This window comes from Neocloeon triangulifer, unplaced genomic scaffold (assembly GCF_031216515.1).
Source record: "Neocloeon triangulifer isolate White Clay Creek 2 clone unplaced genomic scaffold, ASM3121651v1 ptg000020l, whole genome shotgun sequence".
Taxonomy (NCBI): Eukaryota; Metazoa; Arthropoda; class Insecta; order Ephemeroptera; family Baetidae; genus Neocloeon; species Neocloeon triangulifer.
The window spans coordinates 1,279,459-1,816,991 of record NW_026775561.1 but is presented as its reverse complement, the minus strand read 5'-3'; the positions used below and the strand labels follow the sequence as shown (position 1 = coordinate 1,816,991).

The 537,533-nt window shown below is 37.4% G+C and overlaps 71 protein-coding genes and 4 long non-coding RNA genes across 139 annotated transcripts; 30 read left to right on the top strand and 45 right to left on the bottom strand.

The window, feature by feature from the left end:
- Positions 1 to 5,123: 5,123 nt before the first annotated feature.
- LOC132203881 (palmitoleoyl-protein carboxylesterase notum1') lies at positions 5,124 to 16,823 on the top strand. The gene is made up of 13 exons (XM_059632033.1): positions 5,124 to 5,403; positions 12,781 to 12,930; positions 13,099 to 13,187; positions 13,646 to 13,698; positions 13,782 to 13,877; positions 13,948 to 14,008; positions 14,202 to 14,393; positions 14,498 to 14,805; positions 14,925 to 15,063; positions 15,119 to 15,313; positions 15,380 to 15,675; positions 15,734 to 15,880; positions 15,949 to 16,823. Exons 1-13 carry the CDS (start codon positions 5,401 to 5,403, stop codon positions 16,092 to 16,094), a joined length of 1,875 nt encoding a protein of 624 aa, XP_059488016.1. The 5' UTR covers positions 5,124 to 5,400; the 3' UTR covers positions 16,095 to 16,823.
- A 470-nt stretch (positions 16,824 to 17,293) lies between these two features.
- On the top strand, positions 17,294 to 20,161 carry LOC132204007 (uncharacterized). Its single transcript, XM_059632209.1, has 9 exons — positions 17,294 to 17,397; positions 17,500 to 17,642; positions 17,786 to 18,214; positions 18,267 to 18,400; positions 18,453 to 18,559; positions 18,614 to 18,693; positions 18,749 to 18,904; positions 19,410 to 19,533; positions 19,591 to 20,161. Exons 3-9 carry the CDS (start codon positions 17,795 to 17,797, stop codon positions 19,908 to 19,910), a joined length of 1,341 nt encoding a protein of 446 aa, XP_059488192.1. The 5' UTR covers positions 17,294 to 17,397; positions 17,500 to 17,642; positions 17,786 to 17,794; the 3' UTR covers positions 19,911 to 20,161.
- Positions 20,162 to 20,218: 57 nt separating this feature from the next.
- On the bottom strand, positions 20,219 to 21,380 carry LOC132204011 (superoxide dismutase [Cu-Zn]). Its single transcript, XM_059632214.1, has 3 exons — positions 21,171 to 21,380; positions 20,805 to 20,901; positions 20,219 to 20,741 (listed from the first exon to the last, which is right to left on the bottom strand). Exons 1-3 carry the CDS (start codon positions 21,237 to 21,239, stop codon positions 20,443 to 20,445), a joined length of 465 nt encoding a protein of 154 aa, XP_059488197.1. The 5' UTR covers positions 21,240 to 21,380; the 3' UTR covers positions 20,219 to 20,442.
- Positions 21,381 to 21,417: 37 nt separating this feature from the next.
- LOC132204008 (aminoacyl tRNA synthase complex-interacting multifunctional protein 1) lies at positions 21,418 to 22,785 on the top strand. Its single transcript, XM_059632210.1, has 4 exons — positions 21,418 to 21,644; positions 21,718 to 21,864; positions 21,942 to 22,164; positions 22,220 to 22,785. Exons 1-4 carry the CDS (start codon positions 21,558 to 21,560, stop codon positions 22,714 to 22,716), a joined length of 954 nt encoding a protein of 317 aa, XP_059488193.1. The 5' UTR covers positions 21,418 to 21,557; the 3' UTR covers positions 22,717 to 22,785.
- LOC132204012 (iron-sulfur cluster assembly scaffold protein IscU) lies at positions 22,772 to 23,865 on the bottom strand. The gene is made up of 4 exons (XM_059632215.1): positions 23,706 to 23,865; positions 23,245 to 23,469; positions 23,102 to 23,180; positions 22,772 to 23,046 (listed from the first exon to the last, which is right to left on the bottom strand). Exons 1-4 carry the CDS (start codon positions 23,796 to 23,798, stop codon positions 22,982 to 22,984), a joined length of 462 nt encoding a protein of 153 aa, XP_059488198.1. The 5' UTR covers positions 23,799 to 23,865; the 3' UTR covers positions 22,772 to 22,981.
- A 62-nt stretch (positions 23,866 to 23,927) lies between these two features.
- On the top strand, positions 23,928 to 35,261 carry LOC132204006 (transmembrane and coiled-coil domains protein 2). The gene is made up of 12 exons (XM_059632208.1): positions 23,928 to 24,380; positions 26,815 to 27,062; positions 29,415 to 29,628; positions 29,802 to 29,985; positions 30,037 to 30,310; positions 30,587 to 30,631; positions 30,751 to 30,851; positions 30,908 to 31,209; positions 31,261 to 31,359; positions 31,882 to 32,103; positions 32,162 to 32,343; positions 32,398 to 35,261. The coding sequence occupies exons 2-12, from the start codon at positions 26,851 to 26,853 to the stop codon at positions 32,522 to 32,524; spliced, it is 1,962 nt and encodes a 653-aa protein (XP_059488191.1). The 5' UTR covers positions 23,928 to 24,380; positions 26,815 to 26,850; the 3' UTR covers positions 32,525 to 35,261.
- On the bottom strand, positions 35,216 to 37,494 carry LOC132204009 (pyrroline-5-carboxylate reductase 1, mitochondrial-like). Of its 2 annotated transcripts, none has more exons than XM_059632211.1 (6): positions 37,278 to 37,485; positions 36,602 to 36,672; positions 36,330 to 36,509; positions 35,775 to 35,987; positions 35,515 to 35,680; positions 35,216 to 35,461 (listed from the first exon to the last, which is right to left on the bottom strand). In XM_059632211.1, the coding sequence occupies exons 1-6, from the start codon at positions 37,345 to 37,347 to the stop codon at positions 35,349 to 35,351; spliced, it is 813 nt and encodes a 270-aa protein (XP_059488194.1). In that variant the 5' UTR covers positions 37,348 to 37,485; the 3' UTR covers positions 35,216 to 35,348. The 2 variants fall into 2 exon arrangements, with proteins under 2 accessions (XP_059488194.1, XP_059488195.1); XM_059632212.1 differs by having other exon boundaries at positions 35,256 to 35,461; positions 35,519 to 35,680; positions 37,278 to 37,494.
- Positions 37,495 to 37,551: 57 nt separating this feature from the next.
- On the top strand, positions 37,552 to 42,276 carry LOC132204005 (DNA ligase 1). The gene is made up of 19 exons (XM_059632207.1): positions 37,552 to 37,719; positions 37,907 to 37,984; positions 38,108 to 38,245; positions 38,300 to 38,379; positions 38,438 to 38,647; positions 38,705 to 38,857; positions 39,079 to 39,237; positions 39,300 to 39,435; positions 39,491 to 39,887; positions 39,942 to 40,070; positions 40,133 to 40,275; positions 40,328 to 40,529; positions 40,584 to 40,793; positions 40,849 to 40,968; positions 41,028 to 41,124; positions 41,179 to 41,414; positions 41,466 to 41,666; positions 41,722 to 41,814; positions 42,094 to 42,276. The coding sequence occupies exons 1-19, from the start codon at positions 37,700 to 37,702 to the stop codon at positions 42,175 to 42,177; spliced, it is 2,886 nt and encodes a 961-aa protein (XP_059488190.1). The 5' UTR covers positions 37,552 to 37,699; the 3' UTR covers positions 42,178 to 42,276.
- Positions 42,277 to 44,801: 2,525 nt separating this feature from the next.
- On the top strand, positions 44,802 to 51,937 carry LOC132203846 (delta-1-pyrroline-5-carboxylate synthase). 5 transcript variants are annotated; one of them, XM_059631989.1, is made up of 15 exons: positions 44,802 to 45,078; positions 48,388 to 48,597; positions 48,657 to 48,800; positions 49,020 to 49,286; positions 49,371 to 49,592; positions 49,658 to 49,820; positions 49,904 to 50,113; positions 50,170 to 50,258; positions 50,511 to 50,573; positions 50,652 to 50,789; positions 50,850 to 51,045; positions 51,098 to 51,222; positions 51,280 to 51,466; positions 51,522 to 51,617; positions 51,677 to 51,937. In XM_059631989.1, the coding sequence occupies exons 1-15, from the start codon at positions 44,959 to 44,961 to the stop codon at positions 51,838 to 51,840; spliced, it is 2,394 nt and encodes a 797-aa protein (XP_059487972.1). In that variant the 5' UTR covers positions 44,802 to 44,958; the 3' UTR covers positions 51,841 to 51,937. The 5 variants fall into 5 exon arrangements, with proteins under 5 accessions (XP_059487972.1, XP_059487970.1, XP_059487967.1 ...); XM_059631987.1 differs by having other exon boundaries at positions 44,803 to 45,078; positions 49,017 to 49,286; positions 51,677 to 51,936; XM_059631984.1 differs by having other exon boundaries at positions 44,803 to 45,078; positions 48,657 to 48,827; positions 49,017 to 49,286; positions 51,677 to 51,936.
- Positions 45,222 to 47,213, bottom strand: LOC132203937 (uncharacterized). Of its 2 annotated transcripts, none has more exons than XR_009442479.1 (3): positions 47,100 to 47,213; positions 46,621 to 47,012; positions 45,222 to 46,564 (listed from the first exon to the last, which is right to left on the bottom strand). It is a non-coding gene; the product is annotated as an uncharacterized LOC132203937 (long non-coding RNA). The 2 variants fall into 2 exon arrangements; XR_009442478.1 differs by having other exon boundaries at positions 46,621 to 47,009.
- Positions 51,923 to 59,623, bottom strand: LOC132203845 (proteasome adapter and scaffold protein ECM29). The gene is made up of 25 exons (XM_059631983.1): positions 59,394 to 59,623; positions 58,754 to 58,884; positions 58,577 to 58,693; positions 58,397 to 58,515; positions 58,202 to 58,336; positions 57,748 to 58,150; positions 57,424 to 57,693; positions 57,022 to 57,368; positions 56,844 to 56,952; positions 56,688 to 56,780; positions 56,429 to 56,624; positions 56,144 to 56,368; positions 55,956 to 56,084; positions 55,251 to 55,853; positions 55,014 to 55,197; positions 54,841 to 54,958; positions 54,385 to 54,789; positions 54,221 to 54,330; positions 53,938 to 54,172; positions 53,573 to 53,888; positions 53,075 to 53,516; positions 52,816 to 53,017; positions 52,425 to 52,761; positions 52,300 to 52,371; positions 51,923 to 52,245 (listed from the first exon to the last, which is right to left on the bottom strand). The coding sequence occupies exons 1-25, from the start codon at positions 59,413 to 59,415 to the stop codon at positions 52,112 to 52,114; spliced, it is 5,454 nt and encodes a 1,817-aa protein (XP_059487966.1). The 5' UTR covers positions 59,416 to 59,623; the 3' UTR covers positions 51,923 to 52,111.
- A 393-nt stretch (positions 59,624 to 60,016) lies between these two features.
- On the bottom strand, positions 60,017 to 61,464 carry LOC132203957 (holocytochrome c-type synthase). The gene is made up of 4 exons (XM_059632135.1): positions 61,186 to 61,464; positions 60,990 to 61,049; positions 60,574 to 60,929; positions 60,017 to 60,509 (listed from the first exon to the last, which is right to left on the bottom strand). Exons 1-4 carry the CDS (start codon positions 61,336 to 61,338, stop codon positions 60,272 to 60,274), a joined length of 807 nt encoding a protein of 268 aa, XP_059488118.1. The 5' UTR covers positions 61,339 to 61,464; the 3' UTR covers positions 60,017 to 60,271.
- A 94-nt stretch (positions 61,465 to 61,558) lies between these two features.
- On the top strand, positions 61,559 to 63,134 carry LOC132203958 (mediator of RNA polymerase II transcription subunit 28). The gene is made up of 5 exons (XM_059632136.1): positions 61,559 to 61,841; positions 61,903 to 62,079; positions 62,132 to 62,341; positions 62,401 to 62,511; positions 62,568 to 63,134. The coding sequence occupies exons 1-5, from the start codon at positions 61,782 to 61,784 to the stop codon at positions 62,751 to 62,753; spliced, it is 744 nt and encodes a 247-aa protein (XP_059488119.1). The 5' UTR covers positions 61,559 to 61,781; the 3' UTR covers positions 62,754 to 63,134.
- A 953-nt stretch (positions 63,135 to 64,087) lies between these two features.
- LOC132204013 (regulator of G-protein signaling loco) lies at positions 64,088 to 80,614 on the top strand. 8 transcript variants are annotated; one of them, XR_009442493.1, is made up of 17 exons: positions 64,088 to 64,246; positions 64,842 to 65,124; positions 65,179 to 65,358; positions 65,421 to 65,967; positions 66,416 to 66,658; positions 69,796 to 69,951; positions 70,489 to 70,638; positions 70,760 to 71,146; positions 71,201 to 71,419; positions 71,478 to 71,660; positions 71,772 to 71,969; positions 72,023 to 72,110; positions 72,163 to 72,278; positions 72,335 to 72,418; positions 72,525 to 72,633; positions 79,893 to 80,067; positions 80,199 to 80,337. XR_009442493.1 is itself a non-coding variant. In XM_059632217.1 (17 exons), the coding sequence occupies exons 2-17, from the start codon at positions 64,844 to 64,846 to the stop codon at positions 80,484 to 80,486; spliced, it is 3,309 nt and encodes a 1,102-aa protein (XP_059488200.1). In that variant the 5' UTR covers positions 64,088 to 64,246; positions 64,842 to 64,843; the 3' UTR covers positions 80,487 to 80,614. The 8 variants fall into 8 exon arrangements, 5 of the variants coding, with proteins under 5 accessions (XP_059488200.1, XP_059488199.1, XP_059488202.1 ...); XM_059632217.1 differs by having other exon boundaries at positions 70,760 to 71,134; positions 79,893 to 79,984; positions 80,199 to 80,614; XM_059632216.1 differs by having other exon boundaries at positions 79,893 to 79,984; positions 80,199 to 80,614.
- A 392-nt stretch (positions 80,615 to 81,006) lies between these two features.
- On the top strand, positions 81,007 to 86,638 carry LOC132204017 (gem-associated protein 2). Of its 6 annotated transcripts, XR_009442494.1 has the most exons (10): positions 81,009 to 81,090; positions 81,339 to 81,478; positions 81,560 to 81,650; positions 81,728 to 81,877; positions 81,934 to 82,077; positions 82,136 to 82,315; positions 82,368 to 82,505; positions 85,978 to 86,069; positions 86,144 to 86,297; positions 86,363 to 86,636. XR_009442494.1 is itself a non-coding variant. In XM_059632228.1 (8 exons), the coding sequence occupies exons 2-7, from the start codon at positions 81,357 to 81,359 to the stop codon at positions 82,461 to 82,463; spliced, it is 783 nt and encodes a 260-aa protein (XP_059488211.1). In that variant the 5' UTR covers positions 81,009 to 81,090; positions 81,339 to 81,356; the 3' UTR covers positions 82,464 to 82,505; positions 82,692 to 82,763. The 6 variants fall into 6 exon arrangements, 5 of the variants coding, with proteins under 5 accessions (XP_059488212.1, XP_059488211.1, XP_059488209.1 ...); XM_059632228.1 differs by lacking the exons at positions 85,978 to 86,069; positions 86,144 to 86,297; positions 86,363 to 86,636 and adding an exon at positions 82,692 to 82,763; XM_059632229.1 differs by lacking the exons at positions 85,978 to 86,069; positions 86,144 to 86,297; positions 86,363 to 86,636 and having other exon boundaries at positions 81,007 to 81,090; positions 82,136 to 82,300; positions 82,368 to 82,757.
- Positions 82,548 to 85,494, bottom strand: LOC132204016 (gastrula zinc finger protein XlCGF8.2DB-like). Of its 2 annotated transcripts, none has more exons than XM_059632223.1 (10): positions 85,337 to 85,494; positions 84,236 to 84,391; positions 84,029 to 84,083; positions 83,840 to 83,971; positions 83,695 to 83,772; positions 83,468 to 83,634; positions 83,174 to 83,414; positions 82,964 to 83,116; positions 82,793 to 82,912; positions 82,548 to 82,739 (listed from the first exon to the last, which is right to left on the bottom strand). In XM_059632223.1, exons 1-10 carry the CDS (start codon positions 85,373 to 85,375, stop codon positions 82,681 to 82,683), a joined length of 1,200 nt encoding a protein of 399 aa, XP_059488206.1. In that variant the 5' UTR covers positions 85,376 to 85,494; the 3' UTR covers positions 82,548 to 82,680. The 2 variants fall into 2 exon arrangements, with proteins under 2 accessions (XP_059488206.1, XP_059488207.1); XM_059632224.1 differs by lacking the exon at positions 85,337 to 85,494 and adding an exon at positions 85,122 to 85,265.
- On the bottom strand, positions 86,624 to 90,483 carry LOC132204015 (endoplasmin). Of its 2 annotated transcripts, XM_059632221.1 has the most exons (12): positions 90,289 to 90,483; positions 90,031 to 90,123; positions 89,801 to 89,961; positions 89,365 to 89,680; positions 88,875 to 89,301; positions 88,630 to 88,819; positions 88,336 to 88,574; positions 88,065 to 88,281; positions 87,653 to 88,009; positions 87,391 to 87,603; positions 87,170 to 87,246; positions 86,624 to 86,796 (listed from the first exon to the last, which is right to left on the bottom strand). In XM_059632221.1, the coding sequence occupies exons 1-12, from the start codon at positions 90,335 to 90,337 to the stop codon at positions 86,718 to 86,720; spliced, it is 2,418 nt and encodes an 805-aa protein (XP_059488204.1). In that variant the 5' UTR covers positions 90,338 to 90,483; the 3' UTR covers positions 86,624 to 86,717. The 2 variants fall into 2 exon arrangements, with proteins under 2 accessions (XP_059488204.1, XP_059488205.1); XM_059632222.1 differs by lacking the exon at positions 86,624 to 86,796 and having other exon boundaries at positions 87,073 to 87,246.
- A 455-nt stretch (positions 90,484 to 90,938) lies between these two features.
- On the bottom strand, positions 90,939 to 93,538 carry LOC132203857 (sorting nexin-7-like). 2 transcript variants are annotated; one of them, XM_059632005.1, is made up of 10 exons: positions 93,348 to 93,538; positions 93,008 to 93,145; positions 92,735 to 92,893; positions 92,518 to 92,628; positions 92,297 to 92,461; positions 91,994 to 92,189; positions 91,650 to 91,936; positions 91,461 to 91,592; positions 91,271 to 91,405; positions 90,939 to 91,214 (listed from the first exon to the last, which is right to left on the bottom strand). In XM_059632005.1, the coding sequence occupies exons 2-10, from the start codon at positions 93,128 to 93,130 to the stop codon at positions 91,152 to 91,154; spliced, it is 1,371 nt and encodes a 456-aa protein (XP_059487988.1). In that variant the 5' UTR covers positions 93,131 to 93,145; positions 93,348 to 93,538; the 3' UTR covers positions 90,939 to 91,151. The 2 variants fall into 2 exon arrangements, with proteins under 2 accessions (XP_059487988.1, XP_059487989.1); XM_059632006.1 differs by having other exon boundaries at positions 93,352 to 93,538.
- Positions 93,539 to 93,699: 161 nt separating this feature from the next.
- On the top strand, positions 93,700 to 99,933 carry LOC132203856 (constitutive coactivator of PPAR-gamma-like protein 1). Its single transcript, XM_059632004.1, has 15 exons — positions 93,700 to 94,147; positions 94,473 to 94,687; positions 94,808 to 95,094; positions 95,151 to 95,297; positions 95,350 to 95,517; positions 95,572 to 95,773; positions 95,827 to 95,985; positions 96,042 to 96,322; positions 96,372 to 96,580; positions 96,641 to 96,766; positions 96,819 to 96,933; positions 97,166 to 97,354; positions 97,408 to 97,743; positions 97,797 to 97,954; positions 98,020 to 99,933. Exons 2-15 carry the CDS (start codon positions 94,510 to 94,512, stop codon positions 98,150 to 98,152), a joined length of 2,688 nt encoding a protein of 895 aa, XP_059487987.1. The 5' UTR covers positions 93,700 to 94,147; positions 94,473 to 94,509; the 3' UTR covers positions 98,153 to 99,933.
- A 28-nt stretch (positions 99,934 to 99,961) lies between these two features.
- Positions 99,962 to 101,519, bottom strand: LOC132203859 (protein MANBAL). The gene is made up of 3 exons (XM_059632007.1): positions 101,227 to 101,519; positions 101,020 to 101,161; positions 99,962 to 100,695 (listed from the first exon to the last, which is right to left on the bottom strand). The coding sequence occupies exons 1-3, from the start codon at positions 101,235 to 101,237 to the stop codon at positions 100,591 to 100,593; spliced, it is 258 nt and encodes an 85-aa protein (XP_059487990.1). The 5' UTR covers positions 101,238 to 101,519; the 3' UTR covers positions 99,962 to 100,590.
- A 1,574-nt stretch (positions 101,520 to 103,093) lies between these two features.
- On the top strand, positions 103,094 to 108,980 carry LOC132204045 (inactive histone-lysine N-methyltransferase 2E). Its single transcript, XM_059632274.1, has 15 exons — positions 103,094 to 103,225; positions 104,163 to 104,455; positions 104,537 to 104,609; positions 104,663 to 104,827; positions 104,892 to 105,064; positions 105,126 to 105,173; positions 105,230 to 105,433; positions 105,490 to 105,694; positions 105,744 to 106,399; positions 106,456 to 106,965; positions 107,088 to 107,262; positions 107,324 to 108,019; positions 108,077 to 108,200; positions 108,261 to 108,383; positions 108,446 to 108,980. The coding sequence occupies exons 1-15, from the start codon at positions 103,223 to 103,225 to the stop codon at positions 108,715 to 108,717; spliced, it is 3,720 nt and encodes a 1,239-aa protein (XP_059488257.1). The 5' UTR covers positions 103,094 to 103,222; the 3' UTR covers positions 108,718 to 108,980.
- Positions 108,945 to 110,868, bottom strand: LOC132204049 (large ribosomal subunit protein mL39). Its single transcript, XM_059632282.1, has 9 exons — positions 110,707 to 110,868; positions 110,497 to 110,614; positions 110,071 to 110,259; positions 109,767 to 110,006; positions 109,639 to 109,700; positions 109,422 to 109,581; positions 109,198 to 109,370; positions 109,096 to 109,143; positions 108,945 to 109,040 (listed from the first exon to the last, which is right to left on the bottom strand). The coding sequence occupies exons 2-9, from the start codon at positions 110,588 to 110,590 to the stop codon at positions 109,008 to 109,010; spliced, it is 999 nt and encodes a 332-aa protein (XP_059488265.1). The 5' UTR covers positions 110,591 to 110,614; positions 110,707 to 110,868; the 3' UTR covers positions 108,945 to 109,007.
- A 285-nt stretch (positions 110,869 to 111,153) lies between these two features.
- LOC132204055 (protein shisa-5-like) lies at positions 111,154 to 113,323 on the bottom strand. The gene is made up of 5 exons (XM_059632293.1): positions 113,020 to 113,323; positions 112,662 to 112,842; positions 112,373 to 112,500; positions 112,081 to 112,308; positions 111,154 to 111,979 (listed from the first exon to the last, which is right to left on the bottom strand). Exons 1-5 carry the CDS (start codon positions 113,081 to 113,083, stop codon positions 111,894 to 111,896), a joined length of 687 nt encoding a protein of 228 aa, XP_059488276.1. The 5' UTR covers positions 113,084 to 113,323; the 3' UTR covers positions 111,154 to 111,893.
- Positions 113,324 to 113,802: 479 nt separating this feature from the next.
- LOC132204051 (protein shisa-4-like) lies at positions 113,803 to 144,645 on the bottom strand. Of its 4 annotated transcripts, none has more exons than XM_059632288.1 (7): positions 144,423 to 144,645; positions 115,728 to 115,873; positions 115,261 to 115,346; positions 114,934 to 115,067; positions 114,588 to 114,736; positions 114,297 to 114,527; positions 113,803 to 114,216 (listed from the first exon to the last, which is right to left on the bottom strand). In XM_059632288.1, exons 2-7 carry the CDS (start codon positions 115,786 to 115,788, stop codon positions 114,131 to 114,133), a joined length of 747 nt encoding a protein of 248 aa, XP_059488271.1. In that variant the 5' UTR covers positions 115,789 to 115,873; positions 144,423 to 144,645; the 3' UTR covers positions 113,803 to 114,130. The 4 variants fall into 4 exon arrangements, with proteins under 4 accessions (XP_059488271.1, XP_059488269.1, XP_059488272.1 ...); XM_059632286.1 differs by lacking the exon at positions 144,423 to 144,645 and having other exon boundaries at positions 115,728 to 115,791; positions 115,845 to 115,929; XM_059632289.1 differs by lacking the exon at positions 144,423 to 144,645 and having other exon boundaries at positions 115,261 to 115,343; positions 115,728 to 115,950.
- Positions 116,016 to 118,494, top strand: LOC132204053 (ATP-dependent Clp protease proteolytic subunit). The gene is made up of 5 exons (XM_059632291.1): positions 116,016 to 116,273; positions 116,404 to 116,495; positions 117,311 to 117,503; positions 117,593 to 117,698; positions 117,759 to 118,494. The coding sequence occupies exons 1-5, from the start codon at positions 116,070 to 116,072 to the stop codon at positions 117,887 to 117,889; spliced, it is 726 nt and encodes a 241-aa protein (XP_059488274.1). The 5' UTR covers positions 116,016 to 116,069; the 3' UTR covers positions 117,890 to 118,494.
- LOC132204050 (protein limb expression 1 homolog) lies at positions 118,030 to 140,730 on the bottom strand. Of its 2 annotated transcripts, none has more exons than XM_059632283.1 (4): positions 140,534 to 140,730; positions 121,957 to 122,120; positions 121,567 to 121,707; positions 118,030 to 121,088 (listed from the first exon to the last, which is right to left on the bottom strand). In XM_059632283.1, exons 1-4 carry the CDS (start codon positions 140,703 to 140,705, stop codon positions 120,684 to 120,686), a joined length of 882 nt encoding a protein of 293 aa, XP_059488266.1. In that variant the 5' UTR covers positions 140,706 to 140,730; the 3' UTR covers positions 118,030 to 120,683. The 2 variants fall into 2 exon arrangements, with proteins under 2 accessions (XP_059488266.1, XP_059488267.1); XM_059632284.1 differs by lacking the exon at positions 140,534 to 140,730 and adding an exon at positions 126,606 to 126,831.
- On the bottom strand, positions 141,749 to 145,537 carry LOC132204047 (trafficking protein particle complex subunit 13). 3 transcript variants are annotated; one of them, XM_059632277.1, is made up of 11 exons: positions 145,476 to 145,537; positions 145,347 to 145,417; positions 144,178 to 144,346; positions 144,041 to 144,125; positions 143,855 to 143,979; positions 143,679 to 143,796; positions 142,944 to 143,040; positions 142,664 to 142,866; positions 142,511 to 142,611; positions 142,298 to 142,451; positions 141,749 to 142,067 (listed from the first exon to the last, which is right to left on the bottom strand). In XM_059632277.1, exons 2-11 carry the CDS (start codon positions 145,393 to 145,395, stop codon positions 141,966 to 141,968), a joined length of 1,203 nt encoding a protein of 400 aa, XP_059488260.1. In that variant the 5' UTR covers positions 145,396 to 145,417; positions 145,476 to 145,537; the 3' UTR covers positions 141,749 to 141,965. The 3 variants fall into 3 exon arrangements, with proteins under 3 accessions (XP_059488260.1, XP_059488261.1, XP_059488262.1); XM_059632278.1 differs by having other exon boundaries at positions 145,517 to 145,535; XM_059632279.1 differs by lacking the exons at positions 145,347 to 145,417; positions 145,476 to 145,537 and adding an exon at positions 144,379 to 144,499 and having other exon boundaries at positions 144,178 to 144,315.
- Positions 145,538 to 145,577: 40 nt separating this feature from the next.
- On the top strand, positions 145,578 to 147,408 carry LOC132204052 (GATA zinc finger domain-containing protein 1-like). Its single transcript, XM_059632290.1, has 5 exons — positions 145,578 to 145,725; positions 145,785 to 145,939; positions 146,018 to 146,235; positions 146,289 to 146,529; positions 147,033 to 147,408. The coding sequence occupies exons 2-5, from the start codon at positions 145,819 to 145,821 to the stop codon at positions 147,206 to 147,208; spliced, it is 756 nt and encodes a 251-aa protein (XP_059488273.1). The 5' UTR covers positions 145,578 to 145,725; positions 145,785 to 145,818; the 3' UTR covers positions 147,209 to 147,408.
- On the bottom strand, positions 147,198 to 150,386 carry LOC132204046 (FAS-associated factor 1). Its single transcript, XM_059632275.1, has 12 exons — positions 150,226 to 150,386; positions 149,704 to 149,772; positions 149,427 to 149,640; positions 149,188 to 149,371; positions 148,932 to 149,124; positions 148,656 to 148,875; positions 148,456 to 148,601; positions 148,246 to 148,400; positions 148,004 to 148,181; positions 147,591 to 147,941; positions 147,444 to 147,521; positions 147,198 to 147,363 (listed from the first exon to the last, which is right to left on the bottom strand). Exons 1-12 carry the CDS (start codon positions 150,262 to 150,264, stop codon positions 147,283 to 147,285), a joined length of 1,908 nt encoding a protein of 635 aa, XP_059488258.1. The 5' UTR covers positions 150,265 to 150,386; the 3' UTR covers positions 147,198 to 147,282.
- A 333-nt stretch (positions 150,387 to 150,719) lies between these two features.
- Positions 150,720 to 152,534, bottom strand: LOC132204054 (proteasome subunit alpha type-2). Its single transcript, XM_059632292.1, has 5 exons — positions 152,396 to 152,534; positions 152,098 to 152,174; positions 151,879 to 151,992; positions 151,455 to 151,752; positions 150,720 to 151,397 (listed from the first exon to the last, which is right to left on the bottom strand). Exons 1-5 carry the CDS (start codon positions 152,434 to 152,436, stop codon positions 151,223 to 151,225), a joined length of 705 nt encoding a protein of 234 aa, XP_059488275.1. The 5' UTR covers positions 152,437 to 152,534; the 3' UTR covers positions 150,720 to 151,222.
- A 15-nt stretch (positions 152,535 to 152,549) lies between these two features.
- Positions 152,550 to 216,307, top strand: LOC132204048 (RNA-binding protein Musashi homolog 1). Of its 2 annotated transcripts, XM_059632280.1 has the most exons (6): positions 152,550 to 152,725; positions 166,652 to 166,714; positions 212,486 to 212,758; positions 214,088 to 214,396; positions 214,450 to 214,692; positions 214,939 to 216,307. In XM_059632280.1, exons 2-6 carry the CDS (start codon positions 166,664 to 166,666, stop codon positions 215,248 to 215,250), a joined length of 1,188 nt encoding a protein of 395 aa, XP_059488263.1. In that variant the 5' UTR covers positions 152,550 to 152,725; positions 166,652 to 166,663; the 3' UTR covers positions 215,251 to 216,307. The 2 variants fall into 2 exon arrangements, with proteins under 2 accessions (XP_059488263.1, XP_059488264.1); XM_059632281.1 differs by lacking the exons at positions 152,550 to 152,725; positions 166,652 to 166,714 and adding an exon at positions 184,881 to 184,990.
- Positions 216,308 to 222,911: 6,604 nt separating this feature from the next.
- LOC132203824 (uncharacterized) lies at positions 222,912 to 226,933 on the bottom strand. Its single transcript, XM_059631934.1, has 5 exons — positions 226,688 to 226,933; positions 225,912 to 226,037; positions 225,680 to 225,778; positions 225,542 to 225,613; positions 222,912 to 225,161 (listed from the first exon to the last, which is right to left on the bottom strand). Exons 1-5 carry the CDS (start codon positions 226,713 to 226,715, stop codon positions 223,069 to 223,071), a joined length of 2,418 nt encoding a protein of 805 aa, XP_059487917.1. The 5' UTR covers positions 226,716 to 226,933; the 3' UTR covers positions 222,912 to 223,068.
- Positions 226,934 to 227,271: 338 nt separating this feature from the next.
- LOC132204043 (unconventional myosin-XV) lies at positions 227,272 to 266,128 on the bottom strand. 5 transcript variants are annotated; one of them, XM_059632270.1, is made up of 54 exons: positions 265,897 to 266,128; positions 260,962 to 261,052; positions 255,739 to 255,849; positions 253,893 to 253,981; positions 253,741 to 253,804; positions 253,183 to 253,292; positions 252,831 to 253,106; positions 252,530 to 252,776; positions 252,268 to 252,477; positions 252,013 to 252,204; positions 251,822 to 251,956; positions 251,432 to 251,719; positions 251,218 to 251,375; positions 250,914 to 251,162; positions 250,552 to 250,852; positions 249,965 to 250,124; positions 249,453 to 249,586; positions 249,219 to 249,392; positions 249,004 to 249,164; positions 248,703 to 248,945; positions 248,458 to 248,644; positions 248,305 to 248,403; positions 248,067 to 248,249; positions 247,761 to 248,005; positions 247,527 to 247,709; positions 247,069 to 247,191; positions 246,647 to 246,774; positions 246,359 to 246,596; positions 246,122 to 246,305; positions 245,924 to 246,062; positions 245,225 to 245,395; positions 244,847 to 245,034; positions 244,488 to 244,589; positions 244,027 to 244,173; positions 243,696 to 243,923; positions 243,482 to 243,636; positions 243,208 to 243,425; positions 242,925 to 243,144; positions 242,733 to 242,875; positions 242,499 to 242,671; positions 242,189 to 242,446; positions 242,018 to 242,133; positions 241,818 to 241,962; positions 241,636 to 241,753; positions 241,282 to 241,370; positions 233,116 to 233,339; positions 231,490 to 231,619; positions 229,887 to 230,060; positions 229,372 to 229,585; positions 229,134 to 229,315; positions 228,699 to 229,016; positions 228,436 to 228,640; positions 228,247 to 228,380; positions 227,272 to 228,187 (listed from the first exon to the last, which is right to left on the bottom strand). In XM_059632270.1, exons 2-54 carry the CDS (start codon positions 260,992 to 260,994, stop codon positions 227,939 to 227,941), a joined length of 9,345 nt encoding a protein of 3,114 aa, XP_059488253.1. In that variant the 5' UTR covers positions 260,995 to 261,052; positions 265,897 to 266,128; the 3' UTR covers positions 227,272 to 227,938. The 5 variants fall into 5 exon arrangements, with proteins under 5 accessions (XP_059488253.1, XP_059488249.1, XP_059488251.1 ...); XM_059632266.1 differs by lacking the exons at positions 255,739 to 255,849; positions 260,962 to 261,052; positions 265,897 to 266,128 and adding an exon at positions 254,579 to 254,865; XM_059632268.1 differs by lacking the exons at positions 244,488 to 244,589; positions 255,739 to 255,849; positions 260,962 to 261,052; positions 265,897 to 266,128 and adding an exon at positions 254,579 to 254,865.
- Positions 257,357 to 258,632, bottom strand: LOC132203955 (uncharacterized). Its single transcript, XM_059632134.1, has 3 exons — positions 258,554 to 258,632; positions 258,337 to 258,508; positions 257,357 to 257,877 (listed from the first exon to the last, which is right to left on the bottom strand). The coding sequence occupies exons 1-3, from the start codon at positions 258,566 to 258,568 to the stop codon at positions 257,357 to 257,359; spliced, it is 708 nt and encodes a 235-aa protein (XP_059488117.1). The 5' UTR covers positions 258,569 to 258,632.
- A 478-nt stretch (positions 266,129 to 266,606) lies between the features above and the next one.
- LOC132204044 (uncharacterized) lies at positions 266,607 to 273,019 on the bottom strand. 2 transcript variants are annotated; one of them, XM_059632272.1, is made up of 24 exons: positions 272,653 to 273,019; positions 272,286 to 272,578; positions 272,135 to 272,226; positions 271,983 to 272,077; positions 271,876 to 271,928; positions 271,705 to 271,816; positions 271,526 to 271,646; positions 271,387 to 271,468; positions 271,266 to 271,316; positions 271,050 to 271,215; positions 270,661 to 270,988; positions 270,484 to 270,603; positions 270,296 to 270,433; positions 270,073 to 270,244; positions 269,449 to 269,842; positions 269,326 to 269,395; positions 269,112 to 269,276; positions 268,903 to 269,064; positions 268,676 to 268,853; positions 268,425 to 268,620; positions 268,050 to 268,367; positions 267,743 to 267,989; positions 267,310 to 267,657; positions 266,607 to 267,261 (listed from the first exon to the last, which is right to left on the bottom strand). In XM_059632272.1, the coding sequence occupies exons 1-24, from the start codon at positions 272,805 to 272,807 to the stop codon at positions 267,061 to 267,063; spliced, it is 4,257 nt and encodes a 1,418-aa protein (XP_059488255.1). In that variant the 5' UTR covers positions 272,808 to 273,019; the 3' UTR covers positions 266,607 to 267,060. The 2 variants fall into 2 exon arrangements, with proteins under 2 accessions (XP_059488255.1, XP_059488256.1); XM_059632273.1 differs by having other exon boundaries at positions 271,050 to 271,191.
- A 253-nt stretch (positions 273,020 to 273,272) lies between these two features.
- Positions 273,273 to 276,328, top strand: LOC132203983 (protein FRA10AC1 homolog). Of its 2 annotated transcripts, XM_059632170.1 has the most exons (5): positions 273,273 to 273,378; positions 275,392 to 275,516; positions 275,575 to 275,743; positions 275,805 to 275,964; positions 276,016 to 276,328. In XM_059632170.1, exons 2-5 carry the CDS (start codon positions 275,404 to 275,406, stop codon positions 276,300 to 276,302), a joined length of 729 nt encoding a protein of 242 aa, XP_059488153.1. In that variant the 5' UTR covers positions 273,273 to 273,378; positions 275,392 to 275,403; the 3' UTR covers positions 276,303 to 276,328. The 2 variants fall into 2 exon arrangements, with proteins under 2 accessions (XP_059488153.1, XP_059488152.1); XM_059632169.1 differs by lacking the exons at positions 275,805 to 275,964; positions 276,016 to 276,328 and having other exon boundaries at positions 273,285 to 274,824; positions 274,878 to 275,516; positions 275,575 to 275,599.
- A 442-nt stretch (positions 276,329 to 276,770) lies between these two features.
- LOC132203860 (glycine--tRNA ligase) lies at positions 276,771 to 279,910 on the bottom strand. Its single transcript, XM_059632008.1, has 14 exons — positions 279,654 to 279,910; positions 279,326 to 279,530; positions 279,075 to 279,216; positions 278,846 to 279,011; positions 278,637 to 278,782; positions 278,432 to 278,581; positions 278,202 to 278,364; positions 277,981 to 278,145; positions 277,804 to 277,930; positions 277,623 to 277,749; positions 277,373 to 277,568; positions 277,227 to 277,320; positions 276,986 to 277,173; positions 276,771 to 276,930 (listed from the first exon to the last, which is right to left on the bottom strand). Exons 1-14 carry the CDS (start codon positions 279,870 to 279,872, stop codon positions 276,817 to 276,819), a joined length of 2,202 nt encoding a protein of 733 aa, XP_059487991.1. The 5' UTR covers positions 279,873 to 279,910; the 3' UTR covers positions 276,771 to 276,816.
- Positions 279,911 to 280,188: 278 nt separating this feature from the next.
- Positions 280,189 to 283,532, bottom strand: LOC132204099 (protein krasavietz). The gene is made up of 9 exons (XM_059632360.1): positions 283,302 to 283,532; positions 282,839 to 282,909; positions 282,272 to 282,448; positions 281,689 to 281,975; positions 281,467 to 281,588; positions 281,169 to 281,412; positions 280,897 to 281,116; positions 280,657 to 280,839; positions 280,189 to 280,602 (listed from the first exon to the last, which is right to left on the bottom strand). Exons 2-8 carry the CDS (start codon positions 282,897 to 282,899, stop codon positions 280,688 to 280,690), a joined length of 1,263 nt encoding a protein of 420 aa, XP_059488343.1. The 5' UTR covers positions 282,900 to 282,909; positions 283,302 to 283,532; the 3' UTR covers positions 280,189 to 280,602; positions 280,657 to 280,687.
- Positions 283,533 to 283,713: 181 nt separating this feature from the next.
- On the top strand, positions 283,714 to 285,919 carry LOC132204100 (large ribosomal subunit protein mL45). Its single transcript, XM_059632361.1, has 8 exons — positions 283,714 to 283,803; positions 283,859 to 283,927; positions 284,181 to 284,295; positions 284,493 to 284,618; positions 284,739 to 284,945; positions 285,011 to 285,162; positions 285,215 to 285,419; positions 285,473 to 285,919. The coding sequence occupies exons 3-8, from the start codon at positions 284,239 to 284,241 to the stop codon at positions 285,752 to 285,754; spliced, it is 1,029 nt and encodes a 342-aa protein (XP_059488344.1). The 5' UTR covers positions 283,714 to 283,803; positions 283,859 to 283,927; positions 284,181 to 284,238; the 3' UTR covers positions 285,755 to 285,919.
- Positions 285,920 to 285,936: 17 nt separating this feature from the next.
- LOC132204098 (serine/threonine-protein kinase grp) lies at positions 285,937 to 289,660 on the bottom strand. The gene is made up of 9 exons (XM_059632359.1): positions 289,508 to 289,660; positions 288,691 to 288,779; positions 288,412 to 288,632; positions 288,290 to 288,354; positions 287,981 to 288,236; positions 287,717 to 287,917; positions 286,707 to 286,957; positions 286,520 to 286,651; positions 285,937 to 286,454 (listed from the first exon to the last, which is right to left on the bottom strand). Exons 2-9 carry the CDS (start codon positions 288,753 to 288,755, stop codon positions 286,236 to 286,238), a joined length of 1,410 nt encoding a protein of 469 aa, XP_059488342.1. The 5' UTR covers positions 288,756 to 288,779; positions 289,508 to 289,660; the 3' UTR covers positions 285,937 to 286,235.
- A 288-nt stretch (positions 289,661 to 289,948) lies between these two features.
- LOC132204101 (large ribosomal subunit protein uL4m) lies at positions 289,949 to 292,014 on the top strand. The gene is made up of 6 exons (XM_059632363.1): positions 289,949 to 290,130; positions 290,252 to 290,303; positions 290,393 to 290,622; positions 290,686 to 291,020; positions 291,073 to 291,146; positions 291,216 to 292,014. Exons 1-6 carry the CDS (start codon positions 290,065 to 290,067, stop codon positions 291,359 to 291,361), a joined length of 903 nt encoding a protein of 300 aa, XP_059488346.1. The 5' UTR covers positions 289,949 to 290,064; the 3' UTR covers positions 291,362 to 292,014.
- Positions 291,216 to 292,754, bottom strand: LOC132204102 (uncharacterized). Of its 2 annotated transcripts, none has more exons than XM_059632364.1 (6): positions 292,598 to 292,754; positions 292,335 to 292,524; positions 292,072 to 292,255; positions 291,866 to 291,966; positions 291,648 to 291,799; positions 291,216 to 291,549 (listed from the first exon to the last, which is right to left on the bottom strand). In XM_059632364.1, the coding sequence occupies exons 2-6, from the start codon at positions 292,459 to 292,461 to the stop codon at positions 291,538 to 291,540; spliced, it is 576 nt and encodes a 191-aa protein (XP_059488347.1). In that variant the 5' UTR covers positions 292,462 to 292,524; positions 292,598 to 292,754; the 3' UTR covers positions 291,216 to 291,537. The 2 variants fall into 2 exon arrangements, with proteins under 2 accessions (XP_059488347.1, XP_059488348.1); XM_059632365.1 differs by having other exon boundaries at positions 292,584 to 292,695.
- A 383-nt stretch (positions 292,755 to 293,137) lies between these two features.
- On the bottom strand, positions 293,138 to 297,882 carry LOC132203961 (SWI/SNF complex subunit SMARCC2). 2 transcript variants are annotated; one of them, XM_059632139.1, is made up of 13 exons: positions 297,684 to 297,882; positions 297,202 to 297,321; positions 297,037 to 297,141; positions 296,479 to 296,946; positions 296,310 to 296,422; positions 295,955 to 296,255; positions 295,602 to 295,901; positions 295,369 to 295,549; positions 295,142 to 295,305; positions 294,834 to 295,091; positions 294,604 to 294,780; positions 294,203 to 294,550; positions 293,138 to 294,136 (listed from the first exon to the last, which is right to left on the bottom strand). In XM_059632139.1, exons 1-13 carry the CDS (start codon positions 297,798 to 297,800, stop codon positions 293,672 to 293,674), a joined length of 3,117 nt encoding a protein of 1,038 aa, XP_059488122.1. In that variant the 5' UTR covers positions 297,801 to 297,882; the 3' UTR covers positions 293,138 to 293,671. The 2 variants fall into 2 exon arrangements, with proteins under 2 accessions (XP_059488122.1, XP_059488123.1); XM_059632140.1 differs by having other exon boundaries at positions 295,142 to 295,302.
- A 127-nt stretch (positions 297,883 to 298,009) lies between these two features.
- Positions 298,010 to 301,185, top strand: LOC132203872 (equilibrative nucleoside transporter 3). Its single transcript, XM_059632023.1, has 12 exons — positions 298,010 to 298,158; positions 298,342 to 298,546; positions 298,602 to 298,683; positions 298,743 to 298,897; positions 298,956 to 299,050; positions 299,128 to 299,178; positions 299,257 to 299,489; positions 299,543 to 299,659; positions 299,716 to 299,830; positions 299,893 to 299,978; positions 300,044 to 300,243; positions 300,295 to 301,185. The coding sequence occupies exons 2-12, from the start codon at positions 298,374 to 298,376 to the stop codon at positions 300,404 to 300,406; spliced, it is 1,419 nt and encodes a 472-aa protein (XP_059488006.1). The 5' UTR covers positions 298,010 to 298,158; positions 298,342 to 298,373; the 3' UTR covers positions 300,407 to 301,185.
- Positions 301,186 to 301,559: 374 nt separating this feature from the next.
- On the top strand, positions 301,560 to 305,487 carry LOC132203971 (protein arginine N-methyltransferase 9-like). 2 transcript variants are annotated; one of them, XM_059632149.1, is made up of 12 exons: positions 301,878 to 301,893; positions 301,968 to 302,094; positions 302,158 to 302,390; positions 302,483 to 302,860; positions 302,914 to 303,040; positions 303,094 to 303,330; positions 303,386 to 303,553; positions 303,603 to 304,026; positions 304,086 to 304,337; positions 304,395 to 304,741; positions 304,802 to 304,955; positions 305,109 to 305,487. In XM_059632149.1, exons 6-12 carry the CDS (start codon positions 303,095 to 303,097, stop codon positions 305,442 to 305,444), a joined length of 1,917 nt encoding a protein of 638 aa, XP_059488132.1. In that variant the 5' UTR covers positions 301,878 to 301,893; positions 301,968 to 302,094; positions 302,158 to 302,390; positions 302,483 to 302,860; positions 302,914 to 303,040; position 303,094; the 3' UTR covers positions 305,445 to 305,487. The 2 variants fall into 2 exon arrangements, with proteins under 2 accessions (XP_059488131.1, XP_059488132.1); XM_059632148.1 differs by lacking the exons at positions 302,158 to 302,390; positions 302,483 to 302,860; positions 302,914 to 303,040 and having other exon boundaries at positions 301,560 to 301,893.
- On the bottom strand, positions 305,483 to 306,148 carry LOC132203972 (NADH dehydrogenase [ubiquinone] 1 subunit C2). Its single transcript, XM_059632151.1, has 3 exons — positions 305,866 to 306,148; positions 305,662 to 305,805; positions 305,483 to 305,606 (listed from the first exon to the last, which is right to left on the bottom strand). Exons 1-3 carry the CDS (start codon positions 306,017 to 306,019, stop codon positions 305,557 to 305,559), a joined length of 348 nt encoding a protein of 115 aa, XP_059488134.1. The 5' UTR covers positions 306,020 to 306,148; the 3' UTR covers positions 305,483 to 305,556.
- A 413-nt stretch (positions 306,149 to 306,561) lies between these two features.
- Positions 306,562 to 308,527, bottom strand: LOC132203932 (protein amnionless). Of its 2 annotated transcripts, none has more exons than XM_059632103.1 (8): positions 308,399 to 308,527; positions 308,086 to 308,349; positions 307,809 to 308,029; positions 307,500 to 307,743; positions 307,220 to 307,438; positions 307,006 to 307,162; positions 306,827 to 306,953; positions 306,562 to 306,761 (listed from the first exon to the last, which is right to left on the bottom strand). In XM_059632103.1, exons 1-8 carry the CDS (start codon positions 308,451 to 308,453, stop codon positions 306,648 to 306,650), a joined length of 1,401 nt encoding a protein of 466 aa, XP_059488086.1. In that variant the 5' UTR covers positions 308,454 to 308,527; the 3' UTR covers positions 306,562 to 306,647. The 2 variants fall into 2 exon arrangements, with proteins under 2 accessions (XP_059488086.1, XP_059488087.1); XM_059632104.1 differs by having other exon boundaries at positions 306,827 to 306,950.
- A 458-nt stretch (positions 308,528 to 308,985) lies between these two features.
- LOC132203889 (solute carrier family 35 member F3) lies at positions 308,986 to 313,871 on the top strand. 5 transcript variants are annotated; one of them, XR_009442474.1, is made up of 13 exons: positions 308,986 to 309,084; positions 309,416 to 309,645; positions 309,705 to 309,817; positions 309,863 to 310,051; positions 310,116 to 310,287; positions 310,343 to 310,521; positions 310,582 to 310,710; positions 310,764 to 310,956; positions 311,015 to 311,104; positions 311,168 to 311,297; positions 311,547 to 311,576; positions 311,931 to 312,043; positions 312,835 to 312,964. XR_009442474.1 is itself a non-coding variant. In XM_059632043.1 (12 exons), the coding sequence occupies exons 2-12, from the start codon at positions 309,471 to 309,473 to the stop codon at positions 312,947 to 312,949; spliced, it is 1,515 nt and encodes a 504-aa protein (XP_059488026.1). In that variant the 5' UTR covers positions 308,986 to 309,084; positions 309,416 to 309,470; the 3' UTR covers positions 312,950 to 313,871. The 5 variants fall into 5 exon arrangements, 4 of the variants coding, with proteins under 4 accessions (XP_059488026.1, XP_059488029.1, XP_059488028.1 ...); XM_059632043.1 differs by lacking the exon at positions 311,931 to 312,043 and having other exon boundaries at positions 312,835 to 313,871; XM_059632046.1 differs by lacking the exon at positions 312,835 to 312,964 and having other exon boundaries at positions 311,931 to 312,817.
- Positions 313,872 to 314,103: 232 nt separating this feature from the next.
- LOC132204076 (ionotropic receptor 25a-like) lies at positions 314,104 to 317,009 on the top strand. Its single transcript, XM_059632324.1, is given in 8 exon segments — positions 314,104 to 314,177; positions 314,430 to 314,592; positions 314,648 to 315,093; positions 315,145 to 315,245; positions 315,318 to 315,574; positions 315,629 to 315,731; positions 315,789 to 315,919; positions 316,614 to 317,009. Coding segments are annotated over 8 exon segments (1,671 nt in total).
- Positions 317,010 to 318,698: 1,689 nt separating this feature from the next.
- LOC132204092 (dnaJ homolog subfamily B member 12) lies at positions 318,699 to 320,771 on the bottom strand. Its single transcript, XM_059632349.1, has 5 exons — positions 320,563 to 320,771; positions 320,116 to 320,390; positions 319,725 to 320,034; positions 319,201 to 319,662; positions 318,699 to 319,145 (listed from the first exon to the last, which is right to left on the bottom strand). The coding sequence occupies exons 2-5, from the start codon at positions 320,369 to 320,371 to the stop codon at positions 319,028 to 319,030; spliced, it is 1,146 nt and encodes a 381-aa protein (XP_059488332.1). The 5' UTR covers positions 320,372 to 320,390; positions 320,563 to 320,771; the 3' UTR covers positions 318,699 to 319,027.
- An 81-nt stretch (positions 320,772 to 320,852) lies between these two features.
- Positions 320,853 to 323,541, top strand: LOC132204093 (ribosome biogenesis protein BRX1 homolog). Of its 2 annotated transcripts, XM_059632350.1 has the most exons (9): positions 320,853 to 320,987; positions 321,142 to 321,296; positions 321,358 to 321,513; positions 321,671 to 321,791; positions 321,844 to 322,104; positions 322,350 to 322,444; positions 322,500 to 322,989; positions 323,046 to 323,152; positions 323,204 to 323,541. In XM_059632350.1, exons 2-7 carry the CDS (start codon positions 321,156 to 321,158, stop codon positions 322,815 to 322,817), a joined length of 1,092 nt encoding a protein of 363 aa, XP_059488333.1. In that variant the 5' UTR covers positions 320,853 to 320,987; positions 321,142 to 321,155; the 3' UTR covers positions 322,818 to 322,989; positions 323,046 to 323,152; positions 323,204 to 323,541. The 2 variants fall into 2 exon arrangements, with proteins under 2 accessions (XP_059488333.1, XP_059488334.1); XM_059632351.1 differs by lacking the exon at positions 320,853 to 320,987 and having other exon boundaries at positions 321,154 to 321,295; positions 321,356 to 321,513.
- On the bottom strand, positions 323,534 to 330,739 carry LOC132204091 (remodeling and spacing factor 1-like). Of its 2 annotated transcripts, XM_059632347.1 has the most exons (18): positions 330,550 to 330,739; positions 330,013 to 330,197; positions 329,760 to 329,956; positions 329,463 to 329,703; positions 329,056 to 329,406; positions 327,439 to 329,005; positions 327,294 to 327,380; positions 327,047 to 327,231; positions 326,796 to 326,852; positions 326,598 to 326,707; positions 326,362 to 326,528; positions 325,984 to 326,306; positions 325,662 to 325,934; positions 325,419 to 325,602; positions 325,045 to 325,310; positions 324,548 to 324,994; positions 324,359 to 324,497; positions 323,534 to 324,306 (listed from the first exon to the last, which is right to left on the bottom strand). In XM_059632347.1, the coding sequence occupies exons 1-18, from the start codon at positions 330,692 to 330,694 to the stop codon at positions 323,729 to 323,731; spliced, it is 5,502 nt and encodes a 1,833-aa protein (XP_059488330.1). In that variant the 5' UTR covers positions 330,695 to 330,739; the 3' UTR covers positions 323,534 to 323,728. The 2 variants fall into 2 exon arrangements, with proteins under 2 accessions (XP_059488330.1, XP_059488331.1); XM_059632348.1 differs by lacking the exon at positions 326,796 to 326,852.
- A 315-nt stretch (positions 330,740 to 331,054) lies between these two features.
- On the top strand, positions 331,055 to 336,296 carry LOC132203862 (exportin-4-like). The gene is made up of 20 exons (XM_059632011.1): positions 331,055 to 331,144; positions 331,489 to 331,594; positions 331,719 to 332,002; positions 332,057 to 332,173; positions 332,514 to 332,673; positions 332,750 to 332,874; positions 332,931 to 333,088; positions 333,141 to 333,315; positions 333,371 to 333,547; positions 333,596 to 333,860; positions 333,919 to 334,099; positions 334,149 to 334,308; positions 334,365 to 334,582; positions 334,640 to 334,754; positions 334,813 to 334,930; positions 334,993 to 335,168; positions 335,242 to 335,431; positions 335,485 to 335,825; positions 335,881 to 335,973; positions 336,033 to 336,296. The coding sequence occupies exons 1-20, from the start codon at positions 331,091 to 331,093 to the stop codon at positions 336,225 to 336,227; spliced, it is 3,408 nt and encodes a 1,135-aa protein (XP_059487994.1). The 5' UTR covers positions 331,055 to 331,090; the 3' UTR covers positions 336,228 to 336,296.
- A 506-nt stretch (positions 336,297 to 336,802) lies between these two features.
- Positions 336,803 to 338,349, bottom strand: LOC132203864 (uncharacterized). The gene is made up of 3 exons (XR_009442470.1): positions 338,099 to 338,349; positions 337,828 to 337,916; positions 336,803 to 337,772 (listed from the first exon to the last, which is right to left on the bottom strand). It is a non-coding gene; the product is annotated as an uncharacterized LOC132203864 (long non-coding RNA).
- A 1,193-nt stretch (positions 338,350 to 339,542) lies between these two features.
- Positions 339,543 to 347,638, top strand: LOC132203863 (uncharacterized). The gene is made up of 9 exons (XM_059632012.1): positions 339,543 to 339,661; positions 340,146 to 340,225; positions 343,760 to 343,844; positions 345,016 to 345,051; positions 345,114 to 345,237; positions 345,304 to 345,508; positions 345,720 to 345,753; positions 345,847 to 346,033; positions 346,137 to 347,638. Exons 3-9 carry the CDS (start codon positions 343,803 to 343,805, stop codon positions 346,382 to 346,384), a joined length of 876 nt encoding a protein of 291 aa, XP_059487995.1. The 5' UTR covers positions 339,543 to 339,661; positions 340,146 to 340,225; positions 343,760 to 343,802; the 3' UTR covers positions 346,385 to 347,638.
- A 142-nt stretch (positions 347,639 to 347,780) lies between these two features.
- LOC132203949 (uncharacterized) lies at positions 347,781 to 353,317 on the bottom strand. Of its 5 annotated transcripts, none has more exons than XM_059632122.1 (9): positions 353,218 to 353,317; positions 352,532 to 352,664; positions 350,505 to 350,590; positions 350,276 to 350,431; positions 350,089 to 350,219; positions 349,611 to 349,914; positions 349,336 to 349,557; positions 348,928 to 349,027; positions 347,781 to 348,801 (listed from the first exon to the last, which is right to left on the bottom strand). In XM_059632122.1, the coding sequence occupies exons 3-9, from the start codon at positions 350,548 to 350,550 to the stop codon at positions 348,066 to 348,068; spliced, it is 1,695 nt and encodes a 564-aa protein (XP_059488105.1). In that variant the 5' UTR covers positions 350,551 to 350,590; positions 352,532 to 352,664; positions 353,218 to 353,317; the 3' UTR covers positions 347,781 to 348,065. The 5 variants fall into 5 exon arrangements, with proteins under 5 accessions (XP_059488105.1, XP_059488106.1, XP_059488104.1 ...); XM_059632123.1 differs by lacking the exon at positions 353,218 to 353,317 and adding an exon at positions 352,883 to 353,209; XM_059632121.1 differs by lacking the exon at positions 353,218 to 353,317 and adding an exon at positions 352,988 to 353,209 and having other exon boundaries at positions 352,486 to 352,664.
- A 110-nt stretch (positions 353,318 to 353,427) lies between these two features.
- On the top strand, positions 353,428 to 361,142 carry LOC132203950 (uncharacterized). Of its 5 annotated transcripts, XR_009442483.1 has the most exons (9): positions 353,467 to 353,830; positions 353,905 to 354,035; positions 354,108 to 354,269; positions 354,335 to 354,562; positions 354,627 to 354,777; positions 354,838 to 355,175; positions 355,648 to 355,905; positions 359,591 to 359,997; positions 360,727 to 361,140. XR_009442483.1 is itself a non-coding variant. In XM_059632127.1 (7 exons), the coding sequence occupies exons 5-7, from the start codon at positions 354,494 to 354,496 to the stop codon at positions 360,884 to 360,886; spliced, it is 636 nt and encodes a 211-aa protein (XP_059488110.1). In that variant the 5' UTR covers positions 353,428 to 353,504; positions 353,557 to 353,830; positions 353,905 to 354,035; positions 354,108 to 354,269; positions 354,335 to 354,493; the 3' UTR covers positions 360,887 to 361,142. The 5 variants fall into 5 exon arrangements, 3 of the variants coding, with proteins under 3 accessions (XP_059488110.1, XP_059488111.1, XP_059488109.1); XM_059632127.1 differs by lacking the exons at positions 354,627 to 354,777; positions 354,838 to 355,175; positions 355,648 to 355,905 and having other exon boundaries at positions 353,428 to 353,504; positions 353,557 to 353,830; positions 360,727 to 361,142; XR_009442484.1 differs by lacking the exons at positions 354,627 to 354,777; positions 354,838 to 355,175 and having other exon boundaries at positions 353,471 to 353,830.
- On the bottom strand, positions 361,138 to 376,562 carry LOC132203951 (uncharacterized). Its single transcript, XM_059632129.1, has 5 exons — positions 375,858 to 376,562; positions 375,620 to 375,738; positions 363,493 to 363,701; positions 362,746 to 362,964; positions 361,138 to 362,371 (listed from the first exon to the last, which is right to left on the bottom strand). The coding sequence occupies exons 3-5, from the start codon at positions 363,674 to 363,676 to the stop codon at positions 362,172 to 362,174; spliced, it is 603 nt and encodes a 200-aa protein (XP_059488112.1). The 5' UTR covers positions 363,677 to 363,701; positions 375,620 to 375,738; positions 375,858 to 376,562; the 3' UTR covers positions 361,138 to 362,171.
- An 855-nt stretch (positions 376,563 to 377,417) lies between these two features.
- On the bottom strand, positions 377,418 to 397,638 carry LOC132203890 (uncharacterized). Of its 3 annotated transcripts, XR_009442475.1 has the most exons (11): positions 397,425 to 397,638; positions 396,615 to 396,759; positions 383,420 to 383,689; positions 381,518 to 381,766; positions 379,920 to 380,012; positions 379,610 to 379,664; positions 379,428 to 379,551; positions 379,116 to 379,363; positions 378,853 to 378,886; positions 378,577 to 378,760; positions 377,418 to 378,439 (listed from the first exon to the last, which is right to left on the bottom strand). XR_009442475.1 is itself a non-coding variant. In XM_059632047.1 (10 exons), exons 7-10 carry the CDS (start codon positions 379,148 to 379,150, stop codon positions 378,216 to 378,218), a joined length of 477 nt encoding a protein of 158 aa, XP_059488030.1. In that variant the 5' UTR covers positions 379,151 to 379,363; positions 379,428 to 379,551; positions 379,610 to 379,664; positions 379,920 to 380,012; positions 381,518 to 381,766; positions 383,420 to 383,689; positions 397,425 to 397,638; the 3' UTR covers positions 377,418 to 378,215. The 3 variants fall into 3 exon arrangements, 2 of the variants coding, with proteins under 2 accessions (XP_059488030.1, XP_059488032.1); XM_059632047.1 differs by lacking the exon at positions 396,615 to 396,759; XM_059632049.1 differs by lacking the exons at positions 396,615 to 396,759; positions 397,425 to 397,638 and adding an exon at positions 383,999 to 384,041.
- Positions 397,639 to 397,798: 160 nt separating this feature from the next.
- Positions 397,799 to 400,004, top strand: LOC132203943 (uncharacterized). Its single transcript, XR_009442481.1, has 4 exons — positions 397,799 to 398,219; positions 398,319 to 398,472; positions 398,666 to 398,896; positions 399,358 to 400,004. It is a non-coding gene; the product is annotated as an uncharacterized LOC132203943 (long non-coding RNA).
- Positions 400,005 to 400,253: 249 nt separating this feature from the next.
- LOC132204061 (putative zinc finger protein 286B) lies at positions 400,254 to 403,855 on the top strand. The gene is made up of 5 exons (XM_059632302.1): positions 400,254 to 400,433; positions 400,517 to 400,640; positions 400,708 to 400,833; positions 400,888 to 401,454; positions 402,594 to 403,855. Exons 2-5 carry the CDS (start codon positions 400,521 to 400,523, stop codon positions 402,942 to 402,944), a joined length of 1,164 nt encoding a protein of 387 aa, XP_059488285.1. The 5' UTR covers positions 400,254 to 400,433; positions 400,517 to 400,520; the 3' UTR covers positions 402,945 to 403,855.
- Positions 403,268 to 407,129, bottom strand: LOC132204062 (uncharacterized). The gene is made up of 6 exons (XM_059632303.1): positions 406,970 to 407,129; positions 406,365 to 406,519; positions 405,764 to 406,009; positions 404,131 to 404,391; positions 403,613 to 403,852; positions 403,268 to 403,554 (listed from the first exon to the last, which is right to left on the bottom strand). Coding segments are annotated over exons 2-6 (843 nt in total). The 5' UTR covers positions 406,459 to 406,519; positions 406,970 to 407,129; the 3' UTR covers positions 403,268 to 403,552.
- Positions 407,130 to 408,563: 1,434 nt separating this feature from the next.
- Positions 408,564 to 420,868, top strand: LOC132204063 (uncharacterized). 4 transcript variants are annotated; one of them, XR_009442500.1, is made up of 6 exons: positions 408,564 to 408,952; positions 409,065 to 409,276; positions 419,941 to 420,046; positions 420,107 to 420,275; positions 420,325 to 420,491; positions 420,542 to 420,868. It is a non-coding gene; the product is annotated as an uncharacterized LOC132204063 (long non-coding RNA). The 4 variants fall into 4 exon arrangements; XR_009442499.1 differs by having other exon boundaries at positions 408,564 to 409,011; XR_009442501.1 differs by lacking the exon at positions 409,065 to 409,276 and having other exon boundaries at positions 408,573 to 409,011.
- LOC132204059 (uncharacterized) lies at positions 412,168 to 415,645 on the bottom strand. The gene is made up of 8 exons (XM_059632299.1): positions 415,328 to 415,645; positions 414,604 to 414,857; positions 414,261 to 414,546; positions 414,121 to 414,199; positions 413,773 to 413,948; positions 413,610 to 413,715; positions 413,305 to 413,543; positions 412,168 to 412,293 (listed from the first exon to the last, which is right to left on the bottom strand). Exons 1-7 carry the CDS (start codon positions 415,578 to 415,580, stop codon positions 413,306 to 413,308), a joined length of 1,392 nt encoding a protein of 463 aa, XP_059488282.1. The 5' UTR covers positions 415,581 to 415,645; the 3' UTR covers positions 412,168 to 412,293; position 413,305.
- On the bottom strand, positions 417,433 to 419,856 carry LOC132204060 (probable G-protein coupled receptor Mth-like 10). Its single transcript, XM_059632300.1, has 7 exons — positions 419,552 to 419,856; positions 418,769 to 419,013; positions 418,431 to 418,710; positions 418,294 to 418,375; positions 418,068 to 418,237; positions 417,902 to 418,016; positions 417,433 to 417,840 (listed from the first exon to the last, which is right to left on the bottom strand). Exons 1-7 carry the CDS (start codon positions 419,787 to 419,789, stop codon positions 417,597 to 417,599), a joined length of 1,374 nt encoding a protein of 457 aa, XP_059488283.1. The 5' UTR covers positions 419,790 to 419,856; the 3' UTR covers positions 417,433 to 417,596.
- A 296-nt stretch (positions 420,869 to 421,164) lies between the features above and the next one.
- Positions 421,165 to 423,478, bottom strand: LOC132203902 (uncharacterized). The gene is made up of 7 exons (XM_059632066.1): positions 423,081 to 423,478; positions 422,488 to 422,729; positions 422,159 to 422,438; positions 422,024 to 422,105; positions 421,807 to 421,973; positions 421,626 to 421,749; positions 421,165 to 421,569 (listed from the first exon to the last, which is right to left on the bottom strand). Exons 1-7 carry the CDS (start codon positions 423,364 to 423,366, stop codon positions 421,335 to 421,337), a joined length of 1,416 nt encoding a protein of 471 aa, XP_059488049.1. The 5' UTR covers positions 423,367 to 423,478; the 3' UTR covers positions 421,165 to 421,334.
- Positions 423,479 to 423,774: 296 nt separating this feature from the next.
- Positions 423,775 to 426,430, bottom strand: LOC132204002 (probable G-protein coupled receptor Mth-like 4). The gene is made up of 7 exons (XM_059632203.1): positions 425,878 to 426,430; positions 425,294 to 425,544; positions 424,953 to 425,235; positions 424,816 to 424,894; positions 424,594 to 424,763; positions 424,417 to 424,540; positions 423,775 to 424,361 (listed from the first exon to the last, which is right to left on the bottom strand). The coding sequence occupies exons 1-7, from the start codon at positions 426,134 to 426,136 to the stop codon at positions 424,121 to 424,123; spliced, it is 1,407 nt and encodes a 468-aa protein (XP_059488186.1). The 5' UTR covers positions 426,137 to 426,430; the 3' UTR covers positions 423,775 to 424,120.
- A 124-nt stretch (positions 426,431 to 426,554) lies between these two features.
- On the bottom strand, positions 426,555 to 429,538 carry LOC132204003 (uncharacterized). Its single transcript, XM_059632204.1, has 9 exons — positions 429,281 to 429,538; positions 428,966 to 429,107; positions 428,762 to 428,900; positions 428,394 to 428,454; positions 428,101 to 428,268; positions 427,918 to 428,042; positions 427,688 to 427,861; positions 427,428 to 427,539; positions 426,555 to 426,879 (listed from the first exon to the last, which is right to left on the bottom strand). The coding sequence occupies exons 1-9, from the start codon at positions 429,459 to 429,461 to the stop codon at positions 426,686 to 426,688; spliced, it is 1,296 nt and encodes a 431-aa protein (XP_059488187.1). The 5' UTR covers positions 429,462 to 429,538; the 3' UTR covers positions 426,555 to 426,685.
- A 556-nt stretch (positions 429,539 to 430,094) lies between these two features.
- On the bottom strand, positions 430,095 to 433,273 carry LOC132203868 (uncharacterized). The gene is made up of 10 exons (XM_059632018.1): positions 433,088 to 433,273; positions 432,239 to 432,446; positions 431,999 to 432,184; positions 431,815 to 431,944; positions 431,455 to 431,620; positions 431,228 to 431,398; positions 431,094 to 431,178; positions 430,988 to 431,037; positions 430,830 to 430,934; positions 430,095 to 430,691 (listed from the first exon to the last, which is right to left on the bottom strand). Exons 1-10 carry the CDS (start codon positions 433,217 to 433,219, stop codon positions 430,272 to 430,274), a joined length of 1,653 nt encoding a protein of 550 aa, XP_059488001.1. The 5' UTR covers positions 433,220 to 433,273; the 3' UTR covers positions 430,095 to 430,271.
- An 889-nt stretch (positions 433,274 to 434,162) lies between these two features.
- On the bottom strand, positions 434,163 to 464,578 carry LOC132203941 (uncharacterized). 2 transcript variants are annotated; one of them, XM_059632113.1, is made up of 6 exons: positions 464,443 to 464,578; positions 439,206 to 439,491; positions 438,086 to 438,214; positions 437,930 to 438,021; positions 435,084 to 435,543; positions 434,163 to 434,826 (listed from the first exon to the last, which is right to left on the bottom strand). In XM_059632113.1, exons 2-6 carry the CDS (start codon positions 439,218 to 439,220, stop codon positions 434,587 to 434,589), a joined length of 936 nt encoding a protein of 311 aa, XP_059488096.1. In that variant the 5' UTR covers positions 439,221 to 439,491; positions 464,443 to 464,578; the 3' UTR covers positions 434,163 to 434,586. The 2 variants fall into 2 exon arrangements, with proteins under 2 accessions (XP_059488096.1, XP_059488097.1); XM_059632114.1 differs by having other exon boundaries at positions 439,206 to 439,306; positions 464,443 to 464,558.
- LOC132204000 (uncharacterized) lies at positions 441,081 to 444,548 on the top strand. Of its 5 annotated transcripts, XR_009442490.1 has the most exons (10): positions 441,082 to 441,389; positions 441,706 to 441,766; positions 442,045 to 442,200; positions 442,259 to 442,380; positions 442,449 to 442,619; positions 442,745 to 442,892; positions 443,324 to 443,506; positions 443,562 to 443,798; positions 444,113 to 444,228; positions 444,408 to 444,547. XR_009442490.1 is itself a non-coding variant. In XM_059632198.1 (9 exons), the coding sequence occupies exons 1-9, from the start codon at positions 441,306 to 441,308 to the stop codon at positions 444,015 to 444,017; spliced, it is 1,275 nt and encodes a 424-aa protein (XP_059488181.1). In that variant the 5' UTR covers positions 441,081 to 441,305; the 3' UTR covers positions 444,018 to 444,043. The 5 variants fall into 5 exon arrangements, 4 of the variants coding, with proteins under 4 accessions (XP_059488181.1, XP_059488183.1, XP_059488184.1 ...); XM_059632198.1 differs by lacking the exons at positions 444,113 to 444,228; positions 444,408 to 444,547 and adding an exon at positions 443,905 to 444,043 and having other exon boundaries at positions 441,081 to 441,389; XM_059632200.1 differs by having other exon boundaries at positions 444,113 to 444,548.
- On the bottom strand, positions 445,289 to 449,377 carry LOC132204001 (uncharacterized). Its single transcript, XM_059632202.1, has 3 exons — positions 449,137 to 449,377; positions 447,635 to 448,438; positions 445,289 to 446,306 (listed from the first exon to the last, which is right to left on the bottom strand). The coding sequence occupies exons 1-3, from the start codon at positions 449,146 to 449,148 to the stop codon at positions 445,881 to 445,883; spliced, it is 1,242 nt and encodes a 413-aa protein (XP_059488185.1). The 5' UTR covers positions 449,149 to 449,377; the 3' UTR covers positions 445,289 to 445,880.
- On the bottom strand, positions 453,098 to 458,860 carry LOC132203910 (uncharacterized). The gene is made up of 3 exons (XM_059632074.1): positions 458,630 to 458,860; positions 458,287 to 458,349; positions 453,098 to 455,740 (listed from the first exon to the last, which is right to left on the bottom strand). The coding sequence occupies exons 1-3, from the start codon at positions 458,642 to 458,644 to the stop codon at positions 453,701 to 453,703; spliced, it is 2,118 nt and encodes a 705-aa protein (XP_059488057.1). The 5' UTR covers positions 458,645 to 458,860; the 3' UTR covers positions 453,098 to 453,700.
- A 31,014-nt stretch (positions 464,579 to 495,592) lies between the features above and the next one.
- LOC132203911 (uncharacterized) lies at positions 495,593 to 526,779 on the bottom strand. 3 transcript variants are annotated; one of them, XM_059632075.1, is made up of 7 exons: positions 526,602 to 526,779; positions 507,446 to 507,811; positions 506,588 to 506,717; positions 506,351 to 506,532; positions 504,537 to 504,602; positions 497,343 to 497,471; positions 495,593 to 496,221 (listed from the first exon to the last, which is right to left on the bottom strand). In XM_059632075.1, the coding sequence occupies exons 1-6, from the start codon at positions 526,660 to 526,662 to the stop codon at positions 497,389 to 497,391; spliced, it is 888 nt and encodes a 295-aa protein (XP_059488058.1). In that variant the 5' UTR covers positions 526,663 to 526,779; the 3' UTR covers positions 495,593 to 496,221; positions 497,343 to 497,388. The 3 variants fall into 3 exon arrangements, with proteins under 3 accessions (XP_059488058.1, XP_059488059.1, XP_059488060.1); XM_059632076.1 differs by having other exon boundaries at positions 506,351 to 506,529; XM_059632077.1 differs by lacking the exon at positions 504,537 to 504,602.
- On the top strand, positions 518,774 to 524,699 carry LOC132203963 (transmembrane protease serine 11B-like protein). Its single transcript, XM_059632141.1, has 13 exons — positions 518,774 to 518,856; positions 518,926 to 519,052; positions 519,455 to 519,515; positions 521,311 to 521,460; positions 521,519 to 521,652; positions 521,703 to 521,879; positions 522,435 to 522,549; positions 522,679 to 522,873; positions 522,929 to 523,153; positions 523,480 to 523,592; positions 523,908 to 524,075; positions 524,124 to 524,286; positions 524,388 to 524,699. The coding sequence occupies exons 2-13, from the start codon at positions 518,957 to 518,959 to the stop codon at positions 524,591 to 524,593; spliced, it is 1,803 nt and encodes a 600-aa protein (XP_059488124.1). The 5' UTR covers positions 518,774 to 518,856; positions 518,926 to 518,956; the 3' UTR covers positions 524,594 to 524,699.
- Positions 526,780 to 537,533: the final 10,754 nt, after the last annotated feature.

Here is a 537,533-nt window from a genome sequence, read left to right as displayed (position 1 = left end):
CAAGAGTCCGGCGTAAAAAATTGTTGGTTCATTCTGCAACTATTTAACATGACGGCACGGAAATAAAATACAAAATAATAATAAGAACCCAGAATAATATCAAACCGTGCATGGGAGGCTTGCCATGCCAGGGAGATATGCACGGGACACGAAACTGCGCTTCGCACAACGCGCTATTGTCATCCAGAGAAAGGTTTTCAAAAAGCAGGAGAGCTGCTGTCAAATTCAGCCAAGAAGAAAGGCGCCAAAAGAATAGGGGGGCAGCCTTATGTAAACATTCCATCCCTTCTGTGCCCACTCTTTGTGACCAAAAAAAGGGAAAATGCAAAGAGGCCTTTGCAAAAATAAAGAGAACATGCTTCGCTTTGAGCGTTCCGGCTCTGCTAAGAAGATGTTTGCAACGTTTGCAGAGCCGTACATCTTTAATACACTTTTTCACTGCGGTTTTTCACTTTGAAATTATGGAAAAGTGTGTTATTGTAAAAATTGGAAAAGGACAAAAGGCAAGAGTTTTGGACAGACGAATCCATCGTTCTCTGATAGTTTTGATGTTGTATTTTTTACGATGAAATATGATGGGAGTCAAGAGGACAGAAGAATTAATGTGTTTTTATCCCGAGGGTTTGATCAAAAGCATAAAAATCCCAGAGAGCGGCGCGGCTGTCCCTTTGTGTCCATTTTATCTTGATAAACTCCCTAGCTCGCATAGCCCAAGCAAAATGATTAATTACGCGAAAATTATATAAAAATTCTTTGATATTTGTTTATCATAACTTTCCTTGCCGGTGGACCTTTTTGATGGCCACGAGTCAGTTTTAATTATTGCCCAAGATGTCTCGTAAAATAAATCTTGGCTGCGGCTGCTTTAACAAGAAATTAATGTCGGTCCACGCTGAAAGAATCAAGAGAGATGGGGTTTGTGCGGTAAAATTTAAAACAAATTCTCGAGAGCAACTTTTGTGTGTGTGTGTTGTGCATAATATAAATTACGCCGGCGTTGATTATCTTTCATCAGCTCAATTTTATGGGGTGCTGTAAAAACGGAATTTTCTCGGCGGTGCACACAAAGAATTCTCCAAAAAAGAAGGAAAAATTCGATGCCAAGAATTGATTGAGAATTCCTATACCGGCCTCTCCTTTAACTTTCGCAAAATATTTTTATGAGGGAGCTATCGCACCAAATAGAAAATATCTCTTAAAGTTTTGCTTTGTACATCAAGATTAATGCTGATGTGTTTGAATTGCTATATATGGTTAGGCGCGTCTCATTCAGTTTTCACAGCAGCACAAGGAAAACATTCCAAAAAATTTTGAAAAGAAGTTATTCCAAAATTGGAGCATTCCTGGTAAAACTTTTGCTCATGAAAAATAAAACTATCATTAATAAATATAATAATTATGCAACAACTATATAAAGAAATTCTGGAGTTTGATAATTTTGGTTCTTAAAGTTTGCAGTTCACATATCCAATTATTTATATTTCAAATTTTGGATGACGAATTATTTAAAAAAAAAAACTGTCATAATAAGCATCGTAGATCTTGATAAAATATTTTTAATTACGAAGTGACACCTTAATTATATCAATGCAAACCATATATGAAAAACCGCATTGCGTCTAAAATTTCCAGATGCAACAGTAACCGCCAGCTGTGTATAATGAGAGTCTAGCCGATTGCAATTACATCCAATTCAGCAGGCAAGCTCGTCAGTCTGTCACACTGCACAGGAAGCGGTTTATTTTTAGTTGACGAGAGAAGTGTCGCGTGAATGGCACGGTCTTATGTGGTATATATGGCTCAATGAAAGCCGCGGGTAGTAATTTTTTTATGATGGCCTCTTCTAAAATATTCTTTGTATATTGAATGCATTGGGCAATCTAAAGATTCACAGTCCATAACAATAATTCCATGGAGCCTCTTTCATGAAATTAATTTGTTTCAAACTAATGTATAAATTTTTAAGAGAACGCCCAAAAATAAAAGGAAAATTAATATAAAAAATCATTTTTCAAGATTTGAAAATTAAATTTTTATATAGGTTTTTACTTCGTGCTTTTGAGCGACATAAAATTTTTCGCATGGAAACATGGTCTGGCTTTTGCGACGAGAGCAGGGCATGCAGACCGCTGCTCTGTGCCAACTAGCAGTACATATAATGCGCCGAAAGGCAATGCCATATTATCCATCAAGATATGACGCCTGTGTGGCGCCAAAGCGAAACTTTTCTTGTTAGGAGAGAAAATTAGGCAGCGCACACGAGCTCATTTATTTTTAACGAGATCGCGGCCACGGTTATAAATTCACCCGATTGCCTCCAAGTGTTTTGGTTACTCTTGGAATAAATGTATATAATTATGCCGATCTGACGGCACTTTATAATTCTTTCACTTGGCCAATCTGCATAGAGCACCTTTGTTGCTACAGCTCAATAATACCAGAATGATTTTTTTTTTTGCAAAAAGTTCAAAATGTTCTTAACTTAATTTATTACAGATTAATTCACATAATTCATTTATTCTCCTATTCATTACAGGCGTTAACCTATCAAAAATTTACTTCTACAACGCGCCCTAAAAAAATTTAAAACATCGTAATAAAAAAGAAACAAAGTAATCTATTAGGATATAGGAAAAAGTTACAGAGATCAAAAGTAATTTATCTAATACGAATCAAAGTTCAGTCAAATTAAGGTTTTTACATTATTTGATTTATATAAACGGAAGCTCTGCGCTCACCAATAGATCTTAGAAGAAAGTAAATCAATTTTTCCCATTTCAGGTGGCCCCAGCACTTTTTCTGAAAAAATCTTATATGCAGCTTGAATATCCCTCCCAATTTAATGGCCAGCAAATGCACACTTTGGACATAATAGCATATACTCAATTTTTTTTTTTATCATGGCACACAGATTTTCCGATGGCGGATCGAGAGAGCTGTTTTGTGTTTTCTTTTTGTTGTTCACAACCACACTGTGTTATCCACAGCACATTGTGCTGCATGATATCAGAATTCAGGACTTCAGAGGAGCCGCCGCCTCCCCGTTCTTATTCTTTCTCAGTCGCAGTATAATACATCTCTCTCTCTCTCCTATTATTCTTTGTGGTGGTTTTATTTTTATTAGCATCACAATGCTGCGCTGCCGCTGCCTGTATTACAACCACAAGGAATCCGCACCAAATTTATTCAGATTTGCGTCGCGCACTTGAATGAACATCACGCGTTCAAGTGTAAAAACGAACATACGCCGCCACGTGCACACCCTTGGAAATAATTTTTTGGAAATCGCCTTGCTTCTTCTACGCGTATATTATTATATGGCACTTGGGGAAAATTTCTCAAGATCATTCATCTGTTCAGCTTGCCATACACACTGACAGCTCTCAACGGTTATTGCTTTTGTAGATTTTGCGTTCATTGATATGCAAAAATAGTATGAGGCGTGTTTTTCAATTTTGTTCGCCGTTTTATAATAATCAGGTGTGCATTAATATTTAAACAGAGACGCGCAAATCGTGAATAAAGAGGAAGAATCAAAATATTTCTATATATCCACGTTAGTATGAATTTAACAAATTTAATTTAATTTATTTTTATGGTTAAAAATATCGCAATGTTAATATTTTAGCTTCCTCTATGGTCTTTTACAGGTCCGTTAAAATTTTCCTCAAAAAAGCCAAAAGCGTTTTCACACTACTTCTCCCCAACTCTCTGTCCCTAGCTCTTGTGCGTGCAAACGTTGCCCAAATAAAGCCGCAATATTATTGTGCACTTTGCCAGTGAAAAGGTCTTTTGATACGAAACTTGCCGCCTTCCCTCCAACGTTGGATGTAAAAGCTTTATAGAGGCGCACGCTTCTAAAAGCCATTTACATTTCCAATTCAATTTGGCTCAAAATATAATTCCGCAGCAGCAAAATCAATCTCCGTCACACCAGCAACAGCAGCAGACGCTCGCTGTTGGCTCTACACATTCTGCTGCTTTAATATCATCGGTTTTAGCTTTTAGCGCAACATATAGTAATTCTATATGTGTGCAAAATCGCGAGCTCACCAAATTGCTAAATTACATTTCAAGAACCGCTAGCCAAGTAAAGTTTTATATATATAATTTGATTTTCCAGCAAAAGGCCCCACACTCAAAGAATTAACTTCCCTTATAACACAAAAAAGCCCAACGAAAACGATATCATTTTTTTTTCATGTATGACTTGAGTAGAATAAACAACAATAATAATAATCACCAAAATATCATTTACAATTAAATAAGGTGTAAAAGTTTTTGAAACTTAATAACTATCATACCCTTGATGAAAAAAAATTGTTCAAAAAATTCAAGCTAAAGTAGTTTAGCTTCAAGAAAATATTGGGTTTGAAATTTTAGTAAATTGTTGGCTTTTCATTTTTTTCATTCTGTACCAAACTAAAAAATAATAATAGTGCTAATAATGCTAATTAAATTTTTTTCACAGATTTTTTTTTATAACAAAGTCCTCAAATAAATTAGAAATCTAAAAGAGGAAAGAAGAATTAGGTAAAGTTGTTTTTAGTCTTACACATATCAAAATTTTTATATTCAATTCTAACCAAACTTGAAAATATCTTTTGTCGGAATGAATTTTGGGAGCAAATTAAAAAATTATTTAATAAGAAACTACACTTTTAAAGCAGGGGGCAGGTATGGAAAAGGGGCCGCCGCGGGAGTGCAATAAAAGCAGATGACAACACCCTGTTACGTGCAGGGTCTACAATCAATCGGATAAAAAATACGCGCATCGCAGGGCAGGTACGCGAGAGTAAAATGCGAAAACACAGCTCGTAGTAAATACATAGAGGAGTACGAAGGTGTGCAGTGTGTACCCTGAGAACATGTAAAGCATCAGGAGCAAATAGGAGAATAGATAAATGCGTGCACCTTTTCAACCTGCGAACACAAAAGAGAAACCATGCAGCAGCAGCAGCTAAGCAACCTTTGCAGAGGCAGGCCATGCGAGAGAGAGAGAGAGAGAGAGAGAGAGAGAGAGAGAGAGAGAGAGAGAGAGAGAGAGAGAGAGAGAGGAGGGATGCGTGAGCAGTAGTGAAGGCAGGAGCCGCGCCGCAAGAAATCAGTCAGTTGGTAGTCGCGATCCGCGGCAGACGCACGTCAAAAAACCGATCGACGGCTCTCTCGCTGCGCGTTGGTGCTCTGCGGTGAATAATCAAGTCAGTCAAATGAGTGCGATACCCCTGGCCTGCGCAAGGACACATGCGAAATTTAGCGGCCGAGGGCTAAAAGCGTGCTCTGGTCGTTGATCGTCGTTGATATATATTGACAGAAGCATTTCAAGTCGCCAACATTTCACCGTCCAAGAGGACCGTGTTGTTTTCGTCTGCGTGCTTGTGTGTGTTAATTTTTGTAATAATGGTGAGTGACATATTTTTTCTTATAATTTTGAATATTTTTTTTTTACTTAATTCCAAGAAAAATATTACTTATTTCGGGGGATTAAAAATAAATGTGTGGATAAACTGTCCGCACATGCTGCGTTAATAACTATCAGGAATGCTGATGAATCTGTTTTTTCGTGCCATGCCCATTTTTGCTGCTCTTTAAATTTGAACGACCCGTTTTAATTAAATCATATAAAACTAAATCTATTTGCAAGGGCCAATAACGTTTATCTCTCCGCGGTGTACGCAGCCTCATATTGCGCGCACATATTCCAAATTCTTAGAGTGACAACTCTTTTAAAATATCTTGTCGGCGCGCTAGAATTTTAATCGGCGGCAGCATTTTTGCTCCAACACATATATTTATATAAACAAGCAAAAAAATTCCTCAAAGATATCAACGTGTGCGCGCGAGAAAGGCCGTCAGATCTATATAGGTGCAAAAAAAGTGCGCGCCTCTCTAGTTATATTAGTTTTATATACTTGTGTGTCGTGCGAATACGGAGCTTATTTACTTACCCCGAAAATCAAACAAATTTAAAAGAGTCTTACCCAACGAAAAGGTACAAAGCGTTGAGGAGAATCATCGGACTGTAGAAGCCGCGGTTTATCGAGTATGCGCGCATATTATTTAGGCATTATCGCGCGCGTATGATAATAAGGAACGATGAAAAAGAATGCCCAGAAATGTGGCCTATAGCATATCTGACATTTAGAATAATTTTTATTTTGAAGCTGATCTGACTGAGGGTATCCTTTTGAACTATATAATGTTGCCGTGGGGATAATAAACATATGTCGGCAAACTTCAAAGCACCCAACCACACCTAGCCTCAGGCGAACTGAGATTTTCCTTTGATCCCCGCCGCCAAGAATAAGAAACGAAAAGAAAGAAAAGGTTCTCTTTAGTATGGCTTTAGATGCCGCGCGTTGCCTTCTCTCTCTCTCTCTCTCTCTTTCTTGCTTTCTCAATTAGTCACTTGGCACCCCCTGTTTAACCCCAAAACGCGACCCAATGACACTTATATGGACTCGTGGTGATTGAGCCAAATTTATTGCCCCGCCTCTCCTTTAGCACTGGCCAGCCGCGGCTCCTTGCTTTTTATTTCTTCCTGTGTGTGTGTGTGTGTGTTCACCTAAGAAGAGGCTGCAGGAGTTTGTTTTCGTGTGACTGCTGTTAAATAAATAGCTGCCGCCGCCGCCAGAGAGACTTCTTTTATTCCAGCAGTGGCAACAGCAAAAGGGGGCCACAGTTTTACACAATTAGATGAGTTTTGAATAAAGAGCAAACGCGCGCGCTCTCCTATACACACCACTGATGTTTTATGCACGTTCTGAAGTGGAGCACTGCATTTTTGTTTACCTTGTAAACACTCACGTACACCGGCTTCATAAGTTGTATAAGCTCCTGAAGCATTGCTTGTGCCGTGTACTCTCCACTCGCGCCTTTTGTCTCTGACAGTTTTCGTCCATATAATTCTTAGTAAGCTCTTTTTGCAGCACCGTTTACGTCTGCTGTGCAACAAAATTATACCGTGCATCGCCAGTTTAAAGCATTTCTTACAAAACTTTAAAAATAGTTAATGAAATCAATTCATTTTTATACATTTTGGTTGCAAATTTTTGGTTTGCTTTTTCAACAGTCGCCATCAGATTTTTAGTTTGAAATTGTCTTGATCTAGTCTATATGGTTCTTTAGAAAGGCGCCATCAGTTGAAACGGACGGATATTTTGGAAACAATCATTACACCCACAGATCAGACCTTAAAAACATCAAGGAGCGACCCTAATCTGCCGCCCATTATTAACTCTCAGTCTGGCGCCACTGCACTTCAGTGAGCCACGACCTGAGCAAAATTTGGATTGGGAAATAGAGCGTTTCCTCATCTCCTAAGTAACTCATGAAGTATATTACCTTGGGTCATGAGCAAAGAATGTTTCTATTGAATAAAAATTTCCACCTTTCCGATCAAAATTTTAAAATATCATGTAAAATCTCTTAAGTTATATTATTTTCACTTTGATGAGCTGTGTGAAATTTTTCCTGTGCAGTTGATTATTATGCTTCCAGAAAATAATAGGGTTGGAAGGGGATGCATTACGAGGGTATGCCTCCGAAAATGTGGTTAGCGCGCATAGTAGCGGTAAAAAGCAGCTAATGTCTTTTGCTTTAGAGAATAGGAGGGCCTGAGGTTGATTATGGTGCAAAAGGCGCGCGCGGCGTGGGCTGCACGCACTTTGATCGAAACGGCGCCTCTCATCAGAGAGCACAAGATTTACGACCATCACTTGCATTCACCGCAGATTTCTCTTGTCAACAGTTATCCTCATTTACATAAAAGCCCTGCCTTCCCTTGTGCGAGCGAATGCTAATTTTGAAATCGCGGCCCGCGCCTGCCTGATGACTTAACAGCCAATTAATAACACTCTTGGCCTGGGTTTCATATGCGCACATTGCATTATATTTTAATGAGCAAAAATTGAGACATATGGCGTTTTCTTTTATTGCTGTGAACCCTGCCGACTGTTGATGTAAAAATTAAAATGCTTAATGCGCAGTTTTAACTTTGCCGCTGCTATATCTTACAATTAATTGGAGGTTGCTTTTATTTCAATTTGAACTTTAACATATTTTTAATAAAAGCAGTGGATTTTAGTAAGATTTTCTGTTGCAAAAATTATTAAATAATTTTAGTAATTATTCCACTAAGTTGCTCAGTTTGAATAAAAAAATCTTTGAGCTCTATAAATTTATATACACGATAAAGCTGCTAATGAGAGAAGCCATTTTTTTTAAATTTTAATTTTGATCTTTTGGTTGCTGCTGCATGGTGCGTAGCAGACAGCAGTGATTTATTTAATAAGAGAGAGAAATATATACCTGGCTGGAGGGTTAGTGCACGCAGCAGGTTAATTTGATTGCTCTGCTGATGTTGGGTGTGTAAAAAATCATTCAGCTGTGCTCGGTATTTTTTTTTTTGTCGGAAAAGGAAAAATTCAGGTAGCTCTTGGCGGGCAGCGCGATGATCTTATTTTAATTATGCATTTTACCTGGGCAGAGGCAATTTTCGATGGGCGCGCGATCTCATGATGGTTAAAAACACCTGTGTATTGGTCATTAGCTGCCCTTCCACCGGTTCTTTTGTGTATGTTTGTGTCATAGTATAGTGTGCGCGCGGTTGTACATAATATATGTACATGTTGAATGGTGCTCGCTAAGACACTTCGGCGCGGCCTTTCTTCAAAGACCGGTAGCTCCGGCGCGGCTCCACGCTCGATCTGCTCATGACATATACAGGCCCCTCTCCTCTGCGCTATATATTTTATTTCAATTATGGCTTACGTCACCTTTTGATTATTGCACACCACATACAAAATTCGTTCCTCCCATCGCGCCGATCAATTAATTTGGCCCATTGTCCGCTTTTTCCGAGGAGGAAGCTTAACAAGGCCTGGTGCGCGCTTTTGTCTCATTCTCCGCATTTTTATTGCGCACAGCTCGGCTTTTCCCTCTTCAGTCCATACTACATCTGGCTCGAATTTTGGTGCGGTCCTGACGCTGACACTTTTCAAACTTTGTAATCGCCATGTGTGATCGGACGGATGGAACGCAAAATTAATTATAAAAAGGGTGAAAAATCGCACGCAGATGTTACGCGCACCAGATTACTTTTCATTTTAATATAAATTCTGACCAAACTACTGACATATAGATCATCTAATTAATTATATTTTTGGAAATATATATCAAGGGTTTTATTATCAACGTCAGCAAGCTACACGCGTGCTCGCTCTCCTTTTTTTAATTAATTACAAATTTGCCTTTGACTTGCGCCTGAAATGCCGCTTTCATTATGAAGCGCGACTAATTTCCTCCCTTCTCCCTCTTTCAAAGGAAGAAACAATAAAAATCAGCGACCTTTCTCCAACTCAAGCACTCAAGCGCAGTGTTGAGTTTCGCGCTACAAATTAGTTATAAAGCGCCATGGCCCAAACGGCCCAAACCTTAATTAATTTTCCATCGCAATACAAAGTCTGTCTCTGTTGCTGGCATGTGCCTTCTTCGAAAGTTTTAAATGAAAACAGTTGCTGGATTTGCTTCTGCGAAATAGTGATTCTTCAATTGAAACAAAGTGCGCATAACGAGCACTTTGCAATAAGCAGCTCCGCATTGGTTTTCAAATATCGAAGTCCTTTTCTTCAATTTTTTGATGAGAAAAAAAAACAAATCTTGCAGTTTAAGTGATATTCGTTAAATACTTTTCAACAAGCAAGCGCAGTTAAAATGCAAATTGATTCCGATTATAAATCCATCCGCGTCCTTGTAATTCCATGTTATTTTTCCATTATTCCCTTAATGTTGATTTAAATGGGTGTTTCAATTGGCTAAAAAAAATATAGTTTAATGATATTTTCGCTCGTGTGATTTTCTTTATTCAAAAATTTATTGTTGATTCATATAGCCCCCACTGGCCCCCACAGATAATGACTATTTTTTTTTTTCAAATTGCTTTAATATATTATTGAAACTATTAAAAGATTAAATAATATATCTTTAATTTATTATGACTTGTGACCCTGCTTGTGACTTATTATTTTAAACTGTGAAATATTTTTTATCAACTTAATACAATATATTTTATTTCAAAACAGTTATGTGTGTGCTTTTTTTTTAAATAATCATTAAAACTTGAAAATTTAAATTGATTTTTTTTATAAGATAGAAATTAAGTTAACAAGTTAATAAATATGAAGTAAATGAATCAAAATATAAAACATTTTTTTAATTTTCAAATCAATTCATAGAAGGAGGCAAACGCTTTTTATTACATGAAAAATTAATTTAAAGGTTTCTGAATTCAGTAATGCATTTACATACGGAAAACACTTTTGAATTTTTTGTAAATTTGATACAAAATACTAAGACACTGCAGAGTGTGTTTCTGCTTCTGAAAGGCATTTTGAGACATGCTCGTAATCTATCGTAGCATTCGTGGCAACAATCGAGTTCAATGCCATGAGGTGTCGTACAGGCCATATTAACCAAGCATGTCCTTGATGCCGGTAAAGAACAAAGGCTGTGGTCAAATCAGCTGTCGACCCGCTGCCCACCTAGAGTGAGATCGTGAAATCGCTGATTGCCAACAACATTTCGCGAGTAACTCAAAACGACTGATGAAGAAGCGTGTGTAGGAAAAAATTGCGCGCGGCGAGCAGAGCCAAGATTTTCACGTGTGCGTGTAGCACAAGCCTCTGGTTTCTTTTGAGGCGCCGCACTCCAATCACTCACTTAAATAGCTTTCTTAATACATAAAAACGAGTCCGCGGCGCGGCCTCTGCTCTTGATATATTATAAAAATACCTATCCGCGCTGCTACCGCTGAAAAAGTTGTGCTACACAACCACGTGACCAATTTGTAAATTCCATTAATTGATTTTTCTCCGGCCAATTTTATTGCGCTTTTAGTAGCAGCTATTTTATATGTTTGGAAGAAGCAAGAGGCGTGCGGGAATGTTTTACATTAGTTTTTATTGTGCCGCGCGGCCTGCTTGAGTATTAAAGAGGAAGCTTTTGCGGAAACCGCGCGCGGTGGCGGCGCAGGATAAAATTGTTGCCCCTCTTAAATGGCGTGTCACTGCGCGGCTATATACTATTTTGTATTCACACTTCTGGCGAGCGGCGTTTTTGATCTTTGTGGCACACTTTCTGCCTGATGGAAAATGTTCGTTAGCCTTCATTTCTCTCGATAAAAGTTTGCGCGGCTCCGCGGATTTGCTGCTGCGCGCGGAAAATGATTATTTTTTTTACCGATTTTCAAATCATTTATTTGATGCGGCTCTAAGTTTCAGATATTTTAACTGCAAATTCCATTATCATGCCATAATGGCAAGTTTTCAAAAGAAAGAAATTAGTATTATAAAATTATTATTTTTGTAGCAAGAAAAACAATAATTTATAATAAAATAAATTGTATCATTTAAGCCAAAAATAATCCATTTTTAACATAAAAAGTAATAAAATGATATTTTGGCTTCAAACAAAACAAAATTAAAGACATTTTTTTTTTTTTTAAATGAAGTATATTTATTTGAATGAAGTTACAAGTCCAGCCAACTCCAAACGGATTTATCGGCCGGTGCTTATGTGACTGGAAAGCAAGACTTAAAAGCCAAGCAATCCAGTTCTATACACATTGTTTTACATGCGAATTTTTACAAAGATGTAGATATAAGTTAAATTTTTAGTAGAATTTCACGATTGAGGGTTGATTCATGGCGATTTGAATTTAAATTTGGCTTTTCCTCGATATGGGCTTTTTGAGTTGTTTATTGTTTAAGAAAAACAATTTTCTGCTCCAAATGTTTCGGCTGCGCACTGCAGCCATATAATTCATGAGCTGTGAAATCATTTTGATAAGAATTAGTTTTTTTTTAAACATTTTTTTTCTAAGCAACAATTTTCCGTGAATAATTATTTAGTTAAAATTTGTCAACAAAACAATTTTTAATATAAAATTGAATTCAAATTTTTTTTTAAACAAAGTTAATTTATATAAATAATCATTCTTTTCAAAATGATTTCACAGCTCATGAATTATGGCTGCACTGGCTGCAGCCCGCAGCCGAAATATGTTGGAGCAGGATATTGTTTTTCTTAAACAATAAGCAACTCGCATAAAACCTATCGAGGAAAAGCCGACTTTAAATTCAAATCACAATCACAAATATTTATGTTTAGTTGGAAAAACTTCTACTGATCTTATACTACATAATAAAATAATAATATTTTAGAAATTTGCTCAAGGCAAACATTATGCTGAATGCAAAATTGCCAATGTGTGAAAAGGGAAGATAATTGTGCAAAAATTTTACGAGGTATATTTCAAAAGCGGCGTTGCTCAAAGTAAAAAGGAATAGCCTGTAGCGCAGTGCATGCTCATTATATTACAATAGCAATATTAAAAATGAATTATATCCATCATCATTATTTTTTTATGTCTTCCTAATGATCTTCCGTATCTTGTTGAGAGCAACAAAACAAGGGTCTATGTCATATTCTTTGCAAACAATTAACGGAAGGATGCTCCAAGCATATTTTTCTTCGAAAAATTATTTTAGCCCGCAAAAAAATGAAACGTTCAAAACTTCCGTTAAATTTTATCGTTTTAAGATTGAATAGTTAATTCATATGAAGTTAAAACTTTCTTGCTTTAAATATTTTGCAATAAGGAAAACTCTTTTCACACTTTTAAGGGCGTTTTTTGCATTACTTTCTTCTTGCAACAAGAGGAATAAACAACAGGAGTTATAATTATTAATCATATTAATTTATTATTTTTTACTGTTTCAGTCTATTCGGTTTTACTCTTGGCTAATGGTGCCGTTGGCGCTGTTAGTGACATCAGGAGAAGCTGAGGATGTGTCCGGCTTGAGCACAAACCAAGTAGTTACAAATACTTTCAACTTTGGCCCTCTTTCCACAACAAACAAACTTCGAAAAGTGAGTTTATAAATAATAAACTCCTACAATTATTGGTTTTGTGCAATATTTTTTGTTAATAAAGTTTTCCGAACGGTAAAAAAAATGCACAATTGAATTTCCATACAGAATCAAGTTGAAATTGCTTTAATTTCCTTAAAATTACACCAGAAAACTGTTTGTTTTCAGACGTTGTTAGAGCCTGATTATAGCCTAGGACTACAACGCATGTTTCTGACTGACCAAAGAGTAACCTGCAATGACGGGTCGCCTGCAGGGTGAGTAGATGTTATTGATGATGGAGGCGGTTCCTGGAAAAAAGAACAGCTCTCTCTGGGGGTGGTATGGGTTTTCCTTGGATGAGGGAAATGAACCGTGCAGAGCGCATGGAATCCCATTGAAATGTTTTGAAAGGAATTATCTTCTTTCTCTTTTGCTCTGGGTTACATTGGATACGCGGCGGAGCAGTTTCAGCCAAGTCAAAAAAACTTCCCATTTTTTGTCTCGAAAAATTTCCTTTAGAGGATTTATTATATTTTCATCTGAAACCTAAATTTTAGTTCCTGTTGGATATAAATTAAAAATGAAATTTTACTATTTGACACCATTTCATTATGACTTATTTTGCTATGCATGTTTTTTTAGCCTCTCTATTAATATAATAAACACTAAATTAATAATGTTTCATCCCTGCATTCCTTAATATAATATAATATTTATTAATTTAATGTTCCAGATATTACATCAGGAAGACTCCTGGTAGTAGACGTTGGATTATATTTCTAGAAGGTATTTGAATTTTCTTGATTTTAGCAAAGACAGAATAAATTTATGCAAGGCTGGTTGTTATAACTGAATTCTTTAATTTTAAGGCGGTATGTACTGCTACGACCCTCGCTCATGTGGCCGGCGCTGGGCCCGTGCTAAGGGATTAATGAGTTCTCATCAGTGGGCTGATGTTAGACATGGTAAGGAGAATTTTTCATTTAATAACTCTTGCTCAATTTTGCTAACAATTGATCAAAATTATTATTTCAGCTGGAGGCATATTATCTCCAAATTCTGATGAAAATCCGTACTGGTGGAATGCAAATCACATGTAAGATTTAAATTATTTTAGACCATGCGTAATTTTACATTATTAACACTGGCTTCAAAAAGAATAATATAACTTATTCAAATTTTTGACTCGGCGTACTTTTCTTTTCAAAGAACAAATTTTGCAATACAAAAATATACATTGACAAAAATTTGATGTACACTAATTTCAGTAAATTTTATTTGCTCAATAGCTTAGTGCCGTACTGCTCAAGTGATTCTTGGAGTGGCGCTCAGGGTCCTTCAAGACGAAGATACTTCTACGCCTCCGAGCCCAACACCCCTAGGTTCAACTTTATGGGCTCGTACATAGTCAGCCAGGTTGTCAGTGACCTGCTTCCTCAGGGGCTTATCAATGGATCTAAACTAATTTTAGCAGGCAGTAGGTAAGATATACTCCAAATTATAAAATTGAGCGCTGTTTTTAAATAAAAATATCTAAAATTATTTCAATAAAAAAAAAAAAAATTAAATTTTGCCGTTTCTACAGTGCCGGTGGAACTGGGGTTCTGCTAAACATAGACAGAATTGCCAGTACCTTGCGACGAGTCGCGCCCAGATTGGACGTTAGAGGGCTATCTGATTCTGGATGGTTCCTCGATAGGGCGCCTTTTCCAAACAATGACCTGGATCCAAGGTGCAGAGAAAAGGGGACTTGTCGAGCTGGGCCAGCAACGTTAGCACTTCAACATGCCCTCAGATATTGGGAAGGCAGGGTGCCGGAAGAATGTGCACTTCAGCATCCCACTGACAAGTGGAAGTGCTTTTTTGGTCAATTCGTTTACCCCTCAATTCGAAGTAAGAATTATTTTAATTAATTTATTGCTTCAATTATAAATAATGAGTTTTTAAATATTGGCATTCATTTTATTGTTATATACATAAATAATATATTAAAAATTGCTTTGTGGCTTCAGCGCCACTTTTTATATTTCAGTGGCTATTCGATGAAGCGCAAATTGCTGCTGATAATGTGGGCGCACCAACTACCAAGCAGCAATGGGATTACATTCATTCAATGGGTGATAATCTGCGTCGATCATTGGAAAATGTGACGTAAGCCTGATATCAAGCTCTGTGTATAAACCAAATTTGAGCGTCTCAAAAACAGGTCGTTTTTCGTACCATCCTGCATTTCGCACACGGTGCTCACGTCGAGAGATTGGCGTCACGTCAGAGTAAGCAGGGTCAGTCTGCCAGAAGCTCTTGTGTGCTGGGAGCTACAGCCAGTGCATAAAGTAGCCAATAAACATTACAGCCCAATGAGCAGACATCTCAGTAGGCACAGACATGGAGTGCTAACAAAGTAAGTATTGATGAAATCTAAAATAAAATTAAAATTTTGAAATGTTTGGATTTGCGATTTTTGCAGCACAACTTGGCCGTTGTATATGTTAGCTGATGCGCCTGCAAAAACGACAAGAGGTGTTGCCAGAACTGCAGTTGACCTCACTGTTGCTAGTGGGCATTCAAAACCTGGAGCACCTGATAATGCCAGTCCTAGGAATAAGAATAAGAGGAGAAGGTGCAAGAAAAATAATAGAGAGCGGGACGGGAAGCAGCAAAGGCAAGGAGGAAAAGGACGCAGGACGGAACGTCGCTGTCGGAACAAAGAGAGAAACAAGAATAGTGAACAGCGCCAGAGAGCATCACAGAAGAATGAGAGACGTAATTATTTGAGAATTTTAATTTTTATTTCAATAATGACAATTAAATTGATTGGCAGCTGGTGGAAATAGAAATGGGCAAAACAGAAATAATAACAGGAGGGAGCAGCGATCACTTCTTGCCCAGTGTCAGTTCAGGGTTGTCGAGCGATGCTCTTGGCCGCAGTGCAACCATTCATGCCCTAAATTACACAACCCTTATACAGGTTTGTTTACATATGATTTTTTTTTTTTTTTTTTTTTTGAGATAATAATAATTAATATATATATTTAGGTGAAGAACTTGACTTCATAGAGTTGTTGAAGTCATTTGGTTTGGACATGAGTAGTATGGCTCAGGCCCTTGGGATCGATCTTGACACTCTACAAAATATGGAGCACAAAGAGCTTCTCAATTTGTTGACTCAGCAAGCCAACTGAATATATGCAAAACGCAATTTTTGCCCAGAAAAAGGCAGGGACGTACTTATTCGAATGGGCATACCAGCTGGTAAATTAGTCATGCATTTTAGGATATTTCAATGTATACTCTGCTTATAATGCAAATACTCAATTATGATGTATGCAGTAAAATGTTATAGGCCAGGCATCTAATTAGCAAGTATGTGAATTAATATTATCAATGATTGCTTGTTTCTACTTTCCTCAATAATTATACAAGAAGCCATTTTTAATTTATAGTAATTTTATAAGCTACCAAAGGTGTGATTACTATTTATTTAAACTTAACCAAATTTCCAATATTTTTGTAAAAAGAATTTTGAACTTTCTCTTCTGTGAATGTCAGTATTAATGGAGTCCCTGTGATACAACAACTTGACGAAAAGTTAATAATGTGGCTCCGCAAACCTCATATTGGCAGATACTTAGGAATTATAAACTTGAAACTGTTAATTTATACTTATAATTAATTTTAAATGTTTTAAACCTAATATTTTTCAATACCTACCTCCATGCATTATCGTGAAGTGATTTGCATTTCAGAGAAGTACAAAATGTTGTTGAACCACTTTTCTCATTGTATATTATTAATAATATTATAACATATATGCATGTAGTTCTGTAAAGTGACCATAAAATTGAATGTTTGTGTAAAATATTTTTAAGTCTCCAAAAAGTAACTTATGTGAAGAATGCAATAAAAATGAATTGATAGCATTTTTAAAAAATTTTATTACTTGCCATTTTTTTTAATAGAAAATGAAAATATATTTTAGATTAAAGATCATTTTATTTATTCATTAAACCCATCTGCTGGTCACAACTTTTTATGCGATGCCACCTGCTCCAGCAAGGCCAAAAAAGGGGAAAAGCGCATATTATCATTGATTTATTCGGATTTATTAATATAATATATTATCCTAAGAAATTAACGGGAATCGGAAAATCTGAGCCCGGCAGGCGGCAAGCCAAATGGCCTTTTTTATTTATTTTATTTACCGAAAATAATTCCACGTGGCTTTCCCGCCTATTAGTGGGTAACAGAAGCACTAAAATCGTTAGAGATTTTCAACCAATGAGATTTCAAGCGCTTGTAAACAAAGAGAATTTCTCGACCAATTGTAATGCACAGCAGCGGCAGCCATGTTGCAAAATTTTAAAAATCGTAGCAGTAGCAGGTAAATTGCAGGTTGGTGCGTTGTGTTGGGACTGTTGGGTGTTATTGTTGATTTTGTGAGATTTTGCATTTTGCTCTTTCGTCGGGGTCTCGGGGAATTTTCACGTATGTTAAATGAATATCCGCTTATCCATACCATTTGAAGCATTATCAACTGCAACTGATATTAATTTCGCTTTATTTCAATTTATCCATTGATATTTTCAGAAAATAAAAGGATCTTAGCTTGTGGATCGAAAATTCGTTGAAATTTGTGCTAATGTGCGAGGTTCAGTGAACTGAACGAAACCTTTGTCCTCAACTCTAATTCTGCGATTTTAGAAGACTGAGAATCGTTTTAGGAAATTAAGGTGAATATACAGTGAGATGTGAGATACTATAAAATTTAAATAAAATAATTTTTAGTGAAATTTGAATTGTTATGTTTACATAATGTCTTTGCTTTAACTTATAGCATGTAAATACTTTAACAGGCTAAATGTGATTATTTCAGAGTGATAACATGAATTTTGGCAACGAAGTAAACTACTCCAGTGGTAAAATGACTCCAAGCCCTAATTTCAACAAGTTTCGGCGTCAGAGGCCTTTTGACGACATCAGCAACTTTGATAGTCCACACTTGCCCAAGATACAGGAGGAAAGCGTTTTAGATGAGAAGGAAAATAAAAAAGCTGTGATTGAAACAACCCCTCGTCGAAGGATGGTAGGGCCAAGTCAGTCGAACAGTTGTATCAAGACGCCGGATACTCACAAACCTACCAGCTCGACGCCACTGTCGTCACGTCAAAATATGCCAACCCCTAAAACGCCTAGATTCATTCCTCGTAATCCATTTGATGCCGATCTCATTTCCCGCCTGCATCTACCAATCTGCAGCCCTAATGTGTTCAACACCGTTGTCAGCCCCACCAAAAGTCTTGATGTAAACTCTTTCAATTTTAATTTCGTGGATGAATTTAATATTAAAAAAACAGGGCGACAACTTTGATTGGACCATTGAGGACGTATCTCGCATCAAACCTGCTGCTATTGAGGAATATCCTGAGCACCAGTTTACAAACAGTGATGACCCTGAGACGGAGTCCCGAGTCCAGCAAACTTTGGACACGTAATAATTTAAATTGCCTTCTCTTTTTTTTAAAGTCATTAATATTTTTTAGGTTTTGGAAAGCTGAAAAACACATTGTCCCAAGTCCGTGGCAAGATAGCCGTAGATCTCTTGTGCAGAAAATAACTATTGAAAGCAAACCTAAGCCCTCTAAGGATGGTAATTTAAATAAATTTTCAAAATTTTAACAAATAAAACGTGGTATTTTTGCAGTTTCAACCCAAACTATGATCAGCTTGCCTCTTATTCTGCCACCTGAACTGGAGAAAGCTCTGCAGCCATATTTCAGGACGGTGTGTTTCAATACATTATTATTAAAATCGAGAATTAAAAACTTTTTTTAAATAGGAATTGGGTACGCCCATTAGCCCCGAGTCCATGTTGGAAGAGGAAGAAGAGGATGCTCAGTCTTCATTCCTAAGCCAATCAGGCCTGAGAAGAAAATTGTTGTTTATTCAGGAAGAAACTCTTGCCTCTAATTGTTGCCCTTCAAGCCCAATTGTGGTACTAAATTTTTACTTATTTACAAATTCTTTCCCAAAATTGGGATCCAGTGCGGAGCTTTCATTTTATTTGAGATAAAGTTAAAAGTAACAAATAAACAATAAGAAAAAAAGAGAACTAAAAAGAAAAGAATAGTTACGGCAGCGCACCACTTAGAGAAATTGAGGCTACAAAATGATCTTGTTCCTCAGCGCAAGGAAAATGTGTGCCGACCCCATGGGGCTTCATCTAAGGGTGTACTTAGAATTTATGCAAAACAGTATTCCAGACCAGTCTTGCCTAAATAAAAAATGGCACCTGCCGCAATGGGCAATAACGGTTTTGAGGAATTCCACCCCTCGTCATTTAACCTGGCAAAGCGATGCGCTCGGAAGGAACGACATCTTCCAACTGACCAGTTACACTGATTTTTTTCTTCTTAATTCTTTACTTAAAACTTGAACTCAAATGAAATGAATTTTCATTTACAATATTTTTATTTTTTACAACATTTTGTTTATTGCAGAGCATGTCGAGTATGAGAGGTCTGTCCAGAACCGACAAAGACTCAAACCTCATTAGATCTCCTACAATCTCTCCCATTAAAAGCAGCGATGAAAGCACTCCATCGGCTGTTCGAGAAAGTGGAAGTAAGTTGATATTGACATCAAATATTTGAATCACCTATTATCTCAATTACTCTACAGATGTGTTCTGCTCAAAAATGAGTGTTGATACGAGTGTCCACGGAAATGGCCATCAAATGTCTATTCAGTTGCATGAAGAGATGGTCTCTAACTCTGGATTGTCAATGCATCGTCAAGTTTTATTTGATGACCAAACCATGGAGAGTATAGCTCCCAGCTATCATGCTTTCCAAGGACAGTCAACCGATCATGGTTATCTCACTGAAACGAGCAGTCTAAATTTCGCAAACCATTTCCACAGCCGACTGCCCGATTACACTCTTCCTCTGGAACCATGGGTGCCCCACTTGGGCTCATCGACTCCTAGTAAGGAGAATTGATCCATCTCTATATTGACCACTGCCATTTGCAGGCAGCATTTATTTTTTGTTTGTTATTATTTCGGAATGTTTAATATCCGAATTGACTAGACACATTGCTCAAGCTTAATAAGTGCTTCTTTCAAGTTTTATAAAAATATTATCCAAATAGTGGAGCAAATATGTGCCTTAATCGAATAATTGTTTTTGAAATTAAAATTGCAAATTTTCGTGTATCTTTGCCAGTTAATATAAGCGTAATATTTTATGAGTTTAAATTTGTTGGTATTGATTATTGGTCAAACCTATAAATTTTAAATAATAATGCAAAAGACCTTCTCAAACATACAGTAACTATTTATTCACAAGAGTTGGCTTGTGACAATGATTATGTTCAGATAAGGATTTTTTGACTGAACATATCAGTGTGGGAATGGTAAAAGATAGTGATTCTCGAATGCCACTTAAATTTTGCTGTGGCCCACTGCGGCTCTGCAACAGTAAACTTGCAATGGTTTCTGATCTTGAAAGGATTGCCATGGCAATAAAGATTTTACACTTTGGCGATGCCAATGACTCCACAGGCAACCCTGGCACCAGCGTTGCCAGTGGTAGGGCTCAGCTCGTGGCCGCCCTTGCCCAAATCGTCTGGGTCAGCATGGACAACAACAGTCCTTCCAATAATGCTGTGAGCACCAGACAGGGAAATCAGATTATCTGAAATGTCAATGGTGGCCTTTCCGTCGTCTCCAGCATCCAAATTTCCAAGATCACCCACATGGCGAACGTCGTCCAGGGGGCCACCGTGGGTCTTGTTCAGAGGATTGAAATGAGGCCCAGCACTAGTGCAGCCTGTTGCAATGGAATTTATTTTGAATTACTGTATTGCAAAGAGCTAAGCTAGGCATTATTTACCATTGGTATTGTCCCCAAACTCGTGGACATGGAAACCATGTAAGCCTTTAGTGAGTCCGGTGACCTCACCGCTGACCTTCACAGGTGCACCCTCAGCCTACAAAAATTAAAATTATTAAATACTACATAGAATAGATATCAAACGCGTTAGCCTCAATGTAAAGTTTCATATGTATGTGTATGTATTATCACGTTTTCAACAATTTGATCAACATCATTAAAATATGTATGTATTCAATTAATGGAAGACCTTCATTGTTCTTGAAAGAGCTACCCGAATCACCGGTATGTAATCAACACAGCGTACGTTACACAGAATTTATCGAATTTATTATATTAAGCAAAATTCATCAGCGAAATACTCACAGCCTGCTCAAAAAATACAGTGCCCTTCACTGCTTCTCCATTCAGCACACAGACAGCTTTTGCAGCCATTATTTCTCTTGCAAAATATGAGAACTAGAGAATCAAATTTCAAGAGAAAAATAGATTATAGTTGACGTTCAATGATATTCTCGGCGTTTCTTCCAAGCAATTTTCTGTTTTGCACCCGGCGCAAGCGAGTCAATCGGGGGTGGGGTGGGAGGCAACCGGAAGATCTCCGCCGGCTGAAAAAACACAGAAGACACACCCCCTTTTTCCACCAAAGCAAAGCACCACAGAAGTCCGCTTTTCACTCTTTTCAACCGTATCCACGTGGGCCGTTTTTACGAAATTTTCAAAATTATTTCTTTAACAGCGCGAATATTTAGAATGGCATCCGCGTCGCCGCTTGTTGTGCAGCAGCTAGAAAATCGTGCTGTCAATGCCGAGCGCATGATAGCGGCCCTCACACAACAAGTGAGAAATACATACATTAGCACAATTTTTAATTCTTTCAATACATAATTATATATGCTTCGTTTTCTTTTAGATTAATGACATAAAGATCTACTGTACTAACAAAGATGACAGTGAGCAGGCATTGAAACTGGAAGCTGAAAATAAAAAGCTTGCAGCGGAGGTTGAAGCCTGCAAAAAGACATTGGTTGAACTTGAAATCAAGAATGGAAAGAAGCAGGTTTGTGATGAAGCCAAATTTATATATTGTAGTTATGTGTGTATTCAAAAAGATTAAAAAATTTATTAATATTACAGATTCCACTTCCTACAAGTGGCAGTCCTCAAACTCAGGCCAATTTACCTGGAAAACTGGTCACTGAAGTGAAGCAAGAAAAAGCGAGCATTGCACCCCAAGAAAAAAATCAGAAGACGGCTCAAAAAGAAGCTCCTCCAAGTGAAGGCAAACACTCCGAAGGGGGAAAAGCTGGCAAAAAGGAAAAGCCAAAGAAACCTCAAGCTCCAAAGCAACCAGAAAAAGGTTAATTTGTCCCACAAAAAAGTCACTTAATAAATTTTTAAAATTTGTGTATCAGCTGATGACGATTTGACCCGTCTTGACCTCAGAGTTGGATTGATAACCAAAGCGGAGCGACACCCAGATGCTGATTCACTATATCTTGAGACCATTGACGTCGGAACAGGCACTCCTCTGACAGTGGTAAGTGGCCTGGCAGGGAAAGTGCCTTTGGAGGAGATGCAAAACAGGCCAGTCATACTCCTCTGCAACCTAAAGCCTGCTAAAATGCGAGGCATCGTCTCTCAAGCTATGGTCATGTGTGCCAGTGAGCCAGGTGGAAGAGTAGAAGTCCTTGCTCCTCCTCCCGGTGCTGTCCCAGGAGACAGAGTTGCCTTAGAAGGAGAGGAAGTAGGACAACCTGATACTCAGCTCAAATCTAAGGTTTGGGAGGCTGTGGCAGCCAAGTTGAGGACGAGACCTGACCTCGTTGCTGGTTTTGATGGCAAGAAGCTGGTTGTCCCTGGAAAAGGTGAAATCACAACCAGCAGTCTTGTGGACGTGCCAATTAAATAAAAATTTACGTCCGCATATCTATGAAAAGCAGGCATTCAATAAAATTTATTATCGATTCTTGTAACTAAATTTTTATTTCCATTTATATTTGCAAGGTAGGGTAAAATTGCAAAACTTTACTAAAAAATAATTAAAGCACCACTTAATTTTTCAAATAGACAAGATTTTACTTAAGATTAAGAATGCTTAAAATGAATCAAACTTGGATAATTTCACATAATTACATTATCCTCAGTCATTCATTTTTTATACTACTATCAGGTACCTAGACCTTCTTCTGTTTCACCTTGTAATCAGACAGAGCTGCTTTGATGGCATCTTCGGCCAACACTGCAAATATTTATATCAATAAAAAAATGTTACATTTGATTAATTTTGTAATTACTTGAGCAGTGGAGCTTTACAGGAGGTAGACACAATTCCTTGGCAATGTCTGTGTTTTTCAGCATTGAAGCTTCTTCAATCTAAACAAATATTATGGTACATAAGTGTCGGAAGTACCGTTGATTGTTATTTTGGCAAACTCACTGTTTTTCCCTTGACCCACTCTGTTGCCAAAGAGCTAGAAGCTATTGCTGAGCCACATCCAAATGTCTTGAATTTGGCGTCAACGATTTTGCCATTTTCGTCAACTTTGATCTGCAACTTCATGACATCTCCGCATGCAGGTGCTCCAACTAGTCCTGTACCCACTTGAGTGTCGCTTTTGTCGAGTGAGCCCACATTTCGAGGATTCTCGTAGTGGTCTAGAACCTAGAAAAATTCATACAAAAGCTCATTAAACTCAAATTTAATCTCTAAATAAAGCTGAATTTCTACAATTTTTAATATTTTCATGCGTATTATGTATGCAATCAATAAATAAAAATTTTATCCATTACGTAATGTGAAACACATCCACCGATGCGCACTTTAAGTTTCTGACCGCAGATTAAATGATCGATAAAAATGACAATGACAACTAACGAAATAAAATTAATTGTTCTCACATTAGGATGATAGAAATTCTGAGAAGCTGTAAATGCCGGAATTATGCTGAGGTTCGTGGAGACTTTTCGAGAAACAGTTCGCACTAGCGCCATGGCTCAATCAGTTTTGTTTATATTTTGGTGGAAGGAGGGTGCGGATCAAGAACTTTCGTCGACGTCCGGTAGGCGGAGTTGGGGTCGCGAACTTTTACGATCTGTGGATTGGCTGATGCAGGTTGGCGGACGTCGACGGTGGTGGCAGCGTTGCCAAAGTGACCGTCTATGCGTGCTGAAAATGCAACTTTTTGTATCAAATTTCGCATCAAATAAGTATGAATCTGTGCAAAGCTGTCTCAGAGTGATTGCTCTGTAATCAGCCGTGATCTGTTCAGCCGCAGGATCGTCCAGTGCGAAACCGTGCCCGGCGTTTTGCGAAAACCGGGGGATTCGATTGCGGGTTTCGTGGGCGTGTTTGTCTCTAGCACAGTTTGTACCATGACGTTCCGTGTCACTGAGACCTAAAATGTACAAAAAGTTGTTCTCGGCTGCGCTTTGCCACACGGATAGCAACATGTTAATTCGCGTAATTTTACTTGTTGCAAGACGGTCGCTCTGAAATCTGCAGCTTTACCTGAAATGCACTTGCTACGACTGCGGGTTTGATGTGCGCCACGGGATTGATTGAACCAGATTCGGGTGAGTTTCTAGCGTTCAGTAAAAATCAGTTACCCTCGATCTTTCTGCACATTCACGCAACGCAAGCTCATCGATCTGCACAGATAGACACACATTCATACTATTGCAATAATTTTTTTATTTTGCTTTGTGCTCGGCAATCCATTTTCATGGATAACAAATTCGCATTTATATTCTTGAAAACTTCACGACAGTGGCTTTGTGTTATTTTTTGCTTTCATCTCGTGTGATAATTAAAAAATTTCACCAGAGAAAATTTTGTAATTAACCCGATTTAAAATTAAAATCTTCTTTGTGTATTGAGAAATCTCGTGGTAAACATAGGGGTGTTGGTTGGTTCACGACTTTCCGTAATGCCAACGGTACGTATAAATGAATCACACACGGCTGTTATTTCTTAATCTTGCTTCTATAGACAGACAGATTAATTTTTACTGTTGATAAAATTACTCTTGCGATCAGCAACTACGTTTATAGAGGCAATTATCTTATAGTCAGCCTGTTGTTTGCCGCCCTCTTGGGTGCTTTTGGGATATAATTAGGAGGGATGTATTGATTGGTACTTTGGCATTATTGAGAACTCATCAACTCAAATAATTGGCATGATTTTTCGTTTGCAACAAATCAGTTGTATTCAGTGAACATTAAATATATTTTCAATTTCGGAATTTCTTAATTATTGACTTAATTAAAAAAATGTGAGCTGTACAAGAATTTTCAAAGGTTGTCAGGAATGGTTAACCTCTATGGTCATACCAACTGCGAATAAATCGAATCATAATTAAATATAGACTTGGCTCGCGAAATATGTTTCATAAAAGGCACAGGGATATTAATGGACCAAAGCAAGCAACTGATTTTCACACTTAATCACGAATTATTTATATTGTTTGATGTCTCCACACCTACAATAATTAATTTGACGATCTGGAAATGCTGAAATATTTATTTTGGCGATTAATATAAAGTGGAGGTCTGCGCCTTATTGTAAGGAAGTTGTTAAATTTTGTTTTATTATCTTAAAAAAAAAGTTGAATCTTATTTTTAATCAACGTGAGTCCTAAAAAATGTTATTCCTCGCAAGGAAAGAAAAGTTCCGTGCATGGCCATTGACGTCCTCCTCACAAAATTAGATTTTCTAAAGCTTTTGTGGAAAATTGTCCACACCTTTAATCGTATTGCCACACTTGAGATAAAAAAGCCTTTATCTAAGTCTGCTGTTCCTCCATACTTTCAATCATAATTATATCTGCACTTGAGATTACAGGTGATTGATCATTTATTTTAGTCAATACTTTTTGTGCACATAATGATTTGATTCATTCATACTTTACCTTTGCACGTGTTTGAAAGTTATTTTCTTTTGTTTTTGCTAAGAGTGATTTTTTTTTTAATTTATAAATAAAATGTATAGACGAGTCATTTTTTATTTGTTTTTGAGTTCCCTGCAAAGTTCGAAAGTAATATTATGTAAGTTTCAAATGGCAAGAACTGAAAATTACTCTCATGGCTGGCCTTGTTCCTCAAGATTCATATATGCGATACAACTGATTTTTTATGGCGAGTAACTTAATATTTGTGGGAATAAAGAAGTAGCTGTGGGAGAGTGAACATTACACGCTTATTGTTTTCAAGAAGTGCTCAATTCTTAGTTAAGAGTTTCTTCATTTTCTAAAATGTAAAAAATAATTAGTAATAAAACTTTGGGGTGAAAAACTCTGAAAGCTTGTGATAATTTGCAAGTTAGGACGAAGGTTATGTTAAAGGTTTAATGAGTCGGTTGTTTTAAGGACAAGCATTGCTGATTTTGAAAGGAACACCTGTTTATTTTGCGCTCACTTATGATAACAAGCTTATCTATTTTGTAAGTTTCTAGCTAAAAAAAAATGCAAATAACATTCAGATTTTTCCAAGATAACGTCGAAAAGTCTAAAGTATGTAGTAGGCTCAAACTGCCAAGAACAAAAAGATATTAGTCATTAAACCAAATTAGAAACACTCTGTGTTCAATTAAATTCAATAACTCTGTTAGATAATAATTTAATTAAAAAGTCGAGCAATACCTTACTCAATAACTTATAAATTTGCCAAACTTTGCCTAAAGACGTTGTCGGCAGAAGTGTAGCTAATTTTGTGTCTCTCGAGCTTTCTTTATCATTAGCATGGCAAGTTTCGTGGAGCCTGAATTGAAAGCTTAACAGCCACCTTGCTTCAAAATTATACACAAACACAGCTATATTGAGATAATTTCCAAATCAACAAAATCATACTCAAGAATTATGTATTTGATCGATTGAGCAAAACTACCAAGTAATTTCCCTGCAAAATATTAATCTTACTTGCAAAACTCCGTTCCACTTTTTTTGCAAGTGAAGCACAAACACACATGTAATAATTTTATTGTGTGACGTTTTTGATGTTTTTCTGTGGACAGCCAGTTTTTCGATGAGGCTGCGGACTTGATTGGACAATGGACACATTGCAAGTTGTCTCCACTCACTCGAGTAGCAAATCTTCTAGTCGGAGTGCGTCCCCGTCCCGACCTCTTTTGTCCCCTGTGCAGCCCATGCCCTCTTCCAGATCCGTTTCACCCTCGATCTCGCCCACATCCACCGTCCTCGCTGTCTCTCCGTCAGTAAATAAGCCGTTTGTGCGCCCCAATCAACCGCACATGACGGTGCAGTAAGTTTTTTCAATCAATTTTATATTGATATTTATGAAACCAACCGCTAGCTTTGTTACTTTGCCTCCGTACTTGGTTGATTTCTTGGAACTTTAAAAATGAACTCTTGTTTTTTTTCCACGTTCTTTATTTTTCCAATGTGTCACTCGTCTTTTTTGTAATTTGAAACCTTTCGCAGATGTTGTAGATGTTTGCTTCAGTTTTGCAATTCATTAATTATTCCTCTGATTTTGGCAATAATTAGGTCGGGACATATTTTAAAAACCTCCCAATCGTTATTTTTGTAGACGGTAAACATTCTACTTCTGATCACTGATATCAATTCCGTGCAATTTACTTTTTGTCTAATAGTTTGATAAAATAGCACCACGAGAAAAGATCCCTTAAATCCCCTTCTCAGCTCCTAACAATTCCTAAAAGTATAGCTGATTGTGCCACTCCGCTCCATTAATTTCACCAAAAAAATGTCCAATGCATCAAGTTGCACGCAAAGCAGTCGTTTTCGTCTGCCATGTTTTTGTAGTAGGACGTTATTTGAAGTTGTCAATATTTCTTTGATACTTTTTCCTAGAGAGTTATTTTAAACAAAATAATAATAATAATAAAATACTAGAATTATTGAGAAAAAAATCAACAAAATCAATCCATTTATAATTTAGAGTAATCTAAAAAAAAATAGATTTAAAGAAGAATAATATATTATGCATGCATTAAAGTGGCGCAGCAGAACGTGCCTCATTTTGCAAGCGACAATTCCAACCCCTTTTTAGGGAGTGAAAAATTGCGCACACCGAACAAACCGTTGATGGCGATAACGCCGTCTGCAAAGTATGTAAAGCGGTCAAAACGGAATAAAAAAAAAAACAATAGGCGCACAGGAATAATCAGTCTCGCTCAATGCCACATTCCTCTCTGATGGCCTCCCGCCGTTCGCGCGAGTTGTTGCGAGGGTTGCATAAGCGGCGATGAAAGTGGAGAAGACCGAATGCAACCAAGTGCATGGAGTAAAGCAATGAAAATCAGCAAATCCAATTCGTGTTTGATGGCATTGGCTGTGACTTTATATTGATATTGCTCGTCCGCGTCTAACAAGTTACAAACGAGTCATGCATGTAGGTGAAGCCGAGCAGTGCATCATTGACGTTCGGATCACAAAGAGCAACACTTCGGCGCGATTATCAATTCTAGCGATTATTTCCTCATACACTTTTCTTATGTTCGTCATTTAAAATTGAATTTTTCTCCACCTACAATGTATTAAGTTAGTTAGTAGTTCTGACAAAAGTTTGTCTAAAAGAAATCGCACAACTAATCTGACAAGAATCCTACGTCGCTTGTGCTTTGATGACTCTTGCGAGGGACTTGCGCTGCAAATGGATACTAAGCAGAGGAAAGTGACTCACTCGTACATTGTCGGGGATTCTTGAGTGTGTTGACGAAGTGCGGCTAAATAAATTTAAATGGTGTCGTTTTCCTGGGTGCCAATGATAATGGTCGCTGTGTAAGTCCCATCATTTTTCTTGGCACTGTCGCTGCAAATTTTTTAGATGCTAGCGAATCATCTTTTTTTTATTTTACGCTGAGAAACACACTAGATTTGCGTCTAAACAAGATGCAAATGTTTTTTTTATCTGAAATAAAATGTTTTGCTTTTTTTAAGAATAGGAAAAAAAGGCATTGTTTTAGCGAGCTTGAGCCAGTTATCGCTGATAATTAAATTGCTTTTGTGTTATATGCAAAGTTGAAAGTATGCTTAACTTTAAACGTTTAATGATTTTAAATTAATTATATCGAGCAGAATTTTTCAGGATTCATATATTCATAATAAAAATTTTACTAGACAAAGTCTGAGGTTCTGTAAAAGATTGGAAATCCAATAATTCTGCAATTACGAAATAGAATTAAACTTGAAATTGAAGAGCTTCGTTAAACTGCATAGCTAGTGATTCCTTCAGAAAATAAATGTCCGCCACAAGTTTTACTAATTTTAGAGCCGTGTAAAAACGATTACCTGAATTAATTCATTTAAAGAATTGGATCATTCTGCAGTGATTCTGATTCCATTTATTCACATTTCTTCAGCCATCATGCCATTCGCACAAGTGTAGATCTATCCTTTTTTGTTAAATGTAGGGTCAAAGGGTTAAGGCTCGACCGTCTATTATTTAAAACGATTTAAACCACATAGATAGAATATATAAATGTATTTGGAGTTTGGAGCTTTCAATATATTCTTTTGTTTCTATCCACTCTGTTAAATGTCAAGTCCATGTAGTTGACCGTTCATCCAGCCTCCACCTTCCTGTGCTTTGTGCCTTTCTGAACTCTGTGAAAATTCTCTTTTCCAACAGGAAACACAGCACTGACTCAAAAATGCAAGCAGTCTCCACGCCGAGCGGCAAGGATGGAGGTCACAAGTCAGCCAGCGCGACCCCGCAGACAGGACCATCACGCAGGGACACCGCCTCGAACATCGTCTACACGACGCCGGCGGCGCGTGCGGTGGCTCTGCATGCCACCAGCATTGGGTCACAAGAGGCCATTGGCTTTGGAGATGATGAAATTGTAAGTTCAAGGCCACATTATCTTATCGAGTTTCTTTGTGTATCTTAAACAATGAAAAATATTTTTATACCATCATCCTATGGATTTTAGTGATTTTACAAAAATGAAATTAGCGGAAGAAAAAAATAAAAATGGCACTGAACAATTTCAAAACCCATCGCTCATTTTTTCAGGATTCCCAGTTGACTCCCATTGCCGGTGCAGCCAATGGTTCATCGGAAATTCTAGGAACCGGTGGCAGCGAGGACATCAGTGCAACGCCTGATCTGCAGAAAGCTAAAAATGCCATCACCAGGCTAACTGACAAAATCATGCGCATCAAAGATCAAATAACAGAAGAGCAGAATACAAGAGATGGTAATATTTTAGTAAAGCCTAAACTGGAAAAAAAACGCTTTTGATTTTTAGATAATGTAAATGAGTACCTGAGGCTATCTGTGAATGCAGACAAACAGCAGCTTGGTCGAATAAAGGGGATGTTTGAGAAAAAGAACCAGAAATCGGCACAGGTCATAGCAGTCCTCCAGCGCAAATTGGAGAATTACAATAAGAAAATGCGTGACATGGAGAACATGGTTGCCATGGCAAGTCAAGCTGGCTCCAGCCGTGGGTCTGACAGCTCATCATCTCACCACCATAGACAACCCAGGGAAGTCCTCAGGGACATGGGCCAAGGACTGAAGTGAGTCAAAAATTTGTGTTTCTGTCACTGTTGGTCCAAGTGTGTGTTTGTCCCCTGCTTTAGTTGTTCCCGTAGACAAATTAAATGCATTTTACCGCAAAATTTACTAGATAAAGCTTTAAAAAAATTATAATTTGCATATCCAATCATGCTCTGGTTTAACCATGTGCATGTTGCTTTTGAGTGTTAAAATGATTTTACAATATCATTGCATTATTCTCATTTGCTTGGTCATTTGTGTTGGCTAAAATGGATCGTATGCTTCATTATTTGCAGAAATGTTGGCGGCAACATTAGAGATGGAATAACAGGTTTTTCAGGGTAAGTTTCATTCTGTGTTTGTTGCACTGCAATATTGCATGCCATCCGAGATCATTCAGATCATCCACGGCTGGGAGAGTTCGGAAAAGAATTTGCTCACTTGTTATCTAATGTTCTAGGACTGTCATGTCTAAACCTCGCGAATTCGCACACCTGATCAAAAATAAATTTGGCAGCGCTGACAACATTAACTCATTAGGCAAATCTGCATTTTACACTGGTAATTGAGATCATATTCCATTTTAAACATAATCTTTTAATGAACACAAAATCAAGGCATCGAAGAGTCTGGAGGAAGTGAAGAGGACCAAAATTCACAACAGAGTCAACGCATACACCACGGTTCTGCAACGCTGCCAGCCAATGCCCCATCACACCAAAACTCGGGTGGATCGACAGGAGCGCGATTCCCACACGGCTCTGAAGAAGGGGTCTCGGAATGCTCCTCAGCCACAAGTGAATCTCTGCCCCCTCCTCATCAAGTAAATAATGCATCTAATGTCGGAGACGCTGGAACGACTCCACAGCAGACGCATCACATAACTAGTCCAAGACGCCAGACGAACTACCATCCTGATGTATTTTGTTAGTTCATTCATTTGGTTTGTAACTCACACAAGTGTTTCCAGCCTTCAGGATCGTTAGATAATATAGGAAGAATCATAGAGGAAGTGAATGCCTTGAGGGAAGAACTGAACACTCTGAGGGCAGATTTTGATGCACTTAAGGTAAATAGAATTATATCTCTGAAAAGACTTCTGATCAAAACCGCCAAATTAATTTTGAAATATTTTTGGTGCACACTCTTAAGACGTTATTACCCGGTTACTCTATATACGGGGTACTTAAGTGCAACAATACTTTGTTGATCAAGCAGGTTTGTAAAAGAGTCTTTTCTAGGGCTGAAACAAACACACTTCGGAGTGCTAAATAGTTCCACGTTTTATTTTCAAAGAAAATTTTATTATTATAAGGAGTGAAATATTTTGTATTCAGAAATCAATGTTACTTCAGTTTGATTCCATTTGAAATAGCCTTTAATCAAAGAATTGAAATTACAATTTCTTTTTCAAAGCAGATTAAAAAAATAAATATATGTATTTTCACCACCTGCTTTTTACACTGCAATTTCTTGCTATTTTTAGTGGTAATTTATTTATTATTTACTCACTATTGCATAAATTAAATATCACTGTGTGTATGCTGGAAATTTTAAAAGGTTTGAGTTTTTATTTTGTTGAACTTTTTAGAGTAACGTCCTGGCTGAGCAGCAGTTTACAAGTCAAGCTCTACTAGATGAAAGATTTCGAGTTGAGCGTCTTGAAGAGCAACTGAATGACCTTACCGAACTTCACCAGACAGAGGTAGAAAACCTTAAAACGCAGGTAGCTGACTCTGAGGAGAAGGTGCAGTACCAGAGTGAAGAGAGACTTAGAGACATTCATGAAATGCTAGAAGCCTGTCAAACAAAGGTAATTTATTTGCATGCGCATTTTAAATTGATAAAATGATCAACACTGCTGTGTTTAGATATCAAAAATGGAGCATCAGCAGCACCAGCATCAACAGTATGTCACACTGGAGGGCATCAACAATTCCAATGCACGAGCAGTTGTAGTCAAACTCATTAATGTCGTCCTAACTGTCTTACAAGTTGTGCTCTTGCTTGTTGCCACAACAGCAGGAATAGTTATGCCCTTTCTTAAAACAAGGTGAGCAGTTAAGTTTTAAGTCAACTTTATCTTTTCTCATTGAAAATTTTGCAGACTTCGTGTCCTTTCCACCGTTTTGCTTATCGGCGGCATTGTGTTTGTAATTAAACAGTGGCCAGAAGTGAGAGATGTTGGCGACCATATAATGAGACACATTAAGCAAGCAGTAGCAGGGAAATGAGAAAGCAGCAAGTGATAATTCGACACTCAGTGAGTGAAATGAATATTATACTTATTTATTTGAAAAACTGCAATGTATTGAATCTGCAAGTTTTGAGCCAAGTTTGGAAAAATTCACGACATATTTTGGCAACGTAATAATGAAATTATTATGTCTTGAAATATTCTTTTCTGGTCATCGTATTTTATTTTCCCATTTCAGAGTGGTTTGAACTCTATAAAATATAAATTATTCCTGCATACAATTTTATACTTTTTCATTGAGGCATTTTAAGATTCAACGATCTTTTGATTTCACCATGGTAAATTGCATTTTAATCAGCAAAAAATATTTCATTCTAGAGTTTTATTGTTTTTCTGTTTAACTGATCTATATATGCTTCAAAATTTGTTATACTTTGGTTGTAAAATTTTTTAACTAAAATTTTTACGATGAATGCAAAATTATAACTTGGTGATCCCTAGCATTCCAATTTTTCATAATTTGCACCGTTTACAGTTTATATTAATTTTGTCTGCTCTCAATTTTTCATGCCATATATATTTGATTTTATATGCTACGATCATACTGTTTTGACTTACACAAAGCAAAAAAGTGAAAATACGAAGTGTTTTATCTTCACAAAAGAGCACACACTGTATATCTCCATAAGCATTCGTAATTGCAGTTTTCCCTAGAGTATTTTACTTTTTATGCATCATTTTTCCAATTATAAAGTAAAATCAAAGTGATTTCTTTTGCACAATGTGATTTTTACCCTCATAAATTAAGTAGATAAAATGCTTCAGCTTGTGTATTTACGAATCAGCAAAGCAGACACACAACATGTATATCCATCCTTGTGTATTAAAAATATAACTTGAGTCTGAAAATGAGCAAATTAGTGTGATAATTTTAGGGTTACAATTTGAGAGGTTATAATTATGTGCAGTACTCTAGAAAATGGCAGTAGAGAAAAATTAACAAAGTAGAGCCTTGTAACGCTTTTAAGGTGATCATACTAAGCTCTCTTGAAACGAATACGTAGCGTCAATTATTTGAGAACGAAATTCACAACAAATTAATATAGGGAATTATGCCTGGAAATAAGTGCATTGCACTTCAGTTAGAGGGGTTTTGTGGTATATTTTTTAAAATAAATAGCTTGGGCCATGCGAAAGTTGGAATTTTGTATTCTTTGGAAGGCAAAATGTGGCAGAGTTTTATGCAAACTTTTTTTGTTTTTATCCTGTTTTTGTGTGAAATAAATAATTTTGATTTTTAAACCAGTAAAAAATTGAATCCTTTCAATTTTACCTATTTATTTTTCAATATTTACTATAAAAATTTCTTTTTTTTATGATGCACCTACATTTAGCTGTCATAATAATTATTCCAGGGTCATAAAACCTGCCACAAATAATTTGACTACTTTTCCATTTGAAGCCTTATAAAACTATTTTATTCATGCGTGATTTGTGCAGTCCAGTTAAGCTAAGGAAAGCCAAATTATCAAATTTATTTTGTATTGCAAATTGCAAAATAATTTAAATAATCAAATCATGCAGCCCTTGATGAACTTATTATGTAAGCGTGGAATGAAAATTTCCAGACAGCACGCTAATGTAATTATTATAATCCCACCAGAGAACTCTTATGTTCCTCCGAGCAAAAGAAAAACAACAAACTGTTGTGCGTCAACTCCAAGACCCAAATTTCGCAACCTGCCATTTTGAGAATTTAATGGTGATCTTAAACGTAGCAGCAATTTTGCATTTTTTCTTTCAGAGCGCTCAACTTTTAAGATATGGAACAAATTCTGCAAAAAAATTCTGCTTGTGATCGCTTAAACAAATTAATTAATACCATACATATATGCATATTATGACCATATGTGGAAAAAAATAAATGTGTATCAGCAAATTTTATTGTTCTCTCTTGCCTCTCTTGCTGCCATTTTTTAATGGGTTTTCTCTATCTTTTTTTTGTGATTTGTAGATACTTCGCAATAAAATATTTCGAGTACTGTTCCAAAGAAAGAAAAATTGACGTAATTTGTAGCACACTATAAAAACAGCTGTATAAAATGTAAGCTTGGCATTGGCCGAAACCTATAAATGTAATTATTATTTTCTATCCAAAATTTATAGACAGCTTTGCTGTTGCCAATTTGCAATTTGGGATAATATACAAAAATGCGTGAACCTTGTGTGTTCCTTTGCGTTTTGCTCACTTTTTGGATTTAATTTATCTTTTGCTGCGAGAAGCCCAGTTGTGAATGATGATTTTTATGGTGTTGTTCAGCAACTAGAAACGACTGAAAATCAACAATATTTCATATAACGCATGAATATAACAATATTTAAGTGAGAGTTGATGAATAATTATGGGATGGTAATTCCATCGAGGTCAGAAAAAGAATGAAGAATGTGTGTGGCGAGACTGGCGAGAGATCATTGTTTGTTCTCTGAGAAGTGTATTCAAATATTATGTGAGGCAGTATATAATATACTGTCGTGCAGAAATGATACTTTCCTCGTTTATTTGATCTGAACCTTGCAAAGTGTGTGCAATTGTCCATTGAGAGGGGTTAGGAAGAAGAATATCAGAAAATACAACAATGAAAATCTCATTTGTTAATTTGCATACACATATATATGAAACTCCCATTATGAAACCAGGAAAACTGCTGTAAATACACTTCGATTTGTCGTTTAAAAACAAAATGGTTTTATTTTTATATAATCCTACAACACAAATTATAATTATAACAACCGCCTTTTCTTTCAATAAAATATTCATAAATTAACACATATAAAAATTTGTGTCCAGACTTAAAATTTAATTACTTTTTTGAGCTGACCAAAATACACCTTTCTGTGGCTGCCTCTACAGCGGAAGCAATCCAACCTCTGACTCCCCCTTTCTCCAACACATGCAGACCTGCTGCAGTGGACCCTGCAAATTTGATGCATATTTAAATAAAAATATAAAAATCATGTAAAGTGTACCAGCAGGAGACGTGACGGCTTCTCTCAAAACAGCCAAATGATCATCAGACAATTTTGCCATTGTTGCTGCTCCAAGAGTTGTTTGAATAGCAAGTTGCGTGGCCAAGTCTCTTGGTAGACCCATTTTCACCCCTCCGTCTGATAAAGCCTCGATTATTGTGAATACCTACAAATCATTTTAATATATATTAAATTCAGAAAGAAAAAATTATGCAGTGTGGCAGTATTAAAATTATTTTTAACAAACAATTCAATTTTACATAGGCAGGTCCGGAACCACTTAAGGCCGTAATGGCATCAAAACTTGTCTCGGGCGCTGTTCTGCAAATTCCAACAGCCGACATTAGCTTTTCTGCAAGGTCAACGTCTTGAGGAGTTGCATATGAGCCACCGCAGATAACAGAAGCGCCGACCCCAAAGGCTGCTGGAGTGTTGGGCATTGCTCGTAAAATTCTGGGCTTTCCAGGAAGGCACTGTAATTACGTTAAATTGAATTATTATTTTTGTATATTTTTTTAATATTGCGCGTAACAAAATTTAGTAAAAAAATTAATGCACACAAATTAAAAAGATTAAAAAATAATGCGCCAAAATGGAACAAAAAAAAGTGTTTTTTTTTTTTATAATTTAGCTGTTCAGTTTGTTTGCCATGACTGGGAGAAACAAAATAAAACACAACCAAGGGCAAATTCATTAGCATTGAGATGAGCAGCAGAGGGTCTAAACGGGTCTCTCTTTTGCCTCTTCAATTTAAATGCATAGTGATGAAATTCTCTGATGTTACAAAACATCCAGATTTTTAATTTTTTAGTTACCTTTTCCAGTGCCTCGATTTTTATTCCCATCGCAATTGACATGAGAAGGTGAGAATTTGAGAATGAATTTTTAATGCTCTCCAACACAGGCGTCACAGCAAATGGTTTTACGGCCAAAATTAAAATATCTGCTTGACGCGTAACTTCGGTGTTATCATTTGTTATTTTTCCACCGAGACTCTGTTAGAAAAATTGAAAATAATGTAATTAGTTTGTTCTGTTGAAAAGATTAAGCTAATTTGATATTGTCTACACATGTATTTTAATTATACCTGGAACTCCTCCAACAACTTTGAATCTTGCGGCGGAGAGCTCGCGATTAGATTTTCCGCTCTTGTCAAGCCTGAATATTTGTTCTTTTAGCAAAATTATTAGGAACTAAAATAAAAAAAAAAAAATAATTTAAAATTTAATTGATAATTTAAATAAAAAAATTTAAGCGCATTTAAGTATTTAATCCTTGAATCAGGCCAAAATTTAAAAACAATAGTCTACTGCTGAACAAATAAGTTATAGCACGTTTCTCAAATTGTATTATATCATTTTGTTTCCGACTGACGAGAGATATAATATCGTCTCTACTCATATTATCTCAATAAATATATATTGGTCAATATATTATACATTTATGTGGTTTGATGCGGACCAAAGATCAACACAGTTAGAGGTCATTGACAAAAAAAAAGCTTTGGAGACCCATGCACAGGGAAAAATAAATATGAAGAAGATCAAGTAGTGCATAGTAAATTTATAAATTTTACACCTTCATTTACACATAGTTTTATTTAAAAAAAAATATGCTCAATTCATTAGATTTAAAAAAAAAAACTAGGACTTAAAAAACTGTTGATTAAACGAAAGTGTTACGAAATCTACTTATTAGTTGCATTGAAAAATAAAGAGAAAACAACGTGACGCAATATTCACGCAAATTCATTCAGATTTTACCTGATGCGATAAATCCTTTTGCCAAGGCTTGAGCCATTTTACCAGATCCTAGAAATCCTATTTTCAACATTTTTGTTTGATCGGGAAATATTATCAGTCCGTTTATAGATCACGAAAAAAAATCAACACTCAATGTTAATAAAAGTGTTTGACTGAGGGACGGGATGAGCTGCGAGGAGAGGAGCGCTCATTGATTGAGTTGGCGCCATCACCACCTCCACCAATTTTTTCACCCCCTCCACATTCAACAAAGCAAATGCGCATGCGTGAAAGCTGAAAAAGAGTTTTGTTTTGCGCGGTACTTTACCATTGCCAGCTGGAGTCGTGTTTCTGAGCAAAAAAGTAAAGTAAATTTTCGGCGTTAATAATTTTGCATCTAATCGGCAGGGGTACTTTGACTTTCGATTTTCAATCGAGAAAAAATGTCTCAGCGCAGCATTACGTGAGTAAAATTTAATTTAACTAAAAAATGTGCTTAATACACAAATGAGATCTCAAGAAATTTATGTAATGTTTACATGGTTTACATCAGTAGAGGGCAACGTAGAGGGTTATACAGTTCAAGGAATAATTTGATATTTTTAAAATCTATTCGTTAAACATGCTTGACGGTTTATTTTATTTCACAGCTCGTTCTTCACCGTGCAGAAAAAGAAGGCGGAAGAAGAAACCGACAATCCTGAGGAAGACGCAAACAAATCCAAGTGGTGAGAGATGTTTTCTGTCATGCTTCGAGGCCTCTTGTGCTCTCGCAGTACCTCAATAGCGCTTGCTAAGCAAGCTAAAAAATTTACATTGATCAAACCGCAAACGCACTGCTTTTTCTTCAGTGCCAAGTCGCCTGGCCCGAAATCGCCAATCAAAAGCGTTTCTGCTGTTGACGAAGGTTCTCCAATAGGCAAGAAAAAGAAAACCAAGAAGCTTGCGCTGAGTTCTGATGAGAGCGAGGAAGAAAATGTGTCACCAAAGTATGATTATTTAACTTAAATAATGTCAAATATTAATTTTGCATTCTGCACAAGGTCAAGCATGAAAAGAGCTGAAAAATCTGAAAGCAGTCAGTCGGCATCTTCATCTGAAGAGGAGAACGTGAAAGTCTTAAGTAACCTAGATTGATTTTGTCTCTACATTGCAAGGTTAAATTATGGCTATGTGGACAGGTACAGGCAGAAAGAAGAGAATGAAAGGAGCTTCTGCTCTGAAGGAAATAGAAGCCAAGCGAGCTGTGAAAAAGGCTCGTTTAGAAAGTAGCGTTGCCGATGAAAAAATCAAGGAACCTGCCGAAATTAAAGAGACCAATGGAAAGGGCTTGCAGTTGGACAGCGAAGCCTCGGCGGTCAAGGAGGAGAGTGCCATGGAGTTGGGAGAGGGTAACAATTTTGGATTTAATTTTCATCAAGTTGAGAACTGATTATTTACAACTTCAGAGACCAAGGACATCGTCAATGATGAGATCTTGACGGAATGTGTCAAAGACAAGCAGGAGACCACAGAGGCATCTGTAGAGAAAACTAAGGCAGAGACCGGAGATGAAGTTCTTGAAACGAGTGATTTTAGTGATGCGGAAGAGAAGCCAAAGGGTAAGATGAAAAGAGTGTATTTAATTTTAATAGCATCTGCTGATTGTGAGTGATGAAGACGATTATTAATTTTTGGAGATATGATTAGAAGGGAATATCAAATAATTTTCCCTGTTCTTGAGCTATATCAAAAAATGCTTATACCAAGAATATGGCTCAAGTTGACGGATGCACAGCGATATATCGGATTCTCTATATTTAAAATGTTTTCAAATTGTTAGAAGTAGAGAAGATGTCTGCCAAGAAATCTGGTGGCAAGAAAGGAACAACCAAAAATAAAAAAGAGAAAGCGTCAGATAAAAAGAAAAGCACTGCAGCTGAAAGTAAAAAATCACCAGCCGAAGCTGCACCTGCTAAGAAAGCTATAATGAATTTCTTTGGTAAAAATCTAGACAATTTTAAGTCGAGCCAATATAAAGCATATTGTTTGATGATGCAATAGGTTCAAAAAAAGCATCAGCCGATGATAATACAACAGCTTTGGTGAAGCCCTCTGGGTCTTCCAGTACGACTGAGTACAATCCTCTTGCATCAAAGTACCACCCCATCGATGATGCCACCTGGCAAAAAGGGAAACCGTGAGTTTGAATGATTTTTATTTTAAATTAATACTGAACTTTTTATACTTCATAGTGTTCCTTATTTGGCTCTGGCTCGTACCTTAGAAGCAATTGAAAACACAAGTGCTCGGCTAAAAATCACAGAAATCCTCTCAAACTTTTTCCGCTCGGTTATCGTCTTGAGTCCTGACAACCTCATTCAGTGTGTATACCTGTGCTTGAATAAACTTGCCCCTGCCTTTGAAGGCCTCGAATTGGGTCTGGCAGAAAAATCACTGATGAAGGCTGTGTCACAAAGCTCTGGTCGAAGTGACAAGCAAGTGTTGGAGGAACTTGAAAATACTGGCGATCTGGGCATTGTTGCTCAAAATTCATGTGGGCGACAAACGAAGCTGTTCAGGCCTCCAGCACTGACAGTACCAAAAGTTTACAATCAGCTCAAAGAAATTGCCGCAATGAAAGGACGTGACGTGAGTACAATTTTTTTTTGCCTCTTATCGATGATTTAAAAATTATTTTTACAGTCCATGACTCGAAAGCTGGAGAAAGTTTCTTCCATTTACAATGCATGCCAACCTATTGAGGCGCGCTACTTGCTCCGCTCGCTCAGTGGAAAACTCCGGATTGGTCTGGCTGAGCAGACCGTGCTTCAAGTAAACCAATTGCTACTCAGTATAGCATGTAAAATGAGAATTAAATTAATTACTTAATTTAGGCTTTGGCGCTTGCTTGCGTAACTACTCCACCGGAGCAAAAGGAGTTCCCACCTGCAATTCTAAATGCAGCTCATGGAGTTTCTACTGAAAATTTCAAATCAAAACTTGACGAGCACGCTCTCATCCTCAAAACAACTTATTGGTATGGAATTAAAATTTTTATTGTGTATCATGCAATAAATATATTCTAATAGCGAGTGTCCTGTTTATGACAAAATCATCCCAATCATGCTGGAGCATGGTTTGAAGGAACTGCCAGAAAAATGTCAGATCTCTCCGGGAATCCCTTTGCGACCTATGCTTGCTCAGCCGACCAAGGGAGTGGCAGATGTTTTGGCTCGTTTTGACGGTCGAAAGTTCACATGTGAATGGAAATATGACGGTGAAAGAGCACAGGTGTGTTGATTTCATTGGGTGCTTGGATTTGCATTGATTTGGAATTTGTGTTAGGTTCATATCAGTGACAAAGGAAAAACTGTAAGAATTTTCAGCCGAAACCAGGAGGATAACACAAGCAAGTTCCCTGACATTGTTTCCCGTCTTGGCTCCCAAGTGTCTTCACACGTTGAAGATTGTATTTTAGACTGCGAGGCAGTTGCTTGGGACAGAGAATCAAAGAAAATTCTCCCATTCCAAGTTTTGTCGACACGTAAAAAGAAGGCAAGTGTTACTAAATAACAAATTGATTGATATGACAGTCATTTTCTTGTTGCAGGATGCCAATGAATCAGAAATCAAGATCCAGGTCTGCTTGTTTGTGTTTGATTTATTGTATGTCAATGGCGAAGCTTTGGTGCGAGTTCCCCTCCACGAAAGAAGAGGCAAACTGAAAGAGGCATGGATTAATTTACTGTAGTTTTGATCACAGTTAATAATAATTATATATAAAAAAAGGTTGTTCAAGAGGTGCCAGGACAACTTCAGTTTGCCGAAAGCCTTGACACTGACTCCCTTGAAGAAGTACAGGCGTACTTGGAGCTGTCTATTAAAGGTACCTCAAACCTTCCCAGCCTAGTTATTACTCTAAATTTATTATCCACCTAAGGAAATTGTGAGGGCCTCATGGTAAAAACTCTCGAGGAGGAAGCTACCTACGAAATTGCCAAGCGTTCTCGCAACTGGCTGAAACTGAAAAAAGATTATTTGGATGGCGTTGGAGACACGCTTGACCTGGTGGTACTCGGAGGCTATCTGGGAAGAGGAAAAAGAACTGGTGTTTATGGAGGTTTCCTTCTTGGCTGCTACGATCCTGAAGCAGAAGAATACCAATCAATTTGCAAGGTAACTTGAAGTTTTGTAATAAAATATATAAAATTTATCATTATTTCTTAGATCGGCACTGGATTCACTGATGAAAGCTTGCAGACGCATTCTGAATTCTTCAAGAATCATATTTTGTCTGGTGGGGCAAGACCTTACTATCGATATGATCCGTCCTTGGAACCTGACCAATGGTTTGATGCTGTTCAGGTCTGGGAAGTTAAATGCGCAGATCTCTCGTTGTCGCCCATTCACAAAGCAGCTATCGGGATTGTGAGTTTAACAACGGATATTGTTTTCAGTGTTGCAAAATAAATTTTATTTAAAGGTGGATCCAGAGAAAGGAATATCTTTGCGCTTCCCTCGATTTTTACGCATCCGGGACGACAAGAAAGTCGAAGAAGCTACTTCTGCTTCACAGGTACTTTTATTATGAACGTACTGTGACAAGCTATGCAAAAGTGTTTTATTATTTCATGGAGGTTCTTAATATTAACCCTAAACTCTTGTTTATAAGTTTTAAATTTAATAATTTTTACTCTAATGAAGAAAATAATATTTTTTGCATATTGTGAAGAAAACCGTTTTTTTTTACCTAGATTTAATGTGGACAAATAAACAACAATAATAATAATTTAACTTTTTTACTCTAATTGAATGAGAGAAATTAATATTAACAACGATATATGTTTTGTTTCAGGTGGCAGAATTTTACCAAAATCAGGAGCAGGTGAAAAATCAATCTGACGGCAGCAAGACCATGAACGAAGAGGACTTCTACTGAACAATGAATGGAGCAGAAGTGTAAGCTGAAACGTTCAAAATATTTTTTATTGCTATCTTCGCAATTATTAAAATTAAAGATTACTCATTACAATGATAAGATATGACAATTTATTATACAGCAAACCAAATCGCTTAACATAAATTTGATTCAAGATAAGACGTTAATTAAATCAATCTAATAGAGCATCATTTGATATACTGAAAAATACATTTTATTTGCTTCAACTGTTAAAATGAGTCTATAGAGTGAGCAGTCTAGTGTTAATTTTTTTTTAACGGTCATCATTCTTATTGTGACCCTTGAGCAAAGTACAATACAGTCTGCCTCTGAAGCAGAGGCCAATGCTCCGTTTTATTTTGATAGCGTGCCGACCGTGAGGGCGCACAATAGAATTGCGTGGACCCACTGCCTAATGTACACCTGACCATGAGGAGGAGCGATATTTCTTTTGAAAAAATTCTAACAAAAAGACGGAATTTTGTCACAAATCTCACGATACCTTTAAAGAAAATCAGTTAGTTGAGAGCGCGCCTGAATGAAGGGAGCACCTGTCAGCATGAATTTGTCAATTTACGTGCTGCTGTATTTTGCATTTGCCCTGAACGCATATTTAGTGCACTCGCGAGCCACTGAAAAGGTGCTTTACGTTTATCCACAAAATGATACTAGTGCTCCGCAAACACCAACCAGTGCTCCGCAAAAACCAACTAGTGCTCCGAAAAAGGCCACACTTGTCAGAAAAGCAGTGAAAAGGGATGACCACGACGTGCCAGTGGCCACACTCGACTTGGAAAACTCGAGTGACTATTTGGAAAGCTTCACCTACGACGAAGTCACTGCAAATTTGGTCAGCGACCATTATAACGTGCACAACGACGAAGCCACTGAGAGTTCGGTCGACAACCTCTATAGCCTGGACAACCACACCAAGCAGTTTGTGGGTGACCTTGAGTTCTCACCAGAAATCCACGTCCACTTCAGACAGAATGACGACGACGACGATGATGATGATGACGACGACGATGAGGACGACAACAATTGCAACGACTGCGGAGATGATGATTGTGATAATTGCAATGATAATTGTGATGATTGCAATGATAATTGTGATAATTGCGATGACAACTGTGACAATTGTGACGATGAAGTTGTTGACATTGTTCAAGTAGACGATGGAAATGCCCAAGACAGAGCGCCAGCTTTTTTCCAGCTTCGCCGGATATTGCGGTTTATCGGCAGAATTATATATTTTAAAATTTTCATAAAAATGGCTATTCTGTCGTACGCGATGCTCTTTTTGCCAAGGATGAACTTGTACAGCATATTCCAAGCGATTGGCGGCTACGAAGTGGATGCTGAGCAGGAGGAAGACTACGATGATATGCTAAATGCAGATGATGGGGATGATGACGACGATGATGGTGGTGATACCAACATTGACTTCAGCCCAGATCTTGACTTTGATAATGATTTGGATCTGGACATAAACACTAATAACGGAGATGATGACGATGACGACGACGATGATAATGACGACGATGGTCGAGTGCTTGTCAGGAGAAGAAGGGTGCGAAATAGGAGTAGGACGAGGGTGCGCAATAGGATTAGGCGAGTGCGTCGTCGAAGACGCAGAGGCAACGGACGGAGAAGGAACGGGTTGAGGCGCACCGGAGGCCAGAACAGAAGAAAATTCACCGTCAAGAAAGCGAAGAAGAGGGCAAGGATAAATGCTGGAAAATATGGAAAAGTGACTCCAAGATAATGTTGCAAAATGTGGAATATTCGAGTATTTAAAAAAGGCGTGCAATATAAAAATATTAAATTGATGCTTCGTAATTGTAAAATAATATCTTTCAAAATCATTTGCATACACTTTGTTTTTTACCGCAAAAGTATTATAATCATGAATATTAGCAATATTTTTTATCTTATAAACTATGTGCATTAAACAATTGATCGCAATCATCAAAGGGCACAGATCAGTGAGCACAAGGCCATAACATTGCTAGCAATGCGTAATTTAAAGCTTTCAATGAATGATTGAGATAATTATGTGGCGCGAGATGCATGTGTGTAGCTGCAGAGTGCACGGCGGCGCTCGTGGAACGGAAAAATTAAATGCGTTGAATGATTTAATCGTAATAATGGTTGCGCTGGATCACAGTCCTTGTATCTTTATTAAAGTAGTCTGACGAAAAATCATTCATGGTGTATTAATTGGATCAATAAAGTTCCTTTCTAGATCATTTTACTAAAAATAAATGCTTTTAAATATTTCACCTTTTTTATAACCGTCTTCTTCAAATTATGTCCTATCAATTTTTTTTCTTTAAATTTAATCAAATAAGAGCATTTGAGGCTTAGGTCAGAGCCCAAATTCGCCGCTCGTGCGTTTTGTTCCGCTTATATGAAGTCAATAAGGGTGGTGAGAGAACAACATCCAACTTTTATTTAGAGTGACGTCATAATAGTAATACCGGATCATAGCGGCATATTGAGCCACGGCTTTCTTGGGTAGACCTTAGTTGACTGTTGTTGATTTAGCTGGTTCATACGGCGCGTGTGTGTCTTCAATGGTCGGACTACTTTGCTCGTTGGTAGGACACGTACCAGTGGTGAGCAGGATCGCAGGGCAAGGGTCCGATCCACACTTCCATCTATCACGTGGCCTCGTCGTGCCGCTTTAAATGATCCAAATGACACTGGTCGCGATGGCAGTTCAATTTGACAACAGTCCAGAGTGGTTGCTTCAGCCGCTGCGACCAACACTTCAGAGCCATGCTTCCTTACTGCAGGTTGCCTGTGGCTGCCCTTCGGCGGGACCTGCTGAAGCAGCAATTCCTCCTCAACACCGGCAGGACAGCCGCCGCACTGCGGTACAGGAACATCTCCAGCTGGGTGAGAAAAATTTAAATTATACTATTTTTTTAGTTAAAATGTTTACTTTTTCTCTTCAATAATTCAAAATTTTGATATCTTGTATGCATTACGAAAATTATAAAATTAATTTCTTTAACTACCTGTTGCTGCGTTTATATAAATTGAATGCTTTATTAAAAAAAAACATTTTTTTTTAGTCAGTTTTCATTTTTAAATTTTTTCAGAATCAACACATTAGCTAAATGATTAAAATATTTCATTCCAAATAAATAATTTGCTTCCGTCAGTTCTCATGTTTTATGCTACCAAATTTTAACCGGCCAGGAACAAGTAGGCACTGGTTTTAACAGGTTTTATCCACCAATAATTCACATTAATTTGAAAATCTAACATTGCGACAGAAGTCTTTAACCCTGGATTTTTTAAACAATAAAAAAACTTGTTTTACTGAATATTTTGCAAATCCACGCGTTCCTCAAAAACAACATTTTCTGGTATAATAAAATGTCATGATCAAAATATTACTTAGCTCATAAATATTTCTCAGCACCTATTAGCGACTCACTCGCGCACGCGTCCGCATGTTCACAGCCTATAAAAAAGAAGCCCATTTCTATAAAAGGCTCTTATGTCTTGCAATGAATTTGTTTGTGCTTTTTTAATTAGTGCATACATGTCATGTTGTGTCAATTAGAGGATTTTAGTAAACAAATAACAAAAAATCTCGCGTTAAGCCGAAGGGAAAAATAAAAAAAGTCAGGTGATTTTTTGAGTAAACATCTTGGTACATCACGCGAGACGTGCTTTGGTATAGCGTGATATTTTCATTGCTTCGTTTTTGTCAGGTCATTGAGCTTAAATTTTTTAAGATTCAACGGCAAACGTCAATTTGTGGAAAATTAATATAAATTTTAAAATAAATTCAATAGTAAAGCTATTAAATTAAAAAATTTGAGATCGTATTGCCAATTATTGGTGAAATTTAAGTCATTTATTTATCTAGCAAAATATTAAAAAGTAGGAGTACAAAGAGTTTGAACTTCTCAAATCTTCAAACAAAATTTGTTCGTGCGGTTCAACGTCGTGAATGGCAATAAATGTTTTTGCCGCGCACAAACTTGGCTCCAACCTCTCGTTAAGAAACTCGTTCCACTGAATCATTTTGGCGTTTAATCTCCAATGGGCTCCAATTCCCGTGATCAAAACGTCTTCCATCGAAAGCCATTGCTCTTTCAGCATAATTTTATGCAAATCGCGTATCATTTCTCCGCATAGGAGATAAGCTGGCCCAATCAGGAAAAACATCCGCGCCGAATTGCTCCACCGGCACGTAGTATTTGTGGGAAATTGAACGAATTGGTTGCACGTTTCTTTCTTTGCGACCTGCAACAAACGGTCCTGTTTTAAGGTCTACACGCTCCAGTCTATCCAAAAGCAGTGGGATATTGATATAAACGTCTTCATCGCACTTCAACAAAAATTTTGGATTGCAGTTTTTTTACACCTAAAATCATAAGTAGTAACTTTTAATGATATTTATTTTTTAATTTAAATTTTTACCCAATCAAGCATTGCCACACTTTTAATCGTCAAATTTTTGTAAGAGTCGACGAAATTAGCGATAATTAGGTCTTCCTCCTTGATGTCTAGTTTGTGGTTGTCCAAGCTTTTGCCTCCAATCAAAAAAATAACTCGCACCTGGGGGTGTATTTTGTGCGTCAGTGAGGCCCACGAAGCCCTGATTGCCTGTCTTTTTATTTTGCTTTGAGGTGCAGAAAAAACTACAATTAACAGCTCAATATTGGAGGCGCAAGGTCGAGCAAGCGGGGGTAAAAACCCTCCGTCGTAAAGACTTTCAATTAGGGCACTGCTTGGTGTGTGCTGGCTAATGTTGAAAGGAGGTAATCGATTAGGCCATTTAGCACCATCTTCAACTTGGTCTGTCAGTCCTGCTGAGAATAGAAATCACGTGCAAGTGTTGAGCGACTGGCAAGTCGACATATTTTTCAGCTCCCTTGCACAAAAAAATATTATCTTACCTGACCTTTGGCGTCTAGAAAAAACATTTTGCAAACAAAACATCGAAAGTGCGCAGCATAAAATTAAAAAAATAAGCGGACGCCTACGTCGCTGAGTAAATTGCATGTTAATAGCAGGTTAATAGATGATAATACTGTAAAAATTTGTATCAAGCATTCGTTTTTTTTTTTAAGTGTTTAAAGGGGTATATCTTATCTTTTGAGTAGCCGCAAAACAGAAGTATCTGGATGGTAACCGCAGCGCACAGTCGCACACTATAATTTGATTGGTAATCAAATTAAATTGATAAATATTTAATTTTTTCTATCGTCTATTGTGATATTGGTTTTTAATTGCACCATCCTCTTGCTTTTATTATTGGAAATTAACAAAAATTGATGTTTATTAGCCGATCATGAATGTATAATACTTTAGGCAGGATACATCGCTAGAGATTTTATGTTTGATGCGGTGATTCATGCAGAGATTGTAGTCATTGATTTGCACTACAAATCCTCAATTATTTACTACAGCTATCGATTTGTGTACTATGCTGTGTTCATCAGCGTGTACACTTTCTCCTATAGCTTTAAAAATCGTTCCTCAAAGGCCAACAAATAATATTTCTTGCTAAGATCAGGGAGAAATTTTAATTTAATTTACCATTTGCCACAGATGTTATTTTTATTGCTCACTCTTTTCTCATCGGAAATATTTTTTTGTTACTCTGAGAGAAATGAGATAATTTTAAACGGCACTTGAAGGTAGAAGATACTTTATTATTATAAAACACTTAATTTAAAATAAAATGTAAAAAATTTAGCCATTGTTTGTAACAAGAACAAATGTGGTTCTTGCAAGTGCAGCCTCCATTAATGTTGAACATAAACAAAAATAAAGAAATTAAATTATTAATATGACAACATGATTTTCTTAGATCTCAAAATCTTGCACTTATTTACTTTTAGGATTTAAGGAAAGTGCTCTAAATTTTCCTCTTTTTTTAACATAATTGTAATTTAGTCTCTCCTTTATTCTCAATTCCTAAACTCCTGCGAAAATTTATAAAAAAATTTGATGAAGAATTCCGAATTAATTTTGTAATATTATAATCATATTACTGGAAGATTAAAATGAGTGCATAAACTTGCCAAATACAAATAATAAACTTTTGAAACACAATTTTACACCCACGTTGTGCCAATTTTTTGCAATTTATGTATTTCAGTATTTTGATTTCATTAATTTAATGTTATAAATATTCTATTTATAGCTAACTTTTGCTTTTCTTCATTCACTTTGTTCTAGAGTGATTCTGAAACTCACACTCCGAGTCATCATGAAATTCGAAGATCTTTGGCCCATGCCGTTGAGCGCAGGAGACGAGGCACTGGTTTTGCCGACCGGAGTCAATTGAAGCAAGCAAGGAGAATCGTCGTGAAACTCGGTAGTGCTGTCATAACCAGAGAAGACGAGTGCGGCCTCGCGCTTGGCAGACTTGCCTCTATTGTAGAACAGGCCAGTCAAAAAAAAAAAAATTAGTATAAAAAAAACACGAAAAAATTATTGTAATGCAGGTCGCAGAGTGTCAAATAGAAGGTCGCGAATGCCTAATGGTGACCAGTGGTGCTGTTGCTTTTGGAAAGCAAAAACTCACCCAAGAGCTGCTCATGTCCCTCAGCATGAGAGAGACTTTATCGCCCAAGGACCACACCAGAGACGTGAGCAAATACTTTCGACACGTGGGGGTAAAATTCTGAAATCAAATTGGTTGGTGGTGGTGCGACAGAAAGTTACATCAAAATTAAAACAAAATTGAATAAAAACAAAATTTAATTGCTGACAATCTGTTAAGTCAAGTATTAGTATAAATATTATAATTTCCTATTAGTTTCGAAAAGAAAATTGTAAGACCTTTTTTATCTGTTTTCTGCAAGGAGGCCGACACATTGGTGGAACCACGTGCTGCAGCTGCTGTTGGTCAGTCCGGACTCATGTCACTGTACGATGCAATGTTTGCTCAGTATGGTGTCAAATTGGCCCAAATTTTGGTTACGACCTCTGATTTCCGCAACGAAGAAACGCGCCGAAACTTATTCAGCACACTTTCCGAGCTCATCAGTCTTAATATAGTGCCGATTATAAATACTAATGATGCAGTAACGCCTCCGCCAAAAGACGACGAGGATCCTCACGCTAGCAAACGTGTGAGGATGCCGCTGTAGATTTTATTATTAACTTTTTTTCTCGGTGATTCAGAAAAAAACTCATTGGCTTTTTAATTCAACCAGCAGGTGATTCGTATAAAAGACAATGACAGCTTAGCTGCAAGACTGGCTGCAGAAGTGCAGGCCGACTTGTTGATTCTGATGTCAGACGTCGACGGCATTTACACGTGCCCTCCAAGTCAAGAAGGGGCAAGACTCATCAGGACTTACACTCCTGACATGTCCGGCCACATCGAGTTTGGGGGCATAAAATCTAAAGTCGGAACTGGAGGAATGGACTCAAAGGTGTTTGTTCTTACTGTTGATTTATTTTCACCAACTGAGATAATAATATTTACTATTGTTCAAAGGTCGAAGCTGCAACTTGGGCTCTTGATCACGGAGTCTCGGTTGTGATTTGCAACGGAATGGAGGACAATGCAATCAAAACTATTTTAGATGGCAGAAAAATTGGCACATTCTTCACAGAGGAAAAGAGCCACCATCTTCCAGTCGAACATCTTGCTGAGAATGGTAAGAGTTTTAAATAATATTTTTTTTTTTTTTAAATCTGCAATAAAATTCAAAATTATAAAAAGCATAAACAAATTTTGCAGCCAGAATTGGTGGTCGTCAGTTGTTAGCTTTGACACCCGACGAGCGTGCTGGAGTAATCAAAACATTAGCTGATCTCCTTATCTCAAAGCAGAAAGTTGTTCTGGAAGCAAACTCGGCAGACATTTCCGAAGCCCACAGAAGAGGCACCGCCAAACCTTTGGTTGACAGACTTTCGCTGACACCATCAAAACTAAAAAATCTCAGCACAGGTAAAAAGCATATAAATATTGAAATTAAAAATTATATACATTTTTTTTATTTATAGGTTTGTATCAAATTGCTGATGCGAGCCATACCAATGTCGGAAGAATCCTTAAAAAAACTAAAATTGCTGATAATCTGGAGTTGAGACAGGTAATTTTAAACACAATTTTACTGTTTAGATTTAGAAGAATTTTTTAATTTTTACAAGCCGTTTTCCGTACACGTTAAAAATAATTGACACGAGGCACCATATTCCGCTAAATTTTGTATGCACCTGCTATTTCTTGCATATACATACTACCCGCTCAGCCGTAGTGTCGAGCAGGTTGCATACATATTTATTTTGCAGGCGCTCAATTCCTTAAAACTGTATGTATAATATGTATTCCTACTTGTTAACAGATTTCCGTTCCAATTGGTGTGTTGCTGGTCATATTTGAATCTCGACCAGACTGTCTTCCTCAAGTAAGTGGACAATATTTTATTATATATATAGTACAGGGAGATAATATTAAAAAAAAATATATTTTAAATTCTCATTAGGTGGCCGCACTTGCAATGAGCTCGGCAAATGGACTACTGCTGAAAGGTGGAAAAGAAGCGTCCCACTCCAACAAGGCTTTGATGAATTTGGTCAGCGAAGCTCTCGACTCCGTGGGCGCTTCTAAAGCTGTCAGCTTGGTAAACTTTTCTAAGAAAATTAGCTCTTCACATATCTAAATAAACAGTTTAATTTTGGAGATTTCAACACGCGACGAGATTAGTGAGCTGCTTGCAATGGAGAAACACATCGATCTGATTATTCCTAGGGGTTCCAATGAACTGGTCAGATCTATTCAAGAGCAGAGCCAAAATATTCCAGTTCTTGGACACGCTGAAGGTGTTTGCCATGTTTATGTGGACAAGCATGCAGACCTTGCGAAAGCTTTGAAAATTGGTATTTTTATTTTCCATCCCAGAAGACTTAAATTGATAAATTGTGTATTTAGTACGTGACTCTAAGTGTGACTACCCTGCTGCGTGCAATGCAATGGAAACTTTGCTTCTCCACGAAGATCTGGTTAAAAATAGTTCATTCTTCTTAGACATTTGCAATATGCTCCGCCGAGAGGGCGTAAGATTTTTTATTTTAATTTGCCAAGCACATCTTTATTATTATTTCTTTGGCTAGGTGACGGTGCATGCAGGCCCGACTCTATCGAAAATGTTAACTTTTGGGCCATCACCAGCAAAGTCCATGAAGATAGAGTATGGTTCTTTAGAGTGTTCCATTGAATGTGTCACAGACGCCGAGGCAGCTGTGGAACATATACTGCAGTATGGCAGTGGGCACACGGACGTAATTGTGACCGAGGATGGTAAAACAACAAATTATTTATGTTTTTTAATCATAGAATAATTGTGTTTAAATAGAGACAACGGCTAAGACTTTTATGAACAAAGTTGACAGTGCGTGCGTTTTCCACAATGCCAGCTCGCGTTTTGCTGATGGCTACAGATTTGGTCTTGGTAAAAAGAGATTTATAATATTATGTTCGATTCTTACAAATTATTTATCACCCTTATAGGAGCCGAGGTTGGCATCAGCACGGCAAGAATCCATGCACGTGGCCCAGTGGGTGTTGAGGGACTAATGACGACCAAATGGGAATTAGTGGGCAATGGACATGTCGTGTCAGATTTTGTTGAAGGAGGGCCATGCCAGTATATTCACCAAAATATTCCCGTTTGAATTTATATAACGTACTGATCCATTCATTGTAAACATTAACTTAAGCTACTAATTTTAAAATTAAATTAATTGAAATACAATATTTCCGTATTTTTCATTGGGGGCTTTATTGTTATCAAAGTGCTAATCAATTAAATATATTTAAAACTGCAGAACTAAAATTCGAAGCAAGGCCAATAAAATTAATACTTGCAAATGAGTACTTTTGAGGAAAATATAATCTTAATAATGGATTAACTATTGAAATGAGAAAGAGAAAAGTGAATCACATTTACAACCCTTTGAAGAGCTCTCTTATATCTGCTACCCGTGACTTAATCTCAGGTTGGCTGTCTCGACTGGCCTCGTCCAAATTCTTCTTTAAGTTCCTTTCCAGGTTGTAAATCTGGTCTTTCCGATCATCATCTTAAATAAAAACAGATTAAAGAAACCATTCTATTTCGAATAGACTCTACGTACCTTTAAGTCTCTTTGCCAAAAGGAACAAAACTCCTAGAGCTTCTTTTCTCAATTTCGGATGTTTTGAAACACCTATGAAGAAAATTGAACTTTGTGTTTATGAGATATTTTTTGTGTGTGCTTACTTAAGGCGCAAGATAGAGCTTTAGTCAGCTGTCCTAAAATAGTCTCCAATTCGTCAGGCACTTCCTCGTCCATTGGCACGGGCGGCAAATGTAAACGTTCGACATACTGCTTCAGCGCTGCGATGATAGAAACTTGCAGTGACCGAGGGCTTGGCGGAAGTTGCTCCACACATTCTTGCAAAACCTGCAAGCGGTACTTTGCTTGTGTTTCAAGTGTTGGGGGCCAAGCCTTTCCGAGACATTCATAGCAGGACTCTTTTAAACGGATACGTAGTTCTCCACTCTTGTTACCTGGCTCCTCTTCTTCACTCTCGGAGCTGTCTTTCTCAGTCAGTCCCTTATTTGTTAAAATAATTTAAGGAAAATGAGAGGCATTTAATTTAAATGCTACCTTTTTTAAGATTGGAGTGACCATTGTGTACACTTCTTCAAAGTAATCCACTTCCAAGGCCTGCAAAGTATCACCTAGAGCTACTAGTGCATGGCATCTATACTGGGGAGCCTCTTTATGCGCCTCCCTGCACATAGCCTTTAGAATTACGCCGCCTTGATTGTCTGCTGCGCCTTGACTCAACTCTTCTTTCAAAGCAGTGCTGATAGAAAATTCTATGTGAAATAATCATTTATCTATTAATTTGATCAAATTCTACCTGCAACTCTTTGTAAAACTAGCAGTGGCAGTTAGAATAGCTTCTTTGCCTGCAAAAGTTCTTCCTGATAGGGCTGTAAGTAGCATGTCACCTAGCTCCCTTCTAGTGGCAGCCGGCAAATCGTCTTTTAATTTGGCCGCTACCAAACATATTGCTTCGGCAGCTTGTGCTTTTAAACCCCAGCTGCGTGATTCAATGGCCTCTTTCAGCATCAGAGTGACGGCAGGCAAATGGGCCTTGAGGCCTGCTTCAGTCCAGGTGACCGACTCTGTCCAAACCTCGGTCCACACTTCTCGAAGATTATTATCAGGACTAGAGGCAGTGTGCATTCCTAGGAAAGCTAGTGGAATAATTTGACTGCGGATGTGATCCTTCAGGGCATCAGAGTAGTTTTGGCCCAAAGTTAGCAGTACAAGGGCAATAGCACCGCTAGTTGCTTCGTCTAAAAATTAAGGATAAAATTGACATTAAAAATTAAATTATTTCACAAAAGGGTACCTTGTTTGTCAAAGTACAATTTCTGCAACTTGGCAAGGACTTTTTGAGCTATGCCTTGCTCAGAGATGTGCAGCAAGTGTCCTAATGTCTGGGCGTAAGTTGTCCGAACGGCTGCATTACGGTCCTCTAAGCCTTTTACCATAGCCCAAATTAGCTTGCCCACATGAGGACCTAATTCTGCACCAAGTTGGCGTAAAACCAAGTCCACAAAATGTGCAACGCCAACCCGTGTGCCCAGAGGCACTTGAGTTCCACAAAGGTCTACTAAGTCGGGCACACAACCAGCAAAAATAGTAACATCCACATAGTGCAAAAGCTAAAATTTTAACTTAGTTATGTTATGAAATCAATTACAAAATATTTACCCGGGTGATCGTCTGCATTGCTGGATGACCTCTCACGGCATGTGCCCTAGCATGATCCAGAATTTCTTGAGCCCGCTGAGCACTGGTATTACCACCAGAAAGTTGTAGGCTGAGGGTGTTCAGAGAAGCTGGGTCTGCTTCTCCAACAGCTTGCAAAAGAGCCACCAAGATAACTCGCAAATGTTGAACAAGCAGTTCACCGGCAGTTTTGACCAAATCGCTTACTGTTGACAAACTAGAAAACAATTGAGCTACTGTTTTATATTCAAAAAAATTTACACACCTCACGGCTCTAACTTCCGAGATGTTACTGTGCAGGCCTTTTAGAATCGAGCCTAGCGCTTCTATTATCAAATTTTTAGCTGGCCCCTGATCACAAATCTTAACGATAGACTGAAAATGAATGGAATTATTTTTTACACCTCCCTATTTGGCGTATAAACCTACCTTAGACAAAGTAAGAGCAGCGTGACTTGCTGCTTGCCGAGTGCCTTCATGCACATCATCCATTACCAGTATCAAAGTATCCCACAAACGAGACACTTGCTTTTCAAAAGGAAGCAAATTTCTGCTGCGCAAAAGGTCGGAAACGGCATTGCAGCATGATAGGCGCACTCTCCACTGTCCAAATGTTAAGTGAGTCAGCAAGTCTTCCATGATCTCACACTCAAAGCGGTCGACAGTTTCCTTTTGCTCTTTCACCAAAGCTTGCCAGATAGACGCCATTGATGCCTGGATTCGTGGATTTGGATCAAAGCGGTAACGATAGAGTCTCGGAACCAGCTTTGGCAAGTACGGCTCTAACTGCTCCCCAGCTTTTGCCATGATACTTGAAAATCCAAAGGCAGCTCCCTGAAAATATGCATTAATCTTTTAAATGTAAAAATTACAAGGCTAACTCACAAGCTTTGAATTCCAAGCATTATTATGGTTGGCCAGATGCATGAATTTATAAATCAAATCTGGCTGGTTAAGCTCTGATGCCAACGAACACAGCTCCTTGTAAGTTGACAAATTGCCACTATTTAAGATTTATTATTAGTTATCATCTCCAACTATACAGATTGGGACTATACCCTGTTGGGGTTTGTCCTAACTGTCCTTCGGCAAATAGTTTGGTATCACCAGTGACCTTCTGCACAGCTTTTTTCCCAGAGGAGAGCTGATCAAGTAAGTTCTGCACAAGCTCTTTTTGCTCTTCGTCGCTGCTTGCCTCGTAAACAAACCCGAGACCTTTTGACGCAAGATCCTGAACCAAATCTGCAATTAACAATGATGAGCATAAACAAATTAAAATGATAATCTATATTTACCGTTGTTGTCTGAAAGTAAGTCCATAAATGCTCCTTGGATTATGGCTCTCCTGCATGCTACTGGTTTCAAACTATGGCAATTTTTAACAATGGCCAACAACCAAATGCATGAAGCCTGTCTTGACGCTGGGTGTAAATCTGGTACCATTTTGTCCAATAATTGTTCCAAGAGCCATTCCACATGAGTAAGATCCGTCTCGGGAGACACACTGAAATCTTCCTCAGAGACAGTCCACAAATCCCTTGAGTTGGGTCCACCAGGACCAAGTGCACATGTGACAAGGGTGTCACTCACCATCAGATGGGCATCAACTTCCCGGCTCTCTTTTGCTGTATCGAGTAAATTTTGAATAATTACTCGTCTGTGTGGAAAGTCTTCTCCAACGCAAAGAAGACCAACAGCTTGGGCAGCCTCTTCTTTCACTTTGATGGGCAACTTTACATTTCTTATGATGCCTAACAGTTTGTTAGCTACGTCAAGTTTGCTCGGATCTTCATTACTACCATCTGCCAAAAGAGGCAAGCTGGTGCGACGACAGATTTCGCCAATTGCATAGCAAGCAGAGGCCACGATCATTTGCTGATTATCGTCAATCAATCCAACTGGAAAATATACCGATTATAGGGACATAGAAAAAGGGGACAAAAATAATTTTTAGTAAAAAATATTATACTAGTTTGTAACTCAAGTCAAATATTAATTACCTATTGAAATAATGGCTTTTCTAAAACTTGGCCACAGGGTTAACTGTTTCTTCTGTTGGCAGAGGAAAAGCCTTCTTTCTAATCCATAACTCAGCGTCAGCAAGGCTCCGTGTTTTGTTTCAAAGTTCTGTTGTGGACAATTCAAAATAATTATGCTCATTTTAGTAGATAAAACTAGCAAATTTCCTTGTCTGCAAGTGATTTAGTTAGGTCAGCCAAGGTCTTGTCGAATTTTGATTCCTCCTCAGTGTACGCCAACAGCATTCCAAAAAGTTGTGATCCCATCTCTCTTAGGCCTCGCTTAGTAGAAACAGATAGTCCATTCACCATTTTAAAGTTGTCTTTGAGAGCAGGAGCAAGCTGCACTGGTGCACAGCCTAAGAGCTCTACCATGAAACACAATGGGTTGACAACTGGAAAGAAATTGCAGAAAAAAATCAGTAAGAAATTATCTTGACATAAATGAGTCTGACCAGGTGAAACTGAAAGCAAATGTTGCAGAAATTTGAAGTAGTCTCTCAGGGGTGAAGCAGTATTTTCTGATGACAAAAGTTGACGAATGTAATTGCCCAGGATTGGAGTAGCAGCCAATGGTTGAGGCCGGGCAGTGTGGGCTGCTATCGAAGCTTTTGCCTCAGAAGCCAAACACAGCCTTGTGAAAGTGAGAATCTATAATCATAACGTTTGATTAAAAATTATCTGTATATTAGAGCAAACTAAGAATTACAGTACCTGGGTAAACACGTCAGGGGTGAATGGCAGTGCAGCTGCACCTATCGCAGAAGATGAGATGTCGTCAGCTTTGCCTTCAATTTTGAGTTTAATCTAAGACATTGTTTAAAATTCTTAGTAAATTTTACATTCAATTTTGTAAATAATTAGATTAACCTGAGCAACCATGTCTGCAAACAGAGGCATGTCTGGTCTACCCTCGTCTGACTCGCCTTTATCAAAACCATACAACGCCTTTTGAGCCTCATTTGCTACTTCGTCTTTCCTGTTTTAGTTTTTTTTTTTTTTTTATAAATTTTTACAGATTTTTTTATAATATCTTTCAATAGCTTACAAGTCTGTGGTTGCTAAGAGGAGCAGTAGACGGGAAGCTGCGTCAGTTGACGGAAAAGCTGTCACTATGTACCGTACAGTGACAAACCGGACCATAGCTTCAGGCGACTCAACAGACTTTGCCAGCATTGCAGCCAACATGGTCTGCTTAGCTGGTTCCAAATTTTCAAATGCCGTTGCGAAACTAAGCAAAGCCTCCCTTACAGCCTCTTTGACTTCCACGTCCTCGTGAGCAAGAGCCTCAAAAAAAGTCTGAACCAGAGCCAGGTCCTTATTAACTAAAGAAGGCATTTTCTGTCCTAATCGTCCAACTGTGCAATAAGCCTGAATCTTCAGTTTGCTGTCTTGCTACAATTTAAATGAGTTTTATTACAAAATAAACTAGCTAAAATTAAAAGCGTACCTCTTCTGCAATCAGTTTCAGCATACCAGATAACAAAACACCAGCTACAGGGTTGAGTCTTGGAGTGGCAGCCCAATGGATAATTATTGTTGTAAATTGCAGCGCCATACACTTAAGCCGGGGATTGGTGTTTTGGCCGTAAAGGCAATCGAAGACAACTTGGATGCAAGCCGGAAATTGAAGCGCTGGTCCCCTTGATCGGCACAGCAATGGCAGCAGTTTCAGTCGAATCCTGGTATTTGCAGGACACCTCTTCAATTCTTGCTTTATCTATTGAGTCACCCAATAATGAACAAACTTAATTTTACTAAACAATTTAAATACCTGTTTTGCTGCCATGTTGCCAAGGAAGACAAGAAATAGGGGCTGGGTGAGAGTGGGACTATTCCAATCAAGAGCCCGAGCTATTTTCTTGAGCTCGGAATCGGCAGCTTCAGCCACTGCAAATCTAGTGTCGGCAGCAGCAACGATCAGATGACACAATTTTTCAGAATCAGGAATGTCAGAGCCAGACAGGAATTTTATTATTCCGAGCTTAATTTGCTCCAGCTGCTCAGCCTTAAGCTCTCCTTCACCACAGACTCGGCGGAAACCATACTCGGACATGCCAGCTGGCACTGTGCAAACAGGGCCTTGATTTGCTGGTGGTGGCTGCCCACTCGACGCTGGCGACTGAGCAACTTGCTGCTGTGGACGACTGCCCGATGGCGATTTAGTAGGCCGCGCACTGACAATATTTGTTTTTCAGTAAATTTATTATCTTCTTAAACAAGCATACCCATAGGGAAGCAGCAACATATCAAGAATGAAATCCAACAGCAATTTAGCCAAATTTGGTTTTTCACTCAGTCGAAAATAGTTTGATCCCTCAAACTTGACCTCTCCTATCACAGGCATCAAGAGCAGCAAAAGACTATTTGTAAGAAATAAATAATTTTGGAATTGTCAGTGTGCATTAGCAGATAATCAGTACCTATCCTGGTGACACTGAGGTTTTCCGTCCAATGCATTCAGCAAACACGGAGCAAGCTCTGCCTGTTTTGCTAACGGCATTCGAGGATATCCCAGTTTGATGTAAATAATTGTGAAATTCTAAAGGCAAAAAATTAAATAATAATAATGAAATTGCAATCAAATATATAAAATCTTTTACAGTGACAAAGGTGCTGGCTGCTGGATCTTGGTACTGAAGAAGCAACGCCTCGACTGGCAGTTGCACCAAAGGTCTGCTTTTTATCCTTTTGTTTACATGTACGAGAAGCTCCATCACCTTGATTTATTGAAAATAATTTTTCTAAGAATAATTTTAAATGAAAAAAAATATATATACCTTTTTGCGAACTCCCTCCTGCTGACTGGATAGTTTAAGCAGGACGGGAGGTAAAAATTTTGAAACAACATTTTGAAGCTGGTCGTCAGTTTCAGCCGAACCAATTCTCAGCAACACCCTTTCAAGTAGAGCTGTAATTTAAATTAACATGATAAATATTTCTGGTTATTTTATAGTAACTATGAAACTGAGTTTTATGGATGCAATAATCTTTGTACGAAAACAATTTTTTTAACCTAAGTTAGAAAGCTTTCTAAAAATTATCAATGTCATAAAAATAGTGAAGAAAACCTTAGCGTATGCAAATATTATCATCTATTTCTTATGATTAGGTTTTTTTTCTTCAAATTTCCACAGTACACATACGTTTTTTAAAAATTAAATCGCAGTATAAAAAAGGAAAAATAAGCAGGCCGGTAATTATTCAAAATTGCCTTGTCATCTGCCACAAATCAAAGAGGGTTTTTCAAAATTCAGAAGCATTATTATGGAAGGAGTTTACTGTCAAACTTACTGGCTTTACAGCGATATTACAAAAATAAAGGTTATCGTGCTCCTAAAAACTCTTAACATTAAAATATAATTTACATAGGCTAATTAATTGAAAAAGGGCTGCAAGAATTTATCATCATATACTAACACAGCTCATCGGTTGCTGCCATTTTTCAGGCACACTGGAGTCCAAAAAGGACTCAAAGTACACTTTACAGTTCAATCAACCATGTAGAGATTACAATAGTCGTGGACTTGAACTATACGGAAGATGTTACAAACTGCAGAGTCGAAAATTCGGGCCGAAATTCGGTGTTCCAACCTCACGTGTGTCTGTAAAGTTGAGGTCGGTCTGTCGGTCGGCCGTCGGTCTTCATGCGATGTTGACGATTATCGACACCAGCGCCATTGGTTCAGCGAATGAACACAATAATTAAGCGCTCTTTCTATCAGGAATAAAAAGTGGCTGCAAAATTTATCAAAAATCATAGAAATTTATATATGACACTTTAATGCTGTTTTGCAATATTTTCTAGAAATTCTGGGGGTAAAATATTAAAATTGAAATTCTTGACTATCGAAATAAAACTATAAAATACTTTTTCAAAGATATTATGCATTATTTGATTTTGACGCACTTAGATAATAATTATTAATTAAGGTATGATTATGTTATGTTTCATGTAGAAGATTGTCCTCAGATAGTAATAGCAGTTGAAAATAAACAGGGATATTTTCATCAGAACCACTAAAGAAAAATGCAAATTTTTCTTTTTCAATTAGTTTTGCAAAGCTCTATTTTTATTCTTTGGGCTTATTAAACCAGAAATCAGGCTAATATAAAAATTGTGAGTTTCACAAGAACCCATCAAGCGTATAGCACATTCAGCAATATGGCGTTCTTGTAATGCAAATTAATACAACATATTTCCATTTTGCTTGAGGGAGTTATAATTATGCTGACGGAGAATTTAATTTTTAAATAACTGTCTAAATAAGGTCTTCGAATGAGATGAAAGAAAACCCTTAACTACTTGACTGGTGATCTTGTTTTTCTTCCCGCTCGTATTTCCATCGCCAATATGCAACCTTCATGCGATCCCAGACGTTTTCAAAAGAGTCCATAGCTGGACGTACGTCAAGCAAGGCAAATTGATACGAGTTGCCGTCAACATCTCCACCGTCATAATAATCAATCACGTAGCGCACATCTTTTCCACATCTATCGACTATCCAGTCGTGGCGGTCGAATGGCAGTTCGTAGCTGAAAAGTCAATCTCATAAGTGTTTATTCTTGCAAATTTAATGACATATTTAAATTTGCTAACCCAAGCATTTGCCTTATTCTGGCTCTGGGTGAATAATCCTTGGCTTTTCCACCAAAGCTTTTGAGTCGGGGATCACCGCACTCCTTGGCATGCAAAGCCTCCCACTTGAGCACCTCTCGCCACGCTTGCTCATTGTTGGCGTTGTGAATTCTAATGATGTGACCCATGTCCTGTTGCTTGATGTCTTCCTCCTTCCATCGCCAACCCTTGCGGAGCATAGCATTCCAGAACATCTGTTGCGAAGGGTAGACCCAGAACTCTTTATTTTCACCAATTTTGGGAATCGAAGAGACTTGTCGTTCGGTAGGCAAGGGGAAAGGCTGTCCAGCCGAGGGCTGCTGATTAGGTGGTGGCATCTGAAGAAGGAGGGTTCAAAATGGAATTTTTGTATTTAGTCAGCATTGCATAATAAATACCATGTTTGTTGGATTGATATCATTTCCTCCACCTACCGGACACTCGCTCATCAAGACGGGCTGGAAAAACAAATGTTTTTATGATTTTTTTTCATTCGAAATAAATTAAATCACAACAACATCATAAGAGGAATTAACCATTTTTTAAAATATTTTATTTAGTGGATATGAATACGATTTTAATGTTTTGTTTTACCTCGGTTTTTGGAGCAGAGTCTGCTTTTTTGTGCATTGGGCATTCAGGTGGTGGCTCCATCCCCCCTGCAGAAGACACGTTTGGGTGACCTTTAGGCATTGAACCGGTCACATGGGCGGCCACCGCCTCAGCAGCGGATACCGAATTGCCCATTTCTTCGACTTAAAATTACGTTATGCAGCAACAGAATTACGAAATTGCCTCAGCACAAATAAAAACTTTTAGAACTGCATGGTCCAGAAATCTTCCTGAAACAGCTGAGTATTTATTGATATTTTGAGCAAGTAAGGGGAGAGAGATTAGAGGGGAAGTTGATGATTGGAAGGGGGCTCGTGTGATTGCGGTGCACAATTTTCATCCCCTCTACTTTATAGTAGCACTGCCTCAAATACATTGCCGCTGTCACGAATGGTCACGACTTTGTTGAAAGGGGGAGGTAAAAAAAGCCATAAAAACACAAATCTTGCCGGTCAAATCAATTTTTCGCAATTTTTATTGGAAACTGCAAATTTCCTCAATCAAATTTACATGTTGTCCCATCAGAGCGGCTGGAAGAACTTTTAAAACTAATCACAAATTTTCGTGCGAGCGTAAAAATGGCTGCAACCACGAACGGGAATGGAAACATTGTAGACGAGTTTGAGGAGGCCTTCCAGGTAAAAGGCAGAAAATACTTAAATTCATATTTAATTTCTAATTGCAATGAATATTTTTAAGGCTTGCTTGACCGTTTTAACAAAAGATGACACACAGAAAATGGAGTGGGATGAGCTCAGATCGGAGGTTGAACAAGTAAATGTAAAATTTGTTGACCTTGCAAGACAAATGGAAGCTTTTTTCTTGCAACGAAGATTTTTACTTTCTGCGTTGAAGCCAGAACTTATTGTGAAAGAGGTTTTAATCTTTAAATTTATATAAATTTTTAGCTTAATGTGAAATCTTGTAGGATATCCAAGAATTGAAACTGGAACTGATGAGGAAAGAAGAGTTGCTCCACAGGCATCACGAAAAAATTGGTCAGTGGCAGAATCTTCTGGCAGATTTGCAGAGTTGGCAAAAGTCTCCAGCACACGGCCCAGTACCTCCAGGCCAAATCACCCCTGGACAGCCTGCACCACAACCACAGCCTCCGCCGGGGGTAATGATGCCCAATCAAGTATATTAAAATCTAAGATCATCTTTGAACCGATAATAGTATAAACGGCTAATTTCCAGGTGCCTGTAATGGGCCCGCAAGGACCTCCTAATCCAGTTGTCCTGCAGCAGCAGCAGCAGCAACAACTTCAGCAGCAACACCTTATACAACAACAGCAACAAATGCAGCAAGTAAGAATTAACCAATTTTAAAATTAATTCTTGTGTAATTGAAACCAATCTCTCAGGGACCACCTATGTCTCCAGCTGCGGGTCACCCGGGTCAGCAGCAAATGATGTTCATGCAGGGCCCGCCGAGAGGCCCGATGGGATTCCCCGGACCATCTGGGGCCATGCAGGCTGGTCTGCAGGGACCCCTGGCCTACCTGGAGAAAACCACTTCCAATATAGGCATGCCAGATGCACGAAGGTGACGGGGAAGGGGCAGGGGGCGCGGACGAGGCCGTGGAAGGGGCCGTGGAGCCAACCAGCCGGGCATTGAATACAGCCCGCCACAGTGAGCCCTTCCGTAGCATGCACGCACACATAAAAACAAGGGGTGGGACCTTATAATTTTTTTGTTTAAAAGTAGCCCCATCCCGCACAAACTTGCCTCCAAAGCCTGGGACCATGATATGATATCTTATTTAGGTGATGTTCAGGCTATTTAATTAGTTATACTTAATTATTCAGTGGTTTCATGAGAGTAAAACGATGGTTGCTGTGGATTGTAAGTTCAATATTGGGAAAATGCACTATATTTCAACCTTTATGTTTCATGGGTAAATTTATGAGTTGATCGTTTTTTTTTTTAAGTTATAAGCTCACAAATTCCATTGATATTTGCACCCCTCTGAACCTATTTTACTATCATTTGCAAATTTATTAAAAGACTTACTTTAATTTTTCTTGCAATCCACATATATATGAATTTTTACTACCAATATAAGAGAAGGTAGTGAATTTCAATACAATGCATTTTACCACAAGAATCCGGACAATTAAATTATAAATTTTTATTTCGCTCATACCACCGTTTTTGTGTCCAATTGCTATAGTGTCCTGCTGTGTGTCTAAGCATGTCATTCGCCTTGCGCCTTCTGCCCACAAACTGATGTCGAAATTCCATTTAATATGGATTTCGAATTTGTTAAAGCTGCTTTGTTAATAATTCTCTGCTTCGGAGACCTGCTCAAAATGTTGCAAATGTGTACAGCAGGTGTACGGTTTTTTAGAGGAAATTCCTTTGCAAAATTTGTAAATAACTTCGCAAGATATTATTTCCCATTAGGGCAGGTATATTTTTCAAAATATGAGACCTTTTGTATTTTTGTAAATATTTCCATTGTTGTTGAGTGCTATGAAAATCATCAACCAATGAGTGGAAGATGGAGATCAAATTTTAGAAAGTAATGAAAAAAATGCTTCCGAATATATGTATCAATATGTATATTTATGAATTTCTGTATAAAATTCAAATATAGTACAGTTGTATGAAGAAATCACAATAAAAATAAAATCAAGCAAAATATTCATGATTAATTTTTTTCAAATAATTTAATTAATAGGAAAATATGCATTAATTTTGCGCTATTCTTCCGCTATTATTGCAAACTAATATTTCATCCAATTTAACTCTCTAAACTCCTCTTTGTGCTTTGCATTATTTTTTGTAGAGCGCGGCTCCACAAGTTTGCCAATAGCGAACAATAGGAGAGGAATTTAGTTGAAATAATTGCAGACAGGTGGCAGTGCGAGTCAAGCGCCCGAGGCAATTTTGTGATTGTGAATGTTGGAGTTCAGTCAAGTTGTCCGTTGCCGTGCGTAGCTGCCTTCGTTTATGTTTTCGTATTGTTTTCTGAAATTAATCACCTTTCTTGGGACATTATGATGAAGACTATTTGAGCTTCGGGTACTGCGTGGTGAAGTACGTTGCACCATCTTAATTAGAAATAGCCATTGATGCTTCTAATGGGAGATTTTTTGAAATCGACTTGATCCCTTTCGCACACACGTATTGGGAAGTTCAACGAGTGAAATTTTGATTTTCCGCCACCAAAACCGTATTTTTTTCAATCTCATCCGTTCAAAAGCTTTGTGAGTGGAAACTGGTGAACATTTGCAAAGCTAAAATGCCTCAGTACAGGTTTTTAATCACCATATGACATGAGTTGTTTGACACTTTTTTTCATAGTTTATAAAGTGCAACAAGAAAACACTTTCTTTTTCTAAGGTGTTGATTTGCAATTATGCAATGTTTTCACAAGTGCATTGAAATATATACATGTTAAATCTGTCTTTATAATTTCAATAAATCATGTTTTGCAATCAGTTTGATGAAAATTTACTTGTCGTATTGTCCAGATGGACTAAAATATTTTACAAAAATTGCAATGAATATACTCTAAAAATTAATTGTTTACATATTCCATTAACACCGCAGAAATAATCATTATTAATTAATATTGAAGATCTCAAAATGGCAAATTGATTTGAAATAAAATAAACAAATTTATCTGCAGGAATGCATCAAGTGCGACGGAGGAAGCGGCGCTCGCAAGGCCTAAACGCTGCGTCTCAGCACAACTTATGCTGTGTTGACGTTGTGCGTGGTGCTTATGGCTTTGGATTTACCATATCTGGACAGCAACCTTGTCTTCTGAGTTGTATCGTACCTGGAAGCCCAGCCGAGGCCGCAGGACTGCAACCTGGCCATGCATTGGTGGCCGTGAACGGTCGAAATGTTGCTCGACTTCCGCACGACACCGTTGTCCGTCTGATAGGTTCCAGTTGCGGTCGCCTGAGGTTTTTCTTTTTTTAAACTAAAATTAAAACAGGATAATAAATTTTAAATTCCAGACTACACGTGTCTCCTCACTGGCACGAAAGATCAAGTAGCAGTGAATCTGACGAAGACACACCTGTGAGAAACGCAGTACGTTTGTCACCAAGAAATGCTGCACCTCCAGCTGAGCTGCGTGCCGTTGTTGGCTACCTGGGAACAATAGAACTACCTCGGCACCTCACTCCTGGCTCGAGGTAATTGCATCAAAATATCTACCTGTAACCTTATTGAAAAACACAATTCTTTTTCTATTTAGACTTGCCGTCATTCGGAGTTGTGTTCGTCGAATGCGAGCAGAGCGTCGTGTGCACACAGTTGTCGCCCTCTCCGTCCGAAGACGCCACTCGGTTTTACTCAGTGACGCCAGCGGAGCCAGCATTGCTGAATTTGGTGCTGAGCGAGTTGCCTTTTGTGGTGCTTGTGCTGACGACAGACGATTCTTTGGTCTTGTGACTGCTTCCGAGGCTGGTTCTGCGTGCCATGTGTTCATGATTGATCCCTCATTGCACCCTCATCATGCTCACTTGCAACGAGCTGCCGCCTTCAGAGTTGCTTGCACGCCTAATGGAGTCGGATGTGCGGAGTTTCCCTCTCATGCAGATCCAATTCTGCGAGCCATTGCCTCACTCACCGCTGCCGCTTCGCCTCCACCGCCACCACCAAGGAGCAACGCTAGTAGTTGTCCCTCGAGCAACTCAGACTCTGGCATTGGCTTTCGGGATGAAGACTCCCTTCAAGATAGACTGACTGTTCGGGCCATGCCAGATCCACCTGTGGTGCAGATGCGGAAACTTAGTCCAAAGGTATGCAAGGATCATATTTTTTGTTTTGTAAAAAAAATGGCTTAGCTCATTAGTCTAGTGCATTAAATTATTAAGTAGCCTCTCTTTACTTCGCAGGGGAGAAAGTGTCAAAATTTACCCACTTTGCAATTCTGCAGTGCAATTATTTACATGGTCATACTAATTTTAAAGTTGCAAATATTATTAAACTAATTTTCTTTTAACCTCCAGCTTTTAAATCTTTCTGCCCCAATCTTTTCCAACTAACACATGACCTTTCAAAAGTATGTACACTATCTTGCTAAAGTCAAATAGAAATCCCCAATAATTTTGTGCCTTAGCTATAATCGAAAAAATTAAATTTGAAGAAATAAATATAATAATTAAGAATCTGGCCTTATTTTCTCAATAACAATCTCTTCTGTTGGACCTTTAATATTTTCTGACAAAAATGTGTTTATGTTGTCAGGTATATGGCCTAGAAGCACATAGCCTGGAAGATTTGCCAGCAATTTGCCCAGCTGTGCCATCGGGTGACGAGTCAATGACCTCAATAGACCATTGGGGCAGTTTGCAAGATTTGGCTAGGTTGGACCAGGGCAGACAACGAAGGAGGCGAAAGCATCCAACACATCATCAACACCCAATGCAACCACCCTCTCTTGCTCCAAGAACCCATTCACCCCAGCCAGCGCCAGACGAGGAGTCTGATGTGAGTATTTTTTTTTTTAAATTTATAGTGAAGTTTTAATCCGACCAAAATTAATGTAAATTTCCATTTTGATATTTTCAACAATTTTTTTTTTTTAATTTGAACATTTTAAGTTTTCACATGGAATATTTACGTATTTAATATTACGGCAAGTAAACCTCTAAAAAAAGCAAGCCTAATCGACCGTGAAAGTTAGACAAGGCCATTAGTTTCCACAGCAAAAAGTAGCAGTGGGGGCCTGCTAGAGGTCGACTTTCACAGATGTCGCTTCTTTGATTCTGTGGGCAAGAAACATTTTGCAGATCTAGTAATATCCAGGCTGGATAGTCGCTGTTTATTTTGCTCCACATCAAAGCTCTTCTTTTAATCATCGGGATGAATCTTTTGAGATGGTCGAAACAACAGAGATGTGTTGAGGAGGGTGACTGAGGGTGGGGCAGCAGCTCCGAGTGGGGCAGAAATTTGGGTCAGGGGCAAAGGAACTTGTATGAGAATAATAAAACGCACTCACTTAGCACAGAGTGGGAAAGGCGCGTGTTTACTCAAATATAAATTATTTTTGTAAATTTACATTTTCTGTCTCAAAATACATAAAAATCACTGGAGCATCTTGGAAACGCTTGCCAAAAGCGCTTTATGCATGTTGCAACCGCGAAGCAGTAAATCAAAATTTTATTTTTGGAATGGCTACACTATAAGTGGACGGACGCTCTGCTACGCACACAAGATCTCACTTTCCTTTCGCTGCTTGCAACAGGCATCGCGCGATTTCTTTTTTCATCGAAATCTAAATTTTGTTTACGACCATCTCACGAAAAGTGCACAAATTTTAGCACTTCCCGTGTAATCAACTTCAACGCGCGGATTGATTTGCTTCTTAAGCGTTTTAATTGAGTTGAAAGTTAAAGTGGAAACCAATCGGGGATCATCACAAAATTATACGGAGCGCAGAATACAGTAAGGTTCGCGAGTGGAGGAGTGGAGGTAAAAGCTCCAGTGGACGAGCATCGAGCGGCGGGGCTGGCGTGATTCAAGGCAGTCAATCAGTCAGCGCTGGCATGAGCGGCGGCGAACAGGAGGCCGCCGCGGCCCACAAGCCCCCCAAACCCCTGGCCGGTCCCCGCTCCTTCACCCTGCCCGCTAGACTGCAGTTTGTGAGTAACTTTGATTGGAAATCATGCACTCGTCAGCCGCCTTGTTATTAATTCTGCGATGAATGGAGTCTTGCGCACAGCATATGGCCTTCCCTTTTTACCATTTTGATATTTACTATGGGTGGGGACGCAAATTGGCAATTAGTGCCAAGTGGATATTGTGTTCGTTAGCTCGCAATTTTGCTGTATGGCCAGGTCATCTTTTTGCGTCTGTCTCGTTCTCTACTTGCGTTGCGATAAATTGACAATGGGCACCTTTGTTGCCCGCGCCTCGCTGAGGCTTGCACGTCTGGCTGAGTGAGCAGCGCCTTTATCACTTATTCCTCTTTCAATTTGTTCACAACCGTTTAAATGAAAATGGTAAATTAATAAAATCAATCGTTTCCAAAATTTTGTAGAAAAGGATTGCCTTTGGTGCTCATTGTCAATCCGTCTTTAAGGAACTTGCCTATGTTTTTAATTAGTTTAGAGTAAACTTCAAAGTATTATTGCGGTTAAAAAGGCATTTAAGCGAGCGAAATTGCATCCCTTGTGCTCTGAGAATACAGGTGCATGCGTTGACAGGATCTTCTAACTTACTTAGATCGTACCAAGACCACAGTTAAAACGCATGCGCTGGAGTACCTGCGTATATTACCTGTTGGAATAAGGTCAACTTATTGGGCTTTTTTTCTTTACGCTGGTAACAGCGGTGATTTGTAATTTTGGGGTTCGCAAGAGTCTGTCCCACTAAATTGCTGAAAAATATCAACCCGCCGACTTGAGTGTCTGTTGAGTGCCTGCCGAGCATCTTTTTATTACTCGGAACTACGTTACATTCTTCAAGTGTGCTTTGAAATGGGACGTGATTATTTTTTTAATATCCACTGGCGACGTCTACTGCTCAAAAAATGATATTATAAAACGCTGGGCGTGGGTGATGTTTGTTGTAATAAATATTCCTTCAGGGATTTGAATCAGAGTCCTGTGCAAATGGAAAGGTGAACAATTATTTTAGAACACATAGTCCAATATTATTAAAAAAAATTCAAATTTTATAACCATTAAAACTTTTGTTCAATGATTTTTTATTTTGATTACTCCGTCCAGTATCAAATTTCTAATATGGTTCTCCACAGAGAAAGTGGGAAAATTTTAGTTGTTGTTCTGCGAAGAATATCTTCCTCCTTGTTGTCATCATAAGCAGCAATTATTATAGTGGTGTTAGGCTTGTTGGCGAAATGTATGTATGTTTACGTCAAGGCTTCACCTCAACTCAACTGGAATAATAAAGGGGTTTTCTCCTATGGCTTTCATTGAAACTTAGGTGCCCCAGCAGCAATGTTGGTAAACAGATTTTTGTTTGACGTCAGGCAAATGATTCAGCGGTCGTCTGCGGCGGTTTTCCTGTTCGCGCAGCAGGGCGTAGTTCTTGTGCACAGCAGTTCCTGCAAGCAGTGCGCTATGCTTCTCAGGAAAAGTCTTCGGCGCAAAACCGTGGGACTAGATAGGGACCTGTTGAAGGTTGATAGCAAGGAGATCGCTGTGAAACGCAGCTCTGCAGGGATGTACATGAGATTCTTTGCGTACGACCCAAGGGTAGGATATAAATAAGGGATTCTTTTAATACAGTATTAACAAAAAACAATAATAACAATAACATTGACAGGTCATTTTTTAACCATATAGCGTTTGATATTGCATACAATTTTGAGTTATAAAATTGAGGCTAAAAATCTTATTTGGGCTTAAGAACAATGTCAACTAACATAAATTTTTGATAATTTATAGTTAATCTTATTAGAGATAGTAGCATTGCGATAGTTCTTAATTTCCTGTTTGAGCCATATGCTAGTCTTTTTTTTTTTTTTTTTAAATTACATGTTATTTAATAAGCAACTTGACCACAAACCAGGCAGGCGCAGTTTGCTTAGTTGCAGCAAATCAAATTAAATGTGAGCGGTAGCATCTCAATTGCTAAAGATTTTTAACATGCTTATTTAGTGCGAGCAACCATTCAAAAAGTGGTGCAGTGGCTCATACCTGGGATTTTTGCACCGAGCCACCCACGACGAGGAGGACGAAAAGCTGCCGTCGCCCAAAATGCCGCCTCCGTTGACCCCACTTTGGGGCGCGTGCGGTAGATACATTGTTGGAGAGGTATTGTTGGCTGCGGTATATCCCTAGCCTTATCTGTGTGATGAGCACTTCCGTGAGAAAAACCCCTTTGCACTCCCTCACAGTTTATGTTTTTTGATGCGTGTTTTCCATTTATTTACCTTGACTAAATTTTATTGTTATTTATGGTTTCCTGTAGCTCAAGAACAAACAAACTTGGTAGAAACTTTTCAGTTGGATTTAGGCATGAGTTGATAGCAGAGTTTGATTATGTTTTTTTTTTATCGTTGTGTTCATTTTCATACATGAAAATCTGCAATGCGGAATTTCCTTTTCGACAAATTCATATAATATATGTGCGTGTGTGTTCAAATTTAGGTGTGTTAGTATTACATATTTATTTTTATTTTTGTATGTTTTTGTGCAAGCGTTATAATATTATGGCTTTTAAGCACTTTTTAAAAGAGCTTAAAAGCTTATCACCCTTTACAAAGCACTCTACAAAATGTTTGACTTAAATTTAATTCTTTCACAAGACAATACAATGATTTAATTATTTGTGTTTGTGTCTTTTTTCAGAGCCACAAGGAAAATGCAGAGGTAAGAGGGAATTTTAGCTCACACATTAGGAACCAAGTTGACGGAAGCGAAGTGGACCCCTCGAAACAAAACTGCTTCGACTCCTTTGAGAAATTGCTTGATGACCCAAATGGAATGCATGTCTTCTCGGTTAGTTAAGTTTTTCTTTTACTCTGATTGGCTAGTTAATCAGGCACACATTGAAATTGACTCTTCATAACTGAAAATTCCCATTATTTTCAAACTGCAACATTAAAATGTTTGATTGCAGGAATTTTTGAAGAAGGAGTTCAGTCACGAAAACATCTATTTTTGGGTAGCGTGCGAGAAATACCGCAGATTGAAAGATCCTTGCGCGAGGAGGGCGCTAGCTCGTAACATTTTCCAGAAGCACCTCTGCTCTGGTGCTCCTGAGCCTGTAAACGTCGACTCGCAAGCGCGACAGGCTACTAAAGATGGTCTCGAAGATGCCAAAGAGGACTTGTTTGTGGCAACGCAGAAGCAGATTTTCAATTTGATGAAGTTTGATAGTTATCCGCGCTTTTTGAAATGTGATTCGCACAAAGATGCAACTGAGTATTCGGGCTGTGGTGATCTAGACCCCGACCTCATCTTGCACGCAAGAGATGAGCCAAACCCAGGAAAGGTAGGGGTGAAGGTGATTTTTTTTTTAAATTTTTAATCTCTGAATGTTTATGCATGGTTTTCAAAGCTCAAGAAAAGTCAAAGTGACGCAGAGGATCGAAGACGGAAATCACTCTTGCCATGGGGCCGCAAACACTCCGGCCAAGCAAGATCAAAGTCGAGGGACAGAGGGGAAGAAAGAGTACAAGACGATTCAAGTTCAGTGCGTTCGGAGCTGACTGGCAGTAGATCATCTCTTGCTTCCTCAGACTTGGCTCTCATACAGAGAAATAACAATAGCAGACAGGTATTTATTAATAATAAGCAAAGATTATTACTTTTTATATTGATTAATTTTTGGTTAGTCTGTTTCCCTTGGTGATGTGAGTCAAACAGGAGAGCTTTGCAGAGTAATACTTCCTGATGGTGCCACAACAGTTATTTCTACTGTCCGAGGAGACAATGCAAAGCAATTAATCTCTCGTCTTCTTGAGAAAAGAGGGTTACAGTTCAGCACATTTGAATTATTCGTGTCTGGGCAGTCAAATGTAAGTAAAAAAGCTTAAAAACTCGGTTCAAACTCGAGCTGTGAGAAAAATAATATTTGTGTCATTTTTTCAAAAGTTTATTATTTATCTAAAAAGAGTCTTTTATTCCAGTGTGTCAACTTATCAGACGAGAGTACAGTGCTTAGCGGAAAAGAAGTTCGAGTAGAGCAGAGAGTCGTATTTCGACTTGATCTTCCTAGCAAAAAGACTCTAGGTGTGAAGGCAAAAGCCTCTAAGACCCTAGCGGAAGTGTTGAAGCCAATCCTCAACAAACATGGCCTTAAACTAGAAAATGCTACTGTTACTTTGGTATAGTGTAGTTGTGACTTGCAGTGTAGAATATTTGACAGAACATGTTTCAGATATGTGATACAACTCCTCTTGATATAAATCGAGCCATCGCATTTGTAGAAAATGAAAGGCTGCAAGTTTGCATAAATAATACTTCAGGTAAATAATGAATTTTGGTTAATGAGCAAGTTTCATGAGACTTGGACTATAGGCCCCGTTAAAGGCAGTAAATCTACATTAGATGAGATCACGAACAAGGTTTTTGAAGAATTACTCCAAGGGAAACCCACTGAGAGCACACAGGGATCAGATCATGGATCTGTAAAGGTAAGTCAAATCTGCATTTTTAAGCTTCAGCTTGGAAATAGAAAATTGCTTTTTAGTCCGAGGACTGGAGCTCTGATCATGGGTCTGGAATATTTGGACGTTTTCTCAGGAGAGACTCGGCTTTCATGGATAAAACCAGGGTTTGTAAAAAAAAATATGCTTTTTCTGCTAAGCCTGCTGTTGACATACAATTGTTGATAAAGATTTAATTTTAAAGCGTGTTTTTAAAATCATTTCCTTCATCAGGAATCGAGGAGCAAGAAGGGAGCCGTGCCAAGATTGATTGAAACTCATGAAAATACGCTTAGGGTACCTGGGCCAAGAGCAAATATTAAGGGTCAATCAGAAAGCGAAGGTATATAATCATTCAAAATGGATTGTGCTAGATTATTTGATTAATATAATGGAAGCTCCGTTGTAACAATAATTGGGAATTTTGATTTGGAATTATTGTTTAAAACTGAATATTCCTTTCTCAATTAATCCTTTCCCTTGAACACACAAAAACACAAACACTTTTATTTAAATTAATTTATTCGTCGTCAACATTTTATTCTGCGTGTGAGAAGTGTCGAGTGCGCGGTGCCGAGAAGAAGAGAGAAAGAAGTGCATTTGCACTCGCCGCCAATCAGTGCCCCCACCACCTGCACTGATAAAGAGCACACAGGTTACTCCCGGGTAAAGGTCTTTGACCTCGTGCAGTTTTGGTTTAGTCGCCCACGATCAGTGGTTGTGAAAACACCACCCGGCCTCTGCTGTGCCAGCAGCAGGTTGGCCGCTTCCTCTTGCAAATTGGAGGATACGAACGTTCTGCGAGAAGAGTCAACGTAAGTTGCTTTTCAGAATTTTTTCCCTTAATTGGGCGGCATCCCGAATGGACCTTCTGGACCATTCCATCCCTTATTTCATTTTGAAAATTGGGCGCGTCGACTAAACCAAATTCTTGTACAACCCAGGTGCCCTGTGGGGCCGTTGATTATCGCAACTGTCCAGCCCGGCAGAGCTGCTGTCCGCCAGCGTCGTTTGCGGATGGGGCGCTGTCGACAATTGCAGCGCTTCGTGCTCACGTGTGACCACCACCACCCCGGTCACCAACCACCCTCAGCCGGCGGTCGTCCGACCGAACACCTGGTCGACCTTCGAAGCACCGACACCATCAGGGGTCGCTCCCCTCGCCGAGACCATCTCGACACACAGCTCACGATGAGTACCTCTCATTTGTGCCTTTAAGTGAACTCGATCCGAACGCTCGTCGAGTGAAATTTTGATTATTTATTATATTTTTCCAAATTGATATTTTGTTACACATTACACTTTCTACACAAATTAGCCCCACCTACTAACCACAGACAGTTAAATCACAATTAATTTGCAAATACAAATTTCTTATTATTTTTTGCATTGACTCGCTTTGCAATTAAAATCCGTTTAAAATTAAAATTAAAAATTAATTCTTTTCTTTTGCAATTTTAGTTCTTTAATTTGAAATGAACCTTTTTGTGCATCTTTTCTGAATTTGAGATTAAGTTTCTGAGCAGTTAATTTAAACTTCTGGATAAGCAGAACCCACTTATTGGATCTGAATCAAAAAGTAACCCTGAGTGTTACATGGCGCCCAACTTAATTTAAACCCCAGCAGTTTAAAGCAAATTAAAGTAAATTTAGTGTGAGTAAAGTTTCTAGATCTTTCTTTTCACAAGCGTTACGTAAGCGAAAAATCTCTGGAATTATTCTCGAATGATAGTTGTGCGATTCGTTAAATTTTAGGAATTTGGAAGCATAATTTTTGAGCCGAGAAATTTGCGGAATTTTTGTAGTGTATTGTACAGATAAAAGTAAGCGAAGGTTGTCGGCCGTCGTGCGCGTTTTGATGGTTTTGCGTGAAAAACTTTTGCGGCGTAATCTTTGATAGAGTGCGAGCAAATTAATTTTTTGAGATACCGATTTTGAGATTTTTGAGAAAATAAATTTGATTCGATAATTGGATTTGAGCAATGTCGTCTCCGAATTTTTGTCTTGTCCCGATGAAGCTCGACTCAGCTTCGGGTAAATTTGAACCACTGGCAGAATTTTGCCCAGGCCACGGCGCCGAGCAAACCCGTATTCTGGCCAAAGTCATTCCGACCGCGGAATGGAACTTAAAGTTTTCTGGTGAAGATGATTCTCATTTGACCGTAGATTTGTTTTTGCGGGAGGTGAATCTGAAATTTGGCGAAAGCAAATTGAGTGATGAACAGTTTTGGAGAACCGCATTTAATTTGTTTTCTGGCCCCGTTCGGAATTGGTTTTTGGCCAATTTTGAGAGGTGGTCATGTTGGACCGATTTTGTGCCTGATTTTGTGCGTAATTTTCGCCCTCCAAATTACATTGAAAGATTGTGGGAGCAAATTCGTCTCCGCACGCAGGGTGAACACGAGCGAGTTAATATGTATGTTGCAGAAATGCGGATACTTTTTTCCTTGCTTGACGTTGAACCGCCCGAGCGAGATAAATTTGTTTTCATTCAAAACCGACTGCATCCTTTTTGGCTAGAAAAATTGCCTTGGTCTTTCATTAATTCTTTGGACGAATTAATTTCAGAAAGTTTGCGAATTGAGAGTGTCCAGGACCAGATAGAGCGCTACAAAGAGCCCTCTGCCCCAACTAATCCTGTTTTGCCCGAATTTATTTACAGGGGACGTGAAGATGAATTAATTTTGTCCGAGAATGCGAGTGAATTGGGAAGTGTTTCGCGTGAGCCTAGTTTGCTGTACGGCGAATCGCCGAGGCAAGTTTGTGTTCCGCAAAATGCAGCCGTGACTCATGAGCAGAGTAAGACAAATATTGATGGTCTTCAAAAATGTTCGCCATGCAGTGCAGAATGTGGAAGTGCGGAGCATGAAAGAGAGAGCATTGGCGCGGAGACTTTGCCTATTACATGTTGGAATTGTCGGCGTGCAGGTCACCGCTGGCGCACCTGTAAGTCGCGCAATTGTAATTTGTTTTGCAAAGGCTGCGGCGCACAAGGCGTTTCACATGCGTTCTGCGACCGAGAGGCATGCAGAAGGAAACGGCGAGACGAATCTTGTCGTCTTGAAAGAGTCAAATGCTTTGCGAGGAGAAAATGTGCGAGAATGAATGATGAGTGGCAAAGACACATTAATAAAATCAAGGTGCAGAAAGTTCGCGAGAAAATTAGTGCTTTGTTTTTGAAATATAAAACAGAGTTTACTGAGTTTGATTCTCAAAGCGAAGTTGAAGGCGAATTAAAGGAAAGGGTTAAGGATGATGATCGTGTATTTTTGAAAGTGACCATTTTTGACGTTAAACTTGTGGCTTTATTAGATTCAGGCGCGTCAACATGTATTTTGGGCGGCCCTGGTAGAAAATTAATTGACAAGTTGAGACTCAAAATTCATAGTACCAAAGTTAAAAACGTTCAATTAGCTGATAGATCGTGTCAGCCAGTTTTAGGTCAGATTGATTTGCCCATTTGTTTGGAAGGACAGTCATTTGTAATCAATGCATTGGTTGTTCCTGCAGTTGAATCTGATTTAATTCTTGGGCTTGATTTTTGGTTAAAGACCGGTTTTGTTCCCGATTTGTCGCGCGGAGTGTGGTATTTTTCTGGTGGCGCGGAAAAAGAATTTTCTTTGCCCAGTTTGAGTTCTGTAGCAGTTGACGGCGATAAGTTGGACGATGCCCAACGCGAAATTTTGAATAATTTTATTTCTGAAATTAAGTCAAAATTTCCGGCTAGTCTTGGACGCACAAATGTTATGGAGCATAAAATTGACACGGGAAATTCACCGCCAGTAAAAACAAAGCAATTTTACATTCCACCCGCCGAGTTAGAATTAATGAAAAAAGAAGTTGATAAAATGTTAGAGTTGGACGTGATTGAGCCCGCCATAAGCCCTTGGAATAATCCAGTTTTTCTTGTGCGAAATGAGCAGCGCGGTAAAGAGCCTAGATTTGTGGTCGATATGCGAGAAATTAATAAAGTCACAGAGTCTGACGCGTATGCAGTGCCCATATTAATGAATATTTTGGATGGTTTAGGAGATGTAAAATTTTTGAGCACAATTGATCTCAAAAAATCGTATTGGCAAATTCCATTGGATTCCGAAAGTAAACCAAAAACAGCATTTTTCATTCCTGAAAAAGGACAGTTTCAATTTAAAGTCATCCCATTCGGAGCGAAAAATTCTGGTCCGGGTTTCATGCGTGTAATTGATATTGTTGTCGCGAACTCGTGGATTAGAAAATATATTCGAATTTACATTGATGACGTTTTTGTTGCAACTCCCACATTAAAATTGCATTATAAGGTGCTGAAAGAATTATTTCGTTTGCTATTGGAAGCCAATTTAACGCCAAACTGGGATAAATGCCGTTTTTTGAGAAAATCAATTAAAATTTTGGGCTATGTTTTGGATGAGTTTGGCCTGCATACGGACCCTGATAAAGTAGCTTCAATTTTGAATTTGGCTAGGCCCACCAACAAGAAGGAGGTGAAGCGATTTTATGGCGCTTTGTCTTATTATAGGCGATTGATAAAGGATTTCAGCACAACCGCGGAGCCGTTGCTGCGTATGCTGAAAAAGAATGTGTCTTTTGCGTGGAATGAGGAACAAGAGTGTGCGTTTGTCGCGTTGAAGCAAGCAGCCGTCTCTGAGAATGTGGTGCGTTTGCCCGACTTCTCAAAGCCTTTTTACTTGCACACTGATGCTTCTGATGTTGGAATTTCAGGTGTTTTGACGCAGATATTTGATGATGGAGAGCATCCTATTTTTTACGTGAGCAGATTACTTTCTGAGACTGAGCAAAAATATATTACAATTCAGAAGGAAGCATTGGCGATAATTTGGTCTATTGAGCGATTGTCAGGATACCTTTCATACTCTAAATTCTTTGTTGTGACAGACAATAAGCCTCTTAAATATTTGCAAGATCAGAAAAATCCAAAAGGTCGACTTGCAAATTGGCGTATTAAATTGCAGCAATATGATTTTGAAGTTTTTCATCGACCTGGTAAATTAAATGTTGTTCCTGATATTTTGTCAAGAAGTTTTGATTCCAATGCAGTTAAAGTTTTTTCAATTAAATTTAGCAATCCAATTACAGATAAGTGGTATCTTGATTTGTTGAGTAAAGTAAAATCAAATCCTGAAAAATATCCATTGTTTAAAGTAATTGAAAATAAATTGTACAAAATGTGCAAAAATTGGAACCCTTTTGATGAGGAAAAATTTAAATTAGTAATTCCTAAATGCTCTAGACAAAAAGTTTTTGAACAGTGCCATTGCCTTCCTGAAGCAGGACATTTTGGTTTTTTGAAAACGTTTAATCGAATTTCTGAACAATTTTATTGGCCAAAAATGCGCGCAGATATTTCCAAGTTTTTGAGTAAATGTCGCACATGTCTCGCACAAAAACCGATTCAAGCAGCCCCCGCTGGATTGATGCATTCACACCCCGTTGAACGCCCTTGGCAGGTTTTGTGTAGTGATATTGTTGGAGAATTCCCGCGTAGTGTTAAAGGCAATAAATATGTGCTTAGCGTAGTTGATTTGTTCACCAAATTTGTTCTTTTGTTTCCGCTGAAAGATTCAAGTGCTAAGTCAGTTTGTAATGCGTTAGAGTCCACAATTTTGAGTTACGGAGCTCCACAATTAATGATTCAAGATAACGCGAAAATTTATACGAGCGGTCAGTTTAAAGATTTAGCTAGAAAATATGACGTGAAATTGCAATATTCGCCGCGTTACCATGCGCAAGCAAACCCGACGGAGAGAGTGAATCGTGTTTTTGAGACCGTAATGCGTTGTTTTGTCAATGAGAATCAAAAGGAGTGGGATAAATTTTTGCCCCAAATTGCTTTTGCGATGAATAGTAGTTTGCATGAGACGACAAGATTTACACCATTTTTCCTTTTCTTTGGTAGGCAGCCCACGCTTACTGGTTCAAATGCGGTTCGCGACAGTGTTGATTTTGACACTCCTAATCAAATTGATAATTATGCGGCTCGATTTCCGAAGTTGAAACGAATACACGAATTAGTTAAACAGAAAATTGTTGATGCTAATGAGCGGAATAGGCATTATTATAATTTGAGGAGACGTCCGGGTGATTTTTTGTTAGGTGATAAAGTGATGAAAAGGAATTTCGCAATTTCAAACAAAGGTTCAGGAATTTCAGCTAAGTTATTACCCTATTTTGTTGGACCCTATATTTTGAGAGAAAAGATTGCAGAAAATGTTTTCCGATTAGTAGACGAAAAGGACGAAAGAAAAGATATCGGTGTTTTTCATGTTCAGGACCTTAAAAAAGTCCCAGCACAGAAATAATTTTCTGCGAAAATTATTTTTGGTGGCAGGGGAGATGTAACAATAATTGGGAATTTTGATTTGGAATTATTGTTTAAAACTGAATATTCCTTTCTCAATTAATCCTTTCCCTTGAACACACAAAAACACAAACACTTTTATTTAAATTAATTTATTCGTCGTCAACATTTTATTCTGCGTGTGAGAAGTGTCGAGTGCGCGGTGCCGAGAAGAAGAGAGAAAGAAGTGCATTTGCACTCGCCGCCAATCAGTGCCCCCACCACCTGCACTGATAAAGAGCACACAGGTTACTCCCGGGTAAAGGTCTTTGACCTCGTGCAGTTTTGGTTTAGTCGCCCACGATCAGTGGTTGTGAAAACACCACCCGGCCTCTGCTGTGCCAGCAGCAGGTTGGCCGCTTCCTCTTGCAAATTGGAGGATACGAACGTTCTGCGAGAAGAGTCAACGTAAGTTGCTTTTCAGAATTTTTTCCCTTAATTGGGCGGCATCCCGAATGGACCTTCTGGACCATTCCATCCCTTATTTCATTTTGAAAATTGGGCGCGTCGACTAAACCAAATTCTTGTACAACCCAGGTGCCCTGTGGGGCCGTTGATTATCGCAACTGTCCAGCCCGGCAGAGCTGCTGTCCGCCAGCGTCGTTTGCGGATGGGGCGCTGTCGACAATTGCAGCGCTTCGTGCTCACGTGTGACCACCACCACCCCGGTCACCAACCACCCTCAGCCGGCGGTCGTCCGACCGAACACCTGGTCGACCTTCGAAGCACCGACACCATCAGGGGTCGCTCCCCTCGCCGAGACCATCTCGACACACAGCTCACGATGAGTACCTCTCATTTGTGCCTTTAAGTGAACTCGATCCGAACGCTCGTCGAGTGAAATTTTGATTATTTATTATATTTTTCCAAATTGATATTTTGTTACACATTACACTTTCTACACAAATTAGCCCCACCTACTAACCACAGACAGTTAAATCACAATTAATTTGCAAATACAAATTTCTTATTATTTTTTGCATTGACTCGCTTTGCAATTAAAATCCGTTTAAAATTAAAATTAAAAATTAATTCTTTTCTTTTGCAATTTTAGTTCTTTAATTTGAAATGAACCTTTTTGTGCATCTTTTCTGAATTTGAGATTAAGTTTCTGAGCAGTTAATTTAAACTTCTGGATAAGCAGAACCCACTTATTGGATCTGAATCAAAAAGTAACCCTGAGTGTTACACCGTGATTTGTATTATCTCCTTCTTTTCCTTGAATAAAAGTAATATTTTCACTTCAGAGCTGTACGAAGGTCTAAAAAGGGCTCAGCGTGGTCGTCTTGAGGATCAAAGAGGCACTGATATTAACTTTGAACTTCCTGACTTCTTGAAGGTGAGCCAGCCTGCGAGCTGAGCTATTGGTGTTGCATGTGTGGTATTTTGGCTACATTTTCACACTCCAGTGCATGCTATCAGGTTAACATCCCAGTTTTTTTTTTATCATAATTTTCAATTTCTCATTTGGTATCATTCTTTCAATTAATAATTTCCACTGTAAATCTAAATCAAGCGACAAATCCTATTATTATTTTAATAATAAATTTCAGGATAAAGAAAACACTCCTAGGTGGCTACAAAAAGGCCGGCTCTCAGAGGGTGACTGTCTTCCTTTGATGTCAAATGAGGGCATCGACCTTTCGTCAGGTCTGCTGCCCACAGTTGAGCAAGCTGAAGCTTACTTTGGAAGTAGAGTGACTCCTCTTTCACCGCCAATTCGACACCCTATGGACCCTCCCCCGTTGCCTCCTAAGCCTAAGACATACCCAAAGCATGTGTCAAAATGGACCCCTGCCACCTCGTCTGATGATGAACGCAACTCAACTTCTATTGTTTAATATATTAATTTATTGCTGAGTGAGTGTACTGGTGTCATTTTTCTTGTGGATGCAATTTTATCAGATTTGTTATGTATTTCACCGTGAATATATAGAAAAATGATTATTAAAAATTATTACTCCTAGAATTTATGCAATATGTATATAATTTATGTTTGTAAATAAATTGCATTTTATTGCATTTTGATTTATGAACAAAACTTACTGTCTTGCTTCAATTTGTGTCCAATCTATGTAGAGGCAGAGGATGTTTTCTTCATTAATTAAATCGCATTAAATAATGCTATATAAATTTGTGGCAATTTTATAAAAGCTAGGTAAATGGTAAATTGAGAAGAATAGTATTAATTAAAGTTATCAAATTTTATGACTGCAGAGAAGAATAATTAAATACTTGAAATCTCTACATCTCAAAATCGAATATAATTATAAATTCCACTTCAAGTCCACAGCTCAGACTGGGCGCTGATTGGTTAGGTAGCGGACGCTGATTGGCTGAGAGGCTCAACCTAAGCACACATGTTTTTTGTTTTGTTTGTCAAATACACCGGCCGGGTTGCTCGCGTAGTTGTTATTAATAACTATTAAGCATTAATTTTGACTGGTAATAATTAATAATTGTTTCAATTATTAAGCTGCTTGCATTACACATGCACACACCTGATGGTCATATTGTAGTATATCATTATTAGCATTTTTTGAACTGGAAACTGGATTAAGTCAGGAATTGCTCAAAATAATAAGACAAAATTATGAGATTATGAGTGAATTGTTTCTGTTTTTAGTTATTGTAATTTATAATAAATAATAAATATAATATTGTTTTATTATCAAAAATTTCTTTTTTTGCAGAATCGCAATTAATCCAAGATGGATGAAGATGAGTACCAGATTCAGAGAGCATTCCCAGTCAGAGATTTGTTAAATTCAAAAGTCAAAATTAAACCTGGTGAGGCGCCGGCAGATGCAATGGAATACCTTTCATTTGTTGCGTGAGTCTATTATTACAAATAGATTTACAATTTTTTTTTTAATTATTCAGTGTTTAATATTTTTAATTGCTTAAAATTAAGACACGAGGCGTCCCAATGCAAAGAAGTGGTTGTGGCCGTAATAGATCAGAAGAAGCTCGGCAAACAAACTGTCACTTACCTGAGCGAAGAAGTAAATTTTATTTTACATTTTATACCTATGAATTTACAAATGTTAAAAATTATGTAACATTGATTTTTGTTTTAAAGGAAACAAAAGCAGAAATTGACTCTCCAAATCAACCCACTCGAGAATGGAAAATTTGTCAAGTGTCTGATTTCTCAGATGTCCGAACGCAGCTTGCTAAAATGAAAGCAGGGCATTCTGTAGACTCTAAAAAAGTTGAAAGAAAAAGCTTGGTAATTTTTATTTCTTTATAATTTTGCAAGTTTTAATTTGATTATATATATATTAGCCTCTAAAATGCCATGAATCTTCTTGGTGCAAGTATTGCTTAGGCTCAAATGTTGCAAGGTCTTTGCCGGACTTTAAGGATTCTTGTGTTGAAGAGTGTGAGGCCAACCTTCCAACAGCATCAGTAATATGCTCAATGGACCAAGTAATAATAATTCGAGCAGTATCGGAGCCATTATAATGCTTATTATTATTATTTATAGCCTTTAATTGAAAAGCTACTGGAGTACCAAATAGGATGGATGGAAATTTGTGGATTTTCAGCTATTCAAGGACTTTGGATTTATTCCTTGATGGCTGGTCTAGAATTACCCTTGACACCAGATGTTTGCAGTTTATTGAGAGCCCTGGCTAGAAGATGTGCCTCCGTAAGAGATCAAGCAGTAAGATTTTTGTTTGCTTCATCAGCTATTATACAATTTTTCTTTGTTGCAGAGTAAAAATTTGACTGAATCATGCAGAACTACTCTGAATTTGATCATCTGCCTTGTCTCCAAATATTTCCGTCAGCTTGATCTGGAAGATTTATGAATTTTATCTCCGTGATGTCTCAGATGCTATACATTAACTAGGGTATGTCTTATATTAATTGTTCTCATGAAAACGCCATTATTTGCGGACTCAATTTTAATGCAGTATACAGCAGTATAGTTGTAATCATTTAACTAAATAAACCTTAAAAGTCCCCAAGGACTACCGAAAAAAATTTAGAAATAATTAAAACCTCTTCCCAGCCGATATCAAAATTTTAAATCATAGATTCGAGACTCCTCTGAATCACACCATCCATTTCTTCACCAATATCACCTAAAAAACAGGACAAAGGTTAGAAGGCAAACACGGTAAAACAGATCGTTTACCATTGCTGATTATGTAAATATGCTCCTTTTCATTTTCTTGAATCTGAGGCACTGGCACCTCCTTGTCAAGCTTTTCATGCTTCTTCGAATGCTTGTAACACGCAGACATCTCCGTAAAGCCTGAAGGTTGTTTTTTATTTACAAATTTCATTTCAATTTATTTACACATACTTTTTTGGCAGTACTTGCAGGAATAAGGCCGCAACCCGTAATGCCGGTTCATATGTTCCGTTAATGTTTGTTGCCGAGTAAAAGTTTTCTTACAAAGCAAGCAAGAATAAGGTTTTTCTCCAGTATGCGTTCGTTCGTGTCGTGCTAAATCACCTAAATTCCAAATTTAAGTTAGCTCTTTTTGAAATGGAACAAATAAAAAAATCTCACCTTTAGTAAGAAATTGTGCAGGGCAATTTGTGCACGTGTACCTCTTGATGTTATTATGCCTCATTTTATGACACCTTAGTTGAGCCTTTTGTCGAAAAGACTTTCCGCAAAGCTCGCAAAGGTGCACTTTTTGGTCTAGGTGCATTGCCATGTGCGACTGAAGCACAGATTTTTGTGTAAATGATTTTGGACACAAGGAGCACTGGAATGGACGCTCACCAGTGTGAAGTCTCTCGTGCACCTACAAATCAATAATATTATTTCCAATTGTAGATTTTCCAAATTCTTAATTACTTTGAGAGACTTTTTCTCCGTAAACTGTGAGCCGCACTGTTCACAGCGCCAGGGTTTATCCCCTGTATGCACTTTCTCGTGCCTGGCAAGGTTGCCCCTGGTCGTAAAGGCGCTGTCACACTCCTTGCAATGATATGGTTTTTCACCAGTGTGGCACCTTCTGTGCACTGAATAAAAATAATAATTATTTCGTCAAACGTCGTCTGGAAATTTTCTCAAAAACTTACCCAATAGATTATTTTTAGTCGAAAATTTGCAGCCGCATTCATCACATTCAAATGGCTTGTTGTGACAGGATTTATGTGCTTCATGGGATTATAGTTATAAAATTTGAGTTTACAAATAATTATCAAACAAATCGATGAAACTAACCACTTAGTGCAGAGTTTGAGATGAATTTTTTGCCGCAAATTTCACAAATAACCGAGTAATCACTGCTTTCAACAGAACTTGAACACTTTAGAGTGACGACGCTTAAATGGTCTTTTGGAATATCATTTTTTTCTGGAAATAATTATTATTTTTAATAAAAATGATACAGCCAAAATATAAAAATCTAACCTGTTTTAGCCCCAGACAAGTAGTCCTGATAAGTCGAACTGCATTCTGCAGCCTCCTGTGAAAAAATGAGAATGAAACTCGGATCAATCCAACATCCAATTAATAATTAAAAAATGTAAAATTTTACGATAAAAAAAATGATATTTATAAATTAGTTGGTACAAGTTGATTTTCTCAAAAATATTTTAAAACATTAGGAATAGGAACCTTTTCCTTTTCAAGCGCAAGGCTAAGCGCACTGATATCGGCTGCCGAATGGTTGACGATTTCTTGGAGTTTCTCTGACATGGTGTTCCAAAATTGTACAGCCTCCAATTTTTGCTCTGCTGCCATTGTGGCAACCATTGAAACGGCATTTTCAACCTGGAAAAATAGCTCGATTAATACTTAATTATGAAAATGACAAATAATAAGTGGCAATTTTTTTTATAAAACTTTTAATTTTCACCCTCTTTTTACCCTTGAGACATACATTTTTATTTAGCCCTCATCGTAAAATAAGAAATAAACAATGGTTGAAAATTTTATTACTTATATTCACAACTTCAATCATATCATCATATTTATTATTAAATCTCCTCTATAAACATAAATATTTTAATAAAATATTCAAAAGAACCCAAATATGTATTATTCAAGATTTTGATTATTATTTATGCTTTTTTTTTATTTATTTTCTGTTCTTCAGAAATCCTTGGCCTAAAACAAAAAGTAAAAATGAAATTAAATGCTATGTTAAATTGTGCATAATATTTTTTCAAATATTTCCAATCCTCCAATCATGATTCAAACATTATATAAATAAATGAATTAAACCTTTCATAAATACACAAAATAAAAATTTGTTAAGTGTAGGCAGTTAATAATATAATATTACTGTTATTACATATAATATTATATTACTTCCAAAAATTAATTTTTTGTTATCTAATTTGTAATGCTCGTCATCTCTTTTTTGCCGGCCGCAATTGACATAAAAATTGAGGCATTCAAAATTCGTCACCACAAAATATTAAGAAAAACATTGCAGGTTCAAAAGAACAATAAAACGCTGCGTTATTAATAAAAAGGACATTGAATAACCCAGAATAACCTTTGATGTGTCAGAGCCTTTTCCGCACCCCCAAACCCCCTACCCTGTCCCTACCCAGCGACAATTATGCACATTATTTGTTGGCCTGGTTTTTGCTTTGCTGGGTGGTGCGATTGATTGAGAGGTCGTGCCAGGTAAACAGGACTGGACTTTCGAGCACGCTTCCAGGTACACGTTTCCTCTCTGCATCCTACGAGTTTGATCAAAACACGTACCTTTTGCTTGAATAGTGGCAAAGACTTGCTTGCAGACATGTCTGATTCGATCCTAGCTACCTTTTTTGCATCAAGTAAAAACGTTGCTTGCTGCCATTTTAACCAGTGTTTATAAGGGTAAAATCAACGGGAACAATGGTTTCGCCAAATGTGCGCATTTACGTCGCGAGATGACGCTAGTATCGCCATCAGCTAAGATTTCGTCTTGATTTCGTCTTTTTCGGCGCTTCTTTTTCGCGTTTTCCGTGGTTGTACGCAAAGAGCGTTTAATAATTTCAGCATTATTATTTTTAATTTCTTTTAATTAAAAACTTATTTTGTTCTTATTGAAAGCTGTTAGATCAAACGGAAATATTTACTCTTTTGGGTTCGGGTTCAATACCCTTATCTGGCGGCCTTGTCCAAAAATTAGTTTTTCACTTAAGTCATGCATGATTTTTAAATTTTAAAAAGGTAAGATTCCCAATTAAAAGGTGAAATTTTGACATTTTAATTCATTTTCCGAGCAGTTGTTTTCTTGCTTATCTTCTAAATCTAAATCCACGTTAAAATTCATACTTACAAAAAATTATACATATTTAAATTTGAAATTTCATTAATTATTTAAAATATAAAAAATACAATAATAAATTTATTTACAGGTATATATTTTTGCCGCAAAGATATGGGCAAAGCAGACAAGAGCAGTTATCATCCCATGAGCGCATCTGAGGATGAACAACAAGTCAATGAGGTTTAAAAGAAAATTTTATTTTTCATGCCGCCACCAATTTTTTTTTTCGTTTTTTTATATTATTGTATTTTTAGGTTGACTTGACTGAAACTCCTTCCAAAAAATCAAGGAAAAAGATTAAGGTGGGCATTCCTTTGTACTCGACAGATGATATATCCGATCTATACATTTCTGAAAAATCTGAGTTCCCAACGGACCTAAAACTGAGACACCCATTGTTTGGCTCTGGTACTGCAATTTTATATTTATTTTTAACGATTTATAAAATTTTAATCATGATATGTAAATTATAGATTTTGAAGCCCGGTGTAACCTCTTGAATGATGCAACACTTTCAAGTCAAGATAATTCACCACGGAAGACAAAAAAGATAAAGTTGGAGCCCTCGGACATTGATGTTATTGATATTGAGGATGAAGACTCCAGCAGCAAAGATCATCATAAGAAAAAGTTGAAGAGGAAGCGAGACAAATATGATATTGAAGGACTTCCAAAGAAAAGAAATCATAATGATAGTTAGATAGAGTCAATAAAATCCAAGGAATTCCTATAAAATGAATGTTTATTTTATGAATTTCTCAAATGTATGGTGAGTGTGTTTGAACAAAAATTAATTAATGATAGCCCAGATGAGAGCAAAAATCTCGATTACAGCTCATCACGCTCTTCTGTTTTAACCTCTTCCTCTGTTTCTTCAATTTTGTTTTGCCCGTCTTCAGTGCTAATACTGGAAATTTAATTTAGAAGTTTATTGAAAGTCAAATCAAATTCGGTTGTAATAATAGCGACAATAGCAAGATACTTTTGAAGCCTACATCTGCTCGGACTAATCTGCCATTTTCATGTATTAATTTCAACATAATTATATTTGGCGCTCTCAACATAGATGCAATGGAGTACACAGACTCAAGACAAATCCCATGATGACCATCACAAGAGAAAAGTTGAAGCATAAGCAATACAGACACGACATTAAAGAACTTTCAAATAACATTAAGAAATGTACGGAAATGAAAATTTATTTTATTTTTCTCATATACACATAACAAACAGACAAACAATGGAATAATGAACCAAATGAGAACACAAATCCTGATTACAATTCGTCATGCTCCTCTGTGTTAACTTCCTCCTCTGCTTCGTCAGTCTTGTCTTCTCCACTTTCATCCTCATCGGGCTATTGAATTCAAATTTTTTACTACTGCTGAAGACCCTTTGTCGGACGTGAGACCCATCGAGACCGTGCTCCAGACCATTGGTATCAGTGGGTCTCAATGGGTCTCACATCCAACAAGGGGAATTTAAAATTTAGTTTTTGTACCTTCTCATCTGGGGAAATGCCTAGAGTCTTCCTCATCATTGCTTCGACACTGGCAGCAAACTCGGATGTATCTTTAAGCATGTACCCCGACCTCAGGGTTGCCGTGCGGAACATCATGAGAGCCATGTCTTTAGCAGTAGGATCGGCAGGGTCATCTTCGACTCTTCGCAGCAGTTCTTTAATGAGAGGGTGGCGAGGATTCACCTCCAAGACCTAGAAGGATTTTTAAAAAAAAATACATAACGTTAAATAATCATGTTACCTTCTTCTGGTTGAGATAATAAGTCCGCTGTGGGTCATCTGTCTTCTGATGGGCATTGGAAACTGCAAGACGCTCCATGTTGCCAGTCCAGCCAAACATGCTGGCGACAAGGGCACATGGTGAATCGGACAGCCTTTCAGACAAGGTTGCTTTGGCAATGTGATTCTTGAGAGCATCGTCATTGAACCATTTGATCAGAGGCTCAAAGCGGGTTTTCAAGGCCTCCTTCTTTTCCTTGTCAGATTCCGAATCTGCCAATGTAAATCCTTCTTTCGCAACATTTTGGAACTTTTTTCCTTCAAACTCTGGCAAAGCAGAGATGCAGTACTCATCTACGGCTTCGACAAGGTACAGAACCTGAGGATATAAACGGTTAGTATTTTGTAATTATAAATTTTATTGGTTAATTTACCTCGTAACCCTTCTTCAGAAGCCTTTCAACAAATGGCGACTTGGCAACTTCATCCCTGTTAGCTCCGGCAATGTAGTAGATGTGCTCCTGATTGGGCTTCATTCTGGAGACATAATCTGCCAGACTAGTCAAGGCAGAGTCATAGGAGGAAAGGAACATGAGCAGCTTAGCCAAGCGTGTGCGATTAGCAGAGTCTTCAATCACTCCCAACTTGATGCTAAAGAATAGGGTCAGTCTCATGATAATAAATAAAAATTACTTCAACACTTACTTTGTGGAATATTCTTTCCAGAACTTTTCATATTCATCTTTGTCCATTTTCTTCAACATGTCCAGTGCCTTGCGGACAAGTTTCTTCTTAATGATTTTAATCAACTTGTGTTGTTGCAGCGTTTCACGAGACACATTCAGAGGCAAATCATCAGAGTCCACAACGCCTTGGATGAAGCTCAAATAACTGGGCATCATATCTTGGAGGTCGTCACTAATGAAAACACGGCGCACGAAAAGCTGAAAATTCACATCAAAGATCAGCAATGTCCTTTAAAAAATTCCTCCCTCCTACCTTGATGTGGTCGGTTTTTGTTCCATATCGATTGAATCCCTCACCAGGTTGGGTCTCGGGAACAAAAAGAAGGGACTTGAAAGTGACTTCTCCCTCGGCAACAAAGTGCACTTTAGTCAAGGGGTCTTTGGTGTCCTTGGTCAAGGTTTTGTAGAAAGCATTATATTCCTCCTCCTCAATTTCTGTAGGCCTAAAATATAAATAGTAAATACACAATTGCATCAAAATCTTGTGTAGAAACATACTTTCGGGTCCAGATGGGCTTTGCTTCATTTAGCTTTTCCCAGTCCCAAACAGTTTTCTCCACTTTCTTGGTCTTAGGTTTTTCTTCCTTTGCGTCTTCCTCTTCAACCTTTCCATCCTCATCGTCAGCAATATCCTTCTCTTCCTTGGTTGCTTCCTCTTCAATGGGCTCCTCTTCAGTGATTGTCTTGCTGGCCCACAAGTAAATGGGGAAGTTGATGAACTGTGAATATTTCTTCACAAGGTTCCTGATAGTTTCAGGCTGTAGGTAATCGCTGGCTTCTGGTTTCAACTGAAGGCTGATCTGTGTTCCTCTTGGTAAAGTGTTTCCCCTTGGATCCTGAGCAATGTTGAAACTGCTTGTGTCACTCTCCCAGATGTATTGGTCATCATTGTTGTTTTTGCTGGTGACAACGACATTATCAGCCACTGAAAAAAATGTCAAATACATATATAATGAGTTTAAGCAATGATAAATCAACAAAAAATTACCAAGGAAAGCAGAGTAAAATCCAACACCAAATTGGCCAATCATATCGTTGGTGTCTTGTGAATCCGAGTCTTCTTGCATTTTAGTTAGGAATTCTGCTGTGCCTGATTTTGCAATGGTGCCCAAGTTGTTGATTAGATCATTTTTAGTCATTCCGATTCCGGTGTCTATAACATGCAGCACCTTGTTGTCAGGGTCGAGCTTAATTTTAATGGCTAGATCAGGAGTGGATGACAACGCGGAAGGATCTGTTAACGACAATAGTCTTATTTTGTCCAAAGCATCTGAGGCATTCGAGATCAGTTCTCTAAGGAAAATCTGCAAATTAAAATGAAGGTGATTATTTTCATGCTCAAATTAAGTAATATGTATTCTGTAGTTCTACCAATAAGCAATACAAATGAAGATGTTTATTATTTAATAATACAATAAATTTACCTCCTTATTTTTGTACAAAGAGTTGATGATCAGCTTCATCATTCTATTCACTTCTGCTTGGAACGTGAATTTCTCTGCTTTTTCCCTGAGCTGTTTAAATTGTGCGACATTGAGACCGTCAAGTTTTATTGCTTCCTCTTCTCTTTTGACAGCTTCATCGTCTAAAATCATATCGCGTGTCATTTACAATCGCATATTTCATATTTTTATTTAGAAACAAAATAGCTAACCTGTCCTCAACGCCTCTCTGCTGCTTCCTAAGTCTGGTTCAACAGTTACAGTTTTTATGTCTTCATCCTCATCCGCAGTCACACCAGAGAGCCCTTAAATAATGAGAAAAAATGTGTTTATTTGAGGAGTAACGTGCACACATTGCCATAACAATAATTTCTTAAATTTATGAGCATTTTCTTCAAGCCGGCACATTATTGTTTATCGACGACATCAACAAAACAATGAGAGCAGTGCATAAAATCATAAATACACACCTGTTAAGAGCAGAATTCCCACTGCTAGTAAAAAATAATTTTTCTTCATTCTTAAATGCGAAGATTTCTGAAAAAAGATACTCAGAAGCAGAAATTTCTGCCCTTCTGGTTCTACCCGCAAAATGAAAAGTTGTCACTCTTCGACATTCAAATTCGAACTGCGAGTTTACGTGTTTAAGCAGCCCCTAGTATAACATGAGTTGAGAGCGACGGTCGACGTGCACCAATAATATGGTACCACGCGAAACTTTTCGGCCAATCAGAACATGCTATCTGGCAACCAGCTGGAATAGCATGCTACCGCAACGATTCTCATTGGCCCATCTCTCTCGCAATAAGAACAAGCAAAATTTCACAAAATTTATTCGATTGATAATACAAATCAAATTATTTAACAATTTGTCACCGTTGTAGCTGTTCTCAAATATTATTTTCCTTCTATGATTTAAAGATTATATCGATTATATTATTCCAATCAAACGTTTTACACATATACCTTATATTAAAAATATTTTGTAAAAAATATGTATTAAATATTTGAAGATAAATTTAATTTTCAGCAATAATTTTCTGTGATTTGTTGCTATTCTAATTATATTCTTTGCATATCAGAAATCCTAAGCAGGATAGAAAAATTAATTACTCCAAAATTTAATGGTTCAATACAGTTATTTATTTGATGAAAAAACAAAATACTATTCAAGGATAAATATCTCTCCCCAACATTTCAATATTTTTATAACAACAAATATCGAATTTAACCGCATTATCAATTTGCTTACTAGATTAACTAAATCCATGGAGATCACATTCATACTGCAGAATCAGTCCATGATTTATTTTAGTAATGTCAGTCAGAAAGATCAGTTTGATGGACGAACCTCTTTATTGATGTCCTGTAAGACTTGCTCCCAGGCAGACTGAGACTGGAAAATCACAAACTTAGTTTTAGTTACAAATCACAACTTTCATAAGTTCAAACCTTCTCATGGAATTTTATTTGCGCATCAGCCATACTAATAAAAAGTTGCTTCAGATCTCTTCTTTTTTCCAAATGCCACCGTTCAAAATCAGCCCTAAGACTCTCATTGGCACATTCAGTTAAGTCTTGTTTTTCCTGATTTAAGAAGAATTTTTAAACTGGCACAAATGTAATACATTTGATATTTCACCTCAGTTTGCTTCATTAAGTCTCCAATGGCTGCGCTTAACTTTTGAAGTCTGTCCTCTTTGTTTTCTGGCACTTTCCAGAAGGCTAAACTATGGCCAATTGATTCTGAACTTGGTCCAAGATCATTTTGGAGCTATATTATTATTGCAATGTGAATCCAAAACTTTGCAATTCTTAATTTAAGTATTACGAGCTGTTTTTCTGCCCTTTTTTTGCCTAATTCCTCCAACACTAGCTCGTATTCAATCTGAGCAGCATCTCTTCTATCAAGCGATTCTTTCAATGCATCTATGTACAAGAGGAACTCTTTCAAAGGTTGGCTGATAATGTGTGGGTACTCATTAATCATAGTCTGCTCTTCGGTGCTTATTGATTCATAAGCTTGGCCAATCGATGAAAGGATATGATCTAGTTCTGGCTCAGTAGTGGACCAGAGGTTGAACACAGGCTGGAGTTGTAGATTTTCAGAAAGATGTTCTGAAAAATAATTTTTTTTAATCACAAGAAACTATTTTATTCCTATACAGACTCTACCTTCCAGTTCCTTGTTAATTCTGTTGCTTATTTTCTCAATGCTTGTCAATTTTTCTGAAAGAAGCTGAGAGTAATTCAGCATTTCTTCAAAGTCTTGAGGTCGGCCTTTCGCCAAGTATATTCCAGAAATATTTTGCAGTGAATCAGTCCATCTGCTAATCAATCCTTGCTTGCTCCTTCGAAGTTGTGTGAAATCCTTGAAAAAGTATTATTAGTATGTTATTATGCTGCCACCTTAGAAACTAATAATTTTGTAAATAGATTAATATTTTCAATAGATAAATTCATCCTGATTTCTCTTACTGTTGGTTTTGCTGATAAAAATCCTTTCAAGTTAGCATCAAAGCACAGAACAGGGTGGTCAGCTAATCTGTTCATGAACTTGTGAAGCATGGCCATGCGATGAAGAATGAATTCCTTAGAATATCTGTCGAGCTGACCAATAAGTGAATGTTTTCCTGGCAGTGGCTGATAAAATTTTAATAAGAATAAATATAATTTTATGAATGAATGCATCTGCTTACTGGAATGAGGTTATTGGGGTAACTTCGAACTAAATTTTCTCGGAGCCAAAGAAAGTCATTGAATCTTCTACGAACCATATACTCAGTTTCCTCGAACTCTGCTCTTGATGTCTGAAAAAATAATTATTGACACACTAGATTATTAAGAAGAAGAAAATACTCCCACTAAAGATTTTTTTAGAGGGAAATGAAGTTTGAAACATTAAAATTTGCGTACTTTTGTGGTTACTCTAAATGTGATGTACGTCTCTAACGCACTGAGGTGTTTCTGAGGATTATCAACTCTAATTTGCAGATCTCGCCCATCCTCATGTAGATCACCAATGTCATCTTGGTCTTGCAAAGTTGAGAAGCTTTCAATCGATGGTGATGCAGCCTAAAAACAAAATTAATTTATTTCTGCCTTTTCTTCATTATTAAAAATTATTAAATAATGATATCTCTATGATTTATCATAAGTTAGAGATTAGAGCATTCTTTTCTCCCTTACAACAGATCCTTCAAAAGAGGCACTACAGGTTGAAAAGGGTTCATCAATATCATGACACCCATCAGATCGTGTCACTCCCTTACACTCTGTTGTAACGTCTATTACAGCCCCTGGGCTCTCCATTTCACATACAGCAGCCTAAAAAAATATTATTAGATAAAGAGATTTATGTTTAGAGAATTTTTTGTTTAACAATGAGCAGTAATATACATAATAAAGGTATAATAATGCAATAATAATTAATAACATATGCATGAGCTGCGAGTTACAGATGTTACAGATAAGCTATTATATGTTTACATATTTCTTATTGTTTTCTAAAAAAATCCGACACTCATACCTACGTATATGTACCGTCGCAATTGAGCTCCAAGTCCAAAATTACGGTAAACTGAGACGAAAGTTATCGGAAAGAACGGCTCAGCTTAACAACACGGAACTCTTAACTTCCTAATATGTATCTAAATATTTTCCGCAACTTTTAGGAACTTATTTTGGTTTATTTATACTTGCGGCCACACCCACGTGAGAATAAAGTCGTCAAGGAGGTAATCGTGGTTGTCGTCTTCCTTCCAAATTCCAAAGAGCTTCGACGATTTTGATTGGCTAAATATCCCTGAGGGAGGATCTCCTCCTTTTTGATTGGTTATTCATATCTCAGAATCTCAGAATCGTAGCAAAATCGAATATTTACAGTTGTCGTAGCTTGTTAGATCTTGTACTTTGCACAAATCCGAAAGCATTTCACAGGAAAGGAAAAGGGACTAGAACTGTGATATAACCATCCATATTCTGCCGAATCTTCTCTTCATGCTTTCCTCTGGTAGTTCTGTTATTCCAACCAAGAAGACCTCTTGATTCCAACCTCGTTCTCATCTCAAATCTCAACGTGCTCTTTCGTTCTGCCTATGTTCTTAACTATACTCGGGCCGAATAATAAGGCGAGGTTCATTCGGCCTGCGGAATTTTGTTCATGATCGCGGCTTGGTGTGTGCAGGGCTGCCTAGAAATCACACAGAGACCACGAGCAAGAGCAAGCAAGAGCCATCATGGCCAAACGCTGACCACCACACATTACATACATTATACTCGCTTAATCTGATTTGCTGTCTATTTGTAACAAATCTTCTTAACATCTCAGTAAGTATTTTTTTTAATAAAATTTTACATCCATTAAATTTTGTCTGCCAAACGTTTTAATTGAAGTTCTTTGTAAAACTCAAAAATTTTTGTAAAGAATTGAAGCCGTCCATTTCCAACGTGTTAAAACCAATTTAAATGCATTTTATTAAATTTAGGTATAATGTAGATTCCGTCAGTTGAGTCCTTCAAGCTCTCAGTTTTATCCTAGTTTATTTGTTTTTTATTTGCTACATGTAAATGTATTAATTAACTATATACATAAATATCATAGTTATGCCGGTTACGGTTACTTATAACATGATAACTTTTCTTCTTGTTACAGAAAAGTGCAGAAAAGCATTCATTGAAGATTAATAGCAATGGCGATCCAAGATTTGCAGACTTTTATCCAGACCTACGCCCCTGGCGGATGCGTTTCTATCGACCTGCTGAAAATTGCTGCCAGAAATAGGAAGGCACAACCACCTGGTCGAAGACTTAGGCTTGTACTTGATGCAGAATGCTGCCTCGACAGATTATATGGTGGCTTTTTCTCAGGTGATGTGTCTTTGTTAAATTATTGTTGTGAAATTTTTTTTTTCAAATCATAAGAAAAATCTGTAAACTGGTATTAAATGTAATGGAATGAAATTAATAATGGGCAACTTAATTTTTCAGACTGGGCTAGTGGTGGCCAGTGGAATAGAATGGTGCAGTTCTTGTCTACTCTGATCCAAAATATGCAAGCACATGGGATTGAGCTTGTTGTTTTCTTCAACGGCTGCCAGGAGCTGGATAGAATTGAACAGTGGCAGCAAGCACAGCAGAGTATCTACCACAGAGCCACATCTGTGCTTCGCCATCTTGCCTCTAAAGGCACACCGCCTCCAAAAGTTTGGTGGATACCTCCTGAGTGCCTCCGAACTTGTCTCAGAATGGCTTTGAGGCATCTCAATGTCTCTGTGGTATATTTATAACTATTATTATTCAGCAAATTTCTTAACGCTCATCTCGAATTTAGATGTGTAGTATGTACGACCACAGGCAGGAAGTAATTGCTTTCTGCAGAGAAAACAATTATCACGGTCTTCTTGTTGAGGATCCCGAATACGCAGCTTTTGACCCACCTCGATACTTCTCTTCACAGCAGCTGAAACTCACTTACAAGGTTTAAATACTTGATTTCAATAGCACAATAATTGATGTTATTAAAATTCTAGGGTGCCCTTGAAACAAAGGAGTACCTAATAGGAAAAGTTGCTGAAGCATTGGAACTTCCCAATAATAAATTGCCTATGGTTGCCGCGCTCTTGGGCAACCATCTGATCTCTGAGGAGAGCTTGGATTCATTCCACCGCAAAATATGCCCAGAGCACCAGTCAGGAAAGGTGTGATGCAGCAGCTAATAGCTTCTGTACATATTTAAATGAAAACTTTTATAGATACCCTCTGATGTCATCGTAAAAGCAATAGCTTCATTTTTGAATGGACTAGGGTCAATTTCTAATGATGTTGATGAAATAGTTGATCAAGTCTTTCCTGGGCCAGGAGCTTCCCACTTACGAAGCAAATTGCATGCTGCATTCAAATATTACATGAATGGTACAAAGGAAGGATTCCTCAGTTACAAAAGTGGAGCTAAAGGTTTGTAGCTTTGAACTCTACTGCATTATTGTAAATTTGCAAATTCTTTTCAGGCCGAAATGGCAAATTGAAAGGGAAGGCAAAGATAGATGCAGATAAGACATCTCGAGCATTAAAATTTGCCTCTGATGCATCTAGCTCCATTGAAGCTATACAATCAACTCCATCAATTAAAGTTGATCCTCCTACTTCTGACGAACAACCTAGTGAAAGTAATTTTTAACAATGCAAACAATGGATAGCTTCTTAAAACTAACTCAATTTTTAGTCGCTAATGGACTTGCTAGCCTTCAACTAAGCTCTTCAAGCTCCAGCAGCACAAGTAGTGCTCCCTCTCCAAATCCTACTGGGAATGAATGCGAATTCAATATCTCAGTCTTAGTGTCTGCAGAGGTGCTGAGAACTGCCAGTGAGCGACATACAAAAGGCATGATGTCTCCCCAGATTTACCAAATCCTCAGTCACGGTCAACTTCGACTGCCAGCTATACTTGCAGATGAAACAGAGCTGCCGCCTGTGCACTTATTTTTCAGGCCTCTACGCCAAATGGTAAATAATACTGATGACTACAGGAAGGAGGCTGAGTTCATTTTTTAAGGTCTATGGAGTTCTATTCAATTTGCATCACCTGAGCTTCCTTCAAAGTCACAAGGCAGCCAAAGACAAGGCCTCTCAAATGGCCCATATCAATCTCGATTCAATTACAATACAAGAAATATTGTGGCTCAAAGATTCAATGAGAACTGACAAAGTCAAACCAGAGAGAGTAGGATGGGGCGTGCCCACAGTTCAACGCCTGTGGTTTGGGTAAGTCTTTCAGTTCCTTGATAGGTCACTATTTATTAAGCAAAATTAATTTTTCTGCAGTTCCACTGTTGACGATAAAAGGAGGCGCTTGAGGGCTTTCCTTTCTTGCATGAGATCTGATACAACCATGATTCTCAACCCTCACTATGTGCCACAGCCAATGCTCTTATTTGCTTGTGTTATTAGGTAGTACTTCTCTAAACACAAGCACAAACAAATAATTCGTATTTTTTTTCAGGTACATAATGTCGCACACTGAAAAACCTATACTAAGAAAGCAGGAAATGGACGCTCTGATTGCTCAGGCCTTTTCTCCAGAACTGATGAATGCCAATTTCCTGCAAGATCTCCAAGTAAGAAATTAATAATAACATCTTCTGTTTTCTGTTGATCAATGAGCACCATTTATTCAGAGGCTAACCATTATGGTTTTGATCTTCTGCACACGGGTGCTAAATCAATTCGAGGTTGATCATATTCGTAAGCCTCTTTGGCCTAGGGATAGTCAATTTTGAACATTTTTGTTTCCATTTGTCAACATTTATTGTTCGAAATGGTTTTGTGAAATAAAACTTAATATTTTAGTTACCTAGACTGAATGTAAGAGGTGTTCAACTAGCTGCACTGGTGATGAATGGCATTGAAAATGCCCTACTGGCCAACGATGCCTGTGGAGCACCCATTCCTTGGCTCATGTGCTGCCCATGGCTCTATTTTGATGGCAAACTTTTTCAATATAAATTGTTGAAAGCCGAAAATGTACGAGGACTTCCTGTGAGTTTAATGCCAAACTTAAATGTTCGTTAATTAAAATTAATTTAACACAGGACTTGTGTGACCACCGCATGGAAGATGTCCTTAAAATTGAGAAAATGAAAGAAGCTATTCTGGAAGGTCTCACTCCCACCTTTGCAAGGGTTGCACCCCCTCAACACTTACCACCTCCGATAAGGATGCCAACCCAAGTGAATCTGATGGCAGCTCCTTTGATGTCCGTTTTTCCACCAAACGCAAGGGGGGTGACTCCTCGTGGACGGAACATGGTAGCTGAAGGAGGACGTCTTAGAGTCGCAGGAATTGTTGTTGGGCAGTGGGGTGACAATTATGGTAGCGCTGCAAATGGACGTTCCCAAGGACATCGGAACAATCCTCCATATCAGCATGTGAGCCCATTAATATGACTTGCTGTTCAAATTTCTTATCTGAACCACCATAGCCTGCTGGTAAAGGGTTCATAAATGCTGGAATGCCAAATCTGCATCCAGGCTATAACCCTCGTGGTGATCCAAAAGCAACCCGACTGGCTGTTAGAGGTCGTGGGGCCATCCAGAATGGGCGCCGGGGTAGGACAGCTAAAAAATCCACACCCAATGGGTAATGATTTTAATTTGCAATGCTAAAATCAACTTGTCTGATCTTGTCGCTGATTAAAATTTCAGGACTGTCAGCAAGGGCGGCAAAGTCAGCTCAGAAATCAATTCGGCCAGCACGCTTAAGACTGAATCAGGATTGCAGCCAAATGGACACCCTGATGGAAAGACTGCTAGTCTGCAAGAGCCACCTTGCCCGTGAGTTGGTCAGCTGATGCGCTTAATTAAGACTTGAAATGTAGGCCAATTATTGCCTGCTCAACTGATATTTTTCTATGTTTGTTAATTTGTAATACGAAAGTGAGGTCCCTAGGAATTTTCCTTAGGGCGCCACAAATGTTGCCAACAGGTAGGAACGGTTGTGAGTGTTCAATCCAAAAGAAATTGTGATGAACCTTGTGATAAAATCAAAGATATTTTGACAGAAACAAAACTCGTGTTAGGCATGCCGTGTAGATTTCTTTGCATTGAATACTTTGAGCCAGCCGCAAGGTGCCTAAATCTCTGGGCTAGCACCTCGGTATTTTTGTAAATGCTACTGTTTCTACCAATCAATGGCCAGTGGCCGCTCAAAACTTCATGATGCCCACTACAATGCCCACTCACTACCAAAACACAGTCTGAAACTGGCTAAATGATGCCACGAAGAAAACAGAACTGTAAAGTCAAAAATTAAAATACCTGGACGGAGACTTCTTGCGGAGTTATCTGCAGTCTATTGGTGTTACAACCACAAATCACTGGAAAAAGCTTAACTTGTTTGTACTGCTGCCCGAAATTTAATTTTAAATCTTTTGCAAGTTAATTTTTTTTCCGTAAAAACATTTTATTTTTATTTATTTAAAAGCAGTTGACGCAGAGATTGCAAAGCAGATTTTGGTTACACAATTGCCTCTCCTTTCATAATTTATTGTTTAAATAAAAGGAATGCAATGCAATGTTTGTCCAGTGATACAAATAACAGTGCGAGAAAATATGTAATTATTTTTAGCTAGCTAGCTAGGGTCCACTGAATTTTTCTTGCTTTATTTCAACAGATTAAATTTAAATAATAGGAAATCAAACGACAGAAAAATTTAATGTATTCAATCAAACAATAATATTGTTGCATATTCAATGGTAAAATGTGGAAGTGTTTGCCTCAAAACTACATAAAAATATAATGCTGTAACATATTTATGCAAACTTTGGTAAGCTACCAAAAGTACAGCTTGCTTTTAATTTTATTAAATGCTCATTGATTGTTTGTATTACAAATTAGTAAATTGATGCGGCTGCCTGTATATCCAGATGCAAAAGTTATCATGGAAAAAAATTGTTTATAACCCTTAGTTAAAATAAAAAATCCGTGTTGTCATTCTATTTGTTAAATAATCTACGGAATCAAGTAGTGTACGACCATCTGCAATGGAAAATAGAATTTGAAGTACTTTAATGGTGGAAATTTGCTATCGGGAGTAAAATAGAAATAGAACAGTATGTGTAACTATTTGTATAACTTTTTTGCTTACCAACCCAGTGGACCCTGTGGATTACACTTACGAACAATGAAACTTTAACTGTTACATACATTTTAGGACCCGCAGTTTGACGTTAATTTTAAGAACTGCTGTTTATCTAATTTGAAAACTCTTGCCCCCTTCACACACTGCAAAATTAATCAATATTTATAATCTCAACTGCTATGATGCAGTAAAAATTACATTGTATTCCCTTAACCACAAAATAGTCTTATTGCTTTTGATGCTGAAGAACGGAGTTAATCTTTATGTAAATTCTCATGTCATCATCTAAATCAATCATTCATAAATAAATGATCAACAATTTGTGCTGGCTGGCGTGACATAAGAATAAAACCTCTCAACAAATATAAAATGATTTAATTTTTCAGTCCTGCCAAATGTTGTGCAATGTGCTGAACAAGAAAGAATTATTATCTTAAATGCTCATTTGACATTAACATAGTTATGTTTAATGTAGGGGTTTAAATTATTTGGAAAAGATTTTTCAATGTTTTTTTTATATATTCCTTTATTCTTTTACCGTGCCTCATTTAGATACAAATTATTCAATAATAAAAAAAATGTGGTTCAGAATAGTAATCATGACTAGTTGGACCTACTAATTCAATAACATAAACAGCTGAATTAAATGCGTTGCATAAAATTATTGTTAGCAAATTTTTATATTACAATCACAGACTGCTCTGTCCATGGAGCAGAGTGTGTCGATTATATCTTGATTACATAATTTAATTAGGATCAAATCTGTCGTTAACCACACCTCCACAGCATTTTTGAAGCAAACTTGGCGGCGTCCCATATTTTGTCCGAAAAAGCACGAAATCTTGAATGTCCGAAATATTTGCTAAGACACCTTGTCGGAAGGGACTTTTACCATTTTGCATCAATAAAGTCAAACTAACCATTTGACCTTACTGATCTACATATTTTAATAGGAATTTATCAATTGAATTTTTTATTATTAAATGGATTCCTTGCCAGGAATATTCAAACATTCAATTTAACGTTGTTGAGAAATGAAATTTAATTTTCGGACAAATTGTATTTCGGCTTTTGGACAAAATATGACAACCCAACTTTGCAAGGAAAGTTAAGCTTCCACAATAAGCTCATTACTTCACCTTCTTTTTTTCTTGTCACCTTTTCTGCGGTGGTGTCCATGAGGTCGTCTCGGAGTATTGTGAGGACTACTATGGTTTGAGTCTTCGTCTGTTCCTTCATCCTAAAACAAAATAATGCACGGTAAAATGAAGTCAATTTTAATATCTTTCTCATTAATTTATAACCATAAAAATATTTGGCTCTGTAGAAAAATAGCAATAAAACTGAGTTGGCAAAATAAATACAAAATGGTGATGTATCCATTGATTTACTGAGTGTGTATTTATTTTACTGCGGACAAAAATTATATTAAAATTTAAGTAAAAAGTAATTAGCTAAACGTAGAATGATCAATATGAGGGAATTGATTACCAACTTAAATTATGTGCAATTGTGCGTTTTGATTCTAAAATGACGAAAAAAATAATATAAAATTTATTTTTACCTTCGGTGAATCCAAATATTTCTCTGGAATAACAATAATAGCTGCTATACAGAATAATTGAAATACTGCGCCTATGTAAAGTCCATATTTAAGCAAAGTCTCCATGAAAGTATCCGGGGCGATTATTCCATTAAAATCTTCTCTGTAAAATTCAAATTGGTGTATTTCAGCGTTAATAGAACTAAACATTGTGTCTTCTTCACTTACGATTCAGCCATTCTTCTTCAGGGTGGGTTCTTTGGAGGAGGGACAAATTATTTATTTGGCCGACGAAGTTTTTATTTCCGACACATCTCAGGGTGTAACTAGTGGAAAGTCAGCGGTACAGCTCATTTGATGTGATTTGATGTATTAAATAATTAAGAACTTAATTCAAAACCAGCAAACTCTAGGTGGATAATAGTCTCATAATCCTTTGCCGTAAATTTTGTGTTTAGTAAACTTTGAAGCACACAAATTTCATGTAGTTTGCGATGTTTTGTATTTTGGCTTTCGAATAACGCGCCTTCGCGGAGAGGACGTTTTAGTTCTCCTGCCGGCCACTCGCCGTTGCATGCAAGATCAAGCGGCTAATGTGGCGCTCTAGTACTACTTCCGATCGGTGGTTCCAGACTCGCGGATCCGTGCCCGCTTTGCCTTGTAGACCCCGTAGCAGAAAAAGCCGCCATATTTCTTTAGTTTGCAAACGATGTTTGTGTCTGTAGGCAATATCAACACTGTCTCTTCCCGAACACCGCCCGTTTTGAGTCCGTTTGCAAGATTGAGGCCGGGCCCTTAGGTTCCCGAAAGCAAGTGGAACTCGTACCTCAACGCTGAAACCACTGTCGGCTCGAAATTTGCAAGAATTAGAGGTTTAATCGACGCCTAAAGCCAGCCTGTCTCGTTGACAACTTGAAAGGTACGCCAATCAACAAAGCCCCCCGATGCCCCCGATGGGCAAAACATTTTGTGTGCCCATTTATGCTCTTTGTCCGTGAGGAAATTTAACTTATTATCAGGGAATTTTGGTTTTAGTCATTAAGTGGCGAAAACGACAACGAGCAATACAATAAGGAGGCGTTCCCGCGATTCGACCGGGGATCGCTTCATCCCACACCGGCCCTTTTACTTTTCTACCACCCTTTAGATGCCCTTGCCGTCTTTTCTAGTTTTAAGTGAAGTTATTTTACCTAAACCAAAAATTTCACATCTGTAGAAACCGTCATTTTTTTTAAATTTTGAATGTAACCAACTCTGAATTAAAAGTTATTAAATATTTATTTACAGAATATTTCTCAAGCTACTCCTTAATTTATTGTTAACTGTATTGTTTGCAATCAATTGCAGATCATCTAGAATTATATTACACAATTTATGTGCATGCAGACTTCAATTCAAAGACGGTTGAGACAGTTAGTACTAAGTGTCTGGCTAAGGCCACTATGTATATAAAGTCAACTAGGTAATTAAAATAGATAACCGAAAACAGAGATAGGAGAACTTATATTAATTTTAATGCACAATATTGTCATTGTTTAATTATAATTAATTTATTGTTTTAATTTAAAAATTTCAAGGATCATTTTATTCGACTTGTGATTCACAACACATTTGGCAGGGAATTTCCAAATAATTTTAGTTTAAGAATTTATCAAATAATTCAGGAAAATATAACTTTGATTCTTATTTTTGTGCGTTGGACAGTTTTTACTGAGACCTTGTTTACATTTTACAATATAACTGCAATTGTGGAATGTTTTGACCAATTTTTGTAATGTCATGCAGTTAAAAACAGGAACAGAAAGAACATATATTAGCCTGGAAAATTTATTTCCATACAGCTCTGGGCTTATTATTTCATGTAGAAAAAAATATGATCTAAACCGTGAATGAAATATTTAAATACTTCTTATTTGATGTCAGAGTGTTCTATTGTACATAATATAGCTTTCAAAAATTAATTTTTAATGCCCACTAAATGTCATTGTGGTGGGCGGTCAATAATATTGTTTCTATTGATTAATTTTGTTTTGTTATTGTTGTGCAGCGCAGAAGATCGATTTTAATGTGAAGTAGCACCCGAGTCCTTTTAAGGACAAATCTTGAGTTGGCCGCTCTGTGGCGACGGGGTCGTACTAAGTGTCCATGATTGGTGCGGTCACCAAACACGAGTCCCGTGTGTCCACAAAAATAGTCGCGACGGCCAGCAACGTTACCGAGAGCAATGGTGAGCTATTGCGCATCACCCCGCATCCCCCCTCCATCAGACACTTCTTGCACTGCTACCGGTTGTTGCCCAAAAGCAGGCCAATTTTGCCGCATACCGGTTCTTGGGCGATATCGACCAGGGTGCGTGTGACGTATTCTGGGGTTGTCATGACGACCCCTGATTCACCTGACCGCGTCGGACCTGTGCTGGAGAAATCAATAGTCGTCTGCTTTGAGGCGGTTGCCTTTTTGGCACTGGAAACCGGTTGATCCAGTTGAAAAAATGCGCACTACTTTCCCAAATAAATCCATTTTTGCGAAAAATGCTGCAAATGACTTCCTTTTGAGAAATATACATTTGTGTCGGGTGTAAATATTTTGATTCAAAAAGAGGGTGTAACGGAGCATCGGAATGCGCGATCGCGACTGGGATCCCAACAGGGCCCCTCTTAATTAATTAAGCACCAACGCCACGGCTGGTCGGGCTAATTTTGTCCCACAACCCAAACTAGCGCGATACAACAATGGATAGTGAGAGTGATGCCTGGTCTTGCGATTTTTGGAGCTCTTTTTTCCAAAATTATAAAGGCGTTTTGCGGCCACGCCCCTTGTTAGGTGAAAGCATAATATATCCTTTTTGGCCTCGAGTTTGGGTGCATTTTGTTTGGCAATAAGGCCTTGACCAAGCTGAGGCGGTGTTGCCGCACCTTCAAACAAATCTTTGGAACTTGCTTAAATTCAGCCAGCGTAAAAACTGCGTTGATGTTCCTCCGACAATCATTAATGGGAATTTTAAAAATAAATCAAATTTATCAATCAATCGTCTTGTCAAAGGAAAATTCAAAATTTAAAAAAAAAGATATTTAAAAAAGTTATGTATTATTTCCTCACCTCAATTAAAATGAACGACTTTGAGAGATTAAATGATTTAAAACATTTTCTCCTTTAACTTGCAGTTGCTTGTTGCTGTCAAAACGTCAGTGCCATCAGTGATCCAGTGCTCGGAGGGTTCGGGGGCGCACCAAGAGCACTCCTCCACACTCAACCTGCCCCCGACACTCAGCAATGCCACCCCCACCGTCCTCAAGAGAGAGCTGCTCTCACCTCAGAGGCCAACACTTAACAACAACGCCCCCGGTCACGAAGAGGCTGACCTGATCCTGCAGTTGGGCACTGTTGTCACTACTACACTCAACCGAGTTGAAAAGCCCTCCAAGGATCCTGTTATCACATTCAAAATGGATCAGCAGTAAGTTTTTCCTCTCATCCAGTGCTGAACGACACTGAATTAAAAATAAACTTAATTTTGATTTTGAACAACCTGTTTCAGATCGTGCAGGACAGAAGCACGCTCTCAAGTCGAGCAACCTAAGTACAAAGCTAACAGCCACCCTTCGTATCATGCAAGTCTTTGGATTATTTTATTCGTGCAGAAAAAATTTACAATTTTTTTTAGTTCGTCCTACAAGACCACAATTATGGGGCGCCGCCCCCACCAACACCACCTCTTTCACCATCTCCAGCGGCTCAACCACAAATCAAGCATAATCATTTGATCCCACCCCCACTCTCTGCTCACGATCTCTCTGGTATTAGGGCCCTTGCAACTGTAGCTGACCAGGTTAGTAGTTTATTACCACTTAGCAATCTCTGTTTTATAGGCAACATAAACATCTAATTTGTAGATGAGGTCAGGGGTTAACTCGCTGTCGAGTATGCTGATGAGTCAAGATGACAACTCTCGAGGGTCGATGATTAGTTCTGGCGACGAAGGAAATGATAGAGGTTTAGAGGGTGAGGAAACTGAGACAGCTGCTGAAGGAGAAGGAGACGAAGACAGTGTGACAAGGTGTATCTGGTACGTAATTTTTAGTCCTGTGCTATGAAATGTGTATTGTTAATTTTGTTTATGTTTACAGTGACTTTGAGCATGATGATGGCTACATGATTTGTTGTGACAAGTGTCTGTAAGTGGTTGCCTACACATACTTGAATGGTGCTTTGAATGATATATTATTTTCAGGGTTTGGCAACATGTGGACTGCATGGGTATTGATAGGAATAATATTCCTGAGGAGTACCTTTGTGAACAGTGCCAGCCACGCAGGGTAGACAGAACTAGAGCTCGAAACTTGCAGCTTCGGAAGCAGATGCACAATGATACCAGCTCCTCGGATGATGAGCATGGTCAAGCTAATAAAGCAGGGCCTCCAAATCAGTTCAAAAAGTATTAAGAATAGTTTAACCATATTATTTGATACATTATAAGAAAATTCATTGCAGATTGGGTAACAACTCTGGAGTAAGAAAGAGGCCAGTCAAGAAAGAAACTAAGAAGGTTGTGAAACGCCAAAAAAGGGACTCTGCTGCTGTAGCCGCAAGGGAGCAGAGAGCAAATGAAAGGCGAAACAACAAGAAAAAAGAGTTGAATAACCTTAACTCTACCCCTATCAAGACTGATTCCAAGAAAATTGCTGGCAGGAGAAGAGTAAGAGTGTCATTAAAAAAAAAACTAATTTTAATAATCTTCTTCTCAGAGCAAGGGAAAACCAGAGTCTGTTGATGAAGACACTCAGGACTGCTGGACGTCTAACGTCCCTTTAGCAAGCCAGCCACAGCAGTTGAGGCAATGGATAGAGCAATACGAGGAGGCAGTTACAAATCATTACTCCCCTGAGTTGCGAGCACGCATTCAGGCTATCAAAGTCAATGGCATCCACTCTGACTTCAAAGTCGGGCCGGTTGTCATTCAGAAGTGTAGAACTGTACTTGGGGATTCTGGATCTAAAGTACTACTGGCTGCAGCAACTTTGCAAGCTAACCAGCCCATTATGGAAGTCCGTGGCAAGTTTATGCTTGCTGCACAACACTCTGTGAAAAAGGCTCAACTAGCGTCCCCTTACCTTCTATTTTATCAACTACCAAAAGAAAACACAGAGATATGCGTAGATGCTAGAACTTATGGAAACGACGCCCGATTTGTGCGTAGATCTTGCTGTCCCAACGCTGAGGTCAAACATTGCATTGAAAAGGGCGCTTTGCATCTGTACCTGGTGGCAGCTAGTGCCATTGAGAAAAATCAGGAAATCACTATCAAGCATGATGAACCTGTGAGGATACCTTGCAAGAACTGTCCGCCGCTGACCCCAAACCTGGATATTAAGAAGAATGGTCACGCAGAAGTGAACGTTGAGTGAGTAGATGAAACTTGTTGGTAAATTTTTTTAGTGTTTCTTAATTTTTTAATAGAAAAGTGGAAAGGAGGAGACGAGCAAGCAGACGAAATACAGAGGAAAGTATTCCTGATCTGTCACCAGCACCGCCTGTATTACAGGTCAACACGCCATCCCCAACATTGTCAGCGCCTGCTATTACTCCAAATACAGCAGCTCTTGCAATAGCTGTACCTTCAGCACCCCCAAATCTTGTTGTCCAGCTTCCTCAAAGCACTCCAAAGAAGCCCCCAAAATCGCCAGTGAAACAGATGCCAACACCAGAAAAGAGCCAGGGGGAAGACAGCAACGATGAGGAGTCTCCTGGCAGTATGAACTCTCCAGACAAAAGGAAAATGACTCGGGAAGAGCGCAAAATGGAGGCCATCATGAAGGCGTTTGAAAGGTTAGAAAAGCAAGAGCAACGGAAACAAGCACAGCAACATCACAGGCGGTCTGAGAGGGATTCTAAGGATTCCGATTCCTCGGGAAGATTTCGAGACGAGGCAGACATGGACTTAGAAATTCAACCTGTCAAAAAGAAAGGGTTAGTACATAAAAATACTCATCAATTTGTTTTCAGTTTTCATTATCATATTTTGATACGCTTATTTTCCCTCAAACGTGCAGTGATGAGTAAACAAGAATTAATTTCTTAATTCTGCTCAGGAGGCGGATACGCGGTCGGAGTAGCAGTGGAGCATCAAGTCAAGTTCTCTCTGCAGATGAGAATTCAAGTGGAAGCCACCTAGTTCTCTCTCCAGGCAGTGCTTCAGCCAGTGCCTCTCCGAGAGTCGTTTCATCACCTCCTCCTTTGGGCTTCAAATTCCCTAAAACTAAAAAGGTGAATTGTCCACCCATTGCTTTCCCACTGCATTTGATTAATCAAAAACTCAATATGGCAGGTGCTGATGAACGAATGGCTAAACAAACCAGAACCGCCGTTGAGTCCGTTGAAGTTGGAAGATGGAGATGGTTGTGTTGGAGGGGCAGCAGCAGCAAAGAAAAGATGGTTGAGGCAAGCTATCAGTGAAGAAAGCGAGCCAATCCCAAGTAGCAGCCCTCGTTCTGTATCTCCGGATTATGTAACCCCATTGAAGAAGAGACGTCTAGCTCGTGAGTCACTAGAGCAACAACAGTCTTACACACCCCCTGCTACAACAGCATCGCCTGAGCCCGAAACAGAAGTCCCAAAACCTGCTCCCAATTTGCCTTTGCGTTGCGTCGAAGAGGCCGTTTTGGCTCTCTCTGGTCACATCGGCATCAAAATTGAGCCAAAGGAGTCTCTGCCCCCTGTATTGTCACCTCCGCCGGCAATCCCAATTTCAGCCTCAACCGTGATGGCCTCTGCTCCAGAGCTGAATGCTGTTGCAGAAATACCTTTGCTCTCATTAGCGCCAAATATTCCATCAACTCCTACAAGCCTCCCTCTTTCTTTGCTTGCCAACCCTGTGCCACCACCGCCACCACCTCTGCCAGAGTCTCCCGTAAAGGCTCCAAGGGAAATAAGTCAAGAACTACAGCTTCCAGCTGCAATTTCTGTACCCCCTCCTCCAGCACCTGTCATTCAAGCACCAGTACCAGCAGCAGTCAAGAGAAAGGTATTTAATTATATCGTTGATTTTTTAACAAGAGTCTAATACAATTTGTCATTTTAGCTCTCAATATCGGAATATAGGCAACGTAACAAACAAAAGGTGGATAAGCCAGAGCTTGCTGCATTTGGACCTAACTCTTCTGCCAGTATAGAGGATCAAGCAGGAGACATGGACAACAAGACAGGTATGTTTGATTACTGAGATAATATGTAAAGTTGAAATTGACAATTTCTTTCTTATGCAGAGGTTCCGAGGTGGAATTCTGAACCTACTAGTTCAGAAAAGCAGCGAGAGAACTTGACGGAACGTTTAAAAAGAGAATTTGGTTTATTTCTAGATGAGCAAGAGAGGGGAGAGAAAGAGAAAGGTAAATTAGTTAACTTTTTTTGTTCCTGTGCTTCTTAATAATCTTGTTTATTTTTTATCCAGTTGAGGAGGTAAATGACCAAGTTTCATTGCTGCCACCTCTTCCACCTTTGGAACCGCCTCAGCCAAAACTTAACGATTCTCTGAACATTCCATTGCCATCATCGCCTCCTCCACTGTTAGATCTTTTGGTCATGGAGTCAGCCCCACCCCTTTTACTTGAAGCGCCCACGCCTAACAACGATGAGGAGGCATCTCTCAATGGACCTTCTCGGCTGCTTATCAAGAGTCAGACGCCAGCAAAAATGAAGGCATCCTCAAAGAAAATAACTTAAGTGGTCACAAACTGATGTGATGACACCACCAAATGGTGTCCAGGTGAACCCATAGTGGGATCCTGTGTGCATAATAATTATACATAAAATATAAAAAAATTCTATATACACTATACAATGGATAAAGTAATTATTATTATTATTGTAAATATTGTGTTTCAAAGTGCCTGCTTTGAGGCTCCTATCCTCGGTGGGTACTTGAGTTTCGTTAATAAAAAATGAGAGGGTCTCATTCTCAATCTTCTATAATACTTTATTAATCTACAAAAATTATTACAAACATTTCCTTCCTACTCGTGTGTGCCAGGAATCCAAGATTTATTCTGAAAATGAAGGTATTAACATCTGTTTTGATACTTTTTAAAATTATTGACCTACCAGCTTAGCAGCTCGGCTTTCCAATATTCCGTATGCAAAATGGTTGAACTATGAGAAACAAAGTTTTAGCATATAAATAAAAAGTATTCGCATTATGATTACAATGAATCCTTTGGGCAAGGCCACCCCTTGGAACCGGTACAGGTTCTTAATTTCAGAATCTAATTTATGGACGGCGGTGACAGTAGCCCTGCCAACAAAGCCCGTGTCTCCAACCATGGGACCCCTGCTTATGTCCACGTGGTTTCCTATCCTATACAGGGTAATCTTGTTATCTACAATATAAAGGAAATGAGCCTCGATAAACGTTTATAAAATATAATAACCATCTGAAAGTTGCGTAGCTATTTGGGGAATTTGCTCGAGCTTGTGAGGATTGTCAAAAAATATTTCCTCTGCGAATTCTGCATCAACAACAAGTCTTTCGAATTTTAGCTCCTCCCTGGCCATGTTAACAAACTGTGCTGAAAGCACCTTCAGTTCATCCTGATGAAATTATTGTCAATAAAAAGTTCACAATATTAATTTCATTCAAGCACTTACATGTGTTGGATGCCATTCAGGCATATCAAGTTGCACGTCATAAATGAAGCTTCCTGTTTTCACTGAAGAAAATAATATAAAATAAATTGCAAAAGAAATACTTCAAATCAAAATTTTATAAACCATACCATTGGGAGAAGGGAAACTGTGAATATTGACTCCGAATCGATCCTTAAATGCATTTTGAGCGACCGCACCAAGGATAACGGAGCAGCTTCTCCAGAATGCTTTGTTGGCATGATAAGGGTCTGCGTCCTTCATTGTCAAAAACTCAAGTTCGCAGTCACCTTCAAACGGACGGTGCATGTCCCACAATTGACCATTCACTCGAGCTAATGCAGAAAGGCCAACAATGGTTTCAGACATATCTGGAAAAAAGCAAATTAACACAAAATTTAGCAACAGGAGAGATAAAAAATAAATAATAAGTACGTTTGGCACAATCATATGGTGTAGACAAGCATTTATTCATCAGAAGAGTAGTTTCTTCAGGCAATCCTTTATATTGGACTTCAATTTTCTCAATTCTTCCAATTTTTGCTTCTTGCCTTTTCTGTTCTGCGTTAAACATACCATTTCTCTTCTTTTCATTAATCTCCTTTTCTGTCAAAGGCTTGGGCTCTAAAAAAATCATTGTACTAATGAAAAATTCTACCATATAGTACACACTATTAGTAATATTATTTTAAAATGTTCAAAAATCTTATTATTTTATGTATTTTTTTTTTTTTTAATTGCACACCCCTTTGAGAAATTCAGCAGTCAGGCCTGGTAAATCTCTAGGGCCGAATTATTTTAACAATAAATTTAATACTATAATTGTAGGATGCGTAATTATGTATTGCCATACGTAAATACCTTCTTCAACTCTTTTTACTCTGGATGCCAGGGATCCTGGTTGGAAGTTAGAGTAGGGCCTTCGCAATTGCGAAAATATCCTCAGGCTCTTCATTTTGTAGGGAATCCTCGAAGAATGCTAAAAAAAAAAAACATCAACAAATTGGAACGTTCATATTCATTTTGGAAGGATCGATTTTCGAAAAGAGCAGCGTTTTTGTACATACTTACCCTTCAAAAGCTTCAAATATTTAGTCCAGAATTCCTTCTGAATATCCAGAATTTTAAATCGTTTTATTATTTTAATTAATTATCTCTGCATAATAAAATGATGTACAATTTTGAAGAATCCTAGCCACTTCTCACGCTTGGCTAGAAAAAGGCCGCATTTATTTTGATGAGAAGTAGAGTGGGCGGGGCCCCAACAGAAAAAGAGTGGGCGTGGGCGAGGCCCCAACAGATTCAACAGAAAACAACAGACACAGAACACAGATATCTAGAATCTCAAAATTTTTTTTAAATTGATTATAAAGGTCTTTGATGAACAATATATTATATTTTCAGGGCGCCTATGTTTAAGAGTATGAAAGACAATGTTTTCTTATCATAGATCTAACAAATAAATTAGTTTTATTTGAAAATTTCTACTCTTCATTTTAAATAATCTTATTACAAACAGCAATTGTTATTTTAAAGGACTGTGGATATTCTTCTCCCAAATTTGTATACATCAGAAACATTATACAAGGTACATTACGATCTAAATGCCTTACACATAATATGTAATGTAAAAATTTCAGCTCTGTGTGAAATGGCCACTTTCTGTGTACAAAATGTTTGTTTACAAAAAACAGTCTTTTTCAATTTTCCATCCACAGACCTTCCGAAAAAATTCTGGTTTGAGGAGCATTATTGGGGAGCAACGCCCCCACTACCTTATCATGTGTATTCTATTAAACAGGCAATAACTTTTACAAGACCAATTGTCACTACGAAGGACTATTTTACTATTTGAACAAAATAGTCATAATTTTCCTTAAAACACGTTAGATGAATTGATTTAATTGATCCATAATTGACAAATAAGAGTAATTGATATATTTTAAAATCGGTATCATTAGGGATTATACCGACACGCTTGAAGAAAATGGAACCTAACTCTTGTAAGAGAGCACTTTTGACATTGAGAGTGCCAATTACTGAATGGAAATTAACACATAGGAGAACCTTTTGCCAAAAGCTACAAATTGATTAAGCTTTATCAGGCAAATCACATTACATACTGCATTAATCGAGATTCATCAAAATCAGGCACATTGAAAATCATTGTTTCCGAATTAGTCTGTGGGCTATCCTCATTATCACACAAGAAGCAAACAACGTTGAAAATCTTTTACATTATATTCGCAGTGCTTCATTTAAAAGTTTGGATTATAAGGAGCTTGACGGTTATAAAAATTGTCTGCTGGCTTGGTCTCTGAGTATGGAGGTGGCATTGGCTGACCTGCGATATTATACTGGTTTAATACTTTTTAATAATACCGATTAATTATTTCTATTCAGTATATAAAATTAATTTAAATAATTTATAAAATCAATGCATACCATGAGGAGGAACAGCCGGGGGATATGGAGCTGCGTGCGGTGGAACAGCTGGAGGGTATGCATCTTGTGGATTCATCATTGGGTAATTCTGCTGAGGCACCATGGCATACTGTTGAGGGTAGCCTTGTGGTGGGTATTGTGGATTGTACTGTTGTTGCTGGTAGACGCTTGACTGTGGGCCGTGCTGGGGCACCGGTGGAGCATCAGTTTGGGCATCTCTCACTACAGCTATTTAGTTTTCAATGAAATTTTAATTAGCAAGTTGCTTATTTTTAATAAAATCCGTCCTCACTGTTGTATACAGCACCACGGTTCCTTCTCTTGTACCAGAAACAGCACGGGCAACACAAGCAGCAAACACAACAGATGACCAGCATAGCAACAAGCATAGACACCAGAAGTGGCAGGATAAATCCAATCCTGAAAAAAAAACAATTTCTTCATATTCATAATCTCAAACTAAAATGGTATACAAACAACAGACAACTTGTAAAATTATGCAACATTAAATTTAATGTATAATTTTTCCAAAATGATTAAATTTATTAATTATAACTGATATAATAATAAATCATTCTAACCCAGACTGCTCGATGAACTCTTCAGCATCGCAGCAGTAGTACAACATTGTGTGTGGTCTGTAGCAACAGTAGCGCTCATCGTCGTCGCTTAAAGGTGGACAAGTGAGGACGTTTGGGTCGATTAAGTTGACGATCTTCCTTTTTGCATTGGCATTGGCCTCACATCGGATCTGTGCCGACACTGAAATTTTCAATAGAAATTAATAATAAAATTAATGGATAAAGAGCACAGTAATTTGATAGCAGAGTGTACTGTTTATTATGTTTTGGTATTGATAATCTCTCTAGCTTAAGAAACAATGGGCTCCATGGCTCGAAAAATATAAAATTTACGTATAATGAGAGTCTATGTAATTACCACCAATTTGGAGTGTCTGCAGCAGGACCACCAAAGCCAGCACCACCCGAAGCAGACGATGCATCCTGCTTGGTCTGTTTTGACTGTTTTACAGACACAATAATAACCTTCCTCCCTGGGATTCTCTAGATTTCCGAGAAACTTGTTTGTCAGTCGATCAGGCGTGGATGAGTCACCCACACCAACATTTAATCCTAGGGTCTGCGACGACTGCGTCTAGTCTTGCTAGCAACCGAAAGTCCACGGTCTCCACCCTTCTCAATACTTCGTCTGCATCCGCTCAGCGCTGGTCTTTTTCTCACGTTTCTTTCCTCAAATTTCCAGGCTTTACATTGGACCGTCTGGAAACTGACGACCAATCCCGTGCTAGCATCGCACCATCCCGGCTAGACACGGGAGAGCGGTAAATTTGAATTATCACAAACATGGGAACAATGAAGAGAACACCCCAAGGTTAAAAATCAGTCACAGACATGTGGATTATTATATTACGGTCGACTGGTTTTAGATTTTTTTTTGTCTCAGAGTAGTTCCAGGCTTGTGGCGTTGCTAGAGCTTCAAAAAATTTATAATAAAGTTGATACATAAACAATTATGCTTCCTCAATTTATGTATTTGTTTATTTCTGATATAAAATGTTTGTTTCATAGTAGGAAAGTTACTTATATTTTAGCAGGAGAATTAATTATGCAGAAAGAGATAACGCTTGATTAGCTGTTCTCCTTCTTTCTTTAAACAGCAACCTTAATTAATTTAATGGGCACATGAAATAAATTAAATTGGTGAAGGTTAATCAATTTAATTCAGTCTTATTATAGTAACACAAAATAATTAAAATAATAATATATTCATGATTCATATTATGAGCAGAGACGTTTATAATAAAATTTAACTATAAATTTTTCTTCTTTTATGCAACTTACATTTTTGTTTACATCAGTCAATTACTAAAATAAATAAATTTTATATACAGTATAATTAATTAAGTAAGATTTATATGCATTAAAATGTAAAAAGTCTCATTATTTTAAAATTGTTCTCTGACAATGAGCTTGTCCCTCCTTATTCCTTCTCTTTAAATAATTTTTTTGCCGTCCTCTACTTATTTTGTTCAAAAGTGTGGATTGTAAGGAGCCTGGCGGGTGTACAATTCAGCTGGCTTGTTGTCGGAGATTTCTGATGTTGGCACTGGGTGACCTGTAATTTTGGCAATGAATTATTGAACAGATGGAAACAGAAAGAATAAACTAGTCAGGCCAATGAAAATCAAAGCTTACCCTGAGAAGCAACTGCAGGTGAATATTCTGCAGCTAGGTGTGGAACAACTGGTGGGTAAGCATTTTGCTGATGCATCAGTGGGTAATTTTGTTGAGGAACCATTGCATATTGTTGAGGAGGATAGCCTTGGGGTGGATATTGAGGGTTGTACTGTAGTTGCTGGTGAACGCTTGACTGTGGGCCTCCCTGATGTACTGACGGAGCTTCAGGTTGGGCGCCTCTTCCTGCAGCTATAGAAAGTTAATTATTAGAAGTTTAATTTTTATTAACAAGATAAAATGTAATATCACCATTCAAAACGACACCACGTTTCTTTCTCTTGTACAAGATACAGCATGGGCAACAAAAGCAGCAGACACAGCAGATGACCACGATGACCACCAACGTAGCAATGAGGAAAATCGCATGAAGGTGCAGGAAGGATCCAGAGTATATAGTCCTAGACAATAAGTTTCATTCTTCAATATAACTTTATTATTTTTTTAATTTAATATTATTTAAACAAAAATGAATAAACTAGCTTTTAACAGTTTGTTTTTCCTATATATAACCAATGGAAAATTCTATGATTATAATTTAAAGAAAAATGAAAAGGTGATGCAATTCAAATAATAAAATATTAATCATTATGCATACTCATGGGATTGTTTGGTAAATTCTTCAGCGTCGCAGCAGTAAGGCACGGATGAGGCTGTGCCATAGCAGCAGTAACGTTCATTGATTTTCCCGTAATAATGAGGACAATCAATGATGTGTGGGTTAATCAATATCTAAAGGACATAATAAGGAATTTAATTTTATGCAGTTACCTTTGAATTAAATTAAAAACACGAATACAAATATTATTATGTACTGGACAAAGGTTTTTTTTAATGTTTGAATTTCTTTTTCTTAGTTTTTCTACTACATAAAAAACTATCTTAATCTACTACCTAAGTTTACTTAAAATATATAGTTACTCACCGAGAGATCGTTTTCGTCACTCAAGTTGTTCCATTCACTGACCCTTTTGGAATTGGGATTGCATTGCAGCAGAGGCAATTCAGCTGCTATAATTAAATTAATACTTATGACATATTTATATATTATGTATTTTGTTTGTCATTTATTTGTTTCTCAACAATTTGTTTGTAAACAATGTGATGTAACAATTTGGACAAATAAACAACAATAATAATAATAATTTTCCTTTGAAAATAACAATAAAAATAATAAAATAAAATACAGAATACAGAATAAATCAGAGTTGGGATATAGCATGCACATGCAAAAATATTATTTCATTGTAATATTTTTATCGGTAAAAAGTAAAAGATATTACATTGATAAAAACTTCGGAAGCAAAAAGAATCAAATTATGAATGTGCATTAAAATATGTACTTGATACGCCTCATACATAACACATAAATTAATTTAATTGTAAGATTACCAGAAATAAGTGTCTGCAGGGCCAGCAGAGCCGGCATCATTCGTCTAACCTGGCGATGCATCCTTTAAAGTTTTAATTCGACATCAACAACCAGCAACTCATAATAGGTTTCCTTATCTGCTCATAATTGTGTCCAAGAAAACAAGGTATACTTTTTATTTTGTCTTTCTGTTTTCCTTCAATAATCTTATTGCCTTGTTTTGATTTTTGGCCCATCCCATCTGGGACCCGGCAGAGGAACGACCAATCACGTACTAGTATTTCCTGATTCCTCACTGGAGGAGCGAAGAGCGGTGAATTTGAATTTGTACACAATAACAAGGTCGAAAATCAGTCACAAACATGGTTTTAGCGAGCAGAATTTTGTCTGGGCTGAGGCAATGCCGACAGCCACTGGTGGGTCTGCTGACCACCTCGGCAGTCCACACAAGTTCTGCATGCCGTATGCTTGTTCCGATCGTGATCGAGCAGACAGGCCGCGGAGAACGAGCGTACGACATTTATTCTCGACTGCTGAAGGAGCGCATAATTTGTGTTATGGGGCCGGTTGGTCAAATTTTATTTGTAGAATTGCTCTGAGAATGTTTCAGAAACGACAGAATTTCTGTTCTTCAAAGATCTTGAGTTTTTATGCAATTCATAGTAAATTTATTGTTGACCTTTTCCTCTCTTGCAGATTCACGACGAAATGTCTTCTCTCGTGGTGGCCCAATTACTATTTCTTCAGTCAGAGAGCAGTAAAAAACCCGTGCACATGTACATCAACAGGTATAATAATAAATTACTTTTAAATGTGGCCTTATACAATTTTAATATTAAAAACTTTGTCAAAAAATTTAAATTCGTGGAAAACATTTCGTCTTACAAAAAAGAATGTTCTCCATAATTAATGATCCCATTAGCCGTACCAAATTAATACAAAGCATAAATTACATAAAATTTGTACTAATAAAAATAAAAAAGAAAGGCAATTTGGTTTGAACCATTGACATTGAGACAATAAATAAGAAACTTATTCAAGTAGTTGAATCCATAGATGTTGAAGTTTATTATAATTTTTCGAATTTTTCATACATGGGTGCGCTCAACAATTTTGCGCTCGCGCTCGCGATCACTGGCAACAAAGCGCTCGCGCTCAAGATTTTGAAAATGTTGCGCTCGCGCTCAAATTTTTAAAAAGTCTTGCGCTCACGCTTTGCGCTCAAAAATATTTTTACCCGAAGAAAAAGTGCGACTTTTAAGACAATTTTTTAATATTACAAAAAATACATCGGCAATTGGAAATGATAAAGTTGAAGTTAAATCACCAAAATTGGGATAAGTTTTAAGGTTTTTGGTATAAAAACACGGTTTTTCATATAACAATTTTTGATCAAATTCGGGAATTTTTACTTTTGGTTTGAGCGCAATTGAGCGCTGCGCTCAGAGACCAATGCGATCGCGCTCTGCGCTTGCGCTCATGAGCGCAGATTGCAGAGCGCAAAGTGCGCTCTGCCCATGTATGTAATTTTTGTTATGCCTTAGCTATCACTTTTTTTTATTCATACAAAATAAGAAACATTAAGAATCAAATTTTTAAATAGCCCTGGGGGAAGTGTGACCGCTGGTCTTGGCATTTACGACACAATGCAATATGTGCTTCCTCCGATTGCAACTTGGTGCGTTGGCCAAGCTTGCAGCATGGCCAGTCTTTTGCTTGCTGCTGGTTCGCCTGGGATGCGCCACTCTCTTCCGAATGCAAGAATTATGGTGCATCAGCCCTCTGGAGGTGCCCAGGTTTGTTGGAATTAGATTTGTTTTGAGAAATTACTAATGCTTTAAAATATATGAGCCAATTTACGATTGTTTTTCTTTTTGCGCAATAGGGCCAGGCCACAGACATCCAGATTCAAGCCGAAGAAATTATCAAAATTAAAAAGCAGATCAATGGATTGTATGTGAAACATACAGGACTGCTTCTGGAGAGAATAGGTTTGCATAAATTTCACTTTGATAATAAAAAAAAATAAAATTTTGAAAAATTTTTAACAGAGGCCAGCATGGAAAGAGACAAATTCATGTCTCCAGTGGAAGCTAAAGAATTTGGGATCATCGACACCATTCTTAATCATCCTCCCAAGATGGGAATTGCACAAGTTGATCCTGAAGAGAATAAAAACTGACTAGCATGAATGCAAATCATCGTTATAGGTGTTAGGGCTGACTTATCTCCGTTTTTCAATTTTATTTGTTACAATAAAATTATTTTTACTCGTAACGTGATGATTCTGATTCCAGGAAGGTAAAAAAAAAAAATCAAATATTTTGGTATTTGTTAAAATTTTATTTTCCAAAATGTACATTACAAAGAGGTGAACAAAAAGAAGTAAAATAATCTACTTGGTTACAGCAAAAAAGCTGCAGTTGAATTCAACAAAAGTATATGATCCTGTGAGTGTATGCATTTGAACATCCTGTCTGGCAAAGTGTTATTGATTGAGTGATGGGCTCTCCTCAACATGCTGTAATTCTATGCCCGCCACCAAGAATCTCCATTTGAACTGAGTACAATCTACATTTTAAACGCATGCTATAAAATTACCTCTACTTATGTACACATTTAAAGTTACAAAAAAAAAACACTGCTTATCGAACAAGACAAAAGTAAACCGTGCACAACAAAGTAATAATTTAATGCTGGATCAAATTGCTTCATTTTTACACAAAACAGTTCACCCTATCACAGACACATTGTATCTTAAATAGACAACAGATTTCAGTTGATAACCCTTAAAATCTAGTGCCTTTCGCCTTGAAAAACCCAGGCTGACGGAAATGAACTTGAAAGTTTACGGCCAGTATAGATAAACTTCAATTTTGTTATATAATACGAAAAGAAGACTTTATGTGGAAATCTTCATCGTAAATGCAAGTTTTGCCCAGTTATGTGTAATAAAGCGGGGTTAAATAACAAAGCATTTCACTAATAAGATTTCATAAGAAAAAATGGATTTCAAAAAATATTTCAGTATTTTCTATTTTGTGCTATATGTGTTGAGTAAACAGTACTTAAAATGTATTTTTGCATGTGTTTGGCCACTAATTTGAAGACAAATATAAATTGAATTTTTATCAGGCAGCTGGCATGAACAAGATAAAATTTGTTTTTGAAATAATTGTGAACAAATCTGTGTGCGAGAGGCAGAAAAATTGTGTTGCCGAGCGGGGCGCTGCTTCAGGTACATACTCGCGATATAAAAAATGACAACTTTAATAAGCGATGTGAGCAAAATTGCGAGAGGCGGTTGAGACGACGTGGAATGTATCGGACGAGTTTTGGGGCAGGACGAGAGCAAGGCGATGAGTGATTTTGGGTGCTGGGCGACGTTGGCTCTGGACGGCGGCGACGGCCGACGCGTGAGCGAGAGAGATAGAGACAGACCAAGCATGAAATAATCGCGAAAACTGGTTTTGCCTTGCGATGCGTATCGTTACTCTCGATTTGTCAATAATTATGCGTCGCAGCCCGCAGGCTTGGATTTATATTTTGGGCCCGTTATTACTCTTCTTCCCATCACACCATGCACAAAGCGCGCTGCACGCACACATACAGAAAAAAAATATGCTGCACCGCAGCAATTAGCTTAATTGCATGTGCACCGCCGCTGCACAATTTGCATCAGCACGGCCGAGCCTTGTTCTTGGAATTAACATATTCTTACGGTCGGCAACACAATTTTATTGAAGCTTTGGGCCAGACGACAATCATTCCATCATTTTTTATGGATAACATGCCAAGCTGAGCGGGGGGAGGCGATCTTTTAATAATTTTTCTTTTTGCACCAGTGCCCTTTCATTATAAGACCTTCCAGACTCTTCACTGAACGTTTGAATATGCAAATTTTTAGAAAAATTTGCTGGGTATCCACTGCCAGATTTATTACTGTGAAAAATTTTCAATGTAGATATAAACAAGAAGGGTATAAAATGCAACTCTTTAAGAACTTTTATATACAAGCGGAGCGGCACTTATATGGGCGCGGAATGTGTTTGATATAAAGTAATAATTACTTAAAAAGTTGTCAAGTGATTTACACAGAGTGTGATGAACAGACATAATATCTAGATTTTGGTCTCTACACTCCAAAATCTCGGGCAGAGCTTGATCTGGAAATCGGGATTCGAGTATCAAGTATGCATTATATATGAGAGCGACTGGCCGTTTTTTACACACTTCCAAAGATAAAACCAGCAAATTTTCTCCCATGTTCAACAATTACCAAAATTAAAAACAAAATCACTTCACAATCGAGACCGTGCCAAATTTGCAATTGCATAGTCCACAGGATTGCACGATTATGCTCCAACTCTAAAAAAATCCTCACGCACAAAAAATCATGCTGTCACATAATATTATGAAAAGCGGCAAGACTCGAGATGCTTTTTTCTGACATAAAATTAAAGTGAGATAATTTTTCCAGTCTCAAATTTTACTGGCAAGGTGTCAGACCTCTATGAATTGGCCAATATTTTCCTTGTTCTTTAAGATGATTTTAATTAAATAAATCCAAGCATTTGCTAAATATTGTCGCAAAAAAATATTTAAACGATTACACAAAGAATTTGGTTGATTTTGATTTTGTGATCTTCAAAAGTCAATTCATAAAATAGAAGAAATTGCCAATTCACAAAACCGAATACCTTGCAAAGATCTTGCGCATCATTTCACTTCACATCAGCTTTTCTAAAAATACTACCAGTCCTCAGCATGAGAGCAATTTTGATTATTGGGCATGAAACATGAGCAGAAGAACAAATTTTTTTGCGATCACCACCTGTCACCTGTTGTGCCATAATTGCACAGATTAAGAGGCCGGGCGGCGGCGCGCGGCGACGGCAGTCTTTTTAACACACACACACTAATGGGGGCTTAAGCGCGAGATCGAAGGCGGGCAAGAGCCCAACAGAGTTGGCCGCCTAGGTGGGACCGCTCAACTGACTGTGGGCCAGCATCAGAATATCCTTTTTCTCCTTAGGGAAGCGGAGTTCGCGGCCGGCAAGTCTGGCCGCCTGCAGTTCGCGCTCGGCGAGGCCCAGCTCGCGGCCCAGCGCGCCTTGGTTTTCGTGCTCCCGGGCCAGCCAGTCGAGGGCCATCTGAGAACGCATGTCGTCGTCCAGGGCACGGTTTGAGTAGTGGGCAACAACTTCCTGACGGGAACATTGCCGTTCTCGCATCGCCTTTAAACTGCCGTTCCAGTGCAGCAGCTGAAACACGGTCATCAGCTCCTGAAACTCGAGCATCGTCCGACCCTTGTTTGCCTCCAGCATGAAGCGAAACGCGCCAATTCCTGTGTTAGGGTTGTCCGCTTCTTCTGGGTCTCCCTGCAAAAGAAACCAAAAAAAAAATACTATTTACTTCATTTAAATAAATATTTTTATATAAAAATAAAAAATTTTAATAACAACAAATCAATAAGATTTTTAAATTCAATAGAAAAATAAGAAAACTGTTCTCTTTAATAAATATTGCAAATTTTAAAAGCCCCAAACAGCAAATAAATTGAGCTGATTTCCTGGAACTTTGAAACCAGTTTGATGGAATGATCCAAATTTAACTGTTGTCTTGAGAGTCAATTATAGCGCTAAACATAGAATATTTCTCACACACACTCTAATAAGGAAAATTTGGCTTGCTGATGTTATATTAAATGTTAGATTTGGCGCTCCGTCCCGTCGTTAAATTCATATTTTTGTCGGTGTGTGACTGCCGCCGGATGTTTTGCACACACGCGGCACGGAAAAGACGCTGGCGAAAATTGTGTTCTCGTGAGAACCGCCCATCAGTAATTAGTGCGCATACCTTAAAAGACGCCCTCGCTTCGGCCACTGCCTTCTCGATGAAATCATCTGAAATCCGTCGAGACGGGTGCTCGTTGAATACTGAATTCATTAGCGCTATTTTCGCAGCACTTCTGCGCGCCTCAGCCTTTGTTGGACAGTTCTGCAATGTTAGAGGAACCACGAAAGGGGTTTTAATTTATTCAAACGTTGCAGATTTATAAAATCTTGTTTGGTATTCATAAGTACAATTCTAGATTGCGAATTATTTTAATTTTAAAAATAAAAATAAAAACATTTGTAACAACATTAAAAACATTGTGATTTACTCATTGCTAAAATAAATAGTATTTTGTTGATTTCCGGAGAATCGTTAAATGCACACTTGCAAAGAATTCTACTTAGAGCTCACCTGGAAGCTGCCAAAACATGAGCCTCCTGGAAGTGTGACGTAGCATACATAGGGTGGACTTGATGCAGGCACAGATTCATAGATTACAAGGGCGCCGTTGCGTAGATCGGCTCCGCGCGATTGCTTCATTTGCCAAAATTCTTGAAGTGCTTCTACCACATTCACTGAAAATATAAATACAAATTTTTGCTTATTAAAAATTCTTTGTGATTACTACAATAAAAGTGAAATTTTAATTTAAAATTAAACTTATATACTCTATTTTTTTTTTTTTTTTTACATTTTGAAAGAGGTTCCAAAATCTCTTTTTAAATTTCTTTTATTTTTGTTCTTCTTTTATTATTAATAAAAATTTCATTATTAAGCAATAATTCGCGGTCCATTTTTAGTATCAATTCTTTTATTCTTGTGTAGAGAATCGGTTTGTTTGTTCAGGCAAGATATTTTATTTTAATCAACAAATTACTGAAATCACAAAAAAGATTTATCCAGTTCATTGTCTTTTTTTATAACCGCACAATATCTCTTGTCAAAAGTTATCGGCAGAGAGAGCAAGGCAGTCGCATTAAAGCTGCTGAGAAAGGTTGCCCAAGAATAAAGTGCGTTGCTCACGTTCTCTCATCTGAACGACATTATTTGATCCATCCTCTCAATGCATTTGTTTTCAACACTTGGATGCATACCAATCGCCAGTCAGGCATGATGCAACACTTGATGCACTCTGCTCACTTTTTATTCTTTCCTAACATCTCCGTAAGTAAAGAAAAATATAAAAGTATCACGGAGAAAACGATCGACGCTAACAATATGATTGCACTCAGGAAGTTAATCTTTTTTATTGTTAGTTACACTAGGGTGGAGAGGATATTTTCTTTTTTATAGTAATATTACTTTTTTATAATCAAAATATCAAACCATCTAAAAATTTTATTTTATTTACTAGCTCGGTGAATATATTTCCATTTAAAAATTTCTACTAACAAAACATAATTCTAATTAGGTATAGGAAAATCTTTTCAAATTTTGCTCATAAAATCCAACAACTTGTAAATAACACAATTTAATGATTATTAGATAATTGTTAAAAACACGAGGAAAAACGATTTAGCAAAGAAATATTAAATTTGATTTTTTTAATTGTTAGAAGAACTGCTCCTTAATAATTACGGGATCGCTATTTTCTGTCCTCTTTCAAGAAAATTGAAGTGCTAATTAGTGGTCAATGTGATGGTAGGAGCACAAAAAATGAGTGGATCTTCTCCATTGGTTCATTTATGACTGTTATTTCCAGAAATGCAGGTCCAAAAGGCAGCCGTTGTGCGTTGCGTGTAGATCTATAAATGTGTAGCCCGTCCCAGAAATACAATATTAACGGGCAGATGCATTGCGTGATTGCGTGAAGTCGATTCTGAAAGGAAGCCACCACGACAAAATGATATCAAGAAGATGTGGATATATAAAAAGTTTTTTTTTATTTTATTCAGATCGGATGGAGGAGCAGTTTCGTTTCTCACACTGCCGCGCTATGTACTAAATCCTATAAGCAAACGATCACGCGAATCGCTCATTCAAATTGCTCCAGCAGCGTTTTTTTTTGTCATTCCTCCTCTGCTCCTCTAAAATCAGCCAGCAAGGAGAGGCGGTCAGATTTGCTCCTTGTGGCAAAAGAGTGTTTTACTTTTCCAAGCCGTTTCTGCGAATTGCTGAAACAAGTTTCTTTTTTCAAATAAGAAAAATGGTCCGGCTTTAGCAGGTCACAAGGAAATATTAAGACGCATTCTACTAGTATCCTTTGCTCGACGAAAGACAACTTCTTATAATTGCTGAGCAAGACGAGAATTTTCATATGAAAGTCAAACGTCACGTTTTTTTTACAATTTCTTCTTATCCATCTGGAGATTTCGCCAAATTGACCGTTGATTTGTAAATAAATAAACTCAATTTGTAATTAAATTAAAAATAAGAAAAAAATTGATCACTTTCTGAGAGTGAGGCATGAAAATTTTGGTAGAATATGTTTATATTGTTTTAATAAATTTTGCCAACAATTAATATTTAAAATCTAAAGCCGCAAAAATGCGAAATTAATCTCATATCCTGGCACAAAGATCGTTGCCATTGCATTTTATTCTGAAATTTCCCGTGTCTGGAACCCTCAAGGGCAAAGTCTCTAACGAAATAATGGAGCGCTGTGCAGTGCCTGGCAACTCCTTCCGAATGAAACCTTTTGTTTTAAGCACTGGATGAATTAGAGGTCTTGCTCAAATGCAAGTCAAAGAAACCGCCGCAAGAGCAAACAATCGCGGGCACAGATGGGGTGATGCTCTTCCCCTGTGCACTCCACAATAATTGACCATAATATTTCCTCAGCTGCGTGCCTCTGTCAACATTTATGCTCAATCTCAACTCATGAATATTTTAAAATATCGGTCTGTCCCAGAAATTCTGTTGCTCGCCAGGTTCCCCTGTTAAAGGAAATATACATTAGAGTGTTACTGTTTTTACTTGGAAAATAAAAACTAATAATTTTATATTTAATTTACAACTGTAAATTCAATATTAAATTTTCGTGTAATAAAATAGAAGACTTTATATATTATTTTTTAAAAATATATGCACAAATAATAATAATAAAAAATAAAAACTAAATAACGTCAGAAGAGGGTAGCAAAATTTTTGAAAATTAATAAAAAAAAAAATATTTGATAAATATTTAGTAATTTATTTTTAAAATAAATTGTGCATACAATTTTAAAGGAGTATTTTTAACTGCCGCAGTTACATCAGTTTTGTCCAAATTCTTGTTAAAATACACCGAACCTTTCAAGCCCATTAAGCCCGACCCACAGGAAATTATTGGGAACCACATTTTCCGACAGGAAGCTTATTTGAAAGGCGTCTTACTGAAAAATGTACGTGAGACAAAAAATAAGATACATATTATTTTCCTTTTTTTCTCAGGCGTTGGGCAGCAGACACGCGAAATTATTTCCAATTGAACGGGTTTATTAGAAGTAGTGTGTAAATTAATACCCACAAGCAAGGACAACCACAAGGGGTGCATGTGTTGCTATGCTCTTGTCTGATAGCAGATCACATTGTCATGCGATTGTATGCGATGCTTTTGCAGGCTAAATGTAGGCACAAAATTGAAATTTCATTGGAAACCCGACCTTTTTTCTCAGATGGATACATCGCCCTGGCAAATAAATATTTACTTGTCGAATCACAGCGTTTTTTCTGAAACTTTTGTTTGCTTGTGCCAAATTATTTGTGCATATATTACGAGACTAAATTTAAATTGAGAAAAATTTATAAATCGATTTTGCTGGTGATTGATGTTGTAATTAAATATTCAGAATAGATCAAGCTGGTTGTTTATGGTGAGCAAGTTTAATTATTGCGGTTATTGATATCGAGTAGTGTTTTTTCGACTCGCGCGGACTCGTCTGCAAAGGGAGACGAGTGACCCAAATTTCAGGTGGGCTCAAATGTAGCCGCTTCTTGGGTCTGGTGGCGACGACCACCAGAGCTCCTCCGTACGCAGAGTGCTCGCCCAGTAAGTGATATTGCGCTCTCGGTATGAATGTACGTACATACATAGATAGATATCCACACATCAGGTAGTGCATGAGCTGTATCGAGTGTGTATACCTGTGAGTCTGGCCGGCCGGCTGGCAACGCCGCAGTAAAAAAGGCTAAAAAACCGTCAGCGGCGCAAACAGGTATGCAAGAAAGAGCACCGACTGCGATTATGCACGCCACAAAAAGCACTCGTAGGCCACTCTGCGGCCCACTCACTCACACGACCTGCCAAATTGCTGCTCATGCCATTTATTTATTTATTTCCAAGACAAATGAAAATTTTGTGCCCAAAAAGTCGTGGAAGCGCCGCTACCAGATTGCTGCTGGTGTTTGAGACGGCGTGCTCGCAAAAACATTTTTCCAAAAATATCTAATCTGCGTGTTTAACTTTAAACTTGAGGATTATTCCAAAATTATTCTTCAGTGGTGTCTTTTAAAAAATTTGCAAATTTAATCATAGAGCTCTTAATTCTCTAAGAAGTCAAGTGCAATGAATTATTTCGCAACAGCTTAAAAATTTTCACTAAATAATAATTTCCCTCTATACATAATTTTGAATTGATGTTTACTCGTTTTATAAAAAATATTATAAGGCTGCTTCTGATATATAATTTAAAAAGCAATTTATCACGCAGATAATTGCTAAATTATGCAAAAATGCAAAAAAGCAAGGGGCCATAAGCCAGGATGTCTGCTATGTAAATTGCCCTCTGAAAATATGATCCCAAATAATCAAAGCGGTCAAAAACAAGATTATTCGACAAATGAAAATAACGACGTAAAAAGTCTGACAAATTCCTATGATCTTTTCGCGCTCATTATTTTTGGTAAAATTAAATAAAATGCGAATTTTTTACGTTCAATAAGTGACCACGTTGTTTGCATTAAAATTAATTTCGATTTTTAACAAATGAATTTTTGCTTACGTAAACTATAACAAGCAAAAAATGTCGTATGCGTGTAAAAATAAAAAAAGGTCGTTGGTAATTTGTTCGCGATAATTCTAACTTTGCTCAACTGTCCACTGAAGGAGCGATTGGCAAGACGTCCAGAGGAAGACTCACCTCTGTCCTGATGGAAATTGTCGAAACGTTGGTGCTTAGGGGTGGACCATGGGGCCGGCAAGAAGGGCTGCGTGTCGCACGACATTTCGCGCTCAGCTCAGAAAGCCAACTGAGAGAGCAAGACGAGTTTCTCAGGCTCCTGTCAGGAGAGAGAGAGAGAGGGAGACCAAATAATACTGGACCGAGAGAGGCGGTGCTGTCGGCCAGCATCCTCTCTCAAGCGTAAACCCTCCGCCTTCAAACACCCTCAGATTCAATTTTTTTTTAAATATAAAATTTTATTCAAAATTACGAGCGATTGTAAATTTATTTAATAATTGTTTTAATAGGAAAGTAATTTTTAACGCGTGAAACAGAAAAATTGAATGTATAAAATAGACTGTTTGTTTTATGATTGTTCCAAGACTTGTAACTCTCAACAACCGCGTCTTTCTCTTAAGTTAGTCACACTACTAAAAAAAAGTTAACACAATCCTCAAAAAGGTAATGAACTCCGGTGAGCAGTGAAGAGAGCGGCAAGCTATGATGGTGGATTTCGCAGTAGTGGATGCTGTGAGCTCGCATCTCCTTCAATTCACGAATTCACGTTGAATGACGTAACGTCACTAAGTAAAGCAATTAACTCCTTAATTAGGTAATAATGCTCCCTAGTGAAAGCTTATACATCTCAGATCGTGACGAATTAAAAAAATTGCAGACACCGCCAAAGTTATATTTCTATCAAAGCCTCGCTGCACTCAGACCGCTTTTATATATTTTCTCCCGCTAAAATAATTACAGAATAATTAATAAATAACTTATTTTATTCCATGAAGAATTCACAAGACTTTTTCTTGCGCTATTAAAAAAAAATGTTTCTTGCCCATTCATATAACTTTTCTATAATGACAACTTAAGCACAAAATATTTTTTTACTTTGAAAAATCAAGTGGCCAGTTATTTTTATAAACTGCTCTTCTTTCCTCCCTTTCCCCTTTAAATAATTATAAACCTTTACTCTATATTCACATACAAAAGTTCACAGGGAAAAAAGAAAGGATGCATGGGAAAAAACAACTCTCTTGCCGCAGCAGGCAATCTTTCGTGAATTCCTGTAAAAGAAAAAAGCAAAAGCGCCTCAAGCAAAACCCCTGAGTTGTGTGTGTGCGTTTTGTTTTTATAGTGATGGATGTAGATTGTGGGCTCCACACGCACACACGTCATAAATTTATAAACCATGATATCGTACGTCTTTTGAATGACTGCCGACCCACCCCTCATAGGCGTCCAATCACCCCCGCCCCGGCCCCGGAGGCTTAATTTTCAATTAAAGATATTCCAAAAAATAAAAAACACCGTTTCTCTAAAGATTATATTAAAATTTGTTTAAGTTACTTTCAAAAATTTTCCAAGTAAATTTAAAAAATTTCACTTTCGGAAAAAGGAAAATAATTTGAGATGGTGTTTTGAAAAATGTTTAAAGACAGAATGCCAAAATTTTTGTGGGCAGAATAAAAAGCGTTATTTGATAAGTGGCGGCCTCACTAAAGCAGAGGGGTCAAAATATGCAATGACAATAACCATTCTCATGATATAAGAGGAGTATGTACGTATTTTGTGCTTGGTTCAGGTTCCCACGCTTGGAGACCTTGATAAATAAAAGTTATATGTCTGCTACAAGGTATTACTCCAGCCGGTCTGTAATGCATTATGAAAATGCGAACCTATGGAGCAAATTCAACACGATAATTCTCAAAAGTTTTGCGCCTTAAATTTATTTTAAATTTAGATTTTCCTCAAAAATTAAAAAAAAACTGAAAACTGATAATTGAAACAATTAAAAATACTGCTCACTTACTTAATCTGCAATTGTAGAGTTGAGGCGTTTGCTTTTTATTGCACTTCTTTCACTTTTACAAACACCTTGCGTGTGTGCGTATTTGGGCAATACTTAAATATTATGTGCAAAAATTTTAAGGGCCGCAATAAAAGCGCAAAACGAATGCAGAAGTGGTCGGTTGATTAGAACCGGGCACGCGATTTACCACGGCGCTTTGGCAAGAAAATGAGTGAATGGCATGATTCGGGCGCTGTGGAAATACAAATAAGCGGCTTGGTGAGCGCACGACCTGGCGAACGGGAGGCCTGACCTTTGACCTACCCTTTCTTGCACGCGCCTCTATCACTATTTTAACGCCCGAACCGCGCGTGGGCAAAATCATGGGAATTTAATCAATGAATTTGGGAGAGAGAGATACAATCACCGTTTTCAGGGAGTAGTAAAAAAAAATACCTTCAACCTTACCTAAAAATATTGATAAAATCGACAAAATGATATATTTTTCCCACTTTGATTTTAATATAATTTCCATTCTGCATTATACATATTTTTATAATTTTCTCACAAACTGCGCGCATTACAAAAATGAACTCGTTTTAAGATTTTAAAAATAAACTGGATTTTTGTTGGCAACAGTTGTGGTTATAAGAAATAAATATTGCGGCGAGGAGAGGGAAATCTTTTGAGTTCTTGTCGTCTTGTGATGTATTGCATGATGCGAAAATTGTGTGAAAAATCACTGCAAAATGTACATCAACTTGCGCAATAATTTTTCCTTCTTTATATAACGGCGTGGATTCCAAACCGAAAATTCGCACGAGAAAATTTTAAAATTAATGTTATGAGATAATAAGCAATATTTTTCGTCTCAACCCAGGGCCAGCAATACACATTAAACATTATTATGTGTGTGCCGCATCTTCAAGCGCACCATTCACGGTGGGTTAATTTGTTTGACATTTACGATTACGTCTCATTCAGAATTTCTTTTTTATTTCCCTGGCGATGCTGTGATGAGAGGTGGGCCATTTTTATGCTGCTCTTTACAGTTCAGTTGGTATTAAATTTTTAAGTGTGAAAAGTAAAAATAAAAAATTACCAAGCTAATGGATTTAAATTAATATTTCATTTTTTCGTCAACGCCTAAGTCCGGCAACTCCTTTTGGAAGCGGATTTTTTTAACTGCGATTGAAGCTGATATAGATTTGCTCGCTTATTTAAAGTAATTTTCTTATTTTCCTTCAACTGCGGTTTTATTCTTCGAACTTGAAGGTCAGATAAATACTCTAAAGGAGACATGACAATTACCTTGTTTCACTCATTGCTCACTTACTTGCGAGCCCACAAACTTTTCATATCTGACGTTAAAATACAGCAGCGTAACAAGCTCAATTTAATAAAGACCCGCAGGAGTTTTCATATTTTTTCAAGACCGAAAAATATTTCGCGTGAACGAAAAAGGCTTTACATGAAATAAATTGCAATTGTTACCATTTTAAGGTGTCCATCTGACCTTTCATGCAGCTCGGCAGAAACTCGTCAAGTAACTTTTTTCCTGGGTCATTTGTTTCAAACACCACTGGGGGTGATGGAGAGAAGCGAGGGCGGACAAACGCGCAGCCCTTGGCCCCCATCCACGGACGGCTCAAGCAGCCGCAGCGTGCGAAGGTGTAACGGAAGTCTGTGCATGAGCTGATTTAAAGCAGGAGCCAGGTCATTGGCTCTGGTACTCACATATCTTGCAAAGTACCGCTCATTACAGCTTTTTGTATCGCATGACTCTTTTTTGTCCAAGCGCCATTTGCAAATTTCCTCAGCTCTTCGCATAACAGCTGCATAAAGCATTAAAATGTAATAAACATCTTTTTTTGTGTGTTGACCTGAAATTTTTACTGGTATTTTGCAATTTGATTTTTTTAATGTAATTTGCAGTTTTTGTAAGTTTATAAATAATTTTTATTCTTTTAAAAATTCAACGTTTTTGCAAGTTTGAAAACGTGTTGAGAAGTCGCTGGCAGAATTATCGGTCTCCGTGTGCGCACCAAATTCGCGAACGGACAAACTGTCGGAATAAATGCGAAAAGTGGCCCCTGCTCGGTTGGCCGCCAAATTGGTGCCAACGTGAGTGGTGGGTTCCATATCTCTGCGTGCAAGTGAATATACGTATTACTTGGTGCGAGTGAGTGAGCTGGCGAGATTGATCGCGGCAGCATCTCAGTGGATCAGCTGGTTTTTATTAGTGACACACAATAGGTCGGTGACCTGAGCACCATCCAGACACACCGCCCCCGGTCATCTCGGGCCAGCTTCGACCGCAGCGCCGCCCCTGCTGCCTCTTGGGCACTACCTTCTGACAAATCCGCGGACGAGAGAATTAAATGAATGCCCATTTGGCCCACATTTTCAAAATTATCATTAATTATATATGGGTCATCATTCGAGACACGGTTTTGTAATTCTTCAAACGTATCATTTTTACGCAAGGATTTACTTGACGTTGCGAAAAATTTAAGCTTCAAAAATTATACAACAAATTTTTCACTTAAAAAAAAACGGAATTTTAAATAAATAAAAAATGATGATGGGAAATATTTTCTTGTTAGTTGCATCTTACTTGCAATTAGTTCAATGAAAATGCATTTTAAACTTATTTGTTTTTCACATCCGTGTACATAAGGTGGGGCCTCCGCGCTTCTGCGCTGCTGGAATGAATGATGACCGGTTGAATGAATAAATCGTTGTCATCTTTGTCCCCTGCTGAGCACCAAAAATATACTTCTTCGCACCCTCATTGAAGTGATGTATGCATTAGATATATCGAAGCATTAAGTAGATTTAATCGTTGCAGTCCTTCGCAGACGAAGCAGGAGATCAAAATATTATAAATCTCATTTTCATTATTACCTCGGCGAAAATAAAATAAGAATTTTGGCGAGTAGATTTCAGCTAGTAAAAAAGTTTAATTATCAATTATGATAAAAGATTAGAAAGCGTAAGAAGAAATAAGAGTTTGATTAAATTGTAGGGCCAAGTTAGCAATTCCGTTTTCACACCTTGTGGCTCTTCATCTGATAAGCAAGTTCCGCATTTATCAGATAGCTCGCGAAGCTGTTTTATTACACTGTGAGTGAGCGTTAAAAGAAGTATGTTTCCGAGCTACGAAGCGTTAAAGTATGACAACTGATAATCATCTTGTTCACTCATTAGTAAAATGTTTTATTTGATAATTTACATACTTTAAATTCAAATAAAGCTCACAGTGATACTCCCTTTTACTTTTATTATTCAACGCATGGAACGAATAATAATGGAAAAATAGTCGATACTTTTTTTAAAGAGATTTAATGCTTTTTTACATTACGAAGTATGTGATTATGTCTTAAAAAAAGAAAAGCCAACTCTACATTTTTTGAATAAATTTGAATGCACTTGAGGCGCGGCTCAATTATATATTATAAATATAAGAGTGACGATTAAATTTTATGGCAAGGTAGTTATTGGAATAATTAAAGCCCGCAGCCAGCAGCCATGGCAACTTCTTCTGCTGCAGCACCCATTTATGCGGAGAAAATGATATTACCTCTTACGCTTTGGAACAAAACAATTTGCAATTTTCATATTTATATTAAATGAAAATTGTAAAAAAAAAAAATTAATTTATATTAAATATTCTGTCAGGTCCTTTGCTGGTGCTACAGGTTAACTCTGGCATTGGAAACTGATAAGATTTAAATTTGCATTTCTGAAAACTAGCGTTTTTGTTGCAGTAATTATTTAAATGAAAAATATATATATATTTAGGACTTTTTATTACAGATATTCTTGTAAAGAAATTATATATATGCCAATGGTAAAAAGTAATGTAAATAAAATAATTAATGACGTGTTTAAATATATAAGAGGTTGATTTATAGATCCTCCCTTAATGAATTATGGTTTGTGATTGTACATTTTTTGTCCTTTTTAAATAATATTGTTATTTTGTTTTCATTATATATGAAAAATGTTTGAAATGTGAGTGTATAGAAATAATAAATAACGCAAGTGCAGTTTAATCAAAGACTTCCCTGCGCGCATGTAAAAAGGCTTGGTGATAATAGCAGGGGTATTTTTTTCATAGCTATATCCGATTTTTTTTTATTAACCGATGGGTTGAGTCAAAGGTCACGTTGCAGCGTATAATTACCGCACTTTGCCACTTCAGCAGTATGATTGCACCTGATGTTCAAAATCTTCCCAAATAACACACACCGCAGTCAAGTCAAGCGTGCAATAGATAATGCGAGCGCAGGAAATTTTCGCCTACTCATCTTGCTTGCGAGTGATATTCAGAAAAATGTTTTCCAAACAACACTATATCGGAATTCGAGCAGATCGGTCTAAAGTTATGGCATCTGGCGAGAATTTTGCAGAAGCGGCGGCGAGAGCAATTTTAGAGAGAGTGACGAGTGGGTGGCTCCAGCGACAGGGCAGCTGGAATTTTTTAATGGCTCGAGGTGATTGTCCTGCTTTGCCCCCGGTGCTTAATTTATTCAACCACTTGCTTTGAATAATGTGTGTCGTACGCAATTATTATGTTTTATGTACAAAAATTACCCAGCAGAATGTAATTGAGAGCCGATCGGGCTGCTCGCATGCAAATTAGCCCAGCAAATTAGTCTGGCCAGACAGAGATCGCGGTGCTACACGCGTGAGCGGAAAAAACGTAAGAACGGCGCGGCCGCTGTAAATGCACTCGCAATGGGCACGCAATCCGAGAGTGAATGCACCAAATTGGCGCAAAATTGCCTGCGCAGCGCCGGAAAAACGATATATTGATGCTTTTATGGCTTAATTTGCATCACAAGAAGCTGCTCTCGTTTTTCCGAGCAAGGATATTAAAAATCATAAAACCCGTTTGCTATTGACTGCGATGATATATTCTTGAGTTTGTATTATACGTTTTACAGACAAGCAGGTACATTAAATAATTGCAGCACATGTGTATAAGAGTTCGACTCTTATGCATTAATAGCTCTTGTTCTTCTAAAGTAGTAGACGCCGTGTGGAAAGTAGGGAAGACTTAATTTGCAGGTTGCACAGGTATATGTTTGGGAAGCACCGTAATCTCTCTGAATGGTAATTTTATTCCGTCACAGAAAAAAAATGGTCTATGCTTCTATGTTTAGCGCTCAAATATTAAAGGTTGGGTAGAATTTGGCACAAGGTGATGATGAAAAGCCAATATTAACTCTTAAAACTATTTACTATACAAATAAATTGAGTTTGCGCAAAAAATGCGAAATTTTTTTCTAGACAGAGCAGAAGCGATGCAGCTTTTAAAAGGGATTGAATGCTAATAATTGGCATTTGGACAAAGATAATTGGTCTGCTATCAGGCTCATTACTCATTTGTGACAGGCGGTGTGACAATTTGTACTTAGTCTATTTAGATTGGCATTTATCCGGATGCGAAGGCAGTTTCTTTTTATTGCCGTGCCCACTCAAAGATCTCTGTAGAGTTTCTGATTTTACATTATTATACGCGCGGACACTTCTTTTCGCTTTGCTGAAGCACATTTTATTGAACGTGATGTATGTAGAAGTCACGGTTATGTTGACAATTTCCAACTGCTCGCCTGTCAAACTTGTGAAAAATTGTCTGCCCTGAATTCAAGTTTTCACTTACACGGAGCAGAGAACATGCTGGTTGTGGGAGAGAGAGAGAAGTGCACTTCTTTATTCACGTTGCTCTGTGAGCAGTTAATTAATTCCTGTTATTTTCAAGTTCTAACCAAGGATTCAGGCAAGAAACCTTTGGTTGACTTCCTTCCCCTGCGGTTCAATGGGAAAATCTGCTTTTTGAATAGGGAAAAAGAGGCGCATTATTGAAAAGAGCCTAGTGTGGCTAATTTGGCGGATGGATCGAGAGAGATTTATGAGGGGCAAGGAGCATTTTTGTATATACGCGATAGGCCTCACTTTTAGGGCTAATTGAATGGTATGTTCACGCGGCGCAAAATAAAAGAAAAAAAAAATCTGTAAGAATGAGCAAGCAAGCGAATCTTTGCTGCATTCTTCGGTTGAGGCCGCGGGCAGAGAAAATCATTAAATTACCTGCGGATCGATCTCTGGCTGTATTCCGTGGCGCAGCTATTTACTTTTATTTATTTCACCTATTACGCGCCGCATTATTTGTTTACCCAAAGTGATTTATATCTGCACGAGCAGTGCTCATATTTCGCACGCGGATGTAGCATTTTTTACAATTGCCCGTTTTGGCTGGCACTTGAGCGGCGAGGCTAAAATAATGACCTGTTCTTTTCTTTTTCATCGGAATTGGCCTTTTGTAGGTGATTGAATGTGTTCTTGAAAATCAAACAAAAATGTAATTTGAATTGCATATTTTATGCATAATCGCATTTAATAATAAGTGATAGGCTTGCGATAAAAACAAAAAGAAACTGATTTTATCCAATTAACTCTGATCACATAATAATTAGAAAAAAGGAATTAACAGATATATTTGAATTAAATTTTTGTCATTTTGGTGTTTTATGATCAACTTCTTAAAATGGAAAATTCACTGTTGATTTCTTGAACTGAACAAATTAAAGACCGAAATATAAAGTTCAATAAAAATCAGAACTTTCTTTTAACTTTCAGAATGACCAATAATTTTAATTAAAAATAATCCTAAAGTGCGGCAAATGGCAACATAATGGTCAAGTCAAGATAGATTCCTTCTAATTTTAAGGATCATCAGTTGACCTCGCTTAAATGTCTTGCTAATAATATAAGAACTATTCAACTAAAATGATGAAGTCAAATAAAATAAAAGTATTACAGTTCTGCATTGTAAATATTCAAGGTTTATCACACGCAAGATTTAAGTTTGCATTAAAAATAATTAATAATTTTTAGCTCTGCCAAAAGTAAATTTATCCTGTGTACGCAGCCAGCACTCGGAAACCGAGGCGCAGTTGATTGGTCGGTCGAGACTACGAGACTGTACGCAAAAAAGGTTTTTGGGACATTTTGCGACAAATTTGGCACATCGTAAAGCATGCTAGGGTGATCCACTCAATTCTCCGAACCACAACGCTGCCGCGACCGGCCAAACAGGCCTTGCGCAATCCACCATCAAAAGCATGTCTCTCTCTCTCTCTTTTTCTCTGCATATCCACTCGCAATTTGTTCCGCGAAAAATGCCAACTTTTTTGGCTCACGGGATTACCAAGAAAAATGTCTTACTTGATGCTGCGGCCGCAGAAATAATCGCAAAAAATTGTCACCAGTGCAAGCCACCTTATAACTTGACGCGAACGCTCCCGCGGCCCTTTACTTGATGTACCCGCACGCATGTGGTGATAAAGTGGTGGCCCAAGTTTAATTAGCGCTAATTGCGTCCAGCTTGATAACAGGTGGGCTCTTGTAAACAGCGAAATATTATACTAAGTATAATTTTACAAATTGACGCACTAAAACGTCACAAACATTCCAGAGCAGATATTCATGCGCGCTTCCAACGTTGCCCCTTTCTTTGTGCCGCCGCAACTTTTTTCTCATTCCCAGGCCACTCTCAAGATTGTAAATTTTCTTTATAAATCACACCGAGCTCCCAATGTGCGATATTTCCTTTTTGAGAAAAGGTTGTGGTGGTACAATAGTGAAGCAGTTTTACTAACGGAGGGGATGTTTAGGGCCTTTTCGCCCTTGGCCACTTCAGGTGCAGTATAATTAAATGCTTTTATATAACAGGGAAGGTCCCTTTGGGCCGGGATGCTATTCAATCTTGAAAAGAGAAAGTCGTGGTCATGGAAAATATGGAAGAAACTGCTGGAGAGAAAAAATAATAGGGTGTATAACTTAAATGAGGAGTTAAATATTCAAATTTACAATGCGAATTTCGAAATAAATTCTAGCAGTTATGAATTATGAAAGTAGGCGATTAACAAGAAAATATTTTCTTATTTATTTAGTCGAACTTCTCTGTAGTTTAATTTTTTTAAGTTAATTACAGATTGAAATTTTTTTTAATAATTGTTCAATTCGTTGATTTCATTGAAGCATAGAATATAGATATTCTCAAGTTTGTCTCTGTCTAAAAGATATAATTTAAAAAAAAAACTGGTATTAAAAACTAATCACATAGATTTGAGCAGTTAAATCATAAAAAATTGATTTAATTTTATCGTGATTTTAATATTCAATGATATCTGCGTTTTATAATTAATCCTTTGCAAACAAATTCGATTGTGACTATGCATAAAATAGGTTGGGGTTATTACTTTGAAAAAGTGTAAAGTTAGTGTTTTTCTACGTCGTTGTAGGACTAACATGATTAACTCTCATGACTATAGCAGCAAATCAGTACATCAATTCGTGGGCAAGAGCATCGTCAGTATTCAAGCATTTACTTGAAAGAAACAATTTATAAAATAATAAATTCGGCCCTGACACAAAACAATAGTTGGCTGACCGTCCAAGTAATTCATACCTCTGTCGTCACAAGGCAAAAAGCAGGACGGGCGTATGTAATTGAATCGGTAAATTGTCATCTAGTGTCAACCGCAGCTCAGCATGAATACTTCAGTCACGCACGCCGCGAGAAACCGATCGCAGCTGCGGTGCGGCACAGAGCAGATCGGCGAGCAAAGAAAATAGGCTCTCTGCATATGCACTGCGCTACATTTAATTATTAATTACCTTCTCGTGCTGCAGCGCAAATGGGGTAAACAAATAAAACAAGTTTCACTTTAAGGCACGAGCTCACAATAAAAAAAATGTGACTCGAAACCATGATAACTTCAAGTTGTAGCTGCATTGAAGTAGAATAATAGAATTTTAAGAAATTATTGGAGTCTATTAAAAAAAAAAATTAAATTTATCGTTGTCATCACATTTTCTGAAGTAAAAAAATATCACTTCTCGTATAATATAATAATGCATGGCCATAAAAGATATGACGCAAGAGCAAGGGACACTGATATACCTTGTGAATAATTGTGAAATGATGCTGCTGCATCTATATTCCCTCAATGACATCAATGCAGAGTGAGAGCATGAAACGTGTAGGCAGAACCATGTAAATGAGTTAGGAGAGTCAAGAGCTACATCCTACAACAACCTGGCAATTTACTTGTAATGAGCACAATAATTATTTGCTAAATTATTGTTAAATCTTCTAAATGTTGGTAATTTTTTTTAAAAAATGGCAATCATTTCAACATTTTAAAAAAATTAAAAACCTTATTTATATACTATGAGATGAGATATTGATATTATTTTTTTTTTAATTATTTTATTTTTCTGATTAGAAAAAGAATTTTTTTTCAATGATTATTTAAGCAAAAGCTGATTTCGTTCAATTTCGATTGTAAAAAAATTACAACTGTCCAATTCTTTCTGTTCTCACATACCCCGCCCCAAGTTGCAGATATCAATATGAGATTTACACCACTTGATCATCTTAGTTCCAAGGCAAGTTTCCTAAATTTTTATCAAAAAATTTTCAAAATTGCGGGTTTTATGGGACATTTTGAAAAAATAAAAAAACGCAATTATCTCGGTTTCTAGTGGTCGTAGAACAATTTTCCGGGTATGGTTGAGCTCGTCTCAGCAAGTTCTACAACTATTCTGCTGGAAGCAAAATTGTAGGTCAAAGGTCAAGGTCAATTTTTGTGAACGTAAATTTTCAAACTCAAAATTGAAAACCAGCCGACCATTTTAAATTAATTTTGAGATAGCCAAACGATTCCTCGTGAAATTTTACGTAATATATGTCAAAACTGCGATGAGGTTATTTTTTGTTAAATTTAAAAATAAATAAGAATATTAAAAAACATGGTTTTTTGCAACTCCGAAGGAAGGGTCAACATTATAATCGCATTTAACTTCATCCCTGATGATTTTAGGTAAAAACTGATGATGACCAAAGTTGATCCCCACGTCAAGACCAATCGAATGATGTATAGGTCAATGACCTTTGGTGACCTTCAGGTCAAAGGTCACCCAGGTCGGTGACCTGAGGTCACCTGACCTAGATGTATGATATGTTTTTGAAAAGGTCTGGTTGAGAAGATAAGTTTAGTCACCAATTTTTGGTCTGTTCATCGCCTACAAGCCGAATAATTGTACTTTTCAAATTCACTTCTCATAAAATTGTGCATTTAATTAAACAAAAGTACAATCATTTGGTTTGTAGTCGAGGTACAGACCAAAACATGGTAACCAAAATTATCTTCTCAACAAGACCTTTTCAAAAACATATCATACATCTAGGTCATGTGACCTCAGGTTGCTGTCCTGGGTGACCTTTGACCTTAAGGTCACCAAAGGTCATTGATCTATACATCATTTGATTGGTCTTGACGTGGGGATTAACTTTGGTCATTATCAATTTTTACCTAAAATCATCAGGGGCGAAGTTAAATGCGATTATAACGTTGACCCTGCCTTCGGAGTTGCAAAAAACCATGTTTTTTAATATTCTTATTTATTTTTAAATTTAACAGAAAATAACCTCATCGCAGTTTTGACATATATTACGTAAAATTTCACGAGGAATCGTTTGGCTATCTCAAAATTAATTTAAAATGGTCGGCTGGTTCTCAAATTTGAGTTTTAAAATTTGAAGGTCACCAAAGGTCATTGACCTATACATCATTCGATTGGTCTTGACGTGGGGATCAACTTTGGTCATCATCAGTTTTTACCTAAAATCATCAGGGATGAAGTTAAATGCGATTATAATGTTGACCCTTCCTTCGGAGTTGCAAAAAACCATGTTTTTTAATATTCTTATTTATTTTTAAATTTAACAAAAAATAACCTCATCGCAGTTTTGACATATATTACGTAAAATTTCACGAGGAATCGTTTGGCTATCTCAAAATTAATTTAAAATGGTCGGCTGGTTTTCAATTTTGAGTTTGAAAATTTACGTTCACAAAAATTGACCTTGACCTTTGACCTACAATTTTGCTTCCAGCAGAATAGTTGTAGAACTTGCTGAGACGAGCTCAACCATACCCGGAAAATTGTTCTACGACCACTAGAAACCGAGATAATTGCGTTTTTTTATTTTTTCAAAATGTCCCATAAAACCCGCAATTTTGAAAATTTTTTGATAAAAATTTAGGAAACTTGCCTTGGAACTAAGATGATCAAGTGGTGTAAATCTCATATTGATATCTGCAACTTGGGGCGGGGTATGTGAGAACAGAAAGAATTGGACAACTCAGCTTTTGAGCACATTTTGCTTTGGCAGGTGCGACCGAAATGCATATTTGTGCACAGCTCGAAAACTAAATAACAGAACACATTTCATGTTGGCTGGTCTTTGCATCTGCTAATAATTCATAAGAAACGTGTTATTTTGACGAGAGAGAGAGAGAGAGAGAACATACGGCCTTCCTTTCAAAAAGCGTGTGGACGGAAAATAAATGGACTGATGCATATATATTCCGTGCGTGTGTGAAAAAGACAGCTGCTTTAATAGTAATACCTTCAGGTAGCGATACTAGGACTGTCGGAGGCACGGGAGCAGCAGCAGCGTGCTCGCGCATTGAAGTCTCCGAGCCTGCTTTATGACTCTCCGCGTTTCCTTTGTGCTACAAAATCCACTGGGAAGGGACATGCGTTGAAATCGCATTACCAGGATAAATGGCAACCGGCGGCCGCGAGTTGCTTTGCCAGAAAATGGAAATTTTTCACGGGTGTAAAACCGTAAGGTCTTCTCTTGTAAGGTCTGACTGAGAGAAGTGTAACCCAATACCTGACCGAAAGTATAAGATTTCTCTGATGGGAAACTTTCGACGGACAGTTTTAAAGTATAGCGAAAGACCTCACATCGTTTCTTCGTAGAGCAATCATAAATTTCAAATAAACCTGCTGTCATATATTGCAGCTCATTAATTGTCATGAGTCACAGGTAAATTTTAAATTGCACAGTTTATGTTGTTGTTCGGTAATGACGGTAATGCAATGAAAAGTCAATCAAATTTTTATATAGTTATAAATATTACAAAAATACATACAGTTGACGTATCATATGATTATTTCAAATAAAAAATTGAAAAACAAGATTTTGTAAATAAAAATTTGTAAAAGCAAAAAAAAAAATTACCTCTGCCGTAGCCCTGCGTGTGTTTGGCAAAACTGTTGACAACCGCCTCCACTGCTTCCTTTAACACTTGCTTCGCTTTGGCATCGGGGGCCGCTCTGGGGGCGGGCGGTGGCGGCCCCTTGCAACCTGGCTGCATGTCGGACAACGGCGGACGACTCGCCGGGACCCGCATTGGACACTGACTGCACTGATTGCAGCGCCGCCACGCGCCTATCCCCTCCACCGCCCCCTACCCCCTCCAGTTCTGCAAGAAGACAAGGGACAAGCGCATGTACAACGTTATGTGCCTGAATTATGACAATGACAGTGAGGATGCGAATAAATAGCAGCAAAAATCACATTGACGCATTTCTCAGCGTCGCCCAAAAACACTAACTTGATTTTCTTGGATGCGCGAAATTGCTAGATCATGATTTGATTTTTTTTTTAAAGCAAAACTAGCGTTCATTGAATAAGAAAAAATGTTTAATAAATTTAAATAGAATATTTTCTAAAATAAGATTGTATAGTCATTTGTATCAATAAATTATTTGAAACAAATTCTTAAAAAGCTACTGCATGTATGGCACGCTTCTATTTTATTTAAATAGTAAGGCAAACCAAATTGTTCTTATTTATTAAAATTTAATGAATTGTGCTAAATAGTTGTTATAGCTTTTTAATTCAATAAAATTAAAATTAATGTCTTATATGCACGAGAATAATCAATATTGTTTAACCATTATGAATGACAATTAATAATTATCAAGATTTATCGTATCTAATGCATGGTTAGATTGCATGAATCCTCTCAAAGTGCGGTGCCGCTACTGCATCATTACGCTCGCTCAGTGGCTGCTATATCTATTCAATGTATCTTTTTCTGGTAAAGGCGGCAGCCGGAAACCAGTCATTTTGGCATGGAAAGCAAAAAAGGAGAGGTGCGAGCCAAGCGTTATTCTTTGGGGCTCACCTCACTCTCTGTGGTTCATCACGGCAGGTATCAGAGCTACCTGAGCAAGTAGTGCTTTGTGTAAACTGCACCAATAAATCCACTCCCAGGACAGGAAACTCAACATCGTTCCCACAAAAAAAGACAAGATAATCAAACTCGGGGCCTCTTGCTATAACTTTTAACAATTAACTTTTATAGCCCGTTACAAAAGTTCTGGCGCAGTATTTTTAGCCTTATATAATTATGGACTCTCCATATCTTTATAATAAAATGCATAGTAATTGAAATTTAATACTTTGCCATTTTTTTTATTTGAAATTATAACTACATAAAAATTTTCTTTCTCCCATTTAGTTGCGGCAAAGTAATTTTAGTATATTTTTTATTGATATTTTTTTTAAAAATTAAAAATAAACATGAAAGAATTTTTTAATCTATATATTTATCATAGATTTTTGTGTGATGAAACACACATAACAAAACGCTTACAAGACAACGTCACTCCTCGACTGGCTTTTGGACCACAAAAACCTGAGCCAGCTCATCATAGTCGTATGTCTTTTTATTTAAACTGTCTGCGAGTTGAATTCCAGAAATATTCTGCAACATACATGTTTGCAATTTTATATATTTAATGTGAGCTTAAACACCTGAATGTTATATGATGTACACAGATGCATAAAAATTTTCAAAAATCTTTAAAATTAGTACGCTTAATGCAACAATTAATATTTACATTATTTTAAGCATTTTAAGGAATGCTCTTAATTGACATTTGAAAATTTATTAATTATTATTTTGTAGAAAATTTAAGTGATTTTAGTACTCACATGTAGGCCAGTTGCAAGGGGAACAGCTGTAAGACTTATTTCTTTAGAGGCGGCAGCTTCAAGTGTGCCTAATGATTTTCCTGAAATATCAGCCCAAACCAAATTGCACGGACTTGATGTGTTGAGGTTTAAAATTAGCTCCATTTTCCGTCCACTAGAATATAAACGCAAATTAAATGTAGAAAAGATATAATTAAGTTTTTGTTACTTTACCTAGTATTTAGAAGTTTGCATGTAAACGTGAATGGTTCCTCCACGTAAACTAAATTGGGCAATTCGATCACAGTTATTCTGACATCTCTGTATTCAGGAATCTGCAAAAATATTATTAAAATTTGTCCCTAAATAACTTTTTCTGCAACCAACCATTCGCTGCAGTTGACTAGTCTGCAAGCGACCTCTCTCTCCTAAGTTGGATCTCCAAACAATATCTAATTTGCCAATGTTAGTGGAACTTGACAATGAAGGCTTTGGACTCAGGCAGTACAGAAACTGACGACATGCTTGAGGCTGCACTACATTCACGGATCCAAAAACTGAGCGACCATTAACTTGATTGAGTGAACGTACTAAAAATGAAAAAGTAAAGTTAGATAAAAAATTATTAACTAAGCTTGTGAATATTAATTATTTTAATGGAAAGTACCAACGAATGCTTGCGACGACTCAAGTTGAACTTTCTCAAGACAAATTGGTCCTGCTGTCATATTTTGGACTTGGGCCTCCAAGTAAACGTCATCAGACTGAGAAAAGAAAAGAATTTTTTAAACGTTAGAATGGTAGAAAAATGTCAAAGGAAATTCTAGTCAACAGAAGACAACATTTAGTTTCTTTTTTCTGAGCACCACACAAAAAACCTGATTGTTTACACCCATCACCAAATTATGAAGATATTAAAATAAGAGACAATTAAAATAGAGGTAAAAAACAAATTAGACACTTTTGACAAGCTAACTCTAAAATTATTTGTTAGTAACATGACCATACAACATAAAATAATTTGTGTAAAGGAAGGATTTGTTGTGTACAGTGAATACAGGTTGTGAAGATCACTTACAATGACGTCCTGTCCATGCAGCACAAGCAGGCCACCGAAATTAATTACCAAGTCAATATAATTTTGTATTAATGACATTAAAATGTATTTCTTATTTGTTATTATATTACATAATGTGATTCATACAAACACATTTGATTGAACTTTTTCTTCACAATTTGTGTAACAGAAAAGTGCTCAATTAAGTTATTAGACGTTTAATAATTGCACAAAATATCAATCAATTGTCATAAACCCATGCTATATTATTCTTATTTTTTTATTATTACCGACTTGAAATTTCAATCATTGTATGAAGATGTATATCAACAAAACAAAACCTACCTCTGCATTGTAGAAATTTGTTTTCACATTCAGTGGGTTGAGCACTTGAATTTTGAAGAATTTACGGAATGATTTCAGCAGACCAGATGTGCTCATGTAGCTAACTTCACATACAAGTCTACCAAAAGATAAATATAAGTAAAATAAATTTCTCATTCCAAAATATATAATATTACATGTGGGTTCCAAGTTCAGTAACCTCATGATGAATAACTTCATCCACTGTATGCCTTGGTTGAAGTTCTTGCGGTGCCCTGATTGCCGATAACGAAATCTTTTGTGAACTTGTCTGGAGATCCGACTGCAAAATTTCAAAATAATAAATATTGCTTAAGTATACAAAAAATTTCAAATGGCGAGACCTTCACCGACACATCTTTGACGGTCACTGAGCTATTGTTCTGTACACAGACATAACTGGAAAAAGTTTCTCCGAGGTAAAGATTCCTAAAAAATTGCATTTATTCAAACAAATAATCATCTGGAAATCGAAACATACCCAAAGCTCTGCGGAAGAAGGAGAAATTGACCCACTGCTAGGGTTTCAGTCCCATTAACTGAAGTCAGATCTTTTTTTAGGTCACTGGCAAATAAATTTCCAGGGATATCGCCTGGTTCACATGTAACTACCATGGAACTGAACAAACTTGGTCGAGTTAGCCTCATAACTGAAAAATCAAACAAAAATTAAAATATTTACATATTATTATAAATATAGTTGATTTAAGAAAGTGCTAAAAATAGTTATGGTTGTGTCACGAATTTGGGCATAGCTAAGATATCAACTTTTTTGATCGCCCATAGATGGCAATTGATGTGCCATACATGAGGTTTTATGGTATTTTCTGATTCGTCAGTTATCTGGCAACAATATTTCACCAATAGAATCACTTAAATATTCCAGCATATGTGTGAGAATCAGCGGTAAAGATTTGAAAGTTGAAAAAGTGCTTGTTACGAATTGTGGGCAGGGGTGTCACGAATTTTGGGCAGTTGTCACACAATTGGGCACCCCTTAAATTGCATTAATATTTGTTCTTCTGGCATCCATTACAATTAAAATTATTTAAAATGTGTAAAAAAAAATTATTCTTCTATAAATGCTCATGAAATCCATTTGTCACGAACTGTGGGCATGTCATGTCGCGAATTATGGGCAATGCTAATTTCAGGCAGCATTATGTGAGACAACCGCTATATGGTGGTGAAATTCAAGAAAAATCATCTTAACACACGTGTGTACATTGTTATGAGTGTAAAATATGATTTAAGACAAAAAATCTGCTCCCCTCCCGCTTTTATTCAGATCGACAGATGCCCATTATTCGTGACAGGGGTGCCCATCATTTGTGACACGCCGAGAGGGCGTGCCCTCGTTTGAAACAGAGGTGCTCAAAGTTCGTGACAGAGGTGCCCAAAGTTCGTGACAGGGGGTGCCCATAGTTTGTGACAGGGGGTGCCCATAATTCGTGAAACCTGCCCATGCGTGTCACAACCATATGACATGGCTCATCAAATTTAATTTTTTTCAGTGAAAAATGTGAAGGATAAGAGTTGCTTACGTACACAATTGTAAAAAATATTTATTTTTTATACAAATTTTCAAGCTGCGGCTGGCCGCTGTGAACGGCGTAGCGATTTTGGAGGTTTTCATTAAAAAAATTGTACCTTTTAGTGAAAGGGGATGCTCATTTTTATCCTTATCTCTGATATCCATCTTTGTTGCCGTCTTGGAATTCCTGAATATTTATAATTAATAATGAGGAGTTTTGATCAAAACTGATGCTGTAAGAGAACTTTTTTGTTTATCTCCTTCATCCAATGTTGCGATTTCGTACTTTTGAGCACAGGCATCAGAGGGCAGCCTGAATCGAAAACACCCTTTCCCCCACCCCAATAAGACCTTATTGCCCCACCCCCTCTCTTGCCTTGCGAGCGGCAGCGAACCAGCGAAGCAAAATAAAAACAAAACAAAAAAGCTGGCAAGTGGCAACTTCAGTAAATTGATCCACTAAAATAAGAACACGATCAAAAGTTGGTTGGTTTCGTAAGTATTTTGCAATTTCATTCTCTTCATATGTTGTTTTTGATTTTGTTTTTATCCAGAAACATTAAATATTCGCATAGGAATATATTTAAAATGGAAACTAATTCGGAGTCTCCATCGACTACATCCGAATTGAATGAAGATTCGGACGCTCCTCTTCTTGAGCCTAGAAGATCCGCAAGAACAAAATCAACTGATCTTCAGGGGCCCAAATGTATGTATGCGATCAAAAATTAATATTTATTACCAAATTTATTGTATGTCGTTTTAAAAATTAAATTCATGAATTTAGGGTGTCCAAGGTGTAGCAGAAAAATGAGGAAAGGTGATGCAGGGCAGACAGTTTGTGGACGTTGCTTGGATTCTAATGGCGGTCAAAGTGAAGGATATAAGAGCCAGTCATTGAGAAATACAAGAAGCAATTTGATTAAGCCTTTGATAAGTGGAATTCCAACAACCCGACCAACTTTGCCTAAAGGCAAAGGTCGAAGGTCTCAGCTGAAGCGAATTGTAAAGTTCATTGGAAAATTCAAAATAATTTCATTAATCAAGCATCTCCACAGCCCCAAAGACTGACAAATTTAGTGCGAGAAAGCTATACTCGATCATACGCCTTCTTAAACGGTCAATACTTCCAAATTGGCGATGTTGTCAGTTTAATGGATGAGCAGGGCGATATTTTTTATGCACAAATAACTGGAATGATGCATGACCACAATTACCAGAAAAGTGCAACCATTGCCTGGTTGATTCCCAAAAATGTGACCGAGAACACCTCATTCGACCCTTCAGATTACAGTCTGGGTGAGATGATACATTTAAAAAAAAATATATATATATTTTAGTTATTTTATTAGCAAAACACTATAATGTCTTTTGGAAAATTTTTGTTGGATCATATACCCAACAATTATTGGTTTAAAGAATTTCATGTCAACACTAACTCTTGAACTTAATTTGAACTTTAGAGTTGAGATTTTAATGCATGAAAAATGGAATATAATTCAACTCTGAAGTAATCCAAATTCCAAACTAAAACGGTAAAATTTACATCGTTGGAGTGTGATGGTATTAATAAGGCACCCAATTTCTTGCATGAAAATTTATAGCAAGCTGGAATTTGATAGTTAACAGCGCAAATATAGTTGCAAATACTTATCTTTCATTTACTGCCCTGCATTAAATTATTCTACTAAAGTATCTTAGGATGATCAAGTTTTCGGCAGATAATCTGTGTAAACAATAATTTTGCTCTTACGCTGCAAGCCCAATTCAACTCTAAAGTTTTAAAAATCCCTTTGTTTCAGGACCTCGTGAGACAGTGCCAAGAATGCTGGAAAGTATGCATTTCGAGATGCACCTGCCTCCAGACTTCTTTAGGCCTATCAAGGCTCCATATCGAACCCCTCGATGCCCATCGGATACTGGATTTGTTTGGGTGCGGCTGAACAGAGAAAATGAAAACGCGGAGCTCAAGAGTTAGTGAATAAATAAATTACAGTCAGATGAATAAATACCAACATACAGAAAAGATACAGGTGCAGGACTTAAGAGTAATTATCGCTCTTCTAAGATCACAGTCTCTTGAGGGCACAGACTTGCATGCTGCAGAGTTTGAGTGCTGTCTAATGCTGTAAGCTGTAAAGTAATAAAGAAATCAATAAAAATCAAACTTGAAATGTATATATTTTATTAATAATATATAAGATAGAACTTACGTCTCTGCGAGGCCAGCTTGAGAGAACCTTGTAGTCTTCTGGGGGGTAGCCCTCTATGAGTAAATAGTCAAATAGCACCTTTGAAGAAGAAAAAACAAAAGATTTTTTTTTTAAAAAAATACACAAATTAATTAAATAGAAAATTACTTGCAAAGGTGAGCTTCCATGGAATCGTCGAGTGCGAAACTCTCCCGATGGCAAACGAAACCTAATCCTGGCAACACCATCAGCGTCCGCAGGCTCCTTGGGGAGCCTCTTGCTTGCCTCGGCCTTTCTAGCTTCCATTTTTGCAGCTTCTTGCCTTTGATGTGATTGAAGCAGCTGTTCCTCTCTTTCCTTAGCTACTTCCTGAGCTTTTTTCGCCTCTTCTTTAGCTCTGTCTATTTCCAATGAAGCTTGGTAAGCCTCATCTTGCTCTCTCAAAACCCTTTCTCGAGCCATGCGCTCATTCTCCTCCATTATTTCTTGAGTTTGGTTCTCCTGGAATCTGTCCCTGACCTAGTGATGAATAATAAAATTGCAAAAACAGAAAATCATGACTAAAAAAAATGCCAATTTACCTGCATCAAATTGCTGATAAGCTCATTAACAACGAGGTGCCCATGCATAACTGAAACTATTTCTATTGACGATCGGATTTTGTTGGCAACAACAAGTGCAGGCATGTGTTCCAGGTCAATGCTGCGCACTAGATTTGCTGCCATTGGGCCAAGACTTTGTGACGCGGAGCGCAACATCCTATGGAAATTAATTAACGCCAATGCATTTGAAAAATATTAAAATGACACAAATGAAAAATTACATTTGCTTATTCTGCTCATGTGTGAAGTCCCAGCCCCATATTACAAAGTGCTCACTCAAGTATGATATCACTGGCTCTGAATTCAAGACTTGAGTGCAGAACACATTTGCAAGGACACTTCCATCATGATGAATGTAAATAACCAACGGACGGCGCTGCAATGAATAAAAAAATTAGCTCAATTAAATTAGTCTCTATTTCAGTTTCAACCTCTCTAGCTGGTTTATTAAATGCTTCTTTCACAGCCTCCGCGAGCGTGTCTTGAAGAAATAGAGGATGAGCCTCGCCGTAGCGTCGGACATACTCCTCCATGAAAGAAATTGATCCGGCAATTTCATCATCAACATCTTCTGGAACTACAAAAAGAAAAACAAAATTAAAACATGACGAAATTTTTTGTTTCAGCTTACTTAGGTTTCTGACTTTTCTAGAAGTCTCAACTGTGCCCATGTATAGCATATCATCATCACCATTAAGTGATTCTGACGCATCTTCATAATCTCCCTGTGAACTGTCACTATCATCAATGCAAATTACTGGCTGCTTTTTCTTATTTTCTTTAGCCGATGCTTGTCTACTCAAAGTCAAATTTTGCTCAGGATAGTTGATGCCAGAACAAGCAAGAGTTACCTGTAACAAACATTATAAAGCAATCAACTTTAAAGCACAAGGGAACTTTTAATTACTTGATCTGAGACTGATGGGGGCCAACCAGCCCATTTTTGATGCCTGACTGGAATGTCTGTCAGCTCGAAAATATCATGTTTCACTTCAGCAATGGTCCTGCTACCAGGGAATTTCAAATTGTATGTCTTTTGGTTGGCTTCATTTTTAATATTCAATGTGAAATTATTGGTAAGACGTTCAATCATGTTTGGCCTGAAAATCATAAATGTAATAGTTATGTAGTCTAAAAAAAAGAAGAAAATATGGGTTCCATACTCGTCGGCTGCTGCAACTCCATCGGGAGTAGGATCAAGAACCACTACAACTAATGGAACATACGGTGGGCACCGAAGATCACCAAATGTTATCTTATCAGATGCTGGAGTTCGCCTCCAACCTTGAAGGTCTACTCGACATGAAGGCAAGTTGAATTTTGTGCCCACAAGCTGCTTCAAATATTCTGAAGTTGAGGATTCTTTCAGATATTGGATATTTTTTTAAAACAAATATTATACCAATTTTATCTTTCTTGTTGACAATGAAATCAACTTCTTGATCTCCGTGAGTAACGTGAAATGTTATCCTATCTAGTGCCTGAGAAGTCGAAGGTCCTGCAATGTTTGGGGCTGTTGAAGCTGATGGAAGTGCAGGTTCAATCATTTCGATGTCATCTGTGGTTTCTGAGGGAAGTGTTTGGGAATCCTGTGGCATCACCCTCTGAATAGCTTTCTACAAAGGTAAAGTAATACAGAGTTATATTTCTTTCCAGCCAAATTAAATCCAATCTTTTACCAAGAGGTCCCATTGAGCAGCTTCTAAATGAGAAAAAGCTTCTCCCACATCTTCGATTCCAGTGCAGGCCTGTAAATAAAAATTGCATTACAAAATTTTCCATTAATATATTTGAAAAAAATTAACATAATTTTAATTTGAAAGATTAAACTGTTAATCGTGAGATTACAAAATTACGTAAAATTGCAAAGAGATAGAATTAATTTAAAAATTAGACGTAAAAACTTGTAAGTAAACACACATTCCACCTTAAGCTTAAAGTTACAAAGTGGATCGACATGGACATTTAATAATACTCTCTGCAACACTGATTTGCAAACACAAATCAAAAAGTGCGTTTAACTTATCACGCTATTGTATCAAAACTTGAAAGAATGCTGGCCCATCAGAATGATATTTCTAAAGGTGATGACTCAAGTAAAAATCACAAAACTATGCATAGCAACCATTTGAAACACACGAGGAATTCTTTTGTATTTAAATATCTACGTATTTTGAGCAATAATAATTAGAAGTGTTTACCTGGAAATCCATCAGTATTTCGTCCCTGTTTTCGGACATGTTGGGGTTAATCGCAACGTCGTAATCAATATCAAGCGCGTGCTTCTCGAGTCATGAAATGCGTTTGCTGCCCAGCTAAACCGACTGCCATTGCCATTCGCGTCCGAGTCTGAGAGGAGCCAGGATCGCGCGATTCGCTTTTGTTCAAATCCAGCTGGTTCTCAAGCGTTTCAAAATAAATAGCGGTAATATTCTAGTTCTTGTGCGCAGATTCTAAAAATATTTTCAAAATTCAGTTAAAATCCGTTAAAAATCACTTTTATTGGTTCAAATTATAGATTTATAGAATTCGATTGTTGAAAGTTTGGAAAATAAATAATTTCACTGTTGTATTTGACAATAATTCAAGAGATGGAATAGAAAATAGATTCATTTCTACAGAAACTGTTAAAAAAATTTAAAAAATGCTGTTAAAGTCATTTTAGCGCAGAAAATTTCAAATAAATAATTAAAACCATAAGTTGATTGTTTTAATTAAAAAGAAGAAAAAATTGCATATCAAATTCAAATATTCTAGTTGAATTTGCAATACATCTTGAAGATGTGGAAACAGTAATAGGTGCCATGAGTACATTCTCATCTTGCCGTTGCAATTACACAAAAGATGAGGTGATTGTTTTTTTTTTTTAATTTTTCTCCGGAAATAGATCAAATTTGTACTGCAAATTTGAAATGTCAAATATAAATTAAATCATTTTTTTTTTTAATTATTTTACCATTCATTTTAGTCCAAATAACATTTTAATGTGGCAAGATGGAAATTTTTAAGGAGAAACAAGCATTTTGTTATCATGACGTTATATTTGCAACAGATATAGGAGTTAAAGAATTTGATACTTCATATGTTTAAAAATTTCCAATTTGCCAAGAGAAGATAGTTAAAACAAAATTATGATTATAGAGTTGCACACAACAATGCCAAAGGGTGGTAAAGTCTTTGCCATCACAAAGTGACTTCTTAGGGAATGTTGGCCAGATAATCCTTGACGCTGTTGGGGTCCAGTCTTCGGAAACCAGTAGCGTCACAGATACCAACTTCAATATTGTCAGCAGTCATTTGCCCCTCAAAGCCTTCCTTCAGTGTCAGAATGGCAGTGTGCACTGCATCATCCAGTTCAAGGTCTTCATTGTACCTGAAGATAAAAATTTATGTATGATTAAATCATAATTCTTTTTAGTTTTTATCCAACCTTTTCTCCAAGAAGGTTCTTCCATTGTTGTAATTTTTGCCCATAGCAGTGGCCTTCCAAGCAAAGTAGGCACCAGACGGATCACACTGGAAAAGGTATGGACGATCGTTGTCCCAGCCACAGATGAGCAAAGACACTCCGAAAGGACGAACACCTCCGGACTGTGTGTATTCCTGCATGACGGAAGCAACTCTTTGCACTAATTGTGCAGTTGGGATTTCCTCTTGGTACACCAATGAATACTGCTGAGCCTTCTTGCGAGCTGTTTTGACCAGCAGGCGATAGTCAGGTCCCATGCCTAATGCGAACAAGGAGAAAGAATTTCAATAAGTAGATTTTTTAATGAAAAAATTTTTATCAAGAACTTTCAGTCAAGATAGGATTTAACGGGTGCAAAAATTATTCATTGTGATTGTTTACATACCGCTGTATACCATTCCAATATGCTTGGACACTTCCTCGACCCTGTGAACGCTGTGTTCATCCACTAGAATGGATTTGGGCACTTTCTCAGTGGCAATGACAACACCATTGGACGCTGAAGGATGCAAAAGAAAAAGATTAATAACGAGATTATTTTATAAAAAAATTATGATTTTTAAATAAATTACTGTAAATGATGTGATCAAGTAAAATTAATAACCTTTGATTCCAACGGAACGAGCTCCAGCTTCGACGGCTGCTAAGGCATACTCTATTTGCACAAGTTTGCCTGACGGACTAAAATCAGAATTTTAAAAGGGCGTTTTAATTTAATTTCGTGTATTTTTGCACGATATTTTAGGAAGTCATGGTAGAGAGTGCATTCGGCGAGCAAGATAACTCTGCAACTACGCGAAATGCATTGCGAATTATCAGTTTGATCGATTCGCCATACTTCAGACAACATTTTTCTCCGCTAAATTCTTATTAATATTGGCAATGAACAGAGGAAATCGTACCTGAAAGTCGTCAGGGAGAAGCTGTACCGCTCAGACGCCATGATTACACAGCTTTTGTGTTTTCCAAATCACAGGTTGAGCTTCGGCGAGTCGGCGCTGCTGGCCAAAGTTGCATGAAAAACGAGGCGACCGCGATAGTGTTCAAGTCGGCCAATAGATGTCTCTTCAATTCACAGTTTCAACGTGGTTCTCTCGAGAATCGGACAAACTTGGACTCTTTTGAACTTGTGCGAACTGCGAGTTTTTCGTCGCAAGAAGGGCAGAATTTCCATTTGTTGCCGAAATTGTCAAGACTGGTTCAACACCCTGGCAGCCCGAGGAGAATTTCAGGTAAAGATAAAATCCGTTTCTACAACTGCCGAATTTTGAATTCGACGGGAATAATGATGCGCGATTTAAAAATGTTATTGAGTCAATCGTCCGAAAATTGCATTCGTTTTTGCGTGTTGCGATGCAAAACCGACAGTCAAAACAAAATTCCTACCAAATAAAAATGGCTGTGTTGGTTTACGTACCCAAATTTGAAATTTTTGCTCTCCTTAGATTAAGACTGGGACCTTGAGTTTGAGGTTATTCACGCACCTAAACACAGATCGCTCGCTTTAAGGCCGTTTTCTTCATTTAGGCGCCTTTTAACATCGCGGTCCGTGGGTGGCTGTTTTTCCTTATTTGGAATACGATAATTAGCTACAGCTAGACTCACTCTCGAAAAGCAAGGACAAATCTAAAATTTGAATACATTTGCATAATGTAATGCAAAAGACATTATTTTTTTCTTACCTGCGTATGCGGCATTTACACGACAAGCCTTGGTTTTGTTTGCAGAGAAATTTATAAAATTGCCCGCACGCTAATTCTCAGTGTGAATAAAATACATATTATCAAAAGATCATCAAGTTTGTTGGTTTCATATGTGCATATAGCTGCTAGTAATAAATTCAATTATTTTTACCGATTTTTATCATTTAAATCTTTTAAATTTAATTAATATTATATCATCCAATAATGTACACGGAGCTCATTGAGGTTTTGGGGGTTTGATCTGGAATAAATTTAAAAGATTTCGTAAATATTTAAAAATACACAAAAAAATTCTTAACTTTTCATTGAAGATATAATATGCATGATTGTTAAATATTTTGTTTCTAAGCACATTTCTTTGTGATTTGAGGCTTGAGGCAACCAATTCACCAAGTGTCTTTGGATTCTGTTCAACATATAAAGCAGTAATTTTAGAAATTTTTATGTCATAAATCTTGCTAAACCTTCGTTATCTGTTATGTGCACAGAAATTTGTATTTTTAAACTATAACGAGAAAAATTATACTTTATAGTTACAAAATCATGATTTTTAAACAGAAATCATTGATATTATTAAATATGTTGTGATAAAGTTCGCCATGTATTTAGTGCACTCACTGCTTTTCCCATAAAACGCCTTTCCCTTCTGTGAAGAGATGCCATAAAATATGAAACTCGCAATTAAAGTCAGACTGGGTTGCTTAATAAACAACGGCACTTGCTAATTTGCTCTCGCAAGCAGAGTGAGGAAGGGAATTTTGCTTCTGATTTATAACTATTTTCATGATATCTTTTTTTTTGCACAGAAAAAAGATTTCCGCCTTTTTAATGTTGAATTCTTATCAAATTTTTTTTGCGCCTCTTCCCATTGTACGGAAGACAATGGATTCGCCCATTCTACCCCCGAATCGTCAAACTTGGTCGATCATTTGGCAATGACTGCTTTTTTGGCCCTGCTGCGACAGCATAGGCGCGCGGGTGGAAACCCCCGCTTGAATTGTGCAATTTTTTCCATTCGAGTGTTCATCATCTCTGGTGCGCTGGCAGAGTTTGCCGGCTAATGACGCTGGTGTTTGACGGATTGGACCGCCCCATTGGTGTATTCTTTGCACATAATTTATTACATATTATGTGCGCTGCGCGTTCGAGGCCCCTCTCGTTTTGTCGTTTCTGCATCCAGACTTCCTTTGGCGTACAATTTTTAGATTTTTCGCCTCCAAATTTAAAGTATGCTTAAGTTTCTTCAATTATGTTAAATATTATTGAAGAGTAGTATCTAATAATCAAACTGATTAAATTTAAATTTAACAAAAATATTTGTCAATTTGGTTTTGTTTTCCCCAAAGTGAAATTTACATACGAAATCCTTTTAAATGTGAAATTTACAACAGCAAAAATTTTAAAGTTTAAAATGATCATTTTTAGATATTTAAGTAAAAATTAAAATCAATTTACAAATAAAATAAATCTAAATTTAAATTGCAAATTGTTCTCTTTTAGTGACTTTTTGGATAATTGATACCTGTTTTCTCTCGTCCCTTAAATTGCGAGACGAACATAAATCACTTCTCTGTTCGAGAGTGGAGACTGTGGCCGCCGAAAACGAGCAAGAAAGCCAGAACACTTTTTGCGACGTGCCGGCAATAATGGGCGTCCCTCGACGGTGGTGACAGGTGACCTGCTGGGGGTCACGCGCACCTATTGAAGGAAGGAAACTCACTCAGCACCCCAGCGCAGCTCATTTGGCCAAGATGTATGGAGCGAAGCGTCGTTCGGTCAAATTAATGACGCGCGGCCAATCAAGTGAGGCCAAATTAATTTCCAGCCTGCTGCTGAAAGAGAGAGCCGTGCTGGTCGAGATTCCGCACAAAAAATTTGCCGCAGTCAGGGGAGGTCCAGGGCCAAGGGTTGTTCTCTGCCGCTGATTGAATTTGCGTTGTCGCTGCGTGAGGGCTTCTATGCTCTTTTTCTTTATTGGCCCGCACTTTTCTTTGTGCACATCTTGACTCGGAACTTTTTGCCGAAATGTCTTCGTTTGGTAAAGTGCCATGAGACACACCAGAGAGCTGATCTTCTCGAGTCTTAAGTTTTTTGTCTAATTCTTTTAAATTGATATCGATTTGGCCTAATAGAAAATATGCGGTTTCATTTTGTTCTATTAAACAATTATATGGCGTCAATTTTTAATTCTTTAAAAAGGCATAAATTGAACACATAAAGATTTTTAAGCCAAATCAAAGTGTATTTTGGGAAATTTAATCTCCATTGTTTATTGTTTATTAATTTTTTGTTTTTATGTTACATTTTAATATTCAAATCTTAATATTTCCTCAAATTAATTAAGGGGCTCTGTGGTTGAAAGCTCTAGTTGAAAGTGGTGAAGTCTCCAACTTATTAGCTCAAAGCTTATTAACAATAAGTAACACGCAGGAGCCTTTTTTTGTGGCAAAATGTGTTCCACGCAAAAGGGACATAAATATTTGCCACGGCAAGTTGCGTTGATAGGAAAGCGCTTTTTGTGTTATTATGTTTAGCTTTCCGGAAAAGCACGAAAATGGATTTCAGATAACAGTTAGTGCAATTTAAGAGCGGCAAGCTGTGCTGTATCTTAATTTTGTCGAAATGCATCTGTAATAGCAATTCCACAAGGCGCTGTTATGGAAAAAAAGATAAGCCACTCTCTTCGTCAAATCTTGTGCTCGGCATCTGCCTCAAAATCACGTCCGCTGATTTGCATTTCGCCCTCATCGCGGCAGCCACTCAGACATGAAATTGACAGAGAAAGCGCAATTCAACATGGCAAAATACTCGGCGTTTATCCTGCTCGGCGAACAACGCGAGAGCAAATAAGCAAAAGGGACAAATAAAATGGGCTCTTTCACGTCTTGCCTACTAAATCTTAATTCCAAACAATAAAAATCAATTCCCTTTGATGGGAGCCATTTATTTGTTATACACGCCGCGCGCAATTTAACGCCCCGTCCTAGGGAGTGTGTTTTATTGTCTGGGCAGCCAGAAATCTCACCCCTGGCGACGAGGGTGGTTTTGAAAGAGGCGCTCTTCGCCGCCAGCGGATGGGACCGTGTGGCTATCTGTAAATCTGCTGCACACAATTAAGAGAAAGAGAGAAACACCAGCTTTGTTCGAGCGCTCGGATTTCGAGTGTCTTCCGTTTGTTTGTGACACCTCGAAACTTTACAAATTAATTACAAACGAGGCTATCGCTGTCTGAGGGTTCCCATATTTGTATTGTGTTTTATAATTAATGGTTCTGCTTGCACTACCCCCAATATTTCTTGTATCCCAAAGCCCAGCCATTTATCCAAAAGTTCCAATGGTTGGAATTTTGAATATTCGGCCTTTTGTCTTGGGAGCGCGACCAGCCCATTGTCGTCCAAGGCTCCATGAATCTTACCGGAACAAGCCCCGGAAATTCTGCTGAAAATTTACGGTGTCGTATTATAAATTACAATCATGTAAGCGAGAAATTTTAGCATAAAAATATTCAAAAGATTGTAGGCAGCAAGAATCCAAGCGCAGTTTCTAAAAAATAAAATGTTCTTCCATTACTTTCTTCCTCTATAAAATAAAATAATTATTCTTTTATTAAATATCAGTTGCAAATTGAAAAAGCATACAAAGCCTCATAATAGATTTGTCACAGATTTTTTGCAAACAAAATTATATAATATCTGTAATATTTTGAATTGCTAAAAAATTTACTTGATTTTTATATTTTTTTGACCTCGAAAGAAAAAAAATTTGCCAAGATAAACGTTTAATTGCTGAAAATTAAAAGAAAAAGGTAATGAAGAATAAAAAAAAAACACCCGCGGCTTTTAAGCACACGTAAAAAGAACTATGGAAATAATATAACAGAGCAGCTTTTTATGAAGGGTTAAAAGAGGGCGCGCTGATTAGTGTGTGGGCGGCGAGGCGGTTTAATTGCCTGCATATTACAATGTGCGCGTGTTTGCCTGGGGTCGAATAATTAAAACGGGGCGTGAGGTGCCCGTCGCAAAATGCACTTTACGAGAGAGGCAGAGGTCGTAATTCTGGTGCAGGTGTGTCGCCTCATTTTCAATTAGGCAGTGCACTCACGTTCGGCGCTGCTGCTGCTGCGTGTTTCACATCGCTACCCCCTCATTACCTTGGCGCGCCACCCGCACCAAGAGTCACCGTCGCCGCAAATCACGCCGCTTCCTATCGTGCTGAACAAAAGCTAGTTCCAATTTACTTTTTACAGCGATTTCCGTATCAAAATTTTTATAATAACCGATCAATGAGCAAATTTTTTGCCTTTATTTTTGATGGAGCAGGAAAAAACGATATTTTTGCAGTTTCACTGAAGCGCTGACGTAGGTGCGATAAAACAGTTATCGCCATCAAACGCAAGGGTCGTCTTTACCAGCAATTCTGCGCCAAATTTATGCGACCCTCAAAGCATAAGTAGTGCCTATACTCGGTCTTCTCCTCACTTTGAGAAGAGCGTCTTACAATTAACGCGTGAGCACATAATTTAACACAAAACAGACTGCATTAAAATATAAAAATAAGCCAATGGAGTCAATAATGGCAACTTTATTTAAGCTTCTCACAGAAACTTTGGTAATTTTTTTAGGAAATTAGGATTCTTTCAAAGTCCATCCCATATTTTGGCTTTAAATTAAAAAAAAGGGCGTGCAACGTTCTGCAGCAGAACCAGAAAATTGCAAGTGGGGAATTTCAATTTCCGTCGGATGTTTTTGCACCTTAATCAGCTCGGAAAGGGAAATGTGCGTGCCGACGCTAATATTTATCCCGGCATATAAAGCAGGCGTTCGTTAATGCTGCCTCCTCTCTCAGCTCGCTGGGCCCTGGATTTGGAGAACAATATGCTTTTGCTTCCCATGAGAAAAATCGCAGCCATTCGACAACCAAGTTGGAGTTGCTGTTGGCTCGTTTCATTTCATTGCGATGGCTCTCCAGGGTAATTTTAGACTTTTCGCCGCTCATGAATGAATGATTTGACTCTCCATTCATTTAGCTCTGCTTAAATTTTTGATCATCCAAAAGTCCAAAAGGCCCTGCCTGACACGTGGCTGACTGCTCGTTTTGTTTGGGTCGAAAGAAGCCCCTGAACCCGCGGTGAATACTTCACGGCCGTTTAGCTTTTATAAAAATTATCCACCCACCCTGGGAGTGACGTGCCTGGAATAATGCTCGGCTCGGCCACCCTCAAGCCCCAGCCTTTGCTCCTCGGGCCCGCCGTGGCTGTCGGCGACAGAGGAGTTGCTCGCACAACACCAACCAGCACTTCCCTCGAGTACTTTTCTCAATTCTCCAACACCAAATTACATCTGAACATGCATGGTCACAGAAAAAATAATATGACCTTTGATTTGGGTAAATTTTTAGGGAAAGCTTTCTAGCGTCAGTTTTCAATTGGAATTTCAGTTCCAAATTTAATTTATTAGTAAGTATAAAAAAATAGTAATATTTTATTAGCTTTTGAGTTGAAATGTAAACTTTAAATCTTGATATTTATGTGGTTGTATTTTTTTTTTTTTTAGTATTGATTTATGCGACACAACATAATGGTCATGGCATCAAGGTTAATTTTTTTGTTCATTTTAAAACGTTGATAAACAATTGAATCCATATTCTTCAAGTTCATGCCCTTTTATTCAGTTCATTTTTATTCTCTCGTGACAAAATGAAATTTTAAAAAAAGGTAGAGATAATAGTGCAAAATAATAAAACAATTATAATGTTGTATAAAACGGCGAGCGTTTACGTAGACAAATTATTTGGCCAAAATTCAATTTGCTAAGTAATTTGCGACCCCGAGGCGAAAACAAATGGAATTAATGAAGACTGGCGTGTTTAGCTCACTTTTCTGGAGTTTACGAGCGCTGGGTGAGCAGGCGGCGGTGTGCTTTATTTTATACAAATGATGGCGCAGCTGCTGCAGGAGCCGGTGAAGCAGAGTTGCAGCCGAGGTGTGTTTTGTTTTGCTTTCCTCGGCGTTTTGTTAGTCCGCTCTTCATATACGCGATTCAAAAGCAAAATTTTATTATCATTATGCAACCCTCGCGCTTAATAACCGTCGACACTTTTCAGGCTGTGCATGCCTCGTCTCTCACTCTTCAGAGGCGCTCACTCGGTATATAATCTAAATATACTTTCTTGACACACATTCGTAATAAGGGGCGATGGGGCAGGAATTACAGCGGCACGTTTTGCGCTTGCTAATTCTGGCAAATGTGCAATTTTTTTGCATGTTATTAATTTGCACTGATGAAAATAATGAATTCATTCTTCTCAATATAATTTGTTTTGCCATTATAATTTTCAAAATCAGTAATTTTTTTATTTATCTTTATTTAGTGCCTGCTTTTAATAATTTTTTATTTTGTTGATTTGTTCTGCACACCGTGATTTATTTTTGTATCTCACTTTTTTAACTCGAACTGCTTATTATTCCTAATGATTTAAAAAGATGAAGAGTCAACTAAGCAAGATTAATTAGCGCCTCGCCAGAAGAGATGTATGAATGCGGACGCAAATTAATAATCTCCAGCGCAGTGGGAGAATTTTTCCGCCCCTTGGTCCCAATTAGAGTGGAAGATACGAGACGTGCGCTCCGCCCTTGTGCAAATAGACCCAATTTATAAATGTGTCGTTTTGCACGGCGAGAGCCAATTGTGTCACGGAAGCCCAAGTTTGGCGCGAACAAATTAATTTGCACAATTATGGCCGCGGGATCAAAGCAAGGGCGTTGAAGGGTTCTTGGCTGAGTCGCGCACCAGCAACCGTCCGACACACAGGACTCGCCGCCTCGAGTGTTTGCATAGGCTCTTGTTTTCTTATCAGGGCCTGCTCTTTTCTTTTCATTCCGAGCCGCTGCAAAAAGCACGCCGAGCGCGCGCGTCTCGCAAAAAAGGGTGCGAGACCGACACAACAAAACACATTTTCTCGCCGGCCCGCTTCCCGTGCTGCGTCAGATATTAAAAAATTCCTCGCGGAAAAAAGTAAACACCGCGGTTGTTGCGATTAAAAAAGTTGTTCGTTGGCTGATTAATTAGAAAATTCCGGCGGACGGCGGCACAGCCTCGGACACAAATTGGAGGATCAATTAATTAGCGTCAGCTGCCCACTTCATCCATCTTCCGCTGACCGTGCCCGTGCAGCCCCCACACCCTCTCACCTGACACAGCCCCCGGCACGTTCCATTGACACTCTCTTGCATAATGTATCTATCAATCAAATAGGGCAGCCGTAATTATTTTTCCATCCATCATTTCGTTTTAAATAGTTTGGGAAAATCAAAGCATTATTAATTGTTACCATGTTGGTTGAAATAAAAAATTGCAAATTAATTTTTAATTTACGTCCATTATTATAATTTTGAATCATTGTGACTTACTTACTTTATTGATTTCATCAGCTCTTTGCCATTTTCTGCATACAAGAAGTGACTATTTTATTATTACCCCACTACACGGCATCAAATGACAATATTAATTCATAGAAACGACCAGCGTTTCGCTTGACCATATTGAAATTACATCCCTCACTCAATTTGTAAACACCGCAAATGCATGCATATACAATTTAATAAACATCAATATTAATGTAATGGCGAGTATAGCACAAGTGAAATTCTCGTTGATGTTGTGCTGATTGGGCGAGGTGCGATTGTGTTTTGCTGCAGCTCCCCAGCTTGTTTGCGCAATAAACGCAAAATTTAAATATCAACCGACTGCATTTGCATTCAAACATAAAATGAGAACGCTTTGTGATGTGCACTGTATTAGAGGCATTTATGAAACCGCTGCGCCTCTGTTGTGGCACTACAGCATTAAAACATGTTCGCTGTTAATTTACGAGCCATTTTAGTGATACCAACACAAAAGCCTGCCATGCATGCTCAGTTTTTCTTTTCGTAATTCACCAATATGTATTCCTTATTGATTGATAAGAATTTGGCACGCTATGTGGAACGAAAACAAACACTCGATCGCCGACAAAAGAAACCTTACCAAAACAAAACTAGAATGTTCGTTCGGGCCAAGCAGACCATTCGAATATTTATACGCAAATCAAATGGAAAAACGCGATTTCTCAGATTAACTTTCAGCTATGTCATGCAGCGTTTTAGCTATTTTGGCGATGCGTGCTGATTTTTCCAGCCGTGGACTGCGATGAAGTTGAATTCACATTGGGGTCGATAAAGCGGAAATTTATTTGCATGACCCAGACAGGTGCGGCCTGAATGGTGCCAGGACGGGGGTGGCACCGCACCAAGGGGAACTATATTGTCTCTGTTCTAAAAATTGGCCAACAACTCTATGACCAAGGAAGAAAACTGCAAAAGACGTAAAAATGTGCCAAACTCAATATTGTTTCACACGTTTTTTACTTCAACACTCATATACTCGTTCTTGTCCAAATGTAAATATCAATTCAAACATTTTTGAAAAATATTATCATGTTAATTGTTTTATATTTAATGAATGTAATCCGTTTTTTTATTTAATTATTCCGCTCCAAAAATTTTGAATGCACAATGTCACATCAATTGTGCATATAAGTGAAGTTTTAACATCTAAAGTCTGAGATTTTTCCCCTTTTTTCCCTCGCATTTTCTCGTAGTTTATAATAAAAATTTTAAATTATCAATCTTTGATATTAGTATTTGTCAACCTTAACTAAAATATTTAATTTCTTAGATCGTTCTTGACAATGTTTTCTTTATTTTTAATTTGCAATAATAATCTATTTTGACCACGGTTTTATGACTATACAAGGAAAGTACGTACAAAATGACGCATCAAAAATCTCGCGCCGCCTCTCAGCGGGGTAGTTTTGCTTGCGTGGGTGCGGCCACGTGTGTAGTAAGTATGAATACACTTAAGGGGCGGCACGTCTGATCAAACAGTGATTATTTGCAAGTCAGATACAAATACTCAAGCGAACGTGTGTCGATCGAGGAAAATCGCCGACGCCAGCAGCAATAATGCTGGAGTGTGTTTGCTCGCGGATTTTCGAGATGCGGTATGGAAAGAAAAAAACGCGTCTCTCTCGCCCACCGCGCAGTCATTCAAAACAGACGCGCTCGCTCGAGTCGCTCACTCGACAAGGAAAACAGCGATCGAGCGAAATCACGCACAATAAATAATCCATCCCTTCAGTACCGCCGCAATGGCTGTACTTCCTATTGTTAGTGAAACAGCGACTCTTGATGCGCGCTGCAAACAAGGCACGCAAATCACCGATTCAACGCGGCCCCTCCATCATTTTTCTGCAGTGAATTGCCAAATACGTAATACTTTGCATCTTCCAAAGCTTCGCTTACCTCTGCTCTGCCTGTCTAGAATCGTTTTTTCCAAATATAAAATTTTAGGGGCCATCTGCGAGGTAAATGTGCAAATTTAAAGTGGGAAATTCTTTTGATTCTAAAGAAATTGGCTTTTTTGCTCCTATTTACTTTACTTTTGTTAAAAAAAGGCTTGGATGAATTATTCAAGAATTAACTATTTGAAGATGGGAAAATTATTGAATTCCCTGAAAAATAATAATCACATAATTTTTGTGAAATACAAGAGAAAATTATCAATATTGAAAAGATATAACTTAAAAAAAATATTCAAGATTTAATTAAATTAGCCAGTAATAATAATTTTCAAATTATTTTATTACATATCTTATTAATTCCGCTATTCTTTTATTAAATTATTTGCTGTTTTTATTTTTCAAAAAACCTTATTTTAACAAAGTTGGATGGTTTCTAACAGGAAACAAAATCTTTAGTTCAAAACCCTATCTATGAAGTTATGAAACTTGTGGTTATTTTATGTCATGAATCTCATGAAATGTGTTCTCCTGAAGGGCTTTATGTACGCTGATTTTGACAATCTTTGGTATGCAACAAGACCACACCGTTCCAACAGACTCTGAGCGTGTAATAACTTTTGTCTTCAATCCCCTGGAGCGCCATAGAGAGCAAAGTTGTTAAGTAGACAACCTGCTGAAAGTCATTGCTTTGCCGCGCTGCATAATATTAATGCAACGCTGTGTGATACCGGTTGGGAGCTTCTCCATCAGCACCTTTTGCGTATGTAGTGGAACGGAACATGAATATTGAACCATTCGCCCCTCTAAACACAAATGTGAATTGTTCACTATATAATTTATTTCGCATAAAATCTTTTTGGGTTGAATTAAAATTTTCTTCATAATTTCGAGTTTTTTTATTAGCACCAGCGCATTTTAATTTTATACGTACCGTGTGCACTTGGCATAAAAAATTCATCAACCGTGGAGTCTCGGCTTTGCATTATGCATGGAAATGGGCCCAAGCGCGAAAGTGGGGTGCTGCGCTAATTAATTTTTTAAGCGGGCTTCAATTTGGTGGGCAAAATTTGTGCCTGTTTAGCGTTTTGTTATTAATTACCCAAACACGCAGCAGCAACTCTGAAAGAGAGTGAGCGCGTGTGCCGCGCGGAAACACAATGGCAGTGACGTCAGAGGCGACGGTGCCCAGTAGCAGCGGCTTCTTTCGGGCCCCATGTGCGCCAATCTTTTTATTCCTCCCACCAGCTTGGAGACTAAATTAATTATCTCGGTGCGATAAATCTCGAAAAACTCGCTCCAATATTGATCGGCATTAAAAGTTTGTAAACAAGACAGGATAATCCCCATTTGTTGCTTCACTTTGCCGCAAATTAAACTTTTAATGCCCCTCTTTGCGAATGTAAAGAGGCCGCATTACCAGCCCTTGCTGTCTAGAGAGACAAATATCTCCTTGCTTATGTGAAAAACTGCAGCGGAAAATTAAAAGAAAAGTTTAATCCGCCTCACGTCAAGAACACGCAGATAAACTGGAATACACCAACAAGTAATTCCTCTTTTAAATTTCTATGAATAAATGTACTAAACTTCCTCAAACGAAGATAATTTGATTAAAGTTTCTCAGTCGTTTCCTATACATCATTTATTAATTCTAAAGCGTAAAATTTAAACAATTCCAGATAAAATTGCTTTTGGGAAAGGAGCTGCATGTTTTTGCTTCTCCCCTTATGGAAATCGAGAGTTCTGTAAATTTAAAAGTGTATTCCAACCGAGAGGTGACGTGCGCACCAACATGTCAAGTCCCAACAATAAAATGAGCCACCCGACTGCTAAACTTTTTTACTCCTTCCGAAGTTTTTCCATAAAACAACAGCCATAACGCGGTTTGGAAAGCCTCAATTATCATCCCGAAATGCAAACTCACTTTTCTCCTGCGCTCATTTTCCCTTTTTCCACACATGGGACTCGGTGCTGGAAAACTTTTTGGGGCCTGAAAAACGATAGACTTGCGTAACGTTTTCCGTGAAAAAGGCCATATTATGACACCATTAGCATTTGAGATCCATTTCAGGGGCTGTTTGAGGAGCCATTGCCGCAGCCTGATACAAGAGTTCATTTTGCGTAATAACATTAGAAATTCAATGGTTATTTTTAGGAATCCCGCCGACCTACCGTTCGTCCCAGATAATATAGCAAACGTTTTGCTACCATTTATACGTTAAGGGTTTTTAATTTTCGCTCATTCTAAATAAGACAATTCTGACGCTAAAAAATTACCAGGAATTTTTTGCTATTAGGATATTTTTCTTAAACTTTGATTTTATTTTACATTTTTAGTTTCAATAAACCCCTATATAAAAACTGTACTTGAAAAAACAATAAAAATCCTGCACTCATCATATCCATCTTGAAGTACTGACGACCTGCTGGTATTCTCATTTTGCATGGTGGTGGTGCAATTGAGTCGGAGGATGATCTGGAGATAGACGCCGTGCATGAGCAGCCTCTCACTCAGAAAGGAAACACCATCTCGAAGCGGGCGCTATGGGCGCCGCGCAACGAGCAAAAAAGCGATCGTGTGGCGACGTTGTCGATGCTTAAATATTTGTCACGATGCTCAATTTATGGCGTGGCTTTTTAATTTAATCAATATGCTCGAGGGTGCTCTCAAAAGTGTATGTGTGATGTGCAATTTATGTAATACATCACCTCTCGCTCTACCCGTGAGCCTTTTTGCGATGTTTTCTCTGCGGGCCACTCATTCAATTACAGCCTTCGCTCGTCGACCATGTGAAGCAAGCCAACGTCAAAACTCGTCAAACGCAAAACCAACATGAGCTGCGCGGTGAAAAAACATTGCCCACGATGAACCATCGCCGCCATTAATGACCTGATTCCGTCCGAAAGAGAACACCAAAAACTTGAATTCGGCGATAATTTTTACGGGCTAATTTTTTTGCTCATTAAATCTGCTAGAAACTGTTTTTGAATGAATTCGATTTCTTGCTTTGTTTTTTTTTTTTTGCGAATGCATTCCTGTCTGCTTGAAAAGACCAGACTGCGCTGTGCATTTAAAAAAAGTCGCAAAACAATTTGCCGTCAGACATTTTTTCGTTGCTAACTCTTGCAATCGTGCATATTGACAAGAAGTGGAATGGAAAAATGGACCGCATTGTTCTCTGTCGTTCGCAAATGGTTTGGCGTTTGAGACGCTTTTCTCTTTCACTGAGCATTCCGCGAAACAAACATGCACGTTGTCTTTTATTTCAACAAGAGTTGGCCATTAGCGTGATTGACTGCACGGCCATGCAGAAAGTGCCGAGAGCCTCGAGTGCCCCCGCGTCTGTCCGCCCGCGAATAAGAGCGCATGTAGATCGTGTTGTGTGCCATTAGGGTGCGCGTGGTTCAAGATGCAATCTGCCGCGAGCACCTTCGATAAATGGACCTGAGGCCGTTGCTCGCTTCCGGTTTGCGCCCTTTGACAAGGAAAATGCTTTTTGAGTCGCACTTCCCGCTAAAATTTGTCCTGAAAAAGATTTTTAAATGTTAATGCCTTTGCCATTTTTTGCATCGACTGAGAAGAATAAATAATAATAATAATAATAATAATAATAATTTCTTGTTAAAGTGAAAGAATGCAAGTTGAAATTACTCAATTAAAAATCCTAAAAAGATATGAAAATTCAAAATTTGTTTTCAAAGTGAAACTGAAATGAATTTTAATTGAAAGCTAAGAAATACAGAAATTTAAATATTTAAATTTAAAAAAAAATATACACTTAAATCAAATTATTCCTTTTAAAACATGACAAAATCTTTTTAAGCTAAAAAGCGTCATAGCTTTACCACTTTCAAATTTTTTCAAGTAAGAAAACGTGTAAACTATATAAATTGATGTAATTTCCATAGGCGTTTGTGATTTACACACGCATCCCGTGTAGAGGAACAATTTAATTAATAGCCGCCTCACAAATAAAAGCTGTAAAATGACACGCCGAAATATAAATTCCTTTGTGCCTGGCGTGGGAAATATTGCCACTCATAAATTCACGCGAGTGAACTATTGTGAAATGGAACGCGAGCGGGTAGAGTTTAATACTTGCTGGTGATTGCTTTCAGGTGCTTGATATTATGAAGATGAAGGCGAAGCAGGTGAAGTCGTGGCACAACCCCCGCCTCAGGGTGAGTTATTAATCATTCGCACTCGTACAATTATCACTGCGCTCTCCACCCACACGCCACCCTCCCGCATGAATTAAGCAAAGTGACGATTCGCCCGCTCACTTTATCTGCGAGTTTATTTGCACGGAGCCCTCTTTAACGTCGTCCTGCTATAAGTCAGCGCATTCCTCGCATGTAATTGACGAGCGCGTTCACTCGTTGGGGGTGAAAACCGCCCCCGGAACGACGTACCCGACACGCTCGTTTCTTCCGCACTCGTCTATACGTCTCGTCTCCGCCGCCGATATTATGTTTTCCAGTTCCACAGAGTCAAGCGAGTGAGTAAGTGACTTCGTTTAATGACAAAACTTTTGTTGTTGATCAAACTGGATTTGCGCGCGGTTTATTTCCGCCGGAATTCGTTAAGGGAATTGCGAATCTTTTATAACTTCCCATGCCATGTTTACCAAAACAGAGAGGAGCTGCCTCGTGCAAACTTCGGACGCTCCTTTTTTAACTTTCGGATATAGCATGAAACAATGAAAAGACTTTTATATTACTTTCACCAGATAAATCGGTTTCTTACCAAGAAGGACAAAATTTTACAATGGCAAATTTAAAAATATTTTCTATTTAAAAAACAGAAGATTGTCTTTATTACGGATAATTGAAGACTTAACTTATCCTTAATATTATTAAGACTTTAATTATTCCTGACTAATTTAAGTAACCTTTTATTCTTATTGTTAGTGCAAAACAATGCGTAATTTTTTTTTAATCTTTTACATCTTTAAGAGTTTTCTTTTCAACTGTATTTATTGGAGAATCTGAATTTGAAACGGGATGGGTTTTTTTACAGACACACGTGAAAAAGTTGATTTGCCCAATTCTACTAAATCTTATTAGAGTTTTAGAAGTAAAACAACAATAAAACCAAATCTAATTAAATTCTGAGCATCCATGCGCATAGAGAGAATTATGATTAATTTCCTCGATTCCAATGACCGCTGAAGTGCAAAGTGGCGATGATTGGTGCAGATTAAGGGGCACTCGTGCGGTTAGTTGTTGGTTCGTCACGGCCGACCCGCGCGCGCTCTCTCGCTCTCTCCGTTTTGCCCTGTTTAATGTGTCGTGAGCCGATGGAAAGAGCATCATCCATAAGTATCGTTGTGGCGTGGCTGACAGACACACTCGAATGTGCTTTTCAGGCACATTACTCATGCCCAGCGAGTCTGCAACTGACACTCGGAGCCATAACATATATTTGTGCATCGGCCTTTTATTATTCCCTCTGTTTTGTTTTATTATTTCCACTCACTGCACGCAAATTGGATCAGAGAAAAGAGCGAAACGGTGATGACACTTACGCCAGGCGATGTAGGATTGTGATTTTTGCGGCTCGTTTTCAAGGACAAAAAAGAAAATATAAAAAATGGAATGGTTTCACCAAAATTAAATATAGAATAATTCCTGCAAAAAAATGAAATGAAATGAAAATGGAATCAAAGGGTAAATCTGATTATACGCCAGGCGTAGATTTGAAGGGCGAGATTAATGGTAATTTTCGCTCCTTGGCAACTGGTTGAAAGAGACATGCGAGAGGACCGCACTTTTTCAGGAAAAGCAGGCGCGGACCCTCTTTTACGTCAAGTTGTAATAGTTGAGTCGTCCCTTCTTGTGGCATGAACGAGAACCCTTTGGACCGCGCGCACCGATAAAAATCGGGCTCGTCATTTTTAGTGCCAGGCAGGGTGTATCTGGTTATCGTCCACCTGTCCGACAGCTGCCAGGAACACTTTATCGGCGCCCAGTCGTATTTCTGCACGCGCGCGCGCGCGGCCTTTCATTTCTGTGCCTTGTATCGGCACCCCGCCCGCGCTCTCTGATAACAGCACGCAAATGAAAATATTTTCATAATCGATCCCAGGCGCGCGGGATCGCCAAGGATACTCGTCCGACACAATTTCAAAACTTGCTGGCGTGTGCAGCGCGTATATTCTCGATAGAGCTGAAAAGGGCAAATTCGGCCTATCGTCGAATCAGCTGCCGTGGATTATTGCTTCAATATCAAGGACGCAAAACCAGATGAAAACACAATTTTCACAGCTTGGAATAAAAAAGAAGACAAATAACGGTCTTAATTTATTTTAACACAAGAGGTTTATTTTTGTCATTCTTTTTCAACGAGAAAGGTTTTTGTGTTTTTTAATATCTCAAGGAAATTTGACAGAAATTTCTCGGAAATTTTGTGATAAAATTAACGAGTCACTTTTTAACTGATGATTTTTATTTGGACCAAGCCGTTTGTTCCTTTTTTAATGTTTTACGAGCACCTGGGCTGGTGTATAATTCCGAGGATATGCGTTGCAAGACAGTGGGGATTTTTAAGCCCTAGTTTATATAATATGCAGATTGTCTGGTATTAATTTCAGCAACTTTTTTTCTAATTTGCATTTTATGTCTTCTGCATAAAAATGTAATTATTGATTATTCAATTAAGAGAGGCTCAATTTTATGCAGGCCTTGTTTCACGTGACATAAATGATAACAAACGTTTGCAATATTAAGGTTAGCTCACAGCTTATGATGTATTATTTTAGGCGTGAACAGATGAAAAGTTGAGCTCGTTAGTGCCGCTCACGGTATAAAGAAGGCAATAATGTTTAAAATAAGATTCCTTTTGCATGTCGGTTGGTTGGGAAAAATCTGCAGCACCGCTTCTCGCGAAAAGTAATTAATGAGAGGCCGCAATCAGTGGCTCTGCAAGTCAGCGGTTATTAAATTTAGATAGATAGAGTATTTATTGAACACAACTAGGTGTACAACGGGTGTCTAAAGCTAATTTGTCTTCCTAAAATTAATTTTACAATTAAGCTTGTTTCGATAATTATTACAAAGTACAAAATTAGTTAATTTTGATTTTTGCAGCCTCTCTTAGGCTTAGTTTTCGTTCATTACATTCAAGAATATGATATTGTGAACATTTCTTACCGCAGTGCTTGCATTCACAATCTATTGTCGCTTGAGAATGAAAATTTTTATTCTTACAAAATAAATAGTGGTACCCGTGACAGGCAAATCTCGTAAACACTTGGCGATCACTGAACATTGCACATTGCCAATTTTTATTCTTCATAGTTTCTGTCTCGTAGAACTCATCACATATCTCAAGTTTGTTTAAATATTTAGACACACAAAATTTCTGGAATGCTTCAGTTTCAGTTAGAGAATATTTTACCTGTAAGTCCGATACAAAGAGATCAGTGTCAACTAATTCATACACAAATCTAGATCTAATATACTTGGATAGTCCTAAAACTCTTTTTAAATATCTTGTTTTGACTTTTTCAAGATTTTCAAAATCAGTCTTTGTTAGGAAAGGCCATATTTCTTCAATGCCGTAGGACGCAATTGGGGAAATTTTTAGATCAAATAGCTTGTGTGCTGTTTCAATGGATAATTGTTTTAGTTCTCGTATATTATAAGTGGCCAGCAATGCAGCTCTTGTTCTTTTTTCAATGTGCTTTCCAAAAGAGATTCCTGATGGTTGAAAAGTAACTCCTAAATATGTAAACTCAGCAACTCTCTCTATTTCAATTCCACCTAAATCTAGGCGGTCACTTAATGCATATTTTCCTAGACCCTTATTTCTAAATTTCAAGAATTTGCACTTTTCCAAGTTAAGTTTCAAACTGCGTTTTAACAAAAATTCTTTCATTCTGGCTAAAGCAATTTTCAAGTCACTTAATTTTTCTGAGGTTAAAACAATATCATCTGCATAATAAATGGCTTTCACGTTTGGCAAATCTCGTAGAATATTATTTATATCAGCTAAAGAGTAATTGAACAGAAATGGGGACGTGCATCCCCCCTGTCTTACCCCATTTGATTGTGTAATAAGTTTTGATACTGTTACTCCATCTACTATTCTCAAGAAATTTAAGTCTAAGTTGTGAGCTAAATAATTTAACTCCGTGAACGTTAGCTTCTTGCTTTCTATTAACTTCTTAAAAATAAACGCCCTATCTATTGAGTCAAAAGCTTTACTTACATCCAAAAATAAGGCATATAAGGGTGATTTCTTCTTATAAACTGTCTCTTGAATGTTATTAACTAAGGACTTAATTGCCTGTAAAGTAGATTTTCCTTTCACAAAACCATATTGATTGCCTGGAATCTCGTGAATCAAAGATGAGTAGATACGTGCATGCAGTACACGATCTAACAGATTGTAAAAAGCCGAACTAATACATATTCCTCTATATGAATTTGTATTTTCCGCGTCCCCTTTTCCCTTATACAAGAGTTTTAGATTTGACTGCCTCCATTCCTCTGGACATGTTCCTAGCTCCAAGCATTTGGTGAAAAATTGCGTTATTTCGGGGAGTAAGGATTCAACAAGTAGTTTAATATTTTCATTCTTCACTTTGTCAGGTCCAGGGGATTTCCCGTTTTTCATTTTCTTTAATGCTAACAAAACTTCTTCTTCCATAATAGGTGAAAAATTTATATCATTTCTGTAATCTACTATCATCTCTTTCAGATTTAAAGATTCATTTTCACTCAATTTTTTCTCGTTGAAAATTTTTTCAAAATTGCACTCCCATTCATCCATCATTATATTGTTTGTATTGTAAAAACTTTTGCTCAACTTGAGAATTTTATAGCACTTATTCTGCTCCGCCTCTTTTAAAATGTCCAACTCCTTCATTTGCACAAAAGCGTTCTTCTTCATTTCACACACATTTTTGTAATTTCTTTTTATTGCGGTATAGTGCGGTAATAGAATCTTGATTATACTAGTTACATTTAAACTTTCAGCCACTTCCAAGCACTCTCTCCATTCGTTCAATTTCTGTTTTAATTCGTAGCATTCAGAATCAAACCACGGTTGACTAATCCGTTCAGTTTGCCTACGAGGAATGTCGGCCTCTTTCATAATATTTATCATATTTTTATAAAACTCTTCAACGTCCCCCTTTTCCAGATTTGTTCTTAGAATATTTTTATATTTAGTCTCAATAAGCTCTTTAAGTATGTTTTCATCTAATTTAAAATTTTTCTTATTCAAAGACATGTCCCCATTTCGGTTCTTTTGTTTTGTGAAATTAAATTCTATTGAAATAAAATTATGTTTTCTTATGGTTGGGCAAATTTTAAAATTTTCGGTGTAAATTTTTGGCCCTTTGAAGATTAAATCAACCACACTATGACCATTACTACAGTCGTAGGTACTTTTATATGGATATTCATTTACTATTGTCAGACTGTTTTCCTCAGCAAAATCAAGCAGCGAGTCAATTTTTCTGTTTTTAGTATCCAGTCGGCAATTAAAGTCTCCAGCCAAAATGAAATTTTCAAAATTTTCAACATATTTAAGGATTGAGAGAAGTTCATTAGTCACTGTTGTAGAACGTATCTTCGGATTTAAATAGCATGTTACTACTGTAATGTCATCAAAATTTAGAATTATGAAGTTTTCCAAATATTTCACATTTAGTAAATTTCCTAACCTAGAATTAAAATACACGGAAATTCCCCTCATCGGTCGCCCTGCCTCCTTTTGTGAAGCTAAAACTTGCCTTGAATAAAAACCAGGAATGTGAAGTGGTTTCTTTAAAAATGTTTCCGTGAAAAGAAGAATATCATAATTTTGCAGTTCTGTTGCAATCGGAGATTCATATGCTTTCGTAAGCCCTTCACAATTCCAAAGCCCTAATTTTAAGTTACTCACGTCGCTGTTTCGACAAGGGAAATCTATAAAGAAAGTTTCTCACGAGCACCACAGTTGCGCTTGCTTCTCTCCCTGGGTGCAACAGTCTGCGAATTAGGGGCATCATTTAGCTGCTCTCCGTCATCCGGCTTCCCTCCAGTCTCTTCTTCTTCCTCTCCGGCCTCCTTTGGGTTGAACAAATTCCCACAGTTTCCCCAGCGTTTGGAGACATACTTGTTGTACAGATGAACAGTGACAGGGACATCTCGAAGTTCTTCGTACAGAGTGTCCAAGACCCAGAGGCGATGCAGCCTGTCCATGCCACTGCACATGTAGGTCATTGCAATCTCATCAATCTCTTCCTCTCGAATGACTTGGGCCAGCTTAGCAAATGCAGTCTTCACTCCCTTTAGGAAAGGCTCAGGTGCTTTGTGCAACTTGTGGGGGGACCTCATTTTAGTTACCACGTGAAACACAGTACCGTACTTTTCAGTCTTCTCTCTGATGATTCCGCCTATTTCAGTCTTTCCCGGCTCCGCTTTCGGTTTGCCCACCGCCGCCGTAACCTCTTGTGCAGCCCCCATGCTGGTCCAGAGATCAGAGGCTATGGCGTGTGCCTTTATCTCTTGCTTGGCATCCAGTAGACTGACCCCTTGATGTTCAACAAACTTGACCTTGGCTCCCTCCACTGCGAGCGACTCATCATTCTTCAGGGCCTCATCGAGTTGGGCAGAGCGATCGATGTATTGGTTCACGCAGGGTGTGTCATCAGCCTTTGTCAGAGGAGCAATTGGTGGATAATAACCTCTCTGATACCTGCCGTGAAATTGCCTCCGTCTGTTATCTGTACCGCTCGACTCATTTTCTGCATTCTTCTCGTAGAAAAGGACCTTCCGCTCAAGCTCCCTCAGCTTAGCCTCGTGCTTCTCATCTCTCTCCTTCCAGGACAAACGTTCCTTTTCGAATTCCTCCTGCATCAAAGATACTGTTTTACTGAACATTTCGCCAAGTTGGTCATTCTGAATTTTGAGCTGATTTGAGAATTGCAGCGTGACATGCTGGAAAACACGCTGAATGATTTCCTCCAACGTTACTACAGCTCCCGGAGGAGCCGGACCTCCTGCATAAGTCTGTCCAAAACCTCCTGAGTTGAGAACTGGTCCATTGTTTCCATTTTGCAGAGGGTTTGGCGCCATCTCCTGTCCGGGGGTGGGTGGAGTTCCTTCGGGCCATGCTGGATGATGGAATTTTGCTCTATTTTCTGTATGTCCGTAAGAAGGGCCACAATTTATGGGTGGCTGGGCAGCGTACCCTTGTGGTGACCTCCACGGCACATGTGCAGATGCCATGGCCTTCAACTCAGGGAAAAAAGGCGAAATTAGACACACAACCCTCCTAAACCAGTGTTTTCCTTACCGAAGCAGTGCTGCCAACCACCGAAGCAGTGCTGCCAACCAATGGTTATTAAATTTGCGCCTGTTTTTGTCCGGCGTATGCAACCCGCCGGTCCACAGTGTTGCGCGGGTCTGCCTGCTTGACTAATAAATTACGCCTCCAACTTTCCGCAGAGCAAATTATCCAATTTCAAAGCCGCAAAAATGCGGATGGCACGAGGCGAACCAGCTTGCTTTTTGTACGATTTTCGCTTCTGTTCTCTTAGCCGGAATGGCTTTAATGACTTAATTACTATTTGGTATGTGTTAATTACAACTGTTTTCAGTTAATGCAGAGACGCTTAATTGAGTTTAATGAATAATAGTTATTGCCAAGCAATCATTATTTTTTTTTATTAATTTCACTTATCGCTAGATATTTTTTAGCCTCCACAGAGATTTTTTGACTGGAAATCCCAGTTTAAAAAAATCCCAGTGTGTTGGCTGGAGTGTGCGTGTAGCATGTTAAAATTCAAGCATGATTCCGCTCGGGTGGTGATTGGCGTGCGGGTGGTTGTGACACATAAGCCCTGACTGATAGCTGAATGGATGACTCTCATTGCATATAATGATGCATCGCAAAAAGTCGAACGCGCGCAATTTGTCAGCGTGCGCCTGAAGCACATTTTGCTGAACGTTCTTTTTCAGCTGGGACCTTTTTCAGTGACTCCATACAATTCAGTGGAAATTACTTTTTTCTGACAATGAGAACCAGAGAATTTTCTGATTGCTCACTGGAACCGACCATCAAGTTTTCTCCATTAACTCGCTTTGATTTTATCCTTTTAGGATGTTTTTATTTGATTTCGGCTTAAATCATTTAAAATGAAAAAAAATCCAAAGAAAATGGCGATTAATATAGTAATGTGAAACATTATAAAATTTTATTGATTTTTCCAGAGCGATTATGCTTGAAATTTATTTAAAAGAAATTTTCCACTTTTATTTTGAGGATTTGAAAGATTAAATACTGCTGTGTTGCAATTTAAATTATTTTGTTTGCATGCATTGCGCATAATAATTATTATGTTTGATAATAATTAATAGTAATGAAAATCATCACGCACGCTTATGAATCAATACTTCGTTCATGATTGTGCATGGACTCAAATTTGGAGCGTGACACTTTCCGCCATATTCACGGGCAAAACGAGATTTGCAGGTAGTAGTTTACTCTAGTTCCCAAAATAATGTGCGCCCGTAATATCTGCGCTGTTTTGTACGTACAATCTGTTGTTGAGAGATAATGGTTCAGAGTGCGGACACGCGCACATAAACCCAAACTAGCATATAAAACAGCTGGGTTGGGCTGCATTCGTGTCCACAGAGTGTTGTGGGTATAATTTGATTATGTCTCGAGTATCGACTGACGAAGAAGCAAGAGAGAGAGGGAGAGGAGGAGGATAATGTGGTGGTCGCCACTAAAGTGTCTCCCGCATGCGAACGACTCTGTAATTTGATATGCGTGCTTCCAATTATGCAAATCTGGCACCGCCGTCACCACCAAAAGACGGATTCGCTGCATCGTCTTTGCATTTTAATTTTACTCAAAATGCATGCGTCACTCCTTTTGCTTTAAAATAATTATTACATATGTGATGCAAATAATTCTTTTTGTCTCTTTAATCCCCCCCCCCCCCACCAAATAAAAAATGTTAATAAAGTAACAAAAATGAAGTTAATTACTGGATACGTGGCTATCATGATAAAAAGTTTCTTATTTGTAATTTGTGAGTGTCAAATGAAAATTGATTAAGTAATTAATTCCCTTTATCCGTCACAAATTAGCTTGGTCCTATTAATTTTGGTTGATGGTGATTAAATAGGAAATGGATTCAGGCGAAGCTTGTTCCACTGCAATACAACTGCGACTCTCAGTTAACTTGAACGAGGCGCAATTTCTTATCGAAAAATCGAATGTTATGGGACTGTGAATGCGTGCTTACGTTTTGGGAGGAGCACTAAATTCCCGGGACGCATAACTCATAATGCCAAACGCACACGAGCACATTTATATTTCTGTCGGTTGCGCTTAGTCTCCCTCTTGCATGCGAGGATTGAAAATATGTTCTGGCCGTGAGAATCCCCAGCCAAGTTAGATCCAGGGTCGAGATCCGTCTCTTCGTTGGCTTACCTTTGCAAAGTGCATTGCTGCAATAAAATGCATTATTAAATATACTGGACGACGTAATTCTAGCCAACAACTCATAGCAGTCACTTTAAATACGCACAGAATTATACCCTCATGTTTACAAAGTTCCTTCCATGGTTGTAGTTCGCGGAAAGGAGATTCTTGGGCCGATACATCGCAACAATTAATTTACTGTAAACAAGCAAAACAATGAATCTTAAATTTTAATCGTAAATAATTCATTAATAACGTTTAATTTTATTTATTTTAAAAGTCAATTATTAAATTTGCAAAGAACCCCTGATTGAAATCGATAATGTTTATTTTTATTATATAAAGTGCTAATAATAGCGAAATTTGGCCGGCTCGGTGGTAATTTTGTTGGTGTTATAGCACGAGTCTCGCGTGTTGATTTTTGTGGATGCGCTACAGGGCTGGAGCTCTTTCCTTCCCCCAGAAGACCCACAGAGACACAAGTGCGACACTGTGCATAGTATATAAATCCGTATTCACATACATACATAACCGGAATTTGTAGAAAAAGGGTGCATCTCATGTTGAGTTGGAAAGCGCATCGGTGCGGCCGTGCGTTTCAATAAGTGATGCCTTTTTATGGTTTGTTGGTGTCATATTTTGTCTCATTTGGCCCAGGGGTAAGCCAACCAAATCCAGGTGCTCTCAAATCCGGCCCTTTTTATGGCTGCCTGCAAATCCGGTGAGGCGGCTCATCACTAAATCACTATCTTCTCAATATCACATGATCTACTTCCGCCAAACAACATCAGCATGCCGGAAAAAGGAAGGCGAAATGCGCCCCGAACGAAATGACATGTCGCACACCTATTTGCGGAAACCCACAGCTAAAGCTCATTTTTTGCTCCCCAAAATCAGGCTTCATTTGTCGGTGAAATATTGATTGTAAAATTACGCTTGCACAAGTTTTATATTATGTCATAAAAATTGAAGTTTTCCACTTTAAAAACACTACACGAGTACACGAGGTGAACAATGTGCTTAACCAGTGGCGATGAAGAGATAATAAGCAGGGTGAGGGTGAATTAAAGTACATAGATTACTGATTAATTTCAAAATGTGATGCAGATGTGAACTGTGGCCACCGTCATTACATTAGAGGGGAGAAAAACGTTACCAAAATCAACCAAAATTTAACAAACTTGCATTTTATAAATATATAGAACTTAAGAATTAATAAATGAAAGAAATATAAAAACAAGCTCATTATAATTTTTGAAATATGTTAGTCTCAAATTAAATTTAGTGGCCTGCAAATTTTTGCATTCTAATTATATGCAAATAGCCTTTAGTGAGAAATATAAAATTTTGATGAGTCTGGTTTGCGTGAATAAAAGCAGACAAACACTAAACCATTGAAATTCAATTGAAATGGATCCATTTTCAACGTGTTTGAATGTCAGTTGTTAAAATTTCCTCTAACAGCGAAAATTTGGCCGGCAATTCAAATCAAATTGCCTTTTGCGATCAATGTTTTTATCCACAACTTGCCGCGTCACCCTCGCTTTGCGTTTGTAATCGCGCTCACGGATCTCACCGCGTTTTTGGAGTTGTGTGATCTGGTAATCAGACAAATAATAAATATTAATTTGGTCACATTTGTAATTAATTCGCTCTCGCTCACTCGTCCGCTTGCCCACTCATCGAGTTTAATCGCACCACATTTGAATATCACGTTACGTTTAACCACAAAAACATTTTGGCACGCTCCACCATAAACACATGGTTGACAAAGTGAGCGAGACGCTTTTTGTGTCCCATGTGTGCATTTGGAAACACGCTTAAATGCTCGCCCCGCATTTTATATACATATGTACGGACGATAAAGCGACTTGTCCAAACCTCCTCTCAGCATCTGATCCATCTAATCTAGCACCATTTTTAAGTCTCTGCTGCCTTCTATATCTAGATTTGTATTTCAGCAGCAAAATTTCACTGCAGACTTATATTTGTATATAAAAAGCGCTGCGAATTCGGCACGCAAGTCCTTTTCTGGTTGAGTGAAAATGAAAAGGGGGGCGCGAATTTTTGTCAAATATATATCTGGACCCCTTTTTCTGCACCATCGGACTATCATCACTGGACTGCAATGCAAATTCATTGTAATTTTTTTTCCCATTCTTTGGCTTCCGCACGGTGCGGCTCGGGCATGCATGCTTTGGAATTTCCATCTCAAAATGAAAAGACCACTGGCTTATTCAAAACATTTGCCCTGTGCGGATGGGATGAAAAGAATGAGGAGGAAAATCTTGCGCTGATATTTTGCGGCCGGCCCGCCGACCAACCCTCGCCGAGACGTCTCCTGCTTTACAAAGTTTGTCGCTCGCGTATTTATTTATTCAATACACTCTTTTATTGTGTATGGTGCTTTGCTACTAATATTATTTGTGTGAGCTGTGCGCAGTATCAACAGAATATACATAACACACTGCCGTGATGGATTTTCGCATGCCCGCTCTCTGCAGGCATGCAAGAATTTATCTTTTTTTAACTTCCAGCGGTCGCTTTCCATGAATCAACTATATATGCCCCCCTAGTTGGTAAATATTGTACTTATTTCTTTGTACATGCGAGGATGAATGGGCGAGTAGCATAATGCGGCATTTTGGCCATTTATCTCTCTCGTGTGCGTTGTATCGTTTCGCATTCTCAGTTTTTGTGTGTGTCGAGTCTCTGTGTCTTGGACTTGTTTTGCAGCAAATAATGTAAATCGGCGCTACATTTTTATTTCTGCAAATATAAGTGAGCCATAAATTTCCGCGACCCTCGTCTTGGCTCTTAATCTAGCAGTGACTTGCTTTTCGCCCTCGTAAGTTCTCTATCCTCTATTAAGATTTGTACATAGCAAATATTTTTTTATAATAAATTTCACATTTTCTTTCTTATTAAAAACAAAAAAAAATGAAAAAATTTATATATTATATGTTTAATGACGAGAGAGATAAAAAAAAAACTCTTGTTATATATTCTTTTGTATCTTTTTGAAACAAAATTATTGGCTTCCGTCTTTGTTGTTAGCTTCTTTGGCTTCTATGCCTTCTATTTTGCCTGTGGATGTTACTCCTCCTTAGGACAAGAAAGCCAATATCGCGAGTACTGTGTGTTGTCATTTGCATTTATGAGACTGCCGAAATGGTCTCTGCTGATGAAAAGCCCCTGATACATTCCATTATTTTGAGCAGACGTCTCGAGCTCGTTTCTTGCATGGCTGAAAAAACTGCTCATTCAGGTAAAAATCCTGCGGCTGTTTGTTTTCTGTCCATGTCTGGGTTCAATGGAATTTTATTACATAATGCAGCCGCCCGTTCATCATTGGCGTTGTTTCAATATTGCAAAAGGGAACAAAAGAATGGGCCTTTGTTAGAATTATAGTCTGCCTAATATATCATGCGAGTCGGGAATACTCTGGTATTATAATTGTAAGCGGTGAAAATGCGTACAGAGAATTTACTGCACCAAAAAAGCCATTCCGAGAGTGACAATCACTTTGCAAATGAACAGGCCCCATGTGTGTCTACACTCCAATTAAACGCAAAACGCGCTGCTTTTAAATATTAAAAATCGCCCGACAGCGCGTTGAATTGCTTGTTAATTTAGAGTAAAAAATGAATGGTCATAATATGGCACTGTGAAACATTACTTTTTGTGTGAAAAAAACATTTTGGAATATTCCAGTGGTGCTGAAACGTTACGACACTACTTTTTGACTGTGCCAAAAGTACATTTAGTTCCATCACTTGCTGTGATGTTATGGATTTCATTTTTCCAACGAACTTTCAAAATTATAATTCTTGTTGGTATAACATTAATTTCAACTTCAACTTTATTAATCTTCAAAATGAATTTGCGCAATCATTAAAAATATTTTATTTGTAAATGTGAAAATAAAAGATTGCATTATATTTTATTTTCAGAATCAGCACATCCATGCCGCGCAAAAATGATTATTGATGCTATAAAACTTGACATGAAAGTTTATAGAACATGCGACCCATCCAAGCTTCATTTGAATTTTAATTAGTAGCTTAATAGTGAATATGCACTTGTTGCAAGTATTTATTCCACACTTGCAACTCTACTCTCTGCAATTGATTGTGAATTGTGAAGCTTTATTTGACGATTGACTGGCATCAGCCTGAATCGCAATAGCTCATTTTCCCTTGATGCTGATCGCTATAATACCCCTTTAATCTTTAGTCTTTAGCTTGCTTAATTGCAGTTCCCGATATGTCAAATAATACGCGGAATGAATCGTTGACCAGTAAAATATATTTTTGCTGACAACACGCAAAGCATTAATTTTAATAATTGAATGTCACTTTGAAATACAAGTTATTTAAAGTCTTGGAGTCAAAACTCAATTTCACTACAAAAATGAATACAACAAGACTGTCTGCCATGCAACCAGCTCGTTTAAATTAGCTGTAAAAAGAAAGCTCCCATAGTCTGCTGTCGGAAATGGAATGCAAGACGCTTTTTAATACCACTGTACAGTCGAAATGGCTGCTGCTTGTGTTTTGTGTGGTTTTTTAGCCAAGCAGATGCAGTCGTCCATTTATTTGTCTCTCTGTCTCCTCTTTGAACCAGCCAGAGAGTAATTAGAAAAAACAAAGAGGCTCAATTCATCTGATGGACTCGTTCAGTCTAAGCCTATGCCAGCATCAGTTAAAAATACGCGAAAAAGGGTTGTTCGAACAACTCAAGGCAAAAAATTCTGTTTTTAACCGTACCTTCTATACTTTGGAATGAAAATGAACCTGCATGGCTTTATTTATTTGTTTGCTGCATTTTTATTTAAAAATATTATTTTTTGAAATTAATTTCTAAATATAATACTCCAAGATATAAATTTTTTTATAGGCTGGACTGCAGTGACCACTTTATTTCCGCTATATATGGGTTTAGCTATTTTATTTAATTCCAAAACTGCTGGAAATTTATTTCCGCATGCCATAAAACAAACATAAAGTGCCGCTAAAATTGGATTTTTGTCCAGTTGTCTCTGCGCAATTTTATATGACACCGCATTTTTGTGAAACATTTCCAACTTTCCTCGCAGTTCAGATGCTTCTTTCTTGGCCGGGTCTTTTAACTACAATCATAATAATAATGTATGCCATTTGATCAGCAGCAGAGAGAAATGAGACAAAGAAGGCACTCGCGCACGCACACTCTATGCGTTTGAATATTATTGAGCAGAAAAAGTACTGCAGCGAGCGGCACAAGTCGTCGGGCGGGTGAGGCGCCAAACTTTGGCGCGGCTTCGCTGGCTGTTGGTTCTGCAATGCAGTCGGATGACCTCGCAGGCAATTACAACGCAAATCCCGTGCCTGCCGACCCGCGTAACTCGCGGCAATCACACTCAAAATCATGCCACATTATGCCCGGTCATAAAGACTCTCTCGCCCACCAAATTGCACCCCAACCAAATAATGTATTCCGCGGCGCAGAAAACAAAGGACTCGCGGCCCCACACTCTTGGACGCCGCTCGCACTCGACTGGAATTCAATTTCGCTCTTGTTAGCTAATCTTTTAGGCTTTAGAGCAACGTACGATGGCCGAGACTCTCACAATACTTTTCCAGTACAAAAGCTCCTTACGAGATTAAATTCAAACTAATTTCATGCATGTTCATTGAGCTTGTGAGGTCCTTTTCTTTTTTATCGCTTTATCTATTGAAATACAAAAATAATCTATTACAACTTCAAAATTAATTTCAAAATGTTCTTGCGGCACCTTTTGTTGGATTTTTTAAACGGTTGTTAATCTTGCCTTTGGAGAATTTACGTTTCTTTCAGCTTTTTTAATAAAGGGAAACGGGATGAAGGTATAGGTGGTGACGACACTTAAAATTTTCGCACGCCATACCTCGAGTGAAAAGGACCCCTCCAGTGGTGAATTGCGCTTTAACTCAAAGAACAATGATCAGGAATGTGGCCAGAAATTACTCAGGAGAGTCGGGCGAGCAAGAACGCGCTAAAAAATGCGAGCAAGAGGGTACACGACATTCCTACTCTGGGTCACGTGGTCCGCCTTTAATTTCCTGAGCCCATATATTTCAGCTTGCGTTTTGGTCCTTTCTGATGTCAAATCTTGCTCTTTCCGGAATGACACCAAAACTATTTTCTGTAGAATAGATGTAAACTTTTGAATAAAATAATGGATTATACAATTGTCATGAACAAGTTTCTGTTTTTAGAGACTTGATTTTGTGATATTTTTATACATTTTCTCTCGTAGAAAGATGTTTGTGTTTCATTTTAAAGTTTTTTTTTATAAATGTAAAATTTGAGAGTTTTTAAATAAGCTCTGGAGTTTTGGCATGGAAATATTTACGCTCATCTGAGTTATTTCGGGATTGAGAAATATTGCGTGGGCCAACGGAGAGAGGCGAATCCCGCGGTGATAGTAATTAGGAATGCCACTCCGGCTGAATATAAATAGAGCCCTTCATGCCTGCCCCGTTAGGCAACTTGGGGAGCTCCTGCAACACACACTTTGCAGGATTCTAGGCGCATTCCCCTCAGCTGCAATTGCAGTAAATGCTATAGGCTGCTTGAACGCGCCTAGATTTCTTTATTAAAATCATTTTGTTTTTATCACAAGCCAATTTTAAAATTTCCCTTTTTTTAAATGTAATAAATATGGTATAAGCAAAGTTTATCTTTCCTTGCATAAATATACAAAGTGGAAATTGGATAAAAATAGCATCTTTGAAGAAAAAATTCTTTTGGCTTGCTAAATATAACACTCTTGACTTCGGCCTTCACCTTTTCAACAGATTCCGAGGGAAAACAAAGCGTTAAGCTTTAAGCCCACATTATTCGGACGCGATGTGTATATTGAGTTGCCCCGAGATACTTTTCTATTTTGAGTTTCATTCATCGCAATGGGATGAACGGCGATGAGAACGTTGGTGTGGCCGCCGAGTCAACAAACATCCAAGCTAATGAGCCGCAGCACACACTCGATTTTAAAGTAATAAACACGTCGACAAAGTTGTCAGCGCCAAAACCATTTTTATCCCGCTCAATGAGCCACCTGCAAAACCACCTCGTTAAAATCTTGTGGACGCATGCATTGTTAAAATATTAATTTCTGCTTCCTTACCATAGTTAACTTTGAATAAACAAAGATGCGGCAACATTGACATTTAGAAAATAGATTTTGAGTCAATAGAAAAATGTGTGAAATGTTTATTTTAAAATTATTTTTTTGGCCGCAGTTTAAGCTGATGCCAAAATTATTCAAATTTTGTGCAAAAAAATCCAGTTTCTATGAAATAAAATAAATTTTTGTGAATCAATGTTTGAAAATCTAACTTTTTTTAAAAGGAGAGTTTTTTGCTTAAAAAAGACAAATACGCATACAAATTATTTTGAAGGAGGCATGTGTTTTAATTTTGGCAATGCGATACATTGATTTTTATGTTCAAGCACAGAGCGTAATTATAAAATTAAATAATTTAAATACCTTTTTGAAAATTTAATCATGTAAACTGCGAAAAAACTTCTATAAAAATTCTTCCACAAACCAATGATTATGCGTGTATAAAGAAAACATTGATTGAAACGCTGATAACAAAAAATAATTTTATTATACAACACCAAACACCATTGATCATTATTTAACCAATTTATGACGCACATAAAGCAAAACGTGATGCCAATGCTTCTTTAATAAATTTTGGGCAACACCCAAAATTTAGACTGGTCAATATTTGCAGCAGTTATTTGTCAGAACTATGTATTTAATAACAATTTCAATCAGCCAAGAAACTCTTGTAACTTACAAATAAAATAGTTTTGCAGCTACATTGCGACGCTTTTGAATTTTGAGACAATATTTTCTGAAGGCAGTCGTATAGACGCAGTATAGGACGTAATTGGATCAAGCTCCCGCACAAGCTCGAGTTATAGAGCTGTATATATTATATTGAAGAGTGAAACCCTGTAACTGGCAAAAGCAACGTCATATGTTACTTGGCTCCAACCCCTTTGCATAACCCGATAACCGGCAAAAGTATCCAAGGACATAAACAGTTGAGCTCGCCATCATCCAAAGTTTTGCAAGAATAACTTTTCACCTTTCTCACATAAGTAAATATATCAAATTGAAGTGGCAAATTTAAAAACTGAGGGATGTACCATAGTTTTTAAATAATTATAAAATAGTGATTATAATTATTAATTACACTAAATTAAAATAAATTTAATATGGATTTATTTAAATATTTTCAGAGGGGAGTGCTTACGTACATTTGATTTTTATTATTACACATTATCCTTCTATTTCAATAAATAATTAAGTCTCTTTATAGTTGTCAATAACTTCGTTTGCACCCAGCATGCTCATAAATAAATTTTTGTTACGTCGGTTGTCTTGAAAATGATGTCTTTATTTAAATTTATTTGAGCGCGTGGATGTTTTTTAAATCTTATACAATCTAATTAAATTGAAGATTTGAATTGCAATTTTAAGCCATTAAAAATAAACGAACATCGGTAAATTGATTAAATCCCAACGCAAACTACATCATTATCATATTTGAAAAGCTGCAATTGATATAAAATTGTGCTGCAGCAGTGCCCGTTATTTCATTATTTTTTTCTTTGAACAATTCATTTATCGATTGCCGGTCTATCTCGTCGGATTGCGGTAGTCGTGTATGAATTTTTTTGTTGCGAAAAACAAGTTTCGCGGAGAGAAAGGTCGCGCGCGCCGCGAACCGGTGAAACGCGAGCACGAGAGAGAGAGAGAAGGGCAGCGATCCAATTGGTTTTGCGGGCGGTCGTGCGGCGTCGCGCGGCGTCGGCCGAGGTCGGGGGGTGCCAACCTCGGCGAGCGTCTCGTCTGGCGCTTCCTCGCTCAGTTCGCCTTGGACCAGCACTAAGTCAGGTCAAGTCTTTGAGTGCGCAGCGCCAACAATCGAACCACACGTGAGCTCCCAGATTATGCTGTAGTCGCGATGATGCCCCTGCACATGGTGAGTCCAACGCCTACCCTCGTTTGCCACCCTTTCCCGCAGGTCGAACCACCCCAACGCCGAGGGTGTCGCCTTCGGCGTGCGACGCACTTGCCATTGTTGCATGGGTTTTATCCCCGTTGGGCATTGAAATTTTGTGGCTCACTCGTGTCAGCGAAGGGGCTTTTCGGGGTTCCTTTCTTGCGTCATTTTGCAAGCAACGGGTATTTTTTATTATTGGAGAGCATTTTTATTGATTATTGGCGCGTGGATGTTTTTTTGTCATAAAAAACATTCGAGTTTGTTTTTTATTAAATTTTGTGTATGAACATTGCAAGAGTGGACAACCAGATTTTATTTTATTTAAATCGATGTAATTGAAAACACTTAATTTAAAAATAATTTATTTTCAATCAACAGCTTTTTAAGTGCGTTAAACGTATTTATAATGAGATTACATTAGTTTTTATGAGACTCGTGTATTATTATTATATTTTGAAAGAATGTTTGCGATCGATGTTCGAATATCTATAATAATTTATTGTTTTGTCATCAAATTAACGCGCTCTGATGTCTAGAAAATTCCTACGATAAGGGAAGTAAATTCAGTCCTCACGTATTTTTGTTTTGAAATTGTGCAACGCTGTGCACATTTTTTGGTATCAGTATTTTCGCTGAATGCCAACATGACCAAAATAGAGGAAGGATAAGAAATATTTTCTTCGTGACACAACTGCCACAAATTGCAAGCACGCTTGTGTTTTTCTTGTACTTATATTGGGCCTGTCTATAATTCAATTGTTCTAGCATTTGATAGCTATCATGCTAAAAAAAACGAGCACGATCTGATTTATTTCCTTTTAAAAACAATTTTACAACATGCACATTTAAGACCTTTTTTTAATTCAAACCTATTAAAATCAATATGCGAGCTTTCAGTGCCAATTCAAAATTGATAAAGCAGCAAAGGAAATCACGATTGCGCGAGATTGTTGTCCTGCGGTGCGATTGCTGGCTCTTGACGCTCTTGCGTGCTCTGGCAACAATGGTGAGAGTGCATTGGGCCGAGGGGCGCGTGCTTGGGGAGGCATTCGGCGCGACGGCCAGAGCTACCCTCCGTCGAGTGAGTGATTGTTGTCAGGCCGTTCGGAAACGCAGCGTGCACAGCCAGCCGCGAGCTGCAGCTTTTGCGTTTTATTTTGATTTCGCAGCTGCGCTCCTATAATGCTTGACAATCGCGCTGGGGTTTCCAAATGAGTCTGCCCCGAAACTAACTTGCACGTAATTAGCTGCAATGAAATGCTCGCCAGGGAATTATGTTCCGCAGGAAAGCAGGGAATTCGTATGGGAACAAGAGCGCTAAATTCGTGTTCAACGCACAATTTTATTTTCACCCTCTGCGTCATTTATTGAAAATATGCAATGATGTAATGCTTGGCTAAAAAATAGTAAACATTGACATCATTTTTGCTTGTTTCTGATGCGTTTTAAATGAATTCATTGCACTTTTCTCTTTAATTTAATGTTGCAATTATATTTTTAATTTTTTAATTAGTAATCAAATCAAATCTTTAAAATTTTTCAAATATATGGTTAAGAATTTTATCAAATATTAAAATCAATGTTGGCACACCTCTTTTTGTGAATCATGAGAAGAATTTTATTAATATTCAATGCTTTTAATGATCATATATGAAATAGTTCTATTTGTGTTGGTAGCATTTTCCTGAAGGATCGCTTTCCTTGTTGTTGTTCAAGGAGGCGAAAGTCGACTATTTTGAGATCAAGCAGTGGAAAAATCACTTTTGATATTCATGGCAATGCACACGGCAAGAAAAGAAATAACAGAGCGCCTTATTTTCCCGGTCGTGCGTTTTAAGTACATTTATCGATCTGCTTGGTCAGTCGGCGCTGGCAAATATAAGTGTGCACTGTGAGAGAATACGCAGTACGGCGTTTCAGCATTTAAATATATACGTGGGTGAATAATGACGGAGGCGCAGCATTCGGTCGACGGCCGGACAGACCGAGTCGTTCGGAACGCGTAAGTGCGCGCGATGCAAATGGGCCTCTTAGCCACCGAGTCAGTCAAAGCAGCCCAGTTTGTTCCTCCCTCGCGATCATCCTCATTTACGGCATCGCCATGGAAACCGACACACTTGTTTTCCAATATTCATCACATTCGCTCGCTCCACTTGTGCTGTCTGCCCAAGCACTGCACGTAAATCCACGCACAGGTTTAATCTCTGTACACGAGGCTGTTGCACATCGTCTAGCCTGTCCTTTTGGGCATTTCAGATCCCTAATCACAGGTCTCGGGGGAGACTGTTGCGAAAAGAAGTAAAAAATCAATGCTGCCTTTTGAATCTAGCAAAATGTTATCATGCCAAGGCCAGTTCCCATAGCATAAATAATATGCATTTCAATTTTAAACCAGGAATTGTGAAATATTTCATTACATTTTCAATTAGGAAGAAACTTTGCAATAATCTGATTTTACTTTCTATTTTTGTATTGAAAAAATACTAAGTCTCATAATAATTTTAGGGAAAATTTGAGCACCAATTTATGTATAATTAATTTAAGCACTTTAAACATGTTTTTGGGAACCACGTCCAGATCAGGCAGCCCTACATTGCGTGCATGAATGATTTTTCCGTGCCGCCGGATCAATTCTCTCCACACAAGCCTGCGGAGATGGCTGGCTCCGCAGCGCTGGTCTAACTAGTGCAAAGAAGGACGGAGAAAAGCGCCAATTTTTTCTTGTCCTTGGCATGATTGATGACAAATATGAGAAGACGCGCGCACTCAAACTTGTCTCCGCTGTTAAATCGCCATAACTTCTACTGGAAAAATCTCTCATCCCCTTCCATTTTCGCATCCGGGGGATGCGAATGCTCGTCGTGCACGCGAAAAAAGGCATTGTTTAGACACGCCTGCAGTCTCGCAGTGAAAATAATGTTCGGAGGCCGCTGCGGGTTCGGAGAGCGTGTTTTGTTTTTACCCAAGTGAAATGAATTCAGCCCATCCATCTATCAGTCACTTTCTGACTAGTCTGCCAGAGACTTTGAAAGCGAGCGAGGCAACTCTCGCGCCGACCGAGTATCAGTTTGTATTTATATGAATTTTCACGCCCACGCCATGTGCGCACCACTCGCAGCGGCACACACACACCCAAAGGCACCGAGAGAGCCGCAGCCAGCCGCCTCCCGAAACTTTTACACCATAAAACTGAGCCAGCCAGCGACTACATTAATTTTGCAACTTGGTAATTCCCTCTATTTAATTATGCACCAACAAACGGCAGCGTTTCCGCGCGCGAGCACCAGATATGCCAATTATTTATTAATTAAGAAATACAAACGTACAACGCGTGCCCGCCGCCGCCGCCGAGCGCCGGTGTTGATCAAAACAGATGTCAATAATTCACTGCGAGTGCTGCGTACATGGGCGGCGAGTTGTACGTGTAGGTGTTTCCAAACTTAAATTGAAAACGTCATTGCATTACAAACGTTTCCTCTGCGACTAGAAACTAGACGCGCTCCGTTGTGTAATTCCCTTATTACATTTTCTCTAATTTCTATTGAAAGGAACAAAGTTAAATTTTTAAAAGAAGTTTATATTTTTCAGTTTAAAGCCAAAAATTAATTTTTTTGAAAGTAAAAAAATATAAATAAATCTCAAAGAAATAAATTTATCTAAATTTTTATTTTGGATTTGATAAGTTTGATAAATAATGATAAATTAATCTTTCATTACTTACTTACCACGGCATGCCTGTGGTTAACCAGACGATTAATTAAAACTGCGAAAGCTCAATTTGCACTCATTTTGCATTGGTGCGTTAAGAAATGAGAATGTAGTTTGACAACTTTCAATTGCATTCATTGAACTTGTTCGTTTGCACTCGTGCCTATTCCCCACCACATTATCGCGGCCATTAGCCTCAACTAACTGAAAATATTTAAAAAAAAAATTTAAAAACACTTTTAGTGCCTCGCCGAAAAAACGCACCAAAGTTCACACGCAGCACGGCAGAAACAATAACGAAGCAGCACTGCATTAATTATGCATTCGGCATTGCAAATCAGCAATTAGCGTTGTATCATTCAGACTATAGTGAGCCGAGAATTCTCCCAGGAAGGCGATCAGACACCGTGTGCGCATATGTACAATAATAATTTAAACACTCGCAGGCAGGGTTAGAGCAAGCAAAGTCTATCATAGCGTTCAATCTCGGTTCTCCATTGCTGGTTCGCTCAGTCGGCGGCGGAGGAGGAGTAGGAGGATCACGCTGCTTCTGATTGTTTAACCCCGTTTTCACGGTTCACCTTCTTCCCATCAGTTCCGAGATTAGAATTAACTCGTCCTCGAATCACGACAATAACTGTGCCTATATTTTACACACTCCGTCATTCGATTGCTAGCAAGTCTTGCTGGCTTTTACAAACGTGTTTAAAAGTAAATGTATTTGATGCCTGCGCCGCCGAGTCCCCCCACGCAGAACACTTCTTTCGTTTTGTGCTGCAAAATAGCGACGGGCGTGTCTCTTTTTCCTTCTCTTTAAATCATGACCTTTTTGTGAATAAATTCAGTTTCTCAAACGTATCATCGCATGCGGATTTATTAAATCCTTTGAAAGCCGCGTGCTGTTTAGCTCTTGAGTACCAAAAGCCGCTTCAAATGATGATGACGATAATCACTAACCATACATAACTGTTCCAATACTTTTGCACTCGTCTTATGTAACTCAGAAGTTTTGGCAACGTTGCTCTCTTTGCACAGAAAATATTCATTAATTCAAAGCCGATAAAATCAATTCCTATTACGCCGCTAGCGTAATCTGTAATTTCAGATGGAATCATCATGAATTATAATTAATTAATTACAAGTCGGATCTTTCTGCTGAACCAAGCCGACGATTAATTCATCAGAAGAAGTTATAATTGCATAATAACAAGAATTTATAAAAAAAAAACAGTCTCACCCACTTGCTAATGGGATTTCTTCCATTCGTTTCATAAAACTTCTTGATTCTGCGGAATTTGCCTCCGGAAAAAATTGCAAATCAAAATGATTGACTTTTTCTAAGGACGTGCGGAAAATAAATTAGCGGCGATGGCGCGTGTGATAGATCAAGAGCAGATGCAGACAAATACGTGTCCCGAGTGCACAAACAGAGAAGCAGCGACGCGATCCATTACAATCGTCGCACCTGCAAACATTTTGCCGTCAATCCATACTTTTTGTGATGAAAACAAAAGCGCGTCAATTAATGCAGTCGGCGAGCCGTGTGCGCCGCGATTTGCATGCAGCGCCATTTCGATGATGTGAAATATGACGGATATTTTTATATACGGCACAAAATTGAGGCCAGCAGGATGGATCTTCTCCAAAGGCAGCGGGCGCACGCAAAAAAGCCATTGTTGCCACACTGTATTGTGTTCCTCCTCCTTTGGTTATGCAGGCAGACCCAAACATTTATTCTGTTGTTTATTTTTTGCTCACAAGGCGCTGTCTCCGTAGAAATAGGTGCTCGTGCCACGGGAAGTTTGCAACTATCCACCCTATCACGAAAACAGTGTCTAAATTTCACTCTTTTATGAGTGCGGCTTGTTCCATTTAAGGTCCGACAGTTTTCTTGCTCTCCGGTTCCAAACATTTTGAATTAAATTAACGGGCAAAATTTACTATTCGTGAGGCAAAAACTGTTATAATGAGAAATAAAATAGCTAGGCACATCATGCTGCGGTTTAAAAATTGAAAATGAAATTAAAATTAAACATCATATTCAAATCAATCAACATCAAAGTGTAAAGATTCGAAATTTCTTTTTAATGAATTTGGTGAATGTTAATTTTGCGGTTGCAAAATGCAAGAACTAAAAATGAACCGGTGTCGTGGGAAAAAACGTGTACCGTTTTGATGGTGCTACTGTTTTCTGCTCTTGTTTGTAAATTTAAATTTGCAACAAGATTAATAATGAATTCGGCCCATCGTGACACGAGATTTGCATAAAAGTGAATGTCAAAACTGCACATAGTCGCAGGTCGTTGGAATGGCGTATTAAAAAGTCTGGCGATAATAGCCATGCAGGATGTCGAGCCGGTCGGCGTCAAATTATTAAGAGTACTTATTCGTACCTCTGGCGCGGGATCCGGTGTATATTCTTGCACCGCGTGGAGTAACGGTGAATATTCGGCTGTGTGAAATAAGCAACCTCGATCAGAAGACCCTGACTGTCGCTTTCTTTGCACTTTTTGCGCCTGCCCGCCGACCCGAGAGTCAGTTCAGTAGGCCATCCGAGAGCAGCCGGACTATTTTTACCAACCAATTGTTCACAGTGAAATTCACTTTTTACTCGCGATCCGCGATCACTCCCTATCGCATGATCGCTTTTATCTCGCGGTACATTCTCTGTCGCCTTCTCATTATTTGGCTTGCACATACCTCGCCCATCATATATTTAGAGCAAACGCGGTTTGTTTTTGTTTCGCCGAAGCGTTAAGCTGCTTATTCTTTTTCCCAGCACTCAAAACATTCTCACAGCATCTCTTAATTAATGCTTGCACCTCGCGTTGGCACGGATTCTCCGCAAAAGAGTTTAACTGGCGCGAAAGAGATGCTGGTTGTAAATTTAATTTTATGGGCCTTTGCCATGCAAAACGCTCGGAAAACAGACGCCGCCGCGTAAGAGAGGCTTCACCGAAGTGCAAATTCGCGGCATGTGCCATTACCAAGTGCAGACCTTACCGGGTGCGGGAGAGCGAAAGAAAAAAGAAAGAAACTAAATACGGCTCGGCCCAACAACGTGGCCCGCCTGGCAACTGGAGCAAGCATCTCAACTCGTTTGGCCACTATAAATCGCTTGTCATGCACAAAATTCAGACAATCGGCTTCTTAACCAGTGCAAAAAGCGACCGGGACCTGTCGGTGACATTCACTGTAAACTCTAATGCGTTCAATTGGATTTGCTCGTTTCTTTCAAATTACAATTTGACATGCTGCAGACTATTTAACTGGTTCATTAAAGCACTTTCTACAATTTGGCAAGTTAAACGACTCTTTTAAAGGACCGCCGCTTCAATTCAGTACTAACTAAATAAGGCAAAGGTAGTTATGCCTAAAGTTGATAAAATATGACAAAACAATTAGCCAAGCTGAAAAATTGTCAAAACACACAAAAATTTATAGATAGCAGCAATTACAAAAAGTGGAGGGGAATTTTTAAAAGAATCAGATTACTTGATTATGTATCGTGTTTCTAAAAAAATAATCTAGGGGAGTTTGTTAATCAAAATGTTATAGGGGTGACACATAATTTCAAGGCACACAAATTTTAAAAGTTTATGCTGGTTCGTTTGATATTTCTGATTCTGATCAAAAATATATATGAATATTTTAATACAATTAAAACTTAAATTAATTTTGTGAAAGCCTATTCCAATTTAATTTTTCCTTATTTCTTCTGTGTAAAAATTACAAGGCTTCATAGGCAATGGCAATTTTACCTGAGCCGCAGAGCTGACATCAACAGCTGTAACGCGGCGAAATTTCCATCACGGGAACATAAAGACGTTTCCTGTGTCTGCGTTAAAAACTCCTTGGGGTCTTTTGCTTTGTTCGTTTGCGGTATTATTTATTTAATAATAAATCAAATAATAAAAAACGGAGGCTTGAAAGCTGCCAAGGAATAAAAAAGCTCGCATGTGAAAACCCCACGTCTGTGAAAGAAGCCCAAAAGTGCGATGGATGGCTGGCTAAATTCGGGACAAAAGCGTAGCAGACCGTTTGTTGGGAAAAAAGAGAGGCATTGAGAGTGCTCCGTCTCTCGCTTGCTCGCTTCCTGGTGAAATCTGTACAAGGAATGCAATGCGAAAGAAGCCTCGCTCGCTCGCAAGCAAGCAAGACGTAGGATGGGATGCGGGTGGATCACCTTGAATGGCGGCCCAGGTCACAGGTAAACACCCTGAGCCCAGGTATAGCACGTAGCCTGCCTCACTTTTGTGCCCACGACCCATCTAGAGCAAACGCTCGCTCTCTGGTATTTTTTCCTCCTCTTTATATTGACTGAAAACCTTGAGAACGATTTTATTGTGCCTCATTTTTTCAGGGACCACGTGGACTCCCAATTAATTTCTTTATAAAAGCAAATATTATTTTAAAGTATTTAAAAATAAAAATTAATACATTGTTTGAATTCGCCTTTATTCATTTCACGCGATTAAGTTTATTCAATTAATTTTAAAACGTGCAGTATTAATAATTTATTTATGAAAAAATTTACTACGGAAAAATAGTTATTACGACCTTCAGGGAATATTTAATTTTACTATTGAAAGCAGATTTTGATGTGAGCAGCAAAGCCTTTGTAATCTTAATACGCTCTTGGGTGCAAAAATAGTCTGGGCGATGTGGACCGACCGAACTGGTTTCCTACTTCTGGAACACACTGATAACATCAGAGACAGGCCGTGCTTTCAATTCGAGCAGACGCTGCAGCACGCTAATGGGGACTGCAATGTTTGCCCCTATTACTTAAAATTAATTTCGGTGCTATTAATATTCACTCAGAAAAAAAGAGCTGCTTACAGAGTATTTTATTATAAAATCATAAAATGCAGGCGACGGAGCCTCATTGTGATTGAGTTTGGTTTCCGTTCGCTGCTGGCGCGACGCAAATTGAGTTGCCCAGGTGGGTCAATTAGTGGGCCAGGCGCACAATGCGAAGCAAACAATGCTCCGAAACAACAATTTTTCGACGCAGCGATGGCATTTTCGGAGCGCCCACTGGCACTGCGTTCACCTTAGCGCGCCTTTTTAATAGCCAAATGAATTGCAGCAACGCTTAAGTTTTTGTCTGTGTTTGTGATAATTTTGTGTGGGGGTCGATGCTGCCCGCGCTTAGTAATATCAATTTGGCAGCATCTTTCCTTCTTTGTACCTCGGCTTTATATTTTGGAACAATAATGAAAAGAAAAGCGAGCCATCCATCTCTTGGCTAACAAACGCGTCTCGCTCGGCGTTTAGTCTCCTAACTAATTTCTCAACACCTTTGCGTGGATTTATGAGATCCAAACACACATTTCTCATATTCAAGTGCGTGGGTCGCAAATTTACTTTTTAATGCATTAGTCATCTTTGGACGTCAAGGTTGCGGGTGATGCCGAGAGAGGCGACGATCTTTCTTTTCAAACTTTATTTATTCATTCAAATGAAACTATAATTATATTTAAATTTAGTTATGGGCGGTGCAGGCCTAAAATCGACATGATTTTTAATAAGCTCATTCTCTTTTTATATCCCTTGCGGAGAACTAAATATAAATTTCAAGATTTAAACGTTCAAACTCGTTGAACTTCTCTCATTAGGGTTTATCGCATTTTTTTTTTTAATTTTAAGAAGAAAAAAATGATGAAAAAATAGGATTTTGATTTCCGAGATGAAAAAATAAGAAGTGAGCCCCTTTTAACAGTCGGTTTGGATCTGGGTGTTTCCCTGTTGTTTTTACACTCGGCAAGATAAAATCGCTGGGCAAAGTGTGCACTTAGCCTCACGGTGATGGATCGTCGATCACGGGCTACCGTCGGTCCGTCGCTCTTAATGGCGCACGTAATTACATCAAAATATTAATATAAATAGTTGTGCGCATCAAACGAGACACACCCTCGCCCCAGTATAAATATAAAAGCGCGCGCCGTGTGTCTAATCAAATCAGGTCGGAAGCATAAAAATCTAGCTCGCGCCGAGCTACACGATATTGCCACCGAAAGTATAAATAAAACCCGGCCATCTAACTTTATTTCCCACATTGCGCTCACGTGCGGTCCTCAGGTGCAATAAGTAAAAATTCTCGTGCACAAGAAGCCCCTGTTGCAGCGTCGGGTTCTTTTCAAATGCAAATCATGGGAATGCCGAAACACGGCGTCCGATTGGAGCCTCCGCGCTGCCAATGAATAGGTGCCCGTTGTGCGATCACAAATTACGCTTCAAAATCAGAAACTAGAAGCTCGCGGCCAGCTGCAAATTGAAAAGTTGGATGAAAGAAAGAAACTGCCTTTCCCCTACATTCACATCAAACCGTGAGTCGTCTTTTTTCATCGCAAAATTTTTCCGCTTCACCATGCAATCGTGAAAAGTAAAAAGTGAATCCATTGCCTGGTGCTGCTCTCGTGCATGGTGACTCTTAAAATTGGAGCACTAAACATTCAAGCTTCAATTCTCATCACGCTTGACGCAGTTTACAATTCTATTAGCACTAAAAAAGAGTGAAAGTCAATTAAAATTTCATGGCTACGATTTTCTCACAAAGCATTTAATAATTCGCCAAATTAAAATTTAATATAGCAAACTTTTTATAAAAATTATTTATTGAAAAAGTGAAAAAGTAAATCTTCATTTAACAGTCCTTGCATAAATCTCAAACTCAACTTGGAGCAACACCTCCGCTTGTTTTATGTGGGCACGTTTTAATATCGAATTTGTTAAGCAAGCAGAATTTGCGCTATAAATATAAACATGGCGAGGAGCAAAGTGGCTGGCTGGATAGAGAGAGTGAGAAGGAAGGGACGACACCACAGTGGGCGCCCCTGGTCGATAGGCAGCCAGAGAGCACCGCAATGCAAACACCACCACGAGAGGCCCTACACACGCCAATGCTCTTCTTTGTCTCTCTCTTTCTCTCTCTCACTTCAAACAGGCCCTCGAGTGCCAAATAATGCCGCCACTAATTCAGACCCATTTTTCGCCACCGTCTCTCTCGCCCTTGCAATATTGTGTTTCGTCGATCGCATAGAAAACGTAAAGCTGCCGCGCGTTACGACGACACAGATTGGACTGATGAGCTAAAAACTTTGTCGCTGTGGAATGCCTTCTAGTTTCTCCAAGTTATCCAACTCGCTTTTAAAAGGAGTTCCAACTGAAGTTTTCCATTGCCGAGTGCACAAAGTTCACGCAAGCATTAAGCCGTCTAAAAGCTTTTAAAATTTGGGCTTATAATAATTTTTGTCGACGCAAGTTTCACAACGCAATTTAGTTCATGAATTAAGAAATGGGACTCTTAACACAATTAAAAATTTTCCTTATACATGGAATAATATTTAATTTTTTGTGATTTTTCAAAATTTGTGATTAAATTGTTAAAATGTGTAATTTTTTCTCTCTTAATAAGAATAAAATTTAATTACTTTGAATTTACGGTCAATGTATCTCGATATGGGCAGCGATTGCTTCTGTCATATATCAATAAATATTTTGCAACTAAATCGCGCAAAAGACTTGAGCGGGCAATTATTGAGAGATATTTTGAGATGTTGAATGGCAGTGTATGTTCGTTAGAGGTGGCGTTAATTTGGAGCCGGGGTTCTGCCGTTGCTGCTTTTATGATTGATGCCGGTATTTTTAGAAGCAGCAACGTGTGACCAATCGAGTGAGTGACTTGAAAGGTGCCGATTTCTCCGTCGCTCGGTGCCTGTCGCCATGCCCGCAACTACAAACAACCAAAGACGCTCTGATTACTTGCAATTAGACGCACGCTCACTCAATCAACCGATAAATCACTGCCCGCCCTGTTATCAAAACTTCTGAAAATTGGTTGGAAACGACTCGGTCGTCTGAAAAAAAAAAAAAGAAATGGCGAGTAATTGGCGAATAATAAAAACGAAGCGAGACTGCAGCGGGCGAGTTGTTTTGTGTAGCGCGATCACCATCATGGCTCATAAATATTTCTGCTGGCATATTGCGTCTCTGCGAGAGTAATTTTGATGTCTTGGGCCGGGTTGGATGGCCAAATTCCTCGCTGGATGTTTTCCTGTTTTTGGTGCAACGCCTGTTCACTTGGCCCCGCTCCAAAAACAGAGACGCCGAATGCATTTGCCCCTTTTCGACGTTGCACAGCCCCCGCCTGTGTGTGTGTCTCTCTCTTTATCAACCATCCCTGTAGACGAAATAAAATATGTGCCCCAAAATACATGATATCATAAAGCGAAGGCGAAATAACATGCCGTTGCTCTCAGTTTTTGGCCACTCTCCGCGCTTTTTTCTCCCACTGCAAATGTAAAAGCCGTAAAATTAAATCGCCCCTTGCCGCATCAGCCGCGGGTTTAGCAAAATGAAATTAGGTCCGGCGCTTGAACCAGAATTGTACGCGCCACGGAAAGCCATTTCTCGTGTGCGAGAGTGTATGAATATCGATTCGGCCACTTCGCCAGTCAAATCCACGTCGAGAGGGACATTTTTGTCGGTCGGTCGGCCGGCCGGTTACAAACACGTCAGCTCCAATATTACACTTTTATATACCTACATTCGCAACTCTGAATGCCCCTCTCGTGCCACACAATCGGCTCACTGCTGCCATTTCCAGTGGTATTTGCGCAATGTTTGCAAACATCAATTGACAAACAATTTAATTCGGTCTTACCGGTGACATGAGCCAAAAAGCTTTGACATTTTAAATTGGCCAGTTTTATTCCAGCACAAAATTGATTTTCCGCCGGAATAATTTATGCATTTAAATTCACTAAATTTTCGTTTATTCTATTTTCAGTGGTTGGATAAGTTTTAAGTAAAAGAGGCACTTGAAAATATTTTCGTCCGAACGGTATCTTTTTCATCTAAAGCGTTATCCGCGTAAAGTTAATTAGAACCTCTTCCAGCTGCAGATATATCGTGTGACATTTCCTGTGCCGCGAGAGCAGAAAATTCATCATTCAACATATATTTTCTCGTCGCCGCTGTCCACGTGTTCAAATTATTTTTACCTACACCTCTTCGAATGAATGACACTGGACGGCACTTCCAGCTCAGTATATCAAAGTTATGCGTGCTTTAAAGCAAAATTACACCAAGGACGCGACTCACAAGTTTTTTTCCAGCACGTGGGCGTTCGTAGGAGCGAAAATATATGCTTGATTATAAATCGCCGAGGATTTATTAAAACAGCTGCTGCTTCCTACTTACGGGGCCGACCAACGAGTTTTTCTGAAAAATGGGGCCAATTTAAAAAACGAGTAAAAAAAGTGTTGATCCTTTTTGCCGAAATTTAATTGCACGGCAGAGCGAATTTCGCCAGATTTGAATTACGGACATTTAGTTCAAGTGGCTGGAAAGATTTGCAGGAGTCGCTGGCTCGGCGACGACGCGCCGCGAGGAGAGGATGTACAATTCTAAAAATAAGTGCGGTCCGAAGTATTTTCGGTGATTCATTCATGCGGACATGAAATCGAGATAATTCATTTATATCTGGCCACTTGGAAGAGCAGGCTTATTATGCGGGCCAGCAGCGACCTCTTCGAGAGCTCCGTCCGTAATCATCGCGCAGATGAATCGCGTTTCTTCTTTTCCTAGCGCTCGATTTATTTTGGTGTCTTGTCCGTCCGCTCAACAAATGGCCAATTAATTTTTCACGGGCAAAAAAACTCGCCGAGCTGTTGACCTTTCTTTGGCTAGACAAACATCAGGATTATTATCGCGCAGTAAATCAATTTGCAAGGGATCTGCTCGGTCTACCTAAAGAGCCACTTTCTTTCTCACTGAGAAACAACTTTTTTCGCCAGTAGCGTGCTTTTTTAAATTATGTAAATGGGATACTAACGATTTGCTAATTTGATTCTATTTTCTGAAAGTAAGTTTATTTTGTTATGCTAATTATAAGTATTAAAATAAATAAAAAATGAAAAGCAACATGAGGAGACTGTAAATTAAATTTTCTCGCTCATCATGTTAAACTTAGCGGATCCTTTGCTTACTTTTTTGGTGCATTAAAGCAGAGATAATCAAATTTTGATGTCACTTCCATTCCTACTAAAATTCCTATTAAGCACAAAAAATCGATTTAATTATGTAAATTTGTGCGCAGCCATTGGCAACTGCTCAAATTGCGAATTGATGTGCGTGTGCCGCTCGGCTTTTTTTTCCTAAGGACTGCGAGTGGGCGAGTGGATTAATTAATTACAGTCTAATTGCCGGGACACGAGAGGGCACGATGGTCATCGTCGACACCTCCATGAAGTCAGTCGATGAGGTCGCGTGCCGCTGAAAACATACCCATGAATACGTGAATATTCAAATCTGATTGTGCCGGATAGCGTGCATGCAAATCGCACACCTGCACCCACCCCAATCGCCATGCTTACAGCAAGCGGGACCGCCTAGATTTGAGGCTCGGCGATCATAAAACTTTCCTCTACATGACTTCACTTCCGGTCTGTAGATTGCTCCTGTGTGAATTATAGTGTCCTTACAGCTTGATAAGTAGTATATTTCTGAGTAAAGTGATTTTCTAACAAAATGGTTTATTTGGAACATTAAATTTTTGTCTAATTCAAAAGTTAAGTTTTTCAAAGTAAAAATTTTCTTAGCCCTTTGAGCCGAAAATTCGTTTCCTTTTCAATTTAAAATTCCAACTGATTTAGTCCAGGCCCGCTCACAGTTGGCCCCGCTCTATTATTTAAGAGGCGATCGCCACAAAAATCGATAGTCGCGCTCCAAATAGCGAAATAATACTTAGCCGCCGCACATTAACATAAAAACAGCCCCACGCGCCGCATACAAACTTCCCTTGCTCCGGTCCACTTTTTTACGCATGTTCGCCCAATATAGAGAGGACGGAAGCGAGAAAAGGTGCAGGAAAAAATACATTTTGGTCCCGCCCGCGCTGGCTGTGGTTGTCTAATTAATGCGCGAGGGGATGTGAGACAAAGATCCAGCCAAGACGGATTGCACGCTTAATTGCCTCGGGGGATGTGAAAATTATTCTCTGTACGCACACTCGGCTCTGCTCTACTCTCGCGGCTATTTTTTGCTTTAAAACACATCCCGGCAAAAGATAACAACTCAGACTCTTCTGTCGACGGACAATCCGCAAAAACTTGACAGCGGGTTTAAAAAAAAATTGCGTTTGTTAATGCAGTCGAATTTGAAAGAACTTGCGGCAATATCAAAAGTGTCGCGCGCGCGAATATATTGGCTGCCTCGAAAATTCACCACGCCACTCACTCAGTCTTTCGCTGCGTGCGACTGCTCGGCCCGCGCGTATATTTTTAAAGTTGTCAAAATGCCGGGCGCACCATTAATCTACCAAAAATAGTTCATTATTTCAGCGTTGATGGACTGCTCTGGCAGAATGAAAGGCCGAAAATATCGTAACCTGACGCGCAAGAGATTGGAAGCACCTCGGAAAGTGAAAGAATAAAAAATTTGAGCTAAGGAAATTGCATTTTGGTTTTGCAATGGCGTTAAGAAAGAAAGTTCCACCCTTTTTGCTCGTCCACTCGATTTTTCTTGTATGCAATTCTTCACTCGGCTCGATATATCGGCTGCTCACCATAAGACGCGCGAATCTCTCGCATTTTGCGGCGAGTTAAAAGCTTTTTGGTGCCTCAAATCAAAGGCCTGCCTCACCACAGCTCTTGTAAAGAATTCTCTCTGATGCCTCGCGCGCGGCGAGGGATTAGTGCTCCCCACACGTGCCAAAGTAAATTTCGCAGCTTTGTCCATTTTCGCTTCTGGTAAAAATATTCTTTATGTATAGATTGCACATGTACAAGTAACATTCTGAGCTATTCGTGGACTCTGCTGCTCAAATAGAGTCTTCACGGTGTGCACGATTTAAAAGTGTTTATAAATAAATCCAGTCCGGAAGTTTAATGGAACGCTTTGAAATTAATCCAAAATGCAAAGCGAAAGCGACTGAGCGCGAAAGTAAGTGCCTACTTTCAAGTTTGCCAAGTCAGCAGGATGGAAATAGGCAAAGTTTTATCCGCTGTGGGTCCATAATTAGTTTTTCTGCGCCGATTCGTTGTATTTTTACTCGAGAAACCCTCTCTGGCTGCGGCACCGGAAATGCAAAACAGCTGCTGCGTTGGCGGCGGGGGCTGGATAGTTTTTTTTTATCCAGGTGCGCCTTAATGAGCGTGGCAGTCTCCGGTCCGGTGTCGGCTTTCAAACCACACATAAAGTGAGGGATGGAAGTGATCGTTTTCTCTAAAAATATGTTTATAAATAAAAAAAAAATTTGATGAAAAGCTCAAATAGCAAATGACCGAGAATGACAACATTTTATTCAATTTCATGGTCAATTTGTTTTGAAATTGCGGCGGAATAATTGGTTTTTCTCAAAAGAAATTTTTGTAAATGCCGGAGTGGCAGCACCGCCGCACAAAGATTCGCAAATCAATGCTTAGCCAAGCCAAGTCTTTATATCAATATTTTATCCATAAAACATTTTAATCCTGCTTTTTATGTCACCGCCGCGCCTTAATGAATATTTCAGGAAAGTGCACCATTTGCTGCTCTCCCGCTTTCTCGAGGAGGAAAAATATAAATCCATTTAATGACTTTTCATAAATATGGATATTTTTTAATGTCCTCGGCAGCAAACCGTTCCCGCTGACGTCAGACGACCTTCCTGGCTTTAATTTCTTAGCAAACTTGGCCCACAGTAGACGAGAGAAAAACGAAAGTCAGTCAGTCAGTCTTTCCCAAAGGAAAATGATATCACAACATCGCCAATCGCCATTTTGCTGCAGACGCAAAGTGGCGTAAATTTCACAAAGTGGCTGCTTCGCAAGGTCCCAAAAGGGCTGCTGAAATTGAATACTTGTCTGCCGCTATCTCTGGAATCGCAAATATCGGCCCATATAAAACACTCGGTCGGAGCAGAAAGAGAGAGGTCAAGCGCAGACGGTGCCCTTTTGCGCACATGAGGGGTGCCTGCCATGAAAATAAATAAATAAAGAAGTACGCCTCGGCCATTCATTCTTGCTTTCCTCCTCACATATATAAAATCAATTTTTATGGCGTAACATAACATGGCGCCCGGCCGATATACACATTGTCGGGGAGAGGAGAAAAGCATTATGTGTGAAATTCAAGAGATATCGACGCACAAGAGAGCGAGCGAAAGAGTTATCGGTCCAAATTCGCAATCAGCGCGAGCTCATTCAAATTTGTGGCCCGCGGGTTTTGCAGGACAAAAGAATAAATCTCTCTCTCTCTCTCTCAGACTCTCGCACGTACCTTTATTATACGGCGCCTTCAACAAAAAAGCTGACTGGGTGCGAGTGTGGGTGGGTCGGGGTGTGTGTGTATTATATCCATTTTGCGCCTCACTTTTTATCACTTGCTCTCGCGGATCGTGATGTGAATTATCATTTTTCCATTCAACCGCGCGCGCTTAGCCCTGCGCGCTCTTCTCACACTCGCCCGAGCTTAACTCTTTGCACAAAAACGAAATGGAAGCTATACACACACAAGTGCTGCTTGCTGCATGAAAGATTCTACTCGACGCAGATTGCTGCAAAAAATATTTGCCTGCAAACTTATTCACAAATAAATCCTTCAACTTTTGGCCAACGCCATTGACGCACAAGTTGTAGCGTGTTTTTGTTTCTGGCGCCCAGTTTTTTTTTTCTACAATTCGCTCACTCGTCAAAGGAGTTTTTTTTTCAAATGCAATTGATATCCAAAGTTATGGGAACAAAACTTCAAAGTTCCTTTCAGATTGTAAAAAAAAAATCATTTGAAAAATTTTTAAATACAACATATTTAATTTTAAATATTTTTACTCATCTCAATATTATATAACAGTTAATGTTATAGTTTTGCAGAGCCTATAATGCGCTTTTTTTTGCTAAATTTTGCTTCTATTCCAAACCTAAACATAGCCATCGGTTTTTGGCACGAAACAATGGCATTATTTTGATGAGTCATTTGGAGGTAATAAAAAAGTCAAACGCTGAAAGGTTTACAAAATAAGCATTAAATCAGTTTACAGGCTTGGATTTAGCATCAAATAGTCTCTCATTATTTATTATTGCAATACTTTCTGAATCTGGCTTTTTAAATCATAGATAAAAGCACAAAATTAAGTTCAATGCTTTTCTTATTTTCATCATGATTTGTCTACTTGAATGTCAATTAAGTCTCAAAAATGTAATTTATGCAATTCTGGTGCTGTAAAAGTTTTATGAGATTTTTTTTTTATATAATTTAAGAGATGTCACAAGAGAAACTTATTACATAAAAAAAAATAACAAAGGTTGCTTTCTGTTGGCCAAAAGTAAATTATGTCGCGTGCCAGGCAGCAAATTCACAATAAACTGCCGAAATAATAAGCCCATTCTGCTCTTTCTTTGGCAACGTATAAAGTCACGCTGCAGTGCATTTTTTGTTGCCTCTCCTCTCTTCTTCATTTGATATGCGTTTGAAAAATTGCGCCAGCTGGCGAGTTGGTCGCGTGCCTGGTGATGGTGACCCTTGCTTGCTTTTGGGGTCCACCAGGTGCCCAACAGCTGCTCCCGCGCCAGGTGAGTGCCTAATCGCCATCACTTTTAAACAAGAGCTCCATCTGCCTCGACTTCAACTTCCTCGGCACTCGTTGGGCGCCGGAATTAATTTTATTTATATTTAGTCATGCCCCGCCGCCTGAAAAACGTGTACATGCGTTCGTTGTGAAATAATGAAACGGGCAGATCTGCACAGTGAAGAGCTTTTCTATTGAATTTGAAGCAGACGACGGTTGAAACTGCGCAGGAAATATAAAACAGCATTTGTAATGCAGAGTCGCTTTTAATTCGGCGGTAATTTCTTTGTGGTCAAATGTTTCGCTGCAGTTTTGAATTACTATGATTGTAAAAAAAAAACATTTTAATTTGAATACAAGAAATTTTATTAAAAAGCAGAGTAGTAAATTTAAAACATTTTAAACTGTAGAATATAATTATATTCTATATTATCAGACCTAGAAATTTGCACTCGTTCCGTTCACACAATGCAAAGGCTGGAGGGCAGTGTTTTTTCTTCTTTTCAATTTCTTTTTCAATTCACATAGAAGTAGGACGAGCGTCTCCCGGGGCAATATTTTTTTTCAATTTGATCCACGCATCCAAGGCGATAAATAATTTTCCTCGCTCCATTCCGCCAATGGAATTAGGAATACGGAAAGAAAAGCTATTTCCTGGCACATCCTGACAATCATTTCTGCTCCCTACGATTTGAATTGAATTTGATAATGTATGATTTACAATTTCCTGCCGTGCACGCGGGAGAAAGAAGGTAGCGCGCGATGAGTTGGGCCTTCCTGTGCTCAGGCCTGAAAGCGCTTTGAAAAGCCACCTGGGCGCGCAGACAAAAGGACAGCAGCCCAACCACCGCCTTGTGCACTACATTTTATGTACAGCTCACACATATTTGAGTGTAATGGCCCGGCTGGCATTTCGCAACAATGGCACTCGCGGGGCTTCTCTCCCCTGCAAAGTTTCCACCTACAAACTGAATTTATTTACCCATGCACACAAATGCCGGCCGATTCATGCAACGCCGCTGCACCCGCAAACCATTTTCTCACAACGAGTCCTGTTTGACCTTTTCTCGCGCAAAAAAAAACTGAGGCAACACCCTTGCCTGCACTCCCACGCCTGAATTATGGCACAGATTTATTTTGCTCGTCAGCTGTGTGCACGTGGAGCACTTCTGCTTCCAACTTCGATCTCGCGCGCGCCTGCAAAGAAACGGTCCCATTTGCAATCACACAGAAAGAGAAAAAGGAGGCTGCCACGAGGCTGCTGCTGCTGTAGATTTCCTCTTTCTCTGCTCTCTGTTCTTTTTGTCACAGTTTCCAAGGCAAATGAGATTGCGACCAAAGGAAATTATGAAAATAACTCGCCAAAGAAAAAGCGCCGAGATTAATTTCACGGAAATAATTGTGTCACTGGCAAATCATTTTTAGAGGACGAATATAAGTAGAAAATTTAAATTAAATTTTAATTTAAAACCACGTCGTAGTCTCAAATTATTATATATTATACATCAAGTAAATATTCCAAATTTTATTTTTAGGGAAATTTGTGTAAATTATTTTATTAGGGGACAAATAAACAAACAATAATCACAATTTTGTGGTAGAATTTCACGATCGAGGGTTGATTCATGGTGATTTGAATTTTTGAGTTTAAAGTCGGCTTTTCCTCGATGGGTTTTGTGAGTTGTTTATTGCTTTAAGAAAAAACAATATCCTGCATAAATTAATTTGCTAAAAAAAAAATTGAATTCAATTGTCAAATTTTGTGTTTAAAATTGCTGTGTGTTAATATGTAGCCTTTGAATAATTTTAATTTGAAAGGAAAATGTTGTTTAAAAATAGGTTTTTGTACTAATTCTTGACAAAATGAATTCACAGCTCATGAAACATGTAGAGCAGGATATTAATTTTCTTAAACAATAAACAACTCACAACAACCGATTGTGGAAAAGCCGAATTTAAATTCAAATCACCAATAATATTAAAAATTTACACAACTTGCACTAAAAATAAAATGTGGAAGATTTGCTTGGCTTTTAAAAGTGGTGGCAGCGGACTCGGGTGAGATATTTGGGACACTTAAAATTTCCCAACGCAACCGCACCACTCATCTCTTGTGGGTGCTGCTGCTGCATGCGTGTCTCTCTCTCGTCTTGCTTTCTCTGTTTCGTCAAGTGTTTTTGTGACACAGCGTTGCCCTGCTCTCGTCGTCGGAAAAGCCTTGAAAGCGAACGGCTTGGGGTGTTTTCGGCCTGCTGGGCTCTTCCCTCTCACAGGCCGCGGGTTGACCTACCTCAATGTTTATCTGCCGTGTGCCTCTGCGTAAATAAAATAGAAAGAGAAAAACGGGAGAGCGAGAGACCAGCTGGAATTTTTGAGACAACAAGCAATAGCGAGTGCTGTGACGACCCCATTTTTATTTTCGCTCTCGCCCTTTCTCATTATTTCTTCTCACTGAATCATCATCGCCCTCTCTTGTGAGCGCGGCCGCCGCTCACTCGGCTCAACTGCAACCGCGAGTTTTCTGCGCGCGCTCTTTCATCACAAGTTTAATCAAAACGCCCGCACGCATCGGCCGAAATTTGATTAAGCTGGTTAAAAAAATATATAAAATATAGTTTGGAAAGTTTTCTCTTGGGGCAGGTTTGTTTGTGAAACGTGAGAAAAACACTCTGGGTAGAGAGAGAGGAAGGAAAGGACGAGACGTGTGCCTTGCTAAATAAGCATTTACACAACAGAGCGCCTCGCCGGGATCTTAATTAGTCCTGTTAAATTACCCCTTGAAGGGAATCGGCCCCGAAAATATAAACACAAAACCGCCGACTTGGTGCGATTGTGAATTTCGCAATTTACTCGGCGGCTGCTTAAAAGGAATTCACCCGGGCGAGACTTTGCTTGATGATGATGATTGAACGCGCGTGTGGCGCCTATTAATACGCACCTTGTTCTTTAAAATTACAGAGTAGCTCACAAAAGAATCTTGCTTTTAGTTGTAATTAGTTTTCCTTAAAAATAAAAAAATAAATTGTGTGGTACTTTTTTTAAATAAATAAATTAATATAAATTTGTATACAATTTATTTCTTCTTTACTGGGGCGGATTTTCATTGCTCGTGCCGTTATTTTACAGCCGCGCCAGAGAGATCATGCCATTCATGAGTTTAGGGGATTGTTAAATTAATTTCTAAAATTTGCACAATAACAGTGAGGGGTGCAAGATGGCGGGCGGGGGGTTAGTTGGCGGATCGATCGCGCGGATCGATGGCGCTGCTGCAGAGCCCACCCCATGTGACACATCAGTAAATGTGCTACCGGTTTTTGCAACACGCACTCGCCCAATACCGCCGAATATGTGGCTCGCTTATTTGCGCCAACCACCCCTTCTGCCCGTGTTATTGGACACCCTCCGTTTGCCCAACCGGCGGCAGCCAATGGATCTCCTTAAAAATTTATGCAAAGTACTGCGAATGCGAATTGCCACAATCGCATTAGCAGAGCGCGGACGCGTGTTTTGTGCAAATACAGAGCGCTGTGACACGGAGCCCAACTAATAGGACTTTGTTAAACATGCAAATTGCGGAAACGTCAAACCTAGTCCACTTTTTGTCATCCGGCCGCAAATCAATGACCAAACACGATTTTTTTTTTGTAATTTAATTTAATTTTTGAACGACTCGAGGGGAAAATTAATGAACATTTTCTCACAAAGCCCGCTGAGAAAACGGAAACCGAAATGAGATGGGCTGCAAGCTAGTGAATAAAATATTTGGAGTGCGCCTGCTGCTGGCACGAAATGTGAGAAAGCTGCTCAATTCTCCATATACCCCGCAGACACTTAAGGGGATTTCTTTTTGTCAGGGAAAAGCGGAGAGTAATATTTGAATGGCCTCCCGCTCGTCTCTCATTGTGCCTATTTGCTTCGAATATTATTTCCGTCCCACGTGCTCAGCCGGCTCGAAAGTAAGTAAGTCTTCCCCGCGAGAGGGGCTTCGGAGGACCCGCAAGCGCCCGTCGCTAATTGGGTGTGAACACGCTTGATAAGCCGGCCCATCAATCACTTAACGCAGACTCGATAGGCACGCTTCACTGGGCCCAAATGGGCCGCGGAACCAATTTGCTGGTGCGCGCAAAAATCGTCCGTGCAATCGTGGCTAATGTACTGCGTTGATAAAACGTGTTTTGTAATGTCATATTTTGCTATCTCCCTCTTGTTAATACAATGAGTAAGCGACTTCTACATTATTCAAACACGTTTTTTCGTCGAATTTCTGGATATTTCCTTGGAGTTTTGCGAGGGAAATCGGCTAATAATTGTCTAGAGTAAAAAGTTGGCTCTGGTTGGCGTAATTTGTCGTTGAGCAGCAGATGTGCGAACTTTTTGCCGGCAACTTCCCACTGAGTGAGTTGGCTGGCAGCGCGCTATCTTCTTCTCGACACTTTCCGTGTGTCATTTTATATTTCAATGGCAACTTTTCCGTCTTTCCGCTGCCCAAAACGCGTGTGGGCGTCATGCCATTATGCCACATTATGCAAAGGTCAAAAGTTAGCGGCTGTTGTCTTCCATTTTTTTCGTGCATGGAAATAGTGTTTTGAAAATTAATAATTTTTCCCTGACCGTTTTATGAAATTTAGAAATATTTCAAGAACTAACCCAAAAATTATAAAAAGAAATAATTTATCCCTGCTTAACTTTTCAATAAACTTATAGAAATATTAATTGCATTTATTTTTTTAATCTATTAAAAAGACGATTTTTCCATAAATTAAGAGAGTTTATGCATATTTTGATGTATTTTTTATTTTGTGGCATAAAAGTAAATTAAAAATCAACTTATTAAATTTTATCCTCGTTTCTTTAATAAAAAATTCATGCCAAATTAATGCCGAAATATACGTGTATAAAGTTAACTAGTGGCCAACTTTCCGCGTTTTCCATTTAATTTACACTTCCGTAAACACTGGTGCGTAAAATGAATTTGTCGCGTGGACACTCGAAAAAAGATAGTGGCCGCCAAGAGAGAAAGGTTGAGGTGTTTCCACAGCATTTTATCAGATCCGGTCGGCACGCGAGTAAATTATATTTTAATTATATAATATAATGTAAAGCGCGCGAGACTCGTATAAACGCGGCCAGCGTGCAACGGACAAAAGCGTTCTCACCCGAACCACGTGGTCTGAGGGTGCTTTTGCAGCAGAGGGCGGCGCGGAGGCGCAAATAACTCTCTCTGACCGCAAAAAGAGCAAGTCTGCGGCCACCCATCGCATTATTGTAGCAACAATGGCAAATTTGCCACCGGAGCAAAAGTATCGGGCCCATGAGAAGTATCAAGAGCGGAGGACGAGAGGCGTTCTGCAAGGGTGGGCGGAGGGGGTGGATCGATGCTTGCAGCCCCTGCTGGTGGCGCCCCCCGTGTGGCTCGCGAACGTCTTCCTGATTTAATTAGATTGGCAATCACCAAATGGCTTGCGATAATCGACGCGCCCGAATATTCAATGCATTGTTCGCCTGTACGGATTAAGAAAACGTGAATTCATTTTTCCCCGCCTTTGACAATGCTTAAAGGTTAAACGCAACCCGCATTTTACAGCAAATCCAGTGCAGTCCTTTGCTTGAATAAATTATTTTGAGATTTCCCTCATTTTTACGGCTTATTTTTTTGTTTTTAAAATAAAAAAATTCCCCATTGGAACAAGAGAATTTTTGTATTCTTTTGATTTTAAAACAATCATTTTCTATTTTATCTAAAAAATTTGCATAGCGTAAGATTGATTTCACATGCATTTTTTAATGTAGCAAACACCACAAGCGTAAATAATAATCTTATAAAATTTTCTTTAGGAACACAATTTTTATTCAAATTCCAACAATCTAAATTTCCTTCTAATAAAGCAAAACCAGCATTTTTTTTTTTTAATTACATGTTATCGACCTTTCAGTAACTATTGCACCAACTTTCAAAATTGCGCTCAAGGAAAACAAACACGACATATAAAACTAACAAAAGGCACAAAGTTAAAAGAAAAACATCAATATTCGCGGTTGTTTGCAAATGGAAGCAAATATGAGGAGACAGTCAGATCAATAATCTAGATACAAAACAGCAAAGCCACTCGGCACGAAAACGCCTCATTAAAGCTAACATTGCAAATTCAACGCAATTCTAAGATCGCTAGTACAAAATATAAATTTTGCAAGGGTTGATAGGCCATTGCACCCTCCGCAGTGTGGACGAGAACGGCGAGGCCCGTTTGGGCTGGGACTGGAAATTGACCGTCCGAGGCCAAACAGCCCCGCCGTGAAAAGGGAAGGGGGCCGCCCCCCGTCAGAGGCGGCTCGAGGGCCCACAGGACGGCATGGGCCAGGGGGCAGCCAAGATGGCGGCGGCGCGATCGATGCAGTTGACAAAGGGCAAGATGGCGGCGGGCCCGGTCGATGGCCGGGCGGTGGGTCTCGGCGTGGGCCGTCCGAGGAGGGGCGCAGTCGCGGCGGGGGCCGACGGGGCCCTCAGGTCGCAGGGCGAGAGGTGCCGGCAGGCGTTTGTTGAAATAGTTGGGGCGAGGTTATGTCCCGTCCCACCAGTAACCTGAGTTCAGTACTGCTGTGACAGGACAATATCTCGTCCAACCGGGGGCGGCCCTGGGCCGGGGGCCGCGGCTCTTCGGCCGCCGCCGACACTGCCTTCGCTTGCGCGTCCCACGAGCGACTGACGGGTGTGCGCTCTGACGGGGGGATGCTGAAGCACCGCCCCACCCTATTGATCGGCCAACCCCCACCACGCCATTGTTGCGATCGATGCCAACAATGGGCGCAGCTGCCCCCTCCGGCCCCGAGTCGCCCCTCGCGCCGAACGTTCGTTGAAGAAGAAGAAGAAGGGAGGCGAACGCGCGATGCAACCGACACTTCTTTCTTTTCTCTTTGCACCCCTTGCAAGATTTGCTTGCAGCTCGCCAGGATTTTGTATCGCCGCCACCTGGTCTAGCTGCTGCCGCGCATGGGGATGATGCACACTCTTTATTTTTTTTTTTGCCCTCTTTTGTGCCCCGCTTTTTTCTCTCTCCATTCTTTCTTTCTTCTTTTCGCTCGCTCGCGCCGTCTGCCCAGGAGAAGAGGAGGGAAGGAAGTATTATGTAAATCGGGCCGGATCAAACGGTAGAAAATGTGCTAATACACGCGGAGAGCGCATATGCACTTATTTACCTGGTAACCAAGCAGCGGCAGCTGAAAGTGAGAACAAGCTGCGTGATCATCGAGCATTTTCAACTGCCGACGGACTTGAAATTGCTCATAAAGAAAAAATATAACTGTAATCTAAACAAAACCGGCAAAAAAATTCACAAGAAAATAATTTTTATTTTGAAATTAAATAATATCATGAAAATTCTTGTAATATATTTTTTTTTAAATTGAAATTAATTTTTTTTTAATTTTTACTTCATTATAAATTGTGCTTATATACTTTTTGCTATAGCTGTTTTACTATTTGAAGCTAAATCAATTAAACTTTCCAAATTTTCAATCTTAACTTCAATTAGCTTGTTTTTTAAGTTTTTATTTTTAATTGTATTTTGCACTTTTTGAAGAGACAAAGAAACGAGCATTGCAGTGCAAATTTGCGCAGTGCGGGCTTCGCCAATAAGTCATGGTTTCCAGTTGGAATTTTTTAATATAATTCGCTCGCTTGACCATCCTTGCAAATCAGGCGTTGCAAATCTTCCTATCGCTACAGTCGCAGTAACACATGGCGATGCACGTTGGCATAGTGATTATTATATGGGTGAGCCGCATCATAAATCAAATTGAACGCAAACGCCAGACTGTACAACACGTACAAGCATCAGCTGGCCGGACAAATGGATAAATAGCTGCGACGCGCGAAACGAAACAATTTCCCTGAAGAAACAACCGCCAAAAGATACAAGTTGCGCAAGGGGAGCAGCTCTCACCGTCTACTTTTCTATTGTGCCCCGATTCCCTCCAGCACATAACAATGCAGCTTGATGGCACGTCACAGCTTACAAAAAAAATGAGTTGAGCCGCACCTGGACTATATATCGTGGGGCCGAGAAAAGTAACTTTGATTGCGATCAGCCAAGTTCAATCAAATGAATACAAATAAAAATTCTTTGAAAATATAAAGCATTGACTTCGATGAAGGTCAGGTATAATGATAATAAATTGCGAAACGGTAAATTATTTCATTGCATGATACATTTTTTTTTATTTGCTTGACAGCGATACATGATCGTAATATTTTTTATTTATTTATCTCCTACACATCAAGATATTTCATACTAACTTAAAACGTAGCGCTTCAGTTCCATTTTACTTCTGATTGATTTCCTCCAGAAGTTTTTGTAGCTCAGGATTTGGCTTCACCTCCTGCTTGAAACGGAACACCTGGAAAATTTCAAATAGAAATTATTTTAAATAAAAAATTGTGATCGTAAACTCACCTTGGCGTACCGAGGTTCTGCGAGATTAAGCTTATCGCAGTCTGCTTTCTGACCCACGAATCTGTGAATTACAAGCACCATTATCAGCACAATTATCAAATTGCGATAAGTGTAATTGTTTGTCTCGTCTAAAGCGCGTTTGAGTGTAACGGTTGTCAATTAACGGCGATTTTTGTTCTCGCGTCGCCCGACGAAAAATTCTGTTAGTTTCGCACGCAGCATCAAAAGTGGTTTGCGTGTCGCGCTTTGCAAATCAAATTGGGATCAAAGCGGAGGCGAAAATTAGATTTGGTTGACAAATGCAGCAGCCGGGAAGCGATTCGACGCCGCCAATAAACGTCAATTTGCGCGGCAAACTGATTTTGCGTTGAGAGACGGGAATGCAGACGAGGCGGAAGCCGCGTGTCATTTGGAACGCGACGAGATCAAAGGGGTCGCAATAAACGAACTTACTGAACGTCCAGCTTCTTTGTGGCGAAGTAAATTGTTGCAGAGGAGGCAAAGACCATAACGCCACCGACTATCACCACAATCGGCACAATCTGGAAAAAAAGAGGATAAATTAATTATAATAAAGTACAAATAAAAATGTGCAGGAAAATAATTAATATGAAAATATTAAAAATGTATATTTAAGTGAGTCGCAAATTATGACAAAGAAAAATATTTAAAATGTAGTCGGCCCAATAAAACCCCCAGTATTGAATAAATTCCTTTAATTTTAGTTGAAGTTTATTTTAAAAATTTGCTCTTGTTTTGTTTCAGCTTGGAATGGAGGGAATCGTGAACGGCGTGGTTGGTGCCAGCCCCATGATGGTGAACGGCAGCGAAAACGCGACCCTGAACGGCGGGGGCGGCAGCCAGGGCGGCTCGTCGGGCCGCTCGACGCCCAGTGGGGGCAGCTCAAGCGAGCCGGCCCCCGGCAAGTTGTTCGTCGGCGGACTCAGCTGGCAAACGTCAGCTGAGAAGCTGCGCGAGTATTTCGGCCAGTTCGGCAAAGTGACCGACGTTCTGGTCATGAAGGACCCCGTCACCCAGGTGAATACCCGCCGTTCTTGCCCAGCGCCACTGCTGCCGACAAAACCAAAGAACGAACGAACGAACGAACGAACAGGCCGGTTAGGTAAAACAGCCAGCGCGTGAGTGTGCTCGGTTGGACTTGGTTGGCACCTAGGTTGGAAGTAGCAGTGGGCATCTCTTCTTTTGGTTGATTGATTGATTGATTAATTAATTAAATATTATTGTCGGACCATCAGTACTTCTTGATTAACACCCCCTTCCAACGCACGCGGCGCCTCATGCTGGTGACACTGCAGCCGGCCATTGATTAATTTAATTGGGCTACTCGTATAAAAATTGCAGTTGTGACTAGATTTGGAATGTGCGAAATGTGTCACCAGCTCCCAAGTGCCCTATGCAAGCTCGAGTTATATATATTTAAGTATTTTGCGTAACATTTTGTCCCCCATATAAAATATATTATATACTTTGATTAAAATTGGAATTAATTGTGATTAGAAGTTTTGATTAAAACTTGGTCTACTGATCACTGGTTGGTTTGCATGTTGCCAAGCTCAAGAGCAGGCTGTAAATACGATCGTCGTTCTACGAACTAGGTCCAGATCTAAATTAAGCAGCAGTCAGGCCAGGCTAATTATTGTTACTTTGATTATTGGCGCTGTAATTTATTACATGCCTAAGCGGTGCATTGATTACACTACTTAATTGCTGTTGTAATTATGGGTATTTACTATTATATCATTTAACAATATATTGAGTTCAGTTGTGGCATTCATTTCAACAGTAATTTATTTGCATTACTTGGTGCGTTTGAATTTTATTGAACATTTTATTATTTCCAATTAACTTTCTCGATTTTGTATTTGGTAGTGCTATTTGTCAACAAAATTACACGTTTTGGGGCATAATCGAGGCTGGTGCGGAGATTTTTCAAACCACACACAAAACACTGGTTTTCCGTCGCGCCCAGCCTCAAAAAGTAGAGTAATGATTTTTTCTGATCTTTCAATATGTCACACACATACACGCATTTTCCTTATATTTGATTAGATCAAAAACTTGACTATATACATTGCCAACTATAAATTTTATTAATTGATGGTATTCATTAGTTTGTAATTTTTTGGTGTTCAAACACACACATCTCTAGCAGAAATTTTCCACAATTAATAACATTGAATGACAAAAAATTATATATGAAATTCAACAAAATTGTGGAAAGTTTTTGCAGAGCACCACACTTTTCAATAGGCCTCTGCCTTGCCTGTGTGGTCCTCTAACTTTGCCCTTAGAATTTAATTGAATTTGTGATTTTCAGTTGATTGCAACATTGTTTTGTCTTTGCAGAGGAGCCGCGGCTTTGGCTTCATCACATTCAGTGAGCCTTCGACAGTGCAGAAGGTTCTGAAGGAACCGGAACACACTCTGGACGGCAAGAAAATTGACCCCAAACACGCAACCCCCAAGAGCAAGGGCGGCCGCCCCAACAAGACAAAGAAAATCTTTGTCGGCGGGGTGAGCCAGGAGACGTCAGCCGACGAGGTCAAAGCCTATTTCAGTCAGTTCGGACGTGTCGAGGAGGCTGTCATGCTGATGGACCAGCAGACCAAGAGACACCGCGGCTTCGGCTTCGTCACTTTCGAGTGCGAAGACGTGGTAAGTAATTTTTTCATGATCAAGATCGAATTCCTCAAATTTAATTATTACAGGTGGACCGTGTGTGCGACATTCACTTCCACACAATCAAGAACAAGAAAGTGGAATGCAAGAAGGCTCAGCCCAAAGAGGCTGCAGCGGCCGCTGCTGCTGCTGCCGCGGTTGCCGCGGCACCTCTGGTGCTCCCATCGGCTGGTGGAATGCAAGTGGGCGGCTATCAGGCCCCAGTGGCCGCTGCCCTCAAGCGTGCACAAGTGCTGACAGCCACTCAGTTCCAACAACATCAGGCAGCACAGGTAGATAAAAATTGACATGAATTAATTAATTAAAAAGAAATTACAAAAAAAAGACAAAAAATTCTACAAAATTTTGGTTTCATACAAAAAAAGTCAAATTAAATAACAAAACGTAAAATAGTTTTCAATTTGGAATTATTAACTTGAATATTCAACCAAAAATTAATTTTAATCCAATCCAATTCCGATTTTTTTCTCATCATTGTTATTTTTATTTTTAATTTTAAAAAAATGTGAATAATTTAGGTTCAGGCGGCCATGGCTGCTGCTGCTTACAACAAGTTCCTGAACCCGGCATACCATCTTGGCTACCACCACCGATATGCCCCGTACCCCCTGCCAGTGGCCTCGATCGCTGCAGCGGCCGCAGCCCAGCAGTCTCCGAATCAACCGCAGGCTGCACTGGCTCAGGCTCCGACGGCCATGCCCCAAGCGCCCAACCAGGCGGCTGCGGCCGCGGGCAACCCTTATCAGGGCTACTCGCTGACCAACGTGGACATGTCAAGCTTCCAGGGCGTGGACTGGGGCTCGATGTACGGCATGGGCATGTACGTGTAGACTGAAGCCTTGCTCACACTCCCACTCTGCAGTTCTGTCTGTGTAACAAATTCAATCTCAAATCTCTCTCTCACCCCCGAGGCACCAAAAACTCATTTGTTTCTCATGTAACCGCGAGACTGATCGGAAAGTGAGACAAAAAAATCGCGCGCGAAGAGATATGTTAATTTTGTACAACACCAAAGTGGAACTTCAGTATAATTTGTGCTCTTTGCAAGCAAGCAGGTATTCAAGTGAAAATAATTTAAAGCAATCTCAATTTATGCAAGCATGGCTACTGAGACAGTTGCTTTTTCCCTCTTAAGTTAATCCTGTTATATTTATCTCATGTTCGTTCCGAAATTCTGACATTGGAATGTCTTTTGTTTTGAACAAAAATTGTTTTTTGTTACTATTCATCTCTTTCCCTCCCTTTAGTCTCAAAGTATGCTTTGCAAGCTTGTTGATGTAATAAATATTTTGCTGAGTTGTGGATTTGTTTATGAAAATTTTTGCGCCAGACCTGGACAAAATACTCAAAACATATGTCGTAAGAAGCTAAATTGCTCAAAATCCACATGTTGTGACTTGGCAAAATATTAACCGAATACTCACTTTTGACTCGCTTACAAAATATTGAAAAATATAAAATTGAAGGCAGCTTGTAAATTAATGAATAACTAGTGAATTAAGTGAAAAGTGCTGATCAGGGGAGGCCATTGACGGACATTGACCACACTTTTGCTCACCAACCGGCATTTCCTCATGTGTTTAGGCTACCAAGTTAGCCAGCTTTTGTAAATAGACCTCGATTCCAAAGCGCTGGGGCAGCTCTTTTGGCTAGCCCTGTTGTAAATACTGGATTTTACGAATAGCCAGCCGGCCTCCCTTGGATAAGAACTTGCCGAGAGATAGCGAGAGCAAATAAAAGGTGTCTCGGGTGGGCAGCTAACGAAAGAAGAAAATTAAGAGGCGATTGAGAATCGCCGCCGAGGACCACGAAACAAACTCACTTGTCACTCAGAGGGCCAAATTAGCTAGCAATAACCTAGGCTAGGTCCTAGCGCGATCTCTTCAATTGAAAAAGAAACGTGTTTTCCTCCACCTCTCTAGTCCGAAGATTGCCAAGTACCCTTGTTCACCCCTCACTCACTCACTCACTTACCCAGCCACCACCACATTCCTAGCTCATCGCTTGGAGGAGTTGCAGTGCAGATCAGCTGACTGCTCGTGATGCGACATGACCAACGATCATTAAATAGAATTGTAATTGTAAAAATTAAAGTAGCGCGATTAACTCGTTTAATGTGTAAGTTCAACTAATTTATTTACTACGCTAGCCTGTAAAGACTAATGATTAAGCAAGTTTCTTGAACACGAAAACAAAAAAACAATGTTGAGGAGGCGTTCATTTTCTGTGGAGAAAAGAGGGCCGCCCTGTCTCGCAACCGGCGCTGCTTGTGTGTAGAATTCAAAGAATATCCATACTCAGGACCTTTGGCTTTGCTTCGGTCGGTTGCGAGCGCGTGGGTGACCCTTGTATGTGCTTTTCTCTTGACCTGTCTGTATAAATAGCCTTTAAGTGTGGAACGAGTCTCCCATTTTACCTACTCAAGCTGCATAAAAGTCGAGTTTTAGCAGCACTGCCGCTAGGGTACTTAAAACTGACTCGCATAAGCTGAGATAGCAAGGAAACAATAACGAAACAACACTAGCAATAACCACTTGGTTGATTGATTGATTGATTGATTGATACTTAACCGCAAACATTGCTCGTAGCGCTAGCAACGCACGGACGAAAAGCAAGAAAAGAAAAATACTTAATTACAAAAGTAATAAAATGTTATATATTATTATACACGTGCAAAGTGGAAACAAAGCAAAGAAGAAACAAACAAACAAACACACTCATGCATATGATGATGATATATTGAAATCTATATATATTTACATGATGCAAAACAATGATGTCAAGATGAGAGTGAGAGAGCAATTGCATAACGAAAAATCTAACTTGAGAGAATAACAAAGTAAAAAAAAAAGAAATGGAAATTAATTATAGAATATATTATACATTACGAACCCTCTATTTTTGTAAGTCGCCATTCTAAATTATACAAAGTGACTACAAACTGACAAAGCAAACAAACAAAATTAATATCACAACAATAATAATGGAATACAAACGACTGTGGTTTGATTATTTTGTATGTACAACTTTCCTTTGAGCAATACAGGGACGAAGGTCCCGTGCCTTGGGCCAACTCCCGCCCGAAAACTCACCACTGTACTTAAATCTTTCTCGCACTGTACATGTCAGCTGAGGGCTGATCTAGCCGTGTGTATTTGGTTGCTTCCTCCATTGCTCTCTGGTCTTTTTGCATTTTCAGTGCGCGTATTTTGATCGATTATTCATTATCTAATCAATTGTATGAGACGAGGAAAAAAATGCTAACATTGTATCAAAGTCAGTGTCGCACCTATTTAGTTTAATTTGCATGATGCCTCGTGTAGCGCTCGTCGAGGGTAATCTTAGCTCTCGGTCAAATTTCGGAAAAGGGCGCCGCGCCACACTTTCGCCGCGCGCGCCCGCCCACCCTTAGCATATACTCATGGAACGAATGCATATACAAGTAATTACCAGTAATACACACATATATATTTACTCACGAGAGACTAAAATAACTAACATGCGAAAAACAGAGGGTTTAACTATCACATTATTGTATCAAGCAGCAGTGTCATTGTTGTTGTGGTATTGTTGTGTACTATGTTAGCGTACCACGTGCCTCCCTCGTTGGCCGGGGGTCCCAAATGCCCACCAAGAAGCTCCTCGTAATAATTAATAATATAGTATCGGACCAAAAGAATTCAACGTTTTTAAATCTATTCCCAATAAATATTCAAGTCTTAATGATCCTTTTAGTGATCTCTCTTGATAAAAAGTGGCTAAGCATTTTTTATTTTCGGTTCAAAGAAACTTACAAGCAATCATGCAGAAACGAAATTTGCTGTGATCTCCTGCTGATATTTATCGGTGATAAAAATAATAAATACTCAAAAGCACGCGATTTCTCCACTTTCAAAATTTGAGCAATAAAAAAAATTCGCTTTCTGATCTCGATTTCGTCGAACAGCCACTTCCAGTAAAGTTCCTTGACACCTAAAATGGTCTTTTCGGGTCGTTTTTGAAATAGCAGGTGGGGAGCGGGCCGGGGCCCCCGTGTTGGACTTCCTTGCTTGCGCGTGCCGGGGCGACTTGGAGCCCCAAGCGCGCGCCTCCTACTTTGATTTACGGAGAGACCCAGGGGCCTGCTTGTCCTCCGCGGGCCTGCCACTTGCTCACGTCAACTGCGGGCCGGCGGGGGGCAGGGCCCGCGTGGGTCGCTGGCAATAACCGAACAATTAATTAATCGTAGTGGACGTTGCACTGTAGATTGATTGCAATACTCAATAAAAAATAAAGTAGATGCGTTCTTTTCTTATATATCAGCGTAGTTTTGTTTTGTACTTTCATCTCTGGTTGGTTGATTGACTGATTTGTTGGTTGGTTGATTAATTAACATGCGTAAATTATCATTAATCGATTATGTGTGTTCTTTTTTTTTACTTAATTAATTGGATAATAAATGGTTTCACCTGTCATTCGATTCATTGTGCAAAATTTAATCATACGGTTGGCGCTATAAAAATTTCATCTCCATCACGTCCACCGTAGCAGACTTTGAATTGGACTTATTATTACATAGAGTAGGTCAGCCTTGCATGACTAATATTATTTATTATTTTTAATTAACCATGGTTTATTTTTTTATTCTCAATATCTTAATGTTGATTTTCATGCAGCCGTTGTTGAGCATCTCCTTTCGAAATTTGTCTCATCTTGTTGGAAAACATTTATACATAGAGTTGTTTGGCGACAAGTGGCCATGGATGTGCAGTGGTGGCCGCCAGCCGCTTTTTTTGAATCATATTTTCAAAATCTTGATGTGCATTTTTGACGCTGTTGGTATTTGAGGTAATCGAGAATTCTCTAGTAGGACCATTAAAAGTGGCAAGCTCAGATTCTTTCGACCGCTCATTCTATGACAAATCTGGAGTATTACGGATAATTCTTTAACGCCTGAAATTAATAGATTTTATAGAGTTTTGCGGAAGAAAACACATTTTTAAAAGAAGATTTTCCTGCAAAAATTCGGAGGCGCTTTTAATCAGAAAATTTGTGCCTTCGCCATCAGTATTCAGTTTCATCCCCGGCTTTTTATCTCGGCCTAAGCGCGGTTGAGGCGAAACTTATCAATTAAAAAAATATCACACCTCAGGCATATCAGATTTGAAGCAAGTAAAAAGTTTCGGAATTAATATAATTGAATAAATCAGCCTAAATTTAGAAAGGCAATTAAAATAGTTGGAGCAAATTTTGTGTAAAATAAATAGAGATGATTGATTAATTAGCCGAATAGCCGCTTTTCATGTCTTAGGTAGAGAGCATGCCACTGAGAGTAGCAATAGCTTTGATTGTCGCAGGTGGGTAAAAATCGTTGTCGGTGTGTCAGTTTTAGGTGCCCTCTTTAAACTGCAGCATTTATACACACGCAATTGAAAAAAAATGGCAACTATATCATATATTATATGAAAATTAGGAGAAAAAATACTGTGTTCAAAACTTACACACTACCCGGAAAAAGGATGAGATTAAAAGAAAAAAATAATAATGAAAAATCAATTCCGATAGCCAGGACAATTTGATTGCTGTAAATATGAAATATTTTGGAAGCGTCCTGGCCTAGGTGGGTCTTCCTCTGATGACAATAGCAAAAGCAGTGCTGGACTGAGACCAACAACTGGAGTTTGTATAGCCTCTGTGATAAAGACCAATAAAAAAACTCGCACGACTCACTTAAAAAAACGAGTGAAATCTTCTTTTTTCTTTTTGCAAAAGTGTCAGTGGAATTTCTTTGCTACTCACCGCAGGGTGTCGCCGAAGGGCGGCCAGGCCGAAGCCGTAGCTCTTGCCGTGCTGGTACTGGTGCGCGGAGGACATGATCGAGACTACGTGACTCGCAGAGCAGGACGACACCAGAAGGACGCTAATCAACGGCTCGTGCGCACCTATCATTAAAACAAGATAAAAGACGGTTCAAATGAGTACCACGTGAGCGGTTCGTCAATGAAATTTTGGCAATGCGCGAATGTTCAGCGGGCGCAGAGTCTGAAACTTCTTTTGGACCGGCGCTTCGCATTTGGTTTTGTCGTTTTATTTTCATATTTTTCTAGTTTTTTATTCACAAGAATTAATTAAATGAAATCAACGATATCTCCATACTGCAAAACAAATTACTGAAAAGTTTCCTGTTAGATCAAATGCAAATATTTAAGCTTTGATAATTTTTTAATTTCATTTTCCTTCAACTTATTATGTGCTTGATTTGGTGAAACTTTTATTAATTTTTATTCGGCCAATAATTTTTACAAAAAAAAAATTATAATGTAAATTTTTTTAAAGAAAATCTCGTTTTTTTTTAATAAAATTAGATAAAAAGCGTTAAAAAGGTAAAATAAAGCTTTTAATTATTTTATGTCTAGGTATAATCATCATACGTATATTAGCAAAGAAAAGTATTTACTGAATTTTTTATTATAACATTTTGATAATTTATTGTAAATTGTAAAAGTTTTATGTAATTTAAAATCAAATAAAAATTAGACAAATTTTAGGAAAAAGTTATTTTAGAAAATTGTCATACCATCGTCAGACAGAGCAATAATTATCAAATTTGTTTAGCCTAAATATTAATTATGGTGACTGATGACTCAAGAAATAACATCGTTTAAAAAAAATTATATTAAAATTAAAAAAGAAGATTGAAATTATTTTTACCATAAAATTCACCATGAGTAATTGTTGGCTATTGAAACTTGTTAATTATGCAAGTCAGCAGGGCTTATTACCGAAGAAGAGATAATAATTGAATGAGCAAACATATTGAAATTTCCTTCCTTTGTACCTCTCTGCTGTACTTGGTATTTAACGAATGCTAATTATAGAGGTTTTGGAGCGGGTTTGCTGTTCAATGTTGTATGCTGAGATTCGCCAAATGATTTTTGCAAACGATGGGTGCGCCCTGGGTGTGCGTTCAGAGGCGCACGTACGCCTGGCCGAGATAAAAGTTTGCTTTGGTGTCTATTTTGTCCGTGAGTCAGCCGGGCAGGAAGCCACGAAGGACGGCAAAACCCCTTATTTATATACAGCGCTAGCCCATTTAAAACGCCTGCCGTTCGTCATTCAAGCAACCCGCTCGACGGGCGAATCAATCCAGTTGCCTAATCCACGTCACGCCAGCCACCGCCGGCCACTCGCTTTTGAAAATTAATAAGAGCAGCCGAATCGACCGAGCAACAGTCGATCAAACAAATGTGTTTGATTTTATTCAAGAATAAATTATTCGCGGTGATTAATTATTTTGGCGTTTCTGACAATTAGAAAAAAAATTAGATATAATTTATTTTGCTGGCCAAACACAAAAAGTAGTTTTCCCCTACCCAGGAATGATTTATTGGAATGCTCCGAGTACGTGCAAAGAAAAAATCTTTTGTAAGTGAGACGTGGAAACGGTTGCAAGATCGCCAAACGCATTCTTCTGCATTCTATTCATTCTATACATTATTGTGTTGGCCTGTCGCGCTTTGTTCTCACAGTCGGTCTCGTTCGTACCCCAGGGGCATGTGCAAGAATTTATTCACCGTCAAATTGTCTCAAATACATAGAATAGTTTGGAATCAGCACAAGAAGAAAATGATATATTATGATTAATCACAATGATAAAAGGAGGAAAAAATTGCAAATAAAGCGAAACGAAGTAAATCTTGCCGATTCATTAAAATGTTTTGTAAAACAATTTCCTTAAAAATAACTTGATTATTAAACAAACAAAAAAATTTAATATCTGATATTTTATTTTACTAATAAAAAAGTGCGAAGCTTGGATTAAAACAGGAAATCATGAGAGAAAATCGACAAAGGCGCGCGAGAGTGTTTGCAAAATTTAAAAAGAGAATTACGACGAAGCTAATTTACCTGGATTTGAGCAGCAATTATCTCTGAAGGAGGCGGATTTCCGACTCGAGTGTTCGGATGCGACGCGGAAAGTGGAAAAGCTGCTTCTTGTCTGGGAGGAGCGAATCGCTAGAGGTGAAAGCGAAGGTCATTCGAGGCAACACCTCCCTCTTCGCACGTACCGCCCTGCACAACCTGTTGCACCCCGCAAAATAATCTTTACCCGTCCACGTATGACGCACGCACAGAGTTGGTGCGTTCAAATAGGAGCAAGTTCCGTATGTGGTCGCAATACAACAACTTAAATTAAAATTGTTATCAAGCATTTAACGAACACGCTGAACATGTCATGATATGACTGTAACGGAAGAAAAAATATATGTACTTGCGGTTTTATTTTTTTTATGTCAAGATAAATTTTAATAGGGAATCTCTCAGGAAATTAAATTGGATTAAATCAAGAATAGATTTATAAATTTACGTATTACAAATAATTCCACTGCAGGAATTTTTGTTGAATAAATTTCTAATATTAAGTCTAATTAAACATTGTTTCATCCCTATTTTGCATTATGCTTTCAAAAGCGCCATTAAAGTTGATCAAAATTTTGAAATTTTGGTTTAAAATTTGCTGTTCATTAAATGAAACTTCAAATCTTCTAATACAAATGTGTAGAATTTAGTTTCTTATTAAAATTGTTCTGCCATTCATTGACATATACGATTGGAAAATAAAAAATATTACATGGTAAATGTATAATTTGAACACATCTGTGTCTTGATTACTCGATAAGTTGAACGTCGCTGTCTTCATCGTCGTCGTCCATGGTCAGGTCAATAAAAATTTCTACTGCGTTTTGATTAATTTCAGGCAAATTATCTGCCTGTGAATCACAAGCATCAGTTCTTTCCTGCCGCAGAACCTCCTCCTCCTCCAACTTCTCCCACTCGTCCTGGTCAGCAACCTCTTGAGAATGACCTTCCTCAGGAGGATTTGGTTTTGCCACCAAAACTTTTTCCTCCACTTGATTTTGAGCCTCTTCAGGCTCTGGACTTTCCTTATTGTTGGACTGACTCACTTGTCCGGACTGCAGAATATCCATCTCTTGCGGAGCCTCGGACTCTGTCGGATGCGGCACGAACCGACAATATGCCTCGTGGTCCTTTAGTAATTTCAAGCACGGCTGCACAAACTTGCAGCGGCTGCAGTTGAAGGGCTGCTCGTGATTGTCCAGTTGCTCTTCGCTGAAAAGGATGTCGTGGCAGAAATCGCACCGGTACTTGAGGGGCTCTGCGGATTTCCAAGGTTGCGGAGGGACAGGAACTTTTTCTGCCGGTGCAGGAGGAGGAGGAATGACGAGAGGGGCGGTTTTCTCTTTCCCCTCGGGTTTGTTGCACTTGTGGTGTTTGTACTGGGTGAAGCAAGTGGCGCTGAACGAGCAGTCGGGACAACTCTTGGACCGGGTGTGTTTCATCAGGGCGGTGGACGAAGGCAAGTTTTTCCGGCAGTGAGTGCAGATTTTGCTCCTTTTCCGACCCACGCACTGCGTCTGGTGTTTTTCCATCAGGCCGTAGCAAGGCAGCGTCAAATGGCAGTTGACGCAGTTGCTGAGCGTCTGATGGACCTTGCGCATGTTGTCCTTGACCGATTTGCCGCAGAAATCGCACAGCCACGTGCTGCCGACCTCCTTGTCACCGCCCCTGCACAGTTTCCAGTGTTCTGCTAGTTTCCGGCAGCAGCCCAAAAACGTGCTGCATTTGGAGCACTTTTTCGAATGCTGGTGATTTGCCAAAATTTGGCTCGAATCGAGGCTCACATTGCAATATTTGCACATGACGGAATCCAATGCTGGACTCTCCTCGGGGGTCGATGTTCCTGCTTCGGGGTGTCCGGCTTGGATGTGCTGCTCCAGAAGAGTGAGACAATTGAAAACTATGCTGCATTTGTGGCAGCGCTGCCAAGATTTGTGCGATACAAGTTTCACCTTCGTCTTTAGATCCTCGTTGCAAAATTCGCATATTCTGCTCGGCTGTGGCTTTTTCAAAGTCTCATTTTTCAGGATTATTTTTTTCTTCAGCTTGACCAACGGAGGAGGTCTGACGTACTCTTCGTTGATTGTTATTAACAGCGAAGAAGGGCAATTGCCTGAAGCTACCCACTTCTGCAAAACCTGGCACGTTTCTTTCTTGTGTTTTCTCACGAACGCTTGCTTCGGATAAAAATAGGAGCATTCATGACACCACATGTCTATGCTTTGTATGGACAATTTTACTCGAGATCCATTTAAATTTTGTTTTTTGTTGGCCATTCTTTTCTCCACTTGGCACCATACTGAGCAGAAAAATGTTCTCTCAGGCACAACTTTGCTGCAAAAACCACATACATTTTGGACATTTTTTGTTTCTATATCGTCAACGGGCGCCTCTTCCAAGGCAGCAATTTTTAAAGGAAGTTGATCCTGGCAGTCTTCACTGGAATGGCGTTTGGCAGGTCTTTCTGAATTCAATTGAGATTCTTCTCCGTTTTGATTCAGCTCCATAGGTTGAGAATTATCCTCTTTTAATTTCTTCGGCTCAACTTCTTCCGAATGAGATCTTTTTTGTGGTGCAACAATGACTGACACTTGGCGCAATTGTGCGGTACAAAATTTGTCTTGAGCCGTGGTTGTGGAACACGGAGAAGCCGACTCCACTTGCCGATGAGCGAACTCGTTAGGAGACATCGTCGCACGAGTCTCAGGGTCACTACCACTTGTTGGTTTTGGTGAGCACCAGGGGGAATTTTGGTCCCTTGAACTTATTGAGCTTGGAGATGAAAGCGAAACAATCACAGAAGGAACAGGCGGTGCAATGGAATGGGGCCGACTTGCATGTTCTGGAAAAAAAGTAGTTTTATTTCAGTTTCAGAAAAATGCGTTGACAATTTTTTAAATCAATTCCTTGTCGAATTGAAATTCGGCTATTGCTTGATAGGTTTTATGACGATTTATTATTATTGCATCTTTTTGCTTGTGTCAAGTTAATAAAACATTTGTCTTGGGGTTGCAGCCATAATAATGCACGAGCTTAGTCGTGTTTTGTTGACGACAAAGGGCTTGTAGAGCAGTTTATTGATTTTTTGTAACTTACAATTAGAATTGATATCGTTTGAAAAACACAATAGCTTCAGTTTTATAGAAATAGCCAAGTTTCCATATAACAATTATTTTAAATAAATACTAAATTTTTTTAACAATTATTAAACAAATTTAGTACCTGGACTGGAAAAAAAATTGCGTCCTTGATTAATCTGACTGGAATGTGAGTCTTGCGCTACAGGATGGTCACCTAAAATAATTTCATAATAAAATATTTATTAAAGATTTCCGCTAAATAAATTATTTTAATCATTACCTCGCGTGTGAGCATTTTTAGGACATATTTGTCCAGACGCGTGGTAAGTACGATTTGGGCCAGCAAATTTGGTTGGCTGATGATGAGATTGATGAGCACCTTCAATAAAAAATAATTTATTAGAGAAGGAAAAAAATATTAATATTTTATAAATATAATTATAAAGTACAGAACTATGAACAATTTAATTTAGTAATTAAGCAATTTTATAATCGCAATTTTCAATATTTACCTGGAGAGCTGACGGAATTGACGGATCGACTTAGATCTAAGGGACAATCTTCAGTAGACATGGACGGTGTTAAAACTCCAGCCATTCCAGGCTCAGACACCGACATTGCTGGCGCCGGCGGAAGTTCTGAAATATCAAGGAAATGCTTTATGGTCAGATTAAGTTTTCTCCTCTGAAAACAGACAACAATCTGTTCACATAAAACGACAGCTGCTTCAACAAATATACACGTGAGCACAATAAAATTATTTATTAGAACCACTACATGCAAGCTGGTCATAGACTTTTTTTACGTCCTTCTATATTTTAATGATTCTGCTGTTAAATACATAATCGGAAAGTCGAAGCAAAAATGAAATTGCATAAAAGATGTAAATTAATAAAGGAATTATTTTTAAAAGAGGAAAGCGGCAATCATAAAATTACTTGGTCAGCAAAAAATTATATACGTGGATTAAGGAACCATCAAACGAACTTTCCACGCATAATCTTTACTGTAAAATGTGGGAAAATCAAAGCATACTTTGTGGTGAGGGATGCTAAGGTCAGCGTATCAAAATTATGACTTCAGTTAGAATAAGTTCAAAATCTCTACTGAAATAAAGAAGTTGAGAGACGACGAAGAAAATTTGTTGGCAACATTAAATGAGTTAAAATAATAATTTGGGATGTTGCAAAATAAAAATATAATAATTATAAATACTCTGTACGCAAGTGTATGCTTGAATTTTACAAAAAAAAATGTAAATAATGAAAGTTAATTTATTTCAACTTACGATAAAGCCTTTGTCTAAAAGGCTGCATGACTTTTGCAGCCCAATCGTGTCACGACATTTCAAAAACGAGTGTTTTTCCTGATATAAATGGCATATAATTTCAAAATAATGCATCCAGCTTTGATTTAAGTTTTTTCCGTTTTGCTTTCAAATGTGGCGAAAGGCGGAAAATTAAAGACGACAGGTCACAGGTGAAAAACACAAGAGCAGAAACAGGTTTTCGTTGTTTGGCGTCAACTCGTGAACCTCGCCTCGAGAAGTTCACGAACTCGCCACCAAACCAAAACAAAAACGACACGCCCCCGTGGGACGCAATTTTATTGGCTCCTTGGGACAAGCGCAATTTAAATTAGAGCGCGCTAATTTGGCAGCATGGACGATCAATTCATTTTTCCTTGGGCAACATCAACATCACACTCTAAAATAAAATTCCAGAAAAATTAATTAAAATCTATACTTTTTTTAAATTAATACGTGAAAACTCCTGAATTGGATTTGCTGGCTTTGGGGAAATACAAATTATTGATTGTTGAACAAATTAATTTCTGATAAAAAAAAGAATTGATTTAATGAAGGTCAATAAATTTGTTATTATATCCAGAACGCAATAAGTGGATCTTTTTATTTAAATAATAATATTTACAAAACAACTTAACTGTTGAGGTTATGTTATAGCATTTATACTTTCACTACTTTCAATTGACAAATTGTAATAAATTTTGTTGAATACAATATTTTGTTTAATTGTAATAAAATATCCTCAAACATCTCTGTAGTTTACGTTTCCGCATCCATAAAAGAGTAGCAACAAACATTGATTGCAAATGGTTTAATACAATTGCATCACAAACAAGTTTTTTTTATAGAAATTCAAATTCTAATAAATTTAATTTATATATTTGGATAATAGTAAAAATAAAATATCCCACTTATGATAGCACATACAAGATGCTTTAAATGAAAAAAAAATCAATTATATGGTTTAACAAATTTTTCAAAAACATAGAAATCCTTTCTCGATGCAATGATAATTGTATTGTTTTTGTTATTAAAAACAAACAGAAATATATACCTCTGATGCATACTTTTGAATTGAGCGTTTGCATAATTGGCTATTACAAAGGTGTATTTAAATCGTCGCCGAATTATAAACTAGATGCTTAGATAGGCACATGGATAATCATTATTTTACACACTAAAATTATTTGATCTACTTTCTTCTCGTTTAAATACAGCACCGATTGAGCTGAGCTATCTCGAGTTGAGGCTGATGTCTGCTGGGTGGTCGTGGGGTTGGTCTGGTCCTCCCCGCAGCCTCTGCTCCATGCTGATGTATTGCCTGATGAGTCGGGAGATTTCGTGCGCCTGGTCGGTTTGCAAACGAGTAATGCGCTGCTGCATCAGGTTGCCACACTTCATGTCCAGATAAAGAATTCCATCCTCAGATTTGACCTTCCTTGTCGAAATCACTTCGCTGAATGGATAGTGCATCAGAGTCTCCTGAAATGCCAAAATTCATTATGAATTTTTTGTAATAAATATAAAAAATTTATTCTTACATGAGTGATGAGATCTAAGAAGTGAACTCCGTGTCTGTTCAGGGCCAAAATGTGGTCTGACCTCTCTTTCGGATCAGATAATCTCTTAACAGCAAAGAAGCTGGATCCGAAAAGCGGCCACTTGGACAACAGATCTGAAATTTTTAAATTAATACCCTAAATTTAAACATTTCAAGTGCAAAAATTTACCTAAAACTTGAGCCTTTGCTTGGGAAACGGTCAAAGGTTCCACCTCATGCCAGCTTGCCTGGACCATGTTGACCCATTGGGGTGGTTTGATGTCCCTGACCCCAAGTGCTGGCCTCGGAAGGAGGAATTTCGTTTCCTTCATTGTGGGCAGGTGACTCAGGTCGGCAGCTCGGTGCAGCAAAGCGGCAACCTTTGCAATGTCGTACTGAAAAAATAAAATTAATTGGAGGATTTGATTTTGGTGGGCAGAAGGGATGTTTTACCACTAGTTCCTGGTCAAGTTGTTCCCCGGGCATGACGAGCAGCAGCCCTTCCAGGTAATCCGGTGCCACTTGATTGAAGACGACTTCAACGTAGAGGGCACTTTCGAGTCTCATGGGGTAGAACCACACAGAGCGGCAGAAGATGAGGTAAAAGACCTGCTGGTTCTTGTGCAGCTCGGTGGTGACGTCAAGGACGTACTCTTCCCTCGCAAGCGGCATTGTGAACGAGTCGCCCTCGACGATGCAGTAAAGAGAAAATTCTTCAGTCTCTGCGCCGGACGGCACCCCAATCACAGTGCAAATCTCTTCAATGATGTCCTGCACAGGATTTGATTAATTATTAAAAAAAAAAACTATCTCTTTGGGCTACACAAATTTATTCCATTGTAAAGAAATTATAGAATTTTTAAAGAAAAAAAAATGTATTTTAATTACCTGGACGACAGTGGTTGATTTTGTGTTAATCACCCTTTCGGTGCCGCCAGGCAGTCTGTAAATCTGGCGCTTAGAATTTCTGCCGGCGCTGATTGCGGTGATTTCTTCGACACTGGGAACATTCTTTCGGCCTCCATACTTGAAGGTTTTCCGCAGGTTTTGCAGGCAGACGGTGGCAGTGCCTGTATTCAAATTTTATACTTCAAAGTTGATCTGCTCGATTTTGAGGAAAACTCACCATGATAAGCTCTTCTCTTGTCGTAGGCAGCAGTTTCCAAATACTTGAAGAGGTAAGGCTTCAGTGTGGGTGAGCTTGTGAAGTATGCAGCGATGATGCTGAAGAGTCTCCAACCCCTTTGGCAAGAGTCCGGCTGCGGCGATTTGTTGTTTGTGGTTTGCTTCATAATTTGACAGTAGACTTCGTCCCTCAAACTTTCGTGTTTGTGACAATGCTGAAAATACACAATGAAAAATAATTTTTAAATTTAGGGGATATTCACATGCTAAGTTAGCACCAAAAATTCCCATGAATTAAAAATTAAAAGCGTAGATAGTACAAATATGTTCTTATTAAAAAAAAAATCAAAATTTGTCTACATATTAAACAATTTTGCGCCAAATTAATTTCAAAAAATAATCTGAAGTCTTCACAAAAACCTAAAAATTTAATTTAAGCATTTTCAGACTTTCTTTATTTAATATTATAAAATTTCAGGAATTATAACGCAATTTGAAACGTTTTAATGGACTCACCATGAGAATGGTGTAGACGCATTTGACCTCGGTCACCTCAGCTGGCATAGGCAGGTCGCCCATGTAGCACATGATACTGTTGAAACATTCAATGGCCAGATCGCTGAGCTCGCCCGACTCCAGACGCAACAAGGACTGCTTCGGAGGTTCCGGAGAAAATTTCACCATGTCAACCTGCAACGCAACATGAAAAATTCATAACACCTGAATTGTGTTGCTGCAATAATTGCACAGCAATTTGGCACTAAATTTTCGGGTTTTCGCATAATGTGGACATAAAAGACGCGAAAATCGTGATTTCAATTTGACACGTAAGTTTTAATGATTCGCAATTTTCGTGCGTTTTAAAAAGCACGTGTTCAATTCCTCAATTACAATAACAAACGCAGCACGTGACTTTCAGATTGCTGTGGATATATCGTGCTTTTGTGTCCATTGAAATGCAGTGTGTATTTGCACATAATGTTACTTTCTAAAAAAAATCACTGATAAGCCGAGTGCGATTGTATCGCATGTTTTGACCCCGTTGCCGCCGCCAAACGCCATTGAATGGCGAGACTGCGTTTAAAATTTTCATTATATAATATACCCACTTCTCCAAAAATATGACAGGAAATTGTATTTTATCGTACGAAGCGTGCTCTTTGCAAAATAATTAAGAAGTTAATTTCACAGCTTATGAAATCAATGGAACATCCTGATAACCTTTCTCTACCAATTATATCTATGTCTTAATTAATAACAAAATTAAACCAGAAATATTTAACTGCCAATAATTATTGGAAGCATAGGAGAAAATTTTCAATTTTTTTGTAATAATTTGGTTAATGATTATGGCCATTTATATAAAAATTAACATTGCTTACAAATTTCACCGTGCTTTAGTGCCAATCACTAATTTAAAGATTTTGTAACAGAGTAAAAAGCTAATTAAAATTTAGAAGTTCCTGGTCATTGATCATGGGCATCGAGAATCAAAGGCGTGAACAATTCAAGACCTAAATTAACATCTGTTCTTCAGTTGCAAATAATTATTTTGCCGTTTGTGGCACCCAAATCTGATTTATTGAAAGGCAATCTAACGAGGCGCAGGCCAATTCATCAGGCGCGTGATCCTTTGTGCAGAGTCGATCGAGCGTGCACATTTTCTGAGCACCGAAAAAATGCCTCGCGTTCTTCAGATCTGCAGCTACTTTCTCTCCTGATGGCTCCCAGAGAGCCATTCCACGCACGACCTACTTCAATTGCGCGCTCAAATTCATCTCATAATGCACACACACGCCGCCTTAATCAATTTAAATTTGTGCGCGTTCCCTGGGCCACTCACATTAACTTCGTAACAAGCAGCATTTTTCTTGATTTTATAATCATTTTTATGGACATGAAAACTTTCCTTTACTTTTGGGGCAACGCATATTGCTCAAGTCAAATGCACGCCACTAAATTCATAATTCACTTAAAATCTCTTACTTAAATCAGAGCTAAAAATGCATTTTAGCAAAGTTGTAAACTAATAAAAAAACATCCCGCGAATTGCGAAAAACCACAAACTTTCTATGCATGTTTTTTTTTTTAGGATTTATTATGTGAAATATATTTTTACCTGTTCCTTCCACGTCCAATCACTGGTGTTGTCTTTGCTCTTCTTTTTGTTCTTCTTGTTGTTCTTGATGCTTTCGATAACCTTTAGTGATCCGCTGATTGAACCGTCTGCAGTTTTCAGCATTTCAAACCTGAAACAAATTGATGGAAATTATTAAGAGACGCCGATCTCACGAGCAAGTTTTGCTCCACATTTTCCCACACACAGGGAAAAAAGCTCGACGGCGAATTCTTTGCAATTGTGTTTGCAATAGCAATGCACTCGAGCATTAACGCTCTGTATAAAAATATATAAATGAAATTTAGAGCAGGAAGTAACGGGCAAACTCATCAGCCAAGGTAAACAGAGTGCGCTGTAAAAAGGGAAAATCTTTTGCTGCTCGTCTACTTAAATACAATTTTCACTGCAGATTATTTGGATAAGATTGAAAAGGCGAGATGAAATATCAGAATCCGCGCACGGCCACGAAGAGTGAAATGCGTGGTGTGATCTTTCACGGATGTCAACCGAGAAACTCAAACGCTTTTGCCACGGATGCCGACGGATCGGCTTCATTGTCTTCAATCAGATCTATAAATGCTTTATAATTACTGGATTTTGCGAAGGGTTCAAAATATCTCCAAATAAAAAAATCCATCAAGTAGTTTTTAATATTCTAGCATTCACTTCAAGATCAAATTATTAAAATTAAGAAAAACGAAATCATTGAAGTGTTTTGAGAAAAGTGAAAATCATTGCGATAGAAATTTAAACGTGCCACACAAAAATTGACGATCACTCAAAGATCACTTTCATTAATCAATACTTAACCCCTTTGGCACTTTCGATAAACCAGTTGCAATTAATGATCTTAAATAAACTTTCTAGAGATTGTGTTGAAGAGATCCGGAAAAAAAAATATATCAACAACAAAATGGATATTTTAACCATTTTGGTTTTGGCTCTAAAAATAAGTATAAAAACCTTTGCGCGGGCAGAGTGTCCGTCAACAAGTGTTGGCGCCACGACGAAGACCTCTTCAACGCGGGGGTTTCGGGGTAAAGCACGAGGGGCTGGAGGCCGCTGCGGTAAGGACTCCATGGCAACATTGTGCCGACCAGACACTCACTGCCGGGCCCAATTCTCACTCATTGTCTGTCCGACGCGCGCCTTCCCACCCACTACTGCTGTAGCCTCAGGTCGTGCAAACAAGGTACGTTGAGTCGGCGCGAGAAGGCGCTTCAGACCCTGAGACGCGTTCGTTTTCTCACATAATTTGTCCTGGCTGGCGAATGTACTTATCGAGGCTTTTCGCACGAAACAGTTGCATTTTAATTGTTAGCTAGGCATAATTCGGTGGTGGGTTAATAATTTCCACGCTCATGCTTAATTTCCACAAAGATCTCACGGCGATGAGAAAGTGTTCTTCTTTATAAACATCCGAGAGTAGCGGAATAATTCAAAAATTGAAACTTTTTAGCATTAATTTGACTTTTCGGTCAAACTTTTACTTTTTCTGCGTGTGAAGTAAATTACCACATTGTGCAAAAATCAACACAAAAACGAAACAATGCCGAGCGCAAATTTTGCAGACTTAATTGGAGAAACCTATTTTTCTACCTAAATATAAATGAAAATAGCACTGACTTTTCAGGACTGTTTCTGAAGTGGAGCATGGCGAACTGAAGAAGGGAGTGTTTGCCATCGTGCACCATGCTGCTTGACCTGCCCTCGCGGCTCATGCGGCCCACAGGCGGTGCTGCGAAGTCCTTGTTGGCCACAGGGACCTGCACCTGAGGCAGCATCCCCCTCGTCCAGCCGTCCTGTTCGCCCTGCAGGTGCATTTCAACCTGTTTCTGTTGTTGTTTTTGCTGCAAAATTATAAACAAATAATATTAAAATTCGCTATATCTAATAAAAATTAATTATAAAAAGCTGGTTGTATTTTATAACATGAAGTAATGATTCAAAGCGATTCAAAAGTAATTGTCCGCTGAATGCAACCTGGCGATCGTGAAAGACCGACAGGTTGCCTACCTACCAGTTACCGCAGCTGCTTCCACATTGGACGTGAGCAACTGATTACATTAAATTTATATTTTATTTCCACTTTAAGTTTATTTTCCAATGAGGTTAATTATTTTTTTTTACATTTTTTCAATTGAAATACTGGAAAGTATAGATTATTTTTTATTATTTAAAGATTGAACAATAAAAATTGCAGGTTGCAGTACATTATAATATTAGTTTAAAATTAATATACTTTTAAAACTTAAGCAAATTGAATTTGCTTAACTTTTTTTAGCAACTGGAAGTTCTTCATTAAGTCTTAATTGCTCTAAAAATAACGTTCCATTATTTACGTCTGTGATTTATAAGCGGTGTCTGATTATAAGACAAAGGAGCATTAGCGGATAACTAGAGCTGAATGAATCAATTTTGGCAATTAATTTTGACTGGCCATCTGGAAGTTTGCAGTGGAATAAAACTGCATACAAATGCGAGTGTTTTTGGGTCTAATGCGCGTCTAATTTCGGTTGCGCGGTCGACTTTCTGGCTGATGGTCAGTGAGCGTGACGACAGATGCGCGCACTCGATACAAAGTAATAATTGTGTGTGCACCTATCTGCAAATCTAGTTTATATAATACGTATTATAACTGGGTCTGCTGCTTAAGGGGAACACCGGCAAAAAGTACACCAAAGCTGCACCAACTTCCCAGTTTGGAAAAAAACAAAATTTGCTTTTTTGCTTTGAAACGATTTAAGACTAAAAATTCTATTAAACTGGTCCAAGTAAAAATATTTTGTTTTTGAGCATTAAGTGCTTCATCAATTTTCTTAATAAAAACCACAAACGGCGGTGAAGTAAAATGAAATTAATTTTGAATAATATGAAACGCCATTTGAGAAAACCGCACAATTTGAGACCAAAACGAGAGCTTGTTCTACAAAAGCCTACCTAGTCTCATGCTAATTTTCTGTATCATTTTTGTGGCCATAAAGTAGAAAGTTGAAATCTTGTGAGCGCGCGCGAGCCTACCTGTTATAATAACAGTGCGCTTCTGTAATTGTATTCCATAAAATTGGGATCTTGGAGGAACGCTGAGCAATAATTTACACCAAAAGCCATTGTTTATTATTTGTAAAAAAAAAAAATATTCCATTATTTGCCATTGTAACGCCAGACATTTAAGGAGCCACGCGTATGAAACAATATCCTGCTGACACGTGAGGCGATAGTATAAAAAAACAACAACAACAATTATTATTAATTTGGATCTTCCGCCCAAGGTGTCTACAATTCTTACGTTTCAAGTACGTTGAGACCAATTAGCTGCGAGCAATGAGTTTTATTTCTCTTTCCAACTTGTATATATTTTATAAGTCGATCAAATGACTAACAATGAGAAGAAATAAAGAGAGCAGTGTATGTATTTTTTATAATTCAAACGCAAAGCAGTGTGAAATTGTGCTGACCACTCACTCGCTCGTGACAAGTGAGACAATAATTGAATATTCATGGCCCGAGGCATAAAAAGTAGTGTTACAATCTGTCCACTTTGGAAGGACGGGTGGAATTTTTGGCGTCTCGTTTAGCAACTTGAAGGGATCAAATACAATAGACGTGATTCAATCGCGTTACGATAGCTCGCTTGGCGTAATAAATAACAACTTGCTAAATGGGTGAATGAATGAATAGTAAAAGTAGTTTTCTCCTCGCCCATTGGGTGCACGACTGGAATCAATTACGCGCGACTGTCAGCCGCGTGGTAATTTAATATCTCTCACACTCACTCGCAGAATCAGTGAGACAAATCGATCGAGCACGTTCAGAAGATGCTGCGGTATTTTATATTTTATTTATGCAAAGGTCGCGAAGGCACTCGCTCGGAAACACGCTTTGGTTTTGAAAGTTGACCACAATTTGGTTGATCGCTTCTGCAGCTCCGAGCAGACCAAATTGAATTCGTTTTTCCTTGCAAATTCTTTTATCATAATGGCCTTGCAAGACGAACTGAGCGTTGAGAAATGAATTGTAACTTTATTCTTTGATCAGTGCAGTAATTATTACTTATTACACACACAAGAATAATTTTCAATGAGGTAAAGGATCAGCTAATTAAATTAAAGAATTCTGATCAAATTGTCTTTTAATATTTTTTTAAAGCGGAATTAAACCGTTTTTCACTTCATGGCGACTTCTATTTTTTTGGAAGATTATTTAAATCAATTCCCTAACTTTTAATTTATAGAACGGTTTAAAGTTTTAATCCCATCTTGCAAATTGAATAATGAACTAAATAATATTCTGTAAATCCATACCGATTTGTCGTCTACGTCGTTGTCGGGATGCTCGACGGCCAGTCTTGTTTCGTACATTCGCACTTTTTCCTCCAGCATTTGCAAAGTTTGCTGAATATCCTTCAAAGTGTCGGAAGTCCCAGTCTGCTCGTTGTCGGCCGCCTCCGCCGCCTCGATGTTCTCCTCAGTCAAAAAACGTCCACTGCAGTTTGCGTCTGATGAAGACGCGGTTGACTCTGCCTCGGATGAAATTTGCTTGCTGGGTTTGACCACTTGCGAATAGGCGGGCTCAAGGGGTGGCGACGGCACCGGTGCTTTTTGCGTGGGCGCTTCGACGTCTTCGTACGTGCCGTCGGACATCATCACGTCCAGCCGGACGCATTCTTCGACCACCCGATTTTGCTGCTCGTCGTCCGAACTGGCGATGGAGGCGGGCGCGTGGCCGTCGGTGCCCGAGTCGGCCGCCTCCTCGTCTGCAGGGGGTGGTAAAGACGGGCTTTCGCTGCCTCCAGAACTGCTGCTGAGGAGGCTGTCCGTCGACGTCGTCCGGCCTCGCATTTGGCTCTCTTCGTCCGCGTGGAATTCCGCCAGCACCGACTCTCGGTGCTTGAGCTTCCGCCTTTGCATCATAGTGAATTTTCAGTTTTAAAGTCTAATCTATTTTGAGTTTTGACCAAGATATTAATGTCATAATTTTTTATAATAAATAAAATATATGTATATATATATTTTATTTTACTTCCATTTAGATTTCTGTAGTAAAAATAAACGGATTTAATGTGAAAGAAGTAAGACGGGAAGTTATTATAACGATTTTTTTTCTTCGAGAAAATAAAGGGTGCTGTTGCTCTTTTAGTAACTGTTAACATTTTTGAACTAATTAACAGAAATTAAAAAAAGCTTCTTGAAAACAGCCTTAATCAAAATTCTAAAATTGACTTTTTAAAAAGGACTTAAAAACAAATACAATTTCCCCCAGCTATTTCCCACAATATTTAACCTGCAAAATAAAAGAGCTAAAACCACTCTTTGTTTAAATAAGTAAATAAAAGCAATTATTATGTTACTGAATTAGCTTAAATAGTGTTTATATCAGACTCTATAGCAATTAAAATGTAAGATAAAAAAAGACCTATATAAAAGAAAAACTATTGCCTATTTTTTTTATAGAACTTTTGGAAAATAATGCTTAAAAGAATATTGACACTTTTATAATTTAAAAATTGATTTAAATCTTGGCCAGTTTAAAATCCTAGTATTATTAATGTTGTGATGCTACCTGAGAGTGTCTGGCAAGTGTTTCCAGTTACTCTGCATTTTGTCCTGCATTTGTTTGCGCGTGTCCGCCTCATCCCGGGTCTCCTCCATGAGCTCTCGGTTCGTTTCCTCGGCAATGAGTTTCAGGCCTCGAAGGCCGTTGCTCGCGTGAATCAACCGGAAAAGCGTGGACAAGCGCTTGGACGGCGGCACCGCCTTCCGCACCACACTCTCGTCCGCCGGCATTTCACATCACTCGCCGAACAAACGGACGGACGGACGGACGGACGGACGCTTTCGAGACACTCGTCGTTTTCCTTCGCTGGGGCACAAGCACAGACTAACCGACCTAACGTGCAGCCGCTGCGAGAGTTGCGGCTTCGCCACGGTCTGGTGGGGCAGCCAGCGGGGGAAGCGGAGGCGGCTCGCTTTTTTAATACTTGACTCATAATTTTCGTTTCGCATTTCCTCTTTTGCCGATTTTCGAGGCTTAGCCTAGCAATTTATTATCCAACGCGTCTCGCGTAGGAGTGAAACATGATATATTGTCTGCGCTTCCACCCATATTTATTAAAGATGTTGATTTTTTCGGCAAGAAGTGCTTCTTAATTAACAAAATTTTTACGCAGCTCCCAATGAACGAAAAAACAGATTTTTTAAATTTATATCAAGGTTTGTTTTGCATCATTGACTCATAAATTACTTAACAAACTGAATTTTTGGTTATAATCATTTATCTAAATTTCAACTAGTTTGCTGAAAGGACAAAAAGAGTTGTTGATTTTTTTAACAACTTAATTAATTAATCATGATTGCATTCTTTGATTATTCATCAATTAAGAAAGATTTCTTCAGTTACTACCTTAATTTAACATATTTTGCAATATTTTAATCAACAATTTTTTATGAAAGGTTATCAATAAAAAACTTTAAATAAATTGAAAAAAGAATAAAGGAGAAAATACAAATTTTCAAATACATTTTGTACAGAACGAGTGATGATTGAATCAAATAAATGCTACCTCTGCTTCATGTCTTCATTTAAAGAAAGAAAAATTGAGCGCAATCGCCGTTTCTAAAAATAAAAAGTAACACAATTGCAAAATCAGTGCAATTTAGCAGACAAAAATTAAAATTAATAATACAATGGTCTTTGCATTTTGGGACACGAGAGAAATTTAATGCTAACGGGCAAAGAGAAATGGGACCTGAAATTTTTTGCTCGGGTCTCGGGTACGTTACTTGTCAAAAGTTTCCACGTATGCGGTTGGCGTGCTTTGTACGCACATCTGCTGTGGTAAATTAGTCAAAACTGCAGCACCAATCATGCCGGACATCTGCATCTACTAATTTTCGTGTGCGCTGGCCGTAGGCAGTGACGGAGCAAAAAACGTGCTACACCAGTTATGCCATGTGAAAATTATATCCCTGTGTATTATTTATCTGGTGGATGGAGACAGTTGTCCTAGCTGCAAACGGTTATCTCAACTTCTTGCTGTAAATCGACGAAATGGGTGCTAATATTAAATGGAAATTTCCTATTGAGGCAAAAAAATAAATTCGATTTTGATTTTGGGGTGCCAAAGATTCAAAAGGCTGTTTTAAATTGAAATTAAGACACATTTCTAGCAAAATTTCTTTGCATGTAAGATTAAAAACGTCCAACTAAGAAAGTTTTCAGTTTTTGCCAGAATTATCCAGCTTTCCAAAGTGAGGTTTTCAGAAATGTCAGGAGTTTGTGCGGATTCTGTGTACGAAGGAAAAGAGCGTCAACCGCCCAACAGCAACTTCCCCACGACGGTTTCTCTTGGCGTGCGATTAGAGAGTGCTTTTCAGCTGAGCAAAACTTGCGACCGATTAACTTGTTCAAATCTGCGTAATTTTGCAAGCTCGGCGATCAGTAATAATTACAAGTACGCCTCTTGGAATGAGTTTCACTCTCTTTTAGCAAAGTAAAAATTAAAAAAAGTATGCATACTTCCTTTTCTACGACGATTATCTCAAATCACATAATTCAAACATGCATTATCTAATAAATTTCACCACCTCGGTCCAATAAAACTTTAGTTAATCGAACGAAGATTCAAAACAATTTCTATAAACTTCCTCTTTTTGAAGATTTAATTACGCTGAATTGCTAAAAAGTGCTGCACAAAAGCCGATGCCTTTATTTCAATTAATTGAAAACTCATCTTGGCATTGACTATGAAATTTTCTCTTTTTCAGAGTGAAACTGCGCGACGAGCGACGAGCATTCCTTAGGCCTAGCAGATCGATCGTCGAACTCACGACCGGTTTGAGTGTGGACCAGACTCGGTGCATACTGACCTGGCCCAAGGTAATTGGATAATTAGGCCAACTGCATCTCTTCATTCCGACTGCACTTCTGCAGACAGAGTGTTCGATAAACGCAGCAATACCGTTTAACTTTGCGCTAACGGAACTGGTTGTTGTTGCGCACTTGCATTTTAAATTATTTCAAAGAGAATCAGTTTTTTTTTCTGCTGGCGTAACCAATTTCTAAAAATAGCTTGCTGGGAATTCAAAAATTTTCACTAAAACCAAGAAGTATTCTTTAAATTTTTTAATTAGCAATAGGCTTTGGAATTTTATTTTATTTGAAAATCAAATAAAGAAATCTAGAAATAGGAAAACGTGTAGCATAAAATTTAACCTATTGATTTTCCTTAATAAGAGATCATTTTTTTAATTAAAGTTAAGATTGAAATCTGCTTAAATTGGAACGAATATTTTCTCATTTGTAATGCATTGTGCACTCGGAGGAAGCAGCGCAAGCATGTGCCACATAAGTGTACCGTGAGGCAGCAAAAGCCACATGTGTGCCCGGCTGGCTGATTTATTTATTAATTCCTGCTCGTCATCCATTTATAATAACAGTAACGCACTTGATGTGAAAACCAGTGGCATAAGGATTTCTCGGATGTATCTGGACCACATTCTCGTCAAATTTGTTTATAACCAACGTTGCAAGTTCATGTTTGATCGTTTGAGAGTCAGTGATGTTAATCACAAATCGCCACTACAGCGACGCTCTATATTGTATGCAATTAATTTAAACGGGTTCAAAACTAACTATTCAATCTCAAATAAACGGATTCAACCGGAAATTGATTGCAAATTGGCCGTAAAATAGTTACAAATTTTTAGACACAGTTTGATGAGTGCATTTCTTAATTACTCAAATAATTCGAATAATATAATTCTGTGACTCAATTTGTGAAGAATAAACATTGCTTATTTCATTGCACTTGGTTTAATTATTTAGCTCAAAGAAATTATTTATAATTAAATAAAATGAAAATCACGAAAAAATTGCTTTTTTTGCAAAATGCTTCTACTGAATTTTCTTTCAAATTTTTAACTTTTGTCCACACAAAATTATACAGCCTTATTGCTCTAATACTATTCTTATATTTTTTATTGCTTCTTGATAATAAGGATCCAAGGACAGGCACACTAGGAAATTAAAACTAAATGGAAATAATTTTGGCAGTTTTATGGCGTCATAAATGAGAAAAGCTTGGTTTGAAAATTAAATATACAGCTTCCACTTACGTTGGTGAGATTTGAGACTAAAGGAAAGTGTAAGTGAATCTTTGAGAATATTTATAAGAGAGCTTTTAATAAATGCGGTTGAGATAATAACAATGGCCAACAATAATAATATTAATCTGTATTCTGGCTCGAGTTTGGTTGGTGAAAGCAGAGGCACACGCATTGGCTACAGTTGTTAAGTTGGCTGCTAAAACTGCTCTGCCTTATTTTCTTCATCAAAAATTCACTCCTTACAAGCTTTCACCTCTCGCGAGAATCATAGTGGCATTTTGTTTTTAACTTTGCAGCCGAGAAGCTTGATAAATAAATTAACGTGTGGTCGTTTATCGCAGCACTCTTATCTTGGATGCTTAAGTACCTTTTTATATCAATAAATTTCTTTCGTGACTGGGTTTTATGGAGAAAGTAAAATGAATTGATACAATTTAGTTTTCAAGTGATCATGTACATATTCAAGTTTCACGCTTTTAGTTCATTTAGTTTTTAATTGAATATCATTCTACTTTTGGCATATTTATTCTTCAATTGAACTTAATTGTTTAGTTTTAATAATAAAGACTATTTTTCTCTATAGTGCTTTGTTTGAATCATTACCATCATGTAGTATGAGACCGATTCACAGGAAAATTAATTTATTTAAAAAAATATAGATGGATAATGTGAAAATGGTACTCACCACCATGATGGCTTCATTGCGCCCAAGCACTTCAACCAGATCGCAAGGGAAAACTCCACTACGACCATTCGTTGAGCCATACAGCCACCCTGTGAAAGAAAGAAAAAAAAATATGTATCAGGGGTTTGAATTTATACAAGTACAGCCCAGCGGATACCTCGGATACTGCAAAATTTCTGCGTAAAAAATGACAAATGAATCATAATCTGAAACGTCTGAAATGTCTTTTGCTAACATCGTTCATAAGCAAATGAGGACATGCACCTTACTTTAAAGCAACTATTTTTCAATTTTGGAGCTATAACGTTAACGAAAACTATGTTTGTATTTTTTATTTAACAAATCAGAACTTACCTTTCTGAATGTATTGATCTTTGTTGACGACTTTTATGAGGTCGCCTTTTCTGAAGGCCAGCAGAGATGGCTCTCTTGTTGGGTGATCACTGACAGCTCTCACAAACTCGTGCTGCTCCTGTTTTTGAAAATAAAAAAATGTTCAGAACCATATCCACGCCAGACGCAAAAATCTAACTTACCTTGTCAATTTCCACAATATAGCGCTCAATCATATTTCGGATCTGAATTGCTCTCTGGGTGAAGAAAACATATCTTGTGCCAGAGGTCAGTACAATTTGCAAGGCACTGCCCTTGACAATTGAGGTTTCAGCAATTTCGTCAAAGCTAAAAACAAAATCCATCAGTACTTATAAAAAATTATTAAACTTTTATTAACTACCTAAATGTATCTAAGACTTGGAGGTAGTCGTTGGGAATGCTTTTCTCTCTTCTGATTAACCGAATACCTGAGTGTGAAACAGCAAGATGCTTAACGTCAGGATTTTGGTGACTTCCCTGAAATTTTAGAGACTCGCATATATTTTCCTTTATCAGGTATTAATTTTCTTACAGTAATGGGAAAGATTCTGGCAAAATATGTTGGCCAGTCTTTAGCAATGTCCACAATGTTCTTCTTGATTGTCACTTTATGGTGAGGAGAGTGTAAATTGCTTAGCGTGATGCCATAGCTGTCAAGCATTTTGCGCATTTTGTTGCGCTCCTCTCGGCTGATTCTGATACAGGCAAGGCTCAAAGCATCCTGCACAACTTGGCAAAAGACCAAATGCAGCGCTAGAGGGTTGCTAAGCATCTCATTTGGCGAAAACACCTTTAAAAAAGTCAACATGTTTCACATGGCTCAACATCCTGAAAACAATTACCTCTTTCCTTATGTGTAATTTCCAGTTGACTCTGTTGTAAGTGAAGTGATTTGCACTGCTGCTTGCAGAGTATAATTTTGTTTTGATATTCTCTAAGCTTCGTGCAAATTCCCTGTCCATAGAAACTGGAGTTGACGAATCTACAGGCTGGAGGAATTCAGAAGATTCCTCAACTAAAAATATTTGCAAAACGTTGAAATAAAATATCATCTAAATGCAGAACTTAATACGTACTTTCGATTCTGTCCGCTTTGTCGGTCAGGTGTGTAGAAACCGAAGATCTCCTCTCCTGCACCCGCTGTTGCATTTGGTACGAATCAGACTTGATGGGCTGAATTGGTGGAGGTGGCGATCGAGGTTCAGGCACTTGGTTTGCGCTAAAGCATAAAATTTATTATTTATAAAATCCTAAAATCTTTAACATACTTTGATGAATAAAAACTGCTTGATCTTGAAGCAGGGTGATGTTGATGGATTGCTTGCTCCATAAAATGAGGAGTAACAGGTGGAGGCGGTGGTATCGGCCGACGATTATCTTCATATCGACCGTTCGATGACTTGTCTTGCATTCTCATGTGTGGAGGAGGCACAACACTTATGTCTTTTGTTACAGCCTCGACTGAATCAATGGTGTCCCATCGTCCAGCTTAATAATTGAAAAACAAGATATTATTTTGAATATATTATTTTCGCTACAATATTAATGTACCTAATTGTGCTTCTAGCAGCAATTTTCGGTTGTCCTCAAGTTTCTTGACTGCCTTATGTTCTTTCATGGGCAGCAGAGATGGCTTTTCAGATTTCGTTGTTGAACGCATGCTGCTGTGATTGGCAGTGACTAACTCCAGCTTTTGACGCATTTCACTACTGATTCGCAATTTTCCAATACTTCCGGGAGTCGTCTTTCGGGGACCAACTTCAAATGCTCTGAACATTGTTTATAAAATAAACTGTACTACCATTTTTTTTTTGTTTATACTAACTTGAAACCGGACTTTTCTGACTTTGGTTCGATTGCGTCTTTCTTGGCAGGTGTAGTTTCCTTTGAACTTGGCGGACCTTCCACCTCAAATTCTTCCCACTCGACAGCGTCAGTCCTATCATAGCTCATAACTGTGATTCCGCCTTCACCCAGGTCCTACATAAACAACAATCATTGTATTTGTTAAAAATACTTTAAATGAATTCAGAAAATACAATGGGGTGTTGGTGCTGAGCTGATCGGCGATGATGCTGCCTAATTTTGAAATCCATGAAACTGTCAGGGTTTTGTTCCACGCTGTCCTTTGGCGGTGGCCACCTCCATTTGCCTATTCTCACGGTTTTGGCTCTTCCATAAAGGTCAATGAAAGGACGGGACCCAGAGGGGTCACAGTTTTCAGGTGCTGGAGGCATTGGAGGAGGTGGCGGAATAGATTGGCTCTGCTAAAATATTAATTTTACGTTAAAAATAATTTTTATTCGGGAGCAAATGTAAGCATTAAGATGGCAGATTTAGATAAAAAAATAAATTGAATTAATGGTATACCTTTCCCACAGAATCTTGTGAAACCTTGCGGTTTTTTAGTTCAGTGAGCACACTACCGAACACAGCATGCTGAGAAGTGCCCTTGGCACTGCTCTTTCTGGGGGCCCCCGACTCCTTGCTGCTCACTGGTGTGAACATATTTGAGTTCTGCAAGCATAAAAATCTCTTAATGTAGATGCAGAGCCAAAAGTAATTTTTAATAATAAAAGAGTCAATAATGACATTGATTTAAATTAATTATTTATTTGCTTCTTTATTTATTTCCAATTCTTCAGTTTAAAAATTAATCTTGATTTAAAATTAAAAAATTTATTATTTAAACACTATTTTGGTGCAAAAATATAGATTTCAACGAGAATAGTATATTAGTAAAATCAGCAGTGTTTACCAATTACCAAACAAACAACAAATAAAAGCATATTGCAGAACAATTTCCCAGTGGTATGAAGTGCATTCATTACCTGCTGGGGAGTGCTTCGATGAGGTTGAGCCACTACGCTTGGAAGCGGTGGCGGAAACAAGGGCGGGGGTGGTGGGGGCGACATCTCGGTGGCAGTGTGAACCTGAGAGAAGATAGCGTGCGCATGATGAGGACAGAAGTTGAAAGTTACAACAGAATGTCACGCTGCATTATTTTTGTATGAATGATGCAGACAAGTAAAAAAAAAATCAGAAACAGACAGAAATTTTAACATTTTATCCCAGACACAGATAAAAAAAAAAAAAAAAAAAATGCAAGAGCATAATTTTTAAGACTTTCACAGCATTCAAGAGACATCTACAGTGCAAAAGATATAAAAATCAACACATCTGCACTTACAGGTCTGCTGGATGAAGCTGGCGAAGCCTGTACATGCAGCATCTGTTGCAACGCTTGATTTTGGGCATATAGCTGCTGCTGGATTTGCATGTTTTGAGCCATTGCTGACTGCAAAAAGGCATGTTGCAGGTTTTGTTGGTAAGCAGCCACTTGGCTAGGATCCATTTGATTAAAAGGTAAGTTCATTCCTGAAATAAAACAAAATAAGAAACTTGAGTTTCTGCCTAAAAATAAAAATAATTAATTATAAGAAAAAGGAAAAATGTACAAATTTTTTGCAAGCATTTACGGGAAAATAATTATACAAGAACAGTTTTAAATTTTCATAATATACACAAGTTTTTTGAAACTAAAAGGAGTCTGATGGGATTTTCAGACCTTGCATATTGTAGATTGGTACAGGAACAAAGGGCTGCTGCTGGCCTGCGGGTGTCGAATAAGGCAAGCTTGCGGGGATGCTAGCTTGTTCAGCACCCATGGGCGTGGAAAAGATTGAGGGTGAGCCAGGAGAGGCCACGAGACTTCCTGAGGCCATGAAAGCAGCTTGTGCTGAACACAAAGTCCACAAGAAAAAAAACATAAGTGCATATTGCAACACATAAAATTGTGCATTTCTACTCAAAACGTCAACTGCTATCTAATGGCAATGAAAAATTAAAAAACCACAACCTATAAAATCAATTTGCAGCAGTTGAGTTTAACTTTCTTTATTTGTGCATTATGAATTAGTTTATATTTCTATAAAGTTTTCCGCTTTCAAAATTAAGTAAATTACAAGCTAATTTTTTATGGAAATAATTTATAACCAACATAAATTCATATCACATCATTAAATTTAGAGTTTTAAGGCAATTAAATCAAACCACATTAAGCAAAAGTGACTCGACACTAACAATTATTAAAGATTTGATCGAGGAAATTTCAATCTAAATTGAAAATGGGACTATAAAAAGCTTTATTCTATCCAGAAACAAACCTGCAAACAATTTTATGTACAAATACAAACATTTAATGAGCCTTAAACTCTTTAACTTGAACCGTAAGCAAAAGCATGCTAACAACTAAAAATACACATACCTGCAGGTGTGTACACTGGTATAGTTGGCATCATCATCTGCGTTGGCGACATCATGCCTGACATGATTCCCATCGGGGTGGGTGATGTCATTCCAGTTATAGGGGTGAAACCAAATCCTTTGGGTTGACCTTGGGAACCCTGAAATCGAATATTAATATTTCAGAAATCGTTGATTGAAAAAGTCGAGAAAGTTTTACCGGAGTTTCCACTCCTCCAACACTATCTCCTCCACCTTTAATGGTGTCTACAAGAGTGTCGGCTGAGCTGAGTTTCTTGAGACTGCCATTAAGTGAAACTGGGGCCAACAGCCCCTGGATGTAGTCCTCGACGCTTTCTGAGTTCACGGTCTCCGTTTCACTCGAGGCAGCGCAAACGCCGCGTCTAAAATTATAGCAATAAACACATTGTAGAGAAAAATAAAATCATTATATTACCGAGTTCTGGTGAGGGACTGTGTGATGGAGGCCACCTCGTGGTCAACCTCCTCTTCATGTCTGCACTCCATCTGGCCGCTCTTTCCCTTCTGCCCGCCGCCCTTGATAGATGCAGCCAGCGAGCGAGCGTCCGACAACTCGTCCAAATTGCCGTCCAAAACTGGCATAAACAGGTCATCCAAGAACTGGTCAACGTCTGAGGCCTGCGAAGGCACCCGCACTCGGCGTACGTGTGAGGCTAAGAGTTGAAAGATAAATTTCGCTAACCAAAAACATTTGAGAATGTACCGAGGGACGGCGCTTCACTGGTGTCTGAGAGCGCTGACGACTTGACGCTGTACTCGGATTTCTCAAGGTAGTTTCTGCTAGAGTGACTTCCGGGAGTTCTCTTAGCAGCGTTGTGTGATTTAATGAACCTGGAACAGTCAAAGTTCAAAGTTCACTTTTCTTTACCTTGTGCTGCAAGACGATGAAAAAAAAAGGCAAAACATATGATTGTCTCATAAAAAAGACTACACAGGCAATTAACTAAGTAGGCATGTGAAAGGAGTGCTTTTTGTGCTTTTATAGAAGAAGGAAAATATTGACAGGCGCAGGTAATACTTAAATGCAGATTTTCTATGATCAGCTTTAAATTTTACAAGATTAATGAAATTAAGAATGATGAATTCTGCATTTAAGTGACTTTGTGAGTTACAGTGGGCACCGACCTGGGGTGGCCTCTGCCCAGGCGGCTATGGCCAAAGTCGAATTCGTTGTGGCCGTTAGAAGGCAGCTGGCTGGTGGAGGGGCTGTTGTGGCGAGAGAGCTGGCCGTCGTGCGTGCTGCCAGTGCTGAGAGTTGACACAGAAGAGTGCTAGGGTCAGTTGCGTGCCATCAGTCTGTCGACTTGGGGACCACAAGGGACCCCTTGGCACTACCTTATCTCACAAGAGTGCGCCGTATTTACAATTTAGGGGAAGGGTGCTTTTTGTTAAGTGATTTTCCACTAACGGGAAAGAAAACTTTTCACAATTAAGATCAGTAAATTGGATTAACAAATTAACATGCCTTTAAATTGTTACTTAAAAAGTTTGATCAATATTATTTATAAAAAAAAAAACTATAGTGAACAGAAAAGGGGTGCGTACGGTGCGAACGTTTTTTCAAATAATGAGATTATACTTACTTGAAATTATTCTTGTCCCTATAGTTGTCAAAATCAGAAGCAGACACTCTCCTTTTGCTGACCCCATTGTCTACAGACGGTGGCCTCCTTGGCCTACGATCAAAGAACTCGGGCTGAATATGTGGTGTGCTGAACTCGCTGCCGAGTTCACTTTGCATGTCCATGTTGTTCTCTTTGAAATATCTGAGACAATACTTTAATTTCAAGCTGATTTGTTATTCTATTGATAGGCACCTGTCATTCAAATTGCTGCCGCTCAAGCCAAACTTTGACCACTGGCTTTTGGGAACGTCTTCGTTTAATTTGCTGACGCCTCTCTGGGAAATTGACTCTAAAGCTTCGTCAACTTCTGCTCGACTCATGTACTCTTGGTTGTGCACCATTACGGGCACTTCCAGCTTTTCGACTGATCTGTAGCGGTCATTTAGCTTACTTTGAGACAAGCCAAGGCCCTTCAATTTGCTAGCTGGCACAGGCTCCTTAAAAAACAAAAATCAGTGCAAACATTAATCTCTTGCTGGGGAATTCATGACCACTCACATCTCCTAAGAGATTGTCCAAGCTTCTGCTCCGGGTTTTCTCTTCAAAATATCTGTCATTCAATGCCGATTTTCTTGACAGACCAATGTCGTTTGTGTGGTCTCGAGACTGAGAGCGACCTCGGCTAGGTTGCTGCGCGTCAGCCCATTTTTCAGAAATGACTTCGTGTGACATTTTCCTTGTCTGAAGAGAATTTTGCGTTGCTTTTTCAACTAAAGACGAATAAAAATGAACTTACAAGTTGCTTGGTAACAGGTGGCTCTGGAGGAGGGTTGACTGGACGCCTCGGTGAATGGTCATCTATATCGACGGTCAAAGCCCCCATCGACGAAAATTGCTGTTGACAAGTTTTTTTACTCCGTTCCTTTTGACAGGAAGTGATAATTCTTACGGGCATTCTCTTTCCCTTCTTTCCTGACACGAGGAAATAATTTTTGACCACTGGGAATGCAGGCGGCAGCTCCATTTCAGACACAAGGTCCAAAACATAGTCAAATCCGCACATTTCCCGAACTTCTCCTTCATTGTCATCCTCACTGTGGCAGGACACAGTCCAACCATGACACTCATCGATCCCTCTGAATATCACAAATAAAATTTAGTAAGAAGTTTTTAAATTCTCGAGGCGTAAATTACCTATCGCGAATGACAAGTCCTGCAAGTTCCTCTCCTGTTATCCAGGATTCGACTGGGGTGTTCCTGACTTCCCCATCAGGGAACTGCACTTCAAGAGCCATATTGACCTTTTTGCGGTTTGCTCTCCATTCGAGAAGAGATGGAGGGTATGCCCTGGCCATCTGGCACTCGACTCTGGCAGACTGCAATAGCTTGCGCTGGCAAATGGCCTTGTAGCCGTTATAAGCACTGTCTGACACATACCTTAAAACAATTAATTAGGTAAACTGAGCTTTTTTTTTATAAAATATTATTAAACTACTTCAACAAGTATTTATAGAATATCTTTGAGGGAGGAAAGCATGACAGGCAGTTGGCCATCAGCAACCATCCTCGTTCGTTGTTTGCTTCGTTTTCGTTTTTCCACGTTTGATTGCAAAGTTGGCAAAGAATTTCATCTCGCAGTTTGTCGCTGATTAAACCCTACGTAAAAAAATTTTGTAGTCCGACAAATTAGGGCAAAATTACACAATTTACCTTATTTACAATGTAATCTCCCAGAACCTGCTCTCTCTTGGGACTCAAATTATTGTCGTTCATGAACCTCAAAATAAGTTTGAAAATCGCCAATGAATCTTGATAGTCAATATCCTTGCTCTTTGCCAAGAAAGGAGTTTTAATTGGCTCTCTTTTCATGCCCCACACGTGAGACTAAAATAATGATTTAGTCAATTAATGAACCTTAAATAAAAAGTTAACTAATAATTATACCTTGAAATAAATATTGGTGAACTTTGTAAAGGCGTGGTGATCAATGTCATGGGGAAGGTAGAAACGGTCAGACCGACTTGGCAATGCGCCGACCACCTTTACTAGGTTGCGCTCCGAGTGGATCGGCTGCCAATCTACCAGAAGGAAACAGTAGTTTAAAAACGGGTGACTTATCATCAGGTCAATTAGCATTAAAACTGATAATGTTCACATTACAATATGGTCGAGGCAGTGCAAAAGTACTGTAGTTTTTACAAATTAAAATGGTTTACAAGTTTAAATCTATAATTTATTGTTAAAAAAAGAAACCTACTCAATCGAAAAAAAATTACAAAAATAAAAATTTTGAAATTTTGCGAAACATATTTTTTGCGTCAATAATTTTTGTTTTATAATTAAAATAAACTCCCAGTGGGACCTAACTGAGGAATTCAGCCGCTTCTCAAGTTGGCGTTTTAAACAATTTATTATGTTTTTTTGTTCAAACTACAACAGAACTAAAAATGACTCACCATCAAGTTTGCTGAAGATAAAGGCAAGTTCTGCCGGGATTTCAAGGTGAGTGACCCCTGCAACTGCCCTAGAACTCCGGTCTTGGTCTTCTTTTTGGGCCTTGTTCTTTGCCCTTTCACGGGCCATTTTTTCCACTTCGGCCCGTCTTTTCAACTCCACCTGCAGACAAAGCAGAATGTGCATGCGTGTTATTGTTATCACTTTAAGAAACTGAACGGACAGCAAGCAAAGCACGCAATAAAAAAAGAAACACGCGCATGGAGTGGAATACGTTACAATGACTAAAGACTGCTAGTGGAAGAAAATTTCTGGCAACAATAAGGATGTAATACTTGGCACGCTGCCTAATGGTTTACGAGTTTGAATAAATTGGCTCTCAACTCTTCTTGAGAATGTTAACCCATTTTTACAATTTTTGCAGGAACTAAAGAAACGCAAACAAAAATATTTTTAAAAAAGTACTAAATGGAATTAAGCTAGGTATTTCTTTTAATTTGGAAATAAGATAATTCTATCAAAATAACATTTTTTTCTTATTTGATTTTTGCATGCAATAGAAAAAATAAAACGGGGACAATTCTCTTACCTTTAGCTCGTTAAACCTCTTCCTCTCCTTCTTCATCCTGAAGTTTGCTTGCGCCTTCAAAGCTACGTTGCGTTTCACTCTGAAATTTCTTCTCGCTTTATAGGCACGGAAGGCAGTTTGCACAGTCACAGCAGCTTTCTTCTGCTGCTGGAACTTGCGTCTGGCAAGATAGGCTCTGACATTTTTCTGGATTTTCATCACAGCAGTGCCAAGGACGCGCGCACGTTCTTCTTCCAGCCGGCGCTCGAGGGTTTCACGTAGGAAAACTCTATGGGTGCCCAACTGATAGTTTTCTGGCTCCCTGTTTACACTGACATTTTATTTCTTGCCCTACTTTATTATGTGCAACACAAAAAACATACCTGTCAAGAATAACTCTGCAGACCTCACGAAGGGGAGTACCTTTCGGAAGGGCTGATGGGCTCAGCAGGTATCTGTATCGCTCGACAAACTGGCCAAACTTTAGTCGAACAGGATACCCTGTTTTCCTGATCCTTATTGTTTCCAGCATCCCAGTGTACCTCAACTGCTCTAGTACGGTTGGCATGTCAAATTTCATAGCAGCCTTCTCGTTGTTTGGTTTGATGCACCGAACGAACCAAGGGTTGCACCTGAAGCAAATGCAAAATTTTAAATTGTTTTGAGAACATCAATGCGAGTTCTTACTTTGACATCGAATCCAAAAGTTGCTGAAGTGAATCATGAAAACGAGCAGCAACAGTTGGTGTGCGGGGCTTCATTGTGACAAATCTACCATTTGCTTTGTTTAAAGTCTTGGTGGTTTCTTGATAATTTCTCAAAGACTGGAACATTTTGCTGACCATCTATGCAATTTTTTGTAAGAATAAAAAAATTAAAATTATTTCTTAAGTTCATTTACGGGAATTTTGCTGCCAATGAGAAGATCGACAACGTCTTGTCTGAGCGTATCTCTGTTCTTGTCTAAGAATCCTTCAACATTGTACCAGACCTGTCCAGCATAATGTCGAACTCCAAACTCCATACTTGACATCCTTGGTCTTGAGTAGAGTTCATTTAAGGCATGGTTGTAATGGCATTTTTCGAGGAAGGAAATGTCAGTGGCTTTAGGAAAGTTTGACTCGTCGTCCAGCAGGTGGAGTATTCCGACGGGTTTCTTAGCCACTAAATGGATTACAGGCAAATTGTCCTAACATATTATAGAGACATATTAATGAACTGTATCAGTAGTTATATTAATATGAATAAAAAATTTAAATGGGACAATTTAATAAAAATGAATTATTTATACCGTGTAAGTAATTGTTTGCCATTCAATTTTTTCTTTAGCATATTCCTGCTGTTCAAGCTTGAAGATGTGTTTGTTAAAATAAAACTGTAGATTCTCGTTCGCATAATTGATGCATAGTTGCTCAAAGCTGTTCTCCTGTAAATATATATATTTTAAAAATTGCAACTACTTATTGCTTCAAAAAGGTTTACCTTGAAATCCTCAAAGCCGAATATGTCCAAAATGGAAATTGCTGTTCTTTTCCCACCTTTGCAGACAATCTGGTTAATCCTGGCTACAAGCCAGGAGAACAGAGTACTGTACAAAGCCTTAGCAAATGCATCGCGTGCGTCCAGAGCCTGGTCAATACTCAGAGGAGTGAAAAGCCGCTCGTTGCGGGCCTCCTGCTCATCAGACACAGACAAATTATATTCAGAATAAAAATGCATATGTTTTATGATTCATACCGTGATTTTCATCGTGAGGGACCTCTTGATTCCATCAACATTGAGCTGAAGCAGATGGCCCGCCCAACGTATTTCAGCGTCGGAGCCAATTTCAACACCCTCTTGGCCATGTTTCAATTGCTTTCTATGAAAGTAGACGTTTCCCAAATGCAAAACGGATGACAGTATCCTAAAGATTGTGTCTTGCTCTTCAGAGTTCAGTCCCAAGACCTATTTCAATGAGTGTTAAAATTAATTTCCCTGATACTGCAGCGAAAATTACCTGCATGGCTGACAAAAGTGACTGGAAATCTTCTAGATCATTTTTTCCATCGATTTCACAGTTGCCACCTTGATTCAGATAGAAGTACTTTTCAGGAGTGAGAAGGCCGTACTTCTCTTTTTGCTCTGCATTCAGGCCTTTCAGCATTTCATAGAAAATGTGATAATTTCGTTCATCTTGCGCTTGAGTGACTATCCTCGACTTCTCTAACAAATACTCAGTTATCTTGGCACCTACTATCACACCTCTGAAAATTTTAACTATTAGTAAAAAAAAAATTGCTAGTTTTAGTTCATCGTACTGTTTAAAGTGAACATCAAGGTATTTGCCGAAACGGCTTGAATTGTCGTTTTTCACAGTCTTAGCATTGCCAAAGCTTTCGAGAAGTGGCGATGCCTCCAGAATTTGTTCGGTAATTAGATTGGACGTGGCTTTATTGACAGCAGCCAGATACTGCATCACCAGCTTGGTGCTCTCAGTTTTTCCAGAGCCACTCTCCCCAGATATGACAACCACTTGACTTTCAGAGTCTTTGCTCATTCTGCTGTACGCACAAGAGCCAACAGCAAACAAGTGTCTGAGAAACAATGAATTTTTAAATAAAATTAAATATTTTAATGCTAATAAATAGACGTGGTATAAAGGCCACTTACGGTGGTAGTGTGCCCATGATTTGTCCTTCGTATTTTTTAACCATGTCCAATCCGTAGATGTCAAACATTTTGTAAGGGTTCACAGCCACAAGGATGCTTCCAGTGTAGGTCTAAAATAATTGTTATTTCGATAATTATAAAAGACGAAAAAAAAACGATATTAATTAAAGCGCTGCATACCGATAGAATCTAACCAAAAAATTTGCATTCTCTATTATAGTATTTTGCGGAAGTTGAAAAAATCTTGCAATTGCAAAGAAGCTTGTTTTAAATAGGATCAATAAATTGGTATGAACAAGTAAATGTCCAGCTTTTCAAAAGGTATTGTATCAGGCTTAATGCAATACTTCAGTTGCAGTTAGAATTCCGTTGCTTCTCAGCTGGCGCATGCAGGCTCCAATTATAGCCATTGCGCTTTAAAATGAACGCACATTGAATATGTTTTGAAGTAACGCTTGTATGTATGAATGAGTTTAGGTCACGCCTTATGTTGTATAAGAACATCAGCGTATTAAATAACTGATCGGAATCCTTATTTTAATTAAACATATCACTCACGTAAATGAGTTCCTTGTCGTAACGAATTTTCAGGTTCCACAGCAACGAGGCCTCATTCAAGTCACTATTGATGCAAATTAAATATTTTTTAAACAGATAACTTAAATTTTTGGCAACTCAATTTAAATGTAGATGCATTGAGGTCTACTTACGATAGTTGAATCATGTCCTCCAAGCCCGTGAGGCCCAAATCCTGTCTCTTCTTCACCCCACTCATGCTGGTGAGGGTGAAAACTTGAGGCTGAAATTTTGAAATAAATGCGTGGTAATTTTCTAATGTAAGAGCGATTTGCGTTCTTTCTTAATGAAATTTTGCATCAAGAAATCAATTCTGTCTAGACGAGGTGCAAGCGAAACACGGAAAAGTGTTTTCAAAGGAACATGAATCCAGTTTTCAGAAAGACAATGGGAAAAAAATGAGGTGGTTCAGTCTGCGTTTGTCCTACTTGACTTGCGATAAAAAGTAAACTTGGTTAACTGAGAGTCTTCCTGGAATGTGTCCACTTTTGAGATGCAGTTGTCATTAGTTGTGGGTCAATAAAACAATGAAGACCGGATCTACTGCTCGCGTCTTGTCACTCACGACGGTGCACAGCGGCGTGCATAGATCGCAACATACAGAATTACGGTTGATGAAGAATAAGACAAAAATACTTTTAAACATTTTTTTTTCAAATCATAATATAGTAGAAAAAGTAAAACTAGATCCGGCTAAATTTTGATCAATCGCTAAAAAAAGAGCTATAAATGACTGAGTTGCTTTGGGACACGCAAAAAGAAAAAGAAAACATTAGTACAGATAAAAATGTCTTTGATGAAATAACATTACATAACTCACATTTTGTACAAGCACCCTGAGACTATACTCAGCAAGGCTACCAGGGCAACTATTACGCCGCCACCTGGACGGAAGATCATCTTGCTGGACAGTCTGGACGCCCCTGCTCAGGAGCATGAGCATGTTGGGCACATCCCGGACGCTGCAAGAGGCGAGCACCTTGTTTTTCGACGCATCACTCGGCTTGCCAGTGACTATCAATGACTTTTGTCCAGCGTCGTAGAAAGTGATGTTGTCCAGGTATCGACCTCGGTCGAGGGACGGCACCGAACCGTCCATCGCGCTTGGACACGCGGAAATAGTGCTTTGGTTTTTAATGCAGCGACAAGTTCGTAAAGACCGGCTCTCCCACCTTTGACTCTCGGCAGGGGCACTAAAATGCAGCAAGAGCCCCACATCCTTGAAGGCGGTCGATTAAGTGGATCATTGCTTTTGTTCAGACTCAATAAAATGCGGAAGGGCCAATATTTAAAACGTTAAATTTGCGATAAAAACTTTTGGAAACAAAGGCGAAAATTTGTAATGGAAAAGTAAATTTATTTTCTTTGTCAAGATCAGTTTCATTTGGGTTTATATTTGTGCTAAAAAAAGACAATTATTTAATGTAATTTGCATACTCAATCAATAAATCATAATTATATTAAAATTTATTTTTGATTATTAATCAAAAATAATAATTACTTGGATCAAATATCCCGACGGCGCTTTCGGTATAATCAACTACATCAGTGTAATTAAATAATATAACATTTTCCTATTGTAAATAAGAGTTCACTTCCTATACAGTCGTTAATTCTAATTCCTCAACTAAAACAAATTTACTTGAGCAAATTGGGTGGGGCGAATGTTGTTGGTTATCCAACCACAAAGTGCATGCAAGGAGCCGAGGCACGCGAGTGGAAATGAAATTAACGGTATGGCACACATATTTCCTGTTAATAGCTTAAATTATGACGCGCACTTCACGTGTTTCATAAAAGCTATCTTAAGAACAACAGGAGACAAAAACGCAACTTATGCAACTACCGACGGAAGAGTCGTAAAAGTAATTGCCTAAATTTAAAAATTTTGGTGATGAGCGAACTGGAGCATACATAATTGATGCAATAATATCTCAGATGCAAAATTTCATCAAAACAATAGTAAAATAACAAGCTCACCTTTCCAGCAATGACCGCTTGCACAGTGACCACTTGGCCGGCTCTGTGGTACTCGAGAACCTCGCCAGGCAGTACATATCCGATTCCTGGGTCAAACCACACAAGGTCGCCCTGTGGGACAAGAAAGTGAAATCATATTATTTCATTCAAGAGCAAATGCATGCTTAAATAAAAATAAACAAATTTTGAAGGTATTAAAAAAAACAATCTTAATTAAAAGTGTATAATTTTCAAAGGAATCTTTAAATAGCTGAAAAAATAAAGCAAAATAAATTTATTAATCAATCTTCCCTGGGACAGTTTAATTAGTATTTGGATAGGAAAATTGTATATAATATTGATAAGTAGCCACACACAAATTAATTAAATTCCACCACAACTTATATTTTGTTTTGCTACTAATTGTTGGGTTCCGATTAAATTACCTAAAAAATATCAATAAAACTGGTGTGGATTAAATGAAAATTTTTAAGCGCAGTAAAAGCACCTTGAGAGCTTTTCACTTATAATTGTGGCTTTATTGTAAAAGTTTTGCACGATTTCTTCTCTTTTTTTTTATTGACGCGAGAGAAAATTTCAGTCGTATCCTACGACAGAGAGGAATTTATTTCATTCCACAAGAATTGCACACTATGAAGAGAAAGAGCAAAACCGCATGGCATAGCGTTAGTTTTTAATTGGCTCAGCAGCCAGAACTTATAGGTGGATGGATGCCTTGTGAGCAGTAATCGGCATCACTCGCGAGGGCGCATCAGCCGTGACGCAATTTAATAATGCCTTTTTTTGAAGCAGCGATTCAGTGAAAAAATAATAATAATCGCGGTGCAGATTGGCTAAATATGCAAAATGAGCGATGCGCTTTGTGTATTAAGAATAAAGTATTGCACGTGTTCCTTTGAACAACAGCTGCTTCAATTTTCGCTTACACAATGCAATTCCTCTCTGGAAATTTTGCTCCAAAAACGGAAGACACAAATGTTAATAAAAGAAAATGAGTTATTCGCAAAAAATATCTCGCTGAAAATATTTGGCGACTAAATGAGTGCCCTGCAAGGTTAAAGTATGATATCAAGAGGAGCGTATTTAAAAAAATCATTTTCATTGTGTCTTTTTCTCACCAGCCACTTGGACCTGTGAGAATCGTGGCGCATGCAATGCGCGTTTGTGAAAATTCCACGGATGTGGCACATGCATTTACATTATTCTTGTGTTATCCACACACAAGCTTTGGTAAATTGTTTTTAAAATACTTTAAAATATTTCCGTCACGATGAGCGAGACCCTACAAAAACGCAGAATTTTTTTATTAAAGAGTATATTCACTATACGCCGATTTATTTTTTTAATCAAAATCTTAGAAAACTTAAACTCGATACGAAAATATAATGCCTGCTTAAATAATAAATAAATATTCAGTAAAGGAATATATTTTAAATTTATAAATAACTAAATATAATGTAAAGCGTATTCAACATTTCATCCAAACAAATTCGATTATTTTTCGTAGAATTTTTTTTTCGTTTCAACGATTTTTTTCCCTTTGTTTTTGATTAAATTCAAGAGGAAACATTATTGCCTGAAATAACGTCAACCTGTCAACAAACTTTTGAGCAATTTTTCACCCACACACCTTTTCAAAATGCAGCGGCGATTCATTTTCAGTGGAGCCCTCGCTGCTGCCCAAATCAGAAGTGTTGGGCTCATCGTGGATTCGTTCTGTGTGCCTCGGCACCAGCTGCAGCAGTCCGTGGCCTCTGCAGGGCGAGGCGGAGGCGGCCCGCCTCCGAGCCTCAAACCACTGCCACTCGTCCTCCAACCAACTGTCCAAAACGCTGTCCTGAGGACTGTCGAGTCGCGACAGTCTGCGAGCGGCTTCCCGTCGCTTGACGAACGCTCGAGGGCGGCGCGGAGGCGGCGAAGTGCCGCCGCCGACCTCCTCGAGCCGCCTCCGCTCCATGCTTCGGCGACAAAGGGCCTCCACAGACCGGGGCCGCACCAACGTGCGCCCTCGGGCTCTGCATGGTGGCAGAGGGGGTGGCACAGCCTCCTGAGGGAGGAAACTGGGCAGAGACACGGGCTCATCAGGGATGTCGAATGCCGTCAGAAAAGGGAAATTCCGCTCCAAACTCGGCGCGCGTGCTATTCAGGGTTGCACGAGGATTGAGTTTTGTTTAATTTCGTAAAACAAGAAATTAAATATAAATAAAGTTGCCGAAAACGTTTTTTTTTTAATACTTCTCTTGACTTAAAAAGCTCAACAATTTTAATGAAAAAACATTTTAATCTTTTTGCAAATAAATAAGCAAGTAAATTTTCAAATTTTGATTAAATATGAATTTTAGCGATTTTTAGAAATTCACTACGCAAATTTAAAATAGAATAGGCACTTTTTTTTTTTTTTAATTTGTCTATAAAAAGATCATGATTTTTAAACCGCTTGAAACTTATATTTGTGCAAATTAAGTTACCAAAATAAAATTTTTTTTTTTTTAAGAAATCTTAGCAAGTTAAATTGTTTATATGCAAATATTTATCAGAATTTAATTGGCAACTGATAAAAAAAAAAAAATATTGGTTTCTCCCCCGTGCGTCACAAACCTCTGGGTTCATAATTTTTCTTGAGCCTGCAGAAAGCCCATCCAAATTCCTCTAGTTCCAGCCAACGCTTCCTGAACTTGAATCCAAAGCCCGAAATTTCGACACTGGCCCTGCACTTTGACGGACTCCATTCGTAGACCCGCGAACACATGACTGCCAACAATAGGGGAAACTACCCGGAAACATCCTCAAAAAACACTCCCGCAAGCAAACACACCTCACCGAATTGCATCGCCACCGGCACTGTTTTCAAAAATGCACCATATCGCCAACTGTGCTTTACGCATCCTTGCAGCCTCACATGGTGGGAATTCGCTGAGAAAAAATTGGCCAACCAGTAGTCGCTGTTGGGTGCACTCACTCCTTTCTCACTTCCTCTCACACACACACACATCCTCACTGCTAATTAGTTTTTCCCTCCCAAACTCTTACAGAAATGAAAAATATAACAACTTAAATGTAGCTTATAATCATTTATTAAGACAATAATTGCGAGAAATTTCAAATAATTTAATTTTGAAGTATCGATTTAATTGACGTAAGATTTATAGTGTTTTAGTTCAAAATGTACCATAATATGAATGGAGAATAAATAAAGAAATTAATTGAAGTTTTTTTCTTTATAATAAAAAAACTTTGCCTTAATTGATTTAAATTATTTTCTATTGACTGATGACATTGTATTTTAAGCTGCTTTTGTGAGTAGAGTAATTAAAACAGAAAGCGTATTTCCTTTAAAATATTGGCAAGCGAATAAATTCAATCAAGCGTGTTAACTATCACCATTGTTTATTTGTGCTTAAATTTTACATTGTTTCGATGCAAATAAGTTTAGAAAAAATAATTTATTATTATAATAAACAACAAAAGTCATTTCTTACTTTCAGTTCAAACATTTATGTTGTTAATTTGTTATTCTGAACCACTTTGATTTATTTTGAAAAAATTAAAACATTTAGTTAGAATTTTGTGATGCATTCTCAAGCCAAATTTTAACATTTTGGTAAATTTTTACCAAAACCATTCATGGTGTTAAATTTTGTAAGTTCGATAAAAATGTATTTAAAAGATTTAACCGATTTCGCTTTTCAACTTTGCTAAAATAAAAATATTAAAAATAGTGTCGACTAATTTCATCCAGCATGAAAATTTAAATATTTATTATTGGCGTAAAAATATTTTTATTTACATGAGAAACGTGTCAGACACGAAGTTTTGGAGTTTTGGGAACAAGCGAGGCTCACAATGAATGGTTTCTACCGGCAAAAAATAATAATCACGAATTTAGAGAATTTAGACATGTGGAATTTTATTATATCCACTATTTACAGTAGAAAAGATGTGAATTCAGTGCCATTATAGTCTGAATAATGCAGGAAGCGGTGGTCCTTGAAAAGTTCATTCAAGGTTCCCACTGGACTCGAGTGAGCACCGAGCTTAGCGAGAATTAACAATAATTATAATTCGGACGTCGGACGCTATGATATAAAATTATAGCAGGGTGCAATCTGGCTGGGGTCATTGACTGGTTCTCAGGCGGTGCTCCTCAGGTGCACACGGAGCTCCATCTACCGACTGCGCTCATCGTCAGCAAAACAAAGCCGACTACCTGCGCTACCTGGCAGAAGGTATGAAAAAGGAAGCCACGTGACGGAATAAGCAAGAAGAACTTGGAAAACGGGTTCTCCAGCTCAAAATAGTTAATTTGTTGTTGGTCACCAGGCAAAGCACTAATAATTATATTGATACCATCGCGTTGGTCCTCCTTTCTTTATTCATTAATTTAAGGAAAAAAAATACGTTAAAGTTTTATTGAAGAATTTTTACGTAGACTTTGAAATAAAGTGTGCGGAGAAAAGAGTGAAATGCAACACACCCAAATTCAAGCACGCAAACGCTCCTTTCTCTTTTAGCCAAATTCACAATCAAGAAAGCAACGATTCCTTGCAAAATTAATTAGTCTGGGATGCTCCAAGGAAATTACTCGGCTAATGATTTAAATTATTGAATCTCTCTCATAGCGCTCAAACCAGAGAAGAGCACGTTTTTGCTCGTTGCTGCAACAAAAAATGTCTTTGCGACTTTTACCTCGACGGATTTTAAACAATTACTTTTAGCATTTCGACAATCATAGACTTCTTCCTGACTGAGACACTTTTCTTGCAAGACTTGCAGTTGCTCAACGACTTTTTATACATAATATTATAACGACCGCAGCTATAGCAATGAATTAAATCGCAAATGTCACCTGAACTGGTGAAATTTTATATCACAACGAGTGTCGCACGCATCAAGTAATCTTGTATCCACACCAGCATAATAAAATCCATATTTTCACGACTAACCTCAAAATGCGCCGCCATTCAGCCGGCGAAAAACGTGTAGCGTATGTGCGAGGCTAACCTGTTCGCACATGTAATAAATTTACTAAACGAATGCATGGGAAAATGCACCGCGGAGTGCAATTAAGTAAATTATTGCACTTCTGCCAGCGCTGCAATAAAATGTCCGTGTCTGTTTTATATTTATGTTTCCTTTTACTCTACAGACGCAAGTAAAAAAAAAAAAAAAATGAAGTTGTATTCACCCCAAGATTGATAAAAACGCACTTAAATAAAATCTTACCTTTTCAAACTCCAGCGGCTGTGCAGACGGCATTTTGGCAGATTTTCCGTGATCTCCGCTCAGCTCAACGACTGCTCCATCTCACTTTGTCCTGTGAACACGAAAAGCCAAATATTTTATTCGTTAATGAAGACGTTTTGTTTGAAAATAAGTTAGCTTCCTGCGCGGGATAATGCCATTGAAGCACAAAAGAAAAGAGCTAATCGCGCCTTAACGTAAACGCGTATTAAGTTTCTCTGTGAAAAGAAACGGCGCTGACCTAAATCCTTTCAACATCATCCGCTCAAACTGCTTGTCCATGTTCATGGAATTTGGGAAAACATTTTCCTTTTTTTTTAAACTCATGAAATGAAAATGTTGAGAGGTTGCGTGGTTTTGGGAAGATTCAGCATAGGGTCTGGAACGAAGAGGTTTTCGTTCGCAGCACCGACTAATTAATTAAGAATGTCAATGTGGCTGAGGGAGTGGCCGAGCCCTGCGGCCAGCCTGGCTGAGTGACCGACCGACCTGAGGCTGCAGACCTACACACACACTCTTGTGCATTCCCCTTCCTCTCATTTTCTAATCTCATCTCCTTCTGTGTTCCTTGCGCCATGGATGACCAACAAAAGTGAGCGAGTGATATTTTTAAAACTTCTCAAGTTCACGAATTTTGTGACTCACAGATACAGCTCACGTGACTTGAAAATTGAAAGAGCAGGTTGGATATCCAGTTAGCATCGTCTAATTTGCATTGCCTCAACTGACTGTACAAGAAAAGCGCATAACATCGAATTTCACGGTGCGCTCAAGAAATTGTTTAAAAGAGCACACAAAAATCTCCAAAGTATATTTCTTTGAGTCAATTTCCTTGAGCTTATTGTACTTTATTTTCTTTTTAGTGTATTCAAATTCAGATTTAAAGGGTATCATATTAATATATCCTGCTGAATTCATCAAAAATAAAAAATTTCAAAAAATATATACTTTGGTCATTAGAAACGTACTTTTATTTAATTTTTATAATCTATTTCTCAAAAATATTATTTTTTGTATAAATTTAAATGCAGTAAATAAGTAGATACATTTTTCCACTTCTAACTTTTAAATATTCTTAAAAATTTGTTAATTGTATTAAGTTATAATAGTTGTTGTTTATTTGTCCACATTGTTACAAATACATTTTTTCCATTTTTTACATTCAATTGTTGAAAACAAAAAATGTGTGTTTTTTTTTTGTAATTTTGTGTGTAGAATTGTGTTGTGTTTGCGTTGTTTTCCGTTTTAATTTTCAAGCTCAGTTTCTGAATTTCTCTCGTGGATAATTTTTTTACTGATTGTGAGATTTATCCTTTTTTTAATGAAGTGAGAATTATTTGGAGAGAGGCCAGATTATGTCCTGCTATAACATTATAAAGAGATTGATGATTGATTAATATATATAAAAAAAGTGGAAAACCGGTGACTTCCAGGACTTGTTTTTTCTATTCTTTTTGTTATTGTACATGTGCAAAAAGCGTTGATGTGCGCGATGCGAGTGTGAACTTTAATGGCAGCGTGCGATTTGGTCCGTGCCGCTCGCTAAAGTCGTGAATGTTTTATAATTTTTTCCCATCTCGAGGCACTTTTGCTTTTTTGAGCAAAGTGCAACGAGCATGATTGTAACGCCGTCTTGGTGGCCATTTGCAAGGCCGGAAATAACCTCTCAGTCTCGCCAATAATACATCTCAATTTTCGCACCGCAAGCCAAAAATCTTAGAAAAGAAAAATAATAGAAAAAGAAAATAATACAACGATTTGAAGAAATTTATTCCAGCCAATAACTCGGAGATTTTTAAAAGATTTGGAGGATGAACAACTCATTTTGCTTCAAGGTACAATAACGTTTTCATTTCTTCGCTATGCAAATCTGTGCCGCAGCTAGAAAAGCTTGAAATCGCCGATTAATTCCGCTCTGCCATCGACCTTTCCAGTTAACTCTTTCAGACAAAGAAAAGTCAGCTTGCTGTTCAAACTACGAATTCCACCATATAATATATTATATTGGGATTTTGGAAAAAAGAAGCCGCAAATCGTGTGGCCAGACGCAAAAATGAATGCAGTTAGGTTCGCATTGTAGTGTTTGCTTATTCATCGGTGAATGCTAAAAAGAGCTGGTGTTGAGCTGGCCACAAAGGAAGGATACCTTCAAAGGTATCCACGCGGCATTCCAAAGGTCCCGTTAGCACCATCATGCCCACCTATGTTCACTTAAGAGTGTACCTGACTGGCTGCTGCTGGCTCGTTAGCCTAACTCTCAGGGTGCACCTTTCTCGCGAGCAAGCGCGGACCTTTGCGGCAAGCACAATATGCGGACATATTGCAAAAGGCAAAAGCCGCAGTCGTCTTGGCTTACGCTTTGCACCGCACCGCACATGACACGATCAACACACACTGCTGTCATGATGTTCAATTTTAACACCGACAAGCCACGAAAAAAGCTTTGAATTGACCAAAATAATATGATCTTTACCAGCTTTTAATAAAAAAATCAATATTTTGTACTTAAAATATGCTTCAAATCCATGCGTAGTTTTAATAAATTATTTAAATATAAGTATTTTAATGGGAAAAGATTTTGTAGACAAAGTTTTCTACACAAACGACTTAATATAGTATTTATATTTCATTGTAAAAGTTTCAATTGGCTAATTTAAACAAGGTTTTTTAATTGAGCGGTCAGTTTTAAGGAAAAATAAATTAAATCCAATATTTTTTTGTTTTGTTAAAAAGCGATGAAAAATAATACAAAAATTGACAGTTCAAGATGCAGATTAAAGCAATAGTTTTAAAAAAATTATTAACCTCTCCCAATCTGTCTTTCTTAGCTCTGCTTATTGTTTATATTAATTATAGCAGTGCGTTTGCTCATGAAATAGGTTGGTACTTGAATTTGTATGCGCACTTTCATAAAACGAAACAAAACAAAATCATAATAAATAGCACGGCGCAGTCCCTTTCCCTTTATCATTCAATTAGTGAGTTTTCAAAAACCTGCAGTTTACTCATAAAGATAAAAATATTTAAGAAAATGATATTTAAAAAAAATTCTATTTGAATAATTAATATAACTTAGAGACAAAAATTTACCACGGTTAATTTCAGCGCATTTGAATTGGCTGCGGACTTGAGGAGATTCGTATGAATGAAAATATCAAATTATTTCCCTCGTCTGCCTCTCATTGTCAAACACATGTCACTGCACCTTTTATAACGTGCGCTATAATATATTTTTATATTTATATTCGCGTTCGAATGTGCACATTTCGCCGTCGGGCATACAATGGCGGTCCACTTTCTTCTCTCGCTCCTTCCATTCTTTCCACGCAGTCAAATTCCTGAGCAACTTGTTCCACCTCGCCATACATAAATAAACAAAATGAACATCTCCGGTCGGCAGAGGAGCGTCAAACAGATTTTTAATACGCGGCACTTTCTCCGGCCGAGCTCTTCTCATCTCCGGTCCAATCATACATGGCAGTTTATTTATTTTCATGCTCGCCTCGCCTCGCCTGCCACAGGAGAGAAACCTCAAAATTCAATTTCGGTCTCGACACTCTTTTCATCCTTGAATGGCCTCACCAAAATTTGTTATCTTTGTTGTTTTTATTTCGGCGCGCATACACAAACAACAAAAAACGCGACATGACCGACTACCACCGTAAAATATCTGCCACACACAAAAACGCGTTGACGACGAGGCGAGAAATAAAAAAATATAGACAAAAATCGAAGAATTGCGATAAAATTAAAAATATTCGTATTTGAAATGATCCTGTGATGTGCTCGCTCATATCTAGCAAAATGCAAAACGAATCGATCAAATTGGCGAGGAGATATTTATCATAAGCCGGACACATCTGATGGAACAGGTGTTACGATATAGGGCACGATACGCCTAAACTTTTGAAAGAGACAACATCAAAACAATGACATGTGAAACTGCTTCAGACATTTTCATGAACAATAGTGATTAATCAAATAAATTTTTAATTTTATGCAAGAACTTTTAGTGCTTTTCCCACAAATTTTCATCGTTTGATTTATTTTTTGGTCTGAAAATTTATCCGCCCGATGATGAAAATTTTCATTGGCACGCGTTATTAAAATCCAATGCGAGGAATTTGTTTGGCTCAATTTGCTATATAATATATTAATTGTTGATTTTTTCCAAGAACGGCATCATCTTATTTCAGCATTAAATTAAAAAAAAACTTAATATATTGCAGTATTTTTGTAATCAGTACAAATCTAATCCGAGAAAAACTTGAATTGCAATTTTATTAAATTAAACAGTAAATATATGGAGCCATAATTTTCTAATTTTCATTACTCCATCATTATTTAAGGTGCGCCGATATTAAATTTCCTGAACATAAAATTATTTAATTATTTCCTTATGCAAGATAATATTATTTACTACACTTCTTATTAGTTACTTTTACTCGAAAGCCTAAAATAAAACTACTGTAAAAAATTGCATTTTTACATTGTAAATAAAATTTAAATTATATATTTTGCAAGAAAAATATTTTCCAAGAAACGGCGTGGCTGGGGTTCGTGCCACATTTTATATCCCCTTAATTTGTAACGAACGAAAAATCCCTCAGGGCAAAAAACGTCCCGTGTATTGGGTGGCCCCATGGATGTAAAAATCACCACCACAAAAACAACCCCTAAGCAGCATTTTCTTGGTGACGTCGTGGTGATGTCGCACAATAAACAAATTTCTCTCGATTTAAAATTATGGTCTTTGCTTATAAATATGTAAAAAATCGCATATGATTTATGTCTGGCAAGAAAATATATATATATTTTTTTTTTAAAGTGGCATTTCGTACCTGCGCCTCGCGCTTGAGTTGGGCGTGATCTAATTATATGAAGGCGATTTGAAATTTCACCCCGGATGATACTCACCCAGCTCATGTTCAGGCAACTCGCAAGTCGGAGAATGTGATGACAGCGTTTTCTTGAGATCACTCCGCGTTCACACACATCACTCGCGCAACCGAGCGAATTCCGCCACACCGTCGCACAGTGACCAAAATCCTGAGCAAAATCGGCCGTAGGTCCGTGTTATGGCTGGCGTGTACAAAATCGAGACAGGTACAGGCGCGAGCAGGCACCAACAGGCAGGTACCTGTGCTGTGGTTGCGGTCCAAGCTGGTGCTGCGGACCGTCGGTGGTTTCTGAAATTGGTTAGTTCGCTGCGCTGCCGCTTCACCTTTTACCAGGGTAAGAATCGCGCTGCTCGCCAGAGTGAGCTTTCCGAAGGTATTTTTGCCTCGGGGAAATCACGAAGGCGCAGTATCAAATTCCACCAGCTGATGGCGCAGGTGCATCTTTTATAATGCAGAATGGGAGATGATAATGGATCAGGGAATCTGAGCATGAGCTGCTCATGAGCAAGGTTTGAGCAAATTTTGCTTATGAGCAGCGTTCAGCAAGGGTATATTGAGCATGAGCATATGCAAGTGAGCTTGCTCATGAGCAGACAAAGTTGAGCACCCAAAAAAGTGAGCATGCTCGTGAGCAACACTAGTTGAGCAGATGAAAATGCTCATGCCCAGAAACCCTGTAATGGATTAATTCACAACGATAAGTACAACAGAGGAAAATAAAGGGAAATTATATTAAATATTTTTTATTTTCTAATTATCTTTTCAAATTGCTTAAAGAGGTACACGATTGATATTAATATAAAACTGATGTAATTCGCACATCGATATATTATCAAAATATTTCAGATTTCTTTCACGTTACATTCCCCATGTGCGTTAAAACAGTTATCACAAATTAACATCTATGTCAACGACATTTAAAGCTTCAACAAAATCTAGAAATATTAAATTAAGTATTATATAGTTGCTTCCAAAGCTTTGAAGTGTAGCAAAGATCAAGTTTTGATAATTTTACCGAATTTTACCACAACTAACATACATTGATAGAATGCTTACTGGTGATATTCAATAGTGCCAGGCAGAGTAAAGCAAAAATTTGAATTAACAAGCTTAGCTACTGAAGAAGTAAATAAAATTTATCCGCTGACTCGATTATGAGGCGGTTTGGCGTTTTTGTGAATCAATGATTGTCAGTCAATCCTTGGAGTTGCACAATGATGCTTTTGTCGTACCCTTCGACCTTTATTTTCAGGGTGCTGGACACATCTCTGGCTATAGTGGGTCTGAAGTAGAGCCTGACGTACACATGCCACTTGGCAGGAATCACTAATGAGCAGTTATCGGTAATCCAAAACGGCTCTCCTGGTGGGATGATGCAGACCTTTAAAAAAAAGTTAGGCAAACTGTGCATTTGGAAAATGAGAAATACATTTTTGTCCAAACTAGAACGATTGAAAATTGTGAGGGTGACGGTCGACTCGTGTCCTTTGGGCGTATATGGGAAAACGACAGTCTTCGTATCAGTGTAAACCTCCGAGGACTTTTCATCGTCAGAGTGCGCAGACAAAATAGAGTGCCATGAATTGCCACTTCCTGATCCAGAAGAGGAAGATGACGATGATGAATAGTTGGAGTGGGCAGGTGATGGTGGAGGAACTGAAGAAGAGCAGCTGGCAAACGACGGCTCCAGAGGTTTGCGAGCCGCTATGACCATTCTATGCCGTGGCTTGGGAAGAACCCGAACACGCACAGACACTCGATCATTTTTGGAATACACCTTAAAAGAAATTTTAATTCTTAAGTTTTGTTCATAAAGTTTCAGCGATTTGGAATCTTGAATTAATTTAAAATGTAATACTTACAACCACTTCTTTGTCAACAATCATCTGCAGATGCGCATCGTGGTTGAATGCAATGAATATTATTGCCGTTTTGTACGCTGCCAAGCAAGGGTGTGTTGGAGTTGCTTCCAGGCCCTCGTCACATACCACTTCTAGGCTGAGAGGCTTCTCTGTGAAATTTGTTGCTTGGATAGCTGCTTTGAAGTTGTTCTCCATTTGCAAAGTCACTTCTTTCTGATCCAAGTCCCATTCTCGTTTGTACATGTCCCTATAATTGGAGAAAATTAAATTATTGAAGATATTTTTGTTTTTCATTTTTTGGCCAGACCTGTTGAACATTTGATTCATGTCCGTTTCATTAGCTGTTTTATCCATTATGCTGACGAACGATTCGATGGTGTCGAGCTCAGGCAAAGCTCTCCCTGCACCTGTACCTTCAGCTCTTAGTTCAACATTGATCACTTCCAGATCCTTGGTCAAGAAAGATGCACTTGCGCCTGAAAAGTCTCTGAGCTGCTCTAAATTTGATTCACTGACACATTTTTCTTCTCCATTTAAAATAGTAGAGACTAGGCTGTTCATTCCTGCGCCATTTTCACTTTTCAAGAAATTGATCAGATCTTTGCTGCTTAAGGTTGGGAGCACTCTGTAATTGTTAAATACATTCAATGAAACCGATTTTGAAAAATTCCCATTTTCTAACTTTCTAAGGCGCCTCCTGGTAACTTCATTAATGGTTGATATGTGCAATGCAGCCAATGTTTTCACCTCACTAGAGGGGGTACGGCTCATTACAGAACGGACACCACTGAGCTTGACTGACACATCTACACTTTCTTTAGGTGGCACAAACAATACGTCGGGATTGCATGTTAAGGACATATTTTCAGTGACGGGTACTGGAATTAAAGAGGGTGGAAATTAAGTTATAAATGAACAGGACGTTAATATTACTGGACAATGATCCTGTGATTTTGACAAATGCAGGAATCGTTCCGTCATTGTAGAGAGTGAGATTGCCGACAATTGCATCTCCGAAGTCGGGTTTCAAAGTAATCCATTTGTTTCCCAAGGATGTTGAAACTTGTCGAAGTATTATTTTGCTGTGTCCCCCAAATCCAGACAGAGGTATCTGTAATGAACTACGTTACAAAATATAGCCGCATCTCAAAATTGCATACAATCTTATGAAGGAAATTTGGTGACGACTTTGGCAACATAGCAATCTCCGCACAAGCAGGGCCTAATCTTGTAGGGCTGAACATGACGGTGAGGTTTTTCTTTTGCTGAGGCCCAAAATGAATTTCAAGTTCAGATGTCACTTCATCAGTATCACTCAAAATCTGAAATGTGTGTTTAATAAGTCATCAAACACAAAACAATAGAATACTTTAAATGGCAATTCACTGTAATCCCCAACAGTTCGGAATCCTACGGTAATTTCCGAGGAGCCTACATTCTGAAATCCCAAAGTTTGTTTGGATGTATCACCAGGCCGAGTAGAGCCCCATGCCACATGAGGCCTGGTAGTCCTCAATGGTAGACGATCTTTGGCCTTTTAGTACAATTAAAACATTTGTTTGCAGCAAAAAGTTTTTTGTTACCACTTGAACTTTGCACTCCAAAGTGACAACATGATCAGCAGCAAGATTATCATACATGAGGTGCAGGTCACTAAAAACATTTTCAGTTGAAGACAATTTTGATTTTGTTGTTGTCAGACTTACCAAATGAAGTTAGCAGCATTGTCGATGTCTGGAACCCATGTTATGAATAAATGCTTATCCTCTCCAGGTAACAATAGCATTTCTGATGGTTCAACATGAATGGATTTCTCCTCTTGAGTATTTCTTTGGAATCTGCAGTAAGGTACAATTTGCAAGCTAAGAGGTACCACACCAGCGTTCTTGACTGCCAATTCTTGAGACACTCCAGGGATAAGAGTCAAGGTGTTGCTGGTTACTAGTAGTTGTGTCAGTCCTACACGCCCAATAATTGGGCATTTCGCCAACAACTTTTGAGGGTGTGATGAAATTTCATGTGCTCCCTCATGCTCGGAGGTTTCAATTTTTAGCGTGGCTTCAATTTTAGCAGTAGTCCCACTAACGTCAAGGTTATCACCTTAACAATAAAGTGAAGTTCTCAGAAATGTATCAATTACAATTAAAAGAGGCTGAGTATAAATTGACTTTGTGTGGGTTGCATAATATATGATTAACTTATTTTTACTTGAAATCGTTACTCGAAACCCATTATAAAAATTGTATTAAACAACCCAAAAAAATGGGTAACATCCCTTGTACATGACCCACAATAATTGAACACTGAAAAATAAAATTTATAATAATTACCTGTGACGGAGCTCAAATTTGGTGAGAAAAACACAATTCCAATGTTGACACTTGTAGCATTCTTTCTATCGTGAGTTCCAGGCAGAGAAAATGCCATGCAAGCCGAGAGCCTCACTTCACCTCCCCTTTCCTCGGGGGGTACCATCAATAAATATGAATTCTCTTCAGCATCCTAAAATTTTCACTTTACAGACAAAGTAACATTTTTAACCTCAGCACACACCTGATCAATGGAGATGCAAATTGGAATATCATCCGGGCTGAGATTGATAATTTCAAAGAACGATGTAGCTTTTGTATCCTCAGCATGCAAGCCAAAGTCAATTCCATCTTTGTAAGGTGTTTTTAGATAAATTTGAGGCTAATTTATAAAAGTCAGTGTAAAATTCAAGAAAGCGATTTTGTATTTACGTCAACAAGAACTTTTAAGGGAGGAGCAACAACTGAGCTCCTTTTCTTGCTCCTTATGTCCATCGTCTGAACACCAACATTAACTTCAATTTCCCCAGGTTGATGGAAAATTATTGTTCCCTTAAGTTTGAATAAATTATAATTGCAACAGAAGTTGATAAAAATTCACTAATATACCTGCAATGTTGCTTTTCTCTTTGACAGGAGCATAACAGGTTGTGACTGGTTGGTGACAGAATAAGCTCCATTATCTGCAAGGTCTACTAGTTCACATTGCAATGTGTCGCTACCCTCATTGACCACTGTGACTGACAAGTTGCAGGCGTGAGCCACTACTTTTTGCCCTCGAATTTTTGTATCAAGGCAGACAAGGTGCCCAGTTCCTCTGATGCTTCGAACAGTTGAAGGTTTGGATGCTGCTACCACCTTGGACTGAGGACGGGGCAAGCGCGAACCTGCCTTCTTGGGTGTCAGGGGCGCTTCTCCTCTGATGTTACGAGGAGATCTAAAAGAAAAATTAATCCTAGAAATGTTGGTACAAAATAAAAGAAAAAAGAATAAATCACCTTAGATTGGCTTCATCACTTTTGTTTGCCAGATAAAGCAACTCCCTCACAACTGTGTCACTCCCTTTCCTGTCATCCATGAGATTAGCAATAGTCGAAATACTCAATGCTTCAATGTCAGGTACCAAAGTGTGATCCAAATCTGAAATATTTTGAATATCTCCATCTTTCCCCAGAGTTTAATGAAAAATTGAAATAAAATAAGAAAAATATTACTTTGCGTATCATCCAATGTTATTGTGTTTTTTCTTGTGTTCTCTGTCAAGTCTGAAATCCCAAAAAATATCAGTATTGGAAGCATAGACCAAATGTGAATTTAAGCTTGCATAAAATTTACCAATTGTTTCTTTAAATCCTTGAATGTATTCTGGTTTAGGTCCTCGTGGAAGGGCAGTGGCTACTTGCGAGCAAAAACTTTCCTGCAAGAAATTTAGAAGTCAATATTGTCAATTTAGATGAACAAATATATTGTATACATCGCTATCGAGACTTTGGCTAAGCTCTTTCAAGTCTGATGACTTCAGCTGGAAATATTGGCCAATGGTGAGCCTTTTCCCATCTAGCTGAGCTCGTTTTTCAGGGCTAACCCAAGATTTCCTAAAGGTGACATTAAGAAGATGTAAATAGAAAAAATAGTAAAATTCATCGAATTTACCTGGCATCTCCAGATGGTGATGCAAAAGTAAGGCTGGGATCTGTTTGACGCACACCAAGTGTTTGGAATTCCTCTTCCGCCTTTTTGAACATTTCACGCACAACTGATGATTCTATATAATATAATTTAAAAATTGATAAAACTTTCAACACAAAATAAATATTAAGTGACCTGCTGGTTTGAAGTCAATGTTATCAAGGAAAGTGTTTGGCAGACTGGTTGGCCTGAAAGTAAATTTGTTAGAACATTGCTTTCTTATGCAGGAATTTCAAACTGACCTAAAGGAATCGCACTTTTGAGAAGATGTGAGGAAATTGCTTAGATCAAAGCTGGAGTTTGATTCCAGACATGTATCTCTAGCACTATTTTGAATCTGGAAAATATCCAATATTTAATAATTTTTTCCTGGTTATCGTTCTTCAAATCAAACCTTTTCAGGTGAGTGGTTTTTATTTGACTTTGCATCTACTTCATCGCCAACAAATCTATGGCTGCCAGCTGTATCAAACGGAGAAATCATCTCTGTAAATATTTGAATTGCATGTAAAAATGTTACTAATTTATTAACTAAAGTAGCTAACCTGATTGCCTCAGAATTCCCAGAGAAGACAGATCCTGATACCCTTGATAATGTGAGCCAGGTGAATTAAGGCTGAATTTGTGGACAGCGTTTTCATTTACTGAGTCAGCATCATCCGCAACATCGTTCATGGGCAGAACGCATTTATTTATGCTCCCTAAAATTTTGTCCAAATGCGACGCCGACTTACGATAATGAGCTCTTGGTTCAGTTTGGGTAAAGGAAGCTAGTTCTCTTGACACTGTGTTGGCACGGTAAGGCGAGTTGATTTCTGAGATGTCGGTCTCGTTGAGGCTAAAGAAATATTGTTGCCGTAATTTAAGTTCCACCAAGAATTTGCAAAGAAATGTGCATTCAGATTTTCTCACCCAAGTCCAGCATGGCTGATGGCACGTGGTCGGAGTGCAGTTGAGGTCAAAATGTTAAGCTTCAAACGATTCAGGGAATTTTTGTTCAGGTCTGATTGTTTTGCTGGCGTATGCATTCCATCCTTGTTAGGACTTGTTGAGGCTCTCAACGCCATTTCGAGCAGAAAATATCGTTCCAAACCTTCTTGAACACATGTAAAGAATTGCGATCTGTGCTGGGTAGAAAAGACGTGCGTTCTGAATAATTTTCGTCGAAAAATTCGGCTGGCTTGCCTTCACAGATAAAGGAAAATCACAATAAAAACAAACTTTTTTTGATTCAGTGTTTTTCCCGCAATCAAAAGCTACATTTCAGCTGGCCGCTGGCCTGGAAAAAGAAACACCAACTTGACAAAACTTCAAAACCCTCATGAATTTGTTAATTGCATTGTATTTCATTATTTGTAAAAAGTGAAACTTTATTTCATTTTTGTTTTAGGAAACTCAAAAATTAATTGAAATGTCTAATTTCAGTTATGATTCATGCGTTAGAAAATTATATTCCTTTTACTCCAGCGGCAATAAAAATTCTTGCTTACCCCAAAAGTTGGCTGCAATGTTAGTTTTTTCGAGCACGCGCACTTGCACCTGGCCTGGCACCACGGAAACACGAGCCATCAAAAATCGAACGAAAACAACAAACAAAATACAGCAGAAGCCAGTGGAAGCAATTTTAACCTTAATCAGGTTAGCACTTTTCTCCATTTTTCAGTGAAAATTTTGAGCATGACAAGCACCGCCGCAATCAACCAGAAGGAATACCTCAAGCGATATTTATCGAAAGGTAGAAAAGATGGAAAGAAGAAGCGCAAGAAGACGAAGATCTCAACAACTGGTTGTGGTCTCAACATTGTAGATGATAATTTGGAAACTGTGACTATTGAGGAAGACGATGATGCTGACCTTTATGAGCTTGCAGAGAACGCTCCTCAGGTCGCTGGGGTGTTTGATGACCGACCGATCCACATTCAACAGGCGCAAGACAAACTTTTTGGAGCAAAGTGGAGAGCTTTGGAAGCCGACGAAGAGATTCAGAAGACTGTGCCGGATCAATCCTCGGCACGGAAGAACAGGGGCACAGATTCTGACCTTTCTCCTAAACGAGTTACCAAAGAAAAGTCCAGTGACGATGACGTGTCTCCACCTAGGAAAACATCTAAAAGAGACAAGTCCCCAAGTAGAAAGGAAAATGCTAGCCGAAGAAGAAGTTCCTCGCCAATGAGTGGTAGGCTGGATTCTAGGGGAAAAGAAAGGCGTAATTTTAGAGAAAAGAGGTCAGCTTCGCCAAAAAGTAGAAGGCGTTTAAGTTCTGATTCCGAGTCCTCAGGAAATGAAAGGAGGCGGCCTCCCCCTCAGAGACAAAACCGATCCAGATCACCGAAAAGAGTTAAAGGCAGAAGAGGTGACTCCTCGCAGAGATCCAGGAAAATGTCCCCAGCAGGTAGAAAGCGAAGATCGTCCTCACCGAGGAGAAGAGAAAGGCTGAACAGACCGTCCAGATTTCATAAAGATCGAGACTCGGACTCTGACATTTCACCACCTAGAGAAACAGGTCAGAGAAATAAGTTGAGAGATAAAAGAACAAAATCCCACTCGCCTCAACGTCGTCAAAGCGATTCAAGTTCAAGAGCTCCTAGAAATGAAAGAAGCAGCAAAGAGCCTCGTCGAAGATCACCTGTTGCAAAAACCAGCAGTAGAAGATGTCAGAATAGCTCCGACTCTGATTTGTCTCCCCCCAGACATTCCAAAGTGTCAAAAAAAGCAGATACATTGCCCAGACAAAGACCGATGGACTCAGATTCAGACCTCTCACCTCCTCGAGTTAAAAAGGAGCCACTAAGCCCCTCCGAAAGAAGTCGTCAGACTTCAAAGCCGCCTTCAGTGGTAATTAAACAAGAGCCGGTTGACAGCCAGAATGCAAGAAATAAAACCTTGGAAGGTAAAACGGCTGGTCTGCAAGATGCCAAGACTTTGAAAGCAGAGATGGAACTGTATCGAAAAAAGGAGCAAGAGCAATACAAGAAATTGTCAGATCAAGTGTCCGGACGAGGCGCCCAAGCAGTTTTCCGTGATAGACGTACCGGACGAAAGAGGAATCTAGAACAGGAGGAGGAAGAAAGTGAAATAGAAAAGGTAAAATCTTAAATTGTACTGGCTTTTCTTTTAGTAACAGTTTTTTAATGCAGGAGGCCGAACGGAAACGCAAAGAAGAATTTGACAGAATTGGTCGTGGTGTCGTTCAGGAAGAGAAACGAGCGCAAGCTCTGCAAGAAACTCTTCATGAAATGTCAAAGCCAGTGGCGCGCTATGCAGGTGACGAAGATCTTGAACGTCATTTGAAAGCTCAAGAGCGAGACGGAGACCCAATGTTGGATTACTTGCGTGCAAAACGCATCAAAGAGAACCCAGGTGAAAACAAACCAGCGTACAAAGGACCAGATGGGCCTCCAAACCGCTTCAATATTGTGCCTGGACACCGCTGGGATGGGGTGGACAGGTCAAATGGCTATGAGAAAAAACTGTTCATCAGTAGAAACGCAAAAGAAGCTCAACAAGAGGAGGCCTACAAGTGGAGTGTGGCCGATATGTAGATTTGAAGAAGCTCTATGTTACTTTAAGAGGATTTTAGACTATTTATATTTTATATTCTGAAAATTTAGCATTTGCAAATCACAGTAAATGAGACTTTGTCTCGTGCAGGGGCAACAAGCAATGCTTAGAAATGCAAACTACTTCAGACTCAATCCATACGAGAGGCACAAACTGCTCATCAACGAGTACCTTCTCACTAATCCCGGTGCCCACAAACTCCTTAAAAGAAACAAGTATGTTTTCATGATGGATGTACTAAGTAATTTTTATAACTGAAATTAATTGTTACAGCTCCAAAGACAAACGTGATTTGGACGTCATCAAAGAAAATCATCGCTTTCTTTGGTCTGATGAAGAAGGTGAAGGTCAAACCTGGGGCGAAAAGCTGGCAAAGAAATACTATGACAAGCTTTTCAAGGAGTACTGCATTTGCGATCTCAGCAGGTACAAGGAAAACAAGGTATAGATAATTATATTCTTGTATTCCCAATATGTAATTAATAAATCTGAAATAATTACAGGTTGCACTGAGATGGCGCATAGAGCAGGAAGTTGTTGTCGGAAAGGGACAATTTGAATGTGGAAACAAAGTCTGTGAACAGAAAGACCAGTTGACTTCTTGGGAAGTAAATTTTGCTTACAAAGAGCATGGAGAAAAGAAAAATGCTCTGGTGAAATTACGTAAGTTTAATTAAAAAAATATAATTATGCAATATAAACACATTTTTGCAGGTTTATGCCTTCCTTGTTCTAAGAAATTGAATTACTACCACAAGAAAAAAGAAGTGAAACCAGCAAGGAAGAGAAAGTCGTCGGCAGAGGGTGTAAGTGAGGAGGAGGAATCTAAGAAAAGGAAGAGTGAAGCAAGTACAGCTGCGGAGGGCTCTAGCAAAGAGATTGTACCAAATAAGTCTGCAGATATAGATGAATCACAATTGTGGAAGAAAACAGAAAATCCAGCCCTTGTCAAATCAAGAGAGACAGAGTTCCAGGAATACTTTGATGATCTTTTTATGTAAACTGCTAAATTTTCAGAATATGAAAAATATAAATATTTTTGGAAAAATTCAAATGCTTTTTTTTGTAGAGACCTCAGCCACGCTTAGGCGGCGACTGGCTTTGACTGAGCCGTCAAGTTTCTAATCGGCGGCTTGTTTTTTATTGCGGTGGCAGGCGCGGCTGACACAATTTTTTTTGTTAATTTTTTTTCCTTTGAAATGATTTTTTACATTGATAAAAGGATTTTTTTTATATTCTCAAATCTTAGAAATACAAAAATAAGTATTTTTTCGAGGCAAGCAACAAATATTTGAAAAATAGTTGGCTGATGGCTCGCCAAGCCGTGCAATTTCAGCCATGGCTGATCACATAGGCCAAGGAGCTTGAAACCTAACTCCCTGACGTGGGACAATAATGCCCAGCTGGCGCCGTTGCCCTAGATCTTGCTTTTGCAAAACAAAAAAGATAATTTAAATTTCCACTTGTCATTTTGCAATTAATAATTTATTTGTCCAAGCAACAGTAACAGTTGACTTAGGCTTCTCTTGTTGCTTCTTGCTGCTCAAATTTAGGATATTTAGCAGCAACGTCTGTCCATTGGATTCTTTCAAAGGTTAGATCGCTCACAACTCTGGACAAGTCATCAAGCTGCAGAAGAAAATTAATTATGACGTAATATGATTTATAATCATTTTTATCTCACTGGAATCCTGACTTGACTCATCGAATCCCTGTCTCTCAAAGTGGCTGAGTGAGGCTCTTTCAAGGAATCAAAATCGACGGTGATGCCAAATGGGATGGCAATTTCATCAGTGCGAGCATAGCGGCGACCAATGGAGCCAGATGAGTCGTCAACACGGTTAGACACATCATAAGATGTTAGCTCTTGAGCTATATCACAGCAAAATAATTACAGAAGTGAAAATTCTTAACGAAAAACTTACAAAGCTTGCGGACAAAAACATTGAACTCTGGCTTGTTGCTTAGAGGTAAGACGGAGCATTTGATAGGAGAAACTTGCGGGGGAAGAGAGAAAAACTAGAAAAAAAAATAATCAGTAACATTTTAAGCGCAGTCAAAATTGACTAACGGTTCTCTGCTCATCTCCCTCTCTCATGCGGAAGTTATGCTCAAACACCGAGTACATGATACGTCCAATGCCAAAGGATGGTTCAATTACATTTGGCACAACCTCTTCCGTGTGAACTGTTTTTTGGCCTTTCTTGATTTTCACCATGTCCTTTGTGATTTTGAAGGAGTTTCCTCCAGCATCAATTAGGTACTCACTGAAGAGAATTAAAATTGTATAAAATGAAAGAATGAATACACAAAACTATTACCCATCTGAATCGAGGGCTTCCTCAAGTTGATGAAGGCCTTCAGTGTCAAGTCGGTTGAGCACTTCGACGATCAGTTTGGCGTCCTTTTTGTAAGTTTTTCCAACCAAACCTTGGTTGATATTTGGTTCTTAAAAGTGATTTTTTTATTAAACTACAAAGTAAGGTTTTATGTAAATTTTACCAACAACATCAACCACTTTCGGTTCTTTCAGCTTCTTCTCAGCCACAAGCTTTACGCCAGTGGCTTTTGTATGCTGAGTCAAGTCATACGCTGAGCGATCTGCGCATCCAACACACTCAATCCAACCCTACGTTTTAATTTGAAATTCAATTGAAATATTTATAAATAATCTTTTACATAAGATGTAAGGCACTCGGCATCCCAGCAGTCGCAAGCATAGTGAGCCATCTCATTGCCCATGTGTTGCCTGAAGCGCAATTTCAGTGGATCAACCCCCACCTTTACCATGAAGAGGTGGATCCTGGCCATGAAATAGCCCAAGGTTTCGTTAGCAACCAAGCCCTGAAATAAAGTTATTTAAGTTACTTCAGGATGCAATGAAATTAAAATTGTGTTACAGTAGCTACAGCGTCTCCTATGGTGTGGTGTTCGGCTGGTTTACCATCCATTTGAGAGCAAGCAGAGTAAAATAGCATTTTGGTATCTTTGATCGTCTCAAACTTTGGATGACTCTTGTTGTTAGGGTCACAGAAATGTTCAATTTCAGCCATAGTAAACTCTCTAATAATTCATATATAATTAATTTACAACCTCCATAATAAAAAAAAATAGGGTATAATAACTTTACCTGACTCTTATGAGCCCTGATCGAGGTGAAATCTCGTTTCTGAACGAGTTGCCAATTTGTGCAGCAGCAAATGGAAGATGCCCTTGATTGAACTCCAGCAGGCGTTTGAAGTTGACAAATATGCCTTGGGCAGTCTCTGGACGCAAAAAACTGAGGACGCACAAGTTTTAAAAAGATGTAGAAATAAGGGCCAATGTGACATTACCCTTTAATCAGCCCAGACGGTCCAATTTGGGTTCCAAACATCAAGTTAAACTCAATGGGTTCAGTCAAATCGTTCCCAGTTAATGGAGACTTGATATTGAACTTTTGCAAGACACCATTCATCTCGTCTTTATTCATTCCGTCAAGCTGCAATGAAATGCAACTTTTAAGTAATAAATCTCATAAATAAACTATATTTGATGTCCATACTTTGACGATAATGTCTTCGCACAATGCCTTAGTTTCTACCGATGTCTTTTTCTCGGCAGCCACCTTCTCCAAGTGCGCTTTAATGAGATGATCCAGACGGAAGCATTCTCCAGTTTTCAGGTCTTTCACCATAAGGTCTGCAAAACGATCAACATGTCCAGAGGCTCTAAAGTTCAATCAAAATACTAATTAATATACACATTTCTGCATGTTAAGGGATTTTTTTCACTTGAGAACAGGTTCTGGGGTCAAAATCGAGCAGTCCACTTCCAACATCTGCTCTTCTAAAACAAAGAATTTTCTCCACAAATTCAGAATGTTGGTTTTGAAGGCACACCCCATAGGTCCAAAGTCAAACTGGCCAGTTATACCTGTTAAGTTTGTAAAAAAAAATTAGAAACAAAGTTGGAGGAATTTGAATGGTAAAATATATTAATAAAATTCTGACGAAATTCTTAAAAAAATTACTAAGTGACATACCACCATAAATTGCAAATGATTGATCATAAAAAAATCTTCTTTTAAGGAGATCTTCCATCTTTGCTCGATCAAATGAGGCTGAAGCAGGAGCCAACGCAAGTTCTTTGTCTTCGAGCTTCTTCTTCCTCAACTTGAGCTCAGCGACAGCCTTTTTCACATCAAGTTCAGGTGCACCGCTCTCCTTCAATGACCGTACAATATCGCCCTGAAATATATTAAGAACAAATAGAATGTGATGGGATGGTCCCTGGGCGTATAAAAATTATAATTATGCTTCAGTTAGCAAAAAGATAAAAACTAAGAAATTTAAAGAGCCGCATGGACAAACCTGCTCTTTGACGGAAGCCCGGAAAGGTGCCAAAATCTCCTCTGTTTTCGGATCTGCCATTATGGATAGTGGGAAGTTTAACTTCACAGAACGGTTGCTCTTTTTAGAGCCCCACGCGGGCACGCTGGGTGGTTTTGTGCTGAAACAGGACTTCCTGAAAGCTAAATTTGCCGATTTAGTGGCGATCGCACTGCTCAGCAGTCGTGTCAATAATCGCATGCCGCATCAGCTAGTTCTGTCTCCCAGTCAAAATCCCCTCCTGGTTGTGGTACGGACCACTTGCCGATTGGTGCGTAAAGAGCGGTGTGCAATCCTATTGGATGCTCAGTCACAGAACGAATTGTCGTGATTGGTATTTCAGGTCAGCGGGTCAGAGCGCCCATTTTGAAAGCTAGGTACCTTCACTTTGCCAATCCACTTGTCTTTGCTTTTGCATGCAATGATGTTGCACCTTTCTAAATTTGCTTTCTTCATTCAAAGCTACCTTAATGCAGTGCATTTCATAGGATCACCCCCGAAATAAAAATCTTGAAAATTATGGGAATTGCTTGACATCACCTTGTGGTTTTATATCCAAAACACATAAGAAATTAAATTACCATGTCATCATCATGTACCTATAAATAGTTACTCTAGAGCACAGGATTATTCCCTCTCCATACATGATACCCAGCCATTCATTTTAAGTTATTAAATTTATATATCTAATGTTACTTTTTAACTGTGTTGTTTTATGTTGTATTTTCAATCAATCTGTCTTCACAAACATTTTAGTATAAAATGCACCTGCAACCAAAGCTAAAGAAAAGGTATGTTTGAGCTGCACTGGCAAACTTTTCAGCATTTCTGAGGGTTGCAAAACTTTTATTTTAACGATGAGGCGAGATTAAATGGTCCTTTTGGCCAGTATATTGGCAGGCGTCGTCTGAATTTGTCAGTGCAGTTGAATCTGTAAACAAGAAATCAATTAACAATGCTCTCATTAAACTAGGAATTAACATACCTTAGAAAACCTGAGCATGGTCGATACTTTATTAGTCTTCATCCTCGCCAGACTCCGACTCCTCCTCAGCATTTTGGAGCCACTCAATGAACTTCTTCATCTGGTCAAGGAACATCATCTTCCCCTTGACAGAATGGCCTTCTTTGTACCATCGAAGGATAGCTTCTTCCGACAATACATCAGCTACAAAAAATAACATTTTAATTCCAGCAAAAAAGAAAAGAAAAAAATGCAAATTACTTCTGTAAAAGAGCATGATGATCTTTGAGAAGACCTTCATGAAGTTCATGTTGCCATAGCAATATTCCTGGACTCTGAGCATGAGACATAGCTCAGCTTTGGCCGATGTAGTGAAGGCAGCAAACAGCGGGGCAAACGTTTTCAGATGCTTGAGGGCCTGCTCGCCGACCAGCTCTTCCTTCTTGTTCCATTCAACTTGTGCCATGACGCTTGTCCAAATCTGGAGACGTTTGTCAGAAAAAATGCAAATGCAAAACTCTAGATATGAATACCAGTGAGATGACATCACTATCGGCGATAGCGTTTCTTGATGACGACTCTCGAATTTCCGCCACTAGGTCCTTAATAGGGCGCCCTTCGGAAAGCAGGTCCTCCAGCTGCAGCTGCATGTCTTTCTTAGCTTCTTGGCTAGCCTGCGCCCTGTGAAGCTTGACGACCTCTCCAAGACCCTTCTCATCGTAGACAACTTTAAAGTGTTCCTCGCCCCGCTTGTTCATTGGGAAGAACTCCATTAAACTAGAATAAAACCCTTGCAGTTTCTGCAATAAAAATCAAGATTGAAAATATTACCGTCCTTCAAGGCCGCCTTTCTTCAGAGCCATCATCAGTGACGGTAATCCCTTTTCATTTTTCCAAGTGACAAACACTTCAAGCAGAAAATCCAAAGCAAGCCCATCTTTCACTTGATGTTCCTAAAATAGATTGAAAACAAGGTTGCATGTAATCTGAGATTTAATGGGTAAAGAGGTAGATACACTAGCTAAGCTTCCTTCAAACGGAAACTGATCTTACATTGATCATGACGAGCAAAGTTGAGGGAGGTACAGAACCATTCACCATCCACAAAGCTGTCATACGAGCCAACTTAAGACGCTCCGATTCAGTGAAGCCTTTGAGATAAACAAGAATCTTGTTCATCTCATCCAGAAACATCTTCTCAAGATACTTGTAGCGACGCATAAGCTTTACAAACACTTGCTCGTAATTATGCATCGTTTCCATGTCCTCGGCGGCATCAAAGATGCATGAACCCCACTTGCATACTTTGTCACCCTCAAGCTGGATACTGCCTCCTGGCACTGCAACAGAAAATTTGTTTCAACACTAAGCTCATGTCAAAATCAAAGAAAATTTTTAAGGATTCTAGAATTCATGTATGAAATTAAAATGAGTAAAAAATGCAACTTTATGCTGATCTGATTATTTGGTTTCTTTGACTCATCTAAGTGCCAAAAATAATAGCTCTGATCTTGCTCCTCATCACTATGAGTAAGTCACCATGTTTAATTATTTATTTACTTTTGGTTAAATTACAAGATCATAGCTTAAATAATTATATAATCAATTAAAAAAAATGTATAATTTTGTAACTTACTAAGCAACCCTCCAGCAATGAGAATGTCAAACAGGGCTTCGCCATAGCGACGATAGTCCAACTTTGATCCGGCAGTGTCGAGGAACTTGTAGATGGCCTCTAGGTCGCTGCCAGCCTTGGTGAGTCCCACCAGGACCGCGTCGCGGAACCCGGCGGGGTCGTACTTCTCTTTCTCATCTTTAAATATAAAAATATTTTATACATAACTCTGGATAACATGAACAATTTTAAACAGTTGGAGAGCATTGAGTTGCAATTTAAACGCGTAGGCAAATTTTTTGTCATAAATTGCAATTTCAAATTGTGCAAATTATAAATTAGCAGCGTTTTTTTTTCAGATTATGTATTCCACTAATATTAGAAGAACCAAAAATGCTCTGCCACAATGCAACGGTACATATTGCAAAAGAAGTGTGCAGGCATGCCATAAAAAGAATTTCACAACAAGGTCATTAACCAGGACTAGCATTCAAGAATGCAGTTGTCCCTCGATACTTATGCAATGCAACTGACAGCAAATCGCCAGGTCAGCCTGTTTACTTTTTAAACAAAATTAATAATACGCACCTCTTTTTCTGGTCTTGATGCGTTGACCCGATAGCACTGGCTTTTCTGTTTTTTGACTCATACAATTCCGGCTGCAACAAGGAAGAGAGAAATGAAGGAACTACTATACTGTGTGAGTGACCTCTATTTGTTGCAATCGGTGCTGACCGTCGCGTGCGGAATCATATTCGAACTGTCTAATAAGATCAAGTAACTGAAGACGCAGGTATTGCGAAAAAATTATGAATCATTCGCACAAACCCTCGCGAAACAAACCCTACGTAATTAAATTAGCGCGCAAATAAAATTGAAAGCCTTGTAAGCCGAAAACTTCTGGCTCAACACGTTGGCCATGGAGGACGCTCGTCTGACTGCTTTAACCAATGATTCCTCCGCTTTATCAATATCTCGAGGTTGGTTAGGGTGTATTTTTGACCACTATTAGGGGCATGAAGTGGCCCTTTTCGCCCTTTCTAGTACTTACGGGTGGTCTTGCGGTGTACAGCAGCTTCAAGCAAATGACGATCAGGAAAGCGGGCAAGCGCTGAGAGCGGACGGGACGGGCAACGTGTGACGGAACTTCCGGCGGCGGCGACCGATTTTACGTAAGTATGAAACTGGCGCCACTTTTGAAAGTTGAACAAAATTTACGATTTTCTGAAATATTATGGATGGACGACAAAAGAAAATCTGCATACACGCCGGATCGAGGTGATCGGAAAAAGGTTTTTGTAGTTGTGGTTTATGAAACTGATATGTAGATGAATTGTAAAAAAAGTGCAAAACATAATTTGTTTGAGCAGCGAGGATTGGCAGCGAGGATTGGCAGCGACAAGGAGGGCAGCGAGGCCAGCGAGCGCAACATGAATTTCTATTGGTTCTGGTTGTTGAACAAAAAAACGATGCGCGCGCACCAACCAAACACGCGCAAGCAAAAGTGGGAGTGACGAGAGAAAACATGGGCGCACGGAAAAATTAGCAAAATTGTAAATATACAGAAGAAAATACGTTTTTATTTTAAAGTCGGTTGTTTCTGTTCAGCGTTTCGGCTAAGAACTTCAATTTTACTGTGTCTTCTTGACGGCAGAAAAGGAAAGACAAAAATCAGAGGTGATTATCAATATGAAATACAAATAAGAGTATAAGACTAAGAGTATGGACTTTAGTTCAGAAAAAAATCCAAGAAATTTGATTTATATTGATGGAATATTAAATAAATAAAATAAATTATTATTGGTAGTTATATGCAGTACATAGCCAGGTATGTGTTGATACTAATGACAAAAACTAAAGCCTCCTCAATTGTATTATGATATAATATGTATGTATGTAGCTAATATGTTCTTTCTATTATGTATTTTAGGGAAACAAAATCCTACAGCGGTTACTGGACTGTTTAGTACTTCGATTATAAAGCAGAAATGATGCTGAGTCGCTCAGTGCACAGCTTCAAAAAAATTGCTAATCCATTAGGCTGGGTATGAATTCTTGCACATACGTAACGATTAAAAAAGAAAATTAAAATAATTGCTCATAATAATGTATTATGGAAATTTATGTACATGTATTTATTTAAGATTTGGTCGTGTTGCTAAGAAATTCCTCTTAAAATTTAATCATTCACAAACAAAAAGCATAATAATTATCTTGTAATACATTATTTTTTTCTCTGCAGTTAAACCCCGTCAACCCAAATGTTTTGATGCCATTGGTGGTTCAATCTAGTGTACAGCAACAGCAAGTACGCACCACAATAAGAAAGCATTATGATCCAAAATTCCGAAGGCTTCGAGGCGCTAAGGTATTTAACTCTTTGTAAACTCATTCGTTGATTAAAGTCACTTTTGAATTGACTTGAACTTGTGCCTTCTTCATAATGCAATAAATTGACTTTGCGGTTTTGATGACCATCATTTTATAGTTTATCAAAGTGGACTTGCCAGATTTAAATGAGGACAAAAATACTGACTTGACCCCTGAGATTATGAGGACAAAACTGAAGGAAAAGGGAATTCAGCCATTCAGAACTTGGAATGAGAGAAGTTTGTATGTGTCTAATTCTGGGACTGTGTTTGAACCATATGTCCCTCCTGAGGGTGATGGTAAACTTTCAATGGTGACTGTTGAGGTACGTGGTCTCATGTTTACTGATTGAAATGGTAAATAATAGAATGTTAATTAAAATAATTTCAGGGAGCAAAGCAAAAGTTTGAAATTATCGAGAAAAAGGGAAAATCGATGCTTGCAGTGAGAAAAATTAAAAGTTACGACGAAGACTTCACTCTGCAAGATTTTGTTGAAGATGCTTTGGAAGTGTATAAAAAATCCCACGAGGCATTAGTGAAGTAAGTTGTTAAATAGTATGTTAATTTCAATTAATTGAATTCTTTTTCATAGCTTTAGGAACAACAAGGAAAAACTTGAAGAATTTGTGACTGAAAAAGCCTACGTGGAAATGACGGAAAATGTTAAATACAAAACATTAGTATGGAAATTCCATAAATCGTTAGGCCCACCTAAAGTGGTGCATGCTAGAGCAGGCAATGTTGTGACAAAAGAAAACATCTTTGCCCAAGTCACTGTTCGATTTCATACGCAACAAGTAGGTCACTTAAAAAATAAAAAATGCAACACATTAATGTTATCTGTGCTTAGTCTTTGTGCATCTATGACAGATTCGGAAGAAAGGAATACGGAGATGAAAATATTATCAAAGACGTTCTTGAGTATGTTGTTTTTGAGAAACATATATCGGAGCAATATGGAGCCTGGAGAATGCACCACAAAATAATTCCTGACTGGATGCCCGCTGCAGAGCCTGTTCCAAGAACTTTCAGAAAACCTGATCCTTTGCCTGATCTTCCAGAAGAGTCCGAGATCAAAACCGCAGAGGACCAAAATGAAGAGTCCAAAAATATGGTCCCTGCTCTTGCATGAATTTGGTAAAATGTAGAGACAAAATTAAAATAAATTACGTTACTCACACATTATGAATTTAAATTGTCTTTCTGGTTCACAAGATTCATACTTCCAATGTACCTTATTGGAACCAACTTATTGTCGGCAACACTGACTCATAAGATGTTCAGATATAAGGGTAGCAATAAAATTATAGGTAGTTAAAAAATTAGTCCTTTATTTTCATAAAATGAGTATTTACACAACTGGAGGGGCAGATATAAAAATTTCCATAAACTTTTCGGAGTGCATAAGACTATAGACTTGCATGAATCTTTTAAAAATTGTCAATTTCAAGGCTTGCAGCTTTTATTTTACAGGACAACATTACATACAGGTGGTGCAGGGAATAAACTTAAATAATCTGCCAGTTACGTTGACATTGAGATTTGATTTCAGAACAAAATTTTACCTTCATCTGTTTAAATTAGAAATTCAACAGTTTTACAAATTAAAAGATTCATGGCACACAATTTGTGGCAATGGCAATTGGCCACGATACAGGTCCCTTCATGATAATACCGGAGAGGCTATTCTTTATCTGTACAAAGATCCTTTTAAACTCCAGGCCACAGCCTTTGGATAGTCGGAAGTTTAACAAAATTTTTCCATCCATCTCAATAGGACACGCTTTAAAAACTAAATGCATTTTCCTTTTGTCAACAGTTGAGACAGTGACCTATAAAAAGATAAGTTCCATAAACATTCGTTCATATCATTCCAGGGTAATTTTATCTATCATACCTCACTCATCGGGTTGATTTTAAACATGTATCCCTTGTGATCCAATACACCTTTCAACGTTGCAATAGTTTCGTCAAAATTGGTTTTAACGAAAAATCTGGTCATCCTCTTAACCAACTTTTGATATGATGTCTAAATGAACAAGTATGTAAATATCACAGGACCTTAAAAAACACAGATTAATTACCTGACTGCATGTTGATTGAGTGCTGTGAAGCTGCGTACTCAGCAGCAGGTCTTCAAGGTTGGGTGGTTGGGAGAAGCACCAGCCACCTGGGTCTAAGGCTTGAGGAAGACTAGCCTGTGTAGCGCTCATTCCCACGGGTGCCGGTTGAGATTGGCAAAGTCTTATATCTTCTTCGCTAGCCACACCACCAAACTCCAAGTCTGAACACAGTCGCTTTCCAAGCGGTCGATTTGACATTGCTGACGAATCATCTAAAATTTACAGGATTGGTTTACATCAGTCAAAAAAGCTTAAATCATCTTAGCAAATTTAAAACTAATAAAACAATTTCATTTCACTCAATTGTTACTTAATTACTTACTTCATAATATTCAATTACTAACAATATACAAATGGTAATAACATTATAGAATTATTTGGTGACAAAACCAGGTGTGCTTTTAAAACTTTTCATGTATAGAACCCACAGGCCACAGTTCTACATAATTTGCATTTTGATCTCAAAGGTGATAAGGAAGTGCCGAGAAGAAAAACTTTGAAACTTGCTGTGCATTGACTTGCTTCCTTGCTTTGGTTATCTAAGCTTTATGAACCAGTGTACGTCATACAGCTAGATTACCAAAGAAAGGACACAAATCTGGTTTTCTGCAAAGAGTGGTTATAAGAAATAAGAATAAAAGCTTTAACTGCTAACACACTTGTTATCAATTAACAACAATAACATATCTTTTTTCCGCTGCAAAATGCTGACAGGTCATTGCAGCAGTGCTTTGGTAATCTAGCTTTATGATCTCATAGTCATGTTAAGCCAGAGTACCAAAGCACCGACACAAGACATTTTGAACCGCAGGTGCTTGTTGACTGGGGTCCTGCCACCAGGAAAGGTACTCGTGTCCTGGGATTGAGGGTTCACACAAGCTCAGAGTCACGCAGTACCTGACCTGGGAACGGATGAATATTTGGCCGTCTCCTCTGACCTGTATCAGATAAAGAAGAAATTTGAAAATTACCATTTGTGTGCGTTCGCTGCATCCATCTGTGCTTCTTGATCTGTTCGATAGAGATTCGACTCGAAGGCAAAGGTGCTAGGACTTTCCGCAGTAAACTCAAGCCCATGTTATCGACCTTTGTCCATGGACTCAAGGAATTTTTCCCATCTTTCCACGCCATGTACTCTGGGCAATCAGAATTAGGTGCATCCCAAGGCAGCTCTAACATAGATTTAATATTAAAAAATTCATCAGTAAAATGATTTCAGATTTTCCAAATATTACCTCCAGCAAGCATGGCAACTAATATTATTCCACAAGACCATACGTCTGCTTGTTGAGCACTGTAAGGCTTCAGAAGGACCTCTGGAGCCACATAGGGAAGTGTCCCGCACTTTTTGTCTAGCAGCCTCTCTCTACCATTCAGTCGGAAAATTGTTGCAAGGCCAAAGTCAGTGATCTTCAAATGATCAAAGGTATCCAGAAGCAGATTTTCTGGTTTGAGATCTCGGTGGGCAATGCCCATGCTATGCAGGTACTCCTAATAGACATAACGTAAATTCGACAAAAATTTATCTGCTACAAAATACTTACAACTCCAGCAATAAGTTCAGTAAAGTATTTTTGAGCCTGTCCCACAGGCATTCCAATGTCGGGATCTGCATAAGATTTATATTTAGCACAATTTAGCAGAAACTTCAATTGAAAAACTTTACCAATCCTATCAAAAAGCTCCCCTCCGGATGCATACTCTAGAAAAATATACTCTTGAGCATTCTCTCTTCGGTGGCCGAAGAAGTGAATAATATTTGGGTGTTTCGTCATTCGATGGATGGCCACTTCTTTTTTTAAATTGACTAATGCGTCTGGGTGCTTCACCGTGTCTACAATTTTCACAGCCACCGCTTCTCCACTACTGTTTGTGATTAGTTTGACCCTAAATTTCAAATTAATAATTTTTCATTCCAATTTATAGGCTTCAATCTCAAACTTACTCTCCATAAGCTCCTTCTCCAAGCACTTGAACGACGGACCAACCGTCGACAAATTCTGAGCCCATCCTCAAGCAATACCATTTAAATGACTGGAAAAAAGAACAAACTATAAATAAATTAAATAAAGGCTTTCTTGAAGAAAATAAATATTTAATTATAAAAGGCATCGACAATTCTAGAAGGATAATCAGCTTAAAAGAAATATGCAAGCAAATAACTAATTGTATAATTCAAACTTGAATTATTGGATATAGAAATTTCGTTCATTGTCGTTCTGCGTCTGTGACACGTTAATTTAACATTTTTGACTTTTGAGAATCTGTCTGAAAATATTAATAATTTTAAATTTCAGTTCACAAGTATAAGACATTTGTATTCAGAGCGAATGTTAAAGAAAATCCAATACGTTCTCAAATCTTTTCGTCGAAAGGGGCGAGGGTGCACTTTGAAAGAGGCAGCCATAGAGACCGTCGAGGCCCGGGGTGCTGCATGCACACTGTGTCTCCAGAATGGCGGTCGCGAGCCGATCGATAAGCCCACCGAACCGCCTCCACCGCCCCCGCCCGGCTACCTGCCACCCCATACACGCGTTTTTCGGTTGTAACGCATAAATCAAAGACAAAGACCGACAAACCGCGCAAGTGGGACAATTTGGGACAGCAAGAAGTCGAGTAATTCCAACACGTGGTTGCTGAACTGCCTTGCCCTCGTCGCGAATTTTTTGCACTTATCTTCACCATCGACAAATATGTTGAATTTTACAACTAAATTCGTTTACATACTTAAATCCTCTTAGTATTCGCAATTATTTACTTACTTAAGGCACGTTTTTCCCGGAAAATCAGGCTTGGGAAATAAGGCAACTTCAGCGCGAGTCGGAGTCGCTCGTATCGACTTTCATGGCGGACCAATGACCAATGGCTTTCGCGCCGGTCTCGTGAGCGAGTGTTCTGATTGGCTGCAACTTCGGAATAATCGATACTGTGACTACCGGGCGCGAATTTCAAACACGAGAGCACGTGCTAGGCAAAATTGAAATGTTTGAAATAGGATAAAAATTGCCTGCTTTTTCCAGATGATATTGTTAGTCAACATTAATTTCAAAGCAGCTTTAGCAGCGGTTAGTGCGCTCGATTGCTTTTGAAGCCATACCACAGAATTTATAAATTTAATTTCTTCGGTCCTGTAGCTAGCTTATTTGCACTTATTTGACAGGGGGCGGGGGGTGTGGCATAATATCTTCCATCTAGCGGTGGAATAATGTAGGTTAAATTAAAAATAAAGAACCCAAATTCCAGCAGACGCTGATTTTCATTCATATTTAATAATTAAAAACAACATCGTTTTTAGCGCAGAATAGTTCCTGAGTGAAGAATGTTTCAACGAATTTCACTTGGCCTGTTTGTAAACAGCAGAAAAACTCAAAATATTCTTCCAAAGGTAAAATATAAAATAAATTATGGCGTAAAAACTTTAGGACCATGTGTGTACTTGTGTAAAAGTTAACAATTATGCATAGTTTTATTTTAAATGGCATCATAATTTCTCTTCATGATTACAGATAAATGTAACTTCACTGGCGGGAAGCATTGAACAAAACCCCTTGGAGTCTGGTGAGTTAAAATGGGATTTAAATAAAAAAAAAATCAATATAAAATGAAAATTCAATAAAACGTATATGTACACTCTATTTAATCTGCAGAAATTTCACCACCCATAACTACAAAATCAAATATTTATGCTGCTGGGCCAAGAAAATTAAGTTTCATGTCCACATTTGAGAAACCAAAGCAAGTCTGGCTCGAAAATCTCAGTACGGTTGACGAAGAAAAACTTTCAATCTTAGATGTCCACCCTCAAGTTTTTGGTGTCCTTCCTCGACTTGACATAATTTCCAGGAATATACGCTGGCAGACACTGTACGGAAGAGTGGTATGAATTTTTCTTATCATTATTTGCCATCGATATCTATAAATATTTCAAAATAAATTATAGGATTTGAATCAAGCGCCTTCTAGAGCTGAACTACCAGGCGGTGGTCGTAAGCCATGGCCTCAAAAAGGTCTTGGCCGAGCAAGGCATGGCAGCATCAGGTCACCATTGTTTAAGGGTGGAGGCAAAGCTCATGGCCCTCGTGCTCCAAAATCGCATTTGTTCATGCTTTCTTTTGACGCTCGATTGATGGGGTTGACAACCACCCTCTCGGTAAAACTAGCCCAGGATGATTTGCACATTGTCGAATCATTAGATATTCCGACCGACGAGAAAGAATACATGGAACAGCTGGTTGAATCCAGGAATTGGGGACCATCTGTGCTCTTTGTTGATGAGTATGCAATTATTATTACATCATACTTGTATTTCACAAAATAAAAAAAATAGGGAAGACAAGATGCCAAGAAACATCACCAAAGCTACGGATTCCATCAAACACATAAACCTTATGCCTGTTTATGGTAATATTTCATTAGTAAAAATTTGCCACTTTTACAAAAACTAATTTAAAAATATATTGGTTCATCCAGGTCTGAATGTCTACAGTATGCTCAAACACGAAACCCTTGTGTTGACGTTGGCCGCATTAGAGAGAATTGAACACCAACTTCTCATGAACATACACAGAAATAAGAGTGCTAAAACTGAAGGAAGGTACCTCCCGTCTAGGCAATAATAGAAACCTTTCATTTTTAGTTACATATTATTAAGGAGATTCACTTCTCTGTAGTCTTAATACAATCATTTATAAATATTTCCCACATAAAAACAACTCTTTAATATTCATCTAGCCTAAGGGCGTAGTTTTTTCACAGATAAATAGGCCTTCATTGAACTGCAGATGACTCGGTTTCAGAAGCAGAGCTGAAAATTTTTTTTTAATTAATTAATACAAGCTCATAATATATATAGTAGTGATTTCAAGTTGCAAGCAAAGTTCAAATTAAATTATATATTTATACCCTGTCCCCTGCAGACTTCCTTGATATTTGTTGATTTTGCCATATAGCAGGATTATTTTCCTTAGGGATGTTGAATTGCTTCCAAAACTTTTCATAATAGTGGTAGAGAGCTACAGGATCATGCCTTGGTGGCTCTTTCAACTTTTTGCAATCTGAAAAAGTAATTATCTAGAAATGATTAAATGAATCTTAATATTATTCTTTGCCTGCAATAATACCTTTTGGAATTCTTCTCTTTGGCATTTCCGACAACTTCTCATCCCTCGATGATCCTTTAGAAAGACTTGTCGATGAGGATGCACTGTTGAAGCTGCCAGTCCTGTTGGCAAATATTATTATCATTGATAAAAATTATATTGTTTTTAGCGCTTTTTAGTTATTATTCCTTTGTTTTACAAAACATGTTATAAAATTCTAAATTTACCTTAAGTTCCCATCAATGTCCTTTAAGGGGTCTCTTGTAGAAAATGACGAAGCAAAGGTCGATTGGTTTGTAGACATGTTAGTTTCTCCAGTGCTACTCGAAGCACTACATGCAAACCCCTCAGCAGACGATTCGGAGGAGTTCAAATTCTTCTTCAGGTCATGTTTGATAAGTTTTGTTAGATCTAAAATTAAAGCAGAAGGAAATTATTGTGTTCACATATAGAGAAAAGAAAAAATTTCCAAAAAAATGCGGCAACTAACCTTTCATGAAAATCTGAAGTTGGCTGGGTGATAAATTTTTGTAGCCCATCTGCTGCAGTTGAGTCATCACCTCATCTGGGTCCAAATGGACTTTAAAGCGTTGCTTGCCTGCTTTGTTTTCCTTCATTTTTTGAAGAGTCGTACCCCAAGGTCCGCCGTCTTGCTGACGCTTTTAAAATCTTGCGTTGGGCTGCGTGTTAATAATAATCACATTTGTATTAAAGACAAAATGTTTTTTGATTTGTTTACTTGAATTAACCGACCTGGAAGTGCTTTGATCTCAAACAAGATGCACAGAATATGTATAATTTTCCACGACGGACGTCAACAACACACAACGGACCTTTAAATTTTCGATTTTCGCGGGGTTTATCAACTCACTCTGGATGGGACGGATAGCCATTCAGCTCGCGCATTTTGATTGGTAGAATTTTATGAAATGTGAGGGGTGAGGGTAGTGAAGGGGAAGGAGGAGCCTCCTTGAAAGGAGGCAAAGGAGCGGCCAGGTAAGGAGAGTAAGGCAAGGAGTTAAAAGATTACTATAATAAATCCATGGGATCTTTTAAAGATCCTTGGGAGCGGCACACGAGCAGGTCTCATCTTGGTCTCATCCTTTTGATGGAAGGGGTGAACAAAAATTAAAATTGATAAAAAAAAGTTAAAGCATAATCATTGTATTTTTTTTTTTAAATAAAACCCGGGCAAACTTCAATCTTTCTTTCCCTTTTTTACCAAACAAATATATTTTACGAGAAAATTGGCAACAAGGAAAATTGCATTAATTAAATGAAATATTATGGATGCACACTATAGTAACTTTGCTTTAATATAAGTGTGATTTTACATAACCTCTCGGGCTGATGAAAAATTAACTCACTACAGTTGAATAATGTTTACACAATTAATTTATTCTGCAAAGCATTGTGGGTAGTTATTTTGCTGATTACTTCTGTGCTTTTATTCAATAAAATTGAAACATACAGAATAATCACTTACAAAATCAAAATGAAGATTTTTAGCTAAGAAAACATTAAAGTAGCAAATTTATCGTGCTACCTTAAGCGTGATTAAATATCAAGGCCGGATAGGGGCTCCGCGGCCCATAGGGCGATATCATTGAGAAAGCACGGCCCAGTTTGTCGGCGCAGTCTTCCTTTCCCCATTAAGACTAATATTATATTGAGCCGCGGCCCACCGGGGTTGGGCCTGAGCACCCACTCCAGGCTTGTTAAAATAATGAATTATACATTAAGACCCATCATCCTACAAATAAATCATGAATTTATACAGAATTAGCAAGAACTGATAGAACTAAAAATTTGGTCACCAGTACAGATCTAAGCGTCAGCAGGCGAAACAACAGCAACTGACTGAGCTTGTGCTTGAGGTGGTGAGCCTCCTGGCACAATTGCACCTACACTGGGCAAAGGAGCCACCTGAGCAGATGACGGAGGCAGACCTCCTGCTGGAGAATGAGTAGCTTGGATAACTGGCGGAGGCAGACTCGCAGGAGGCATTGGGGCTCCTGGCACAACTGCAACAGCTTGAGGCGATCCTGGTGTGTCTTGTGCGGCCTGAGCAGTTGCAGTAGGCCCTGCTGGAGGGGGTTGGGCTTGCTGCTGCGCCCAGAGGTGCTGTTCAGCAGCAGCTCGTTGATGGGCTTGTTGTCGGGCACGGAATTCAGCTGCTTTCAACTGCTCGAGGTGAAACTGCTGTCGTTCTGCAATGAGTTGCTGTCTTTGATACTCGAGCCCTTCACGTTCCCTTTCCATGGTGGTTTCAAGCTCCTCGAAGTGTCTCAGCTAAATTATTTTATTTTTTTAATTAGTACACCTTTTTCAGTGAAATATCAATCCCTACAAAAATACCTTAATTTCAAGCTTCTTCATTTGCGTTTCAACTAGCAAAGCCACAAGAGACTTGATTTTCCGCTCTTCAACTGCAGCCAAATGCTTTGCTTTCACTGCTGCAGCAGCCAAGGCAGCAGCTGCAGCGGATTGAAGCTGAGCATCCTTAATAATCCGTTCCTTGGCAACGACGGCAGGGTCTTTTTCTTTAATCTCCTCCTCTGCCTCCTTTGACTCAGCATCCATATCTTCACTCTCTTTGGGCTCTTCCTCGTCCTCTTTTGGTTTTTCTTCCTTGTCCACCTCCATGGACTCATCCTTTTTCTCATCCTCTTTCTTTTCGATACTTTCCTTATCTTCGATCTTATCCTGGAATTAAATTGTAATAACAAAATTCAACAAAATTTGATTTAGTATCAAACCTTCTCTTCGCCCTCCTTTTCTTCTTCTTTCTTTTCATCGCCCTCGACCTTTTCATCACCAGGGGCAGCAGTTCCAGCTATTCCGCTCTGAAGAAGACCTGCACTCGGGTCAAAGGCACCCTCTTTGCCAGAGGCTGCAACTCTCTGAAGATGGGCGTCAAGCAGAGCAGACGGAACCTGGTTTTTTATAATTTAATTTTTTTTAGAATGAACTATGCAAGATTATATACCTCGTCGCGGATATTAGAAAATTCTTGCATAGCAGCTTTGGCTGCACTTGAAGCAATCCTTGGGTCAACAACAGATGCCAAGAATGCAACTGTTGACATAATTGGGTTCCCAGCTTGGCTGAATGGAATTGGTTGGAAAGCAAGTGGACCCAGCCACCCATTGTCCTCAACACTCTCCAGGTAAGGATCCTCTATGGGGAGGCGCAGGAAATGCAAAATGCACTCGTCTTGAGTGCGACTGCCAACGTGCTCACAAACCTATCAATCCACTCTAGTAGCTTATTATGGATACCAATGAAATGACAAACCTTGTTCCAGTCATCTTTGTAAAGTTCCAGACCCTCAAGCAAAAGCAACGTTTCCTGTTCAGTCCATTCTCTGGCCATGTTTGCAGCAGTTTTATTCCTCATGGCTGCAGGTTTCTTGGTATACTGGTCAAGTTTGAGACCAAAGTTTGCCCCAATAGCTTCTGCTGCAACGAGAGTTAGATTCATTAAAAAAAAAAATAATAATAATAATAATAATTAAAATATACCTTCTCCTTCAGTTTTAATCTTTGGATCCTTCTTGTCCAAGTCCAACAAAGTTTTGGCAGCAGACGGCTGGGGTGTTTTTGGAGGATTGACTGGAGCCAAGCCGCTGGGTGTATCAGCCAATACATGGAAGTGAGATGTTGGTGGCGGACCCATTGGTGTGGGACGACATTCAGCATCAACCTGATGACATTTATACTTTAATTGCAGACAAACGCAAATGAAAAATAAATACTTGATAATTAACTAGTCCCCACTGTTCAAGGAATGCATGCACACGCATAATGGCGCACACATCTCCAGCCAAGTTCCTCCTGCAAGCTGTGCTTGTGAGATATTCTGTCGGATTCAGACGATACGTGTCAACCATGAAGTTCCTGTAAGCCAGATAGATTTCTGGGGTCTTTGAACGGTTCTTGCCATTGAAAAATTCAGGCATGGCCCTGCGTTCAACAGTGTGAATTGCGTTATAGTCAAACCAAGCCGCATAGCTTGGAATGACGATGTGATGAGTTTGCTCCGTTACGTTGTCCTCCTGTTCAATTGAAAATAAGTTAATTTTTACTTCAAATAGCTGCATTTGCATACTTGGCCATCATCTTTAGCAGCATCTTGATTTTCCACACCTCTTCCAGTTTGAGAGTCTTCACCTTTTTCAGCATCTTCGTCTAAATCAAGAACAACTCCACCTTTGATGGGCTGCATCTCGGAATCCTTTGAACGCGAGGCATTTGACGGGTTGGAATTGGAATTGGAAGCAGAGCCTGGCTTCAGATTAACTTCCTGAATAATGCTGTGATCTTGAGAACTTTCTTCAGCATCCTTGCTGGCATCGTCATCTTCGTCCTCGCCGCGGTGTTTCTTGCCACCAACACCAGGAGCGCGTCCACTAATCAAGTCTATTAGCTTCAAAATCTCAATAAATATTACTTATCATAATTACCTCTTCCTTTTCCCGGGTTTGGGTGGAGGCGAGGGAGATCTCTTCCTTTTCGGTTTCTTCTTTGACCTCTCTGGATCTCCTAAATTCATCATGTCTTCGACGGAGAGTCGGAGCTAAATTTAATTTGATTAACAATATTTTAAGCAATCGTATAATATTTTTAATTTACTTTGTGCACTTTCTTTTTGCCACTTTCGTCAACCTCATAATCCTCTTCTGTCATCCACTCGTTGTACTCTTCTACCTCATTGACCCAAGATGCATTGACCCTCCATGGTCCATTTCGGCTCTGAGGCGAATCGGGAGGTTCGATGGGAAGTTCTGCAGCAACCCATGAGTCGTAACTGTCAGGAAAGTAGTACCAGTGGAGCAACACCATCCTATCTCGGTGGAACAACGGCCTTGCGTATTCCTCATCGAGGGGATCGCAAGACGGGTAGATGATGTGGGTTGCTTGATCCTCGTTCTCAGTGACCGTTCCTTGATGTTTCTTTACAATTTCCCGAACCTTGGCCTGAGTGGCTTTGTCAAGATCTGGCCTCAGGCAGACTACAGGAAGTGTCAAACATTTGTTCTGGATTAACGCTTTCTCCATGCTCACAAAGAGCTCGATGTTGCGTTCCAACCGTGAAGGTGACTAAAAATTAATTTTTTAAATTTAATTATAAAAAATATCCATTTTGAAAATGTATAGTTTATTTTATAAATAAAATTATATATTAGCTACCTGGAAATCAAATCGTCTCCATCCTTGATCTGTTCTAAACTTGAAAGCAGTAGCTAAAATGTGGCATAATGCTCCACCAGGTTTAAAGTCAAGAAAGCACCTTGCCTAAAATTAAATGAAAACATTAGGACTTCAATGAGTTGTGAACTGGTAAGACAAAGGTACAGGCAATCTGGTCATGGGAGGTTTTGTAGCATTCTTCCCCAAGTTGTCCTCTTGGAACTGGATGAGCTGGATTGTCAATGACGAGAGTGACTTGTTGGATGGTGGTTCTGTCTGGACATGCTAAAACATGAAAATATAATCTTAGAATGTGGATTTAACTCAGAGCAGCTGGGCAAAGTCATTAATTTTAGAAATATTCCAAATCAAACCATTTTATCAGATTTTACATATTACACAACAACATATATACATATGCATACACAAAGAGAAGGAAATCCTGAAACCGTGTTAAGTTTTGTGAACTCATTTGATCATATTTAAAACAGATTTAAAACATACATATTCTTGACTTTTGTATTGGAGTATGTAATGACTTCAAAACTTTACTTTACGGTCAGTAAAACGAAAAACAAAAGAGGAAATTTTTTGATTAGCGCTGACGAAAAATGCCGAGCCAAAAGTGACGCTTTAGCCGCTCATACCTTCTTGCAATTTTTCAGCAGCCAAGTGCGCACCGCGTCCAGCTGCGTAAGGGTTTCCGGACTCTCGAAGAATTTTGTGTTCGGACCGCCGTCCTTTTTAGGCGCAAAGCCCATCATTTTTGCCAAGATTTTGTCGCAAATATTCTGCCGGTTCAGTTTGATACACAAAGCCGCTATGCTATAATGGAGGATGCGGAACACGACAACAACAGTGGAAGGGGGGGGGGGCGAGTTGGAACCTTTTCCTACAGCGACAGATGGGCTACGAACTTGTAACTCAAATGGTGGGGGGAGAGAGGATCGGAGAAGGTGGAGGGAGGGTGGAGACTGCGAAGAGAGGAAAGGAGAAAAAAACCAAAACAATAATAAACAATAAACAAACATTGGGTCGCAGGATTTGCTCTCGGTCGAGGAGCAAGTCGAGGACTAGTTTCACGTGATTCGTGAATCATTGCTGCGCTGTCTCATTTATTTTGTAAGTACTTATATTATTTAAGTTCACTCTCATTTCATTAAGAAAAAGTGCAATTTATTATTTTGCTCAATATTTTTTGCTCTCAAACATTCTTTGCAAACGAATAATTTTATTGCCCTGCATGAAGAGTGGATATTGGTGTACATATCTGTTATGTTTTGTTTATATAATTATTTCTTGTAGAACCTTGCTCGGAAACATAAAAAGCTGTAACAATGGATTTGGCTGTAAATTGTCAGCCTCTGCATCAAAAGAATGACAGTGACGATAGCGAGGCAGAGCAGAGTTCTTCAGAAACTCAACAATGTGATGACATATTACCAGATGATGCGAGTCCGTCTTCAAAAACCTCTGATCGTCTAATCAAATATGGAAACCCTCGAGACGGGTATTTTTAACAAAATAAATTTTTATCTACAGCGTTTCCAAAAGATTTTTCTTAGATACAATGTAGCATTTTTCATCTTTTATTTGCTTGGAATGACCACACTTCTGCCGTGGAATTTCTTCATCACACCAGACCACGTAAGCCAAAACTTCCAATACATAATTTTCATTTTTGAATAATATTATTTTAAATTTAGTACTGGATGTACAAATTGCGGGAGGTATCGGACAATTCTACAGTTCCCAGCAATGGAAGGACACCCTTGCAAGCTGAATTTACGTCTTACTTGAGTCTTGCTGCCAACGTCCCAAACACAGTTTTTATGATTTTGGGAGCACTGTATGGAAAACGGTATTTTATTTGCTACTTGTTTTGGAATTTTTAAAATTTAAAACATTTTATTTTTTAGCATTCCATTAAAGCTTAGAATGATTGGCAGCCTGGCTTTAATCTTGGTCTTATTTCTGGTGACAACTTCATTGGTTTATGTGAACACTGACACATGTAAGAGCATTTTCTTAATCTTTCTATTCTAAATATAGGTTGGTCAACATAAATTTTAAAACCTTTATTGTTTTCAGGGCAACAAAGTTTCTTTATCTTGACGTTAGCTACAGTAGTTATTCTAAATGGTCTGTATTTATTTGATACAAAATACAATATTAGAACAGGAATGATAATATAATTAATGACATTAATTTTATTTTCAGTGGGGACGGCTATTATGAACCTTGGCCTTTACGGAATTGTTGGCAGTTTCCCGCATCGATACATAACAGCAGTGGTTGGTGGCCAAGCATTAGGAGGTGTTTTTGCTGCTTTAGCAAATATTGTTTCCATCTGGCTCGGAGCATCTCCCCAATCCAGCGCTCTTGCATATTTTTTGGTGGCCGATATTGTGCTTGCGACATCTGTGATTGCCTACTTGGCCCTTTCATCGTCTGTGCGTGTTTCACTTTTTATTGAGTGATAAAATATTTTTATTTTATTTTGCAGCCATTCTTCAAATTTTACATGGGCCTTCGGCACCAAAATGTCCCGTTCAGCCCTACAGACGATGGAGATTCTAATGTGCTACCCTCTGACATTTCGTTTCGTAGAATACAAAAGAAGGTTAGATAAGTTCTATATAATCTCATGGCTTCTCATGTCAGTTTTAATTATTTCAGATTTGGGTGCATTGTTTTAGTATTTTGATGGTGTTTGTCGTCACTATTGGAGCATTTCCTGGGATCACAGTGCTAATAAATTCAGTGCATAAAGCAAACAAGAAGCCATGGAATTGTATAGAAAATTTTCAAGTCTTTTAAGTGTGTTACAGTGAATTTTATATTTGATTTTTACAGATATCTACTTTGTTCCTGTCGTTGGCTTTTTGATTTTTAGTATTTGCGATTACGCAGGACGTCTTTTTGCTGGTTGGCTTCGACGGGTAAATTTTATTTTACTGTAAATCAACATTTTACATTACAACAACTTTTATCTTATTTCATGTAGCCTAAAAGAAATCAGTGGCTTCTGGCCTTGTTAAGTATTCTCAGGATTGCATTTATACCTCTCTTCATGTTCTGCAACGCTGAACCTCGTAATTCGTTACCAGTGCTAATTGACAGTGACGCTTATTACGTATTGATTATGATGGCATTTGCTTTGTCAAATGGCTATCTGGCCAATATAATCTTCATTAATGTTCCAAGGTAAGCATTTTTTTTTAAATCTTGTTGCAAAATTTAAATTAATTTCTGCAGTCTAACAAGCAATGCAGAGGTGGAAACTGCATCCCAAATTATAACTGCGTGGTTAAGCATGGGTACCTCGATAGGTGCTGGCTTGAGCCTTTTGATGATTCGGTTGCTGTAAGATCTCAATTTTATTGGACTCGCTATAATATAGAACGTGATCAAAATAATCAAAAATCTTGTTGAAAAGCTAAGTCAGCAAGTTGAGAGATTTTCTCTCGTTATCTTTTGGTGTGTGCATTTGCTGAAATGGAATATATCCATCTGAATGTTAAAATCTCGGCATATGAGCCACTCAATTAATGTTGCACAATAATAATTATATCATGCCATCTGTTATTTATAATGTTCGTTTTTGACACAAGACTCAAGTTAAGACTTAAAAGCATTAATTGTGTTTGGTTGATGGGTTTGGACAGGTTGTACGTTGTACTGTACTTTCTTTTACGATTCTCAATTTAAGATAAATAATTGATTCATTTTTATATTATTAATGCTTTTTGAGACCTGGTGCATGTGAATGACAAGACAATGTATAGAATTACGGAAATATAATAGATAAAAAATATATGTACGAATTGATCGGTGCCAAGACTGTGTTAAGTGCTTTTAAGCATATATGCATAAATTTACTGGGGTTTTAAAACAGTTTTATTTTTAATATCTTAATCTGTAACGCATTTTAAATAATTATACGCTATTGTGATTACATTTTTTCATTTTTTTTTTACGGTTAAGTTAATAATTTTTACAACTTTCATACTTATTAAAATGCATTTTATGCTATCTTGACAAAATTCGTCCTCATTATATATGATTATGTAAAATTTGTATCCTCTCATCTTGACTATAATATATAATTATATATCTTAAGTAATCAAACTATTATGTTATATACACATGAATCGTTAATCGTTATGAATATAAATATCATATCAACAAAAATGTGAATATTAAACAACTTTTATTAATAATATCATGTGCCTTGCTGAATGTATAATTTATTAATACATAATTATTATATATATACAAAAAATGAAAAGATCATTGGTAATTTATGAAAAATTTGGTTCAGTTTAGAAGGTTTTGAAATTTATTGTAGCTTTTATAGAAGTAGAATAATTTTTAATTATTTCAAATTTTTAAGCTCTAGCTATTCCACCCATCCTATCATGACCACATAACAATATTAAAGTTTTGAAGGTCATGAAAGTATTGTTGGCGTTATCTGAGCTCAAATACCGTTGTTGTGCGCAGCTGCAAAGAAATCGAGACTTGGGCCCACGCCCCACTGCCAGGGAAGGGAGTTTTCCAAACAATCTGCCCTGCCGTTGCCCAAGACAGCCCCGGAAAAATAAATTGCTTTTTTAGCATTTAATAAGAAATTACGCCTTTTTTTCTCGTCAATAGAAGTCACGGCTTATAGGTCCGATCTGTGCTGCATGAGTGGAAATGCAATGCAAGAAGTGGCACTGGATTCCAGGGCAAAGGCACAAGCACATTTAACACAAGAAAACTGGGGACGAGCTTTTGCCCATTTTGTATTGTGCCTAAAACTTGAACCATCGTGGAAGCAGCAGCTCCAGGACCAAATTTCAACTTGCTTATGTGCGCAAAATTTTTTAAATTAAAAAAGTAGAATGAAATTTTCAATATTATCTTCCTTTTTATTGTTTCAATAGGCTTTTGGGGTAAAATATTGGAAAGAGAAGGACGATTCCAAGACTTGCTCCACTGTTACGAACAAGCTCTGGAAGTTTATCCAATTGACCATGAGCTTCTCAATAACCTCGGAGCCCATCTCTTCAGGTAAAAAAATTAACAAAAAATAAGAAAAATAAAAAATTACCATGAAATTACTTTCCGCTGCAGCTATTTGTAAATCGTGGCTCAATGTCCTCTCAGCATTTTGGGCAACTAAGAAGTTACGTAGGCACATGCATAATACAATATGTGCCTTCGAGAGCCTCACTGCCGGGCTCAAGCCAGCCTTTGTGTGGGATTTTTTCCGCACAGAAAGAGCAGAACTCGAAGGGGCTGTTGCTGCTTTAGTAGAGAAAGGATTTGTCCACTCTAATACAACAGTACTCATCTTGGATGATGGGGTGTGTGTTTGAAAACTTAGTTTAAAAAGTACCCTTCTGGTGCTTAACTTTGAAATTATTCTAAATCAACTGCAACTATTGTGTCGATCAAGGAATTCATTGTGGCCTGCACAAATACTCTTCATGGGAGTCTGGGACGAAAAATAGAAGTAGTGGATGTCAGCAAATGCTTTGACCCTCCTAGAGTTGTTCAAAGGGCCAAAGATATTGCGGCCATGGTTGCGTCCGTGAGAACCACTCTCGACTCTCACTCTGGGGTTTTAAGTTTAGACCCGGAATGGAGTGTCCCAACACTTACAGGATTGCTACTTGGTTATCCTGTTCTGTACTGGCTACAACCCAAAGCAGACCATGGATTGGCAAACATTTCCTTGATCAACGTAAAAGTTGAAGGGCGGCACAGGGTCTTGGAAAAAAATTGCGTCTTATCTTCTTTTAGTGTGCCGGAAATGTTTTTTGGTGATTTTAAGGTTAGCCAGAATTTTTATTTCATTCAGGATTTTGCTCATAACAAATTTTAAAGTCTATGATTCAGGATTGGTTTTGCTCCAATTTTGAGAAAGTCGATCAGTCAATCTTTCGACAAATATCTTTTGCCACTTCTGTTGCCACGCAGTCGAATATTGTGCTGTAGGCAAATTAATTTCATGGTAATTTATTTATTCAAAATAAAATCATTTAATTTAATTTAAATTTTTTTCAGAATGGGCCACTTGGTGGAGGCAAAAGAGTTTTTTGAGAAGGCCCTCAGTGCCAAAGAAGACTACTTGCCAGCAGCTCACAATCTGGAAAACTTAGCGTCTGCAATGGTGGAACGTTGGCACTTCCGAATGCTCAACGACACAGTCAGAAACGAGTCCTATCGAGAAGCAATCTTTAAAAAAATTCGGCAAGGATTTTCGACCATACTTGACTTAGGCACAGGCACTTCCCTTTTAAGGTAAGGCTTAAGGAAAAGACAAAACATTCGATTAACTATGCAACGCTCATATTAGTCTCTATGCAATGCAAGGAGGGGCAAAGAAAATTTTTGCCTGTGAAAACTCGCCTGCCATGATTGAAATAGCAAAAGATGTGATAAAATATAACGACTCCAAAACTCTCATACAGCTTATACCCCTGTCCTCAACTGATCTCCAAATTCCGCAAAATTTGCCCTCTAGGTAATAAATTATTTATTATTTACTTCCTTACTAAAAAACATATTTTTAGGGTATCATTGCTTGTGACCGAGACTATGGACGCAGGAGTTTTTGGCGAAAACATACTGCAGTCGCTGATAGATGCCTGGGACAGACTCCTTCTGCCTCCGACAAAATATTTCACTGCTCCTAAAGCAAGCTCACGGAACGGAATTGTTGTTCCCTTTGGAGCAACAATTTTTGTTGCCGGTGTACAGTGTCCGTTCATTGCCAATTCCAGCCATGTCCTACCTGGAAAATGTGAGATTCTAGAAGCTTTGCCGTTTAAAGTGATTGCGTCGTCTGCACTTGAAAACGGAGAGTACAGTTCTGAAGATTTAACAAGGTTACCTGGAGGGTTTAAATTGCTAACAGAACCTGTAGAAGTTCTCAAAGTGAACTTCAATGACCCTGACGACTTAAAAAAGCACCTAAACGGTGAACGTGATAAGACGGTAATTTAGAAAAGAAAATCTATAAATCATTATAATTAATAGAGGAAATTTTCCATCAGGTTGATTTGATGTGCAGCGAACCAGGTGTCATAGATGCCTTCGTTTCCTGGTTTGTCTTGCAACTCGACGAAGATTTGAAAATATCTACCAAGCCGTGCCAACAGTCTTGCTGGGAGCAGGCTGTTTTCGCAACAAGGATCCCATTAGTGGTGGAATCAAACCAGAAGGTCAAAATATGCATAAGTTCGGCAAAGGGTGTGTTGAATGTCCAGCTCGATGCTAAAGATATAGAGATCGATTCCTATTGCTTGGTATGTTCTATCTGTTTCTTTTTTCTCTTCAATCTCTTATTATTTCATTTTCTGAAGCTCGAACCAGATGCCATTCGTTTTTTAAATGACAGAGCCTGGATAAGCGCAATGCATAGCGTGGCAAATAACATGAAAGCGACTGAAAATTCCAATGTCTTGGATCTGAGTCCTTTTCCATATTTAGGTCTGTTGATGCTGAAAAAGGGAGTGTGCAAAAGTTTGACCACCTTGTTAAAAATGGAAGATGCTTGTAAAGACGTGTTTGGTACAATTGGGACTTTACGGTTTATTCAGGATATAGAGGAGCTCAACGGAGACCAAATCTTTGACGTTGTGATCCTAAGCCCGTGCAGTCAACATGGAGAAATAGATCAAGAAGCTATGCACATGTTTGGGAATCTACGGTAGCTTTTTAAATTGGTTGAAATATATTGTAAAGAGATTTAAAAGTGCGATATTTTTAGGAATCACATGACTGAAAATTGCATTTTACTACCAGAGAAGATCACTGTGGTTGGTCAATTATGGGAGTCGCAATGGTTAAACTCAATGTCGAGGCTCACCTCAGATGAAAATGTCACAAATTTTCGAATTTCGGAGTTTGTCAACAAATATAAGGTATGTTTTAAAAGATAAAAGAAGTAGAAATTCAAATTACTTTCAATCCAATTTATGGATAGTATAAATTGTCTTCCTTCAAATAATTACAAACAATTATATCATCATTAAGAAAAACTGATTCACTTGTTATTGAAGATTTCTAATTTTCAGCTCAAGAAACACCTAGATTTGAGTATTCAAAACGTTCAATACATTCCTCTTAGTGAACCTCAACAATTCCATTCTTTTGAATTGTGCCAGCTACCTGACAGTCTAACTTGTGTGGACGTCAAAGTGCTTAAGCAAGGTACAGTTGATGCCTTGGCATACTGGTTCGAGTTTGATTTTGGAGGCACAATTCATGTGACAACAAACCGACCCGATTCTCATTTACTTCAAGCAGCATATCTTTTTCATGAAAGTAAAACTGTTTCAGAAGGTGATACTGTTGTCTCAAAAGTTATCACCCAGTCTGGAATTCTAGACATTTGCCCACGGTCGAGTTGAATTTAAAATGATTTTTCAAATAAAGAAATTTTAAAAAGTAATATTTCTATTTACATCTTTTTATTAATAATCAACTATGCGAGCTTTTAACACATGCAGCAAACCTCAATGTTTATCGAACGGGAATCCATTTCTGGAACACATCAGCGTACTTGACGCGAGCTGGAAAAAATTCTCTCTTAATTTTAAATTCCAGCAATAATAATATTTGTCTTACGTGGTAATTCAAAATCTTCAGGGTGGAGAGTAATATAATGTCTCAAAATAGCGTCCCTCTCGGCCAACTTTCTATCTCTGTAATCCTGGAGATATTTTCCAGCTCCACCGAATGCAGCTATGATAAGGAGTGATCTGGGAGCGCCTGTGACAAATGTAATTTTTGTAAAGTTCATAAAAGAAATTGTTCAGTCAAGATACACACCGCTGTATGCTGGTTTATAACTCGCCCAGTTCATCCACACTGCTGAGGCTATTCCCAGGACGGTGCCAGCCACGACTCCCCAAGTTTTGTACAAGACGTTTAGGTCGTCGCGATTGGAAGGTTCCAAAAGTTCTAAGGCTGTTTTCCTTTCCATTTTAAAAGACTAATGTGAGTAGTGCAAATCGTAGGTATCCGAAGGATTGCTTTAAATTTTCGCCGATTCCAGGACTTGAAAGACTTGAAAGAAAACAGAAAAATGGCCAATGCCACGCCCATTATTTTACGTTCGCTCATTGGTCGTTCGAAAACGATCCACGAGAAGGAGAGAAAAGTGGCGGGATTAAAGACGTGCTTTATTGAAAAGCACGTTTTTGTTTTGTCTACTCGTCGAAGAAAATAAATTAATTTAATTTTGGATGCGTTTCATGATTGAACAGAGAATGATTTATTTAAACATTAATTTTGATGATTTTTGCGCAGTTTTATCAAGTTTTATAGTAAAATAAAATGAAAAGCAGTATAAAATAGCTAAATTTTAATTTAACTAAAGCCAATTTTTCCTTCGGGATAGTCAAACCGTTTTTTAAATTATCATTATTCATTTAATTTATTATTCCATATTAGTGTAACGAAAATTTAAAAATATTATTTTACTAGAATCAACCTTTCTTGGTATGTGATCAAAAAATCTCGATCTAGATTATTACTTAAGAATTTTATTGTCTTGCGCTTTTTGGCAAATTACGTGTTTAGAATATAATATATAGGAGAATAAAATTGTATTATTCTTCAAGACTAAATGTCCTCTCGGTTGATTGTGAGGAAATTTCTTCCGAGAGATTTTCCTGGTCTTCCAGCTCCTTAAAAGTTATTCCCTCTAAAGAGTTGACCGACCTCTGTATATTTTTATCAAATCAATACACGGCCGAAAAATCGAAAAAAAAAATAAAATGCTTGTTACCGCTCTTATATCAAACATAGGGTTATGAAATGCTTGCTGCGTGATTTCCACCTCGCCTTCAGCTGCCGTGTTTTCAAATCTTGCAAATAGGAACGAGGGCTGAATGAATTCAGCAGGAACAGTTCTTCTACGCAAATGAATTTAAAATTTACAAATAATTAAATTGTTTGGTTTGTTACCCCGTTTTGTTAGACAAATGATTGATTGCAAAAGCCACGCCAAGAACTAAAACTGCGGCCAGGAGGATTTTTGAAATAATCGCACTTGTAGTGCCCCAAGATGTTACGGGATCTCCTGAATATGTCGTTCTAGTATAAGGTGTAGTTTCGAAGCTGACTGAAATAATTTTTCAAGTGAAAAACATCACAAGAGTCGAAATTGAAAAATTCTCACCCGTTTCAAACTGCTTTTGCAAAACAAGAGCGAGGGCAACGCTTGCACTCGTGTAAATATTTGGGTCTCTTAGAACAACTTGGAGTTCATTTTTGCCAACTCTGCTGATATGATACAGGACAGGGTATGTCCCCTTTTCCTGATTGTAGTCGATCATGCTCTCAATCATTTGCTTCATTCTTGGCCAACTGCCTTTGAAAGAAATGTAGATCGCCGCTCCTTTTTATTTAAAATAAAAAAAATACGTTTTTATTTAAAAGTTAGATTTAAAATTGCAAACCACAAATGGGGCAGCAGAATCCTTTGGGCTTAATTGGATTTTCGCACATGGGCAGAGCGCAACGGACACTCTCGAATGAACAAATGCGCTGCCACGTCAACGGGTGCAGATCGGCGTTGCATATGCAGCCCCGCGGATCCTGGCACAGTTCATTCGTAATTTCCAGTTGCGAAGCGTCGCCTTTGAATAAATGGAAGCCCGTGTCATCTAAGACCAACTCATGCAATTGTTCTAGCGAAACATCCTAAAAAGTGATGAAAATTGAAATTTTAATTTAAATTAAAAAAATGGAATTAATATCAAAGGCACCTTTCCCTCAATATTCACAGCACCGACTTTGACGGGCACGTCAGGCAACTGGACCTGAAAAGTGCCGCCGTTCAAGAATATGACCTGGTCAGTTTCGCAAGGAATTCTTTCGCTGTGTGGAATGGGTGAATTTTGTCCGCCTTTCAAAGGTTCTCCGCTTGGGCCATTCCAATTTCCTGGGTCTAACCAGTACCGTGCTTCACCACCAGTAAATTCAACATCTTTTTTTTTTTTTTCGAATTTAGTGAATAAAATGCGATAAAAATAAATTATAAACCTTCTCCAATGCAGCCTGATGCATTTTGCAGGCCGGTTAAGATGAGGTCCCCGTTACTCAACAGAAGTTCGCCTGTGGTGGGCAACACGATTCCCTTGACGCTGGTGGCACCGGGATGGAGTGCAATAGAGGCCGACAAACTTGATGGAAATATGACGAGATCGTTTCGGCACGGCATGCGCTTCACATCCCAATTCATTGGATCCCAGTAGTTCGTGTTTGGCATCCAAGTTTTGACCGCATCGGCATTTGTTTGTGAAATCACTAATAAATTTCAATTGCGACGAGCAAAAATTAAAAATCGTTAACCTACCCAAACACAAATTTATGATCAATGCAAAAAATAAATTGCACTCTCCGGATTTCATAATATCAACCCAACGTATGTGCTGAATATTTGAATCCTAAACACCGACTGCCTTTGCTAAGCGCCTGAAATAATATACACGCTATGGGCGTTATTCAAGGGGCGGCAAAATGTGTTGCTTTAGAGATTATTTCTCACTTCCTCATTAATTCTAATTTTGCGTTATCATCTCACAATCAGTGCGGAAGAGAAAATTTTTCGTGCACTTCATTCTAATTTTAAAACATTTTATTTCTACTTTGTAAATTCATTTTCAAAAATTGACCCACATTTTTAAAATCTATCTCAATTTTTTTTACTTAAGAAAAAAGCGCTCGAAATGAGTACGTAATTTTTGAAAAACGAGATGCAGCGCATCAATAAATCAAATCGATTAGGTAATTTATCACAGAGAGGAAAACACGAATAAAGCTGGAAAACACAGCGCGCAGCTACCCTCTCTATAGCCGGGGTTGGGGTGCGATATGCGCCGGAGAGCGTCGACTGGCGCCGACCTCTTATTAATTTTGCGCGCACGCACGCGCCCTACATTACACGGAGTTGTTTCGCAACAAGAACCGAAACTTTGTCCCATTTTTCGGAGAGAAAGTCGTCCCGAAGGGTGGTTGTGGCGCAGGGCGCTCAGGGCGAATGTGAGTTCTTTATTGCACAAATCCATGGCCAGCTGCTATCAAAATTTGAGTCTCGACCGACCGCGCTCAGATCACATATAGTAGCAAACACTCGCGTTAATTAATAGCACCAATCATTTGCTCCGGACGGAGAAACATAAATTATTCAACAAGCGGCTAGTGCAAAAATCACGCCAAAGTTAGGATTGAAGCTTATCAGAGGAATGATTCTATCGATTGCATTTTTATATTCCTTTTTTTATGGAATTTTGCAAATCTTGAAAATTTTCCAACTTGAAAAATCATAATAAAGGCGTATTTAAAAAGAGGATCAATACACAATTAATTGCAGTATCAACAGTGTCATCTTTGCCGCTACTGATATTTTGGAACGAGTTTGACCGAGGATGCGAGAGGGGGATTCCATCCCATCCATCTTCAATCCCCGCCGACCCAGAACCCCAAGTGTGGTGGTGACAACGGAGGACGGGGAGGCAGCCCCTGTTCCCACCACCCCCGTCACCAATGGTCCGTTCACCAGCATACAAAAGCACCCTAGACAACAGGACTCCACCGAGCAAGGTTAAAATTAAGCATTTCTTGATATAAAATTAAAATTTATACAAAAATTTTACTTTCAGCACCCTCGGAGCCTGACACAAGTGCTGCCATACAGCCAATAACAAAGCACTCTTCCATCTGGAGCAAATGCAAAAAATTAAGTGATTCGTGCATTTCTTTGCCTGCGAGAAAGGTAGCAAATTTTTTTTTAAACTTTTTTATACTGCTATATTTTCAGATATACTGTGGCGTTTGTGTCATGGTCGTGGTTACGGGCTGTTGGGTGGGCACTGCTCACTCGTTCAAACTTTTGTACCGCCACCGCAGCGCTACTAATGCTTCCTCACCCGCGAAACCCTTATTTTACAACCTTACCACCCTAAACAATGTTACAAACATCACCAAATCCGGAGAAATTGTCAGCATGGTAAATTTTAAGTAAAGTTTTCTGCGAATTTAAAATATACATACATTTTTTTTTAATTTTTCAGAGGACAATTCACTACGACGCGCCGTTTTGCACTGCGTGGTTTTTAACGAACTGGAACATTTTGTTCTTGCCATTTTACCTCCTCTGCCGAATACCAGGATCGAGGTGTTCGAACCCCACAAAGATAATTGCCGAAGCACTCAGACCGTTCAGAGAAAAGGGATTTACGTTTAGTAATTATGATTTATTAAAAGAAAAGTAATTCTTTAATTCAAACAAATTGTTCAGCTCGTTTCTTTATACGTCTGATGTTCATGACTGGCCTTTGGCTTGCATCCTATTACTGCCTGGTGCTCTCGCTGAGGACGATCTACGTCACAGATTCGCTTGCTTTATTCGCAACAACTGTTTCCTTCGCCTACCTCCTTTCGTGGGTAATTCTCCATGAGCAATTTGTTGGCATAAGGGTAACGTCAACACAATATATATTTTGTTAAAAAGAAAAACACTATTTTTTATTCGTATAGATTGTTGCTGTAATCATGTGCGATACGGGGATAGCGTTGATCGCCTACATGGACGGCATCACGGATAGTCCGACGCTAGGCGGAGTCGTCTTGGCTGTGACATCAGCTACAGCGTTTGCGATTTTTAAGGTAATTTTTTTACGCAATATCCATTCTTAACTGGATCTGAATTTATTTGCAAGGTTATGCTAAGAAAAACGGTCGGCCCAAATGCAAGCAGGGGCCAAATCGCGGTGTGTCACTCAGCTCTTGGACTGATGAATGCGACGCTTTTGTGGCCTGTGGCCCTCGGACTTTTTCTCTCTGGCTCCGAGTCTGTCCCTTGGCCAGACCTGCCTTGGATTACTTTGCTTGCAGCTTCCACTCTTCTGCTAGGTGTGCTTATACTGAAAACATGTTATGGTGGTTATTTGTAAAATTAATGTTTTTGCAGCAACCAATTTAATCAGCAACTTTGGGACGGTTTACACCTACGAATTTTTCATTACGATTGGATTAATTGCCGCGGTTCCATCATCGGGAGGTTAAATTAAAATATTAATGTTCACTTTCAATTTTTTTAAATTAAAATCTTATCTAATCTCAGCGGTGGATATTGTGCTGTACCACGCTGAATTTGCTGGAATGAGGCTGTCTGGCATGATTTTGATTGCGATCGGATTCTTTCTTGTTTTCTTCCCAGATAATTGGCCAGACTATATCACCAGACTGCTCAGGTATTTGAATTTTTTACGTAGATTTTCATAATTATTTACATTAACACCAGATTTTGGCGTGCATAGATTAATAATTGAATTTGAGCGCCTACAAACCTTGCTAAATTTTTTGGGATTAAATTAATTTCGATTAATTCTATTTTGAGCAACAAAAGTCTGAATTTTTTGGTTCAGATTATTATAAATGTCACCACTGGTGGGGTTTTGCAATTTTTATATAATGCTAACCGTCAACACTGCTTCTTACAGAAATGTAATTCTGCTAAGCCATAGCGCTAGGTAAGCTGCTAGATTTTTTAGTACTTAATTTTTGAAGTAAGCATGTGTGTAAATAACATATACTTCAATACTCCTTTTATATTTAATGTTTATTATTCATGGAAAATTTAAATACTACGTTTCCTATTTTTTTAAATTTTAATTCATTAAAAATAAAAATATGTCTTTTAAAAATTTCTCTTTTCAATTCTAAGAAGAGACGTCAAACTTTTGTTATAATTAAAATTTGTATTCATAAGATCGATTTCTTCAACTCAAAACTTTTCCAAGGAAATCGTGTCTGTTTTTCTGTGACCCCATCATCTCCTGACCTGACTTTTGGTACTCTGCAGGGTTTGTTTTGCTCTTTTATAGGGTTAGGGCTGGAGGAAAGCATAAAGATGTCAGCATCTCTCAAAATTTGAACCATTACTGATGAGAGCTAAGGGAACACACACTACGCTGCTTTGCATTTAACTGTTTCCAAAGTAACTATTAGCTCCTCAGTCCTCATAGTAACATTGCTCACGATTACATTAGTCTTATTGCTATTTCGGCTCACAAAAAATATTATTTTTTACACAAATTTATGTTTGGAGTCACAATAATTATGCATTTGCAAGTTAAGTCCCAGCAATTAAATGATTAAGGTTCCCATTTGTACGTTTTTTAAATAAAATTGTATGAAAAATTATGTAAAACTTCTTTAATAAAGTATATAGTGCTTTAACTCACGATAAATTTAAAATTATCAAAAATACGTGCAGATAAATAATTTTTTCATAATTGGCTTGGGGATAAATAAATATCTTTCATCCTTGAGGAAATTCCTGTATCCATCCAGACGATCCCCACCAACCAAAAATTTTGGCCTCATCCTTAAGCACAATAATCTATCTGTACACTTAATATATAAATTGCACTAAAAACGGCTCCTGCATTTGGCAATAAGACAAGTGCGTACATGGAAAGCTCGAATATGCTTATTCGCACGGAATTTCTGCTTATCATAGAACCATGAAAACTAGCTGAAATTGTACATGTAATCAAAAAATTCTGCTTGTACAAGTTTTCAATTTTGCTTTGTTAATTTTCTTTTCAAAATTACACGTAATTAAAATTTGAGATTAGATGCTACGCTATCAACTCGACTGACAAAGTTGATATTTTATTGCAGAAAAATTTGCATCATAATGCTTGCAAACTCCATTGTTGAATGATTTGCATGGATAGATCGTGCTTAAACTAAATTTAAAACTAACTTTTTTTCACGTGATAGGTGGAGTCGGCGCCACAGACACGGCGCCCTCACAGGGCAGCGCCGCGACATCGTCGATTATCGAACCGGATACATCAGGTCTCACTTGCGGTCGCCCTCGGGTAGGGTTCGGTGACCCACGCTTGATGGGGGCAGCATAAGCGGCAACGAGGCGTGGGATTCAGACCATGACCAGTAGGCCCCTTTAGGCGACCGGGACTAGACTTGGATTCACATTTTTTTTTTTAATTTTTCATTTTATTCTTCGCCTTTCTTTTTAAATAATTTTATCCTAACATTTATTTTTTAAAATTTCATCTTATTAGATTATTTACTTTTTGATAAATACATTTTTGCAGAAATTTTGAATGATTTGATTCCGGTCAAGTGTCCAGTCTCCGTGTAGCCCCCATCGTGTTTCAACTTCCAGATAGTTCGTACATCCAAAAATAGAAACTGATATAGAAATGAATGTGATTTGTGGCCAAATAAGGACAGTTTTAGCTGATCTAAATTGGTGTATATTTTCATACAGAAAATTATGGGAACATATAATGTATATTATGTGTGATTACCCATTCATGGTTATTATAAAAAGACTAATTAAGATATTATGTATTCGACTGGATTCGGATTCCAAGTTGTGCGCATAAAATGTTAAATAATAAAATATTATAATATTATGCAGCAGTGGAAAATTTATGAATTGAAATGAAGGCAAGGCACCAACTGAAGAGGAAATATTTTAACTATTATATAAGATTTTAATATCGACTTGTACCACTGCAACTTTGCCATGCACCACAAAAATTACAATTTTAATCCATAAACATTGCAAAGTTGATTTTTACCCGCATATTGCAGTCGCACACAATACATTGTATTTGGATGCATATGCTGCCTGTTACACACACACCCTTCAACCAGATAAATGTGCTTAGAAAAGAGTTATTTATGAGATCATCAATGATCTAACAAATCGTTCAACATAGACATTTTCGTCTTGTGGCTGTAAAATTCGATCTGTTTGATGTTTGGTAATAAAATAAATAAACGAATAGCAACAAGATTACAAGATAAAAGGGTCGTATTATTTTCTAGTTAAAATCCCATCATGAATAGTGGGGCTTTGCGCCGATTTCAGGAAAATCATTTTCATATTCTTCTTGGTTCTCAACAAGAAAGAACTTTCCAAGCGAGGCAACAATGGAAATGTTTAATTTTGTGCATGGCATTCTATCCAGCATAAACTTCTTTCCATCCTTCTGCGTGATTTTTATTTTGGGCCAAATGAACGATACACTTGACTTGCCAAATTTTTCTCCTGGACACACGCCCATAGTCAGAGTTCAGCAAAATGACAGGTAAGTTAATTTAAACTAGCCAACCAGGTGTTAAGAAATTAGTTTCTGAAGAAGTTTCAACACACGACTTGTACAAGGTAGGCCACTGGTTTGACACCAATGATGTGCGGATTGCCTACTTTGAATACATCAGGCGTTTAATATAACTTCTTTGAAAGTCGTTGCTGTTCTACATTTATTTTACATTATTGAATGATCATATTTTTACTTAAGATTCTCATTTTTTTAATGCGGTGACACATCTAATTTAAGGGCCTCCATCAGTGCTTCTCTTGACTTGGGGTGTGAAAGTGTGGTTATTTTTACCAATGAGCCAAGCGAGGCGTTAGATAATTTGCACTTAGCGACAAAGAAGTCTGGGCAAAGAAAACACAGAAAGGTCGTCATGATTTCCCAAGGAACAGACCCCAGAGAAGTAAATTTACTATTTCTTATCTGAATTAATGTAAAACAAAAAACTATATTCACAGATATTGAACCTAGACGTACTAGGGTTCTTTGCGAATTTCGCGCTTGGCCTACTTTACGAGGACAAGATCACTTTTTGGCGGCAGAAATTTAGCGGGAGTTCAAAGGAAGTGCAAAATGAGCCCGTCCTGATCGATGTTTGGAAAAACGAGTCGTTTTTATTTGGCAATAATAACCTTTTTCCTGAGGATTGGAGAAATTTGAGGTTGCGAAAACTCCGGATGGCTACATTCAACTATCCACCATACTCCATAATCGGTGAGAAAGATTAAACATTTCAATGTTTTAATAAAAATGATTTTAAAAAAGAGGGCAATCAATGGGATGGAACAGAAATGAAGTTGGCGATTGAGCTCGCTCGGAAACTAAATTTCACTTGGCAACTTGTTACCGACTCCTCGCAATGGGGTCAGATTTTTGAAAACTCTACTGGTGATGGAATTCTGGGGTAAATTTAATCGACTGTTGCAATAACATTAATGACAAAAAAAAAATCAAGAAACGTCGCTGGTGAAAAGGCCGATTTTGGATTTGGTGCCATTTATTTGTGGTACAACGAGTACCAACATTTGGACTTCACCGTTCCATACATCCGCACAGGCAATAAAACAAAAAAATTAGGTTGAAAAAAAATTGATCAAAAAAAGCATTTAGCAGGCATAACATGTTTAGCGCCCAGACCGAAGCTCTTGTCTGGATTGATGGCTCCAGCCTTGCCATTTTCGAACGGAGTTTGGACCCTGGTGGGAAGTTCAATCGTGGCGGGTGCGTTTGTCTTGTGGCTTATGGCAAAAAAGCTGCACCGCGAGTCGAGGTTGATTGGATTTGTCGATTGCACCCTGACCGTGCTTGGCTTCATGTTGATGGTGCCTGCTCCGAAAATGCCCCCAGGAGTGGTGAAGATTTGCCTGATCTTTTTTTCAGTCCAGGTTTGCATAAAAATCTCGCCTTAATTGAAAGTGTAACATTTTTTATACGAAAAGGGTTTGCTGCTCGCAACAAGTTATTCCAGCTCGCTTATCTCCGTAATGACAGTGCCACGTTTCGGTCAACCTCTTGACACTCCAAAACAAATGGCCGAAATCGGTGCATCATAATTCACTAATTAAAATTAATTTCAATTAAATTGTCATTTGGTTGCAGGCTATGCTTGGGCAGCTAATCACGACGCTTGGGCCTTTTCTTTGAGGGATGCGACGGATAATGTGTACGCAAGAGTTTATAAACAGTTTCGCATTATGAATGAAGAGGAGCAGCAGGCAGCAGCATTGAAGGTAAGTAAAAATTAATTTTATTTTTAAAGAATAATAAATAATCATTTAAGCGCGCAAACAGTGACAAGAATTTAGAAAAAAAATATTAAATATTGAGTTTTTTATATCAAACATATCAACTACATTTTCTTTTATTGTTATAAATGTAGTTTACTTAAAACTTAAAATCCGTTGTCGCACGATTAATTTTCAGGTTTTCGGGACATTAGCCTTTTAGCTTATTCCCTTTTTCAGTGTTGCATTGTGGGTCTCAAAATGAATAGATTTAAAAAAAATGCATTATAAACTAAACACAAAAGTTATTTAAAAGATTTATTAGAATTATTTGGCCCTTCAACTAATTTTTCTGAAGAGAGAAAATGTAAAAAAAAATTATTCGCAACCGAAAATTCTAGACATGCAATGACAGTTATGAACTATAACATTTAACATTGGAAAAGATAGATGAAAATTCAGATTTAAAAAGAAAATTTTAACAATGTGTTTTGTCAAGTATAATGAGTTTTTAAACACCATAATTTATAGCCAAAAAGTATGATGAACCTTTTGAATATTATTCTTAACTAAAAATAATAATAAAAATAACCATAACGTTCCAAATTGACAGGGATTTCGTTTCAAATTAAGTGCAAACTTTAATCCTGAACCTCAATAAAATAATTATTTTCTACTCTGCATGATTTCCATGATTCAGGGCGCCCGCGTTGCGTTTGCCGTTGAGCGTTTACCGTCGGGCCAACTCGCTGCGAACACTTTGTTGTCGTCGGCAGTGGACAAATTACGGCTGATGCGCGAGGATCTTTACTGGGAAATGGTGGTGAGCGTTTTGAGGAAAGGATCCTACCTGACCGACACTGCGAATGACCTGGCCCTGCAGTTGCAACAATCGGGTCTGCTGCTGCACTGGGAAGAACGCGCAGCCCACAAGTGGGACTTGGCCGCCGTCGGCCTCACGCAACAAGCCACGGGGCCCACCAACTTGAAGTTGACGCATTTGGCCGGAGTTTTCGCACTTTGGGCTCTTGCAATCCTAGTTTCAGCATTCGTATTTGTCTGCGAAGTTGCAGCCTGTGCTTCTGTATATGCGTAATTAAATTTTGAGAATTTTTCGCTGATCATTTTCAAGTAATGAATGAGGTAACGCAGCTTTAGCATAAAATACTGTGTATTTGTTTAATGTGTCATATGACTAATTAATTTAATTTATTTTTCCTGAATTATAATTATATGAAACAACATAAAATTATTCACAATAATTTTTTTGCTGATATAGAGTTGTGATAGCAATTAAAAAATTAAAATACATATGCAGCTAACATTTTAAAATCTTGAGTGTCCGTCTGGTTTTAAGCATTTCTTTTTTATGCGATATTATTTAGAGAATAATAATTACAATATCTTAAGAAACTTGCATTATTTTATAATTGTAACTTCCAAGCGATTCCAAGTGATTTTATAATTGGTCAGATTGATGAATTAAATATGAAATCAGTATCAATTTAACATGCAATAATGCCTGTAGTTTTTGCATAAAAGTAAATAAAATTTTAGAGGAAAACTTACATTGCGTGCAGGGCAGAATTTCCGTTCCGATATAATGTTATTCAGGTGTAATTATAATCCAAACTGCGTGTTGATGATATATCTGATGATTTTGATTCACACGATTTCACAATATAATTAAGGATTTAAAACACTTGATGATTGCGTAATCTTGATATTTTCCACTTGTATTTTTTGGCGATCACAACACTATAAAGTTGATCAAAGAAACGTATATTTTATACACATTGCAGCTGCAGCACAATGCGCGCACACGCGATCAACAGTTTCAATATCATAACTGGCAAAAGGAAAAAAATTAAAACTGCAAAATAAGATTTAAAACAGACACAAGAACAGCCGCAGCAGTCGCAACAGCCAACAACAGTGAAATGAGAAACATGCTGCTGCGCTGCCATGGTGGTCGTGGTAGGCGCCTAGGAATTTTGATTTTGTCAAACACAAGCAAAAGTGAAAATCACAGTGGGAGGAGGGATGACGGTCACACTCCACCTCGGCAGATCTTGACAGAAGCAAGGACAGAAAAGGGATTGGAATTAACGCGCGTGAAAATTTGAGAAGGATAAAGTTCAGTTCAGCTAAATGAATACTTAATATTATTGCACGTTTTCTTCACCCTAGTAATTTTTTTAGCTGACCAAAAATTGCGCATCATTTTTTTCTATTCCAAATGAAAATAACAAACTTTGATGTTTTATCATTATAAATGAAAGTGTTATGATTTTATAATTAATTTCTAAACTGCAATAATTTTTTTGCGACAACGGTAGAGATACATTTACTAAAATAAAATGAATCAAACACTTCTCTGTAATTTGGTGCGATTTGGTATTTAGTTAATTTTTAGCAGAGGACAGAGAGGGAACATTTTTTTTTTTTTTTAATATTTTGCCTCAAAGGGCAGTTTTTATTCTCTGCGCGTTATACTTTACAAAACATAATGATAACAAGTGAATGCGACTAGCATTATAACTAAAACTCATACAATTAATTACTGTGCCAGTGGCACCGAAATCACAAAATCGTGTATTTGTAGAGGACGCTTTCAAGCTATATTGCAAGCAAAATCTTTTAACTAAATGAGAAAGCTAGATCAGTTTGATAAGTTTTACCTGTGATCATTGAAGTTTCATTTGGGGATTGGTTGCAAATGCATAAGTGCAAAAATGTGAAAATTTGCAGTAATTTGACATTAACGTTACTAATTTTTTTCAGATAACCAATTTTTAGAAACACAGGAATCGTTGTTATTAATGATATTCCATTTAAATTCTTTGGAATGGGTAAAACTCGCTGACTAACGCAGCGTGCGGCATAAGAAGTAAACAACCCTAACATCAATGATAGTTTTCATTTTTGAGGCATGCCAGTGGGAGTCACAGCGAGCTTGACTTAAGTATCGCCAAGCTAATATGACAAAATACAAAATTACATGTCTTGTCGACAGTAAATTTACAAGACCACGAGCAGCCGATCAGGGAAATAAGAAGAAATAATTTAACAGTTAAAAGACATCAGAGCCAATCGTACAAAACAAAAATCTTCTCAAGCTGCCTGGGCATGGAGTTGTTGCAGAGTTTCACAAGACGGCGTTCGTATGTTCTGCGCCTTTTGGAATAACTGGTGGTCACCGAAATTGCGTGCTTTCCATAGCATTGATTCCCTATTGGTGCGTTAATAATTTAGCATGGCATAAGGTAAAATCAATCAACAATTACCTATAATGCTTTTCTCTGTGGCAAGCGTGTCGTAATCCATTCACATAGTCTTCTTCAACGGACGACTCCAGTCTCCGCAGACTTCCTTGGTATTCGGTATGGAAATTTTCCTTAACATAGTACGGAATTTTGAGGTTCATAGATTTCCTTGCGACAGGGAACTTGTGGCTCTGGTGCAGGGAGTAGAGCGGATCAGAGATGAAGAAACTGCTCATCATGGAAAGGAAGATCAGCAGCAAGATGGGCAGCATTTGGAGAAAAACTGTGTAGCCTCCCTGACCGGCCTGGCCCCCTCCACCGCCGCCGCCACCTCCATTAGCTCCAGCTTGGGCTCTTTGCCATCGACCTCCACGACGGACGTAAACATTCTGATTTGGAAAACCACCACCAAAGAACATGTTGAACAACTCCTCGGCCGTGACGTCGGCCTCAAATCCACGACTGTAGCTGTAGTCATAGTGTCTAAAATAAGAACAATTGGAGGCTAAAATTTAACAACTCATTAGTTTCAATAAATAACATACCCTTGGTGTCTGTGATTCAGACGATCTTCGTCCGAGCCAAACTGATCATATCGTTTTCGTTTTTCCGCATCAGTCAGCACAGCCACTGCATTGCCGACGGCTTTGAAGGCCTCGGCTGCTCCGGGAACTTTATTTTTGTCAGGATGCAACTGCAAGGCTAGCTTCTTGTACGCCTTCTTGATTTCAGAGTCGGTTGCCTCCTTAGAAATGCTCAGCACCTCATAGTAGTCTTTGCAACGTTTGATCCTCTTTACAGCTTCCACTTGCTCGCTCGTATAATCTCCTTCGTCGGTGCCTGCTGCACTTGCACCTTCAAGTTGAAGTTTAATTAAAGAATTTTAACACCAGTACGTATTATGAGTTTATTACATAAATTAATATCTATCTTTACCTGCAGGTGAGGCTGTATTTTCCTTGTTTGCTGTAGTTGTACGTTGACGTACAAATGAAGGCTCGTCCTCAGAATTCTTTTGGCTTTGATTTTCCTGCATTTTGCTCAGTTTTGACAATAAATCTTTGGCCTTGGTTGTTGGGTATAATTTTTCAGCCTTCATGATGAACCTTTCAGCCTTTTCCAGGAGCCCTTGTTCCGCAAATCGTTCTGCGTATTCCAGACATCTCTCAGCTTCGTCTTTGTTGCTGTCCATTATTATGCTCTAGCTGTGTCTGTCCAATAAAAATTTTTTAATATTACTTATTATGGTTGATTGATATTGAATCAAGCAGGGTTGTCAGAGAGCAGGAGAAAGATTCGGGATAAACAAAACGGGATAATAAATTCGAGGTGATCCGATGATCCTATTAATTTATTATACATAGTTTCGTCACTTTTACGTACCTACTGCGGAGCAAGATTTATATACACAGCACTAAATCTCTCACGAGCAAACTGCTGATGGAGCAACAAGGTTCTTGTCCGAGTTTTCGACTCTGTCTTGAACTTTTTAGACACAGATCTTTGGTCTAAACTTTGAAATTCGTTCGAGTACAAGACGGGTTTTAAATTACCTGCAGCCGTCCATGTTGAAAATATTATAGCAGTGGGGTGGGGGAATCAATCTTGAATGACGTCGTGACCCCGGGAAAGAGAAAGTTTTTGGTTGGCTCTTGTTGGTTTTGGCTATCAACAGTAAAAATCATCGATCATCAGATTCATCATTCACCACACCAACCAAAACAAGCGTGGACTCCGAGCTGCATTTTTCGACTCCTCGTGCATCAGAAACAGTGGAAATCTCGGACGATTTGGAATATAATTAGTCGGTAATTATACTCACAGAAGTTGCCATTTAGTAATTTTTACGCATATATTAATCCTTAAATGACATTTTATCAAATGTACCATAATTTCGTGAATATTATTGCGTTCTACGAACATAATTTTGATGTTATTTAAAAAAAAAATAATAATTTTCAGACACATAAATAACCATGCCGCCGACTGTGATGAAACTTATCCAATCAAAAATAAAAAATCCAAAGAGGAAGGCTTCAAGTTCAGATAAGGCGGAGACCGAGGAACAGGAATTGCCTGCGCCGACGAGATTTTCAGACGAAAGTCCGGCAAAAAAGGTTTTTGAAAATTATTACATTATCACGCGTTTTTTTTTTTACAATCAATTTGTTAACAAAGGTAAAATGGACCAACAGGCAAAGACTCCTTGTCTTTGCATCCAGGGGAATAACATTCCAACAGCGTCACTTGCTTGAAAATCTCAGGAGCATTCTGCCACATAGTAGGACGGAGAGTAAAATGTCCAAGCAGGAGCACGTGTCTGCCATTAACGAGGTAAAACTTTAAGTTGAATTATGGATTGCACAAAAACGTTTGATGCTTTTAGTCCCGTAAATACTTAAAAAAATAGTCCATAGTTGTCTGCTCTTTACAATATGATGTCGATCCCTGAGGCTCTTTAAACGATATATAGTGTATATTTAATCAACAGATATGTGAGATGAAAAACTGCAACAAGTGCATTTACATGACCAGCGCCAAGAAAACTGATTTATACATGTGGATTAGCAACGTCGCTGCTGGTCCATCAGCAAAATTCCTCGTGCAAAATGGTAACAAAAACTGCATAACCAATAAGCTTAAGATTAACTTGTACACCGTCAGTGTACACCATGGGTGAATTGAAGCTAACAGGGAACAGTCTGAAAGGGTCAAGGCCACTCCTTTCGTTTGACAAGAGTTTTGAAGAGCTGCCTCACTACCAGCTTTTGAAGGAGTTGCTGGTGCAGGTCTTTGGAACTCCAAACCATCATCCTAAAAGCCAACCTTTCTTTGACCATGTACTTTCCTTCACTGTGCTTGACAACAGGATTTGGTTCCGCAACTACCAAATTGTCGCAGAAGATGGATCGCTTGCAGAGATAGGTATCTAGAATTTTTTATTATCTTTCTTTAATCAGCCCTAGTATTTTCAACCTCAAGCTTTTACTTCAGGTTGTGTACAGAATGTCTTAAGTGGCATTCCTAAGGGCAATATAAAGATAATAGCAGTTACAGGTGCAATTTACCATTAGAATGGACATTTTGCGTATGAAACTGCATACATCCGATTATTCAAAAATTTGCTTCCTACTTCATTATTAGAAAATGTATTCAATTTTATGCCGCAGGTCCGAGATTTGTTCTGCAACCTATCAAAATTTTTGATGGAAGCTTTGGTGGGGCCACACTTTGGGAAAATGCAGCCTATAAGTCGCCCAACGAGGTTTGATATTATACAATTAAAATAGCACTTGCTATTTATCAAATCATTATCATAGTATCGGAAACAGCTGAAACGGGAACTTGGAAGCAAGTATGCTGCAAGAATTAGTGCTAAAGTTGAGTATGAGCAGAGGCGTCCTGAAAAAACTCATGAAAAACGACACTTGGAGGAAATTTTTGGCAGCGATCCAATTGAAAAGGCCATGGAAATTAGTGCTCGAAGAGCAGAGGGCAATAATGATATTGAAAAAGCTTTGGACCCTCCTACTGTTGTCAGGAAACTCAAAACAAAGAAAGTAAAAACTGGCGCTGGAAAGAAATTAATGAAGAAAAAGAATTTGAAGAAGACCGTGATCAAGAAAAAGAATGTTTAGATTTGCCTATCTTTAAATTTGCACAATAAACAGGATCATGCTAAAAAGCTTCACACTTGAGAGTTGAGATTATTATTAATCAGACATTCTTCATTATCAATTGAGTGTTCATATAATCTTATCAATATATTCAAGGCACCATTCCTGGTTGGATCATCACCAAGTCAAAATGGTGAGGCTTGATTTGGGTTTTAAATATTGATTTTAAATTTATTTAAATTGAAATAGGATGTGGAAGAGTTGAAAACACAGGTGTACATCATCACTGGTGTGCTCTCTGGAGCTATAATTATTTTATTCCTGTTTGTTGTCGCCTTGATAATTCGTTTGGAGAGGTAATTACTATTAACATATTATTACACATAGATCATTACAATTATTAATAGGGAAAGGAAAGAGCGGAAAGCTAATGAGACAATCTTCCTGACGAATGCAGAACCAAATATTAGAAAGGGGGAGGAGATGGACAAACGAGGCTATTCCCTGTACAAGGGAGTGCCTGGTCAGCCCCAGGTGGCTCCTCAAAGACACTCGTCTCTAGTTCATGAGCTTCGAGAGCATCACCATGAACCACACCACCATGGCAGACCTGCATCTTCTGGCGGAAACTACGGACGGGACCACAGAAGACATTAATTAAAGCAACTCGGGAAATTGATATTCAGCTATACATCATTACAAAATCCTATTATTCATTATTATTTAATAAATACTACTTGTTCATGATGAATGCAGCAACAAAATTTATTCACAATTCCAGAAATAATGGTCTATCAAATATTTACAGATGAGGCCAGTCCACAAAAATTAAAATGAAAAAGACTTTTTCTTTGTCATAGAGTGCAAAATAAAAATTGCTATTTTTTCATAAATATTATTTACATTATTATGAGAGAATACAAAATGACAGTTTATGACTCTAGGTCATCTTCACGCTGGCTTGAAAAATATGACACCAAACCTCCAAATTCTCCCACTTCATCTTCAGTTGAGCCTTGTGCAGGTGCTGTTGGTGTCTCAAAGTTGGCAGGCGGTTCTTGGGGAAAATTGTCATAATATTCCTCGGTCCCATAGAAAAACGGTTGGGGTCCTCCAGGTGGGTATGCAGGTGGTTGGTACTGCCCTCGACCAACACCAACAATTGTGTCTTTGCTGTCAAATCTGGGACGCGCTGGCAAATTCCCTCTGAATGCTGGTTGCAGCTGAGCGGGTTGAGAAAGCCGAGCAGGGGAGGGTGCAGAAGGTCGCGCTTGATACGCTGGAGGTGGTTGACTTGGAGGTGTACCAAATGGATATTTGCTTGGGGAAAAAGCAACGGGTTGAGGTATGGAAGCCGGACTGGTGGTCTCTAGAGATGGATTCAAAAATTTTTCAGGTGGGTTGAGAGTCAACGGAATGAGTGCTTCGTCATCATCTGCAGCTGGCGTCTTTATGATAACTGAAGTTTTCTCTTGCAGAAACTTTTCAGTTATTTGAAGGCTTGGAGAGGCTACTTTGTAAAATTTTTGTTAAATGTTAGTCTTGAATTAAACTTTCTATACCTTTCATAAGCATTGGAGATTTTGCAGGTGTTCCATTCCTATTAGGAGTAATCTTGCCCGTGATATTTCCTTCCTCGGCAATATCTGCCTCATCATCACTCAGCACTTGTTTCCGTGCTTTAGCTCGACTAGGTTTGGGCTGCAATGGATTTTAGTTATAACACATCTGGCCGACAAAATTTACTTTACCTCATCACTGTCGGAGCCAATGATTTCTTGATAGTTGATTTTCTTGCCTCTTGTCGTCCTCTTTTCTACAGGGACTGGACTTTTTGGCTTTTCACTTCTCTCAGGTTTAGGCCGAGGCTTTTTAACAACAGGCTTGTCCGAGTCAGAGTCCTTTGGCAAGGACCTCTTCTTTGCAGGTGCTCGTGACTTGCCTTTCTTTTTACCTCCCTTCTTTCTTTTCTTCGCAGGCGCTCGTGATCGTGTTGGTGCATTCCTCTTCCTCTTTTTCTTTCTTCCCCAGTCAGAATCTTCACTTTCAGAGTCTACCGACTCTGAAAAGTCTGACCCTAGCCAGCCCTTGCCTCTACCTTTGCTTTTCTTAGCCTTACGACTGTCATCAGATGCTTCACTGTCGTCAATGAATTCTTTGTCATAGCGTGACTGACGTGCTCTGTTTGATCTCCGCACCTAACATTTTACTTTAATTTTAAACATCTAATTCTTTTTCTTTAACTTACCGGTCCTGATGCACCTCGTTTCCGCCTGGAACGTACTACTTCGGAGTCTCCGCTGTCAACAGATGCGTCGTCATCTTCCTCGTCTTCATAATCACTGTCAGAACCCACAAAGTCTTCATCGGAGGCATGATCATCATCCCCACTTGATACATCTAAACAAGCAATGCTCTTTTTCTTCTGCTTCCTTTTGCTAGCATTTGCATTTGCAATTATTTCCAAACGTTCCCTTTCTCTGGCCTTTAGTTTTGCTGCCGCTTTGTTCAGATCTGATACAGAATAAGAATAATTTGTTAAGTAACTGTTTTGACTATAAATTTAAAATTAATTTTATGCAGAATGAAGACGAATCTGCAATAATTATTTTGAATTAATACCATCATCATCTTCATCCTCTTCTGATTCTGATTGCTTTTCTTCTTCCTTCTCCTCAATCTTATCTTTTTCCTCGGGCTCAAATGCTTTATCTGATCCCTGCTCGTCTTCTTCAGCATTAACTATATTTCCAATATCTTTGCCTTTGCCTAGGTTTCCTGCTCCCTTCACTAACTCTACCTCATCCTATTGCAAGAAAAAAAAATAGAACTGCTGACTGCTGATTTGATCCAGACAAGACTTACTTGAATGGCGGAGTCAATCATCTCATCGTATTCTTGGAAATTGTATTTAACAGAAGCAGCTGCCCTCCTTTGTCTTAAAGGATACATCTCTTCATCCTCCTCAGATTTCTGTTCTTCAGACTCGCTGCTACTCGAAGTTTGACTTCCAGAGCTTATGTTTTCTTCCTCCACTTCCTGCTCGACAGCGTCTATGGCTTCTTTCAGTTCTGAGCCAGCTTCTGATATAACAGAGTCATCTTGCTGATCATCACTTTCCTCTGATTCTTCTTCATCCTTTTAAAAAAGCTAGTGTTTACAGTAAAATTCTGTTTAAATAGATTACCTTTGAAGGGATAATGTTTGAAAGAGAAATTCCAACGTAAGCCAATCTCTGTTTTCTAAGATCTGCATTTGATTTCTTTTTGTTGGCCCTATCAAGATCTCTCAATGTCGACGTAAGTTTTTCTATGAGTCGATTTTGTCCGCATGGTGGACAATACCAATCTCCTTCAGGTACCAGGTGCATTTGTGGTTTCATGCATGTTATGTGACGACCCTGATCACAGGAGTCGCAGAGAATAATGATTTCTGGTTGGTCACCGCTTTGACATTTCTGGCATCTATATTCATCTTCCTCCTCTTCAACTTTGGCTTTTTGAGCTTTTTCTGTAAACAAAGGTAAGAATTTTAATATAATTGAATAATTAGCACATCAGTTTACCTCTCTTAGCAGTGACAGTCCTTGCTCTTCTTGCCGGCTGCAGTTCTTCTCCGGGTCCCAATTCGAGATCTGATTCGGGGGAAAATTCATGATCAGATTTAAGTTCAGGCACTTCATCATCATCCTCGTCCTCTGGTTCTAATCCATCGCTCTCCTCAGACGAGTCGCTGTGAAACAATACAACAACCAAATAAATATGGAAAGTCCTAAGGGATTATTTTAATAAGATAAAGCACCTTGAATCAGAGGACTCCCAAGGGTTAGCACCTGCACCCTTTCGTCCTCGCCTCCTTCGCTTCTTCTTCTTTTTCTTCTTCTTTAATGCTATGTCTGCTTCATAGTCATCCTAAAAATTGACAGAAAATTACAAACTCCATTTCACTTTAACTGAGCAAGCACACCAAAGGCAACAGCAAAAACATAAAAATACATACTTTTTTCTTTCGCCGCGTGTATTTTCTTTTTGTCCTAACTTCAGCACTATTTGATTCCTGAAACAATTATAATATGGATGCAGGACATGTAAGCCATGCTGTATGGTGAGGTGCATACATTCAAATTATGTTAAGCATGAGCAAACAAACATAGGTGTTAATTTTTTATAATTAATTCACGATGTTTACTTTGCTAGTAGCAGTAAAGCTAAATATAACAAAACCCCCATTCTCTTATTACAAATATCTACCTCTGAATCAGAGTCTGGCGATGAGTCACTGGAACTTTGTTCTTCCAGCTGCTTCTGCCGAAGTAATTCAAGTTCACGTTTCCTTTGCATTTCAATCAGTGCTTCAGCCTCCTTTCGTTTTCTATCTTCTTCCTCCTTTTGTCGTATTACAGCTATACGCCTGCTCATTCTCTTAGATGGTGAAGCTAAAATCAGAAAATTATTAATGGTTGTTCAATTTAAGATGGAGTATTAAAAAAATACTCACCCTCGTCAGCTTTTTCATTGGCAAGATCTGGGCTTCGGCTGCCTTTGCTTTCATCACTATCCACAGTAAGTGAATCAACTCTTCCAGCTAAATTTAAAATTGTTATTTTATTAGATTTTATAATCAAACATTTAAACGTTATAACCTTTAGGTCTGCCCGGCGGCCGTCCTCTTCCTCTGCCCCTTCCTCTTCCAGGAGTGATTTGCAACTGAACAGACGGTGTATCAGGCTTTTTGTCATCAGGCTGCGCAGTGTTTCCAAGTTTCTTTTTGGCTGGTCGTCCACGGCCTCTAGTGAAGCGAGGAATCGTTTCGATTACAAGCTTGCCTTCTGGACTGGCAGGTGGGTTATAATCAAAAGTTAATGCAGATGCCACTGTAAGGGATTCCTTCTTTTCCACTTCCACAATTTTTGTTTTGTCAAGGCCAAGCTCTACATCCTCTTTGAAATATTTCTCTGACGACTTTTCATCAATTTTAGATTTAAGATCATCTCTATCTTTTAAGCTTGTCAGCTCCAAAGTCTCTGGAATTTCCTTTTTCACACATTCCGAGGTAGAAGCTTTCAGATCCTCTGCTTTAACTTCAGTTGTTTGATCCTCCTCTGTTTGATCAACATTTTTCTCCTCTGCTTCAGTGACATCCATGGCCTCCATTTTTTCACACTCAATCCCTGTTGTCTCTTGAATTTTCAAATCTTGCTGGTTTAAATCGCTATCTGTAGAAGTATGTGCTTTTTCATCAGGTTCGTTTTCCTTGCTATTTCCTGAGTCCAAAGGATCAGTTGGCTCTTTTTCCACAATATCAATATTCTCCTTCTTGTCAACCACCGTCACTTCAGAAGAGGGTTCGTCCACCTCCATCGGCTGTTCTTCAGGTTCCGTGCTTTTGTTTGGCCCTATTTTTTTCAATTTGTCACATTTCTCTTGAGTCTCTTGTTCTTTCGGTGATTCGTTTGTGGCAGATACAACATTTTCTTTACTGGGCTCTTCAGCATCTAGCTCTGTTTCCACACTGGGCTCTTGGCTTACGGTGACTGGACCCTCTTTTAATTGCACTGGAGAGTCAACTTTTTCTTTGTCAACAGTATTTTCAAGCTTGTCTGCCTGCTCATTATGAACACTAGTATGTTCTGTTTGCTCTTCTTCAAGCTTACTTTCTGGTTTTGCCTCATCCGAACCAGCTATTGCATGCTCGTCTGCGGATATGACAGCAACCTCATCTGTGGATCCTTTGACGGCAACCTCGTCTGTGGATACTTTGACGGCAACCTCGTCTGTGGATACTTTGACGGCAACCTCGTCTCTAGATACTTCAACAGCAGTATTCTTAGTAGAAATTGAGTCACCTCTCTCTTGTGAATCACTTTCTTGATTGACAGCTGTGTTCACTTCACCCTCTTTAACTTCTTTTGACTCTGTTGACACTGCTGGAAGATCAGACTCAATCTTATCACTCGCAGTCACAACACTATTATCTGTAGGTTGGATCTTTTCATTGGGCATGTCCATCACCTCCTCGACTTTAGAGGTTGAGCTTGGCTCAGACACAACAGATTTTGCACTAGCCGCAAAATTTACATTGAAAAAAGATGGCTTCTCTGGACTGGGCACAAAAGATGGTTTTGATAAGTTGCCGAACATCATGCTCATTGAAAATGAGGATTGATTGTTTGGTTTACTGGATCCACATATCTGGTCAATGCTCCAGACCTGCAAACAAAATTTTAAACAAAAAGAAAAATTGCCAATACTAAATTTACTGCTGTCTTGGAGGGTGAATTTTCAGTTTTTTCTTTCTCTGCATCTTTCTCTGGTTGCTTCTCCTCCTCATTTTCACCAGGATTGCCTGTGTCACATTCCTTTCCTGAGCCAGTGCCGCAGAAGAACATCACTGGTTCCTCTATCGCTTCGCCAAACACAGCCTCGCAGTCTGCTCCATTGCCTTCACCTTCGATGACCATCAAAGGTTCTTCCTTTGTCTCACCCACTTCATCAGCCTTTTCTTCCTTGGAGGCATTGTCGTCTACCACACCAGGATCATTTTTTGCTCCTTCTCTTTTCTCTTCGGACAAATGCTTTGTGTCCTTTTCGACATTCGTAGGCTCTTCCACCTGTTTTAAATTTAAATAAGAAAACATCAAATAAGTTTGTTTGACTTTGAACGTACATTATCTATCTGCTTTTCGTGGTACTTCTTCTTCTTCTTGTGTGGTCCGTTTAGAAGGCCAGGAGGCAGGGCATCTTCAGGTTGACCAGTATCCAGTAGAATGTCATCAGGCTGCACATCCTCGTCTTCATCATCTTGGCTTTGATTGCTATCGTCATCCAAGACTGCACTTTCAAGGTCAGCAGGACCAAGTTTCCCACCAGATAATTTTGTTATTAGTTCAGCAAGAGACTCCCTATCTCTGAAATAATGATTGAACATAATGAGGGTGTCTTAAAACCGAGCAAATGGTCATACTTGACAACAAGATTCCACGAATTCTCATCTTCGTCCTCTTGGTACACCCTCAAGTTAAGTTTATTGTCTTGTTGTGCCCAATAAATCTGTCCATCAGCATCTCGTCCCAAAGGCGTCAGCCGTAATTCAGATGCTGTTAGTTTGTTGATAGCAGCTTTGAATTTCACATTCAAATCAAACTGAGCTTCGAGAAGAGCCTGCAATAATAAAATGCTGAATTGATGAACAAAAAATTTATTTTAAATTTGCTTACCTTCAATAGCCTAATTTTTGTTAGCAGAGGTAACTTGATGTATCCAAGAGATTCGATTTGCGTAGCATCTTCTTGGCAAAACGTGTGGCAAAATTTAATCAAAGCCTTTTCCCATTTCTCAGTAGTAAAAGATTTACGAGCTTTTCTCAAAAGCTTAACATGCAAGTCGATTAGCTGAGGATCAACTGAAATCAAAGGGGTTTCGTCGTCAAAAATCAAGTTGTAAAAATTTAAATTTTAGATTCTTTTAATGTGTATACCTTTACCTGGTTAATAATGAAAAATAAAGTTACACCGACAAAAAGAAATTTTCAGTAATATGCTCAGAAATATAACAAAAATTATGGAAAAAATACAAATAAAATATCCTAAAAAACAGATGCGCATACGATCGTGAAACCATGTATTATCTTTTCCAAAAACACCTTCACAACTTCGAACACAAACAAGATGCAAATCAAAACAAAAAAGCGGCCGCCCCATTCACCCTTGATGACAGGCATCAGAGGGAAGGAAAATAGACACGATATAACGCACCTAGCTCGTTGTTCTCTAACATTTGCTGCAGTTCTTTGAAATCAGGATGCACAATTCCGCATGTTTCAGCAAAGCGCTCTAGAAAAGAGCAAATAACCGCAAAATTCGGGTCGGTTGTACAGGAGTCCTCCGCTTCTGACGCCATTTCGCTGGCGAACGCGCAATCGCGCAATGAGGAGTCGGGATGAGAGAAAAAAGCCGAAAGCCGCCTTGTTCGCCCTCTTGGTTCATATTTTTTGGTTCCAACGTTGCCCACGGCGGCGGCGGCAGCGCTCACGCTTGAAACGCTTGGATAAAGGCGCAGTCATGCTAACCTAATAGTAAAATCTCATATGTAGCTTAAAATTTTAATTTTTCATCGATTTTTTACCTAAAACGTTTAGAAATGGAACATTTTAATTTTTTCTTGCATTTAAAATTACTAAAAATCGTATTTTTCTCGAAATGTGTTAATGTGATCGAATGCGAAAACTTTTGTACAGTTGTCATTCGTTTCTGAATGAGAAGCATTTGAAAAAAAGCGGTAACGAGTAAAACCATCATGGCGGAACAACAATTATTACGAGAACTCGAGGTTGCCTCAGAAATTCTTCTTGTAAGTCGACTGATTTCGTATTTTCCCGAGCTTAACGTGATTTTCATATTCGCAAAGTAATATTTTACACCTGTTTGCAAAATTAATTCGTGTTATTTAAAGAATACAAAGTTATCACCAATTTTCTTCCCTCTCTCTGACCATGCCCCATCTTGGCCCACATTTTGCTTTTTTGTGAAACTTAAGCAAAGCACGATGAGGATTGTCATCAACCTTAATCTCGGTTTTCAATCTTTTTTCAACAACAGCAAAATTCTCATAAAATTTCATACAAACATTCTGAATTACATATTATTGATTAACGTACTGTGCAATAACAATTTTATTGTTCTTGTTCTGAAAAGGCACCACCAAATATCGTCAACAAGGAGCAGAGGCAATCCGCTGAGCAAGTGTTCTTAAATTTTAGGAAGACAAAATCCCCCTACGCTTTGTGCCGCTACATTTTAGGTTTGTTTTCTAATTATTGGTATTGTTTCAAATTTTATTCTTTCTAATCCACAAACTGACATATAATATCATTACAGATTAAATTTTTTTAGAATTAATACTGATATTATTTATTATTTTCCAGACACATCTCGTGTGGACTATGTTTTGTTTGAAGCAGCGGGTCTTATCAAAGAGGCCCTTATTAGAGACTGGAGTTTGATGCAAGAATCTGACATATTGTCACTGCGGCAGTACCTGCTTCAGTATGTGCTCAACAACCTGGCTCTAGCTTCATTCGTCCGAGAGAGAATCCTTCAAGTCATTGCAGTTATGGTCAAGAGGGGCAGTGTTGATGACTTTGGAATTGAACGAAGTAGTATAGTCGCTGAAATAGAAAACCTTATTTTGAATGGGGATACAGTTAAAGTAGGCTCATTTATGATTTTGAATAATTTTTTTACTACAAAAATATTATTATAGAAACATCTTGGGTGCAGTATCATCACTGCTCTGATGCAAGAATATGCTACTACAGTCAAATCAAGTGACGCTGGGTTAACTTGGGAAACACACTTCAAAGTTAAAAAACAATTTGAGGTACATTTCACATGCTTTGAGCCAAATATAACTTTCTATAGATTAAATTCTAGTTTATGAAAAATTATATTTCAACTGGATTGTCATATTGTGATTGAAATTAATATTTTTTATCAATGTATACTTCCAAAGTGGAACAAATTTTCATTGCAAATATTTCATAAATTGGAATTTAAATCTTTATAAAAATGAAAAAATATCGTTGGGTATGCAACAATAAATGGTCATTTGCAACAATGTTTATTGTCAAAACATTGTTGCAAGTGGCCATTTGTCCTCAAAGCTGACGATATATTATGTTAATTATGATGTGAGCAATTTAACAATTTTTATGTATCAGGCATCTGACCTCAAGAGGATATTTAAATTTTGTGTGGCAGCTATTTCGGAATTGATCAAAGTTGAAACTGTATTGAGTGATCCTCAGTCCGTCAGCCTTTTGAGAAGTCTTTTGGCCATCACAAGCTCAGTCCTTTGCTGGGGATTCATATCTGCTAGTCATATCCTTTTCTAAGCTACTACTTTTTTTTAATATTTCATATTTCGTAATAAATATTTTTCTTAATAAATTTTTACTGCCCAAGCGACTAATTGGAATCTTTGAAACCGTTTATGAATCTGATCAAACTCCAGCTTTGAGATTAATATCATCTTGGAAAGATATCATCGTAGACGAAAAACTCATTGGTTGCTTTTTTCAGGTAATTTTCAGTGGAACATTGCAAATAAATACTTTGATCAAACAAATTTTCTTTAGATACACTGGAGAGTTAGAGAAAATTCAGATCTGAGCCATTACTCACTAACTTGCTTGGCCCAACTGGCCTCATTGACTGGACCTGTGGTCACTGATATTCAAGTCAAGTCGAGATTTATCTCGTGCTACATTTCAAACCTGATATCCTTCCTAAAAAAGTATGCTTATTCTTAATTTATAATGCTCTAAATTAATGCAACAAATTTTAAGCACAAAAGTATTGAATACCGAGGCTTTAGGCACAGCACAAATTTTCAGGAAACTCCTTACATTTTACTCACCAACGTTGTTGGTGACGTTACCAAATGAATTATTTTCACAACTCATCATCGAGCTCCAAAAGCTCACTTGCCACTTTGCCGAAGGCGCTGCATATGAAGAAACTGTTAGTTCTGATAACATTTTTACCCTCTCCGACTCTAAAATTATGATTTGGGCAGGTTTCTGCTGAAGATTGCAGGTTCATAGAAGCTTTTGAGCATTTGCTGGAGGCATGGGTGTCGGTTTTGCAGTGCTCACCCATTTATCCTCCTTGCTTCATCAAACAACATGCAATACACATTTTCAACACTTATCTGTGTTGCCATTTGGCTCCACCTGAAGGATCCCGAGGCCAGGTTAGCTCTTTCAACGTTGGAAATTTCTCTGTTAACACTTTTTTTTAGGGTGGACCTGAGCACAATGAAGAGGAAATATTTGAAACTGACGAGCCTGACCGCGTTCGTTTCAAAGAGCAGCTGATTATCATAGGAATTTTTGGCAGACAAGTTTTAGAACACAGTCTACCTCTGGTTGCTAAACTTATTGAGGAGAGAACGGAACAACTCAAAAGCCAGCTACAGAAAGTTTTTTCACAGTCCTACACCATTTCTGACTCGGCTCAGACAGTCAATTTGTTTGAAGATCTGCATTGGCTGCTTCTTGTTACAGGTGATTCCTCATTTAAAATATTGAAATTTTGAAATTCCTCGTAAACTTTCAATTTTAGGTCACCTAGTGGCACAGGAGAGTGAAGGAGAACAAGCTTTAATTCCTTCAGATCTGATGACTTATACTGTGCAACAGTCACAGAACAGTGACGTGCAAGCAAACATAAAATTATTAACAACTAAAGGCATGACACCCTCTCAGCTACAAGTTCCTGTTGAATCGCTTGATGGGATTGTCAGGTATTTTACTGATTGTCTTAAGAAATTTTCAATTAATTTTTAATTTCAGAGTCATCTCTGCTGTGTTACGCTTATGTGAGGTTGAAACGCAAGCACTGGAGGCCAAGATGGTCTCGGTGATGAGCCCAGAGCTAGGCTCAACAATTGTTTGGTTCCTATCGCATTGGGCAAAGTCGTATCTTTTGCCCGTCGATGCGCTTTACAATGAGGTATGCAGCACAAAAAAGTTGCTGACTTATTATTTTTTGGCTCGACAAATTTTCAGGTCAGTCCAGCGCTTGAAGCTGCTTTTATCTCGAGCGAATCTACTATTCCCTCTTGGGTCATGAATCAACTTTTGGAAAAGGTTGAAGCAAATTTGAGACTATGCCCAAATGAGACTTCACTTGCAAAGGACTCTGCAAATTTGTTACTTACTCTTGTAGACAAGCCAAAGAAAGCTGCGAAAATTCTTTCCTGCTCGGGAATTCTTACTGTTGCCAGGTATAATTGCAAATTCCAGGAATGGCTCAAAGTAACTAAATATCTATCCTCATATAGATTCCTACACATTGCACCGAGGTGCCAGCCAGCCAAAAGAGAGTTAACAAGAGGTGTGACATTGGCCGCAGCAGGAGAGCCTAACCAAACAAAGCGCCTTGAATATCTGCAACAAGTGAGACGAGAAAATACCAATTAAATTTATGATTCAAGTTCTTATTATCCATCTTTAGATATTATCTCCATTTGTGGATAGAGCCAATGAGATGATGTCGAGCAAAAATTTCAAGAAAGGGTGCCATGAAGAGGCTGTTAGATTGGAGCTCATTGACCTTTTGGAATGTCTGATAGGTAGCTTTTCCACTTCTGTCTCAATTGTCTCATATCCTATTGAACGATGTTTTAATTTGTAGGTGCAATTCAGTCAAGCAGTAGTTCCTCGGCTGGGTGCATTTTACAAATTTTGAACCCCATCATTGGAAGATTGCCTGATCTGCTGAGTTTTTACAGCAATTACAGTTTGCTGGTGGAGCTCATACTCGAGTTCTTAACTGAATCTGCAAAGAGAACCCTTTGGTGCCTTGAAGAGGTGAGATGTCTTTTTATTATTTTAATTATTATTACTCTAACAAAAAAAAATCTTTACTTTTTGTCAAATGCAGGACAGTCAAAATGTCCAGTTTTTATATAAGGTGTTCTTGAACGTCATGCAAGTATACGCAAGAGAAAACATTGGGAGAAAAAGTGCCAGTCATGTCCTAACTGAGGAAGATTCTTGCAGGGATCTACTTCTAATCCTTGAACTTCTTACATCCATTGCATCTAAAAACTTCCTGGAGAAATTTACAGCAGGTACCAAGAGATAGTTGTAGCTTTTTTTTTCCTTAATTGCGTAACTTTACTAGAGGAGTCGGCTGAAACAGTCAAAGCAGTTGACATTTGCATATTTGGCACCGAAGTCATCGCACCACTTTTGACGACAGACTTACTACAGTTCCCTCAGTTCTGTTTGAAATTTTATGCAATGGTGACATTTACTGCGGAGGCTTATCCTGAGAAAATGGCAACAGTATCTGACAATTTGATGGTGCCTATCATGTCAGCTATCAACTTAGGACTGACTGCTTTTGGTGCTGAAGTGTGCTCACATTGTTGCGACTTCATTGGATCCATGTCGATGCACTTAGCTGCTCACCCTGAACTGGGAAACACAAATTTTGCAAACTGCATGCATAACTTCCTAAAAGTAAGCTCCCTGCTCTTCTATGTCATAGAGTATTTACCTAGAATTTTATTCTCAGCAAATGTTCCACCTTATCATCACATGTCAGATCAATTCAGACTGCCTTATGAATGCCAGCAAGTGCCTTTTCTCCCTGATCTGCTGTTTCCAGGTTGGTGCCATTGTTATTCACTTGTGAATTTGTCCTCAATTATAATTACTTTTTTTCAGCAATCCTACCACCAGCTTGTCGACGAAATTCTCTCTGTTCAGACAGAGGACGTCGCCAGACAAAGATTGACAAAAGCTTTTGCTGAGCTAACTGCTGACCTGACCCTTGCACCTGACAGAACAAATACACTGAAATTCCGTGAGAACTTTGAAAAGTTTGTGGCAAATGTACATGGTTTCCTGCTGGTTAAGTAATTTTTTTTACTTCAAATTCAATTTGGCCCATTTGCTCACAAATAATTGGGATGTATTGTGTTCTGCGTTTTGCTGAGTTTTGTTTTCGCTGTGTAAATCCCACACCAATAGAACTTTGGCGATCGGAATGGTCAAGAATTTCTTTCAGCTTCAGGGCTGCAATCATAAGCCTTTAAAGCAACTAAATTGCAATGAATCAAAATAATAATTGAGTGAGTGCCCACCTTTAAATTATTTTCACTAATTAAATTTCAATATATATATTAGGCTTTACAATTTTTGTCACACCAAATTAAATTTTGGTGAATGTTTGTTTGACGTTTTGATCAATTTGAGCCCATGGAGGTGTTCAGTTAAGATTATTTATATTATCTTTTGCACAGCAGAAGTGTTGAGGTTTGCTTTTTTTAATTACATATTAATTTATGAAATATTGCAAGCCTAACTTATAGAACATCTTGCCCTAATACATCAAAAACACTTGACAATGTGTACAACTCACTTTAAATACTTCTGCAATATCTGCACCAATCCTTTATATCTATTTCTCCGCTTTATAGTTGTCTAGTGTTTGGTGAAAATATTGTGCAGTTAAGTTTATATAACTATTTAATACAAATCTTAATTGATCACCTCTTTTTACCATCCAAATCTTAATTTGAAAGATTTTATATTGTGCAGTAATCGCAGCAATCCTTTGTTTTTAAAGACAATAATACGGGCATTATTCATGACACTACTTTCTTCTGAGCAAGAAATACATTTTTTTTTATAGTTTAGACTTACTTTTCTTATACAGAAGTAATTACCTACAGCCCATCATAAATAAAACTTTATGTGCAGGGAACAAGATTTTATGTAAAACTATTTTTGTTCAGATTTCTTATATGGTCTGTTGATATGCTGTGTGAGCAGAGTGGAGTGGACTACAGTCATTTCGAAATAACAATCCAAATAATTTATTTCAGAGTTCAGCCAGTGATATGCTGATGTTTGTGCTAACAATTTGCTGTGGTTTTATCATGTGGCAAACTATTTTTTAAATATACAGCATTGAGAGAGACAGATAAAAACTGTTATATCAATTTAAATCACCTTTAATTGCTTTAATTAGTAAAGGGACACATTTTCGTTTTCTCATGAGAAATTTAAGTGTTGCCTGTTAATGAAGAATATTGGACAATTTTCTTGTTGACATAAAATTAATCAACATATGGCCGGATCAGTTCTTTCTTTGTAGAAAAATTAAAACACTAACTGAGAGCACAGCGTTTAGTCACCGAATGTCTGATACTTTGACATCACCTTCCACTAAAATTGCCTGTATTTAAAAGTCGCAAAAGCAATTCCATTGATTGCAATATTAAATTGCTTCGACTCGCAGCGTATCACCAAATGAAAGGGCTGACCTGGCTTCAAGGGACACCCTCCACTTCTTTCTTCGTTGCCCCACAAACCTTTGAGCAATGCATTTCGTACTATGATATGTGCCTCCTTAAATCTTGGATTTATGTGCAAAATTATCGGAGGTTGTGGCCGCACCGTCTTTAATTAATTTAAATCTTCAATACGCAGAATTTGAATCTGGAAAAAAGCTTACGAGTGCGGCAGTACTTTTACTTTTCCCTTGACCTCCACCCGATGTCCTATTGCAAGGCCCTCGGGGATGTCCCCCAAAAATGGAGTGCCCTATCCAAACAGTTATCAAAGTATGGGTATAAAACATTCAAGGTCTAAATTTACAGTTTGCTGGCGGTAAATTATGAAAATTTAATACAATCCTGATTTATAAAGAGAGCATAAAACGAATCTCTATCTGTAAGTTCATATTTAATAATTATATCAAATTTGAAAAAAAAAAGTTGACTTACCGGTCCTACTATGTGGCTGCAAAATGTTCTTAGATTAGCAGGACACGATCTTGTAGGAATGGGCAAAGATGCTGCTGCTATTGCACAGGAAGGCATCGGGTATCCAGTCAAATTCCGGCGATGCTCCGGTTGAAACATTTTTATGTCCCCTTCAACGTGTATCCCACTAATTCAAATCGGAGGCATTTGAAAGTGCAAAAAATATTTTACAAACATTAGTATTTTTCTTGTAGAGTAGAATAAATTTACCTGATATGAGCACACATGACAAACGTCAATAGCAATAAGAAACTTTGATTCGGCTACAAAAATGTACATGTAAAAGGGCTGCCCTCTTTTTAGGGGCAACTTGAAAGGCACCACAGATTCTTCTTCGCCCCAGCGTTCATTGTGCCGCGTATTGCGCACCAATCGCATTTCATCGTACCGCGGATTTACGTGCAAGCCAACGTCGCACTTCACTGACAACCCACAAATCAAGTCAACATTAAATCTGAAAATCAATAGCAGCTTTTGTATGGACATTTTACGCTTTTTTATATTTCTCATACATACCTCTGAGCACCTGGTCCAGTACGATCATGTGTCCACTGGCCAGAGGTGCATGCCAGCGGCGCACTGGTGTAGGGCACCGCCTATAAAAAAACAATATTTTATTAAACAGTTCAATATTTCATTTAAATTAATGTACTTTTGAAATTGCCGTCATGTTTTTTAGCACCGCTTTACGGAACCTGCTGAAGCAAGACCGACCGTTATTTTTTTTTTTTTTTTTTTTATCGAGATATATGTATGTAAACGGCTAACAGCCGTCAATTATCTTTTTGTATTTATCTTAAAACTGAAACCCGCGTAACTCACTGACATGAAATCTTTATTTAGTATATTCCATTTGCAGCAAAAAGTGTTATATTGCAGCTCAGTCGCCGCTTTCAATTTAGAAACGTCAATAATTTGATGAAGCTTTGGTGAAGTCACGCATGCCTTGATCAGGCGCTTTTTGTTTCGTTAAACGTTCGTTCAATAAACCCGCTATTTTTTATTCCATATATGCTTCCTCCACTTCTTTCCATTTTATTTCATCACTGCATGCGTAAAAGTATTACGTCGCGCCTTCAATAGTGGTTTTACGTCGCGCATTCAATACTGGGTGTGGCGATGTAATTTTTTAAGCAAACCGATTTCCTCGGAAACCTCTATAGCACGCCAAAAGACGTGACCTACCACCAATGTACGGGGGAAGGGGGTTGTTTGTATATGTCGCGCCCCTTGAAATGGTTCACTGCGATAGGCGCGACATATGCACGCTACGCCTGTGCAGAGGGGAGGAGCCGAGTCTGCTGCTTCCTGCTTCCGTCCGTCGCCTCGTCCCAGTCTCCACGTAGCTCGCCCTCGATCAAGACCGATAAGCGTCTACGTCGGCTGCTCTGAAAGCCTAGACAATTTGGAGACGAACCCGGCCCAGAGACCACAGAGTCCTTCTTGCCCCTCAAGCGACCCAGCACAGCGGCCGCGCGCGCCGTGACCTTATTCAGCGCGGCTTCCTCGCCTAACCTGAAAAAGGTACGTTATGTGCGCCTACGACTCCAAATGAGAGTTTTAATGGATTCATTCCATTTTCCCGCAGACAATTCGTTTTGAGAGTGCATTTTATTCTAGACAGGCGCAATGTCTTAAAAAAAATTGCATCCGATTCACAAATTCCAGCCGCTTGCGTCAGTTCCTCAGAGCGACTGGAATTTTACCTATATTTGCGCTTTTATTTATTCCGCGCGCTGTGCATTTCTTTGCATCATTTTCCACTTCACATTTGTTACGTATTGTTTTTAGCATTTACGAAAAAAAAATAAGCTGGCGTTTTTTTTACCATTTTTTTTGTCGCAATTTTTCGACATTCCTGCGGAAAAATAGTTTAATAACATCTATTTAGAAAATATTTGATTGAACCAAATGCGCGCGTAACGATTTTTTTTATGCGTTTACATCTTGCAGGACAAAATTTTGCATCATTTATTGCGATCACGTGCTTCATTTTTTATTGTTTCAGAGTTTTGCTGCTCTGCGTCCGTCCGCGTCTCTGACTTTGAGACCGAGCGCGCCCAAGACCGCACGCTTCAGACTTTGCAAGTACAAAAACCTGCTTTTTTTTAATTGCGCGCCAAAAATTTTCTATTTCACATATTTCATACTTCGTTTGCTGAACTTTGAAAGATTTAGCAAACAACACCTGTGAAATTATTAAATTTTTGAGTCGAGATCAACCGCAATATTTATTTAATTTTGAAAGATCCTGAAACCGAACCTCTCATTATATCCTCAGGCCGCGCACTTTGCTTTGGAATTTTTTCCCAATTTATCGCTGCGGTCTCGGCGCAATTATTTTGCGTTTGACTTTGGCAACAAATTCCGCACGCTTTTGACGCGTTTTCTTCACTTCACCTTTTACGATCGAAATGTTGCAGAAAGGCGTTCAAATATGATGGCAATTTTGCGTTTCTCGCCCAAGTCGCTGCTCGCGCGTTCAACTCGCTCTTCTCGTCACCGTCTCAGCGCAGTTCGATTGGGCAGTTAAGGCAGTTTGTCCATGATTGCCTATACAAACGAACTTTGCTGAACAAAGAACTTCGCGCGAACCTTTTTTCCTTCGCTCGCACGATTGGAATATAATTTTCGCGGCAAATTACGTCAATATCATTAAAAAAGTATTATTATCATTAATCAATTAAACTTTTCTTCAATGGTTAAAAAACTTGTGGGAAAAGTGTGTGGCCACACACGGGCTTGATCCATCACAGCTCGGTCTTCTATCGTCATGTCGGCGGCAGGACCCTGAACTGCAAGCTAGCGGAGCGGGCTGTGGCGGACGGCCATGTGGTAGACTGTATTGTTGTGTATATGAATTTGGTGTTGTTGCTGGTGCTGTGGAACTGCCACAAACTTACTTGAGAACGCAGACAAAAAAATTAAATCTACAAATCAGAAGAAAAAAATTAAAACGTTTATATTTTCATGTTTTTTTTTTTAAATAAATAATATTTTCAAATTATAATTATTTGAAATAAATTATTTTTGTTGTGTTTTTCAAGTTTCCAAACATTTCAAATAAAAAAAATGTGACAAAATAATTTAATTGCTGGGAGGAAAACAATTGAATTAATCAATAGTTGGATAATAAAGCACCGCACCTCTACAAAGATGAGGTAATGAAAATTTATATTATAGCGATTCAATCCAATTAAAAATAAAAATTTATGTACACATATATTGAAAGAAAAAATTTTTGTCTTTTGAACATTTAAATTATTTCCTGCATAAAATTATGTAAAATTTTGAAGTTAAAAGTAAAAAAGGTAATACTAATGAAATTAATAAATAAATTAATTTACCTTTTTTCATAATATGAAGATTTTGATTTTTTACGTTAAACTTGGAATCTTTTTTGGGAGGCGACTAAAAAAATTATATAATCACACTTTAAAACTGGTAGGGAATTGCCTTAGTGTTATTGAGCATAACTTAAATGTATATTTTAAATTAACCAATTCACGATTGTTACGTCTTTTATATTATTTTTTTCCTCTTTATCTATAGAAAAAAAACCGTATTTCACTGCAAGAAGTAGGAACGATTCTCACGAACGCAACATTTTGGCTGGATTTGGCTGCTTGGCAAAAAGACAATGTACACGTTCGCTGGTTTTGGCTGCCGGCGCGCGGATCTGCCACATTAATACAAAGAGTCTCTAACAAGGGTGGATTGCGACTCTCGGCTACAAAAACTTGCCGCAATTAAGTCCGCCTGAGCGAGAAAAATTCAGTGCTTCCAGCCAATTCACATCACAGATATCGAAGCGTCAATCACAAATGTTCTCACATTCTCGACTTGCGAGGTTGCGAGTCCGACTGTGACCTTAACGAGACAAATTCTTTACAAAATCACGCGACAGGATTACTTTGGAAATCTATTGAATTTATATTATTTTTAGGGTTAAAAACTTAAATTGTGGGTTAAATTAGTTGGGTTTATACGTTGGACTACGATAAAAAAGTTAAATTACATCGTTATTAATGGTTCATTTATAAAGATAAAGTCTTTATTGATCATTATTCTTAATTGTTAATTCATTTTGATTTTAAAATGGCAATTTAATTGATATTAGGTTGGTTTAATAAAATTTTAGTCAGCCTCGAGACAGTGCCCGGCGGCCCGAGGAAGCCCTCGGCGGAATATTAAAAAAAAACGAGGCAGAAATGACGCAACCTCCTATACAACGCAATGCCGCTGTATTTATCAGAAAATTAAAAGTTAAGAAAATCAAAATTCACAATTTTTTATATCCTTTTTATTGTAAGTATAATAATATTGTTTCTTGAATGTTCCGTGGCAGCCCTCGGCGCTCCGAGACAGAGCGAATTTAAAAATTGGAAATAAAACCCTTTAATGTGCTAGAAATTAAAGCAATATTATACAGTACAACTTCCGAGGCGTTCTCCGATGCCCAATTCACTCGGAGGCAGCCCAAGACGGTGCTAGGCGGTAGTAGTCGTTTGGAGGCGTTCTCCGATGCGTATTACAAAATACGCTAATTTTAATAAATTTATTTTATTAAATACAACAATTAATTAAACCCCATTTTATTAACCCTGACTAAATGAACCTTTTGAAAAAAATCTAAAATTTAATTTTAAAATTCAACCTTAATTCACTCACTCAATTTAAATTGAAATTAAATTTAATTAAAAGTAAAATAAAAAGCTATTTTTGTTTGATTATTATTTAAAATACTAACTTAACACTTAACTTATTACTGAGGCAAATCGTAAAAAAAAAAATAAAAAAACCCCCCTTCAAAAAAAATAATTTTTTTTTTTTTTAAATTTTAATTACCCACAAATAAAACATAAAAATTAATAATATAAATTATTAGCTTCTATAAATTTTTTCATTTAAAAATTTGTTTTTTTTCCAACAAAAATTAAATTTTTTTTTAAAAATTCATGATTTAAATATGCCATTCAATTAATTACAGTTTACAATAATGTTTACATAATTTACGGAGGAAGCACGAGACGGTGCGAGGCGGTCTGGGGCTTCCACCGTTGCCCAATTCACTCGGAGGCGGCCCGAGACGGTGCGAGGCGTTCCGACTTTGGCAGACAAAACATGAAGGAGAGGAAATTTTGACAAAAGTTGGATAATTAAATTGGCCACCGCATTCACTATTGTATTAGTACAATTTATTTAAAATAATCCTTTTTAGATCTACAAAAATAAGACGCACCAGATTTTATCTTGCTTGTGGGCTGATTAATTTGGCTCAAATCGGATTGTTTTTTCTCTGGCATTCTCTGCAAACACCTTCGATTCACGTTGTTCAAAACAGGGTTTTTTTTAGCCCCAATACACGCATTTTCTGTGGGGATGGTCGCTTGAAAATTAAAACTTATTCCAAGCAGTTTCTGCTCAATTTGTTTGGAAATTTCATGCATTTGCTTTGAAATGTGCCGTAAAGACGACGCGGTCGTTCGCACGCAAATTAAAAATTTTGAATTTTAATTATTTGAATTCTCATACGTTATTGGCAGTGTTCATTTTAAAACTAATTTTTGCCAAATGCACGAGCAAGCAAACTGACCACGCGATTATTGATTTTCATTTCAGACCAATCGGCGTCTCCGACTCCAGTGTGACCCCGAAAAAGGCGATGGCGGACTGTGATGGACCTGAAAGGCAAACACAACCTGAGGTAATTTGATTTTTCAAAGCGCGCCTATACATTTTCGTTCAATCAGCAATTCCGCTCCACATGCCAAAATTAATTCCTGCGCACTGAAAATATTTAGAGCTTCAAGTTCATTTTCCAGCCTGCGCTCGCCAGGCAAACTTTTGTTTATGTTTCTTGCAATTAAATTACGAGTGCGATTTTTTTATTATTTGTCTCTTATCAAATTGGTGTAGAAATTTAAAAAAAAAACTTTGATTAAAACAGATTAGTGAACAATAATAACCTTGAGATTCAGTTTGTTAATTGTTGGTTTTAATGTGTTGATTGATTGCATCCGAGCTTTTATTCCACTGCTGCATGATTTTATGCAACAGTGCGAACAGTCCAATTGAATTTAGAAAATAATAATTCAGATATTATGTTATTCTCGATTTGCGGCTGCAAAATTTCTCTCTTACCAAGTTGCCGAAGCACATTGAGCTATTTACAATGTTGGAACTTGAGACATACATATATGAACCTTTCAGTGCGACTCGGAATTGCGCTCTCGCGGACCAATTGTGGTCAAAAGAAATCTTTTTTCTAAATAGATAATATCTGTGATGCCCTTAAGGTTGTTATATAGTTTGAAAGTAATAATTATAATAAATTAATTAATTAATATTAATTATCTCACACATAAAACACAATTTTTTGGCTCTTTCTCTTTGTTGAGTTTGGTATTCGTTGTAGCAGAACTGCAAAAAACTTGCGCGCACTTCTTTCTTGAATGAAGTCCGGCCTCAGAATATTATTGGCAAATCAAACTGTGGCGATTTTAAGCAAAATTGATGAATACCCTTTTTCTGCTCCATTGAAACTGGCTCTCAAAATTTGTAATTTGATGATGCACAGAGCCTAAAAAGATACTTAAAACACTCAGAATTTAGTTTCTTGAAAGAGCATAACACACTATCTATACTCAGCTTACTTGAGATATTTTTTCCTTCAAATTTATTAGCGTGTTTTTACCAATTTAAATAATAATAGTTTTGTCTTTTCTTATATATTTGTTTTCACAAACGACCCATTCACTTTTTATCGCGTACGAACAGCAAATTGGTACGGTTTTTAAAGTATTTCAGCATTTTACTGAATGATCTCTAATTTAAAATTGACAACAAACAAGCTTAACTTTCTATTTTTCCAACAGGAGGACGCTCTTCGTTATGATTACAGTCCCGAGCTGGTAAAAACACATCTTCCTTTTGTGAAACGTGAAACACAGCAATTAATCCGCTTATATTCCAGGATTTGATGTTCGCTGTAGGCACCAAGGAGGCCTTTTTGACGATTGACCTCAGGGATATTTCATACGTTGACCTGGTCCACTCATTGCTTTTCAACGGTGATGTTGTTCTCTTCCAAATGGAGTGTAAGTTTTACATTTTGCCTCTATTGCATGCAAAGCACGTTGATAAATTTTTTCTTCTGATTTCAGGGGTCTGTTTGGCAAGCATTATGATTCGGAGGCTGGGTGCCCGTGGCGTTCCTCTTTGCCAGCGGCAGCTTTGCCAACGGTGTTTTCGCCCGGCGTTTCACAGAAGAGGATGTGGCCACTGCAGCCTCTGCCCCAGTTGCGGAGGAGTGGATCGCTGTGTGCAATGCAACGCCGAGCAAGTGAGCCAGGACGAAACTGACGAAAAGTAACGCAAAGATATATAAAGAGTTTTATTTTATTTAAAAAAAAAAAAAAAAAAACGTCCCTTGGAGAGTTGCCTTCACATTTGGCCAGTTTTGCTTATGCAATTGGAGCTGCAACCTTTTTACTTAAGCAATTTCTCTTCTTGTTTTGTTTTAACACTTTGAACCTATCAAACCTAGATCGAAACTTATGCTGATGAATTTTGCTTACAGTCTGCCTGAGGGGTGGTCTCTGCTTGCCGATCAGGTACGTTGTCTTCTAATTATTATTTACAAGCTATGCAGATGAATCTTAATTTAATAATTGAAACTTGCTGAATTTTGGTTTTTTGTGTTATAGCAATTTGTCACCTTTTCTGAAGCCGACGCCGAGAGCCTGTCCAAAATGATGAAACTGGTTCGTCAAGGAGGGCTGAAGGAAGAAAAATGGAGTGAGGTGGAGGAGGTGCTGCAACACTTCAACCAGCAAGAGCTGATCGAACTCTTCGAGATCAACAGAACCTTCACTGGCATTCATCTAGGTGAAGGTGAGTTGCATTTTTCTACTTCTATAGTCAAGCCTTATTTTATGTATTCATTCCCACTTTAAGTTACCCTAAAATATTTTGTCTCATTTACCCCTCGTTAAAGTTCCTGAAGAAGTCCTGCGCAGCATGCTCTTGTCCTGCCTGCTTGCCCGAAGCGAGGTCAAGTGCCAGACCTGCAGCCTCCACGGGCGTCCGATTCCAAACATCAGGACAATTTTGCACGCCTGCATACATTCAAATTTCTGCTACGAATGCGTCAAGGCCAACTATTGCATATGCAAAGAGCGTTACTGTGTGGAACACCTATCGCAAGGTCACACGGTTGTCAAGCACACCATTTTTAATAATTAATTTTGAGCCTAAAATCGTTTTTTTAAGTCGCTGTAAAACCTAGGGCAACCACTCCATATAAAATGACCCTATTTTTGTCGGTGCCTCCAAAATTGTTGGTTAAATAAGTTTATTGTGCTTGCCTATGGGCCGAAATCATATTGAAACCTAATTTGTATATCATTTTTTCTGAGCAAAATTTGATAAGTGTGAGAGCTAAAAAAGCGAGTGCAAATAATGTCATAGATATGTTTGTGATTTTAAGAGTTGCGGCACTCGCTGGTGCAATTTTTCATTTGCAATAATAAACTATAATTATTATTTAAGAGAAGCATAAAAGAAAACATGTCATTTATTTAGAATTTTATTCACCTTCTTATACCACAAATCATTACTGAACATTTTGCATTTTTTTTTTTAAATTTACAGCTCTTATAATTTTTTTATATTTTCATTTTGTAATGAAACGAAATTTATGATTTGACTGAGCGCTCTAAAAAAACTTTTTACGATGCGGTGGTCAAAAACTCTCTGATTTTTTTTAGGCTGAAGATTTTTTTTTATCAATTTATCCTATTGAAATTGAAAAACGTAAACAGTAACCAAAACTTTGTTGATGAGCAATGAAAAGAATGCTTTTTGCCATTGTTCTTTGGCCGCCGCAGATGGAACAGAAAAAATAAGGTGGCCGCGCACACACGAATGAATGAAATGAGAAGGTTGTGTGTTTGCAAGTGGGAGTGGAAGAAGCTGGAGCCGCGCTCGCCCAAGAACGGCTCGGCTTCACACCCTCCTGATCGGCAACCTCCTTCCTCTTCTCGCCAACTGCAGCTACGACCCCCAAAATAACATATTCTGTGGATGGGCCGCAACTTGGCCAGGGAAAATTTAATTTTTAGCAAAATTTCTTCATTACTTTATTTGCATTTTTACATTGTCTTTCTCTTGGCAAATGTAAGTGAAAATTGCACGACAAAAGATGAATTGTGTGAAAATTAAAAATTATTTTAAAATGGATATTTGTTATCTTGTATTGATATCAATTTGTTCTATAAAAATAAGAGGTCATGTTCACTATTAAATGTTCACTAAAAAAAACCAAATCCATGAAATGAATTATTCTGATGGACACCGTGATTTTCAATTTCGGACTCAAGATGCGGAAACTCTTAATTTGTCTTTTGCTCTTTATAACCATTTAACCGTCTTGTGCGTTTATCAACTAATGGCGACTAAATAGTAATTTGTACTTCTGTTTCTACAATTATTTCAGTTTAACAATCTCACAAAATAAAACATGCAACCTTGAACTTATATTTTTTTCTTAGAAACTGATGTATCCCAAGGACAAGGAGATCGATTAATTTACTTTTATAGATTCAGCATTTTTAGGTTGTTTCATCTCTTAAGGATAAATTATTAAAATGTCATATTTAGCGACCAAGAACATCTCAATAGATACCAGTTGACTTGCTTTATTTACGAAATGATCCAAATAAACTTTGAAGAAGAAAGGGAACTACAGTAACATACTTTGCCGTGCGCCAGAAACAAATTTCCACAATATTGATTTGTGTTTATAAATTCAGTTCAGTGATATAAATCGTTTATTTGGCATGGAAGAAAATTGGAAGACCATTAATTCTCACAAATTTAATTGAAGACAGCTTTAGAAAAATGTCTCTTAATCATTTTTCAAATCTTAAATGTATTTTTGTTTAGGGATTCTACACCATTCAGGAGACACATCTGCCAAAAGCAACTTGTGATGACGTTCCTGTCTATACATGTTAGCTTTTTTGGCAAAAATTTCGCATCGCACTTTTTGCAAATGGGGGCAGTTTCTGATGAGCCCCGAGAGCAGCTCGTTGTGAATGTCCAGGGCTTGTGGAAAATCTCTGTCTTTGGTCTCCTTTGTGGGCCACTTGAACTCAAACCTGGTATTGAGGAAGGTCAATCTTTGCAGGAATGGCGAGGCCGAGTCGAGGAGGGCGCTCGGCTCGGTGAAGAGGAAGTCGAAAAGCCCGACTTTCTCAAGGTTCGGCGCCAGCAACAGATCCCAGAAGATCATGCCAGGGTCTTCAGCGTCGTCATCAGAGGAGACACTTGCTTTCAGCTTGAGATCCTTCAGCTTTAACCTGGCAGGCTCGACAACGTGCTGCTGGTCTTCTAGACTAAAGTAAGCAAACAGGTGCAGCTTCTCCAGGTTGGGACACAACATTATAATACGACTCAGGTCTACGTGTTCACTAAAAATGTTCGAAACTGTAACTTCAACCAGTTTGGTGCCGACCAGTTCGAGGGCCAGATAGTCCTCAGGGAGGAAAAGGTCATGCATCGATTGCAAATGGGGAAGCTGAGTCAAAATCTCTGGGGACAGTCTATTTCCACTGCCACTGCCGTTCACCCTCTTCAGTTTACTAAGGTGACTTCCAATGCTGCGGGCAAATAAAAATACAGAAAAATAGTAGATTTTTTAAATGAGAAAATAAATTGTTATGACTTTTGTTGAGAAAAATAAAATTAATTGAACTGAAAAAAAAGTTAAAAGAAATACTTCTTACTTTTCCAAAGAGCCCATGATGTCTGCCACCTCTTCCAACATGAATCGCTGTTGAGGATTTTCCGGGATCGACAAGTTTGGCAGTTCAAAGCGATCAGGATCTGTAACATTAATTGGATCCGTCTCTTCATCAATAAATCAATATGGCACAGGGTCAGTAAAATTGTAAAATGCAATGTCAAATGTTATAATTCTGTACATAGTTTGAATCTGAAAAAAAGGGAGACGTTTCTTACTATTGGTGGGATTATTTTGTTGGGAATAATTTAAGATTTAATAAAATAATAAAACAATTTTTTGATTTCAAAAGAAGTCAAGAGGTGGGTGGAAATTTTTTGACCAAATATTTGACGTATTAGTTGTTTAATAAGAAATAAATAGTCAATAAAAAATTAATTTAATTACTTACAGTGCCAATTGCGGATGGATCGGAGCTTGGGCAGCAATTCAAATGCTTTTTGAGGGTTGACAACATCTCTAGGGTTATATCTGCGGTCCAAGCAATCAATGGAAATTTGCTCCAGGGGTAAATTTTCAAGCGAGCGCAGTCCGTTCTCAGTCAAATCTCCGTTCCTTCTCAAAATTATATTCTTCAGGTTTGGGCAGCTTGTACTCAGCACTTGTATGTCACCTGTGTATTCATTTTTAATCAGTAAATAGTTAAATAAATTTGCATAATCATACGATCGGAGAATTCAAAGGTGGTCAGCTGCTGGTCCAAGAGATGGAAAAACTTGGTAAGGTACGGGACAATCAGGTATCCAGGTCTTGGCTTCTGATACCCTTGGTCTCGAATGCTACATAGGTAGGGAGCTGAGGAGGCCAAGCACTGCCAAATTTTCTCAGAATCTTCGCTGAGGACGGTCAGATCTTGTTCAACCACATTGAAATCAAATTTTTGCAGATCTGAGGTTATGAGCTGTTTGAGTGTGCTGAGATCAGGCTGGAGTGAGTTTCTCTCCTCAAGAGTGAAGCCAATGAACATTTTCTGCAAAAAAGATTTAAAAAATAAAATTTCTTATATTGATGCTTCTTATGAAAGAAAAGGATGAAATTATTTACGGACTCTAAATTTTTAGCAACAAATGTATTTTAAGTTCAAAATACTGCTTTAAATTTAAATATTTTTCTCTCAACAAAGCAGATGAAAATAGTTTTGTACCTGGATGATGCAAGAACTGTCTGGAGCGAGGTCAAGGCCAATAAGGGGGGGCAAATCACTTAATCTGACTTCGACTTTCCTGGGAATCAACTCTGTTATGGCCTCGAGGATTGCAGTTTTTAAAGAGTTCGCTGCAAAACATGAATCGTGAGTTGAACTATGCAAATAGCCAAAAGTGTTGCGTTACGAAGGTTGTTGATGGAATCAGGGTCCAGTTTGGGCAAGTTGGAGATGACGGTGCGCATGGCCAGCTCCTGCAAGGGCACCAGGTTCAGTCTCACGGTTTGCAGGACTTTCGCCGCTCCGACCAGATCCCGCGTGCTCGCCCGACCTTTGACCAAGTCTAAATCCCCAAATAAATACGCCATTATATTGCACATTTTTTAAAATCATTTTCATGCAATTTAAAAACAGACCCAAAAAATGGTGCCTCCTAATTAGCGACGATGATGGATGATTCATTTTTGTCGATTTGCCAATGGGTCTGCAGTAACTGGTCCGTCTGAGATAAATCCCAGTCAAGTTAGCAGAGTACAATGAAGTTAATTATTTTTAAAATTACATTTATTATTGTTTTGATTTTTGGATAAACTTGAAGAGAATATGTACAGTATGTAAATCCAACAAGTCCAACAACACCAATGTCGATTGGCATGACACAGAAAGGATTACAATCTATGTTAAGCTTTAACCAGCTGGGGATGAACAACAAAAATCACTTAATGGCTGTATAGCCATTATTGGAAATTTTTTTTTAACGCCTTCTATGCTCTTTGTATATGTCAATAATTTTTATCACTCTCATAATCAGCATTTATTGTGCATCCTTTTCATTATTAATTCGATTGCACTTTTGTTCTCGTAACATTTAATGAAATCCTTTCTTAATGCGGTCAAAGGATTTTATCTAAAAAAATTTTTGAAAATTCAGAACGTAAAATTTAACGAAGAACTGAATATTTCATTTTCATGTTGTGGGCGAATTATCTTTCGTCTTTATTTATATTATATTTTATACAAGTGGAAGTAAAATTTTAATTTAAAGTTAAATAACAAATATTTTTATGATTTCTATTACAAAGTTTTAAAATTAAATCAAAATTTTCACATGTTTTGCATTGTTTATCTTTGATCTGAATATGTAAAGATAATTTAAGTCAAATTATAGAAACTAAAATAATTGTGGAAAATGCATGTACGGCAATTGCAAAAATATTTTATGACATGACAAATAGTTTAGGACTTAGGACAAATAATTTTTAAAAATTTTCGGATAAAATGAAATTAGGGGCATCGCGGATGAAATGAAATTAAACTTTTTTAATTTAAAATAGCATTCATTTTCAATCAAAGTTCCCTTTAAACAATCAGAGTCAGCTAGTGGTAAAAAAATAAACTTAAAAAGTTGGGTTTATATAAAATATAAGCAAAAAAAAATCAACTACCACACCCATTTTTGATTTTGGACTTACAAATCTATTGAAACTCAAAATGCCACGTCCTTTTGATTTTGTGCCGAACACATAAACCAACTTTGAGACAACTGTCCGCCTTTGCCGCTTTCTTACCCACCCTACCCAGCGCCCTGGTCAAAGAGTCAATCACAGACAACCACTAGTTTTTATTTTTACAATTAGAATAAATTTACTTTTGGTTTTCTATAAATATAAATTTCAGGCACTTGTATTTGTAAATAAAAAATTATTTTATTAATTTTCCATTCGCGTAAATATTATTATATTTTGTTTCAATTGTTCTTGATTTTTTTTATTATTGTTTTATAATTTTTAGCACAAGCAGCAGATAATTACAAAATTTCTACAATTCAAATTTTGTGAGAAATTCGGGCCATATTTTACCACTTCCCCAATAAGGGGGTGAAAATCATGAAAAACCGATTTTTTAGTGTACTTTGCATGGGAAAAAAATCTTCGGATGGAAAATTAAATTAGAAGGCACCGTTTTGCCGCGACCTTGTGGTTGTTTTTGATTAACCCTTCGACCAGGGCGTCGGGAGGGGTGGGTTAGAAAGCGGCAAAACGGTGCTAATGGGGTGAAAATCGTGAAAAACCAATTTTTCGTGATATTTTCGCTCTTGCCACACGTTCCCCGCGTTTCTCACTGTTTTTGATTGCATTAGGGACACAATAAAACGCATTTGACAAAGCGGAAGTGTTGCTTTTTTTGATCAAATTGTTGGCGATATCGCTAACTTCACCCATTTTAAAAAATTATTAAAAAAAGCTAGCGATATCGCCAACTTCACTAGAGTTCAAATATCAATTATTACGAGTGAATTTAAAATTTAATGAATTTCTTTTTAAATTGTCAAAATTAGCGCTGATGATGAAGGGGTAAAAACACCCCCGCACGTGGAAATTGGAAAATGTATCATACCTGAAAAATGTTAGGACTAAAAAATCATGATCTAAAGATTACACACTCCTTAGCGCAGGGGGCTGATGATGAAGAAAATCCTGTTCGGAGGCACTCGACTGACCTCAGGACGTGTCCGGGCGAGAAAAAGCTCGTTCTTTGTTCAGAAATGACGACAGAAATTTCGTGTTTCACGGCTCCTGAAACAAAACAATGAGTCAGCTCGAAGTTTTAATTACGCCGATAAGGATAACAAAATCGAAATTGCAGTGCACATCATGTGAACAACGCCGCAGAGTTTTAAACAAATTTTCAATTCAATTAAACCATTAAATCCCGAATTGAACCGTGAAAAACATAAAATTTTCACAAAGAAAAAAATCTTTACAGAAAAAAAGGTAGTGACAAAAACAATTACAAAAAACTCCCGACGCGACTGCGGTACGAAAAAGATCCGTTTTTTTCCGCGTTTAGTGCGCGATTCAGAGGCCGAATGACTGATTAAACCAAGATTTTTTCTCACTCGTAAAATAATGACGCCGTTGCGTTGACAGCCGAAAAGGATTGCCGACGAAATTCAGCTCAAAAAAGCCAACACGCACTACGGATTCTCGTGGGCAGAAAAGCCACAAGATGTCCGGCTTGGCGTCGGATTTCTTTGCGATGAAAAACTGCACATTTCTGTCTTTTCTGCTCTCCGACTTGTCTGGACTTGTTGCAAGGAGAGTGGGATTCAGTCATTGATTGATTTACCAGATTATTAGGTCCATGGATTCAGTATCATAATCATTCAGTGAATTGTTTTGGTGAAAGCTGTCGCGGTAGGGGAAGGAGGCACTTTTTTACCCCTCCGCTCGATGCTCGATTCCGCTCCCCCATATTTTGCTCGCTCTATATCTCGTGGTGCCACCTAGTGGCGCAGTTTAAAATTATTATCAAGTCAATGGAATGCGGAGGCGGCTTCGCGGGCTGTTTCTCTCCCGGCGCAGCAATTTTTGTCAAGACTTGTCGAAACTTGTTTGAGCAATTCCTTTTCTTGTGTAACTGTATTCAATAATCGCAAGCCTCCATCTTATTCGCTCCATCTTCCAGATAATTAACTTCATTTTACGACCAGAGTGGCGTCTGACGTGGGGTGCCGTCGTTTCTCTCTCTCTGCGCAGTTTTTCTTCCCTCGGACACGAATGTGATTTTCCACACCAAACACTTTCCCACACAGACACGCGGCCGTCGTCGCCGCTGCGGCTGCGAATTCTTTCCGACGCAGTGTGCTGGGCAAGTCTTGTTTCTTTTTTTTTATGCGTCGACGCTCGTCTGCGTCAGAGTGCCCTGCGTCTGCTTTTTTGGTCCATCTCGGCCTCACGTCGTAAGTATATTCGTCTAAAACTTCCATATTTTCATGTTTGCTGATATTATTGTTCTCTCTTTTTTATTGCAAAGGCTGAAAATTCCAGAGGCAAAGGATAATCTCTTGTTTGCGTCCAAGCTTGAGAAGGTGTCCGCAACCATACACCCGCTTGACCTTGGCAGGTTGCAAGGTCATGCTAGTTGGTCATGGTGGAGCTGAAGAGGTATTTTAGTAGTACATTGATTATTATTTAACTTTCATGTATGTTTTTTTCTGATCTAGTTAAAATTTCCAGATTTTGCATTTCAACAAAGCTACATTGCTGACCATTTGGCCTCAATTTCGCCAAATAAGTTTGGAGAAGATTTGTGTTGCCTCGCCAAGCCAGCCTAGCTGTCTCAAGCCTGAACCGTGTTGGCCGAATTTGCTGAAAAGCAGCCACTAAGATTCTTCAAGAGTATAATTTAATCTTATCTGCGTTAATTTGTTTTATTAAAACATTTATAATTTTTACACTTTTAGATTCGTTCACCTCTCGAAGATTTACCTCGATCCACTTGATATAGATAATGCTTTGCTGAAATTTTTAACCTTGCGAATCGTTTTCGCATCAATTCCCTCATCGGTTATTGCGTGGAGATTTGGAGCTCAACCTGTGTGTGAGGATGATCATGTTTGGCTATGTTCCTGAATGCTGTGCTCGGTGAGACGGAGAAGGAAAACTACAATGTGAAGATAAAATGTGCCAAGGTAATTAAATGCTCTAAATTACCATTTGGTCTGAAACTTTAATTCTTTATGGGTGAAAACACAGTAAGGTGCTTGGAGCATCCCTCGTCTATGAAAACAAGTGAGAAGAGCATAATTTCCATGCTCCAGTTACAAGATTTTAATGTTACACTTTCGAGAAGCAACTCATCGACTTCTGCGCTAAATGGGCCAAACAGTTTCCAAGCAGCAGATTTGTTATTGCTTTAAATTTTTATTTGCACAGACATTTTGTTTATTTATTCCTTAAAATATAGAAAGGTCATGCGAGGGCTTCTTCCTCACCTGCGAGTCTTGACTCTGAAAGCCAGCCAAAGCTACAGAGCTCTCTGCCTTGCCTTTATGACAAAGTCAAAACATTTTGTTTTGGTGGACCTTGCAACCAGAAGCAGTTCTTCTGGCCAAGAGAGTCCTCTGCTCTGCCACCACGGCTCGGTCCCACCGTGGCTTAACATTTGTGTCATTTCTGGTTCGTCAAGTGTTCACCGTTGACCGCATCAAGTCTCATGCCCAAGAGATACTCGACAAACGAGCAGAGAAGACCTTGACAAATGTGGTCAACTTCTCCGTCAAAGAAGATGTCAACCTAGCCAAGGTGGGCATTCTCAGCCTGGCTTTGCTAACTATGACCAAGTAGAGGTATAGTTACTGCCAGTAATAAGCTCGTAGTTGGAGACAATTTTGGTTCGAGGGTGGAATAGCATTAAGCATTAAAGCTCAATTATTTATAAATCACAGGAAATAAGTTTTGCTCAGAATTACTTTGAATTGATGTATTGGGTTTGCAATTTCACCCAACCAATAACATTGTCTAAAGGATATGTTTTTTTATAACATTCACTTTCATATAATGCGTTTGAGCAGAAAACTCTGGTAAATTAAATTGCAACCAGCACTGCAAAATTCTTTCCAAACAGGCGTCTTAAAACATTGCAACTTTGGTTGTGTCATATATAATTTAATAGTGTGAAAGTAATCATTTTTCTGTACCTAATATAAAAAGCATCATATGATTAATCTAAACCAGAAATGCTATTGAAAAATGCACGCTCTTGCTTTTGTTGTAGGGCCGAGTGCGCGGCGCAGAAGCTGGGGCGCCAGAGTGGGTCGCGCGCGCCTGCTGACGGCGTTCAGTGTCGGTGGGGCGACGCTTGCAGGCGGATGGACACCCTGTACGCGGCCAGGGTGCACGGTTTTGCGGCCCCGGGGCTTGTCAACCTGACAGGCCTCGAGGGCCACGAAGGCCTCTTGTCGCTGGTGGCCGTCTCTCGCCGCGCTTGTCTTTGCTTTCATCACTTACATGTACAATTTAAACTGAAAGATTGGTAATTTTTCTCTTTCTTCTTTAAGTATGCGGGTTTCTATTCCTTTGCGAAATTCAATTCAAGGTTAATTTTATTGCAAAGCTAAAGAAAAATTGAGCAGCAAAGTCTCAGCATTTTGCAAAATTAGAACGTGATAAATAATTTTCAGTATTATAGAAGTTTTTATAAAAGAATAATATAGTTTGTCGATCTTCAGATTAAATGATTTGAAATTCTAAAATCGTAAAACACACAATCCATCTAAAGCTTTCCTAGATGAGTTCTTTAAGTGCGGTTTGATTTATTAATGCATTTTCTTTTAATTTTTATTTCTCATAAAAGCAGTTTTTTTATTTTAACTTTCAAGTTTCAATTCAGTCTTGAAAAAAAACTATATATTTATAATTTTAGCAGATTTTTAGAATGCTGCTAGTTTTTATGGAAATGAATGAATGCCAGTTTTTACCTTGGAAGAAGTGTCAAGAGGTTGAAATCAAGTTAACCTAAATTTAAATAATTTTAGGGCGATATATATTATCCTTACTGGAATTGGTAAAAAAGAATTAAAATTCAATAAAAAAATTGAGATGTTGCATAATTAATTAAAATATTTTGCAGTTTTTTCATACTTTTCTATTTAAATAACACAGAAGAATTTTATTATTTTTGATGCCAAATTTTAAATTTGTTTTATAAATCGCGAATTTCTTGAAAATTTACTTAAAAATAGTTATTATTCAAAATATGACTCTCCCTGTTACATAATAAAACATTTTTACGGTTAAAACAAGATACAGAAAACTCTTTCAGAACTATTAATAAAATATTGACTTTTCCCGCAAATAAAAATGAGATATCCTTTTTAAGGCTTATGGAGCCATTCAAGTTGAGCGGAAAATATCCGGAAAAGCGTGGTCTCTTGGTATATAAAGTCAAGTGTGCGCTCATGAAACTTGAAACGCCGAAAACGTTAGGGTCTTTTACAAAGTTGAGCAATTTACGGCGCAAAAAAGGACGGTCTTTTCCGTGTGGCGAAAAACTTACTCGAAGGAAAAGTATAAAATTAGCTTTGCTGCAAAGTTCATTTCAGATGATAAATGTTGGCAGGATAGGACGCGCGATATCGACTTCGAGAAAAACCACTGAAAAAGGCTGTCTGTTTGCATTTTAGATTGCGAAACTTCGCCGGAATAAAAATCAAGAGGCTCGGAGAGAATAAAGAAGGGACTCTCTCCCTCTCCCTCCCTCTCGTTATATGTTTCAATAATTTGCACAAGTTGAGGCGGAGCGGTGGATAAATGTAGATTTTTAAACCGCGTTCCCACATTGAATGGCAGGGATAAAATAAACAGGCGTGTTATGGAAGAAAATAAAACAAGTTGTTAAACCACAAAATAACAACATTTTCAACAGTTTAAGTTAGCTCTGAATATTAGTGCTTATTGTTAGTTGGCCCGTTTGATGCTTATCACACTTTTTTTTTTTTTAATTTGTTAACTAAAAAAATGAATTTTTCCCCCTTTTTATGGAAGCAATTGAAGTTTTGGTCATATCAATTTCAGGTTTTTCACAGGGTGAAAGATACAAATTTATTTATTTTTCCTCCATTCAGTAAGATAGACCAAATTTAACTTTCTTTTGCAAAAATTTACCAAGGGAAAATCCAAAGCGACTCAATTTAACGTCGCCAAAATTTACGGGCTTAATAAATTTTAGATTGATTTACTCCCGTTTCGATTTTTATGCAGTAACTTATGCTAATTTCAAATAATCCCATTAACTTCAGAAAATTTGGTCACATTTTTAACATCAATTTTGATACATTATTCAAATACCTATCAGAAAATGCAACCATTTTAATTATATATAGAATCTTACTAGATTGATATATTCAACGATGCGATTTCTTTTTCTTTTGAAGACCTGCAATGTGCTTTTTTGTGGTTCAGTGTTTCTCTTACATACAATTATTTTCTGGGCACGGCTCTATATAACATTAATTGTAAACTTGAAAACATGCATTCCGCAAATTCCAATCCAGAGCATATTGTAGAGTGTGGAGTTGCGCTCAGCGAGGATTTTTTTTTTATCTTTCACCTCATAGTTATGACTTAATTATGATTTAGGTCAGAGATTGCAGTAAACACAGGCCTGAAAAGAGCAAAATTTTATAATTCTTTTCATTTAAAAAGTTCAATAAAATATAACTAGCGCCTCGATTTATACAGTTAACACGCGAGTGGGAATCACAAATCTCGCAGCAGCCGCCCAGGCGTGTGTTCCTCTTTAACAACCCTTCATATTCAGTTGGTGGAATAATATATTTCATCAAGAGAGCATGATATGCAACCGAGCGGCGCGCCAGACCAAAACTCTCTGTTTGCTTTAAAAATATGTGCAAGATTTGAACGCCGAAACCAAAAATAAAAAAAATTCTCTGCCTTAATTTGACAGAGTGCGCACGCATAAATTGGGAAAAAACGACCCTTCGTAATTAATATTTTTCTGCGCGTCAATTTAATAAAGTTGCTGAGAGCGAAATTTAATTAAAAGTGGCCCACGCAAAGTCCAAAACCGCCGTGACGACGCAAGGTCTCGGCTGCTTTTGCGCCGGGGCTAATTTACTTTGGGCCGGAATTTATTATTATTATATTTTTCTTTGAAGCAAAAAGCGCACAATGTGTCGGCAATTCAGAGAGGGCGAGATTCTGTTTCCTCTTATTTTCTACTCCATCGCAAAAAGGAAAAGAAATTGAGCGGAGGGAAAAGGTCCCCTTTCAAGATCCACGCAAAAAGAGAGCCTTTGTGCAATCAATTTGAAGGCTGCGTTCGCAAAACAGCACAATAAAGTGTGTTGTTCAACTCTCCCTGGAGGCGATGAGAAGAGAATTCTTTGATGGGAGGCTTAATTAATTTGATCTCGAGTCCTTTTCTCTCTTTTCCTTTCACTCAAACAAAAGAGTCGAAGCGTGTTTAATTTTTTTAACACTTACGGCCAACACAATTTCCACAGCAAATTAACGAAGGGAATAAGCAGGACGCAGCCTTCAACTCGTTTTGATTAATAAAAAATTAATGCACTGGAAAGAAAATGAAATAATACAATATTCCATAAATTTTAATTAAAACTCGGAATTTTCATTTAATGTTCTATTAAATAGCAACAATAAACAAGTGATGAAGCTTTCTGTTTTAATTAATGGTGGAAATGCTCACTTACAATGCAGTAGTGTATATTACGACAGGTCTAAAACATTTATTCTAAACCTCTCTGGGTCAATAAACCTCGTTCGAAGGTTAATAACAGCTCGCAGACGATCGTACAACTTCGGCTCATGTAATACCACCAACAGAATTGCGCTTTAATATGCGCCACTTATCAGACAGCGACGGCACCGGCGGGTAAATCTCAATCGATGTTATACGCTCGTCTGCGAGCTGACATTTACCTTCGAACGAGGTTTATTGACCCAAAGAGATGTAGAATAATTGTTTTAGTCACCGCGTATTATATACTACTCAATGCTAGCTAATTTTAGAACAATTAGAACCCAATTAAAACCCATTAATTATTAATATAAGTCTAAACCATGAGCTTATTGTGCTGAAAAATGGACCAAAAATTTCAACTCCATTAAAATAATGATAAATTAGTAAAAAAATAATTTTGTCTTCAAATTAATTTTAATGCTGCGTTTATTTGCAGGACCACGATTTGTGTTGGTCGCTGGCGTTGGCGCTGCACTACATGCGGCTGAGCGTGTTCTGCTGGCTGGCCGCGATGACTTTTGACCTGTACTGCTGCTTCCGGGAGAACGCGTCGCTGGTGGCCGCCCTGCCGACGCCGCCCGCCCTGCGCCAGTCCTTCGCGCGCCTCTTGCTGTTTGCGTGGGGCGCCCCCTCCTCCCCACGCTGGCCGCCGACCTCCTGCAGATGCGCCCCGCGGCCGCCGGCCTCTCCGACCCCAACTGCTGGTTCCTCGACGACATGCCCGTGGCGGCCACTTTCGCCGTCCCGGCCGCCGCCCTCCTCGTCGCCGACCTCGCCTTCCTGGTGCGCGCCGCGGCCGTCGCTCGCGCGGCCGTCGGCCTCCAAATTGAGCAGCGTGTCAAGGTTCAAACATTCATCAAAATACATTTTTTTTTAAATTAAAAAGTAAAGAATGAATAGTAATCTTGCACTAATTAATTTCATTCATATTCAATTTTAGTGGGTTTTTTTTAAGTTGTTAGTCTTCATAATTATAACCCTCATAATTTAAATTTATTAATTAGGCTAAACTACCACTAAATAATGCAATGATTTTTAAAAAAATGGAATAATTGTTCAAGAGAGAAATAAACGGAAAAATTATTATGGATTTTTTTTTTTTTTTTTAAATTAAAAGTTTGATATTTCTACAATTTGCATTTACATTAATGATTACTTTATTGCCTCTGATTCGAGTTTCTAATAAATTGAAAAATCTCCTTCGATCCTCATTTAACAAACTGAAGTTCATAGAATAATTAAGCCTAAAGCTTCTGTATGAAGTAAATTATTGCCTGTGGATGAATTTAAAATTTGCTTTCAACGTGTTCCGCTACTTTCGATGTATCAATTTAAAACAAAATAAAATTAAAGTCCTCCCTCTCTCCTTTTATAAGGGTCAAAATTTAAGCAAGAAATGATCAATTCCTTCCTTATCAATTAAGAAAACCACAATTTAAATCGGTTTTCTTTCTTAAAAATTTGAAAATTGAGATTTTTAAACGATATTGATTGAATTTTTAAAGTAAGGTTTACTTTTAAACAACTTGCTCTCTTTGATTTAAGCCTAATGATTGAAATTTTAATCCGCAGGCCAAGATGCTGCGCAGGCGACGGCTGCAGTTGTCGCTGTTTTTCTGGCTGGCTGCCTTCCTGGCCGTGGTCAGCGCCGTCGGAGTGTTCGGCCGCCTCATTCACAGCCAACTGCTGCTGGCCGTGTTCAGCGTGGCCGCCGGTCTGCAGGGCCTGGTGATGGCGCTCAGCGTGGCCTGCAGCTGCCGCGTCCTCAAACTGTACACGCGGCCGCCTCCCGCGGCCAGGCCGGGAGCGCTGCACAAGGCGCCCAGCGCCATGCACCTCCTCCAGTGCGACGCCTCTCCGGTCTGATTGTGAGACCACAAAAATTTCAACTTTAACATAAATAATCGTCTGCATATTACCCCCATACAATCCATAATTGTAAAACTAAATGCAATCTCTGAATTAATAAATGTCGAATTTGGTGTATATTTAAAAGAATTTTATTTCATTTGTTACAAATTTAGCTTTTATTCCTGTTATCCATTTTGTCTGTTATGTGTGCAAGGGAGACATAAATTAGAATTTTTTTAATGAATGAAGGGCAAGTAAACATCAACTGTCTCATTTTTTGGCATCTATTTATAATTTATAAAAACGACAAAAACTAATTGGTCTGCGACTGTCTTTGAGGCAAAAAAATAATACATAGATATGATTTGGAAACAAAAATGCCAAGTTTGTTTGGTCAACTCGACTGCTTTTGAGAAAACACGACTGATCGTAAAACCATCAGAACTCCTCTTTCATTAAGTGAAATGGAAGAGGAGTGTTGGACCAAATTCTGGCCAATCATTTTTCTCAGTTTATTTATCTACCACTTAAGTTAAATGAGTTACTTAAATACTTTATCATTCTCAGAAATTAGAACATTAAGGCATAATGTCAGTTCTGCAAATAAAAATTAACAAGAGTTGTATATTAACTCTTTCGCACATAATTATACACTATGTTAATGATAAACTAAAACATTTTTTTTGAGATGAGATGACATTATAGACATTCACTTTGATAACACACTTTACACAATAAGGCCAAAGGACTCTTGCAAGATGGTGGAGAAATTGAATATTTGACCCCAGGGCTAAGTTTATTTTTAAAAATGTTTTGATTAGAATCAGTGACCGAGTAGAAAAATCGAGGCAAAAGGAAAGGAGTCTGCGTCCCAAAGGGAGAACCATACAAGGAATCATTCTCTTACACAAAATTGTTTTTAGTTCAAATATCCTCCCTACAATTATTGACTTGTCATATGTACATGTAGCATTATTAAAACAATGAAACGAAGTAGCTCATATATCAATATCAGCTGCATGGCACCATCAAATAATAACGCATAGTGTGTAGTAAGTAACAATTATTTCTTTGCTTGCACAAATCACTCAAACTTTGAAAGAGGGAAACAGCTTAAAGTTTTTTCTTTGTACCAATACTTGAGTGATGTAAACTAAATGCAACTTTTAATGCTGGTCTCCAGCCGGACCAGGGGCAATTCCTTCATGCTCCCCCTGTTGTTGATCAAGAGGAGGACCTTGTTGTGGGGCCAGAAGGGGCGCGTCTCCGGCGGCTCCCTGCAGATGAGCTCCTGGAGCTTCAAAATACTCGACAAAACCCCTCTGGTGATACTCCTCGGCAGCCCTTTGACGGAGGGCATAGAGGTCTGAAAATAAGAAGAAATAAGAAATAAATAATAGTACTTTATTATTGAACATTTAAATTTAGGGACCAATCACAAATTAATTGACACCTGGTAAGTGTATAACTTATGAGCGTAGAATTAAATTTACAAATATCTTAAATTTAAAAATAGTTTGGCATAAAAAGATGCCTTCATGTCCTAGGGTAAATTCCGTTCATATATAAAGAAAGTTGTAAGAAGTTTTTTTGTTTTAAAAAGGCATCAACAAATATAGTATTCATTTTTTAAAATTTGGTCACATCCCTCGTATAATCTTAAAAATCTGATAGTGATGAAGAAAAAGTTGTAATAATTTTGTTTGTGATCGAGGTCCTATTTATAAAAATCCATATTACTGTCACTCAGAAGAAAACGAAGCCCCATGTGCCAGCACAAGGTGGGGATATATCTTATCCCGATTCTCGAGATATCATTAAGCCTCCTTCTCAGAAAGCTGGGCAGGTCGGCCATCCGATGTCCTCCTGGAGGCAACGCATCAAATTCAAAGACGAGCGATCGGGCATCGACGATCGCATCGACGACTTGTGTTTTAATGCGTTGCCGGCTTCCAAGTGCTGTAATAATAAATGCAAGAATAGTTATTTTTTAATCTCAATCCTGCATGTTTGAGTGTCGAAGAAAGCAGAAAGTTGGTGACGATGAAAATTAAAAATAAATATGCGTTAGAATGAATCTATTGTTAAAATCAAGATACACTTATACTGAATCATATACTGAATGCATCCAGTCAACTTGGCGTTTTTGGTCAACAGTATACACGTGAAATAGATAAAAAAAATTATTAAAGGCCAAATTCTGTTACATTAAATAGTGTTGTTTGTATAATTTGTAAGATTTTTGGGAATTATTTTCGCCATAATATTGATAAAATGAACTTTGAAGAAAAAGGTGAACAATTGTTGGTTCTTTTTTTGCAAAAAAAAAAACGCATAAAACCTGCAACGCATGAATGCGCACAGCTGCACGGGGATGAAACCTTACATTAATTATGTATGCGGCCTAAGGCCCGCTTTCAATTCTGGGCCTACTTCCTTTGTATTTCTTATTTAGGATATAAGAATAAGTGAAAAAGAATAACGTACGTCCTGTGAAGTGCAGTCGCAAGAACTCTGGGTTCCAACAGCAAATCAGCGCATAGAGCGCATCGGGCATAGTATTCATCAGGGCACGATTGCCCGTCGCTGAACACTTAAGCAGGTCACTGGCGAAGGGCAAGATCGACCTGTCTCGAAAACGTACAGAATTTCCTTGGTTTTGCTGCTGCATCGTTCACTTCTGAATTGATATAATACTGCAAAAAAAAGGCAGACAACAACGAAAACAATAAAAAAACAATGGCATGCAAGTGGTGGTGGGCGTTGGCGCTCGTTTCGCTCTGTGGGCTTGACGCGCCAAAAAGTCAAATTTGGCGGCAATATCAAATCCGTCACAGAAAGAAATATGAGAGCAATTTTTTTTGGCGCCGAGGGCAACTGGCTGAATCAGTCGGCCTCTTTTCGGCCTGCGATTAAAGATCTTTATGGAGATAACTCTTGTAAAAAGTAGTGAGAAAAACTATGAATAAACCGCTACATAATGAGAAACATATATATGCATTTATACTATTTATGCAAAATTGCCATCATCTCCCAACGGCTGAAAAGCTGAGACGCTCAGTCATTCTTCAAATTTCAAATGAATTAAATTACCCCTTGAATCCGTTTTTTAATTTAATTTAACATTCATGATAAAAAAAAATCAGATACATCCAGTACCAAAAAAAATGTCCAACTTTCATATTTCCAAAATACATATAGATTAAATGATTTTTTCATCCTGTCCTATCGAGTTTAGGAAAAAACTGAAAAAAGTAATTAATTATTTTATGTTAATTAACAACACTTTATGGATATAGTTTGGAATAATTTTCACACTGCGGAAACATGCAGAGCAATATAGTTATTAAAAAGTTATTTTCATTTGAAAACTTTTTATTTGGATTTAAGCAAGAACTCTCCGAGGTATAGTTTGCAGGATGCTCGTCAAAAAGGTGCCCCAACCTCAGCAGAAAGTGTACTGAGAAACTTTAAGATGTGCTGCCCTTTATACTGCAGCTGAACTTAGTTTTATTTCCTCACAGACAACATCTGCAAAGAAAGTGACCGCCTCTGACACAAATTATTCCGACAAATCTTTTAAACCTCCAGCCTCCTCTCAACTGAACATTCAATTCCACTAACAAAATTAAAATTTGTTCTGGAAATATACAAATTAACTACATATTGGATACAATAAAATAAAATCATTGACTTACTACCTCAAAAACAAGCTCAGTGAGAAGGATGAGGAATTATTTTATCATCTTAAGCTCAAGCTATAATAAGCTTAACTAAATTTTAACAACAGACACTAATTTATTACTCATCTTGAACTTTTAAATCTGGTACATTTTGGGTTAACAGTGAGATTGTACAGCAGTACATCAAAATAAAGCAATTCTGAATATCAAACTTTCTCCCATATTTTTAGCACATGTTTATATATTTGGTATATCTTTGAAAATTAGAAGATGATGTTCTTAAAGGTGGTGCGGTCTGCCAAGTCTAGTCGGGCAAACTTGATGCTGCGACAAGACCCTCGGTGCGTTTCTGGCTGGAGGTGTCGTAGAATTTATAATAGCCAGCCTTCTTCAGCTGCATGACCACCTCGGGGTACGTGGCGCCCTTCGCAGCGCAGAGGCTGCTCAAGCTCGACAGTAGCCTCTGCGTCGTACGGGACTTCGGCCTCCCAGTCCAGAGCCAACAACTTCCGCAGTCCGTCGTTCACAATAAGACGAACACTCTCTTGATAAGACGCTTCCTGAGGACGCCAATCTGCGACTCCCGGAATCTGAATCAAGATTTTTTTGAAAATTAAAAAAGTTTTGTAAATTCAAATATTACATTTGCCAGGAAGAAAGGGTCGCATGTCTGGTTGCTGATGGTGAAGCCGCGGAGGCGCACCTGAGGCGATAGACAGCGCAGACCCAGCGCCGAAATTCAGAGTGGGCAGCGAAGTACATGGGAATGCTCGGCGTGGCACAATTAATCTACGAAATGAACTTATGCGCCGCCTTTGATAATAAATAACAAGTATCAGAGCACTGAAAACAACTCTATAGTCCAAAACTAGCTCTGGCTGATTTATAAAAAGTGAAAATTTTTAAATTCACCTTCTACTAAAATAAAAGACGCGCGCATGGATTGATACGTCTATTGTTTGCCATGTTATTAGACCCTGAAGTCGACTCTCATTAAACCAAATCTAGCCCTGGCTGTTTTTTAAAAAGTGAAAATTTTTAAATTAATCTTCTATTAAAATAAAAGACGCGCGCATGGATTGATACGTCTATTGTTTGCCATGTTATTAGACCCTGAAGTCGACTCTCATTAAACCAAAACTAGCCCTGGCTGATTTTTAAAAAGTGATAATTTTTAAATTCATCTTCTATTAAAATAAAAGACGCGCGCATGGATTGATACGTCTATTGTTTGCCATGTTATAAGACCCTGAAATCGACTCTCATTAAACCAAAACTAGCCCTGGCTGATTTTTAAAAAGTGATAATTTTTAAATTCATCTTCTATTAAAATAAAAGTCGCGCGCATGGATTGATACGTCTATTGTTTGCCATGTTATTAGACCCTGAAGTCGACTCTCATTAAACCAAAACTAGCCCTGGCTGATTTTTAAAAAGTGATAATTTTTAAATTCATCTTCTATTAAAATAAAAGACGCGCGCATGGATTGATACGTCTATTGTTTGCCATGTTATAAGACCCTGAAATCGACTCTCATTAAACCAAAACTAGCCCTGGCTGATTTTTAAAAAGTGATAATTTTTAAATTCATCTTCTATTAAAATAAAAGTCGCGCGCATGGATTGATACGTCTATTGTTTGCCATGTTATTAGACCCTGAAATCGACTCTCATTAAACCAAAACTAGCCCTGGCTGATTTTTAAAAAGTGATAATTTTTAAATTCATCTTCTATTAAAATAAAAGACGCGCGCATGAATTGATACGACTATTGTTTGCCATGTTTTTAGACCCTGAAATCGACTCTCATTAAACCAAAACTAGCCCTGGCTGATTTTTAAAAAGTGAAAATTTTTAAATTAATCCTCTATTATATAAAAGACGTGTGCATGGATTGATACGTCTATTGTTTGCCATGTTATAAGACCCTGAAATCGACTCTCATTAAACCAAAACTAGCCCTGGCTGATTTTTAAAAAGTGAAAATTTTTAAATTAATCCTCTATTATATAAAAGACGTGTGCATGGATTGATTCGTCTATTGTTTGCCATGTTATTAGACCCTGAAGTCGTCTCTCATTAAACCAAAACTAGCCCTGGCTGATTTTTAAAAAGTGATAATTTTTAAATTCATCTTCTATTAAAATAAAAGTCGCGCGCATGGATTGATACGTCTTTTGTTTGCCATGTTATTAGACCCCTAAATCGACTCTCATTAAACCAAAACTAGCCCTGGCTGTTTTTTAAAAAGTGAAAATTTTTAAATTAATCCTCTATTATATAAAAGACGTGCGCATGAATTGATACGACTATTGTTTGCCATGTTATTAGACCCTGAAATCGACTCTCATTAAACCAAAACTAGCCCTGGCTGATTTTTAAAAAGTGAAAATTTTTAAATTCATCTTCTGTTAAAATAAAAGACGCGCGCATGAATTGATACGTCTTTTGTTTGCCATGTTATTAGACCCCTAAATCGACTCTCATTAAACCAAAACTAGCCCTGGCTGTTTTTTAAAAAGTGAAAATTTTTAAATTAATCCTCTATTATATAAAAGACGTGCGCATGAATTGATACGACTATTGTTTGCCATGTTATTAGACCCTGAAATCGACTCTCATTAAACCAAAACTAGCCCTGGCTGATTTTTAAAAAGTGAAAATTTTTAAATTAATCCTCTATTATATAAAAGACGTGTGCATGGATTGATTCGTCTATTGTTTGCCATGTTATTAGACCCTGAAGTCGTCTCTCATTAAACCAAAACTAGCCCTGGCTGATTTTTACAAAGTGAAAATTTTTAAATTAATCCTCTATTATATAAAAGACGTGCGCATGAATTGATACGTCTTTTGTTTGCCATGTTATTAGACCCTGAAGTCGTCTCTCATTAAACCAAAACTAGCCCTGGCTGTTTTTTAAAAAGTGAAAATTTTTAAATTAATCCTCTATTATATAAAAGACGTGCGCATGAATTGATACGTCTTTTGTTTGCCATGTTATTAGACCCCTAAATCAACTCTCATTAAACCAAAACTAGCCCTGGCTGTTTTTTAAAAAGTGAAAATTTTTAAATTAATCCTCTATTATATAAAAGACGTGCGCATGAATTGATACGACTATTGTTTGCCATGTTTTTAGACCCTGAAATCGACTCTCATTAAACCAAAACTAGCCCTGGCTGATTTTTAAAAAGTGAAAATTTTTAAATTCATCTTCTATTAAAATAAAAGACGTGCGCATGAGTTGATACGTCTATTGTTTGCCATGTTATTAGACCCTGTTGTCGACTCTCATTAAACCAAAACTAGCCCTGGCTGTTTTTTAAAAAGTGAAAATTTTTAAATTAATCTTCTATTAAAATAAAAGACGCGCGCATGGATTGATACGTCTATTGTTTGCCATGTTATAAGACCCTGAAATCGACTCTCATTAAACCAAAACTAGCCCTGGCTGATTTTTAAAAAGTGATAATTTTTAAATTCACCTTCTACTAAAATAAAAGACGCGCGCATGGATTGATACGTCTATTGTTTGCCATGTTATTAGACCCTGAAGTCGACTCTCATTAAACCAAATCTAGCCCTGGCTGTTTTTTAAAAAGTGAAAATTTTTAAATTAATCTTCTATTAAAATAAAAGACGCGCGCATGGATTGATACGTCTATTGTTTGCCATGTTATTAGACCCTGAAGTCGACTCTCATTAAACCAAAACTAGCCCTGGCTGATTTTTAAAAAGTGATAATTTTTAAATTCATCTTCTATTAAAATAAAAGACGCGCGCATGGATTGATACGTCTATTGTTTGCCATGTTATAAGACCCTGAAATCGACTCTCATTAAACCAAAACTAGCCCTGGCTGATTTTTAAAAAGTGATAATTTTTAAATTCATCTTCTATTAAAATAAAAGTCGCGCGCATGGATTGATACGTCTATTGTTTGCCATGTTATTAGACCCTGAAGTCGACTCTCATTAAACCAAAACTAGCCCTGGCTGATTTTTAAAAAGTGATAATTTTTAAATTCATCTTCTATTAAAATAAAAGACGCGCGCATGGATTGATACGTCTATTGTTTGCCATGTTATAAGACCCTGAAATCGACTCTCATTAAACCAAAACTAGCCCTGGCTGATTTTTAAAAAGTGATAATTTTTAAATTCATCTTCTATTAAAATAAAAGTCGCGCGCATGGATTGATACGTCTATTGTTTGCCATGTTATTAGACCCTGAAATCGACTCTCATTAAACCAAAACTAGCCCTGGCTGATTTTTAAAAAGTGATAATTTTTAAATTCATCTTCTATTAAAATAAAAGACGCGCGCATGAATTGATACGACTATTGTTTGCCATGTTTTTAGACCCTGAAATCGACTCTCATTAAACCAAAACTAGCCCTGGCTGATTTTTAAAAAGTGAAAATTTTTAAATTAATCCTCTATTATATAAAAGACGTGTGCATGGATTGATACGTCTATTGTTTGCCATGTTATAAGACCCTGAAATCGACTCTCATTAAACCAAAACTAGCCCTGGCTGATTTTTAAAAAGTGAAAATTTTTAAATTAATCCTCTATTATATAAAAGACGTGTGCATGGATTGATTCGTCTATTGTTTGCCATGTTATTAGACCCTGAAGTCGTCTCTCATTAAACCAAAACTAGCCCTGGCTGATTTTTAAAAAGTGATAATTTTTAAATTCATCTTCTATTAAAATAAAAGTCGCGCGCATGGATTGATACGTCTTTTGTTTGCCATGTTATTAGACCCCTAAATCGACTCTCATTAAACCAAAACTAGCCCTGGCTGTTTTTTAAAAAGTGAAAATTTTTAAATTAATCCTCTATTATATAAAAGACGTGCGCATGAATTGATACGACTATTGTTTGCCATGTTATTAGACCCTGAAATCGACTCTCATTAAACCAAAACTAGCCCTGGCTGATTTTTAAAAAGTGAAAATTTTTAAATTCATCTTCTGTTAAAATAAAAGACGCGCGCATGAATTGATACGTCTTTTGTTTGCCATGTTATTAGACCCCTAAATCGACTCTCATTAAACCAAAACTAGCCCTGGCTGTTTTTTAAAAAGTGAAAATTTTTAAATTAATCCTCTATTATATAAAAGACGTGCGCATGAATTGATACGACTATTGTTTGCCATGTTATTAGACCCTGAAATCGACTCTCATTAAACCAAAACTAGCCCTGGCTGATTTTTAAAAAGTGAAAATTTTTAAATTAATCCTCTATTATATAAAAGACGTGTGCATGGATTGATTCGTCTATTGTTTGCCATGTTATTAGACCCTGAAGTCGTCTCTCATTAAACCAAAACTAGCCCTGGCTGATTTTTACAAAGTGAAAATTTTTAAATTAATCCTCTATTATATAAAAGACGTGCGCATGAATTGATACGTCTTTTGTTTGCCATGTTATTAGACCCTGAAGTCGTCTCTCATTAAACCAAAACTAGCCCTGGCTGTTTTTTAAAAAGTGAAAATTTTTAAATTAATCCTCTATTATATAAAAGACGTGCGCATGAATTGATACGTCTTTTGTTTGCCATGTTATTAGACCCCTAAATCAACTCTCATTAAACCAAAACTAGCCCTGGCTGTTTTTTAAAAAGTGAAAATTTTTAAATTAATCCTCTATTATATAAAAGACGTGCGCATGAATTGATACGACTATTGTTTGCCATGTTTTTAGACCCTGAAATCGACTCTCATTAAACCAAAACTAGCCCTGGCTGATTTTTAAAAAGTGAAAATTTTTAAATTCATCTTCTATTAAAATAAAAGACGTGCGCATGAGTTGATACGTCTATTGTTTGCCATGTTATTAGACCCTGTTGTCGACTCTCATTAAACCAAAACTAGCCCTGGCTGTTTTTTAAAAAGTGAAAATTTTTAAATTAATCTTCTATTAAAATAAAAGACGCGCGCATGGATTGATACGTCTATTGTTTGCCATGTTATAAGACCCTGAAATCGACTCTCATTAAACCAAAACTAGCCCTGGCTGATTTTTAAAAAGTGATAATTTTTAAATTAATCCTCTATTATATAAAAGACGTGTGCATGGATTGATACGTCTATTGTTTGCCATGTTATTAGACCCTGAAATCGACTCTCATTAAACCAAAACTAGCCCTGGCTGATTTTTAAAAAGTGAAAATTTTTAAATTCATCTTCTATTAAAATAAAAGTCGCGCGCATGGATTGATACGTCTTTTGTTTGCCATGTTATTAGACCCTGTTGTCGACTCTCATTAAACCAAAACTAGCCCTGGCTGTTTTTTAAAAAGTGAAAATTTTTAAATTAATCTTCTATTAAAATAAAAGACGCGCGCATGGATTGATACGTCTATTGTTTGCCATGTTATAAGACCCTGAAATCGACTCTCATTAAACCAAAACTAGCCCTGGCTGATTTTTAAAAAGTGATAATTTTTAAATTAATCCTCTATTATATAAAAGACGTGTGCATGGATTGATACGTCTATTGTTTGCCATGTTATTAGACCCTGAAATCGACTCTCATTAAACCAAAACTAGCCCTGGCTGATTTTTAAAAAGTGAAAATTTTTAAATTCATCTTCTATTAAAATAAAAGTCGCGCGCATGGATTGATACGTCTTTTGTTTGCCATGTTATTAGACCCTGAAGTCGACTCTCATTAAACCAAAACTAGCCCTGGCTGTTTTTTAAAAAGTGAAAATTTTTAAATTAATCTTCTATTATATAAAAGACGCGCGCATGGATTGATACGTCTTTTGTTTGCCATGTTATTAGACCCTGAAATCGACTCTCATTAAACCAAAACTAGCCCTGGCTGATTTTTAAAAAGTGAAAATTTTTAAATTCATCTTCTATTAAAATAAAAGTCGCGCGCATGGATTGATACGTCTTTTGGTTGCCATGTTATTAGACCCTGAAGTCGACTCTCATTAAACCAAAACTAGCCCTGGCTGATTTTTAATAAGTGAAAATTTTTAAATTCATCTTCTGTTAAAATAAAAGACGCGCGCATGAATTGATACGTCTTTTGTTTGCCATGATATTAGACCCTGAAATCGACTCTCATCAAACCAAAACTAGCCCTGGCTGATTTTTAAAAAGTAAAAATTTTTAAATTAATCCTCTATTATCCATAGTACCACAACATTTTTAATTTTTAAAATTGGATAATTCAATAATCTTAAATTTGACATATGTCCTACTGAAGGTCATTTCAAACTGATTTACTAATTATCTTCTAGAACTGTAGAAACAAGAACGAAGAAAATTTGGTAATCTTACAAGAGGCGCGACCTATACACCAGTATTTAAAAATTAGGTTGGTATGTCGCGCCTGCTGTGCTGTAGTGGTTTTATGTCGCGCCTACTGAAGTGGTTTTATGTCGCGCCTGCTGTGGTGGTTGATAAAAGAAATCCGGTATTTATGCCTCACAATCACCGGGACTGCAGGAAAGAATAAGGGCCTTTGGGATGGGTTCAGAAGGGGAAGACAATCTTAACTGATTGATAAGACGTGACCTACCACCAATGTGCGGGGAAGGGGGTTGTTTTATATGTCGCGCCTCTTGTAATGGTTCACTACAACAGGCGCGCGACATATACAATTAATAATGTTAAAAAAAAAAACGAAAACAGCGCAATTGTGTGCACAGTGCACACCACGAACCAGACCACCCCACAAACCGGCAACTCGGAGGTGGGCAACCCCCAAGATTAATTTTTGCAGAAGCCGCGAGCGAGGGGTGGAGGCGCAGTGAGGTCGAGGACGTTCCCAGGAAAAAATTTAAAGCAGAGCTAAGCTAGCTTTTTCCAGCTTGGCTTTTTCTAGTACAAAATTGGAACACTTTAGCTTTCTTAGCTTGGAAAATTTACCAGTTTAGAAACGTGATATCTTGCTTGTTTTAGCTTTTCTTGCTTGAATGCGCTGCTTTTTCTAGCTTATCTAGCTTTCTGTTCTTCAAACATGCACCAGATGAAGCTGTGCTTTTTCTAGCTTTTTCAGTTGTTTTGAAATTTTGAGGTAGCTTTATTTAGCTTTTTTAGCTTGCTATGTTCAGTGCAAAGATTAGCTTTAATTTGGCTCAGAATTAGTCGAAAATAAGTTATAACCCAATTAACATGGATATTTTATAATCAGCTATTACCCTAATTTGAATATTCTCATTAATTAATTGAATTTACCATTCCTCCATCGAGATTCGATCTTGCAACCTCTTGATCTCCAGCCCACGACTTTACCATTACACTATTGGTCTTTGTTATCAAAGATTGTATAAAAGCGTCATTATATTCTCTGTTCATACATACAAAATTGACTGCTTTTGTAAGCTTTTCTTGCTTTCTCACAAGTGATATACTTATGCAAGGCAAGCTTTCTGTTGCTTTATTTAGCTTTTTCAGGTCCTTTACAAAATATTATTTTGCTTTGTCATGCTTTTTTAGCTTTGCACTTCAAAGCTAGTACAATTGTCTTGCTTTTCTAAGCTTTTTGTAGCTTTTAACCTCAAAGGAAGAGAAATCATCTTGCTTTATTAAGCTTTATTAGCTTGACAGTATTGACACTTCCAGGAAAGCACACACACCTTGCTTTATCTAGCTTTCCCTGCTTCTTCCTAGCTTTTGGAATCTTAATTTATTCAAAATCAAGACTAGCTTCTTGCGTGGCTTTCCGAGAGACTTCTACCTCTACGCTTAAGGCTTATACTACCTTTTTGTGAGTCTTTTATCACATCTAGCAAAGCCACGCACTTTTCAAGGAGTGCTGACCCCTCGCTTTGATTGCATTTGCAAATAAAACTTAGCGGCATATACAAACAATATAATAGCAGGGTGGTCGAAAATTCGGCGCTTTCATCGGCAAATTTGGCGATTGAAATTTCGGGCCGTGGACTTTTTTGCGTATTCGCCAGGTTAACCCGCTCTGTTTAGAAACCAACGAAAACTATTGATTTTTAAACTTTATACTTTTTTTGATCCAGCTAGATTCATTTTGTGCTGTATTTTTTGGAAATCCACAACAACGTTAGAAAAAAAGATCTTTTTGATATGTCCCATGATTATCAGATTATTACTTCATATATAAAGAAGAAGCGGGCAGAGATTCAATTTTTCGAACAGCAACAATACTTGACTAAAATTTTGGAATTTCGGCTCACTTAAATTTGCTCGCTCGCTTTTGGTATTTAAACCGCGGTTTCTCTTATTATATTTTTTATTTGGTTTGTTAACTTTGAAATTAATTTTGCACGAGTTTTCCGCTTCAGATTTAATATATTTTTGTCAATTTAAAATTGCGCACAAGAAATAGAAATTTTATTAATGATGAGAAAAGGGGTGCGATGAACATACATCTGTTTACAGTGTTTACAAAAATAAGCTAGAATCTGTGATCTGTCCAAAATTTTAAGATGGTTAAAAAAAGGTTTTGTTTCTGCGTTGGGACGCCTCACGGGGGTGGGCCAGGGTTGCAAGGGCTAAAAAGGGTAAAAAAAAATTATGTAAAAAAAGTTGGCTAGAAATGACCCAAATCCTCTGTCCAAGATTTTTAGATAGTCCAGAAAATTTTTTATTCTGTCGAATTTTATCACGAGGGCGACGGTTCAAGGGGTAGAAGACCGCAGAAACTAGAAGAAAATTTTGTAGAAAGCTTATTATCTAATATTTTTATGAGTACTTTTTGAAGCCAAACCCCCCTATATACTCCAAAAAACTAGACTCAAAGATATTGACATATATTTGAAAAAACGGTGAATATTCGATTATAAAACCTCGTTTTAGCATATAAGGATCTCTGATTGAGGTAAACACCCTTTGAAAGCAGAGCAACGAAAAGCATAGAGCCTACGCGTCTGCCGTCTTAACACTTTTTGATCACAGCAGCATTCATGTGCCGTTTAAGCTAGGAAAAGCTAGATAACGCTAGCTGGAATTTTGACGGTAAAGCTGAAAAAGCTAAGAAAAGCAAATAGCATCCTCATTAAAATTAAGGATATTTGGAAAGCTAGGCAAAGCAATGTAAAGCTAAAACTTGCTTTTCGATCAGTGGATGGTTTTCAAGGCTATGAAAGCAAGAAAAAGCAAATAAAGCTAGAAAAACTGAATAAAGCAACGGTTGCTCGGACTTGTACGAGACGGTAAAATATAGAAAGCAGAAAAAGCTGAACCAAGCAAGTTTTGCTTGAAATCAAAATTTTACTTCGCTTGTTCTAGAGCTAAAATTGCTAGAAAAAGCAAATTTAGCTTTGCAAGCTAGATGAAGCTAACGTAGCTTAGCGCAAATTCAAGCTAAAATTTATAATTAGAAAGCAAAGAAAGCTGGAAAAAGCTCTTTTCTGCTTGCCAAAGCTAAGCAACCTAAGTCAAGCAAGGTTTTGGTAAAATTAAAAAAGCTAAAAATGCTATAAAAAGCAAAACAAGCTAGAAAAGCTAGGCTTGCTCTGCTTTTTCTAGCTTGAAAACCTTGATTTTAGCTTTAAACTTTTTCCTGGGGTTGGGAAGGCCGTGCGGAGGGCGAGGACAAAAGGGCGGCTGTGTTCGTGGGGGGGGGGGGGGCTCCGCAGAGCTCCCCCACGATCCCCGCCCTTTTGTCCCGCCCGTAGCCGGCCTTCACCACGTTCTCGGGCTAGCGCGCCTCCAGCCCGAAGCTCGCAAACCCACAACGGAGTTGCCCACGAAGGGCGTTATGGGCAACCACACCGTTTGCTTTCAAAACACCCTTTGCAGACAACTCCCTTTGTGGGCAACTCCGTTGTGGGTTTGCGAGCTTCGGGCTGGAGGCGAAAATTTAATCTGTTCTTTTCTCTTTAAAGTTTTTTATATTTTACTTTTCATTTCACGGAAAAAGTTTCCTCTCAAATCATTTCATTACTTAATTAAAATCTCAAAATGAATTTTAAACTTTACCATTATTTGTTAATGAAGAGCACACTGGACGACGGCCTTTGTCTTGCGTCCGAATCCTCTCTGACAAACGGCGCAGACTCGGTTAGCGCTTGATTTCTCCATCAGGTCAGGCTCGGAGTCTGCGCAGGACAAAGAAAAAACATTGGCTGAACAAAGAAAGAACACGTCTTGGCCTAAAGCGATTTTTGCTTCCTGGAGACAAAAAGTTTTGCCAAAACATTGAAATCAAAACCAATACCTTCCAAGCATTCACGAATACGGGCCGAGCCAATGTCCTGCTTTGTTGAAATTGTTGGCACAGTCAAAGGAGCTCAGCTCGTCCAGCTTGGGTTCAACCTCTTCTGCTGCACCAGGGTCGAAGCACACATCGGACCCTCCTTCCGGCCCTCAGGGAGCGGCACCGCCTCCGGGGGCCTCTCCTCCCCCTAGCCGGCCGCCTCCACCTCGGCCACTGCAGGCCGATGGACGGCCGCAGAGGTCAGAGGGGCCGAAGCCTCTTCGGCCTACTCCACGCAACACCTTGACGAGTTCTATTCGATCCTCCGCCTCTTGGCCTCCTCCTTTTGACCTTCCTTTCCTTGAAAACGTTCGAGGCGGCTTTTTCTTCTCCCTCGGCCGTCGCAACAGCGGCCGATCGGGCCGATGCGGCATCTTTTAGCAGATCCGTTGGCATCAACAGACATGTTAAATGTGGCCTGTATTGTGTTGATCAAGAAGTCTTCTTGGTGTTCATGTTGTTGTTGTTGTTTGTATTTTTTGGCTTTGGTGGTGACCATTCAGCCAGATCTAATTTAGGACAGGTCTAATTGGTTAATGTCGTGCTGCAGGGAAGATTTTCTTGTACAGCTCGTGCAGTTCTATGTAGATTTGCTTGTTTTGGGTTGAGAGGATGTTTGGGAGATTAAAGGGAGGCCGGAAGTTATTATTTCTGAGAGTTCGGTCAAGCTTGGTACGTGCGATCCATTATCGTGGACAGGTAAAGATCAAGTGTTCAAGCGTGCACGGATTTTGTGAGCAAAAGCATGCAGGAGAGGGTCTTAGCTTCCATGCAAACAGCCTATCTGGTGTAGTGGCATGAGCATGTTGTTGCATGTTGTGTTCATGTTGTTGCTACTTAATTTTTTCTGAGGCCATCTTGGATTTTGGGCGGAAACCAACCTAACGAAAAACGGCGAGAAACAGATTTGAGAGATTACAGACGATTTACTTGATTCAATATTTGAATTGACGGGATTTCCTTTTGATGGCAATTTAAATCTCATGATATCTTGTTGTAATTCGCAAGATTTGAAAGTTTAGTATGTTTGTGTGATTTGAGTTTTGAATAGTTGGTGCTTGCGCGAGAGAGACAACAAAATATAAATAAGAGCGGGAAAGGCACAAGGAATGAACTACTCTCCCCGAGTGTGTGCAAGAGACGGCATAACATTACTTTTGCCTCAATAATTATGAAAATTGTAAAAAGTGCAATAGTACCTCATTTCCATTGGATGTTGTATGGAAGAATGAATAATATTCTAGATAAATGAAGAGAATTTTGTCTTCTTTACTTCTTATTATAAACCCAAATTGTAAAATGAAATAAAAAAACATTAAATATTTTATTAAATATTATCATTTTCTATGTTCCTAACGGCATCCAAGTATGATACCCCTCAGATTTTGATAGAAAAAACAAGAAATCTAATTTTTTAAATGTGAAAATTGGAAATAACACTAATTTCACGACAAAAGTAATCAAAAAAAGACAAATGAAATCATAATATATTTTCAATATCATGTTATTTATTAAAGGGGTTTCCCGGTGAACATCAGCAGTGCATTTAAATATTTCATAAAAATTTCAGGATTATTCACATAAATTTGAAACAACAATATTCTATTCAAATTTCAATATCATAATTTAGTTAACTTGACTCTCACTCTTAAATAATAAAGATCCTTGTCCTTAGAGGAGAAGTATATTATTTTCGGAGCACAAGTGAAGGGTCGTCCGTGGCTTCATTAATCATACGAAAAATCTTAAAAAATCTCCTAATTCCATTTAAAAAAACACACATTATCAATTTATATTATCAATTTGGTAAAAATTAAGTGGAGTTACAAACAGTGTTTAGTTAAAAGAATTATTATAGTGTAAAGCCGATTATAAAATTATTTCCTCAAAGCACTCACAGAGCACCAGAAAATACAAAAGTTTCATAAACGAGTCGAGATTATAGACGAGGGCGACGAGGGTTAAATTACACATTAAAATCAGAATGACTTCAAGTCAGTGGCATGAGAAATATATCTGGCTCGGCACCATTGACAATATTTGGGACGAAAAGAAAGTCTTGGTGGTAAAAAAATTCATTACAAGTTTTGTTATCAATTCCATACAATATATATATTCAAGAGCAATAAAGACATAAATTTAAGGTAGCAGAACTTCAGGCAATCTTGTGTTTAGCAACAGTGTGGCCACCAGAGAGATTTCCTTCGCAGTTTGTCACCAAGCACTTGTTGCCGTTGGCCAGCATGCAGTAAAATCGAAAAACAAACTTATTACGGAGACGTGTTTTTGGTATGTGAGGAGAGCTGAAAAACCGGCCCCTTAAGCAATCTTATGTTTCGAAACCGTGTGCCCTCCTGACAGGTTTCCACCACAGCCCATCACTAAACAGTTCTCCTGGTTGGCCTTCATGCAGTCATAGCAGCCGCTGTCGTGCTGGCAATCATGCAACTTTGTCCTTTTCTTCACGCCGCAGGCTTGGCAGAGAAGTTCGGTTCGGGCAACTAAGCAGCACAGCAGAACACGACGGAGTGGCTCTTCAAACTCTGGAAAGGAAATCAATAAAGGTGTAAACGAGACCACGTGTTGCAACATATTTGAAGAAAATGAAAGGGCCGAAAGGGGTGGAACATTTTCCAAAATAGAACTAGACTAGCAGTGTAAATTTCATAATGCAACTCACCATCATGGACAGTCTCGAAGATTTGGTTGAGCTCGAAGGTTTCAAGCAGCCCCTGTTGATCGAACCTTTTGTTCAGGACATCATGAACGTTCACTCGCCAAGACTCTTCCGACATGCTGCCTGTTTGAATCTTTTCCATTATGCTGACAGCCTTAGCGTCGTCTTCGGATCGGGTCATAAATCTCTAAAAGATACAAAAACAAAAATTCAGCAAAATTTAATTAAATCAAGATTCATCAGCATAGCTTCTAAAAAAAAAGTATAAAGACAACATACCTGAGCAACCACAAGACCTTTTCCAGCTGCCAGACTGTAAGCAAGAATTTTCAAGTTGTTAATAAGCATAATGAAGTCTCAACCTCATTCATATAATATGGGTGAAGACATAAAAATTGCGAATGATTATTAACAACGTTAATCACTACAATGGCCGCAGCTCTATTGCATAAGTAAAACCGGCCGACTGTATGAATCCAGTACGGCGTTTTATTTATAGTTTTATATTAACAAAAAATAGATACTAGTGATGGAAAACTCACCAGAAAATCTTCCTCTTCTTCTCCGTGTATACCATTTCTAACTTCTCCTGCCTAGTGGTCGGCGTTGTCAAGCACTGAATGCAGGCGTCTCCTCTTCCACCACAACTGATGCAGAGGGCAGAGTGGCCACAGATGATTCTATGAACGGCTGGCCGAAGGCAATGCTGACACAATTGTGAATTGTCTGCTGAACAGCGACAGGCCCTTGGAAGCCAGTTTGTAGATCATACAGATCGCGAGGACAATCCCTGAAATGGGAAGAGAAAATTTAAGAATGTGCTGCGCATGCGATAGAGGCAAAGTAAAACTTACACTCCATGTCGAGTTGCACGATTTCTTTGTTGAAGATGAGGGACTGGATCAAATCACTTTTTGTAACTTTGCTCAGGTCCAGATTCAAGATTTCGTTCATGGTGCCCGGCACGAACTTGGTTTCCTGGAATAATAAGTGGATAAATTGTTGTGTTTCATATTTTAAAGGAAGATGTGCTTACAAGCTCTTCACTGTACTCATAAGGTGCAGCCCTGGGACTGACGGGACTCCGCTTTCTGAAAAAATATAAAGTTTTGCTCATTTGTTATCCATTTTATATTTTAGAACTTTCCGTAAAAAAGTGAGATATGAAAAAAAAAATACTTGCTAAGACAAAACTAGGCATATAAATGATCAGACCATATATTAGATGGTAAAAGCACGCAAATTAATTCAAAGAATAAGAAGAAAACACAACTCGAGTAAGCTGAGTGGAGTGTGTTGCTAATATAATGAAATTCAAGAACGAAAGTATTTGCATAAACACTTACCTCGTCTGACAAATCCAAGAATGAGGTTTCGTAGGCATTTGCCTCATCATCAGGTCCTTGATTTGCATCGGTGTCATGATTCACTACGTTAGCCTGCAGGCAGAGAATATCACCAATTGATAATGCAGAAACGATAGCACAGACATAAAATATCACTTTGTGAGGCTGAATAGATTAATCAATTAGCATGGTATGAGACAACGACTTTAAACGTTTATTTCAACCATTAATTAGCAAACAATTAATTAAAATGCAAACAACAACAAAACTATAAGTGCAATTAAATGATTTTGGGGAAAAATTAGATGCCCAAGCGATAACCTAAGGTGAGTTTGCTCCATTAAATTAATGTCAACCCCTAATTTAAAATTTCATAAAATTAACAACAATTTAAGTGCAAGTTTAGTGTTATTAGTAAAATTTAAAGCTTGATGAAATATACTAAATTAATAAAGTTACAACCACCAATGTAGGAAATTTGGGGTTCAAATTTTATTCACTAAGTAAAATTGCCCATGTCAATCGCTGTATGGCTTACATTTTACCATTGACACACGACCTGCTTCGAAATTGTTGCTAATATAAAGCAATTTCAAATTTGGGGTTTGAAAGCAAATTGATAGCAAAATATATCAACTTTGGCGATCGCTTGGACTTCAAATTTCTCCTAAAGTCATGTATTGAGAACTTTCATTTGCTTCTTTTTCAGTTGATTGCTAATTAAGGGTTGAAATTAAATTTTTTTTTTTGAAAATCACATTCAGCGTTGATTTCTTTTTTACCCCATATGTTTCCCATCCATAATCATGATCCGCACTGGAAGTTCAATTAGTTTCCTTCGACTCACCCCCGCTCACCCGCTCACCCCATTACCCAAGTAACTCAGAATTCATGAAAAATTAACACAAATTGCCAGAACAGATGATCTAATTGATTATTCAGTACAAGCACCAATTAAAAACGTTGCATTTTTTTTTAAAATGACGTGCATAGCACGTTTGGTGATCGTAACGAGTTGCACGGAAAAGAATATGAGGATTGGAAACGGCTCGTGCGATTTCATTCGCAAAACAAACAACGTAATGGCGAATTCGAAAGCAGCCCTTGTTTTCGATGGCATTGGTGGGTCACAAATTCAAATTACAAAAAGGCGCAGAAATGGATCAAGAGGATTTATCAATAAATATTTAAAAGAATGGTGCAATAATTTTGCTCGGATCAGCACTACAGGGTGAGGCAGAAAATCGTGAGACTTTTTTCGATACTGATTTTCTAGTATTTAAATTTGTTATTTTTGGCACAAATTTTGTTTATCTTTCGGAAGGAGGCGGGAAATTCTTTTTTGTTATATTTTGGCAGCCTAACACTAAACACGTAAAAATGATCTGATGGGAATGATAACATTGCATGTATTTGATAAAAGTCACCGATAGTAGGCAAAATATGCTCTTGCGAGCATTATGGACTTGACCGAGATAAAAAATATTCACATATTAAGCGCAAAAGGAAACACACAATTTACAATTGCAGAGGCTGCACTTGGCAGTATCGAGGCAAAAGAGCAAGAAAACAAATTAACTGCGAAAAATAAATCTTACCTTAACTCGTGTCTTGACCTGAATTTCTTCGTTTCTTCAGGGGCAACATGCTTGCTGCCTCGACCACCCCCTTGAAGGTTTGGCCTAGCAGCCGACGGAGCTGGGACGCGGCTCGTTGAGGGCTTCTCGTGAGTGGCATGGCACTGCGGGCCATGGAACTTCTGTTGCTTCGACACGCCAAGCGGGTACAGTTGCGTCTGTTTTGGAGGCTGTGCTGCAGGGTCAGGTCGCGAGCTCTGAAGGCTAGAACTTGGGTGCCCACCCAGCGCATGAGAAACACAAGGATGATAATCCAAACAGGCTTACGTTAAAAGTGAATGAAAAAGGAAAGATTAAGTGCGTCAAAGAACAATTTGTCTAATTTTGCTGATCGAATAAAGTAAATTTTAGGAGCGTCCACTGCATATACGAAAACGAGAATATTTTTGACAAGAACGGCTATGTCATGCGATGGCATTCACATAGATATGAATGTTGCCACAGTCATGATTGCAGAGCAAAAGCCAAAGAGACTGCCGACGGGGAAATCGTTTCTGAGGGGCATAACCATCCAAAAGACCTAGTATGGAAATTTGACAAGTGAGTGGGGCCTTTTTGCCATTTAAAATACAAATTGATTTAATTACTTTCGGCAAATATGCATTTCTGCATAAGTTTAATACAAATAGTTAAGCTCTGAGAATTATTAATCGATAATTAAATATTCATTCTTGATTGATAATGGAATATTATATTCTCCACTAAAGCACAAAATTGGTATTTTCTGATAGAAATATTGCAAATTATGGAAGTCAAAATTTAGCTCGTAAACTACAATAAAACCTGTTATGCTTAAGGTTTTACAGTTTTAAAGTTTTATGGAAATTATTTATTATCAAGTTATTAATTATTGTTAATTAGCTCATACATAAAACTTAATTTGTTGGCCACAGGTCTAAAAAACTCGGAGGCTATTTTGAGAACATTGAAGAATAGGACCGGGATCACGATTCCGCACTGAAAGGGCAAATTGTAATTAAAATTTTCTCTTTGTTGAGGTTTATTAGTTTTAAGATGAAAACTTTGGTACTCGTTCTAGCTGAACTGTATAAAACTTGCGTGCACTTCTTTAATTAGCGAGTTGTTTTTGTGTGTTTTTCTAAAAATGATAATGATTGAAGTCCGGCCGATTGCAAAGAATTGTTGGCTGTTTCTTACGAGGCGCGACGAGGTCAAACTTTGGCGATTTTAAGCAAAATGAAAAATTAACGAATTCCTTTTTTAATCTCTTTTCTGCTGCATTGGCTCTCTAAATGTGTAATTTGATTCATACAGCGCACAAAGGGACACTAAAAGTTCTCGAGTTTGTTGCAATCGTGTTGTGTATTTTAGTGTTTAAGGGAGGGACAAGATTTCTAGAGAATTTGCCGAGGAATTATTTGATATTGCGGGGCAAAAATGAATTAATCAAAATTCATGGTTTGCTGCTTTTTGCAATTTTTTTTGCACTTGTCGGGACAAATTATTTTACAGATATGATTTTTTCGGTCACAAATGAACAATAAAATTTTACTCATTTTGTGCAATTGCTTCTACTGCAGGTGGTGATTCCGGTAGTGCAGCAGCCTGCAGTTAGAAGGCAAGGAAACCCGATGGATAAGCAAAACGAGCCGAGCAGTGGTCATTCTGTTTGGAATAGATGATGCCTTGTGCTGTCAAATGCACTGAAACGTCTACGTTCAAAAAAGCAAAAAAGTTAGAATTTACTATGGAAAATATGTACGGAAACGAACTTTTTAAATACATATATTGAAATATCTTTGAGTTGGTGAGCAGAAAATACACTGCTTGGAATATGTTTTTGTTATCAAGCCGCATCTTGTTCCTTCATTATATAAGCTGCCAAAAATTAAGAAATCTTACCTGGACTTCAGCAACTTGACCGACGCCTTGGCCACCCACTCCGACAGTTTTCCTGGTGGTAGTTGCTGCTGGAGCCAGAAGGCGGCTGGTGGTGGCAAGGCACTGATGGCCATGATATCGTGCCTGCTTTGAAGCCCCTAATGGATAAAGGGGTAGCCCTTTGGACTCTTTGGCTTCGGGCTGATGGCTGGGGCCCGGCCTTGGCTCTTCGCTCACCTCTCGTCTACTCATCTTGTAAACGTCTGGCTGTAAAACTTGAGGGATCACAGCCTGCAACAGATGCAATTACACAAAATGAGCACAATTGTTATTTTTGGTTATTCTTGACCTAAAAAACTCAATCTTAAGGTTATTACTTTTCACTCCTTTTAACAAAAGTTAACATTTCCACGCCAATTTGATGAGAGAAAAGTGTTAAAAAATATTTTGGCGTTGATTTCTGCATATATAGTTAAAATTTTTCAAGAAACCACTAAAAAATGAACTCGAATCTCAAAATTTTTAACAGTGAAAGTTTGGCTCGTGGAGCGGAATTGCTGATTGAGCAAAAATGAAGGTGTGTTTGAAAACTCAAATTACTTCAGGAGGTGACTGTAGGGCCCATCTGAGTCCGCCATTGCTTTACGGTCAAAATGGGGTCAAAATCGGTAAACTTTCACAAGTCGCGAGACAAGAGTCGATTTGGTCTGAAACGAAAACCAGTTTGGTAGCTCCTGCATTTGACATAAAAAATTAATACTGCCAATAAATTCGTCGGAAAATTCAATCGGCCAAATCATTAAAAAAACAGCAAATTTGTTTTTAACACAAAAATAATGAAATTTTCAATTCATGTGAAACGACAGCGCCGTTTTATCATTTCTGAGTGCATTAGCGGTTAATTTAACCGCTCATTTCGAAGCAAATAAAAATTTCAAACAGAGAGTTGGTGAGCAGAAAATACACTGCTTTGGAATATGTTTTTGTTATCAAGTTGCATCTTGTTCCTTCATTATATAGATTTTATTCCAGCGACCATCCCCTCGCAGGAAACCGGCTAAAAAACCAATTTTTTAGCAAATAAACAACGTGAATCAGGGAATGTCTGAGAAAAGCGTTCCGATTGAGCCAAATTAAGCAGAGCTCAAAACTAGCCTGAATCAGAATCAAGAGAAAATCTGGTGCTTCTTATTTTTGTTGATCAAAAAGAGTACTTTAATTGTACTTTTACTACACAATTGTGAATGCGGTGGTGCTTCTGGCGTAAAAGGCCAATGTAATTATTCAATTTTTGTCGCAGTTTCATCTCCTTAATGTTTGTCTGCCAAGATTCAAGTAAAAAAGCAAGTTTTTCTTCGATTTTACTGGAGATTTGTTTACTTACTAAAACTATATTGTCAAATAATACAAAGTTTCGCGTGCCATAATACGCGACGAGAACGTGAGATTTGGCAGACGTGTGAAGAGATCGGCGGCGGCTTCTCCTGCTCGGCGTTCTCGTGTTGCAATGCAAAGAGGCGCGCTTTAATTATTATTTTGTGGTTTAAATATTGTTACGGGAAGAAGGGGAACGAAAGATAGGTGGCGAGTATCATGGTAGGGCAGTGAAGTGTTTATTGTTCCATCGTTAACAGCAGACTGAATGCATTGCACCTTGCGAGTATGATTGCTGTTCATGCACTCGCACTTACTCGACAGCATAGCCCATGACAATATTTTAACTATTAATCGCCTCAATTACGAACTTTCAGAATTGATTGGTCTGATTTTTACTTCAATGTTAATTTCTCTTGATGCGTGGTAAAATTTATATGGGCAGAGCGCACTTTGCGCTCAAACCAGTATATTAAAATTTGCAAATTTGGTCAAAAATTGTAAGTAAAAACAGCGTTTTTTATTCCAAAAACTTCAAAACTGTTCATAATTCCAATAATTGAAGTTAAACTTTGTGATTTCCAATTGCGGATGGTTTTTTATGCAAAAACTTTGTCTATAAGTCAAATTTTTTTGAGGAAACAATTATTTTCGAGCACAAAGCTGGAGCGGAAAATTGTTGAGCGCATACATGTACCATGTAAATGTTATTTAATAGCAGCTATTTAATTTTATTGAACATTGCTTCTATTAAAATGTCGTAAAGGTCGCAGCCAGCCGCACTGCACCGCGCCAGCCACGGTTTTTAGGGTCAAGTGACCAGCCACCGCGTTTGTGGCCAAGCCACGCCAGCCGCAAGATAAATTCTTCAAATCCCCGTATTGCCAATTTTAAAAATCGTAAAAAATTTTAATTTTTCGGAAAAAATTTCGCCGCTTTGCGCGTGATTTTATTCTTCACTTTTATAAATTTTTTTTGCTCCCCAAATTATTTTTGTATTCGAAATATATTTTGCTCTACTTGAGAACCAACTGGTGATTTGATCTCCATTGAGTATTGCAAGTTCTGTTTGGCCAAGATTTTCAGGTTTTTCTTCCACGGTTCGACGGGTTTTTGAGTCATTCATTGCTCCGTAGAAATAAATATCCTACCCTTCATGTTTCCGCTGCGGGCTGCAGCTATAATATAAGAGCTTTCATCAATTTTTTAACAAAATTTGCTGAATTTTGAGAAGGTGCACATTAAAAAATGAATTTCAGGCATGAAAATTACTTTTTTTAAGAAGCAATTTTACACTGAAAAAAGTTTGTCTTTGAATCAAAGCCAAAAAGCATATATAGAATCATGATATTACGTTTTCCTACAAAACAATAAACAAAAATCTCTACCAATGAAACTCCGAATGTATTTTAAAACAAAAGAATCGTCCTTCGATCGTAAATTTCTTATAAAAAAATTATATCATCTATTTACCTTTGTTTTTTGATGCCGGCAAGCCATGCTTAATTAATAATATATTTATAAAGAAGATCAAAATTGACAATGGTCGATACTGTTTATTGGATAGAAACTCAGCTTTCGATCAAGGATTTACTCATAAGTGATATTTTTCACTGGTCTTTAGTTACAGAAGTACATGAATTACAGCTGCAGCTCACAGCCGAGAATCATTTAGAGATACAATTTTTTTGTAACTATACATACGGCGCAGAAAGACACAGTCAAGTTTCATACATTAACTCATCGAGGAATAGCTATGAGAGTATTGATTCAACAAACAAAAAAGTAAAATCAGTAATTCAGTCGTTTGTGTCATATAAATTAAATTAAATCAAAAGAAAGCAGAGAAATTCAGGTGGTTTGAGTTAATTCAAAAAACTTAAATGTAAATCTTCCAATCATGTCATTTCTGATTACATTCTCGTCTTTTAATTGTTATCACGATAATTAAAAAAAAAAGAATAAGGGCTTTTTTATTTTAAGCGGGATCCGGCCCGGCAAGATTTCAGTTGATTTTCTGGTATTTTTATGTAATCCGTGTGCTTTCTGAAGTTAAACTTATGAAGATTAGTTACGGGCAAGCAAGCCAGGCCTAGGAAATGCAAAAGAGAGGCCTCAGGTTTGTGTTAGGGTGACACATCCCTGACGCGGCCGAACACGGGTTGTTGTCGGTGCAGCAGCAGCTGAAGTTCAATGACTTGTTGTTTTTCAAGAAATGCATCTTTTCGACTGCAGCTCGGCAAGTAGGCTTAATTTGGAAACACTTGCTTTAAATTTAAGCTTATGAGTTTTAGTACGTAGCTTATTAGGACTGGCTGCAAATTCTCCCTTCAATGTAATTTTTCCCCCAAAAATAATATTTGACCTGTTTTTAGCGAAAAAACGAATTGAGGAATTCCATTAAAAGGCTTCTTGCATCAACGGATTGAAATTTTTTTGCGCGCTGACCGTCTTGCATTTCCTCACTGCTTGCAATTATTTCTCAAGTTGTAAAGCAAGCGTCGGAAACGTTTTTCAAGTCTGCCTTTAATCGATGAAAAACGATGCATTTATAGTGTCTTAATTAAAGCTGTTGTGGGTTCGCGCCGCGGCGGCCGTGTCTCTTTTGATGTCGGGCGTTTTAGTAGAAATCTGCTGGTTTTGTTACCTTTTCTGCTCATTATTTCCATTTCCAATATTTCCTTTTGCATAGACTGGATTACAATTAACAATAATAAGGTTACTATAAGAGCCAGAATTAAGAATAGAGACATTCGAAAAAGAAAAATTGTCGAAGGTTTGGCTGCCGGGAGGGAAAATCAAATTTCGATTTCTCACAATGCAGATTACAATGATATGATTAGTGAAGGATGTGTAATTTTCACGTAACTTTTCCTTTTTAATTTGCAATTAATAATGAATAATACAATTTTACATTTTCAGTTTGAGAGATGGAATAATTTGCGAGAATAATTTCCTACGTCTTGCCCAAATAATAAATTCATTATAATCAGGCCCAGGCCTCCAAAAGAGTCTTGTCCTAAGAGCTACTTGTTTGGCAGAGAGAACTGAATAACCATAATTTCTAGACGAAATAAATTAGCACAAAATCGGGCTAAATGTTAGCCTGCGCCTCCGGAAAAATTGAAAAAGTGGGTCAAAAATTTCACTTGAACGTGTTCCTACACGTTTGGTCCCTTTTGAAAAGTAGTAAGGCGTCGCAAAACTGGGACAGAAAAGTTGTTTTTGAATTTTTATCTCCAACTGTAAAATAAAAAACTCGATTTTAGAGTTTTTTGAAAATATTTTGCGAAAGAAATTTGTAAATTTATTTCACCTCACAGGCGTGACCATGTCACTCGGGACAACCAAATATGTTTCTTTCAGAAAGCAAAATTTTTCGACGTGCTATTTTTCTACGTCCGAAAGTAGAAACTCATTCTTGCAACGCAGTTTTAAAATAAATTCGCCCCAACGCCTCTTTGCATTTCAGTGTTTTCGTTCTCGCGATTTCCCTTCACGACTTGACGACATTTTTGTCGCAAGAGTGCACAAATCACGAACACAAGTCCGGACGCTCTAGATAGATATTCCGTCATGTTTGCTGCAAGTTCTCTTATCATGGAATCGCCACCTCCAGCTAGTCCGTCGGTCGTTCCAAGGTCATTGACACCAAATCGATTCCCTTTTATCGAACCCTGGACGCCGAATTGGAGCTTCCGTCGAAATCCATCAACGTGTATTACAATTTTTCAACTTTTTATACCGAATTTCATTGCGCAAGCAAAGCTTAAAAACGTAGGTTTGACACTTTTATGCTGTGTATTTTTTTACTCCGCGCCAAGTGAGGCATCCAAAATCAATATACAAAATATAATTTAGTTCAGAATAACGTTCTTGTGATCGAAATAAGGACTTAGAATTTATTAATTTTAAATCTCCTATTTATAAGAGCTTAGATTATATAATAAAAAAAAATTTGAATATAGAATTAGTTCTTGAATAGGAATAACTTTTTTCCCTTCAACCTTTTGGTTATATAGTTATTTTTACTTTCATTAAAATCCAGTAATAATCTCGCAATAATTGATTTTCTTTTCATAATTTTCATCATTCATTCTGTAATTCCTTGTGACTTCTGTTTTGATAGAAGAAGAATAAAAAAATAAAAAATTAACGACAAGAATCAAAAAGTGAAAGTGGCACTCGTCGTTTGGCAAAGAAAAGGAATTCACTATTCAGAGAACACAATCCAAGGGTCATTTGAAAGACGGAATGTTAGAAATGCAACAATGCAGCGCGAGGGTGTCGAGACGAATTTTCCCAGCGACAAAACTTGCTCCTCCGCGCGCATATCAGAGGGATCGAAGACGAGGAAACATCACAGAAATGCACATTTCGCCTCTGTGAATAATAATCTTTGCGAAAAACGATGCCTAAGAGCTGTGTCGCTGCAAAACGTGCATCATTATGTATAAATATCAATTAAAATTGGTGCATTTTCGAGAAAGTTATTGCAGAAAAAAGAAAAAAAGCGCTCTCTGTATAAAATCGCTGCATAATTATCCTGCGCCTCACCTCGATGAAAATATTTAGAAAATTATAATTATTATTATTATTATAATTATTATATTATTTTTATATGAAAAATAATGCCAACGTTTTTGAACACACGAATACTGCTGCAATATAATTTTCAATCATTGCGCACTGGGAACGTAAATTGAGAATATTTTCACCAACCAAGAAGGATAAATTTCCGACTGAAGTCTGCGTAGATAAAAATTTGGTAAACTCGAAAATAGTTTTCCGCAAGACAGTTCCACGAAGTTCCATGCAGTCCAATTATTATCCTTATATATGATTTTTATGCTCTAAATGTGTTGTATTTGAAAAAAAAATTGTGGCATTGAATTGAAATTCGTTAAATTAAATTAAAGTATCAATAAAATCGATTAAAATTGGATCAGTATTATTTTAGTTTAAACTTTCCACTACCATAGTTAACTGTGAGTAAATTTAAATTACTAAGACTGACAAACAGGATAGTAAAATGTAAGTAAGTGCTTTGTAAATGGAAATTAAAATGGATTTACTAACGTTGTAATCCATTTCGCTACAAAAAGCGTTAGTAAATTGAGAGTATAGTGTCTTTACAAATCTTAGTAAAGAAGGAACAACTGGGATAATAAATAATATTCTGTTTTATGCGCCGTATCATTTTGATATAATTGAAGGTTTTTTTGAAAATACTAAAACCTTTGAATTTATTTAATTGTTATATAGAACAGCTGCATATAGAAATTTAATTCTCAACTGCGCAGAGACCCCTTAAAAATGAGATTGGGCAGAGAAGAGAGAGTTGAACGCGGGCACGGAACGCGAAAAGCGACGTGTTCATCTTTTTCTGCCGGTTCCTCTCTCGAGAATTTTGTCTACCACGCAAAAATGCGAACAGATGTGGACACGCGTATGGAGTTGACACAATTTTTAAATACAAAAAAATAAATGACAACTTATGGAGTGCGCGGTTACTGAATATGTAATTGTAGATCTGCGTTTGACGGCCGCAGAACGAGGTCTCATCTTATTTTTAACTAAATTTTCGGGGAGAAAACTCGTCCTAGCCAACAAGGGTGGACTTGATTATAAAAAGTGTCACGTCACATCCAATTTATGTGACACAAACTAAGCCGGTACAGGGTGAAGGGCTGCGAGAGAGCGGTGCTCGTGTGTCTTCTCTCTTGCCCGCACCGTATAAAAATTCAGAACGGAATAAAATATAAAATTTTGAAAGCTTAAAAAATTTGGTACCTCTTCGGTTCAGAGTCGAAATTTGCAAATCAGGGCCCTAAACCCTGAATCCAGAGTCGAAAAATATAAATGAATGCAACTGTAAGAACAGGAAGATGAATTCCAAGACAGCTAAATTTACTTTAACCAATTGATTTGGAGAATCTTAGGGAACATTTTCGATTTTGCTATTTTTTTGTCTAATCATTTTGTTTTGAAATTTGCCAAAGAAGGCGGAAAAAGGAAGTTCAACATCAGTCTATTCATCTTCATAATGTTTCCCTGTGTTTTAACCAAAATTTCAAGTAACAACAAGAAATAAACTAAACGCAAATTAACATCACTAAAAATTCACGCATTAAATAAATCTCGCACCACAAAATTAAAATGAATCAAATCCGCTTTCTAGCATTTCAGTGCATCCGAGCTGTTTTTTTTTTGTTCTGGCGAATTCCCTGCAAGGCTTGACGACATTTTTGTCAAGAGTGCACAAATCCGCATCAAGGATCCGAGTCTGGACGCTCTAGTTGGTCCGTCCCTTTTGCCAACAAGTTCGCTCACCATCGAATCGCCACCTCGACGTCCGCATCAATGCCGTCGGTCGTTCGAAGGTCATTGACCATCGAGCGATTCCCTTTTATCAAACCCTTGACGCCGTTTCAGTGTCGTCCAAATCCATCAACTTATTGCAATTTTACAACTTTTTTCTGAAATTTCATGCGCACTAAAAGCCTTCAAATTTAGTTTTCGCACCTTTTGTGCTGCAGATTCTCAAAAATTTTACTCGGCCTTCAAAAATCAATTCAAAATATAATTTATTTCGCAGAAAAACGCTCTTTTGAGTTCTGGATCAGGACTTGAAATTCGTTGATCTCGTCTCTTTTCTTTACCATCAGATTTGAGATTACTGCAAGAAATTTTAAATTCAAAATTGGTTTTCGAAGAGGAATAATTATTTTACCATCTTGCTCTAATTCTTCATCAAAACACACGCAATCAAGTTTTGCTTCATTATTGCAAATTATGAATATTTGAAATAAAAAGAATAAATCACGGGAAAATGTGTTAAAGAGAGAAAAGACGGTAATGCTAAAAGGCTCTTTTGCTCGGCGTTTGCCTCTGAAGCCAAGAGCAAAGGCTTTATTTCTGCTGCCTCGGACATTCAAAGGTTACTTTGACCTGCTCCCAGGAAGGGGCCGCTACCCTGACTGGCCGGTGGAGCCTCTCGACGGGTCTTTTTTCAAGGAAAACTGAATCGCACTTCGGCACCAGCGATTGCTGCGATGCAAAGATGGCAATCGCGACACTTGCAACGCGTCCGCTTTTTCCAGCACACCTGCCAGAAAAAAAGTCTGACCAAACGTGTGCTGCTTGAACTGAGGGTGAAAAGGATTCGATGCTGGGCACAGACTTCCGCCTTTTTTTCTCTCTTGTGCCTTTCCTATAATAATTTTTTATTTCATTTGTTTTATTATTTATGTATATCGCAGCAATATAATTAAATAAATTAATAAAGAACATATGTAACGCGAGGAGCATCTGAATTGTGCAAAAGTCGCGCATTTTTCAATTCTCTGTCAATTGTTATAAAGCAAAGAATGTGCACAACAATACGGTATAACAATTAGAGAAACGAGTTCACTTTAATGGCTCAAAAAAAAATGCAAGGTAATAAATATATCTCTGGAATTCTAACTGCAAATCAATTTCCATTATATTTGCATTCCCCACGAATCAAAAAAGTTATTAAATCTTGTTCAACTTGGCAGTTTAATTAAATCTGCTTGGAAAGTGTTTCCTATTTAAATTAAATTTCTCATCTTAAAAAGCTCGTTCGAACGGCTCCATTTGGCCGGGTAGGTTTCCAATCTTGTATTAAACGGGTTTTTGTGACTAGTTTACTAGAATTGGCTGCCGATTCTAAAAAAATTTAATATTTTGACTCCACCTTTTTCTGACACCGTGAATTGGAGTTTTATTTAATTGAAAAAAATCAGCGACAATAATCGAAAAGTGGCACTCGTCGTTTGTTTGCCCTTCAACTTTGGTTATATAGTTATTTTTACTTTCATTAAAATCCAGTAATAATCTCGCAATAATTGATTTTTTTTTCATAATTTTCATCATTCATTCTGTAATTCCTTGTGACTCCTGTTTTGATAGAAGAAGAATGAAAATAAAAATTAACGACAAGAATCAAAATGTGAAAGTGGCACTTGTCGTTTGGCGAAGAAAAGGAATTCACAATTCAGAGAACGCAATCCAAGGGTCATTTGAAAGACGTAATGTTAGAAATGCAACAATGCGACGCGATCGAGGGTGTCAAGAGCGACGAATTTTTCCTAGCGACAAAATTTGCTCCTCTGCGAGCACTGCAGGGATCGAACGCGAGGCAAATATCGCAAAAATGCACTTTTCGCCCATTTACTCCGTGAATATTCTTTGCGCATATTGATGCCCAAGAGCTGTGTCGCCGCAAAACGTGCGCACCATTTAGTATAAATCCTTTAATTAAACTGGTGCATGTTTTGAGAAAGGAATCGCAGAAGAAAGTAAAACAGCGCTCTATAATCGCATAATAATCATGCGCCTCACCTTGATGAAAATAATTAAAAATTTAATTTTTTAATACCAAGGTTTTTAATCAAATGAATATTGATGCGATTTAATTTTCAGTCATTGCGCACTTTTAAAAATTGTACGAAGTTTTTAATTTTTTAAATTCAGTTATAAAAATAAAAGAAACAAAAAACACATTTCAGTCAAACAAAACCCCATCATCGGTCTGTGTTTTATCTGCAACAAAAAGGACCCTTCGGATTGAGCCACGTCACAGAAAAAACTTGTGAGGAGAAAGAAGCTTAAGTCGCTATCAATCTACTTCCGCGAGAATTACATAATATGGATATTCAAGCATTGAAAATTTTTCTGAAGTTGCCCCTTTTATCAGGTCTTTGATTGTTAGTGACTCGTGTAGAAAGAGAGCTGAGAGTATTTTAAAAATAAAAATTTAATTCATGTGTTTAATTCAACACTAAGCTTTAATTTTTTTAAATCTTTTGGATTTTAGTACATAATTAAACTCTCCAAATTTCCACTTGCAAAATTTACTCAGGCCTTAATGATTTTTTTTTAAATAATTTATTTCTTAGCAACCATTCCGAATTTTAATTTTTCGCTCTGACTTTTAAATTGAGTTTGTAGCAGCAATATGCTGCTTTTTACTATTCATACGCTGCAAAAACAATAAGGCTTGCTTGCGTTAAAACGAAAAGAAATGTTTATTTTTGTTATCAAACGACATGGCAGAAAATACCTTTTATAATGGTTTTCTCTCTGTCGTAATTTGGCTATAAAATGTGGTTAAATTGTGATTAACAGCAATTTAAATGTTTAATAAGCGCATTGAAATAATCTCTAAAAAAACGTTGTTTTCAAAGAATAAAAATCAATAATATCCAATTCGGCCGCTCTGGTGGTTTAAATTTTCTTGCATGGCCCACTAAGATAGCGACCTAGATCTTCTTAAAAATGCATGTGTGCCTTGCAGATTCCGACAATGCGATGCAGCACCCGGAGCTCTCTCCTTCTAAAACCCAAGACCAGGTGATCTGCTACATTTCATCTGCTCCTGGCATTGCAAGACTTCTAATTCATTTATCGGAAAATTCGGAAATGCCTTTTAAGAAATGCAAAGTTGAGCGTTAAATTATATTTTCTTCTACCAAATATTACGAATAATCACACCAAATATAAATTATATTCATACTGCGTAAGAAACCAATTATTTAGCAATGATATTCGTGAGTGTTTATACGATTCGGCTACTTATGCTAATGGTACTAATGGTATTGAATCAAGAGACAAGAATACGTCGCGTCTGCTTTTTCCGCTCATCTTGCTTCGTCCGAAATCCGTTTAACGTGCATGAAGACTATAAGGCCAAATGCCAAATTTGAGCTCTCTTGACCGCGCCGTACAAAAATTAGAGCGGAAAATTAAATATAAAATTCTGAAATATGCCACCTTTTCGGTTCAGAGAAAAACTTTGCAATACACCCTGGTTGAAAAATATAAATTTATATTTATATTTCAAAATGTGAAAGTGGCACTTGTCGTTTGGCGAAGAAAAGGAATTCACAGTTCAGAGAACGCAATCCAAGGGTCATTTCAAAAGAGAGAATGCTGGAAATGCAACAATGCGACGCGATCGAGGGTGTCGAGAGCGACGAATTTTCCCAGCGACAAAACTTGCTCCTCCGCGCGCACTGCAGGGATCGAACGCGACGAAACATCGCAAAAATGTTCTTTTGGCTTATTTTCTCCTGAATAATATTCTGCGTAAAACCATGCCCAAGAGCTGTGTCGCCGCAAAACGCGATATCTTTTGCAATTTATAAATGCGTTGCTATTCATTTAAAACTGGTGCGCATGTTATCAACTCAAGAAAGTGTAATCGCAGAGCAAATTTAAACAAAGGCGTCTAAAGCGCAATACGCAATCACATATATCATGCGCCTCTTCTCGAAGAAAATATTGCGTAGATTATTAATTTTCATAAGAAATAAAATACCAACTTTTTGAATACTGATGCGATATTATTGAATCACTGCACTGGGAACGTAAATTAAGAACATCTTCACCAACTAAGAAGGATAAAATTCCGACTGCAGTCCAACGAAAATTGGTAAACTCTAAAATAGTTATAAAGAGCCCGGGCTTTTCCCTGTTGTAAAAAACTTCGCCAGACCTGCGACCAGCGAAAAATCTTGCCCATGCTCTTCATAAAAATTCAAGAAAATAGACAAGGTAACTTTATTTGCATTTTCACTGAATTAATGTTATAGATTTATTTTTAGTCAGTTCTCCCTAATAAGATTTCAAATAGGAAAATTTCATTTGGAATTTATTTATCAATTTAAATTATACTTTTGGGTCACTTTTTAGCTTAAAATTTCAAATTCATATCTAATTTTATATGAAATAACTTCTATGCACACAAGACAAAAAAAAATTGTTTTCAATACATATATTTTTTTATTTTTAATTAGATTTAACCGCTATGATATAATAAAGTTAAATCTTCAGTACCTTCAACTAAGTTTAAGAAATTTCAACGAGAACCTTATTTATTCTATCATTGCTGTCGTTTGAAATTTGCAATGTTTTGTTTATTAAATTTCTGTTTTAAATTTATGTTAAAATTTGACGAAAAATTAATTTGTACATTTCTTACTGTGGTGCATGGGGTCTTTTTGATCACTCAAGTTTTAAATTCTTTGAAGTAGTGGCAATTTATTCATTTCCACACATTTTCAACATTTTGATAGCTTGAAAAATACAGCAAAAATAATTGATTAAAAAAAATTCTGGCCGAAACTCTTAAAAATTACAAAATATAATAAAAATAATGATTTAAAAAAACTCATGAATATATATGAATATTCTAATTTTGTGCTGATTTGTAGATTTAATTTTTCAGTCAATTCTCAAGTAGTAATCATACAAGAAAAATTAAATTTTACAACGTGATTGAGGCTTAATTTCGAGCAAAAATCATATTCCAATCGTGACGAGCGCTTTAACTTGTCCGCTCAGCAAAGTTAATCGTATTAGGTACATAATCATGGACGTCCCAGACTGCCCAGAGAAGAGATTTGAACGCGCGAGCAGCGACATGGGCGCGAAACGCGAAAAGTGCCATTTCCTCTCTTGAGGATTTTGCGAACATTTCTGCAGCATTTCGATCGCAAATGGCAAAATGAAGGAAACGCGTCAAAAGAGTGCGGAATTTGTTGCCGAACTCCAAAAATCATTGCAAAGACTGCAGAATTAAGAAAATTCCAAAGCAAAGTGCGGCCTGAGGAGAAGAGATTGTTCAAAATCAATCCGATTTTATAAGTTCCGTCGTTCTTGACACGAATTAAATAAAATGGCTTCGCAGGTGCGGTTGGGTTATTCTTTCGTAGAGTTAATTATTCAGCAATTGAACGCACTTTAATGGCTCTCTAAATGTGCAATTCGGAAAATGATGCGCGCCGAAGATAAAAAAGAAGCTGTTTGTACTCACAAAAGCCTAATGTGTTAATTGACCCGAGCTTGTCGGATGCGCTCAGGTCTCACAATCAGCTCAGGGCACAGTCCAGACGCGCTCGGTCTCGGGGCAACAACCAGGCTGCAGAGCAGAGGCAATCGAGCCAATATCTGTGCAACGACTGAAGCAATACAAAAAAAAAAATATGAAGCAGGTGACACGTTTTCCTTTCCCAAAAATGATGCAAAATTATCAACTTGGAAATTCTCTGATTCTCGTCCTGCAAGATAAAAACATAAAAAATCGTGGCGCGCGCATTTGATTCAATCAAAATTTTCATGATACAGTTTTTTTTAATATTTTTCCGCCGCAACATCGCAATATTGCGACAAAGTGAAGGTCAAAAAACGCCAGTTTCTAATAAACGTTTTTTTCGTAAATGTTCTGAAAAATCGAAAATGTTAAATGAACATCCATAGAAATTCTCAGCGCGCGGAATAAATAAAAGACGCAAAATAAAATAAATTCCGTCGCTCGCGACAGACGCACGCGATTGGAATTTTTGCAAACGGCGACAGAACAAAACACGCACACACTGGTTCTTAGCCAGCGAAATGCCAAGAAAAAATGAGCGAAATGCCAAGAAAAAATGGTACCAAACGCATTTTGCTCGTGTGCGCGCCGATAAAATTTGCATAATGTCTCTCTCGCCGAACCGAAACGGACGACAAATTTATATATAGACATTGCGTCAGTCTCGCATGAAATGCACTCTCAAAACGAATTATAAGGACACAATCAGGAAAAGCTGAATAATAAATCTATTAACAAAAAGGCGCCTTATACCTTTATAAGAAGCCCCGCTGGAAGTCGTCCGGCCTTGGTCGTGGCTCTGTAGAGTCTGTTGGCGCTTTGGCCGCGTTCTGGGTTCGGTCGGTGAGTCGGATAGGAAATTTCCTGCTCAGCCCGTCTCCAACCTCCGTCGGCTCCGTCTGTCCGTCTTCAGGGACAAAGACTCTGAAGGTAGTCGTCGGAGAGCGTGTCAAGTGCGCTCGGTGGAGATGGAGACTGGGACGAGGCGACGGACAGGAGCAGCGGACTCGGCTCCTCCCCTCTCCTGCCCCACTCGACCGCACCAAGTGACCAATGGTGGAGGGGGGACATGGCAGCCATTGCAAAAGCGGCCGCGCGGTCACGTTGGCACTTGGCAGGTGGCAGCACCTGTCGGAAAAAAAGTATGGCGACCTGTGTTGACGTCTTGAGCCGGCGTTTTTCTCTGAGGAAAAGAGCGAAAAGAGACGGAAAAGAAGGTTCGCGGCGGTCGCGGCCGCACTCTTGTTGCCTCAGACAATTCGGACGCGGCCAAATTGAACAATCCACCCGCGCGTCCTGCCCTGCAGCCAATTCCCCCCAACAACTTCACACGCTGCACTTTTCGACGAACAAAGTGCGAAATTCGGCCCGATCCGACTTGGCCCGGCTGAAAGTCGGCCGTCGTCTCGGAGGTGCGTCGCCAAAGGGCCATCGCCATCGCCGAGGACGTCGCCTCAGGCGAGGTGCTGCACTGCGACGTCATCGCCAGCCTCACAATCGTCACCACCATGACCAGGGAGATCTTCGAGGTTCAGGCCTACGATTTTGGTCAGTTTATTAATCAAATTATGCTATGATTATTGTAAAAAAAATTATGAAAATGTGTTTCATAAAAGTGATTTAATAATTCGATTGCTTCCTCAACAGGGCTTAACATATTCAAAAATGTGACTGAAAATTAACGGTATGAGTTACGCAGCCCCAGTAACAGAACGCCCGACCAGCGCCCAAGATCCTCCTCACCGTTGTCGCCAACCTTCAGCTCGACACCCTGCTCTTGAGTCATGACCGACACTTAAAGGTCATTCAACCGCTATTTATAATACTTTTTATTATTAAATAACTTAATGTAAAAAACTCCGTCAAAATTATAGCTCTATGTAATAGATATCTCAAGATTGAATTTTTGTTTGAAACACTTTTTGAAATATTCTTTCAATCAAAGTTGACCAAAAAATGTGTCAATGTAAAAGAAAGTAAAATGAATTTTGCAGGTGATATCCCTTTTGGGAACTTGTCCGGTACGGTCGCCAGGAGAAAGTGGCGCTGCCCTCTGAGCAGTACCAACTGGAGGTGCAGGACTCTGGAATCGCCAGCCTGCAGTAGGACGGGGTCATTGTCGAGGCGCTGTCCGTCAGCAAAACCAGAATCCATGTCAGGGACATTAACGCCTCTGCCACTCTCAGGGTCGCCAATCCCACTGCCCTCTACATCCAGGACAAAAGGTGAATTAGTCCAACCTGTCAAAGGCTGATCACTAAACTAGTTTCAAAGTCAATTTTATGTCAGTGGTTAAGTCATTTACAATTAAAAGTCTTTTCGTAAATCTTTTTCTTTTAGAAATCTGTAGAGTTATTTAACAATGCATTAAAGACTTCTTTGATTTAAGCAATAAAATCTCTAAAAACTGATTTGCAGCGTTACTGCGATGCAAAACACTTCAATTCTAAAGCAATTTTTTTTATCATAACCATTTTACTCTTTGAAGTGTATTTTCAATCTAAAGATATTAAAGCAAAGTTTGTTAACAAGGAAATCTTTTCATAAAAAGCTTTTGCAATTTGTTTTTCATTTGAAATGGCAGAAACTTAATGTCTGAATTTATTTTCCTTTGGTAAAAAAGATACCTTAATTGATGGCAAATGAATTCCGTACTTGGACTAACGATTTAAATTTGTCTGTTCAGCTGGAATTTGATTGCCTGGCGTCACTCGGGCCGACACGATTTCCACACCAGCGAAGGTCTGCACATCAACCTAGAGGCGAATCTCGAGTTCTACTCGAATGACAAGAGAAATGGACCCAGTGCTCTTGGGAAGGGCGCAGCTGATAGGAACTGATCCTGTCACTGCCCGACACCCAGCACTCCCTCTGAACCAAGAAGCACCTCGTCATCAACAAGCAGGTCAAACCGAAGGTCACCTACCTGCCTTCTGGACCAAACCTCCAATGCCTTACGAGGCTTGTTCTCGTCTTGAACATGTGGCGCAGAAGCCTCCTGCGAGTCTGTCTGCAAGGTTCAACTTCTCTCGTTTGTTGTGCTTGCGTATGGATTTGCCATCAGGTCAGTCTCATTGTCAGCGTCTGCCTTTAATTCGGATGCGCCGGAGAAAGTGAAATCATTTGCTGCACAATAGAAACTGCAAATCATTGTGGGAGAACTCAAGCGATAGCTAGGGCAGAATCTGGGTCCAGATTATACTTCAAAACCGTACTAAAGCAATTATAAATAAATAAATAATTTTTTCTCTACTATTCGCTATTACGTCCATGATAAAATTTAGCAATTGTCATTCAAATGAAAGGATGCGCCGCCTGCACCTACTGATTAAAAAAAATAATTCTTCATATGGTAGTAACATTTTTTATTTCTTTTATTTCTGAAAAAAATTAAATCTGAGCGCCTGGCATAAAAAAGTTAATACCTTTTGTGACGCGAAGCTGCAAGAAAAGAATTCTCGTACTAACTAACTGAGGCTGAATAAGATTACACGCGTCTTTTGCGCCATTTTTTAAACTGTTTCGCACCGCGGGCTTTTAATGAAAAACAGCGCCACGACGTCAAAATGTTCAACCATTGCAAATAAACAAGACAAAATTTTACACATCAAATTTAAGTTTAAGCGAGTTTAAGATCAAATGATAGAGTTTAAACTAATTGAACAAATTTAATCGTTTTTTTCGAAAAATCAAATATCAACTGAAAACATCGTGTATCGAAAATTGGTATTGCGTGCCTCGGAGGTTGCGTGTTTTCCGCAGGTTCGTTGTCTTTTTCTGATAATTATGACGTTTTCGTTTGTGTGCTTTTCTTGATTTTAAAATAATTAATTTCTCGTTCGTAGCATAATGCAAAGTGAAAAAAAGGAAGGGAATCCGACTGGAATCAAAAGTAGTGCAGAAGTGAGAAGTGAAGACGATCCAAGTGAAAACGGCATTGAGCTAATTGAGTCGAGGAACGAAGAATTTGTAAGATTGATTTTAATAATTTTTTACCAAAAACATAAGATTTCTTATTATTTTTTTTCTATTCAAGATTCAGCAAGATTCTCCTGAAAACAAATCCTTGGATGAGTTCGAGTTTGTCAGTTTTCCCTCTTCCCCAAAAGCCAACTACGAGTCTGAAGACTTTGACCCTTTGATGGAAAAGGAATCGGAAACAGTAAAATTTTTTTCAAATTTTATATCATCATCTGAAACAAAATCCTTGTTTTAGATAGTGGACGAGGAGCCTGTTGTAATCGAAGAGAAATGTATAAAAACTGCGACGGTGGTTCAGCCGATCAGGACGGTGCAAATCCAACCAGGCACCCTCGGAGGGACCTTCTTCCAAGTTATCCAAACCACCCCGGGCGGAAACCACCCTCGGCTGATCCTGCAGAGCTCAGCAGGCAGTTCCGTTCTTCCCAAAATCGTCCCGAAGCGGCCTCAGCTGATTAAGTCGAGGGAGCCGGAGGAGAGCGGTCGGTACAAAAAGGCGCAGCCTCGGAACTGTCTGCACTGCGACACGCCCCAAGCCTTCCTGGAGCAGCACCTGGAGAACGAGGAGTGCTACAAGGCGATCGTCAAGTGCTCCAACTGCCACCGCATCTTCACCAGCGAGAAGAACTACTTCAGCCACTTCTCCCTGTGCTCCCTGCAGAGCATGACCTGCGAGTTCTGCGAAAAGGTTTTCACCTCGGGCTACCTCTTCGCCTACCACTGGTACCACGAGCACACCGACGAGATCCCCAGGGACGTCAACGACTGCGACCTCTGCCACAACAACTGGTGCCAACTGTTGGTCAGTCCAGAAAGCAACACAAATTTACACTGGCTCATTTTCTAGGTCGAATTCGGATCAAAAAGCACATTCAAAAGAAGGTTTCGCTATTTTTTGCAGTCATTTGTTGATTTTTTGCATTGAAATGAGACTGGGATTTTAATGAGCTTTTAAAACTTACCAAGTTTACTTACATAGGGACTTTGGTAATTTTTGTTTTCATATCTGGATAGCATCAAAAGTACTCGAGCTATGTTGTGGATTCAATATTACTGTTCGGGAGTAGAATGTCGACTGTGTTAACTTAAACTTGGATTATTGATTTAGCAATCAGGACTAACTTTAAATTGTTATTTATTCTTTCTTAAGGAAAAAAAGGAGAACCTCTGATCTGAAGGGGTTCAAAGTAATTTTTTTTTTGTCATGAAACTTGGTCATTTCAAATTCAGAATAAAAAATTTACCAGTATCCCTCTATAAATTAAATCATTTAGTGTTAAATTTTTCAATTATTTAAAGGAATGTAAAATATTGTTTATTTTAGATTGATTTTTAGATCGTAAAACAATTAAGAGAAACTTTTTAAATTAACAAAATCAATTTAATTTCACACTTTTCATTATATCTCCAACAATATTTCAGGCAAGTCCAATAAGGAAATTTTGATTTTTTGATTACCTCAGAAGATACCAAACTTTGATTTAATGATATTACAATTTGCAAGGCTTTAAGTCTAATCTGAAGAAAAGAATGTTTATTAATTGGCCTGAATTTGAGTAATTTTATTCTTCCAAGGTTTTATTTCGTTATTAAAAAACCACATTTATAAATCTTAAAAACCTTTCACATTTTTTAACAATAACTTAGTTAAAAAAAGGGATAAATTAAAATTGTATATGCAAAGAGCTAATGCTGAAAAACTGAACAGAAAATTAAAAATTTTCCAATTTTAATTCTTGTCAAATTTAAGAAAATTGTACATGTGATAGTTGATTGAATTTCCTCTAAATTGATTTCAGACTCATTTCGATACAACCAATAGAATAATTTAAGCAAAAAATACAAAACACGTCACCTTTCAAAGGTTCCTTTTGACCTGGAAAACAGCCTATCGTTTTTCTGTATAAATCGAATAATAAATTTTTGTCATTTTTTCAACAGGTTGGCATGGGCAAGCCGAAGTGCATGATTTGCAGCAGCTACTACAGCAGCAGGGTGTCGCTGCTGGTGCACGTGCACGCGAGCCACCTGAAGGCCAGTTTCCAGATCCAGCGCATCATGAAGAAGAGACTCACCTGCAATTTGTGTTTCAACAACTTTGACTGCGCCAAAGAACTCGTGCGGCACTACCTGCGGCTGCAGTGCAAGTTCCGCAGGTGCACTTTTTGCAAGGCCGTGCTCAAGGACAAAGACACGCACACCAAACACGTGGACAATTGCCACAACTTCCAAAGGGACCAAACCATTCTTGTCCCTGGGGAACACCACCAGTGCATGCGGTGCTCCGACTAAAGTCAACCCGGACCAAAGCTTGCAATAATCAGTCAATCCGAAAATTGTTTATTTTGATTTTTGTCCAAAATTTTTTGACCGAATTCGATACAAAAATTGAATTGACTTTAATAGTTTTGATCCTCCAATTCCTGGGTAATTTTATAAAAATGATCAAAATTTATGATGTGTTTGAGACTGAAGTAAATATTTTAAATTATGAAAGTGGAGATTTATTACTTTGTCTGCAAGTACTTTTGGTCTGGTTAAATGTTGAAAAGTGATCTTTACGCACTGCATTGATTTACAGGTTGTTTTCATTTAATAAAATAAAAGTCATCGCCTTTAGCAAAGAACATCTTGTGTATTAATATATTCTTAAAATTATTTATTTAATATCTGTACAAGTATACACAGTTAGCGGAAGAAATTAAACATTGTTTTGTTAAAAAATATCTTAGCAGTGTTTTTGTTAACAGGATTGTTGTTGAAAAAGTTGTGAAATTTTAGTATATTCCAAGCTGCAATTTCAGTTCTCCACTTTACTATGAAATCTTTCATAGTATCGGGAATTGTCAAAGTCACAGGCGCAGGTTCAGTATTTCCAGCAGGGACCAAATTTCTTTCGTTTCTGCAGCACAAAAGGCTTAGAAATTTCTTTTTTCAGTAATTATCTGAGGACAACTTACAGAAGGGTCTGACCGGGTGTTGATTCCAAAGGTAGCGGTTGCTGACCGGGGACAAGTACGATCTCCGCAGGTACGACGGAGACGAGCGGTAGACGTAGTCGGACTCGAAGGGCTTCAGCTCAGGGTAGGCGTACCACCAGGGGTCGCGCACCACCGACGCAGCCGACAAATAGGGGCTGGGACTCATGATGCGCACCAGGGCGGGCCGGCTGATGCCCTCCCGAGTGTAAATAGGGTAACCTGTGAGGTCAAAATGAAATTCTAAGACCACAAATGTCATTTAAAAAATCCTAAATGCTATAATGGACAAATTATAAAAATCAATGTCAAATTTGTTATAATTGAAAACAAAAAACGTTAAACTTGAGTCAATATCCAAGTCCAAAAGAGTTTTGAATTAATTTATTTACGTCGTCAGGAATGATAACTTCCCCTGCGCTTACAATTTTTTTATGACTAAAAAGACAATTATTAAGAATTAAAAAGAAATCACTAACATTTTTTTAATTTTATTTTACCTGAATAAGTGTATCCCAAAATGGGTGAGGGTGAGGAGGACCTGGTGAAGGGAGACGCAGCCCTGGCGAAGGGCGATGAGGCCCTTTCAAAAGGCTCCGAAGAGCGCGCCCTCACAGGCGACGCTGACCTCGCCCTGAGTGACCTCGGAGGCGGAGACATGGAGCGCCTGAAGGGGGCCAGTTTGCCCATGGCCGCCATGCGCTCCAGGTGGTCGTTCCATGCTTGCGTCTCGTTCGGAAGGGCTTTGGGCTTTCTAGGTTCTGCCGGGGTTAAATCATATTTTGTCAAAATGTGAATGAAATCAAAATCCCTGTCCAAAATCGGAATTTTTTTAATAGATAAAAATTTGTTACTGGCTCATTTTTGCTTCAGTTATACTCACACTGGCTGTTGGTCTGCGTTAGTTGCATTATGGCGATGCTTCAGACTGGTTAGGCCATAGATTAATTTAGATATTCTCACTCATTTTCATGTTCGGCGTCTCTGTTTTCTGTTTTTAATTCTCTAGACTTTTTTATAGAGTGTGATGATTTGGTTTCACTTTCGTTTAGTGTCCTTGTTCAAAAGTTTATATAAATTATTCATTTTGATGAAAATGTAAATATCTATGTTTATTTATTCTTGGTGAGTTTCCAATTAGTTACAGTTCAAGTCTAGATTGTTAGGAATTAAAAGTGCGGAGGATAAGCAGCCGAGGATTAATTGTAGTAGCTTTTGTCTGCAGAGAAAAATTATTCGTCACTTTTTTGGAGAGAGGTTGAGAGTCAAAAATAAAAAGCGCAAAATGTTTATGGCCAAAATATTTATTGACCCAAAAATCGTGGATCTTGCTAAATTAATAGTACACATTGAGAAGTAAATATATTAAATAATTATTTATATAATATTTATACACAGTGGTTTTTTTTCTCTTGTCGTGCTCTCGCTGTTGGCGCGCGGTTTATAAATTAATTAATCAACAGAAAGAAAAAATTATATAAGCTCTCGCTGGTTTGATAGGAAAATCCGGAATAATTATTGCAGCATTATGACAAAATTAAAAATCGAAAATGCATGCAAATTATATGTATAGATTTGTATTAATTGCATTCCGGACAAGGATTTTGGCAGAAAAAAAAACTAGACAGATTCTCTCTTCCAGGGTTATTGGGTGACACTTACTTAAAAGAATTTGCGCGTTTATATATAAAAGAACAGGTGCGTATATCTTGTTAATTGATACAGAAGGCTTTTTTGTTAAAGATATTAAGAGACAATTCCAACCCTAGACTCGGTTTAAAGTCTTTGACATGTTTTCCAACTTGGATTGCACTTTGCACACTTCTTCTTTTCAAGCGAAAACTTCCCCTTTTCCTCTTTGATTTTGCACACAATCCTTGCATCATTCAACAAAAAAATACCGCGAGAGGCCTGAAATATGATTTTCGCGCCCCTCGCGACCTTTCTTCTTTCCTTACAAAATAATAATCTCTCTGAAAAAACTACTTTTGAATCAAAATCTCGTTTTGCGATTTTGACTGAAAAGTTGTTTGCGAATTAAAATAAAATTTTGGCTCCCGTCCCCATTGCGTATATAATTATGGAAGTATTTTTTGTGCTCTCATTTCCTGCGGGAGTAAGTACCGTACGTACCGGTGCGAACGGGGTCACGGTACAGGAAGGAGCGGGGGGAGTAGCCGTAGGTGTCCCTGGAGATGGGCTGGTAGCGGTAGCCGGGGGAGCTGATGCGCTCGTGGGCGACGGCGGGGTCCTCGTACAGGGACTTGCTGTGCGGCCAGGTGTCCAGCTTGGACGCCAGCTCGGGGAACTCGGAGTAGATCGGACGGAAAATGCTGCGGGGGGCGCGGCTTTGTTCGGGGGCCTTCATGTCATCAGTGCCTGCAAACACAACAATTCCATTTTTAATTCAAATGTTCAATAATAGATAAACATAAAAAAATTTGAATTACTTCCAAATTAAATTTAAATTATTGTTTTATAATTTAAAGTTGATATTTTCCAAGAAAATACATAAAAATTATTTTAAAATTAACTACAAATTAAAATCAATTATTTCTCTATTAAAAGATGAAATGTTCCAGAAATTTCCAAAAATTTTTTTACTAAAATTGCTTGAAATTATCTTCCTTTTTCCTTCTATTTTATATAATATATTAGAATGTCATCAACTTTCACTGACTTTCCTACAAAACAATAATTAAATGCTTCGAGCTAAAGTTGTGAAATGACTCACCCTTAAGAGCGCGCACATAGGACTGCCAGAATTTGGCCTTCCTCGTCACAGGCTCGTTCCTGCTGATAATGTCGAGATGGGTCTTGAGCAGCATTTTCGTTTAGTGAGTTGTCGTCGGCTGTACCTTCGAGATAATCTTCAAAACTAGGTGTGACCTGCAATCAGCCGGGAAATCCACTTGAATATAAAAAATAATTGCGAATTTGATTTTTCAGAAATTCTCTTCTTGTTTGTCAGCAGCGGGTGACATCATTCGAAAGCAATCGGATATTCGAAGAATCCGAATCTATTCCTGTAGTGGTGGGGCTCGCATATCCTTAAGAGTCTGTGGACACCGACCAAAATAGCGACGAGCCGAACGTGCTAATTTTAGACCGGCTCTCGCTTCGTTGGCGCCGCAATTAATTTGCGGCGCTCCGAAAGATGCAACTTTGAATCGGAAAAGTCTTTGGATAAAATTTTGAATTTAAAAAATTGTTTAATAAAAATTGCCAAATTATAGAGTTGGAGAATTTTGAAAAATCAAACCTATACAATTCGGACGATGAGAATCCTTTCTCTCGCTCTCTTTTGCAAAAAAAGAAAGGTCTCCAAGGGGGACGTACCTTGTCGGTTCGAACCTTCACAATCACAGCCAGAAGTGCAACTGGGGCTGCGGCCGAGGGCGCACGGACTATGGCCGTCGGAGGGGCCGAGAGGGGCGCCGCGGTCCGCCAATCACGGCCGCGCTCCACATCTGTCAAACCCCTTCGTTCAACACGACCAAGACCCAGTGGCCTTTTCTTGGGAAATCTCGCTCGCTCGCCGCCCGAATAAATCGGAATTTATGATTTTCTTATTCCCGACTGACCCCAAAATGTGGCGAAAGCGACCCAAATTTTGTCAACGGTTTTCTTTCACGGCCGTTCAAAATATTGAATTTCTTTAGCACATTCAACGCCTGAATTTATTTTCTCAGTAGAAATCAAAGTTAATTCAAGTTTCGGAAAGTCTTCTTTTTATTCAAATCCACTAATCTTCTAATTCCTCAATAAAAATGGAACTTTTTGTTGTTATATTGAATCGACAATTAAACTACAACAACAATAAATAAAAAAGATAATTAAAGTTAGCGTTTCTTATTAAATTCTGCTTAAATTTATTTGTAAAATAAAATTAAGTTATTGTAAATAGAAAAAATGGGAACACATTAATAACGCACAATAATTTCAAATTTTTCTGTTGAATGAGATTGGAATTATTTCACGTTTATTTTACTCCAAAACTCCCCGCAGGTCGAGCTATACTGATTGCCCATCACGCATGCTGCACTGGTTGCATACCTCGAGAACGACAGGCGCTAGTTTACATAATGTTCTCGAAGCATGCAGTTCATGTCATTGGCAAGGCCGCTGCCGTTCAAACCGTGTTTCTAATAATATTTTTATTGACTTAAGTAAATTAGGCTGTGCTACTTTTTGTAATTTTTTATAGGACAAATTGCAGTAAAACTTATTAAAAATATATTCAAATCAAATTACTTCTAGTCGAAGATTTTAGTTTTCCGTTGCAGAACAAAATTATAAGACGAGAATTGAGAAACCAGTTGCTTAGGAAACTTCCAGCAGTTCGAATTCTGCGCATATTAAAATTTTATAAATAAATATCCAGATTAGAGCGTAAAAGGTGCACTTATGCTTCTGTATCAAAGTGCTTCAGGAAAGATCTTAGCACGTCTATTAAAACTAACCGCCTCTATAATAGAAGCCTGGTCACGTGCACGTGACTAATAAGTCGCCATTCTGACGTCACCGCACCACCGGGACTGTGAAATTTCAATTTGTAAATTAAAACTATTATTTAAATTTAGACAAATTCAGAAGAAAACCAATGAGCAAATCAAATAATTATTCATGCAACCAAAAGTTAAACGTTGATCCAATAATTGTGAAAATTTCAAATACTTTGGATGTTTTGGTCGGATTTGCAGAAATACCAATGGCATAATTATCTGTTTTTAACATTCTGAATTTTCTATTCTTTGCGTTGCATAGCTTATAGGAAAGCAATTGAAAATTCATTACAAATTTTATAATCTTTGAGTGACTTGAGAATTAAAATTTTCCACAGAGTTCGAAAGTTATGATGCGTTTCAGAACTCAAAATTTCTTCAAACTCTGAATTTGTCCAAAGTAACTATGGGAGGGAATGAAAGAAGTTAATCCGTTGTTGCCGAAATAAAAGCGGGGAGATGAGCTGCGGTGTGTGTCACGGTTTGGCAAGCGCGATCGATCGAAAATCGTTTGCTCAAAGATTGAGTCAGCGGCGTATTAAAAGCAAGAGCCGCGGCGCGACCTTGCGACGAGTTTGAATAATTCACGGTAAATTCGGTGCGAGTGCGCCGAGGAGCGGCTCTGGCTGGCTCGGACGCTCTATCGTCGGACGGAACATGACCCTAGTGTCCATAAAAGGCGGCGCGACTTGCCAAAAAAGCGCGCACAGTGTTGCCGCGTCACTCTCAATGAGTGGGCAGAAGAAGCGTCGACGGTGACGCCGCGACCTTGCCTTTCTTTTATCGCCCATAACGTGGGCGCAGGTGGAGCAAGAAAGTAAGTCTGGGCAAAGTCAAGGGCGCCGACAATGCTTGCAAATTTTATCAAAAGATGAGGTGAATTTATTTGATTTTTCAAAAGTTTTTAAAGTATTTTTAACTTTTTGCAGCACCGCCTTTACCACTTTTGCTGCTCTTTCATTTTGCCAATAAAAATATGACAGCTCGAGTTGAAAGTGGTAAACATCCGTCTCTTTTGAAGTCGGCAAGTGAAGCGAAAAAATCCACTTCTCGGTCTGGGCAAAATATCTTAAAATATTCAACAGAAGCAGGAACCATCTTTAAAATTTTCAAAAACACTTCAACCTCTGCTTTTTTACTAGTAATGATTATTAATTAAATATATTTATTTTATCAAAATCACTTTTAAAATAAGCGGTGGTCCATTTATTTTAAATTCTCTTTTTCGCGACTGACGACGAACCGATCAGGGGTCAACAAACGGGATGTTGACGTTAGGTTTATTTTGATTCGCAATCAATGCTGAGGAATGGCGGCGCCGAAATAGAAGATTTATGCGTTCGCTGGCAGGAAAGCAGAAATTTTGCAAAATTCTCGAAAAAGAGCCGCGAGTGTAAACACGCTGACAAAACAGCAGTTTCGGTTGCCATAAAGATTTGAAATCCTCTGCGTTGGAAATAACATATTCTAGCAATGGAGTTGCTATGTTATGCAACCTTCACGAAATCCGCTTTGGAAACAGAAATAATTTAATAGTCTCTGCAATATTGAGGTTGGAAATTTACTTGTATATTTGTTTGACCTTTGAACAAAACATTTTAGAATCAATTTTTTAGACGGAATCACTGAATTGTTATTGGTTCGCAAATGCTCTCTAAAAATATCAAGAAGCCCTATGTGTACCAATCTGTGCATTATAATATAATTGACTAAAAAATTTCTAAAAAATGCCAATTTTCAATTTGGCAAAGACCTTGTTTCTCGAAATAAAAACTGATTCGGAACAAGGGTGAAAAAAAAATACGCAAACAAAATGCGACTCAATTTCAAGAGCTGCGCGTCATTTTGGGCGGAAATAACTTGTTCATCAGTGAATGGCCGCGCAATTTGGAATGGTCCAGACGATTTTGTTGCATTCGTCGCCAAGTATTAGGTTGTGCAAGGGTCAGCTGGTTGCATTCCTCTCCAGTGACGACGACTCTCTCTCGCGCCGTCTCTTGAGATGATTTAACCCGGAGCGCGCGCCTCGATAATGGAGAGAATGTTTTCGTAAGTTCTATTTTTGGGACGGAGCAGCGAAACTATTACAAGAGAGTAAGAAGGAGCTGAGCGTGTTTACATAAAGATTCACGACCACCGCGCGCGTTGATGCAACAGAGAGCAGCGGGTCAATTGTTGCGAGAAGCAAAAGCGGCGGCGGGCCCGGAATCGCCCCATTTCCAATTCGGCCTGTAAAACGCGTTTCACATTAGCTAGGCTCCATGTCAAAAGCTCTTCTATTCACAATTTATTTGAAAGGGTTTTTATGAAATAATTGAGCTGTTTTTAGTTTAATTTAATTTTTAAGACTTCAGTTGCACAGATTTTATTTAGCAACTCTATAACGGATTTCACCATTTGCGAAATCGAATACCATTGGTTCTTATGGCAGCCTTATCTTAGAATGATTGAATCTTTTCAATCCTAAGACATGTTGTACAAAATGAAAAATAAAAAATATTGGCGTTGGAAAAATCAAAATTGGTTCAGCGTGGGGCTGTAGTCAGGCGATCAAAGATTTGTAAAGTAGGCAACCGAAGCCAATTTTTTGAGTTTTTACAAATCTTTGATCGCCTGACTACAGCCCCACGCTGAACCAATTTTGATTTTTCCAACGCCAATATTTTTTATTTTTCATTTTGTACAACATGTCTTAGGATTGAAAAGATTCAATCATTCTAAGATGAAGCTGTCATAAGAACCAATGTTATTTGATTTCGCAAATGGTGAATTAATTATTAATTTTCATCCATTTATCATCAATTCTATTTAAATTTCCGACTCCTGATTTTCGGCATTTTTTTGTATGCTTGTACTTTTTTATGTCGATGCATGATTCCGCTTTTTTTTGTACAGTGTACTTTTTTTGCGTTGTATGTACTATGAATGGAGAATAAATAAATAAATAAATAAATAAATCTAGTCTTTTGTTGGAATAAATTGTGTTTAATTAAGGAAATTAATAACTACGAAATTAATTAAATAATTTATAAATCAATAACCAAGAAGTTATCAAATGAATATCTTAAAAAAAAAATAAAACTTCAATTTTTTAATAATCATACAAAAGGTAAAAAAGAAATTTATCAAATTGTTTTTTTTATTTTAGTTGCTTGTCAGCCCCTGATTTTAATTTAACAAAATAATCTTCAGGATTAAATTTCACTGAAAGCCGAATTAAATTTGCCTCTGCGGGTGCAATTGCGAAATTCAGGTGAATCACTGCACAGAGCATTTGCGCGCTCAACAATGTACATACATGAGGAGCGTCGGGCGTAATTGACGCAAAACCTAGTTGCTGTCAAGTGTCGTCTGTCCGAGAGTTTGGCCCACATTCAAACTCGGGGGAGCGAGCGTAATTAGTGGCGCGAGGTGCACCAATTTCAAGTAATTGCTGCACCGACTTGGCACTTTGCCGGCTGCAATCAGATTCGATTTTCAATTAAACGCTGAGATTGCCAAACGAACACAAATTAGGTCTTGCTTGAAATATAATTAATCATGTAATAAAAAAAAGGTAAAAAAAAAGTGAACAATATGAGGCTTCTAATTAATTTTTTCCTTCGTTACGTTGAAATTAGGATTTTACTAAGGAAAACGAATTGAGTAAAATTAATTAAACTATTCTTTCCCTTTTTCTATTGAATTAATTTCTACTTTTTATATTTCTCTTGTAAAATCATATAAAAAAAACAATTTTATTTTCTATTCATAGAATTATTGATTTGAATAAATGAAAATTTATGAATTTGAAACGTTCACAAAATTGTTAACTTCTAAATTTAATTGGAAAGTGATTCACTCTCGTAAATAAGAGGCGAAAAGACACGGAATTTATGAGAAGAGCCGCGCGCCAGAATGTAGGGCCGCGGGGCCGATCGCACAAATCCCCATTGACGCACGAGTGGAGCGAAAATAGTGATCGGAAACAGCTGTGAATAGAACGTCTTTAAATAAATAGGAATGCGCCAGAATGAATACCAAATGTAAAAATGCAAGTTTACAATGTACTTTAATTGATTTAAAATTATGTTTACATAAAAAACCCAAACAAGCATAAAATTGAATTATACTTTAAATTCTTTTGACTGGAAATCTTTGGTCGCGGTGAAAAATTTGGTGTGCGGACGATAGTTTTTCCGGACGATAGTTTTTTTCTCAAAACGGACAATAGTACAACGCGGCGTTGCCACATAGTGCGCGCGCATTTTGAAATGAAGTGGCGGGAAATGGATGCGTTCAGCGGCTGTCACATGCAATTAAGGAGTGAAGTTTTTTTATTATTCCAGAATATGAAAGTTATAAAGTATTTAATTTTAATTTAATTTTAACTTCTTTAATAAAAATACTTAAAATATGAAAAGAAAAAAAAAACGGAAAAGAGTGATTTTAATCTATTCATAGGACTGAAGTCACTGAAGTATTTTTTTTCCTGAATAATATACCTAAAAATATTAAATTTTATTTTAATTTTAACTTCTTTAGTAATAATAAATAAATATTATATTTAATATTATACAAAAATAGAATAGATGGATAATGGATAGACTTTGTCGTACGAAAAGACATATGTCAAAAAATCTGGCGAAGTTCCGACCAGAAGGAAAAATCAGATTTACAAGAGGCTGCAAAGTCGCCTGAAAAACCTCTGTGAAATATACTCCCTCGGAAACCAACTACCAAGCACTTACCTTCGGAAAGTGGCTCGTAACATTAACTTGGCTAGGTAGATGAATGCGCATTATTGTGACAGGATGAAATTTAATATAAGTGTAAGAGTAATGACAAGAAAATAAAAAAAATTCTTAGAAAAATGTAAATTTTTTATCATTAATTTAAAACAATTAACTTTTATTTTTACATTTAAAAAAAAATAACTTTTTAATAATTAACTATTATTAAAGAGGTTAAAATTAAATTAAAATTAAATACTTTATAACTTTCATTTTCTGGAATAATAAAAAAACTTCACTCCTTAATTGCATGTGACAGCCGCTGAACGCATCCATTTCCCGCCACTTCATTTCAAAATTCGCGCGCACTATGTGGCAACGCCGCGTTGTACTATTGTCCGTTTAGAGAAAAAAACTATCGTCCGGAAAAACTATCGTCCTAGCACCGAAAAATTTGCCTAGCTTAATTCCATGGCGAGTTGCTGGACGGTGGTTTTTTTGCGACAAAACAGGCTGTTCCTCACGTTTCCGTTGAAAATGACGATGATCAGAAATATGAAGAACCCACGTAGTGCGTTGAATTGACCATAAATACTCCAAATGAAGGATAATTCCTGATACTTGTCCAGCATCAGGACAAAAACCACAATTACTGGACATGCCATGACGATAAATAGCAGCACACACACGACGAACCTTGAAAAATAACAAATTTTTTTGCCTTAATTTGAGCTCAAAATTTAAATTTAAAAGTGAAATTACCAGCTTAGATTTGCTGATGTTATTCGAGTTGCGATGAGGAAAATCAAATTTAAAATTAATGCAAGGAAAACAGGCCCGTCGCAGAAGATAACGCCCGTAATTGTATCTATAGAATCGGCATGGAATAAATTTTACATTACGAAAATAACAGAGTATTTTTTACCTTCCAAGTAGCAGGTGTAGCTGCTGAGCGCAAAGTTCAATTGGAATCCGAAAATATGACAAATAAAAGATGCCACGTAAAAAATTGTATGGAGAAGTAAAGGCACCAAAGTGGAGAAAAGCGATGAATAGACAAAGAATCGAGAGGTTCGAGCTTCCGTGTAGTTACGAGGGAGCCTTGAAAATTTAAGGCAGTTTTTTTACCCACTTTTGGCATTGGCAGGCCGATTCCTTTAGGTATGTAGAGATAAAGTAATTGGTTGACCCGTGACAAAAGTGGGTAAAAATAATAATGTAATAAAAAAAAAACTGCCAAATATCATAAGATTTTTTCAATAAAATTAAATACCTGGAAAGCTGCAAATTCTTCAAACAAATTGCGTTGAGCCAAAGGAACGAGCTAATGCTCAAGGTAAAAGTTGCAAAAACTGTAAAATGAAAGGAAATTATTATTTTTTTATTTATAATTTTAGCAGCTTGAGAACTTGCAATAAAGTCTGCAGAGGCCGAAGCCAACCGATCCAGCTCGATTGAGATGGTAAAAAGCGGCCAGGACCAAATACATGAACATCATAGTCAGTGAAAAGCAAAAGGAGAGTTTGCCGAGATGCGATTCCCGCTCCTTTGAAGCCCTAATCGCAATTGCTGTGATCAGAAGGAAAACTGCCGAAGCGAGGAAATGAATCGAAAAGTTGATGTCCTTGTTTTGAGGGTATTCCTCAAAATCATCATCTTGTCCATCGCACAAATAAATCCTGCTTTCCCCATCATCGGTCTTATAATTATAAATTGCTCTTTAATTATTTAGAAAAACAATATAATTTTCACTCACAAAGTCCTGCCCCTGCGCGATGCAAAAGTCTGGATAATTGGCCACCAGATGTAATTTACCCTCAAAATATTCGGCCACGCTTCTGTTCTCAAAGAAAACGGCTTGATTCGTGAAAACTTTCATTTCCCCATTGTAGCAATCAAGAGTTTCTGGGTAGAAGTGGCCGTAGAAATCGATGTTTTTGGTTTTTCCGTCTTTTGTCGCAACGTTGACTTTTAAATTCTTGCCTGGTGATGCAGAATAAAGTCCACTCTCTACAAACAGAAAAACAAATAAACAATGGATTTTAATTTTCTTAATGTACTTTTTAAGAATATTTTTATTTTTAATTATGGCGTTCATTTGAAAAATAGAATGTAAAATAAATTATAATAAACTAATCATACTTAAGCGGTTTAAAATTTACTAAAGAATCCTAAAATAAATATGGATTTAAATATTATGAATGGGAAAAATTCAATAAAAAAAATTCTTGCGATATTCTATAAATATTATTATACAATTAATTTAATTAGATATTATGTAAAATAAAGAAATAATAAATACGAAACTATGTTAAATAAAAAAGTATAGTTTTTAAATAATATTATTAAGGTACAGAAAAATAATAATCTTATTCAATTATTTGTATCAGTTATAAATAAAAATTGACAAAAAAGACAATTTAAACATGCGATAGGTTTTGCTTGAAATTATAATTAACTGAATATATTATAAATAATACTTGTATTGATGCAGGTTTTCACGCAGTATTTAACGTCGCACGGGCAAGTGAAGAAGTAATTATCATCAGCCTCATATTCTCCAGGCCGAAACGCGTGATTCGCGTAAAAAATGGTTCCGTCCTTCTCCTCAATATCCTCCTTTGCTATCTGGAGCTGCGGTCCACCATCGCGGCAAATCTGCTTACAATTTCCGAAACCGATAAAAGACAAAAAGTAACAGACAAAGACAAAATTCGGCACGAAAATATTCATAATTTTAGTGCCAACTTCAGCTGCACAATGTTAGCGACTCGCGATTGTTACGCGGACTGGCCTCTGGAAGAAGCTGAGACGCGCCCGAAGCACGAACGCGCCTTTTTAATCAGGGCGCCACGCTACGCCCTAAAATTAAATGCCAGACCAAAGCGCGCTTGCACAGGAGAGGCCTTTTATCCGCTGAAGAGTTTTTTGTTAAAAATTTTAAATCTGACAAATAATAGAGGTGGAGTGCATGTGATGGGGCAAGCGGGCGAGGGTCGCGCCAAAATTTCATTTAGTCCATAAAAAGGAGCAGAATTTACCAAGAGTACAAAAGTACAGGAAGCCCAAAACCGCATATATTATGTATTGCGCGAAATTTCATAATACGTGTTGCAATATCCCATTGGTTAAGCTTATAATTCCAATTCACTGATCGAATGCTCTTCTCATTAGTATGAGAAACTCCTAGGCATGTCCAATGTAAAATATAAACCATTATAACGATTTATATGGCGTGCAAAGTCGGGATTTATTAATTATACCAGAAGCAATCGTCAGTGATTTTTTTTTTAAATATAGAAAAAAAAATTCTTAATTTAATTAAATTGCACATAAGAGTCCTACAAAATTATATCTATAAAACAGTTCTGACGTTACCTTATGAAAAAACCGCAGTTATTTTAATATATTTTTATGATCTGCAATAATTTAAAAAAATAATAATTGAAGTTGGAAAGCCATGGCCAAGACTAGTCTATAAGAATCATCTACTCCGCGTGGAGGTATTTGGATCGATAAATATATATTACATTGGTCAGTTTCTCTGCATAAACCTGAAGAATTTTTCGGATTTTTCATTTGGAAATGATACAAAACCAATATCTGGAGAATTGAATCACGTGTAGAATAAATATTTAGTGTAAAATACTATATCATAATATATTATTTGAGTAGAATAAACAATAATAGTGCCGCACAGCTGAGAATCTTTTTTTAGAGATTCCATGATATTTTGATTTTATTAAACAAAAAGTATTATTTTTATTCGGAAAATTAACCGAGCTGCTTGAAAACATTTTTTTATTTAATTCAAATTTTCTGACGCGACAAAATTCGGTCTTGCATTCCAAACAATTTAACATTTTGCAGTTTTTCAATTTTCTTACAATTCATTTTAGGACCTTATGCGGCGACTCTTTTAATCATATGGATGCTAAAATTTGGCCCCATGTGCGTGGCGGCGTCTCTCGATCTCTGCGCCTGAGGCTTTTTTGCGGTAGAGGCGAAGAGAGCTGCGTGACGTCATTTGCAATTTTATTTATTATAAGGCCAAGTGACCTTGGAATCCATTCGCTTGAGCTTGTTTTAGTCGAGTTTTGCTTGTTACCAACACACGCACACACTGTTTTCATCCATAATTCAAGCTTGTCGAGAGCGGACTGCAAAAAGAGTCATGCTTTTTTAAGTGGTCGCATCTCTATGTTGCGTGTACAAAGGCGCCAAATTGTTTATCATCAGGAAGTTGACATCATCTTTCTATTTTCAAATATTATTTGTAATAAAAAGTGTAAAATTGTAAGTTGAGGCACATTATAGGAGTATTAATTAATAAAAAAAGGTTATTTTATAAAAATTTCAATTAAATTTTATTATTAAAATTTGACAATTACAGCATTTTTGCTAATATGTAGCGATAAAACTTATATTTGAAATAATTTGAAATTCAATCTTATAGTAAAAACAGAAGAGAAATAATTATTTAACAACAGAAAAGAAATTGATTAAATAATATATAAACTGCAACATAATACTTATAACGACTTATAATATAAGATATAAGTCAAACTTTATTTTAAATAAAATATAATTTTTTGATTCTCATTAATGGCCCAAGACATTATACAAAGTATTTCCTCTTTTAAAATGTGTGTACAATTAAGTGATTGTGATTAAATGAAAAAGAAATATAATTAAAAAGTTAAAATATGAATTAATTATATTTAGTTGGAAAATCCATTTTATATTTACCTAACGAAGTTCTACTTCGTTGTAATGTTCATCAACGTTTTTGCTACAAAATAAGCTTTTCCTGAAATTTCCGTTGAAAATGGCAAAAACTAGAAAAACGAAAATCCCACTAATTGAATTTAAAATATATAAAATGGTCCAAACGAATGATTCGTCGTTTTTAACATCCATCAGCCAAAATACGCCGCAATCCAGTATTATTGGAAACACCGTGATGATAAATAGCAGCACAGAAATAAAAAACCTTTTTAATAAAAGAAAAAAAAATTAAAAAAAGTTTAAAATGTTATATTAAAAGAATGTACCAACTGCGGCGGTCCTGAGCCTGCCCCAATTTTAAAGTTGAAACCAGTAGGATCAAATTAATAATTGAAACAATGGCAGCAGGACCGTTATAGACGATCATTTCAATGTCGTAATCTATGAAACATGATTTTTACTTGAAAGTAAATTAAAAAAAAGATTTTTTACCTTGAAAGTTGCAAGTCTCTTCGCTAATTGAATAGTCGAATTCACCTCTCGAATGATGCCAAATGCGATTCGCTACTCGATAAATAACGAAGATTAAAGCAGGTATCATAATGGAGCAAAGTGCTGAAAAGGCGAAAGATCTGGAGATTTGAGGTTCACGCCGAGCTTGCCTTGAATATTAAAAATTCATGAAACAAACCAGTCAGTAAATTTGATAAAAAGGCACTTTGAATTAAGCTGGAAGTTCTCAAAACACATTGAGTAGAGCCAAAAATATGGACTGAGCCTTGAAACGTATATTGTGTATGCTGAAAAAAATAAGAAAGTTTATTATTATATTTCCGTTTAAATTATATGACTTGCCAAAAATACTGCAAATCCAGTCGTTGAGGATGAGGTTTGGAGGTTTCAGATAATAAAAAATGGTGAAAAGCGAATAGGAAACCATCATGGTTAAAGCAAAGCAAACGGCGAGTTTGCTCAAATTTGATTTTCCTTCCTTTTTTGACGCCACAATCGCAAGCGCGGTGATCAGCAGGAAAATGGCAGAAACCACATAAAGAGGCAGGTACGAGTGGGAAAGTTTGATATTAACAAAATCCGGGTCTTCTATAAAGCAAGCCAACTTCTTGCTCTCCCCTTCCTATGCATAAAAAAAATTATACTTTTATTTTGCATTGGTTTTATTGATTTTTACGTACACTGTCTTCGGCAAAGCAGAAATCTGAGGACTTGTACAGCACGTTCACTTCTTCACCAAACAAAAATGCCACGCTTCCGTTCTCAAGTACATCGTAAGCATCTGTGATCACATCCCAGAAGCAATCGTGACTATCGCGAATTTCGTCGATCGGGTAGAAGTGGCTGTAGAAATCGACGTTTTTCTTATGCCCATCTTTGGTCACGACGTCAAGTTTGAAACTCTTGTTTGGTGGAAAATAATTTTCTAAACATGCATTTAATGATTTAACAATAATTTGGACAAATAAAAAAAAATAATACTAATAATTTAAATGTTCTCTCGCTTTTTCACACTATTTAAGATAATTTTTATAACTATTTTAAAGTAAAATTCAAAATATAAGTGAATTACAATAAATATGATATCGGGAAATGTCTTAATTTCCGACTAAATTGTCTCAATTTCAGAAATAAAGGGTAGGGGAGAAGTCAAGTGTGATATAATTAGGCTCCAGACTCAGGAAATTTATGCAAACGAAGACTGGCGGCACCCCTTGCTTGTATCACTGATTTTGAGGCGATTTCAGTGCTTCATTCACAACATTCGCATTAATTGCTTGAGCGAATATCTATGAACTTACCAAACTCGACTTCTCCCACTGTTCTGACAGTTATTTTAGTGTGAAAAGCAGCTAATTTTAATGCGCTAAAGCTAGATTTGTTTACTTTTCGAATAAAACAATTAAATTTTGACGAACGAAAGTGTCGTAATAATAAATATGAATTATGATTCAAATTGATACCTAAATTGGTGCAGGTTCTGACGCAATACTTGACATTGCAGGGACAAATGTAGTAATAATCACCGACAGCCTCGTAATCTCCAGGTTTAAACGCGTGATTTTCATAAAAAATGGTTCCGTTTCGCACCTCAACATCCGTCTTTGCGATCTCAAGCTGCGGCTCATCGTGCCGACAATCCTGCTGGCATTTTGCAGAACCGATCAAGATGATAAAACACGCTAATCGGGAAAAATTCATAATTGTGATCCGAGTGCACAGCGAGTTTGTTGCAAATACACGCCCAGCCTTATTTATAGTCGGATAAAAAGAGAGTTGCGTCTGTGTCGATTTGCTGCCTCACGGCGGAAATGTTTTTAGCAGCAATAATGACCTCGCATACCATTTGCAGGCGAATTTATCTCATCCCCGCGCCATCTCTCGTATTTGTTGTTCCACACATCATTGGAGTCCAAGTGACGAGATTTGTTAGCTTTCCTGCTTAATACCATAAAAAAGTATCTTTCTTTTAAAAGAGCCGCTGATTTGTTACATCTCAAATCTTATAATTTGCACAGGTGTTGGTGCACCCCGGTTACAATCGCGGCAGGAGTGATTTGAAAGATGACATTGCCGTGGTCATCTTGAAAAACGACGTCAATTTCACTGATTTCGTGCGGCCCATTTGCCATTTGTCTCTGGAACTCTGATTACGATTCGAAAAAAATCGTGAACAATTCTGTCACGGTGAGTTTTAATTCAAATTTGATCATTTTTATTTTATAATTGTATCCAGGGTGGTCGGCTTTGGCTACACTTCTTCGGAACAAGAACAGACCGAAATTTTGCAAAAGGAGAAACTGAGAGTTGTTTCCTACCAGGAGTGTTTTTCAAGCAAGAAGAAGTTCTTTTCCAAATACATGCGTCTGACGGAAAACTTTTGCGCCGCACCTCTTAAAAATAGTGAGTTTTTATAAATAAAAAAAAAAATCGAATCAAAATTGTAATTTCAGAGACTAGAGCGTGTGTCGGAGACAACGGGGCGGAATTGACCTTTTACGACCGCGAGGTCACCAAACGCCACTTTTTGCGCGGCGTCGTCAGCATGAGCTCAGTCATTAAATTGAACAATGGTTTCGTTTCATGCTACCCCAAGGTCTACGCTCTCCACAAGGACGTCACCATGGATCGTAGAAAACACCCCAGACATAAATCTTTAGATTATTTTTTTTTGTGCCACATAAATGTAGAACCACTTCGACTATAAAAGCAATAAAGAATTGATTTTAATTAAATGATCATTATGAATATAATAATATATTTTGTAAAATTTAAATAAAATATTGAAATTTGGAGTAAATAAAGTTATTTTTTTAATTATTTTAGTTGAAACCGGTGAAACTAAATTTTAAATAAATTGTAATATATATAAATTAGCGATCAAATTTAAATCAGTAAGCATTAAAAAAAAAAAATTGGCTTTTTAAAAAAGAGATATATTTTTTATAATGTCAAATTTTTTTGGTTTAAGTTCATAAGGGAGTGACGCGCGTCACGTCTAAATAAACTACTCTCTTTTAAAGGATTTTATTAAAACAAAAGGGCCCCCATGATGCTGACGTCTTTTGCTGGCGATTTTTTTGCACTGAAAATTTTGAACAATTAAAAAGTGACTTTTCATTTCCATCCTTATATATTGTATATACAATAAATACAGAATATACACAACAGAAATACTAAAAAAGAACCATCTTGTATTTAAAATACAATTTGAAACATTCATCGTTATAATTATACAATATTTTTCTAATGAAGCTCTACTTCATTGTAATGTTGAACATCTTTTCTGCAACAAAAGAGGCTTTTCCTAACATTTGCATTTAATGTTACAACAACTAGAAAAACGAGGATCCCAGAAAATGAATTCAAATGATATAAAGCGAGGCTCACAAAGGAGCTGTCATTCTTCAGCAAAAATACGCTGCAATTCACTATTATTGGAATCACCGTGATGATAAATAACAGCACGCAAATGAAGAACCTTGATAGAAATTATTTGAAATAATTTTTTCTTTCAAATTTATCAATGATTTATACCAGCTGCGCTCCTTATCTTGCCCAGCTTCTAAATTTCGAATCAAAGTTATAACCAAGAAGATCAAACTTAAAATTGACACAACGGAGGCAGGACCGTTATTGACGATCATTTCCACTTCAATATCTACATAAAAATTATTCATTTGAAAGTTGGATTCAAAAATGAAAATGAGTTTTTTACCTTGAAAGTAGCACCTCTCTTGGTTAATTGAATTTTCCAATTTATCTCCGAATAAATGTAAAACTTGATACGCTACTCGAAAAATAATGAATATCAAAGCCGGCGTCAAGGTGGAGTAACGTGATGAAAAGATAAAGAATCTTGAGGTTTGAGGCTCACGAAGACACCTTAAAAATTATAAAAAAAATTTAAAAAAAAAGTAAATTTAAAAATTAACCTCTTTGAAAGCTTCAAGTTTTCAAAACACATCGAGTTGAGCCAAAAGTATGGACTGAGTCTTGACACGTAAATTATAAATGCTGAAAAATAAAAATAAATTTTTTATTTTAATTTAATTTGGAATACGACTCGCCATAAATATTGCAAATCCAGCTGCCGAAGATGAAATTATCTGGTTTCACATTATAATAAATTGCGAAAACCAAATAGGAAACCATCGTGGTTAGTGAAAAGCCAACGGCGAGTTTGCCCAAATTTGATTTTCTCTCCTCTGATGCCACAATCGCTAGTGCGGTGAATAGAAGAAAAATTGCAGAAACCACATATACCATTAGGAGGGAACGGAAAATTTCGGTGTCAACAAATTCTGTGATTTTTGCTGGGAAGGTAGAAAACTTTTTGGTTTTCCCCTCCTATAAAAGGAAAGTGTTAATATTTGTTTATGTTTCATTATTTACGCACCTCGTCTTGGGCAAAGCAGAATTCTGAGTAGTTGAACTCCAAGTACAATTCTGAAACGAAAGAATATCCCAGGCTTCCGTTCTCCAGCATGACATAATCATTTTTAATTTCCCATCTGACGCAATCGCGAGTGTCAATGAATGGGTGGAAGTGGCTGTAGAAATCGACTTTTTTCTTTTGGCCAACTTTTGTCAGAACGTCAACTTCGAAACTCTTGTTTGGTTGAAAATATTCTCCAAAGTCTAAAAATAAAAAATGGAAAACACTAAAACTTCAATATATCTTACAATTATACTAAAAAATGCAGTTTTTAAAGACTTCTGGAAAATTGGATATACATCTCATTAATTATATTAATGCGGATAATTTTAAATTATTATTAAAATAATAATTAATTAAAATTATTGAACTTTAAAGTGTATCTTTTTGTAGAATAAATTATTTAAAAGAAAGTAAACAAAATATGAATTAAGAATGAAATGAACTGTTAATTAAATACAAACAATGCCATAAAATTAAAATAAAGCAAGTGAATTTGAATTTGATATAAACTTTTTTCCTAGTTGAAAACGTTAATGTAAATTTATGAATACCTATATCGGAGCAGGATTTCAAACAGTAATTTTCGTTGCAGCAGATCTTCGCGCAATTCTGGACGTTGCAGGGACAAATGAAGTAAAAATCACCCACAACCTCGTAATCTCCAGGCTTAAACGCGCGATTGTCATGAACAATGGTCCCGTTTCGCACCTCAACATCCGCCTTTGAGATTCGAAGCTGCGGTTCTCCATCGCGGCAAATCTGCTGACTTTTTCCAAAACCAACCAAGAACGAAAAGCAGGAGAAGAAAAACGCTATTCGTGGCAAAGAAAGATGCATAATTATCACTCGTCAGCCCACCCTAAATGACTGCCTCTTTTGCGAAGTTAAAGGTCATGAGCGGACTGTTCTATAGAAGATGAGTCTGAACTTAACAAACGAGCTCTCGCTTTTTTAGACTATAAATAATTGGCGCTGTATTCGCTGCGGCGTCTCTCTCTTTCGCTGCTGATGTTTTTTCATTACTTTTTGTGTGATTAGATCAAGAGCGAGCAGAGTGAAGACGATCTACAGCAGCTTTGAAGTAAAATTTATGTTTCTTACATTGACTTTTGGCCAAGTGTTTTTGTTTTAAAGTAAAACTTTCAATGTATATTATAATGAGAAATTAATATTTTCTTAATATCAGATAAATTATGTGGAGCGGCGGGTCTTGATAAATAAATTGGCTCAACACTATGTATTTATTTACTAAAAGTACATTTTTAATATAATAAATAAAAATAGATTAGAATTTATACAAAAAAGTTTAAAACATAATATAATTTTTCTTCAGAGATTTACAGTTCCAAAAATTTGGCTTGAGTAGAACATTGGTTAGTATTTTAGAAAATTTCCAAAGTTCTATGAGGAGTCTCGTTGAATAGTCCATCCTCGACAAAATACAGTTTCCCTTACATTTCCATTGCAAATGACAAAAACTAGAAATACAAGGCGTATTCTAGTCAAGAACCAGCAATGGATATTTATAATATAATCCTTTTATATTTAATTTTGCACAGTTTTCATTATCTGTTGTGCTATATATATTTTGCTAGCGTAGTTCTGCTTCATTGTACGGTTGAGCAGCTTTTCTGCAACAAAACAGGCTTTTCCTGAAATTTTCATTGAAAGTGAAAAAAACCAAGAAAACGAGGATCCCACAAAGTGAACTCAAATTATATAAAATGATCGCTACGATGGAGGTGTCGCTTTCATTCATTAGCAAAAATACGCCGCAATCCACTATTACTGGAATCACCATGATGATAAATAGCAGCACGCAAATTGCAAACCTTCAGGGGCAAACAAATTAAAACTAAAGTATTAGGTTCTGATTTATTGACTTACCAGCTGAAGTCCTTGTCTCGCCCCAAATTTAAATGTCTAATCAATGTTGCGACCAAGATGATCAAACTTGAGATTGACACAATAAAAATGGGACAGTGAAGAACGATCAATTCCATTGCAATATCTAATGAAACACGCAGGATTTTTAAGTAAATTTAACAAATAAAAAGTTTTTACCTTGAATGTAGCAAGTAATTTCGTTGATTGATACGTTAAAATCAACTTTGAAAAAATACCACAAAACGTGCGATGGTTCCCAAAATATAAGGATAACTATAAAAGGCATCAAGGTGGAGTAAAGTGATGAAAAGATGAAAAATCTGGAGGTTTCAGGTTCACGGGAACACCTTGACAATAAAAAATTTGTAAAAGTTTCACCGAGAATTTTGAAAATATTACTTGGAAAGCCGGAAATTTTCAAAGCACATCGAGTTGAGCCAAAAGTACGAACTGAGTTTTGAAACATAAACCGTAATTGCTGAAAACAAATCAGGAAATTATATAAATAAGAATTTTATTTTTGAAATTTGAATTGCCTAAAATGTTGCAAATCCCTTTGCTGTAGGTGAAATTTTCTGGCTTCACAAAGTAATAATAAATGAAAATCAAGTAGGAAACCACATTGGTGAGTGAAAAGCAAACGGCGAGTTTGCCCAAATTGGATTTTCTCTCCTTTGATGCCACAATCGCTATTGCTGTGATGAGCAGGAAAATTGCAGAGAACGCAGTTAAAATATGTATCAGGTTGATATAGAAAATTCCGCTTCCTTCCGAATCAGTGATATCTGCGACGCAAACAATCTTCTTGCTCTCCCCTTCCTTGAAGAATTTATTTATTATTATTTGCATTAAAATTACTTTCAATGATTTCACGCACATTGTCCTGAGCAAAACAGTATCCTGAGTATTTGTATTCCAAATATAAATCTTGATGCAAAGAATGTGCCAGGCTTCCGTTCTCTAATAAGACATAATCATTTTCTGTAATATCTTCCCAGTTGTTATTGCAATCGCGAGTGTCGATGAATGGGTAGAAGTGGCTGTAGAAATCGACGGTTTTAGTTTGGCCATCTTTCGTCAAAACGTCAACTTTGAAATTCTTATCTGGTGGAAAATATTCTCCGTTTTCTATAAAAAAAACCAACACAATGGGGTTTTAATTATGTATTATGGAATGCATAAAAAAGATTTATTCATGAATCATGACTTAATTTATAATGTAATAATATTAATTAAATTAATATGTTAAAATTTAAACAATTTAATTTAGATTAAATTGTTGCAGAGGAGGAAAGTAAGTAAAATTTAATAATATAATGATTCAATTTAATTTAATAAAAGTTATAATTTTAAAAGTAATAAAAAAGTGTTATTTCTTTAATAAACAAAAAAAAATACAAAAATATTAGAATTTGAACATGATTAGGGGCAGCTTAAATCATTACATCATTAAAGAAATACCTAAGTCGGTGCAGGTCTTCACGCAATACTTGACGTTGCAGGGACAAATGACGTAAAAATCACCCACAACCTCGTAATCTCCAGGCTTAAACGCGTGATTTTCGTAAAGAATGATTCCGTCCTTCACCTCAACATCCGCCTTTGAGATCCGAAGCTGCGGTTCTCCATCGCGGCAAATCTGCTCACACTTTCCAAAAGTAACAAGGAACAAAAAGTAAAACCCGGTAAAATTCGCAATTTTCGGCAAAGATGGTTTCATTATTTAGACTGGCCAAATTCAGCACAATGTTAAAGCAGCTCAAGGTTCTTGAGCAGACTATGTTGGAAGAGACGCGTCTCGTCTAAATTAAGGCACACACACGCGCTTTTTTTTACAGTGGGGGGATTATAAATAATAATTGCAGGCCGTGTATATTCGCGGCGGCGTCTCTCAGCTGATATTAGCATATTTTTTATATTGTGTTGCGTCATAGCTCAGGAAAAAAATTAACATGATTTATTAATTTTTATTTTATTATTAACGGTTTAACTTTGAGCACACAAAGCTATCATGATATATTTTCTTCGATCTTGATTTGTCTTTTGTATCCATTTTTAATTTAAATGATTCAAAATATTATCAGTTTATATTGCTATTTTCATCAGAAAGAGAATTTTTTAAATAAATTAAAATTACGATTGAATTTTTAACGAATTTTTATTTGTTGGCTTTTGGGATTTTATTGAAATTGATTATAAATTTTTTTTTAATTTTACAAGTTTTAATGATTTTTTTCATTAATTGCTGAAGAACCATCTATTTTATCTTTCAGGGATTTAACTTCTCTCTTTCAATCCAGAGATTTGAGGCATTCAGTGCCAGATCGACGGATGCAGAAACGATTTGCCTCATGAAGGGGAGCAGATCGAGCCATATAGAAAAATCTTGTGCGCGTTTGACTTGCAGTCCGCGTAAGTAGAAACGTCCTTCTAGATTAATGAGTAAATATTCTTCCTCTGGCTCTGAAATACGTGAAAATAACGGATTCCGGTTGTGTTTTTACAAATTTAAAGTTGATTGGAAATTGGAAATGTGGGCCGAGTGAAAAAGTGATGATAAAGTGATCTGACAATGAGCGTAAAAATACGGAAGACGTTGTTCAATAAAAATTTACTTTTTAAATTTCACAAAAATTTCTTTCTTAATTTGTTCAAAATATGGGAATTATTTCAAAAAATTTACAGCTTCATTTAAAAATTGTAAATCTAAATTATCTTTGACCAACTTTACATTATTTCCTTAAAAAGTCATTAAAACAATTTTCATTGCAAGTATGCAATTTTTTTGTGTTCTGATATTTGAGCAATTTTTGACACACTGAGGACCGCATTTTAGGTATGTAATTTTGAAAATTTTAATAAGTTTTGCAAATTTTGAGATTGAAATTTTCAGGATTAAATTTGTTTTAACCACATTGCTGTTTATACATATTTCCATTTATAACGTGCAAAACGAGAGCGCAAAATTCTCCCGATTGATTGCCTCAAAAATACTTCAATTTAATACTTACTATTTTTAGGTGTACATATTGAATTTCCGTAAAGGTCGCACTCGCTCTTTCGAATTCTTTCTTTATAACAATGTTCCTCTGGCCATATATTGGAAGATTTAAATATATTTCTCTGTAAACATAAAAACTCATCTCTTTTCCAATATTTTCATTTTCCTGCATTCTAACGTAAAAAAGGAGTTCGAGGAAAAGTGATTTTTTTTCTTAAAAATTGCAAAGCATTGATTGCAAAACATGAACAATAGATAATGTTAACCAACCCATATATCTAATATAAAATAATTTTCCTCTTCGTCATTACGGTTGTCTCTGTTCCACAAACAGACTGGCTGCAAACTCGGCGTGAAGCGCAGCCTCTCAACTTTCCACACATACACGTAATTGTTCAAGTAATAACTGCCAATCTCCATTTTGACTTGCTTGACTTCGAGTAACTTGAAATAAATAAAATTTATGATAAGCGTGAATAATTTTAAATCTCAGTCGTCACCTTTTGGCCAAGCAAGCCATTTCCTCGGTAGCAATTTTCTCCGTATCGATCTCCAACACATTTACCGCTGAAAATCTTAGTTTCTTTTCCTTCCGTGAATGCTTCATGTTCACGACGACAATTGGCTGCGAGTAAAAATTAATCAGCTTTAAATTTCCAGACCACATTTTGAGTCTGCATTACGTTCATACAACATAGAGGAGATGATGGTTTGCTGTGACAAAATTAAACCTTGACAAACACTTCTTGCGCCTATGCGGACCAACCACGGTGCTTTGTCAGCCGAGTCATTCTTGCGGGCCCACTTGCCACAGCCATCGAAGCTCAAATTTCCTTCGTCAAAACTGAAGACTAAGAATAAAAATGACAGGATTAGGAAAAATTTTATTCAGCCCCCTTATAGTAATTATTAACATGTCAAACTTCTACTTTAATTTTGTTTTTCACGAAATTTTGAATTGAGCCGTCACTCTTACCAGGCGCAGCAAATTCTGATTTGTTCTTTCCATAATTCCAGCAATCAGTCTTGTTTATTTTCTGCAAAATTTCAAGTCAAATCAAGTTTTACAAACGAAATTATTCAAATTTGAAAAAATGAGAAATTGCCAAAAGATGATTAATAATTTGCCGGCATAGGATATTTTAGTTAAAGAAGAATATAATTTATTTTAACATGAAGGATTATAACTTGAATGATTTTGAAACAGAAAAGCATAAAAATGTTTGTAATCTCTTGAAAAGAGATGTTTTTTCTATAATTGGGATTAAAGTACAGAAAACAACCAGCAAAACTAAACGCAGGCTACACTTAAAAACAAAACAAAAAATTATTTTTGCCCCTGACCTTCTCACTCTTATCCGAAGTAAATCTCGCAGCAGATCCAAAAGCAAAAATGGTCAGCAACCAAATATATCCAATGGAGTGGATCTTTGACCTCTTCATTGATTTGCTCTCTCTGCGTATCACTATTTTTTTGCCGTCGCTGCATAAAATATTCACAAATTTTGATTAAATTGAAACAATAAAAACGATCTGTGATTTACTCACGTTGTGCGTTTGCCTGTTTTTGATATACTCCCTCTTGATGCCGCAATCGAAATTGTTATCAGAAGGAATAAAATTGCAGGAATCATCAAAGCTGGTAACATTTTACTGTCAACGACATCCGTATTCTTGCTCTTGCGTTTTCCTGCAATTAATTAAATATGCTCTAAAGCCCAAGTTTATATTAAAATCAATAGGTTTTACAGTGCCATATTTTGACACATGGTCAACTTCGAAATTCGTGTCACTATTTTTCTTAAAAAATAATTTATGAAAATTAGAAATATTAACTTTTTTACTAGCTTCTCAATTAGTTACCTAAATCGGTGCAGTAATTTATGTTGCTGGGACAAATTTGGTATTTATCGCGGAGAACCTCTTTATCTTCAGGCTGATTCTTAGTGGCTATCCAAAGCTGCGGTTGGCAAATCTTGATCACACTTTCAAAAACCACCCAGGAACAAAAAGATAACTTGATAAAAAACGCAATATTTGGCATTTTATACAATTCGTGCGAGTTTAAGTTGTTATCTGAACACGCCAAGTCAAAGTGCCTGAGCTGACTGCTGATCTTGTAAATAAACGCGCTTGTAATGGGTGATAAATAAAAATTGGCCTCATGTTGAGTGCCGTCTTGACTTTTTAATCTTTTAATTTGGAGAGATGAAGAGGGATCGCAAGATGCGTGACGAATCATCTTGATTTTGCACAACTTTTAATAATTCTGCCAAAATTGCGATAAAATATTTTCAAATTATTCTATATATTATTTTAATTCTTCCAACTGACCAACTGACTTTTACTTTTTACAAATCATTTGATACAAATTTACAGAATCAAGAAATGAACAAATAATGCAAAGTTATTAAATAAAATTTTGAGATTTAGAGGAAATAATAAACAATTATTTGCAACTAAAGAAGAAGCGCTTTTTATGGTCTCTTCTATTTGCAAGAAAAACGAAGTTTTATCCCTTTAATTTTTTACTTTTAAATCACTAGGTATAATTTATTTCACCAGAAATAACAAATAGTGAATTATATTGAAAATTCACTTGATTCAACATTTATTTCCATCATTTTTCATTCCAATAATAGAGTTTTTCAATTTTAAAATCTTAAAGAAACTAGAGTTTATATCTCATGATATTTTTTAAATAATTTATTTGTTCTAATAACTAAACCATGCACAAATAAGTATTAAAATTGTAAGTAACAATTTCATTAAATTAAATTACGCTTTTCTAACACATATATTTGTAAAAGTCATAAAATACAATAAAATGCAATAATTCCGATTCAAAGATGCGTCAAGCCTGAAATCTGTGGCAGTGCTTCTTCCAAACGGCGATCCTGTCCAGTTTTCCGCCCCTGTTCTCGGGCAAGGACTCGACGAACTGGACGCCGCCGTGCAAGTGTTTGTGTTCGGGGAGTTTTCGCGCCACGATTCGCTTGAGTTCATCTTCGGTGGCGAGCTTGCCCCTTTTCAGGACGACGAACGCCGTGGCCTGGTAGTTGGTGTCGACGTGCGGCACCCCGAGGACGCACACCATCTGCACGGCCGGGTGCTCCAGCAGCAGCGCCTCGATTTCGCTCGGAATCACGCGCCGGTTGATGTACACGAACATGAACGAAACTCGCTCGCGCACAAACAACTCGCCCTCTTCGTCCACGAACGCCATGTCCCCGGTATCGAACCAACCCTCCGCGTCCAGACAAGACCTGTCCATCTAATCAAAGAATCAATTAAACGACCTGATGAAAATGATCAATCTTTGCCTGAAGATTCAGTTTTTGTTTTAATTATTTCTTATTTCGCAACAAAAAGTTTCGGAAATATTTAAAAGCCATCAAAAAATAAGTTTTACTTTTCCGTTCACTCCGAGGTAGCCTTTCAACAAGAATTTGGAGCGGACGTACAATTTCCCAAGTTGGTTTTCGTCCAGTAATTCACCAGTATCGAAATCTGCAATCTTCAAGTGACAACTTTTAATATTTTGCAAAATTCCAACACTATTTTCAAAACCTTAACTTCCACCGAGGGAAAAAGAAATCCGTTTGAGGCCAAACTTTCTCCTGAAAATTTATTTAGTTTAAGGAAAATTTTCAATATTTTTATTTTTAATAACAACCTTCAGGGGTGATTTTGATGTTCAATTTTTTGCCATCTTTGTTAAAAGTTTTAGCAATTCCAAGGCACTCAGTTGAAGCGTAAGTCTGATAAAATAGTTCAAGATAAAATTCAATTCAAAATTAAAATAAAAACCTGATTAATGGCGACATTTGGCAGGTACTTCTTCAAAATGTGGAAAGTTGTAGTGTCGAGGACGCCGCCGCCGAACGAAATTTCTTTGATGAAGGAAAAATCGTGTTTCGTCGTCTCCAAAATTCTGACAAACCAACTGCCGATGTAAGGATAGAAAGATACGTTTGGCGTCTGCAGATTTTTGTTTTGTTATAAAAGTATATATTTTGAAATTTAAATGAAAATACCCGGTACTTGAGCAAGTGCTCGAGCAGCAGCTCCTTTTTAAACTTGCCCATGGTGTGAACAGAAAATCCTATTGCGAGGCTCACGATGCACATCCATGCGTAGGAAATTGTAAATGTGTTGGTGCATAAGAAAACATCAGATTTCGCGTCAATCGGGAGATTTCCCCTGAAATTGCAGAAAATAATGCTTTTAAAATTAAATATTTGGGAAATTTATAAAATAATTCACATTTTACAAAAAAAAAAAAAAAAATCATCGCTAATATTTTTAAGGACATTTCGTCACATTAAAAATCTATTCATGAAAATTCCTTTTTGAAATTTAATTGCTTGAACTGGACTTTAAAAGCAAACTCATACTCAAAAACGGCGACGGTTGAAAGGATGGAGTGGTGCGTGTGGACGACACCCTTTGGATGTCCGGTACTGCCGCTGGTATTGCAAACAAGAATCGCGTCTTCCCTGCCATCGATTTCCGTCTCCGGAAAAGCTTTAAAAATAACAAATTTTCTAAATTAATTTCTATTTAAATTTTTTTAATTACCTGATCCATCATCAGAGATCAAATCTGTAAATTTGACCGAGTTTTTGACACTTAAATTATCCCCAATAGTTATGACGGAGCACTTAAAGTCCAACAACTTAAGCACGTCCGTCACTTTTTGCATCGTTTCTTTGTCGGCGACGACGAATTTGCATTCGATTTGCTTCATTTGCCTCGCAATTTCCTCTTTAAAAAATTAAATAAAAATTTAAAATAAAATGCAATCAAATGTGAAAATACCTGGGGAATCGTCAGTGCAGCAGTTCCGCGTGAAGCCCCCGATGAGCCAAACTGCGGTTTGCAGCAAAGTCGCGTCCACCACGTCGCTGCTCACGATTTGCACCGAATCGCCCTTTGCGAAGCCGCGCCGGCTCAACGCGCTGCCCACGCTTCTGGCGCGACATTCCACGTCTTTGAACAAAATCTCCTTTCCTTTCACCGTGTCCACCTTTTTTTTTAATAAATAAAATAAGAGATAAAGAAATCTTTATAGTCCTGGAGAATGTTCATGCCGGTCTGAAATTTCGTAAATTGGCACCATTCATTTTATATTTAAGGGCAAACTTTCTAGGCCCGCATGTTTGATTTTCATCCATTGAGACAAAAACCTCATTTTTCAACCTTTCCGCATTCATAACTTTTGTCGCTTTGGATTTAAATGCAAATTTTAAATACCGTAAGTGTGCAAACCTAAATTTTCTAAAAGGTTTGTATGAAACAATTTTTTCTAAAATGATTTCTGGAAGAGCTAAAGATAGAAAACCAATAAAAAAAAATGTCAAAAAATTTACCTTTGTTCAAATAATTGAAATTTTGTGTCTAATTTACGTAAACTTTGTAAGGTTTTGAAAGCTAATTAAATTTCCTATTAATTGACGTAAATCTCATGTTTGTTCAAGGAATAGAAAAATTAATACAAAAAATAAAAATTCGCCACCTGTATGTACTTTTTTTACCTAGAAATGGCAGGGGAAAGCTTTGGGAAAATAGACGGTGAAAATTTTGGACTGGTATGAAAGTTTTCCAGGTTGCGTAGGGCAAAATGCTTTTGATTCGTGGAATTATTGAAAAAAAAAATTGAAAACTCACAAGCCAGGGTTTGTCTCCGAGCACCTCAATGCGGCTCTTTAGACGTTGCAAAGCGTAATTGGCGATGGTCAAGTTTTCCAATTCGCACAAGTGCGAATTGTCTGAGATTTCCGACCTGAATATTTTGTCCATTTTGGTTGGAATGAGCGAAACTAAGCGCGAAATTTACCATTTATATAAGATCTAGATTTGAAGATAACGCTTTTGCATGACATTATTTTTACTCTCTGCTATCTCGTATGGGGGGCTTGTTTGATATAAATTTTTGATTAACTCTCCACGGTTGTTTTCAGCTCCGCAATGTGACCCCTGATAAGCGCTACGGAGTAATTCCGGGAATAAAGAGACTCCTTATCAGAACATGTGATCTTTTTTAATTGTTTTCGCTCTCCCACTTTGTATATCTCCATTTCAGCCAATGACCCTTTCGCTTTTTCAATTAGGCAGCTCAAGTACGCTTGTCTTTCTTTAAAGAAATGTGAAACAATATTCCATGTTATATAATTGAATTTTTTTATTAATTATTTTTCCAACATGAAGGGATTTATAATGCTATTTACTATTTTCAAAATTAGATTATTCTGGGCGTAACAAATTTTTCATAAATTCTTAATATACTTTTTTTTTATAAATGTTCTTGACACTCAATCAGTGTTTTTTGAGTGGTCTGATTAATGCGTGAGTGGTTTATTATTGGTTGCGTTGCAGATTAGGCACACACAATTTCCGCGTGGCCGTTCATCGTCTTAAGGAATGAAATTTTCGTGATAATTAATTCAACAATAGAAAAGGCACGTTAAGAAATTTCACCTCGATTCCGCATCACCTGGTGATCTTTGATTAAACTCAAGTGTTTCGATTCTGATCTTTGTAATTTGATCCCTACTGATAAGAGGAGAAGAAATGGTGCTCTTCGTAATCGGAACAAGCAAATGATTGATTGGCCAATTCTATTTTTAGCATTCTTTGGCGATTTCAGAATATTTCATTGATTATTTGCGGAGGAATTAATATCGTTTTTTTTTTGCTTCTTTTAGTCAAGTTGGTATTTTGGTAATTTCATGCAAAACAATCATTTTTACTCATGCTGAAACAATACATATTTTTTTTTAATAAAACATTGCAATTCTTACAAGGAGAACAAAAATTAAAGCAGTTTTAATTTTTTGTTACATCTTAAAATTAATATTTTATAGCTTTGTAAAAAAAAAATAACATCTTCATACACAAAACTTAACTATAAAAAACAAATTAATAGCAACAACTTTTAACAAGATTCAACGCCTGACACATAGGCTACAGGTTCAACCGCTCTGTGAGTTCAGGTTGCATAGGATCCAGTCAACAAGCGACATCTTAAACTTTTCATTAGCTTCTATTTTGGATTTGATTATTCAACTCTTGGTAATAAAAAAAAAATGCAAAAATACATAAAATATAATTATAAATGGAATCTCTGGCTGACTGACAGTCTTTTGCAAGTAAATTTTCGAAAAAATTTATCGTCCGTGGTAGCCGTGTTGCGAGTAGGAGACGTGCGCGTGGTAGCCCGAGTGGTCGGCGGTGTAGGCGACCTTCTGGTGCCGGCCGTCGGGCAACAACACGTGGTACCGACCTTTGGTCACGTCCCCGTCGCGCTGCTCGCCGTGCCCAAACAACTGCGGCCCTTTTCCGTATTTGCCTCCGGGGTTGGAGATTTCGTAACCGAAACTGTAGTGCGCGTCCTTCGGTACATAATCCTTGTGAGAAAGAATAAGAAAATAAACAAGTTTAAAATTCACGTGCATGAAAGGAATTGAAATTTTACTGGTTTATTATTCAGAAAAATAAATAAATTCAATTAAATCATACAATTAGAATAAAACAATAAATGGAAAAAGTGCAAGATTGAAAGAATATTAATTTAGTAATTTTTAAAAAATAGGAAGAAACAAGAAAATTTTTAAAAGAAAAAGTCTTAAAATTTCCTTTAATTGATAATAAATAATGAACTGACCTGATGATCGTCGTTGTTTTGCTGGTAATTATTGCTAGGGTATCCGTATCCACTGCTGCCCAGGTGTCTGATGTTTGCCGGTTTGACGGCCGCGTAGGTCGGCACCAGAAGTTTGGGCTTGACCGTGGTCGTGGGGTGGTGGTAGGTTTGGTACGGTTTCTGGTACTGGTTGGCGAAGAAGTCTTGATTGTCCTCGAATTTGTCGTCGTCGTCGTTGAGCTCGGTGATGCTGCCGAAATCAGGACCGTAAAGACCGAAATTGCCCTTTTTGGGGGGTGCGGGGCGGGGTTTGTGACCCTTGAAGACGTTGGGGTTGGGGCTGAAGTAGTCGGAACCAAAGTTGGGCGCGAACTGGTTTTTCAGCGACGCGAAATACAGTTCTTCGTTTGAGCCGTCCTGCACCAGGGGTTTGGAGAAGTGCGAGGGTGAACGAAGGGGTGCGGGTGGAAAGTCCTCTTCCCTGCAAAGCAAAGGTTTACTGGTGTGCAGGAAAAGTGGAATTTTTTTTTAAAAATTCAATTGATTTTTAAAAGTTTAGATATTATTTTAAACTTAAAGCTAAATCTTTATTTAGATGCAAAAGTCCCAACTAATTCTAATTAATTATCTATTTAATTATTTCTGTTGAAAAATACATTCCAATGAAGAATGTTTCTGATTAGATAACATCAAAAGTAGATTAGGAATGAACAAAATTTGGGAACCGCTAAAATAGACTGTTTTGAGACTTTAACCTTTAAATGTAACTTAAAGACAAAAACTAATTTCATTTAGCATATTTTGTGAGCAAATCATAATAATTTAATCAGAAAATTCCAAACAAAATTATGAATTGATAGTAGAATTGAAATTTATTTAGATCAATTACATCTTCTTGGCTACAATTATTTTTAAAAAGAAGACAAATTCATGAAATTATAAAGAATTTTCTTTGTTGAGATTCAAATGAATTTGTTTCTGATTAAAATTTGTGAGTAAATAATTGTCAAACTTGGACAGTTTGTAAAAATTTGCAAACAAGCAATTATAAAAATTCGTGTTTGTGGTGAAAAGAGTGCTAAAGTTTGTGGCTGCCTTGACAATGGTGCGCATAAATTCACGTGGGAAAAGATAAGAAGCATAATCGCGCGAAAGCCGCTTCTTGCTCGCTTTGTTTTGTGAAAAGCGATGATTAATATGGGAGAGTGCAAATGAATTACTGCGTGCGACAAATTAGACTTGGTTCATGAATAATGGAGTGTGCAGTGCGGCACTTCACTTTTTAGATTAAGTGAGAACAATTTAAACTGCAGAAGCTTTTAAATTTCTATCAACTTCGCCGAGATTTTTAGTAACAAAATTGAAAATTAAATGCACAATATTTATTTGATTTAAAAAAGTTTAATTGTTAAACAATAAAAACTGAATCAATTTGTTTCACAGTAAAATAAGTAAAATAAAGCAAAAATCATTAAATACAATTTGAAGACAAAATCGCCATTTAAAATGCCCTGTTGAATAATCTTCTGATTAATTCCTTCAGCCAAATTATTGTATGACGTGTAATTAGTTTGACACAATTTTAAATAAAATTTTAACAAAAAATAAAAGAAATTGAAGTAGAAAAATAATTAAATAGAAACAAAATATTTATTTTTATTGCCAATTTTCTTCAACTTTTTGTCTTGAAATTGTAAGAGAGACTTATTAGGTTTATAAAAATCTTTAAATTCAGCTCATTTTATGTATATTTTTCTTAATGAATTATTTGTTTAAAAATAGTCTTTTGTTTGAGCTGTCAATGAGAAAATATCCGTTGTCGTCACAAATTAATTAACTTTTGACGCCTTTGTTTTTCCTTAAAACACGTGGAAGATTTCATTACAATTAAAAGGCGCTTCCACGCATGCAGAGACAAATTAAAACGGATGCAGTTTTGCGAAAAAATTAATTACACGCATGATGGTATCGTTGAACGAAAAGTGGCTATTTTCGAATTAAAAAATGCCGCCACGTAATTACATGGCCGACAACGACAATTACACGCATCTTGTCTTATCAAGATGGAATTTTTTTTCTTCTAAAAAAAGAAACGCGTCTGCTTACACGTGAAGCGTGACAAGAAAAATAACGCACCATAATCGTTTCTGGTTGAAAAGTGAATCTCGTACGTGAGCGCGAAAAGTAGGCCACGAATTAACGAGACTAATTTAAATCGAGATGATAAATCTGCAGGCCATGGTACAGAGAGAGATGAGATGCGGTTTGCAGAGAAATTTTTCCCCGCCAGTGAAATTCCTTTGTGTTTGTTTGCCGACGACATTTTTTTTCCTCCACGATGAGATGCAAATCTTTGTAAATATTATTTTTTTACTGAAAAGCGCCAAGTCAGCGTGCGTGATGGGCGCCGCTTTTCGAGTGAAATGGATAATAAAGCAGTGGACATTTGAAAGCGAAACGCTTCTCCTGCTCGTTTTAATTGCGTGCAAATAAATATAGCCTGGAAGAGGAAAAGTGGAACTCTCGTAAAAATCGGCGGTGATTACTTTTGATTTTGCCAAATTGGTCGTGATTTTACTACTTTTAGTGTGCCATAACTTTCATTACACGTGTAATGGAATTATAGACTTTTATTATATGCCTTATGAAGATTAGAGAAAAGGCACCAATAAAATCAAGAAGAGCAGAAAGTTTTATACAAAAATAAGACAATTTCTCCTTTTTGTTTTTTCTCCTATATAGAGAAGTTTTTTCTGTAAATTGCAGGAACCGTTTCAATTTTCAATCAAATTATTTTCCCATTTAAATCCTGATCTACAACTTCTGTGCTTTTTAAATTAAAGGAAATTAATTAATTTTATACTCACTCGTCTTTCTGCAAATCTTTCAAAGAGAACGCGTTGATGGGCGGAGAATGGTAAACAGGTTTCACAGGCCTCTGCAAATTGTGCCTTTTCACCTGAAACAAAATCCAACAAATCCCGTTATTTCCCTTAATTTATATATTTAAAATTTTGTCTTACTTTTTTGTTTCGGCTGAGATTGGGCGACGGCGGGCGGCTTCTGTGCTGATTCCTCGGTCCCTTTTTGCCAAATACGTCGGGCACCAAAGTTAAAATGACAACAAACACCAGCGCCAAGTGACCTAGGCCCTGAAAATTAAGTGAAAAACTGTCAAAATACTGCAAATAAAATAATAAATCAATTAGAAAATATATTTTTATTTGAGAAAAGAATTTGTTAAATATGAAGCAAATAACTTGGAAGAGAACATTCTGTGATAAATTAATTCAAATATAATATGTGAAAATGCGTAAAAACACACAAAAGTACAAGTATTTTGAACTAATGTGAATTTGGAAATGAAATATTACGTAAATTCGTTAGTAATTAATTTCTCATTTATAATGACCAATTTTTTTACAATCGTTTAATTTGAGATATCTAAATCTTAATTATATCAAATTCATTGGTTCAAAATAGATACTTTCAGTAAAAATAAGTAATTAAATTATTACTAATCAGAAACTATCATTATAAAAGATCATTAGACTTTTATAATTTTAATATTTTATGCTAAACTTTATGAATATTAAATCTTTATCCGAGTAGGAAGTACTTCACGTGTGCTTTTCGCTGTTCCTTCCTAGTTTTGATAAATTTTTAACATTTTAACTAACAAAAATTATATTGCGTTGGCACATTAAACGTCCATAAAGAGGAGCAGAAATCAAATTTAATTTAATAATTTTCTCAATTTACTAAAGCATTGATTCTCTGGACGTTCTGATTATTTCTATGCCCAGTCAAAACTTAAATTACAGGAGACATTTTGAAATATTCATGAAATTCCAATTAAAAGTGTGTTTTAATCTAGCACGAACGAATTTTGTATATCAGTAATTTTAATAGAACAGAAAAATTACTGTTAAAGAAGAAATGAGAAACATAACGAAACTTAAAAATCGTAATAAATTTAGATTTTATTTATGTTTGATCAGTATAATTATGAATTTCATGGTTTTATCTGCTGAATTTAATTTACGAATGAGTATAATTTTGGAAAAGTGGGTGCTGCGAAGCGCGCAAATGAGAATTACTGCCTAACAGAGACGTACGTATGAAACGATAAAGAATAATTACCTGATAGACTTTCATGCCGGTGCGATATTCGGTGCAGCTGGCGAAGGAGAGATGAATTATAAAATTGGAGAGAGGCGATTTCGAGCGGAGAGCAGCTGGCCCTGGAATGAGGCGCACGTGAGCCGACGAGCGCAATTAGAGGACCGACGGGCCGCGGTTATCAGAGGAAGGTGGTGGAAGAGCAGGAAAGGGGCTTCGCCTTGTTGCAGCGGAACCATCTCTCCACACTCTTCATCTCTCACAATCATAACGCCTCTTTTACTAGATGCTGCGGGCGAAAATCAAACTATATGTTGAAAAAAGGATAAATTCAAGATTAAGATCAAAAGTTTTCCTGCAGATTTAGCAATTGATGTAGAATAATTTGAATTAGCTACATTATATTTATTGAAAAGTACAAAATTATTGTTTTTATTATATTTAATGGGAATTTTATTAAATAATATTAATTATAAAATACATTAAATTAATGTCATTAATTTAACCACAAATTTCAAGAAGTTCTAAGTGAAGATATTTATTTCGTTATTTTTAAATTAATTTTTATTTAACCATTTATTTTTAACTCTAAATGTTAAATATCTTCACACAAAATAAATAATTAAATATTTGTACCACGATTTCTAAATAATAATTGTATTCGTCATATTAAACTTCCTTCATACGTGTTAATTCTTTTCAGAAATTAAATTCATTCTTTCCTCTTCCCTGGAATATAAGAAGCGATAGGATATCAAGTCAAGTGTGACGTTTTATGAGCTATCAAATAATCTATTCATAGCAACTTTCAAATTACTAGACGGGCTCTAATTTTTTTTCTTCCTTATGAATAATTGACGGCACCTGTGCGTGTATCTATCTTAAAACGAGTCAAACCACTCTCTAGAAATAAAATGTTAACAGTTTGAACCAATTTCCCTTTCAAGCGGAGCCGCCGGCGAATGATAAACGAGAGGAGTTGAGAGATTTCAAGCGCCCACCCTCATCAGTAAAATAAAACAAGCATATAATTACGGGCGCATTTCACTTTCCACTCTTTAACAACTCAATTAAACGGAGGCTCCCCTATCATTTACTAGTTATAATTTATATCATACCAGCAGCGCCTCTGATTTTTCTATCGATAAAAAACAAATTTCTTCTTTTGATTGATTTTATTGCCGGCGACACACGAAATTATGACGAGAGGAAAATCCGCTTGGAGAGGCCAACGCGCAAAAAGTTGCGACTTTTTACTTTTGCTTTCTTCCCCCATTTGCAAGTGAGACCAAATTTAATTTTGGAGCTACTCTCGTCAGGCGATTCTTTCTCTGACAAACCTGTTTTGAAATTCATTAATGAAGCTTCAAGCTATACGAATCCGGTGAAAACAAATCGATCTCTCAAGGTTTTATAACGGAAAAATTATACAAAACACTTGATTAGCGTCACAATATAATGGCCAATCAACTACTAATGAAGACGCACGCTATAATTTATAAAATTTACTGCCAAAAGGTGCGAAATTTGTGCGGTGAAGAATTCCGCGTCTTTTATTTTAGCTTTGGGCGTTTGGTGAAAATTTCGATTGCGGATAAAAGAAATGAAAATTTCTCTAATATTAAATCAGTTGAATTATTAGAAAATCATTATGCAAATTTTTATAGTGTATAATCGTATATTGTGCGACTCAAACTTTTCCCTCGTGCTTCTCGTTCCTCAAAATTAATTGATCATCTTTTAACAACATTAATTTTTATTTTGCATTAATTTTTCCTTTTCCTCCGCCAAGTGTTCTGCGATTTATTTTCAGCTACTTTTTCTAACAACTTGTTTTTCTCAAAGCTGCTTGAGGTCATATGTCGATTGCGAGGCCGGCGTCTCATGACCTTCGCCACTGGGACTCCCATCATATCATCAGCAGTTTGGGCGCATCGCTCGAGTACTCCACGTCTTAAAATTGTCGCAATTTCTTTATTTTGAACAATTTGATTTTTGGTCGTGTTGATGGAGCGACGCTAATTATCAATAATTCTTAACCATCTAAATCTGCAAATTCGTTAATTTTTCATGCAGTTTAGAAAAAAAAACTTTAGCCTGCAGACTTTAAGTTAATTCAGGATGAATTATAACTTGATCGGATGGATTTGGCTGCTCACTTTTCCCGCTTTTGGATATGCTGTGATTGTTGGTGCGAATCTGGAGGTCAGTGTTTCAAAATATTATATCCAAAAAAATAAAGGAAATAAAGCAAGACGATTCCTGACTCTCCTTTTTTTATGCTGTTATTCGTGCACATCTTAATTATTATTTTGGTTTCGAACCAAAATTTGAAAAATTCTGACCCTATTTTTGTTATTGATGATCTTTTGTGTCTGGGGAAAAATTCGAACGAGAGAAACACTCACTTTTTGCAAGCCAAAAGTGGTGTTATTGCTGTAATATTTTTTATGGAACTTTGTTTCAAAATAAATCCAAGTAGCCACACTTTTCTAACTTAAAACGCTTCCTTCTTTTATAGAAAATAAAAATGACCGATTGCTGGAATTACGGCAAACACAAATCTTTAATTGCTGCACCTGGTAAGTGCGTTCTAAATTTCAAATTGATTATCAAACACATTTTATTTGGTTCAATTGCGAATTTTCTAGTTAAATAGTCAGTAGAGCATTCAGATCAAAGGAATTAATAAAATAATAATTTTCCTTTAGAAAATTAAAAGCCATTTTGGTGCAGAAAATAATTCATATTTATTTATGATACAATTTTAATTATTTTCAGTTTTAACATTTGTATGCAAAAATCGCAGGATTTCCTTCTTCTTTCATGTCAAGCTATTTCCCTGTTGCAAATTTTTCAGTCTTCAGTTTTGATGACGAGAATTTGAGTACCAAAGACTGCGGCAAGTGGGACCGAAATAACGAAGACGACATCGCTCCGTGGCTAGTTTTTTTGCACAGTGGCAGTTCATTTGGTTGCCCAGGTTTAATTTTGTCCGAGCGAACTGTCATCACGCGTAATGCTAGGGTTTGACAAATATTGAATCATATTAATTTAATCATCTTTGCTTGCAGCGAAATGCACCACTGAATACTCAGCATTTGTAAAGCGAGATGAAATAATACAAATGTTTAGCGGCGAATGCGTTCAAAACGGAGACAATTGCTTTGGGAGACGAGGCTTGCAAAGCAAAAAGGTGAATTTCTGTGATTTTGAAATTCTTAAAATTCTATTATAGTAACTTTTGTGATAAATTATTTGAAGGTGCTCGACGCGAAGATAGTAAAAATCGAGCTTGGCAGTTATTTCGTCGAGGAATTCTTTGTGTGGAAAGTTGAGAAACTGAGTTTCAATCCTAGTTTGAAGCCCGTCTGCTTGTGGGGTCATGACAACCAGAACAACGCGCAGGATATCTGGTACCATTTCAACATGGAGGTTAGCTTCTTACAGTAAAGCTAGATCAGAATCCTTCCGACAGCAAGAATATATTTCAAAATTTTAATAATACAGAGGAGTAATGAAAATATTAAGAAATATCTAATAATTTGATGGTATTGCAGGGCAAATTGATCATGGCAGATATATTACCCGAGGGCCGCTGCTACGGAAATACAATGCAAAGCTGGGAGTGTGAGCTTTATGGAAACGCGATATGCACAATAGTATCTTCGGCAGCGAGCGCTTTTCATCGACGGAGAGGAGCCGCGAGTGAGTGAGCTTTAACCTAATCCAAATTTTACAGTATAATAACAAAAGCCAAAATTAAACATTTTGCAAACATATGGTGAATGAACTTCAAATTTAATTGCTAAAAATGCACTTTAATTACGGAGTGGCTTTTGTATAATTGTTATAAAAAAAGTCCCCAAGAAATTGGCGGAAGAACTACAGATTGTTCCATTTTTATTAGTGCAAAATTTTAAATTTAAATAAATCAGAGGCCCAAATTCACGTTTTAAATTATTGTCAGCTCTAATTCTATTGAGAATGAAGGGTGCACTTTGCATCTAAGTAGTTCCACCCACTTTATGTAAAATCCTTTTTCAAGCCAAACGCCACAGCTTAATTCTTACGTATTGTTCGCCGAATTTTAAAAATAATAATAATCTTGGGGATGCACTCATTTAATTATTTTGCAGTTGGAACATTTTTTACTCTAATAAATCGAGGGGGTCGCTTCTATTTACGAGGAATACTGAATCTACGAAGAATTGAAAGTGCTGCGAGATGGCTTGACGTGCTCCCTTTCACATGGAAAATCGTTTCTGCGTCCACCAATCTGGCAGTGTTTCCACAAATTCCCGACTTGAAAAAGAGGATAGGTTTTGCGCCCATGTGCCGTATTATTTATATTTAATAAAAAATAATTCTGTTTAGATTTCGGGCAAAAGCAAAGCTACGAAAACTGCGGGCATCAACCACCCAGACGAATTCGCAGGAAAAGGGAAGAGGACGATGAAGATGAAAAAGAGCGCATCAGTTTTGTTGCCGGTGGCCAAAATGCGGACAGTGGCCAATTCCCTTGGCATGCGAGTCTCTCATTCTTCAGTGATTTGTATGAAATTTTGAATTTCTGCGGGGCGACGCTCATTTCGCAAAGGACGCTTGTCACTGGTAAGGGAACTTTTACTGCATCATGAAATTATGGTTTCGCCAAGGGTGTGGAAGATTATTCAATGATTATAACTCTAAATATTTCAATCATTTATGTTTCTTTTAGGATTGAAAGCTTCAATCAAATTATTATTTGTGTCCTCCTTTTTGTATGTTCAAAATATTAAAATGGAAAATTTCATATTATGTGTCCAGTTATTTGCAGAAGAGCTTTTATAATTTGAACCGATTTGAACAATTATATTGAAATCATTGTATTCACGCTAGGTGAATATAAAACATATTTACATCAGAAGATTATATATTTTTTTTAGCTGCGCATTGAATTTTCGGTGAGTTTGAAACTCGGTTCACTGCTTCTGAGTTGGAAGTGACGCTTGGAATGAACAACAAATCCAAAGAGCATGAAGAATCACGGCAGAAAATGAAGGTAACTCTTCGTCATGAGTTTGGAAGACGTACCAAATTATTATCATTTTATTTGCACAAAATGCATATTAAATATATGAAAATAAGTCCTTGAATTTTTAGAGATTTAAAATTTCCCCCTGAATTAATTGGAAGGAACAACAAATTACAATTTTATAATTTACCCTGCAATTGTTGCAGGCTAAGGATTTGTTGGTGCACCCTGGATATAATCACGGCAGGGGCGATTACAGGAATGACATCGCTCTGATAATTCTGGTTGCCAATGTAGAATTCAATCCTAAGGTGCGGCCGATTTGTCTGTGGAATTCCGACTACGACCTCAACAAAATCGCCAGCAGGATCGGCACGGTGAGAATTTTAAATATTGTTTTCATTTTTATTTATTAATTGTAATTTAGGTGGTCGGCTGGGGCCGCACGTCCAACCACACGTTCCCGGATATTCTGCAAAGAGCGGATTTGAAAATTGTCTCATACCAGGATTGCTATCAGAGCAGCAGGCCCTTTTTCTCTGTCAATTTGCATCACGGAGAAAACTTTTGCGCTGGGTTTCCCCAAACTCGTTAGTTTTTTTTTTTTAATTATTGATGTTAAATCTTCAAAAAATTTAATATTCATCATTATAAAAATATTAAAATTAAATTTTTTTGAATTAGTAAATCAATATTTTAAATTCAAAAAATTCATATTAAATTCTTTGAAAGAATTAAAAAGAATTTCTTTGTTTAGAAACTGGAGCTTGCAAAGGAGATAGTGGTGGCGGATTTTACATTCGTGAATTTGGCCGGTACTTTTTGCGCGGCGTCGTCAGCTTTGGTAAAGTCAAGAGAGTTGACGTAAACGAAGGAAAATTCTCCACTTGCAATCCAAAATATTACGCGCTCTTCACCGACATAACAAATTATATGGATTGGATCAATGACGCGAAAATATAGCATAAATTACTGATACGAATCTTATAAATTTATGCATGGGGAAAAACGGAGAAAATAACGATCGAAATATGTATTTTTTGTTTTCAGAATAAAAATTAATTGTGTTTTAAGATTTCAATTTTCTCTTCTTTTTTCTTTTATTCAAAAATTTTAATAAAAAAAAAAAACTACCAACACAATTTCAATACAAGGTTTGGCGAAATTTTTCATTTCTTTATTCAAAATTGAAATAAAAAGTATTCTTCAAATCTTTTGTTTCAAACTTCTGAAGCAGCATAAGACTCCAAAATTAATTCAAAATTGCAAAAGATTGTCACGCGAGAGGTTAATTGTGGTTAGTGTCACTCTCGCGAATTAGCAATTATCACCTTTCCTCAAACAGACACGTGTACATATTTAATAACAGTTCGGAAAAAAGGAACGGTGCGAGAACAATTTTGTTTAATTACAACTTAGCTAGCTAATAATTAAAACAACGGGAGCAAAATTCACCAAGAGAAACTTCTCTGGAATTTATTAATATTTTGTGTAAAAGTTGTACATGCAAAAAAATAAATAACGCACTCACGTGTTTCTATTTCGGGAGAAAAACCGCGCGAGTGTGACATGAAAAAAAGTAATGTGTATCATTCATTCTGCGCGAGTAAAAGGTGCGGATAATTACGCGGTGTCACGCACACCCATTGTCACACTCATTGTTTGTCTGAAAAAGCCACTCATCGCGGCGAGTTTTGCTTCGGTTTCTGCACCTCGACGTTCTCGCTGGCGGCCGCGTAAAAGTTGGTGGCGACGAACGCCGGTTGCGAACTGTGCGGCGGGCCAAAGGTCACCGGGCCCTGCTCGTAGGCGGGGGCGTGGTTCGAGTAGGAGGGTTGGTGGGGGTGCTCGTCGGGGTGGTGCGCCTCGCCCTGGAAGACGACCTCGGCGTGGTAGCCGGTGTGGTCGGCCCAGTAGCGCACGGTCTGCAAGCGGCCGTCCGGCAGCTTCACAAAGTACCGCCCCCACGTGCGGTCACCCTCGCGGGCCTCCGAGTGTCCGAAGTCGCTCGCCGCCCCCTCCGCCTCCTCCTCCTTGCCGTACTTGTCGTCCCCCTGCACGCGGTACATGAACTCGTACTTGGCGTCCTTTCCACTCGCCTCGTCCTGTGTCCGAACAAAAAATTTTAAATCAATTAAAATTTATGTTATAACAATTGTTAATTAATGCTGAGATGAATTAATCTTCAAACATAAAACAAAACTCTAATTTTAAAAACTCATGCAATTCATTTAGGGCAAAATTGAATTAATTAATGCATGTCTTATTTCAATTTAATTGAATTAATTTGATCATATTAATTAATATTAGAGTAATTTTCTCATAATTTTTATTTTTAATGTAACAATTTAACTAGATTTATTAAAGAAGCTTAAAACAAAAATATTATTTCAACATTTTGTTAATTAAAAGCTTTAAAAAGAATAAGAAATTAAATTATCACCTCAAAATTGATACTTAATTTAAAAATATGTAACAATTCTTGTAAATTTTTGGGAGAAAACGCATCAAATGAATAATATATTTAAGCACCAAATTTCACTTGAGACACAGACATTTATATGAATTGCAAATGCGGAAAATCTCTTCGCCTATTGTTTCCAGTGCGGAGTGGAAGTGGAATATAATTTAATTAACTCATTTTGGCGAACAATAGGTCGGCGCAAAACATTCAATTAACGGAAGCTTCCTTCCTCACCTTTCACGCCGACGGAAATTATATAATTTTGAAAACATTCACTTTGCGCCTCATGCAAATCCTACCGCCAAATTTGTGAATTCGGAATGAGCTGTCTCGAGAAAGAAAGAAAAGACTGGATGGCGTGAAATCGTTTTTTGCTCTGAATGAGTGCATTTGTGCAGCGAGAGCAGCTATTTTACACTGTAATTGCATGTTTGACTCCCACAATTAAAGTGATGCAGCCACTCTCACCGACAATCGCACAGAAAGTTATGAAAAATTGCTGCCAAGACGAATTCCATTATTATATTTGAGCTTTATATGAATTAAAACAGATTGAACTGGATTGTTCATAACCAGTACTAATAAGTACTTTATAAAAGTAAGATTATGAAGGAAGATAATTTTAATGAATGTTGTTTTGGATTAAAAATTAAAATAATCCACAAGTTTATTTTCCATTAAAATTTTCATACTATGATAATTTTTTAAATTGATTAATTTTAAAATAAAATAGTTCTAATTGAAAACTAATCTTGAAAACTGTATTAATAAAAAAAAAATTATTATAAAAACAATTCCACTGCATCATATTAACCCCAGACATGGCCGAGATTTAAATTTTTATTTGTTAATTGTAGCAATTTCAATTCAAATTTTATTGGTTATTAAAAAATTATAATTATGATCTCTGATTGAATATTAAATTTTCTATCTGTGGCAAAAAATAATAAAAATTAATTTGTATATTACCTGATGGTGTCCATACGACCCTTCACCGTCGTCATCATCAGAATGACCTCCGGATAGAACGGGTCCTCCGCTCAAAAGTCCGACGCCTCCGATGCTGGCGATGTTGTACTCCTGCTGGGCCGCGGGCACCACTTGGTAGGTCGGCTCCACCGTGGGCAGGAAGTGCGGGAACGAGGCGAGGGTGTGCGAGGGGTGCTGCGCGTACTTGGGACTCACGATCGACGACGACTGTCTGATCTTTTTCCCTGGAGGGGGTGCGTTGGGGTTGCTTTTGGCGGGAACGGCGGGTCTTTTCTGGGCCGGTTTGGACTTGTGCTTGATCGGAGGTCTAAAGGTGGTGGGGCGAATGACCTGGACGCTCTTCTTAGGGGTGGCCGGAGGGAGGGGGGTGACGAAGTTGGGCGCGTTCTTGTTCTTCTTGGGGGTGACGTTGACCGTGGGCGCGTACGGCAGCTCGTCCTGCACGAGTTCGACCTTCTTGGTGGGGGGTTTGGACGAGGGTGGGGGGACGTAGATGGGCCTGACCTCCGCTTTGGGCTCGGGGATCTTGAACTTCTGGTTTTGCAGGAGGGCGGGCGGGGTTAGTTTGGCCGACTGCGCCCCTTCGAAGGCGGTCGGGTAGGACAAAACTGGCGGCGCCGGGGATGATTTTTTGGAGAAACCGTTAGGGGTGGGGCGGTTGTAGGGCGAGGGTGGGTCCATCGGCTCGTCCTCATCTACATAATCCTCGTCGTAGTGCACGCCGAAGGGGTGGCTCAGGGTTGACGCCACAAGGGTCGCCAAAATTGTGACAAAGAAAAATTTCTGAAAAATAAAAAGCAATCAAAGCAATGCAAAAAATTGTTGATTCTTTAATTTCCATCAAATAATAATCAATTTGGGCTTTGAGTAGAGAGTTTCAAATTTCGTCAAATTTGTCATTTCCAATTTGGAATAAATCAGAATAAATATAACTTTTTATGACTTTTACAAAACAACAGGTTAGAGTTATTAGTTTTGAATTTCGAATTTCTGGAATAATTAGAAACTTGTTTTAAATAGGTTTTTTGTTAAATAATTCTTGTTATTCTTATTTGATTTGTAACAATTTTACAAGAAACTCACAAAGAAAATAATTTTATCGAAAGAAAAATTGACTTTTATGTTCTTTGAAAATCATTATCATCATAAACTTTATTGTTTTCTCTAAAATAAATAAATAAATAAATTAAAATATTGTCCTTTATTTTATATAAATTAATCAAAGAGAATGACCAAATTTTTAAAAACTGATATTTAAACCCAAAAAGTAGCCCATATATTCTAATTTAATCGTGTTTTAAAAGACTTTAACTTTCAAAAAAGAAGATTCCTTAAAAAACATGAAATAATTTTCTCATCAACTTTCCCTCTTTCTAAAATAATGAAGCAAACGGAATTTAGTCTACTTATTTTTAATTAATAGATAATCATATATGTACGAATAAGTTAATAATGTTTTATAATGAATGTTTTGCACGCACCTGTGCCAACATGGTGTTGGAGAGCGGCTGGTCGCGGCACGTCTGCTCTTTCACTGATGAGCCGGTCAATTAAAAAGAAAAAATGGTCCAGAAGCGCCGAAATTTGGAGACGCACAGAAAAAGTAAGAGTTGGCGAAGGTGACGCCGCGAGCAAAGTGTTCAGCTCGGCTGCACTCGGCCGTTTATATAGCAGGGATGAACTTTCTTCTTCAGCCTGGCTCTTCCCTCCTGCGCGCGAGCTGCATCCACGTTCGAGCGTGACTTGCACATGAATTAAGTACGGACACCTTTGATAATATTTTCATACAATTTGCGGACGAAACGTTTCTCTACAACAATCTTCTCAAGTGCAAGGTTGATTGCTCACAAAGGAGAAACAAAAATACGTTTTCCGCGTCTGGGAAAAGCACCTTGATCGCAAATATGTAATTATATGATAATTGATTGATAATCAGGGAAAAGCTGCGACGAGTCTCTCCTGAGAGTGATTATGTCCCATTATGTTGTTTTTATGGAGCAGATCGAGATAGAAATGCTCTGCGCGCATTAATTCAAATTCTTCTACAGAAGAAGCGTGTGATTTTCTTTCACTCTCGTTTTCTTTTTCTCATGAAAAACATTTGTGCAGATTTATCTTTGTTGTACAAATTCATTTTAGAGCCTCAAGTTTTCACGGAAGAAAATATCTAAACTTGTGATTATAATTCGTGGCTTTCGCTGAGAGCAATAAATTTGTCACAATTCTTAATCTCACAAGCGTTTGAAATTATTTCCGGATTAATTCTGATTATCTTGAAAAATGAATAATGTGTGGGAAATTCAGAATTACGTGCTTTTCTGTTTATAAGAATAACTTTCTGATAACTCGCTTGGTTTAAATTCATTAAAATAATAATAATTAGTTTCAGGCGTGTCATTATTCAAGCTACATAAATAGGCAATAAAAAGTTTAAATATATTTGGAATTTTCAATTAATTAATTTTTAAATATAGGATTATAAAAAATGTTTTACTGTATATAAAATAAACAATTAAGACGTGAGTTTTCTTCACTTGTTAAAAGATTTGAAGCTTTTTTAGAAATTATGATATCATTTGCAGGTTTGATGAGCATTTGTTTATCTGCTTTACAAAAATAAAACTCGCTGACGGAAAGACACGGCGCTGACAATGCAAGTAGGTGTTGGAATATTTGGTGCGTGCAATACCATGGTTTACTGGACGCGATTTGCTCTTTGTGTCAGCTGTTGGAATAAAATATAACGCGAGCACAGCCGGTGGGCATTCGATGCGAAGGAAAAGTGGATCATTGCCGGGCAGCGATCTTGAACTTGCAGAGTAACACGCAAATATAATAGCCCGCTATTTCACTTTCTTCGATTATGTACCACTTTCTGCAACAAACAGCCGCTCCAAATGAGAGAAAAATTGCTTATAATAAAAAAAAGAATGAAAATCAACAATTCCTTCAAGATTTTTCCATTATCAATCATTATTATTTAAAAAAAATATATATTTTAGGATATAAATTAATATATTTATTGAAAAATTCATCAAATTTTGATTAAATTTTGCAAGAATGTATTTTGGCATAATTCAATTGCCCGAATTGATTGAAAACTGAAATGAACCACGCTTGTCCCTGCACTAATTAACTGCACGTCCATCGTTTTACGACGTCTCGTGTCTGCCGGGCGACAAATTAATTCGCAACCAAAAGTGTCCCTCGAACGAGCGAGGCGCACGTTGAGTATAATGGAATTTGCCGAGAGATGACAATCCCGAGCTAGGCTTTGGCGGCAAATTACTGCCGCTGTCACGCCCTTTATTACGAACAGGTTATTAGGGAGCGTCGTCGTCAGGCATAATTAATCCTCGGCTCGACGACGCGCAATCAATCAACTATACGTTTTTGGCAAACTTGTTAAAAGGAAAGTGATTTTTTTTGTGTGTTATTGAAAAGTTTTATTGGCCACGTGAAAATTAGAGCTGTAATTGCATCTGTCGGAGGAGAAATTAAAACCGTGATTTGCATGTTTCCAAGTTGTTTGACCATTAAAAATTTACGCCAGAGTCGCCAAGAATCTTCCTTCCGGTTTGCGGAGTGAAATTGCGTGGAGACGAATTTCCTACCGCAAATCACGGAAGTTCATTTGAATGGATGAATCGCGCTTCTAGAGGAAATCTATTGCTTTCCATTCGCATTCCACATAGGAAAGGATAAATCGGCAGCTATTTTTTATTTTGATCAAGAGTTAGGAAATATTTCCTGAAAATAAAAATCTCAAGTTTAAAAACAATTATTAAAAACATTTAAGAAAAAATATGGAAGCAAAGCTTTAGTTGAATTAATAAAATGAATAAATTATTTTGTGAAACAGAAGCAATAGTCCTAGTAAAAGTTTACTGAATTTACAAAGAAAAAACTTTTTATTCATTTAAAACTATCAAATGAGACAATATTAAATTAAATAGATAAATAAGACATTTTTTTCAAATATTTTACATATTTTCAAATATAAAAGGAAATTCAACAAAAATACAGATATTATTCATTAAAGAATACAAATTTGAATATAAAATGAAGATTAAGCCAACGAAGATAAGAGAAAGCGAGATTGGGCGCTTTTATTGCGGGTGCAAATTAATAAATAAGCGAGTATGGCAACGTGTGTGTGTGTGCCATTGTATGTATGAATGCGCAGCATCAGGTGCTGCTGCTCTCTGCCGGTTCCGCTGCACAAAGAGCTTTCACTATGACGGACGGACACGTATTTAACCGCGGCAGTTCAATGTCCAGCAGCCGAATTTGTGTGTCATGCATCCACAGTCAATTCAGATAGATCTCGTTATGAACAAGTTTTTGATTCCTGACTAGATGTTTGCTTTTCTTCGCGCATCCATTTAGAAACGCTCAACGTGCGTCAATGTGAAATCAGCATTTTTATAAGCATTTTCAAATAAATTAATTGAGCAAATCTGACTGTCAATAAATAACAAAGATAATCACTTTTGCCATACAAAAATTGAAAATTGCCAATAACCGGTGTAATTTTGTTTGAAGAAGTTGACACTCGAGGAGAGGATCATGGAAATGAATATGTCGGGCTTTTCCTCATTGCAGAAAAATTGTTTTTATTCAAAAAAACACAAATGGCTCTACCAGTTCCGGTCATGGTCTGCGACCCTGTTTCATGAGCAAGAAAAATACAAAAAATCAGCAAAATAGAAAAAAAAACACCACATTTTAACATAAAAATTAAAAACTTAAAACTAACAAAATTCCAGTACCAACATATTTCATGAGCAAACGCGCTGCTCGCTGACTAATACAATAGAGCCATTTGTGTTTTTTGATTAAAAACAATTTTTCTGCAACGAGGAAAAGCCCGATCTCTTCGACCAGTGAAATCCTTTAAAATTTAAATTTTTATTCTCACCAGAATAAATTAAAATGCTAAAAAACAATTAACTAAATTTGTTAATTTTGAAAGTCATTTTAAACTCATTTTTTAAAAATTAAGGAAGTTATGCATTGCAATAGTTGTGTTTTGTTTGCCGTTGTGAACTCTATGCAACGTTGGGCCAGTGAAAGAATATCTTACACCACTGTAAGTAGGCAACTGGCTTTGCTCCTATAAACTGCAAGTTGCCTATCACCTCAGTTAAAACGTTGGATTGATAAATTATTTCTGTGTGGAATCTATCATCATCAATTTTATGAGAACAATGGAAAGTCCACATTTATATTAGACTGAACTTTTGTCAACGTTTCGTCAAATCTAATTTTAAGGTTTTGACCTTATTATCAGTTTAATTGGTCCTTTAAGCAACCAATATTTTGTTCAATAATGATTTGAATTAACAAAATAATTAAATGATTTGGATTGTTAATTTTATCAAAAATGACATTCAAGGGTGATTTATTTTAGAAAGGCAGTATAATGAAGAAGTAAAGGTGTTTGCTGATGAAGAGGTTCCTTTAATTTTATTAAACATCGTAATTTGTATATATACAAAATAATAAGACATCTCACTTACAAAAAAATGAACTAACATATCTATAATGACACAATCAACCAATATTGACTCTATTTGAAAATTGGCCTATGATAATAATTAATACAAATTAAAGATAAAATCAACATGGAGGGTGTTACATGAGGCTTAGACGGCGAAATATAATAAAAAATAATAAAAAGATAGCAAAAAGCCATTAATGAATTTGTCCGTTTTATCACAAGTGACGCTGTACTTTCTTTGTTAGTTAAAAATACATCCTAATATAAGATAAAAATCAATGCGTGTGCGCGTGATGATGAGAGACAGAGAGAAAAAGAGGAAAACTACTGGAGATGATGCGCGCGAATACGAAAAAAAAATAATCGCATTTATATGTATATAAAAATGAGTCGAAGGAAAGAGGAGAAAAGAATTTCGCACGTGTTCGCGACTCCCAATAATTAATCGAGGAGACTGTTTGACCGTCAGTCCTTTTGAAGGGGGTGTACAATATATTTATCTATGTAAGGTACATGCTTAATTACACAAAGACGAACCCTCTCTACCAGGTTCCGTCGTCGTAGGAGGTGGAGAGGAGTCGCGAGGCGACGAAGGGCGGCTTGAAGCTGCCCTGCAGCTCGCACAGGGTGCGGCCCTTGGAGTCGATCTTGTGCGAGTGCGGCTCGACGGTGAGGGTGACCTTGGTGGGGCCGACGGGCGGCAGGTAGTCGGCGGCGGGGTACAGGGTCTTGCTAACCTTGAATCCTCTCAGGTCGGCACCTTCGGTGCGGAGACTAGCGCCCTCGAACCCTGACTTGAGGTAGGCCTCGGTGTACTGGCCGTACTTCGAGGCACCTCCAGCGTACAGGTTGGCGCCACCGGCGTATCCGGAGTAAAGGTTGGCGCCCTTGGCGTTGGCCCTCCACCCCTCCAGCTTGAGGGCGGCGTCGGCGTAAGACTCGCTCCTGACCTTGCCCTGGAAGCCGCCGCCGTAGCCGTAGCCGCCGCCGTACTGGTACGGCACGTTCAGCACGTACTGGGCGTAGGGCACGGGGTGGGGGACGGGAACTGGCACCGCGTGGTGGACAGGGCGGTCAACCTGGACCACCTTGGTGACGGGCACCTGGATGTGCTTCTCGACGGTAGGGCCGGGAACGACCACCGTCTTCTCAACGGGCACGTGCTTGATGACGGGGCGGTCGACGTACTTGGTCACTTCGACGGGGCGGTCAACGAATTTGGTCACCTGGACGGGTCTGTCCACGTATTTGGTGACCTCGACAGGGCGGTCGACGTACTTGGTGACGTGCACGGGGCGATCAACGTACTTGGTAACCTCCACAGGCCTGTCGACGTACTTGGTGACCTGAACAGGGCGGTCGACGTATTTGGTGACCTCCACGGGAACTTGAACTTGCTTCTCGACGAATTTGGTGACTTCGACAGGACGATCAACGTACTTGGTGACCTCGTAAGGAACGTGAACGGGCTTTTCAACAATTTTGGTAACCTCAACCGGGCGGTCAACGTATTTGGTCACCTCAACCGGCTTCTCGACGTACTTGGTCACCTCGACAGGGTAGGGGCGGTCAACGTGGACGATTTCCTTCTGGGGAACGGCGACGTGGTGCACCTGGGGTTGAACGTCGGCGACGTAAATGGGGCGAGGGGTGCTGCTGACGGCGACGTGTTGGTACAGGGATGGCCTGGGGGTGACGCTGAAGGCGGCCGGGGCCAGGGTGGAGGCGGTGAAGAGGCCCCCGGAGGAGTGCACGACGGGGTGGGGGCTGGGCAGCAGCTGCGGAGCGGGCGTGGGGGAGGCGTAGTGAGCGACGGGGGTGCTGGAGACGACAAAGGGCGCGGGGGTGACGCTGACGGGGTGGTGCTGGTTGGCCAGGACGTGGTTGTTGCTGTTGAACTCGGTGTAGACGACGGGGGCGACCTGCCTCTGCTGCTCGTGGATGTTCAGATAGGGCTGCTGAACGTGGTGCACGACGGGGGCGGGTTGGGGCTGGAGGTGTTGCACCTGCTGGTGGACGACGGCGGGGGCGGCGTGCAAATAGGGGGCGGGGGTGACCTGCTGCACCAGGGCGGGGGCGAGCACGGCCTGCTTGTTGGGGTTGGCGGGGGCGCCGTTGGCGGCGTTCAGGTGGAACTTGGCGTTGTCCAGATCCTTGACCAGCTGCTGGGGGATGGGAGGGTTGCCGGCGGCCTGGATGTTGTGCAGGGTCTCGGTGACGTCGGCGTTGCCAACCTTGGCGGCCGAGTCGATGCTGACGGGCAGGTTGCCGGCGATGCTGCCGGTGGAGGGCTCGTTGATGGTGGCGGCGCCCTGGACCTTGAGGGCGGCGATGGCGCGGTCGCCGAACGCGAAGCGCGTCGACGAGCTCTTGGAGCCGTAGGAGACGACGGGGTGGAAGCCCCACAGGTCGGTGGTGTAGCTGACGCGGGTGTGCGCGCCCTGCTCGGGAAGCTGCACAAAGTACCGCCCCACCGAGTGGTCGCCGACGCGCGCCTCCGCGTGACCCTGATGACTGCTGCCTCCGGAATGGGGCGTGGCTCCGGCCGCTACCTCGTACTCGAACTCGTACGGCTGCGACGTCTGAAAGCAGGACCACAATTAGAAATCGGCCGAACCATAATCAATTTTGTTAAAATTCAACCTGGACCTCTCGACCATTAGTCTATAGTTTATAAAATATAATAATAAATAATTGATCAGCAGGTCCGCACAAACAAGAGAAATCCAATCTGAGTGAATAAAAAAAAAACGAGGAAAAGATGAAATGCCACGCGGTGTGATCTAGATTCATAATGAACCAGTTTTGTGAGCTGCACACATTTAAATTTTCCTCTCATTACTCGGCGCGCGCGCGGGACTTTTGCCGCTAGAGACAACTTTCGTCGGCGCCGCGCACGCAGGTAGGTTTTGTAATTCCAAAAGTGACTGCTGCTCGATCTCCACCAATATTAATTATTGACTCGTGGAGCAGGATGTTAACTAATATAATAAATCTGCGCGCGTACGTGTCGCAACCTGCACAAAAAAGATCAACGGGGCCAATTAAACTCTGCGATTTTACAGCGCGTTGTTATCATTTGCGGTGATTCAGCAGCAAGACAAAGACACGGCATAATTGATACCATATTTATTGTCTGCAATAGATCAAGGTCAGACACGCACGGCCCAGCTAAATTATCGCGCCAGCCTCGGTTCTTTTGACCATACCAGGTGGTACGAGTCACGGCCCAATTCAATCCAAACCAGCCTCCTTAAATGACCGTGACGAGCTCTTCAAAATAATATGTTAAACGGCGAATGTAAATAAAATTTAAATAAGTTGAATGGAAACGCTCAAAAGTTATGATTTGATTAAACTTTTAGTCAATACAAATTAAGAAATATAATGAAAATATCAAAATAAGAAAAAAATAATGCAATAGTTGGAGAGAATTTGACGAAAAATAATTTGCAGAAAAAAACGTTTGTACTTTTACACAACAAGGATTTTGGAATTGATAACTTTTCGACGAAAAAATTAAAAAAAGAACACAATAGGAGAGAATATTTTGCTAATTAACGCCATTAATTATTGTTAAACTGCATTTTTTATTTCCCACAAGAACCACCGACTTCATTTCCCATGCACTTATTTTATATTTAACAATGATGCAAATTTGGAAAGTGTGTGTTTTTTTACAGGTGGCATAATCGCCCACAATTACAGCGGTGGCGGAATTCTAACGATTTAAATTGCAAATAAAAGCAAGACGCGTGTGTTTGCAACAAAAGCTGTGGGCCGAGAGCAGAAGGAGAGTGGCACAATGGATTATCGATCACCATAAATTAAGATTTTCCAAAGTAGTTCCGTTTGTCGCTGCAGCGCAGTGAAAGTGAATAAGGCGAGAGAGGCACCCGCGAGATATTCATCTAAATCGGAGCAGCGAGAGAGACAGACAAAGCGGTCCTAGAGTGTAAATCAACGCGATTGTTGTTATTAGCGCGGTGGTCTGCAAAAGAAAAAGTCGCGAAATTAACGGCGGCGACTCCTCCCTGCGTCCAAATCTCCTCGGCAGGTGCTTATTTCATCGAATAAATATCTCCGCTCGCTGAATAATTTTCGAATAAATAACATGAATAATAAATGTTCAAATTGAAATTGCTGCCATGCAGCAGAGACAGACAGACAACCTGCCCGACCGGTATATATCGCTTAAAATGAGACGTTGTGCGGCAACAATACACACAAAGGGAAATTCACAATTTAATTAAATTATTTTCGAAGAAATGCTTTGCTCTCTTTCTCGCCTACGAGTGAAATTAAACGATTTAAATGTTCCTTTCTAATTGATCGATTTCGGAAACAAAATCTCACGAATGAAAAAAAAAATTATCCAATATAAATTGAAATACTCGATAGATAATGAATGAGTAAAGAGCCTCGAGCCCAGTTAATGCTCCAAATAATCTTTGTATATATATAAAAAAAAATTTGATTAAAAAAAAAATGTGTTGACCAAACAGGCGCGCGCATAACCGAATTTGGAGTAAAAATGTGATCCAATTAACCCGTTTTGGGCAGGTGCCAAAATTGGCCAATAGCTCTCCCACCCATGTGTGTTTCCAAATCACACTTTCAACTTTTGGGCCACGGCAGTCCGGCCGCTCAGAACGAGTTTTCAATACGCGCGCGTTAATTTTCTTTTGAGTCGTCGCAGATGTTCTTCATAAATCAAATTATTTCTAAAAGTAAAATTTTACTTATCAAAAAAAAATCACCTGTTTTCTAAATTTAGACGGATCAATTACCGCAGATTAAACCGGCTCGATTATGAAGGGGGAAAGAAATCCGATCTGCACCTCTTGGTCAGCCAGCCAGGAAAGTAGTTTCCCTTTTTAAAGCACGTGACTGATCTCGAGCGAGAGAGAAACAAAAAGGCCCTAATAACTTCAGGTGTGATAATGATTATTTAAAATTCTCGCTGCAATTTTTTACTGTCTGCGTAGAGGAAATTTAGCTCCGGGCGAGGTATGTGCGCGCCATTTTTTATTACTTTTTTTACCATACGCATATCAAAAGAAATTAGCTTTTTAGATTATTATTTAATTCTGGGTTTGGGGAAGAACAATTCTAAAATAAAAATTACCTTATCATCTTTGTCTCCAGGCCTGGCAGCGACGGCCACAGCCAAGACGGCGATCAGGGCAATCTGCAAGATTAACTCATTTCAAAGCTCGAAACAAAAATTAATTGATTTGATCTCGAGTCTGGGAAATCGTTTGAATTGCGAGCGCTAATGACTTTATCTGGTGAGAATGATGTTGTCGCCTTTCCCTTTTACCACCTGCGTGCAAAAGTAGCGCAGGTGGAAAAGAGATACCCTCGGTGGCGGCGGCGGCTTCGGCGATAATAATTACACAACTTTTTCTCACTTGGATTGATTTCGCGCCGCAATTTGCAATGAAAAATCAAAATTCGACGATTCTTACCTTGATAATCGCCATAGCAAAAGTCAGGTGTCGAAAGTAATCCTGGAGGTTCAGAAAACCATTGGCGGCTGCACAGGCGGACTAAATAAAATCCAAACGGATATATTCACAAATTGCAATCAGCAGAGCCAACCCTGGCTGGCTCGATTCACTTTCCACAAGAGCCGACTTGGTTGCGTGGTGAAAACTTTTATAGCCTCCCTTCTCCTTGCAGTGCAGAGCGAGTTGGGCAGCAGTAGAGGTTAACTTTATGGGTAGGAATATAATGTAAGGCAGCGCACACACCTCTCACAAATATTCCGAATCGCACACCAGCCTCCGAGAGAGAGAGAGAGAGAGAGAGAGAAGGTGATCCTGGCTGGTGCCGCCTGCAGGACGCTGGGGGAAACCGAATCCGTGTCGCCGATCGAGTTTTCTGTTATGATTTTCACGTCTTTATGTAATATTTATAAATATATTTTTTCTATTTTCTGTCACCCAAGTGGAGAGGTCGCCGCAATTTCAAGGGAAAATCTGTTCTCACGCTTTGTTTGTTGTTATTATTTTTATTATAACAGCAGCAACAGTGGATGCGAGAGACACCTACGTGCGCTCCCGATTAATATGCGACAATGACGCCGCGGCTGCCACCGAATCCTAACAAGTGGGCGAACCGTGAAATTTGAGAACCTCCTTTCATCCGAACACTAATTTCATATTAATTTCTAATCAATTTGCATTTCTTGTGATTCATTTTACTGAAAGTAAATAGAATTAAAAGAATTGAATTGAAATTTTACTTTTTTTTTAAATATTACACAAAGGGGAGGGGTTTTTTCTGCAACCCGTTGCACAGACGTGTCCAGAGTGTTGCTTAAAAGTGAAAATAAACCTCAATAAATCGGTTTAAAATCCATTGAAAGATACCAAAACCTTAAATTGAAATATGACTGATCAAAATAAGCTATAATTAAAACCAATTAAAATAAACTCACTGCGGCGGATGTGGTCTTTTTGATTTCGGATGTTTTAGCAAAATTCTTGCTAGTGGTTGTGCCGTTTTTCCAACAATTGCTTTTTTTAAATAAATAAATTATCTTCAGCGAAGTAATGTGAACAATGTATTGTAACAATGTGGACAACTTCTATAAAAAAAATTCTTTTATTACTTGCAAATAAAAAATAAAAAATTGCTAAAAAAATTTAAAAAGAAACATTCTTTTGGGTCCAAATAAAATTATTATAAATTAACTGGAGACTTTAACGCATGAAATTGGTGAAATATTTGTTCGGGTTTTTTTAGTTTAACTTTATAATTAATTATTATTTAAAAAATTTCCACCTTTAAATTATTTGAATTATTTTAGAATTTATTTTTTTAAATACTGATTGATTTTGAAGCAGAGCAAATCCGCGAGAAACGAATTAGCCTAAGCGCCTGGAGATGTTTTGATCTTCTCTCTCTTAATTCCTGGGACTGACCTGGACCTCCGTCGCACTCTCGCTGTTAATGAAATCTGTGTCACGTCTCTCTTGTTATTAAAAAACTGCAATTATAACTCGGTCGGTTTTCTACTCCACCTGCTGCCAAATCTATATATTTATTCCTGACATTGATTTTAATTGAGTCCCTCTTTCTTTCTTTCTATCACTCTCTCGGAAAACGAAAACGAAATTTTGATACTTTTGCTTCTCTCGTCGCGGCGCGCTCTGGTATTTTAAGGTCATGGGAACAAAACAATAAAATATTATACATCAAGAGAGAGAGACGCCGAGTTCAAGTTTGTTGTTTCAAAAGCTGCCTTGGATGCTGGCGTGTGGCGGCGCCTGCTGCAGCTGACCAGAGTCGAATTTGCAGGCTTCCTTGGATTCGAAAATAACAGACGCACCTGGCCCATTTTAGTCTATTTGCCAATCAATTTGTATTTAAATTTAATCTATGCAACGTACACAATTGTTATATAAATATAATGAAAGAAATTAGAAAAAATTTGAATTGAATTTTCTTTTCAAAGTTACAAAGATTTTGTGATTAAATATTGCATTATTGGCTTAAATTTAGGATATCGGATCGAACAAAGTGATTCATTTCAGATTTACAGTTTATTACAATTTTAGAAACTTTATTTGTTGATATTTATAAGTAAATATATTAAAATAGGATTAAATTTTATAATAAAATAAAATTACAGGAAAAATATATACAATAATTTCCTAGAGCAAAAATTAAACTTGGCATCCATTTTAATTGCCTTTAATGACTGTGATTTTGAGCAAATTAGCAATATACCGTTGTCTCTTTTGGCCAAAACTCTCTTTTATGACGCGAGTCACAATAAACAAAATCCATCTCTGATCGAGAGCTGGACGAGTTTTTTTTTTTTACTCGCCGAATCGCCGGCGGTCGGAAATCAAAGCGCACGAACGAGAATTGTGCGAGTGAAAATTCGTTGTCAAAATATATATCATTCTTATTATAGCGAACAATAAAATAGAAAACCGACTCGAATCCATTCATAAAACATGCAAATGAAAAGACCTTTTGGCTCGAACGCGCATCATAAAAGGTGCCGGGGCGGAAGCAAATGTCGCCCTCGGGCCTTCAATCCCAGCAATTTCCTTTTCAATACATTCGATCGACGGCCAACATGCCTTGCATATAATTACACATTGAAGTTTTAATCTCTCATTCGAGATCTGCACATTATCATTAGCCGCGGCTTTCCAATTTCTTTACAAAAACTGCGATTTCCTCCTTCCTGGATTTGCGCGAAAAATTAGCTTAAATTATATACCACAGGTGCAATAAAATGTAAAAATAATAATAAATGTGGGAAAAGTTGAATTGCAACTGAAAAGAAAAAGTGGATCCCTCGAAAATCATTACAAAAAATTATGAGAGGAAATGGTTTCTTAATTTTATTACAGCATTTTTAAGAGGAAAGAAAGGAGTAAAAATATTTTAACAAGTATATTGACTTAAAAATTAAATTGAGAGATAAAATCTGGAAGAAAGATAAGTTTTGCAAATTTTATACAAACCTCAGATGCTTTCGAATTTATCAATTAAAAATTCATGTCTTATTAAGTTTGCAATTTTTTGTTACAAATAATCAAATTCAAAGCTAGATGTAGAAGATCTTATATTAATTTTGACATCCTTTTAATTTTTTTCTTCTTAATTAAAAGCGGCCAAGGAGTTTTGTTTCTTTTCCAAGAGTCAAATGGATTTTTAAAAACGGCATGGTCGTCAAATTTTGTCGACGGTCATATTTGAGATCAACATAAATTTTTCCTTTGTTGTTCTTTGACGATTTGATTATGTCTTAAAAAACAATGCCGTGGATATCAAATTTCAAGATAAACTGCCGAGATTGTCACGTTTTCGCACGATCCAAAAATGGAGCCAACAATTAAAATTTCTCCTTCGCCGAAGGTTGCATAACTCGGTCGCTCTGCTTCTGCAAGGACGTTTTTATTTTTCGCCGCGGGATTTTATTGCGCGCTGAATTTACACTCGCAATGATTTAATTTCAATTATATATATATCAAATCAAGCTTTCACTCTGTCTCTCGATTTATGCAGAAACTTTTTTTATTTATAAACGCGCGAGATATTTGTTTCAAAACATCCCTCTCAGGCATTGCGATTTATTTCACTTTTTGCGCAAGTAGAGGAAATTTGCTGTTTGGATTCGTGCCAATCATTATGATTATTGCCGAGCGAGAACGGGTTCGCGCAGATGCAAAATCAGTTTGTACAAAAACAGCTCCTTTGCTTACGCCAAATTTTTAATCGTTCCGGTCCCTAAATTGAGGCGCGCGTCGTTAAGTTTTAACGAGATTTTTTTGTATAAAATTAAAGTGCAATTTTATTATTTCGTCCGTTTCAATTAAAAAAAAAAACGTGTTTTATTTTTTGTAAAAGACTTTTGCTTGGATTTCAGGTCGAAACGAGAGAGAGAGCGAACAACCTTGAGCGAGATTTATCGAGGAATTGGAAGCAATTTATCACAATTTAACGATCTCTTCAACTTTTCTGCATCGCATATGCAACGTTAGAAAAGTGTAGCAACTGCACACAATGGAGTCATTAATTATTATTGGTCTCTCTTTGAGTGAGTGAGTGAGCGAAAGAGACGCGCATACCTAGGGACGGGTTATGCAAATTTTCAGCATGGGAAATTTGAAAATTTAATTGTGTAGATGCGACGGACGGGATAGCACCGTGGGCTCCTTGCAAATGAGTGAGCAAGTGTTCAATGAAAGTTCACTTTGACTAACTGTAACACCATAGGAGAGCAGACTTGGTTTGAATAACTTTCAAGCTAGAGGAGTTTTCATCTTTCAAAAATTCCTATTCAATTCCACTCAAACCTTTTATTCGGCAAATTAATATATTACAGAAATTTTCCAACACATTGATCATGAATTTTTATTTAGTCCAGGAATCATAACTATTGTTCCGTTTTTAACCAGAAAAAAATTCATGCCCTTGAGATAGGTTTTCTTCTAAAAATGTTTGATTTCCACCCATGAGGAGAAATCTCAATTTTCATCCTTATTTTCACCCTATTTTAAATTGAAACAATCGCATAAATTATTTTCAAGTTTGTATTTCATAATGTGACACGCTCTGTGATGACAGGCGTTCATTAGCATGATTAGCTTCATAAATGAATATATCAAATGGCCGTCGCGAGACAATGAAGGAATAATCGGGAGCACTGCGCGGTTTTGTCCGACAAGATTTCTAGTTTTGCATTTTTCGTCGGTAAAAATAAATATAATAATTACAAACCCGCGAGGGAAAGCCTGTTTGAAAGCAGCTTTTTATACAAAATATATCAATTTCAACTAGATTAATTTCCTATCAATGAATACGTAAATTCAAATTAATATGTATATGTATTTCCTCATTCCGGGGCAAAAAAGTATCAAATAATAAAAATGTCAAGAGGCGGCCGAAATCACTTTCACCGCGGTTGTTCTATAATTGGGCATCGAGAGCGTTATTTTGGCTCGAAATGCGAAAGATACGAATCGCGTTGGCGCAAAGGTCGCGTTTCAGGCGCCAACCATCCTCGGCGTTTTGCCCACCCTGCCGAAGAACAAATTTTTACTTGTTCGATTAAATTTTAATTAAGCACCCTGAGTGATTTATCTATCCAGGTCACGCATCGCGGGTTTCATCAGATGATATGGGCGTGTAATTTGGTAAATTTACTGCACGCGGATAATTTATATATTTTGTTTTATAATTCTGGTGCGCCGCCCCAATTTATAAAATACAAATTAGCATGCGGGCAATTTGAAGATTTTTACCCATGGTCAAGAAATATGTCGTAACTTGGCTGTTTGTGACGTACACGCGCGTATGCTAATGCAAATAAATTGCGAATAAAATAATTGGCGCCGCGGGGTGCGCTTTAATTTGCGCTGTGAAAAATCAAAACTTTCCTCGGTTATCAATCAAAATTTGACACTTTCAAGGCTTGTAATTGGCTCATTCTCCGCCGGTTATTTCCCACAAGTTTCCTGGAAGTGACTGTGACGGAAAAAGTGAAAGAAATCTGTCAAGATTACATTAAAAAATTGAAAAAATTCTCCCATTTTCAATAATGGGAAAATTAAATAAAGAACAAGTTGCTTGAATTTTTAAATTATAATAAACGATTTAAAAAAACTGCATTGCACAGCACGGTCCTTATTAATTTGTTAATGAAATGAAATTACGAAAATTACAGCCGAGAAAAAGTTCAGTCAATTTGACGATAAAAAATTTGAGCCCAGTCTTATGGCAAAAGTAAAATTAATTTGAAAATGGAAATTACCTGGCTTGAACGATGATCAAATTTAGGACGGCCGCCGCTTGTCGCTTTTCAGGGACCTGACTTGGCTGGGCTTTTTTGAAAAATCACTCAATTTGGGACCGATTTCGGAACTGACACTTAAATCACAACACCACCTGGCTCTTTGTAAACAATCACTGACCCCGCCCCCTCATTTCCCCTCCTTTAATGCAACAAAAAAGGGCGTGATTGCGTAATGCAATAATTTTAGCTTCCAAATTTTGATGTGGCCAGGAAAAAGTGTTCGTCTTTGAAAGATTGATTAATTTTAAAAAACCTTTTAAAATTTACCTCGCCTTAACGCAATAAATAACAACTCAAAATTGTCATCGGTGGCAACGTAAAATAATTAAGCGTTTGTATAAAGTTTCATTTTTCCCTTTCTCTTTTGTAAAATTGATCAATTTTTCTAAGACGAACACTTTTTTCAGAGCGCTCAACCACTTGAAATTTGTAAGCTAATAATCAGTGCATTCTGCAATCGCACCCTTTTTTGCTGCGTAAACAGAGGGAAAATGAGGGGACGGGGTTTACAAAGAGACAGCTGAGATATGTTGTGATCAAAGTGCCAGTTGCGAATTCGGTCCCAAAGTGAGTGATTTCTCGAAAAAGCCCAGCCAGCCCTGAGAGCGGCAGCCGTCATCAATTTGATCATCGTTCCAGTCGCTGCACCAGGTAATTTTCAAAATTATTTTACCAAGGGGGCTCAAATTTAGTATCTAACGGAGACTCAAATTGACAGGACTTTTGATATATAAATTTATATTTAATTATAATTTAGTTTCTAAATAAATTAAATACAAAAACAAAAACCTTCCGTATAAAACAAAAACGTATCCATTACTTATATTAACACTTCCAAATGTAAATTTTAATAAATAAAAATGTTAAATTATTATTATATTAAATTGAAAGGAAAAATTTAACCGAGACTAAAAATTAAATCCTCGCTTACCTCATTTGTGCAAATAAATGCAATTGAGAAATGATCATTTGCATTTTTTACAATCATTGCGATTTATTTGGTTCACCTCCTCGCTTATTGTGATTTATTTTCATCACACTTGCAAGAGCGGCGTGATGTTCTAATAAAAATTAATACCTCTTTTCCATATTTATCAATTGAGCAATGTACTTTCAATCGATGTGTGTGTTTGAAATAATTACATTCTAGGCAGTTTTACGCACTCAATTAAGCGCTGACGTAAATGGGCCACTTTCTTAAATGGGCGCCTCGCATTATTCAAAAGACGTGTAGGCCGCGCGGCGCCTTAATAGCAAAATGGATTTATTTTACGGCCGCGAATCGGCAAACCAAGTCGCGTTGAGAAGGTCGTGTTTTGCAAAATCGATCCGAAACGGGTTATTTTGCGTCGAAATGGCAATTAGCACCTCGCCCAGCTCTGTCACCTCGTTTAATTGCGCAACGAGACCAAAATCTCGAGAATAATATAATTGGGCCTTCGCACGAATGCAAATGAGCAACTTTATTTCACGTGTAATATTGTTACAATGTCACCTGCACCGAGAGAGGCAAATAAAAACACGCAGGATCTCTGCAAAAATATGCTCACTTTCACCAACAACCTCCCGTCCGCAATCCAGCAGTCGCGGTGGCGCCGCAAAACAAATCATAAAACCACCAAATGAGATCACATTTGCGTGCGACGAAGACCCAAAAACGTATCGAGTAACATATATGGCTCCACGATTTTTCCAAGACGTTTTGTAAATATTTTTTCATTATAGTATTTATTGCATAGGTTAAATTTTAATTAAATGGGAGCAAAAGTTTCCCAAAGCAGCAGTGTGCTGGCCAGCGTCAACTGAGCAAAACCATAATTGATAGGGTGAAAGACCAAGATTTGAGGTTTCCAAAAATATATAGGTTTCCCCCGATATCTCAAAATTTGCGGGTTTTTCGGGACGCTCAAATTTGGGTTTTTGAAATTTTCAAACGGCTGTATCTTGGCTTCCCATGGTCGTAGAACAAAATTCCGGGCACTGTTGAACTGGTCTCGTCGCCCTCTATAACTTTGCTGATAGACGGAAAATTGTGGGTCACGGGTCAAGGTCACTTTCGGTGACCTCGTGACCTTTGACCTCAAAGTTGATGGTTAGCCGACACTTTTTTCAGCAATCTGAGATAGCCATTTTGTAGAACGTAAAATTTTACATAATATAAGTCAATAAAAAAGATGGGTTAATTCTTAGTTTTTTTAAATAAAAATAAAAAGACCGAAAAACATGGTTTTTAGCACTTTTTTAAGCTCTCGAACTTGAAAATTAATTTTGAACCCGAATAACTTCTTTTCTGTTCAAAATACCTCACAACACCTAATAACACAACGTGATTCTCTTTAGTTCTATCAGACCATGTACTGCACATGGTGATTGGGTCACTTAAGGTCATTGACCTCCGTGACCCGTGACCTTTTTGGAACATTTTCCCAATGTATGGCACATGGTTTGAAAGAGAATGTTTAGAGGAGCATTTTGGTACCCGGAATTTCGACGTAGCTTTGCTAGGAGCAGAGTTATATACGTTTTTGACCAGTAATTCATAATAATTTCACAAAATTAAAATTATTATTGCGCATAACTCTGCTTCTAGGAACTTTCTTTCTCGGTGACCATAGTTTCTTGCGTATAATTCAGTAAATTATTTATTTAATTTTGTTAGAGCGCGTGTCTGTGTCGATGATCGCGCAAGTGAGAAGCAAAAGTGAAGATCAAGGTTCTCCTCAAAGCGATTTCGAGCCATCCATGATCGCGCCGTAATAAATTTATTCGCATCATCATCACATGAATTCTGAGTTGACCTTTTTAATCTACGAATTCATTTCTCACAATTTTTTATTGAAATTGATAAGGCTGATAAAAATTTATGAAGCCAACGAGATTCAAAATAAAATTGCAACTCAAAGAAATTTGACTATTTCAGAATTACAAAGTCTTTCTTTTCGGAATTAAAAACAATTTTGAATTAACTGGGAAACACAAGTATAATTGTTTTGAAAATGAATTTGGTAAAAATAAAATGATAATCGACAATATAAACGCATCGACCACACAAGAATCTAGATAAGTAAACCAATTACTCAATTTTAGCTTTTGTCTCTATTAAATTCACCTAAGTAATTGAAATTTGTAGGTCTTTACAGGTACCTCCAACCTTCCAATACAAACTTTCTCAAACACAGATTGTTTCGCACATTTTTTAATCAGGATTGATATTTTTACATTTTGCTTTGTTTGAAATTTGTTAAAAAAAAATCGCGTGGGAAAAACTGGTGTTGTTCCCTGGAGTTGAATGGCGATTCGCATCGTGTGTCAGGCGAGGACTCATTAATTATTCCTCCTCTCAGCACGTGTATATTGCTTTTTAATCTAAGCATCAATCATTTGCACGTGGGAATTAAATTGGGTGCACTTTGTCGTGTTATTGATGACGGACAAGATGATTCCAACCATTAGCGAGAGATAAACTTTGTTTGGAAGATTTTTTTTTTTTTTTTTTTGAAACTTTTTATTCCAAAGTTGTGTTTCAAACAAATTAACAAGTGATCAAACTTTTCGCCAAGTACTTAAGAAGATTTTTGGAAACAAATAAATAGATCGACTTGTTATGTATAATATATTTTTTTAAGATAAATGTGAGACGGAAAGAACTCGCATATAAAAGGGAAATCCAGTTTGTAATATTATAAATCTGCTCCTATACTTTCCATTGCAGAGATAAATCATGGGAGGTAATTAATTGAGGAAACGAGTTTAGCGATAGAAGTAAAAAAAATTGTATTGCGCACGGCCTAATTATCATAACGTCGCCGCCGCCGCCGATGGTTATTAGATGGAACGAAATTCACTCGGTCAAGGATGCAGCTCGGGATCATGTGAAATTTCCCTGATCGAGTTATTACGTTCAGAAACCAGATTCCAACAGCGACATTGCGCAAATCGTAATAACACAAAATTGATGCAGCCAGTCAAGAATATTATCAATGATTGAAATATTAAAATTATGCAAAATATTAAAACATTTTTTAGAAATTTTTAAAATAAATTAACTAAAAAGCAGCAAGTAAATACTAATAAATATTTAATAAATGTTCATAATTAATTATATTCAATAAACCCTTAAAATTTTAATTTTAAAATCTAAAATTCGGTATTAACTTTTCTAAAAAGTAATTTCAATATGAATACCAAATGATATTTTGCCTCGATGAAGGCGTAACACATTTTGAAATTTCTTAAGCTGAGGTCGCTTTGAAAAACACGAAATTGGTTGAGGAAATTTCCCCGCCTCGTCACAACAGAGCGGTGTGTGTTTTTTTTCTTTAGCCCACGGCAAGGCATTGTGAAGGCTGGCGTTTTGGTCACTGAACTGGAATGTGGGACCGCAGATGAATCTGTTGGCCCTTATTTATTGCTCTCTCGCGGCTAAGCCACTCGATTGATTAATGATCGACTCCAATTTTCTGCTAAACGAGCCAAATCCGTGGCTCGCGCCGACAAAAACAAGGAAAAAATCAACAATGAAATTCTTCGCCAAGGTTAAAAACTTTTAATAAAACAACGGGGATCAAATAACTTGATTTTTAATTATTTTTTCAGTTTTCTGATTTATACATAATTTTTTATATACAACCTTTGGATTAAAATGCAAATGGTTTCCGTTTTCCTAGTTTACATAATTAAAGACTAAACAGGAAGCATGCTTTGCAACCCAGTTTTTTGTGTCTCTAGAGAAATAATGGATTAGCTTTTTGCATGCTAATGAGTTGTCACAACTGCACGGTGGTCCTCTTTCTCTCCTAATTAACGGCGTCAAATCCGAGACGAGAAATTCGCGTTTGCAAAAATCCAGCGTGTGCAGACATTAATTTATAATTACCACGCCTGCGCGATAATTAGAAAAGAGTACAACTTTTTACACGGTGCTAGTTTAATTAGCACGCATAAATTATTACACTACTTGTCTTGGCGTGAAAATCTTTCAATAAATCTGCCACTTGTCAATGAGCAGCTTTTACACACTGGTATGAAAAGTCTCTTTTTTATCAGAGCTCCAACATTTATTCACCAAATAGAAGAATTTAGCACCCAGATTTAAAAAAAATTATGCGAGACTAAAAATAAAAACGCCTTTTTAACTGTTCAAAGAAATTAACTTGGTTTTGATGTTTTTATAGTATAATTAAATTTATAACTACAAAAATTCAATAATATGTGATGTGTGTTATTGGTCTAAAAACTATATCAAATGGATAAAAAAAATTGATACCATTTATAAAATGTATTTAATTTTGATTATAATTCCCAACAATTACTTTTAAAGCCCCAATCGTATACTTTTATTTAATTTAGTTTTTGCTTCATTTTAAATTGGGAAAAGAGATTGCATCAGAATATATCTCAAGGCTGCGCTGAAAATTAAATAATATGTTTAGCTTTTCCCAGCAATAATTCATCGTGCAATTGAATTGTGTTTGTTGCACCTGGAATTAAATTTTGCGCCAAGGCCCAATAATCTCTCTCATACCTTGTTTGCTTGTTACACTTTTACTCTCGCGCCGCGCATTCAAGGTTCATTCAAAGGAGATCGGTTTCGGCGCCAAGCGGCGCCGACGCCTCGCTCGATTGACGCGGCGCCGCCCTTGGTGTGTGTGTCATCATGTATTGTCGCGTGGAATGCGCGCTTGGATCTGCTTTACTTTCTTTTCCATCACGTGGTCCAGCGGTTGGAGAACGATTTATAATTTGCCGGGGCGTGGCTCGTCCGGTCGAAACTCTTGTATTATTTGCACAAGTGAATATCATTGAGATGCTCCCGCAATATTGTTCCTCGACAAAAGTGAAACCGTTTAAAATATCAGTCAGGTTGCAACAAAAATTCACAATCAGATTGTTTTCGATTCAAAATTAAGTAAAATAATTTGCAAAACTCTGAAATACCCCAATAGAAATATTTTACATAAAGAAACGTGCTATGAATTGTTAAAATTCATTCGTGAGGCTAAAAAAGAGATAATAATGTAAATTACAGTAAATATTTTTATCTAAGAATCAACAGGAAAACAAATAGCAGTTGTGATTTATCCATTGGAGGTTGAATTTTGCTAATTCATTTTGGTCATAATATTGAATTCATTAATTGAAACCGTCTGTCTAAAGTTTAATTGAAGAGTTCAATTTTCCCTAAAGAAAAAATACTGAAATAAACAAAATCGACGCTTCTTTTTCTCACAATTCTTGTAATTTTCACAGACACGTTTGATAATTAGAAAGTCACGGATGATTGTGCAGGAATGTGTCATTTGCTCCGCTAATGAGACGCGGACGCTTATTGATTACACGGTTGAGCAGGTGGGAATAAATATATACAAAAGCGATCGCGTGCCGTCTGCAGGTGACCAGCGGAGCGCGGGCTCCAGCTTTTTTCGCTTTGTTTTTTGCTGCGTCGGTGGCAAATCCGTTTTGAGTGTGCGGTTTGACTGATTGGGTCGGTATAATTTGTGTTGCTTCCAATGTGTCAGGGACACACGCTCGCTATTTTTACATCTGGACAAACCATAATTATTAAAATCGGCCGAGTTGTAAGAAGAATTCCATCCAGTTATGGAGCCAGTCACGCTCCACAGAATCGCCTTTCAATCATTTAATCCCTTTTTTCTAACAACCAACTTAATTCCAAATCTATTATTTTATTGAGCAATCGACTTTCAAACTGAAATAATTCGCTCTGAAATATTGCTTAATTAGGATATAGAGAAATTTTTTGAGTATTTTATCAAATAAAGACACTTACTTTCAGTTTGATCCTCATAATATATAATTTTAAAAAAATGAAGAAAAAAATAACAAATTGATCATAAAATAAAATGATCATTTTGTATAACTATTGTGAGTGATAGTTTTTTTTCTAATTAAAATATCATGTGAGAGCAAATGGCGCTGATGAGAATCTGCCAGACTCACTTAATCAGAAATACCAAAAACATTTTAATTGTAAAAGCAACTCATCTATTAATCTGACTTATATTGTGATCAAATTAAACTTAATAGGGTGGAAATTTAAGAAACATCAAGTAATTGAGCTTACAGAGAGATTCAAGAAATAAGAAACAATTTGCATTAAATAAAGTAGGCAAATAAATCAAACTAAATATGAATTATAATTCTTTTTCTGCTATTTTATTTACATAATGTGATGTTTTAATTTTACAATTTTAGCCTTGTTGCGGCCGTTTCGCAGAGCCGGTCAGCAATCTCCACGCGTTAAGTAATTTTGCAACGCACACGGTATATTTTAATTTATGCACAAACTTGTCGAGGTGGCGTGCGAGAAGTGTCACATTTTTTGCTCGGGTCCACATATCATCTTATGTGGAGCGCATTTGGCCGCTTTTGAGCTCACGTAAGTGAGTCGATCTGGCTTTGTTGCATAATTTTTTCCGACCTCCACTCGCGAGATGAAACTGGTTACCAGAGGCAGAGCGCGACAGGGAGGAGATGACCCTGTGTTAAATACTCCACTAACGGTTCACCTTCGTCAAATGAAACGGAATATTCACGCCCTCAAAGTAAATAAAATAAATTAATATTCAGTCGCACACAAAGTAACTTTGACTCACTTCAAGTATCAATACCTAAATTTCCTTCTTAATCAAATTTAATACGAAATTAATCAGTTTACCTATAATTAATTAATTGCTATGTCAACAACGCTTACGAATATTTGAAAAAACATCCGTTATTTCAATCCATACATTGGTGAAATTATTGTATTTTTATTTCAAACTGATTAAATCAAAAATAGAACTGATTTTTTAATGGCCAGAGTATAATAAGAACATTTATTTCAATAAAATTATGAGTACATATATTTATTGAAACTAAAAATTTAAATGAATTTAAATTTTAAAATTAAGAATACAGTTTTTTAAGATAAAAGTAATTATTTAACAATAAACTTGAAATAAAATATAACAGATCAATTTTAGAAGAATTTGATTTATTCTCCGAGAGCAAATAAATTTTGACCGCAATTGGAAAAAGCGCAGCTGGCACTTGCGCACGACTTTATATTGGAGAGTGTTTTATTTTTGTTGTTGCAAAACTAGGTCCGCTTTTTTATCCGCAATCTGCGAGCGGCCGGTGCCGTAATATCCGGCAATAAAGTGGACGTGCCGACTTGAATGCTAATTTTTCTCGCCAAAAAAGACGCAAATTTCAGAAACGGCGAAAGCTCTTTTGCGCGGCGCGTGGTGCCGTTTTTATGACTCATAATTCGCGGCCAATTAAAGGGTAAATGGGCTCTCCGGTGAGAGGGTTCTCAGGCAACTTTTATTTTCTCAACAACACCTTTGCACACATTGAACTTGCAAAATGGGCCTAAAGATAATTAAAATTATTAATTCTAGCTTTATTCAATCATTAAAAAAAAAACTCTAAAATTATTAATAAGTAACAATATCAATTTTACGATACTTCTGAACTCTGTAAAAATTGTTCTTCGAAGTAAAAAATTCTATTAATTTAAAGCTAGAAACTACTGTGAGTGATTGATCAAGTTTTTGGCAGAGCTTTTATCACTCAAATATTTCAGGCTGAAAAGTGAGGAGCAAGAAATAATTTCCTGGCGGCCTTGTCCTTAATCGGCTTTTTGAGATCGAGCGAACAAGACGGTTCTCTCGTTGCTCAATATCTGGGTAAAAAAGACTCGCGCTTGCACCGCGAAATTGGAGCAGAATTCCGAGAACAAAACCGGCAAGAGGAATCCAGATACATAATCAAAAGCAGCGCCGGACATTGATTAAATAAATAATGCACAATGCAATCAGCTTCAACCTTTTTTCAAGTTTAAAATATATTAAAACAATTTTTTTTCGGTATCAAAGTTTCTTTCAATTGAAAGATCTGATTATGCGCTTAAACCGGTAAAATTTATGTCATTTCATCAGATTGGAATTTGCCGAGGAGATTAAAATTTATTTTCAACAATTTATAGTTGAAAATGAAATTAATCCCTTCTATAAAAAGCATTTAGGTTGGCAACTTGAATGCAGCCAATTAGCTGAACAAATGACAGCCCATTCAAGTTGCACTTTGGATTAATGGGAAAAGCTGCAATATTCTGTTTTCCATCCTCATCCATCATCGCCTGCCTGCTTTTACTGCACCTGCCTCATTACCTAATCCGCGCGGATAATTTAAGCACAGGTGGAAGTAGAGATTTTATTTGATTTCAGTGACATTTGTTGCGGCCGAGCGTAGGCTTGTGATGAACGACTTGAATGCAGGTGTTGGTCGCACAAGAAAAGTGTCCGCGCGTTTGAAAGTGGCTGCAGAAAACAAAGCGAGCTGCGATTACTAGGCCAGTGGGTTCGATTCTAAGCAGACGTAAATGGTCAAAACACGGCGCATTTATCACTCTTGATTATGTTGCGCCGTACTAGATTTTAAATAAAAACACGGTCTCAATGAGAGGCTCAAAATGAAACGGAAATCGTGCCAGTTTTTTTTATGACGAATTAAATTATTTCAAAATAATGTAAAAGTGAAATTCTTTATCTCAAATTTTTTACTATAAGAGAAAAAAAATCTGTTTTGGAAAAAATTATCTGATTTATTTTGCATTTTGCAAGTTCATCGGCCAGCAAAGGCGACGTGTGCAAAAAGTCCGGATCGAACCGCTTAATGAGTTAATAATGCCTCACTCGGCGCAAAAAGCCGCAAGATTAATGAGCAATTTGGCGGCAGAAATGAACTGGCTGAAAGGACACGCAGCGATTTTCACTCGAGATATACAAAACTTGTTGCCGGGAAAAATTATGCGTAGATCAAATTGCAGCGATACCGAATTGTGTCTAAATTATTCTTTGCATAGAAACTCTCTCTCTCTCTCTCGCTCTCCTCCGCATTTAAATTTCCAAGCGACCCTCCCTGCACACACAATATACATGCCTGGTGGGTGACAAACGCTGAATTTATTGCCGATTAATGCTGAACCCAACGTTTTCTGCCAATTGCTTCACGAGAGACGTCGTGATTTATGGGAATGCCCAGCTTCTGTCCCACTCGGAAAAACATTTCAGCTCCAAATCTAACAAAGGAAATGTCCTAAATTCATTTCATTCATTCATTTGAGACAAAATCAAAATTGCTTCTGAATAAAAAAGAAGAATAAATCTTGTAAATTATCCAAAGCAAATAACAGTTCCATTTATAATTATTTTTTTTTTTTACAAAATATTGAAATTTATTAAGGTTAATCAATTAAAAATTAATTAGATTTTGCCGTAATTTGTTACATTGTTGTTTGAATTTTGCCAATTCTTTAAAAATATTTCCAAATTAGATGTGCCAATTATAAACTAATTTACCTTTCCATTGCAAATTTTGGTTGATAAGTTTTGATAAAGTTATAGTGCATTAATATTAATTTATTTAAAAATTTTTGGCTAATGTATTAAATATTATTTTATATTTCATATTTAAACCTTTTTTTGTTACATATTATTTGTTTTTTTTTATAATTTTTTTTAATATACTTTTACACAATTTAATAATTATGTGACTTTCGTTTTCATACCAATACTAATATTTCATTTTATAAAAATTATAATATAAAACTTCAAAAAGCATGGACTGATTGTAATTAAATATAAATTACTGGCCTACCATCAAAACCTTTTGTCATCTGATGATAATAAGAAGAATAAACCCTTCATTAAATTAATCAATTGTCGAAGAAATTATATTTTAAATAAGATGTTTCTCCAATGTTTCTATTAAATCTCCGAATTGTTGGATATTTTTTCCAAAATTGTGTTGAAATTATGTGGAATTTTAAGCGGATAAACTCTAGTTTAAAACTCTCAACAAATTTGTTTGCTGTATTGTAGGATTTATTTCGATTTAACTTTTTTTAAATGATTTATATTTAAAAGAGATTTGAGAGTGTGAAATTTGAATTTTGGATCTGCTTGAATTTCTTTTTAATACATTGAAGATAGCATCTCTGTGACTTTTGTTTTACGCGCGCAGATTTTGATCAATCTCATTAAACGAGGTGTCGGATTTATTTGTCATTTAATTCTCGCGAGTGGGCCCGCGAGAATTTACGAAGAAAGTACAGCAACTTTTCAATCTCATCTGCCAGCCCATTACTTTTTAACTGCATATTGACTTTGACAAGGCGCGCGCTAATAAAACGCAGCCGCGACTGCCCGCAGAGATCATAATCGCGAATGTGCAGTAAAATCGTCAATTTCCTGGTCGCACACCCTATACGCATCATAAAATTTTTATTGATTAAATCGATTTCAGGCGTCTAATTAACGGCTGACATAAAAATTATGTAAAATTTCACTTTGCTCTATTATAAATTTCCTTTTTACAAGAGTGTGGTGCTGTTGCCGAGAGACAGACAATCAAAATAACACACACACGGTGGCTGGATAAGTTGTCTTAGCGTTTCCTGATAAAATCTCTGCTCGTATGTTTTATATTTTTTGCAACTCGCGCGGGCTCTCGCACCTGCGACTCAATTCAGAGAGAAAGAAAGAAGGAACAGCGACCGACACTGACATCGCTTGCAGCGAATTATTAAACCCGGAAAAATTATTTGCTTTTGCCAATTTCAAATAGAGATTATTAATTAATTTTACTTTGGGTTTTTTCACGAGTACCTTAGAGGACTTTCTTTAGAAAACCAATCACATATGTTTGAAAGGAATTATTGTTTAACAAAATTTTCGACTTTTGAAAAACGTTTAAACCTGTGTATTTTTCCAAAAAATGATAGAATGATAAAAATTTCAACCAACAATGTAAATTTTTAAGCATACGGAAGATGCATTATAGAAATTGCAGAGTTTGATTGATAAAATAAATTTTCAAAACAAGATTTTCTATATTATTTGAAAATTGAATAATTTATTTTTGCATTTTTAACACTGGGCAAAATTTGGGGACAATTTGAATTTTGTTGGGTCGGGATGAAGCCATCGGGAATTGCGTTGCGATCAATCACTTGCTGCGCAGCCGCCACCGTTTCATCTGACGGGATCCGCTCGCGAGTGAAAACCCAAGAAAATTCTGCAAAAATTGAAATCGGACTTTTTTGGAAAATAAGTGCTGGACTTACGGCGGGCCTCGACTTTGTCACTTGTGCAGGAAAAGACGACCGCAAAGTTGGTGTAGTCGGTGCCCAAAATCCAGTAATGGTGCACAGCTGCGAGTGGAGACTTTTTCCATTCAATCAGCGATTTAAACTTCATTTTTACTGACCGAGACTGATTGCTGGGTACGAAATCACCAGTTTGCCGTCGTAACCACCGTTCTCTCCAGGGCCTAAAGCGCAACCTACAGCGTTGGACGAGTTGGTCCTTAAAAATAACTCAAAATTTTATATACTCAAGTATTAATATTATAAATAATTTTTTAACATCAATAATCAGATTAAAAATGTTTTTTTTATTCAAGTTTTGTATCCATTTTAAAAAACCGGAAATTGTTTAATTGGAATCGACTGGAACTTTGAGATTTTACTTACTCGGGATAATAGGAAGTCTCAATGCAGGCAAAGTATCCAGTTGGATGCGGATAAAAGACGGAATAGTCGCATGTTCCATTTTCCACTGGACTGGGATAAGCGGAGAATTGGTACCAATAGCCAAGGTACTGAGGAGAAATAATGCAATTTAAATTCAAGGAAATGATTTTTGCAATTTTTCCAACAGCCGTTATGTTGAAAGTCGGAATTACGGTGACGTCGGGACAACTTCCTGGGGTAACAATTTGCCCGCTGACAAATTTTGAGACGTAGAAAAAAGCTAGCAGAGCGGAGAACGTTTTGAAGCGCACTAAAAAAATATTAAAATTATATTTACGGCACCAATGAGTTTTTAGTTTTAATTGAAAAAAAAAAACAATCAACTTCTGTTTTCCAATATTTCATACTCACTGTTAAACTTGTGCGAGTCTCTCTCTTGAACTATTTCCACATTCTGCCGACGAGTTATACTTTTATCATTACAATTTTGCAGCAATAATTTGATTTTAATCAAAGTCTGATTGGAATTGATAAGTTGGAAACAGACGAGCAGATTTGAAGGATTAATCAACCAAATCAAAACTTGCATAGGATTATAAAATTTTAATAATTGATCCAACAAAATTTACATATTTTTAAACTTTATTTTTAGAACTTTGAATTTCAATACTTCAAGATATATTTTATTATGGTTGTTTATTTGAAAAAATTTGTTTCACAAAATTTTACAGCTGAAAAATACAAAATATTAATAATTTAAAAATACTTTTTTGATCTTTACCAGTCTAGTTTTGACAAACTATACATAATTCCAAAAAAACATTGAGGTTTATTCGTCTGTTGATTTGTATGTTTGTGTAATTATTGAAGTTTCCTGTGGATGTTTCATGCAAAGTCCAGCGCAGAGAGGTGACGCGCTTGCGTAACGCGCAATTTATTTAGCTTCGCCGGCGAACAATTAGCGGCTAATTACACGTGTGAGCGAGTCGAGTGATTGACAGGACACAAGAAGTCCTTGCCCGCGAACACCTGCGCGCTCCACCAGCTCTAATTTATTTATCACTCGCAGCGATTCTTCGGGAATTTTGTTCTCGCCGCGTGTGCGATTATTATTATCTCGTTTGCAGCGCGGAGGAATCTTAATTGTTATTGCGGCACCACGCACGGCCGCAATCGCACATTATTCCTTGGTATGGCGAAAAAACTAACAACTTTTAGATATATGTGGCGATGATTGAGTTTAATGTTTTAATTTGACCGCCCTTTACAAATTACAATCAACACTTTGTATTATTTTTTGTCGGAAATATTATCTTTTGTTGAAGCTAAATTAATTATAATTATAAACAATTTTCAATTCAATTTCTTTCCTAATTTGAAATTGAAATATATTTAAGCTGACTGAATTTTATTTTCAAAAGCTAAAATATGGCTTTTTGTGGCCACGTTTGTCATCAATTTCTTCCTTTTTCATTGACATTTGTACCGTGAAATTGAAGATTTGTGTGTTAAAATTGCAAAAGTTTGTAAATTAGAGATGAAAATGTTTTGGTTGCTTTTCACAAACTTTTTATGTTTAGAACGCTTGAAATTTACAATCTTTTGTCTTCTATGGTTAAAATAGCAATAATTGAGACTTACTTTTTCACATATTTTAAAGAGGCAAATTCAGTTTTGTTGTTAATAAAAAAAATCAGCATTTCAACTTTCAAAATAATTTTTCTTTTCACTAAATTACACTATAAATTTGAGGCAAAATGTCTTACGATAAGCATTTTTTGCGCAAATTTTCTGTTTAAAAGGAAACTTCTAAAAAAAAAGTAACGAGGTCAACAATTGCTGATCGCGCAATTGCAAACCACTTTCTGCAGCTGCGAAAAGTGTCCGTCGTGTTTTTTTCTAGCGCTAATCAGGTTGTTGAATCGCGGGACGGCTCCCGACGGCCTTGAAATCGGATTTTGCCTGCGCTCGATATTTGCACATTATTCATTTATGTATTGAAATTTATAAATGACGTCGAGTATCTCGACCTTCTGACACCTCGACAAAGAAAGAAACCAAAACGTTGCCCCTGAAAAGGCGGCGAAAAATTTTCAGATCAGCTGCGCGCAACCCTGACTGAGAAAAGTCCGGTGCGTTGTCGTCATTAAAAGCAAAGTCAGATGCAAATTCTCTCTTTTAGCATGTTTAATTTTGTCCGCACGTGATTTGAAATGAGGCAATATTGCTCTAGATTATTATTTTCTTTTCTTAAAAATTTAAAAAAGAGGTTCAATACATTTATTTATATTTTTTTATTAAATAATTTGCTTGGTATTTTTTAAAGAAACATTTCAAGTAAATCTTCTTATATAATTTTTTAATTAAAATTAACAAAATTTTTTCATGAATGAGTAGAATAAACAACAATAAACTGCAATTTAAAAAAGTATATATCTTTTCACAAATCTGACAAGTTTTAGACAAAATCATAGGAAGCAATTTAGGAAGAGGAAAAATATAAGATACGAATTTGCAAACATTCTCTCTCCCAGATTCACTTTGAAAATAAACCACGTAGTTGTAAGATCGAATATTAAAAGCTTTTCTTGTTGATATGTATGCAGAGATGAAGAAGTAAAAAAAAAACTTGTTTAGAATGTGGATGTACAAATTTTTGAAATCAGAACACGCGTTAAGTTTTACAAAGGAGCAGCTTCGATCAATAAATAAATCGAGTGCGCGACCAGCTTAAGATATGCGAGCGTAAAAAATAAATCCGCGCCACTTTCCAAACAGCAACTATGTGCGACAAACATAATGTTCTCTGCACCTTGAAATATTCAGGCTATGCAAAATAGCGCTTTCAAGAAAGCAGCTCTCATGACAAACGGTGGCACAGAGCAGATGGCGAACCTGCACCACTGCAACTTCTAGAAACGAGATGCGATTTTCTAATCAAAGAAATACATGTAAACTAAATTTTTCCGTATAAAATTAAAGAAGAAATTGTGCTTTATTAGAAAGGATTGCTCCAAAATAACAGATAATTTTTGTATATGAAAACCAAGTAAAAATCAATCAAATTTGTACATTTTGAGAATTTTCTATGAAAATCTAAAGAGATTATAAATTTAATTGAAACACTATAATTTTTAATTAAATGACTCCCGTTTTCCAAATATCAGGCTGATTGATTGATCCTTGGAAGAACAATAATTAGTCAAAACTACATAAATATCAGGTTTCCCCATCAAAAGAGTGAGATAATTATGATAGGTCAAAAAACAAATGTGGTGAAAAATATGAGTCAAATTATTACGAGAGGAAAGTTTTTTCGCTGCTTCAAGTGAATAAGAACTTTCAAAGAAACTCGGTGCAAACGCGAGCAGATCTTATATAATCAAGAGTTTGCAGGTTTTTCTTTTGCGGTCTCGGCGGCAACTCTCGGCAGACACATCACTTTCACCGGACCGGCCGCAGCCGCCGCCGCCGCCAAATAATAAAATATACACACACACGGAGAGCATAAAAGAAGTGACGCCCTTAAGCTAAACTTATAGATTAGCAGGCGAGCGCTTTATAATGGCAATAAATATATTTTTGGGCGACACATCCGCCAAGGTAGGCGCGCTACTCAAATTTTCTTTTCTCCTCCAGCTGCAAATTCCGCACCCACTTCTAATCAAAAAATAAATCAAATTGAATATAAAAAAAATTACAACAATCTGATGGCAAATGACTTTGATGGGCTTATTATTTTTATTCGATAATCAATAGATGTGGAACGTAATTTTTCATTTGAAAACAGATTTGGTTTTAAAATTGACTCAATGTAAAGAAATTCATGCTAATTTCAATTCTTAAATGATATCTTAATTGTGCAGCTTTTTTCTATGTAAAATAAAATTTTAAATTAAATAAAGAACATTTTTGTAATTTTTGAAATTTGAATCCATGATTTGTCTTTAAATTGTAAAATTTTTAGAACGGAATGTTCAAAATTAAAATATTTATTAGCAATTGGTAAATGTAATTAGTAATGAGTTCATTGGGAAAGTCATGTTTCCATTTTACTGCTTTTTGCCGTGTTAATTTCATTCTGGTCTTTGGATTTCAAGTCGATTAATTAAAATCAACAAGAATGACTTTTGCTGCTGCGCCGCATGTTGTGCCACAAAACTCTCAATAAGGAAGTCAGAATTTCCTGTTTGCAATTGCGACGAGTAAAAAATGCACCGCCAAGAATGCAGCTCTTGTTTGAGAGTTGACAATAATAAAAAAAAATTGGGTTTTGCATATTTAATTAGGTGATGTAATGGAAATCTGGTTTCGCCGCGCGGCCAGTTCCTGCTTCATGAAATAATAATTAGCAAATAATTGTGTCAGCACTTTTATAAATTCGGGTCAATCGCAAGAAGGGTTGCAGTCTTTTTTTCTCAAACGAAAACAATTAAGCAGGTTGTTTATTGAGAGCAAAATTATGAAATTAAATTTGTGCAATTAAAACGAGTCATTTGCAATAAATTACTTTTATTGCCATTTTGCTAATTTGGATATTTACGATTATTGCGTCGTTATGTTTTGGCTTGTTTTGAATTTTCGCTCGAATATTACTTCCCTCGCGCACATGATAAACTCGTCGCTGCCACGCAACACACATTTATTTGCATAATACATGTGAATTGTGCACCGGCAAATAAATTTTGTTCCACAGAAACATTAAACTTTTCCCACAAGAATCCCAAGCAATAAATTTTCATACCAACGGAACTTTGCAAATAAATATTTAAATTCCATGAATCATTTTTCTTATTAGAATTGAATTAAATATAAAAATCCTTAAATTTATTCTTAGAGAATCTCAAAATTTTCTCACCTTATGAAATGAAAAAGAAATTAAAAATTGATATTAATTTGATTATAATCGCTCGTGTTATACAATCAGAGGATAAAAGTGTATTTCTATATTATTTTTTTCATGCAGGAAGTTGAACGATCCGGGGGCAGAAAAAATGTAAGTGTAAATTGGCGAGAAGCTGCACGGGTGGGTATAATAGAGATCGAGAGCGGTTGGAAGATAATAAAAATACAGTAGCCGCTATCGCTTCGTCACTTTGAAAGTTAATGGAGCAGCGCCGCGAATGTCTTTCCAGCAGCCCCGCGGCTCCTTTATTTTTTTTATTTTTTGCCTCCGATTTATTCAATGTGCGGCCAAATAACGAGTGCGTAAATACGAGCGCGGCCCCGGCAATTTCACGCTCTTACACTAATTAAAATTTGTTTATGTGCGACTTCCAAAATCGGAACATAAACGCACCAGCTTTCTTCACCGCTTCAGGCATTTCAGCTTTTGCGACCAAAAAGAAAAAGTCGATCGATTTCGTTATAATAAACAATAAAAAAAATGACATTTTCAACAACTTCCATTTTTCTTCACTGAGAAAATGTATGGAAAAAAATAATTAGGACAGAATTTTAACTTGTTTATTTGAGCAATTTTAATTGCGATTTTAGAAAAATTCAATTTTGACCATTGGAAATATAATAAATGATGCGTTAAAACAGAAAATCTCTGATACCATCTATTAGACTGAAGTTGGTACAAAACACAAAATAATGTTTAAAATTTTAAATTATTTTTCAGCTCTTAGGAATGCTACCAGCAATAGCATTTTGTTATATTTCTGGCATCCCTGCCTTTTCTGTTGAAATTCTGTGTAGTGAATTCAGCTAATGAACATATTATGTTGAATGTATTTTTGGTCCATTAATTTAGCCACTATTTAAAATTTCAACACATATCAAAGTTAATGTCACTGAAATATCAATTTAATGAAGCATTAAATGACTCATTTTTTTTTTTTGCGAAATAGCACAAGTGGACGTTTTTTCAATTGCACACGCACTAATAATGAGTGAGTCACACCAAAAGAGGTTTCGCGCAGGGGCGTGCATGTGAGCGCGGGGACCCTTCCTTTTAGGGCAGAACGGATTATTCACGCGCTTGTCTCGTCGCTTTTTTACTCTTTTCACCGCGCTTGTGTGATAAACGACGCGTGCATTAATTAGGGACAATTCACGAGATCCAACCCACCCCATTTTCCAGCGCAATTTTTCATGTGTGCAGTGACTAGGGCAAGGTTGAGTTGTTCGAGAGAGCGAAAGGCGGCGGCTCACGTTTTCAGCACATATACGGAGGACGGATGGCGACCGACCACATTCCATCGCGCGTGAAATATTGACGTTTTACCAAAAGCTAATCTCAAGCTAATATAAATGAGATAAATGGCCCAGGCAGGCATAAAAATGTCGCTAAACGATTGCGAAACTCCGAAGCAGAGAGAATAATAATTCTTTATTGCCGCTTTTTTGAGGAAGTCGGAAAAAGGGTTTCACCTTAAAATCAAATTCATGCAAATTATGTACATATTTTTGTATAATTCAACCAAATCAATTAAAATGTTTTCGAAATGATTCAATAAAAAAATTTTCATCATATTCTCCAAGATCATTATTTTACATGCAATTATGTTAGCATTAATTAGTAAAAACCTCCTCCGTGCACCTTTCTTTCGTTGAACTCTCAAGTGGTCAACTTGGCCAGCTGGTCAAGCGAAAAGCACTGATAAGAGCGCCACCGGTGGCACATCTCATTTGAAATTGTGATTACAACACGCCGCGTCATGTTCTTTTTCTCGCCAAAACCAAGGAAACTGAGGAAGAATGCAAAAAGCGGCGGCAGGTGAAAGTGGACGCCTAATGTATGTAGTTAGTCATCGCGCAAGAAGAATTGTAATGTGAGCCGGGCATGAGGCTGATGAGATGACGCTTTCGTTGCCCAACGCCCTTCCTTCGACTTTGTTATTTTTGTATAATAAAAATTCAACAACAGCTGCATTTTCACGACCTTCCCAAGGAAATCCACTCGCATTTTCACACTATTATTAAAATCGTTTCGTCATTTGTTTTTTATAAAATCGTTTTTTTAAAATAAAATTGGATTAAATTCACATTTTCCTAATTAATTTAAAGAAAACAATTTTGTTTACATTTTTATGGGAAATTTATGATTTAACTTTTTCTTTTGCTACCTGAGCAGGCAATGAAATTCTGCTGCTGGCCAATTCACCAAAATTGCACGCTTCTGCCTTGGATAATTTAATATTTGGAAGGCATAAATCACTTCTCGGCAGACCAATTTTCCACCTGCAGAGATATAAGTGGACTTTTGAGATGGATTTGTAATTTATGGCAGAAGCTCTAAATCACGCACAATAATATCTTACTAACTAAACAAGTATTATAATTATTTTCCACGTCCTTGTTATACTTTTCTGGCTTCATAAATTATAGACCTGCGGAAATCAAACAATTTTTATCGAGATTGAGAAAGTTGCTGTTTTTTTATTTTTTTTTATTCAAGTGCGCGATTCTACTTGTAGCAATTCGGCCGTAGGTTTTGATCATTTTGCCGAGGGTGGAGTCACGTTTGCTCGCTTTTCGCAGCAATATAATGATTGAGTTGCAATAAGCACTCTTACAACTTACAATTTTTTTCTATTGCACAAGGCGCGACAAAACAATGCTCGCGCGCACTCGACAGATCTCGCCCCCATTAGAGCAAAAGTCGTTAAAATGAAATACAACAAACGCTGTAACTTTCCAATACATTATTATATAATGAGACGATCGAGAGGCAGAAACAACGGGAAAGATATTTTTTTTTTAAAATCAATGCAATTCTTATGTTTACTTTCAATTTGTATAAAAATGTATTTATTAAATAATATTAAGCAAAGTTAATTTGTGGTTTTTTAAATGAAAAGAAAAATAAATATAAAATACATTTAACAAAAAATAATATAATAACAAAAAAAGTTTAAGTATTTGACATTAAAATATATTAATTAATTAAATATTTATATATTTTTGTCACATTATGTCTTTAATGTATTTAATTTATTTTTTATCTTCAAATATCAAACGATCTGTTTTTGAATAAATTTAAAATGAAACATAAATATTGGAATATATATTATAATTGTCGTCAGAAATGTAAAGATAATATTTTTATTTGTTGAAGACATAAAAGTGTTCATATGACATTTTGCAATCGAGCCTCGGAGCGCAGAAAACTACCACCCTGCAGGTGTCGCTTTACACGCTCTTTTACAGCGCAGACAATCGACAAACATTCACACCCTCCACGCGGCATGTTTTTTCCGTCCGTTCCGCGCCACGCCAATAATCGTAATCAAAACAACACTCGGCACGCGGCGCGACATCAAACAGAGGCGCGAGATGAAGTGGCAGCGGAATCTGCGTGAAAGAGAAATAAATCGTTTGTGATCTGCATTCCCGTGCAAAAAAAAGAGTGCATGTTTTGATATTGATGAATAAAATTGAATTTATTTGTATTAAATTTAGCCTATTTTGACCTCTCACAATCAGTAGATAATTGAAAACAATTTAGAATAGAAAGAAGCGACTATTTCGAGAAAAGTCTTTTTTTATGTCAGTACTAAAATCAAACAAGTTTCAATGGAAGAAAAGCTCCAGCTATAAAATAGTTTTGTCGCATTATAGCTTCAAATAATTTTAAGAACATTTTAAAGGTTAGTAAAATTAGTTGACGAAAAGATGGATGTATTAATTATATTTATATAAAAAAAATAAGTTCAAATATATTTTTATAACTTAAATGAATAAAATGAGCGAAGAAGTTTTACATACAAGAAATAATATAATGGATTGCTATGAAATTCGAATATTAAATGTGATTAAATGAAGGAAATTATATTGGAATTGGTGATAATTTAATTAATATTTAATAACACAGAAAACTTAATTCTACTAATTTAACTCATTCCGTTTCAAATTAAATGAAAAAAAAAGTTTTTTAACATTCATCAAATCAGAGTAAAAAATGGACTCGTATTTTCATATCCAAATGTTTGCACTGGAAAAATAAATTCGTCCAATGCCTGTGCTTTTTAATTAAAAGGGGCAGAACCTTGAATTGCGATTCAACCTCTGCGCACTGCACTTTTATATCGATCGATCGGAGCAAAGTCAGGTGGTCGGTCGGCGGCTGGGCAGCCAGGGCAGCGCGCGTGACCCTAAAATCCGTTCCAAGACAATGAGACCTTTCTTTGTCTGGCGCTCGAGAGTGACCTTAACTAATTAGCGCGCGCACAGATTTGGCCAATGTCGCCACAGGAATGCAATCGCGCACCCACGATCTGCGTTTTTTCTTTTCGCATTTTATATTTTGACAACAAGACGATGACGTGCGGCGGCGGCGGCGGCGTTAAATAGCAAGGTCGGCGTGCGGGGGTGTCGCGCCAAGAGTGAAGGGTGCGCGACAACTAGGTCAACAACTATCGACACATTCGCGCTTGCGGTCAAGTAATAATAACAAAAAGATTGATTCACATTCGCAGATCCTCTTTCCAAGCAAACAACAAATCACAAATCATCACAAACTGAATTTTTTTACAGAAATATTGTAAATTTCAACTTGCTTAAAAATAATTTACATTTAATTGATTAGAATTTGGTGTAAAATATCATGTTCATTTGTATCCGGAATCGGATTTTCATAAAAATAATTGTAAAAAATTTTCAATTTTTATCTGTTCATTTCGTCAATTAGTCAGTTTTAAGTCCACTTCAAATTTTGAATCAGGTTTATAAAAAAAAAATTATTTCAAAAACTGTTCCTAATAAATGTAAATTTTTCTACATTGATCTCTGATGTCTCTGTGGGAATAACACATTTATCAATGGTTAATACAAAAATAATTTGGCATGTCATTGTCAAAATCACTCTGATCCTTACAAAAATATTAAAATGATAAAAATTAAACACATTATCAGTTGTATTTTTTTTTTATTAAAAACGGTTTCTTTCGCGGAGAGAATGAATGAAAGTAGCAGTTAAAAATATAATTTATAAAATTAGACTACAAAGTTTTTTTTTGAAGAGTGCGTGAGCGCCTTTTTATTTTTATGAAATTTTTGCTTTTTATTACATGGCATGCAAATAATGCGGCGAGAAAAGTCCGATTTCGTGCCATAATTCACTCAAATCTGAGGCGATGATTGCAAAACCAAGTGAGTTTTATCGCTTTTTACGAGCCTGGCCAAGGGTAAGAACAAAAAATCCCAGAGATATATAAAATGCGATGATTTGACGTAATAGTTTAATTGCTTGCGTGACCAAAAGTCAAGTCTGAAGGGTTATTATATATTCGCCTTAATAAAACGACCCCGTACGTTAAATTGCCAATTTCTTCAATGGACCCGGCAAGTCATTCAAATGCGCGAGAGAGACTTTTATTGTATGGAGCCGAAAAACGGTTTATTGCGTAATTATCATTCAAGGCAAGAAACGTTTTGACGATTTGGTACCAAATTTGTTGCTTAAATTTGAAGTGTTTAAAATGAGTAAAAAAAATATATATACATCAAAATATCTTTTAATGATAAAAATAGTACCGAATTAGGATATTAAATAATAAAACTTACTTAAATTTGAAAAATTTGTATCAGGAAAAATGTCATTGACATCAATAAGTGTCTTTTTGCAATAAAATAAACTGTTTAACCAAAGCTGGGATTCCTTTCTAGATATGATTTGATAATCACTGGAATTCTGCTTGAAAACAACTCTATTAACTCTGAAGCTAATCGCCGGTTCGGCTAAAAGCCACCTTTTCTGACGGACCATTTGCTTTTTTATTGGCTCACCTTCGTCTAAAAGCCCGTCATTTAAACTCATTTGAACTTGAAACGGGATTACCTCATTAATTATAAAAACTGCTTTCATTCTGGTCAAATTTTATTTAAAAGAACGTTTATTCCAAAATAATTTTACTCTGAAGGGTTATATAATTATTCTCGGATATAATCAGCGGGTTTTTGCAACATGGGAACCTGTTTGAATCGTGGAGTGGAGATTTTGGCTTGTAAAGCGCGGAGAAAGGAGGAACAAGTATATGTAATTCTGCGCCGTTTTTTTTTTATGGCTGCTCTCTGCGAAAAACGTTTCGAGCTGCTTCTGAATTGATGTGTTGTTGGCAAATATAAACGCGGCCCGGCGCATTTTATATTTGCGCACAATCGCCAAATTACTGACATGCTAATAACAGGGGCCCCCAATTACCAGACGCCAGCAAATTAGAAATTTTCACTCTTGATTAATTGTCGTTATTTGGCCTGCAAATGCTAATTAAATAGTAATTGCTACTAAAATAAAATACGAATTGCACAGTTTTAATTAACTATATTCTGAAAAGTGCGGTCATAATTGAGAGGCAGAAAAATTATATCAGATCGTAAGAATTTTAACGTTGCATCAAATGGAAGAGAATCGTAGAGGAAAATTTGGCTTCATTATTCATATTTAAGGGAATTTATTTGGATTTGGATTTAAAGTAGAAAGAAAATATTCCAAATTTTACATAAAATTATAAAAATTCAATAGTCTAACAATTAATTTAAATTAAGGCAGTTGAAAAGGCAAAAATTAATATAAAGTTGATTTCAAAATAATTAAAAAATGTAAAAACACAATAAATATGAATTAAATTAATTGAAACTAATTTCATATTTACAAAAATTTAGTATTAAATTTTATACACAAGTTTATTTTATCAAAATGAGAGCATGTTGCATAATTTATTTGAACTGGAGCTACACAATTAATTAATTTCATCTCAATTTGTAAATTGCTTTTAAGCTTTAACATAATTTATCAATTAAACACTTTTTCATCTATTCCCTGCTCATTCTAAAATATCAAGGTGAACGCGTAATTAATTTTGAAATCAGTTATACAAGCGCGTTGTGATTGATGGTTTGAGAGCATTAGTTTTTTTTATACATTTGCATACGAGAAATTGGCATTGCAATGACCTTTCACTCTCGGTTGTGTCATTGAAGAGCATCTCGTCTCTGTTACTCGGATTTTGTTTTCTCGTTTCTCGTGTCTGGCCATAAAACTGACCAGAATAATCAAAAAAATTGTTACGAAATGTGCACCGGATGAAAGGGTGGGTGTTTTCGTTGGCAAAGAATAGGCATATCAATCATAAGCGCCACCAGCTTTCGCTGTCAAGAAGAAATGCTTGTTAGGCCGAGTGCATTTCCTGATCCGCGCAACAGATAAAAAGTGCATTTCTCAGAATTGAATGCAACTGATTGCCGCGTTTTGAAAGGAATTTGACAGGATTTGATTTTGCTGTCAATTAGCCTTAAAGCAGGTGTCAAGCGTTTCTTCACTCTAATGAGAAAGAAAGTAAAATTAATGAATTTAATTTGCATTCAATTTTTCAGTTAAATAAATCAAGCATTTTGAAATTACAGTTGGATTGAATTTTTTACCAGATTAATCATGTCTTTTTTTATAAAATTGAAACAAAAAATTCAGCGTCTTTGATTTTACGTTGCTTTTCTTTTTTTCAGATCGTTAATTATCTTTTGCAAACATTGATATTTTCAGGCGATTTTTTATTTTCTCTGTTTAAATTTTGTAGGTTGCTTTTTTATTTTAAATGCTTTAAATAATGATCAAAAGAAATCAATTTAATTTTACAAGTCCTTAATCTAATTTAATTATTCGTTCAAAACTATTTACTTTTTAATAATTTAATAAATATTTGAATAAAAAAATTGATTTCTGTTATATAATTTCCTTTCTCACCCGAAGACAAAAGCGAAACAAACGAGTTGTGTGTGTTGAAAGGAAAAGTGATTCTTTTGATGCGCGCAATTGAATGAACGAATCGCCCGATCAGCACTTTTACTTGCATTTCGTAATAATAATCAAAAGTCAGCCCGCGGCCCCAAATGGGACGCGCTGCACCGCCGCTTTTCTTTCCTTCTTTCCTTGGAGCAATTAAATCCGACGTTCATTAGCAATAAATTGAATCAAAATGTGCATTGCAGATCTCACCGCCTTGAGAGCATTAAATTTTTTCGCTCCAAAAGAGAAGTCGACCCGGGGCGAGGCCTCGATTGTCACAAAAAGAAAGAAAGGAAGGCTGCATTTCCTGTTTCCAAGCGCTTGCATAAAATTATACGCCGATAAATGTCGAAATGATTTCGGGAGTGACAGGTGAAATGACGCCAGAGATTAACCAGATGCTGCTGATTCGGCTTTTTTGCGTTCAATCAACTCGAATGAAATGGATTTTGCGACACAAAGCAGATCCAATTTTGTATTGAAATAACAAACGCTGCAGCGACATTTCGCAACAAAATTAATTACCTTTTCCATTTCCATTTTCAATCAAAATATTTGGCCATTATTTCCCAGGGATTACAATTAAATAAATAAACTTGTGAATTCATTTATCAAATTTTGAAAAAATTTCAAATTAATCCACATGAATAAAATTAAGAATTATGAAATTAACAGTTTGCATTTTCAATGTAATTTTATGTCATCAAGCTCACTTAGGTTGAATTTATTTTTGTCCTGCTGAAGGTCTTTGGAAATTTTTAATAAAATGATTCTACATTGTTTTCAATTAATACATTTTATTTTAGATTGATATTTATATTTAAAATTTTAAAAAGAAAATCATTTTAAATTTCAATATCGTGCAATTTTTCATTTAAAAGATTTCTACTTTTTATTAAAAATTATGTTTTATGTTATTCTGAAAATAACTTTTGCCATGTTTGAACTTTTAAATAGATCAAGAAAGGCGTGTGTTGACCATTTGTTGGAAATAACGTTTACGTCAGTGAGCGGATTAATCTTGATTCTTTTTACACCTCCCCGCGGCCATTGCTCGCTCTCGACTGTTTTTTTTTCTCTCCAGAATATAATATCTTTTCCCGATCTAGAAAAGCTGCAAACCGCATTTTATTTGCAACAATTAATTTCTACATACGCGTGCAAGCAAAGCTCTTGATAAAAAAAAGAACACACGTCTAATGATATTGGCACAATAAAAAGTAGTGCTCTAATAAATCGAGAGTTATCATCGCGCAGGTCACGCGTTTGCCCATGGGCGTTCGAATCAGAGAAAGTGCATCGTTGGTTCAACAATGCCTCGACAAAACACAACAGCCTAAGTGCATTTTGCAGCTTGATAAGTGGCCGTTGAAATAAAAAACACTGAGAAATGTGAAATTTTTTAAATTGATCAAAGAAATCATTCAAATGATAGCAGAGACTTGGATTTGCCACAAAACTCTAGGATAAAATTCAGAAAAAATCTATATTTTCTATAAAAATGAACAGACAAGCTGATTGATTGAATAGGGAGAATCTTAAATGCCAAATTGAATAGATTTTATATCTTTATAACTATTTTAATAATAAAATTCTGTTCTCTACTTATTACATTTTGAAATCTTTAAATTTAAATTCCATTCTTATTTATTGCGTTTTCATCTTTGATATAAGATGAGTTATATTAATTAATTAATTTGAACAAACAAATAAATACAAAATTAAAGTAAATTATTAAGTAAAAAAGGTAACAAATTGATAATTTAATAAATATAAATGTTTTGTTTTTGTAGATTTTGTTCACTGAAAAGCAAGCAAATATTTTTTACGCGTGGTGTGAATGGGTGTTGCTGACTCTGCGCGAAACGGCGTGTAATCGTCGCCATAAACGAAAATAAGTGCACGGTTGAGGTCGCACCGGGTCACACCGCTTGAGAATTGCTCTCGCCTCCAATAAATTCGTCCCCGTCGCAAGGTTGAATTTATTTATTTATTATTCCAACCGAGAGTGCAGCTTTAAAAGGCGTCATTAATAACTTTTGCAAAATATTGAGAGCTGCGAAAATTCCGGATCGGTCGCGAGCCGCGTTGATATTTATTGTATTTCGCGAGCCGCCGGCGACAAACTTAACGAATTGGATGAGAAAACGAGCGGATTAAACAAACCCGAGTTGCCGCCGATGGCTGTGCCCAATTTATGGTTTGTTTGAACTGCCACCAGACAACAAGAAAATTATCGCATTCTTCAGACGATCTGAAAATAAATCTAGCAAGAAAAAAATTATCTTTATTGCTTTTTTACTTCATTCAGGAGGTCAACATTTAATTAAGCAATTTCAAAAAACGTTAGGCAATAAAATTAAAATTAATTAATTTTATTCAATTCTAATTTCAATTAAATTGGTTCCTAACAAAAAATTGCTTCTTAAAAACTACAATTTAAACAATGTCTCAAGTTTGCAGTTTTATTTAAATTAAAAGGAACTAAACTTTTGAACTAATTATTTCTTTATCTTTGACTATAAATTGTAATTATAGCAGTTTAAGATCGACAAATTCACTTTTGTCTGGGAACACAAATGTAAGTGGAACATTAATCTGCATCTAGCCTAGAAGGCGAAACAATAGATCGGGATCGAATCGTATTTCTCACGTGTGCACTTGTGCTTAATTGGCGGTGTAGTTACATTCTAATTCGACATTCAGCGTGTAAACAACGATCCGAAGCAAGGCCGTGGGCGAGTTCGGCTCGCGATTCCCACGCACGCCACGCACAATAGTGAATGCAACAACGTCTGCGTTTGGGAAGAAGAGCCACGCCGATTATATTAATCAACACAACGTGCGTCAAATTAAAAATTTCTATTGAAAACATTGCAATTTACTTTTGAGTGTTTTATTTTATTAATTAACTATTATTTTTTTTATATAAAACGTTAACATTTTATGATAGAAAATAAAAGTGTATATTTTGTAAATTGAATGGTAACACTCGAGTGGATTTTCATGAAAAATTGAAACCGGCCAACCTCGTTTTGTTTATTAAAAATTAAATTCTCCCTATTTTATTTTTAATTTTTTGATGAATTTCCTCCCACTTAGTTTTAGTTGGACACGACAAAACCCAGCAGACCGCAGGTCGCCTTTGGGGTCAGTTGTCATTTATTTTTTCATTTTTTCTTTGCAACGAGGTTCGCCCGGTTTCGTATATTTTGTATTTTATCTAAGCTAAAAGTTGTAATCTCATTCCCAATTTGGAGCTTTTTTCATATAAAAGTTGAATTAAATCGTTGATTATTTGAAATGATTTTAAAATTAAAAGGCAAGATTAGAAGAGAGCTTGATATATAGAAACGGAAGAAAGTGATTTTTAAATAAATCAATTAATAAAATTAACATTTAAACAATCTTTTCAATAAAAGTTCAGTTTTTTCCAGCAATTTTGGTGCAAATGAGCCAATTTGTATCTTTACAAGGCACGTGCCTCTTTCCAAATTCACCAAACATCGTAAACATATTTACGGCCCGTTGGTTTCGCGAATCAATCTCTGCGCTTGTGAACAAGTTGCAATAATTTTTGAGAGCCGCGCACTCTTCAAGCTGCCGCCGAGCGTAATGAAAGGCCAATTAATTTTGCACGTAGCACGACCTTAAATCTTGTAAATTTACTCTCGGACGGGGTTTCGGGAGCGATTTGCTCAGCTCGAAATTAATTTTACACGATCGCGGTGGCCGATTTATTTATTTCAAAGTCACGATTCGGGCTCATTAGTCTCGAAATAGCGCGAGGTGTGGCCCCGTCGGCGTCGCTCGCTCGGTGCAAGAATGAAAAGGAACACATAAAAGGGCCGCGTTGCATCACGAGTGAGAGAGAAAAAATGCAACCGGGCCTCAGCACGAGGTTGCTGCATTTCAATATGCAGTTGAGCAAAAAGCGGCCTCCGGTCCAGAAGTGCATGTGCGTGTTTTTTTCTGTTATGGGCGGAACACGTTTTTTTTTTATATGAGAGACTTTTTGAGTTGCTACATTTTGTGACATAATTTGCATTAAACACAAAGACAAATAATTTAATATATTATTTTCCTGTGTTTTTCTGACACAGTCACAAAATAACATGTTCTCTGCTGTGACAAGTTTTAAACAGATCTAGTTTTTTTTTGCCAAAGGATGAAAGCTGGTTTGCGTGCAAAAATCCACGTAGGCAAGATTTTAAAAAGGAATTGCAAGAAACTGAAAATAAATGGAGTGAAAAATTTTTCGCGCACTCCAATCAAAATTCTACATAAATGGAAGGTTCGCCTGGTGAAAAGTAAAGGCTGAAATTTCGGCTAAATTTGAAATGAAAAGCGGCCAATTTTAGTTATCTGAAGGGAGGTTGCGAGCTGGTCAATTTCCTACAACCTCGCGCCAGTTTTCATCTCGAGATCGCCAATTTGAATTTTTGCACATCACGTGTCATGTCGTAAAAGTCGCTGCAAAAGACCATACTTATCGAAAATATCAATCATTTTTCAAAACTTTACTTCCTCCTTGAAGCTTTTTCAAAATATTGCATTTGAAAGTTGATTTTTGGAATATTTTTGCAATTTTAAAAAGTAAAATAAATTTACTTATTATCACAAGTATAATAAACTCTTCAAGTTGATTTCGTGTGTTCAATTCTGGAAAATTTTCCATACAGAGAACACATTCTTATCACAAAACAGAAATAATTCAGAAAATATATGAGCAATAAATTAAAGAATAAAGCAGTAAAAAATTGAAATTTTATTTAAAGATTTATCATTAATAAAAGTTTTAAAATATCTGATTTTAATATTTTAAAGGATTTCATTGTTGAACAAATTCTTTAAATTAATTTTATAAAATAAAATAATATCAGCGATTTGGAGTAAAATTAGAATCGCCTATTTTTTGTCTGATCTCTTTAATTTACCTAAAGACTATTTTAATTAAGCAGGCTGATTGAAGGAAACCATGAGACTGTTTATAGGCAGGGGAGCTTGTTAAATTTGAAAATCAAGTTGTTGGCTCATCGAGACGAGACGTGTCTTAATTAAATAATCGGAATTGAAGCCAAACATCCACCGATATGTCAATCCCTTCTGATGCAAATTGTAAGAAGTGATTTGTCTCCAGCCTTGCCGAAGATTTGTCTTGGTCAGTTTCTTCACAATAACTGAAATTTATTTTTGCAATCGTTGGGCATTCACGCATGATAAGCGAATTCCAATGTTGCCCAATCGAACAATTTATCAAAAGGTCGCGCATATTTATAATTTGAACCTGACAAGTGTCCAACCTGAAATTAGGCGTGAAAATAATCTAACTTTTCGCTTGTCCGTATATATATTGAATCAGAAATTAATTCTTGTGCGAATATTGTGAGTCACGACGAGGGTCGCATTGAAAGTTGGCAAAGATACAATCAATTGCTGTGCATTTGTCACAGTCATTTCTGAATACGAAGGCGTTAATGTGTAAAGAAAATAAATATTTCAAATGGAGCTTTTAGCTTTTACTGTTTGCAACACCAACGAGAGTGATTTAATGACTCACACCATAAATAATATCAAACTCCTTCACCTGCGCTGAAAATGGGTTTCACGCCCCGATTTGCAATTTTTCTTTCCAACTTGGAATTTGATTTGAAATGAAACGGCTTTTTTCAGATTTTTTGTAAAACTTTGGTATTTTTTCAATTTTTATTTTCAACGATTCATTTATTTATTTAAGATATACACAACAGTTTTATTTCCTTTGGTAACTTATAAAGATAGGTTTGTAGATACATAAAATATTTCCACAAATAGGTTTTACAGAATAATTCAATGAGATGGTTATAATTCTATTGCTATCTACACAGACTTGCTCTTGAATATGTACACAAAGATTTTCTTTTACACAATCACAATTGACCAATGCAATTGAAGATATTTTTTTTATCAAAATATGTGTTTATTTTTAAGCCCTTTCATTAAATTTAGCCTTGCTTTTTGCCACAAATAAGTATGAATTAAAAGCGCGCAGCCTTGTTGCAGCTCAATTAAATTCTTTTCAATTGACAGGTGAATAGAGAATTTCTGATCGAGATTGTTACGCAAACTTTTCTTTCCCTCAAGTTAAGATCGTGATCAATAATAGGCCGCGTACGTATGTGTCATTAGACCAGAAATTCGCAGCAAGGTCTTATTACGCCGAGTTGACTAGATCGAATCAAAAAATTGAAATCACCAAAAGTAATTACCACACCCAAATTCGTACAAAGAATGCGATCAATGTTGCTCAAACTTTGATCTCTCGGCGTGTCGAATTCGATTAAATTTGTCTTCCTTTGACGACTGCGTTGTAATTAAATTAAGTGTTAACTTCGCAATTAGGAAATTAGTATCCACTGAGAAGCAAAAAGAAGTCTCACTTGACTCGTCCCACGAACTTTGCTGGCAAAAACTTTTGCCAATTCACCTGAAACAAAACAAGAAAGGTTCAGAATCAAAACGCATGAAACATATTATTAATTTTAGATAAAACTTGTTAATATTGTGAATAGGACGTGAATAATAAGTATAATATGAGGTTATTCCAAATTTTATTTATTTAAGAATTTTATAATTATAATAAGAATATTTTAAATAAGAAGTTTTATTTCTATTTACAGCAAAATTACTTAAGATATAATCCAAAACATGTAAGACTAAAAACGATTTTCTTTAAATTTTTATATAATTTTTATATTTTTTCTATTTCTAAAATTTTTCAACCTTTTGATACTAATTTTAACGTATCTTTTCCGAAATTAAATTTTTGGCAATATTTTTTTTTAAAAACAATACAACAAATTTGATACAATCTTTGAGGATTATGTTTTTTTTTTAAAGAGGTAAAAACTGTATTATGCCTTGATTTTGAAATTCAAGCAAGTTGTGAATGTAATGAGATAATTTTTTTGTTCCCTTGAAACTGAATCCACTGGCAAACTAATTTGATACTCGTTTGCTCTTTCTCAATCTGGTGTGGCTTTGAAGCGAATGCATATATATTTTTTTTTTTATCTAGCACGTCCGAAAGCCGCTTTTGCTCTCGAAAAGCAGTCGCGGGACCGCAGAGAAGTAAACGAGTTTCAACAGCCCGTGAAACGAACCTTGGGCTCTGCACCGAAAATACATCGCAAAATCGACAAGTGTGGATTAATTGGCTCGCGCGCTTTATGACAAATGCTGAATTAATCCAGATTGAGTTACAATGAGAGCAACTTTTTACTCTCAGAGCTGGGAACAAATATAATAAAAGTTAGGGTCACATTTTTGCTCTCAAGGATATGCAAGGCAAAATAAAAGTTGATTGGGCAGAAATGGAGTTAATTAAGCGTAATGTAATGAGCAAGTTGCGACGCAGCCAGAAAGCAGAAACATTGGACGGGATTAAATTTATCAATAATTTCATTTTTAAATTTTAATATGTAATATTTCAAACATTCTTCATTATATATTATTTAAAAAAATAATTTCAAAATTTAATTGTTATTAATAAAATTAAAAAAAAAAAAAATTAAATTCGCAAATATGGAACTCTAATGGCTGACTTACCACCACAATTGACCAGAGCACACACGCAGGGATTGAACTTTGGGTCTCAGTGCAGGCCAAGGCCAAAGGAGGCCACCAGGGCGAAAACAAACCAGACCGCAGGGACCGCACTTCTCGCCGACGAATTTCCTGTTTCGGCGAACAAAAAATTACAAAATTAGTCCAGGATTGAGAAAATTTTCATTTTTTTATTTTAGTTTAAAATTTAGATATCACAATCCATCGACAAAAGGTTCAAGACAAAAATAAGCAAATACACAAATATCGTTACTTTGATTTTTCAATCAAATTTTGGTTTAAAACGCCATCAAAAATAAAATTTCATAATTGATTGAAGAATTGTTGAATTGATGAAATTTGCATTTTTAACGATTTTTCTTAAATTAATTAAATGATAAGTTGGATTAGAATATTTTTAGAACATTATTCAAACCCATAAAATGTTAAGAATTCACTTTTTATTTTAATTTTCCGCTTTTCTTACAAATTCTTTGGTTCATTTCACTTGACTGCCTCTGGATCTGATATACAAACCTCAATATAAATATTTGAATTAAAATCACTTTGTTTTAAAACAATAATTTCCTGACCAAATTCCTGTGAAATTGAATTGAAAAAAGACTTAAAGGTTTTGAAACTTCTTTTTTATAAATTTCTCCATCTTTTGACTCCTTAGGAAGTTAATTGAAACTAGTTGCGTTTAATGGACGAACAATTGTCTAAAACTCTTTTCTATTTCTTAATCTCATTAATTAATTTTATGACTGAATAAAAAGAACCAGATCTTGTTGGTTTTATCATTTTATGATTATTGATTGAAAGTAATGGTTAAATTTTATATAATTCAAGATTGTGTTTGCACCATTTTTGCAAGGGAATCGAGTTGTTGTTGTTGTTTTTTATTTCTAATTGTAACGAGACCGAGATATTTTGCAAGTTGTGCAGCGGAATATTAAAACTGGCGCGTTGTTATTTCGTGGCTCGCGGCACGTCGCGCAGAAAAACGACAAAGGCTGTCAGCAGAAATATTTGGTATTAATTTTGCGTCGCGCCGGCCGTTTTTTTCCTCCTCGGGCAACATGTATTATTTTGCTCTCGTTTATATTTATTTTCAAAATGAAAGTAGCGAAAGAAAAATGGATTGGAAATTGTTACAATAATAATATTGCACGCGCGGATCGAGTTGCACCTCCGCGGGCGTGAAATCGCGCAGGATGTGGGGAAGTGCTCAAGACACACGTCAAAGCGCGTTGATTATCTTTAATATTCCATTAAATTATGTGCGCGTCGCTTCGCGGTTACACCCAGTTTTCGCGTTTCAATCGCCCCCGGGCCTTTTAATCTGAGCACGCGCTGCAAATTTGCACTCACTTTCAACTCGAAAGTACAAGTTGCATCTTGTACACTTTGATTTTGTTTTCTTGCAATAAAAATGAATACAAAATATTTTCCTTAATAAAAGGCCAGAATAAATCCAAGATTAAACATAAAAATCTGGAAACATCAATTTGTATTAATATTTTAGAATAAAAATAACATTTTTATTTAATTTTCTTATTAAAACTTATTGCTGATTATATAATTTTGTAATTAATTAAAAAATTATTTGATTAAGCAAATTAACGAGCATATTTGAAACAAAAAAATTCAGTTTTGCACAAAGTACCCAATTTAAACAGTTTTTATCTGATTTGTCAAATATTTGGCCAACATTTTATGCAATTTGCATTTCGGACACAATAGGTCTTTTGTTTTCTTGCTCAAAAGGTGCCTTTTTCTCCGAATGTACATGAACGTTTAGCGGGGCGGAGCGTTTTTGATTTATCGCATTCAATTTGGCGGCGCGTGAGCTGCTCCTTAAGTGTGGCGTCGAATAAAATGCGATATAAACTTCATCACGATTTTCGTTTCACAATTCCTTGAACCCGGGCAAAACAAATCATTGTCCGTCGGCCGCTGCTGCTGCCGCCGAGCACCTTAACCTTGCGGGTCACTTTTTCAAAAGCTGCGAGGTGTTTAATCGATTACATCACGCGCGCCTTTATTATCATTTCGCATTATTTTCCCTTCTCATAACTAAATCATTTGTATAACATCGAAGGAAAGAAAGCAGGTCAAAATAACTCGCTTAGGCCCGTTAAAGATTTCGGCAATAAAAAGCAGTGCCTATCAAGTCTTAGAATAATTCATGATTGATTTCTATGATATAACTTTGATTTCACAGTTTTAACAGCTTTTTATTTACTAAAAATTTAAATATAAGCTCCTAATTTTTAATAAATATTATAAAATTAAAATGAGAAATAAGAAAATCTTCTAAAAATAAAAATGTTGTTATTTTGAATATTTCTTCAATTGCAACAAAATTTAATCGATGTTCCAAGAAATTCTCATTTTGGAAATCAGAGTTCGCTCTTTCTTTGCAATTTTGCTCTTGACTGTGTCTTTCTTTAGACTTGAGCGCTTTACTTCGTTAGGCGAAAAGCGAGGGCGAAAAGGCGTGCGTTAATTTGGTTGACAATGGAGCGAGGGCGGCAAAGACAGCGCGCTGTCGTTAGTGATTTAAAATTTCATTAGGCGGAAAAATTGATTTCCATAACGTGATGAGGAACAAGACGTGAAGGAAATTGAAGATGCTTTCGCCCCGCCAGCGCAACCCCTCAACGCCAAAAACGACTTCTTTGAACCGCCACTGCTTGGCTCCCTGTGACGTCACCTGATTGATTACTCTACCATGGCGCCTGAACAAAAAAAATTCATCCAAATATTTATCTCCGCCGTCAGATTTATGGTAATAAAATGAGACACATTTACAAATTTAAGTGCCATTAAATTACAATTCATTTCATGCGTTGATAACAGAAAATAGTTTAACAGAAAGAGCAATAAATAACAATAGGTTGGAAACAAAGATTCCGTGGGATTTAAAATAAGTAATCAATTAATCTATTTGGTTTGTGTTTTTCTGCAATTATTTTGTTATTTTGTTAAATTTTATACCGTCAATATTGAGAAACGTGCTTGAAGTTACAAAGTAAAAAGAAAATTTAAAATGCCCCCATGTTTCAAAAGCAAAATGAAGACAACATTAAAATACCAAAATTTTAATTTGTACTAAAAATCTACAAGTAAAACAACTTGGAAATTTTATTACTCTGATACAAAATGAGAAAAATTTTGAAACTCGGCTTTTTCCGTTTTTCAAGAAAGTTCTTTATGGTGGAAATAAAAATGAAGTATTTAGTATTTGTGTAGATAAAGAAAATATGCCAAGTAACTAAAAATTAAATTTTCTAGCTTAACTTCGGATATCCACACCAGGCACTTTAAACACGTTCACCTAAACTAAATACTTAAAACACTGCCCTGGGCTCCTGATTTAGGGAAAGGGCTCTGATCACCCACCCCGGCCCGAGGGCCACTCATTCAGGCGCCCTGACCCTGAACCAGGAGCTCAGCGGGGCGAAAGAGGGGGGTCCCCCGCCCCCAGGATCCAGGAGGTTTGCCCTTCTCGAACTGCGCAGGGTCGACGTGCCAGGACACGCAACCCACCCTTAGCAAAGGGCAGGTTTCCGTCGTCCTGGGTGGCGGAGGGGCTGACACGAGCCCCGAGAATGGAAAAGTCGCAAGGTAAGCCAGAATTTTTAATTTCTTTAAGAACGGGGTTAAAAACACCGGGACCCGGTGTGAAAATGACATCAATATGTTATAAACACCGGGATCCGGTGTGGGAAAAATTTATCAATATGTTATTTACACCGGGAAAAAGTAGAGGCGGTTTTTAACCAAAATGCAATACCGATAACCGTTCAACATTGAGAACCGCTAACGTTTTTCCCTTTAATTTCGTGTGCGCGCATTTCACCGATGGTAGACAACACCTTTTGTAGGCAACTCCGTAGTGGGTTTGCGAGCTTCGGGCTGGAGGCGCGCTCGCCCGAGAACGTGGTGAAGGCCGGCTCCGGGCGGGACAAAAGGGCGGGGATCGTGGGGGGGCTCCTGCGGAGCCCCCCCACGAACACAGCCGCCCTTTTGTCCTCGCCCTGCGCACGGCCTTCCCCACGTCCTCGACCTCGCTGCGCCTCCACCCCTCGCTCGCGGCTTCTGCAAAAATTAATCTTGGGGGTTGCCCAACTCCGAGTTGCCGGATCGTGGGGTGCCTACAACTTCGTCTGCATGCTTGTTGGTGAAATTAAAAAAAAAGGAATACGTATACATAATTTGAATTAAAATATGGAATTTTCATGAATATAAATTTTCGGTTTCGTTCTAAATCTTGAAAAAAAATTTTAAAAAGTAATATGAGACGTGGATTTGAACACGCCAACACATATTCTGGAAGCGGGTGCGTTACCGCTACACTGCTGCCGCTTATATTGATAACGAATTTTATTGGTATTTATCGTTCCGTGTTTCAGTACCGGTTGCGATTCTCAACCGGTAGTGGAGAGTCGGTTTTGGCATTGCAATAACTGGTCGTTTTTTTCCCGGTGAAAATAACATACTGGCGCCAGCATCACACCGGGTCCCGGTGTTTTTAACCCACTTCTTTCTTTAAACTATTTGCTCTTGCTTTTGTTTTTGACAGAACTTTGTCTTAAAGTGAAATATATCAAAATTTTAATTTTTACTGAAAATAAATTAGAAGCTGATAATAAATATTAATTTACAAAATAACAAGATTTAGTAAAATTGAATAAAATTATAGCAGAAATAATTTCTTTTTAGTTTCACCCAGGTATATAATTAAAAATAAAAATCCATGCAAAAAATTCCTCCCAATTGAAGATAAACAAAAAAATTTATTATTTCCTGAACACCTATTAAAAAAATCAACTAATGTACTTCATTTTTATCTTAAAATAGTTTTTTTGCAGGAAACGGAGTAAATCGCGCGACTTATATTTATGACGAATTTTTAGTTTCAAATTCAGTTCCCCTTTAAAAAGTGATTAGTGGCTAGATGGCGAAAAGAGGGCGTTTTTTTCACGCGCCTTTGCAACTCGGCTGTTAAACTAAAAGATGATGATCACGTTTTGAGGCGAGGGTGAGCGCCTAAATATCGATTTGCGCTTGGAATTCGCAGCATTCAGGCCACAGCCATGCATCAATGTCGGCAGAGTTTGCTGCTTTTTCGGCCGGCGACTACAAAGACATACAACCGTGTCTCGTGTGCATGTTGACGTCCCCAACAAACTGCAAATTACCCCCGGCTTTGTTTATTTTAAAAGAAGTTACACAAAGCTGCGTGTCCAATGCGAATATTTCAAAAGTATCACAGCGAAATCGACGCAGACCTGTCACTTATGCTGTGCCGCACACCACTCGAGCCTTGCACGTGGCCTATCTTTTCAGTTTAACAAAAAATACAATCAAAATTTACAACAACTTACCCTGTTTGAAAATCCAGGCTTTGGTGCAGAAAAAGACACAGAAAACATTTAAAGCGACATCAAAATGGCATTATTTTTTTTAACGGGACCCACTTTTGGCATGGGGTCGGCGGATCTTGTTGAAAATTGGTAGTTTGGTTGCCCTTAGGGTGTAGACAAATAGTTTAGAAGGATTTTTGAAAATTCTCAAAATTGCCTATTTTACAGGGGCTCAAAGTTGGGGATTTTTAAAAAAGGTGTTTTCGAAAATCAAAAATATCTCAGCTCCTGCTGCAGATAGCGCATGTGTGTATAGAAACAAAGTTGTAGGAAATTAGACGCCCTACAACTTTGCCATAGTGACCAAGGTCATAGGTCAAAGTTCAGGGTCAACTTTTTAAGCTTGAATTTTTTGATGCGCCACCAAAGTACCTAGTACATAAAAATTTTTGATTCCATTATAGCCAAAAATTGCTCTAGTTGGTAGTCAACAACATATTAAAATTTGGCGAGACTGTTTTTTTCCGTTTTCGAGATATTTCAGGTCAAAAGCAGAAAAACGTGGTTTTCCGAGCATTTTCCTACACAAATCAACATTTAACCGCCCGTAACTTTTTTCCTGCTAAAGTTACGCAAAAATGTATAATGACAAAAAATGATTGCCTTGACCTGTTCTTTCAAACCATGTATCGCACATAGTGACCAGGTCACAAAAGGTCATTGACCTCGGTGACCTGTGACCTTGCAAGTGCAAAACTGAATTTCAGATACTCTAATGTTTCTTTTCATTGAGGTGAAACATTTCCAGCAAATATTTTTGGAAAGGTCACAGGTCACCGAGGTCAATGACCTTTTGTGACCTGGTCACTATGTGCGATACATGGTTTGAAAGAACAGGTCAAGGCAATCATTTTTTGTCATTATACATTTTTGCGTAACTTTAGCAGGAAAAAAGTTACGGGCGGTTAAATGTTGATTTGTGTAGGAAAATGCTCGGAAAACCACGTTTTTCTGCTTTTGACCTGAAATATCTCGAAAACGGAAAAAAACAGTCTCGCCAAATTTTAATATGTTGTTGACTACCAACTAGAGCAATTTTTGGCTATAATGGAATCAAAAATTTTTATGTACTAGGTACTTTGGTGGCGCATCAAAAAATTCAAGCTTAAAAAGTTGACCCTGAACTTTGACCTATGACCTTGGTCACTATGGCAAAGTTGTAGGGCGTCTAATTTCCTACAACTTTGTTTCTATACACACATGCGCTATCTGCAGCAGGAGCTGAGATATTTTTGATTTTCGAAAACACCTTTTTTAAAAATCCCCAACTTTGAGCCCCTGTAAAATAGGCAATTTTGAGAATTTTCAAAAATCCTTCTAAACTATTTGTCTACACCCTAAGGGCAACCAAACTACCAATTTTCAACAAGATCCGCCGACCCCATGCCAAAAGTGGGTCCCGTTAAAAAAAAAAATGCCAAATACATAAAAGCTATTAAAATTAATTGGAAAAAAACGTCCAGTTACAATTTTATATTGTTCTAAATGAAATATTTTGTTTGTTTTGTAATCCACTTGTTAAAGGCTCTCTGCTATGTTTGGTATTTTATGGAAAGCGGCGCTACCTTTACGATTATTGTGTACAGGAAGCAACATTATCAGCAGGGGGTGCAAAACGTGTCGTTAAATGCGTGAACATGCGTTTAGCAAACGCTCGAGTGAGACGGTATTGATCCGTTGAATGCAAACCAAAACTATCAGTCAGGTTTTTAGGGAAAATCAACACGAAAATGCGGAAACAGAGCTAAGGAAAAATGCTCACCAGAATCATCCTCGGCGGAAACTTCCTGCACTTGGGCGAATTCGATGCGCCGACCGGTGTAACCATCTGAAAATTCGTGTAATAAAATTCCATGCAAACGTAAGCAGAATAATAGAGTGGAAATAAAGAATGATAAAAATGATAATGGCTATAAAAGGGGACGACAGAGGTGGACAGGAGTTTTGATTTACAAATTCGCTCATTTAATTCTTCTTTTTTTTCTCAAATTGATACCAAAATTTAAAATTTTAACACCACTCATTTAAATGGTATTTTATTACAATGAGAAAAAAATCACAAGTTACTTTTTTATGCTACAAATGTTCAGAAACAAACTTTTATTTATGGCATTTTTTTTACCAATAAATTTTTAGAGAGTGGTTTTGTAAGTAAAAATATATTAAAGGTAAATTTATTTTCAATTTTTATTCCAGAGAGTCGTTTTTCAAACACAAAATTAAGTTAACCAAAGGATCAAATTTTTTTATTTTTTATTATGAAATGGAAGAAATTTGGAGATAACGAAAGAATCAAAATCTTAATCAAAAGTTATCATCATTAAAAGAGTTTGACCAAACCTTTCCAGCTAATTGAATGAAATAAATCCTTGATTTTTTTTTACAATTTACTCGGTTAAACTTCTTACAACATTGAAAAGCGAATATATCTGCAATTTATTACAATCACAATTACTTTGAAATTTTAAGTCATTTTCCAAAATCAGGAACATTTTTTTGTCTTTAATTTGAATCAAATTAATTTCCAGAAAACCATTTTTTTCTCTGGTATTTGCTAAATAATTTTTTTTTATGATTAGAAACGCCTGACAGGGGATGAAACGATACACGCTGCACAAAACAAACATCGAGAGGCGCAGGTTGTGTAAACATTTAGTCAGCATGCCCATGTGAGAGACGCAAACGTACACACGTGTTATTAGTTGTGACGTTACCTGTTGACAATGGCAAGTGGTGCGGACATTGCGAGTCTGTCTGGCCGCGCCGACAACAATTTTGACCAGGGAAATAATCTGAGCATAATTAATAGCCAAGGGTCCAAATCAGCTAGTCCGAGGGGTATGCAGGGTGATTTATGAACGTGCGACGGTCACACTCGCTCAATTATTTACAATTCTGACGAAATTAATTTGTGCGTTGTGCGTGGCTCAGTGCGAGATTTATCGATTTTTCAAATCACGGGTGGAGAGATAACTGGCTAGATTTAAGGCCTGACAGAAAAAAATAACAATTCCGGTGGGGAAAAATTAAAATTTTGTTATCAATTTACTTTGCTGAAAGTTGATCCTGACAACAAAGCTTTACAAATTCAAATGAAAATTTGTCTTGAACTACAATAATTGGACTTTTTAATTTGATTTTTTAATCTTAACTTTTTATATTTAATAAAATTATTAGTTTTAAAATCCATACATATTTTCTCAAATTTTTAAATTTTAAAATTGAAATCTTAGAGGGGAAAAAATGACTTTTATGTAGTTTATTTTCTTTATTAATTAGTAGCGTCGGCGATTTTAGAACTTAATGAAATATATATTATTATTTAACTTAAGATTTTATAATTTGAAAATTTCAATAAAAAAATAAATGTGCTTTTTTTGATAATAAAATGACTTTTCCAGCAAAAATTTTAGCCTTAAATTCACTTTTCATTTGAAAAAAATCACCAGTTTTTGAGATTATAAATAAAAATGCAATAAAAAATACTAGAGGCCTTTTGTGTTCTGATTTCCATCTTTCCATTTATGCACAAAGTGAGAACAAAAAGCGACTCGAGCAAGAATGAAAAGTGCAAACCTGGATAGTAGATGATCCTCTTCTTGCGCTTGTAGTCCGTGTCTTTGATTCCGAGCTCGCACTCGATGATGGTGGGCGTGTTTTGCAGTTCGCGGTCGGCGATTCTCTTGCTGGCCGAAATGTCGAAGACGCCCTCGCTCGTCAGCGCGCTCTTCACCCTCACGCCCTCCATCTCCCTGCTACTTTTGATTATATCTTGATATGAGAAAAGGGAAATGAAAAATTGACTCGACTCACGTGTCCGTCTCGGAGCCCTGGAGGAGTCTGAGCGTGGGTTCGGGGAAGACGCCCTGCGCCAAGCACTCGATAACCACCGACTTCTCGTCCTCGCTTTTTGTGTCCGTCAGGCTGATGCTTTTCTCCGGCACTGAAAATGAAAACACATCAATCGCCACAAGTCAAACAATCTTTCTTTTGTGCCTCAGTAAATCAAGTAAACACTCAATTTCTTGGTTAATTTTGGAAACTTTTTCAAGCAAATTCTCAAAAATTTAAATTATTTCTTTTTTTAACAATTTTCTTTGCATGTCTTGAAGATTTTTTTTTTAAATTATCTAGTTCTATAAATTTAATAACTATAAAGTTAAAAATAAAAATCAGTTCAGCAAAGCGAATTCTTTCAAGATTGATGGGAAAATAATAAAATTAGCGCAGTCCAACATAAACTGATGATAAAATTAAAATTAAATAAATTTTTAATCATGACAATTAATTTCCAATCGATTTAGCATGGATAAACTATTCTAGATGCCGAAAAATTCAAATAATTTGCATGTTCCGAGTTGAATTATTAATAATAAAATTAATATTAAATAAATTTAAATTTTTCCCTGTGCTATTTAGCAAAAATCAGCAAAAACGAACATCACCAATTGATTCAGCCTGGCAAAATTAATCTAAAATGAAATCATAAAATTTGCTTGCTCCGAGAGTTAAAATAAATGTTTGATGAAACCACCTTAATTAAATGTTAAGCTAATTTGGTTTCATTATTCTCCAACTGAATTGCGTTGAAAGGAGCTTGTTTTGGTGAAATGTAATAATTTTTATAAGAGACTTTTCAAATTCGATTTAAAAATGAAATTTGCAACTGACCGAAGACGACGAGTTTCTTGCTCTTGGCGCGTTCGTCCTCGAAGGTGGAGACCATGCAGGTGTACTCGCCGGAGAGCTCGGTGGTGGGTCGGACGATGTGGAGGGCGCGGTGGCGCTTGGCCTCGTGGTCGGACGCGACCCACGCCAGGTCCAGCTTGCCCTTGAGCACGCCCAGGTCCTGCGGCTTCTTGGACGGGATCCACTGGTACACGGGCGACGGCTCGTTGTTGAAGAACCACTTGACCACCAGTCCACCCGCACTTTCACTCGCACTCAGTTCGTAGTCGCAGTCCAGCACCACCGACGTCTCCGAGCCGTTCTGGATCATGTGCGGGCCGCGCAGCTCCGTGATTTCCAGCGACCATCCTTTAGACAAATAATTTGAAAATTCAGTAAAATACATCAAAATTCTTGTGAACATGAGAAAAATTTACTGTCGTAACTTCTGTGAAACCTTTTAATTTTCAGGAGATAATTCAAATTTTTGTGTTCATGAAATTGAGCTGGAAAAGGAATTAATTTGCATAAGAATTCTGTATTAAAAATTTATAATTTGTTCGAATCTTTACTACTAACGTAATTAAAATTTATAAAAAAAACTGAGCGCCACTTAAATTTTACAATTTTAAAACTAAATATCAGAAGACAACATCTTGTAACTCTTTTTGGTAGATGAGAATTTTTTATTTGAATTATATATTGGTATTTTAAATTCCCCTCCGAATCATTGGTTTTCTTGCCTTGTTTCAGAATTCTGTCTTTTGAAAATTATAATAAATTAATAACAGCAAAACTTACAATCCACTTAAAATATTGGAATATTGGTGTATAAAAATTCAATTAAAATTTAAAAATTAATGCTTCGACTCTTTTCATTAATCCGGTGCAAAGCTCTCAACTAAAACAGTTTATTAGGAAGTGAAAACTTTTCAATCTATTCTGGGTCTTTTAGTTGCTAGATCGTTGTAGGCAGATTTGAATTTAATTGCGAAAGTTGTGAGGGTGCAAATGCAAATGGGCGCCGGTTGATCCTTTTGGTGCCGAAGCTGTTGTCGAGCAGACAAAATATGCAAATAAAGCAATAAAAGGCTAATCACGCCTCCAAAATCAATAGAATTTTATCAGAAATCTGCTGGTTAATGAGACTTTCTTGGCTGCGGCGGCGGCGTCAAAGGAAATTGCTGCAAGCGCATCGATTTCCTCTTCTTTCGACCTTTGAAAAATCTCCTCCTCGCCCCGCCACTTGGCTCCTTTCAAACTTTGAAAGAAACCGCACCAAAGACCTTTTATATAATCTCTCCTCGACGGCGCCGCTCTTTGTGCAAAAAACTGGGCTATTCATTTTTTTGCACAGCCCGCAAGTTCATTATTGAAATTCCAAAATAAAATTTCGACAACAGCAGTGGCTGGTGAAAAATTTATATGCATTCTTCCCCTTTTCCGAAAGAACATCCGCATGATTTCCGTGCATTTTACATGAGTTGAGCCTTTTTATTGCCTCGTAAATAATAAACTAAATGGCGCAACCGGCTCAAGAGTTTGGAACAAAAATCTTCAAAAAGAAATGAAATTGCAAATTTATGAGGTGCCGAAATTTAAAAGAAAAAAAAAAATATTGCATTCAGCGTGACCCAAAATGTAAACAGTGTTTCATGAACCGAATCAATTGTCACTTTTCAAGAGGTGGAAACAAGAGCTGTCTGTGACGCACAAACAACAAAGAATATTATAAAAAAAAACCTGCTGCCTAAATTTTTCATTGTTCAGCTGCTCGCCTCCTTTTTCTTTCCTCAAAAGGATCACGTTTCACGCACTTTCCCACCAAAATTTGGATTTACTTTTTGTAAGTGACAAAAAATTAATGTGTGAGACGCAGATATTTTCTTTTCAAAACAACAAGTCTTGATTTTTTTATGGTTAAAATTATTCATTACAGTGGAATATTTTGAAAAGTAAAAAGTAAAATTTATTAATTAAATTCAAAGCAATAAATCAAATAAATGAAGAGATCGGGCTTTTCCTCGTTGCAGAAAAATTGTTTTTACTCAAAAAGCACAAATGGCTCTACCAGTTTCGGTCACGGTCTGCGACCCTATTTCATGAGCAAGAAAAAATACAAAAAATCAGCAAATTGAAAAAACACCACATTTTAAATAAAAAATTAAATTCTTAAAAACTAACAAATTCAGGTAACTGGTAGAGCCATTTGTTTTTGAATAAAAACAATTTTTCTGCAACGAGGAAAAGCCCGATCTCTTCATTTCCATGATCATCTCCTCGAGTGTCAACTTCTTCAAACAAAATAAATCAAATATTTAAAAATCAGTCAAATTAATTTTAATAATTTTAGTGACAATGAAATGAATAAGAAATGATAATTCAATAAATAAATTTTGTTTTTGGGAGAAAATTTCTAATATTTCGAGTCTCAAACTTTTTTTTAAGTATTTGAAATGTAAATTTGTTTTTTTTTTTTTTTAAAAAAAGATGTTTTGCTTTTCTCGGCTCAAATTTCCCCTTTGATGGAGTGCGGCGCTGGAGATGAAAGTTTGGAGGGAAAAGGCGCGTTCACAATTTAGGGCAGCCGGTCGTCGTCGTCGGCGTCGTCGGCAGGCAAACACGGTGTTATGCAAACATTTTTGCCTAGCGGTAAAGAAGGTTGCATAAAGAGGCAGGGGCGCGATGAAAGGAGCCTTGCTTTCGCTCAAATAATGATGATGGATAATGCGGCGAGTCTCTCTGCTGCTAAAAATACAAGGCCTGATTGGCCCGTGTTTATTCAGCGCGACAGAGACACTTCTCGGCGCCGACACATGCTCAGCTGCAGATTCTCTCATTTATCAGATAAAACTGGCAAGCCGCGCCGTTTTAATCAAAACGGATCTCGCGAGTTTGCGACGAGGTCTTAAAAAATCAATATTAAGCTCGGGAATAAAATTGCCACAGAGGCAGCGAAAAGTTTGAAATTTAAAGTTGGGAGCTCTGGCAGGAATTTTTTTATTATTCTGCAGGTCAATTTTATGGAAATAACCCAAAATAGAATAAAAAAAAAAAAAAATGTGTAAATAAAAGCCGTGTGATTGCTGATTTCTTTTATATTTTTTAATTTATATTTATTGCGAAACATCCTCAGATAATCAAAAGTGGTAAATTTGGAAAAAAAATCAAAAATGAAACTCAAAATGTGTCCCAAATTTAATGCCAATTCACCATTTGCGAAATCGAATAACATTGGTTCTTATGACAGCTTCATCTTAGAATGATTGAATCTTTTCAATCCTAAGACATGTTGTACAAAATGAAAAATAAAAAATATTGGCGTTGGAAAAATCAAAATTGGTTCAGCGTGGGGCTGTAGTCAGGCGATCAAAGATTTGTAAAAACTCAAAAAATTGGCTTCGGTTGCCTACTTTACAAATCTTTGATCGCCTGACTACAGCCCCACGCTGAACCAATTTTGATTTTTCCAACGCCAATATTTTTTATTTTTCATTTTGTACAACATGTCTTAGGATTGAAAAGATTCAATCATTCTAAGATGAAGCTGTCATAAGAACCAATGTTATTCGATTTCGCAAATGGTGAATTTGAAAGATGTATGAGATGAAGAGTTGAAATGAAAGTTAATAATAAAAAAAAATACTTTGCACATTTTAAAGTATTTTCAAGTAATATATTATATAAATTTAAATATGTCTATTTTTGTATTAAAAACATAAAAGTAGACTAAAATGGTTTTTGGCAATTAAAAAATTATAAAAAGCCAGCAAATCATTACAAAATTTATTTTGGAAACACCGATTTTGAAAATTTAAAAATTTAGTTCCATTCATTTGGATTTAACGATGAAATGAATGCCGAATTTGCTGATATAGTGTGGGGAATTAAATTTAATTAGGAAATCTTTAATCAGCACATGCGGCTCTCAATTTATCAATTGACGACGGACATGTTTGGTCTTTGCCCTCTCCACGTGATAATCATGTTTCGTGTATAAGGAAAAATAACAAAAATTTATCAGCTGCGATTATTTATGGAAATGAAGAGAGATCGGGCTTTTTCCTCGTTGCAGAAAAATTTTTTTTTATTCAAAAAGGTAAAAACAAATGGCTCTATCGTTTTTAGTCACAGTTTGCGACTCTATTTCATGAGCAAGAAAATTACAAAAATTCAGCATAAATGAAAAAACCCCACACTTTTAACATAAAAAATTAAAAATCTTAAAAATTAACAAATTCGTTTATGTAAGGTCAAAATGAAACTTCTGTAAAAAAAAAATGTTAGGGAAAACTCCAAATTTTCAAACAAAAATATTTGTAAAAGCTTAAAATTGATAAATGAAATTAATCTTCGGCTTAAACGTCGAAAATTATTTAAAAAAAAAAATGCGTCAAATCAAAGCAAAAAAAATAATAATAGTTGAAGTTGTTGCAGAAAATTCCCATAAAAATGAAATAACTTCTAAATTTTTATTAATTAAACATATGTTGCATTTTATGAGCTGAAAATAAAACTCGATTTAATTGTGAGTGAGACTGAAACAGAATTCGGAGAAGCTGCAAGTGGAGCAAATTTGATTGAGCAAGTGGCATATCTGAAGTGGCGCCGCCCCCTCTAAAATCCACCCCACTCGACAAGCGGCACATGCGAAAGCGTCTGGCCAACTTTGGCCCCGGCCCAGGAAGGAATCGCCCAAACTAAATTTAACGCGATGAGATGTTGTTAATGCGGCGGGCGGGTTTGCCCAACTTCGCCGCCGCGCCTATCTCAACAGCTAAAGTGCACAGCCGGCTAATTACATGAAAAAGAGCGGCTGCCAAAATTTCAGGTCGTCATAAAATAAAGTTATCAAGAGATTTAAATCTCCCCGTAGTTGATGTTTTTAAATGAAATAATGCATTTTAATTTCTTTTTAATTGAGCTTGCTGATCTCACTATTTACTTCAAAATTAATTAAACGCTCTGAAAGATTTTAAAATTGTGTATTAGAAATAATTTACAACAATGCATTTTATTATCATATTATTTAAGATTTTCACTAAAAATAATTAAATGATATTTATTGTGATAAAAATAAGTCTTAATGATATTTTTGCAATATAACATTATTTTTATTTTTGAAATTCAATAATATAAATGATAAATTTTGTTCTAATTTTTATAAAAATTTCCATAATTTATTAAAAAAAATTCCATTCAACATCTGTTCTCTGCTGTTTCTTTTTGTAGACTTTTCTGTGAAAGAAGCAGCAGCAGCTTGTAATGGTTTCGTGCTGCTGCTGGATTCACTGAGCACATCTCGCCATTAATAACAATTAAAACCTGTGCAGCATGCGATTTTCATCCTCGCAAGCAATAAATCCGCGGAGCTTGAAAGTTATGCTAATTACAAAAAGAGGCAGGCAAATTTAATGTCTTCACACTCGGGCGAGCCTGAAATTACATCTCGAAATTCACTCAATTGTGGTAAAACTTGGTGGGCGGTCAAGAACCCTTTCGCTTCCATCAATAAAAGAAGCGAACGAATCCATATTTCATGTTTTCTTTGACACCCTTCAAAGTGGCAGGTTTCGTTTGGTAATAAATGAGAGAGCAGCTGCGCAAAAGTTTTGTGTACAAACAAATTGTGCTTAGCGCGGGGAGAACGACAGAGTCGGAGAAAAATTTAATAATGCAACAGCTGCCGAAGCCAACCTAGCGTGCGACTTCCCATTTTCATTTTATTTTTTCGTTCTGGAAAATTCGTTCCATAATATATATTTCCAATGGATTTTGCAGAATTTTTAAATTCCAGTTCGGATATTGCATGAGTGAAGACAGCGGTATTTTCATTTTCCATTCCAGCCAACTGATCTACTAAATTGGCGGTCACGTAAAAAGCGATGGGCGGAAATGTGAATTTATACCTGCAGGTAGAAATATTTCTCATTTATCTGCGAAAATTTAAACATGAGAGGTAAAAAAAAGTACTAACAAAATATGCTTTTTTAAATCAAAATTATTTTATCGATAAATTAAAAAGTTAATATGTCAAAAAGAATTAAAAATATGATTTTAAAAATATTTTAAGTCCTCAATTTTTTTTAAATATTTCTTCTGCTCTTTCTTTTCGTGTTTCATTCTCTCATTATTCTCGTAAGTGAGTTGTGAGTCACGTGAGGACCGGAAATACGCTATCCTGGGCGCACAAATGATCATGTTGCGCATTTTGGAGAGGCAGGAAAACTTGTGTCCGGGGCCAGTTTCATGATTTGCAATTTCAAGTGTGCCAAATCTGATAGCGCAGGCCGAAGCTCGATTTAGAATTCACACATCATCATATGCGAAAATGCCAAAATTAGACACGCAGACAGAGAAAGACGCGCCCCAAGTGACTAACTTATGAGGCAAGACATGAATTTTAAATAACCTCATAGAGTGAATTAGAATCCACCGCAGTATGAACAATTTACAGAGGATAAGAAAAATACTTGATTCAGATAGATGGTTTATTTTATTAAATTTATTACTATTTACAAAGTTTTAATTTTGCATTTAATACTAGAATTTAATTGCAGAAACCAATACAAAGCTTACATTTTTATGAAACATTGGTAATATCGAGAAATAAATATGTCAAGAGTGATATTGGATTTCAGGAAATTGGAATTAAGTAAAAATTTTGGAGCGGCGCACGTGCTTTGTGAGGAATTAGATGAAGGGGGTGATAAACACGCTAGAGCAATTGAATTTGAAAAGGAAGCGTCTTATATTTCCTGTGTGCTTCGCCTCTGAATAATAATATGCGCGCGATACAATTATCACAATATAATGAAGCAAGCAGTGTGACGTCACAATATAAATAAAGTTTGCCTTTACGGCGAGACGGCGGCGGCGGATTCACGCCTTGATGCACACTTAACGTGTTGGCGGCTGCTATCGCTAATTACAAAAACTTAACGTACATTTGCAGTTGTCATTCGCACCACAGGTTCCCCTCCAAATACCAGAGCACGTGCTTATTTCGCACCCAATTCACATTCAATGAATAAAAAAAAATGTTATATTTAATTTCAAAATAACACTTATTGGAAGAAATTTAATAATCAATATAGTTTTTAACTTAAAAATGGGGAATTTGGTCAGTTTACAATTCAGCGTTATAATAAAATAAAATTTTTTTCATTTAAATCCAATGAATAAAGGAAGAAATAAATAAACAAAAAGAGATTTGAAATATAATAATTTAAATAAAAAGAATTTTATTGATTTGGGGTGGATCCAGGAATGATTTGGGTGTGATTGTTGATGAAAAGTTACCATTTTGAAATTCATGTATGATGTTGGGGTTGGAAAAAGGTGCTTCCTCCTAAATTTTCAGCTAAAAATATTGGGTGCTTTTCCGGGAAATCAGATTTTTCCAAAAACACTAAAATACCAATATCTCTGCTCCTACTAAGAATAAACGTATGCTCTTTTCACGTTCAGACGTAACTTTTTACGCCCGACAACTTTGCCATTGACAAATTTTGCGTAGGTCAAAGGTCAAGGTCACTAAATTACAAATTTCACTTTTAAACGCAATTTTCGCAAAGAAGCACCCCTCAGATTTTTTTTGCAGTATAGGAAAAAATGTAGCCCCAAGTGTGTAGAACAAAATACTTGATTTTCAGAATGGTAACTTTTACTGTTAAATTTATAATACTAACTAAATATTAAAAAACAGTGAAAAATCACTTTTCCGCAATAGAAATTAATTTTCAACCAGCGATAACTCTGTTTCTGTTACAGAAACGACAAAATAAGTAATGACAAAAAGTGTTTGTCTTGACATTCTGCATCCAACCATGTATCAGTCAAGAAGGTCAGGTCACCAAAGGTCATTGACCTCGGTGACCTGTGACCTTTAAACACGATTTTGCTAATTTTTGAAACTATTTTTCAAAATTTAAATAGGTTTTATTATTTCCTACACAGAAAACTTGCAAAATCGTGTTTAAAGGTCACAGGTCACCGAGGTCAATGACCTTTGGTGATTTGACCTTCTTGACTGATACATGGTTGGATGCAGAATGTCAAGACAAACACTTTTTGTCATTACTTATTTTGTCGTTTCTGTAACAGAAACAGAGTTATCGCTGGTTGAAAATTAATTTCTATTGCGGAAAAGTGATTTTTCACTGTTTTTTAATATTTAGTTAGTATTATAAATTTAACAGTAAAAGTTACCATTCTGAAAATCAAGTATTTTGTTCTACACACTTGGGGCTACATTTTTTCCTATACTGCAAAAAAAATCTGAGGGGTGCTTCTTTGCGAAAATTGCGTTTAAAAGTGAAATTTGTAATTTAGTGACCTTGACCTTTGACCTACGCAAAATTTGTCAATGGCAAAGTTGTCGGGCGTAAAAAGTTACGTCTGAACGTGAAAAGAGCATACGTTTATTCTTAGTAGGAGCAGAGATATTGGTATTTTAGTGTTTTTGGAAAAATCTGATTTCCCGGAAAAGCACCCAATATTTTTAGCTGAAAATTTAGGAGGAAGCACCTTTTTCCAACCCCAACATCATACATGAATTTCAAAATGGTAACTTTTCATCAACAATCACACCCAAATCATTCCTGGATCCACCCTTTGGCGTTTTAAATTAAATTGTATTTTTTTTTTATTAATTGGATAATATTGATTGTAGAGACGCGTGCGTGTTTCTCTCTCTCATCCCTTTTGACTGAAATAAAAGCCGTAGCAAAACGCAATGTTTTCGTTTCGCCGGTGAAATGCAACAAAAACACTCTTGCTCGCGCGGTATCAAATCTGTCTCACTTTTGCGACTTCTACGCCGCATTTGGATATCAAAAGGGGAGCTCGCGTTTCACGCGGCGTGAATTAGCGCACAACACACACACACACTAAAAATAAAGCTGCCACTTTATTCCAGCAGAGGTCAAAGCTTCATGCAGAGAGCTCACGCGCGCTTCAACCTCTTTTAAAACACATTTCCATTTTATAAAATAATTTTAATAGAGATTTAAAAGTCTGTCAAAAGAGTTTTTAGGTTGTTTAATTTTTCTTCTCGCTCGAAAATTAAATTTGAAAGTGTCATAGAAACTAATTTAAGTTGTTTAGCAAAATGATTTGTTGCTTAATAAACTGTTTTAGCAGCAAAATTGGCCTATCGCTGATTTAAGAAAAATTTTAGTTTCATAAATTGTTTTTAACGTCATAATAGGAGCAAACTAAATTAAATATTGTTTAAAAGGAGCAAATTTAATATGAATTAAAAATATTTAAGGAAATCACGAAGCAAATTTATAATAGTGAAAAATGATTAAAAATGTTACATTAAACATTAAATTTACATTTTGTTTTATTAAATTTTATAACTTTGTATAGTTTCTTTACCATCAATTACAATTTTTTTTTTTTTTTTTTCAATAAAAATGATATAAAGTAAGAAAACATTTTGCCAAAGTTTTGATTTGACCTTTTGCTCGTCAGGAAAATGTTAAAGAAATGCGTGAATCCTGTGAAGCTCGGTGGTGCCAAAGGAAGAGCAAATTCGGCCTTCCTTTGCATGTTTTGCAGCTCGACGTATGTATTTTTTTCGGCCGTGCGCCTTTTTTACCTCTGCAGAAACTCAATTTGCATCGGCAGAGTTGGTTTCGCGAGAAAAACCTGTCAGCAGAGAGCGGCCAAAATAAATATAGCTCCGGGCTGTGTGGAGAGAAGCAGAGTCTGTTTGATTTTTTCACTCCTCAAATATATTCTCAGATAGAAAAAAGGAGCGTCAACTTTTTTGCAGCAATGAAATTGTTTGGTCGCGATTTATCTAATTTTTAAACAGTAAATTTGAAAAAGTTTGAATTCAAAAATTTAAAATATTTTAAAGTTTAAACATCTTTCACCGCTTTCATCTCCTGTGGTTGATTTAGTGGAAACGAATTGGATGAAAGACAAGAATTGTCAACATGGGAAGGTAATATGTGTCATTTTCTTGATGAAATCGGGGCACAAAGAGCAGCTGGTAGAGAAATAGCCAAACGTGTGCATAGTCTTTGCCAATGGTGTGAACAAAGTAAACTGCTGATCAAAGAAATTTGATGACGCCGCTCACCTGATAGCATCTTTTGATCTCCACAATTCAATAAAAAAATAAAAATGTGCATTAAATAAATTGAAACCGCTAAAAACTTCTGAGCTTTTATTTAAAAACTAATTTTTATGTTCATTTCAGATAATAAACCTTTTTATAATTTTTTTCTAGATCATTTGTATTTTTTTCTGTAAGAGATTAATTTTTGCATGCTAAACAAAAAAATTGGCCGGCGACTTTTATGTTCAATTATCAAAGAAGTTCTCTCCAGAAATCCTTGGAAGTTTTTTGCATTCGAATATGGGTTTTCAATAAAGGGCACAGGCCGACAAGACTTTGTCTTACAATTAGCCTGACCTTAAAAAAACCTTCATAACTAATTCATTAAAAACGACACAAAATATATTTGTTTATTGTTTTAAAAAAATCCAAATTTCTAATTAAAAAGGAGTGTTTATTTGGATTATTTCATTTAATTATCTTTAAATAATTAAATCGTGAATATTCTTGATTATTCAGTGTGAAAAAAATATTCCATTGAACTAAAATATTTACCTCTGAAGCAACTGCTCTATTTTCTGATCGTTCATTTTTTTCAATTCATTTTCAATTCAATTTATTTTTCTCCAAACAAGTCAGTACAATCAATTGTAAAAAAATTGGTTGGGGGAAAAATAGGCACACAGTGCTAGTGAACAACTCACTGAAACTCATAACCGCGTATTTACCAAGAGGCGATAAATACCCGACTACTCGCCGCACTGCAGCCTAAACTACGGGGGAAAAAAATCAAATTTGTTTAACATGCTCTTTGCACAATTTTGGGAAATTATTTGACGCACACGATTTTAACACAGAAGGGAGGGAGTTCCATTGGGACGCGAGGCGAAAGGGAAATGAGTAGAGGCCGAGGTCGGTGCGCACTTTCGGAGGAATGAGCCGGTGGTGCTCTTCGTCACTGTTACTGTCTCTTATCTTTCGGCCAGTCTTTATTCGCGCCATCGCGTCCATGTCGGTGTCTCCATCCAGACACTTTCGGAAGAAAGTCAAGTCGTTGTACTTCAGCTGCTGCTGGACGGAGAGCAGCTCGGTCTTGGCCACCTCAAAAATATGCCGCCCATACACAAACCGAATAAACCTATAATTTAGTCGTCTTTTTTTTGCCACCGAATTATTTTAGCAAGCAGCTTTATTATCTCATTCAACCCTTTGGACTTGTTTTGCTCATTGCATGAGGTCAAATATCAATTGCGAGGCCGGCATAAAATCCCCAGAAAGGACCGTGTCTCATCAGTTTGAGTGCATCCGCTGACGATTTAACTGCCGATTTAAACTTTCAGTAAATTAAAGCTTGCTTTTTTTAGCGTTTAGTGAGAGTAAAACTATTACTGTTGCCATTTTTATCCAGTCCAGGATCTACAGAAAGTTGGCGAGAAGGGATGAAGTTTAAGTTAACTGGATGGATTTGGCTGCTCACTGCGGCCAGATTTTTTGCTTTTGGATATGGACCAAGTCCTAGAGAATATTCTGATCGGGTCAGTGTTTTAAAATATGATTTTAATGATTATTACACAACTCAAATGCATATTTTCATACTAATTTACCTTACTTTTTTTTTAAAACTACATGAAATTTTATGATTAAAACTCCAGGTGAAGACATCAAAATTAAATTTGTTATGACTAAATTTAAATATATCAGGGTTTCTGAGCATGAGCATTTTCGTCTGCTCAACTAGTTTTGCTCATGAGCATGCTCACTTGCAGGGTGCTCACTTGCATGTGCTCAATGCTCATGCTCAAGATACCCTTGCTCAACGCTGCTCATGAGCAGCTCATGCTCAGATTCCCTGAAATATATGTACATATTTTTTTGTCATGCGTTTTGTTGCATAAAATTCAAATTCATTTCTACCATGTTCACTTGAATTTTTACAGAAAATTAAAAAGGATCAATGCTGGAATTACGGAAAGAACAAATCTGTGTTAAACGCACATGGTAAGTAGCACAGAAACATTCAAATTTCTATAATAATCATTTAAATACAACGAAAATTCCTTTCAATGAAAACACACCAAAAGAATTTTTATCAATGAGATTCTTGAACAATTTAATATATGATAATAATTTTTAATACACTTAAACATATCATGGTAATTTGAATTAAAAATAGGCTTTAAATGTATCATGTTAACACAAAACCAAAATACTTTGTTAAAACTTTTTAATGTAATAAACAACAATTGTAATGCCTCTAATTCAATGGGAGTTTTAATGTTAATTACTTTAATTACCTGTTAAATTTCAGGTAGGAATGCAAATTACTCCCGTTTAAATATTATTGATTATTAATTTCTCTGGTAAAAACTGTAGCTTTTGTGGCATTAAACAAGAGACTAAATTATTTATTTAATTAGCCGGGATCCACTTATATTATAAATAAAATGCAGGAGAGAAGTTTAATTAATTCTGTTGAATTAATTATTATTGTGTTGTCAAATGAAATTAAATACACGTCATATTTATCAATCAAAATCAAATAGAGCAATAAGAGCAAAATAGATCAATGATCAAATGAGCAATTTGGATCGAGAGTTTTCAATCACTTTTCTTACACATCGCCGCGGCTGCGGCGGAGAGAGAGAAGGAAAGCAGGGGCTGCTGCTGGAGTTGGCGTGCTGCTGCTTCGGGGCGGCCGGAGGGCCGCGCTGACGTCACATCTACTCAGGGGCGCCTCGGAAGGGCGCAGGGTTGCTCAGGGTGGCCGGTGGGGCGTTTGCGCGTCTATTTGGAGTAGACGAGGTGGGCAAACTTGGCAAAACCCCGCTCTCGCAGTGTCACAAGGAAAACCACCCGAAAACCTGTGACGAGAGCCGAAACCGAGCCGAAAAGTTTCTCAAACTCACAAATCAGGCTAATTGGAAATGTCCACTGGTTTCAGTTCAAAGATCGAGCCTGATAACTTGGAAATGCGCGCACAATAAATTTACAATGAAAAATAATTACAGTGAGATAAACTCCCGAGCGAGGTGCACTCTGGGGCTGCTTGGAGCGAAGTGAAACTTTCTTATTTTCAATACAAAAATCTCTGCACAGAAATGGTCAGCGAGCGAGGCTAGTTTATATTACATTTGATTGGTCGGTCCTCAGGAGGGTGGGTTTTACCTCCTTTGGGCCTACGTGCAGTTTGCGCTTTTCTTTCTCACGCGCTTCCTGCTTAAAATTCAGGTACACGAAAAACATCTTCAGAGAAATACATTATTTCTTATATATTATTTACGGATGGTTGTAAAAGAGTTATCTGGCGACGGCCAGACCGCGAACATCTGCACAAACGCACTCTTTTCTTTCTTCTTCTTCTGCGTGTGGTCAAGGCACATTATAAGGGTGAGCGCTGGGCGCGCTCTATTGTCCGGCGTCTCTCTCAGGTACCTGCTGCAGCAGGTACTCGGCTGTGCGGTTGTCCCATCTCTCAGCTTTTCTCCTCTCTCATTATCCTAAATGCTCATATATTGACCATTGCTCTTTATTAAATTACTGACGTGTGAATTAAATAGTTGAATTTATATTGATGATTGCTCTTTAATTAGTCTGTTCAATTATTTTATATGAGAATTATGATCTTTTAATCAGATGAATATTTTAATTACATTTTTTATAAGGTAGACAAGTAATGGTATATAACACAATAAATTTCCTATTTTGATAATTGTTTGGTTGGAAAAATCTCCTCCTCTCTGACTCTTTTTTAACAATAATATTTATGAAACTGGTATTTTTTTAATGATTCCAGTTTTCAATTTTGACGATGATAATTTGAGCTTTGAAAACTGCGGCAAGTGGGACCAAAAGAATTACGATGAGATCCCTCCGTGGGTGGTTCGCTTTGACAAAACCGGTTGTGATGCTATAATTCTGTCAGATCAAACGATCATGATGACAGGTAATGCAGAATTCCAATTTTCCAGAATTTTGAAATAAAATTACTTTTCTGCACCTAGAGTATTGTAGTGATGAGGCAGCAAGATTAAGAATGTTAGAAGATCAAAGAACGGAACCCGTTTTTTTTGGCGGTGAATGTATTAACCAGGACAAAAAATTTTGCTTCAAAAAACGAGGCTTGCTGAGTCTAAAGGTGAGATTGCCAAATTTTCCGCTCTTTTACTTTAAAAATTCTGTCCCCAGGTGCATCATGATCAAAGTTTTAACAAAATTGTAGGATTGAAAATTGGCTCTTATTACGTCAACCACATACTTCTGTTGAGAGTAGAAAAACTGAGGTTCACGCCGAGTTTGCAGCCTGTTTGCTTGTGGAATCAAGACAACCAGAACGACGCGCAGGAAAACTTTTTTTATTATAATGTTAGTTTAAAAGATTTATGGAAATGAAGAGATCGGGCTTTTCCTCGATGCATAAAAATTGTTTTTACTCAAAAAACACAAATGGCTCTACCAGTTTCGGTCACGGTCAGCGACCCTATTTCATGAGCAAGAAAAATACAAAGAATCAGCAAAATTGAAAAAAACACCACATTTTAACATAATTTCATGAGCCAACGCGCTGCTCGCTGACTAATACAAGAATGAGTTAGCTAAAGACTGATTGATTGGGGGACATTTTCTTGCTCATGAAATAGGGTCGCTGACCGTGACCGAAACTGGTAGAGCCATTTGTGTTTTTTGAATAAAAACAATTTTTCTGCAACGAGGAAAAGCCCGATCTCTTCATTTCCATGATCCTCTCCTCGAGTGTCAACTTCTTCAAACAAATTAAAAGATTTACATACCAATTCACCCGAAATTTAATGACACTAGTCTTCTTTGTATTTTTCAATCAGGTTCTTTAAAAAAAGGTTTTTTTTTCGACAAACAGAAAGTGAAAAAAAACGTGGTCAAGTAAAAATGCTGATGTTGCAGGGCACGATGAATATACATGATAATATATTGCCTGAGGATAGTTGTTATCAAAGTGATGTAGTACGTCAAGATGATTGTGACCTTTACGGGAACTCAATAAGCACATCTAAAAGACGCAAGTACACTTTTTATCATTTAACGATTAAACAATGCTAAAAAAGAATCAAAAACTCAAGTCGAATTTTTGCATACAAAATGACAAATATGACAATTGCAATAAAATCCACTAATTTTGATCTTGCAGGTGAGGCAGTGCAAAATCGTGGTTATTTATTCATTAATCGAAACGGCCGCTTCTATTTACGTGGAATTAATAACATTTTTTCTGAACACACTTTAAAAAATTGGCTCGACCTTCTCCCTGTCATGAGACAAATTGTTTCTAATACGGCCGACCTGGCAGTCATGCCTGAAATTTCCAAGTTGCAAGAGTGGATAGGTCGTGTCTCATTCATTTTTTGTTTTAAAACAAAATAAAAAAGACACCTTTTCAGATTTCGGCCAAAACCAGAGTTTCCCGAACTGCGGGTACCAAGAAAGACGTCGGCGCGACAAAAGGGATGACGACAAGAACGCACACACCCATTTCATTTTGGGGGGTCAGGATGCGGACAGTGGACAATTCCCCTGGCACGCCAGCCTTTCATTCATCTGGAACACATATGAACTTGTCGACTTTTGCGGAGCGACGCTCATTTCGAGAAAGACGCTGATCACTGGTCAGATTTTATGGAAATATTATTCACTATTCATTACAATTTAATGGATTAAAATTTGTGGAAGACAATAAAAATTAACAGATAAAAATTAAAACTTCATCAAAAAATGAACACTTTGAGTGTCAAAAATTCTAAAACAACAACTATATAAACTTAAATATTAAGCGTTTATATTATTTGTAACTGCCAGTCCACATCTTTTAAATCAAAATTTACTCGATTTTCCGTCCAGATTTTGATCTTGGTTTCCTTCAATTCCTCTTATTTGTCAGCGAGTTATTTGAAGAACTAGTAAATTACTTATGAAAAAAAGTTCAAATTTTCAGCTGCTCACTGTCTTTTTCATACTTCTGGATTGCCAAGGGAAGCTTCTGCGTTGGAAGTGACGCTTGGGATGCGCCAAATTTCTAAAGATGAGGAATTCCGGCAGATAAGAAGGGTAAATTATTTTGCGTGGTGAGAGATTTGTCTTGTTTTGTCCATTTTGAAATTATTACCAAATGAGGACCAATCAAAAGTTTTGACTTTTTTCCGTATATGAAAATCAAAATGGACGGAAATGCTGGGAAATTTTAGTAAAATTACTTCACCTTTGTAAAGTACCACTTTAATATAGTTTTATTCTATCCTTTGCACGGGCAAAAAATCACAAAAGAACTTTATTTGTGTGTATCAGAAGAGCACCGAATTTTACATAACTTACATAATTAATCTTTTGGATATCACAACAAAAAATAATCTGATAATTTGGCAGGCTTCGAAAGTGATAGTGCATCCTGGTTATAATCACCGGAACGATTTTGGGGACGACATCGCTTTGATAATTCTGGCTGAAAATGTCCAAGTCACTGCAAAAGTGCGGCCGATTTGTCTATGGAATTCAAACTACGACCTCAACAAAATCGCCAACGGAACGGGCACGGTCAGGAGTTTTCATTATCAATTTTTTTTTATTTTAGAATTAATATAGGTGGTCGGGTGGGGCCGCACGTCTGACGACACGCTCCCGGATACTCTGCAAAGAGCAGATTTGAAAATCGTCTCATACCAAGAGTGTTATCAGAGCAGCAGACTCTTCATGTCTGAAAATTTGCATCCCCGTGAAAACTTCTGCGCCGGTTATCCTCACAACCGTGAGTACTATTAAATTTTTAGTTGCAATTTTCAACTTTGACAGCGAAACTGTTTCATTATAATGCAAATTATTCTTTTCTATTGCTTGATTCTTTTTCAGAAACGGGAGCTTGCAAAGGAGACAGCGGTGGCGGTTTGTACATTCGTGAATCTGGTCGCTACTTTCTGCGCGGCGTCGTCAGCTCAGGAATAAAGAAATTGGAAATAAACAAAGAAGAATTCATCGCTTGCGATCCAAATTCTTACTCGCTGTTCACAGACGTGACCAATTATATGCAATGGATCGTAGACAAGAAAATCGACTGAAGAGCGTCAAAATATCATAACATTTACTTTTTGATTACAATGGGGAAAAATTTAATATAATAATCTTCAATTTCATTAATTACAATAAAATTTGCTTTTGGTTTGATGCAATTTTTTCTTTATTGATATCCATTTAAAAAAAATAAGAGCGTCCAATGATTTTTATTTTCAATTGCATTCTTATTTATTTTCACATGAATAACCTGAGACTTTGCGAGACTAATTAAAAAATTAAAATGACCTTTTCAAATAAAAAAAAATTATACTGCCAAACATTTAAAAATATGGCTAGGCTATTGACCGAAATTTGGAAGGATTTTAGAATTAAAGAAAGGTTTGTTTTTGCCAATTGCACTTCACTTTTCGCACAAATATATTCCATTCCAGTTTGCCCGAAATGTGCAGGCGCAAAATAATGAAACTCTGGCGTGGCGAGAGGGGAACAGTTTGCGGTTTTGAAAAGCAGGTCTGCTTGCACGGAGCGTACGTGAAAAGGGAATTTGAGATGACGCCGCCGGAATGAATAAAAAAAAACGATACGAAAAAGAAGGCCTAGGGAGGAAAGGGGGCGGCGAATGAATGTTTACTCGCCACGGTCAACATGCACGCGGCGGCGGGATATGGAATACATTTAGAAAAGCACGCGCGTCACACCTCAGCACACTCGGAAACGGAAGTGAAAATTCTCATTTCTTGTCGCGCGTAACAGATTGGCCAGTCCAGCAGCAGCTGCGGTGCTCGTACCCTGCATTATATTAATTTAATTCAAAGAAGAGTCTATTCAAAGCACCTTTTGCTTTGGAAAGGCACAGCTCATCTGAATATAATTTTATTATTGTTTAGAGAAAACCGCGGCCTTTCTAAATTCAATTTGAGCAAAAAGAAAAAGAAGAAGAGTTCCAGATGCAAAATTAATGGTCATTGAATTTCTTTAAATTTCAACAAAAAAAGAATAAAATTGCGAAGAATAATAAAAATTTGATTAATTTTAATGCTGGTTTTGAATTAATTATCAATTAAAGAAATTATCCCTTCATTATTTGTATAAATTAGTCAATTTATTTGATAAAGTGCTAAATAAAATTCAAAATTAACGTTAGTTTTTGATTGAATTATTTTAGAAAAAGAAAAATTCGGTATAAATTGTTTTGTATTAGAATATTCCTTAAATATCATTGATGATTTCCATGATAAAAAGAAAATCTGTTTTGCTGACAAACAAATACAATCCAAAATTCCTTCTTACGAGACCGAATTTTGGCACTTAATCTGAGCCAAGTATTCAAGGGTTGTTTCTATTGAATAGTTGCCAAAGGGCCAGTGCAGTTTTGTGAATTTCGCGGTCTATTTTTATTCACTCGCTGCGGCCGACGATGTGATTTACGCTGCCTAATTGTCAAGACAAAATAATTTATTGGCAACGGGGTGCATTGCAAAAAAGGGCACCGAAATAGCCCAAGCAGTGTTATTGCGGAGCGAGGGGCCGCGTGATTTGCATTTTGTTGCGAGAAAACAAGCCAATTTAATTCCGAGTAAGTTCTCAGAGCTCTAATTGAAACGGTAATTGCTGTTTCATTGAATGCCACATCAAATAATCACAATCAAGTTTAATAGAAAACAAACAAGTCCTGATAATTCAATTGTAGCAAATTCGCAGAAATTTCCAGAGAGTTTGTTTACATAATTTTTAAATTTTCTTTTATTTGCAGATGTTGATTTTTAGTATATTTGGTTTTGTCATAACAGAATTTAATTGGAAATGATTACGAAAAATGTATTAAAAGTCATTCTTCTTTTGAATGTAATTGCAAACTAAAAAAAGGAAAAATAAAAATAAATTTATGGCTACGAAAGAGGAAAATTCATATAAATGCAGCTGGTCAAACAAAATCACCATCAACACTTGAAAAAAAGAATCCAAACTGACAGACCTGGATCGAAAAGCTTCCGTCAATCTCTCAATTTCTCCGAAACAAAACAACAATGGAAGTGAAAATAAACAACCGACCTGTGGCGAGAAGAGCGAGGAGCAGGAGCAGGGGGGTGGTTGCGCCCCCTGGGGGTGCCATCGACTCGAGGTCAGAGGTCACAAGGCGATCAAGGGAGGCACGTTGCAAGGGACGCGTGGCGAGAGCACCTGCATGCAGCCCTCGCGGCCGCCAACGTGTGCACACTGAGCGCTCGGCCGGCCGCCTCGGCCAAGAGCGAGCGAGCGGGGCCGACGGCGCCGCCGCCGCCGCCGCTACCGCCACCACACCGACGCCGGCAACACACCCACCTATAAAGGCTTCCGCTGTCTCAAACGCCAGCCGACCTGACGCACTCTCCCTTCACTTATATGCATAGAAAAGGGTTGATTTTTGAAATATGACAATCATTGTTCTGTATAGATTGAAAATTATTTTAAACCTCAATTTTAATTTAAATTAGAGATAAAAAAAGGATACAAATAATTTCACTAAAATTAAAATATGTTTTCTGCATATTATTTGAATTTAACTCAGATTATATTTTAATTTAGTTAATTATTGCAAATAAATATGTTACAGGAAATCATTGCTCATAAAGAATCAGAATTTCAAATTGAATAAAATTAAGAGAAGAAAGAAAATTATGGATTATTACAACTAAAAAAACTGATTTTTTTGCGAAATTACCTAATTTAAACCATACTAAATTTACGTGTCACACAACAACCAATTAAAAATTTTGCTGAAGACTTGCATTATTGTTTTTTCATAAAATTTTCATAACATTTGTAAACAAAAATAAAAATAATAATTCTACACTCATTTGATGTTGAAAAATATTTCTAAACTCGGCTGATGTAAAAAAATGAACTGGTTCTAGTGCTGCAATATAAATTGTTTTTAATTGATATTTTCATTTAAACACAATTAATTAATTTCAATTTTTTTACTAAATAAATCTATGTAGCAAATTCAGACACATTTTAATAAAGAAACTAAAAGAGCTAGTAATTTTTTTTTCTTTTTTTTTCTTTTTTAGGGTCAGGCCAAGACAAAGTCTTGTCGGCCTGTGCCCTTTTTAGTGGCGCAGAAGGCGCCACTCAATTTTGTCTTTTTTTATTATTTTATTTTGGGTTTGTCTTTATTAAAATCAAGCATAATTTATTTTCGCTGGCATAAACTTATTTTCGCTGGCATAAACTTAGTTTAGCGGCGACTGATGATGCTGAAAAAGACAAACTGAAAAGTAAAAGATTAGGAATTAGAAGTAAGAATTGCACTAATCTTTCATGAAAGCTCGCTCTTTTTACATGTGGATGCTCAAATTTCGCACATTCAAAATATTTATTAATATTATTTGCAATTGCATCAAGATTTAGGGAAAACAATTTACTGAAAATCGTTTCACTTTTAAATTTGGCTTGTTTCACTAAATTTAATCAAGATATTAACCAAACTTATTAATGACCCAAATTTTAAAAATTTCCTTAAAATTTGTTAATTCTAAAATGTTTCGTCCAGATTCTGTTGTAATATTTGGCTCTAATTTGAATTTCCTTGCCACATAATTTAAGGTATTTGCATTGGAATGAGAAAAACACGTTCTGCAAGACACGATAGATTTGCTGCATTACTTGTGAGGAAGAGAACATTTAAAATTTAGGTCTGTTTCGGATTTGAAGATAAATTTTCTGCAAATAATAATAAATAAATAACGGATAATGAATTTTCCAAATTTTTAGTAAAATTATTAAATAAAATAGGATCTTAACATTTAAATTTAAAAAGGAAATTATTTCGCTGTGATTTTGTTCAACTTTTTTTACTCTAATTGATCAAAATTTGTAATGAGCCCAAACAACAGCACATTTTAAGTTCGAAAAACAGTTTCTATCTTTTTCTCATGTGCGCAAAGGATGAAGTTGATACGGGTGATGGAATCTCTGGCGTTCCTTATCAAATTACTCGCGCCGCACACGAGAATGAACGCTTCTGTTTCGCGCGCCGTTTATTTCAACATCAAGTAGAAAAGATATATAATAATTTGAAAAACGCGACTCGAATAAAATATAAAATATGTGACCTGTTCCGAATGGGGGGAGAAAGAAACTCTCTGGACATATAAATTACCTTAAATTGCACCACAGCGTAGTTCCCATCCACTGTGTTTTTGCAGATCGAACAGTGCTTTTCGCTTTGCGGCACTTTGTATGTATTTGCGCGACACATATCCAGTACCACGAGCAAATGGGTTTTCGCTCAGACTTGGATTTACGGCGGATGGCGCCGTGCAATCAATTGCCAGCAGGGAGGTGGATTTTGTTTAATTTATTCTGCAAATAAACAAAATAAACACAAAATTACGCCAGATGCTCTCTGTTTTTATTGAATCTGCTGGAAACAAACCGCCACAGTTAATTAACCAGGCTCAAAAAAGCAGCCAATGAGTTTAACCAAATGCAAGAAATTTTTGTTTGAATAATATTTAACCTAGAAGCTGTGAAATTATAATTAAAAAATAATAAAAACAAGTTTCAAACAGAAATTTTGATTTCATTTAAAATTTTAAACTATTTTCACTAAAAATTAGCAATCAAATTATGACAATTAATGCAAATAACAATGATTGCAAATCTTGACTTAATTTCTCTCAATGCTAGCAAAGTTATTTATTTACGAAAGTACAAAATTGGTATAAATATAAAGTATGCAACCCGGTTGGGCGCGTCAGATGTTGCCAAGCAAACTGATTGCAGCGTTCGTGGAAGAAGCAAAGCATCAAGTTTGCACTCGTGGGGCGTGACATTCAACCGCGTTGAACTCTCAACCGCAGATAGTTATTCACCGTAAGCAGATTATTTATTCGCACCCCAGATACTCGAAGCAGGGGTGCATTAGTGCAGATTAATGCCGACTTGTCTGCCTTTGTTGTGAAAAGCGGAAACTTTGCCTCAGTCGCAATTCACGGCGTGCTGAGGTTTTCCGTACATAAAGCCAAAGTTGCCGATTCGCCAGCACCGCCTGCTGCGTCCCGTTAATTAATTAAATCAAGCATTCAAAATTGCTCCTTTGTTCGAATTTTGTTAAAAATTATTTTGTACTTTTATTTGATGTGGGTTTGTGATTTAAAAATAGTGGACCGGTTTTCAGACGGTTGATTAGAGCTCAGGGGGCGCTTTATATAAAAAAGGGGCTGCACACAATACACAGCACACAAGCTTCAGATGTCCTTTGTTAGGTTTGCTTTTGATCAATGGAGAGAGAGCAACGCGCTTTTGATCAGGTGTATTATCAGGGCTGTGTCGGCCGCTTCACTGATGAGAATCCCACCTGATCAAAACCAAAAGCAGCAAAACTGCAGAATTGAAATAAAATAAAATTCATTAAATATCACAAAAATATAATATTTTTTTTACCTGTAATTAAGAATTATGATTAATATCGCAGTTTAATTACTTAATAAATTTTTTATAACGTTCTCTGATACGAAATGATTTCTTTTGTTGACTCTGCAAAAACTCTGATATAAATTCATTTTAATTATAGCATAATTAAGAAAAATAAAAATTTATTTTATTGTTCCAGTCTAAACAAATTCATAATTTAAAAGGAATAGTAAAAACACACATTTGAGGTAAAAAAGACTTGGTACATTCTTCGCAAGTTCTTTTTGTAAATTTCAATTGATTATATTTACAATTTATATGCCAGAATTGAATAAGCAGTAAAAAATTGTTGCTTTTAAATGAAGCTGTTTTTTTTAACTGAATTTTTTCTAACATGATTTCACGCTTGGAAAGCCCCAGTCAAAAATAACGCGTGCAGTCAGTACATCGCGATTCGCGATGCTTCAAACGAGAGCTACACAGATTTTTTTGCACTCTCTTCTTGTCTCTCGCGCCGCCGAGTTACGAAAGCGCCGTCGAGTGAATAAACTGGAGGGACTAGTAGATGCAAAGCCAATGAACGGACCTATAAATACGCGAAAATATTTTCTCGGAAGACCCGCGCGAGCGAGCAGACTTCTCTCGGAGCGAGAATTAAAGTAGAAAGCAGGGGAAGGTGCCAAGATGAGCCGCCAACAACAAACGCACTCATTCGAGTGCCGGCCGGCGTTTAAAAATAATCAGCGCCATCCGCCCTCGATATATTGCCAGACCAAATCAGCCAAAATCTGCTGTGTAGAAAACGAGCGCTCGAAATAGAGAGAGACCAAAGAACTAGATTTTTCGGCCAAAACTGCGAGTTTTTATTTCAAAATTAAATCTCCGACCCAAATTATTTTTAAGAGGACATCTGATTAGGAAAGATGCAAAGTGGATCGAGCCAAATATTCACGATTTGATCAGTTGAAGACATAAAATTTAGCAAATGAAATCGTAAAAGTGTGTAAAATGACCTAAATTGATGATCAGGTTTTTTATTATAAATAAAAGCAATTCAAATTAACAAAAGAAATTTAATAAAATTATAACATTCTATTTGCCAAATGTTTGAATCTTGCAGGAAAATATCATAAAATGTAACTTCCAGCTACCTGCATCTGAATAATTTTAAATTATATTACAGGCCAAATTCATAATTTGATATATTGATTTACAAAAATTTTCATTTAAAAACCTGCATTATGAAAAACATAAAACAGTTTCAATTTTCTGACTTTATTCTTTGTAAATTTATAAATCTCATCAGCAAAAAGAATCAATTTTTGATGCTTTTCATGTATATAACAGATATATAGAGATGTTCTGATGAAAATTTTAATTTAAATTTAAAAGCACAGAGTTTGACACGGGCACAAAAATCACGTGCACGCTTGAATGCACACTTTGACGCGAAAAACACATCACTAGAAAAAGCAGTGAATTTGCATTGACGTGCGACAAACCCAATTAAAAAGTAATCGAATCGCGCGGGTGAATTGAGCGGTTGAATGGTCCGTCCATCTCACCCCAGTCAGGGCAAATGATCAATGATTAGTCGCTCTCGATGCAATATTTTTTTGTAGCAGAAAATTTCGTCATTAAATTATTCACGTTTCCTTTCATATATATGAAGAACAGCAAAGAAATAAAACCATAATAAAGTTGAGCAATAAATGCAATAATAAAAAAGTTTAATTTATTTAGAGTCAATAAAAATAGCTTTTCATTTATTTATTTAAATACAACACCACTGCAAACCTGTTTAAAAAGAATAAAAGTAGCCTGAAATTTGATAGATCCGTTTTGTTTTTGATTAAAAAGCCCGTTTTTAATTCTTGATCTAACTTTGTTACTCAAATTCTAATTTAATTGCGTTCATTTCCATTTTTCTTTCAATTCAAAGTGGCAAATCATGCGTCTGCCGTTTTGCAAAACCGATCCGATCAATATTCGAGGAGGCGAACGTTGGGTTTTACTCCGTACGTGGTCGTAAAAGCTTTTACGGCCCCTCTTCTGCAAAGTCTGCAATGTCGCCCGAGGTAGATGAAAATTTTGAGCTTTGTTGGCGAATCTTTGACACTTCCTTCATTTAATGACGTTCGATTTATCCGCATTTGAAGAGCAATGAACTCGAATATTGAAATTATTTCAGAAAAACATACTTCTCTTCGGATTTGCATAACTAAAATATAAATCAAGTTTGTTTATAACAAAGAATGTTCTAAATTTTTTAAAAATCCTAGCATTAAATTTTTTTCTTTTGTGAATTCTTGCCTCTTGTTCAATGAAAATTAGGTTTTGATATCATTTCTGTCCCTAAAAATATTTTGACTGACAGCGGAAAGTAAAACTGTAGTTTTTCTTTTTTTAAACTTCATTATGTAATCCTGATTAAAAAAATTATAATTGCATTCAAATTTGAATGCAATGCAAAGTGAATTAAAAATTTGAAATAACTTTTATTCAAGAAAATTTTGGTTTAGAGTTTTTATAGAAAAAAATCGTGACTAAAAAGAATAGGAAAGGACAAAAGGATTCCGCAGTTATGAACGTTTTCGTGCAGATATATTATTTTGGTAAAATGAGCGAACATTGGGTTCGAGGAGAACACTTGGCGCCTACTTGGGCACGGCCATTATGGCGTGCAAATAAATTGCAATGGCTGACGGCGCAGCACTACTTTTACACACACGTCAAGTGGGTGAAAGGAGAGGATCGAGTCTCAAGAGCCGAATTTCCGCGTCGCCTGCCGAGTAGGCCACTTGCCCGCCACCGCCGCGCCGTGGGACGCATAATTGCCGGGCGCCACTTTTTCCCACCCAGAGGCCGCACTAAATTCCACCACGATTTACTTCCCAACTCTGATGGGGGCAGTTTAACCTTTTCGTGATTAACAGAGGTGGCAAAAATGGTCTCGCCTAGGACATAATTTTATAATAAAAAAATTATTCCTTACATTTTCAAATACTTGTTGGTGTGCAAATTCAAAATCAAAAGTTTATTGAAATCTATCATTTATTCAATTTCGATTGGAACTAAAATCCTAAATTTGTTGTGTTTCATTTAATTTATTCTCTTGAAAGATATTTTCACTTGGGATGGGATAAAATTTTTGAACGTTCTATAGTTTATTTTCAAATGAAAAAACTGACCTTTTGATTAAATAATTAATTGAAATAAAAACTCTTCAATTAAGGCCAATATTTAAAAAAAGGGAATGAAGATTTCGTAAAAGCTTTAAATTAAAAAAACGTTTTTGTACTCTCGCTAAATTAAAATTGATGAGGTTGCCAATGTTTTTAAAATACACAACTTCCTGAAGCCTCATTATTTTGCAGCGCGGGGCTCGTGAATTTTTAAACTGTGCAAAACTTCCGCTCAAATCGCTTGAGCACAGCGGCAGGTAAAAGCTCTGGTTCCCATGCGGATCCCCATGCTCTTGACATTGCAATCGATCCGCCTTTCGGCATTTATATTTTTCACCTCTCTCGCCCGAAAAACGGAAACTTTGTCAAAAGTTGCAGAACGAATTCTTCCTGGCGCGGAAAAAAGGAAAAGTTTCTGTAGAGAATGTGGCCGCGCCGGCGATGAATTATATTTTTCTTGAAAATGCTCCCCAGCCGGCCGTTCTTCTTATTTTTACGCCCATTATTTTATATAATATAAATTTCGCAGCGAAAACGAAATTTCCTCTCAGGTGGAAAAAGCCAATGGTGTAAATTCGGTCGTGCCGCCGGGAAATTCTTTGTTTTCCTCTCGCTCGGAATTCACAAGTGGAAAACGTTTATAAATGGAGCACGTCGCGTGAATTTTGAATAGTCGCGCGAATTACGCCGTAAAGTCTTTCGCCTCCTCCGCGCACTTTTCCCGGTTTTAATTCGGAAATTTGTGTTCTCCTTTCCGCGTGGCTGGCCGCGCGCACCCCCATTGTTCAAATTTTCCGTTTCGCTCCGGCAAAATTTCAGCTGAAATCAGCTCACAACCTGGGAAAGTTTTAAAGCTCACAAAATATGTTTTCTGTTTTAAAGTTGGAGAAGAACAGTGTAAATTGAGTAGAAATAAACTAGTTTGAAACCGCTTTGTTAATTTAATGTTGCAAAAATGTAAAAATCTATGAATTACTTCATTATTTTCAAATAATTTAGGATAAAATGTTTCATCCTTTTCTTCAAAGCAGTGTAATTTTGACTTAATTGCTTTATTTATTTATTTTTTTAATTGGTTCCAAATCATATACTGTGATCTGTGATATTTTCATTTTTCATTAAAACCTTTTGTTTGAAAAAGTTCCAATAAACATGTCCAAATTCTTTATTTTATTTTCTTTACTTTTGCAAAGTGCTTCAATTTTTTTAAATTTACATGCAAATTATTTCCCAGAAATTTCAAGAAGAACCTTCATTTAAGGTTAGAATAATTAATTTTGAATGCATTGAAAATTCTGCTGAAAAGCTGATGCAATTTTAAAATTACTTGCAAGCTCTTTAAGGGGTCGAAATAAAAATAAAATTATCCCTCATGAGAATTTAGATCGCTATAAAAATCTCTCTTATAAAACTAAGATTAAGGGATTGTTTTCCCCTGCGGAAGTGCACGCAAGAATAAAATGAAGAGCTCGACTTGTTCGGAGCGAGAATCCTTGTTAAAAACAAAATTATGACACTAGTGCTTGCAGCTTGGGATTATTTCCAAAAAATAAAACTTGTTATTCGCGCGGGGGCTGTGTGCGATTTGGTCTAGCTGGGAGCGTCGGTCTTTATATTATTGTCTCTCTTCTGCGCACAGATTGCAACGGCAGTTTTTGTTAATGCGCTGCTGCAGAGAGACGAGAACATAATGGGGCGCAAGAATAAGGCACCAGCAGCTTTCAGGGTGTTCCCTTTTCATTCCGAACGAAGCGCTTTGTTCCTCGCTCCACTGCAGGCTGTTATCTCGGCGCAAAAAAAAGACCCACAGATGATTAAGAACAAGATAATGCAGGTGGTGACCACGATAAATAACTTGTTCAAAACGGTCGCATAATTTTATGTAGTAAAGGATTTTGTTTCAAATTTAATTTCATCAACTGAAAGTGTGACTAAAAAGCTAAACAAAATTAACAAAAATTTAAAAGTTAAATTACTTTATCACTATTTGAGGTGTTTTAAGCCATTATTATAATTTTTTAATGGAATTGGAAAAAATTAATGCTTTCAAAGTTTTTTTTTTGCATTTTAGATGCAATTTCAAGTTTTATAATTTTATTTTAAGCAATATTTAGGCCCAAATAAAATCTCCTTTCTATAACATTTGTCTAATCAAATATTCAAGAAAAATTAATAAATTATTAATTTTTTTCACTTCAAATCATTTTTTATTTATAAGATTATAAGTCAACTCACTCGGCACCTGTCTTAAATAAACAAGCTCAAAATCAATACAAATATTCCACCTCTGCTGCTGATCTGTTGAACTTTCCCTTGTTGATCCACGCGATATTTATCATTTGCACTCGCGGTTTCAACAAACATGGATTCATTTCGATTCGGCAAAGTCGATGATGCGAGGCCGACTTTCGCCGAACATTTCATTAAGTGCATAAATTTGTACAAAGAGGCGCGTCGGAAGAAGTTCTTTCACTGAACCCCAACCCTTTCCGACACAATCCCCTTAAGGCGTCATTCTCAATTAATCCCTGAATTCATCCTCCCTCCATCTCTCATAAATAAATTGCGATATTCTGCGCTCCATGTTATATATTTGTTTGCTCTTGAAATGCAATATGTTTGTGTGTCTGAATGTGAGAGTTTGAGAGATTGTGTGGTTTCCTGAAGAGCATTATTTGGCGTGTTCCCCAAACTTTTGGTTGCACTTGAAAATGAAAATCTGCGTGAATTTTCTCTTAATGGATCACAAATTGATCCGTCTGACTAAAACATTAAGTGCAAGTTTCTTTCAGATAATTTAATGTTTAAAATAATAATTCAGATAAAGATGAATAATTGAAATGATTTGTATTTTTTGAACTACAAAATCTGCTTTTTTAGGCTGTTTTAGGCCATAGTTATATAAAGAATCAGGAAATTTTACTGATTTATATAAAAAAAAACTTGATTCAGGCCGAATATAGAATTGATTTTTTTTAAATATGAATTCAATTAATCATAAATTTTTCATGCATGAACTTTACAAATATTAAGAAATTGAATCGATGATAATTTAATAAATTCAATATTTTTAAAATATAGAATTGAATTAATTAAATGCAAGTTGAAATCTTAAAAAGATAATTTGATTCTAAAAAATAATCAGTTAGAAACGTTTAATTGAAAAAATTTGTATTGTTTTTAATTGTTAACTTCAATCTGCTTCATTTGGACTTATACTAAATTACAGCGCTTGATTCGCTGCGAATTTCATTGAGTTATTAATAAAATAATTTATATATTATACAAAATCCAGTTATAGAATTGATAAATTAATCATTAATTTTTTTTGTTAATATGCATGAATTACACACAAAATTAGAAATGAAATTGAAAATTGAAATTTTTTTACATCAATTTAATATTTTTGCAGAACTATTTTGGTGAAAACTCAAAATAAGACGGAGGGCAAGAGCAATAAATTTCCGCTGATGAAAGTGAAAAAAAAATGCCACACGCAACGAGTCCTAAAATAAACGCCGCGAAAAAGCTGCAAAAAAATTATCAAACAGATTTAGTTGGTATATTTGCATTACTTGAGGCCATACATCATTTCCCGATATACCTCCCAGCTGCCGGCGTCTGGTTTAGTTTTCAAGTCGGCGCCCAAGTAATAAAAGAGTTTTTGTCTAAACTTTGTTGTCAGCACCGAAAATAAACATTTCGCCGCTTTACGCACTCGACCCTCTCCAACAAGACATTAGCGCCGCGTTAAACTTGGCAATTCAAAAATTAATCTGTTTTGATTATCGCAACTTCATTTCTTAATGTTTGCATACAAAATTAATGTTTAATTTTTTATACAAAAATCAATTATTAGTTTTTATTTTTATTAAAATTATTTATAGGTTAAGTTTTACTCTTTTGAAATCCATTTAATTGCAAAGTCAGATTGATGCATAGAAAGAAAAATTCTGAAAATTCACGCAGATTTGAATTTTAATTACTATAACCACTTAATTGAAACTAAAAGTTTGGGGAACATGCCAAATAAAGGTCTTCAGGAAACTGCGGAATCTCCTTACAATCAAGACATAAAAATCAACATAAATACACCTGATAAATACTACAATTTTACATGTCAAATTGGCGGTGAGTTGATGAGTATAAAATTTTCTACTTATATTTCATATTTGCCAACGAAATAACTCATGTTTTTTTTTCAAATATAAATTTATTAAATAAATTCAAACAAAAATAAATAACTGAGAATGCCAATTTCGAAACTCATAGAGATGAAATTATGCATTGACGCTCATTTGGCTTTTATTATGACTTGTGAAATTCAATTCAGGAGAAAAAACAGATTTAGTTTGGAATTTAGCAGACACAATTCTCTTTTTTCATGAATAATGCGCAG

Coding starts and splice junctions, on each gene's coding strand:
- LOC132203881 (XM_059632033.1), top strand. Junction 13,188..13,645: donor AATGACGGGTCGCCTGCAGG/GTGAGTAGATGT, acceptor TTAATGTTCCAG/ATATTACATCAGGAAGACTC. Junction 14,009..14,201: donor TGGTGGAATGCAAATCACAT/GTAAGATTTAAA, acceptor TTTGCTCAATAG/CTTAGTGCCGTACTGCTCAA.
- LOC132204007 (XM_059632209.1), top strand. CDS start 17,795: ATGAATTTTGGCAACGAAGTAAACTACTCCAGTGGTAAAATGACTCCA. Junction 18,215..18,266: donor GCCCCACCAAAAGTCTTGAT/GTAAACTCTTTC, acceptor TTAAAAAAACAG/GGCGACAACTTTGATTGGAC. Junction 18,694..18,748: donor TGCAGCCATATTTCAGGACG/GTGTGTTTCAAT, acceptor TTTTTTAAATAG/GAATTGGGTACGCCCATTAG.
- LOC132204011 (XM_059632214.1), bottom strand. CDS start 21,239: ATGGCTGCAAAAGCTGTCTGTGTGCTGAATGGAGAAGCAGTGAAGGGC. Junction 20,902..21,170: donor CTGTATTTTTTGAGCAGGCT/GTGAGTATTTCG, acceptor TAATTTTTGTAG/GCTGAGGGTGCACCTGTGAA. Junction 20,742..20,804: donor GTTTGGGGACAATACCAATG/GTAAATAATGCC, acceptor CCATTGCAACAG/GCTGCACTAGTGCTGGGCCT.
- LOC132204008 (XM_059632210.1), top strand. CDS start 21,558: ATGGCATCCGCGTCGCCGCTTGTTGTGCAGCAGCTAGAAAATCGTGCT. Junction 21,865..21,941: donor TCAAGAATGGAAAGAAGCAG/GTTTGTGATGAA, acceptor TTAATATTACAG/ATTCCACTTCCTACAAGTGG. Junction 22,165..22,219: donor TCCAAAGCAACCAGAAAAAG/GTTAATTTGTCC, acceptor TTTGTGTATCAG/CTGATGACGATTTGACCCGT.
- LOC132204012 (XM_059632215.1), bottom strand. CDS start 23,798: ATGGCGCTAGTGCGAACTGTTTCTCGAAAAGTCTCCACGAACCTCAGC. Junction 23,470..23,705: donor AGAATTTCTATCATCCTAAT/GTGAGAACAATT, acceptor GAATTTTTCTAG/GTTCTAGACCACTACGAGAA. Junction 23,181..23,244: donor AGTGGGTCAAGGGAAAAACA/GTGAGTTTGCCA, acceptor ATATTTGTTTAG/ATTGAAGAAGCTTCAATGCT.
- LOC132204006 (XM_059632208.1), top strand. CDS start 26,851: ATGGACACATTGCAAGTTGTCTCCACTCACTCGAGTAGCAAATCTTCT. Junction 29,629..29,801: donor GCTTTGGAGATGATGAAATT/GTAAGTTCAAGG, acceptor TCATTTTTTCAG/GATTCCCAGTTGACTCCCAT. Junction 32,104..32,161: donor TAGAAGCCTGTCAAACAAAG/GTAATTTATTTG, acceptor TGCTGTGTTTAG/ATATCAAAAATGGAGCATCA.
- LOC132204009 (XM_059632211.1), bottom strand. CDS start 37,347: ATGTTGAAAATAGGATTTCTAGGATCTGGTAAAATGGCTCAAGCCTTG. Junction 36,510..36,601: donor AGTTGTTGGAGGAGTTCCAG/GTATAATTAAAA, acceptor TTTTTCTAACAG/AGTCTCGGTGGAAAAATAAC. Junction 35,462..35,514: donor AGCCGTCACGTCTCCTGCTG/GTACACTTTACA, acceptor TCAAATTTGCAG/GGTCCACTGCAGCAGGTCTG.
- LOC132204005 (XM_059632207.1), top strand. CDS start 37,700: ATGTCTCAGCGCAGCATTAC. Junction 38,380..38,437: donor GGAGAACGTGAAAGTCTTAA/GTAACCTAGATT, acceptor CTATGTGGACAG/GTACAGGCAGAAAGAAGAGA. Junction 38,858..39,078: donor TGCGGAAGAGAAGCCAAAGG/GTAAGATGAAAA, acceptor TCAAATTGTTAG/AAGTAGAGAAGATGTCTGCC.
- LOC132203846 (XM_059631984.1), top strand. CDS start 44,959: ATGCTTCCTTACTGCAGGTTGCCTGTGGCTGCCCTTCGGCGGGACCTG. Junction 49,593..49,657: donor CTGGAGGAATGGACTCAAAG/GTGTTTGTTCTT, acceptor TATTGTTCAAAG/GTCGAAGCTGCAACTTGGGC. Junction 50,114..50,169: donor ACTAAAAAATCTCAGCACAG/GTAAAAAGCATA, acceptor TTTTATTTATAG/GTTTGTATCAAATTGCTGAT.
- LOC132203845 (XM_059631983.1), bottom strand. CDS start 59,415: ATGGCAGCAACCGATGAGCTGT. Junction 56,369..56,428: donor TTTGCTTTCAGTTTCACCTG/GTCAGACTCATT, acceptor ATTTCTTTCCAG/TTGTCAACCCATTGTGTTTC. Junction 55,854..55,955: donor AAAAGCCATTATTTCAATAG/GTAATTAATATT, acceptor TATATTTTCCAG/TTGGATTGATTGACGATAAT.
- LOC132203957 (XM_059632135.1), bottom strand. CDS start 61,338: ATGGGCAATTCGGTATCCGCTGCTGAGGCGGTGGCCGCCCATGTGACC. Junction 61,050..61,185: donor ACTCTGCTCCAAAAACCGAG/GTAAAACAAAAC, acceptor TTGTTTTTCCAG/CCCGTCTTGATGAGCGAGTG. Junction 60,510..60,573: donor AGAATAAGGCAAATGCTTGG/GTTAGCAAATTT, acceptor TTGACTTTTCAG/CTACGAACTGCCATTCGACC.
- LOC132203958 (XM_059632136.1), top strand. CDS start 61,782: ATGGCTGCAACCACGAACGGGAATGGAAACATTGTAGACGAGTTTGAG. Junction 62,080..62,131: donor CAGAACTTATTGTGAAAGAG/GTTTTAATCTTT, acceptor GAAATCTTGTAG/GATATCCAAGAATTGAAACT. Junction 62,512..62,567: donor AACAGCAACAAATGCAGCAA/GTAAGAATTAAC, acceptor CCAATCTCTCAG/GGACCACCTATGTCTCCAGC.
- LOC132204013 (XM_059632216.1), top strand. CDS start 64,844: ATGCATCAAGTGCGACGGAGGAAGCGGCGCTCGCAAGGCCTAAACGCT. Junction 72,111..72,162: donor TTGCATAAATAATACTTCAG/GTAAATAATGAA, acceptor CTTGGACTATAG/GCCCCGTTAAAGGCAGTAAA. Junction 72,634..79,892: donor GGGTCAATCAGAAAGCGAAG/GTATATAATCAT, acceptor TTTTCACTTCAG/AGCTGTACGAAGGTCTAAAA.
- LOC132204017 (XM_059632228.1), top strand. CDS start 81,357: ATGGATGAAGATGAGTACCAGATTCAGAGAGCATTCCCAGTCAGAGAT. Junction 81,479..81,559: donor GAATACCTTTCATTTGTTGC/GTGAGTCTATTA, acceptor CTTAAAATTAAG/ACACGAGGCGTCCCAATGCA. Junction 82,078..82,135: donor TAATATGCTCAATGGACCAA/GTAATAATAATT, acceptor TATTATTTATAG/CCTTTAATTGAAAAGCTACT.
- LOC132204016 (XM_059632223.1), bottom strand. CDS start 85,375: ATGTCTGCAAGCAAGTCTTTGCCACTATTCAAGCAAAAG. Junction 84,392..85,336: donor TGCCACTATTCAAGCAAAAG/GTACGTGTTTTG, acceptor CTATTTTTCCAG/GTTGAAAATGCCGTTTCAAT. Junction 83,415..83,467: donor CGGAGAAAAAGTCTCTCAAA/GTAATTAAGAAT, acceptor ATTGATTTGTAG/GTGCACGAGAGACTTCACAC.
- LOC132204015 (XM_059632221.1), bottom strand. CDS start 90,337: ATGAAGAAAAATTATTTTTTACTAGCAGTGGGAATTCTGCTCTTAACA. Junction 89,681..89,800: donor CTTTGTACAAAAATAAGGAG/GTAAATTTATTG, acceptor TTTAATTTGCAG/ATTTTCCTTAGAGAACTGAT. Junction 88,820..88,874: donor AAGCCCATCTGGACCCGAAA/GTATGTTTCTAC, acceptor TTTATATTTTAG/GCCTACAGAAATTGAGGAGG.
- LOC132203857 (XM_059632005.1), bottom strand. CDS start 93,130: ATGGAGAGCCCAGGGGCTGTAATAGACGTTACAACAGAGTGTAAGGGA. Junction 92,894..93,007: donor CCTCTTTTGAAGGATCTGTT/GTAAGGGAGAAA, acceptor TTTTGTTTTTAG/GCTGCATCACCATCGATTGA. Junction 91,937..91,993: donor AATTAACAAGGAACTGGAAG/GTAGAGTCTGTA, acceptor ATTATTTTTCAG/AACATCTTTCTGAAAATCTA.
- LOC132203856 (XM_059632004.1), top strand. CDS start 94,510: ATGGCGATCCAAGATTTGCAGACTTTTATCCAGACCTACGCCCCTGGC. Junction 96,767..96,818: donor TTATTTGCTTGTGTTATTAG/GTAGTACTTCTC, acceptor ATTTTTTTTCAG/GTACATAATGTCGCACACTG. Junction 97,744..97,796: donor ACAATCCTCCATATCAGCAT/GTGAGCCCATTA, acceptor GAACCACCATAG/CCTGCTGGTAAAGGGTTCAT.
- LOC132203859 (XM_059632007.1), bottom strand. Junction 100,696..101,019: donor AATATTTGGATTCACCGAAG/GTAAAAATAAAT, acceptor ATTTTGTTTTAG/GATGAAGGAACAGACGAAGA.
- LOC132204045 (XM_059632274.1), top strand. Junction 105,065..105,125: donor AGTGTGACAAGGTGTATCTG/GTACGTAATTTT, acceptor TTATGTTTACAG/TGACTTTGAGCATGATGATG. Junction 106,400..106,455: donor CACGCAGAAGTGAACGTTGA/GTGAGTAGATGA, acceptor ATTTTTTAATAG/AAAAGTGGAAAGGAGGAGAC.
- LOC132204049 (XM_059632282.1), bottom strand. CDS start 110,590: ATGAAGAGCCTGAGGATATTTTCGCAATTGCGAAGGCCCTACTCTAAC. Junction 109,582..109,638: donor CTGAATGGCATCCAACACAT/GTAAGTGCTTGA, acceptor TAATTTCATCAG/GATGAACTGAAGGTGCTTTC. Junction 109,144..109,197: donor CCTTGCCCAAAGGATTCATT/GTAATCATAATG, acceptor TGTTTCTCATAG/TTCAACCATTTTGCATACGG.
- LOC132204055 (XM_059632293.1), bottom strand. CDS start 113,083: ATGCATCGTCTGCTTCGGGTGGTGCTGGCTTTGGTGGTCCTGCTGCAG. Junction 112,843..113,019: donor GCAGACACTCCAAATTGGTG/GTAATTACATAG, acceptor TGAAAATTTCAG/TGTCGGCACAGATCCGATGT. Junction 111,980..112,080: donor CCCGGCTGTTCCTCCTCATG/GTATGCATTGAT, acceptor ATAATATCGCAG/GTCAGCCAATGCCACCTCCA.
- LOC132204051 (XM_059632288.1), bottom strand. CDS start 115,788: ATGCATCGCCAGGTTAGACGAATGATGCCGGCTCTGCTGGCCCTGCAG. Junction 115,068..115,260: donor GTGACGAAAACGATCTCTCG/GTGAGTAACTAT, acceptor TATGTCCTTTAG/ATATTGATTAACCCACACAT. Junction 114,737..114,933: donor TTTACCAAACAATCCCATGA/GTATGCATAATG, acceptor CTTATTGTCTAG/GACTATATACTCTGGATCCT.
- LOC132204053 (XM_059632291.1), top strand. CDS start 116,070: ATGGTTTTAGCGAGCAGAATTTTGTCTGGGCTGAGGCAATGCCGACAG. Junction 116,496..117,310: donor GTGCACATGTACATCAACAG/GTATAATAATAA, acceptor ATTTTTAAATAG/CCCTGGGGGAAGTGTGACCG. Junction 117,504..117,592: donor AGCCCTCTGGAGGTGCCCAG/GTTTGTTGGAAT, acceptor TTTGCGCAATAG/GGCCAGGCCACAGACATCCA.
- LOC132204050 (XM_059632283.1), bottom strand. CDS start 140,705: ATGCGGGTCCCGGCGAGTCGTCCGCCGTTGTCCGACATGCAGCCAGGT. Junction 121,708..121,956: donor CATGTTTTGGCAGCTTCCAG/GTGAGCTCTAAG, acceptor CTAACATTGCAG/AACTGTCCAACAAAGGCTGA. Junction 121,089..121,566: donor AAGCGAGGGCGTCTTTTAAG/GTATGCGCACTA, acceptor TTTCTTTTGCAG/GGAGACCCAGAAGAAGCGGA.
- LOC132204047 (XM_059632277.1), bottom strand. CDS start 145,395: ATGGATATCAGAGATAAGGATAAAAATGAGCATCCCCTTTCACTAAAA. Junction 142,612..142,663: donor CTAGTCAACTGCAGCGAATG/GTTGGTTGCAGA, acceptor ATATTTTTGCAG/ATTCCTGAATACAGAGATGT. Junction 142,452..142,510: donor TGCAAACTTCTAAATACTAG/GTAAAGTAACAA, acceptor TTTATATTCTAG/TGGACGGAAAATGGAGCTAA.
- LOC132204052 (XM_059632290.1), top strand. CDS start 145,819: ATGGAAACTAATTCGGAGTCTCCATCGACTACATCCGAATTGAATGAA. Junction 145,940..146,017: donor TGATCTTCAGGGGCCCAAAT/GTATGTATGCGA, acceptor TCATGAATTTAG/GGTGTCCAAGGTGTAGCAGA. Junction 146,236..146,288: donor GGTCTCAGCTGAAGCGAATT/GTAAAGTTCATT, acceptor GCATCTCCACAG/CCCCAAAGACTGACAAATTT.
- LOC132204046 (XM_059632275.1), bottom strand. CDS start 150,264: ATGTCCGAAAACAGGGACGAAATACTGATGGATTTCCAG. Junction 148,876..148,931: donor CCCCATCAGTCTCAGATCAA/GTAATTAAAAGT, acceptor TGTTTGTTACAG/GTAACTCTTGCTTGTTCTGG. Junction 147,522..147,590: donor ATGGAAGCTCACCTTTGCAA/GTAATTTTCTAT, acceptor TCTTCTTCAAAG/GTGCTATTTGACTATTTACT.
- LOC132204054 (XM_059632292.1), bottom strand. CDS start 152,436: ATGGCGTCTGAGCGGTACAGCTTCTCCCTGACGACTTTCAG. Junction 152,175..152,395: donor TTCTCCCTGACGACTTTCAG/GTACGATTTCCT, acceptor TTCTGATTTTAG/TCCGTCAGGCAAACTTGTGC. Junction 151,993..152,097: donor TCGTTCCGTTGGAATCAAAG/GTTATTAATTTT, acceptor TGCATCCTTCAG/CGTCCAATGGTGTTGTCATT.
- LOC132204048 (XM_059632280.1), top strand. CDS start 166,664: ATGAAGATGAAGGCGAAGCAGGTGAAGTCGTGGCACAACCCCCGCCTC. Junction 212,759..214,087: donor TGAAGGACCCCGTCACCCAG/GTGAATACCCGC, acceptor TTGTCTTTGCAG/AGGAGCCGCGGCTTTGGCTT. Junction 214,693..214,938: donor AACAACATCAGGCAGCACAG/GTAGATAAAAAT, acceptor TGAATAATTTAG/GTTCAGGCGGCCATGGCTGC.
- LOC132203824 (XM_059631934.1), bottom strand. CDS start 226,715: ATGCAGCCTTTTAGACAAAGGCTTTATC. Junction 226,038..226,687: donor TTTTAGACAAAGGCTTTATC/GTAAGTTGAAAT, acceptor TTGATATTTCAG/AACTTCCGCCGGCGCCAGCA. Junction 225,162..225,541: donor CAATTTTTTTTCCAGTCCAG/GTACTAAATTTG, acceptor CTTTTTTTCCAG/AACATGCAAGTCGGCCCCAT.
- LOC132204043 (XM_059632266.1), bottom strand. CDS start 254,857: ATGGACGGTTCGGTGCCGTCCCTCGACCGAGGTCGATACCTGGACAAC. Junction 249,587..249,964: donor TATCTTCAGCAAACTTGATG/GTGAGTCATTTT, acceptor TCCTTCTGGTAG/ATTGGCAGCCGATCCACTCG. Junction 246,597..246,646: donor CAGTGAAGCGCCGTCCCTCG/GTACATTCTCAA, acceptor TTCAACTCTTAG/CCTCACACGTACGCCGAGTG.
- LOC132203955 (XM_059632134.1), bottom strand. Junction 257,878..258,336: donor GAAAAATTATGAACCCAGAG/GTTTGTGACGCA, acceptor AACCCTGAATAG/CACGCGCGCCGAGTTTGGAG.
- LOC132204044 (XM_059632272.1), bottom strand. CDS start 272,807: ATGGCGTTGAGAGCCTCAACAAGTCCTAACAAGGATGGAATGCATACG. Junction 271,469..271,525: donor GCCAAAGTCTCGATAGCGAT/GTATACAATATA, acceptor AATTTCTTGCAG/GAAAGTTTTTGCTCGCAAGT. Junction 270,604..270,660: donor AGAGAAAAGCAACATTGCAG/GTATATTAGTGA, acceptor TTCAAACTTAAG/GGAACAATAATTTTCCATCA.
- LOC132203983 (XM_059632169.1), top strand. CDS start 273,418: ATGACAAGCACCGCCGCAATCAACCAGAAGGAATACCTCAAGCGATAT. Junction 274,825..274,877: donor AAGAAAGTGAAATAGAAAAG/GTAAAATCTTAA, acceptor TTTTTAATGCAG/GAGGCCGAACGGAAACGCAA.
- LOC132203860 (XM_059632008.1), bottom strand. CDS start 279,872: ATGCGATTATTGACACGACTGCTGAGCAGTGCGATCGCCACTAAATCG. Junction 279,531..279,653: donor GGGCTTCCGTCAAAGAGCAG/GTTTGTCCATGC, acceptor AATATATTTCAG/GGCGATATTGTACGGTCATT. Junction 277,321..277,372: donor AGGGAGATGAGCAGAGAACC/GTTAGTCAATTT, acceptor TTTTTTTTCTAG/TTTTTCTCTCTTCCCCCGCA.
- LOC132204099 (XM_059632360.1), bottom strand. CDS start 282,899: ATGAGTCAAAAAACAGAAAAGCCAGTGCTATCGGGTCAACGCATCAAG. Junction 281,976..282,271: donor CATTGCTGGAGGGTTGCTTA/GTAAGTTACAAA, acceptor TTTCTGTTGCAG/TGCCAGGAGGCAGTATCCAG. Junction 281,413..281,466: donor AAAGGCGGCCTTGAAGGACG/GTAATATTTTCA, acceptor GTTTTATTCTAG/TTTAATGGAGTTCTTCCCAA.
- LOC132204100 (XM_059632361.1), top strand. CDS start 284,239: ATGATGCTGAGTCGCTCAGTGCACAGCTTCAAAAAAATTGCTAATCCA. Junction 284,619..284,738: donor GAAGGCTTCGAGGCGCTAAG/GTATTTAACTCT, acceptor ATCATTTTATAG/TTTATCAAAGTGGACTTGCC. Junction 285,420..285,472: donor TTCGATTTCATACGCAACAA/GTAGGTCACTTA, acceptor ATCTGTGCTTAG/TCTTTGTGCATCTATGACAG.
- LOC132204098 (XM_059632359.1), bottom strand. CDS start 288,755: ATGGGCTCAGAATTTGTCGACGGTTGGTCCGTCGTTCAAGTGCTTGGA. Junction 288,237..288,289: donor CTGAACTTATTGCTGGAGTT/GTAAGTATTTTG, acceptor TATGTCTATTAG/GAGTACCTGCATAGCATGGG. Junction 287,918..287,980: donor AGTTGCCATGCTTGCTGGAG/GTAATATTTGGA, acceptor AATCTATGTTAG/AGCTGCCTTGGGATGCACCT.
- LOC132204101 (XM_059632363.1), top strand. CDS start 290,065: ATGTTTCAACGAATTTCACTTGGCCTGTTTGTAAACAGCAGAAAAACT. Junction 291,021..291,072: donor TCTGTGCTCTTTGTTGATGA/GTATGCAATTAT, acceptor TAAAAAAAATAG/GGAAGACAAGATGCCAAGAA. Junction 291,147..291,215: donor AAACCTTATGCCTGTTTATG/GTAATATTTCAT, acceptor TGGTTCATCCAG/GTCTGAATGTCTACAGTATG.
- LOC132204102 (XM_059632364.1), bottom strand. CDS start 292,461: ATGAAGGAAAACAAAGCAGGCAAGCAACGCTTTAAAGTCCATTTGGAC. Junction 291,967..292,071: donor GACATTGATGGGAACTTAAG/GTAAATTTAGAA, acceptor ATTTGCCAACAG/GACTGGCAGCTTCAACAGTG. Junction 291,800..291,865: donor AAAGAGAAGAATTCCAAAAG/GTATTATTGCAG, acceptor TTACTTTTTCAG/ATTGCAAAAAGTTGAAAGAG.
- LOC132203961 (XM_059632139.1), bottom strand. CDS start 297,800: ATGATGGGCTTTGCGCCTAAAAAGGACGGCGGTCCGAACACAAAATTC. Junction 295,902..295,954: donor CTGCTAAAGATGATGGCCAA/GTATGCAAATGC, acceptor TCAATTGAACAG/GAGGACAACGTAACGGAGCA. Junction 294,781..294,833: donor TTTCTAATATCCGCGACGAG/GTATATAATCTT, acceptor ATAAAAAACCAG/GTTCCGTCTGCTCTGCTTGA.
- LOC132203872 (XM_059632023.1), top strand. CDS start 298,374: ATGGATTTGGCTGTAAATTGTCAGCCTCTGCATCAAAAGAATGACAGT. Junction 298,547..298,601: donor TATGGAAACCCTCGAGACGG/GTATTTTTAACA, acceptor GATTTTTCTTAG/ATACAATGTAGCATTTTTCA. Junction 299,490..299,542: donor ACTTGGCCCTTTCATCGTCT/GTGCGTGTTTCA, acceptor TTTATTTTGCAG/CCATTCTTCAAATTTTACAT.
- LOC132203971 (XM_059632148.1), top strand. CDS start 301,728: ATGAGTGGAAATGCAATGCAAGAAGTGGCACTGGATTCCAGGGCAAAG. Junction 303,554..303,602: donor CCGCAAAATTTGCCCTCTAG/GTAATAAATTAT, acceptor ACATATTTTTAG/GGTATCATTGCTTGTGACCG. Junction 304,338..304,394: donor AGATCGATTCCTATTGCTTG/GTATGTTCTATC, acceptor CATTTTCTGAAG/CTCGAACCAGATGCCATTCG.
- LOC132203972 (XM_059632151.1), bottom strand. CDS start 306,019: ATGGAAAGGAAAACAGCCTTAGAACTTTTGGAACCTTCCAATCGCGAC. Junction 305,806..305,865: donor TTATAAACCAGCATACAGCG/GTGTGTATCTTG, acceptor CATTTGTCACAG/GCGCTCCCAGATCACTCCTT. Junction 305,607..305,661: donor TGAAGATTTTGAATTACCAC/GTAAGACAAATA, acceptor AATTTTTTCCAG/CTCGCGTCAAGTACGCTGAT.
- LOC132203932 (XM_059632103.1), bottom strand. CDS start 308,453: ATGAAATCCGGAGAGTGCAATTTATTTTTTGCATTGATCATAAATTTG. Junction 306,954..307,005: donor CATTTGTCTAACAAAACGGG/GTAACAAACCAA, acceptor TCATTTGCGTAG/AAGAACTGTTCCTGCTGAAT. Junction 306,762..306,826: donor CTATGTTTGATATAAGAGCG/GTAACAAGCATT, acceptor AAAAATATACAG/AGGTCGGTCAACTCTTTAGA.
- LOC132203889 (XM_059632043.1), top strand. CDS start 309,471: ATGCGAGAGGGGGATTCCATCCCATCCATCTTCAATCCCCGCCGACCC. Junction 310,522..310,581: donor AGCAATTTGTTGGCATAAGG/GTAACGTCAACA, acceptor TTATTCGTATAG/ATTGTTGCTGTAATCATGTG. Junction 311,577..312,834: donor CTGCTAAGCCATAGCGCTAG/GTAAGCTGCTAG, acceptor TTCACGTGATAG/GTGGAGTCGGCGCCACAGAC.
- LOC132204092 (XM_059632349.1), bottom strand. CDS start 320,371: ATGGACAGCAACAAAGACGAAGCTGAGAGATGTCTGGAATACGCAGAA. Junction 320,035..320,115: donor AAATACAGCCTCACCTGCAG/GTAAAGATAGAT, acceptor TTCAACTTGAAG/GTGCAAGTGCAGCAGGCACC. Junction 319,663..319,724: donor CTGAATCACAGACACCAAGG/GTATGTTATTTA, acceptor TTCTTATTTTAG/ACACTATGACTACAGCTACA.
- LOC132204093 (XM_059632350.1), top strand. CDS start 321,156: ATGCCGCCGACTGTGATGAAACTTATCCAATCAAAAATAAAAAATCCA. Junction 321,792..321,843: donor AAAATTCCTCGTGCAAAATG/GTAACAAAAACT, acceptor GTACACCGTCAG/TGTACACCATGGGTGAATTG. Junction 322,105..322,349: donor TGGATCGCTTGCAGAGATAG/GTATCTAGAATT, acceptor TTTATGCCGCAG/GTCCGAGATTTGTTCTGCAA.
- LOC132204091 (XM_059632347.1), bottom strand. CDS start 330,694: ATGGCGTCAGAAGCGGAGGACTCCTGTACAACCGACCCGAATTTTGCG. Junction 330,198..330,549: donor GTTAGAGAACAACGAGCTAG/GTGCGTTATATC, acceptor CTTTGATTTCAG/TTGATCCTCAGCTAATCGAC. Junction 329,704..329,759: donor TCGTGGAATCTTGTTGTCAA/GTATGACCATTT, acceptor TCATTATTTCAG/AGATAGGGAGTCTCTTGCTG.
- LOC132203862 (XM_059632011.1), top strand. CDS start 331,091: ATGGCGGAACAACAATTATTACGAGAACTCGAGGTTGCCTCAGAAATT. Junction 331,595..331,718: donor TTTGTGCCGCTACATTTTAG/GTTTGTTTTCTA, acceptor ATTATTTTCCAG/ACACATCTCGTGTGGACTAT. Junction 333,089..333,140: donor CTGATATCCTTCCTAAAAAA/GTATGCTTATTC, acceptor ACAAATTTTAAG/CACAAAAGTATTGAATACCG.
- LOC132203863 (XM_059632012.1), top strand. CDS start 343,803: ATGGCGGACTGTGATGGACCTGAAAGGCAAACACAACCTGAG. Junction 345,509..345,719: donor CAGGACGAAACTGACGAAAA/GTAACGCAAAGA, acceptor TTTTGCTTACAG/TCTGCCTGAGGGGTGGTCTC. Junction 345,754..345,846: donor GGTCTCTGCTTGCCGATCAG/GTACGTTGTCTT, acceptor TTTGTGTTATAG/CAATTTGTCACCTTTTCTGA.
- LOC132203949 (XM_059632122.1), bottom strand. CDS start 350,550: ATGAATCATCCATCATCGTCGCTAATTAGGAGGCACCATTTTTTGG. Junction 350,432..350,504: donor TAGGAGGCACCATTTTTTGG/GTCTGTTTTTAA, acceptor TTGGGGATTTAG/ACTTGGTCAAAGGTCGGGCG. Junction 349,558..349,610: donor CACCTTTGAATTCTCCGATC/GTATGATTATGC, acceptor ATGAATACACAG/GTGACATACAAGTGCTGAGT.
- LOC132203950 (XM_059632127.1), top strand. CDS start 354,494: ATGTTCCTGAATGCTGTGCTCGGTGAGACGGAGAAGGAAAACTACAAT. Junction 354,563..359,590: donor TGAAGATAAAATGTGCCAAG/GTAATTAAATGC, acceptor GTTTATTTGCAG/GACCACGATTTGTGTTGGTC. Junction 359,998..360,726: donor AAATTGAGCAGCGTGTCAAG/GTTCAAACATTC, acceptor TTTAATCCGCAG/GCCAAGATGCTGCGCAGGCG.
- LOC132203951 (XM_059632129.1), bottom strand. CDS start 363,676: ATGCAGCAGCAAAACCAAGGAAATTCTGTACGTTTTCGAGACAGGTCG. Junction 362,965..363,492: donor GCGACTGCACTTCACAGGAC/GTACGTTATTCT, acceptor TTATTATTACAG/CACTTGGAAGCCGGCAACGC. Junction 362,372..362,745: donor TCGTTTTCTTCTGAGTGACA/GTAATATGGATT, acceptor TCTTATTTTCAG/ACCTCTATGCCCTCCGTCAA.
- LOC132203890 (XM_059632047.1), bottom strand. CDS start 379,150: ATGGTATACACGGAGAAGAAGAGGAAGATTTTCTG. Junction 378,887..379,115: donor AAGAAGAGGAAGATTTTCTG/GTGAGTTTTCCA, acceptor TCTTGCTTACAG/TCTGGCAGCTGGAAAAGGTC. Junction 378,440..378,576: donor CTTCGAGACTGTCCATGATG/GTGAGTTGCATT, acceptor TTTCCTTTCCAG/AGTTTGAAGAGCCACTCCGT.
- LOC132204061 (XM_059632302.1), top strand. CDS start 400,521: ATGCAAAGTGAAAAAAAGGAAGGGAATCCGACTGGAATCAAAAGTAGT. Junction 400,834..400,887: donor TGGAAAAGGAATCGGAAACA/GTAAAATTTTTT, acceptor TCCTTGTTTTAG/ATAGTGGACGAGGAGCCTGT. Junction 401,455..402,593: donor ACAACTGGTGCCAACTGTTG/GTCAGTCCAGAA, acceptor TTTTTTCAACAG/GTTGGCATGGGCAAGCCGAA.
- LOC132204062 (XM_059632303.1), bottom strand. CDS start 406,458: ATGCTGCTCAAGACCCATCTCGACATTATCAGCAGGAACGAGCCTGTG. Junction 404,392..405,763: donor CCGTGACCCCGTTCGCACCG/GTACGTACGGTA, acceptor TAACCCCGGCAG/AACCTAGAAAGCCCAAAGCC. Junction 403,853..404,130: donor TTTGGGATACACTTATTCAG/GTAAAATAAAAT, acceptor TTGACCTCACAG/GTTACCCTATTTACACTCGG.
- LOC132204059 (XM_059632299.1), bottom strand. CDS start 415,580: ATGAATATTTTCGTGCCGAATTTTGTCTTTGTCTGTTACTTTTTGTCT. Junction 414,200..414,260: donor CGGCCTCTGCAGACTTTATT/GCAAGTTCTCAA, acceptor TTCATTTTACAG/TTTTTGCAACTTTTACCTTG. Junction 413,949..414,120: donor AAGAATTTGCAGCTTTCCAG/GTATTTAATTTT, acceptor TAAATTTTCAAG/GCTCCCTCGTAACTACACGG.
- LOC132204060 (XM_059632300.1), bottom strand. CDS start 419,789: ATGAATTTTTCCCGATTAGCGTGTTTTATCATCTTGATCGGTTCTGCA. Junction 419,014..419,551: donor CAGAACCTGCACCAATTTAG/GTATCAATTTGA, acceptor ATGCATGTTTAG/AAAATTATTTTCCACCAAAC. Junction 418,711..418,768: donor TCTGCTTTGCCGAAGACAGT/GTACGTAAAAAT, acceptor TTTTATGCATAG/GAAGGGGAGAGCAAGAAGTT.
- LOC132203902 (XM_059632066.1), bottom strand. CDS start 423,366: ATGCATCTTTCTTTGCCACGAATAGCGTTTTTCTTCTCCTGCTTTTCG. Junction 422,730..423,080: donor GAAATCCTGCTCCGATATAG/GTATTCATAAAT, acceptor TTTTATTTTTAG/ACTTTGGAGAATATTTTCAA. Junction 422,106..422,158: donor CTGGATTTGCAATATTTATG/GCGAGTCGTATT, acceptor TTTATTTTTCAG/CATTTATAATTTACGTGTCA.
- LOC132204002 (XM_059632203.1), bottom strand. CDS start 426,136: ATGAAACCATCTTTGCCGAAAATTGCGAATTTTACCGGGTTTTACTTT. Junction 425,236..425,293: donor ACTGTTTTGCTCAGGACAAT/GTGCGTGAAATC, acceptor AAATTCTTCAAG/GAAGGGGAGAGCAAGAAGAT. Junction 424,541..424,593: donor AATTACTTGCTACATTCAAG/GTAAAAACTTTT, acceptor GTGTTTCATTAG/ATATTGCAATGGAATTGATC.
- LOC132204003 (XM_059632204.1), bottom strand. CDS start 429,461: ATGCCAAATATTGCGTTTTTTATCAAGTTATCTTTTTGTTCCTGGGTG. Junction 428,901..428,965: donor AAAACAGGCAAACGCACAAC/GTGAGTAAATCA, acceptor TATTTTATGCAG/CGACGGCAAAAAAATAGTGA. Junction 428,269..428,393: donor ATCAGAATTTGCTGCGCCTG/GTAAGAGTGACG, acceptor TTTTATTCTTAG/TCTTCAGTTTTGACGAAGGA.
- LOC132203868 (XM_059632018.1), bottom strand. CDS start 433,219: ATGGACAAAATATTCAGGTCGGAAATCTCAGACAATTCGCACTTGTGC. Junction 431,399..431,454: donor AGCACTTGCTCAAGTACCGG/GTATTTTCATTT, acceptor AAAAATCTGCAG/ACGCCAAACGTATCTTTCTA. Junction 431,179..431,227: donor CAAATGTCGCCATTAATCAG/GTTTTTATTTTA, acceptor CTATTTTATCAG/ACTTACGCTTCAACTGAGTG.
- LOC132203941 (XM_059632113.1), bottom strand. Junction 435,544..437,929: donor AAAGATTTGCAGAAAGACGA/GTGAGTATAAAA, acceptor TTTGCTTTGCAG/GGAAGAGGACTTTCCACCCG. Junction 434,827..435,083: donor AAAACAACGACGATCATCAG/GTCAGTTCATTA, acceptor CTTTCTCACAAG/GATTATGTACCGAAGGACGC.
- LOC132204000 (XM_059632198.1), top strand. CDS start 441,306: ATGAATTATAACTTGATCGGATGGATTTGGCTGCTCACTTTTCCCGCT. Junction 441,767..442,044: donor ATCTTTAATTGCTGCACCTG/GTAAGTGCGTTC, acceptor CAAATTTTTCAG/TCTTCAGTTTTGATGACGAG. Junction 442,381..442,448: donor GAGGCTTGCAAAGCAAAAAG/GTGAATTTCTGT, acceptor AATTATTTGAAG/GTGCTCGACGCGAAGATAGT.
- LOC132204001 (XM_059632202.1), bottom strand. Junction 446,307..447,634: donor GGTCGTATGGACACCATCAG/GTAATATACAAA, acceptor GTTCGGACACAG/GACGAGGCGAGTGGAAAGGA.
- LOC132203910 (XM_059632074.1), bottom strand. Junction 455,741..458,286: donor CTGGAGACAAAGATGATAAG/GTAATTTTTATT, acceptor TCCTGCTTTCAG/ACGTCGCAGCCGTACGAGTT.
- LOC132203963 (XM_059632141.1), top strand. CDS start 518,957: ATGAAGTTTAAGTTAACTGGATGGATTTGGCTGCTCACTGCGGCCAGA. Junction 521,653..521,702: donor GAGGCTTGCTGAGTCTAAAG/GTGAGATTGCCA, acceptor TTCTGTCCCCAG/GTGCATCATGATCAAAGTTT. Junction 522,874..522,928: donor CAAGTTGCAAGAGTGGATAG/GTCGTGTCTCAT, acceptor ACACCTTTTCAG/ATTTCGGCCAAAACCAGAGT.
- LOC132203911 (XM_059632075.1), bottom strand. CDS start 526,662: ATGGCACCCCCAGGGGGCGCAACCACCCCCCTGCTCCTGCTCCTCGCT. Junction 506,718..507,445: donor CAAGAAACTCGTCGTCTTCG/GTCAGTTGCAAA, acceptor TTTCATTTTCAG/TGCCGGAGAAAAGCATCAGC. Junction 504,603..506,350: donor GAGGATCATCTACTATCCAG/GTTTGCACTTTT, acceptor ACGAATTTTCAG/ATGGTTACACCGGTCGGCGC.